Source organism: Chiloscyllium plagiosum, unplaced genomic scaffold, assembly GCF_037043375.1.
Source record: "Chiloscyllium plagiosum isolate Xiang-an unplaced genomic scaffold, Cpla_swu_hap1 HiC_scaffold_15, whole genome shotgun sequence".
NCBI lineage: Eukaryota > Metazoa > Chordata > Chondrichthyes > Orectolobiformes > Hemiscylliidae > Chiloscyllium > Chiloscyllium plagiosum.
This window is the reverse complement of record NW_028270153.1, coordinates 44,897,007-45,467,073: the sequence shown is the minus strand read 5'-3', so window position 1 is coordinate 45,467,073 and position 570,067 is coordinate 44,897,007. Positions and strand designations below refer to the sequence as shown.

At 40.8% G+C, this 570,067-nt stretch overlaps 4 protein-coding genes, 2 long non-coding RNA genes and 1 pseudogene across 14 annotated transcripts in view; 3 read left to right on the top strand and 4 right to left on the bottom strand.

Moving 5' to 3' along the window:
* Positions 1 to 15,051, bottom strand: part of LOC122560064 (tyrosine-protein phosphatase non-receptor type 1-like) — a 93,658-nt gene extending 78,607 nt beyond the window's left edge. Inside the window, exon 1 of the mRNA XM_043710268.2 lies at positions 14,875 to 15,051. Within this exon, the coding sequence (XP_043566203.2) occupies positions 14,875 to 14,931 (57 nt within the window). The 5' untranslated portion in view covers positions 14,932 to 15,051. The remainder of the gene's footprint in view (positions 1 to 14,874) is intronic.
* A 6,342-nt stretch (positions 15,052 to 21,393) lies between these two features.
* On the bottom strand, positions 21,394 to 57,972 carry LOC122559905 (uncharacterized). 3 transcript variants are annotated; one of them, XR_006314591.2, is made up of 5 exons: positions 57,485 to 57,972; positions 51,006 to 51,057; positions 34,285 to 34,381; positions 30,736 to 31,118; positions 21,394 to 21,770 (listed from the first exon to the last, which is right to left on the bottom strand). It is a non-coding gene; the product is annotated as an uncharacterized LOC122559905 (long non-coding RNA). The 3 variants fall into 3 exon arrangements; XR_015759595.1 differs by lacking the exon at positions 21,394 to 21,770 and adding an exon at positions 24,906 to 26,821; XR_006314592.2 differs by lacking the exons at positions 51,006 to 51,057; positions 57,485 to 57,972 and adding an exon at positions 48,620 to 48,748.
* A 27,331-nt stretch (positions 57,973 to 85,303) lies between these two features.
* Positions 85,304 to 291,785, top strand: LOC148147650 (uncharacterized). Its single transcript, XR_015759596.1, has 3 exons — positions 85,304 to 85,446; positions 288,891 to 288,977; positions 291,483 to 291,785. It is a non-coding gene; the product is annotated as an uncharacterized LOC148147650 (long non-coding RNA).
* Positions 170,721 to 170,841, top strand: LOC122560359 (U6atac minor spliceosomal RNA; annotated as a pseudogene).
* On the bottom strand, positions 270,778 to 412,587 carry LOC148147649 (uncharacterized). Of its 7 annotated transcripts, XR_015759590.1 has the most exons (6): positions 412,514 to 412,587; positions 361,326 to 361,562; positions 333,343 to 333,471; positions 291,000 to 291,191; positions 273,078 to 273,275; positions 270,780 to 271,427 (listed from the first exon to the last, which is right to left on the bottom strand). XR_015759590.1 is itself a non-coding variant. In XM_087994932.1 (4 exons), exons 1-4 carry the CDS (start codon positions 294,117 to 294,119, stop codon positions 271,384 to 271,386), a joined length of 525 nt encoding a protein of 174 aa, XP_087851058.1. In that variant the 5' UTR covers positions 294,120 to 294,803; the 3' UTR covers positions 270,787 to 271,383. The 7 variants fall into 7 exon arrangements, 1 of the variants encoding a protein (XP_087851058.1); XR_015759592.1 differs by lacking the exon at positions 333,343 to 333,471 and having other exon boundaries at positions 270,783 to 271,427; XR_015759591.1 differs by lacking the exon at positions 361,326 to 361,562 and having other exon boundaries at positions 270,786 to 271,427; positions 412,514 to 412,583.
* A 69,911-nt stretch (positions 412,588 to 482,498) lies between these two features.
* Positions 482,499 to 485,192, bottom strand: cebpb (CCAAT enhancer binding protein beta). The gene has a single exon (XM_043710270.2). The coding sequence runs from the start codon at positions 484,716 to 484,718 to the stop codon at positions 483,747 to 483,749; it is 972 nt and encodes a 323-aa protein (XP_043566205.2). The 5' UTR covers positions 484,719 to 485,192; the 3' UTR covers positions 482,499 to 483,746.
* Positions 485,193 to 546,265: 61,073 nt separating this feature from the next.
* Positions 546,266 to 567,495, top strand: LOC122560066 (plasmanylethanolamine desaturase 1-like). Its single transcript, XM_043710271.2, has 6 exons — positions 546,266 to 546,476; positions 553,340 to 553,459; positions 555,323 to 555,414; positions 557,345 to 557,489; positions 565,487 to 565,699; positions 566,383 to 567,495. The coding sequence occupies exons 1-6, from the start codon at positions 546,293 to 546,295 to the stop codon at positions 566,502 to 566,504; spliced, it is 876 nt and encodes a 291-aa protein (XP_043566206.2). The 5' UTR covers positions 546,266 to 546,292; the 3' UTR covers positions 566,505 to 567,495.
* Positions 567,496 to 570,067: the final 2,572 nt, after the last annotated feature.

Genomic DNA, 570,067 nt, shown 5'->3' with positions numbered 1-570,067 from the left:
TGACAATTACATCTGGATTTCCAATTGTTTTTAATGAACATTTCAGGTGAAAACGCTATTAAAACTGAAACTTATGATAATTCTGGGTAAACTCTTGGTTAAGAAACAAAGTTAAATTCAAGAAATGAGTACTCATTATATATTAACATTGCTTCTCCAATGCAAAGTATTGAATGGGGTACTATTGGGCCTGGCACCGGGAGTATATTATTAGTTTAAAATAAAATCAAAATCTAACAGAACTACTAAATTACAAGCAATATCAAATTAGATGGGACAGAGCACAGAATGATTACTTAAATTTTGAATTTGCAGCTTCCAAACTTTCAACAAAAAGTCTAAAAAAATATAATTGTGATGTTTTTAACTTTGTGGATGAAAGATCAATCATTATACTGCTCTTCCAATTTCAAACCATTATACAATGTTACAGCACAGTACAGGTCCCTCAGCCCTCGATGTTGCGCCAACCTGAGATTAATCTGATTCCCATCTAACCTACACTGTTCCATTATTATACATATGTATGTCCAATGTCCTTAACATTTGCAAATCTACTACTGTTGCAGTCAGGCATTCCACACCCCTACTGAGTAAAGAAACTACCTTATTAATTTTAACAAAAAAATCTTCCAATAAAGCTTTTGAGGTGGTACAGCTACATCGTGGTACTACTTTACATTTTAGGTTTGATTTTACAGTTACAGTCAATGATTTCTAATATGGTTGAGAAAATAAATTCCAAACGGTGCTGCTGAAAGACTTTTTTCAACCGTGAATAGCTATAAAAATACCTTAATTTTCTCCATCTTATGCTGACTTTTTTTGGGAGAAGCTGACAACTAAAGATCATAGGAGAAAGTGAGGACTGCAATGCTGGAGATCAGAGTGGAGTGTATGTTGCTGGGAAAGCACAGCAGGTTCGGCAGCAACTGAGGAGCAGGAGAATTGACATTTCAGGCATAAGCCCTTCATCACGAAGGGGGCTTGTGGGCCAGGGGCTGAAAGATAAATTGAGGGAGGGGGGGAAAAAAAGAGAGAGGGGTGTTGGGGGAGAAGTTAGCTGAGAAAGCGATAGGTGGATGAAGGTGATGGATCAAAAGGTGGGGGGGGGGAAAAAGAGAGGAAGTGGACAGATCAGGAGGGCAGTGCAGAGTTGGAGGCTTAGGACTGGGATAATGTGGGTGGAGGGGAAATGAGGAAGCTGTTGAAATACACATTTATCGCATGTGGTTATAGGGTCCTAAGGTGGAATATGAGGCGTTCTTCCTCTAGGTGTCAGGTGGTAATGGTTTGGAGGTGGAAGCAGCCCAGGAACTGTATGCCTTTGATAGAGTGGGAGGTGGAGTTGGAGTTGAAGTATTCAGTCACGGGGTGGTGGGATTGGTGCATGCGGTATCCCAGAGATGTTCTCTGAAACGATCCGTAAGAATCCCAGAATATTAGATTATAGTTAAACTGTCTAAATAATGGTAATTCAAGTTACGACTCTAAGACACAGGAGCAGAAGTGGGCCATTAGCCCATCTAGTCATCTCCACAAGGCTAAAAGACCAAGACAGGATCTGGGAATTCTCCACATTCCTGCTTTTGCTCCTTAATTTCTTTACCAATTGAAAATGTGTCTATCTCAGCCTTGAATAGACAATGATGCAGTCTCCATAGCACCCAGAGTTTTGCAAAACTTGATTCACTACCCTCAGAAGAAATTCTTCCTCAGCTCTGTCCTATTTTCAATCTGCTATTATTATAGGGGTGGGGGGAAGGGGGTTGGGGGGGGGAAAGCAGGTTTAGAAAACCAGAGCAGGACAGAAAACAAAAAGTGGAAAAGAAAAACACCAGCCCTATTCAGTGGGTTGTGACATCAGTCCATAGTTGCTCTCACTGCAGGTATGTCTCTCTTACCTACACCCTTTATCCGCTCCTACTCACCTCTCATTTCAAAGAATTTCACTTCCTGTAGTATGTCTCCTTTTGCATCTAATTTCCAATAGTGCGTACACACAGCCTTCCTCACACTCTAAAGCTTCCTGCATACTGATCATGCTCCTTACTTTATGTCTTTTAGTTTTTGTTGTTAATTATTTAAGTTGAAGCATTTTGTTTATTTTAAACGCACGTTATGTATTCTAAAAGGGACACTTGCAAATTTGCCAAGTATTCAGCTCTTAAGTGCCTAATTTTTCATCTTGGAGCTCCCAATAGATTTATCTTACAAATCTATTTTTATAAAAGATTGTTCAGATGAATGATACTGATCTCTCTGCTGGAGGAGTTAGAGGTAGCAGTTCAGAAACTGAAGGAGTGGACAGAAGAATGGCAGATGAAATTTGATGGAATACGGTTGTTTATTGATAAGAGAAAAACATTAATCACACAGCTTACGACCTTTGTGTCATACTTGTTCTCGGGACACATTCTTGACTTGGTTTGCTTCTATGACACAGCCCACCTCCAATTATCTCACCCTATCTCCATTTGCTGCTGAAAACTATATGCAGTATTCTCCTTCAAAGATAATAGAATATTCCAACACTCTCTTCCCATCTTGTGCTCTCAGAAACCTGAATTTACTTAAAAATTGTTACTGCATAACTCCATGCTATCTCAAATTAGAAATGCTTAAAACACAATTTGCATCTTTAAGTTCAAATCCCTCCATAATCTATCCCTTTCCAATTGTGCCCAAGTTTACAGCTTTCAGAAAATGGTTTCTTTAAATTCTACCATTCTCAGTTTCTATGCTAGAAGTAACATTAACAAAATGCTTAAAAAGGCTAGTTGAACATGATTGGGGAACAGGAAATTGGCAGTAGGTAAGAGTTTTGGTGCAGACACAACAGGCTGAACTAAATTCAATTACAATAGGCTCCTCTTCACAATAAGTTGTGGTTTCTTTTCATAAATCCATGATGATCATATTATCATTTCTGTTTTATAAAGTGAATATCACATCCTTTACAATGGATTCTATGGTCTTCCCTCCTACTAAAACTATGTGATTTGTCATTTTCTCTCTCCCTCCTTTGTCAAATATACGGGATACATTTTTTTTCCCCTTTCCAGTCTACAGGAATTGCTCCACAGAGTACAGAGTTTTGAAAAATAACCACCAATCCATCACCTATTTCTACAGACATGTTTAACACCCTGGGATGTAGCTCAAATGGTCCAGGGATTTTACCAACCTTCAAGCCAGATAATTTTTAGTAATACTAATTTCATCTAGTTCCTGATTTTTTACAAGTGCCTTGGCTTCCTAGCACTCCATGAAGACAAAATAATTATTTAATTTCATTATTCGCCATTATAAAGGTTCAGTGTCTCTGCCTGTGTGCATCCAAGTTACCTTGCTAACCTTTTCACAAGCCAAAAGATGCCTTTACAGTAGCTCTTCTGGCTAGATTGCATTCATATTTTATTTTAGTTTTAATCAGTTTTTTGGTTTTCATCTGAATTCTAAAATGCTCCCAACCATTTTTTAAAATATTTTCAGACAAACACAAGCCACTTCCGTTGACCTAATGCAATCTAACTTCCCTACAGCTAGTATGATGGCAATTGTTAATGTTCTTTAAGCAATTTGGTGTAACTGACATAGGAATGAATAGACACTATTATTGCCAAGTCTCTTCTCACTGTGAATGGAATGAAACTTGACTTAGTCATTGATTTATTGATTAATTTGTCACGTGCATCTTGTTACAAAACACAGTGATAAGTATTGTATGATATTGCAACTCTCCGGCACCATCTTAAAACAAAGATAAACCAAAGCGTAAAATATAAAGGCAGAAAAATGAATGAAAAAAAAAAAGAGAACCTTACAGTCCTTTTTGATAAGTCCTCCATCGTGGAGCATGGGCCTGGTGGCCAGGCACAAGACCCCCATGCCATATTACCACAACAAAGGTTACCACTCTTTGGCACCATCTACTCTCCAATGCCCTCACCACTGTCAGTCCCCACCAATGCAGATGCCACTAACACCCCACCGGCCCAAATTCAACACCGCTGCCACGAGTCCACTTCGGGCCCACCTCAATGCAGCCACTGCTGATACTCCAGGGTCTTGTACTGGGCTCAAACTTGCCTCCACATCTGCTTCCTCCTGCAATGGACACAATGCCGCCAGGAACCCAACTTGTCTCTGCAGCGCAGCCATGTGTTGGCACAAGGATCATCTCGATGATGAAGTAGTCGCCAGGAACCCAAACCCACCTCTGGCACCAGCGCAAGTCTGCACTGCTGGGCCAACTCGCCGTGCAATGTTGTCATTGTGAACAAACTCTTCATCAAGAGGAAAGCAAAATGAAGTGAAAAAGAAAGAGAATAAAGAGAAAAAAATGAAAAAGGAAAGTAGACAGAGCAGAAGAACACCGGTCTCAGAAACTCAACTTCATTGCTACTCAATGCAGTTCCAGACAAGCTCACTTCCTAAATTCTATTCAGACAAGTATTTCTAGTGAGCAGGCAGGCCAAAACATTTTCGTTTGCCAGATTAGTTTTATTGGTGACTAACCACAGGCCTGGTGTAAGAGTACAAACTTCATTAAGTAGCAATGGAGATATTAAGGCACATTTCCCGGTCACTTGGAGGAAATGCATTTTCCAAATGATACACAGCCATAAGCACCGTGAAAGCTCATTCTTTAACATATCAGATACTTCATAGGGCTCTACAGATTGTCAATTGTTTTTGTGGGAGCTTGCAAATTGACTGCCATATTTCCCATATAGGGGACAAATGCTACTCCAAACGCCACCACTAGATGGTTCAAAGAGGAGGCAAAGGAAGGCAGACATTTTGAAAGTTAGTATCAGTCACTTTGTGGTGTTTCTCAGGTTGATCTGTTACATTTCTGATCAGATTTATGATTTACCAGAGTGAGACAGCAGGTGAGAGCAGCAAAGGAACACCAACCAAGACAACCTTATCCACAGGCACCGTCTAGTAACAGAAGCTCTGTTTCATCAGCCCCAGCCAGCATCACTGTCCCCCTCACCCCAGCTGGTGATGCCAGTGGTCTACGCGCACACAATGCTTCTTGTGGCCTGGCACAGTCAGCTGACATTACAGTGTCTGGATTAGTGGTGCTGGAAGAGCACGCACTTGTGACCATCAATTTTTGGCATTATGTTTAATCAGTATTTCATGTAATGCTGTAGATCTTTAGTCTTTCAGAAAGAAATTATAGAATTTATATGGATGCAGTAGAATAAAAAAATCTGTGCTTTAACTTTTTTCTTCTGATTAAAAGTCAAATTTTGACTTAAAAATCACTGTCTGCTCTCCTTCACAGTACTGAGATTGAAGATGACTTCCACGCTGGTTTAATGAGGTGGTTGATAAGTTCAATGCACAAACTGCAGAATCTGCAAGACATGTGGTGATTGATGGATTGTTTTGGAGGAATGCACGATCACTCCAAAATATCAACTTCACGCCTGCACATACCCAATGAAGTTGCTGGAAGATTTTGGTGCCTTCCTGGATGAGCCTTCCCCTTTAGGTCAGTAACAAGTCAGAGAATTCTCAAGAGTTGGCAGAAGGTTCGTCCTCTTCAAGGATGACTCAAGGACATCGCTAAAATGTTTCTGCTGTTCTCCTGGAGTCTCCTGCCACAACACAGTTCCAAACAAAGCGACTGCTTCGATCTGTTTGTGTTCCAAGTTTCACATTTCCATTATCCCAAGTAACCTTTGATCCTTGCCTACGAGTCTATTTACCTCAGCCTTAAAAACAAGTATTCAATGGCCCCAGCTCCATCAACTGAGGTAGAGAATTCCAAAATTGTACAAAATTCAGAGAAAAATTATCCCATCTGTAAAAGAGTGACCCCTCATTTTAAAATAGTCTCCTCTGGTTAGGGACTCAAACGCAAGTGAAAAAGATCCTTTCTGCTTCATTCATGATCTTATAAAATTCAAGTATTCACATATTGCAGTTTTGAACAGCAGTGGGGAAAAAAAATGTCCAGTCTATACCATCATTCTCCAGAAGACAACATGTTCTTCCCAGGTATCAGTATAGTTTACTTCCTCTGAACCACATCTAAATCATACAAACAACATGACCTGTCCAACAGAGCTGAGTTTGAGTATCTAGTGCATTGATGTTGAACAACATGGCTTCAGAGAGGACCACTACTATTGGACTGCAGTTCTTGTCACCAAAATGTGCATTTGCAGGATCCTGCATCGCTGGTGACAATGCTTTGAGGCACCTGCCATATGTTAGAGTCAGAGTCGTACAGCAGGAAGCAGTCCAACTGATTTGCACCAGACATACCAATGCACCTGCCAGCATTTGGCCCATATCCCTCTAAACCCTCCCCATTCATATATCCATCCAGATGTCTTCTGAATGCAATTGTACCTACCTTCTTCACTTTCTCTGGCAGCTCATTCCATACACTCACCACCTTCTGCATGAGAGAATTACCCCTCAGATCATTTATATTTTTCCCCTCACATTAAACCTATGCCCTCCAGTTTTGGACTCCATCAACCTAGGAAAGATATCTTGGATGTTACCCCTATCCATGCTCATTACTTTATAAACCTCTATAAATTGCCCAAGTTTCTAAAGTATGGCATCACTGTTCCCCAGTAAACTGTGACCTAGTCTCCTGCAGTGAGGCTCGAGCATCTTCAGCTACATCAAAGATCTTCCCTCCACCATAGGCCAGTAGTAGGGATGTTCGCTGATGATTGCACAATGTTCACGACTACTTACAACTCCTCAGATACTGAAGCAGTCAGAGTCCTTATTAGCAACAGGTTTGAATTGCCACATACATGGAAAATAAGATTCACGTAATACGAGTGGAAAGAATTGGTAAGACCTAGTGTTTTAGATACTATAGAGAGTTCGAGGCAGGTGCCACCCATTTAAGGAGGATGCATTACATGTTTGCAAGACTAATACCTTTACAGGAGATTTCAGCACTGGCAGGAAACATTTAAACTCACTTATCACAGGAATGAGAACCTTAAAGGGAATTCAAAATGAAAATGGGAAATAGAAAAGCTGCAAGTGAATGTGGAAAGTAGTAGAAACCAATTGTGGAATTGACAGTAATTTGACATTAGTTTGGCGTTACGACAACTTAATTAAAAGCACTACTGGAATGCATGCAACATTCACAAGCAGATAGGTAAATTGTTGGTGCTGGGAGTAAAAGGGGATGATCAAATTGCAATTATAAAGACATGTCTTCGGGTGATCAAGGCTGAAAACTGAATAATAAAGGATATTTGACATCTGGACACAGGGGGGTGAAATCAGGGAAAGGAGGTAGGATAGTGCTAATAAAAAAAGGGGCATCTTCAATTAGAAGAACAGAATGTAGAATCTGGATGGATGGAGCTAAGAAACACTAAGACACAGCAAATATTAGTAGTTTAGAGGTCACCAAACAGTAATGGTAATGGCAATTTGGGCTTCGTATAAATTAGGAAATCATCGGCGTTTTTAACAAGGGAATGCAGTGATCGTTGGTGACTTCAATCAACATATAAACTGAGAAATTCTGATGAACACCAATGCTGTGGAAGAATAAATTCTTGAACTGTATTTGAGCTAGTTTATAGAGCAATATGTTGAGGTAACAACTAAGACACAGGCTATATTAGATCTTATTGTAAAATGACCTTTAGGGAATAGTGACCATAGCATGATAGAGTTTTGCATGAAGTTTTTTAAAAAAGTGCAGTTCAACCTCAAACAAGAGAGTCTCTTAAAATGTCTAGGGTGTTTGGTATGGTGGATTGGAAATCTTATCAAAAGCTGAGACAGTAAATAGACAATGGTGAGTATTCAAAGAATTAATGCTTGACTTACAAGATATACAATCCTTTAAGGCAAAAATACCCAACAAGAAAAGCAAAACAACCATGGCTAACAAGGGAAGTTAACTACAGTATTCATAGTGGAATAAGGTTCATAAGGTTTGCAAAAAAAAAACCTGTAAACTTGAAGACTGGGAGAACTTGAGAATTCAGCAAAGGAAGACCACAAAATTGAGAGAGATATGAATGCGAAATAACAAAAAAAAATGGATTGTAAAAGCTTCTGTTGGCACAGAAAGAGAAAATATTAGCCAAGACAAAAGTGAGTCTACTACAGGCAAACAAGAGAATATACAATAGGAAAGAGACATGACAGAGAAGCTAAATAGCGTGTCTGTCTTCACAAAGACACCAGAGGTCTCCAAGAAATAATTTGGATCAGAGGGTCTCGCGAGAGTGTGGGGAACAGAAAGAAATCAGTATTAGCAAAAAAGTAGTATTGTAGAAATTAATCAAATTGAAAGTTGACAGATCACCAGGACCAAATAATCTTCACTCTAGAGTATTAAAGAGGTGGCTAAAACATTGGTGCATATATGAGGGAATCATCTTTCAAAATTCTATTTATTCTGCAAAGGTGCCTGCAGATTAGAAAGGTGCAAACTTAACCCTACCTGTTAAGAAAGGGGTGACAGGGAAAACCGGGAACTGCAAGCATATGCCTTTTTCAGTAGCAAGCCAGCGATAAGGACAGGAGCACAGATCTTGCTTCAATAGTATGAAACACTGATGAGACCGCACCTAAAGTGTGTGTAATTCTAGTTCCCTTGTCTGATGAAGAAAAAATTGCCATGAGGGCTCACAGCAGACAATGACCGAATTGATTCTTGGGACAGCAAGACCGTTCTTTGCAGAGAGATTGATCAGACTGGGCCTGAATTCTCTGGAGTTTAAAAGAATGAGGGGCAAACTCAGAAATACACAATTCTTAAAGGGAATGTCACAACTTAAATGAGAAAAATGCGCCAATAATCATGGCTCACTGTTTCCACAAACCATTACAAAATGTATAAAATCCTAAAAATAAAAATCAAGGTGACTAATTTAACTGACTAATTTCAGAACCAAAGCAACTGAAAGGTTCCATTATCAGAAAATAAGTATTGAATACACTTTAACAAATGGCAAAGAAATGAAAGAAATTCTAAGCTATTACAATGCAACCATAATTACAGAATCCCTACAGTGTGGAAGCAGGCCATTCAGTCCAAGCCCACACCAACTCTACAAAGAGCAGCCTGCCTCCCATCCCCTCCCTGTAACCCTGCATTTTCCATGAATAACCCACCTAGCCTGCAAATCCCTGGACACTATGGTCAATTTAGCAACTACACCACTTCAAAACCTCAAAATACCCACACACTCATCTACGATCAAGATAGGCGTTTTGACACATTCAGCAGGTGGAAAAAAAAGAGATGGATAAAATACAATTCTAAAATAATTCCAAAGAATGGGACAGCATGGTGGCTCAGTAGTTAGCACTGCTGCCTCACAATGCCAGGGACCCAGGTTCAATTCCAGTCTAGTCGACTGTCTGTGTGGAATTCTGCATATTCTCCCAGTGTCTGCGTGGATTTCCTCCAGGTGCTCCGGTTTCCTCCCACTGTCCAAAGATGTGCAGGTCAGGTGAATTGGCCATGCTATATTGCCCATAGTGTTAGGTGCATAAGTCAGAGGGAAATGGATCTGGGTAGGTTACTCTTCAGAGTCGGTGTGGACTATTTGGCCAAAGGGCCTGTTTCCTCTCTGTAGGGGAATCTAATCCATCAAAAGTCCAGGCTGAGAAGTGGCAGATGGAGTTTAATCCAGATAAATGCGAGGTGCTGCATTTTGGGAAAGCAAATCTTAGCAGGACTTATACACTTAATGGTAAGGTCCTACGGAGTGTTGCTGAACTAAGTGACCTTGGAATGCAGGTTTATAGCTCCTTGAAAGTGGAGTCGCAGGTAGATAGGATAGCGAAGGCAGCGTTCGGTATGCTTCCCTTTATTGGTCAGAGTATTGAGTACAGGAGTTGGGAGGTCATGTTGCGGCTGTACAGGACATTGGTTAGGCCACTGTTGGAATATTGCATGCAGTTCTGGTCTCCTTCCTATCGGAAGGATGTTGTGAAACTTGAAAGGGTTCAGAAAAGATGTACAAGGATGTTGCCAGGGTTGGAGGATTTGGGTTATAGGGAGAGGCTGAACTGGTTGGGGCTGTTTTCCCTAGAGCGGAGGCTAAGGGTTGACCTTATAGAGGTTTACAAAATTGAGGGGTATGGATAGTGTAAATAGATGAAATCTTTTCCCTGGGGCCGGGGAGTCCAGAACTAGAGGGCATTGGTTTAGGGTGAGAGGGGAAAGATGTAAAAGAGACCTAAGGGGCAACTGTTTCACGCAGAGGGTGGTACGTATATGGAATGAGCTGCCAGAGGATGTGGAGGAGGCTGGTACAATTGCAATATTTAAGAGGCATTTGGATGGGTATATGAATAGGAAGGGATTGGAGGGATATGGGCCGGGCGCTGGCAAGTGGGACTAGATTGAGTTGGGATATCTGGTCGGCGTGGACAGGTTGGACCGAAGGGTCTGTTTCCATGCTGTACATCTCTATGACTCTATTTCAAGTGCAGCTTAATTTGTCTGTTGCAGCGTTCCTCTTAAATTTTAGCACTGATGACAATTTAGAATTTTACTCATTGGAGTTTAAGAATGATGGGTGATCTCCTTGAAACATAGGAGTCTTAGAAGAGCTTGACAAGGTAAATACTGCGAGTATATTTCCCCTCATGGGACAGTATAGGACTAAAGGCCTTAGTCTCAGAGTAAAGGGGTGCAATTTAACACAGACAAGGAGAAATTTCTTCTGTCGAGAGGAATGAGTGGGATGGGGGGTTCAGGGTACACTCCCCTGTAGAACTCCAAGGAAGTGTGGAGAGAAAGAGGGCAGGAGGTCAGTCATTTGGAAACGGTGCCTATTTAATCATTGTAAACAAAAGATGCGATCACTGTTGGAAACACGTCTTTGATGTAATGTTTCTATCGGGACCTAGATAATCCAATTTTCAGGTAATTGGTATTCGGATAATCAAGGTTCCTCTGTAATTGCTTTTAAGAACAGGATCAACTACATGGTCAGTTGGAAAATATTATGAAAAATACAAATATGTCAAGTATTTTGCACAATATGAAGTAGGATTGTCATTTGAAGCTTATTCTGATGAGATTGTCACCTACTGTAAAGCTATTAAATGTGAATCATTGTCAACAAAAAAAAAGACAATTACTTACCAGAAACCAAAACTGTTAAGGTAAATTTAAAGGAGGTTTTTTTGTTGTAATACAGGAATGGAGATTCACCTATAGTCCCCAACATCCTGCAGTGGATTGACCCATTCAAATTGTTTACTGTGGTAAAAGCTTCAAGGCACCACGATACTGCATTCTGAAAATTAGGAAGTTGGAATAAAAATTGAAGTGCTGCACATCCTTTGTATGACAAAGGAAAAAAATGGTACGTACAACTAGGCCACATTTCCTGGAATGCAAGCCTCACATTGCAATAGACAGAATAAGTGGTCCGAGGCTCAAATAGATCTAATCTGGGTGAGGGGAGGAAATTGTATGTTGGAAGGTGGGAACGTTACATCTTACAAATTCAATGTTCTGATATGCTGACAAAAATTGTTTTATTCACATTTTACTCATTCATATTTTACCTATAACACTCAACTATGACTTTAACATCTCCAGACTAATTTTCCTCAGTGGTCAACCTCTCAAGCTCAATTTCATACGAACTCCAATTTGTTCAGCAATTCAGTGCCCTCATTCAATGCAGTTATTCATTTTTACTTATCTAGATTTGTCATTACCAATCTTCACTACATTCCATTTCACTTTGTCGTGATTTCAAGAACTTCCAAAGGTCCTTTGATTATTTTCCCACATCATGTTACCTCAATATTTGACTGATCAGTTTGTTTCATATACCACTATGCAAAGCAGTCTGGAAATTTCCCACTGTATTATAAACACGAAAATGAAAGTTGTTGTAAATGGCTCAAGGTTACCGCACATTTTCCCTACAATTAATCTATAAATTTCCAAATTCAGGAATGACTGCTAAACACATCAATAATTATCCCTCGAATACTTTAGAAGACCCATCTCTGTCTCCGTTGCCATAAATATGCATTCCATAACTTCCTTACTAGAAAAAAAGAAAGATGAAGCTTCAGCACAAAATACTTATAACATCAGATGATCTATTGAAGCTCTAAACATTGCTCTGAACATTTGCAACCTTTTCCATGGCCTACACTATACACAAATATGCAGCCGATCCCAAAATCCGTAACTGTACTTAAAATCCACAAACAGGACTGTTCAGGCAGACTCCGTTTCTGCCTGCAACTGCCTGACAGAACTCATTTTTTCCTACCTTAAATTTTTCTCCCCTTGTCCAGTCCCTGCCCACTTAAATCCACGATCCCTCTGATGTTTTACATCAGTTTCTGCATTTCCGGACTCCTTTTCACCATGGATGTGCAATCCTTTACATGCCCACCCAACATCAGGATGGTCTCAGGGCTCTCTGTTACTTCCTGAACTAGCCACCTCTGCATGTCTGAGCTTGGCCTCACCTTGAACAACTTCTCTCACTTTCCTCAGGTCAAAAGTATGGCCATGGGTACCCTCATGAGCCCCCATTATGCGCTGTTCCAGTCTTATTGTAGCACCCTCCCACAATTCTTTCTCCAGTAGATTGATCATCATTGTTGCCGCTTCCCTCTTTCACTCAGTTGTAAGAGTTTATTAATTTCACTTCCAATTTCCAACCCACTCATCTTCACCTGGCCCATCTCTGACTGCTTCCATTTCTGAGGATAAGCTAGCCACCAATATCAAAACGTCAAACCAACTGCCTCCCACAGTTACCTTGACTACACACCATGCTTCCTGCAAAGAGTATCCTAACCTCCTAGTTCCTTTGTGGCATCTGTTCTGATTATGCCAACTCAACTACAGGGCCTCTGAAACGTCAATGTTTTTTCTCAACCGGGGATTCCCCAACACGGTAGCTGACAGGGCCCTCAGCCAGGACTGACCTATTTCCCAAACATCAGCCCACACCTCTTTTCCCCATCCACCATTCCACCAGCACCCAGTCCAGAGGATCATTAGCCACCATTTCCACCACTTCCAGTGGGATGCCAATCCCAGACATTTTCCACTGCCCTGTATGATCTGCCTTCCACAAAGAACATGCCCTCTGGGACACCCTAGTCCACTCCCCCTTCCCTCCCACAGCCCTATGGCACCTTCCTCTGTAACCGCAGAAGGTGTAACGCCTGCCTATGTCCTCCCTTCTCATTATCCAAGATCCCAAACATACCTTCCAGATGAAGCAGTGCTTTACCTGCACTTCACAACCTGGTCTACTGCATTTGCTACTTACAATATGGTCTTCTCTATGCTAGGGAAACAAAGGGTAAACCAGGTGACTGCTTCACAGAACATCTACATCCTGTTTACAAACAAGACCCTGAGCTTCTAGTTGCCTGCCACTTCAACACACCACCTTGTTCCCTGGCCAACATCATCATCGCTCAAACAATGCTTAGTGTAAACCGGAAGAACATTACCTCATTCTCCACTGAGCCTTTTCATTCAGCCTTCTTGACTCAATTTCAAGTTTAACAATTTTAGGGGATGAGGCATCTTCCCCCATGCCCTTAACCCAACTCCCACACACCAGGCCTTGTTATCACATGGTCTACTATTACACACAACCCATTGTTACTGAGAATCCCCATTAATAGTTATTCATTTTCCTAACCTAATTGTAATCCACTCCTTTAATCTGAACAGCTGTTCTCTCTCCTTGGACTCTATCTCCACCTATCGTTTACTCCCTAGCCCCTCCCACACCCTATCTTCTGCATGAAAACCAACTTTTTCCTAGCTACCATCAGTTCTGAGGAAAGGTCACTAGATCCGAAATGTTAGCTCTCATTTCTCTGCACAGATGTTACTGGACTTGCTGAGCTTTTCCAGCAATTTGTTTTGTTTCTGATACCCAGCATCCGCAATTCTCAGTTTTTATTTCATAATTTTATATTTTTTTCAGGTCTGCTTAGTACAAAACAATGCATATAAGAGTGATCTTGAGGCCTTGCATATTTCACTAGGACCAAATATTTTAAGCTACTTATCCACCCAAACTTAGGAAAGTGAAAAACCTATCGTGTCATTTATATTCAAAGTTCATTTTTACACCCCTATAGAAAAAGTGTTAGAATTTGCAGAACATCGTTTCGTATTTGCAACAGTATTTCTTCGAATTAACAGACATCCTCATGGTCAGGGGGGGAAAAAGTAGCCTTTAGAAAGCATGCGGGAGATGTGGGGTACGATCATTAGTAGGCTTCACCAAAATTAATGCAAAAATTAATCTTCGCCTAACCACCAATTACCGCTAATTATTCGCTGTTTAAGAATGAAACCAGGATATGATTTAATAACTGAAGTTGGCAAACGAAATCAGGGAACAATGTATTTCGTGATGTATATTACCGGATGCTTTAAAAAAGCAAATTCAGCCGAGAGAGAGAGAGAGAAAAATCACCCCAGGTAATTACAAAGACCATTTGCCTATGTCGTTTTAAAAGTCGGTGTGGGTCCCGACGTTACCAAGGCAGTAGAGTGACAGTTGCTGGTTATAATGTTTGTACAGTAATTTGCCGGAGTGGCTGCTGACAGCACTAATTAATTGGACAACCCCTCCACAGTCCACAAGCGGCTCCCACACCGATGGGACCTGGTACAACACTCAAGAATCAAGGCAGCCACATGAGTTGCCGGTGCACAGAGCCAGGTGTTCCAGCCGCGGGTCTGCACTTCCCTCCATGCAGCCTGTAACTCGGCCCCCCAGGCTGATTGGGACAGGGCTTAGGGAGGAGAAGTTGGGGGTTGGTGGGGAAGGACTCCCGAACCACGCTCTTTCGCTCGCCCTCCCGACCCCGGACACTCACCTGGTAAAGCATCACCCAGTTGCCCTGTTTGTCGATCTCCGCGAACTCCTGCTCCATGACTCCAAGTGCGCTGTGCCTTTCTCCCCTCCACTCTACTCTGGGCCTCACACTTAACGCCGTAAATTCCCCTTCGCGCTCCGCTCCTACCACTTCATCTCAACTCCCTCGCATCAGGAGGGCTTCGACCACACACCGGAAACACGCTCCCTTCCAGCCCATGACTGGCATCCGCCTCCACCAATCAGGACGCAGGGGGTGGGTGGGCTGCGTATACTGCCTGATGGGAATCGTAGTGCACCGTGCAGGAAATTACGTTGCTCGAGGGTCCCAGGGGACAGTGCGATCCACGGGCCCGAAATACATGCCTCAATCCGAAAAATTAGATATTGCTTCATAAAAGCGGGGAATTGTTTACACTAGGCGTAGCCCCATACTTTCGGGGCGCTTTGCTCCTCTATGTTTATACCGCAGCTGGGGAGTTTCGCGATGCCTGCCGGGAGATGTAGTTCCCGTTTCCGATCGTATCCCAGCGGCCTTGGCGGCGGGCCAGGCTGAAGATTCTGGAAAAAACGTACTTCTGATAATAATTAGGGCTTTGTTGGAACATAACTGTCTAAATCTAAAACTGAACCAAAGCTCAGGGTAAAGTAAAGTCTGTACGCCGGTATGTGGATCTAAGAGAATTGCCTGAGTTTAGAAACAGCAAACACTACAGCCGCGAAGCGATGTCCTTGTATCATGGAATATTGCTAGTGATATATTAAAGCTTTTTTACTTTATCCATGGGTTAAGTGCCCCCCAGGCTGACAGGAAGGATTTGAAACTCTTTAAGAGTTTTTAAAAAAGTTTAGTTTTAAAATAATCATGAAACAATTTGCCAGGTAGCAGACAGCTAGAAAAATGTTGTTGGAGACATGGCTTTTGACTTTGATCCCCAAATCTATTGTGTAGATCTTTCAGACTGAAACCCAAGATCTCTTCCCTGTTGCACTATTTCAGTCAGAGGCCACATTACTTATTTCTTAAGTTTGAGAAATAATATTTCATCTCTTGATTTAACACATCTTTTGTACTCCACATGAAGTTCAACAATTTCAGACCATGAACTCTGTATCCTCATTTTGTTTCTTTTTTTGTTTCATATTTTTCTCATTGTTGATGAAAGGTGATCATAAATGTTATGTTTGAAACATTAACAATTTTTCTCTCTACCATTGCTACTTATTTCAATTTTAGTTCCTGATTTTTTAAGTAGCTTTGATCTCTGGGGAGGTACAAGTTGAGAGAAAAGACCACAGAGTTCAAAGAATCCATTGCATCCAAGTAGTGGTCCTTCTTAGGAAACTAGACAAATTATGAAAGCTTGTATTCTTCAAAAGATTCTTACCAAGGATTGTATGAAATTCAGAAACTTTTTTTTAGAAAACTTACAACTGAAAGGTGAAACCCTAAACATTTTTAAGTATATCTTACTATGTTATTCTAATTGACAGATTATTTTAGTATACTTCTCTACTTACAATTCAAGATTTCATCCAACCCCTTTCTGTGACAGAGGGACAAATTGCATATCAAATGAAACTGAAACTGCAACATAATGTGGTTTGTGAGGGGGATACTATTCTAAATGAACAACAAATTATCTCAACCACATTGCATCAGAGGTCACAGAGAAGACCACCATGTTTTCTTGCTGACAAAGACTGGAAGTATTGTATTAACAAATTATTATATTCAAGTTAAACAATACATATATATTAAAATAAAAATGCAGTGAATTACCGATGGTGCAGCTATTTAGCACATAATCTGAACTTTGCAACTTATAGACTGCAAGACTGATGAATTAAAGTTCAATCAAAGTAATGCCATACGTGATTTGTTAATTGACCATCTTAATTTTACAAGTGAACTCAATGACATTTTCATAGCTAATGTGGGCCAAAATAAGTTGTTTGTAAAACAGCTGTTAAAGTTGAGATATTAATATTCTTTCCAGCTAAGAGTTCCATCTAGATCTCTGGGTAGATTCCAATTTGTCCATTTCTCCAGCTGTGCAGATTTATGTACAACAGCATTTTAAATTAAACTGTCCTGCCATTAAGGAAACTTTGATCCAAATATTTTCTGAGTAGAGATCATGACAAAAACGCAGATGGCTCGTGAAGTCGCTTTGATCTGGTCAATTTTAGTTGCTGACCGTTCCAGAAACAAAGGCAACTGACCTCTGAAATTCTAAGGATTTTTTTAATGGTAAGAAATTTGTATTAATGTGTTTGATCTGTAGGTTTTTAGTCTGTTCGAATCCAATTCTGAGTGTAACTTTTTTTTTATCTTTCAGACCCACAACAAACACTAAGGATATAGCAGAAATTGAAGCAAAATAAGTTCATTCTTAATCTGAAATATGCAACTTAAGATATCCAACATTTGGCCATAAGGGCACTGCCTGCTCTTGAGTATCATCAGTGTGTATGAAATAGTTTTAAAATAACTGAACTGTTTCACCTTCCTTTACTTTCTGCTAGAGACATTCAAAATATTGAGGAATCTCATACCCTTCTGCTCAATGCCTGGTCTCATTGCAACTAGACAAAGTCTCCACCGAATACTCTAAAATCATAAATCCCAGTTTTCCACCTAACTACATGTCTAAGCTCTTAACTTTTCTAGTTAATATCTTGCATACCACAACATGAAGGCTCATGTTTTCCCCATTCTCTTCCTTTTTTTTCATTTGTTCCAGTACAGTTTCTTCTCATATTTCTTAACTCAAGTGTATGCTGTGTAGGATGATGTATAATGAATGGATCAAAATGTCTATCTAAGGATAAATAGTGTAATGTAATTCCCTGTAGTTCCTATAAACTGTGGCTTGAGTGCTCTACTAACACTTTCTTGTGCTTAAATAAAAGCCATGACTTAGAAATCTGGCGTCAGGCTTAAACTATCGAACAGACAGTTTGATAGAATTTTAAATGTATTACATGGCTCTGAACCATGGTCTTCAAAGATTAATAAATGTGTACATCAAAAAGCAGGAACAAAATAGCAGGATGTTGAATACGCAGTGAGACTACTAGAAAGAATTATAGGAGAAAGTGAGGTCTGCAGATGCTGGAGATCAGAGCTGGAAATGTGTTGCTGGAAAAGCGCAGCAGGTCAGGCAGCATCCAGGGAACAGGAGAATCGACGTTTCGGGCATAAGCCAAGAAGGGCTTATGCCCGAAACGTCGATTCTCCTGTTCCCTGGATGCTGCCTGACCTGCTGCGCTTTTCCAGCAACACATTTCCAGAAAGAATTATAGTATAGCAAAGTAACAAAATCCAAGCAAATGGTTGCAGGAAAATACATTTGTGCATCAGTATGTGAAACTAGAGTGACTTATTAGCTCTGTGATACCTCAACTTTACGTGGGATTGGATCCACGGATATAACAGATTTTTATAATCCAAAGGACTTGCATTAGCACAGCACCTTTCATTAAAGGACATCTAAAAGTATTGCTTGATTATTTATGAAATACAAGCATTCTTGTTATCACTGTGATGGGATGAATACACTGATTATCAAGCAAACCAGATCACCTGTAATATAAATTTGCTAATTCAATCACAAAAATGTGTTTTTACTGTTGTCCAGAATAGAAGAACATAAGAACCAGGAACAGGAGTAGGCAATTCAGCCCATTGAGCTTGCTCTGCCATTTGATATGATCATGGCTGATCTCATCTCGGCCTCAAGTCCACTTTCCTACCCACTCTCCATAACGCTTCAACCCACTCCTAATTAAAAATGTCTATCTCCTTCAATGTACTGAATGTCCCACCACCCACTGCTGTCTGGGGTAGTGAATTCCACAGATTCACAATCCTTTAAGAGAATTAATTTCTCATCTCTGTTTTAAATCTGCTCTCCTTTACACTAAAACTATGACCTCTCATTCCAGATTGCCTACGTGAGGAAACATCCTTTCTACATCTACTTTGTTAATCTCTTTAGCATCTGCCTCAATTAGATCTCTTCATAGTCTTCTAAACTACTCAATCTCTCTTCATAAGACAAACACTTTATCTCTGAAATCAATCTAGTGAACCTCCTCTGAACTGCCTCCAATACAACTGCATTCCTTCCTTGACTAAAGGGGACCAGAATTGTATGCAAAACTTCAGGTGCAGTCTCACTAATACCTTGTACATTTGCAGCAACATTTCCCTACCTTTGTACTCTTTTCCTTTATCAATAAATGCTGAAACTTAATTTGCCTTACTTATTACCTGTGATACCTACATACAGGTTTTCAGCAATTCATGCACAAGGACACCCAGATCCCTCTGCACTGAAGCACTTTGAAGTTTCTTTCCATTGAGATAAATTGCCTTTCTATTCCTCCAATTAAAATAGATAACCTCTCATTTATTCACATTAAACTTTACCTGCCACATTTTGGCCCAATCCTATCCATTCGTAAATTTCTTAATTCCTCATTGCAACTTACTCTCCCACCTGTTTTAGTGTGATCTGCACATTTGGCTATAGTACTTTCTATACCTACATCCAAGGTATTAATATAGACTGTAAGTAGTTGGGGCCCAAAACACTGAATCCTATGGCACCCTGTTAGTTACGTCTTGCCAACCAGGTAAAGATACTTTAATGAAGCCACTAGATAATGGCCTAGTGTCATTATCGCTAGACTATTAATCCAGAAACTCAGCGAATGTTCTGGAGACCCGGGTTAGAATCCTGCCATAGCAAGTGGTGATGATTCAATAAAATCTGGAATTAAGAATCTTCTGATGACCAAGAAGCCATTGTTCATTGTTGGAAACATTGATCTGACTCACTAATGTCTAATGCCCATCAAGGAAGGAAATTTGCCATCCTCACCTGGTGTGGCCTACATGTGACTCTAGAGCCAAAGCAATGTGGTTGACCCTCTGAAATATTCAGTTGAATCAGTCACTACTAAGCCTTAGGAAATAAATGAAATGGAAAGGACCACCTGGCATCAAGCTAGGCACCGGAAAAGACAACTCTGCAAAGTCCTTCTTAGTAACTAGTAGTGCCAGAATTGGGAAAGCTGTCTCAAGCACTAATCAAATAATAGCCTGACATACTCATGGAATCATACTTTACAGACAATGTCACAGACACCACTGTCACCATCCCTTAATCTCTCCTGTCCCACTGGTAAGACAGACCCAGTAGAGCTGGTGGAACAGTGGTTTGAAGTGGGGAGGAAGTCCTCCATCAGCTGATGAGTAAGTATTTCACATTGAGCAACGTTTGGAGAAAGCACTGACTGTGACAATGGAACAAAGGACATAGCTACCAGCTGGGCCTTTGGCAGGTGGTGAGAAAAAAAACAAGAGGCAAAAACATACTTGACTTCATACTTTCCAATGTGCCGACTTCAAACACATCTGTCCATTACAGCATTGGTAAATGTGACCACACACAGTCCTTGTGGAGATGACGTCTGCCTTCGCATTAAGAATACGTCCATCCTGTTGTGTGACACTATCACTGTGCTAAATGGGACAGACTTCGAACAGATCCAGCAATTCAAGGCTGGGCATCTATGTGGTGCTGTTGGCCATTGACATCAGCAAATTTGTACTTCAGCACAATAATGTACGTCATGGCCTGGCATATCCCTCACTCCCATTACCATCAAGACAAAAGATCAACCTTGGTTGAATAGAGGGTACAGGAGGGTATGCCAGGAGCAGCACCAGACATACATTAAAACAAGGTGTCAACCTGGTGAAGCTACCAAACACAACTAGTTTCATAACAAACAGTATGAGCATCAAGTGATAGAGCTAAGCAAATCCACAACCAACAAATCAGATTTAAGCTGTGCAGACCTGCCATATCCAATCACAATGGTGATGGACAAATAATCAACTCACAAAAATTGGGAGGTATAATGGACAGCAAAGAGGTTACCTCAGATTACAACGGGATCTTGATCAGATGGGCCAATGGGTTGAGGAGTGACAGATGGAGTTTAATTTAGATATATGTGAGGGACTGGTTTTTGGGAAAGCAAATCTTAGCAGGACTTATACACTTAATGGTAAGGTCCTAGGGAGTGTTGCTGAACAAAGACACCTTGGAGTGCAGCTTCATAGCTCATTGAAAGTAGAGTCGCAGGTAGACAGGATAATGAAGAAGGCGTTTGGTATGCTTTTCTTTATTGGTCAGAGTATTTACCACCACCTACTCAAAAGCAAGTAGGGCAAGCCAACAATTCTCATTTCCCTTGAATGAATGAAAAGAAAACAAACCCAAATAATCCATTTGTTATAAAATATAAATTATTCTCCCAATTATTACCAGTTAACATCTAAACTGTAATCCAGAATTTGAACTATGTCCCCTTAATCTCAAATATGGACATGCACAACACAAAAGACATCAGTCCAGAAAAGGTATGTTTAATTTTTATTCATTTGTAGGACATTGCAGACTGACCAGCATTTATTGCCCATGCCAAGTTGTCAATAAGAGCTGCCTTCTTGAAGTACTGAAGCCCATGTGTTGTAGGTAGACCCACAATATGGTCAGAAAGGGAATTAAAAAGACAAAAGGAAAAAAGGTCAGGTAAGAGTTTGAAAAAAATGGATAGAATCTATTTACTTTTCACAGTCTACTATTTTCTGTCCATGACATCAAACCACTGACAATAGTAGACTGATGGAGGATCTTCAGCTGAAATCATGTTGGAACCAAGTCTTTGGAAAGTGGCCACAGTTCAGTTTTTCAAGTTTTCTTAGGTTGTCAGAAATATTGAAATTTAGAAATGCTTTCAGGTTATGAAAACCTTCAACTGAGAGGGGAAGAGACTTGCAGCTCTTGAGATTTTCTCCTGACTGATTTCTTATGTCTGTGAATAGACAAAAAAGATTGCTAGGTGAGCATTAACATGAAAGGGCCCGCAGTTTTTTCAAAGTCATATTTTCCACTAATTAAGGTCAAAAATCAGATCTCTTATTGAAAGCTTTGTTTGCCTATTCTTCAAAGTCACTTGACTTTCTGCAAAGAGCAAGTAAACCATGGCACACTTTAAACTCTTGATTTTCTTTTCATGAAACCACAACCTTTTCAATCCAAATGTCTAAACTGTTATATATTAGATTAAATTAGATTACTTACAGTGTGGAAACAGGCCCTTCGGCCGAACAAGTCCACACCGACCCGCCGAAGCGTAACCCACCCATACCCCTACATTTACCCCCTACCTAACACTATGGGCAATTTAGCATGGCCAATTCACCTGAGCTGCACATCTTTGGACTGTGGGAGGAAACCGGAGCACCCGGAGGAAACCCACGCAGACACGGGGAGAACGTGCAAACTCCACACAGTCAGTCGCCTGAGGCGGGAATTGAACCCGGGTCTCTGGCGCTGTGAGGCAGCAGTGCTAACCACCATGCCGCCCACCTATCTTCCAGTTTTTCACATAATTCTTAAATAATATACTCCCACCATGTCACTATTCTTGGGAAATGAAATACCACTTACAATAATATAAAAATTATGATGAGGTAAAAATTATTTATTTATTAGTCTTCATTCACTTAATATATGAAAACCAAGCAGTTTCTTGTCACCTACATAATCTCTAAATTATTTCAACATCATTACCTTATTGATAATAAATTAGCAATTATGTTATCTTTTCCAGAAATGTGAAAACTTTCATCATAACTCTGCACATTCTATTGAAAAAGTCAAGTATTTTGATTTATGTTCACTGTATATTAGCATTTATTTGTTATTACAGATGTAAATTTCAAAACATTTAAAACCCAATCACAATCTCAGAGTTTCCCTTTTTATTGTAGAATATTTCTTTTGATGCTGATTCATTACCTTGGAAGAGTGTCTTACTAGTTTTTCCATGATTGATTCATCCTCTTGCCCAAGTTACTAGCATTGATTGCCATTTTAAAGCTTAAATGAAGTCAAGTGTGGGTAATACATAATCTTTGTTAGGATTGTCTTTAGCTTCTCAAAAACTGTTTACCACTGACTATTTTGACAAAAAGTCTGGACCATTTTACATGCTTTTGCAATAAGTCTGTTGGGAGGAAGCTATTGTGCTAACGTTTGGCACAGAAGCCACTCCGTCGCAAAAATCTCATGATTCCCCTTTTAGTTTTAGGAATTGAGAGGTCTATCAAGAAATTTACTTTTGCTACTTTTGGCAACACTTCCTTTTCCCTATCTCATGTCCTGGGTAAGTTACCAGTTTCCATGATGACCTCAGCCAGTACAGGAATTGAACCCATGTCACTCTGCATCACAAATCAATTGTCCAGCTATTCGAACCTCTGCAGGGATATTCATGACAATATTCTTTGATCATTATCTTAAGAGTCTGATAGATTTTCTCTGAAGCACCATGTGAATGTCAACTGTTTTACATCCAAGTTAGCTATTAGGTCTTGAAAATATTTTAGATATAATAAACTGGAACCTTAGTCTGTATCTCATGTTAGAGGAGAAAGTGAGGTCTGCAGATGCTGGAGATCAGAGCTGGAGATGTGTTGCTGGAAAAGCGCAGCAGGTCAGGCAGCATCCAGGGAACAGGAGAATCGACGTTTCGGGCATAAGCCTGAAGAAGGGCTTATGCCCGAAACGTCGATTCTCCTGTTCCCTGGATGCTGCCTGACCTGCTGCGCTTTTCCAGCAACACATCTCCAGCTCTGTATCTCATGTTAGTCCATAATGAGTTGTTTAAAAAAATTATCACCATGGTATGATTGTCATCAAAGACCTCTGGGAATCATTTGGGAATTCTGAGTCCACAATTGAGGACTGTGTATTGGTATTTTGTAGATTATTTTTAAAAACTGGACTAAAATGAGAAAGACGTGTTTTAAAACCAGTATTTGAAAGTGTGACTGTGGTTTTTAAAGATAACCTAGCACCTGTTACAAGCACTATAAATGACTGAACAAACAGTAATTGAAGTTTTAGTTGCACGTAATTTGGAGCCATGGGAATATAGAGATGTAGCTTTTACTGGCAACAAGAAGTTAATTGTACTTTGGAAAATGGGCTAGTCATCCATGACAGAGACTTTCTTGCCTGCTGACAATTGTGTGATTGGTTTTCAGATAACTGGATAACTTGGAGCTGGAGCAAGTTAGAAACCGAGCAATGTTCAGCTCTTGCCCAGCTTAGAAGCATTTCCCTGTTCTTTGCAGTTAAAACTCACCGTAAACCTGAAGAAAATCAATTTATCTTGACTGCATCAGTTATCATAAGCTGAAATTTTAACTGATGAGTCAGAGACTCATCAGTAAACTAGCCACCTTGTATCTCTTACCAGCCAGTGGAAGCATTCAGTAACAAATGACTAAAGCAACATGCTGGCCAACAGGACACTCATACATTGCAACAAGAAAACCTGAAAACAGAGACTACTGAATGTCTTTTGACTTTTCACCCAGTGCCCATAACCTATTTTACTCTGTCTATGCCTGAGGGGGAGTTTATAAGGGGTTTAAAATTTTATTTAGTAATGTTATATGATAGTTTATAACTCTTTACCTGTAGCTAGAATCTAATTAATTATAGCAAATAGTGATTTTTGTTTGTACAAAAATGGATTGACCCTTGCCTGAGGATTGGTCATAATAGTATTCAAAACAGTAGTTAGAAGTGCTGACAACTGGGAACTCTGTCAGATTCCCAATAATGTTTCCTGAGGGAGAACGACTTGCAGCTCCTTGGGCTTCTTCCGTAATGACTGCTTTGTTCTGTAAAATGGAAACTATGTCCAGAAAGGATTGCTAGGCAACAGTTAGCATTGAGGCCCCATTATTCATTTCAACCCTATGTTTTGCAGCATTTAAGAGCCATAAACCCTATCTCTTATCTCCTTGTAAGTGTTATTTACCTTTTGCACCAAAGCCATTGGACATTCTGTAAACAACATGTAAACCACAGAACGCATTAAACGCTTTATTTCCTTGACACTACAATGTGATTCCCCCTTCAATTCCAGTTTTTCACATATTATTTAAATATAAACATATATGCCTAATACTGCCTCTGAACAAGACAACTAATTTACACACAGCAATGTTCCACATAACAGAACAGATGAAAAGCACTTCATTAGTTATTTAAGGAAAGTTTTTTTAAAGAAATAATTGCAATCTAATTGTTAATGTTTTTTGTTTTTGATTCATTATTGAATGTAAGTTTTTAACTAAAATATTTTAATTGTCCACGGATGGCCCAATAACCTACTGACATTGAGACTAAGCTATTAGTGGAGAATGGGCACAGAATGCTCACAGAATATCAGCTCCATCTTTTGGAAAGGGCATGTTGAATGGAAATCTTTGGCTGGGGCAAGAAAAGCTTACAGTTCTTGGTCTTTGAGAAAAATTAATAAGCAGTGAATAAGTCTGCAATGTGTATTGCAAAGTATTCTTCTGTCACTGGCAGTGACATTTGAGATGCTTCTGTAAGCAATCTTAAATGATTTCATAAATATTTAACAAATTTTCTGTTTTACTAAATTACTTGATAGTCAGCACCTAAAGTGCATCCTGATTGGCTTTAAGTACAAATTATTTGTTTTTTTCCCACCATTTTCTAGAGTAAGCGTCAACGGTGACAGTCAAATGTATTCTTTCAAAATTGCATGCTTACAAATTAGAGGTTATGCTGCTGAATTTCAGATATAATGTAAAAGTATTTTTCCCCATAGATCCTTTTCAAACTTGACAGCACTTGAATCAAAAGTCTGAAATATCGTGTTGTGCAAGAAAGCTTCCTCAGCAAACAGCTGTTTCAGCAGCATGACATTTAAGTTATGTAAATTTCCTATAAAAGTAGATGTCATTAAAAGATTTTTCACTTAAATCTTCTGCTCAAGTTTTAGCTGGCAAGTTTCTGCATAAACCTGCCTATAGGTTTTGCCTCTGACAACATTTTTACAATAGTGTAATGAGAAACTAATTTTGGTCCTTGGTGTACAGTGACCAATTAAGCCATCCTCCTTTCCAAAAAAAAAGATTATGTGGTTTTCTGAACTCTATACTGATTGTGAGCTCACATACTGTATTCTTGTCTATTTTACTAGAATTTATGCAAACCAGTGGAACTGACCATTGTTTATGTTATTTGTGAGTTATCAAGTAGATCTTTGAAATATAGTGTGCCTTATTGTTGTCTTATGTAATTTCCTTTTTGAAAGAGCAAGGAACAAGTTACATATTTTTGAATAACCTAATGGGTATTGGAAGTTCAGATTCTACTTCATAGCATAATTAGGTTTGCTTATTATTATTGATTCATACAGATGATTTCATAACCCATTTTGGCAAAGCTGGTAATACTAACAGTGTATTTTCACTGAAGACAAATCTCAGTTATTTATTAAATTACTTTGCAACTGTTTTATGAACAAGAAACTCATTTCCTATGGCCACTTGATTTATTTAGCAGTGATTTATGTCAGACAATGCAATTCAATCAACTGAGCTCTTCATCTGACTAGAAACTTCCATGTGGTGTATTTTGGCTGGAACCCATTTGGCTGAGTTTTCTTCCATACCTGTGTTTTCTGTCATTTTAGTCAGCCTATTACAAGGGAAGAGATTTTTAAAAATATTTCCAATTTGTTCCCTTTATTTCCTATAGTTGTTTAAGCTTTGCAGAGATCATGCCTTGGTAGTTCACTATTCCTCATATTTGTTAAATGTTGATATGATTCTTTACTACGGAGTATTGTTAGTTGTTTCACCAGGTCTGCACAGGCAATTCTTCTAGCAGGAATCACTGCGCAGCAATCAAAAGTAGCAACACTTTTTTGTTTTCTCTTTCCAAAAAACTGCATGGCCAACTGTCGTGCTCTTGCATTCCAACTGAAGCGGCTGTACTCTGTTGTGCCACCAGCTTCTGATATGAGTCCTGCACAAGACAAAATACACTGACAGATTCACTTAAACTATTAAAGTGGAATCATCTTGGCCATATTAAATGTATTAAATTTTATTTTGCTACTGTCATTGACTTCATGAGATTTGTGTATATGGCATATCAACATTAGGTGTAGCACAGTGCATACAGAAAATCAAACCCGGGCTCTTCTGATATTCATGCCTTAGTTTCACGTTAAGCAACAATCTTACCAAATAAATGTTGAAACATGTTGTTTGGTTGTTGTATAGTGGAAATTACAATGGGAAGCGCAATCTTGTTGCAAAAAATGTAAGGCCCACATACAGCAGAGACCTCAAATCCCTGGAGAGTTATCACAAGTACTGCCTTCACAAAATCCTGTTAATCCACTGGCAGGATAGGTGCAACAATATGAGCCTCACCTTTTCCAGGCCAATATCTCCAGTATTGTGGCACTGGTCACGTCTGACTAGATGCAGTAGGTTGGCCACATTATCTGCTTGCCTGACACAAGATTCCCTAAACATGTGCTCTACTCTGACCACTGCAATGGTAAGCTATCACAAAGATGGCAGAGGAAATACTACACTCTGAAAGCTTCCCTAAACAAGTGCAAGATCTCCATTGACATGTGGAAATCACTTGCCTTAGAACACACAAATTGAGGAAGAAGAATCTGTGAAGACACCAACCACTTTGAGCATCACCAAGTGGATCATAAGGAGGCCAAGCACAAGCATTGGCAAGAGTGTGCAGAATCCAAAGATTCCCACCCACCCATCTCATCAAACACCACTTCACCTGCTTGTGGCAAAATCTGCAGCTCCAGGACTGGACCAATCAGCCATTGCAGAACCCCCACCCCCACCCCCAAAGTGGAAACAAGTCATCCTTGACTCTAAGGGACTGTGAAAAAAAAGAAATTAACAGTCTTGAGCCTTAACGAGGATTTGACCTAAGGAGGATTAGTTGTATTGTGAAGTGCATAACATATGTGTTATTGATATGACATAGAAATTTAGTTCATTTCATTCCGTGATGTAGAGTCATAAAGTCATAGAGATGTTCAGAAGGGAAACAGACCCTTAGGCCAACTTGTCCATGCCGACCGGATATCCCAACCTAATCTAGTCTCACTTGACAGCACTCAGTTCATATTCTTCCAAACCCTTCCTATTCATATACCCATCTAGATGCCTTTTAAATGTTGCAATTGTACTAGCCTCCATCACTTCCTCTGACAGCTCATTCCATTTACGTACCACCTTAAATGTTGCCCTTTAGGTCTCTTTTATTTCCTTTCCCGTCTCACCCTAAACCTATGCCCTCTAGTTCTGAACACCCCACCCCAGGGAAAAGACTTTGTCTATTTATCCTATCCATGACCCTCATGATTTTATAAACCTTTATAAGGTCACCCCTCAGCCTTCGACACTTCAAGGAAAACACCCCGAGTCTATTCAACCTCTCCCTATAGCTCAAATCCTCCAACTCTGGCAACATTCTTGTAAATCGTTTCTGAACCCTTTCAAGTTTCTCAACATCCTTCCGTTAGCAAGGAGACCAGAATTTCACGCGATATTCCAAAAGTGGCCTAACCAATGTCAGAACAATGAAATTTCCTTTGGGCATATACTGACATCTAGTGGTAGTTATTAAAATTCTTGCAGAATATTGTAGCTAATTTGTAATATTCCTTTAAAGCTGTGCTCCCATGGATATAGTATCCATGTGGACTAGTACTGTACAGATCATATTTACTGTTTCTAGGATGATTACTTAGCGGTTCTAATTGGATATTTAGGGGACAAAAGGAAATTTGGAGTAACATCAATAGAAGCATTGAGGTCTCTAAGGAAGACAATTGTCATAATCTAAGATCATGAAAGCACTTTATAAAATTTTTTTTAAAAGTTATAAAAGATCCTAGATTTTGCAATAGTTGTTGTTTTTCTCCTCGGATACAGCAGCTTCTGGTGCCTTGTTCTTTCTCGTGACCACTCATAAAATCATTATTTCACAAAAAAGCAGAGGGTTGTTAACATGTTGTTGTAGGATAACCCAGAAAACAGTGTCAGTTTTTTTTGAATGGGGTGGCATTTATAAGTTATATAATCCCAGAACTGATACCTATTGCAAGTCTTTAAAATCATAAGAATGAAAGGGGATGTAATGGAAGTTTTGAAGAACAATATTAGCAAATAATGCATTCTCTTGTTCTTTAGTATGTTGTCAGGTTTATCTGATGCTTATGTGATGCCTCTTGGGATGTGATCTTATATTAAGGATCTTGTTAATACTATGAAATTGGAGTTAACTGAATAAATTTCTAATTGTCAAAAATTTTGAAATTTTGTTAAGATGTTAATAGGAAATTTGTATATTAATTATACAGTTTGGGAGAGATGTGTAAAAGCAATGAGGGAATACCTGAATTTACTTTATGGTATTTTTCTTTATCACTGTTCTGCCAATACTAATCAATTATCCATCTCTCCTTCCAAGTGAAAAGGCAGGCGGTATATAGTTTCTATCATCCCGCCAATATTTTAAAGAATTCCATCTTAACTTTACATCTATGATCCATTTACATTTTTTGCATAGTTTTTTGCATACTTTTTTATGTCTGATGTTCCTTTTCTCATTTTAATGCTTATAGTGGTGTGATAGTACAGAACTTGAATATTGCTAAAAAAAAATACATTTTGGTTGAGAAGCTTCTCATCTTGAACTTACCAGGACATTTTGCAAGAAATACTAAAGCAAGGGAAAGGCAATATTTATACTGTATGAGCAGAGACTGCCGATTAATTGGAAAATGGACTCTGACTGGTAGAGGCATTATTTTCACTTTATTGTCTTATTTCTTGCAAATTGACATGGTGAGTGCAAGACAAGAACTTCGACAAAGTCAGACTAAATTAGGTACGTAAAACCTTGAGAAACTCCTTAGTAACTATTAAGCTGGGCTATCTTTACCTCATACATCCTCAAGTACACCTCAACTGACCACTAACACAGTCATAACCAGCCCTGACCCAAAACCTCCTTGGACGCGAACTTCCTTCCCTCTTGCCAGATATGACCCTTTCTCTTGGAGGCTGTGTTGGCCTAGTTTGAGCTCAAATGCACTCCACCCCAACTAATCCTCAGGGTGATGGCTGCTCTCCTCTCCTCTCTAACCCCACTTCTTCTTGTGTCTCTGATCACTCCTCCCCACTTCTCTTTTTGTCTACCGCCAACTGTTTCCCTCCGCTTCTTGTCTCTACCACCAGCTCTCTTCCTCTTTCTTACCCCACTCATGGTCTCCTGCACTTTCCCTCAACCCTGACCGCATCTGCCTGCACCTCACCTTCTGGGCCGTTGATGTCTATCGAACTCAAAAAGTCCTCTAGGTTTACCCTGAGGCAGCAACTGGAAAGATAAGGTCCTGGTCTACAGCCTGCAGCCAGTAGAAAAGTGCAGGAGAACCTTCAAGCTTTATCTGCATCAGAGCAGCCAGCACCCCTGTATCTCAGAGAGAAGTAGGGGAGGAGACACTGGTTAGTTCAGCTTTTATCAGAGTTTGATCAGCTTCACGATACTTCTCTAGTAATGTTTGAGCAGTGAGCCTCTTACAGATCCCTAACCAGGAAGTACACCCTACTGTCAGGCCAAAGTGAATCATTTCAATAAGATACTGTGGCACCCAATTCTTTTACCCTTGCTGAAGTATATCAGGATCCTTCTGATGCTCTTCCAGATCGGAATTGTTAACAAAGAAGTGTAATGTGAGTCTATTGATGGAGTTTCGCATACTTTCAGCTCTACAAGGTGATCATAATGATCTTTCATTTGGCAGCCTAGGTAGGAAAATTCTTTACTAAATCTGAAGCATAATAATGATGTTCTACTTTTGAATGATAGCATAGAAAGTACTTCACCTTTGCCTAGTGTCCAAAGATACCATTGGATGTGCCGGTAATCAGTGCTGAAGATCCACCCATTTTGTATTTTTGTCCAAGGTATTTTGCAGTAACTTCACTTGAAGCTTCAGCATTCCTGACTGCAAATCTTCCAGTGCAAACAGCAATCTCAGAAGAGATTTTTGTTCATTCTTGTCAGATATTGCATGGGTCTTTTTGAAGAAGTGGATCAATACTTTGCAGTAATCATGATGATATATTCCTCTTTTTTCTACTTATTTCCAAACTTTAAGAACTTGAGGGTGTTTTTGCACTGCTATTGCAGTTGGGTGTTGAAACCCTTCAGCTCTTCTTTGATTGTGCAGTTTTGTAATCAGCAGTCTTTCATGCACAGATCTTCTCTGCAAGTGAAGGTACCATGAAAATGTTAAAATGAATTGATGATCAGCCAAGCAAAATTAGCATCCTCTCAACGACCACCCAACTGTCTTCTAAAAACAAAACAGTCTGGATGCTACAGAGTTAATGTTACAAATCCAGTATGACAGGTAGCATTGAGGGGGTGGGGAGGTTTCAGAAGGATTTGGACAGGTTAGGAGAGTGGGCAAAGAAGTGGCAGATGGAGTACAATGTAGGAAAGTGTAAGGTCATGTACTTTGGTAGGAAGAATAGAGGCATGGACTATTTTCCAAATGGGGAGAAAATTCAGATGTCTGAAGTGCAAAGAGACTTGGGAGTTCTAGTGCAGATTTCTCTCAAGGTAAACTTGCAAGTTGAGTCTGTATTTACGAAGGCAAATCCAATAATGGCATTTATATTGAGATTACTTGGATATAAAATCAAGGATGTACTTCTGAGGCTCTGGTCAGGCCACATTTGAAGTATTGTGCATAGTTTTGGGCATCATATCTCAGGAAGAATGTACTAGTCTTGGAGCGTGTTCAGAGGAGGTTCAGGAGAATGGTCCCAGAAATGAAAAGCTTAACGTATGGGAAACATTTGAGAACTCTGGGTCCATACTGGATGGAGTTTAGAAGGATTAGGGGGCATCTAATTGGAACATGAATACTGAATGCCCTGAACAGAGTAGATGTGGGGAAGATGGTAGGGGAGACTAGGACCTGAGGGCATAGCCTTAGAGTAAAGGGAAGACCTTTTAGAATGCAGATAAGGAAAAACTTCTTCAGCCAGAGAGTGGCGAATCTATGGAATTCATTGCCACAGAAGGCTGTGGAGGCCAGGTCATTGATTATATTTAAGACTGAGCTGGATAGGTTCTTGATTGTCAAGAGGATCAGGAGTTATGGGGAGAAAGTGGGAGAATGGAGTTGAGAAATTTATCAGCCATGATTGAATGGTGGAGCAGACTCAATGGGCTGAAATAGCCTAATTTCTGCTTCTATGTCTTATAGTCTTATGGACTCCTGTCCAGAATAGTTAACTTAATTTTGTGTCTCCTTCCACAGTCACTGCCAGGCCTACTGAGTTTCTCCAACTCTCTTTTTGTTTCAGCTGCTTAAAGTAAAGTTCCAGGTCAGTTTTCAGTCCGTTGCCCTCCTACACCTTTTTATAACCAGATCAGGGAGAATCGCAAACACTTGAATCTGAGACTTTGTGAGGGAGATGACGGAAATACATTCGCTCATATAGGGAAAGCTTTCAGTTAAATGTTTAAGGTACTAATGTTAAGAAAATGCTTTTAGTTAATTACAGTAGAAAACGAGGATGTACTTGGGGGAGATGTGGAGATAGGGTTTAACAAATATGCAGATGAGCCTCTGATGTAGGAGCAACATAGCTATGACCTCAGCAGTCACAAGTAGTAGAGTTGAACCTGTATAGGATAGAGCATGATGTCTTGTAGCTTTACCATCATGTCTTGTCTATCATTGTTTAGCAGTAGCTGAGATGTCTGGCCTGAAATTATATGAAGGCCCAAATAAGCCAGATGTTACAAAATCCATTGTCCAGGAGACAATCACATCCTTTAGGCTAGGTACTTCAGATTTGCCCGTCAGAAACCTGGAATGGGAATTTGGAGTTGGCAATTGAGGAGTGTAAGACTTTGCAAGTATCGAGCAGGTTTGATGTTCTTGCAACTTGTGTGGAGAAGAGTAAAGATTGAAGATAGGGTGAACAACTAACCATATGCCATGATGCAGGAGGCTGTTTGACTGGAGATGATTGGTGGGGTATGTAGCTGTGGGACAGTATATTTAAAGGGGGAATAAACACATTTGTCAACAGCCAAGAGCATGAGGCCCAAACATTTTATAACTTATGTGATGTCAGGAGTGACAACAGTTGTTCAGAGGTGAAGAGAAACTTTGAACTGAGGGGAAGAATTCAGTCTCTATGGTCCATGTGGGCTAACATGTGTAGGAATAAGGAGGAACTTCTGCAGAGGAAGCATGAGCATTTAGGGATTACATTTAAAAGTAGAATCACTAAAATAATAATCGTTGGATTACTTCTTGAGCAAGGCTAAATTATAGGATAAATAAGATGAGAAAGGTGAATGTATGACTCAAATATTGATGTGGGAGAAATGGAATTTGATTCAAGAGCCGCTGTGCTTGTAGTGGGGGAAGTGAACTGTATCATTAGTATGAACATCATTTGAACCATTGTGGGTCCACTATTGGTGAATTGTATAACTAATCTGTTTGGAGGTATTTTACACTAAATTATACAGTCGGGATGGGAAAGTTGAAAAGTGCAGGATGGTGATGTTATGTAATGATAAAAGAGCATGACAGGAAGTTGTAGAATGTACAAACATGAAGTGAATTAGCAAACAAGGTCACAATGTTGAGGCTTTTGTGGCATAGTAGTAGTGACCCTACTTCTGAGCCAGGAGGCACCGGTTCAAGTCTGATCTGCTCTGGATGTATGTCATAACATGTCTGAGGGGTTGATGAAAAATATCAATAAAGTCAGGGCAGGGAAAATAATAAACAAAGAGAATTAAAGGTACCTTTACAAAATTAAGTAGCTTTCACAAATGTTGATTCATTGTGTAATGAATTGCTAGCACAAATATAAATAAATGAGCATAATGTGAGCATGGCTAAAACCTGAATATTCATCGATATTTTAAATTTTAGAAGGACATAAAAACAAAAAAAAAGGTGACATTGTTCTATTAATAAAGGCTAGAATCAAAAGTGTGAAGCAATCTTGGTTTGGGGATAAAAGTGTAAAATCACTGGTAAGAGTGGTTTATCGACATCTGGCAATGGCTAAACTTGGATAGATGATAAACCAGAAAATAAAATGGGGCTTGCAAGAAAGAAAGGATCTACAAGGAGCCGTTACAGGCCTCCGCTAGAGATTGCGACAACTTCATCCTTCCCCTGCTGGTGGACATGCAGTCATTCTATATCCTTTATCGCTTCGATAGCCTGAACGCAGAGCAATAAGTTCAGGGAATGTGTCTGGATGGGTTACTCTTTGGAGGGTCAGTGTGGACCGGTTGGGCCAAAGGGCCTGTTTCCACACTGTAGGGATTTGAATAAAAAAAGAAGCTACAATAATTGTGAGAGATTTCAAAGTGGAACATATTACCTGGTGTGGATGTGTTAACAGACTGTATTTAGGATAGTTTCATAGAAGAATACATCCTGGAGCTGACCAGAGTATAGGATATTTTAGATTGGCAAACCTGTAATGAAACATGATTTCAGAGTAAAAGATCCACTAAGTAAGAGTGATCATAGCACAATAGAATTTCACATTCAGAAATGAGTTCCATCAACTGAAGAAAAATAGTCATAGGGTATGAAAACAACATTGGGTAAAGTGGAATGTCAAAAACTGTAGAAACTGTCATTGTTTTTAAGTATGCTTGAAAAGGGCTTCTAAATGTTTGCATCAATATTAAAAAATCAGCTGCCGTTTTCTTGGATAATAAGAAATATGGGACAATAAGTGGTTAAAGCATATGAACAGGAATACAGTAGCAAAAATGAACATTAATCTTGTAGAAAGTGAGACTGTATTGTTAAGAGTCAGAAACAAGAAAATTACAGGTAAAATTAAAGATTATCTCTGCACAGTAGATGACAAAAAAATCACCTCTAAAATAGTAAGGGCAGGGCACAAAGGGGAGGGAAAAATGTAAAAACACAGTAGTTACTGGAGGAAAGATTTTTGGAAAATTAATAGGACTAAAGGCTGATAAGTCCCTGGACTGACTGTCTGCATCCTGGGGGCTAAAAGGAAGTAGCTTCAGAAGAAGTAGATGTATTGTTTATAATCTTTTCAAATTTCTGTAACATTTGAAGTGATTCCAGTGGTTGAAAATCTGCTGGTGTAACACCAGTCTTCAATAAACGAGGGAGTCAGAAAGAAGAAATGTATAAGCCAAGTGGTTTAACACATCACTGGGAAAGTGCTGGAATCTGTGACCCTCCAGCCCACCCCACTCACTTATACCTAGGGATCAGCATGACCTTCTTGGTATACCCTGCAGCATTACTGGTAGCAGCCAATGTTTCAATAGTGTTGCCAGCAGTGTAAAACTACCAGTTTCTGATTGACTGCCAACTGTTAGAGAAGGAACTTCCATAGTCCATGGATCTGATGCTGGTCAGTTAAGTGCCAAAGTTCACTTCAATTGCATTGGGCCTCCTTCACAAAAGTAACATCATGTTCCTGTCAGTTCTTTAACTAGTAAGGGTCCTGCGTCACAGGGATGGAATCTGAGCCAATATTTTTGCCCAGATTGCTGTTATTTTCATCTCAAGGCAGACATTGTACTCTGGGAAAGTATAGGATTCACAATTCCTTAGAATGTAACTGTAGGAGTTAAACAAGCCAAATGATAGACCACATGTTTACTGTGTATTAATAGTGTGTTTGTTGGCACATGTTCAAGGGATAGAGAAAGGGGAAGCATTACAGATTATACTGATTACATCCTTTAGCTTTATAAGTTTTCATAATTCTGTTAATATTGGATAATGTAAGAAGACAGAAGATTGTTTATTGCAAAATGAGAGAAATTGCATTGACATGATTCATGTTTAGAAAATTTAATCATTACAAGAAAACCTCAGTGCATTACTGAGGCAATGCCTGCTAAATCTCCTACATTACAACTATGACGACACTTCAATATACACAGTCAACTGTGAAGTGCTTTGAGGCTGACAGTGGTCGCAAGAGGGTCAAGTTTAGAGTGGTGCTGGAAAAGCACAGCAGGTCAGGCAGCATCCGAGGAGCAGGAAAATCAGGCAAAAGCCCTTCATCAGGAATGGAGAGATAATTGGGAGCAGGGTGGGGCTGGGAGGAAGGCAGCTGAGACTCCAATAGGTGGATGGAAGTGGCGGTAAAGGTCGGAGAGGAGGGTGGAGCGCATAGATGGGAAGGAAGATTGACAGATGGGACAGGTCATGAGGAGGGTGCTGAGCTGCAAGGTTGGAACTAGGGTAAGGTGGGGGGAGGGGAAATGAGGAAACTGGTGAAGTCCACCGCGCCGTGGCCGAACACTTCAACTACCCCTCCCATTCTGCCGAGGACATGCAGGTCCTGGGCCTCCTCTATTGCCACTCCCTTACCACCTGACACCTGAAGGATGAACGCCTCATCTTCCGCCTCAGAACCGTTCAACCCTATAGCATCAATGTGGACTTCACCAGTTTCCTCATTTCCCCTCCCCCCACCTTACCCCAGTTCCAACCTTGCAGCTCAGCACCATCCTCATGACCTGTCCCATCTGTCAATCTTCCTTTCCACCTATGTGCTCCACTCTCCTCTCTGACCTTTCACCTTTACCCCCACCTCCATCCACTTATTGCACTCTCAGCTATCTCCCCCCCAGCCCCAGCCCCCTGCCACTTATCTCTCCATCCCCGAGGCTCCCAGCCTCATTCCTGATGAAAGGCTTTTGCCCAAAACATCAATTTTCCTGCTCCTCAGATGCTGCCTGAACTGCTGTGCTTTTCCAGCACTACTCTAATCTTGACTCTAATCTCCAGCAGCTGCAGTACTCATTTTCGCCTAGTGGTCTCAAAGAGCTCTACTTTAAAATCTCACTCTACATTATAATAGATGCAAAATACATCTTGAAACCACTTGCAATTATCAATGGCCGGTCTTTGATACACGAACGTCATTTAAACTGAAAGAAATTGGATATTCAATAAGAAGTCAGACGGCAATGGGTAGTAATAAAATTAACATTTCTGGAAAAGGGATCTCTTTCCTCAGCTTCCTTAGCAACAGGGAAGCTTCCATTGCTGGATTGAATGCTGGAGTTATAAAGGGTTTCTCAGCTCCTATGGAGGCTAGGTGGAAACTAGTCATTGAACAAAAGTCATAACTATCTGAAATTACTACTATTCTTGCAAAACAGGGCGCGGGTCTTCAGGACAGTGGCTCAAGATTATGTACATGGTGATTATCATGTTAAATTTTAATTGCGCTGTGCCAGCACCTTTCGCAGTAACATAAATTGAGCAGTTTCTTCCATGTTGCTGATGTATATTTCAAAGTGGAATAGAGCCAACACAAGAGTCAATGTTTGATTGAATGTTTTCTCAATGCTTGATTTGTTTTTGGCATATAATCAGTTTCTTTGAAAAATAACTGACAGGTCATTTGATCTCCAACTCATTATCTTGATGTAGAACAGCCCGCATGCCAATGATGCTAGCATCAACAACTAGTTTGAATGGCTTTGATACGTCCAATCTTATTACAATGGAAGCATGTTAATTTCTTTCTGCCACTTTTTGATTCTAATCTTTCCCCTTTATTGCTGTGATATCTGTCTGTTCTCAAAAACTGCTATGTCTTATGGAAATCTTTGCTCTAAGCTGTTTCATGGCCAACTCATGTTCTTTCTAGCACATGCTAGAAGCCAGAGTCAATAGATGTAAAGTACAGCAAGTCAGACAGCATTCAAGGAGTAGGAAAGTCAACGATTTGTCCAAAATGCCTTGTTGGGCCTGGGGAAGGGGAGGGAGCCCAGAAGTAAATAAAGGGAGGGTTGTGGGCTGGGGGAAGGGTAGGTGGGATGGTGATGGGTGGATGCAGGTAGGGGGTTATTGTGATTGGTCAGTGGGAAGGGCAGAGTGGATAGGTGAGTAGGAAGATGCTCAGGTTAGGTCAGGTTAGGGGGGTGAAAGGGAGGAGGGCTGGACATGGAATAAGGGAGGGGGTAGAGGGATTTTGAAGCTGGTGAATTCAATATTGAGGCCATTAGGCTTGAAGCTCCCGAGGTGAAATAGCAGGTGTTGTTCCTCCAGTTTACGATTAGCCTCACTCTGATACTGGAGGAGACCAAGGATGGACATGTTGTTGGGGGAATGGCAGGGGGATTTAAAATGGATGGCAACCAGAAGGTTGGGTTGGTTGATGCGTGCAGAGCACAGATGTTGCAGTATCACCCCTGTCTTTTAAACTCTAATTAATAAATGCTTAATCTACTTAGCTGTTCTTGATGATTCAATCCTGCATCTCAGCAAACAGTGAAGAGAACCTCTTAAACTGCCTTCAATATCCTTTCTTAAGTATAGAGACCAAAATTGTATCAATATCTTGCACAATTGCAACAAGACTTCACTATTTTTAAACTCTAACTCCCGAGAAATGAAGGCGAAATATTTAATTATTTATTGCACATGCATGCTAATGTTTTGTGTTTAATGCACAAGAACATCTAAGTCCCTCTATACTGCAGTTTTTTTGGAGTCTCTCTCTCTCCACTTAAATAATAGTGTGCTTTTTGATTCTTCCTAACAAAATGCATGACCTCACACTTACCTACATTAAACTGCATATGGCATGTTTTCGCCCACACCCTCAACCTATCTATATCTGCTTGCAGATTCCTTGTATCCTTATCACAGATGCCCTCCTACTTACTTTTGTATCAAAAGCAAATTTGGATGCACTAAAATCTGCTCCCACCTCGAGTACAAAATCAATAATAAATAATTAGGGCCCTATAATTGATCCTTGTGCCTTCTATAAAGCTTAAAAAGAGCTGTTAATTCTGACTTACTGTCTTTTCTGTGTTAATCAAACCTCAAACAACGCTCATATATTACCCACACCCACGATAATGAACTCCTGTTTTTGCAAACCCTTTCATGTAGTATCTTATTTAATGCCTTCTGGAAATTCAAATACAGCAACCTTTTGTCAACTCTGCTTGTTATATCATCAAAGAATGCTAGAAAATTTGTCAAAGATAATTTCCCTTTCACAAACTATGTTGACTTGATTGCATTGAGCTTTTCTAAATGTTTCTGTTATTTCTTCTTTATTAATAGAGTCTAGAAGATTTTTAAAATAAATTTAATTGGGCTTGGCTGGCTGGACTAGCAATTAATCCCCATCACAAGTTGACCTTGAGAATGAGATGACAAGTTGCCTTCTTGTTGGAGTCCATTGGTGTAGGCATACCCATAATGCTGTTAGAGAAGGAGTTCAAGGATTATGTAATACTGAAGAAACAGCAATAAATTTCCAATTCCGGATGGCACATGGCCTGGAAAAGCACTTGCAGGTGGTTTCTTCCCATTTATCTGCTGCCCTTGAACTTCTACATGGTCATATGTTTGTAAGGTTCTGTCTAAGGAGCCTCAGTGAATTTCTACAGTGCATCTTGCAAATGGTGCATGTTGCTGCTACTGAGTATCAGTAGTGGAAAGAGTGAATATGGTGCCAATCAAGCAGGCTACTTTGTCATGGTTGGTGTCAGCTTCTTGAGTGTTGTTGAAACTGCACTCATCCAGGCAAATAACTCTTAACTGCAAGTGGGCGATGTTCAATCACATTCTTGACTTGTGCTTTGTAATTAGAGATGGGCTTTGGAGGATCAGGTGGTAAATTACTTGGTAACTTAGCTTCTGACTTGTTCTGGTAGCCATGATATTTGTATGGCCAGTTCACATCAGCTTCTAATCAATGCCAACCCCAAAGATGTTGATAGTGTGGGAATTCAGCCATGGTAATGCCATGAATATCAAAGGGCAGTTGTTAAGATTCTTACTTACTGGAAATGGTCAATGCTTGGAAACTATGTGGTGTAAATATTACTTGCCACTTGTCAACCCAAACTCGGATATCATGGAAGCCTTGCTTGCATTTGGACACAATTGCCTTGGAATCTGAGGAGTCACAAATGGTGCTGATCATTATGCTGAACATTATCATCAGTGAATATCACCATTTCTGACCCTATGACAGAGAGAAGGTATTTAATAAAGCAGCAAAAGATGATTGGATCTATTGCTCTGCCATAAGGAACTCCTATAGAGATATCCTTGGGCTAAGATGACTGATCTCCAACAACCACACCAACATCCTATGTGCCAGGTATGACTCCAAATGACATAGAGTTTAATTCTCATTGACTTGTGTTTTGTTAGGATTTCAAGACTGTGGTTAAATTCCAACCTAGTCAACAGCAGTCACTGTCACTTCACCTCTGGAATTCTGCTCATTTGTCCATGTTTAAACCAAGGCTGTAATGAAGTCAAGAGTTAAATGGCCCTAGTGGAATCCAACCTGAGCATCAATGAGCAGGTTATTGCTGAGCAAGTTTTGCTTGACAGTACTGTTGATGGACTGATGGGACAGTATTTGGCTGGTTTAGATTTGGCCGACATTTTGTGTATAGGACATACCTGTGTAATTTCCGAGGACAGGCAAAATCGACGTTTCGGGCAAAAGCCCTTCATCAGGAATAAAGGCAGAGAGCCTGAAGCGTGGATCTCTGCCTTTATTCCTGATGAAGGGCTTTTGCCCGAAACGTCGATTTTGCCTGTCCTCGGATGCTGCCTGAATTGCTGTGCTCTTCCAGCACCACTGATCCAGAATCTGGTTTCCAGCATCTGCAGTCATTGTTTTTACCTCATTGATTTTAACCCTACTGCGAATCCTCTTGCAAGAATGCCTGCCTTGAAGAAGTTTTCCTCCTCTCTCTACAAGAATCTCAGGGAGTCTCTCTCCCACTGCAATTCCCAGGTCATTTCCTCTGCCCTGAAGCTCTTCAACCATGTCCTGAAACAAACCCGCTACTACAGCCACATTTGCTTCCTCAGTGCCTGTACTCTATGCTACTCTATCCCCACCCCCACCCTCCTCTAGCTTATCTCTCCACGCTTCAGGCTCTCTGCCTTTATTCCTGATGAAGGGCTTTTGCCCGAAACGTCGATTTTGCCTGTCCTCGGATGCTGCCTGAATTGCTGTGCTCTTCCAGCACCACTGATCCAGAATCTGTGTAATTTCCTGTCTTGTCAAGTAGATGGCAGTATTGTTGTATTGAAACAGCTTGGACAGGGGAATGATAAACTCCGAAGTACGTCTTCAGTGCTATTGTGGGGAATCTTTTCAGGGCCAGTGTTCCCTCTTGGCTGCATGGTTGTGCATGTGCACAGCTGTCCTGATGTTACATGAACAGTGATCATGTTTGCATTCCGACTGCGGCATTGAGTTCCAGTTCCAAAGTCATTGCCATCTGTGGGTCTTGGAGACCCATGCAGCTGATTAGAAAATTAGAAGAACATTGGTCAATAAAAGGTGCTTCTACCATTTCTTGATATCATGTATCATGAACTGAAATGGCTGAAGACTGAAATCTGTAAATTGGGGCCCTTTGCAGAAGACTAAGGTAGATGATCCAGACAGCACTTCTGGCTGAAGATTGCTGCGACAGTTTCTGCTTTATCTTTTGCACTGATATGCTGAGCTCATCCATTATTGAGGATAGGGACATTTGTGGAGCTTCCTCCTCCAGTGAATTGTTTAATTGTACAACTGGATGTGGCAGGACTGCAGAGCCTCAATCTGATCTATTGGCTTTGGAGTTGCTTAGCCTTGATTATTGCTTGTTTTTTGATTAGATTACATGTGAAAAATTCTGGCCTGCAGCTTCACCAGATTGATATCTTATTTTTAGATATAGCTGGTGTTGCTCCTAATATGCCCTCCTCCAATTTTCATTGAACTACTATTAATCTCCTGATTTGATGGTAAGGGGTAAAGTGGGGGATATGACAGGCTTTAAGGTGGCAGGCTGCATCTGTATACAATTCTGCTACTGCTGATGGTCCACAATGCTTGATGGGTGCCCTTTCTTGTTTTGCTGGATCTGGTTGATGTCTGTCCCATTTAGCACGGTGATCATGTCACACAACACAATGCAAACTATTCTAAATTTGAAGGCAGGAATTGACTTCCACAGAGCTGTGTGATGGTTACTCTTACCAATAGTGTCATGAACAGATTCCTCTGCAGCAAGCAGATTAGTAAGGATGAGGTCAAGTATGATTTTGCTGTTGTTGGGTCCCTCATCATCTGCTACAAACCCAGCGTAGCAGTTATTTTCTTTAGAACTTGACAACCTGTTTGGTGTTATTGCTGCTGAACCAGTCTTGCTGATGGACATTGAAATCATTTAGCCAGATTACATTCTGGGCTCTTATCACCCTTAGTGTTTCCACTAAATAGTGGTCAGTGTGGAGGATTCAGGGGTGATGTATTGGTGGAGGAGGTTGAATTCTGTGGTTATCAGCAAGAGGCTTCATTGTCCTGGTTTCCTGCAGGAGACAAAACCCAAATTGGGTGACTGCTTTACAGAGCACCTACATTCTGTCCACAAAACTGATCTTGACCTTGCTGTTGCCTGCCACTTCAACACACTATTGTGTTCCCTGTCCAATCATCTCTGTCTTGGGCTTGCTGCAGTGCTCCAGTGAAGCTCTGCACAAGTCAGAATAACAGCATCTCATTTTCAACATGGAAACACTACAGTCTTCAGGACTCAATATTGAATTCAATAATCTGAGGGCCTGAGCACCTTCTCCCATATCCTTACCACATTGTCAACACATGGGCTGCTACCACAACTGCTACCACATTGCTGACTGATAATACTTCTAGTTAGCAGCTTTTGATTCCTCCAGGCTGATGTTTACTGATTCCTTTGTTCATCTTACTGCTTTTTTTTCACTCTGGGTTTCACCTCCACCTATTGTTTACTCTTCCCCAGCCCCCCACCCCCCCCCACTCCATCTTTACTGTAAAAAGCAACAATTTCCTATCTTAAATCAGTTCAGAAGAAGGATCATTGGACGCTAGACATTCATTCTGCTTTCTCTTCACAGATGCTGCCAGACCTGAATTTAGGCCCGCAATTTCTGTTTTCTTTTCTGATTTCCAGCATCCACAGTTTTATATTTTCTTTTCTTATCCATGTTTAACCTGATGCCATGAGACTTGATGGGGTCCAGAGTCAATGTTGATAACTCTATTCCATCTGGATAGCACTATCTCATCACTTTTGCTGAATCTGTCCAGCCAATGGGACAGCTCCTACATTGAGATGGTGATAATGATGTCTGGGATGTTGTGTGGAAAGGAAGGTTCCATGAGTATGACGATGTCAGGCTGTTGCTTGAATAGTCTGTGAGACAGTTCTCCCATTTTTGACACTAGTCCCCAAATGTTAGTCAGGACCAGCTGGCAGAGCTGTTGTCTTTCTAGTGTGTTGTTTGATGCCAGATGGTCCACCCAGTTTCATTCCTTTTTTGAGATATTTTAGTGGTTCATAGTTCATTTCAGAGGGCATTTAAGGTCAACCATATTGCTGAGTCTACAGTCACAAGTAGGCCAGGCCAGGTAAGAATGACAAGTTTCCTTCCCTAAAATCCAAATGGGTTTTATGACAATCCACACTGGTTTTATGATCATAGTTAGACTTTTAATTCCACAAAAGCTTATTGACTTCTGTCATGGTAGGACTTGAACCTGGGACTGCAGAACATTATCTGTGTGTCTGGCTTACTAATCCAGTGACAATACCACTACATTATTGCCTGTCCTTAAAAAGAGGGATAGGGCAAAGCAAGAGAGCAAAAAGCAATAAGGCAATTAGAGTTGGGGAGAGAGGGACAGTGGGTACAAACATAGGAATGCGCTAGTAGATATGACTATTTGTAATATAGGCACACTATCTTAAAGTCCACAGCATTCTTAGCAAGGTAGATGAATTGATGGTACAAATTGAAGTAAATACTCATAGCCTAATTGTGATTACACAGATGTGGCTGCAGTCTGAATTATCAAGGGTATTCAACATTTAGAAAGTGTGTACTAAAAAGAAACAGGTATATAGCACTGTTAGTAAAGGTCAAGACATTAATGAGAGAGGATCTTAGATCCTGAGAACAAAACAGTTAGTGGAATTCATAAAAAAAGAGGCAGCATTTTGGTTGGAGTTTATAGCTCACCAATCAGAAAAGTAGAGATGCATGTAGCAAAGGAAATACAGTAATTATGGGGAACTGCAATTTACATATAGTTTAGGTAAACCATATTCATGCTAATGCTGTGGAGACCAAATTTCTGAAAGCATAACAAGAATGTTTTCTAGAATACTATGTTGAGGAAACACTGGTAGTGTCCAATATTGTGCAGTGAGAAAGGGTTAATTGATCATAATATTGTGGAATTCTACATTAAGATTGTAAGTGATGCACTGTAATCTGAAACTAGGATCTTAAATCTAAACAAAATAAAAGGGAAAAATTAACTGTAGTAGATTGGGAAGCTACTTGAAAGGTATGATGTGAGACAGGCAATGGCTAGCATTTAAAGAATTATTACATGGTTTAATATGAGCTTGATTGAGATTTTGAAGAAGTAATGAAGAGGATTGATGAAGGCAAAGCTGCGGACGTAATCTATCTGGACTTCAGTAAGGTGTTTGACAAGTTTACTCATGGTAGACTGGTTGGCAAAGTCAGATCACATGGAATACAGGGAGAATTAACCATTTGGATACAGATCTGACTCGAAGGTAGAAGACAGAGGGTGTGGTGGAGGGCTGTCTTTCAGACTGGAAGCCTGTGAGCAGTAGTGTGCCACAAGGATCCGTGCTAGATCCACACTTTTTGTCATTTGTAAAAACGATTTGGATGTGAACACAGGAGGTAGAGTTAGTAAGTTTGCAGATGGCACCAAAATTGGAGGTGTGGTGGACAACGAAGAAGGTTACCTCAGAGTGCAATGGGATCTTGATCAGATGGGCCAATGGGCCAAGGAGTGGCAGATGGAGTTTAATTTAGGTAAATGTGAGGTGCTGCATTTTGGAAAGGTAAATCAGGGCAAGACTTATACACTTAATGGTGAGGTTCTGGGGTGTGTTGCTGAACAAAGAAACCTTGGAGTGCAGGTTCATAGCTCCTTAAAAGTGGAGTCACAGATAGATAGGTTAATGAATAAAGTTTTTGGTATGTTTTCCTTTATTGGTCAGAGCATTGAGTATAGGAGTTGGGAGGTCATGTTGCGAATGTACAGGATATTAGTTAGTCCACAATTGGAATACTGTATGCAATTTTGGTCTTCCTGCTGTAGGAAGGATGTTGTGAAACGTGAAAGGGTTCAGAAAAGATTTATAAGTATGTTTCCAGGATTGGAGTGTTTGAGCTACAGAGAGAGGCTGAAAAGACTGGGGCTATTTTCCTTGAAATGTCAGAGGCTGAGGTGTGACCATATAGAGTTTTATAAAATCATGAGGGGCGTGGTTAGGATAAATAGACAATGTCTTTTCATTGGGATGGGGGAATCCAGAACTAGAGGGCATAGGCTTAAGGTGAGAGGGTGGTGCACATATGGAATGAGCTGCCAGAGGAGGTGTTGGAGCCTGGTACAATGACAACATTTAAAAGGCAGCTGGGTGGGTATATGAATAAGAAGGGTTTAGAGGGATATGGGCCAAATTCTGACAAATGGGACTAAATTAATTTAGGATATCTGGTCAGCATGGATGAGTTCGACCAAAGGGTCTGGTTCCATGCTGTACATCTCTGTGACTCTCTATGACTGTAATTGGACACAACACTTCGGTGTTCAGAACTTTGTATAGTTTAATCAAGATGTTCTCTAATCAATACTCTGTCATTCTGAAAACTTTAAGTGAAAAATATATTGAATTGAACAAAAAGAAAATAGTCGTGGATATTTTTCCTGGTATAAGTTAAATTGTTTGCCTCTGTTCAGATCTGTTCCACATTCTCGTTGCCAGTCCTTAGCACTTGCTGCAGCTGATATGCCAAAGGCTAGAATTGCACTAGACAATGTTGATGAAATTCCTGATTGTAATAAAAACTGAATTCCAGCCACTGGTCAATATGTATTACATTGCAATTAAAACTGCAAATTCTGGAGAAACTCAGCAGGTCTGGCAGCATCAATGGAGAAAGAAAGAGAGCTAATATTTTGAGTCCAATATGACTTTTCTTCAAAACTTTACATTCTGAAAAGCCATTATATTGGACTTGATGTGTTAGTTTTATTTTTCTCTCATAGATGCTGCCAGACTCACTGAGTTTCCCACAACTTTCTGTTTTTATTCCAGTATCCCCAGGCCATTGCTTTTATTTGAACATTATGTTGGAGCTGAAATCTGTGTTGAAGTCTAAAGCATAGAACCGAGATGAGCAGTAAAGATACCGGCATAAACTAAGGGGTGGGGAGAAAAAATATAAAGGAGATGGTGATGAATATGATGCGAAGAAGAGAGTAAGGCATGAAAAGGCATGAAAAGACCAATACTGATCAAAACCAGAGACCCAGACAGACATCTGGCAACTATGGCATGGACTGATGACATCACAGGTTCTAAAAAGAGACAGTGCAAGATAGCAGACTATGACACATTCCTCCCAGATCGTCTCAACGCCTTCTATGCTTGCTTTGAGCAGAATTTCGGCAGTGAGGTAACACCTATTCAGACAAGTCCTGATAAACCTATCCCAACAGTCTCTGCATCAAAGGTCAGATCAGCTTTCCTTCGTGTGAATCCAAGAAAAACTTTGGGACCAGACGGAGTACCAGGCCGTGCACTCAGAGCATGCGCAAATCAACTGGCAGAGGTTTCTTGGACATCTTCAACCTTTCCCTGCAGCAGGCCCCACTGTCCCTGCCTGTTTCAAGAGGGCCAACATCATCCCTGTACCTAAGAAGGCTCATGCAGCATATCTCAATGACTACCGCCCAGTGGCCCTAACTTCAGTGGTCATGAAGTGCTTTGAAAGGCTGGTCATGGCATTAATCAACTCCAGCCTCCCTACTACTGTTGACCTACTCCAATTTGCCTATCAGACCAACAGATCCACGTTAGATGCCATATCACTTGCACTTCACTCCTCCCTAGAACACCTTGACACCAAGAACAGCTACGTAAGAATCCTACTCATTGACTACAGTTCAGCCTTCAACACTATTATCCCTGTGAGATTGATTACTAAACTTAGTGATCTCGGACTAAGCCCCACCCTCTGCAACTGGATCCTCATTTTCCGCAGGCCATAATCAGTGATGATTGGGAACATTATTTCATCCTCACTAACACTCAACATTGGAGCCCCCCAGGGGTACGTTCTTAGGCCCCTACTGTACCCACTGTATACCCATAACTGTGTCACCAAATACCAGACTAATGCCAATTACAAGTTTGCTGACAACACCACCATATTCGATCGAACCTCAGATGGCGATGAAACAGACTACTGATGGGAGGGAGAAGACCTGGAAAAATGGTGCACTGAGAAGAACCTAGCTCTCAATGCTGGCAAAACCAAGGAACTCATTATTGACTTTCGGCAGGATAGTACTCATGCCCCCCTACATATTAACAGCACAGAGGTGGAACAAGTGGAGAGTGTCAAACTCCTGGGAGTGGTCATCCACAACAAGCTTTCTTGGACTGTTCATGTGGACGCACTGGTTACAAAGGCACAACAACATCTCTTCTTCCTCAGGCAGCCGAGAAAGTTTGGAATGATGGCAAATATCCTTGCCAACTTTTATAGGTGCGCCATCGAGAGCATTCTGTCTGGATGTATCGCTACCTGGTATGGTAACTGTATTAGAGCTGAAAATGTGTTGCTGGAAAAGCGCAGCAGGTCAGGCAGCATCCAAGGAGCAGGAGAATCAACGTTTCGGGCATGAGCCCTTCTTCAGGAATCCTGAAGAAGGGCTCATGCCCGAAACGTCGATTCTCCTGCTCCTTGGATGCTGCCTGACCTGCTGCGCTTTTCCAGCAACACATTTTCAGCTCTGATCTCCAGCATCTGCAGTCCTCACTTTCTCCTGGTAACTGTACTATTCAAGATTGGAGACAGTTACAGAGAGTGGTGAACTCAGCCAGGACTGTTACAAAGGCCAACCTCCCATCTTTAGAATCCATCTACCAGGCCCGTTGTCAAGGAAAGGCCGTCAGAATTCTCAAAGATCCACCCCACCCTGGCAATGTTTTTCTACAACTTCTCCCAATGGGGAGAAGGTACAGAAGCCTGAACACACGCACCAATTGGTTTCAAAAGAGTTTCTACTCTATTGTTGTTAGAATACTGAATGAACTCACAAACTCTTAACATTTGCCTGTACCTGTGTTTTTGTTTTTGCCGCTATTTACCTATTATTTACTTATCTATGCTACTTAACTATTGCACATATTGCTTGCAAGGCAAAGCTTTTCACTGTGCCTCGGTACATGTGACAATAAATTCAATTCAATTCAAATGTGATTATCAGCATTCTTTGATGGTAGGGGAGAGTGTAAGCTAAGACTATTCCTAGCATGAAACTTAAGGTGAAGCATGAATGCATGTCAATATGTGTTCAACGAGGGAGATGATGCAAAATCAAATTGGAAAAGTGTGTATATGAGAATCGACAAGAGCAGGTGTATATGAGAAATGTCTGTATAAAGTGAAAGAAGGAGTGAAGGATCCTTTTGTGCTCTGAAGTCGAAGAAATGAGTGCCTCCAAATTGTTGTGACAATAAAGTTTGTCCAATTGGACAGAAAACTAGCCACCAGGATACATGAACATCAACTAGCCACAAAATGATATTACCCACTCTCACTGGTATCCTTACATGTAGATGAGGAAGGACATCACTTTGACTGGGAAAATACATCCATCCTAGGACAAGCCAAACAGAGACACGCACAAGAATTCCTTGGAGCATGGCATTCCATCTGGAGCTCTATGAACAAACACATTGACTTGGATCCCATTTACTATCCCTGAGAAAAAGAACAGGAAATGACATCACCACAGGCAATTTCATCACCAACCCAAGGAAACCTAAACACATAAATAGAAAGCAGGCCATGCCAACAGTGCATCATTCAGAGGCTCACTGATGATGTTACCTAGTATGGTGACAAAATGTCTGAAAAGAAACCTTCCAGCTCAGTGAGCAAACCTACATCCATAACTTTGAGTATATTTTCAGCTCACCTTTTGAAAACCCAAACTGCATGCTTTTTTAATTTTTTAGTTTTGTTAAATCATATTTGGATAGCTTTTATGAGTTTTCAAAGTTACCATGTAAGTGCCTAATATCTGGGATGATTAACTTTCTTTCCATACATGGCTGCTTGTGTAGGTGATTTTTATCAATCTTGATTAATATCAAGTGTTTCATCAAATATTTTGCTCAGTGGAATTAAATGCAGGATTTCCTTTGAAATACACATACATGTAGCAGTTGCAACAAATTGTCTCCTATTCTGCAGTTGTCATATTATTTTGTGTTGGTTGGCACACGTTGGAAAGCTCTGTCCCTTTTCTTCCTTTAAAATGTTTCCTAATACAATATGTTCCTATAGGTATTGACAACCTTATTGCACTTTGTCTTCTCTATCTGTGTTTCTTTGAGAAGTTGCTGGACCCTGCTGCAGACTGGTGTCAGGTAAGGTGCAACTGAGCATTAGTAGTAGGGGACTTGTTAGTCAGCGGTACTGAAAGGCATATCTGTGGCCGTGATCAAGACTCCAGGATGATGTGTTGCCTTTCCTGGTGCCAGGGTCGAGGATGTCTCTGAAATTCTTAAATGGGAAGGTGAGCAGCCAAAGGTTGTTGTACACATTGGTACTACCAACAACATAGGTAAGAAAAGGGATGAGGTCCTGAAGAGTGATCCGAGGGAATTAGGCAGAAGGTTAAAATGCAGGACCTCAAAGGTAGTAATTTCTGGACTACAACTGGTGCCTTGTGTTAGCGAGAGTAGGAGTAAGCAGATCTGGCAGAAGAATATGTGAATTGAAGCTGAAGCAGGGGGCAGGGATTCAGATTCTTGGATCATTGGGATCTCTTCTGGGTAAAGATGGCTTGTACAAAAAGGACGGGTTGCCCCTGAACTGGAAGGAGTCCAATATCCTGGCGGGAAGATTTGCTCGAGCCACTCTGGAGAGTTTAAACTAGTCTGGCAGGGGATGTGATCCAAAACAGTAGGGAGATGAAAGAGAAGGTTGAGGACAGTACAGAAGTTAATGAAAACAAGTTGAATAGTTAAGGCAGTGTGGTAATCCTAGTACTAGACAGAGCAGGCATGAACATGGCAAGAAGCAAGGGAATTTCTGGGTGAAACTACATTTATTTCAATACAAGAGGCCTGACAGGTCAGGCAAATGAATTCAGAGCATCGATGGGTACGTGGGACTGGGATGTTATTGCTATTACAGAAACTGAGGAAGAGACAGGATTGGCAGCTCAATATTCTGTGGTACAGATGCTATGGGAAGGATAGATGGGGAGGCAAGAGAGAAGGGGGAATTACAATTTTCATCAGGGAGAACATCATAGAACATAGAACAATACAGCACAGAACAGGCCCTTCGGCCCTCGATGTTGCGCCGACCTGTGAACTATTCTCAGCTCGTCCCCCTACACTATCCCAAAATCATCCATGTGTTTATCTAAGGATTGTTTAAATCTCCCTAATGTGGCTGAGTTGACTACCTTAGCAGGTAGAGCATTCCACGCCCTTACAACTTTCTGCCTCTGACTTCTGTCTTAAATCTATCACCCCTCAATTTGTAGTTGTGCCCTCTTGTACAAGCTTCCCTGTAACTCCTATCTGTCACAGCCTCTGCCTCCTGAATGATTTGAGGCACTCCAGTTCCCTAACACAGTCTTGGAGGAGCGAGAGTTGGGTGCACTTCCTGCAGATGTACTTGGATGGGACACTATTGGCGTCTCTGACCTCAAACATCATGCAGGAGGAACATTGCTCTCCCTGCACTGCCATCCCTGCTAGTCCCCTAGTCACAAAGTAAAAAAGAGATGCTTACCTGATATGTCCCCGGTCTTTGAGGTTAGAGGAGGTGGTTGGGTGGGAGGCCCTACAAAGGTAAGGTCTTGGGTTGAGAATACACTGACTTATATAGCAGTACGGAAATAAAAATAAGAAGTCCCTCTTTTCCCAGAAACCTCTGCTCTGACTTCAAATTTAAAAGCACAAATCAGTGACTCACCGCTCCCGGCAGGCCCCTGGTGCAAGCTCCCGCCTTCAAATTGCTGCTGCCGCTGAAAAACAGAAAACATGGTAATACTGAGAGAGGACATACTTGGACATTCGACCACTGTGTCTAAGTGGATGGAACTGAGAAATAAAAAGGGGGAGATCACTTTGATAGCATTACACTATAGGCCTCCCAATAGTCAGCAGGAGGAGCAAATGTGGAAAGATATCACAGATAGCTGCAAGAATAATAGGTTTGTAGTAGAGTCATAGAGATGTACAGTATGGAAACAGACCCTTCGGTCCAACCCGTCCATGCTGACCAGATATCCCAACCCAATCTAGTCCCACCTGCCAGCACCCGGCCCATATCCCTCCAAACCCTTCCTATTCATATACCCATCCAAATGCCTCTTAAATGTTGCAATTGTACCAGCCTCCACCACTTCCTCTGGCAGCTCATTCCATACACGTACCACCCTCTGTGTGAAAAGGTTGCCCCGTAGGTCTTTTTTATATCTTTACCCTCTCACCCTAAACCTATGCCCTCTAGTTCTGGACTCCCCGACCCCAGGCAAAAGACTTTGCCTATTTACCCTGTCCATGCCCCTCATAATTTTGTAAACCTCTATAAGGTCACCCCTCAGCCTCCGACGCTCCAGGGGTAACAGCCTCAGCATGTTCAGCCTCTCCCTACAGCTCAAATCCTCCAACCCTGGCAACATCCTTGTAAATCTTTTCTGAACCCTTTCAAGTTTCACGACATCTTTCCAATAGGAAGGAGACCAGAATTGCATGCAATATTCTAACAGTGGCCTAACCAATGTCCTGTACAGACTCAACATGACCTCCCAACTCCTGTACTCAATACTCTGACCAATAAAGGAAAGCATACCAAACGCCTTCTTCACTAGCCTATCTACCTGTGACTCTACTTTCAAGGAGCTATGAACCTGCACTCCAAGGTCTCTTTGTTCAGCAAAACTCCTTAGGACCTTACCAGTAAGTGTATAAGTGCTGCTAAGATTTGCTTTCCCAAAATGCATCACCTTGTATTTATCTGAATTAAACTCCATCTGCCACTTCTCAGCCCATTGGCCCATCTGGTCCACATCCTGTTATAATCTGAGGTAACCCTCTTCGCTGTCCACTACACCTCCAATTTTGGTGTCATCTGCAAACTTACTAACTGTACCTCTTATGCTTGCATCCAACTCATTTATGTAAATGACAAAAAGTAGAGGACGCATCAGTTGGAATTTTAACTTTAAAACATTAACTGGGACTGTCGTAATGTTAAGGGTTTGGATGGAGACAAATTTGTTAAGTGTGTTCAAGAAGAATTTCTCATGCAATATGTAGATGTCCCTACTAGAGAAGGGCAAACTTGACCTACTCTTAGGAAATAAGATTTGGCAAGTGACGGAAGTGTTAGTGGGGAACCAACCATTTTGAGACCAAAGATCATTATTCCATTAGTTTTAAAATAACTGTGGAAAAGAATAAGTCTGCCCACAAGTTAAAGTTCTAAATTGGGGCAAGGCAATTTTGATGGTCTTAGACAGGAACTTTGAAAAGTTGATTTGGGAAGGCTGTTTATAGTCAAAGTGACGTCTGGTATGTGGGAGGCTTTCAAAAATGAGTTAGTGAGGTTTCAGTGCCAGCATGTTCCTTTTAGAGTGATGGTTAAGGCTGGTAAGCATAGGGAACCTGGATGATTAGAGTTATTGAGGCCCTGGTCAAGAAAAGAAGAAGGTATATGACATGTATGGGCAGCTGGGATCAAATACATTCCTTGAGGATTATAAAGGACAACAGAGTACACTTAAGAGAGAAATCAGGAGGGCTACAGGGAAAATGAGTTTGCTTTGGCAGATAAAAGGAGAATCTAAAGAGATTCTACAAGTATCTGAAGGGCAAAAGAGTAACTAGGGAGAGAATACAGCCTCTGAAAGATCAACAAGGTCGTCTATACGTGAAGCCAGAAGAGATGGGTAGATCCTAAATAAATATATCCCGTCAGTATTTACCATCAAGAAAAGTGTGGATGCTAAGGAACTTGGGGAAATCAATATTAATGTCTTAAAGAGAGTAGATGTTACATAAAATGGATTGCTGCAAGTCCTAAAACACATTAAGGTAGATAAAAGGACCTGGTGGTGTATCCCAGGATTGTGTGGGAGGCTAGGAAGAAATTGCAAAGCCCCTAGCAGAGATATTTGTATTATTGACAGCCACAGGTAAAGTGTCTGAAGATTGGAAGGTGGCTAATGTTGTGCCATTATTTAAGAAAGGCTGCCTGGAAACTACAGACTGGTGAGCCTAACATCTGTGGTGGATAAATTGTTAGAGGAAATTTTGGGCGACTGGATCTACAGGCATTTGGAGAGCCAAGCACTCATTTAGGATAGTTTTTGAAGGAATGACCAAAAAAGTAGATTAGGGTAGAATGGTAGACATTGTCTACATGGGCTTTAGCAAGACCTTTTAGGAGAAAGTGAGGACTGCAGATGCTGGAGACCAGAGTTGAAAAATGTGGTGCTGGAAAAATACAGCAGGCCAGGCAGCATCCGAGGAGCAGAACAATCGACATTTTAGGCATAAGCCCTTCTTCAGGAATCCTGAAGAAGGGCTTATGCCTGAAACGTCGATTCTCCTGTTCTTCGGATGCTGCCTGGCCTGTTGTGTTTTTCCAGCACCACATTTTTCAACTTTAGCAAGACCTTTGACAAGATACTGCACGGTGGGTTGCTGAATAAAGCTAAATTTCATGGGACCTAGGGAGAGCTAGCCAACTGGATACGAAATTAGCTGAAAGATAGAAAACAGAGGGTGGTGGTAGACAGTTGTTTTTCAAACTGGAGGCCTGTGACCAGCAGTGTGCCATGGGGATTGGTACTGGGTCTACTGTTACTCGTCATTTATATAAATGATTTGGATGAGAATTTAGGAGGTATGGCTAGTTAGTTTGCAGATGACACAAAGATTAGTGATATTGTGTACAGTGAAGAAGGTTATCCGGGAGAAGAGTGAGATCTTGATCAACTAGCCCAGTGGGCTGAGGAGTGGCAGATGAAGTTTAATTTAGATAAATGTGAAGTGTTGCATTTTAGTAGGTCAAACCAGATGACTCATACAGTCAATGGTAGGCCCCTGGAGAGTGATTTGGAACAAAGAAATCTAGGGGTATAGGTTCATAATTCCTTGCAAGTGGAGTCACAGGTAGATAAGTTCATGAAGGCGGCTTTTGGAATGCTTGCTTTCATCAATCAGAGTATTGAGTACAGGAGAAAGTGAGTCTGCAGATGCTGGAGATCAAAGTTGAAACTTTATTGCTGGAACAGTACAGCAGGTCAGGCAGCATCCAGGGAACAGGAGATTCGACGTTTCGGGCACAGGCCCTTCTTCGAGAGTATTGAGTACAGGAATTGGAACGTCTTATTGCAGCAAGACATTGGTAATGCCACATTTGGAATACTATATGCAGTTCTGGGCACCCTACTACAGAAAGGATATTATTAAAATAGAAAAATTTACTAGGATACTAGCTGGACTGGAAGGCTTGAGTTATAAGGAGAGGCTGGATAGGCTGGGACTTTTTTCCCTGGAGTGTCGGAGACTGAGGGGTGACAATCTAGAGGCCTATAAAATCATGAGATGCATAGATAAGGTAGCTAGCCAACAGCTTTTTCCCATGGTAAGGGAGTCTAAAACTAGAAGGTATAGGTTTAAGGTGAGAGGGGAGAGATACAAAGGTCCAGAGGGACAATTTGTTTCACATGGAGGATGGTGAGGGTCAAGAATGGGCTGCCAGTGGTAGTGGGAGATGTGGGTATAATTCTGTCATTTAAGAAACATTTGAATGGGTATGGGATGGGATAGGAATTGATGGATAAGGAGCAAATGCAGGCAAATAAGACGAGATTAAATGTGAAAACTGGACAAGTTGGGCCAAAAGGTCTGTTTCCATGCTGTAAACTTCTATGACTCTAAGTTGTGGTCAGGAAGAGATTAATCTGCGGACGACATCACGAATGAACTGGACTGAATTTTTACTTGAGGAGAAGGTGAGGTCTGCAGATGCTGGAGATCAAAGTTGAAACTTTATTGCTGGAACAGCACAGCAGGTCAGGCAGCATCCAGGGAACAGGAGATTCGACGTTTCGGGCACAGGCCCTTCTTCAGGAATGAGCAGAGAGTGTTCAGCAGGAGAAGATAAAAGGTAGGGAGGAGGGACTTGGAGGAGGGGCGTTGGAAATGTGATAGGTGGAAAGAGGTCAAGGTGAGGGTGATAGGTCGGAGTAGGATGGAGGCGGAGAGGTCAAGAAGACGACTGCAGGTCAGGAAGGCGGTGCCGGGCTGGAGGGATTCGGCTGAGACAAGGTGGGGGGAGGGGGGATGAAGAAACTGGTGAAGTCCAAGTTCATCCCCTGTAGTTGGAGGGTTCCCAGTCGGAAGATAAGACGCTCCTCCTCCGACCGTCGCGTTGTTGTGGTTTGGCGGTGGATGAGTCCAATGACCTGCATATCCTCGGTGGAGTGGGAGGGGGAGTTGAAATGCTGTGCTACAGGGTGGTTGGGTTGGTTCTTCCGGGTGGCCCAGAGGTGCTCTCTGAATCGCTCCGCAAGTAGGCGGCCTGTCTCCCCAATATAGAGGAGGCCACACCGGCTGCAGCGGATGCAGTAGATGATGTGGGTGGAGGTGCAGGTGAATCTGTGGCGGATATGGAAGTTTCCTTTGGGGCCTTGGAGAGAAGTGAGGGGGGAGGTGTGGGCGCAAGTGTTGCACCTCCTGCGGTTGCAAGGGAAGGTGCCGGGAGTGGAGGTTGGGTCGGTGGGGGGTGTGGATCTGACAAGGGAGTCGCGGAGGGAGTGGTCTCTACGGAAAGCTGATAGGGGAGGGGAGGGAAATATATCCTTGGTGCTGGGGTCTGTTTGGAGGTGGCGGAAGTGACGGCGGATGATGCGCTGTACATGGAGATTGGTGGGGTGGTAGGTGAGGACCAGTGGGGTTCTGTCCTGGTGGCGGTTGGAGGGGCGGGGCTCAAGGGCGGAGGAGCGGGAAGTGGAGGAGATGCTGTGGAGGGCACCGTTGACCACGTCGGGGGGGAAATTGCGGTCCTTGAAGAAGGAGGCCATCTGTGTTGTACGTATTTTGAACTGGTCCTCCTGGGAGCAGATGCGGCGGAGACGAAGGAATTGGGAGAATGGGATGGCGTTTTTACAGGGGGCAGGATGGGAGGAGGTGTAGTCCAGGTAGCTGTGGGAGTCGGTTGGTTTGTAGTAGATGTCCGTGTTGATTCGGTCGCCTGAGATAGAAACAGAAAGGTCTAGGAAGGGGAGGGAGGAGTCCGAGACTGTCCAGGTGAATTTGAGGTCGGGGTGGAAGGTGTTAGTGTAGTGGATGAACTGTTCAACCTCCTCGTGGGAGCACGAGGTAGCGCCGATACAGTCATCAATGTAGCGAAGGAAAAGATGGGTACTTGACCTCCATCATCTATACATTTTACAGGATGAATTGTTCTGCAAGGATTGTGAGTGGGATACCTGGTGAGTTTTCTTATTTCTACTCCACTGTTATGTACAATTGTAGCTCAGTTCCTAATATCCTTGCATACTTTTCAAAGAAACTTTCCAAGTAAATTTATTTTAATTATCAGCCTAAATCCTCTAGATGGCATTGTGGGCCAGAAGATACGAGATGGGAGTCATATTTGTCTGGTTTGCTGCTACTTATCTTGATGTTGATACTTTATTTGGTATTGTACATAACAATCATACACTTTAAAATGCAACATTGCAAAATGTGAAGCAAGTGTTTTCTTTTCACATAACTAATTAAGTATCTTTTTCACAAGAATGCACAGTAAGATCTTACAAATCCCCAATATAACATTTATTACCAAATAAAAACGCAGTAAGTTAATTCAACTACATACGAGGCACCCCGTGTTTAAAGAGTTGCTCCTCAAATCTCTTTTAAACGTTTTCCTCTCACCTTAAAAATATGACCCCCTAATTTTGAACTCCCCTCCCCCAGGGAAAAGACCTTTGCTATTCATCTTATCTATTGCCCCTCATTTTATAAACCTCTCTAAGGTCACTTCTCAACCTCCTACATTCCACTAAAAAAGTCGTGGCCTATCCAGCCTATTCTTATAACTCAAACCCTCCAGTAAGCACTGGGCAAGAAGATCCATTGAGGATTTTCTCGACGTGTCAACAACTAAGTGCCTTAAGTGATCAATTAATAATCACTTAAATGACTCAACCCACTACCTCCCAGATAATCTGCCTTCCTGGAGGGTGAGAAAAGTGTCTAGTTTCCTGATTAGAGAGCAAATTGACAAGCCTGTTAGGTTTTGGGAAGGGTTTGTACGGAAGAGGAATCAGAGACACGACTGCGGAAAAGGGGTAACCTCTGGAAGCCACTTCTCTGAATCTTCTCACCCAACAATCTCTACTCTGCTACAAGAAGATAAAGGACACTTACATTCTTGCTGTTGGTACTTCTGAGGAGTAAACTTCGACTGGTGGTCTTTAAGGCTCAGAAGCTTCCAGTCTTTGATCAGCTGACCCTCGATTGCAATGTCAATGTCTTTGATCTGCCAAGAAACTTACATGAACTCTACCTGTTAATCAGCTGATTTGCGCAGGATAGGTCAAGTTGTCTTATTGGTAGTGATGACGTGTTAATTGCCACCTAACATGTCTGCCCCTATACTTTAGGAATGACTTTCCCATTTTTAATCAGTGTGTTAAGTTAGGGTTAATGTAATGATTTTAGTTTGCCACATTTTCGGTGAAAGATTCACAATGTTAATGACTTTATCATTCCTCTAAATATATTTGTCCAAATTCCTTGACGTCATTCACATTTGATTTTGTGATGAATAAGTAAAACTCTTTGCAGCTTAGTTAAATTAGCCATGCTAAATTGCCCTGTAGATTAGCCATGGTAAATGGGGAGTTATGGGGATAGGATGGGATGTTCTTTGGAGAGTCAGTGCAGACTCAATAGGCCAAACTGCCTCTTTCTGGACTGTAGGGAGTCTGTGATTCTTTGCTGTCCTGATGCTTCTTAATTTCGGCATGAAACTATGAAACATTTTGACATGTTTTGCTATTAGCGAATTTTGAGAAGATTTATAGTTCAGGTTGAGGTTCTGGATGTAGGTGTGCTCGCTGAGCTGAAAGGTTCATTTCCAGACGTTTCGGCACCCTACTAGGTAACATCTTCAGCTCGCCCGGAGGCCCAGCAAGCAAACCTACATCCAGAATGTTTTGTTATGTTAAATGCAATTTAAATGTAAATTGTTATGAGTTTGAAGTGTATGTCAAATAGCTTCCAATGTAGGGGAGTAGTAAATATTGGTCATTGCATTGGTCTTAAATCAACATTGCACTATCAATGAAAAAAACCCTTAAAAACTTTTATTATTACGAAGATTATGACAGTTTTATGGTGACAACCCTCGTTTTCAATGCTAATTAATTTCCTCTTGGAAATGGATCAGCTATATATAAATGTCTCGGAATATTTGCAGAGGCTTTCTTCTAACAAGATTATTTATTGAAATGTTAACTTACAGTGTCAAAGGTCTTGAGTTTAATATCAAACTTCAAAACAATCATTATCCCCTACTTTCTAACTGCAGATGTAAGTAATGAAAGGAAAGCTTCACAGATTGTAAATTTGCCTCACTTACTGATTCAGCTTTGTCCTTGTCATTTTTCTAGTTTAACTGTCTTTAAGTAGGTGATCATATAATGGCACTAAATTCATCTGCTCTAGGTTCCCATAAAACAATTGCTTAACACTGTGTAATTATTACACTTGGCAGTCAGAGGCAGTCCAAGGAGGAAGAGGATAGCATGATGAAAGTCAGGTGAAATGATTTATGACTATTTAGCTTGCCCTGCCACTGAGTATAATTTCTCTGGGCATGCTGTTGCTTGTTCTTTACCAGAGTGAATTTTTGTTTCTCTGCCAGCACATTGTGTTCTTAGTGTGCAGTGTGACGTCAGCTGTAAGCTGGCTCCAGGCCTAAAAATAGTTCTCAGTATGAATGAATGGATTTCAGTATAAATACTGCTGCTTACTCGTGATGCAGAAGGGAAATAAACATAGTATTTGGAAGTATACTACTTCTGTGCCTGAGGATCATGCTCTGATTTACAACGCTATACTACTATGTTGCTCACCAAATTCCATTACATATGGAACAAAACAAATTGTAGTTGACAACTAAAATACCAATTCATATTTTAGATGCCTTGAATTTATTTTTACTGTTGAAAATGGCTAAACTATGACCTAAACTATAGTGAAACTTTATTGCCAACCTATCCTAACAAATGTGTTCCCTGATCCCAGTACAAAGTACAGTTCAATGATAAACTGAAGCTAAGCCATGACCAAAAAAGAAATTTGCAACTGTCCATGGGTTTGTAACAATAAAGAGCATCCATTTTATCAATTTAATAAAGTTAGCTTTTAAAGTTATAAAATATATAAAGATTTTAGTTTTGAGTTAGGAGGAAAAAATCTGCATCGTATGCAAATAGTTCTCGGACAGTACGGCTGTTAGGAGGAAAAGAATGGCAACTGAAAGAAGTCTCAACTTTTAATTTTGAATGTCTTGAATTACTTCTACATATACCAATTGTGCTTATACTTGAATTTAGTCACATGATTAAAGTGAGACACAATGAATCTTTGCATACAGTATGATTTTTGGAATTGCTAATTTTGTGTATATGTATATTCCTAAGCATCTGTAATAAGGAGGAAATCTTCAACAAGTAGATTAGATTATTTACAGATTAGATTAGATTACTTACAGTGTGGAAACGGGCCCTTCGGCCCAACAAGTCCACACCGACCTGACGAAGCGCAACCCACCCATACCCCTACATTTACCCCTTTAACCTAACACTACGGGCAATTTAGAATGGCCAATTCACCTGACCTGCACATCTTTGGACTATGGGAGGAAACCGGAACACCCAGAGGAAACCCACGCAGACACGGGGAGAATGTGCAAACTCCATACAGTCACCTGAGTCGGGAATTGAACCCGGGTCTCTGGCGCTGTGAGGCAGCAGTGCTAACCACTGTGCCACCGTGCCACCCGGTAATGTAAGCCATTGTGAAATAACTGAAACTACAACTCAGTATGTAGATATTCCCAACAGTGATTAAAACAAAGAGGTTGGGTGGTTTCTTTAGGAATGTGTTATATGTGTCCTTTTATCTGTGTGTCTCTTAGGTCCATTTTTCTCATATATGTAACCTGGTTTTACCAAGGTAATATACCATTTTGCTTCAGTTTATTGGCTCATGTGTTCTATTCATGTGGCTCGAATCTACTTCAGTACTCCAGATATGTGGTCCGATTGAATACTGTTGTAGTCCAGCATTACTGACTATTGTTCATATTTAACAACGGAAGGTGCTGGCAATTCTCAGAAATTCAGATAACATTTATAATTAGAGAGATGAACAATTATAATTTCAGGTTAATAATTTTTCATTAGCAAATTCTGATTGGTTCAGGATAACGTCTGCTCGCTCCACATTCTTTCCTATGTCTTCCAATATACATGCAACAATTCCGAATATATATATTTAAACAGCGTATAAAATGTCAGGAAGATTTCATTCAAGTTTCAAGATCATTCAGCTTCACATGTTCAGAAAGGAGAGATCACATCCAGATTGAGACACATTTTGGGTGGATACATATTTCTGAGATCTTGAAATCTTTGGAAATTCTGTGCAAGGGGCTGATGTACTTTCTGCTTTTTTGGCTCATAGTTTGTAAAGTCTTTTTAACAGTAGAAATTGAAACCCAGGAGCAGGGGCCCAGCACAAAACAGTAAGTGACATCACATGAAAACTATAGGTTCATTGGTTGCCAAAAGCTGCTAATTTGACTATCTATTATGCAAGGTTTGTGAAGGTTTGTAGCTCAGATTGAGGTTTAGGGTGTAGGTTTGCTCGCTGAGCTGTAGGTTTGATATCCAGACGTTTCATTACCCGGCTAGGTAACATCAGTGGTGACCTCCAAGTGGAGCGAAGCTGTTGTCTCCTGCTTTCTATTTATATCTTTCTCCTGGATGGGGTTCCTGGGGTTTGTGGTGATGTCATTTCCTGTTGGTTTTCTGAGGGGTTGATAGATGGCATCCAGATCTATGTGTTTGTTTATGGCATTGTGGTTGGAGTGCCAGGCCTCTAGGGATTCTCTGGCATGTCTTTGCTTAGCCTGTCCCGGGATAGAAGTGTTGTCCCAGTCGAAATGGTGGGGGGTTTTTTCATCCGTGTGTAGGGTTACGAGGGAGAGAGGGTCGTGTCTTTTTGTGGCTAGCTGGTGTTCGTGTATCCTGGTGGCTAATTTTCTTCCTCTTTGTCCTACGTAGTGTTTGTGGCAGTCCTCTCATGGAATTTTGTAGATGACGTTGGTTTTGTCCATGGGTTATACTGGTTTTTTAAGTTTGTTAGTTTTTGTTTGAGAGTGTTGGTGGGTTTGTGTGCTACTAGGATTCTGAGGGGTCTTAGTAGTCTGGCTGTCATTTCTGAAACTTCTTTGATGTATGGAAAGGCGGTTCGGGTTTCTGGCTGTGTTTGGTCTGCTTGTCGTGGTTTGTTCTTGAGGAATCTGCGCACTGTATTTTTGTTTTGAGTATCCGTTCTTCTTGAATACGTTGTATAGGTGGTTCTCCGCTGTTTTCCGAAGTTCGCCTGTGCTGCAGTGTATGGTGGCTCATTGGAATAGTGTTCTGATACAGCTTCGTTTGTGTGTGTTGGGATGGTTGCTGGTGTAGTTAATTATTTGGTCAGTGTTTGTCGGTTTTCGAACCACCATTTCAACTGGGACAACACATCTATCCTGGGACAGGCTAAGCAAAGACGTGCCAGAGAATTCCTAGAGGCCTGGCACTCCAACCACAACGCCATAAACAAACACATAGATCTAGATGCCATCTATCAACCCCTCAGAAAACCAACAGGAAATGACATCACCACAAACCCCAGGAACCCCATCCAGGAGAAAGATATAAATAGAAAGCAGGAGACAACAGCTTCGCTTCACTTGGAGGTCACCACTGATGATGTTACCTAGCCAGGTAATGAAACATCTGGATATCAAACCTACAGCTCAGCGAGCAAACCTACACCCTAAATTATCTATTATAAATTGCTTTCAGAATAAGAGTAAATAGAAGAAATATTTTACAGATTAAAGACTAAATGACCAATAGGATATTTTTTAAAAAGACTAATTAAATAAAATAGAGGTGCAAGGTCAAGCGATGTGTTGTATCTGGATGATCCAGGAGCTGGTAGACCCCATTGTGGTTCATAGTGACTACATGTGTAGCAAGTGTTCATTGTTTGAGGAATGCTGACTCAGATTAGATGAGTTTGAGTCCAAACTTCAAGCATTGCAACACATCAGGGAGTGATAGATTTACCTGGACAGTGTATTTGAGGAAGCAGTCACACCTGCCAGAGTAATTAGGGGCGGCACAGTGGTTCAGTGGTTAGCACTGCTACCCCACAGCATAAGGGTCCCAGGTTCGATTCCAGCCTCGGGCGACTGTCTGAGTGGAGTTTTCACATTCTCCCCGTGTCTGCGTGGGTTTCCTCCAAAGTCCAAAGATGTGCAGGTCAGTTGAATTGGCTCTGCTAAATTGCCCATAGTGTTAGGTGCATTAGTCAGAGGGAAATGGGTTGGGGTGGGTTACTCTTCAGAGGGCCAGTGTGGGCTGGTTGGGCTGAAGGGCCTGTTTCCACATTGTAGGGAATCTAAAAAAAAATACTCGGGAAGGAGGGAGCTGTTCTGATGGGATGGACTCTATCAGAATCATGTGGGGCCAGAGTCCTGGCAATTTACATAACTAGGACTGTAGATAGAGCTTTAAACTTGAATAGTGGGGTGGGAGGGGGCTGTTTAGTTACATGAAACATTAGAAAATCTAAGGTAAAGGAAAAGGTAGAATTGTAGGTTAGTGATGGGCCGACTGTTACCAGAAAATAAAAAGAAGGGACAGAATGTGCAAGTATTATATTGCACCAATGAACCATAAACATGTGGGAAAACTTGAGTGATCCTAACATGATGAACTGAATATTAAATTCTAAGAGTGAAAAACTTGGGTCAGAAACGACTGTGTTTAACTTAAATAAAGGAAATAACAATGAAATGAGGATAGGGTTTGATAAAGAGAAGTGGACAAACAGATTAACAGGAATGACAGTAAGTAAGCAAAGACAGACATGAAAGGAGGTAATTTATGACTCTCAGCAAAATTACATCCCATAAGGAGGCAATGGCCTCGTGGTATTATCACTGAACTGTTAATGCAGAGACATTAACAGTGGGGCTGGGACCCAAGTTTGAATCCCACCATGGTAGATGGTGGAATTTAAATTCAATAACTATCTGGAATTAAGAGTCTAATGATGACTATTGTGGGTTGCCGGAAAAACTCATCTGGTTCACTCATGTCCTTTAGGGAAAGAAACTGCCATCCTTAACTGGTGTGGCCTACACCATGTTACTCTAGATCTATAGCAAAGTAGTTGACTCTTAACTGTTCTCTGGGCAATTAGCAATGGGCAATAAATGTTGGTCTAGACAGCAATGCCCTCATCCCATGAAAAAAAAATTCTAAGAGAGAGGTAAACCAACCATGGCTAACCAAGGAAATTAAGGAGAGCTTTAAGTTGAAAGAAAAAGCTCAAAAGGGGGCAAAAATGATAGCTCCAAAACCAGAAAATATTCAAAATCCAATAAAGGAGGACTAAAAAAAAGACATAGCAAATAAACTACAAGGACAAACTAGTGAGGATATAAAATCAAAGAGCTTATTTAAATAAATAAAAAAAAAGAAAGAGGTCAAAGTGAACAGAGGCCCCATATAAAATGAATCTGGGGATATGATTATGGTGAACAGGACAATGGCAGAGGAGTTAGACAGATATTTTGCATCAGTCTTTATGTGGAAGATACTTTGAACATCCCATTAATACCATAGAATATGGCAGAGGAATTAAGTACCATTGCCACCAAAAGCAAAGTAGTACTGGACAAACTAATGGGGCTAAAGACAGATTGGTCCCTTGGTTCTGATAGCTTCCATTCTAGGATCCTAAAACAGGCAACGACAGAGATAGTGGATGGAGTGCTTCTAATTTTCCATAAACCCTTGGATTCTGGAGAAGTACCAGAGAATTGGAAAACTGCAAATACAACACCCCTATTCAAAAAGGGAGAAAGGCAGAAAGCAGCTAACTATATGCTCTGGGGCCTAACAGTTATTGTTAGAAAATGTTGGAATCAATTATTAAGGAAATAATAGCAGCACATTTGGAAAATCAAAATCTAATCAAATACAGTCAGCATGGCTTTATGAAAAGAAAATTATGTATGACTAACTTATTGGAGTTTTTCAGGAAAGTGTCAACCAGAGTGGATAGAGGGGAGCCATGTGTTGTACGTAGACTTCCAGAACATTTTCAACAAAGCAGCTTCCAAAAGGTTAAATCATATGATAAGAGTCCACTATGTTGGAGTTAGTAAATTGGCATGGATAGAGAATTGCCTTATGGGCAGGAAGCAGTGAGTGGGGATATGGAGTTCTTTCTTCATCAGAGGACTGCAGATGCTGGAGATCAGAGTCAAAACATGTAGCACTGGCAAAGCACAGCAGATCAGGCAGCATTCGAGGAGCAGGAAAATTGACGTTTTGGACATATGCCCTTCATCAGGTATGTGGGCTGGGGGAGCAGGGGGCTGGGAGATAAATAGGAGGGTGGAGGTGGGGCTGGGGGAATGTAATTGGGAAGGTGATAGGTAGATGATGGTGGGGGATGATGGTGATAGGTTGGAGGGAAGGGTGGAGCAGATAGGTGGGAAGAAACATGGACAGGTGGGACAGTTCAAGAAGATGATGCTGAGTTGAAGGGTTGGATCCGGGATGAGGTGGGGGGGAGGGGAGATGAGGAAACTGGTGGAATCATTGTTGATGCCGTATGGTTGGAGGGCCCCAAGGCAAAAGATGTGGCATTTTTCCTCCAGGCATCAGATGGGTTGGATTTAATGGTTGAAGAGGCCTAGGACCTATATGCCCTTGGCAGAGTGGGAGGGGAAGTTGAAGTGTTTGGCCACAGGGTGGTGGGGTTGTTTGGTGCACGTGGCCCAGAGATATTCTCTGAAACATTCCACGAGTTGACGTCCTGTCTCCCCAATGTAGATGAGACCACATCGAGAGTAGCACACACAGTGGATGAGGTTTTTGGATGTGCAGGAATATCTCTGCAGGATGTGGAAGGATCCTTTGGGGCCTTGGACAGAGGTGAGGGGGGAGGTGTGGGCACAGGTTTCTTTCCAGGTTGGTGATCTGTGGCCAGTGGAGTTCCACAAGGATCATTGCTGGGATTGCAACAGTTTCCAATATATATTGGAGGAAGGACATGAATGTACACTAGTCAAATTTGTAGATGACACAAAACTAAGTCAAAAAGCAGATTGTGAGAGAGATATGAACAGTTTACAGAAATGCTGATAGGTTAAGCAAGTGGTCAAATGGAGTATAATGTGGGAAGATGTGAAATTGTTCAATTTTGGAAGGGAGAACAAAAGAACAGAATATTACTGAAATGAAGAAAATCTTCAGAAAACTGCAACACAAAGGGTCTTGGATGTACTTGCACATGAAACATAAAAAGCTAGCATACAGAGGCAGTAGGCAATCAGGAAGGCAAATGGAAGGCTGGTCCTTATTTCAAAGGAGTTTGAGTACAAGATTAGAGAAGTCTTACTGCAACTGTACAAGATGCTGGTGAGATCACAGCTGGAGTAATGTGAACAGTTTATCCCCCTTATTTAAGGAAATATGTCATTTCATTGGAGGTGGTTCGGAGAAGTTTCCCTAGGATTATCCTGATATGGAGAGATTTATGAGCAAAGGATAAACAGATTGGGATGTACTCATGGAGCTTAGAAGAATGAGAGGCAATCTCATTGAAACACACAGGATTTATTAAGGGGCTTGATAGAGTAATTGCTGAGAAGATGCTTCCCCTCATGGGAGACTCTAGGACCAGAGGGCAAAACCTCAGAATAAAGAGGCACCAATTTGAAACTAAGATTAGGAGGAATTTCTTCTCTCAGGGGGTTGTGAGTCTTTCGAACTCCTAAGCACAGACTGCAGAATCCCAAAGCGTGATGGTAGTGTCCTTGTGCATATTTAAGGCTGAGATAGATAGATTTTCGAACAGTCGGGGAATCCGAGGTTATGGGGAAAGGGTAGGAAAGTGGAGGTGAGAAATATCAGATCAGCCATGATTGTATTGAATGACAGAACAGGCACAAGAGATGGAACAGCCTGGTCCTGTTCCTATTTCTTATGAATAAAGTTTCTACCAAAACAAAAATATAACTGGATTTGGCCAAATTTAGAAGTTTTTGATGTAAATCTGAGTTCACGATATTATTTACAACATTTTTCCAGTGGATGGTTCGTAAGCATTTCAAGAATATTGGTCTTTATTTCAAAGGGAGAGGGATATAAATTGAGGGAGGTCTTCCTAAAACTGTACAAAGCACTAGCCAGACCATATGTGGAATACCATGAGCAGTTCTGAGCTCCTTTCTAAGGAAAGATATATTGGAATTTGATGCAGTCCAGATACCTAGTGTGGAGGAATTGCCTAAAGAGTAGAGAGTCATAGAGTCCTACAGCATGGAGACAGGCCCAAATTGGTCCATACCAACTAAAATATCCATCCACACTAACACCATTTCCCTGCACTTGGCCCATATCCTTCGAATCCTTTCCTATCCACGTATTTGTCCAAATGCCTTTTAAATATTGTTAACTTACCTACCTCAACCACTTCTGCTGTCGACAGGCAGGAGGCTGGAAGAGCACAGCAAGCCAGGCAGCATCAGGAGGTGCAGAAGTCGATGTTTCGGGTGTCACCCTTCTTGGATTCCAGCTTCTGCAGTTATTTTGTCTCAACCACTTCTGCTGGCACCTCATTCCAAATACATACCACCATCTGTGTAAAATAGTTCCCTCTCAGGTTCCTTTTTATACTTTGCCTCTAACCTTAAACTGACGCTCTCTAGTCCTCGATTCCATAACCCTGGGAAAAAGACTCTATCCATGCCTCTCATGATCTTATACAATTCTATAAGATCGCCCTTCAATGTCCTCCAAAGAAAATAGTCCTAGCTTGTCCAACTCTCCATATAAGTCAGACCATTAAGTTCAGGCAACATCCTTGTAAATTTCTTCTGGACTGGTTCCAGTTTAATAGTATCCTTCTTATAGCAAGAATGACCAAAACTGAACACATTATTCCAAGTGCGGCCTCACCAACATCCTGTATAACCACAATATAACTTCCCAACTTCTCTACTCAATGCCCTGACTGATGAAGGCCAGTGTGCCAAAAGCCTTCTTCACTGCCCTGTCTACATGTGATTCCACTTTCAGAGAACTGTGATCCTGAATGCCAAGATCCCTCTGTTCCACTACACTCCTCGTGTAGTTGATTGGACCTGTGCTCATTGGAGTTTAGAAGAATGAGATGTGGCCTTATTGAAACATACAAGACTCATAGGGGACCTGACAGGGAATGGGAAGAAGTTGTTTCCTCATGTGGGAGAGTTTTGGACCAGAGGGCATAATCTCAGAGTATAGGGTCACATATTTAAGACAGAGGTCAAAAGAAATTTCTTCTTTCAGAGGCTGGGCAAATTGTGGAATTCTTTACTGTTAGTGGGTTGTTGAGGCAAGATTGTTTGATGTATTCAAAGCTCAGATAGACAAATGTTTAGGTTCATGGTTCATGGAGGAAAGGCAGGAAAGTGGATTTGAGGATTATCAAATCAGTCATAATCTCATTGAATCGTGGATCAGACTCAATGGGCTATTTCTCCTCTTATATCATATGGGCATATTTTATGTTTAAACATTCTGTTCTTTCATCGACCTCTTATAATTGTATTCATTCCACAAATTACAGGGCTATGTTTTCTAAGCTTAGCTATTGTATTACCATGCTGGAGTATAAATAAATTGAATACTTCACATCATTTGTCGCTGAACAGTTTTATATAATTGGCAGATGCTGCCCTGGAATTTACAATATATTTTCCTAAGTAACTGTAGAGAAGGATTGAAAAGAGGGAGTGAAGTTGATTTTCCAGTTGAAACAAATTTGTTATCTTATTTGATCTAAAGTTTGAAATATCAGATCTGAAATGAGTTAATTGGATGAGATTGTCACTGACTCCAGGCACAGTTGATGCTCAACTTCCTTTGGCAAGATCAATTAAATCAAAAAGGTAGGCTTTTAGCCAGGATGGAATTGTGTGCACAAAACCCATAGGAAAACATAATGGGCTGGGTCTCCAATTTTAAAGTTTATCACCTAATTCAATATTTCATTCCAAGCTTTCTGAGCTACTCATAAGACCTGATGCCAACCTACAATAAATTACTAATTGAATATTTAAAGACCAAATGAAAAAGTATATTTGGAGGAACTGGAAAGTTTTGAAATAAGGTTGTGATAGTTGATAAATACATATTCAAGGTAAACAAAGCCAACACCTAGATTTAATGGTCCTCCCTTGATTTTCTGCTGGCTGCAGTTCGGAAAAATAAGCTGTTAATTTCCACATCAGTGGGAGGAAGAAATCTTTCACTGTCACCAAGAATGTATGGCTGGAGCTGGTGAACAATAGTTGAATTTTTGTCCCAGCCATGTAGTCCAGGAAATGGACCAGAAAAGGTGGCTACAATAGTTGGTTCAACAATATCCCATGATGTACAAATATCTCTCCATCATTCTGTTTTGTCAAGTATATATCACCACTTCACTCTTTGCATTCATTTAAATTTCAACAACCTTCACTTTCTACGCAATAAACTCAGAAGACAGAGTAAGTATCTTTACTTTGCCCCAACTAATTCATATTCATTGCTCTTCCAGGGCTTGGACATATCAGAGTAACAGTCTCTGGGTATCATTTATAATAATGATTCCTAAACACACATCCATTCTGAGTGTGCACCAGAATGTACAACTGTACATCAGTACCAATATTTGCATTTTGGTTTGATGATTATTTTTACATTGTGAGTCACAATTCATAAGTAACCACAAGCAGATACTGATCATTTTTGAGAAGGAGAATGAAAGAGATAAAACAGCAATATTACAAGATTCTGGCTGAAATGTCACACAGTATCCACTATAATAGAGAGAATTGAGGAGTCCAGCTTTAATAATAATGGTTTACATTGGTGGCAATTGGTGCGGTGGCCATCTTGGCAGAATTTCATGCACAGCTTTGAAAAGAGTATGCAGGCCAAGACTACAGGATTGCAAGAGGTTTCAGCTGTCTTAGATAACATGATAGGTTTCTTATCCGTTGTCTTACATGTCATAGATTTAAATCAAGCTCATCTTCAACAAAATGGTAGGTGTGATGTGTTGATAAAGGGACAGTGATGAAAAATAAGTAGAAATGTAAAGTGCTTGCACTTTCCACACTTTGCAAACCTCATCCAATACTTGAAATGCTGCCTCATCTCCCTAATGTGTGAGATCCTTTGCAGAGGTACAGGTAGAGCAGTGTCTAATGGGTCCTCAGGGGCTCCAAAATTCAGATGACACAGACCAAAAGCATTTTAGTAGTGTGTTCAGAGATCTGAGCAGCTTGTCTGTACCTTTGCTGAAACTTCAAATGATGCATGAGGTTGGAGATAGTAGAAAATGTGAAAGAAAGCTATTGCAATTTACCAAGAATGTTATGTTGTAAAAGCTCTCTTTTTTTTAATGACACTTACATTTTTTGCTTCACCTCTGTCTTGCTAATTAATGTCACTTATTCTACTCTTAATGCCAATTTGTCTTTTTGGTTGCTTCATTATCAATGTCTATACAGGACAGAATCAATTCGCACTCACTGCTTTGTTAATTGAAGGACTATTTTATGTAAAAGGTGGAGGATTTACTGGTGGAAGTAGTGGGTTCAGGCTGGATCGTTTTATTTACTACTTCCTGCATGAGTCACTAGCTGAAGTTTCAGCATCTCAGGCAGCAATTAGTGTTGCTGGTCTGGAGATGAGAATCTCACCTTTATATCAATTATCATCCTCATTCTTCTTTTCTTAATCAGTCTCATCAACAAGGAATTTCGAATAAGGCCTTCGTCAGCTTGTGTCTCTAATCCTCTCTACAGCACTTTGTGGGGACTCAACATGCCATTATTATTCTGATCAAGCAGTTGCTAGCAAGTACTGAAGATGCCTCCAAATCCATGAAGTTCAAATCCATTTCTCCAGGTCAAACATTGCAAAATAAATCTCTTACTGATTACCACCTACCACCCACCCTCAACTGATGATGTACTTTGAAGAAGTAATAAAAGTATAAAGGTTGCTTTAGACTCTGGAAGGGAGAATCCACCCAAAGTAGTGGCTGCAACACACTATCATCTACTCCTCACCAAGCTCAGTGACTGAGCTGTACATTTATTTTTATCGCTTTTTTTGGACTCACTTCCAACCGCTAATTTGTCTGCTTGGTATTCCATTATTATTTCTTTTCACATTTAGTCAATGGTAAATTCATTGTTTTGCAAACTCAAAAAGCCTAATTAAATTGGTTCCTTTTAAAACATCAACTAATTTGAGTCTGAGTTAAAGGCCTACCCAGAGGAAGGGATCCTTTGTAAATTAACACTGTTGTGTCCAGCTGAGGAGACTGGTCAATAAGGAAAGGGAGCTAGTTCATGCCCCTTTACTTGTGAGCTTTACAAATTAAGATATCTGGTCTGGGATTGTAATAACTTGTGGAACCTTGCCCAAACATTGGTCATAACACTTGCATAAACCAATCTTGTGATAGTAAACCGACAGTACATTGATTGAACGATAAAAATAACTCTTGATTATTCTCAGATCACTATGTATATGCAATCAATGGTACCATGTGTCTGTTGTAATCTAACTGACTCTTCCTTCAAAAAAATTACCATTTGTTCATGCTGAGATAATTGCAAAGAGGCCGGTATCCTGTCACCAAGTAAACCTTAATTTACATGTGTATGTGTGCCAGGCAGTTCAGAGTCAATCTCTGAAGTCAGAAGTCTCTCTGAATCCCATGTTTATATCTGGGAGCCAACGCTCCTGATTATAGTCCAGGTTAACAATCCCAGTCAAGGATCTCATTGTCAATGAGATCCATCTGGTTCTAATCACTATATCCCTTCCCCCCACCTAGGTTCATGGATGTAGGCCTGATCTTTCTCTTGTAGGACTTGGACAAGGGTGACGTGTACTGGACTGGAGCCCATCTCTTCAGTCTGGAGGTCTCGGGACAGTTTCTTCTTCTTCTTTCGGCAGTAACAGTATCAAGGTTTCATCCATTTCTGATTCTGAGGTGTCCTTGACACTAGACAGAGGGGGAGAACCCATGGTTTCTGACAATATTTCTGCCTGTTCTGAGGGGGCAGGTTTGTTTTTCTCTTGCCCCATTTGCAATGTAGCAGCTTTCAGGTGATCCATGTGTTTTGTTGTGACTTGGGGTAAACTATCCTGCTTAATTTAAAACCAGCAACACAGAAAAGATTTATCCTGTGCAGTAATCTGTAAAAGCACGAGTGGCCAAGAACTATTTAAAGTAAAAATTAGCAAATTTATTTCTTAAAATATAACAGAGAATAATTAACTAAAACCTACGTACAAGTCTTTACTCTAACCTATCTTTTACCTTCCCTTCTATAATACTAGTCTGATAAAACTCCCAATTAAGATTTACAGAACAACACTTCTTAGCGCAAAACCAGGCAGCTTTCAGTTTTTCTATTTGGATCTTCCTGTGTCTTCTTCTTCTTATGAATTCTGCTTCACAGATTACTGATCGAAAAAGGTACTTCTAAGACAGCTATTTTTCAGGCAGTCTTTTACCCGCTGGGGCTTGGCAATTCTCCTCCCAACTGTTCATTTTTTCTCCGGTCTTATACCCTAGAGTATCGGATTGTGTCATTGGCTTTTAAGATTGTCAATACACTCAATTCAAACTTGATTGGAAATTTGTATTTTTTCGGGGAATAATTTAAACTGATTGGCCTAATTTGATTCTGTTTTTTGTCATTTCCAGGCAACCAGCTACTCCAGTAGCTGGAGCACCTGTTACATTGTGTCTTATTGAGAACACATGGTGCTGTCACTGCTAGCTTTTAACTCTCTTAAAAGATATAGTTCACCCACATCTTCATAACAGTTTGTTTAGCCTTTGTTTGTTGAGCATTGATCCCAAGAAAGGACCAGCATAGTCAATATGTAACTGAGTCAAGGGTTTACCTGGCCATTCCCACGAATGTGTGGGTGGTGGCAATGTTTGCCCTTGTTGCAACCAATACAGCTATGTTGGCATCCAATCCTGGCCACTGAAAAGCTTTTTGCCAACGTCTTCATTTTGGAAACCCTTGAATGACCCTAGTGGAGTTCAGCTCGTATCTGACGGCGACCATTACTCAGGACAATCATTCTTGCTCCCCACAGTAAGATGCTGTCCTCTGCAGTGATCTGGTCTCACCAGGTCCAGAAAAGTTTCAATCTGAAGGTTGCGATGACCCTACCGTTTCCCCTATTACTACCAGCTGTTTTAGTTTGCCAGGGCTCCCTGATTGGCCCATGTTAACAATCCCAGTCAAGGTTCTCATAGTCAATAAGATCCATCTGGTTCCAATCACTACAATATCATTACAATATCACGGAAAGGCAGCAAAGCATTGGCTGTTATTCATATTGGGCAATCTACACTTTAACGTCCCATGAAATGTGACTCCATCTTGCTGGAATTTCAATCATGAAGGAGCCAGAAGCATAAATAAATTGAGGGCATGGTAACTTTGAGAGTGATGGGCAAAGCGTCATTACCAGATTCAATAGGGAGTGACTCTTCTTGAAGGATGAAGTTGACATTTGTAGGCACTTGTACTGACATCTGAGCATGCCAAGTGTGCTATTCAAATTGGTCAAGGAATCTAAGGCTCTTTTTAAATCCTCCAAGATGAATAGTGCCATCTGCAACCTTAGCGACTCTATCCCTTCTACTGCTCTCCTCCAGATCTTTATAATGTCCTTTCCTGTTGTCCATTTCTCTCTTGTATTCTTGTAGATCCTATCACAACATTATCTTGTTGACATGGGTATAATTGTCTTTGTGGTTCAATGTCCAATTGCAAACATGTATGGCGCCCCTATCCTGATGTCCATTGAAAAGCATTCACATTTCTGAACCATGCCTAATATCTAATAGAATGCTCCTTAAAGAGTGAGACAAAGCACTCAAAAGAACTTATAGTGGATTGTGAGTATAATTTTCTATAAATCTTTTTGATTGAATAATAGAGTTGCACTATGAAAGCGTTTAGAGCGCTACCATCATGATATCCACTTAAAAAACGCCAAACATCTGAAATGTGTCTAGTATCACAAGAATCTCCTGCCACATCTTTGCCAAAGGGAACGGAAAAGCAGCAAAGCATTGGCTGTTATTCATATTGGGCAATCTACACTTTAACGTCCCATGAAATGTGACTCCATCTTGCTGGAATTTCAATCATGAAACTAGTGCTGGAAGCATAAAATTCAAGATTCCATTGAAATCTCTTCTACTGCACCTCAATGTTAAACCTGCCTTTGACAACCAGACACCTTGCATGAGCCAAACATTGAACAATCTTTTCCTTCTACCTATTCAAAACTAACCCATGCATCTGGTTAAAATTCCCTCCATTGTTCCTTCAGAGATTTATAAAGATTCATTAATAATTGTCGTTCAGTTCTCAATATGATTTTAAAACCCAATCGTGTAACATTTGCTTCTGACATTCCTAGTAATGCTAGAGACAGATGCCAGAATAGACTCAGCTAAACACGTTCTCTGAGTAAATTTGTTTTGGGCAAGGAGCAGAGGTATGTTTATTTTGGTTAACATATTAGATATTCATACACAATGTACAGCTAAGATAGGGTACTAGGGGACAAGGGACATTGTAGGCCTGCCCCTAGCACATGAACTGCAGCAGTTAAAGAAGACAGCTCACAACATCTGTCTCAAGCATAACTAAAGAAGGGTAATAAATGCTGGCCCAGTCAGTGACATTCACATCACTTGAGTGGATAAAACAAAAGTATTTTGGGCAAAAGTCTGAATCTCGATTTGATCTATCAGAGAGATGTGCTGTCCCTTTATCAACATCTTCTGAAACTAAGTGGAGGGTATCAACCTAAGTGTGAGCCTTTCAGATGAAGATCTTCCTGTTCATTTGTGTAATAGAGGCATCATTATCTTCTTCATATGTAAAGTAGCTATGCACATTGATGAAAAGGAAATATGGTTCACAGAAAATGTTTTAAAACCTGCTATCCTAAATATATGTAAAGACATGCAGTAATGAGGTCACATCCTATGTCACACCCTGATGTTAACTACAGCATCAGATAATCAACCACACAATATATAAAGTACCAATAAATTCAAGGCTCAAATCAAGGAGAAATGTTTAAAGTTGAGCGAATTCTATCTAGATTTGATTAACTAGTATATATATTGCCATGCAAGCCAGTTTCCTGAAAAACAGATATATATTGTATAGAGAGATGCAGTCTGTGGAATGAGCTGAAGGAGTCTTCCAGTTTTGTTGAAACTTAAACAAATGGAAAACACACTAAGTAGCATTGGAAATGCCGGGATAAATGTACTCATAAGTACAATATTGAGTTTTTATAAACTTAGAATATAATATAGAGTTTCAACATCATAATTTCTCCATAATACCTAATGTGTTAAAAATGTTGTATTTTTCAACAGGATATGAACTAAGCCCACATTTATGGCCCATTTCAAACTACCATTGAGAAGATGGTGGTGAGCTGCCTTCTTGAACATTCAGTATTGTTTCAAAGTAGTTCCAGGATTCAGACCCAGCCACAGAGAAGGAACAGCTATACACTTCCATGTCAGGATGTTGTGTGGCTTAGTGTTGCAGGTGTTGGTGCTCCTATTTGTCTGCTGCCCTTGCCCTTCTAGTTGGTAGAGGCCACAGGTTTGAAAAATGTTGTTGAAGGAACTTGTTGATTTGTTACAGTGTATCTTGAAGACAAAATATGCGACAGCCACTTTGCATCAGTGGTGCATGGATAGAATGTTGATTGCTTTGTATTTATTAGTATCATGTTTCTTGAGTGTTGTTGAAACTGCACTCATCCTGCTAAGTAAAGCATATTTTACCACACTTCTCACTTATGCTTCTCAATGGTGGGCTGGCTTTGGGGAGATAGGAGTTAAGCTATGTGCCACCACAGAGTTTCTGGCCTCTGACCTGCTGTTGTATTGAGAGGGGTTGGCCAGATAGGTTTCTGATCAATGGTAATCCCCAGAAAATTGTTATTGGAGGATTCCGTGATTGTAATATCATGGGAAGGTAGTTGAATTCATTCTTGTTAGACATGGCCATGATGTGGTACATGTGGCATGAAGAAAATAACCAATTTAATGTACAAATTAAGTTGTTAATTAAGTTAATAGGAATTACTTTACCTAAAAACATTATATTCAACATTGAGTAAGTGCCAAGAGCCAAAAAAAGGACTGCTAGGGATTTTGGAGTGTACACACCTGTGACAGACCTAAGGGCAAGGGGGGCTGTTGTTTGAACCATCATAAAATAAAAGTGCATGTAAATTGTAAATTTACAATGAACAAAGATGGCCTGATTCTTTCAGCCATGAAGAAAAATTATAAAGTGACGTGCCCATATTAAAACACACAAATAGAGCAACAGCCATCTTAGACACCAAGAAGAATTGAGCTCTAAGAGAATACCCCATTAAGGTAAAGAAAATTGTGAGCATAGTTTTGTTTAAATTTTATTGATTGAATATCAATATTTTAAAAGTGTAGTTAAATATTGTCTATGCATTTTAAATCGAACATTCATATTATTACTATTATTGATATTCTATGATAGAGTATTCATTTCCATAATGTAATTTAGAATGGGTTCTTACAATAAATGTTCAGAAGTAATTATAACAACATTGTAATCTCATGCTTAAATCTTCATATGCCACCACTTGGTTAATAATTCCTAGAATTCTTTATCTAGGAAAACTTAAAAAAGTATTTCTACTATAAGATACCAGCACATAGAATCTATTCTGAGATAGTTTTGCTGGTTTGCAAACTCCTGCGGGAAAGGGCATTTCATTACAGGATTTGGTCTTTAGCTGGTAAGTTGATCTGGTCTGAAAAATCATTATTTTGTTAAGGTTTTAATCAGATAATAAGTTTTACCTCACCTGGGGGTAAAGTTAGTTTAGATTAGATTAGATTACATTACAGCGTGGAAACAGGCCCTTCGGCCCAACAAATCCACACCAACCCGTCGAAGTGCAACCCACCCATACCCCTACATTTACTCCTTACCTAACACTACGGACAATTTTGCATGGCCAATTCACCTGACCTGCACATCTTTGGACTGTGGGAGGAAACCGGAGCAACCGGAGGAAACCCACGCAGACACGGGGAGAATGTGCAAACTCCACACAGTCAGTCGCCTGAGGTGGGAATTGAACCCGGGTCTCAGGTGCTGTGAGGCAGCAGTGCTAACCATTGTGCCACCGTGCCACCCATAGTAGATCCATTAAATAAAAATGCTCATGATATCCTTTTAGTTTGCTATTAAAATCTTACAATGGCTAATGGAAAATATGTAGATATGTATCCCTGTTGTCACCCTGTAGTTATTCAAGAGGGTCTTAGTGAAGTGCACAACACAAATTGGAGAGAGCTGTATCTTCATGGTGATCTGTAGGCAAGCCTAACGCGCAGAAAGAGTAAATAAAACTCAATGCTCTGAAATTTCCTTGCCAAAATTTGTACAAAATTATTTACCAGAGTGGGCTGAAGAGGAAGTTTAGGTCAGAGTTTATCATTTCCATGCCCTCCTTGTACCCCTCAACTCCTTTTCTCAATCCATCAGATTTTCTATGGATACTGGGCAGGGTGCAAATAAATAAGAAGATATCACATATTATACGATTAAAAGAAGTATTCCACAAAAGGTTTTTCCTGGTATTGTGGCCTGGATAAAAGGGATGCCTGTATGTTCTTGACTTATGACATTGCTAAGGGTCACTGGGAATGTAAAACGTAGAAGGGTAGTTTTATTTTGTTGCATTGCTATAACCAAAAACATGCAATTAGAATTTTACAAATCTTTTAGTAATTTATTGAATACACAAATCTTGTTGTCAGATTCAGTTTCCTAACTCTAACCCTAACCCTCTCCTGAGGCTGGTGTTCAAACTGTCCTGCAAATGATAGAGATATAATAACTTAAAATTATGAGTTGAATTGATAGGAAAGACATGGAAAAGATTAGATTACTTACAGTGTGGAAACAGGCCCTTTGGCCCAACAAGTCCACACCGACCTGCCGAAGCACAACCCACCCATACCCCTAACCTAACACTACAGGCAATTTAGTATGGCCAATTCACCTAACCTGCACATCTTTGGATTGTAGGAGGAAACCGGAGCACCCGGAGGAAGCCTGCGCAGACATGGGGAGAATGTGCAAACTCCACACAGACAGTCGCCTGAGGTGGGAATTGAACCCAGGTCTCTGGCGATGTGAGGCAGCAGTGCTAACCACTGTGCCACCCACAAAGATAGTTTAACCTCTGCCATGGTGGGTAGGAGAGGGTTGAGGGCAATAAATAATATGTATTTGAAACCTAAGCCAACTCCATTGTGAATTTATGCACTTCTGTTTTAACGGCTGATGATTTCAGGTATATAAGTTACTACCTTCAGAAAGTATTCAGGATCAATCACTTCTTTTTCTGAAAGGTTTAAATCTGTTACATTAAAAAAGAGTAGACTTTTATCCTTTATCAATAACCGCAGGGTTTACTGTATCAAACACAATCCAAATTATCAGAAAACAACTTTAAGAAATTTTATTTGTTTGTGTAATGTGGGGATCGCTGGCTTAGCCAGTATATACTGCCCATCCCTCATTGCTTCTTGATCTGAGTGGCTTGCTTAGTTATTTCACAGGGCAGTTAAGAGTCAATCACAGGAAAGTTAAGAGTCAATCACATTGCTGTGGATCTGGAGTCACATGTTGGCCAGATCAAATAAAGATGGTAGATTTCTTTCCTTAAAGGGCATTGGTTAACCAGATGGAATCTTTCAACAATCGAAAAGGTTATATGATTAACATTAGGCTGAGTTTTCATTCCAGATTTTTAGTGAGTGCAAGATTCACTATCTTCCATGGTGAGATTTAAACTAATATCCCCAGGGGATTACTGGATTACTAGACGCCTGACATTACCATAGTACCATTGCTTCCCCACATCCAAATTCCTTTAGATAAAAATAGATGTGCTGATTTTTGATACTGGCCTGGAGGGAGATAGACACAGAATGTCTTAAACATTGTCTAGTTGAATGGCAACGCTGTCAGAATCTCCAGGATCAAGAAAATCATGATTATTGTCATAAGCCCGAATAATAAATAATATATCCAAAGAGGCCTGTTGTTTGTGACAATCAAAAATCTTATAGTGCTGCAGAGTATAAACTGTCTGCAGAAATGCCTTAAGTAAAGATCATAAGGTGCATGATACAGGGAAACGGCAGCCAAATAGCACACATCAAGACTTCACAATTGTAACGAGGTAAGTAATCACTTGTGCTATTTTCAGAATGTTGTCTGTGTGATAATTGCTGGCTAGGTCATCCAAAGTATTGCACTGTGCCAGCTTACATTATGTAAAATTTGAACCTATAGTTTTCTAATTCAGAGATGAGAGTATTACTAGTGAACTAATTGTTGTTATGCTGCTCCTGTATTTTACACTGTACTATTGTACATTTTATATACAAAAATGTACTATATACAGATAATAATTTACTGGAAATATTTGTATAGATGTATCCTTGACAAATACTGAAAAAAAATCAGATCTTCAATATATTTTGTGAATAATGAACCAGTTAAAAGTTGTTGTTTAAAAATTGCAGGGGACTATATCAGGATTCTTAAAAAAAACAGTGAAACAGGAAAAAATAGCACTTCTCTAGGATAGAAAGCAGAGTGAAATTTGGTTATTAGAAGTAAGCCACAAACAGCATATCCAAATGAGCCACCTTGCTGTGATGCTAGTTGTGCATCTATCAAATGTACTTCCTGTCTCACCATTAATGGCCTTTTTGGACACAAATCTTTTGAAGGTGTTTAGATCTACTGAAGATGTTGTTCTGATGACGTCAACTAGAGATCAACGCGTCACATAACTCACTGCAGCTTAAAGCTTGAGAGATGTATTTGGTACAGGGGAAGGAAGTACTTATTTCCTCTGTACATGAAATGCGTTGAGAAAGACTGATGTGGTTTCACGTGAACGTATAACCTTCTTACGTTTTTATGAGCAAAAATGATTAAAAACACTGTTAGTGTTTTCTGTCTGAAGAACATAACATGATGGACCATTTCATTACGTGCAAAACTTTGGAACTGATTTTATTTACTAATGGTTTTTCCTATTTTATGTATGTCTTACTTGCAAAACAGCAGAAAGGTTCAGGCTGTAAATACTTATTGTGCACTAATTTTTTTTAATGGCTTATTGTGCATCAGCATTTTCCTGCACAGTCTCATGTTACTGTTATTTAGAATATACTGCATACACAATAGGGAATTACACTTCAGGAAAGTATAAATCTTCCAGTGACAGTGGAACAAAAAAACTCATATGACAACTTGAATATTTTATAGATTTACTCATTAAGAAACAAAATTCCTGTGAGTCGATAACACAAGCTAACCCTAACCAAGCAGGGCAGCATGGTGGCTCAGTGGTTAGCACTGCTGCCTCACAGCACCTGAGACCCGGGTTCAATTCCCACCTCGGGCAACTGTCTGTGTGGAGCTTGCACATTCTCCCGTGTCTGTGTGGGTTTCCTCCGGGTGCTCCAGTTTCGTCCCACAGTCCAATGATGTGCAGGTTAGGTGAATTGGCCATGCTAAATTGTCCATAGTGTTAGGTGCATTAGTCAGGGGGAATGGGTCAGTGTGGACTGGTTGGGTCAAAGGGCCTCTTTTAACACTGTAGTGAATCTAATCTAATCAAATGATTTGGGTTAAGTGAAGTTTCTTTTGATTTTGATGGTGTTGGTTTGGCCTAGAATAGGTCATTTGGATTGCTGTGACTTTGGGTCTGCTGAACAGGATGATGAGAATTAGACTTAGTTTATGTCCAAATACAGAATAGACAAGTTATTGTGAATCTGAAACTAATTCAAGACTTCGAAATGGATTTTGATTTTAATGTGACTAATTATTGATACTGTGTATTCATAGTGGGGAGTTATTTTAGGTCACTTTCCCTGTTGACTGAGTGCCAATGGTATATGTAAGGTGTGTCTGAATCTTGAAAATGTGAGAACACACTAATGGTTGAAAACTACCTGAAGGTCAAAGCAAGATAAAAGATTACCATTAATTCTTTAAATTGCTCACTGATCTATGGGGTGTCTTTCCTAAAGTTCCCTAAAATCAAACATCATGAGGCGTGTGTAAATCTGAAAATTTGCTGAGCTAGTTTACTCCATGATTTTTTTTCTCTTTCTTCATTTCTCCTTTGTTTTCAATCTATTTGTCGCTCTTTCTAAGAAGCACATGAGTTATACTGTGAATTCTGGCTGATAATATGCCTGAGACTGGATACTCCCTTATTAGAATCAAAATAGAAAATAAACATTTTAAAATATAATTTCTGCATGAAATAAAAACAGTATTATTATCGGAAGAGCATTTCCCCATTGATTACATAATTCAGTACACAGCTATTTTCTCCTTTTTGCAAGTTTTGTAGGTGGACCCAGATTTTGCAGTCAGTGTGACTGAATGGAGTAGTTGTCCTTCATGCTTGCATTCGCGCACATAGGCTTTTGCACTGACATTTTTATGTTTAGGAAATTGTATTTTTGTCATATCAAACACTTCAGTGAATTTGCACCTCAGATGACAGATAATTGATCTTAAAGTCATGTAGGGACAGTTTTACTGGACATTCTGGGTGGGTTATGAGTGGTAGGATAATGAGAACTGCAGAAATTAAATCTTTACTTGCACAGGAATGGACTGGCTTTTTACAATTAATTTAGTGGACATCTATCATATATGTACAAGAACTTCATGATTTGCTATGCGCTTCAATGTTGAATTTCTTATTGAGATATTATTACTGAAAATTTTGGAGGATCAGGGAATTGTGAGCAAATACTTTCTGATTTTTAGATTTAAAAGGACATATATGGATGCTGGGAGTTCATGTCTGATTAACACTTCCATCACAAAGTTAATAAGGCTCTAATGTAGCCATCAGAGTGTTTTCACAGACAGGCTATCTAACTATGGGTTTCATTACACTGCTATGAAAACAGATAATTAATTATTGAATAGAACTCTGATGTTTGCAAATTATGCCAAAACTTTGCCTTGTGTTATGGGAAGTGTTTGCTGCTAATTAAATGTCATTACTTCAAGAGCTATACCAAAAGTATAAATATTTTCTTTAATCACAAAAATGGTCAATTTATTTCCCTTTATCAGTATAATCTAGAACAAAATAAGTTTCCACCAGGTTTCTTCAATAAATTCATAAGCTCAAAAATAACTTATTGACCCTCTTGTAGTTTAGTGGTAGTATTCCTATACCTTGACTGGACAGGCCTGGGTTCAGGTGTGTAGTAATATCTCTGAGCAGGTTGTTTAGAAAGATTAGTTAAATAAAAACATAACTTATTTGCTAAGAATACTTGTTATTTAAACAAGTAGCAAAATGGGAAATTAATTAAACTATTATGTAGACTATATCCCCTTAATCCCAATTTCACATTTATACATAGGCAAGCTGACACAACTCAGCAGAGATATTATAGGCTTGAAAATATAGACAAAAAATCCCTCAAGGCAAATCCAAAAGATAAAATGGATTGTTTCTCATAGTTCCTTTGATATCTTGTTGATAGGGTCTGATTGTTGACAGTCACAGATTTATGGAAGATCAGATCTTTTTTTCAGAGGTGAAATGGTTAGGAATCCTGATAGATGAAACCTTCTCAGGTTTTTCAAATTATGACACAAAGAGGAGCTTTTTAGCTAGTATTGCTTTCAGGATGATTCTCTTAGCAATGGAGAATGAGAGAGAGTGATAGTACTGCTTTTCCTTGCAAGCTTCTCCTTAATAGTCACACCCAGGTGTGTAGTGAGAAAGTAACTTTAGTTCAGAGACTGTTGTGAGACAGCCTTCCATTTTGATCCAAGAGTTTTCCTAAGTCTGTTCATCCAATAATTAAATATTGAAATGTATCTCTCATTTCTTCTTAAAATCCTTTGGGACGTTCTTTCTAAAAAGTCAATTTGCTTTTATAACTAGTGGATACGGCCCTAACAAAAACATATTTCAGTTTCTCATGGTCCATAAATAAATAAGCAACATTACACATAGCCATGTTGATCATATTGAACAATACAATGCTCAGTTTGTATTGGTTATTAAAATAGATTTCTATCAATCAAATGCCAAACTTTGTGATATGTTTCTCCTCCCAAAATAGATGTTGTGCCTTCATGTATAGAGTGAGAAAAGTATTTACATTTAAAAAGAAACTACAATAGGAAATGTACACCAATGTTAAATGACAAATTAAAATAGTAAGAGTTAAAGAGACTTAATGGCACAGGAAACTGAAGATGGATATAGGAAAGTGTTCAAATGTTCTGTTACTAATTAAAATTTTACGTGTTCATTTTAGCCCTCAGCATTTCATATTTCTGTGTTGCTATAGACTACTAACTTTACAGAATTGTGGCAGTGACTCAATGGCTGAAGAAATGACTGTTCTCTGTTGAGAACAGTATACCCACCTCTGCTATTCAGTCATTGGTTCACCTGGCGTTTCTCAACCAGCCAGCCTCCACTGCTACTTCAAATGCTGTGGTGCTGCAGTCTGCAGTTAGCCCGTTAATCCTTAAAACTGCTTGACAACATCCTGCAAGGTCATCTTCAGTTGCTCCCAGTGAAAGTCAGTAGCCTTGAACTAGTTGTGATGCAGCATTGCTTAGGAGGAATAACCCAGAGACAGTCACTCACATGATAGACAAAATGGACTGGATCTTGATTTCTTTGGCTAAGCCTCAGTTGTGTTGACCTTTTTAAAGGATTTCTGCTGTGAGGCCTAGCAAGCATTCTTGCCATATCTGTCCAAACTTGCCTCATTAACCACTTACTCCACGCTCTTTAGCATTCATCACATTCAATTCTGGCCCCATCTTGCCATGTGTCATTCCTGGAATGATTCATACCCAACATGAAGATCAGCCTTGCCAGACAAATCTCACCAAATCCTACATCACTCTGAACCCTATAATCTTCCATGGACAAGAGTGAATAGTTCAGTTTTATATGTATTAATGGAACTATGGTTGGATAAATTTGTTATGAATTTTTTTATGTGGTGTCCTTTGTTTCAGGATTTTGACCAAAGGGAAAGGGTAATGATCTGAAGCAGAGAGTGAAAAGTGACAAATTGGGGAGCAATAGTGAAAATGTGATTGCCTTGAAGTGAATTGCAATCTGATTGACTGTTCTCTGAAGAGCCATCTACATCTGTGGATGCTTCCTCCCTTCCTGCTCTTTCCTTCCAGTTCCTTTTCTGATGAAATGCTCACCAAAGGTCTGATGGCAAGGGCTGTGCTGTCATAAGACCTAGAGAGTGGAGAATATAACATTTACGTTTTGGAGAAATGAGTATTGGCAGTAAGTGAAACATTTTAGAAAGCCAATAGTTTACCCCGTGACCCCTGTCACAGCTCATTGCATTAGCACAATTTATCTGTGTTTCGTTTGTGGAGGAGAGTCATTAGTCTCTAGGCGTTTTTTATTGTGTGGAGCAAATATGACAGGAACAGCAGATTGGAGCAGAATGAAAGCATTGTGGGTGCTGACAGGATGTGGGTGTTCAGAGCACTCTGTGCATGGTTTGACATCAACAGACATTAAAAATGTAGAACGCTTGGCCATTTAATACATCATTGCATTGAGGTTTGCTGCTGCTGAGCCATGTATTTGCCGTGTTGTTACTCTGCTATTAGGTATGTCACTATTCTGCCAAAGCCACACACTCGGTCCACTTTTACCAATTTAAGGTCCTGTGGTGCCAACAACAATGGCCTGGTTTTGCAACCAGACTTCTCATACTAACATCAAAAATGATCAGATCCCTAGCACATGTCTGATGAAAATGTATTCAAAACAAAGTTAAATATCATACAAATCCTTTAGAGGATTACAGGATTACCAGAAAGGAGCTCAGAAATGGACTGAGGAGAGCCAGGAGGGTGCATGAAAAACAGAGTGCATATGTGGGTGTGAGTGTGGGTGTGTATGTGTGACTATATGAGAGAGAGCTTGTGTATGAGAGATGGTCTACATGAGTGTATGGGTCTACAGAGGTGTGTGTATGTGAGAGAGAGAGAGAGTGAGTGTAGTGCTTTGGGGTCACCTATAGTCTGATATGAACCCAAGGTCCCAGTTGAGGTCATCCCCATGGGTACCAAACTTGGCTATCAGCTTCTGCTTGGCCACTTTATGTTGTTGCCTGTCTTGAAGTCTGCCTTGGAGGATGGTCACCCAATCTAAACGTTTTCAAAACAGTTAAGCTTGGATTCCTCTTCCATTGACAAGTTAGCAAGATCAGTGTGAATTCATTGATATTTTCTCACATAGACCTTAGTTCCTGTAAAGAGTTGTAGAGTAACACCATCCTTAATGGCCTTACCTGAGTTTGGAGTGGAGAAAATAATGTCTAACTACTCCCTTTAAAATGTTTTAAAATTAGACGGTACCTTTTCTTTTCCACAGGTATAGCTGCCACAACATCAGCCATAGGCTGCCAGCAACTACTGTTTCCGAGATTAATCCCTGATGTTGTTGTGTCATAATTTATGTCCAAAAGAACAAGATGTTTTGGAAATTGATTTGGGAAATCTAATTAGCAAGCCTGTAAGGAGGACAGTGGCTGAGGCAGTCAGTCCTACTTGTGTTGTCCGGAGAACTGCACATAGAGCCATTAGTGTTTCAGTGGCTTCAGACAAATCCTTAACATTGTCTTTTCTCTCTCCGAAAGAAGCATTGACCTACAAATAATACAAAATATATATAACTGGAGGAGGAACAGGATTGCTAAAACACCAAGTGTCCATGAAGAGGAAGTACGTGGTGAACAGGCCAACGGAAGAACCTATGGAAGAGGACATGTGAGGGGAGGTTGGTAAATGCCAGAAATGCCACAACACAGGCATATTTTCAAGCATACTTTGTCAGATTAGATGCTGTTAATACTCTATAAGTAGCTAGTCTGGGTGCAAATCAATTAGAGTCAGCTGTATATCATCCAAAAACACAGTGAGCTTTGGAGAGGTGCCATCTAAGTCTCAAAACCATGATTAAAGCATACTGTAGCGAATACCCATAGGATTGGCCCATAGGATTAGTTTCTTACTATTTGCTCGAGAGGGACGTTGTTTATAAGGGGGTTAAAATTTTAACGAGTAGTTATACATCAATGGTTCAAACTTACTTATCTGTAGTTACAATCTATTTGTTTGTAATAAATAGTTTCCTTGTTAAGTACAGAAAATTGATCTAAGCTGCCTATCATCCTGGATCTAAAAGACAGATTAATTGAGGAATCTTGCATACTGTACAAAATCTTTAATTTTGTGATGAATACAGAAACAGCAGAGTTTGATTTCCTCCTGCACTACCTCAGTGAGGAAGAACAGCTGTTAAAATAATTTGCCAGTTTGTGCTGATGTACTTAAATTGTGACATTTGTTTTAGGTTCCATGCTTCCAAAATGTACAAAATTCTAAAATTACCTATTCTAAAATTCATGCTGTGAATTCCAATGCATTATAGACATTCAAACATTCCACCAGTTGATCGCCAATTATCGAGATATTTACAGCCCATTTTCAAATATGAAATTTGTCATGAAATTCTACAAAACATTTAGGCCTTGTTTATTTACGTTTAGCTATATTTTCAATAGTGCTTAACAGGATGACTACAAAAAAGAAGAAAGCCAGTGACCAAATTAAGTATTTTTCTAGTAAATTCCTCTTTTAAGTATGTTTTGCTCACAAAAAATTGTATCTTACTATATTTTGATACAACTGATTCAGTTTTTGTACCAAATTTAACAAAGTTATTTGCTATTATTTTGATCTTGTCATTTACAGGTAAGTATTTCTAGCTGGCTCAGACTTAAGAATTTGTGTAAAACCTTGAGAAAATGGTAGTCAGGTCACATGTTTTCTATGGATGGTTTAATAGAAAGAACTAAAATGTACCATAATTCAACACGTTATTGAGCTGAGTTTTCTATTTATGTTGAGTAGTAAAAGTTTAACAATTCTTGTAAAATTTAACATTTTGTGATTGTTGGAGTTCACTTATTCAGTTAAATTTGTGGGTTAAACCCCAAGTCACAAAGCAGTGTAATATTATGATAGTGCTATCTGAAGTCAAGGAAGACCTTTATTGACAGTGGCAATACAAGATTAACAACATAAAATTGAGATGATTTCCTGTTAGTTTCCTGTTGATTGGGACTAAATTTACAGAAGAATCAGAGCAGACCCAACGAGCTAAATATGGCTGCACTATTCTATGACTAGGATTGTGTGGTAATGTAACATTTTAATGGAACACAGGAACAGGAGAAGCCTGTTCCGCTCCTCATGCCTGTTCCACCAATGGCTCAATATTCTGCTGTGAAATGATGATAATAGTAGATTCACATGGTTCCTGCATGTGTAGCAATTTCCTTGTTGTTTTCATGTTACCTAAGAAAGTACAAGTCAAACACTTCCCTACAGTGACAGGAAGAAAATGCCAAATCATCTCTTTACGCAACTCCTACACCTGGCAATCATTATGTTGGTAGAGGCTTAGGAGCAGATTGTATTCATTTTAACAGAGAATGTGTTTATGTTGAGGGAATACTTAAGTTAAAATGGGGAACGACTGGAAAACAATAACTGGCAAAACAATAACTTGCATAGATCTGGCAAATGTGTTAATTACTTTACATTGCTATTTGTGATTGTGGCATGCTGGGGTAATGATTGGTCACAGGTAATTCTAAAATCCCTTTGCTCCGATTCAGCATTTGCTGGGGAACTTTCTGTATTTTTCACTCACTGTAAGAAGATAGATCAAAGGTATGGTGTTTTTAAGTTTGCCTGAAATAAAGTAATGAAATAGCCAAAGCTGGCTACAATAAGTTCTTCATCATTACTGCTCCAAATTTGCAGATAATTTTTCTTTGCAGTTAATCACTGAAAATTCTTGACAAACAACATTCTGCTTTGAGATCAATCCAAATCAGTTATACAGTGAGTTCATTGTTCTATGATGGTTGTTTGTGGTTGGCCAAAAACTGTAAGCAAGTTAACCTTTCAGAAGCTGTTAAATGCCTCTAAGTTCAACAAAGCAGAAACTAACATGATTACATGTGAATATTTGGCAATCAGAACAACTAAAAATAAATGTCCTGAAGTTTAACATAACCAAAAAGCCATTGTTCTTTCTAGAAATGCATGACAGCTTAGAGATAAGGGCCAGTTTTATATATTTTTCTCCTTTTCTCGATTGAGCAATTACATTTTAATGGTTCCTTAGCTTTGCTCCACTCCTTCACTCAGTTATTTTATCCAAATTTCTTGATGTGTTGTGAGTACAATCCATTCACAAGATTCACTATGTGGAATTCTGATGTGCACTTGCAGCAGGAACACAGTTTTCTGTAGGATCAGCTGATTTATCCATTTCGGAGAATTGTGTAGCCTACTAATTTTCTTTGATGCTGTTTAATCTCAGCAAGTCTATTGGAAATTGGACATTTATGTAATATAGTTGCATTACTGGATTTTTTTGTGAGCATTGAATAAATAAATCCAGTGTAGGCACATAGGACGATTGTACTCCTTTTGCACTGTAACACTTCTGTGATTCTGTGAAATCAACACTATTTTACAGCAAATAGCATTTGTGCTATTGGATGAATAGAGGGAAATATTTTGCTCACCACATTGCAGAAATAGAAAATAAAACTTACAATCAATTTTAGGTCCTGAGGAAAATTTAGTTTATCACATTATTATCCCCAAGCTTTTTCAATACTTCTGCGGTGTCCAGATTACTTGATTATACAAATTTAACTGTAAATTGATCCACTCCCTCCCTCTTTATAGCACTGAATGTGGTAGACTGAAGGAATTAATTATAACAGCCTGATATTTCCTGGGCTTCAAAAATATCAACCAGATTGTTAAATATTTTCCTGTTCTTTCCTAACTAGAAAGCTTTTATCATATTTAGCCATTGACTGTATTATTTTAACATTGTAAAAAACTTCATGTTTTCTTACTTATCGAGGAAATTAAATGTCAATGTGACAAAGCATGTTGAAACCTGTTATATTTCTACTACATGCTTGTTGTGCCAGCTTGTAGCTATGTATTAGCAACAAAGAGACTCAATTCACTTAGTTGGGCAATTTGACACATTTTGTTTTAAGAAAATAGGTTATTTATTGTTATAACCCACTGGGATGGCACACTCAAAATTGAACCTGCTGTTCTTGGAGTTGTACCAAATGTCTGAATGTAACTCTTGTGATTTCAAGTCTAAGTGTTCTTTTAAAGTTGACCATAGGTAACTCTATCCCACTGGTCCAGAAAATGGACATGGAGTCTCATTCCTGCAGGTTTTGTGTTTTGTTGTTGTTTTAAAAATTTATACTTTTAAATTTAGATTTTTTTAAACATCCCTCTCTGATTTTTTTTTCTTCCCTTCTTAAACAAATCTTTCTTTCCTGTTCTGTATTTCTCTATTTCTCTTCACCGGATTTGAACTTATCCATCTGACATACAATTCCTACTGAACCTTTGTGCTGTTGAATTCACAATCCTTCAAACTAACAGGCAGAGTTGCTTTCCCTGTTCACTCAGATCTGTTGTCTATCACTTCATACTGTCAGCAAATTGGCAGAGATAAATTTGAAAAACCAGAAGGACAAGTCTAAGAAATATTGCATGTTTCATGTCAGTGACCTTTCACGACTGGGAAAAGATAGAAATATCATGGGTTCTCAGCAAAACGTGTTAATAAATTAAGTAGTTAAGCAGGTAACGCTGAATAATTCATTAATTAATCAAGTGGCTTGATATAGAGGACAACAGGTGGCAGTAGTGGGTGTAAGACTGAATAATTATTAAACTCTATCCACAAAGAAAGGAGTCTTGGTTCTTGCTTTACTGACTAGCATGGGTCTGGATTGGTACCCTTTGGCAGTAGCTCACCCAGTATCAGCAATGGGCATGCCTTGGGACTCATGCTGGGCTGAAATAAAATAAAGTTCTAACTCTCTTTTAAAAGTCGCCATAGTTCTACTGGCCCTTGGGCTTTACTCTCATGAGAGAGAGAGAGAGAGAGAGAACTGCTGGTGGTTTAACCTGAGGGTCACGATGCCTCAGGTGACTCTAATGTAGGTTTGCCCAGACTGTTTCCTTAAAATCTGAAAACTCTGCTTCAGGCACTAACTCATATGCAGCCAATTTTTTTCAAACAGCATCATAATCCCAGGAAACCTCCCCTGATAATGAAGTGTAAATTTTCTGTGTTTTACCTGTCTACCTACTCTGCATGGGCAATGTCTAGATTTCCTTTGGCCAATTCAATAGTCTTGCTATTTTCTGAAAACACTGAAACAATACCTCCATATTCCTTTCCCTAAATTTTGATACAAACTTCAAAAAATTCTTGTTGTGGCTAGATTATTTCTTGGATTCCATTTGTTAGAGCATTAGCCTCTGATGTCTCCTGTTTTAACTGCAGTGTTTTTTAGTTTAAAATCTATACATTTCTCTGCCTTTTCCCTCTGCAATTCTAATTCCAGTTTTTTCATTCCCATTTCCTGTCCTTGTCATTACATTTCCTTGACTTTTTCTTCCCTGTGAAATTTTATCCCCAGTTTTTTAAAAGATTTCAAATTGCTTCAATTTGCTCATGTGTAAGTTACATCAACCATAACAGAATATCACCTGATTCTGATTTTTTAATATTTGGAGTACCTGGTCACACTTGTATTTCTGCTAAATCCAAGTGATGTGCCAGTGCTTCAATTATATTTGCTATTTTAGCGTTAGTAAGTCAAGCCACCCAACCTACATGCCAAATCAAGTATCCTGCTTTTTAGGAGTTCACTTAAAACTGCCAAGGACAATTTCATCACTTGGTGGATATCTTTTGTAATTTACAGTTTCTTATTTTCAGAAATGAACTGTTTTCTCTATCATTATCACCTATTAATACAATTCCCAAATCCTCACTCTGCTTCAAAATAATCCCAGGTGAGCCCCCAATCTCTTTTACAATCCATTTGGGAAAGTGCATTGATTTTCAAGACCTACTACTCCCAGGTCACAACAGTGGTTAATGATTTAATCCAAACGTGCAAAGTCCTTGATTTACTTGTCTGGTGGAACAAAGATAACCAAAAGCACTGACTAGGTTTAAACACATAAGTAAATTCTAATCCAAAGTAAACAAATATGAATGATCAACATATTGCTCTACTAGTTAAAATTCTAATCCCCTTTTAAAACGCCTATACACGTGCAGACCACCAAAATTACCCAATATAGACAACTCTTCTCATACATTAGCTGTTCTCATTAGTCTCCACATACACATTGCATACTTAATCCTTAAATCACAGTAGTTTTTAAAGTTCATTGTCATTGGCTGTACACCTAGTTGATGCTTATTCACCAGGGAGTGTTATTCCCATGTCACCTGTTGCCATGCTACTTGTTGTTGTTCCATTTCTGTTGTTAGGCTTTCTCTGGATCTCTGAATCTAGGTGGATCTGTGGACTGTGCCGATGATGAGTTAGAATCCTCCCGCCTACATTTGAGGAACAACTTTTCCATCAGCAAAAACTATAGATTCTAGGTTCAATATGCACTTTATGGTAACTGGTGGCTGCAGAGATGCTACCAATGGCTTCAATTTCCTAAGGTTGGAAGGAAAAAAATCAATATAATTTGTTGGTAGCTAACCATATTCTAGAACCTTAGGTAGAAATGTGAATACTTGGGTGAAGATGGTAATGAGTATTATACCTCTCAAAATTACCTGTTCAGGGTGGCATGGCGGCTCAGTGGTTAACACTGCTGCCTCACAGTGCCAGGGACCTGGCTTCAATTCCACCCTCGGGTGACTGCCTGTGTGGAGTCTGCATATTCTTTCCACATCTGTGTGGGTTTCCTCCAGGTGCTCCAGTTTGCTCCCACAGTCCAAACATATGGAGGTTAGGTGAATTGGCTGTGCTAGATTGCTCTGTAGTGTCCAGGGATGTGCAGGCTAGGCGGATTAACTATGGGAAATTCAGGGATTACAGGGATGGAGTGGGTTTGGGTGGGATGCTCTTCAGACAGTCAGTGTGGACTCAATGGGGTGAATTACCTGCTTCTACACTGTAGGGATTCTGTGATTTTTATGAAAGTACAAAAACCAAAAGAAAGCACCACTGGGAACACGGGAGTTGAACATTTATTTGGGGACATAACATAGGAACGAAAGGTTGGCCATTCATCCCCTCAATCAATGAAATTATGGTTAATCTACATTTTAACTCTACTACTTTTTGTCATAAGAGGTACAGTTAGTAAGTTTGCAGATGACACCAAAATTGGAAGTGTGGTGGGCAGTGAAGAGGGTTACCTCAGATTACAATGAGAACTTGACCAGATGGGCCAATGGGCTGAGAAGTGGCAGATTGAGTTTAATTTAGACAAATGCGAGGTTCTGCATTTTGAGAAAGCAAATCTTAGCAAAACTTATACCCTTAATGGTAATATCCTAGGGAATGTTGCTGAACAAAGAGACCTTGGAGTGTAGGTTCATAGCTCCTGGAAAGTGGAGTCACAGGTAGATAGGATAGTCAAGAAGGCGTTTTGTATGCTTTTCTTTATTGGTCAGAGTTTTGAGTACAGGAGTTGGGAGGTCATGTTGGGGCTGTACAAGACATTGGTTAGGCCACTTTTGGAATATTGCGTGCAAATTTGGTCTCCTTCCTATCAGAAGGATGTTGTGCAATTTGAAAGGGTTTGGAAAGATTTACGAGGATGTTGCCAGAGTTAGAGGATTTGAGCTATAGGGAGAGGTTGAATAGGTTGGTCTGTTTTCCCTGGAGTGATGGAGGCTAAGGGGTGACCTTATAGAGGTTTATAAAACCATGAGGTACATGGATAGGGTAAATAGACAAAGTCTTTTCCCTGGTATGGGGGAGTCCAGAACTGGTGGGCATAGGTTTAGGGTGAGAGGGGAAAGATATAAAAGAGACCTAAGGGGCAATCTTTTCACACAGAGGGTGTATGTATATGGAATGAGCTGCCAGAGGAAGTGGTGGAGGCTGGTACGATTGCAACATTTAAAAGACATCTGGATGGGTATATGAATAAGAAGGGTTTGGAGGGATATGGGCTGGGTGCTGGCTGGTGGGACTAGATTGGTTTGGGATATCTGATCGGCATGGACGGGTTGGACTGAAGGGTCTGCTTTCATACTGTACATCTCTATGACTCCACGACTATGACATCAGCCTTGGTTGCTTGTCCTTTTATCCAGCAAAAATCTGTCAACATTAGATTTGAAAGTAGTAATTAAACTAGATTCCACTGCTTATTGTGAGAAAGAGTTCCATACTTCCAATTAGATTTAAATTAGATTAGATTCCCTCCAATACGGAAACAGGTCCTTTGGCCCAACAAGTCCACACCGACCTTCTGAAGAGTAACCTACCCAGACACATTCCGCACATTTACCCCTAACTAATGCATCTAACACTATGGGCAATTCACATAATGTGCACATCTTTGGATTGTGGGAAGAAACCGGAGCACCCGAAGGAAACCCACGCAGACACAGAAAGAATGTGCAAACTCCACACAGACAGTCACCCGAGGTTGGAATCAAACCTGGGTCCCTGGCGCTGTGAGGCAGCAGTACTGAGCCACGTGCCACCCATTGGTATGTACATTGGCATGAACTTTAGTCCAGGCTTCAGGATTGTGATATTGGGATAAGCAATGGGTTGTGAGCCGGCTCTTGCTGGACCTAGCCTGCCTGTTTCATCCCAGGTGGTTTTGGAATTAGCTGTTTCTGACTGACCATCCAATGAAGGATGGCATGCAGGTTCCTAATACTGCCAGCCCAGTGAGAGGGCTGCCTAGGCATGTAGAAGACGCTGGGTGATTGGACAGATAAGTTTAGAAACATGTATTTAGTGGCCAGGGGAAGTTTGTAGACAAACCACCTCCATGGAGACTTCATTTTGAAATGTCTCTCAAATAATCCAAATGAAGGGATACCCTTAAATCGGTGTTAAGTATGCAAATTAGTTGCTCATTGGAGAAGTCAGTTTCTCTGCATTTGCTTCTGCTAATAGAAAATGCCCTGACAACAACAACACTGCGTTATGGACCTAACAGCTCCCAACCTCTATCACCTCAGTAATATTACAATTCTGTCCATAAATACTTGCTTCAATACCCTGCCTCTCCTTTGGAAATGCCTATTTGAACTAGACTCACCTAACAGGGATGGGAAACATAAAGAATTTTGAGTCACAATACATTGCAATGTTTATGAATGAATGAATAAATGTCCTGTGGAAAAACAACTTATTCTTAACATTATGCTTACATACAGAGAAAGGCATTTTTCAAATGTCAAGCTTTCTGTGCCAAAATATTGTAAAGTTTTTGAACTTGATCATTTCCTCCTCTCAATTTCCCCATCTGCCTTTGTGCCAGGCTCATACATATGCTGAAAAAGAGATTTCCTTCTTTGTGGTGATTTTTTTAAAAATGTTGTCCTGTGTAGAACGTCATTTGTGGCTTTCACTGACCCTTTGAATAAATAGGCCATTACAGAGCTATTTATCTGCTTTTGATAAACATTATTACTTGGCTTGATGCTGACCGTTTTTGGGTTGCAGCTAGCATTTCCTGTCAAACCACAGTTCACTGTTGACATCATTCAGCTGCTTGTTTGTGTTTATTTTTGACTGAAACAACAAAATACAACGTAATGGGAAGTCTACGCAGAATTTTTTAATTCTGTGGGATATTATTGTTTTGTATGTTAGCACAGGTAGCTTTATTAGGTTTTTTTTCTTAGGTTTCTGGAGTGTTACTCCAACAAAACGCCTCAGTGCCAACACTAAAAATATTTCTGCTGAAATCGATGACCAAAATGCAAACCACATTGGTGACTGAAGTATTTAATCCAAGCACACAGAGCTCAGTTAATGACACTCCCATGTCTAAATCATATGCTTTATTCTACAATTTGAGCATAAAATGGTTAACAGTGCAGTACTGAGGGAATACTGCACTGTCACAGCTGCTGGCTTTGGGTCAAGGTCACATCTGCTTGGTTGGATGGATAAGCAGATTTCATTATACTATTTTGAAGAAGAGCTGAGGAACTCTCTTTGGTGTTCTGGCCAATATTTATCCTTCAATCCACGTCACAAGAAACAAATGATCTGGTTTTTATCACAATGCTGTTTATGGAGGTATACTGTTTGCAAAATGACTGCCTTCTTTTGTACATTACAATGGTAAGTGCAATCCAAGCAACACTTCATTGGCTGTACTGCACTTTGTGACATCTGGTGATTATGATAAATGCTACTGTTATGTCTCACCGAGGTAACACACTGGAAGATAGCTCCACTATTCCGGGAGTTGTCATAAAAGTTAAAGATTTTTCTTTAAATCACAGAATTTCTCAGGTTTACCCGATTTTCAGATACAGGTTGATAGGAAGCAGATTTATGTACTTAACAAGAATTACTATTTATTACAATAGATTATGAACTGACAGCTTAGAACTCTACCAATTCAAAAGCTAACCTCTTTAATTTCCCTCACACATGCTCACAAAGTGACACAGACAGGAGGTAAAATACTTAGGTGTAATAGATAGAGGGCTTTTTCATCTTCCTTCTCTGGATGCTTTCATTGGTTTGCAGGAGACACAGGGTGACTTGTTAATAATTTTAAATTGTCTTTACTTTATTAAGAAAAAGTCACAGCTCACAGCAACTGCTGAAGGAAGAATAAATTGGTTTTCTTCAGGTTTAATGTGGGTTTTACCCCAGAGAACAGGAAGAACTCCTGAGTTGGTGGAGATCTAATGGCCTCTTACTGTCATATTGATCACACCAAGCTGTTCAGTTATCTGACAGGTCAGTTATCTAGCTGTTGGAGGCAGAAAGTCTTTGTCATAGATAACTAATCACTAGCCCAATGACCAATCAGGTGCTTATTGCTGGCTAAATCTCCATTTGTTCACAGATCTTTGTTCTAGCTCATCTGTAAACCCCATCTACTACTGTTTGAACCAGAAACATTGTAAATAGTACTTCCCAGCTATGTTCAGTTACTTGTTTTCAAAACATATAGTAATCCTTCAGCTATCCTTGGTTTTTAAAATATTTATTTTCCCATTCCAGTTCAAAATTGAAAATGCAGAAACGTAAAAAGCCATAGTTTTAACAATGTACAAAAGCAAGTTTCTTTTTTGTTTTATTTCTTTCATTACTTATCTACCACTGTCAATTTGCCTGTATTGTTTACTTACTTGTAGATGTGGGCACTGCTGGCTGAGTCATCATTTATTGTCCATGCCTAGTTGTCCTTGAGAAGATGGTAGTGAGCTGCCTTCTTGTACTGTTGCTATAGGTAGGCCCATTAGAGTGGGTATTCCATGATTTTGACTCATTAGCACTGAAGGAGCAGCAATATATTTCTGTAGTGATTGGAACCAGGTTGTTGTCATTGACTACAAGGTACTTGATTGGGGATATTATCCCGGGTCAGTTAGGAAAGCCTTGGCTGATCAATATAACCAGGAGATTAGAACCTCCTTGGTTGAGGACTGACTCTGAGCTGGATGACCACAGCCAGTGTGTACTGTTATATTTCAGTTCTCATTTAGGACCTTTTTTGTATTTCATTGACTGGTTGCAGCCTGTGTGTTACTTTTTTTTGTTTTTTTGAGGAAGGACTATGATGGTTGTGTGGCAGGGCTTGGCCTTTGCACTATGGTTCTTAAAATTTGCACTTTCTTTTTGCACTCACCTTTTTGTGTTTGGAGTGAGCCCCTGTAAGTCAACTGCACCCTTCCAAATAAAAAGAAAGAAAGTAAAAGAAAAATATATAACCAGAAGATTAGAATCTTCTCAGATGAGGACTGACTATGGGTTAGGTGGCTACAGTCAGTGTGCTTTGCACGAGTAAATAAAGGGTTGGTAACAGTTGGTAACAGAACCCGCTCTCTGAATTTTCAGTGGCAATGGGAGAGAACAAGATGTGTCTGAAGAACATTTGCTTGTAACTGTAATCTTGGAGTTAGGGTAAGCATTTCTGGCATTATGCCTCTATTTGGGAAGTTTGACTCATTTGACCCTGCTGTTGAAGACTGGGCCCAGTATGTGGAAATAATGCAATATTTTTACTGGGCAAATGACATTGGGGCAGATGAAAAGCAATGAGAACACTTACTGACTGCGTGTGAACCTGCAGCATTTTCAGTTATAAGGGGCTCAGCTTTCCCAGAGGCACCAGAATTAAAACCTTCCAAGAGTTGACAGAATTTGTTAAGGAATATTATGACCCCAAACCTCCTCTAATCCTGAGATGCTATTGGTTTTAATTGGCTGTTAGAAAACGGGGAAATCTGCATCGGGATTTTTGACAAGATTACAAGAACTGGCGAGGCATGTGATTTTGGGTTAACCCTGAATGAGATGTTGAGTGTGGCTTTAATGATGTAACCACACAGAAGCGCCCAGTAGCTGAAGCCCATCTGGACTTCAAACAGACACTACAACAACTGGCTTTGTCATTATAAAATACAGCAATCGTAGCATGGGAACTACAGGGCATTCCAGTGGAAGTGAACACCCTCACCTTTGACTGAGCCTGGAGAACACCACTTTGGTGTAGGCAATCACAGAGCCTCATGCAGGGCATATCCTGAGCAGAGGGACCCTGGGCCAACCCACAGCAGAACCCAGCAACAAAGCCAAGCCTCGGCCAAGTGGCTAAACAGTCCTTCAGGACCTGGGCTGGCAAGCCATTGTTATTGCTGCCATTATGTGAACTCAAGACAGCAAAGGAGTCCTACAAGGCCTGACTGGAGTAGGAAAACTCATAGGCTGGTACCCAGGAGAGCGCACACCTTACAAAGTCCCCCGACATGTGGATTGGAACAATTATATTGCTTAGTGGCACGCAAATCAGAGTCTATTAATATTAAAGTTTGTTTAAATGATTACTAGTTCCCATGGTGGTCGATTCCGGAGCAGCTGTATCTGGGTTGCAGAATCTGTCTTTAACAAGGTTTGCTCAGGACTCCAACCTTTAAGCTTGTGTAAGATCCAGACTGAGAACATACACAGGGTAACCATTGCAGATTAAGCGTATGACGTCAGTTCCAGTCTCCTACGGAGAAGCAGTTGTGCAGTTACCTAATGCGATTGCCTAGTAGTAAAAGGCTCAAGCATAAATCTATTGGCGTGGAATTGGTTGAGAAAGAATCACCTGGATTGGCTCAACATTATTCAAATGGAAGTGAAGTCCAAGTGCAATACCGAGGAGTTTTTGCAGAAGAGCTTGGGACTATCAAATGGGTCAAAGTCAATTTACATGTTGACCAGAAAAGAATTCTGAGATTTTGCAAGGCCAGCCAGGTGCCATTTGCCTTATGGGAAAAAGTAGAGGTGGGAATCAGGAGACTGGAGAGCAAAGGAATTATCAAACTAGTGCAGTTTCTTGAATGGGCAGCCTGATGGCTCAGTTCCCCTTTGTGTCTATTTAAAGCAAACGGTAAACAGCTTCTTGCAGTTGGATAAATACTGTTGTTTCTCACAGAGGACTTGTACGCAAAGTTGACAGGGGACTGGCCTTTTTGAAGCTGGACATCAGCCATGCCTACTTGCAATTGTAACTAAATGAGGAGTCCCAGAATTAAGCCAAGGTTAACACCCATAAGGTTGAAACTTTATTGCTGGAACAGCACAGCAGGTCAGGCAGCATCCAGGGAACAGGAGATTCAACGTTTCGGGCACAGGCCCTTCTTCAGGAATGAGCAGAGAGTGTTCAGCAGGAGAAGATAAAAGGTAGGGAGGAGGGACTTGGAGGAGGGGCGTTGGAAATGTGATAGGTGGAAAGAGGTCAAGGTGAGGGTGATAGGTCGGAGTAGGATGGAGGCGGAGAGGTCAAGAAGAAGACTGCAGGTCAGGAAGGCGGTGCCGGGCTGGAGGGATCTGGCTGAGACAAGGTGGGGGGAGGGGGGATGAAGAAACTGGTGAAGTCCAAGTTCATCCCCTGCGGTTGGAGGGTTCCCAGTCGGAAGATAAGACGCTCCTCCTCCGACCGTCGGGTTGTTGTGGTTTGGCGGTGGATGAGTCCAATGACCTGCATATCCTCGGTGGAGTGGGAGGGGGAGTTGAAATGCTGTGCTACAGGTTGGTTGGGTTGGTTCGTCCGGGTGGCCCAGAGGTGCTCTCTGAATCGCTCCGCAAGTAGGCGGCCTGTCTCCCCAATATAGAGGAGGCCACACCGGCTGCAGCGGATGCAGTAGATGATGTGGGTGGAGGTGCAGGTGAATCTGTGGCGGATATGGAAGTTTCCTTTGGGGCCTTGGAGAGAAGTGAGGGGGGAGGTGTGGGCGCAAGTGTTGCACCTCCTGCGGTTGCAAGGGAAGGTGCCAGGAGTGGAGGTTGGGTCGGTGGGGGGTGTGGATCTGACAAGGGAGTCGCGGAGGGAGTGGTCTCTACGGAAAGCTGATAGGGGAGGGGAGGGAAATATATCCTTGGTGCTGGGGTCTGTTTGGAGGTGGCGGAAGTGACGGCGGATGATGCGCTGTACATGGAGATTGGTGGGGTGGTAGGTGAGGACCAGTGGGGTTCTGTCCTGGTGGCGGTTGGAGGGGTGGGGCTCAAGGGCGGAGGAGCGCGAAGTGGAGGAGATGCGGTGGAGGGCACCGTCGACCACGTCGGGGGGGAAATTGCGGTCCTTGAAGAAGGAGGCCATCTGTGTTGTACGTATTTTGAACTGGTCCTCCTGGGAGCAGATGCGGCGGAGACGAAGGAATTGGGAGAATGGGATGGCGTTTTTACAGGGGGCAGGATGGGAGGAGGTGTAGTCCAGGTAGCTGTGGGAGTCGGTTGGTTTGTAGTAGATGTCCGTGTTGATTCGGTCGCCTGAGATAGAAACAGAAAGGTCTAGGAAGGGGAGGGAGGAGTCCGAGACTGTCCAGGTGAATTTGAGGTTGGGGTGGAAGGTGTTAGTGTAGTGGATGAACTGTTCAACCTCCTCGTGGGAGCACGAGGTAGCGCCGATACAGTCATCAATGTAACACCCATAAGGGTTTATCCCAATATGTAAGACAGCCATTTGGGGTATTATCAGCAGAGCATGGAGATCACCTTACAAGGGCTACCCCAGGCTGGCATTATCTGGATGATGTGCTAATAACTGGAAAGACCAGTAAAGAGCACCAATAAAAACGGAGTTACATTTGTTGGAAGAGGAAGTGAGGGTGATCAAGGGAGCCCTGATTCCCTTGTCCGTACCTGAGATTAAGTTGTTCCTTGGGTTAGTGAATCATTCCGGGAAATTCAGATGTAACCTGGCCTCCATCTTGGCACCCTTACACCTGCTATTGAAAAAGGGCCAGCCTTGGAAATGGTTGTGAATCAAGAAGCAGCCTTTAGGGAAGTGAAAAGACAGCTAATGTCATCTAAAGTGTTAGCCCACTACAATCTGAAGCAAGAAATAATGCTGACATGTGATACCTTCCTGTACAGTATCGGGGTAGTGTTGGCTCACTGATGGTCCAATGGAGAGGAATGCCTGATAGTGTATGCTCCCTGGACAGAGAAGGATGGTTTAGCAGTCGTCTTTGATGTGAGGAAGTTCCCCCAGTATCTTTGAGAATTTGTCATAGTGACAGATTACAAACCCTTGCTAGTGCTAACTGAAAGAAGACACGTTGGTACTGCTCATAGCTACTGGTAGAATTTAGTATTGGCCCCTTATTCCCAGCATGTACAAGTTAGAACACCATCCAGGAAGCCAAATGGCTAATGCAGATGTCTTAAGCTGCCTATCATTGGCAGATACTCCACTGGTTGTTGCCTCCCCGGGAAGAGTCCATTTTGGTTTTACCCTTCCAGTCACTGCGGACAACATCCAACTGTGGATGCAAAAATACGCCATTTTGTCCCAGCTGGTTTTCTTGAATTGTTTGAGTGTTGTTGGAGCTGAACTCTTCCAGGCAAGTGGGGAGTCTTCCATCACATTCTTGACTTGTGCCTTGTAGAGGCAGACAAGTTTTGGGGGGTCAGAAGATACGTTACTTGCTGCAGTATTCATAGGGGTGGTGATAGATGAATGCAGATGAGGGGATTTTGTGATTGGTTACTGGGAAGGGTGGAGCAGATACGTGAGTAGGAATATGGACAGGTTAGGTCAGGTCTGGGAGGCGAGGGCTTGTGTGGGGTAGGGTGCTGGGCATGGGATAAGGTGGGAGGGATTTTGAAGTTGGTGAAGTCAATATTGAAGCCATTGGGCCATAAGCTCCCCAGGTGGAATATCAGATGGTGTCCCTCCAGTTTACATTTGACGTCACTCTGACAGTGGAGGAGGCCAAGGATGGACATGTTACCAGGGGAGTGACAGTGGGAATTAAAATGGATGGCAACCAGAAGGTCAGGTTGGTTGATGTGTACAGAATGCAGATCCTCTGTGAACCGATCCCCAAGTTTGCGTTTGGTCTCCTCGATTTAGAAGAGACCACATTGAATAATGGATACAATAGACCAGGTTGGATGAGGTACAGGTGAATCTCTGTCAGATCTGGAAGGATTGTTTAGGGCCTTGGAAGGAGGTGAGGGGGAGGTGTGGGGGCAGGTGTTGCACCTCTTGTGGTTGCAGGGAAAGGTACTGGGTGTGGTGGAGAAGTTGGTGGGGAGTGTGGAGTTGATGAGGGAGTCACGGAGTGAATGGTCCTTGCAGAAAGCGGATAGGGGTGGGGAAGGAAATATCCTTTTGGTGGTGGAATCTGATTGTAAGTGGTGGAAATATCAAAGGATGATGCATTGGATTCAGAGGTTGGTGGGGTAATATGTGAGGACTAATGGGACTCTATCCTTATTGTTGTTGTGGGGAGGGGTGTTTGAGGGTAGAAGTATGGGAAGTAGAGGAGATGTGGTTGAGGGCATCCTTAATTGCTGAGGAGGGGAAACTACGGTCCTTAAAGTAAGAGGATATTTGGGATGTCCTGGAATAGAACACTTTAACCTGGGAGCAGATGCAGTGGAGGTGGAGGAATTGAGTGTATGGCAGAGCATTTTTGCAGGAGAGTGGGTGAGGGGGGTGTAGTCATGATAGTAGAGGGACCCAGTGGATTTGAAATGGATGTCAGTGGTGAGATAGAGACAAAGAGATCCAGGAAAGGGAGAGAAGTGTCAGAAATGGTCCAGGTGAATTTGAGGACGGGGTGGAAGGTGTGGGTGAAGTTGATGAACTGCTTGAACTCCTCATAGGAACACAAGGCAGCATCGCTGCAGTCATCAGTATAGGGGAGGAAGAGGTGAGGGATGATGCCGGTACAGTTGTGGAAGAGGGACTGTTCCACGAATCCTACAAAGAGGCCGGCATAGCTCAGGCCCATGCGGGTGTCCGTAGGAAGTGGGAGGAATCAAAGGAATAATTGTTGAGGGAGAGGACCAGTTCTACCAAGTGAATGAGAGTATCAGCGGAGGGGAACTGGTTGGGCCAACGGGAGAGGAAGAAGCAGAAGAAACATTTAGGCCTTCCTTATGGGAATATGTAAAGGGCCAGTATGTCCGTGGTGAAACTGAATTGGTTGGGTTCGGGCAATTCAAAGTTTTGGAAGAGTTGGAAAGCATGGGTTGTGTCATGAATGCAGGTGGGGTGTTTCTGGACAAAAGAGGAAAGAACAAAGTTGAGGCAGGAGGAGATGAGCTCAATGGGGCAGAAGCAGGCAGAGGCAATGGGTTGACTGGGGCAGTAGGGTTTATGGATTTTGGGTAGGTGATAGAATTTGGTGGTGCAGGGTTGGGGAAGTACCAGGTTGGAGGCTGTGGACGTGAGATCTCCTAAAGTGATGAGGTTGTCAATGGTCTGGGAGTTAATGGCTTGGTGATCAGAGGTAGGATCATTATTGAGGGGACGATAGGAGGGGGTCTCAGAGGTGGCACCAGGCCTCTACGATGTAGAGGTCAGTCTGCCATACAACCACTGCCCCCATTCCCCCGCCCCCCTTCTCTTATCAGTGGGTTGGAGTGAAGAGAGCAGAGGGCTGCGCTTTTTGATGGGAAGAAGTTGGAGTAAATGAGAGAAGTGGAGAGATCCAAGCAATTGATGTTGTGGTGGCAGCTTGAGATGAAGCAGTCTTTTTCTGCTGCCTCTGCCTCCAGGCCTATTTCTTTGAACAGGAATCCAACCCACACTCTAACAACCCCTTCTCCCGCCTCCACAAACCTTATCCTCCTGGACACTCCTCCTAGACTCCTACCTTCCCTCGAATCCTTCATCTCAAGCGGCCAGCCCAATATTAATCGCTTGGGTCTCTCTACCTGTTGAAAGAGGATGCCTACGATCCTTTGGGTGATGCTCTGGCAATAGCTTCATCTGCGGCTTCCATCAGCACAGACTTTTATGTTAGTGGTTTCTCTAATCCAGGCAGACAACCCACTAACATAAAAGTTTGTGCTGATGGAAACTTTCGAGATGGAGGTGGAGCTGAGGGCCTCAGGCTATGGCCTCTTCCTTCCAGATATTCCCTGGGTAGCATAAGAGAAGAAAGGGATTTAGCTGGAAAAGATGGATCAAAGTTTGTCAGAAGAAGAGAGAGTACTACAGTCCTTCACTGTCAGTGTTTCAGAATTCTGGAATTGCCTCTCCAACAGCATTATAGGTCTATGTGCAGGTGGTGATGCCCGAATAAGCTCATCCACTCTGTCTGCTTTCCTTTTTACTTGTTCTTTTTCTTCTTCTTTTCTCATTTTTCTTTTCTTTCAATTTTTCAGTTTGTTTTCTTGTCTAGAGAGACCTCCGTCGTGGAGGCAGTGGCGACTTTGTTGGGTTGAGAGCGTGGCAGGAGCTGGGGGGTCAGATTGGGACTTCGACAGTCTGAGGTCGAACCCTGTACGGGAAGAGCGAGCCCAAGGCAGCAGTGAGGGAGGGCCCTCCACATCTGCAGCGGCAGCGAAAGCTGGCAGCCCGAGGTCTCCCAGTGAGCTGGCCAAAGTGGAGGAGCACCAGCCCTTGTGTGGAGTGTGAGGCCAGCCTTGCCAAGCACTTGAGAAAGACTCGAAAAGTGTGGCACTGGAAAAGCATAGAGGTCAGGCAGCATCTGAGGAACCAATGTCACATGGCCCAGCAGGTCAGGGGAGGGTCACTGGTGGAATTGCATCAGGTCTCCATTATGTCATCACAAGCAAAGCTGCATGATCCAGATTATCACCCTAAATCTTAACATTGCAGTATTTTATAAATCCTATCCTAATTACCTGGGACTTACTTTATATCCACTTGGAAGCAAATGGGACAATAATCCCATCTCCTTCAACAAGCCTGAAAATTGGCGAAGCTTGTTCATGATATTATGGCCACAAACATCATTTTGGGCAGGAATGCTTCCCGAAGAAAACAAAGCCTAGTGGGAAGCACTGTATTAATTCCTGTATTAATTATAGTGAAGACTATATTTTTAAGTGCCAGTCTCGGTCCAATGAATCTTACTTCTTGAGATAGTGACTCAAATTGCTACTTTAAAAACTGACTAAGAAGCAAGCATAAACATGTATTTGGTAAATTTTAGTTGTTTCAGAGTTGTTGAAAAGTCTTTTCTCTGCTGGATTATTCTCAATGTCTTCTCATATCCAGCACTGACCAACTATTAAACATGAAAGACATTATTTAGTTGACAAACTGCCTCTTATTCTTCATTCATGCAAAGTAGTATTCCCTTCAAGCAGAAAATCTTGACATGTAAGACTGTTAGAACCACCTTAAGAAGGAAGTTGCCAGTTCAGGCTTCATCATGCACATCTAGTGCTGCAGAGTGCACTATTATAAACATAACACACCTATGGACTGACAATAACTCAAGCTGAATAAAACCAAGGGAGAGGCTGCATAGGCTGAGGCTTTTCTTCCCTGCAACATCAGAGGCTGAGCAGTGACCTTATAGCTGTTTATAAAATCATGGGAGGCATGGATAGGGTGAATAGATAAAGTCTTTTCCCCAGAGAGGAGGAGTCCAAAATTAGAGGGCATAGATTTAAGGTGAGAGGGGAAAGATTTAAAAGGGACCTTAAGGGCCATTTTTTCACGTAGAGGGTGGTGCGTATGTGGAATGAACTGCCGGAGGAAGTGATGGAGGCTGATACAATTGCAACATTTAACAGGCATCTGGATAGGTATATGAAAAGGAAGGGTTTAGAGGGATATGGGCCAAATGCTGACAAATGGGACTAGATTAGTTTAGAATAACTGGTCGGCACGGATGAGTTGGACTGAAGGCTCTGTTTCCGTGCTGTACAATTCTATAACTCTATGTTCTGATTATTTCACTGACCAGTCTAAAGTACATTCACATATTTCTTTTAAGGCCATTGTACATTTAAGTACCTATGTATGCATGTTTTAAGGATTTTTTGTCTATTTAAGTATCCAATTTTGTTTTCTATTGTGGATGAGTTACATGAAGAAGCCTCAGTACTGGAGCTTGAGAAGGCCTTGCTTAAGACTAGCCTAAGACTGCTTAGCAAACAGAAAGACACCTAGCAGGATGGAATCCCAGTCAAAATGCTTAGCATAATAATATTATCTATTACTACACCTTTACAAACTTCTCCTCTATTGCCAAAGAGTAAAACCCATTCCTCAAGTTATGCATGATGCAAAAAAAATCACACTTTACAAAATCATCTCTTCAACAGCAGTGGGGCATTATATGCCTTAGTATCATGTGAAAGGCCATTGCTCAGTCCATACTTAATGAACTCCATCTACATGTAGATTGAATCCATCTGGAAACTCTGTGGTTTCTGTGCTGGCAGGTCTACTATGACTATGGTTAGAGTGTAGATCTACACTGTTACTGGACCAGTAATCCAGAGACCTAGAATAGAGATCCAGAATTATGAGGCCAAATCTCACCACAGCAGCTGGGATTTTAATTTATTAATTTGAGAGTAGGGTCTGTGGTTCACTGCCGGAGAAAGTGTAGAGATAATTCAATCAAGACACTCATGAGAGAATTGGACTATTTTCTAAAAAAAAAGTAGACTATTCATGACAACAGGGAGAAGACAAATGAGTGGTGGTAGGTAAATTGTTTCTTTAGAGAGCCAGCGCAGACATGGATTGTGTGGAACTATTTTCTTTCTCTGTTCACCAGCTGCAGGTGAAGTATAGGGGATACCTTTTTAACTCCCTTTCATAGATCTTACAGAGGCATTCAACACTGTCACCAAAGCAGAACTATACCAGATTTTGGGAAAACTGATTGTCTATCAAAACTCCTCTGTCTACTTAATCTACCCCTTCCATGACAATATGCACTGCAGTGTTTGTTTGATGGCTTTACACCTGACAGTTTTAGAGTGAAGAGTAGTGATAAACAGGGCTGTATCCTGGTCTGCATTCTGGTTGACACTTTCTTCTCCATGCTCCTAACTTTTGCTGTAGCTGATAAAGATACATAAACTGCCATATTCTTCTAACTTGTTCTCCCTGGCAAAGAGCATTAAGAAAACAGTGGTCATGAGTGCCTCTGATCTCACTAAATACAAGTCACTGGAGGATGGTTAGTAAACTCTAATACTTCCAGTACAACATGGCAGACAATCTATGCCTTGATGCACAACTAGATACACACAGAGTCGGCAGCTACCATTTTTGGCTCAGTCACAAAACACACATGAAATAATATTAAGCTGATATATTGACCAAGCTCTCAGTTTATAAGGTTCATGTTCTCAGCAATCTGTTGATGGCCATGAAGCATGAATAACATCTGGCTATGAAGCAAAGAAACTCATTAATTTCCATTTTCATTCCTGAAGAGCATTATGGGTATATCCTGGCAGCAAGAAATTATAAATGTGGCTAACTTGTGAAAAACAGTTCCCATGTTTGTTAGCATTCATCAAACAGAGTTGGTCTCATTGGCATGAGCACACCAGCAGTATGGCAAGTTGTCACAAAGCCAAGGAATTTCTATGTGGTGTGGTGTGCTGGCTCAGCCAGATGACCACTGGAGCCCCTAAATCTTTCTTTAAGAATGCATGGAAATGTGACATAATCCTAGACAATGGCTGTTAAATTCAGTAGCTTATGATTGAGGAAATTGGCAGCATCTCCTAAGGGCTGATGTGTACCACCTCTATGTTCAGTGGTTAAAGCAGCTTCATTATTGACACACAACACCACTTGGTAGCATCATGTGTTGCGTTTGTGGCAGATCATGCCTCTCAAGGATTGGCCCCTTTGGCCAACAGGAAAAGATCACCATATGAAAGCATTCCATTTGAAATGGATTTATTTTTTACTGGAGTCCGTCATTTTTCATAATTGGAAGGTTTCTGGAACATTGCAGTTTATTTACAAGTGTATGTAATTAAACCATTCTACATTCTGATTCTACAGTCCTTGTTGGAAGTGTACTGGGAATGCCATGTTGGCTCCCCAACCTCTGCACAGGTGGGATTGGAAGGTTGACTTCTTTACTGAACCACGTGACTGCCATAGTGGCCATCAGCCAGCTCTGGTGCCACCATGCTGGCTGGTACCAGTAGTGTTGGAGGGCATAGGGTTGCTATATTCTGAGCATAGAGTTCCCTTGGGGTTTTTGCAAGCAGTTTTTGTGGTCTCAATGGGTCGCAGGGCTCTTACAGTCGATGTGGAACATGAGAAAGCCAGTTCTGAACCCAATGGTTTTGGATTAGAACTTTGAGCTTTTAACTGTTTTATGTTATCTAATTGGGATAGTTTGTTTCCTATTCCATGAAAAAAAAATTTGTAATTCATCTGATCAGATTTTTTTATGACACACTTCCAAATCAGATGGCACTTGAACCTGCATTCCTAGTTCAGAGATAGGACATTATCACATTGTCACAAGACTTAGAGGGATATGGGCCAAGTGCTGGCAAATGGGACTAAATACGGTTGGGATATGTGGTCTCCACGGATGAGTTGGACCGAAGAGTCTGTTTCCATGCTGTATGCCTCTATGACTATGACTATAACCCCTTTTCCTTACTTAAAATTGTTTGTGCCAGAAGAATAAAGAGACATTTGAACTAGAATCTTAACATATTCAATGTGATCTTGTCCTGCCATTTTAGAAGAAGTTTTTTCAATATACTGCATACCAACATTGGGAGAAGTTTGAGTCACATTCTAAGGAACATTTTTGGTCTTGATTTGGTCTTAATTCTGTCATATTTATCAAAGCAAAAGGCTTGGCAGAAGACAACATAAACCTTCAGGGTATCCTCATGTTCATTACTTCTAAAATCTATTATTTACACTGAGTATAATTTTATCATTGAAGGATTGAGCAAAAATCCCCATCATCTAAAACACTGCACAAAACCCTGAGCTCAGACTGCAACAAATACACACACAGCCAGAACGATTTCAGTCTGGGACTATTGTTGAGCCTGGAATTCCACTTTACACCTCCACTCTGAGAGAACAGTCAACCAAACCTAACACTCTCGACTGAAATCTTTACACCTCCATCTACCCAGCAGCAGAAAGTATGGGGCCTTCATAGAGATACTGGATTTCAACTTCAATCAAAATACATTCACCTATACTCTTAGCTATTGGGGAAGCCAACTGACTTCAGGAGGAAGCACACTGGACAACACAGATTTGAGGGGAGAAAATGAGACACTCATTCAGCCTAACTGCCAGCCCTGATCTGTCCTGAGGAGAGAGTTTTTTCAACAACAAGCTTCTACAGAAACAGTTTCTCCACAGGCCCCACAAGAACCACATAGGTCAAACAGAGAAACTGAATTGAGAAACTAAACCAAGGGAATCATTGCAACAAAGGACATCCAAGAGGAAGGAAGCTAACCAAGCACTATCCAGCAAGAGCATTCAGATACAGACCTGTTCCAAACCAAGAGAACTGACAGCAAGAACCTCAACAGCCAATTGACCTTCAAAATTGCGTTTTTCCCAGTGGTGAGCTTAAATTCCTGAGACCTCAAAGTTTCTGACCTACCTAGTGGATAGGGAAAGGCGGGTTGTTACAGTGCTTGGGACCCCAAGGGTAAGAAGCCAGATTAAAGTTTCTGTGATTAAAACGCTTGTGTTATCATCTAAAAGTGATTAGTCTAGTGAATAGTGTCTTTACTGTATTGTGTTAATTGCACTGTTTATTGCATTCACCTTTATTTCTTGTATTTGACTTACCTTTTGCATTTAAATAAACATGGAGATTCTTTTGCCCTGAAGCACCTGTCTACTGCCTTCTTGCTTTAACATTCCCTAAATAAATCTAGTGTCAGAACCAGGGATCTGGGGTGATTCGAACAACCTAAAAATCAGCAAATTACTGATTGCAAAGCAGAGCCCTTCGCCCATTGACTTCATAAAACTTGGTTAACACCATATGAAGAAACACTAGCTTATTATTTTGGCCATAGTAATGGCCCCATACATTGGTCAGACAGCCAGTGGAAACTCCGCCGTGACCATATCTGGAGGCTCTGATGGGATTAAATCTTAACTGTCTGCTTTTAGTGTATCTGGAGTGTTCAGAATGTGAATCTTGCTACCAGGAGCTGCAAGGATCTACCTACAAGTGTGGATGTTTTCACCAAATGAACCTTTAGTGGTACACAGGCTGGCCCATCACCCACAGCACCATCTCTGATTGAATACTAGCCACAAGTACATGATATTAAGTTGCCTTTAATTGGCCACAAGGGCCTTCCTTGTCTGAGGGATGGGAAGGTCAAGCTAAATATACTCCTCTCTGATTTAATATTAAGTGTGATGTGGAGAAGCCAGTGTTAGACTGGAGTGGACAAAGTTAGAAGTCACACAACACCAGGTTATAGTCCAACAGGTTTATTTGTAAGCACTAACTTTCAAAGCACAACCACCTGATGAAGGAGCAGCACTCTGAAAGCTAGTGCTTCCAAATAAACCTTTTGGACTGTAACCTGGTGCTGTGTGATTTCTAAATTAGTATTAATTGAAGGAGGAATCAGTGAAGGTGACAGCCTGTCCATCCTTTGCTTTTCTCCTAGATTAATTGACTCCTCCCCACCCCACTATCTATACCTGCATCTGGGATGTGATCCGTTAAATTATATCCATCATCTGATGTCCAAGGTCATATCCATACATTTCTCTTGGAAATAGATTATGAATTCAGAAGGTTAGGAAGTTAGATAAAAGGTGGGTGGATATGGCATTGGTTCAACAGTTTTGGTGACCTTTGTACAGGAAATCAGCATGTAGAATTCATTAGGGTAATGATAAGTAATATTGGGTGAAATAAGTTACAATGGAGGGTTGAATATTGTTCCACTTAACAGTAATCAAAATTTATTATGAAATATACAAAAATAAATATTGGTTGCTGATGATAAAGAAATGGTGATAATCATGAGTGATTTTAATCTTCATATAAACTGAAGAAGAAAAAAAAGTAGTTTGACAATGGTAGCCTGAATGAGTAGTTTCTTGAATGCTTTCAAGATACTTTCCTGGTGTAACACATTTTGGAACCATGCAGAGAACATGTTATACTGCACTTGGTATTGTGTAAAATCATAGGATTAGTTAATGACCAAAGGCACCTTAGGTAGCAGCAACCACAATATGTTTGAAGTTTATATCCACATTCATAGGAAGAAAGTGCAACTAAGGCTATACTTAAAAAAGGACAACTATGTTGGGATGAAAGTTAAGCTAGCTGAAGTGAACTGGGATACTGGGCAAAGGGACAGTTTAATAGACATGCAGTGACGAACATTTCAGAAGATCTTTAGAATATTGAGAATAAGTATATTCCTACCACAAGAAGAAACATTTCTGAAGGGAGGATCTACCATTCATGGCTGACTAAAAAAAAAATTAGGGAAAGCATCAAACTTAACGAAAAAGCATATAATTGCACAAAGGTGAATGACAGATGAGACATTTGGACAGAATGTAAAGAATGACAGAGAATGACTATGAGATTAATCAGGAGCAAGAAAATAAAGCATGATTAGGAATGTAAAAATCAATAGTAATGGCTCTGCAGGTGTTTAAAAAGGAAAAGAGTAAGTAAAATATTTGTCCTCAAGAGAACGAGAATGGGGACTTAAAAGCAAGAAATTAAGGAAATGGTGGATGAGATTTTATTTCTGTTTTTGCAAGAGGATACAACAACATGCCAATAATATCCATAAATCAGGAAATGGAAGAGAGAGAGGAATCTGCTGAAATTACAATCACAAGGGAATGGCTACTTTGCAACTTGATGGAGCTGTGGGCCAACAAGTTCTGTGTCCTAATAGATTTCATCCATGGACCTTAAAAGAGGTGGCTATCGAGGAGTGGATGTATTGATGTTAATTTTCCAAAATGCACTAGGTTCTGAAAGGTTCCATCAGACTGGAAATTAACAAAGATAACTCCTCTATACAAGAAGGAAGGGAGGTGTAAAAACTGGAAACTATAAGCCTGTTAGCTTGATGTCTGTTAAGAATAACATATTAGAATTGACCACTGAGGAGGTTATAATTTGGCACTTTGTAAAATTCAAGCTAATTAGGAAGAGTCAACACGGTTTTGTGACAGGGAAATCATATTCAACCAAATTATTGGAGTTTATTTAAAGAATGCCATCCACTGTGGATGCAGGGAGCCTGTTGATGTACTGCACCTGAATTTCCAGCAGGCATTTGACAAGGTGCTACATAAAAGATGATGCAAAGTCAGAGCTAATGGTGTGGGTAATGTACAATAACATATCAAAATGGCTAGAAGACTGGTTAGCTGGAAAAGTGGAGAATATGCATAAATGAGTCTTTATCTGATTTGCAGGACATTAAAAGTGGAGCCCCAAAGAGGTCTGTACTGGGGCCTCACCTTTTAACAATTTATATCAATGACTTAGGTGAAGGGAGCAAAGGCATAATAGTTAAGTTTGCAGATGATCCAAAGATAGGTAGGAAAGTATGTTATGAAGAAGACATAGGGAATTTGCAGTTAGATAAAGGTAGGTTGAATGTGTGAGCAAATTTCTGGCAGTTGGAGTTTTATGTAGGAAAATGTGAAGTTGTTCACTTTGGCAGAAAGAATAAAAGAAAGATCTATTAAATGAATAATCAGTGCAGAAATCTGAGATGCAGAGGGAACTAGATGTACTAGTGCATAAGTCATAAAAAATTAGTGTACACATGCAGTATATTAAGAAAGCTGATGGGAAGTTATCCTCTTCATGAGATGAATTGTCCATAGAGTAAAGATTTTATGCTTTCATTTTACAGGGCATTTGTAAGACCACAAGTTGAACATATCTGTAATTTTGGTCTCCTAATTTAAGGAAGAGTATAAATATAGGGGCAGTATGGGGGCCTCACAGCGCCAGGGACCCAGGTTCAATTTCAGCCTTGGGCAACTATCTTTGTGGAGTTTGCACATTCTCCTCGTGTCTGCATGGGTTTCCTCCAGGTGCTGCAGTTTCCTCCCACTGTCCAAAGATGTGCAGGTTAGGTGAACTGGCTATGCTAAATTGCCCATAGTGTTAGGTGCACTAATCAGAGGGAAATGGGTCTGGGTGGGTTACTCTTCAGAGGGTCAGTGTGGACTTGTTGGGCCGAAGGACCTGTTCTCTCACTATAGGGAATCTAAGCTAATATATTAGAGGGATGCCTACGAAGTTGACACAAGAATTGACAGATTGCGTTAGGAGGATAGATTGGGCAGGTTAGGATTGTTTTCCCTGGAGTTTATAACAGTGAGGAGTGACTTGATTAAAGATCCTGAATGGTGTTGACAAGGTGGATATGGAAAGAATTGTTCCTCTCACCGGTGAGTCCAGAAATTAGATGCATTGTCTAAATATCAGGGGTCAACCTTTCCAGGTAGAGATGGGGAGAACTTTTTTTTTCTTTTGGATGGTTATGCAAATTTAAACTTCCAGCCTCAGAAGGTGGTGGAGGTGAGATCATTGAATATTTTTAGGTCGGACATAGACAGATTCTTGTTAGGTAATGGGATCAAAGGTAACAGAGGTGGGTGTGGTTGCAGATAGAAATATAGAAAGTAAAATACCAACAAATCAGTCATAGCTTACTGAATGATGAAATAGGCACAAGGGTCCAAATGGTCCACTTCTGCTTTGTATTAGCTGAAGCAAAATGGGTACAAGATATTCAACATTTTTGCAATCTTGGTTACATTCCTGGTTCTGATGGCACAGATGGTAACATTCCCTGAAGCCTCAAGAAATAATTGTTCATTGGATTAATCTGTTTCAGTTAAATAACTTATCCTCAAATGAATGGTATCAGTAAGAAGAGTTAAAAAGCCACAACCATTAACTTCAGACCAGCATTGCTCTTGCTAGCCCTAATGCAATTCATCTGAACAAGTTTCTGAGATGACTTAATGAAAGAGTCTCTTCCAGCATATTTAAACTGTGTGATTGGATGATTAAAGTGGACCATGGTGAAAGGTTGTTTGTTTCATTGAAGCACTTTGGATTAATGTGGGATAATTTAGACTAAATTAGCCAAATGGGCAGATGAATGTTATGCAGTCTTCAACATTGAAATCAGGTCATAACTATTACAAAAGAGAGGTCATGCCACTCTAGGGGACAGTTTGTCCCTTTCTATGCTCTCAGCAGTCATTTGGATCAAACTCATGGAGAACATCTTCAGAAGAACTGACTGAATTCTACTGTGAACAGGGGTAGTACAAGGCTGAAATCAGTTTTCAGCAATCATGATTTAAAAAAAAAATGGCAGGCAGTTTTATACATTGCACTATTTTCTTTTCCATTCAGATCAACTTTAATCCACTGAGTGGGAATAGTGAATGGGAGAGGTTAAAATTTGGTAATTGTTACTCCTTTTTTTTTCTTGTGTCATTTGTACTTTGATGACTTTCAGGTTGGCCTCAGCTTCTGCTACAAAGCTACCACAACCTAATTGAAATGTAAACATCATGGCCTAATAATGTTGTCAGTGCAATAATGCAACCATATCTGGAACTTCACAGGGAAAGTATACGAAACTTTAAACATACCAGGGAGACCTAAGAGAAGGCAGTAGTGACCAGATGTAGACAATCTATATTTTTTCTTTTCAGGAGGATTCCTAAAGGGCTGAAAGTAATTCAATTGGTCTGAAGATCAATCCTTCAGCTGGCCTCACCCTTGTCTTCCCTCTCCAATCCTCACATTGCCACATATAGACCATGAACCAATGCTTTGCATTGATAGTAGCTCTGACAAATTCTTGCTTCAGCCCCACCTGGCTTGATTCATTTTTGTCAATGGGTGAGCTATTAAAATGTTATACACTCCCAAGTTTTGATTTCATTCCAGCCTCCTGGTGCATCACCCAATCACACCAATCCACAATTCTGAAGAACAGTCATTAGACTCAAAATGTTAGCTCTGTTTCTCTCTCCACGGATTCTGCCAGACCAGTTGCTTTTCTCCAGCACTTTCTATTTTTATTTCACACCAATCTGCCACTTGTTAAAATTATCCCTTCTAACTTCAATGGAATCGAAACTTTAGCCAGTTGTAAGTTGTTGATTGTTGGTGTGCTCTCATCTGTTCTCGTCAGTAAAAAACAATTACATAGCTGTATGTTCAATAAAAGCTCATTCAGACCTCATTGGACATCTTGCTAAAAAAATTATTTGGCAATTCTGTTTGCTATTTTTGCCCCCTGCAGACTCTCCTTGTTATTAGTCCCCCAGTTATTTTCCAGAGATCTATTTTCCCCCTTGTGTATCTATTAGATTGGAACAAGTGTGCTGAGGCTTATGTTGTGCCTATTTCACTTCTTATCTACCTGTTGAAATTGCTCATTGATGCCTTTTGAGTTTTGTTAGGAGCAATATTACAAGCAGTTTTTTTAAGGACAATTCATAAAATAATTGCAAGCAATTTCATCATTTTGGATTCATTCAAAGTTACATGACATTCTCAATTTAAATTAATATTTCACGCTTACAGAATAATCTTTTGTCTTGTAATTTAAAAAGAAGTCCAGTATTATTTGATGTTCCAAAGATACAAGCATGCTATACTTTGCTTAATTGTACCAATGAGATTGTAATCTGTCATAAATGAACAAAAGGCAGTGTTACATCACAGTCTCTTGGTATAAACTCAAAAACTTATTTAGATTTTTCAAACTAATTTTTCAGGGGTAAAAGTTAGCACAAATAATTATTCTCAGGTCTCTCCGAGAGGGCTGCATTCATTGTCCATTGCTCGTTCCTCTGAGAAGCTGATGGTAGGCTTTCTCCTCAAATCACTGAAATCCTTGTGCTATACAGTGTTAGGTAGAAAATCTAGGCTTTTAATTCCTTAAACGAATGGTAATGAATGCCCAGTTTGTTGTGTAATTTGGAAAGGAAATTGTAGGTGATGATCTAGCTGTGAATGTACTTTTAAATTATTCCACCATTAATAATGAAAGAGAAAATGAACTGTACCACAAGTTGTAGACAATGTGAATGCTAATGTTATTACATATGAGCAATTTATGCATACAGCCATATCATTCTGTAGTGTATGTTTAAATGGTGAAAAATAAAAAAAAAACTGTTTGTCAGTTTAAAATTAATTGATTTGTGCAGATATGCATTGTGCAAGAGACAGTAAAGTACTAATAGGATCCCCCGGAAATAGAAATCTGATAGTCATTTCATGAATGTATATATTTTTTAGAAAGTGTGTATTTTCTTGTTTGAAACACATTCACTGTATATAATATTGAATATGCTTCCTGAAGGAATGTATTTTGATTGCATTATTTTAAGGTGCAAGTTCCAGACCATTCCCATCAAGCACTTTAATTCACTGCCAAAACATCTGTTTTTTTTTCCATAGATACTCCTTGGGAAAACATGCAATGGCGTCATTAGCAGTTGCCTGCCTATGAGTGCTTGTTAAATATTATTGCTTGTGGTTTTGATGAGTAATGTGTTACAGTAACTATTGTTTGAACTCTTTCTGTATTTACTGGTATTCATTCATAGTTGATATCACAAGTACAGACTTTACATCCGAGAATTCCTGATACTTAATCTCAAGTGGGCAGATGAAAATCATCAACCAATTATTTCACCAGCAGAGTCTTATTTTGCTAACTTGTGAGCCAACTGGAACTGGCCCTTCATCAAGAAAGAAAGTATGATATAAATAATCAGTTCACTTGTTTTAAGCATTGGTTAAAGGGTAAATGTAGGCCAAAACACTGGGATAACTTAACTGTTCATTGCAGATCTTTTTACATTTATGTGAGAGGTCATATTTAGTGCTTTTTCCAAAAGATAATACCTCTAACAGTGTAGTCCTCGTTACCAGCATATTTATTTGTTCAAGTTCTCATCAACCACCAAAAATCTTTCATTCCCCAGCCTAACAAGAAGTTATCCACCTTTGCCCTAAAATATTAAAAATATCCAATGACTGCTTTTACCAGCTCTGAGGCAGAGAGTTCCAAAGTTGCACAATTCTCTGTGAAAAAGAAAAATTCACCTCATCCTTGTCCCAAAAAGGCAATCCTAATTTTAAAATAATGCCCCCTAATTCTGGATTCAAGAGGTAACATTGTTTCCATGTTCATCTTATCAAGACTGCTCAGGATCTTATTTGCTTCAATCAAGTCACACCTTGCTCTACTAAACTCCAGTGGAAACAAGTCCAGCTTGTTCAATCTTGCTACATAAGCCAACCTACAAATTCCAAGTATTTGCCTTGTGAATCTTCTCTGGATGGCTTCCAACACATTTTATCCATCCTCAAATAAGAATAAAACAGCACACAGTATTCAAGATGGTCACAATACCCTGTATAATCATAATATCTTTACTTTTACTTGCAAATCCTCTCAAAATAAAGAATGATATTTTATTAACCTCTTGTGTCTACGCACTACCATTTCCTGACTCATGCACTGCAACACCCAGATCCCTCTGTACCCCAGAGATCTGTATTAGTTCTCCATTTAAACAACACTTTTTTTTTTCATTCTTCCTGTCACAGTGAATAACTTCCCACTCCAAAGTTCTGTACACTCATTAAACCTATCTATGTAGAATCATAGAATCATACAGGACAAAAAAAGCCCTTTGGCCCATTAAATCTGTACTCCATAAATATACTACTACTAACACTAGTTATACACTCCTGCAATAGTCCCATAGCCTTGAATATTGTGATACTTAAGTTCTCATCCAAGTACTTTTTAAAGGTTGTGAGTTTTCCCTCCCAGACAGTGCATTCCAGACCCACCATGCACTGGTTGAAAAGATGTTTCCTCAAATTCCCTCTAAACCTCTTACTTTCACTTCAAAATTATGCTTTTTTCATTGATTCTTCAACCAAGGGGAACAGCTGCTTCTGTTCATGCCCCTCATAATCTTGTACATCTCCCCTTAACTCCTCTGCTCCGTAGAAAACAAACTATGCTAATTCAGCCTTTCATCAGAGCTGAAATGCTCCATCCCAGGCAACATCCTGGTGAATCTCTTCTGCACCCCCTCCAGTGCAATCATGTCCTTCCTATAGTGTGGTGACAGTAGTCCAGTTGTGGCATAATCAAAGTTCTGTACAGCTCCAACATGATCTTCCTGTTCTTATAATCAATGCAATATATTTCTATATATCCATCTATAAACTCCTTATGTCTTCTTCACAACATACTTTTCTACCTATCTTGGTGTTATCTCCAAGTTTAGTCACCATACTTACTCTCACCACATCTAAGTCATTGCTATTAATTGTAAAAAAAATCTGAAGCACTGGCACAGAACCCAGCAGGACTCCAGTCATCATGGCCCGTTAATCAGACAGAGCCTTATTTGTGGACTCTCTATTTTCTGCCAATCTGCTATCTGTGCTGAAATGTTATTCCTGAGACACAAACTTTGATAATTGGTCACTTAAGAACCTCAATTGGTCCATAAGAAGCTGGACCTCATTCTGTGGGATGTGACGGTAGGAAGCTGGCATTGTCAAATGTGTCAATGTGGAGACATCCAGTTTGATGGAATTCCTATTGTCAATCAGACCCCATCTATCTATTTCTTTTTGTGTAAAGCTTTGAAATATTATCATTATTTATCCAAAGGCACACTTGGCACTACGTAAGTGATGTCCTCCAAAGTTCTGATGTTAACATTTCTCTCTTGTCTATTGTTCAGCATGTCCTGAACTTGTGCTTTCCTTTCTTCTTCTCTCTGGTGTTCTTGCAAATAGTTATCCCTAACCAACATGACTAAAACCTGATTATTTAGTTACTATCACAAAAATTATTTCTTGAGACCTTGCTTTGCCCAAGATCACTGCTGCCTTATGTACATTGCAGTAGTGGCTGCTTCAAGACACTCTATACACAACCCTTTGATTTAATTTTTTTTTTGGATTGAGTGCCTCAAGACTTTACATGAGGCAGCCAGCCACTTAGAAAATACTTCATGCTTCTGAGTGTTTAGCAGGCCCTGATGTTAGACACAGTTGTGCCAGATTGTTTGCATGCCAACATCTCAAAAGAGTTTATGTAGATTCTGACGATAAATTTCCAAAGTCAGAATGAACAGTGAGCTATCTTGCACCCTGCTGGCATGCAGTAAGACGTTAATGTATTATTGGGATACAATTTTTCAGCCAGAACAGGAAACAAAAGTTTTGTACCTGATTCAAATCTTTAAAATTCTGAGGTGATGTGTGATTAAAGGTAAACTAATTTGATGGGTTGGAGTAGTAAATTGTATGGTTGGGGTATTGGTAAAAATCTGAAATTTCTACACTATGATATTATCACTTCGGAGTTTAGTTATCAATACTTCAGAATAATTTATTTCAAAGGGAGAGGTATTTACTTATTTTTCTGAACAAGGAAGTAAACCAATAAAGATCATGAGAAACACTGGAGCAAATCAGTCACTGATGCTGGCTTGTGGTACATTTTGTCCTCCAAGGGATTAACAAATGAAAAAGTATTAATTGGAGTTATACAGGGATGTTACAGACAATTTGGACAATGGCAACAAAAAGAGAAATCACCAGAGAAATTCAGCAGGTCTGGCAGCATCTGTGGAGAGAAAGCAGAGTTAATATTTTGAGTTCAGTGACCTTTCTTCAGAACTGATAGCAGTTGGGAAAAGGTGGTATTTATGCTGATAACAAGGAAAGGTGGAAGATGGAATAGGAGTGAATGGATAGTTGGAGATGGAGCTGAGAGAGAAAGAAAGTGAAGCAGGCAAAGTGATGGTTGACCATAAACCAGGGAAGAAGAAAAGCTGATAATGAAGACATTTGAGGATTAAAATGGGTTGGCTGTACTGAAAGCAGTCCATGTCAGGACAGGGCCTAGAATGTGGGATGAAAGTATGGGAGAAGGTGCTAAAATTATTGAACTTGCTATTGAGTCCTGCAGGTTGCAGTGTTCAGAAGCAGAAAATGAGATGCTGTTCTTCTAGCTTGTGCTGAATTTTGCTGGAGTAGAAATATTGTCCAGGGAAAATGGTGGTGTATTGAAGTGGTAGCCACTGGAAATTCAGGATCATTTTTGCAGACAGAATGTAGGTGCTCTGCAAAATGGTCACCTATTCTACATTTAACTTCACCGATGTAGAAGAGACCACATTATGAGCAGGGAATACAGTAGACTAAGTTGAGTGAAGTGCAGGTAAATTGCTGTTTCACCTGGAAGGTGTTTCTGGAGCCTTGGATAGTGAGGAGGGGAAGAGTTAAATGGGCAAATTTTACACTTTCTGCATTTGCACAGGAAGGTGCTGTGGGGCTAGAGATCATAGAATCCCAACAGTGTGGGAACAGGCTCTGCAACCCACCAAGTCCACACTGACCCTCTAAACAGTAATCCACCCAGACCCATTCCCCTACATTTAACCCCTGACTAAAGCACCCACCTTCACATCCCTGTGGACAATTTAACATGGCTAGTTCACCTAACCCACCCATTTTTGGATTGTGGGAGGTAACCCCACACAGACACGGTGAGAATGTGCAAATTCCACACAGACAGTAGTCTGAGGTTGGAATTGAACCTGGATCCCTGGTGCTGTGAGGCAGCAGTGCTAACCACTGAGCCACCTTGCTGTCAGCTGTGGGGAGGTGTTGGGAGTGGAGGAGTTGGGAATGGAGGAGAAATGGACTATCATGTCCCAGAGAGATTGATCCCTGTGGAATGCTGACAAGGGAGGGGAGGGGAGTATGTGTCTGGAGGTTGTGGTAATGGCCCCTTCCCTTCTATGGATACATTTCAGGCGGGGTGGTAAGTGAGCACCAGAGAGACCTTATTGTTGTTGAGGGTGGGAGGAGAGGGGCTAGTGGAGTGAAGTAGTGAGGGTAGATGTGCAGGAAATGGGTTGGATATGGCTAGGGCCCTGTCAATCACAGAGGCAAGGAACCCTTAGTGAAGGAAAAAAATGGACCATCCTGCGGCAGGTGACATCAACAGAATAGATGTGACCGAGACAGAGAAGCTGGAAAATGGAATGGAATCTTTACAGGAAGTAGGATGTGAGAATGTATAGTCTAGGTAACTGTGAGAGTATGTGGGTTCGTAGTGGACATTGGTGGCCAGCCTATCACCAGAAATGAGAACAGAGATGTCGAAAAAGGAGTGGCCAGGAAGGTAGGGTTTTGGTATAAATACTTACCTTCAAAGCCCGTGGATGTTTTCCTGTCCAGGAGCAGCGGGAGACAGAGCAGAGGTGATGTTTGGGTGCAGGAGGTTGCTGAGAAGGTAAGGACTTAGTATATATTTGGGCAGCACTAAACCCGGGATACTACTCATGCAATATCTCCCTCCCACTTCCCCTCCCGCCACCTCCTCTAACCAGAAGAAAAGGACTCTATAAGGTAAGGTTTTCTTTTCTTTTAAATGTTTATGTGCACTGTTTGGTATTAGTTGAGTTAAAGCTAAAGCTAAGGCTTACAATGGCAGGGGACCTCAGACTGGTGGCATGTGATTCTTACTTGAAGAGGGAGCTCAGGGTGTGGCTGACGTCCCTGTCTTTTACACTTGCAAGAAGTGTATCCAGCTGCAGCCTTTATTTGACAGTGAGTCCTTCTGGGTGTGCAGAAGGACTCACTGAGGAGCATCCACGATGCTGAGGAGGTCGTGGATAGCACGTTTAGTGACTTGGTCACACCGCAGGTTAGAATTGCTGAGGGAGATTGAATGAGTAACCAAAAGGCAGAGAAAGAGTAGGAAGGCAGTGCAGATGTCCCCTGCAGTCATCTTCCTCCAACACAGATGTACCATTTTGGAAACTGTTAGGGGAGATGGCTCACCGGGGAGGGCAGCAGTTGCCAGGATCATGGCACCGTGGTGGGCTCTGCTGTTCAGAAAGACTGAAAAAAGACTCATAGGGCCATTGCCATAGGGGATTCTATTGTAAGGGGAGTAGATAGACAGTTCTGTGGCTGAAAACAAGGCTCCCGGTGGTATGTTGCCTCCCAGGTCTCAAGTCAGGGATTTCACCGATCGGCTGCAGAGCATTCTGAAAGGGGAGGGTGAACAGCCAGTTGTCTTGGTGCATATAGGCACCAATGATATAAGTAAAAAATGAGATGAGGTCCTGAAAGCAGAATTCAGGGAGCTAAGAGAGAAGTTATAGAGGAGAACCTCAATGGTAGTGATCTCGGGATTGCTACCAGTACCACGTGCTAGCCAGGGTAAAAATGAAAGAATAGGCAGGATGAACATGTGGCTTGAGGGATGGTGTAGGACAGAGGGGTTCAAAATTGTGGGACATTGGGACCGGTTCTGGGGAAGGTGGGGCTATTACAAATTGGATGATTTATATCTGAACCAGACTGGAACTAATGTCCTTGGGGGAGTTTTGCTACTGCTGTTGGGGAGGGTTTAAATTAATGTGGCAGGGGGCTGGGTACCAGAAGAGAATACTAGTAGACAGAGAGGTGGAAACTAGAGACTGTAAGGAAACAGGATCATGAAGTTAGCATTACCAAGGCAGAGAACAGATGAACGCAAAGGAACTGGTGGTCTGAAGTACATATGCTTTAGTTCCTGATGAAGGGCTTATGCCCGAAACGTCGATTCTCCTGTTCCTTGGATGCTGCCTGGCCTGCTGTGCTTTACCAGCAACACATTTTCAGCTTTAAAGCATTGTGTTTAGTGGGTAAGGCAGATGAACTTAGGGCTTGGATTGGTGCCTGGGGGTATGACGTCATTGCTTTCACAGAGACTTGGTCGAAGGAAGGGCATGATTGGCAACTAAATGTTCCAGGATATGGATGCTTCAGACAGGATAGGGAGGGAAGTAAAAGTGGGGGGAGGAGTTGCATTTCTGGTCCAGGATGATATCATGGCTGTGCTAAAGGAGGACACTATGGAGGGCTCAAGCAGTGAGGCATTATGGGTGGAGCTGAGAAATAAGAACGGTGCAGTTACATTGTTGGGGCTGTACTACAGGCCTTCCAACAGTGAGGTAGAAGAACAATTAGGTAAACAGATTATGGAAAGATGTAAAGGCATCTTTCCATAGTGGTGGTGATGGGAGATTTTAATTTTCCCAACATTGACTGGGATACACAGTATCAAAGGTCTGGATGGGACAGAATTTGTAAGGTGCATCCAGGAAAGATGTCTAGAGTAGTATGTCAATAGTCCAACAAGAGAAGGGACCATATTGGACCTGGTCTTGGGGAATGAGCTAGACCAGGTGGTAGAGGTTGTAGTGGAGGATTTCTTTGGGAATAGTGACCACAATTCTATAAGTTTTAGAATACTAGTAGATAAAGATGAGAGTGGTCCTAAGGGAAGAGTACTAAACTGGGCCAAGGCCAATTATATCAAAATTTGGCAGGAGTTTGGAAATGTGGATTGGGGGCAGCTATTTGAATGGAAGTCGACATTTGAAATGTGGGAGTTTTCAAAGATAGGTTGAAGATAGTGCAGGATAGGCATGTACCTTTGAAAACAAAGGATAGGAAAGGCAAAATTCGTGTACCGTGGATGACAGGAGAAATTATGCGACTAGCCAAGAGGAAAAGAGAAGCGTACTTAAGGTCCAGGCAGCCAAAAACTGAACAGACTTTGGAGGAATATCGGGAGAGTAGGTCCAATCTTAAGCGAGAAATCAAGCGGGCTAAAAGGGGTCATGAAATAGCTTTAGCAAGCAGAATTAAGGAGAATCCCAAGAGCTTTTATTCATATATAAGAAGGTGGCTGCACAGGTAACTAGAGAAAAGGTTGATCCACTAAAGGATAAAGAAGGAAGGCTATGTGTCGAATCTGAGAAAATGGGTGAGATTCTCAATGATTACTTTACATCAGTGTTCACTGAGAAGAGGGACATGATGAATGTTGACATTAGAGATAGAAGTTTGTTTACTCTGGATCACTTTGACATAAGGAGCGAGGATGTGTTTGGAAGGCTAAAGGATATTAAGTTGGATAAATCCCCAGGACCGGATGGGATCTATCCCAGGTTGCTGGGGGAGGCGGGAGAGGAAATAGCTGGGGCCTTGACAGATAACTTTGTAGCATTCTTAAACGCAGGTGAAGTGCCGGAGGACTGGAGGGTTGCTAATGTTGTCCCCTGTTCAAGAAGGGTAGTATGGATATTGCAGGTAACTACAGACCTGTGAGCCTGACATCAGTAGTGGGAAAGTTGCTGGAGAAGGTACTGAGAGATAGGATCTATTTATTAGAAGAAAGTGAGGACTGCAAATGCTGGAGAACCAGAGTTGAAAAATGTGGTGCTGGAAAAACACAGCAGGCCAGGCAGCATCTGAGGAGCAGAGAATCGACATTTCAGACATAAGCCCTTCTTCAGGAAAGGGCTCCTGAAGAAGGGCTTATGCCCAAAACATCTATTCTCCTGCTCCTCAGATGCTGCCTGGCCTGCTGTGTTTTTCCAGCACCACATTTTTCAACTATAGGATCTATTTATGTTTGGAAGAGAATGGGCTTATCAGTGAAAGGCCACATGGTTTTGTGTGGGGGTATTTGTGCCTTACCATCTTAATAGAGTTCTTTCAGGAAGTGACCAAGTTGATAGATGAAGGAAGGGCTGTTGATGTCATATACATGGACTTTAGTAAGGCGTTTGATAAGGTTCCCCATGGTAAACAAATGGGGAGAAAGTGAAGTCACATGGTGTGCAGGGTGTTCTCGCTAGGTGGATAAAGAACTGGTTGAGCAATAGAAGACAGAGTGTAGTAGTTGAAGGTAGTTTCTCGAAGTGGAGAAAAGTGACTAGTAGTGTTCCACTGGGTCAGTGCTGGGGCCACTGTTGTTTGTGATATACATAAATGATCTGGAAGAGGACACTGTTGGTCTGATCAGTGAGTTTGAGATAACATGACGATTGGTGGAATAGCAGAAAGCATAGGGGACTGTCAAAGAATACAGAAGAATATAGTAGAGCGGAGAAGTAACAGATGTAGTTCAATCCGGGCAAATGTGAGGTGATGCATTTTGGAAGGTATAATTCTAGAGTGAATTATACTGTAAACAGAAGAGGCTTGGGAAAAGTTGATGAGCAGAGAGATCTGGGAGTTCAGATCCATTGTACCTTGAAGGTGGCTGCACAGGTGGATGGAATGGTCAAGAAGGCATATGGTATGCTTGCCTTCATTGGACGGGGTATTGAGTATAAGAGCTGGCAGGTCATGTTAAAAATTATACAAGATTTTGGTTCGGCCGCATTTAGAATACATCTACAGCTCTGGTAGCCATATTACCAAAAGGATGTGGACGCTTTGGAGAGGGTGCAGAGAAGGTTTACGAGGATGTTGCCTGGTATGGAAGGTGCTAGCTATGAAGAGAGGTTGAATAGGTTAGGATTGTTTTCATTAGAAAAAAAGACATGGGGGACCTGTTTGAGGTCTACAAAATCATGAAGGCTATAGACAGGGTAGATATAGATAAGCTTTCTCCCAGGGTGAGGGATTCAATAACGAGAGGTCATGCGTTCAAGGTGAGAGGAGAAAAGTTTCAGGGGGATATACGCGGCATGTACTTTACACAAAGGATGGTAGGTGCCTGAAACGTGTTGCCAGCAGGGGTAGTAGAGGCAGGCACGGTAGATTCATTTAAGGTGTGTCTGGACAGATGAGTAGGTGCGGAGCAGAGGAGTACAGATCCTTAGGAATTGGGTGATAGGTTTAGACAATTGATCGGCACAGGCTTGGATGGCTGAAGGGCCTGTTACTGGGCTGTAAAAAAAAAGAAAGGGAGGAGTTGGAAACGAACCAGGCGATAGTCAGAACAGGGTGGAAATTGGAAGCAAAGTAAATAAACTTTTCCAATTCTGGATGAGAATGGGGAAGCAGCATTCATGTCATTGATAAACCAGAGAAAGAGTTGTGTTTGGCAGCTGGAGTAGATCTGGAACAAGGAATGTTCCACAAATTGACAGAGATAATTCTGGCTTATGAGGGTACCCATGGGCACACTTTTGAACTGAAAAAAGTGGGAGCAGTTAAAGGAGAAGCTGTTCAGAGTGAGGACGAGCTCAGCCAGGCAGACAAGGGTGGTGTTGGATGGGGACGGTTCAGGCCCCCTTTCCAGGAAGCAGCAGAGAGCTCTGAGACCATCCTGGAAGTGAGGGTGGGGTCATGATAGGCCACCATCACCTGGTTTCCATGGGGATATTGTGCATAACTGCATTTGTCAAAATACAGCTGTATGCCTGAGATTCAGGTGGTAAAGTGTGGACAGGATCAGTTAAGTCAATGCATTCATAGAATCCCTACAGTTTGGAAACAGACCATTTGGCCAACAGGTCCACATCAACCCTATGAAGAATGTCCCATCCAGACCCATTCCCCTACTGTCCTATATTTACCCCATGACTAATGCACCCATCCCTGAACACTATGGGCAATTTAGCATGGCCAATTCACCTGACCTGCGCATTGTTGGATTTTGAGAGGAAACTGAAGCCCACACAGACACAGGGAGAAGGTGCAAATTCCACACAGGCATCCGTCTGAGGCTGGAATCGAACCCAGATTTCTAGCGCTGTGTGGTAGCAATGCAAACCACTGAGGCATGCATCATGCCACAACCACTGTGCTGTCCCATTTTGGGTGGGAATGTGGGGAAGATCAAACCCAATGGCATTGACAGGGAGCTAAGGCAAAAAGAAACATTAAGGTTTGAGGATTCATTTAGAATGAGATGAGGATGTTTGTTTCAGGGGATGTTATCTTGAGAGGAAAGACTGTACAGATACCATTTGTGCCTGTAAGAGACAAGAGAGGGACATATTTGAGAAACTGAGGTGGAGCTTTGGACATCTTAACCATTCATCAAAAGTGGTGATAATAGAGGAGCAGCCCAGCGGTTTACAGTGAATGGTTGCTGGGATATGGAGGTCTCAGCATACTCACATGGACAGTTTTGATCTTCTCCCAATAATCCTAGCCTGAGGTGAGGAGATGAAATGCCAGGCATCCCATAACCCTCCTTCACCCTTTCTGTTTGTAGGCTGTTTATTCTGGAACAAGACAGGAGGAGGGATTGAGTGCAATGAAAGTGCCTGGTACAGCTATTAGTGCTGGTGCAGGTGGGAGAAAGGCAGTGAGATGTCCTTAATGAGTGAGCACGAAACCTGAATTTCAGGAAGGGTTAGTAAGTTTGGGGGAGTGGTGTAGATGGGAACCAATGGGGAAAGATACAGCATGCAATAGTGAAATTGACCATTTGACTTGGTGGGAGGTGCATACAGTTGGCGAGTTGGAGGGAGTTTGAGGTCGCAAAGAGAAATGCTGGTATTTACCCTTGAAAGCACATCAGGTCATTCATCTTCTTTCTGTACTGCTGGGTGTTCTTCTGGAAAATGGACACTATACAGACCAAGGTGGCTGGTTCGGTCTGATGGTCAACATTCCTTCCATGCTGTGCAGCCACTGGGAAGGTTCGTGTGCATTAATTGACATGTGAAGAGATGTGAAATGCATGGACGTCAGAGATCCATGCTAAGCAATAATAAATTACAAAGAATGTTGCTGTTGGTATGGCCTCCTTTGCCAGTCCAGAGGAAAGTGGAAGGCCCTTGTTTCCATTTTCACATCTGCCAGGACCTTGAGGTTCCTGTTAGCAAATGGAAGTACCAACTTACTGCTGTCAGCCATCTCCAGAGTGATTTGTCCTTTACTACAACTGTGAAGGGCCATTCGTGGGCTGTCAGTGTTTTAACTGGTGCACAGTTGGACTTATCTATGGCAGTGGTGGCTCAAATTCTAGAAGGTCCTTGTACCCACCTGTATTTCCATCACTGATGAACACAGGGCCACAAAACTGTAGTGCATACATAATAATGGGAGCAGTAGCGATTGTGTGAGAAAAATCACTTAGCGCTCACAGAAAGAAAACCTCCATGAAGCTCACTGTGACAGAATTTTCAATCATCCTTGTTAACAAGTACTTGCTGCCAGCACCAAGAACACTTAACTGCTTTTTGGTAAAACTCAACTAAAAGAATAGAAATGGAAAGTTTGTAATTGGAGCAATGCAACAAGTCCCTGAAGAAGGAGATTTTTAATATTGGATTATGAGCTGGTTGGTTCTAAAATATTGGCCCATTGATGATGATGGACTAACCAGTAGAAGTAAAAGGAGCAGAAATGCTCTAGGAGGAATATCCTCGATTGCTTCCTTCCTGTAGTATGACGAGATTGCAGGTTCACAGGGTTAGACAGAAAGAAGGATAGTCAATGAAAAATCAAGGTGACATGGTTTACTCAAGTTTACTGAAGTTTTGATCAGAAGTAATACTTGAGTGCTTCTATTTAAAGTACAGGAAATGGAGATGACCTTAAATACCAGCTGATGATAAATGGGCAGTTAGCCAATCTGAGAATTTACCAGTATTTTACAATTTGCTCAGTACATTCCAATGGCAGGTCACCTCAGTATAAAGAAACCACAAGATAAATACTGAAATATTATATTGGTCAGGAGTACATAAAGATATATGGAATTTTGCCAGACATACTGGTAGTGTGGAAGACTACATCAAAGCTACATAAAAGCAAGTATCAATTAAACCTGCACCTTTAATTGCAACATCAGCTTTTGAAGAATTATTTAGCATGCCCTTAACAGATTGTGTAGGATCCCTACAATGGGAATGAGTATCCTTTAGTATTTATGGGTGTGGTCCTGAGGAAGTATCTTGGAGAATAGATATAGTAAATAGGTAGTGGAAGCGTTAGTCAATTTTTAAAAAAATGTTGGATTATCCGTTAAAGTATAATCTGTTCAAAGTTCAATTTTTATTTCGCCAATATTAAAAAAACACTAAAAGCTTTTCACTAAATCCATTGAGTATACATGCCAATAAAGGCTAATTCAATTCAGAAATAATGAATAAATTGGGAATAAAGCAATTTATGGCTTTAGCTTTTCATCCATAATCTCACAGAGCATTGGAAAGATAACATCCAACTTTAAAGACCATGATCAAAGCTTTTGGTTCGAATGCCCTAGTCATTGGGATGATGATAGGGATTCCTTTGTTACTGTTTGCCATGAGGATGTTGGTAACAGGTCAACAGGATTCAGTTTGTTTGAACTGATCTATGGACATGAAATGAGAGGGCCCCTTAAACTGATTAAAGTAGTAGCTCCCAACCAAAACTTAGCGATTGCATCTCTGACATGTATGTTATAATTTAGATGAAAAATAACCAAAGTCTGTGAGATGATGAAAAATTATCTCGATTTTTGATAATTTGATGGATTGTGGAAATTTTCCATCTGATTGAAAAGTAGCAAATAGAACCCTTCTATTTAAGAAGTGAGGGAAGCAGAAAACAGGAAACTGTAGGTGATTTAGGTCAAAGTCTCTTATGGGGAAGGTGTTAGAATTGATCATTAAAGAAGGGTGGCATCGTGGCTCAGTGGTTAGCACTGCTGCCTCACAGCACCAAGGACCCAGCTCAATTCTAGCCTCAGACCACTGTCTCAAACCAGGAGTCACAGTCTACAGATATAAGGGTGGCACAGTGGCTCAGTAGTTAGTACTGCTGCCTCACAGCACCAGGGACCAAGGTTTGATTCCAGTTTCGAGTGACTGGCTGTGTGGAGTTTGCACAGTCTCCCTATGTCTTTGTGGGTTTCCTCCAGATGCTCCAGTCCGAAGGTATGCACATTAGGTGGATTGGCCATGCTAAATTGCCCATAGTATCCAGGGATGTGTAGGCTAAGTCCATGAGCCATGGAAAATGCATGGTTATGGGATGCTCTTTGGAAGGTCAGAATAGACTGGTTGGGCCAAATGGTCTGTTTCCACATTGTCATAGCTAGGTACTTAGGAAATCAGGAAGACCCAATATGGTTCTGTGAAACAGAAATCATGTTTTACCAATTTATTGGAGTTCTTTGAAGGACAGAAAGATAAGACACTGTGGATAAAGGGGACTCCATTATTGTACTCTACTTGGATTTCCAGAAGGCAGTTGACATTTTGCCACATAAAAGATACACAAAGTAAAAGCACATGGCATAATGGGTAACATATTAGCATAGATAGAAGACAGGCCTGTTGCCAAAATTCAGAACCAATGCATAGATTGTGGGCGGCATGGTGGCACAGTGGTTAGCACTGCTGCTTTACAGCGCCAGAGACCCGGGTTCAATTCCCGCCTCAGGCGATTGTGTGGAGTTTGCACGTTCTCCCCATGTCTGCGTGGGTTTCCTCCGGGTGCTCCGGTTTTCTCCCACAGTCCAAAGATGTGCAGGTTAAGTGAATTGGCCATGTTAAATTGCCCGTAGTGTTAGGTAAGGGGTAAATGTAGGGGTATGGGTGGGTTGCGCTTCGGCGGGTCGGTGTGGACTTGTTGGGCCAAAGGGTCTGTTTTCACACTGTAATGTAATGTAATCTAATAGATTAGTATTTTTCTAATTGGCAGGGGTCCTGCAAAGTTTCTGTCTGGGGCCTCAACATTTTATAAATTATGTTTTTGACTTAGTTGAGGGGATTGAAGGCATGGTAGCTAACTGCACAGACAGTAACAAAATTGATAGGAAAATATGTTGCAAAGAAGACATCAGGAGGTTGCAAACCAGTGTCGAAGGTGGGTAGAAATCTGGCAGATAGACTATAATGAGAAATTGTTCACTTTGGCAGGAAGAATAAAAGAGTACTAACTAAATTTAGAATGACAGTAGAATTCTGAGGAGCAGAACAATCATGGTGCATGAACCACAAGATATTAGTGAACAGGCCTAATAGTAATTAATATGGCTCATGGAATGTTATCCATTATTAGGAGAGGAATTGAACATTAAGATAAGGATGTTATAATCCACTTTTACAAGATATTTGTGAGGTTACATCTCAAATATATTGTGTGGTTTTGATCTTATTTAAGGGTGGATGTAAATACATTCGAGGAAGTTGAAAGATGTTAGGCTAGCTTTTTATTTGGAATGAGCGAGTTGTCTTATCTCTTAAATATATGATATTGAATTTAGGATAAAAGCTATCTGTTCCACATCAATGTGGCAATGTTTTCCACGTTTTACCAATTTCTACATATTTGCTCTCTTAGATTTACTATTTGGTCATGACTAATCACCATAATGCCAACTATCTGTTTTACTTGGTAATCTTTTATGCCGTTGACTACCAAAATCTGTCAATCATACACCATCAGACAGACCACTATTGCTGTTTATCAATAATCACCCCACATAAGTTTATATAATTCTCCACCTAGCATTCTCTTTCCAGACAAAAGAGCACTCATATTGCTCAGTTGTTCATGATAGTTGCTTTGTCTCAATGATAATGGCCTTGTAAATATTTTCAATGCAATCATCAGTGTTTCAATGTACATTTTCTGATGTATGAAGGCCTAAACATATAAACACTTCCCAAATGTGGTTTAACAAAGGTTCTATACAAGCAAATGCTTTTTGTTCTGTTCCTCAAGAATTGAACTCCAGTCCTCTCTCCGTGCCTGTGCCAATTGGTGTTGCTGACTTTAAATTCATTTTAGCATTTCAGCTTTTTTTGGGACTGAGATTACCAAAACCACCAGCTTCAACCATCTTGCTGCTAATATGTGCACATGACCACTGGAAGAGTTCTAGCAATTCTTGATTGAACTTTCTAAGCCCTCTGCTCCAAGACTGTGTGTTGACTTTTACGACAGGCTTTGGGACCCTGATATCAGAGTGAAAAGTAGTTTCTGAGTCCCCACTTATAGGCATGCAAACCCACTGAATTGGTCCTTTTTACTGCAGATGGCCTTGTGAATAGCTGCCTGTAGACCCACCATCCAATTACGGATGCGGGTGCTTCATTCCTAAAGCTACCAAACCAAAGCTGTCAGCTCTGAAGCCTCAGTAATATCATCAGGAGAAGAAGGCTTTGCTGAGACTGCCGGAAAGTGTATAAAAAATCATTAAGTCAAATGATCAAACGGGAAACTTTGCTGGGAGATTGTTGGGTCATGAGAGTTGTCTTTCTCTGCTCTCGGGGGCCACAACGAAGCCAACTCTATGAAGCTGGCAGCTGCCTTGCGTAGCAGAGAGCTAATGTTGGCAAAATGTCAGCAGCTTTGCTAATGGTCCCTATTAGGAATCTTGATGCACATAATGAAAGGCCAGCCAATCCACATCTCTGCCAGCTTTTTGTCTGTTGCTGGAAAATTTCCCAAATGGCCACTGTGCCAGACAGCCATCTCTAGGGTGATTAAAATCTGCCCATGAGTGAATGCTTCTTACCTATCGGAGCATTTATTGTAGCATTACAAGTCAGTGTTGGAATACATCTACAAGCAGGGTACAGTGGAGGCTTAAAAGATAACCCTCAAAAGACAATTATACTCTAGATATCTCTATCATACATGTTGGACAAAGGATTCACCTTCTTTCTGTCTGGAAATTCCCATTCTTCACCCAATAATGATAAATTAAAAATAACACTTTCTGCAGATATTTGGTCAATTATAAATCAGAGAAACAAACACTTCTCTGAGATACTTGGCAAAACATTATGTTCACTCTATAGGTCCCTGTGTGAGGACAAATTCATACACCATTTGTTTCAACAATTGGAAAATGTCACATTGACATTTTTACTGGAAACATTTTTTTCAGTCATTGTTGAGGTCAAAGGAGTAATCCATTATATGATGCACACCCAGTGTCTATATAGAATATAGTAATTGAATTGTTTGACTTAATGTTTGTAATTTCTTACTTTTATGATCCAACCTTTGAATTTCAAATGAAGGGTGGAAATGTAAACAGGACACAACAGGTGAGAGTCTATTTATTCTATAAGAAAGGTTCGTGCATGCAAAGCTATTTCCTTGGTTCTTTCTATCATCTCGTTTCTACCAAGGCCAGAAAGGAGGGGTATGTAATTAATCCTGAGCTTTTTCTGATTTGCTAAATCTTTCTGCAATATATTTTCAGATTGTATTGTAATTAACTTTCTGGACAGTTACAAAGCACTGAGGTCAGTCCAGTTTTGAAGTGCTGCTGCTGTTACATATTTCAGAATGGTGAATGGTTGCTGGAATGGAAAATGTTTGTTTTTCGATTTGCCTTGTTGCAGAAATTTTAATTTATTGATTTTTTTTTCTTTTTGTTTGCAAGTGTAGATTGTGACTGCAGGAAGATTTTTCAGTAATCCACTTGCTGGGTGCTTCTCCCATCTGTTGCCTGATAGGACTGTGAGGAGGCTTAATTCACGTTGAAGGCCATGTCTTAATGGCTTAAATTGGGAAGTTTCAGACAGGTAAATGAGCAGGTCATAGCAAGCTAGCTGTGTGGATGACTGCAACATTGGACAGACCTGGTCTAAATTAACGTGAACTTGGTAGGCGTAAAGAGAGTCCATTCATTGGGTTGTTCTGGAGCAATACTTGCAGCAGAGGTCAGGACTTTGTGGAATCTGGGCAACATTTGATCTATGTCCCCTCCCAAGAGTTATTAGCACTTACCCTCTTCATCTAGACCGTCAACTGACAATGTGTGGTACTAGTATTACCCTCAAACAGCAATTAGGGGCATGTCATGTCATAACCCTGATTTACATATAGCTATACAATAAGCTCCTATGCTAAGTCAAGGATTCTGGCCACAGGCATTAAGCCCTTGGGAAGATGGTGGTGCCAGAAGCAACTATATTCTCAGATAAGGATTTTTGCCATTTTCAAGTTTCTACTGCTGAGTATATGCTGCAAGGTTTAAACATTGCCTCTACTGTTTCATAATAATGAAGGTATACTAATAAAGGGCATTCCTAAAGTTTGTGGGAGAAAGTTGGAAAATACTGTGAACATGAACAAAAAAAACCTGATTCTTGAAGATGAGAAAATATTTCCCAATTTTCCTCTTAAGTTTTTAGATTTAGATTACTTACAGTGTGGAAACAGGCCCTTCGGCCCAACAAGTCCACACCGACCCACCGAAGCGCAACCCACCCAGATCCACTCTTACATGATAACTTCAGAATCTCACTTTACTGTTCAGTTAATGGCTGCCAACCTCTGTGACATGTGTTGCTTTTTTAGTGCAAAGGGAGATGAAGGCAGTGTGTGATGGTGGGGAGCACTGAAACCTCAATCTACTAGGTAGATATGAGGCTGACATGTTGCTGTACAACACTGTGCAACGTAAGCTTCATACTTGCACAATGTACCATCAGTGTACCCACCAAACACACTGCATGTGCTTCAAACCAATGACCTTGTGTGAAAATCAAAGGAGAGCAGTCCTTAGTGGGCTAAAGACGTTGTCCAGTCCATTAGTGAATACTGCAATAATCAGCTTGTCCTATTCCAATGCAGGGGGCTGGCCAGGGCGAGTGTGGCACTTGGTCCTACCCAATTGTATTGCATTCGAGAGAATAGGGCACGTTACATCCTGCAGATCGAGTGTAAGTAATTACAGGTAGATTAGTTCAGATGGCAGGGTCTACATTAGAGTGGTGCTGGATAAGCTCAGCAGGTCAGGCTGCATCTGAGGAGCAGGAAAATCGACGTTTTGGGCAAAAGCCCTTCATCAGGAATAGAGGGTAAGCACTGAGCATCAATCCAGGAGTTGACCATTTTACTTTTGAAACAATGGGAGGAACCGAGTATGACGGAAGTGGATAAAAGAGTAGTTATAGCGATGCAACAGCACACGAGGTTGCCTCAAGTAAATGAGTGGGAAGCACAGAGGGAAGGAAGGTTTGTAGTATGGGAGGATGAGATGGTGAGAGCCTTTCAGTGAACATGATGCACGCAACTGAGAATTATAGACCATGAGATTTGATGAGCTGCAAGTACAGTGGCACTGATAAAGTGAGTAATTGCCCTGTGAGTGTGAAGCAGCATGGAGAAGATAATGGCAATTAGCCTTGCACAATAAGTGACCTTCTTTCTTCTCTGCTGGGACTTCTTTTTCACCTGGAGCACAGCACTTAAGTCTATGCTGGTGGTGGCCGCCTGTGGCAGTCAGTAGGAAAGGGGGCCCTCTTCCTATCCCACCCACCAACATGTCCAGGTTCCTATCTGCAAAGTGACAAATAACCTTTCCTTTCCTCTTGACTCTATGTTTGGGAATAACAGTCAAGAAACACAGCAGGAGGGCTAGTTCTTGGGTAACAGGGTCTGAATTGTTGTGCAGCTGGGCCTTAAATATGGTGCCTCATCCTTCCACAGAGACAGACCGCTGCCAGAAGGCACCTAAGGAGCCTCACACAGACCCCTTAGCTGTGTCCACTGATGCACCTCTGCCCTGCCTATACCCTCTGACCCTGGGAAGTTCAGGCCAAGAAAGATCAACTTCCCTTGGCATATCTAGGCCGTCACCTGATCAAAGCTCTGGGGCCAACAGGCTCAACTGCAGAGCAAGTTACCTCCACCTCACTGGGGGAACAGGCAAGCCTGTTGCAGTACAGAGGGAGAGAGAGGAAAAAAAGATATACTAAGTGTACATGGGGGTTATGGCTAACCATATAGCGTAAATATTTTGATTAGATTAGATTCCCTGCAGTGTGAGAACAGGCCCTGCGGCCTATCAAGTCCACACTGACCCTCTGAAGAGCAACCCACCCATTTCCTTCTGGCTAATGCAGCTAACACTACAGGCAATTTAGCATGGCCAATTCATCTGACCTGCACGTCTTTGGACTGTGGGAGGAAACTGGAGCACCCGGAGGAAACCCATGCAGATACGGGGAGAATGTGTAAACTCCACACAGACAGTCGCCCAAAGCTGGAATTGAACCTGGGACGCTGGTGCTATGAGACAGCAGTGCTAACTACTGTGCCGCCCTGTGCCGTTCATTAACTCTTCAGTTTGTAGGGCAATGTTGAGCCCTGCAGCATTGAGCACTAATGAGGTGCAATTGTTGGTGATCTGCATTTAGTGTCAAGTACATCACGAGGAAGTAGGGTTAACAGTGTGCTTTGGGTCACTGACACACCCCAAATTACCTGCTCTGAGTGCCATGTTACCAGCTCCTGAGTTCCCAGGAGTAATGGTGTCAGGGAGGTGCAGACAGGATCAAAACTGCAGCATAGCCAGGAGTCAGGCATCCTGCATGCTTGTATCACCAACATATCATGTGTTCACAGCCTATGTCATTCCCCTGTGAATGCTCAGTGACTGGTTGCAGATGAAGCCTCCACCCTGACACATTGGCTCACTGACCCAGCCCATTGCAAGTGGGCTTCCAGCTGCTTCCCTGAACATTGCACATTTTTCATGATGGAAACGACAGCAGGTGGTTTTCTGCTACTGGCTTTCAGCCTCAAAATAATGTGCTGCTGAGACATCTTGACATCACCCTCTCCTTCCTAGGTGCCCATTCTGTGAACCCTACAGCATTCATATTTCCACAAGTCATCACTCAAGCCATTTATATGCCTACACCTACCTATTTGTCCACCATAAGTCTCCATTCCCCCCACCCCTAATTTCAATGAACTGAGGCAACTGGAAGACTGTGCCTCCTTGAATGACCTCACCAGCCAGCAGCAGCCCAGCTCTACCCAGACTCCCAACTGGAGACAAAGGACTGATTGTGACCAGCCTCCTGGAGCACAGAGGCATGGACACAGCCAGGCAGCTGACTGTGGCCGAAGCCTGGGGTTGGTGTGGGAGGCTGCACATGCCTCATCATGCTGGACCCTCTTGACTGACAGGTGCCCCTTGGGCTTCACTATATACCAAGTGAATGTGCACTGAGAGAGCAAGGGAATGGACCTGTTAGGCAGCATGATCCCCATCTGTCCCTGTGCAGCAACAGTCTCTGATACAGCCAGAAACTGCTTGTTATCAGTGGGCAAATCTGGACTAGCAGGGCACATTGCATAGATGCCAGAATGGTGGCCATGGTTCCCTGAAAGTTGTGTGCCAAAAAGGTGAAAGTAGGGTGTGTGTTATTGGTACTTGTGAATCATGGCCTCCTCTGCAGCTTAGCTACGGGCAGATGGAGGTTGCTTGTAGGAAGCAGTCAGCTGTACCTGCCAAGCACTTGTTCTGCTTTTCATGTTGGGTTTTTCCAATGGCTAGTTTGTTGGGTGGGTTTAGTAGGATCATCAAGATATTAATCGCTAACACTTGAAGTCAGATCCAGCAGCTGCGATGGCTTTTGTATTTGGATATTTAGTGCTTTCTTGTACAGGTAAGTTCCTCAGAACAGTGGATTTCGAGAGAGAAAAAAAATTCCTGGATTTTGGATTTGTGGGAACGTCATGTTTGATAGCCTAGTCACTTACAGCGGTCAATGAGCTACTTTAAGATGGCTATCCCTTTCTCACTCCCTCTCTGCTTGGGAGGTGCTTTATTCTGGAATTTGTAAAAATATAATTTGTTGTTATGTCATCAGCTAACCTTTCTAAATATTTTTTAGCTGACAAACTAAAATGGCTATTGTTACTAGGTCATGTATGCATAATAGCTAAACTTTTCAAGATACAACATTGGCATTTTGGAGGAAACTCATCTCCTACCTGTGGTTCATAGTTCTTATTCTGGTCAGTGCCCAATATGGTTTCTCCAAATGAGTCATCAAAGAACTTCAGTGATTCCTGGACATGTGCATTTATTCATATGACTGAGTTTGTCTGCAAGGTAAAAACAAGGACTGCAGATGCTGGAAACCAGAGTCTAGATTAGAGTGATGCTGGAAAAGCACAGCAGGTCAGGTTGTATCCAAGGAGCAGGAAAATCGACGTTTCGGGCAAAAGCCCTTCATCTGCAATAGAGGCAGGGCGCCTGCAGAGTGGAGAGATAAATGAAAGGGGGCTGGGATGGGGAGAAAGTAGCATAGAGTACAATAGGTGAATGGGGGGTGGGGTTGGAGGTGATAGGTCAGAGAGGAGGGTGAAGTGGATAGATGGAAAGGAAGATAGGCAGGTAGGACAGGTCATGAGGGCAATGCTGAACTGGAAGATTGGAGCTGGGGTGAGGTGGGGGAAGGGGAAATGAGGAAACTGTTGAAGTCCACATTGATGCAATGGGGTTGAAGTGCTGGGTTTGTCTGCAATCCAAGTAGAACTGACAGTGGCTGGTAGCAGCTGTAGCTTTTAGCTTCGCACTTAGATTAGTCATATTAATCTTTATTTTTCACAAGTTATTTCTTAAAAATTAATGGATTATAATTACACAAATGTGAAAGAATAGATATTAGATAAAGATTGACAGGCTAGGCCACCTCCTTTATAAACGAAGGTTGGAAGATTTAGAAGAGGTCTTTAACATAATGAACCATTTTAATAGAAGGGAGGTGGAGAGAATGTTTCTTCTGTGGGAAAGAGCATGACTAGAGGATATCATTATAAGATAATTACCAAGTAGTCTAATAGCATATTTAGAAGGAACCTCTTTGTCTCCACAATCCCTTACGGAGTGCTTTCCAGATCATAACCAAGCTGCATAAAAAGATTTTTTCCTCAGATTACTTCTTCTGGACTGAGGCTGGGAGCATCAGGGGTGGAGAGTTAATTGAGGGGGGGAGTTGGGGAGAAGGTGATAAGTTGGTGAGGAGGGTGGAGCGGATGGGTGGGAAGGAAGATTGACAGGTGGGACAGGTCAGAAGGACTGTGCTGAGCTGGAAGTTTGGAACTGAGGTAAGGTGGGGAAGGGGAAATGAGGAAACTGGTAAAGTCCACATTGATGCCAAGAGGTTAAAGGGTCCCGAGGCAGAAGATGAGGCATTCTTCCTCCAGGAGTCAGGTGGAGAGGGAGTGGCGGTAGAGGAGGAGGCCCAGGACCTTCATGTCCTCGGCAGAGTGGGAGGGGGAGTTGAAATGTTTGGCCACTGGACAGTAGGGTTGTTTGGTGCAGGTGTCCCGGAGATGTTCTCTGAAGCGCTCTGCAAGAAAGCATCTGGTCTCCCCAGTGTAGATGAGACTGCATTGGGAGCAACAGATATAGTAAATGACATGTGGAAACGCAAGTGAAACCTTGGTGCCACCTCGTGCTCCCACGAGGAGGTCGAACAGTTCATCAACTTCGCCAATACGTTCCACCTTGATCTTAAATTCACCTGGACCATCTCTGACACCTCCCTCCCCTTCCTGGACCTCTCCATCTCCATCAATGATGACCGCCTCAACACTGACATTTTTTTACACCGACTCCCACAGCTACCTGGATTACACCTCCTCCCACCCTACCTCCTGCAAAAAATGCTATCCTGTATTCCCAATTCCTCCATCTCCCCCATACGTGCTCCCTGGAGGACCAGTTCCACCACAGAACACACCATGTAGTTGAAGATGCCCTCCAACGCATGTCATCCACGTCCGCCCTCAAACCTCACCCCTCCAACCACAGCAAGGATAGTATCCCCCGGTCCTCACCTTCCACCCCACCAACCTCCGCATAAATTGCATCATCCGCTGACATTTCCGCCACCTCCAAACGGACCCCACCACTAGGGATATATTTCCCTCCCCACCCCTATCCACTTTCCGCAAAGACTGTTCCCTCCGCGACTACGTGGTAAAGTCCATGCTCCCCCATCAACCCACCTTCCCCTCCTGGCACCTTCCCCTGCCACCACAGAAATTGCAAAACCTGCACTCACACCTCCCCCTCGCCTCCATCCAAGGCCCCAAAGGAGCCTTCCACATCCATCAAAGTTTCACCTGTACTTCCACATATGCCATTTATTGTATCCGTTGCTCCCGATGCAGTCTCCTCTACATTGGGATGCCTTCTCGCAGAGCGCTTCAAAGAACATCTCCGGGATGCCCACACCAATCAAGCCCACCGCCCCGTGGCCAAACATTTCAACTCCCCCTCCCACTCTGCTGAGAATATGCAGGTCCTGGGCCTCCTCCCATCACCACTCGGTCACGACCCGACATCTGGAGGAAGAACCCCTAATCTTCCACCTCTGAACACTTCAACCCCTTGGCATCAGTATGGACTTCACCAGTTTCCTCATTTCCCCTCCCCCACCTTACCCCAGTTCCAACCTTCCAATCAGCACCATCCTCATGACCTGTCCCACCTGTCAATCTTCTTTCCCACCTATCCGCTCCACCCTCCTCTCCGACCTATCACCTTCACCCCCATCTCCATTCACTTGTTGCACTCTCAGCGACCTTCTCTCCAGCCCTACCTCCCTCCCATTTATCTCTCCACCCCCGAGGCTCCCAGCCTCATTCCTGATGAAGGGCTTTTGCCCAAAGTCTTGATTTTTCCTGCTCCTCAGATGTTGGCTGACCTGCCTGACCCTTTTCCAGCACCACTCTAATCTTGACTCTAATCTCCAGCATCTGCAGTACCCACTTCTGCCGAGGTTTTTTTGGAAGCACTAGCTTTTGAGGTGCTGACTCTTCATCGGTGGTTGTGGAACCAGACCATAAGACACAGAATTTATAGCAGGTTTATAGCAAAAACCTTTTTTCTATAAATTCTGTTTCTTATGGTCTGGTTCCACAACCACCTGATGAAAGAGCAGCGAATCAAAAGCCAGTGCTTCCCAATAAACCTGTTGGATTGTAACCTGATGGTGTGTGATTTTCTAACTTTGTTCATCCCAGTCCAACATCAGCACCTCCAAATCATTCTCCAGCTCCACAACATCCTTTCCAATCTTCTTTGAATTCTCCTTTGTACTGACTCAGTTTCCATATATGCTCTTCACTACTTGCTTACAGGTGGTCACTAACCTTCAGCAAATGAGACATCACACCTTATAAACTGCTGTCTCTCCTCCTCCCCTTTTTCCTTTTATTACCCTCCTTAATAGCTATCTGTTTACCAAGCTTTTATGCAGTCCTAATATTCTCTGTCATTAAGGTCAGGCACAGAAATGAGAGGCACCAGTACGAGCCCCTGACCTGAACACATTGGGCTTCAGCCTGGACCCCAGCACTGCAAACACTTGGATCCTGACCCGATCACAGTGAGCCTGACCTGAGCATATATGCTCCTGAGAGCCTCAGATACTGTTGTAACATCCCCACCCTGTCCTAAGTCTTGCCTGGCATCCATTAAAGTTGTTTTGTATGTTATTTTTTTGTACAGATGCAAGGTGATTGCTATTCTTTAAGTGCTGGTATTGTTAGTAGACTTATTACAGTAAAATTGGGAACATGGAAATTTTTTTCTTGCTGGTGTAATAAGTCCTTTGCTTTATTTGCAGAATAACTAAAGTTGAAACTTTAAATAACCAATGTCCATCTCCCCTTGTGTTGCCCTTGGCATATCTGGCACTGCCAATATGGTCACATATGTGAAATAACACATTACGATGACAGCATACTTCAGTTTATTAATAACTCAGACACGATCATACCCTCATGGATCTTTTAGAATGTTTGTCTACAATATCCAACAGTAAAACATGCTAGGGTAAACATATTGCTGTGGCGACTGCAGCATGAATAAAACCTTTTTCTTTTACTCATTCATGAGATAGATGTGGGTGGGTAAGGCCCATTCTATATCATTCATCCAAAATGCAAAACTCTCCTGCCTCTTGCTTAAATTATTCTTCGATTTCACCATTTACAATGAAGTTCATTCCATGTTTTATCCACTTTTCTCTGAAAATATATTTGTCTTTTTAAAAAGTATTTTACTGCTCTTGCCCCCCTCCTACCACATACACACACACACACATACTTCATCTGCCAGTGAATTAATTTGAATTGGACATAAATTCAGACTAAATCAATGAGGGTTTCTTTGAACAGTTGGCAATAAAGATATTGAACACAAAATTGGTTGACAAATACAAAGCTGAAAATGTGTTGCTGGAAAAGCGCAGCAGGTCAGGCAGCATCCAGGGAACAGGAGAATCGACGTTTCGGGCATAAGCCCTTCTTCAGGAATTATGCCCGAAACGTCGATTCTCCTGTTCCCTGGACGCTGCCTGACCTGCTGCACTTTTCCAGCAACACATTTTCAGCTCTGATCTCCAGCATCTGCAGACCTCACTTTCTCCTGACAAATACAAAGCCCTACTATTTGATATATTGACAGTTGCTGGCATGGGAAAGAATCTATTGCTTTACCTACAACTCTTTTTGCAACATTTCATTAGCTTTCTACATACTTAACTATTGCATCAAAGCTGCATAAACGTTTTATTTAAAATCCAGGAAGGAACTGTATTTTAACAGTAAAATACAAGCATGGAAGATCAGATCTAGAGACCCGAACTGTTAATGGTCTCTCTATGGCAGAGTAACATGTCCATGGGGACAGGACTGCCCAGTGTTAAAGGTCAATGGATGTGTTTGGAGGTCACTATTGAACAGAAATACTGACTTAATTCTGCTGGATTGATGAAATCACTCTTGGAATGCTGTCTGCAGTTCCAGAAACTGCAGTAACTAAATTTTATAATATTGAAAGGAAGTGGACGAAGGAGAGTTAGGATTAGGAGAAATGATTGTATAAAGGGATCATTTTATTCTGGAAAAGAAAACATTGAAAGATGATATGATTATCTACGATGTCTAGACCTTCAACAACATCAAGACTATTTCATCTTAACCAGGACAGCAGAACCAGAACCAGTTTGTGCTTGAACAGATTTACCTTTGAAACAATGAGCCAAGAGACAGGAAACAATTATGAAACAGGAGTGACAGTTGTGGTGAATTGTTATTTGTAGGTATACAGTGGAGCACTCCTTTGGGTTGCTGGTAGCACTGCTGCTTTTCTCAATGTAGATTGGTGACCTAGACCAGAGTTTTTCCTTCCCTGTGTTGAAAGTAGCAAAAGAGGTGGGAAAACATCTGATTACCGACACTGAGAACATTTTCTTGATTTTCCTTTACGACTTGAGTGGTGACTTCAGAATCTTGTCATTGAACTGCAACTCTTACTTCCATGCAATTGTCTTATTTATACACCACTTATAATTCTCCTTTTCTTTATGAGCAATTTCCTGGTACTTGGCAGCTGTAGCTCTCTGAATGTTTGTGCCGGTATTCATCTATTGTCACCACCCTCTTCAATCCTTCATCCATGCCAGTCAGCATGAGCAAACCACCAGTCTCAGCCTCAATCTCCGTATCAGTCTCATACCTGCTCTTGGATATACTCCCACACTTCCTCAGACCTTGAATCTATTATTTTGGAGTTCAGGGACACCTACAATTTGCATTTTTTCTGTCAGATTGCTTTTCTTGCAGGGACTCACATGCACCTGCTCAAGACACATTTTTTGGCTCTTAGCTTGCTTTCTTACTGCTCACTACATTGTGCTTCCTTTTAGCCTGTCGGTCTTTGTGTGGCTCACAATAGTGAGTCTTAGTGCTGAACAGCTAAGGAGTGGACATGTTGCTGTGCGGGACCATGCCATTGTTAAAGTCAGATCTGTAGCATGTGCCAACAGTTTATATGACAAATGTACTACATGTGCTTCAAGCAAATGGCCATCCGTGAAAGTCAAAGGGGGGCAGAACTTAGTAGGGTGAGGGGGGACTATGGTCATGCAGGGATTAGTGGCACAGTTAGTTGAGGGGTTTGCATGATTTTAGTCTAGAGGGTTGATCTGAGTTGGTGAAAGTATGTGGAGTCTCCCGGGTCCAGGGTTCCATATCCTTGCAGTCCAAGACTGGCCCATAAATCATCTCTGCTGGTCAAATGCAACCTATGCGGGTAGATCTGTTGGGATGCTGAGGAAATCTCAGTTCAGAGCGAGGCTCTAGGTATTTGGGGCTGGTCATTTCTGGGGATTTGGTCAATAATGGTCAGGGGTTTTACCAGGGTGCTGTTTAGTGGAAGGGGGAAGCTCATGTCTGGAAATGAGCTTCATTGTACTGGGAGATCCGTGCATCCTCTCCATTCTACTTGGAGAGGATGCACGGCCAGCAGGGACATGGAAATTCACAGAGACATGGAGGTAAAGTGAGAAGTAATTGTAATATGAATGGATTCAGTGGAAAAGGTTGGGAAGCTGAAAGGTCAAATAGATCACAAGGACAGCAGCACAAAAGAGAATATAAAGTATGGTAAGAAATTCATAGCATCACAGGTGAAATCTGTAAGTCAAACACGTTGAAACAAAAGTGAAACCCTGCTGCGTCAGATCACAAGTCAATTCTATAATGGTTGACACCCAAGCAAACTGGGAGGAGTAAGCTATTGTCATTTTCTTTTGGGGGGTGGGGGGGGGGTTGCTGCGTGGGAGTGGTGGCAGGAAGCACAGTAAAATTCTGAGAATCAGAGTTTTTCCTAGAGGTGGTTGCATTAATCATACCTCAACTGATTCAACAATGCTGCCAATTTACTCTTCATTGGCAGATTATCCACCGTCCAAGAATGCACATTAAAAAAATGGCCTCAAGTAATTATGACCATCACATTGTGTGTAATAATTACCTCCTTGTCATATCAGTTAAGTAACTGTGAAGAGAACAAGGCACTGGAACCTGAAGATCCTATTTCACAAATATATTATACCGTGAGTAGGGGAAAACAATGCTTTGCAACTAGAGTTTTACAGTGAAATCTTAGTACTGAAGGACATGTGACCTGTGAGGATATGTAAGGATGCACAGATATGGGCGTTTTGGGGTTGGTTGTTTCTATCATAAGACTATAAGAATTAGAATTGAGTTGAAACTTTATTGCTGGAACAGCACAGCAGGTCAGGCAGCATCCAGGGAACAGGAGATTCGACGTTTCGGGCACAGGCCCTTCTTCAGGAATCTTCGGCCTGTGCCCGAAACGTCGAATCTCCTGTTCCCTGGATGCTGCCTGACCTGCTGTGCTGTTCCAGCAATAAAGTTTCAACTTTGATCTCCAGCATCTGCAGACCTCACTTTCTCCTATAAGAATTAGAAACAGAAGTAGGCTGTTTGGCCCATTGAATCTGTTCCCCATTCAATAAGATCATTACTGATTTAATAATTTTAACTCCAATTTGCTGCCATATCCCCATAACTTTTGTTTGCCTTACTGATTAAAAATCTGTCTATCTCAGCACTGAATATTCCTTCCAGCCCTCTGTGCTTCCTGTGGGCTGAAGGGCCCCTTCTGTGCCAGGACCATTGTAATGCTTCTGTGATTCTATGCATTGTGAACTGAACCTTTCTGCAATTTGCCTGGTTCAATGAAGCAAGATCACAGTGAGGAATCATTATTAAGCAAAACAACTGTTAGGCAGAAGAGTGAAATTGCAAAATCTGTGGCCAACCTCAGTGAATATGTTGGCTTACAGAACTAGTTTTGGAAGCCTGAATTCAGTACTTTGGAAATTTTTCAACTTTGGGAAGCACTTTTAACATCCCTGGAGAAGCTGGTCTGGCCATGGTACCTTCAGTTCTCAGGTGGCTTTCTCAAGGCCACTTCACTTATCCTGTGCACTTCAGGCCATTTGACAGTGCCATCAAAAACGCTGCGGTCCCACCATGCTAGAAATCATTTCCCTCAGATAAGATGATGATTCCAAATATTTGGGCTAATGGTCGGATACTTGGTAGTGTGGATGAGCAGAGGGATCTTGGTGTCCATGTACACAGATCTCTGAAAGTTGCCACCCAGGTAAATAGTGCGGTGAAGAAGGCATATGGCGTACTGGCTTTTATTGGTAGAGGAATTGAGTTCCGGAGCCCTGAGGTCATGTTGCAGTTGTATAAGACTTTGGTGCGGCCGCATCTGGAGTATTGTGTGCAGTTTTGGTCGCCATACTATAGGAAGGATGTGGAGGCACTGGAACGGGTGCAGAGGAGGTTTACCAGGATGTTGCCTGGTATGGTAGGAAGATCGTGTGAGGAAAGGCTGAGGCATTTGGGATGTTTTCATTAGAGAAAAGAAGGTTTAGGGGTGACTTGATAGAGGTGTACAAGATGATTAGGGGTTTAGATAGGGTTGACCATGAGAACCTTTTTCCACGTATGGAGTTAACTATTACGAGGGGGCATAGCTTTAAATTAAGGGGTGGTAGGTATAGGACAGATGTTAGGGGTAGATTCTTTACTCAGCGAGTCGTGAGTTCATGGAATGCCCTGTCAGTAGCAGTGGTAGACTCTCCCTCTTTATGGGCATTTAAACGGGCATTAGATAGGCATATGGAGGATAGTGGGCTAGTGTAGGTTAGGTGGGCTTGGATCGGCGCAACATCGAGGGCCAAAGGGCCTGTACTGCGCTGTATTTTTCTATGTTCTATGTTCTATGTTCTATTTAAAGGCCAATACTCAAGATCAATAAAGAATGCAACAATATACGAACAGGAGAATGGACAGCTCAAATGATGTGTTTCATTTATTGAAATAAACAATAATGCCAGTCAGATTATTACACACAGCTAAGTGAATTATCTTGTGTAATTGTTTTTTCATCTGTTTCCTTTTAATCCTACATGGTGCAACTCTTGTGGTTTCAGATGTGCTGATGGAAGTTGCTCACTTTCTTGCTCTGTCAGATGAAATGCTTATCAAAGGTCTCCTCTAGGTTTTGAAGCTTGTGAGAACTCCATCATAGACTGACCAACCTGTGTAGTGGCACCCATAGTTGAGGGGGACATGAGGCAGCAAATCAAGCTCTATTCGGTACGTGGTGGGGAATGTTACAGGGCATGGCCAAGGATGCAAAAATGGGAACACTTTGAGGAAAGTTCTTACTATTCAAATGAACAGAGTTCAAAGTGTCCTGTATCCTTCTACAGGGACTCTCCACTGATGTCAATGTCTCCAGATCCTACCTGCATGTGTTGGTGCCTCATGATCTAACAACCTGTTAGATATTTATTCCAATATCCATCAAGGTGTATTGATGGAGTGTGTGAATGATTCATATAATCCCTCAGAGTTCTTGTCCTCTTCGGAGACTCTTCAAATTCCTCCTTCCTAACATCCTTAGCACCCATTAAGGATCTGTAGGAGATGAAGAAAGACTTTGGTGTTGACATTCGGAAAAAGGCAGTAGAGTGCAACAATGACATTTCTGTTGCTGTTGACATCAAATCAATTATCAAATCACAAAGCACAATCTAATGCTGATAATTTGGAGACATCGATGTTGGGCTGGGGTGTACAAAGTTAAAAATCACACAGCACTGGGTTATAGTCCAACAGGTTTGTTTGGAAGCACTAGCTTTCACAGCGATGCTCCTTTATCAGGTGATTGTCAGTCACCTGATGAAGGAGCAGCTCTCCGAAAGCTAGTGCTTCCAAATAAACTTGTTGGACTATAACCGGTGCTGCGTGATCTTCAATCTAATACTGTCATCCTGTCCCTAGACCAGCTGCATCTTTCCAGTATCAACACTTAATGTCATGATTTGGAGATGCCGGTGTTGGACTGGGGTGTACAAAGTTAAAAATCACACAACACCAGGTTATAGTCCAACAGGTTTAATTGGAAGCACACTAGTTTTCGGAGCGACGCTCAATCACCTTATGAAGGAGCGTCGCTCCGAAAGCTAGTGTGCTTCCAATTAAACCTGTTGGACTATAACCTGGTGTTCTGTGATTTTTAACTTTGAACACTTAATGTGTACACCATCCTGCTGATCTCAAGGTTTCCATCCTCCAAAGCAGTTAGGATGGCTACAACTGCTAAAACCTATCCCCATTCTCTGCTCCCTTCAGAGAGTTGTGTATCTTTTTATGCTGCAATGAAACAAAAAGGAATTATAACTGTGAGAGGTAAAATGGGTGCTGAGGATGGAGATAAAACATGTGGCGGGTAACTCTAAGGGGTGGTACAAGATAACAATTGGATGGGGGTGAGTCTGAATGTTTGGCATTCAAGTGGAGATCTGGCTATAGGTGATCGGAGGAAAAGGATTGTCTGGAATTTCAAGGTGTGTCAACCAGATTGCTGTGCAGGGGAATGCGAAGAAGGTCAGTGACAGATGCGATTAGAATGCAGAATGCCACTTTCTGGAACTCATGAGGCTATTAAACATTATGCAATATTGAGTTTAAGTCTTTGGCCTCACAACCTGCACTACTTCCAGACATTTCTGCTTTGTTTGTGTGGCTGATTTGTTTCTCCAATGCAGGATAAAAGACTGACATTCTGGGCCTTACTGTCTCCAGCAACATGTCCAGGAATTGTCAGTTTGCTTCTGAAGCAAGCTTTCTTGTAGCCATTCTGAACCCTGAATGGGTGCTTTCAAATAGAGAGCATTCACTGACAGGACAAGTGCAGCATGTTTTCTGTGATTGGTCCAGAAATGGGATGCTAATCTCTTGGCTGTGTTCAAGGCCCTTGGCAAATCTTGTTTCGGATCCTCTACAGGCCTAGGTAATAACGAGGACTTCAGATGCTGGAAACCCAAGTCTGGATTAGAGCGGTGCTGGAAAAGCACAGCACGTCAGGCAGCATCCAAGGAGCAGGAAAATCGACATTTCAGGCAAAAGCCCTCCATCAGGAATAGAGGCAGGGAGCCTGCAGGGTGGAGAGATAAATGAGAGGGAGGTGAGGGTGGGGATGGGGAGAAAATAGCATAGAGTACAATAGGTGAATGGGGGTGGGGATGGAGGTGATAGGTCAGAGAGGAGGGTGGAGTGGATAGGTGGAAAGGAAGATAGGCAGGTAGGACAAGTCATGGGGACGGTGCTGAGCTGGAAGGTTGGAACTGGGGTAAGGTGGGAGAAGGGGAAATGAGGAAACTGGTGAAGTCCACATTGATGCTCTGGAGTTGAAGTGTTCCAAGGTGGAAGATGAAGCATGTTTCCTCCGGGCGTCGGGTGGTGAGGGAGTGGCAGTGGAGGAGGCCTGGGACCTGCAAGTCCTCGGCAGAGTGGGGGAGGGGGGGGGAGTTCAAATGTTGGGCCACAGGGCGGTGGGGTTGATTGGTGCGGGTGTCCCAGAGATGTTCCCTAAAGCACTCTACGAGGAGGCTTCCAGTTTTCCCAATGTAGAGGAGACCGCATCGGGAGCAATGGATACAATAAATGACATTGGCGGATGTGCCCCTACAGGCCTCCCCATTGCAAGTAGGTCTGTTCACCTGAGAATGCAACATATCAGTGAGTGAGAATCCAATCTTGGAAAAAGCTTCTTAGGGAGATCATGGAATAAGCACTTGTTGACTGTTATGCTTAGCTGTCAACTCCATTACAATTGGTGAAAGGTGAATGAGACAGACTACCAGTAGAAAGTGAGGACTGCAAATGCTGGAGATCTGAGGCAAGAGTGTGGTGCTGGAAAAGCACAGCAGGTCAGGTGGCATCCGAGGAGCAGGAGAATCAACGTTTCAGGCATAAGCCCTTCATCAGGAAGGGGTTATACCTGATACATCAATTCTCTTGCTTCTCAGATGCTGCCCAACCTGTTGTGCTTTTCAAGCACCATATTCTTCAGATAGATTGCCAGATGTTTACTATCAATTCCTATGTTCTGTTTCTCAATGTCACCTGTCACAGCCTCTCCCCTCTATGCACTTAATTTAGCTCAAAACATTCTCTCCAATATTCTTCAATTACTTTTATCTGTTGAAGGCAGATAATTTTAGCAACAAAACAGAAATTACTGGAGAAGCTCAACAGGTCTGGCACCATCTGTGGAGAGAAAGCAGAGTTAATGATTCAAATCCATTGACCCTTTTTCAGCCAAGTTGCTATTAAAAAGGAAGAGGTGTTGTGTATCTTAAGAAGTACTAAGATAGATAAGTCCTTGGGCCTTGATGCGATCTATTCCAGAATATTGAAGGAGGCAAGAGAACAAATTGCTGGAGCAGTGAAAGGCATCTTTTTATCCTCCTTGGCCATAGGTGAGGTCCTTTAGGATTGGAGAATAGCTAATATTGTCCTATTGTTTAAAAAAAAAGGTAACAAGCATAATCCAGAAAATTACAAGCCTGTGAATCTCATGACAGGGGTAGGGAAATCATTGCAAAAGATTCTCAGGGACAAGATCTATACACATCTAAAAGCAATTGAACTGATTAGTGATAAGCAACATGGTTTTGCGCAGAGGAGGTCATGCCTCATTACCTTGATCGGGTTTTTTGAGAAGGTGATGAAGATGATTGATGAAGGAAAAGCAGTTCATGATGTCTATATGGACTTCAGTAAAGCCTTTGACAAAGTCCCTCAAGGCAGACTGGTACAAAAAGTGAAGTCACATGGTATCAGGGGTGAGCTGGCAAGATGGATACAGAACTGGCTTAGTCATAGGAAACCGAGGGTAGCAGTGAAAGGATGCTTTTCGGATTGCAGGCCTTTGACTAGTGGTGTTCTACGGGGATCAGTGTTGGGACCTCTGCTGTGCATGATCTACACAAATTATTTGAAGAAAATGTAGCTGGTCTAATTAGTAAGTTTGTGGACTATACAAAGATTGGTGAAGTTGCAGCCAGTAAGGAGTATCGTCAGAGAATACAGTAGGATATAGATCAGTTGGAGGTATGGGCAGAAAAATGGCAGATAGAGTTTAATTAGGACAAATGTGAGGTGATATATTTTGGAAGGTCAAGCACAGGGGGAAATTATACAATGAATGGCAGAACCTTTAGGAGTATTGATATGCAGAGGGATTTGGGTGTGCAGGTCCACAGATCACTGAAGATGGCAGCAAATGTAGATAAGGTAGGAAAAAAGGCCCATCATTGACATTGAGCACAAGCTTAGGCAAGTTATGTTGCAGCTTTATAGAACTTTAGTTAGGCCACACTTGAAGTATTCTGTTCTGGTCACCCCACTGCAGAAGGATGCGGATGCTTTGGAGAGGGTACAGTAAAGGTTTATTAGGATATTGCCTGGTATGGGGGATTTTTGCTATGAAGAAAGTTTGGATAGACTGAATTTGTTTTCACTTGAATGCAGGAAGTTGAGGGGCGACCTGACAGAAGTTTATAAGATTGTGAATGTCATGGATAGAGTGGGAAGTATGAGGCTTTTTTCCAGGGCAGAGGGGTCAATTACTAGGGGACACAAGTTCAAGGTGCGAGGTGGCGGGGGGAAGTTTAAAAGAGATGTGTGAGGCAAGTTTTTCACACAGAGGGTGGTGAGTGCCTGGAATGCATTGCCAGAGGAGGTGGTGGATGCAGACACAGTAGCTATTTCAAGAAGCTCCTGGACAAATACATGAAAAGGAAGGGACTAGAGGTATACGGATCTTGTAAATGAAGATAGTTTTAATATGGAAGGGCAAAATGTGTTGGTATCAGCTTGGAGGGCTGAAAGACCTGTTCTTGTACTGTATTGTTCTTTGTCCAGAACTGACAGTAGCTGGAAAAAGGTAGTATTTATGCTAATGACAGGGGATGGTGGGGCTGGGGTATAAATGAGTGAGCAGAAAGCTGAAGATGGAGCCCACAGATAAAGGGTTAAGCAGAAAAGGGATGGTTCACAGCAAGCCAGAGCAAAAGAAGTGCTCATAATGAGGACAATGAGGAGGTAAAGATGGTTTGGCTGTGCCGAAAGCAGCCCATGTTATGACAGGGCCTGGAATGTCAGGGTGAGTAAAGGACAAGGAAGGAGGTGTACATGCTCTGAAATTATTGAATTTCATACTGAATCCTGAAGGCTGCAGTCCTCAAATAATGTTTCAGATTTCCAGCACCCACAGATCTTTGCTTTATTTAATTTTAGCAAGTCATTTCATAAGCAACTGCGATCTTCAAGTCTCTTAACAAAGTGAATTGAACAAGAGATAGTAGGGTTGACAGGCTATATAAGCAAGGACCACAACCAAGTTTACTTTTGTCATTATTCGGTTCTGCACAGGTACAGTTCAAGTTCCAATGGCTCCTCCTCCTATTCCCCTTCCTGGATTGGATGATAATGAAGAACAGAGCTTCTGACTATTGCGTGTGATTAGGATTTAGGATATTCACTTGCCCAGTCAAATGAGATGTTTCTTTTTGAGTAAATGATGCAAAGTTTATTGTATCGCTGTAACTATTCACAATTTAAATGCATATGACCTACTTTACTACAGACTGACAGGAGCACTGTATCCTCAAGCCTATCACCTCCAACCTCCTCCTTTACATTGACTAATGCACCCAATGGCCTCATCACAATGGATTGTACTTTACAGCATTTAATCCAGTGTTCAGACCCACATAACATGTCAACCACCTCCCCCAATTTTATCTTCCTTATCATTATTATATAAACATGTGTTTATAGTTATTTTTTAAAAACCTATTCAGATATGTTATATCAAACCTCCTTGACTTGAAGTTGTGACTTGAACCTGGGCCTCCTGGCCCAGTGGTAGGGATACTAGACACTACACTACTGCTCAATATTTGTTTATATACTTCCATTTACCACATAGGTTGTTGGGTAGAAGGTCACTGATTTGGGCTGTCATTCTGACAATCTGAGGTCTATGGTTCTTTCTTCAATTGGAGGTTGTTTAAATTCTTGTATTTTTTTGGGTGAGATTTCAGCAACGTGCATCTATTCTTTATTGCTGATCAAGTGCTCCCAGTTATAGCAAGCAATTTCTTTCTTTGCAATATCTTGAATCTTTGCACATTGGTCGTCAATTTTTGGTGATATCTTCCATGGAGCTGTATGCATCACGTCTTCCATTTGAGACAGGGAAATATTTTCTCATTCCCTACGTCACTTTGTTTTGAAGGAGGCAAAACTATTACTTCAACTTCTTGAATATTTTGGGCTTTCTCCTTTCTTCTCAGAATTACCAGCTTGTCCATGAGAAAAGAATCCTGCCTGTGAAGTATTTAAAGGTTTTCTTGTAGTTGGTGTCCCCTATGTTGAAGAATTGCTTGTAACATATATTTAACATTAAAGCACAATATCCCCTGACCAATGTAACTGAAATTTTGTCACCTGTAAATACTGTATTGTCAGTCAAGGCTCTTTATTTGAGTATATTGTGACACTTGGTTTCATATCTAACTTGAAATGCATGACATGCCCATTGACATAAATGTCTGCATATCAAATATTTGTTCTGAGTCATGGATTTCTTCGAGGAAATTACTCAATTTTTTTCTACTAGAAACTATTCCAACTCAGTTATCTCTTTCTCTTGGTAGCTCTTTGATCTTTTGCTTTGCTGTGGCTATGCCATGCTTCAGCACATTTTCTGAACGTAATCTACTTTACAACAAAAAAATTCAGTTTTAATGTTGTTTGTGCCTTTGTGGTTTGTTTGCTCCATAGCACTGGTTAAGAACTTTCAGTATTTGGCACCTGTCCCCACTTACTGCAGTTACTTATCTAGATGTGTTTAGTGGTTTCGTAGCTGCCAGATCTGCTGACATTCTCCAGCATTTTCTGTACTTGTTTCTGAGAGTGGCCGTCTATCCTCTGGAGTCTTTGGCAAGGCCATGTTGTATTCTTGGAACTCTTCAATCTGTTTCTGCTGCTCCTTTCATATCTCTTACTGCAGAGAGTAAGGACATGGCTATTATTAATTACGCAATATTTCTTCACATGCTCTCTGAATGGTTGTAATGACAAAAATTGCCAAAAAGATATAGTTTCCACCATTAAACCTACCTATTATCTGCTCCTATAACATTCAAGACAGTTGTCAGTGATTACTTCTTTGTTAGGAAGTGTTCTTTAAATACTACCAGAAGTGTTATTACTGACCCATACAATTTATTGATGTTGGATGGTTCCAAAACTTGAAAGTTCATAATACTAACGTGGAAAGGGCATTTAGGTCCCATTAACTCAATATTGCTCCAATATTCACTCTTTAAAGATGCTCCTGCTGATTCAAGGCAGCTGCTTTGTCTTTCTATGTCCAGATTATAATTAAAATGGCGAGAGGTGGATTGTTAGCATAAACATGGCAGTTAATCTTTTTATTATAATATTTATGGTGCTACTTCCTCATTCTCCCTCAAATGAGAATGAAAGTTAGCCCCCACAGGTGGAACTTTGGACTGAAATAATGACAGCAGAAAATAATCCCACTCACTACCTCCCTGTGATTTTGTCAGGATTCCTATCTTCCAGTCTGTTCCCAAAGGGCTGGCAAAATTCTGCCCAGTTTAACTGATTATGATCTCTGTTATATTAGGGGATTTGGAAGTGATTCCAGGGAATCTGTGAGTTTGCTTGTTAACTGAGTAGGGCAAGAAGTTTGATGAAAACCAAGAATTGCAGATGATGAAGCATCACTGGACCGGAAATGTTGTTTCTGCTTTCTCTCCACAGATGCTGTTAGATCTGCTGAGTTTCTCCAGCAATTTCTATTGTAGTTTGATGACTACATTTTTTGTCATCTTATGAATCATGGGAACTGTCACACAGTGGGAATGTCAAGTGGTTTCCATCTGGTGAATCTGTGCATATTATTGAAAAATATTTATTGCTTTTAAATGTGACAGCAAATCACGAATCCAGTAACCATTAGTCTTTAAATTATCGAGTGCATGTTCATTGGACTAATTGTTGCCATAAATTATAATACTACTGAAAGTTCCCCATGTCAGTTGATGCAAAAAAAGATGTCATGATTTGTATAATTAGCACAAATAATAGAAAAGAAGAACCACATTGGACTCCAAACAATAACTCTGCTTCTCCCTCCACAGATGCTGCCAGGCCTGCTGAGCTTCTCCAGCACTTTTTATATTTATATTCTATATAGAAAAGGAGTTGTCATACTAAATAGAACATAATTTAACTCTTACAGGTGGTGCAAAAGAGGTTTCAAACTCTTGGACTATCATGTAAATCCTATTCAACGGAGCAGACATGAGTTACACAGCATCTGAGGTGTGACTATCCAGAGGAGTTATGCAAATAACACAAAAGAAGGACTCTATTCAAATAGACATTCAGATGTTGCAGCAAATTCTGTATTTAAATAACACTTCATTCAGGGATGTCATAAAAACCCCAAACCTAATGCACAATATATCAAAAGATTAAAGAAAAGTAGACAAATTGCTGCGGCTAAATATTTTCAACTATATTGGGGATATCACTAATGCAAATCATTAACTATGCACTACTACTGACAAGGTTGTGTAAATAATGCCATTGGAATTAGTATGGTATTGGTCACCCTTGCTAACTTGCAGATAGTGAAGTTTCATATAACACTTCTGCAGATATGTGGGACTGGCTGCAAACTTTGAAGTTGCTATTATCCAAAATATAATTCATGTATGAACTGCAATGTGATTGGTTATTATAGAATAGAATCACATGATAGGATTTGAAGGAACAGCAGAGTTACCATTTCAGGTCCAGTGAGACTTCGAGTCACTACAGGACTTGAAACTCGATTTTCTCTTCACAGATGATACCAGACCTGCTGAGTTTTTCCAGCTATTTCTGCTTTTGTTTCTGATTTACAGCATCCACAGTACTTTGCAGTTTTTTCCAGTAACTTACATTAACAATGTTTGTTTTAAAACTGATTACGTTTTCTCAATGCAATTAAATATTCTTTGAAAACATGCTACAACCAGACCTCTAAGAAGTAAGAAGAGAACAAAGAGAACAAAGAAAATTTATAGCCCAGGAACAGGCCCTTTTGCCCTCCAAGCCTGAGCCGATCCAAATCCATAATTTAAACCTATTGCCCAATTCCTAAGCATCTGTATCCCTCTGCTCCCCACCTACTCATGAATCTACCGTGCCTGCCTCTACTACCTCTGCTGGCAAGGCATTCCAGGCACCTACCACCCTCTGTGTAAAGTACTTGCTACATATATCCCTCTTAAACTTTTCTCCTCTCACCTCGAACGCGTGACCTCTCGTTATTGAATCCCTCACCCTGGGAAAAAACTTATCTCTATCTACCCTGTCTATACTCTTCATGATTTTGTATACCTCAATCAGGTCCCCCCTCAATCTCCTTTTTTCTAATGAAATCAATCCTAACCTACTCAACTTGTGGGCGGCATGGTGGCACAGTGGTTAGCACTGCTGCCTCACAGTGCCAGAGACCCTGGTTCAATTCCCGCCTCAGGTGACTGACTGTGTGGAGTTTGCATGTTCTTCCCGTGTCTGCGTGGGTTTCCTCCGGGTGCTCCGGTTTTCTCCCACAGTCCAAAGATGTGCAGGTCAGGTGAATTGGCCATGCTAAATTGCCCGTAGTGTTAGGTAAGGGGTAAATGTAGGGGTATGGGTGGGTTGCGCTTCGGCGGGGCGGTATGGACTTGTTGGGCCGAAGGGCCTGTTTCCACACTGTAAGTAATCTAATCTAATCTAATCAACCTCTCTTCATAGCTAACACCTTCCATACCATGCAAAATCCTTGTAAACCTTCTCCGTACCCTCTCCAAAGCGTCCACATCCTTTTGGTAATGTGGTGATCAGAACTGTACACAGTCTTCTAAATGCAGCTGAACCAAAACCTTGTACAATTTTAACACATCCTGCCAGGTCTTATACTCAATACCCTGTCCAACGAAGGCAAGCATACCATATGCCTTCTTGATCACTCTATCCACTTGAGCAGCCACCTTCAAGGTACAATGAACTTGGACTCCCAGATCTCTCTGCCATCAACTTTTCCCAAGGCCCTTCCGATTACAGTATAGTTCGCTCTAGAATTAGACTTGCCAAAATGCATCACCTCGCATTTGCTTGGATTGAACACCATCTGCCACTTCTCTACCCAACTCTCCAGTCTATCTATATACTCCTGTATTCTTTGACATTCCACTACACTTTCTGCTACTCCACCAATCTTCATGTTGTCTGCAAACTTACTGATCAGACCAACAATGTCCTCTTCCAGATCATTTATGTATATCACAAACAATAGTGGTCCCAACACTGATCCCTGTGGTACACCACTGGTCACCTATCACCTTTTCGACAAACTCTCTTCAACTACTACTCTCTGTTTCCTGTTGCTCACCCAGTTGTTTATTCACCTAGCTGGAACCTGCACACCATATGACTTCACTTTCTCCATTAGTTTACCATGGGGAACCTTATCAAACGCCATACTAAAGTCCATGTATATGACATCTATAACCGTTCCTTCCTCAATGAACTTGGTCATTTCCTCATAGAACTCTATTAAGTTGGTAAGGCACGATCTCCCCCACACAAAACCATGCTGCCTATCACTGATAAGCCCATTCTTTTCCAAATATAAATAGATTTTATCCCTCAGTACCTTCTCCAGCAACTTTCCCACCACTGACCTCAGACTCATTGATCTGTAGTTACCTGGAATATCCCTACTACCCTTTTTGTACAGGGAGACAACATGAGCAACCCTCCAGTCCTCCGGCACCTAATCTGTGTTTAAGGACGCAGCAAAGATATCTGTCAGGGCTCAAGCTGTTTCCTCTCTCGCCTCCCTCAGCAACCTGGGATAGATCCCATCCAGCCCTGGGGATTTGTCCACCTTAATTCCTTTAGCCTTCCCAACACATCTTCCCTCCTTATGTCAACACGATCTAGAGTAAACAAACTTGTATCTCTAAACTCAGTATTCATCACCTCCCGTTCCTCAGTGAACACTGATGCAAAGTAATCATTGAGAATTTCACACATTTTCTCAGGTTTAACACACAACCTTCTTTCCTTATCCTTTAGTGGATCAACTCTTTCTCTAGTTACCCTCTTTCTTCTTATATAAAAATAAAAGGCCTTGGGATTCTTCTTAATCCTTAAAAATACTTCATGACCCCTTTTAGCCCACTTGATTCCTCGTTTAAGATTGGTCCCACTCTCCCAATATTCCTTCAAGGCCTGTCTGTTCTTAGCTGCCTGTACGCTTCCCTTTTCCTCTTGGCTAGTCGCACAATTTCTCCTGTCATCCACAGTTCACAAATCTTGCCTTTTCTATCCCTTGTTTTCAAAGGGACATGCCTATCCTGCACTATCTGAACTATGAATGCCTCATCTCCCACCTTGGAACATTTCAACCCCAGGGCATCAATGTAGACTTCACCAGTTTCCTCATTTCCCCTTCCCCCACCTCACCCCAGTTCCTAATTTCCAGATCAGCACCGTCCCCATGACTTGTCCTACCTGCCAATCTCCCTTCCCGCCTACCCACTCCACCCTCCCCTCTGACCTATCACCTTCATCCCCATCTCTATCCACCCATTGTACTCTTTGCTACCTTCTCCCCAGCCCCCCCCCCCAGCGCCCCCCCACCCCATTTATCTTTCCACCCTGGAAGCTCCCTGCCTCCATTCCTGATGAAGGACTTTTGCCCGAAACATCGATTTTCTTGCTCCTCGGATACTGCCTGACCTGCTGTGCTTTTCCAGCACCACTCTAACCTAGACTCTGGTTTCCAGCATCTGCAGTCCTCACTTTTGCCCTGCACTATCTTCAACCTATCTTTGAAAGCCTCCCACATATCAAATGTGACATGCCAATTAATACAAATTAGGGAAGAGTAACAGGATGATCAAAATGATATCTGATTATCTCTTCAAAAATGTAACGCACCAGGAGCATAGAGGTGCTATATCATCAAAACTGATGATCTCATTCAGGCATTAGATAATTTTTGTTAAAACGTCCATACTCTCAAATTAGGGATACAATAAATGATTTCATTTAGATATGAGAAGAAATCAATATATTGTAGATGCTTCAAATCTGATTAAATAAAAGATAATGATGAAAATACCTAGCAGGTGACAGAGGTTCATGGAGAGAAAACACAGAGATAATATTTTAGATATCACAGACCTGAATTATTAACTTAAATTTGAAACACCTTCCTTATGTTTAGGAAAAGCTGACCATTCTACTGTAGTTTCAGTATTTATAGGATGCAATGTTAAACTGACATTTCCCTGGCATTCAGCTATTGCTGCCAGTGGTGGTGCTCTAACATAAGGGACTGAATGTGAAGAATTCTCTCATTTCTATGTTTAATTCATTTTGATGTGATAGAAACATTACTGAAAACAAATTCACCTGAAATTGCAACTATTACCACAAGACTGAATTTGAATAATGAAATTCACTTAAATTCTGTTTGGTCAGTACATCATCTTGTCAGACTGAAATCTGAAACAAGTCAAAGATCCTGAATTCTATACATTAAAAGTCACATTATAGTTAGACAATTGCAGAACTACCTGAAGGATGTTGATAGATCTAGCTTCTGCTGGTTCTATCTCCTTCCGAGTAGGATAAAGCAGGAAAACTGGGGGTGAATGAGATATTGACTTGTTTTATTTACTTTAACATGGAGGTTCATTTCTACCAGTTCAGTCTTTACTGATTTCCTTCTAAGTTACTTGATGGTAATCACTGTTCTCGACTTTCTCCATGGCTTTCTGTATCCTTTTTCAAACTCTAATTTCTTCATTAGCCACCTGGCATTCCACATTCAAATATTCTATAATGTTATCATTGTATCATATTACATCATAATCATTTGTTAATTATTGTTAGAATAAAAGTTAAAGAGTGTATATTATAATAAAACTCAGTCTGCATTAATACACATGAATTCAATGTACTTTGGACTCTACTTTCACTCCTCAGAAGTGTCAGCTCTTGAAAACTTTATCAGCTAGTGTGCACCAATTCTATTGGCAATGGTATCATTGGACTAGTAATCCAGAAACTCAGGCTAATGCTGTACAGTCACAGGTTCAAAGTTCACCAAGGCAGCTGGTCTAATTTATATGGAGTTAATATGTTTGAAATATAAAGCTAGTTTCAATCTAGTATCCAAGGCAACTATCATCAATTGTAAAAACCCATTTGGTTCACTAATGTTCTTTAGGATGGCCTTTCAAGCCAATTAGGGATGGGCAACCTAGGTTGGCCCTGCTGACAATGCTAACAACGCTTGAAAAAAATAAAGAATGTTCGTCATCATTTGTTGAACCTGTGATGCTCCTCATTCATTAAAGTATGGGAAAACTTAAATTAATTGTTTCATACTCTTCTATCAATTTTCCAATGATTTCAATGCTCCTGACAAATGGATGTGTTTATTGTATGTTTTGTTTCTTATTTTTTGGTAAATTCTGTTATTCTTTCTTCTTATTCATTCATGAGTTGTGGATATCGTGACTTGGCTAGCAGTTATTGTCTATCCCAAATTGCCCTTGAGAAGGTGATGGTGAGCTGTGTTCTTGAACTATTGTAGTCCATTTGGTGTAAGTCCACAATGCCATTAGGGAGAGTTACAGGATTTCTACCCAGCAGCAATGAAGGAATGGCAATATATTTCCAAGTCAAGACAGTAAGTGGCTTGAAGGACAATTTGCAGGAGGTGGCCTTCCCATGTATCTGATGTCCTTGTCCTTCTAGATGGAAATGGTCACAGGTTTAAAAGATACTGCCTAAGCAGCCTTGGTGAATTTTGGCAGTACATCTTGTGGTACACACTGCTACAGAGTGAATGTTTGCAGATTTGTTGCCAACCAGGTAGGCTGCTTTACTCTAAATAGTGTCAAGCTTCTTATCTGTTGTTGATGTTGCATTCTTCCAGGTGGGTGAGGACTGTTCCACCACATTTCTGACTTATGCCTTGTAAATGCTGGACAAGCTTTGGGGAGTCAGGAGGTGAGTTATTTGCTGCAGAATTTCTAACTGCAGTATTTATATGGATAATCTAGCTCACTTTCTGGTCAATGCTAAACTCCATAATGGTCATAATGGGGATTCAATTATGGTAACACCATTGAATGTCAACGGGTAATGAGCAGATTCTCCTTTGTCCCCTTGATAGTCATTGTCTGGCATTTGTGTGGCACAAATGTTAGTTGCCACTTGTCAGCCCAAGTTTGGGTTTTGTCCAAGTCTTATTGAATTTGTTCATGGAATACTTCAGTATCTGAGTAGTTAGCCAAGGTGTTGAACATTGTGTCATGATTAGCGAACATCCCCATTTCTGACCTTCTGTTGGACGGAAGGTCACTGATGAAGCAACTGAAGAAGTTGGGTTTAGGACACTACCCTGAGGAACTCTTGTAGAGATGTTTTGAAGCTGAGATATGATTGATATCCAAAGATTATAACCACAAATGCCTTTGAGCAAAGTATGATCCAAGCTAGCTCTATCACTTGCTGCTTATTCTGTTTGGGATGCAAGTAATCCTGTGTTGTCGCTTCACCAGGTTGAAACCTCATCTTTTGGTTTGCCTTGTACTGCCTTGTAAGACAATATCTTACTTTTTGAATCATTTATCTCCTCTATTTTTGCAAGCCAGTTTCACTCATAATGTGTGTCTGTGTTTTGATCCAATGATGGCTACCATAGTGAGAACTTTTAATGGAGAAAAGGGAATCAAATGGAAGAATTGTTCTGATTGAATGCAGGAAACTGATTGCAGTACCTTCCAATAATCATAAAAATGAACCGTGAGACAATCATGTATGAATCCTTAATACATTTATAGTTCCATTCTATTGTATGAGGAGAGTCTTAATGCATTCTAAAATTTTAGGTGAACATATTCGGTATAACCTGTTTCTGCATTCTTTCTATTATTCCCAGTATGGGGAGTTGTAACATGGCCCAATATGGGAAGTTGTTAGATGGGGGTGTGAGCTGAAAATAGCATCCTAAAAATTTAAGGTCATTCTGTGAACCAGATTTAATGAGGATTCCTGGTAGGAGCTGAGCCTTACAAATGACACTTTAGTATATTAAAATTAATGAGGCGGTTGTAGGTACCTTAAGTCTATTAAGTCAATGGCTGTTGCCTTTAGTTCTAATAAGTTGTGTGTTGCTCATTTCAGCATATAACCTATTTGTGTAGTCTGAAGCTTTAATACTTGCATAAGGCAGCAAGACCAAAGAGATACAAAGTCATCTTCAATCTCTAAAATGTCAACTTGGCTGCAATGAAATGTCGCTGAAGAAATTGGGAAACTGTTCATGTGTTAGGCAAAAAAGATTTTTAAAAAATCTCTTGCAATTGAAAATTGACCACATTCTATTCAATGCATGTGCAATCAAATGTGTTTCAAACATGATGTTTTATTTTTCACATTAAAACTGAAACAATGATGAGTTCGCTATTAAGAATAAAAGCAAAAATAGGAAGTTGCATCCTGAAAATTACAGTATAATTATAGACAACTGCCAGTAACAAGATGAAAAAGTGCTAGTTTTGCTTTGTGTACAGATGCTTTCCAGTATATTATGGTTAGTTCATCTTCCTCATTTCAGAATTTCTCAAAGTAATGCCAACAAAAACTCCAGTAATTTATTTCCTATTCCATTGTTAAAATAGGCATAAAGCAATACTTACAATTTGATATGAAGCTAATCTTACCAAGGAAAGACCAAAGTGCTTTTGTGGTACAGCAGTAGTGTCCCTGCCTCTGAACTTGAAAGTCTGGCTCCAAGTCCCACCTGTGCTAGACCTGTGTCATAACATATCCAAACAAGTGATGAAAATAACTATGAGGAAAGACTTTTGCTACTTTGTACCTCCAAGCATTTTAGTCCATTTTTATTCACTAATTCATATTTCCTGACTATATTTTCAATGCATTAATCTGTACTTAGAAAATGTGCTAGGCAAAAGAAACCTTTCAGTTTCTTATCTCATAAATCATTTCAATCTGTGTATAATGTGTAAAAAGGTATTTTAATGGCTTTGGTATAATATGAATTGCTCTTCTCTACTCCTAACACCCACTCACATCACTCCTCACCACCTCCATTTTGCGGTGCATCTTAAATTAGGTTCAGTCTGCAGATTACACACTGTGAAACCATTGTGACTCTCTCCAACACCTATGCCATGGCATCTATTTTGATGCCAAATAGAAACCAAAAGAACTGCGTATGCTGTAGATCAGAAACAAAAATAGAAGCTGCTGTAAAAACTCAGCAGGTCTGGCAGCATCTGTAAAGAGAAATTAGATTTAACATTTAACATTTAACATTTAACCTTTCCTCTATTTTAATCCTGGCTGGTTTTGCATAGGTTAGGGTTAGGGGGACAGAGGTCCATGTGAAAAGTGTGTGGTGGCCTAAGTTTTATATCTGAACTAGTTGAATTCCTGGCCACATTTAAATATTGCTGGTCTGCTGACTTAAAGAAAAATGCTGCAAATATTTCAAAAAGATTTCATGGGAAGAACTGGGGAGATGTCCTGGGAAGCAGAGGCTGCTGCTTTTTAAATAGCATTTAGAGGAGTACACTAATGCTCGTGAGTTTACAAAGGAAAATTTCACACTTCTCTGATTCAACCTATTCTGGCTTCTGACCTGTTACACATACACTTCAGCCCAATAATGAAAAGGAAGACTAAATTAAGCATAGAACTACCATAATGGGATCTTGATTAGTTTAATCCTTCAGGCCTCTCCTCTTGTTGGCTGTCTTATGATCCATTTTCTGCTCCATGCAGTTTAAAATCAGAAATGACAGTAAAGGGTTGAGTTCCTAGTGGACCTCTTCATGACTTTCATCAGTCTGATGAGAAAACCAGAGAATTCCCTGCTCCATCCTCAATTAAAATACAGTTGAATAAAAATTGAAAGAACTGCAAATGTTGGAAATTGCTGGAAAGGCTCTGCAGGTCTGACAGCACCTGTGGAGAGAAATCAGTGTTAATTTTTCAGGTTTCGTGACCCATCTTCAAAAGCAGTTTGAAACCAAAATGTTAGCTCTGATTTCTCTCCACAGATGCTGCCAGACTTGCATAGCTTTTCCAGCAATTTCTGTTCCTGTTTGTAAAACACAACTGCGGTCTTTTAATGATGTAGACTGTACATTAGCATTTTCACTGAAGCTACTGACAGAACAGAAGGAGGCCACTTGACATATTGAGACCATGCAAATTTTCAGTGGAGAAATTCTGTCAGTCCATCCCCTTGTCCGAACTTCATAGTGTCTAAGGTTTGTGTTTCTCAAGTGCCTATCCAATTTCCTTCTGAAATCTAGTGTCACACCCCTGCCCCACTGACTGTAAATACAGGGCATTTTTATTTCCAGCAGTAAAGGATCCCCCTCATATCTGTCCACATTTCTTGCACAATGTCTGAAATCTATGTCTTTTCGTCCTTGTGCCATCAGCTAATGATTGTCTTTGGCTATCTTATCAAAACCTGTCATAGTCATGTTTAACCCTGTCAAATGTTCTTTCAGTCTCCTATAGTCCAAGGGGAACAACCCCAACTTCTCCAAACAAACTTTGTCGCTAAAACCCTCATTCTTATAACTATTCTGATAAATCTCCCCTGCATCCTCTCAGAGACTAATACATCATAATTAGAAATCACACACATGGTTTAATCAGAGCTCTTTAAATGATACGCATACCTTCCCTGCTTTTATACCCGTATTTACAAAGCTCAAGATAACATATACTTGCTAACTATTCTCTCATTATGCCCTTCTGTCTTCAAAGATGCAAGCACATGATCAGCCAGATCCCTCTGTTCTTGTACATTGTTTAGAATTGTGCCTCTTAGTATATTTTGCCATGCTCTATCCTGTCTAACAAATTGAATTACTTCAGAAAAGGGGCAGGTGATGCAATCTGTTAGTTTTTCTATAAGCAAGGAAAACACAAGAGACTGGTCTTTTCCATTGTCAAGTAAAGAGACACCAACCAGATGTATAATGGTGCTGATATAGATGATGTCATGGTAATGTCAGTGTCATGTGATGATGCAGAGTGAACTTGAGACCCGAAGCTCCAGCAGGGTTTTGGGAGAATATGTGTGTGTATCCTAACCTGTAGTGAGATCTTGTGCCCATTCCTCTGGGCCAGAGTTCTGAGTTTAAGTCCCATTCCAGGACAACAATAAAAATGGAGGAGTCCCACAACATATCCAAATAAACTAATTTAAAAGAATACTAAGCTATAAATAAAAAAATCTCACAGGAAGTTCCCTGTATTCAAAGGGAAATCAAATAGTGCTAGATCCCAAACACGTGACAAAACATTGAGCAAAATCTTGTGGGGAGGAGGGGGAAGTCAGGCTCAACAGCCACAACAGGTGGATGAAGAAGTCGTCAAGGGAGTCCAGAATCAATACAGAAGGTTTCAGATTGAAATGTATACTTGGGTGGAGGTTGTGGGGGTGTATTTGAGGGTGGGTGGATGCAATGTGTTTGGGGCGAGTGGGCATCTATTTAGGGGTGGTAGTCCAAGGAATGTTCATTGCCATCTAATTGAAGACTGCTTTGGAGAAATGTACTCACCATTGGACTTCAGAGCACTGGTTGCCATCTTCTCTCAGTCAACAGGTTCACCATCTTCACCCAATCCTTTCAAATCATTTATATGAAGATCACAATTCTACTAATACCCAACAAACATAATTACTCCATATCTACAACAAAAATAAATAATTAACACACTAGACACAGTGTTTGCTATTCCACATTTCATTATTGTCAACAATGCCTTGTCATAGAAGCAGTTGTGCTTCTCCCTTGAGCAGGTCTTTTTGCCTGTTGTGTACTATCTGGTCTTGCGAAGGTGTCACGTTTGTGGGGTATTGGGATGGGACTTTGAAGGTTGTGTTGGGTGCAGTGTTCGGAGTGTGCCGTGAACAAGCAACTAACCACCTCCTAAACCCCTCTGTTTCAGGTAAAGAAGTATTTTTACTTCAAGTACTGCAAACCATTTAAAAAGAGAATCAAGATTTCCCTCAGCCGACAAAACTCATATTCTCATATTCTCTATTCCATTGCCAATCTCAGCTCTGTTGATATACTCCAGTGCAGTTGCCATTTAACCATCCACTCTACGCAAATAGTTCAAGGACTGAGCCACGTCATTTTTTAAACTTTTATATTTTTGCACTCACCTCTTATTTCTAATCTGCATATACACCTCATAGAGTCATAGAGTCATACCTGTTGCATAATTAAGTCTTCTGACACTTAGTAAGTAAAAAACTGATTTTTGTTAGTTTGAGAGAGCCTGGTGTGCTTTTCTCCTTTAAAAAAAAATTCATTTGTGTCTGGGAAAAACGTGTCCTCAGGGAAGGGATCTTTTCAAATTAAACTTGTTGTAGTCAAATGAGGGGACAGGTGAATGTAGGGAGGGGACAGGTGAATATAGGGAGGAGCCAACACATCTTCCTCATCTGAGGAATTTAACAGTTGTGATAGCACATCTGGAACCATAACAAATTGGAAAATCACAATCTTAATAACCAAAATACTGACCATGAGACCTTACATAACATTAGGGAGAGCTTATTTACATTCTTTTCCTTAAATAATTAAATCTTCAAAATTAAATTAAGCCATTCAAGAATGAAGTCAGAGAGTGTAGGGCAGATAAAATCTAGAACGCATTCCAACTTAAAGAATCTGGATGCTATTTAATAGTTTTAAGTTGTGTCACCCAGTAGAAAAGTGCAACAAACTACTTAAGTGGTTTACGTGTGATAACTATCACATGAGGAAGTATTATGTTGTATTGAAAAGCTTCCAGACTTGATTCAGTGTTGAGTCAGCTGATCTCTCATAGCAAGAACCATAGGGCTAATTAATGCATGTGATTTATTTAGAGAAACATCAGCTTAAATTCAGTTCTTATCACAATTCAGTGAACTCTGCGAGAACATGTGAATAGATCACATGAAAGGAGGTTCAAGGGCTTCTCATGAAAGTACACAAATCTAAAATGTCTGGAAGCCTATGTACACTACATTAACATTACATTTCCTTTATTAACCCTCTTTGTTAGCTCCTCAAAGACTCCAGCAAGTTAGGTAAGCATGATTTTCCCTTAACAAATCCATGCTGACTCTTCAAAATCAATCTACATTTTTCCAGGTACACTGTAATCATAATTCTACCCTAAATAATTGTTTTGAGAAGCTGCCTCACCACTGAAATTAAACTGTGGTCTGTTATTGCTGAGCCAGTCTTTACATTATTTTTTAAACAACACCACCCCCCAACCTCCTCCAAATCCAGGAAAAACTGAAAGATTATTGCTTCTGAAATTTACTCTCTCACTTTCTTCAATATCTTTGGATGCATCTTATCCAGTTCCTTTAGATTAGATTCCCTATAGTGTGGAAACAGGCCCTTCACCCAACAAGTCTACACTGACCCTCCAAAGAGTAACCCACCCAGTCCTGTTTGCCTCTGACTAATGCACCTAATACTACAGGCAATTTAGCCAATCCACCTGACCTGCACATCTTTGGACTGTGGGAGGAAATCAGAGCACCCGGAGGAAACCCACGCAGACACGAGGAGAATGTGCAAACTCCACACAGACGGTCACCCAAGGCTGGAATTGCACCTGGGACCCTGGTACTGTGAGGTAGCAATGATAACCACTGAGCCACAGTGCCAGCCTCTTATCAACTTTAAGTATAAACAACATATCTAGTACCTCCTCCTTATCAATTTTAAACCCTTATATTGACAGAGTTTCTTCCTTTGCTATAACAGCCTACATAAAGACAAATGAAAAAATATTCACCCCATGCCTCAACTATGCATCTTGCCTCTAAGTATGAATTTTTTTGATCCCTAATTGGCCCTACTGTCCCTTTTTGCCACCCTTTCCCTAATAATATGCTTGCAGAAGACTTTGTGATTTCCTTTTACAGGTGATAATTCGATGGTTAGTATGGTTCGAAACTGCACTTAGTGTTACAGCCAACTCATGCTTTAAAAGTTTGTGCTTTAGAAACAGTGCCCCAATTTGTCAATCATGTTACAGTGAATTTGCATTAATTAAACATGTTTTAACAGAACGACCCTGTATGTTAATTGCCAGTCTTTTTTCCTAATCCCTGTTTGTTTCTTTATTTGCTTTCTCATCTCCCTTTTGAACCTTCTACATTCAGCTTGGTTCATAACTGTATTTACTAGCTAATACCTGATATAAGCATAATCTTTCTCCTTAGTTTTTATCTCCTGAGTTGTCCAGAGAGATCTGGATTTCTTTGTCCTACTTTTATTTTTTGACAGACAGAACCTTGACAATGACCAAACCATCTTCTTTTTAAAAATCAAAAGAACTCCAGATGTTAAAAATCAGAATCAAAAACAGAAGTTGCTGGAAAAACTTAGCAGGTCTGGCAGCATCTATGAAGGCAAATTAGAATTAACGTTTCAGGTCCGGTTCTGAGGAAGGGTCACTGGACTGGAAACATTAACTCTGATTTCTCTTCACAGATATTGCCAAACCTGTTGAGCTTTTCCATCTCTTTTTTAACATTGATCAGATATTGTTTCTCCTATCAACCATGTCCCTCTATATTTGATCTAACTCTGTTCTTGCCCCATGGAAGTCCACAGTCCACAAATTGATTGACCACTGTCATTTTCTATCATCATCCTCAACATTCTGTTACAATGATGATTGTCCTTTAAATATCACCCCACAGTTACTTGATGTACTTAGCCCACTTCATTCAAAAAAACTCAGTCTAAAAAGTGTGTTGTTTCCTGTTGGACTGGTCACATACTACTGTAGGAAATTCTGATGAACCCAACCTAGGATTGCTTGTCCCTCACTGACCCTCATATTATCACTATGCCAGTTGATATATAGGTAATTAAAGTCCTCTATTTTAATTACTCTGGTGTGTAGACCTCTTTGTAATTTCTTTGCTCCCTTAAATCTGCTCCATTATATTCTTCCCACTAACTGGCATTTTAAATATTACACTGAGCAATGTAATTGCTCCCAGTTTATTCATTCGTACTAGTTAAATCAATTTTGCCTTTAAACCCTCTGAAACATCCTTTTTCCTCAGTCTTGCAAAGCTTGGCTTAACCAAAAATGCCTCCTCCCCTTCTTTCTCCTTATGTATATTTTCTGAAAACCTTGTAACAAGGAATGGTTAACACCCAGAACTGCCCTTTCTTTAGTCGTTCTCTGTCATCACAGCAATGTAATCCCACATGGCAATCTGTTCCTGTAACTCCCTAATTTCTTTATCGATACTCTCTGCATTTGCATTCATGCAGTGTAATTCTAGTTGATCACTTTCATCCTTACTCTGACCCTGCCAACTAACTTAGTCTTCACTCTTTCAGTGCCACCTACTCTCCTAGTATTCCATACATCCCGGTATTATTTTCTAAGATTCTCCCCTGATTTCCCCTCCCGCTCAGTTAGTTTAAAGCTTCCCAAATGGCTGTAGTCAAACATTTCACAAGGAACTCAGCCCTGGTTCTGTTGCAACTTGTTTAGCTTGAACAAATGCCATCTCCCCCAGGGCCAGCATCTGTATCCCAGGAATCTAAAACACTCTCTCCTGCCACATCTGTCCAGCATATATCTGTTTATATATCTGTGTATATCTGTCTTATCCCCTTGGGTCTGCACTCACTTGCACGTGACAGTAGGAGCAATCTAGAGATTATTAATTTAGATATCCTTCTTGTTCTTTTGTTTACCTAGCTTCCTCAATTCTGATTGCCGAACTGCATTTCTCTTCTTATCTATGTTGTTAGTATCAATGTGGACTTGAACCTCTGGTTGTTTGCTCTTCCCAGAAGAATGTCCTGCAGCCATTCTGTGACATCCCTGTCTGTCGCACTGGAAAAGCAACAAACCATCCTGAAGTCATGTTGATGGCCACAAATCACCTATTTGGTCACCTAACTAAATAATCCCTATTAGCACTGCCCTTCTATTCCTTGTCCTCTCCTCTAGTATGGATGGGCCCCCATTGGGTTGAGTCTAGCTGCACTCTTTCATGGAACTATCATTCCCAGATATCCAGAATAGAAAATGGGCTTGTGACCAGGATCTCTGGGATCCCCTGAACTATCTGTTTGTTTCTCTTTGACTTTCTGGTGGTCACCCATTCATTATCTGCCACTTGTGCGGCCACTTGGACCTCCAGGATCCATGCAGAAAAAATAATTAGGGGGACCTTGCGGGGTGACTTGAATATAGTTCTCTGCCTCATTGTTGCACCACAGCCACTGTCCAAGCTTTGAAAGCTTGTGATGCTGATGACACTTCCTATATACAGGTTTGTCTACATCATGAGAAGTGACCATGACTTTGAATTTGCTGCAGGATAGGCACTATGCTTGGCCAAGATGCCTACCATAGATTAACTTATGCTTTAAAGTTACTTTACCTACTGTAACTTTCTCCTACTTTAATTCTCTTCTTTTATTAGATTAGATTATTTAAGGTGTGGAAACAGACCCTTCGGCCCAACAAGTCCACACCGACCTGCCGAAGCGCAACCCACCAGACCCATTCCCCTACATTTACCCCATTCACCTAACACTACAGGCAATTTAGCATGGCCAATTCGCCTAACCTGCACATTTTTGGACAGTGGGAGGAAACTGGAGCACCCGGAGGAAACCCACGCAGACACAGTCAGTTGCCTGAGGCGGGAATTGAACCCGGGTCTCTGGCGTTGTAAGGCAGCAGTGCTAACCACTGTGCCACCATGCCGTGATTTTTGTTTTATTCTTGTTTTATTAACTAAAAACTGGAGATTAATAGACAGCAGAAATTTTTTACCTTTACTCACAAATCAGCTCTTTATCTATTGCCTGTAAATTCCTCCTTTCCTGCGCTAGGAAATTTGAAATTTCTCTCCCGATCATTTAGGTGCTGATGACAGTCTGAGAGTCCACCTCTCTCTTGGTCATCTGGCTGCAGGTAATTATCTATGGGTTCTCCTCTCTCCTGGTTCTCATTTTCAGGCTGCTCCAAGATGCCCTTCCCATTTAGGTAATCTACTTGCATTTATGCAAAGAGAACAAACACATGCCAAATTATTGGAGTTACGTCAACTCCTAAAAAGTATCAATCATCAAAAGAGAAAAATGAAACAAAAATATATTAAAGCTATTTTTAAAAAATCAGCATCATTGAAGCAATGTGATATAAATCTCACCACTGAAGGGAACATGCACTTCTACCTTTCAAGATGTGTTTGGCAAGGTGTTTTTGCTGCACTGATACCCTAATTTTATAAATTATTTTCATGAATGGAATAACCTAAGGTTATAATGTATCTATTTGCATGCTTTGCACTTTGAGTTCAGAATGGACTTCACTCTATTCGTTGGGCAGCACGTGAAATGTGAGGCAACACTAAGGTTACTGTGAGTAGGGGTATTATAGAATCCAAATGGTATAGAAGCAGGTCATTTGGCCCATTGAATCTACACCAATCCTCCGAAGAGCATCCCACCCAGACCCACCCCATCCCTGTAACCCTGCATTTCCCATGACTAATCCACCTAGCCTGCACATCTCTGGATACTGTGGGCAATTTAGCCTGGCCAATTCACCTAACCTGCATATCTTTGGACTGTGGGAGGAAACTGGAACAACTGGAGGAAACCCACACAGGCACGGGGAGAATGTGCAAACTCCACACAGACAGTCGCCCAAGACTGGAATTGAACCCTGGTCTCCGGAGCTGTGAGGCAGCACAGATAAAACCCCACACTCTTGGTATCTGTCAGATTCCTTTAACATTCAGCTCTAGTGAGTATTCTGATACTGTGTCCTGACTATATTGGTCACATGGTCTGATTGCAAGGTGTTATATATTTGTTATTGAAGGATATCTTGACCTTACAAAAAATGTATTTTTAGTGGAGAAATCCCTTTACTGTGTTCAGAGTTTATAAGTTATCTATAAAGCAATATTTACTGGTTCATTTTCTTGCTCTCTTTCCCTGTTAGTTATTTCCCATACATGCCTAGCGAACATTTCCTATTGTTAAAACTGTCCTGTCGCTGAGCTTATTGTATTTCTTTAAGTTGCCATTCAATTCCTAAAATAAATTCCTAATCACATTTATACAAAGGCAGTAATAGTTATGTGCCTTTTAATTAGTCAAAATGACACATTCACTCAATTGATGATAAAATGGTAACATGATTATTTTGATGCTTTTTGTTTGTTCCACTGTGTATTGTGTAAAACAAGAGAAGGTAAGCATTCTCTTTGATTATGATAGAAAGGAAATTAATGGACTTACATCACACACAGATGGTTGTTGGCACAAGCTTTATTGCACATTAATAATTTGTACATTAGCCCTGAACATTCTTCTACTTCATCTGGTACAAATGCATGGGCTGGAGGCCATTTGTGGTTTTGGCACCTAAGGTCAGAAGTTAATGATAGTGGGTTTGGAGGCAGGGGCTATTTAATCATGCAGGATAATCTGGGGCTAGGATCTACTTCCCACCTTTGCCTGGTTAAGTCTACGGAGGGAAGACTGGCACATGGATTTCCTGGATGACAGTGAGTACTGCCGATGCTGGAGATTAGAGCCAAGAGTGTGGTGCTGGAAAAGCAATGTTTCAGGCAAAAGCCCTTCATCAGGAAGGGCTAGCATCTTCCTGATGAAGGGCTTTTGCCTGAAAAGTCGATTTTCCTGCTCCTCGGATGCTGCCTGACATGGATTTCCTGTCCTGAAATCATTCAATAAGCTATTAAACCCTACTAAAGGATCATATTCACTGTCACTGGTAATGGTAGGGAGTACCACACAGGATGTTGACAAAACAGTGTTGATTTGTTTGGGGGTTCCTCGGGTGGATGTGGGAATTCCCTGATGAGGTATCACTCAGTGCCTGATTGAAGGACCTGGCATTGGGAAGAGGGTTCTGTCCTTTCGACCATCAGATGGTTAGTATTTAAAAGCACCTGCTAATAAAAATTACTATTTTCACATGTCCCATTCTCATGGGATTATGGTTTCAATTAATGCAACATTACGGTTTCACTTATGGTAAAGATACTTCCACTTTGTGTTTACCCTCACAAAGCAAAGTGTTTTACTGCTTTGATTCCAAGGTGGTTGGCATCGATGCATGTTTCAAACTTTTCTTTCCAGTAACCAATTTGAGCCAAGCAAAATATTTGCAAGAAGGAAATGAGACATTACGTCTAAGTGTAAAAGTACAGCAACAATTACAAGTTGAGCTTGATTGCGTGGTATATGATGAAAGGGTCAGAGGAAGTCATTGGTCCAACATTACATTCATTTTCATAGGCTTTTCTGCACTACGATCTACTTATGAAAGTTTAGTTCACATTTTAAAACACTCATTTGGCGAACAGACATGGAATAAAACTGCAGAAAAATTACTCAGGTGGTCTGACTGCATCTTTAGACATGCAACAAAAGTTCATCTTATGAACATATGAATTAGGAGCAGGAATTGTTCTCTAATGCCCTTGCATTATGATGATGGCTGATCTGATTAGCCAGAATAGTAATACTAATTAGAATACTGCTCAACAGAGACAAAATAATCAGTTCCTGTGAGAATGATGCAGTCTTCTCCTAGATTTATCCATGATCAGTCTGGGATATCTTGCATCATCAGAGATTTTCTAGCTTGTTTAGCTTTGTACTTATTGCAAGCACTGCACTGACTGATGTGGTCCTTGATTTCATTGTTCATGTCTGGCCAGTACAGCATACCTCTTGCTTTTGTTAGACTTAAATCAATTAACTAATAAAGGCTTAGTCAACCCAACCTCTCCTCATATTACAAACCTGCCTTTCCAGGAATCAGTATGGTAAGCATTTGTTGAACTCTCTCTATGGCAAATATGTCTTTTCTTAGATAAGTACATCAAAACTGAATGCACACAATGCTCCAAATGTTGTCTTATTCAGGCCATGAACAGCTGTAATAAGACACCCTTGTTCCTATATTTAAATCCCCTTGTAATGAAAGACACCATACTGTTTGCCTACCTTACTGCTTGCTGCACCTGCATGCATGTTCTCAGTGAATGGTGTGCAAAGCCACCGAGACCTCTTTATACCTTAACACTTCTCGATCTATACTGTTTAAATAAAGTTCTGCTATCCTATTTTTTTCTACCAAAATTGATAACTTCACACTTGTCCACATTGTGGTGCATCTGTCGTGTATTTGCCCATTCACCCACCTTATCCAAATTACCTTGAACCCTCTACATTTGGTCAACAAATTTGTCATCAGCAGATTTGGAAATATTGCCTATAATCCCCTCATCTAAATCATTGGCAAATACTCTGAATAGTTAGGATTCAAGCACTGATCACTGTGGTATCCCACTAGTCACGGCCTTTCACTCAACTATTCCTACAATCTGTTTCCTGTTAGCTAAGCGATTCTCAACGCATGCCAGTATACTACTTCCAATCACAAATGTTTTAATCTTGCACACTAACCTCTTATGTGGGACTTTATCAAAAGTATTTTGAAAATCCAAGTGCACTACCTTCATTCTTATCTCTCTTATTAATTTTATGAGTTATAGCCTCAAATAGCTCCAATAGGTATATCAACATGATTTTATTTCATAAATCTATATTGGCCTTGTCTGATCCTGTCCATATGTTCAAAGTAACCTATTATCTTATACTGAATAATAGACTTCAGTTTTTACCTCCTACTGATGTTAGGCCAACCAGTTCCCTGTTTTCTCCCTCCCTCCCTCCTTTCTTAAATAGTGAGATTACATTCATCACCCTAAAATCTGCTGAGAATGTTCCAGAATTTTGGAAGATGACAACCAACTCATTAACCAGCTCCATGGCCACCTCTTTTGTTATCCTGGGGCATAGATTATCAGGTCCTGGGAATATATTAGCTTTCAGTCCCATTACTTTTTGCAGCACTTTGTTTGAACTCATGCTAATTTTCTTCAAATCCTCATTCTCTATAAACCCTTGCACATCTGGCATTTTTGGAAAGTTATGTGTGTCTTCCTCTGTGAAGACAGAACTAAAGTAAATGTTTATTGGTCTGTGATTTCTTTGTTTTGTATTTCAATTCAGACACTATGGGGCCTACATCTGTCTTCACTATGTTTTTACTTACTTACAGAAGATCTTAGTCCACTCTTATATTCCTTGTAAGTTTATTCTTATAGTCTATTTTTCCCTGATAATGAATCTCCCATCCCCTTTGTTGAATTATAAACTGTTGTCAATCTTCAGGCTTGCTACTTTTTTCACAAATGACTCTTCTTTAACTCTAACCTTATCCTTAATTTATTTTATTAGCCATGGTTGAACCATTTTTTCCATTGTACCTTTGCACCAGAATGGAATACATAATTGTTGCAATGCATTCATTTGTTCCTCAAATACTCAAATACTTCATGCCTTTTAATGAAAATACGCTTTCTATTGTAGCTAATCTAAACTTCATATTGAATACCTTTGGGTATTCAATTTGGACACTTGGTCATCCTGAACCTTACGTCCATAATTTGATTTCACACTTATTGACAATGCTTTTTACAATCAATTCACCCATCTTATTGTCAATGCTCCACACACTTTGATACAGTACAGTACAGGGTGACCTGGACAGGTTAGGTGAGTGGTCAGATGCAGTTTAATGTGGATAGATGTATGGTTATCCACTTTAGTGGCAAGAACAGGAAGGCAGATTACTATTTAAATTGAATCAATTTAGGTAAAGGGGCAGTACAAAGAGATCTGGTGTTCTTGTACACCAGTCAATGAAGGTAAGCATGCAGGTACAGCAGGTAGTGAAGAAGGCTAATAGTATGCTGGCCTTCATAACTAGAGGGATTGAGTATAGAAGCAAAGAGGTTCTTCTGCAGCTGTACAGGGCCCTGGTGAGACAACACCTGGAGTATTGTGTGCAGTTCTGGTCTCCAAATTTGAGGAAAGACTTTCTGGCTATTGAGGGAGTGCAGCGTAGATTCACGAGGTCAATTCCTGGAATGGTGGGACTACCTTATGCTGAAAGACTGGAGCGACTGGGCTTGTATACCCTTGAGTTTAGAAGACTGAGAGGGGATCTGATTGAGACATATAAGATTATTAAAGGATTGGACACTCTGGAAGCAGGAAACATGTTTCCGCTGATGGGTGAGTGCCAAGCCAGAGGCCACAGCTTAAAAATACAGGGTAGACCATTTAGGACAGAGTTTTGAGGAGAAACTTCTTCACCCAGAGAGTGGTGGCTGTGTGGAATGCTCTGCCCCAGAGGGCAATGGAGGCCCAGTCTCTGGATTCATTTAAGAAAGAGTTGGATAGAGCTCTCAAGGATAGTGGAATCAAGGGTCATGGAGATAAGGCAGGAACAGGGTACTGATTAAGGATGATCAGCCATGATCATATTGAATGGTGGTGCAGACTCGAAGGGCAGAATGGCCTACTCCTGCACCTATTGTCTATTGTCTATTGCCTATAGTTACCTTTAGATTTGACCATTTTAAAAACATTTTCACCCACTTTTGGCCCTATTTTCCATGAGTTCTTGTTTCCTCTACCTTTGAATTTTGCCTTCCTCTTTTCTATCTTTAATTTTAAAGTTTGTTTCCCTTTCTTTCTCACTGTCACCCTAGTTTAAACCCACTGTTCTAGAAAATGCCCCTGTGAGGATATTGGTCTTGGTCTCCTTGGGGTGCAACCCATTGGGCTTGTACATGTCCTATCTTTCCTAAAATTAATTCCAGTATCAAAGAAATCTTAATCACAATGCCAAAGGACTCTTAATCACTCCTGTTTACATGACCTCTCAAGCCAGAGCATCCCTTCCAGTGGCAAAAAGAGAATAACCTACCCTTTGGTTGTCAGGGCCTGGGGAGAGAGCTGGGAACAAAGGCATTCAATGACAGTTCAAGGTTAGGAAGGTCCTCATAAGAGAATCAGATAGACGTACCTGGACCGCAGACAAGATATAAGGATGCAATGCTGCCTCCCTGGTGCCAGGGACAAGGATGTGTCTGAGGGGAGGACCATAGAGGGGGGGTGGGGTGCAGGTGGTGAACCCCCAGAGAGCACAGTCTATGTTGGAACCAATTCCATCACTAAAAAGAAGGATGAAGTTCTGCAAGCAGAACATAGAGAGCTACAAAATACATTTCAGCAGTGGTTTTCAGCAGCCACCTCCCTGTCCTCAACCTGACATTGAATGCCCTTTACCCCCAGTTCTGTCACCTATCCTGACAGCCATCAAGCAGCTCAAATTTTTTTTGCCACTGGAAGGGATGCTTGTCAGCAGGTTTGTTTGCAGTTGGGTTATGCCCAGCAGTGGTGAGCTGAGGTCTTTAAGCGATCCTTATTTGCCCTCTGCCTCAACTAGTGTAATAGAGATGTACAGCATGGAAACAGACTCTTTAGTCCAAATCATCCATGCCAACCAAATATCCTAACCTAATCTAATCCCATTTGCCAGCACTTGGCCCGTATCCCTCTAAACCCTTCCTACACATATACACATCCAGATGCCTTTTAAATGCTGTAATCGTACCAGACTCCAGCACTTCCTCTGACAGCTCATTCCATAGACTCACCACCCTCTGTATGAAACAATTGCCTCTTCGGTCCCTTTTATATCTTTCCCCTCTCACCATAAACCTGTGCCCTCGAGTTCTAGACTCCCCCATCACAGGGAAAAGACCTTGTCTATTTATCCTAACCATGCCCCTCATGATTTTATAAACTGTGATAAGGTCATCCCTCAGCCTCTGACACTCCAGGGAAAACAGCCGCAACCTATTCAGCCTCTCCCTATAGCTCAAATCCTCCAACCCTGGCAACAACGTGTAAGTCTTTTCTGAACCCTTTCATGTTTCAAAACATCTTTCTGAAAGGTGGGAGACCAGAATTGCACGCAGTATTCCAAAAGTGGCCTAACCAATGTCCTCTACAGCGTAATATGACCTCCCAACTCCTGTACTCAATGCTCTGACCAATAAAGGAGAGCATACCTAACACTTTGCTCACTATCCTACCTGCCTGCGACTCTACTTTCAAGGAACTATGAACCTGCACTCCAAGGTTTCTTTGTTCAGCAACACACCCCATTACCATTAAGTGTAGAAGTCTTGCCCTGATTTGTCTTTCCAAAATGCAGCACTTCACATTTACCTAAATTAAACTCCATCTGCCACTCCTTGGCCCATTGGTTCATCTGATCAAGATTCCACTGCACTCTGAGATAACCTTCTTCACTTCAATTTTGGTGTCATCTGCAAACTTACTAAGTATACCTCCTATATTCACATCCAAATCATTAATATAAATGACAAAAAGTAGTGAACCCAGCACAAAACTTTGTGGCACACCACTGGTTACAGGATCCAGTCAGAAAAGCAACCCTCAACCAGCACCCTCTGTCTTCTACCTTTGAGCCAGTTCTGTATCCAAATGGCTAGTTCTCCCTGTATTCCATGAGATCTAACCTTGCTAACCAGTCTCCCATGAGGATCCTTGTCGAACGCTTACTGAAGTCCATATAGATCACATCTACCGCTCTGTCCTCATCAATCCTCATTGTTACTTCTTCAAAAAATTCAATCAAATTCGTGAGATATGATTTCCCACACGCAAAGCCATGCTGACTATCCCTAATCAGTCCTTGCCTTTCCAAAAATATGTAAATCCTGTCCCTCAGGATTCCCTCCAACAATTTGCCCACCACCAACATCAGGTTCACCGGTTTATAGTTCCCTGGCTTTTCCTTACCACTTTCTTAAATAATGGCACTATGGTAGGCAACCTCCAGTCTTCCGGCACCTCACCTGTCACTATCAATGATACAAATATCTCAGCAAGGGACCCAAATGAGAAGGTTGGCAATGTACCTTCCTGTCCAAAACTTAATTCAGGTGATGATGGAGAGGTGACAGGGGTCAGCAACACCATCAGCTTACCCCATTAAATGCCCTTCATGCCACCTATCTCACCTTGTCCAGAATTGCATAATACCATCCAATATTTACTTCTCCTCCGTCAATGTCAGAATGTAACTTTTAGCTCTAAATGTGGTATTAACAATAAGAAAAAATGTGGTAAAAATGGATGTAATTTCATTCCAATTCACTATAATTCACAAGCTGTCCAATCCAATACGGAACCAAGAAACCTAATGGTACTTAAAACAAGCTAGTGAGTACCATTGAGGTAACTTATAACAATTGTCAGTAAGTTATTTCTTAATTCATCACAGGGATCTTATTTTATTGTAATAACTCAGAAAGCCTGACTGGAAAGGAACATCATTTATTTGTGGAACATCAATACAGAGCCACTGCTCGTGACGTATATAAGCTACTCCCAACTTGAGACAGACAGTTTTTCAGATGCATCCATGGGTCTGTTTTATGGATATTTTCTAATTAACCTGTTCAAAGATGTTATTACACACCTTTGGAGCAGATGGGACTAGAATCCAGGCCTCCTGGCTCAGAGGTAGGAATACTACCATTTTGCAACAAGATCCCTTCCTTAGGTCAACATCTTTATTTTTGTTTCTTTGCTTTGTACCCAGAAGTCTTATCACATATAACTGATGACCTTCCCACCCCCAAACTCACTGTGACATTTTTTAAACAACTAGCCGCAAGTAGCCACCATCATCAATTAAAAATTTACAAACAAAGCTCATTATGGGCAATGTGAACTCTAAAAGTGAGAAATTGGGTCTACCTTGTATTTTTTAAATTTTTCAATCAGTTTCTTCAGAGATGCTATCACACACTTCTGTTGCAGGTGGGACTTAGGAATGCTTTCTTTTTATTTTTTTCTAACATTCTTTTCTGTTTTTCCACGCAACTGAATGACTTCCCACCATCAATACACAGGAATTTTTTTTTCTTTTTTTTTAGAAACTGATGGATATGTTTATTTAGTTATGTCATTTTTTAACAGTCTTTTGTTGATTTTGTTTCAAAGGTATGGAGGACAATCTGAAGAACTCAGTTTTGTCAAATTGTGTACTGGCCTGGCTTGTCATACTCATATGACATTTACTTCTGTGGTAACAGTGTACTCTGTGGCAGCTGTGGAACATCACTTGAATCATGATGTCAGGAATGGTGCAGTTGATATTGAGTGAATTCTCAGAGCTGTGAGAGAGTCAGCTACTGAAAGAAGCAGCACAGAAGTCAAACCAAAAGCAGTGTCCACTTTTGAAGCAAATATTTTTCACTTCTATCCTGCTGTTGAAATGAAATGAAGTATAACACAGAATAATAACATGGAATTGTAACTTTTCCACAAAACTAAAGAATAGATCCAGAATTAATTTAAAAACCCAACAGTTCAAGAGGTACAACTCTCATATCCATGCTGGAGAAAGAGTCTTGTGTTACAGCCTAGATCTCAACTGTGGGGAAGAAAAGCCAAACAGGAGAGATTTCACAACCAGTAATTTAAAAAAAAAATTAACCTATTTTTCTAATCACTTGTTCACAGATGTTATTACACACCTCTAAAGGGCTCAGATGATGAGTTCCAGCTGGGCAAGTCCATTGCCTGTTACCAAGGGCACTCATACTCAATGAGTTCCATGAGGAGATTAAATACGTGATTCCCCATGGTTCTTGTAAGGGTTATCACAGACAATTGACTATTTTGGAAAAATGATGGTACTTGACTATTTTCTAGGACATACAAAATTATTAAATAAACATGGAAAAGATCCTTACTTTCTCTCAGTAGATGAAAACGATCATGGTAAGGAAATTCCACTCAGTTGCATGAACTATTCCAGTGAAATTAATCAGAATAGCTTTAAATATTGAGGATCTTACACAGTTCAGCAAATAGAAATTATGCTTTGAGACTTTGTGATAATTTAAAAAATATTGTATTAGATATGCTCACAAAATTGGCCACAGCCGATGAATTTACACTAATTATGCTGGTTTGTGGATCTTCAAAGCAGGTGTTTAAAAAAGCAATTTCTTAGGTAAAATGTCACCAATCAGCTTTGATTTTCTATTTACTAAGAAACTGACCACTACACAGATGAAACCAATGAATAGCTGCTATGTTTGGTTACTCATATAGTGATGAACTGCATGCTCTACATGCAGTCTCCAGGTTATAAACGGTTTCTGATCACAAGTCAGTTTGTACGCAAGTTGAAACACAATATAGGACAATATAAAACAGCAGCTCATCAGTACAAGGATATGTTCACATGTTAGATCTTTAAAATTAATATTAATACACCCCTGCATGGGTTTATGTTTATAAGTATGTTCATAAGTTGGACATTCATAACTCAGGGACTGCCTGTAACTGAAATATTTGTAGTAAACTTAAATTTACCTGTTTTAATCAAATGCCACCAGGTTAGTACTCTTAAATATACCCAGGAATATTTTTAATACTGCCCAATTGTAAATGTTTAATGTAGATTTTATACAGCATTACATAAATAAGTTTAAATGGACACTTGAATTAGGAAACACGTTCAAAATCTTGCAAAATGTGCACCCAGCTTATCTTGTTTCATATAATGTGGCATAGTTTGTTTGATTATAGCACTTTCAACAAATTTCTGCCAGGTTTGTTGCCAGATTATGACATGCTACTTTACAGAAAACAAATCAATAACTAGATTTCATGGTGAACGGTGGATATGTCCCTTTAGTTACGTCATTTTTTATAGGCTTTTGTTGATATGGAGGACAATCTGAAGAACTCAGTTTTGTCAAATTGTCTACTGGCCTGGCTTGCCATACTCATGTAACCTTTACTTTTGCAGTTACAGTGTACTCTGTGGCAGCCGTGGAACATCACTTGAATCATGATGTCAGGAATAATGCAGCTGATATTGAGTGAATTCTCAGAGCTGTGAGAGAGTCAGCTACTGAAAGAAACAAAGATAAAAATCACACAGTATCATGTTATAGTCCAACAGGTTTATTTGGAAGCATTAGCTTTCAGAGCACTGAAGGAGCAGCGCTTGGAAAGTTAGTGCTTCCAAATAAACCTGTTGGACTATAACTTGGTGTTGTGTGGTTTTTAATTTTAAACACCCCAGTCCAACACAGCATCTCCAAATCAACACAGCAGTCAAACCAAAAGCAGTGTCCAACTTTGAATCAAAATTTTCCACTTCCATGCTGCTGAGGAAATGAAATGAAATATGATACAGAATTAGAACTCTTCCACAAAACTAAAGAATAGATCCAGAATTAATTTAAAAACCAGCGAGTTCAAGAGTTACAAATCTCCTATCTATGCCAGGGAAAGAATCAACTGTGGGGAAGAAAAGCCAGAAAGAGATTTTGAAAGCTTCAGAAACACACTTGAACTCCATAATAATATTATTTTTGAATGGCATGTGTTTATCATCAGAGCTTGAGGGCGAGGGAGACTATTGATGACTGCATCTAGCTTAAGTTTCATTTTTTTTTTAGTAATATATTTTTATTAAGAAAAAATAGATTTTTAAATATTACAACAAATACAAAACACTGCAATTCAAAACAGTACAAATATAGTACAAAACTAAACTAAAACCAAATAATAAAAAAAATTCCCCAACCCACCCTCCTATATGAATGTATAAACATATATAGAGAAGTATAAAATTAAAAACAACCTAAACTAGCTATTTGACTAACTAAATAAATACCTAACAACAAACAAGTAAATAGTAATAACTCAGCCCAGCCAAACAAAACACTCATACACTCACAGTTCCTCCTCCCTCGATGTTGGACTCATGAAACACAATTGTTACAGCTATATAAAAGCCCTTGTTAGTGTGGCAGATAAATCTGTGTCCAGGTATTTCAAAAAGGGTTGCCATGCCTTGGAAGAATTCTCAGTTTTGTGGTGTACCATATTTGTGAGAAAATCCAGGGGAATATGCTCCATAACAATCTTCCGCCAACCCGACAGGCCCCGGGGGGAGGGTTTCTGATATCCAACCTAGCAAGATATTCTTCCTTGCACAGAAGAATATTGAAAAGTTTTGCCTTATGCGAGTCTGCAGGAAATACAATGGGTAGGCCCAAAAGGAGCGAAATAGGGTCCTTCTCTACCCCTACACCTAAAATCCTTTCCATTGCACCCACCACAGCGCTCCAATATGTTTGAAGCCTGTCACAAGAGCAAAGACAATGGGTAAGAGTGCCCGTGCAGACCTTGCACTTGGGGCATGCTGAAGATACCCCTGGTTTAAATTTTGACAAACGGTCTGGGGCTAAATGGACCCTGAGGAGAATCTTCAACTGTAAAGCATGGGTCCTATTGCAAATTGATATCTTCCTTGCATTCTCCCAAATATCTTCCCATGCCTCTGAAGAAACTTCAACACCCAGTTCTCTTTCTCACATCTTGCAGAGTCAATCAGACTCATCTGAGGTGGCACCCCCCAATTGGTGATATAGAGTACTGACAGAGAGTGTACTCTTAGCCCTTAGTACCCCTCTTTCTATGTCAGATATGTAGGGATCAGTCAAAAGTGTGGTCTTTTTTTGAATAAAATCCCTAACTTGAAAAAAACGAAAGAGGTCTCTATTAGGTAACTCGTACTTCCGTACTAACTGATCGAAGGACATCATTACATCTCCCTCAAATAAATCACCCATGCAAGATATACCCCTAGCTGCCCAACGTTTAAGTCCTGAATCTATCATACCTGGTTGAAAACTCGGCATACCCACTAAAGGTGTTAACAAAGATGTTTTGCCAATATTACCTTCCCTCTGCCGAATTGCCCTCCATGCTTTAACAGTATTGATGACCATTGGGTTATGGCAATACTCCCTAACTGTCCTCACCTTGTCCAAAAACAGCAAACTGGTAAGGGGGCACCTTGCCTGGGAGACTTCGATATCTAGCCATATTGAAAGACGGTCCCCACAAACCCAACCACTTACGTAGGTCAAGAGCTAGCTTAATTGGGAATTTTTAATGTCCGGAAGGTCTACTCTCCCCATCTGTGAGGCAAATGCAGTTTGGCTAATTTAATGAAGGGCCGTTTACGGTGCCAGATAAAGGAGCTGAACCAACTGTTCAGTCTCCTGAGTGTTTGTTTGTTGAAAATCAGGGGGAGCATCCGTATAGGGTATAGCAAACGAGGGAGAATACTCGTCTTAATAAGCGCTATCCAACCCAACTATGAGACTGGAAGTGCCTCCCATCTTTGGAGATCTTGTTTAATTTTTTCAAATAATTGAGTAAAATTGGCTTTGAACAGCCAATCCAGAACTGGAGTAATGAATATGCCCAAATACACAAAACCCCCTGTGACCACCTAAATGGGAATCTATAGTCACTCTCAAGAGCCAACTCTTTTGTAAGACCACCCATAGGCATAGGCTCTGATTTAGCAAAATTAATCTTATACCCTGAAAAAGTGCCAAACGCGTGAATGCATTGTATCAGGCAAGGCACTGAGACTGCTGGATTTGTCAAGAAAATTAGAACATCATCTGCATACAGTGAGATCTTATGTAATTTTGACCCCACTTCTGGAGCTGATATATTGAGATCCCCACGAATGGCCTCTGTCAACGGTTCAATCACCAACGCAGAAAGTAATGGTGAAAGGGGACAGCCCTGCCGGCTGCCCCTAGAAATATTAAAATTGCTTGATCATACCCCGTTGGCAATGACCACCGCGAGAGTACACTGTAGAGAACCTTTACCCATCTTACGAAAACTTCGCCCAGACCAAATCAGTCTAGAGTATAGAAAAGGTACGGCCACTCAACTCGGTCAAATGCCTTCTCTGCATTTAAAGAAATCACCAATCCCTGTATAGACTGCTGTTGGCATGCTTGAATTACATTAAGCAGCCTCCTAACGTTATTGGAGGATCTGCGACCCTTTATGAAGCCCGTCTGATCCTCTTTAATAATAGAGGGTAACACAGTCTCCAGCCTTAATGCAAGAGCCTTATAGAGGATCTTAAAGTCCACATTTAAGAGTGAGATGGGCCTGTATGAAGCGCAGTCTTCCGGATCCTTCCTTTTTAAGGATAAGTGAAATATTGGCCTCTCTCAGAGATGGTGGGAGACAATCATGACTGTATGAATCATTAAACATATTCAGCATCGGGCCTGACAGTATACTTATAAATTCCTTATAGAATTCACTGGGAAGTCCATCAGGACCGGGCGCCTTTCCACTCTGAAGCTGCCTCACAGCTTCCTGCACTTCTTGCTCTGATAATGGGGCATTGAGAAAGGATTGTTGTTTGGGAGTCACACCCGGGAGCTTCAGATCTCTAAAAAAGGATTCCTTTTGGCCTGCCCCTCCTCACAATTCTCAGACTGATATAACTTAGAGTAGAATCTCTGGAACACCACATTAATCTTTTTAGAATCACATGTTAGGTTCCCAGACCCTTCCCTAACCGCTGTAATGGTTTGTGGGGCACTTCTCTTTCTGGCAAGGTATGCTAAGTATTTGCCTGGCTTGTCACCATGCTCGTATAACCTTTGCTTTGCAAAAGGCGGCTCCTTCTTTGCCGTCTGCATGAGCACGGAATTTAGTGTAGACCGCAGTGCTGTAATCCTCTGTAGTTTGACCAACGAGGGTCTGTCAAAATAGGCCTTCTCGGTTGCCTTCAACCGTGCTTCAAGGAGACATTGCTGCTCACCCTTCTGCCGCTTCCTACTTGCCATTAATATTTTAATCTTGAGTGTTTGGAATAAACAAAGATGATAGTACTAGGAGCAGTAAGAAAGGGTTGTTACATTTTCCTTAACTGGACACTTAGGGGCCTTAATTGGCTTATGGATAGTTGGGTGATCTGTCATCTTCCCTACTGCTGGTAAAATGCAAGGTCCGTGATGGTTCCAACTTATATTATATTTTTCCTGATTTAGTGACCACAAAATCAGAACAAAACCTTCTTCTTCAGTGTTGGAGATATATCCCTTATTCTGAATTATTCCAGCCGAGGGATTTGTGTGTGTATGTGTGTGTGTGTGTATGTATGTGTGTGTGTGTATGTATGTGTGTCTGTGTGTGTGTGTGTGTGTGTCAACGCAATTGTTGAAATTTGAATGGTGATGAAATCCTGGAGTTTGCCCTTGTTGATCTAGACTAGATGGCTGGAGCTGATAAGGGTCACTGTCCTTGACAACGCACCGTTATCAACAAGGACATAGTAATTAGGATCAACAATTGTCCTCTTTGAAGCAAAGACTGCAAAAGTTTTATTCTGTTTGAGTCTTGAAAAACTTTCTCTCAGGTTGATCGACAAAACAAATCAGGATAACTAATTCTTATTAAAATGAAATGTTAGGCCTAGAGCCTTGTTCATAATCTTTTATGATTAAAAAACCCATACAGAGAATATTTATTCATCAATGAGTAATGTCTAACTATCCCATTACAAGATGTAACGAATTGAATATTACATTGATAATGTATACAGAATGGTGGATTTACCACCATGAATGTAGCAATCCCATTTCCCTATCATAGCTTAATTATCTATGACCTATATTTTACCAGCATACTTTTTACCCAAATAGTATAACAGCAGGTCTGTAATTTGGAATTCTGTGATGTTTCTTTTGTGTCTACAAAAAAGTTTATGGTGTTACTCAAATAGATTGCTTTAGCATGGATGGTGTCAAACTTGCTGAATGTTGTTAGAGCCCCCATTTATCCAGGCAAATGAAGAGATTCTATCTCACACCTGACTTGTGCCTTGTAGATGGCAGACAGGTTTTGGGGAGTGAGGGGGTGAGTTATTTGCGTCAACTCCAGTATTTATATAAACATAGAAAATAGGAGCAGGAGTCAGCCATTAAACCCTTTGTGCCTGTTCCACCATTCAAAATGATAATGGTTGATCATCTAACTCAGTACCCTGTTCCTACTTTCTTCATGTATTCTTTGATCCCTTTAGCCCTAAGAACTATATCTAATTCCATCTTGAATACATTCTCCCACTTTTTGTGGCCACAATTCCCTAAGCTCAGTGTTCTTTAAATGAGGAAAGTTTCACCTCATCACAGTTCTAAATGGGTTAATCCATATCATAGATATCCTGCAATGTGGAAACAGGCCTTTTGGCACAACAAGTCCACACCAACCCTCCAAAGGATAACCCACACAGACACATTCCCCTACCCTATTCCACTACATTTTCCCTAACTTATGCACTGAGCATAACCATCCCTGAACACTATGGGCAATTTAGCATAGCCAATCCACTTAATCTGCACATCTTTGGACTGTGGGAGGAATCTGGAGCACCCAGAGGAAACCTACACAGCCAGTCGCCCAAGGCAGGAATCAAACCTCGGTCCCTGGTGCTGTGAAGCAGCAGTGCTAACCACTGAGCCATCGTGCCACCCTTATATCATTAGACTGTGACTCCTTGTTCTAGACTCCCAAGGCATCAGGAATATATATCTTGCATTTACCCTTTCTGGTCCCGTTAGATGTCATGGCTAAGTCAGTTTCTGATCCATGGTAGGTCCCAGGATGCTGATTAATGTGGAAGTCAGTAATGGTAATGCCATTGAATGTCAATGGGTAATAGTTAGATTCTCTTTTGTTGCAGACAGTCATTGCCTGCACTTGTGTGATGCACATGTTATATGCACTAATGTTTACTTCCTCCACCATTGAAAGGATAGCAGTGTGTACTATGTTCAAGATACAATGCAGTGACTCACTGTTGCTTCGTCAACATCATCTTCCAAACCCCTGACTTCTACTACCAAGACATACAAGGGCGGCTGATGCAATGGAACACATCCACCTGCAAACTCCTCTTCAATGCACTCTCATTTTAACATTCCCTCACTGTCACCATCAAAATGGTATTGTTGTTTTACCTACAGAATATAGACTGAAACAGTTAAAGAAAACATCTTCTTAATGTCAACCACGGATAAGTAATAAACCCTGGCCCAGCAAGCAACACCCAATGCCCATGAGTGAATTTTTAAAAATGAATCAAAATCCTGGAACTCTCTTCCTAATATCACTGTGGGTGTGCCCACACTATATGGACAGTAGTGGTTCAAGAAGAGGCTCACCACCACCACCTCAACAGTAATTATGGATGGGCCAAAAATGTTGGTCTTGCCAATCAGGCCCACATTCCATGTAAGAAAACGAATAACAAAAATAAAATTGATAGTATTGTATTTGAAGCACTTTGAATCTTTTCCAAGAGACATGAGATGATTTTTTTTTGTGAAATACACAGTCATCTGTCTTTAATTATATCATTGGACTCAGTTGTTAGCTGTTGGCTGTATTCTGTGAATGAAGTCCTTGCTGCATCTATGGGATATTTCCTAGAAACCCAACATTTGTTGGATGACATATAGCCTTAAATTTCTGAAAACCTATGTCATTGTATTGGCACACCAACACCTTCACCATTACTTTGGCTGCATAATGAGAAAGTTACTGGATTATTAATCCACAACCTTAGACTAATGCTGTTTTGACATGAGTTAAAATCCTGCCATGGAAGTTGGAGAAAATTAAATAATGAATGAATCTATTATATAATGTTGATCTTAGTAGTGGTCACCATGAAACTATCAGATTGTCATAAAAACACATTTGGTTCAATAATGTCCTTCAGGGCAGAAACTTTGCTGTCCACATCGGTCTGTGTATGTATCAGCGCCTTTAACTTTGTTGATGCATCCTTTATATTGCACATTATTACCCTCAGACGTGGAGGTCTGGCTTTTTGCTGACTGCATTCAGTGTGTCCTCTGATTGCAAGGGCATATAGTGGAGAGCACAAAATACCAACTTGTGGTATGCACAAACCTGTTTACCAGTGTTGCATCATGCATGTCTCTTTATGTCTTGTGGTCATCAGGTTAGCGACATCCTCACCTTGCTGTCTTAGTATTCTAGTCTCACTGTCTGCAGCTCAATGTTTGCCCTGCTGCCTGGCCTGATTGACTAACTCCTTTTCTGCTGGGTACAATACAGTGATGCCAGGGATACCATCATTAGTTGTCAAGTGCCCGGTGATGTTATGGGGTTATAGAGTAGAGAACTATACGGCACAGAAAAAGACCCTTTGGTCCAACTCATCCATGTTGACCAGACATCCAGTCCAGCATTTGGCCTATATCCCTCCCTTCCTGTTGTATAGATGGGCACAACCTACTTCCCTGCAATTTCCATGGAGTCAAAACTGGTATTTAAAAGTTTGTGGTTCAAACATTTTATGTCTCCCGTTGCAACCAGGATGTGGCCATTTCATGACAATGCACAAAAAACACACACTGCAGAAGCACACTCCTACAGTTGTCATTGGATGTGATGATAAAACGTTTTCCATTGATAACTTTTCAGTAATGTGGGACCATCCAATAGTTCAAAATATCTAAAATAAATTGGTCTTACATCTTGTCACCTGAATTTAGCTATTTAAAACTTTTACTGTTGAAAATTCTCAGGAACTACATGTTTTCCTTTCGGGATGATAAACTAGAATGGAAGATGGGCACTGCAATATAGTAGCTATAATGCCCGGAGGATTTCGTAACTTGAAAATATCAAGTGGGATGGTGGTGTACATTTTTAGCTGGACCAGACTACATTGCTTTTGGAACAGTGAGGTTATCACAGTGTTAAGACACAGTGGCTGCAGGAGTCTTTCAGATAAGGGGAAATTGCCTGATGACAGCCCTCAGATTGGTCCAGCCGTTGTTTGGTTCAGTCCTATGAGTGTAGTGCAACCAGAAACATCCAGGGCCAACAAACAGAAAACAAGTTTTCCATCCCTTCTGAAAAAGCAAAAACAAATCAGCAGTTCAGAAGGAAGAATTCTAATACAAGAAAAAATCAAGGTTCAGCTGGTTAGTTGCTGAATCAAATCGGGACAATCGTGATTGCTAAAATGAAAAAATCTGTGAGAAATAACTTTGTTGTGGTCTGGAGTTTTAGATTAGATTATTTACAGTGTGGAAACAGGCCCTTTGGCCCAACAAGTCCACATCGACCCTCCAAAGAGCAACCCACCCAGACCCATTCCCCTACACCTAACACTACGGGCAATTTAGCATGGCCAATTCACCTAACCTGCACATCTTTGGACTGTGGGAGGAAACCAGAGCAGCCAGAGGGAACCATATGCAGACACAGGGAGAATGTACAAACCCCATACAGACAGTTGCCCAAGGCGAGAATTGAACCCAGGTCTCTGGTGCTGTGAGGCAGCAGTGCTAGCCACTGTGCCACCGTGCCGTTGATAAACATAAATTGTTGTCCCTATCTATATTTTCCTATCTATAATATGTGTCAAACTGTTTGCCTTTCTTTCTGTCTCATTCATTAATGAGTTGTGTGTGTGTTTGGGGTTTTAAAGGGGTAGAGTTTAAAGTAACAGATTAGTGATCTTTTTTTCTTTGAAATTTGTTAAAGAATAAGTTAGTTTACAATAAGTACAGTTACTTTCCAGTTAATGATGACACCTGGCATAGCAAAGATAAGTGGAAAAACGGAGGACTGGGAAGGTTTTAAAGAACAACAGAGGATTACTAAGAAGGAAAAGACGCAGAGAAGAAATGAGGTACGAAGGTAAACTGGCCAAAAATATAAAGGAGGATAGTAAAAGCTTTTTTAGGTATGTGAAAGGCAAAAAAATGGTTAGGACTAAAATTAGGCCCTTGAAGACAGAAACAGGGGAATATATTACGGGGAACAAAGAAATGGCAGAAGAATTGAATTGGTACTTCAGATCTGTGTTCACTGGGGAAGATACAAGCAATCTCCCTGAGGTAACAGTGGCTGAAGGACCTGAACTTAAGGGAATTTATATTTGCCAGGAATTGGTGTTGGAGAGACTGTTAGGTCTGAAGGTTGATAAGTCCCCGGGGCCTGATGGTCTACATCCCAGGGTACTGAAGGAGGTGGCTCGAGAAATCGTGGATGCGTTGGTGATTATTTTCCAGAGTTCGATGGATTCGGGATCAGTTCCTGCGGATTGGAGGGTGGCTAATGTTGTACCACTTTTTAAGAAAGGTGGGAGAGAGAAAGCCGGAAATTATAGACCAGTTAGTCTGACCTCAGTGGTGGGGGAAAGATGCTGGAGTCTATTATAAAGGATGAAATTACGACACATTTGGATAGTAGTAACAGGATAGGTCAGAGTCAGCATGGATTTATGAAGGGGAAATCATGCTTGACTAATCTTCTGGAATTTTTTGAGGATGTAACTCTGAAGATGAGCAAGGGAGATCCAGTAGATGTAGTGTACCTGGACTTTCAGAAAGTTTTGATAAAGTCCCACATAGGAGGTTAGTGAGCAAAATTAGGGTGCATGGTATTGGGGGCAAAGTACTAACTTGGATTGAAAGTTGGTTGGCTGACAGGAAACAAAGAGTAGTGATAAACGGCTCCATTTTGGAATGGCAGGCAGTGACCATTGGGGTACCGCAGGGATCAGTGCTGGGACCGCAGCTCTTTACAATATATACTAATGATATAGAAAATGGTATTAGTAATAACATTAGCAAATTTGCTGATGATACTAAGCTGGATGACAGGGTGAAATGTGAGGAGGATTTTAGGAGATTACAGGGTGACCTGGACAGGTTAGGTGAGTGGTCAGATGCATGGCAGATGCAGTTTAATGTGGATAAATGTATGGCTATCCACTTTGGTGGCAAGAACAGAAAGGCAGATTACTACCTAAATGGAATCAATTTAGGTAAAGGGGCAGTACAAAGAGTTCTTGTACATCAGTCAATGAAGGTAAGCATGCAGGTACAACAGGTAGTGAAGAAGGCTAACAGTATGCTGGCCTTCATAACTAGAGGGATTGAGTAAAGAAGCAAAGAGGTTCTTCTGCAGCTGTACAGGGCCCTGGTGAGACAACATCTGGAGTATTGTGTGCAGTTCTGGTCTCCAAATTTGAGGAAAGACATTCTGGCTATTGAGGGAGTGCAGCGTAGGTTCACGAGGTCAATTCCTGGAATGGCGGGACTACCTTATGCTGAAAGACTGGAACGACTGGGCTTGTATACCCTTGAGTTTAGAAGACTGAGAGGGGATCTGATTGAGACATATAAGATTATTAAAGGATTGGACACTCTGGAAGCAGGAAACATGTTTCCGCTGATGGGTGAGTGCCGAACCAGAGGACACAGCTTAAAAATACGGGATAGACCATTTAGGACAGAGATGAGGAGAAACTTCTTCACCCAGAGAGTGGTGGCTGTGTGGAATGCTCTGCCCCAGAGGGCAGTGGAGGCCCAGTCTCTGGATTCATTTAAGAAAGAGTTGGATAGAGCTCTCAAGGATAGTGGAATCAAGGATTATGGAGATAAGGCAGGAACAGGATACTGATTAAGGATGATCAGCCATGATCATATTGAATGGTAGTGCAGGCTCGAAGGGCAGAATGGCCTACTCCTGCACCTATTGTCTATTGTCTTTTGTCTGGCAAGAATTGCTTTAGCCCTGAATAGCAGTCAGGCAGTCAAATTGATCATTGTAATTTTAATTGGATATTTATACATTTATGACAATTTGTGGAATATCATAGCATAATAATTGATGCATTCTTCCCAAATGAATTATATTGAAATGGAGACTTCAGTTATTTCATCCTTGAGCACATCTTCCTACAATCTCTTTTTTGACTGTGGGGGAAATGTGAGGCTAGATGTAATGAGCTGTGTACTCATCATTTCTAATTTGCAGCTTTAAATAAGACACTGTACAATGTTTATGCAAGTAGCATGACTGGCATTATAATTGAAATAGCCGTAAGCAAAACTGTAGCCAGGAGGATTAGGGTGTAAACATATTGCTAAGTATAGTACTCCAAATTTAAAACTGCTCGAGCTCCTTTCTCGTCCAACTGATCAAGTTAAAATCATTTGTGATGTTTTCCTTTGCTAAACTATTTAAATGCTGAAATGGGGCACATTCGCTCATTCAGATAAGGAATGTTTATTTGGGAGCCATGAGAGTCCTGTGCTATAAGCAAAATTTTCAGTATATTGATCTGCATTATGGTCAGACTTCCACTGTATGTGCAAATAACATCCTTTTTTACTGCAGGGAATGAAAACGTCAATTATCTTCAAATTTTCAATAACTTTCAAGGCACTAGAAAGCACTTGCCTTTCTCCAGAACAAACATTGTGAAATTGATGCAAATCAGACAGTCGACGCTGCCAATTAAGCTGGGATGTTGCTGTTTCAACATTCTAATGGTTGTCAGGCAATTGGGTTTTCTATTACCATTGTTGTGAAACAAGACCCACCATTCCCAGACAGATTGAAAGAGAAAGTGCAGGAAGCTGTCACTGAACAGTCAAGCCACATTTTCCCTGCACTAAGACATAACTCAAAGACAGCAGCAGTAGGAGCTTTCTGGGGGGGGGGGGGGGGGGGTGGTGTTGGTGGTCACACTAGTATTTGGTTGTAGCTCTAGCTTTACTTCAAAACCTTGTTTCACACAGCTACATTGATGCAACTAGATAACAGGGAGCGTGTGCCATTTAAATATGGTGCCTGGAACATTGACCTCATTGAAGTCATTGATCTACTGACTGCACAGCACAATTGTTTAGGCTCTTGATTTTGACTAACCAGTGAGCTGTATGCCATGCGCTTAGCCATGCTGAATTGTTCTGCCTCTGAGTGGAGATTCTGCAGACCTCCTGTTGTACCTCTGGGATACTTGAGGCACCTCCAAGATCCTGTCCTGCATAGGTAGTATACATGCTAAAGGCAGGGTTGGGGGCACAGTGAGTAGGTAAAGGAATGAGTTGGTGGGTAGGGATGAAGTCCAGAGAGAGAGAGAAAGACAGAAAACAACAGTTGGCAGAGGAAAAGATGCATAATGGTAAGCTGAGGAGAAAGGCTAATAATGGGATTATGAGTAAGTGAGAAAGAGTTGGTTGTGCTGAAAGCAGTCCATGCCTTGACATGGCCTGGGGTGTGGGAGTGGTTTAATTGAGTCTAATGGAAGTGGGTGGAAGAGCAGTTAGAGGCCATGCATGAGCAAGTGAGGTGCTGAAGTCTCCCTAGTGAATGAGCAGGAAGCTCAGAGGGCAGGAAGGGTCAGCCGCTTGGGACGATGGGGTAGGTGAGAGCCATGGAGTAGGCATGGATGCATCTAATACAGAGGGTTGTAATTCATCAGGCTTGGTGAGATGGATGTGCAATGGCAGAGTTAGAGTGGTTGCTGACACTGTAAGTGTGAAATAGCAGACTCTTGCAGAATAGAGAAGGTCTTTGATCTTTTTCCTGCCCTGTTAAATTTTTGTCTCACTTGGGAGTACAGCATTGACCCATGATGCAACTGCTGTCCAGACTGGCTGGATCTGCTGGCGTTGACATGATTGATGGTCAGCAGCCTTCGTCTCTGCCACTTCAACCCTCAGGATCTCCACGTTCCTAACTTGGAAGCAAGGAAACACTTTGCCTTTCTTCTGCAACATTTTCAGTGTCTTGTTCTGCAGTGTGATGGGTAAGTCCTAGCTTGCAGCATCAAAGGTGATATGCAGCTAAGCTTTAAAAATAGCACCAGAGGTGTATAAACCATAAAGGTCAGGCAGTAGGGAACAATTCCACCTTGCTGACCTTGTGTTTCCATGAGAAGTACTTCTAACCTCTCGGTTTCATTGGAAAAATTAAAGACGATATTTGCACTGGGCTACTGTGGACCAAGTGCCATGATCTACAAGAGGTTATGACTTGGATGAAATAATTTAATTTCCAAACTATTCTCTTTATCAGCAGCAATGTGAACTTCTACTTTGCTCTTACTATCACATTTGGCTTAATTTTCATTATACAATCTTAGTTTTGTGATATTTGCAACAATAGAAATCATGTTGTCAGATCTATCAATAGCTGAGGGATATTAGGAACAAAGGGTCTGTAATGCACATTTGGTATCGGTTATGTAACTGCTCACCAGATACCTGGCACCTTACATGTGCGATGCTGGCATGTACAATTCAGAAATACACATGGAATAAAAGGTCAACTATGTCTTAATTCTAAAGTTAGCTACTAAGATGTGTGTAAAAAACAATGTCATCATAAAGCCAGATCTTAGAGAATTCAAACCCAAATCTGTAAGTTATCAGGGATGTCCTCTCTTGCCATTCCTTGCATTTTGTTATATTCATTAAAACTTCACTTCAATACTCATCCACTGATTGTCTGAAACAACTGCTTAGAAGGCTCCAAAAGCTATTTAATCGAATCATGCTATTCTGTCACGTATGCTGATTGCAACCATTTCTGCCTTCTCTTCAGAAGCAAGACAATTTTAGGGTAATCAAAAGAACTTTGAACATTTAGTTTCAGATAATCTGCCCCCTTACTCTCAAGACAAATGTATGTTGCAATTATATATTTAACACCGACGTTTTATGACTGAGATTAACTCTGTGCTACACATGCTTACGTTAGTACTAAGATTACATTGTCTGCTTTGATTTTGTGATTAGCAAGAATGGCACAGATTGCAAAGCCATTTGAAAATGTGGAAACACATAGTTTTTCATAATTACATACAAGAAAATAGGTTATAGTTTTACGGCAAAATTGATGATCATCATTAATTCAAGTACTTTGAGCTAATCTGAAGTTACAAATGGAACCCAACTAACGCTCTTAAAACTGAAATAATTGCTGAAATGTTTAAGAACAGTTTCCTTGCTCTAAAATAACCAGATCAGGTGTGATCTTGCTTCTCTGTTTTTAATTCTATTACTACCTGGATTGCAGTGTTCACTTTTCTCTTTGTATGCATTCCTGTTTGATGGGACCTTTTTGTAATTTTATTGGTTAAATGTTCTTACTAATAAAAGGGAAACTTGGTTTTCTCATCTAATTCCTGAGTCTAAGGAAGCAGAGATATAAGTTTTCTTTATCTCTTTCAAGTAGGTTGCACAGCAGTTAAAGTGGTCCTTTTTCCTGTGGAGTAAGCTTTCAAGCATATAAGATTGCCTGAGAAAAATGCCACTGATTATGTGGCAGTGTAGCTGGATGAAAACAGCAGCTTTCTAAGTATATTTGGAATGCTATTCAGGAGATACAGATGGTTGGATTTGATGTTTGTAATTTCTACAGCTCCAGAAGATTATGAGTTCACTGAACCTGAGATCATTAGTGATCATCACAGTGTGGAATTAAAGTGGATGAACTGCTATCTTACAGATACAGAGAGAAAATGAAATAAGCTATTATTGACCACAAATAATGATCTAGTGTAACTACTAGACTGAGCTTGACTTGTGAGCCTGAAACTGAACAAGAAAAATTGCAACTAATGATGTTCAAAGTCAAGTCCACAGGTCATTTATTGAGTCAGAAAGTTCTTTGGACAAATCCTGTAAAGGTGAGTGTTGTAGCAGCGATGCAGTGACCAACAGATGTAAAAGTAGTATAATGAATTTTTGAATATGTTAACTATTTGACAAAATTATTGCCCAGTTCATCAGCGTCTGAACCATTATGCCGTTTTGCTGAGGATATCCAGTGGTATTTAGGCATTGAACGAGAACCGAGCAAGGACATTGAATTAAACAGGCAAATACACTGCAGAAATCAAGTGAACTACCCAATAAGATGTAACTGTCTAAGTGTTCTTATGGTAACAAAATGAAGACCCATAAAAATCAAGGACACAATTGTTGCTTAAGCAACATGTTGCGCATGCAGAGAATTCACAGCCCAAGATGGTATATTGTACCAAGGAAATTGAGTCAATATCCCTAAAGAGTTGAGAGGAGAGAGGCTAAGGTGCATTCACTGCAAGCCACTGAGGAACTCAATCAAACCTGAGGAAAGGAAGAGATTTGCTACATTGCACAAAAAGAGCAACAAAACCAAGGAGCACATCAGTCAGTGCAGCTCTTGCAATGAGTACAAAACTAATCAAGACAGCTCCTGATGCTGACACATAAAAGATGATGAATGAAGGTGGGAATATACTTTTTTTTCTCACACAAGACCTAATTATCTTTTCACTGTAATTTTGATAACTGGGAGGTGGACCTTGGAAATTTAATACCATACAACATCTCCACACTTTCCCCAGTCAAATGGAAAGATTGAGGTGACAGTGAAAATCACTAAAAGAATCATCAAGAATTTGAGAAAATCCCACTCAGATATATGCAAGGCAATCCTTGAGTGGAGAAACATATCTGCTGGAGGCATGGAAAGGAGCCCAGTGCAAAGATTAATGTCACACCACACCAACTGTACTCTTTCAATAGCAATAACGCGAGTGAACCCAGAAGTTGTAATGGGTATGGGTGACTAAATCAAAGTCAAATGGCAGAATATAAAATTTTATTTTGACAAGGCTAGTTGCCAGAATTGAGCACTGGACAGCCAGCCTTTCAATGCTCTCAACAAGAGTTAGCTCAAGTAACAGTGGGGGGGGACCTACAAGCAGGTACAAATGTATCTCCAGTTCTGCCATAGTCGTATGACCTCTACCATGAAGCATTGACTTGGGGCTGCCATCTTGTAGCTAGTTTTGTTAAGTCACAGTATAGACCAGTCTGGTTTCTTGAGAGCACTCTTGCCTACAAGATGGAAGTGAACTATCAGATATAACATCTCAACTGAAAACAAGTACTCACAACTAGAAAAGCTGTTATGCGTCTCCACATGGCTGTTCAGGAAGATGTAACGTCACCACCTGCACAGTCTATGGATCAACAACTGCAATGGAACAACAACAGCTACTGTGGCAGCAACAAATAACATGGGAATGACATGACCTGGGATGGAACATCACCCAAGTAAACAGCCAGCGACAATGTGTGTGTATGCCATTAATAGACCAGCAAGATTTAGTGGCAATGTGTGCAATGTATATTCAGAATTGGATGAGAGTAATGAAGTGCTCATGCATGGGAAGTGTTATTTGTATATTTGGTAACTTGGTCAAAATGTATATGAAGATGCATGCAACATTTTGCATGAAAATTGTGGTGTTTTGGGCTAGAAATACAGGTACAAATGCATCTGCAGCCTTGCTGTAGTCACATGACCTCTACCATGAAGCATTGCATGGGGGCTGCCATCTTGTAGCCAGTTTCATTAAGTCACAGTATAGGCCAGTCTGATATCTTGAGAGCTCATAGCATATTTTAACAGTACAACTCATTGGAAAAATTGCTTTGCACTGTATTGATTTTGGAATTGAGGTGATTGAAAGTGCAGTTAAATTATTATAATTTATTATAGGTGTTACATCATAAATGGTGCATGACCCGACATATTGGTCACCTACAATGACATGTATTAATGCACAATTTTAATTAATTTTTTAAGCTTAGTGATGCAACATGGAAATATGAACAGTGAAACAAGTCCAGTTTTGTATCAGGCTAAATCAAAAAAGACTTTCATTGTACAACACCACCTCTTCTCAAAGCAAAGCTCATCATCTTGCTCAAATTAGTGTACACTTCAGAATAGTGTTCAAGCAGCTTGCAGTTGAAAGTTACAGTAAATGTGATTGCTAGGAATGTGGGAAGAGAACAATGTGGCAATTGTTCTATCAATTATAACCAATGATTCTTAATACAATTTGCTGACACCATTTCCATATTTGCAAAAGAAAGGTTGGGTTTCCCATCAATGCTCAGCGGATCAGCTGACTTCTCAGCAGTATGTCCAGTAAAATGTTCCTTGGTCTTGAATTTACATATTAGATTAGCCAAGGTCATAGGGTCACTTTCTTTCCCATCCCCCCCCCACCCCGCCCAAGGTTTGAGGGAGGAAAAAAATATATCAGGCTATAAAATCTGGGCGGAAATGATTGGCATTTTCTTTGTTCCTTTTATTTAAGCAACGGTTTGTACTCAGTTAAGCAAGATTAACAGTAAGTCCACCTCAAAGTGAAGAGGAAAAGCAATTTAACTGAGTCTGCCAATTCAACGTCGACATTTGGAGCCATACTTCCCCATTTCATATTTAGATGTTTTAAAATGATGTTAACAAAGGACTGAACTAACATGACATTAAAATGGTTTAAAACCTGATTAGACTTAGCCCTCTGATGTCTGATATCCATTCAACTCTGTCATTTTCGACTTTGGAACTTTGGTGTGTGCTATCTCAGCTAAGGCAGCCGAGGGACTGTAAAATTTATTTCAATGCCACAGAGTAGGGGAAAGGGAAACTGGACTGAATCATGAAGAAAGAGCAGAGGAGGGGAACTGATTGGATAATTTTTTTTAAAGGCTAAAAACATTCTGTGCCTTATGATGCTATGGCTTGTACACTTAATTGCTGTCCAGCAACTTCCACTGAAAAAATGTGAGGTTGTGGACATCTCATATTAAGTCTTAGTAATAAAGTAAAACTGAAAACTCTTTGATATCTCTGAAAGCATTAGGTCATGTGATTTAGTGACTGCAACAGGGAAGGAAATAAACTTGAAGAAATAAATATTGGACCATGCATTTTGTTCGATCTAATAGTTAGACACCAGCAGCATAGAACTTTTAGCCATATTTGGAATATTGTGTACAGGTCTGGTCATCCACACTACCAGAGGATGTGGAGAACTTGGAAGATGTACAGAAAATGTTCATCAGGATGTTGCCTGGTTTGGCGGGTAGGAGCTATGAGGAGAGATTTGACAAACCTGGCTTGTTTTCACTTGATCATTGAAGGATGAGGGGCGTGACCTGATAGAAGAGGCATGAATAGAATGAGTAGTTGGAGTTATTTTCCCAGGTAAAAATGTCAGTTACTAGGGGATGTAGGTTTAATGTAAAAGGGGGTAAGTTTAAAGATTATGTGAGAGGCACTTTTTTTTTTACACAGAGGATGGTAAGTGTGCTGCATAGAAGAGGCAATGGTGGTCGATATAATAGCAAATTTTAAAAAGTGTCTTGACAGAAACATGAATAGGCAGGGAATAGAAGGATAGCGACTACAAAAAGGTTTTCCGTTTAGAAAGGCATCAAATGTTGGCACAGTCTTGGTGGGCTGAAGGGCCTGTTTTTGTGCTGTATTATTCAATGTTCTTTGAAGAGTACATTGTGTGTCCTCGACACCCTCAGTACTTCTTCCAAGTGATGTTCTATTGAATTCAATGATCCAGTTTTAATATTGAGAACTCCCAGGCCAACTCCTTTTGAACTGTACACCAAGGTGCTCCCACCCTCAGTGGTTTGACCTGGTGGATAGTGGTATCTGTAAAGTGTGATTCTGAGAATTTATTGTGTCAAACTGTCGAGACAGCACTCCTAATTTTGACACAAGTCTTCAGAAGTTGCTAAGGAGGTCCTGCAGCATTGATAACAATGTGTTTTGAATTATTATTTCCTTTGTCCACAGTGATGTTGTTGGTCCATCTGGTTAGATTCCTTTGTTTAGACAGACTTTGTAGTGGTATAGTACAATAAAGTGGCTTGTTTGGCCATTTCAAAAGGTAGTTAAGGATAAACCATATTGCTGGAAGTCTGGAGTCTCATGTAGGTTAAACCTGCTAAGGATGGTTGATTTCCTTTCCTAAAAGACATTAGTGAATCAGATGGACTTTTTAAAAAAATGACAATTAATAATTATTACATAGTCACTGTTAGACTAGCTCTTAATTCCAGATATTAGATTCAAATTTCACCATCTGCCAGGATAGGATTGAACCCCTATGTCCAAAGCATTAGCATGGTGTTCTTGGTTACAAACAGAAACACATTACCGCTACAGCATGGCCTCCACTTCGTTTAGAGCTCATTCATAATTCGGTCTGGACATGGACCTTGACGCTGTTTGGGAGTCTGGAGACCAATTGCTTACAAAAAGATATAATAATAGAGTGGGATTTAAATGGGCAGCACATTTACAAAAGATGTTAAGTCATTGGAGATAATAAAAAGCAAAACACATATAACTATAAAGAAGCAAACCAATGAAACCTCTTGAGTTAACATTTAAAGAATTTGTGTTATTTTTGAAACTTGGTCAGTGTGTAACATTATTAAAAGGTGAAATCTATTGTTTCCTGTGACACATACAGGCACATACACTGGCATGCAAGCAAGCAAAACAGATTACAAAGGAGGCAGAAGTGAATTTAGAAGTTAAAGTCTATAAGAGAAAAATGAATGTAAGTTCCAATGTTGGCCTTAAAGTTTAGGTGAGGTATGCCCAAGTTCCAAAGTACTTCTGGACATATTCTCTGACATGCTGCAAACAGTCATTTTTCAGAGTGGGAGCATTTCAAGTTCCTTCTATTTTTAAATTCTTTGTCTTTGTGGTGTTTGCCAATTTATAATTGAGACAGTGTCCAAAGTTCGGACAAAATTTGGGACAAAGAATTGCTGTCTATTCCATCATACAGGCCTTCCTGATTTTATTCCCTTTCAGTATCTAACAGACAAGCTTTTAGTTATTGTTTTTCACAATGAGGAGCTTTGGTTATGTGATAGTTGGCTATTGGCTCACGATGGAAGCAATCTATATCAGTGAAAAAACTTCAAGCTCCCACACGCAAGGCTATCAAAGTACCACTGAAAGAGATAAGGAGTCTTCAGCACCCATTTTGTATTGTCTTACAAAGATTCTACAGATGAAGTGATTGTAACTTATTATCCTTAGGCTTTTTTCAGACTGTGCAAACAATGAAAACTTTAATTTTTACAGGGGCCTACCCAGACGTACCTACATGTCAGAGCATTTTAAAAACTCTCAGTCAAGCAGTCATACAGCATTGAAACAGAGCCTTCAGTTCAACCAGTCCATGCTGAGCATAATCCCAAACTAAACCAGTCCCACCTGCCTGCTCCTGGCCCATATCCCTTAAACCTTTGCTATTCATGTACTTATTCAAATGTCTTTTAAACATTTAATTGTACCCACAACCACCATTTTCTGAGGGAGTTCATTCCACATGTAAACCATCCTCTCTGTAAAAGAAATTGCCCCTCGTGGTGATGTCTATTGCCATTTTAAAAGAGCATAGTTTCTTGGCTTGTTTAAAGTTGAGAGAAATGTCAGAGTGATTATATATAGCTGTGGTTTCCTTATCAAATGCAGGATATACTTGTCTTATCAGAGTTTCAGAAGGTTTGTGAAATTAATTCCTGGGATGAGAGGATTGTCCTACTAGGAGATATTGAGCAGAATGCATTTACAAATTCTGGTGTTTAAAAGAATCAAACACAATCTAATTGAAACTAAAGGCTTTTGAGGAAGTTTGTCAGGGTAGATACTGAGAGGCCACTTCCTGAGTGCGGATAATCTTGAAACAGGGCTCAGAACCTAAAAAAAAGGAGTTTGCCATTTCAGTGATGAGGACAAATATCTTCAATTATAGTGTTGTGAATGTTTGAAATTCTCAAGCCTCAAAAACTGAGGGTGCTCTGTAATTTAATATGTTAAAAGATTGAAATATAGCTTTTCAAAAAAAAATGTCAATGAGATGAAGGTATCATTGTCCAGGTCAACAATTATTATTCATCCCTAATCATCCACAGGGAACTTCTGAGTTAACCATATTGACGTAGGTCTGGAGTCACCAAAGGTAGACCAGGTAAGGATGGCAAAGTTCCTTCCCTGAAGGACATTAGTGAACCAGATTTTGTTTTTACAATAATTGACAATGATTTCAATGTTATCATTAGATTAGTATTTTTATTCTAAATTCTTATTAAATTCAAACTTCGCCATTTGTCCTAGGCTTACTAGCTAGATACCACTAGGCCCCTGGACTATCCCTCCACCACTGGAGGACAAAGGTTTATGCAATTCAAAAAAGATGTAATGATGATGCAGTCTTGAGGATCTGTGTCCTTTTGTTGCTTCCTATTTCTTCAGTTCTTATATTCCAAGACAATAATGGTCAGTTTTTAGTGGACTTGGCTGGAATCTCCAGTTTGGACATGAGTTATAAATTGATTACTTGTTGTACATCCTGCTAACTTTCCTTTCAACTGCAGTCTATCAAAAGGAAAATAAAGAGATTAAAAATGTGTTGCTGGAAAAGCGCAGCAGGTGAGGCAGCACCAAAGGAGCAGGAGAATCGACATTTCGGGCATAAGCCCTTCTTCAGGCCTATCACCCTCACCTTAACCTCCTTCCACCTATCGTATTCCCAACGTCCCTCCCCCAAGTCCCTCCTCCCTACCTTTTATCTTAGCCTGCTTGGCACACCCTCCTCATTCCTGAAGAATGACAACATTGCTGTCATTCTGACAAAGCAATTGAGTACCAAAGGACTTTTCCAGTACAATTCAGATAGCAGACCTATTCCACATCACCCATTAGTCTGATTGGTGACAATCTATGTGACATTACGGAACTTGATGCATGCACCCTGCCCATGTCTCATGATCGTTGACCACAAATCTTGAAATGTAAATTAATTGCATCTTCTACATCAACAATTGACCTTTCTTACCAAACCAAATGTAGGATCTGCGTGAGCTAGCTCCCACCAAAACCAACATTTTCTATTAATATCCAATTTGTGCATTCCCTGCTCAAAAATCATCTCCCAGTCCTGCTCCAAATTTCTCCAAATATTAAAAAACACACTTCCAAAGCAATGTATGTCAGACCTTAGGGTGCTTTTTCAACCCAGCACAATTTTCATTGTTTCTAAGCACTGAGACAATCTTTTCTCAGTAATCCTAACAATTATTTCAGATGCTTTTTCAGTGTTCCCAGAATCTTCATGCCAGACTACCCAGAACTCTGATACTGGGCCTCCTTCAAGCTTTTTTTTTATAAAACCCTATAATTGTGCTAAAAGGCAGTGATTTGCCTTAAATGACTCTAGATCATTGCATCCACCTCGTTGCTGATCGTCCACTCTTCTATGTGGTATAACATTATATTCTACAATTTAGAATGTCCAGCCCTATATAAAATTAACTTGAATTAACAGTGTCCAATGCCTCTTCCAACATGACTTTATTACATGTAAGTAAAATGGATCTGAATATGAAACCTGTACTCTGACTTCAAATAGAATGATTCAAATTTATATTAATTAGACTAAGAAACAAATGGACATGATTATGCTGAACACTATTTAGGCAATGGAGATGGAAAGGTTGGAAAATTAGTCAGGTAGTTTAATATTTTGAAACTGAGTGTTACAAATAGGCAAAGAAAATTATCAATTACTGCAGGATTTAATTTGTTATATTTTTAGCCAAATGTTGCACTCTGGATTAAACTTAAGAATGCGTTCAGGAAGGGAAGCAAACAACTTCCATGGTATGCATGACAATTCTGAAGTGACTAACTAAGTACGTCTGTAGGAGCCAGACTTTTGTAATTTGGGAAGTAAGACAAAAAATATGGTGAGTAAATGAATGCTGACATAAAGAATTCTTTATTTAGAATGAATGTACCAAAGTTTGCATGACCAGAGTGATGCTACAGCAGACTTACATTTGACCTATGAAAGTCTAGAAAAATGTTAAGACCATATTGCAATGAATACTGGAAATCTTGTCCCTGCAGCATCTTATAGTGTGATTTTAGGATATAGTACTCAGCATGCATAATTTTTACCATTTTTAATTTAGGTATTTGAACAAGTTGAATGATTTCTGGAAGCATTTTTTCCCCCTATATCCACTAGTTCCTGACTAGACATTTTAATTAACAACCTGCTCCCAGCTCTCTATTTGCTTCAGTTCTCCAGGAAGCATACAGCAACAATAGCATTTGACTTCCTCTTTACTTGGTCCAAAATTTCTGCACGACATCATGACAGGAAGACATGAGAGAAAAGATCATCTGTGCAACTATCTTCAAAAATTCACAGTGCTTGCAAACTGCTTTCAGCCACTAACACATTTCAATTCTTATTTCATTCTGAAACACAAAGGACACATCACTTGGCTCAATGACACCTCTATTTTCAGCATAACAGCTGCTGACATGCATCCCAAATGCCATCTGACATGGTACGCATTGAGTGGCATTTTGGTAGCAATGGCACTGGGAGAGTGTCCTGGAAACATCGACCATAGTTAGAATATGGCGTTAGTTACTGAAACATTTCTAATGGCAGTTTCTCAGTTAACAGTAGTGTTTGGAGGTCTGTACTATCAGGTAAAGTTGCTGCAGTCTACATCAAGGGTTCTGCCAGAGTTAATTGCTCCCCAAAATGGGTACTATTGTTCTCATCTTCACTGGCCTGTAGCATGACATGAATGAACAGAAGGAAACAGAAAGGATGACAAATATGGATAGCAGAGAATGTACCTCAAAGGGGTGCGTACTCAGCCCCCTACTGTACTCACTGTACACCCATGACTGCGTAGCCAAACACCAGACTAATGCTATTTACAAGTTTGCTGATGACACCACCGTAGTCGGTGGGATCTCAGATGGCGATGAAATAGACTACAGACGGGAAGTGGAAGATCTGGAAAAATGGTGTACAGAGAAAACCTAGCTCATAATGCCAGCAAAACCAAGGAACTCGTTATTGACTTTTGGTGGAAGGTTACTCATGCTCATTAACAACACAGAGGTGGAATGAATGGAGAGTGTCAAGCTCCGAGGAGTGGTCATCCACAACTAGCCTTCTTGGACTCTTCATGTGAACACACTGGTTACAAAGGCCCAACAACATCTCTTCTTCTTCAGGCAGCTAAGGAAATTTGGCACGACAGCTAATACCCTTTTATATGTGCACCATTGAGAGCATTCTGTCTGGATGTATCACTACCTGGTATGACAACTGTACCATTCAAGATCGGAGATGGTTACAGAGAGTGGTGAACTCAGCCCGGACAATCACAAAGGCCAACCTCCCATCTATAGAATGCAACTAACAGGCTCGCTGTCAAGGAAAGGCCACCAGCATTCTCAAAGATCCACCTCTATCATTGGGGAGAAGACACAGAAATGTGAACACACCAGCAAGTTTCAAAACAGTTTCTACCCTACTGTTGTTAGAGTACTGAATGGACTTACAAACTCTTATCATTCGCCTGCATCTGTGTTTTTGTTTTCGTTGCTGTTTACCTATTATTTAATTATCTATGCTACTTAACTCTGTGATTTGCCTGTATTGCTCGCAAGACAAAGCTTTTCACTGTGCCTTGGTACATGTGTCAATAAATTCAATTCAGTTCAATTCAATTCAATGTCCAGCTGGTATGAAAGGCCTCTGATGCAGGTCAATGCCTTTTGTCCTGTTCTAGCAGTTAGGATGACTTTATTCTGCACCAGTTTGCTTTACAAGCAGCATTTCAGCCACAATAAAAAAACAGACCAGAGGTTCACAGGATAGCAATGTAACATATGCTGTATCTTTATTGAGCTGCTTGTAAGATGGCTGCCTAGCTTGCAATGAATGCCTTGATCATGGCAGAAATCACTTCACAAAGGCAAGCAAGGATGCAAGCCAGTATAATTTACATGCAAGCAAACAAAGCTGATTACTGGGCTACAAGAGTTATTGAGCTGGAGAAATCTACATTCAATGTAGATTTCTCCAGCTTCCTCATTTCCCCTCCCCCCACCTTTTCTCAGTCCCAATCCTCGGATTCAGCACCACCCTCTTGACCTGCAATCTTCTTCCCAACCTCTCCGTCCCCACCCCCTCTCCGTCCCCACCCCCTCTCCGGCCTATCACCCTCACCCTCACCTCCTTCCACCTATCGTATTCCCAGCGCCCCTCCCCCAAATCCCCTACCCCCTACCTTTTATCTCAGCCTGCCTGGCACACCAGCCTCATTCCTGAAGAAGGGCTTAAACCCAAAACGTCAATTCTCCTGCTCCTCGGATGCTGCCTGGCCTGCTGTGTTTTTCCAGCATTACACTTTTCAACTCTGGTCTCCAGCATCTGCAGTCCTCACTTTCTCCTACAAGAGTTATTCACTGACCACATGAGACATGGGCAGGGTGCATGCATCAAACTCCATACTGCCGCATAAAAAAATCACAGACAAGACTAATGGGGTGCTAAGTAATTGTTCTGCTTCCAGGATTGTTCTGGAGAAGTTTTGTGGTACTCAATTCCTCTGTCAGAGTGACAGCAATGTTGTCACCCTGAGAGGATAGTACAATCATGTGTGAGTGTTAGAAATACAATCAGTAGTCAACCAGAAGATGTTGTCTAATCAAACTGTTCAGAGATGTTATTACATACCCCTGGAGCAGGTGAGGTTTGAACCTGGGGCTCTGGTCCAGGGATAAAAACACTAACACTGCACCACAAGAGTGAACCAGAACTACTCCAGAGCTGGTTGTGAGCAATTGATGCTCATTGAGCTCCAAAGCGGAGTAAAAGGCCCTTTGGCCCCTTGAGTCTGTGCAGGTCAAAACACAACTAGTTAACAAATTCTATTCATTTCCCAGCACTTGGCCCGTAGCTTGTATGTCTTGGCGTTGCAAGTGCACATCTAAATACTTAACTTTAAAGAAGGTTTCTGCCCCGAACACTCTTACAGGCAATGAGTTCCAGATTCCTACCACCATCAGGGGAGAAAAAATGTTTCCTCACATCTCCTCCAAATCTCTTGCCCTTACCTTAAATCTATCCTTCGAGGCGATGTTTCTTCCTGTTAATCTTGTGTATGCCCTCAAAGTTTTATACATCTCAATCAAGTCTCCCTTGAATCTCCTCTGCTCCAAGGAAAACAACCTCAGTCTACCCAATCACTCCTCATAACTAAAAACAACTTTCCAACCCAGGCAACATCCTGATTAATCTTCTCTGCACCCTTTGCGGTCATACCTGTCCTATAATACAGATTTCAGAACTGCAAACAATACCCTGGCTGTGGCCCAACCATATTTTATAAATTCCAGCATCACCTCCCTGCTTTTAATCTCTCTGCCTTAGCTAATAAAGGCAAGTATCCTATATGGTTTCTTAACTATTTTATCTACTTGTGCCATACCTTACGAAAATAGTGAACATGTACACCAAGGTCCCTCTGACTATTAGTGCTTCCCAGGGCCTATTGGATCATCATGTTCATTGGAGCTTTTATTTAAGAGCTGGGTTCTTTGACCTTAAGGGCTTTGCTTTCATTTTATACCTGGATGTGGTCTCGCACATAACTGAATGGCTTTCCCATCACCAAATCACTGTGACTTTCTTGTTTTTGTTTATTATTTAGCCTACCTTTTACTAATGAACGAGTTCAGAGATGTTGTTACACACCTCTGGAATAAGTGGGACTTGAACCCAGGCATCCTTATCCAGGGAGTGGAACACTACCTCTGTGCCACAAAAACGTGTCTTAATCGGCTTTACATATGCCCATGTTTCAATTGGAAAAAGGTGATTTAATGGTGATGGTTAACAGGTGAATGGTACCAAAAGGAGAATCAAACTAATAATCCAGGGTAATGTTCTGGTGGCAAGTGTTCAAATCTTACCAAGGCATGTGGTGAAGTTTGAGTTTGGTTAAAAAAAACTCTGAAAAGTACCAAAAGAAGTGCTAGGTTCTGGAAAAGAGCTTTTGAGGAATAGTGGCAGTGCCCTTATCTCTGAACTAGGAGAGCCGGATTCAAGTCCTACCTACTCCAGAGGTGTGTAATAATTAGAAGGATTTAATCCAGAAGTAGTCTGGAAAAGTCGGAGAGATAAAGGTAGCCTACATGAAAAGTTCTTTAAATGATTTTGGGATTAATTCTTAGAAGGGTATGTTCTGGAGCTGACCAGAGACCAGGGTATGCTAGACCTGTTTTTTGCAATGAGATAGGATTAATTATTGATCTCATAGTGAAGGCTCCCCCATGTAGCAATGAACACAATATGATTGAATTTTGCATTTAGTTTGAGAGATGCAGAAGTGAGTCCTAGGCTACCTGGTTTCACTGCTTTCATAAAGATTGTCTGGAATGCCTCTGGGTCCACCCAGTGCTGCGTCAGAGCTCTTTTAATCAAACCTCCTCCAGAAGAATCATATAAAGGGCATTCTGGTTTAACACAATGGTTATGTTCTATAACCTCGCGCTATAGAAGATCGCGCTATGAGAAACTGCTATAGAAAATTGTTGTACCTGTTTAGTAGAAAGTTTGCATTATCTAAACAGAGTCCACAATTTGCCAATTGTGTTACAGCCAATTTGTGTTGATAAAATGCACATTATACCAGAACAACCTGTACAATTTTCCCATAGATCATATATTCTTCATCTACGGCAGTGGGAATGCACCTCCCCATTGAAGTTTGGTTTTAGGTCATAAAGAGTAATTTTAGCAACGCTAGCCTGGCAAAAACCTGGGCCCCTTACAGGGGAAATCAGCCGATCATCAGTGTGCTTACTACTGGGTTGTACTCCACTATCAGTTAAATTATTAGGCAGCAGCACATCAGAATGCCAACTGCATCAGAAGAAATGGGTGTGGGATCCTCTTATAATGCCCTTGCCTTATCTGCTTGGAGGGATCACTAAACATTATCAGCATGATTCAGTGAAAGAAAGAAATTATTTTAGTGCTGTAATTACTGTATTCAAGCAGTTTCTACAACTGATGTAAAAATGAAACTGGGGAGTTTACTGAAAGTAGTTCTAACTGACAATATTCTTGGAATATCTTGTAAAAAGCACATTATCACTTCCGACCTAAGCATGATAGTTCTTTTAAACTATTGTGGTCAATTTTTGTTTCATGTTCTTATAGGTTAGCACTGCTGCCTCACAGCACCAGAGACCCGGGTTCAATTCCTGCCTCAGGCGACTCTCTGTGTGGAGTTTGCACATTCTCCCTGTGTCTGCGTGGGTTTCCTACGGGTGCTCCAGTTTCCTCCCACAATCCAAAAATGTGCAGGTCAGGTGAATCGGCCATGCTAAATTGCCCGTAGTGTTAGGTGAAGGGGTAAATATAGGGGAATGAGTCTGGGTGGTTGTGCTTCGGCGGGTCGGTGTGGACTTGTTGGGCCGAAGGGCCTATTTCCACACTGTAAGTAATCCGAGAAAGCAAATCTTTAAACAAAACATATGTAAACTATGTACAAAACTGAGAGCTTGCTGTCATATAAACACTATTCAGTAACTTATCAGTGACCTTGCTTTTCAGCTGGGTGCGTCTTATGATATAAACACACATTTTCAAGCAAGCAACCAGAAGAATTAATGCTTTTGCACTAAAATATTCCCTGTGCAAAATGTTAGCCATAAATGCCCACTTACCATACCTCATGGTTAGCAAACTTATGTTCTCTTTATAGATCTTTTTAAATGTAAATAATTGAAATCCTCTCATTAAGTTTGATCTGGAAAAGAAAAGCGGCTGCTAAAACATCAACTGAGCTGCATAACGTAAATGTGGAAAAGACATTCTAATTGTGTAAACCAGTGTTTATAATGGATTAATTGCAGTTATCTCATGTTGAATTTGGAGACCCTGCTGATGATATTAAGGTGGGTAGGCACCAAAAATAGCACCATTAGCTATCACATCAGTTTGTTTATTCCAGCCTAAACTTGGCCTATTTTCCTGAGGGGAGAGATGGTGGGCCTCAACAGCAGGGCCTATTCACAAGACATAGGTAGCTAAATGACCTTGTTAATGACTACTTAAAACCAATTCTTACAGGCTGATGGTGATTTTCCTGTTGGCCTCCAGATCCCACCAGCTCGTTGGTTAAAGGGCAATTGCCTGGAGGTAAGCTCCTCGCAGCTAACCTGAGGGTGGGGGTTTAGCATGCCAGTCAGCTTTAGGCCCTGCCTGCCTGTGTTCAGCTCCACAGGCAGGCTACCAGCAAGGAGAATTTTGCCATCTTCATGTCTGGAGGGGATGAAGGCAGGTTTAGAAGCAGAGGACTAGATAGCATGGCAGCTGATAATAATATAGTGAAGGTTGATATATTCTGTATTGTGTCCATTGCAACCACTTGAGGTGCCTTGGGTAGATGTACTAACACCAAACCTTCCAATTCACACTCATCTCAGCTACCAATACCAAGTGGGGAAGGATGCCTACAAGAAGTCTTCGACAGAAGAGAGATTTTGCCTTTTTGAACAGAATACATTTATTTTATTATGCTCCAGAGAGGAAGTTGTTGTAAAAGATACCTGCAACAGACATCTGGTTGTGCAAGAATCTTCTTTGGGAGATTTGGTGTAATAGTGATCCAAAAAGCTTGTTATTACTAGGTAGTGAAAGATTAACTGCTGACACGAAATGTCTATTTTGATAAAGACTTAAGTAACTAGAAGTAATCTATTACATACTACTAAGATAAAAGGTCACATTAGTTTAAGATTGGTTATTTAGATTAACAATTGGCAACAGCCAATATCATCTTCTAAGAGATAGCAACTAGGATTATGTTCTATGACTGTACGTTATTAAACTGACTAGCCTAGAAGTGACCAGCTTCTCCCAGAGGCAGACATTTCCAAATGAGTGGTTGGAGCTGTTCCAAAACTTTGAGTTAACTCTTTAACACCAACTGCATTACAAAACTGAAGTTCTGAAAAAAACATCGTAGTTAACAGGCATGTGAGCGGCATAAATTAACAACCCTGGTACAATTATTCATTCAAAGTAGAATAAATCTACTCAGTACTTTTCCAGAAAAATCTGATTTTTACAGAGGTAATCAGCTGGAATATTAGTTGCTCATGGTTTTTGGGATAAGTATTGTCCCTGGGTTAAGTGCAATATAAATATAGCTAGCGGAGCTGTCTAGTTATATAATATTATAAAAAACAAACAGAAAGTGAACAACACCATAGGTGTTGTAAATTATCCATCTGGATTCTGAAATAAACAAAAATACTTTGAAGCGATTTTATTTTTGGTTGAAAAGTTTTAAATTGTCTTGCAGCCATACTTGAAAAGTAAGGTCCAGTTTATTGTTCAAAGAAAGAATAAAGCTATGCTGTGACATTGTACAGAGAAAAGGAATTACATTTGTTTGTAAACACATTTTGGAGAATTCTCATTAAAAATAGAGGTGTTTTAATCTCTCAATTTCTGTAATGCACAGCTGGCTTTCTGAAATAAATAATAGTTTTGATGTGAAACAGATCCGAGGAAGAGCTTTCAAAATCAATTAGCTTTACAAGTGGCGTAGAAAGATCGGACATGAAAGTTAATTGTAAGTAAACTTTGCAATGAGTGTAGTTGTTTTAATGCAAGAGGCATGACAAAAAAAAACAGATGGACTTACAGCCTAGATTAGCACATGTAACTATGATACTGGAGCTATTACAGAGACCTGACCGAGAGAGGGACAATACTGGCAGCTTAATGTCCGAGATTTGGATCTTTCCAATGAGATAGAAAGGAATATAAAAGAGACGGGGAAATTGCTTTACTAATAAGGAAGATTATCTTGGATGGCTCATCCAGCAAGACGATACAGAACTCAGGAATAGGAAGAGCACAATCACTTTGTATTACAAGCCTCTCAATAGTTAATGGGCAATAGAGGAACAGATATGTGGATAGATTATGGAAACATGTAAAAACAACATGACTGTTGTTGTGGATGAGTTTAACTTGTCCTATATTGACTGGATTCATTTAGTGTGAGGGGCTTAGATGGGGCGGGTGGAATTTTTTAGTTTCCCCAGGAAGGTTTCTTGAAACAATATGTAAATAGTCCAACTGGAAAGGGCTATACTGGACCTGATATTGGGGAGTTCACCCAGCCGGGTAATCGACATTTTGGTGGGGGAAGCATTTCTGGAACAGTGTCCATAAGAGTGGCTCAGTGTTAGCACTGCTGCCTCACAGCACCAGGGACCCAGGTTCGATTCCAGCCTAGGCCAACTATTTGTGTGGAGTTTGCACGTTCTCCCCATGTCTGCGTGGGTTTCCTCTGGGTGCTTTTGTTTGCTCTCACAATCCAAAGGTGTGCAGGTCAGGTGAATTGGCCATGCTAAATTGCCCATGATGTTCAGGGATGTGTAGGTTAGGTGCATTAATTAGGGATAAATGTAGAAAAATAGAGTAGGGGAATGAATCTGTGTGGGTTACTCTTTGGAGGGCCAAATGGCCTGTTTCCACACTGTAGGGATTCTATGATAATTCTGTAAGTTCTGAGTTACATATGGATGCTTGGGTGAAAGTACCAAACTGCATGAAGGCTAACGAAGACAATGTTAAGCAGGAACTGGGGGACGTAGATTGGAGGCAGCTGTTTGAGGGTAAATCCACATTGCTCATTTGAGAATCTTTTAAAAGCCATTTGATTATAGCTCTGGACCAGCAGATTCTGGAAACTTGAATGACAAGAGAAATTGTGACCTTAATCAGAAATAAAATATAGGTATATGTAAGATTTAAGAAATTGAAGATGGACAAAGCCATTGAAGACTATAAAGAAAGCAGTAAAGAACTTTGTGGGCGGCATGGTGGCACAGTGGTTAGCACTGCTGCCTCGCAGCGCCAGAGACCCGGGTTCAATTCCCGACTCAGGCGACTGACTGTGTGGAGTTTGCACGTTCTCCCCGTGTCTGCGTGGGTTTCCTCCGGGTGCTCCGGTTTCCTCCCACAGTCCAAAGATGTGCAGGTCAGGTGAATTGGCCATGCTAAATTGCCCCTAGTGTTAGGTGTAGGGGTATGGGTGGGTTGCGCTTCGGCGGGTCGGTGTGGACTTGTTGGGCCGAAGGGCCTGTTTCTATACTGTAATGTAATCTAATCTAAAACTTAAGCAAGTAGTTAAGAAGGTTCAAGGGGGTCATGAAATGAAAAGCAGGATTAAGGAAAATCCCAAGGTGTTTTATACATATAGATGGAGCAAGAAAGTATCTAGGGAAGGAGTGTTTCTGCGCTGTACTATTCCTTGTTCTAGATTAGAAATCAGTCATTTGCTATGAGGCAAAAATCTTTGATAACTGTATTTTCATAAATACTTTTAGCAATTTGTTGAGATCTATTCTGCTTAATAGATAGAAATTGGTTGTGCCTGATTTATTGATTAATGTTGATTTCATACCTTTGGAATGAATTGAGTTCAGGTTTATTGCTGAAACAATGTGAAATCCAATTAAGAAAGTGGGATGCAACAAATATTAACTGTGAATGTAGACTGAGGAGAAACAGTTTCATTTTGAATGTAAAGGTCATAAACTTTATTTTCATTGGCTAAAAGGCAATCCTTTAAAAGATAGATAGATAATTTATTTAGTAACTAACTGTTTATTTTGACTAACCAGAGACTATTTTGCTAATATAAAACCAAAATCCCACAGATGTTAGCAATTTCAAATAAAAGCCAAAAAATAAGCCATGGAAAAGCTTAGCAGGACAGACCGTACCTGTGGAGAGAGAAACAGACTTAACATTTCAGGTTGTTAGCTGCTTGACAGGTCTTGCTAACAAATGTCATGCTGTTAATGAGGATCTGGATTCTCTGTCCTAAATTGCAACATTCTTGCAAGTCACAGTGAAAGTTGCTGCAGGAATTAATATTTATGGAACAAGTTACAAGCTACTTGAAGGCGTTGCCAAAATCTTGCACAATCTGCAGCATCACAAATGTTACAACTCTCTCAAGACACAGGCTGTCAACGCAGACAACTTTTATTATGCGATTACTTGCTTTCATTAGATTCCTCAAATGTTGGATTGCTTTCACAGAATGTTGTCTGCTGCAAAGGTGTCCCCCTTTTTATAATCTGATGTGGAGCTATTATTTATTAGTGACAGCTATCACTATTTTCATTAGTTTGGTGCTTGATTGTCTGAAAGACATGAAGCAGCACTGGTGGAGGCACTTCATGCTGTGTCTTGATGTTTTTGCCTACACAATAAAAGCTTGGACATAAACACCTCTGTATTTCCACATTAACAAGTGCTGCTGTATGGCTCATTAACTAGTTAAGGACTCTTATTTTGGCAGAGTGATCTGTTGAAGCAATATGCATAATTGGCATTTGATTCTTTTCAACACTGACATAACTTCTTGTTGTCTTTTGTCCATTTCCAATTGATCCATTGATCTTAGTGTGGTCTTATTAAGATTAAACACAAAGGGTGACATCTTTTAAGGCCCTAAACAACATCAACTAGAGCAAGAAATTTGTTAAAATTGAATGAGAAGTCCACTGAGGCTTTACTCGATGTCTGGAGCAACAAGTTGGATTTTCCAGCAGCATTCTGAATATCAAAAACAAAACAGGAAGGATGGCTGGCTTACAAAATAAATTAGGGATAGTATTAGACCAGAAAAGATTCAGAAAATGCCAGGAAAAGCAACAAACCTGAGGATTGGGAGTATTTTAGAATTCAGCCAAAAAGGATAAAACATTTTGGTCAAGAGAGGAAAAACAGAGTATAAGAGGAAAACTACAGGAAATGTAAAAATTGGCCATAAATGCTTCTATAAATATGTAAAGAGAAAATGATTAGGAAAGAAAATCTAAGTTTTGTAGTCGATACTGGGAAAATTATAATGGGTACAAGGAAATTGCAGGAAAATTGAATACACAGACACACATGGACACACACACACATGTTCTATCTTCACAAAAGATAGCACAAATACCTTTCAGAAATGTTACAGAGCCAAAGATCTAATCTGACGCAGAATTGAAGGAAGTCAATATTAGCGAGCAAATAGCACCAGGGAATTTAATGTAGTTAAAGGCTGTCAAGTCAACTGTGCCTGATCACCTATATCCCTGGTTATAAAAAGAAGTATGAAATTTATTAGTAATCATCTTTCAAAATATCTAATGTTATTGTGAAGAGCCCTCAATTTGCCACTTAATTAGTTCAATTGGGCTCTGGGTAGGGTTTTCTGCCAGTTTCTTCATCCCTGGCAAAATTACACAATTGCTGAAAGATGCCCAAAGCTGTTCTAAAATTCAGCCCTGTATCTTTCAGAACAGGTTACTTGTTTTGACTGAGCTCCTGGTGACAACACGTGAAACTGTTCATGTGTGATAGATGAGGAATTGTGCTATAATCATTGCTTTTATCCAGAAATATATAGATATTATCTGGGAAGTAATATAGCTAGTGCACACTAACATATTTCATTCAAAGTTGGATTTGATATTCAGTTTTTCTTTGCACTTTTTCTGAGAAAAAAGTTCCTATTCTTGCATTCAATGTGTGTGCACGTGGACTGATAGATTGTTGTACAGATATCATATCACAATGATTGATCACACTATCTTAGATGAACTCAGGTTGGTAGTTTCGACAAACTACGTAAAAGTCCATGGGAAACATGTTGGATCAAGCACTGCGGATTTCCTTTCGTGTGAACACCTTTCCAATTTCCCCCAATCATGGTGAGTCATTTTCTTTGCAGCTATAGTGCTGTACTGTAATCTACTGTATTGGAGCTACAAGGTACACATGTCATATTAACCTGCAGGCGTTTGTCAGTTTTGTTCATTTCAATGGAAGACATTAATTGCACCAAACAGACTGAAAAATGGTTTGAAGATAAGCTGCCGACCAAAAAACTGAAACTGATCAACTTAATCTAATGATAATGAGTAAGAGATAGTCTTAATGTTAGTTATAGGGAGGAAATCTCAGTAAAACATAAACTACTTATGAGTTTCCCAAACGTATTTTCTGTGAGGTAGATACAGTGATTTTTTTTTCTTATTGCCCTGCACTACACCACCACCCGTCCTCACCCCTTTGCCTGGGGCCAGTAAGTTGAAGATGACTGAGTTGAACCTACATGCATTTCTTGTTCATAGTACTACCATGGGTTGAAGATACACCCAGCTTAATTGACCTGGGAGACAAAAGAAGCTGTTTAGCTTTTCCGCCTCTGACTTCTATTTAGAAATTGTTGCTCATAAATCCATAAGTGGACATTTATTAAGGATATAATGGGACTTGATTGCCTTGTCCTCTCTTTTTGAATAGTTTATCAATTACTGAAGTGTGGCTTTGTACCCACTCATTAAAGCATACTCAAATATCAATCATCACTTCCTGCAGTTCAAGAAAGTAGTTCATTTCTACCTTTGCAAGGACATTTAGACATAGACATTAAGCATTAACTTTGTCAGTGGTGCCCAAATTCCATGATTTTTCTTTTGAAAAACATGGAAGTGCTGAGCTGAATAGAAACAGGACATTTTATGTTGAAAATCTTCTAAATGGCAATCACAATTTTTGTGATCTACAAAATAATCATCAGAGAAAATGTTTGACCAACCAAAGTGGCCACAAAGGATTGTTTTTTTTTATCATGATGATTGAAAATTGTTTTCATATTCAGTGCCAAATATTCAAAAACATTCCTAAAATATTTTGCTTCCTTTCCATAATTCTGTGAAACCCATTATGAACATTTGATTGTGATTGTTCATAGATTAGCTGAGAAAATGCTTTAAGAAGAAAGCTTCACTTTTAGTGCAGTATAAAATTGAGGATTACTAGAATAATGGATTATAGAATAATCATTAAATTATTTTGAATAGCACAAAAATTTTACTGTTGGAATTAGTTGGCAGAAACCTCCTTTCTGACCTTTTGCTAAGCAAATACATGACAGATTGATTAGATTACTTACAGTGTGGAAACAGGCCCTTCGGCCCAACAAATCCACACCGACCCTCCTAAAAGCAACCCACCCAGACCCATTACCCTACATTTACCCCTTCACCTAACACTACGGGCAATTTAGCATGGCCAATTCATCTAACCTGCACATTTTTGGACTTTGGGAGGAAACCGGAGCACCCGGAGGAAACCCACACAGACACGGGGAGAATGTGCAAACTTCACACAGCCAGTTGCCTGAGGCGGGAATCGAACCTAGGTCTCTGGCGCTGTGAGGTAGCAGTGCTAACCACTGAGCCACCGTGCCGCCCATTTTAAAGTCCACACTAACCCTCTGAAGTGTAACTCACCCAGACGCATTTCCCTCTGACTGATGCACGGCCAATTCACCTGACCTGCACATCTTTGGACTGTGGAAGGAAACCAGAGCACCCGGAGAAAACCCAGGGAGAATGTGCAAACTCCACACAGGCAGTCACCCAAGGCTGGAATTGAACCTGGGACCATGGTGCAGTGAGGCAGCAGTGCTAACCACTGAGCTACCATGCCAGATGTTTGATTTATCAGAGCAATGTTGAATGTTGGTACTTGCAATGTTGCAAGAGTCAAAATGATCATTTAAGAAATGAACGGAATTATGATCAAACACAGCCTGTTCATGGACCATGTGAGGCAATATAACTTTTAATGTTTTAGATACGCTTATTATATCTGAATATCAATATCAAAGCAAGACTTGGGGAAAGTTGATACAGAAGGGTTTCTAATGTGAGAAAACTGAGAAAGTCATGGTTAGCACTGATTAAGGAAAGATGGGGATAAATTAGTCTCATCTGTACATTACTTCTTTTACAAGAATGCAACAGCTAAGGATGAGGTGACTGTCATGTCCCTGATAAAAACCTAATAGTAAATAGAATAGAGGTTGGATCAAGACATGTACTTCTTCATTAAAAGCTAACATTAAATTAAATTGAAAGGCATTTATCGGTATATAAAGTGGAAAACTTGATTCACTACTTGAACCAATCATGTTATGTGCTGAGTTTACATTTAAAAAGGCAGCCAATTTTATCAACAAATCAAAAGTCTAAAGTGTTTTGTTTAAAAACATAATCAATGGCAATTGCTTCCATTGATGTTCCTCATTCTCAAAGCAAATCTGAAATCATTCTCAAGTCCATGATTTCGTTTAGGAATGCCCGCATTCAAAAAAGGGGCTGGATTTTCCCAGCAGAAAGGCTGAACCTGACCTGTATGTGTGGGTGGCAGGTGGGACCCTGGGTGGCATTTTACAGGTAATGCTCAACTAAGAGTGAATTAAGGACTACCAGCCCAACCAGATGTCCCAATCAGAGGCCAGCTGCACTGCAGTCTCAGCAGCGCCACCAGTAGGTGTGGTCATTGCTGAGACTACACAAGAAAGGAGAGGATGGATACAGGCTAAAATATCATTGAGTGCTAGCAGGGTAGGGTAGATTTATCAGCCCATGCTTAGGTAGGTAGTCTCTGAAGTCTGATGTGGGCATCTGCCTTACAGCACTGTGCAGTGCTGTAACCAGGGCGACCGTTGCTATCCTGGGGCTCGTCCATGGACTACAGAGAGGTTTTAAAGGAATGATCTCTCCCAAGGAGCCTGTTGAAAAGCCATTGAAAAGATTTTATTTGGTGATCTCAATAACAGTGTGTCTTCACATAGTATGCTGAAAAAATCCAGTCCAATATCTTAATTTAACTGGGACATATTAAGGATTGATAAATTGTCTTAATCTCCCTTGTGATGCAGACACCATTGGTAAAGCCAGTATTTGTTAACCAGCCCTCATGGCACTTGAGATGGTGCTGATGATTGTGATGAGACATCTTCATGAACCTACATTTAATGGTTTAAAACAACTTAGCAATTTGCTGGCAAATTCCAAACGGCAGTTAACAGGCTTGAAGTCATATGTAGGCCAAGCGAGGTAAGGACAGCAGATTTCCCTCCTCCAAGCAGTTTAATGTACCTGATGGGTTTATGCACCAATCAATAATTATTTCATGACCACTATTACTAAAATTCACTGAATTCCAGGTTTTATAAAAAGATTTTATAAATTACACCAACTGATATGGCAGAATTTGAAACTGCATCCCCAGCATATTAGTCTGATTGATTTAGTATTGATCTCTTGATTTATTATTCAACAACATCACTACCATGCTAGCATCTCCCCCTTATACATATGTGAATACTTAGAGTTATTGAGAGTCATCTTGTACACAATGTCGAGACACTAACAATATTACTAGCAATCAAACTATTTAACAGAAACGCTCCTTTTGCCTTAAAGGTATAGGTGGATCTGCAGCAGATGACTAAACATTCAGATTATAAACTGTGGCAAACCTCAAACAGGAAGTGGAGAGGGATAGAAATGGTATCCTTTCATCTTGTAGTATTGGAGTTTGACATGATGTTACTGCAGTCAGACTGGCACCTTCAGCATTTTGCTATCAATCTCAATGACTGTATAATTGTCAAATCACTCTTTGCTTTGTGATTGACTCATTAGTAATTGATCATATCGCTGCACTAAAAAAACAAGAAGCGTTGGTTGCATGGCATGTGTAACAGAACTGTGAAGCCAACAGTAACAAAGGAAAGGACAAAAGCAGGAACAAATGTGTGTATTTGACCAGCAAGTTATACAATAGCTGTGAATAGGCAGGGAGTGGTGTTATGATGCCAGCTGATGTTATTACTGGGTAAGTCAGATCCCAGATTGAAATCTGGCCTGAAAAATCATATTTTGTCTTTTTTGTTTTAACAAAGTGCTTTTGGCTCAAACACAAGCATGCAATGCTACAGATTTGTCTTTTTTAAGTAAAATAGAAATTTCTTACACAAAAAAATTAAGATATGATAGAATAAACCAAACAATTTACATATAATACAAGTTTAAAGATTTTTCAAAATACACTGTAAAATACAATCCTATTAATCCCAAAAGCACTGATTCACAGTACTCCTACCAGAGAGCATTCTCTTCTCTTTCACATCTATCAGATTTATTTTAACTGTTGCTTCAACTCCTCCTTTTGAGAATCTGACAGTGTCTTTCTAGAGCCTTCATACAACTGAGTTCAGACTTTCTCAGCTTCAAATTATTTCATCAGGATTGTAACCATAAACTCTGATCTGAAACTTGCAAGCTAACTTGCTTACATTGAGGCAATCTGAGGTAACCTTTTATCCAAAGCAACTATTTGATGCATTCAGCTTCAACTTTTTATTTTGTTTGCTGGTTAAAAACTCTCCCAACACACAAAAAAGATTCCCATTAGCCTTCAAGAGTTGTCTCTCTGAAACTGTTTTGTTTTTAGTAAGAACACCATAGCTACAGAAATATTGAAAAGGTAATCATTAAACACCTTCAGACAAAGAGACCAAAATCCACATGCCATTAACTCAACTCCAAACACTAAAATAAATGAAATTAAACTCTTGATAAATGACATGCATCTTATACACAATGACAAAGTTAAAAGTCGAGCATCACCTTCATTTTGGAGTGATATTCAATTGCAATATCAAAAACCAGGCAAATGATTTCAGACTACAACCACAATAATAATATGAAAATCCAAACATGGAATAAATGTCACAGGAGCAAAATCAAAGAAAGACTGCTGTCAAGTCCGAGAGAAAGTAGAATAAGTTTTAAAGACAATTTTAAGGAAGACAAGAATGCAGAGAAGTTAAGAGAAGGAATTCCAGAATTTGGGCTGAAGATGCAGCCAACAGCAATGAGACAAAGGAAATGAGCAACACATAAAAACATGTATGCACAAATTTGGAATAGGAATAGACCATTAAGCCCCTTGATCTTCTCCACTATTTGATAAGAGCATAGCTTTCCAAGTGTAGCCTCAATTTTATTTTTCTTTCTAGCCTGAATCATTTTGACTTCTTGTCAATTAAAAATCTTCACTACCTTACTTTTAAAAGAATTCAATTACCCTGTCTCCGCTGTTCTGTGGCAAAAAGAATATAACAGACTAATAACCATCTGGAAGAAAACACTTCCCCTGACCCCCATCTTAAATGGAAGTCCCCTTATTGTTTAACATGTCCCCTTTGAGCTTCTCCCATGAGAAGAAACAAATAGCTGAGTTTTCACAGGGTTAAAAATGATTACAAAGATGGGTGTGGGGGGAATGAGGGATAGGGAGACACTGTCTGGAGGGATGTGAACATGGTGATTGATGATTTTTAAGTGTCTGTGCTGGTGAACATGGAGTTAATATAGATCTTCTAGCATTGAATTGCTGGGAGTATGAGAGACCTGGAGTGACTTTGAGCATGGGTAACAAGTTGTAGATGAACAAATGTTTATAAAGGAAGGAAGTTAGAAGATCTGGTAATAATGATATCTACAGAATAAAGGGATTCCCCATTATGCTGATACTATAATGCATAGAGTAGGAAACTGTTCAGCTAGAAGAACTGTATTCTGCACAAAATTACCACATTTTGCAATCTATTGCAGACATAAAGAGAACATAAAGTATTAAAGTGTTCTATCATTGGGAGGAAAGAAAAGTTGACATTGGGAACCTTTAATGAGTCAGAAGGAACTGGAAAATGTGGCTCATAGGGTGAGGCAGAGGTCCGATACTTGCAGCTTCTGCAATTTTAGCGAAAATATCTTAAATAAAGAAGTGGTCTTCACACTTAAGACTGTGCGATTAGCCTCAATCCAGACTTCTTTAGCAATAATATCAAAGAGAATTCTTGAGGATTATATCATTTGAGGTTATTTAACTTACCATATACATTTTGTTATTCATGCATACATTTTTGTTGTCAGTGAAGACATGGGTGTTTATTTTGATTTCTTGGTGAGGCATGGAACATTGACATAGTGATGGTGCTCCCAAGATGATGTTAGTTAGGCAATTGCAGAATTTTATTACAGGAAAAAGGACATTTTAGAAAAATATGTTTTGACAGGGTAATAGTTTTTGGAGCAAATTAATTGCTCTTATTCTTCTTGGTGACACTATATTTAAAACAATGTAACTTTAGTGGATTAATATAATTTAAGCATTAGCCTGTCAACTCACTACTTGATATATAACCCTGTGACTGTCATGCTGCAAAAGCTAACTTCGATCTGAATCTAATTGAAAAAGCCAATTACCCCAAGAAGTCAACAGCTCCCAACTCTGTTTCACTGTCAGGTTACTGACACTTGGAAAATCTGTGAAGTATTTCCAATTGAGCTCCTAATTTTACCACAAGAATTTTAAATACGTAATGAAGGGAGGACAGACAGTTGGCATGAGGTCTGCCATCATAGCAAAGGTAATAGGCATGGGTTTTGAGTCAGTTTCTGAAAATTTCAATTTTTAAACATGCAGCTTGTACCTGAGATGGTGCCATGATGGAAAATTTGGGAGAGTGAGGTATTACTATTGAGGAACTAGTAGCTAGCGACCTGAGCCAAATAACCTTGGAAAGGAAAGAGTTACTTCATGTTTTAGTTAATGATAAAGAATGTGATTGAGTTATAAAATGAATATGTTTGAGCATTCGTTAAACCTCTCACATTACATTCCATTCATTCAACGATATTAGATAGTGCCACTATAAATATATTAATTAGCAATTATATATTTAAACCTACCATTCTTTTTTTAAATTATACTTTACTGTACCCAGTTAAAACTCACAAATTACTATCACATTATTTACTAACTAAAAGCCTGAATGTGCTGTGACTTGTTTGGTTTTGGTCGATGCATAGAACAACAATTACAGACTCACACTTGTCCCAAAAGGGTGAGGTCTAAGAGACTGAGAGTCTTCTACCCAACAGGAAATCTGGTTGATTAGTCTCTTACAATCAATGATTCACTCCTTATATATCAAGACTCATTGCAAAGTACACTAATTAAAAAGGCAAAAATGATGCACATAGATGACTGGCATTGACCTTTGAGTTAAATTCATGCTTTACTCTTTACTCTTGCATATCATAACACTTACATCATGCCAATAATCTTTTGTACTGCATGCTAGCATTATAACACACTAGTACTGAAAAGATTTTTTTTGAATAAAATTGACTTTCTATATCTTCAATCTTCAGGTGAAGTGAGTTTAAAAGAATTGGAATGATTTGATCAGCACAGACTTAATTCATATTCAATTTAAAAGTAATTCACTCTCTTTAAGTATTATTTATTTGACGGCAATTTGGAATCAGGATTTGTTGGAGTATAAGGGCTTCTAGTCAGGTTGGGGATCTGGAAAAGGCCAAACTAAGGAATGATAGCGTTACCATTAGCAGACACATATAATTATATTCTGACAAGTTTATACCAACAGTTTCCATGATATCTGTGAAATTCATCCTGAAAATAAGAAGAGGTGAAATATGTTTGAAATATTTACTCATTCTGCTCCTCTGTTAATAGGTATAACTCTTCTCTCTCTCTGAGGGAATGATTTTCTTAAATGCTTTCAGAGATCTAGTGAACTTATTGATTTGAACAAATTTTGTCTCCAATTTTAATTTTCTGATCCTATCAGTTGAGTCATCTTTATGAATGTTTTCTGCAAATAATTTATAGGCAGTTGCGTAGAATAACAATTACAGACTCGCACATGTTCCAAAAGGGTGAGGTCTAAAAAGACTGAGAGTCTTCTACCCAACAGTCCCAAAATGCATTTAATATTTCCTTTTTGCATATAATTGTCATGAAAAAGACCTTTCCTTCTCTGAGGTGGATGGTTTCTTCATCCCATTGTCAGAACTAATTTTCCAAGTATTTCTCAATTCAACTTATTAGTGCCCAGCATTCAGAACTTCCGAGTTTCCTTGGATGATGTTTATAAAGAGGTACAAGATGAAATAAATGCTGTATTATCGGCTTGGCTTCATAATGCCAATGACTTAAGTCATCTGAAACTTATTTATCATCTCAGTAGTTAGAAACAAACCATATCCTATTTCTGCTCAAGTGGGCTACAAGCAGGTCATACTTCCAATAAATTATGTTGAACATTTTAGCCATAAATTTTTTTTAAAATCTTTTATTTGTGAGCATGCTAAACCAACTACTGAGGACGGTTGTGAAGTTGGAGGCTTTTAAAAATGAGAGAACAAGAGTCCAGAGACAGTATGTTCCTGTTAGTGTGAAGGGCAAGGCTGGTAGGTGTACAGAATACGGGATGACCAAAAACAGTTGAGGCTCTCGCCAAGAAAAGAAGGAGGCCTATATCAGCTTCAGAGAGCTGGGATCGAGCGAATCCCTAGAAGAATACAGGGGCAGTCGGAGCATCCTTAGAGGCAAATCAGGAAGGCAAAAAGGGGGCAAAAAGAGTTAAGGAGAATCCAAAGAGATTCTACAAATACCTGCAGGCCAAAAGAGTAACTCAGAAGTGAATAGGACTGCTTAAAGATCAATGTGGCCATTTATGTGTGGAACCACAGAAAATGGGTGAGATACTAAAGAACATTTTGCGTCATTATTTACTGAGGAGAAGGAATTAAAAGCCAGGGAATTTGGGAAAATAAATATTGATGTGTTAAAATTTGACCAAAAAGGAGGTGCTGGAAGTCTGAAAATGTAAAAATGTAGATAAATCCCCAGGACCTGATGAGGTGTTTCCCAGAATCTTTTAGGAATAAATTGGTGGGACCCTTGTTGTGATATTTGGATCATCGGTAGCCATGGGTGAAGTGCCAGAAGACTGGAGGTTGGCTAAAGTAGTGCCATTATTTAAGAAAGGCTGTTAGATAAAGCGAAGGAACTATAGCCTGGTGAGCCTTAAGTCAGTGGTTGGTAAGTTGTTGGAGGGATTCTGGGGGACAGGATTTACTGCATTTGGAAAGGCAAGGAGTGATTGAGGATAGTCAGCGTGGCTTTGTGCATAGGAAATTATGTCTCACTTACTTGACTGAGATTTTTGAAGAAGTGACAAAGGAGATTGATGAAGACCAGAGCGGTGGACGTTCTCTATATGGACTTCAGCAAAGCATTTGACAAGGTTGCTCATGTTAGACTGAATAGAACAATAGAATATCCTTTATTGTCAGGTATATGCCAGTACAGAAGTACAGGTGTACAGTGAAAAGCTTTTACAATGGTTGTCTTTAATAGTGCCATCTTAGGTACTTGGGTTTCCCCCTCACCCCACTCCAGTAACCACGTATCCCTCCTTGTCCAACTCCGGTACCTGGGTTTCCTCTCATCCCGCTCCTGTACTTGGGTTCCACTCTCACCCTGCTCCGGTACCCGGGTTTCCCTCTCACCCTGCTCCGGTACACGGGTTTCCCTGTCACCCCACTCCGGTACCCGGGTTTCCCTCTCACCCCACTCCGGTACCCAGGTTTCCCTGTCACCCCACTCTGGTACCCGGGTTTCCCTCTCACCCCAGTCCGGTACACGGGTTTCACTGTCACCCAACTCCGGTACCCGGGTTTCCCTCTCACCCCACTCCGGTACCCGGGTTTCCCTCTCACCCCACTCTGGTACCCGGGTTTCCCTCTCATCCTGCTCCAGTACTTGGATTTCCCTCTCATCCGGCTCCGGTACCCGGGTTTCCCTCTCACTCCACTCTGGTACCCGGGTTTCCCTCTCACCCCACTCTGGTACCCGGGTTTCCCTCTCACCCCGCTCCGGTACTTGGGTTTCCCTCTCACCCTGCTCCGGTACACGGGTTTCCCTCTCACCCCACTCCGGTACCTGGGTTTCTCTCTCACCCCGCTCTGGTACACGGGTTTCCCTCTCACCCCGCTCTGGTACACGGGTTTCCCTCTCACCCCGCTCCGGTACCCGGGTTTCCCTCTCACCCCGCTCCGGTACCCGGGTTTCCCTCTCACCCCACTCAAGTACCCAGGTCTCCCCCTCAGCTACTCCAGTACTCAGGTTTCTGCACACATTGCTGCCGGCCTGCTGAAAGAGAGAGAAAGTATAAAAGGAACAAAAAAAAAGGCAGAGCAGAAGATATCCGATTGGAGTGAGCTACTCGACTGCCATCTTGATGACAAACCAGACCTCCGGGTGAGTAAGGTTAGATACATGGCATTTGGGGGGCGCTAGCCAATTGGATACAAAATTAGTTTGGATGTAAGAGACAGAGGGTAGTGGTGGAGGGTTATGTTTTGGACTGAAGGCTGTGATAAGTGGTGTGGAAGGTAACAGAAAGGTAACAGAAACAAGCTTTCCATCATTTATGTAAATGATTTGGTTGTGAATATAGGAGGTGTGGGTCGTAAGTTTGATAAGATGACACCAAAGTAGGTAGTATAGTGCACAATTAAGAAGATTATCACAGAGTATAATGGCGCCTTGATCAGATGGGCCAATGCCTCGAGGAGTAGCAGGTAGAGTTTAATTTAAATATAAATTTTGGTAAAGCAAACCAGAGCTAGACTTATATAGTTAATGGTTAGGTATTGGGGAGTGTTACTGAACAGAGACCTAGGCATGCAGGTTCATAATTCCTTTAAAGTGAAGTTGTAGGTGGACGGTGTAATGAAGGCTTTTGACATGTTTTCCTTCGTTGGTCAGTTCATTAACTACAGGAGTTGGGACGTCATGTTGTGGCTGTACAGAACATTAGTGAGGCCACTTTTGGAATACTGCGTCTAATTCTTGTTGCCCTTCTATAGGAAAAATGCTAATAAACTTGAGAGAGTGCATAAAAGATTTACAAGGATGTTGCTGGGACTGGATACTTTTAGCTATAGGGAGTGGTTGAATAGGCTGCAGCTTTTTTACCTGGATCATTGGAGCCTGAGGAGTGACCTTATAGGGGTTATTAAAATCATGAGGGACATGGATATGGTGAATAGCCAAGATCTTTTTCCTAGGGCAGGGGAGTCCAGAACTAGAGGGCATTAGTTTAAGGTGAGAAGGGTAAGATTTAAAAAGGATGTGAGGGGTAACTTTTTCATGCAGAGGGTAGTGCATGCATGGAATTGGGCTGCCAGAGAAACTGGTGGAGGTTGGTACAAATACAACAATTAAAAGGCAATTTGATGGGTGCATGAGGAGGAAGAGCTTAGAGGGAAATGACCCAAATACTTGAAAATAGGACTAGATCAGATTAGGCTATCTGGTCAGCACAGATGAGTTGGACTAAAGGGTCTGTTTCTGGGCGAATTGATTCTATGACTCTATAACTACTTTGGGATAAAGCATATGTAAAACATTTTAATGATTTTAAAAGGTAGTTCAACTTAAAAGCAGATTGAAGTAAAAGTGATATATGATGCACAATGTGGAAAATAAACTGCCAAATATGCAATTATGGCTCATTAAATGTGTTTAAATAAGCAAAATACTTTAATCTGTGATCTGTTACTTATCAAGGAAAGTGCACTTGGTGGTTTTCTTATGCATCTGTTACCTTTCTCTTCTCAACAGTGGAGAGCATGTGTTTAGAAGGTGTGTTGAAGAGAGTTGCTGTAGTTCATCTTGTAGATGGTACTTGTTGCTGTTACTGTCCACCAGTGGTAAAGGGACTGCAATTTTAACGTGGTGGATGGGACATCAGTCATGTGGGCTGCTTTGTCCTGCATGATGTTCAGGTTCTTTGGTTTCATTCGAGCTGCCCTATCCAGCCAAAAGGAGGTATGTATCACATTGCTGATTTGTGACTTTTGCAGCTGATGGGTAGACTTTGAACATAAGGTGATGTTCTTGGCCCAGAATCCCCAGTTTCTGACCTGCTCCTACAGTCACAGTGTTTGCATGACTGGTGTAGTTCAGTTTATGATCAATGGTAACCCATATTGTGTTGATATTAGAGGGATTCCAATATGTTGTATGTTAAAGGGAGGAGATTAGATTATCTGTCATTGGTGATGATCATTACCTGGTAATTGTGAATGTTATTTGACATTTTTCCATTAAATCTGAATATTATCCAGCTGTTAATGCTAATGGATGGAGACTTCAATACATGATAAGTTACAAACGATACAATTTTTTGCATGAAATCATCAATGAAATCTTCATTTCTGACTTTTTAAAAATTAATTTGTGGGACTTGGGTGTCACTGGCTGGCCAGCATCAATAGCCCATCCCTATTTTCCTTGAGAACAAAAAACAAGAACAAAGAACAGGAAGAGGCCCTTCAGCCCCCACCCCAGCCTACGCCAATCCATTACCTCTATCTAAATCTGCTACCTATTTTCTAAGGATCTGTATCCCTTTGCTCCCTGCCCATTCATGTATCTGTCTAGATGCATCTTAAATGCTGCTATCCTTCCCATTTCTACCACCTCAGCTGGCAGTGCATTCCAGGCACCCACCACCCTCTGCGTGAAGATATCTGCCCTAAATGTTTCCCCTCTCACTTTGAACTCGTGACCCCTAGTAATTGAGTCCTTCACTCTGGAAAAAAGTTTCTTGCTATCCACCCTATTTACACCTCTCATGATTTTGTAGGCCTCAATCAGGTCCCCCCTTCTTTCTAATGAAAATAATCCTAATCTACTCAACCTCGCCTCATAGCTAGCACCTTTCATACCAGGCAACATCCTGGTGAACCTTCTTTGTACCCTCTCCAAAGCTTTTTGGTAATGTGGCAACCAGAACTTTATGCAGTATTCTAAATGTGGCCGAACCAAAGTCTTATACAACTGTAACATGACCTGCCAACTCTTGTACTCAATACCCTGTCTTAGAAGGTGGTGGTGAGCTGCCTTCTTGAATCACTGCAGTCCACTTGCTGTGGGTTGACCCAGAATGCTGGTAGAGAGCGAATTCCAGGACTTTGACCCAACAACTGTAAAGGAACAGCAGTATATTTCCAAGTCAGGGTGGTGAGTGGCTTGAGGGGAACTTGCAGTTGGTGGTGTTCCCAAGTACCCGCTGCCCTTGACCATCTAAATAGAAATGGTCGTAGGTTTGTGAGGTGCTGTCTAAGGATCTTTGGTGAATTTCTGCAGTGCATCTTGTAGATAGTACACACTGCTGCTACTGAGTGCCGGTGATGGAGGGATTGAATGTTTGTAGAGGTGGTGCTAATCAAGCGAGTTGCTTTGTCCTGGATGGTTTCGAGCTTCTTGAGTGTTGTTGGAGCTGCACCCAGCCAGGCAAGTGGGGAGTATTCTATCACACTCCTGACTTGTACCTTGTAGATGGTGGATAGATTTTGGGGTGTCAGGAGGTGAGTTACTCACTGCAGTATCCCTAGTCGCTGACCTGCATTTGTAGCCACTGTGTTTATGTGGTGAGTCCAGTTGAGTTTCTGGTCAATGATAATCCCAAGGATGTTGACAGTGGAAGATTCAGTGATGGTAGTACCATTGAATGCCAGGGGACGGTGGTTAGATGTCTCTTATCGGTGATGGTCATTGTCTGGCATTTGTGTGGCGTGAATGTTACTTGCCAGTTGTCAGCCCAAGCCGGGATATTGTCCAGATCTTATTGCATTTGAGCACGGACTGCTTCAGTATCTGAGGAGTTGCGAATGGTGCTGCAGACTGTGCAATTATCGGCGAACACCCCCACTTCTGACCTTATGACAGAGGGAAGTTTATTGATGAAACAGCTGAAGGTTGTTGAGCCTAGGACACTACCCTCTTGCAGAGATGTCCTGGAGCTGAGATGACTGACTGTCTACAACCACAACCATCTTCCTTTGTGCCATACTCGGCCTTGATATCAGGTGCTGTCACTCTCACCTCACCTCTGGAATTCAGCTCTTTTGTCCATGAGCAAGGGAAGGTAATTAATGCACATCTGAAGATGGTTGGGCCTATGCCACCATGCTGAAGAACGAAAGATTCCTGTGGTGCAGTAGTAATATCCCTACCTCTGATCCAGGAGACCTAGGTTCAAGACCCACCTGTTCCAGGGGCGTACAATAACATTATGAGCAAGTTGGTTAGAAAATAGTACCTAAAGAACTCCTGTACTAATGTCTTCTTACAGAGACAATCTGTCTCAAACAACTGCTACCATCTTTCCTTGTGCCAACCAGGTTGTTCAAACAGTGCAGCTTTCTTTGATCACTGTTTAAGATCACAGAAATAGGAAGAGGCTATTCCACCCATTGACCTTGCTCAGCCATTCAATAGGATCTTGGTTGATCCAATATTCCTCATGTCCATTTCTCCCCATGATCTTTGATTCCTCCACTAATCAAAAATCTATCTATATTGTTACGACATGGGATAAATCTCCCCCGCTAACTTAAACCAGCGATACAGAAATGACTGAAACAGTGCTGTAATCTGTTAAAACTCGAGAGGCCAAGAATTGTCCCAAAGGTAACTACTTAAAGTCAAAATTAACAACTTTACTTTTTGTTTAAAGTCTAACAGAGAATAATTAACTAACAACTATGTACAACTCCTTACTCTAACCTATCTTTTACTTTTCCTTCTATAATACTGGTCCGCTAAAAGCCCCAATTAAGATTTACCAAAAAATTCAAATGTTAATACCAGTCAGCTGTTGAATCTTCTCTTTATATCTTCCTCTGTCTTCTTTTCTTCTTAGGGCTTCTGTTTCACAGGTCATTGATAGATAAAGGCACCTTTTAAGAGAGCTATTCTGTGGGCAGTTTGCATATGTTGGTGGCTTGACAGTTCTCCTCCAACGATTCAATTTTTTTTCTCAGTTTTAAACCTCCAAAACATTGGATCATTTCATTGGTTTTAATATTGTCAAAATACCAAATTCAAACGTGATTGGAGTTTAGTATCTTGGGGCATAATTTAAACAGATTGGCTGAATTTGAATTTGTTTTTGTCTCATAGCAACCCAGGTACTGCTAGCTGCTAAATGTTACATTGTAAATTCTCCAGCACTCTGTGTGCTTGCTAAGTCCTTCAATTCTCTTAAAGCTATTTTACCTCTACACCTTCATAACAATATCATCCTTAAATATACACAAGGCCTCTGCCCCCACTGATCCCAATGGCACAGAGTTCCAAAGTCTCAAAGCCCTCTGAACGAAAACATTGCTCCTCATCTCAGTCTTAAATTGGTGCTCCTTTATTCTGAGATTAGAACTTCTAGTTCCTAGAATCTCGCATGAGAAGAAACGTCTCTCAGCTTTTACCCCGGAAGCCCCTTAAGAAGGGGCTGCAGATGCCAGAGATCAGAGTCGAGAGTGTGGTGCTGGAAAAGCACAGCAGGTCAGGCAGCATCATGAGGAGCAGGAGAGTTGATGTTTTGGACATAAGCCCTTAATCCTATATGTTTCAATTAGATAACCTTTCATTCTTGAACTTTAGTTTACTTGGGTTCCTTGATGGTATACCTAGTCAACTGCTGCCTTGACGTCAAGGACAGTCTCTCTCACATCACCTCTGGAATTTAGCTCATTTGTCCATTTTTGAACGAAGGATATAATAAGGTCAGACACTGAGTCACCCTGAGAGGATTACAAACTCAGCATCAGTGAATGGATGATGGCTGTGGAAGTGTTGCTTGATAAGATGTACAGTGACACCTTCCATCAACTTGCTGATGATTGAGATTCGACTGGGGTTGTAATTGGATCGGTAACATTTGTCCAGATTTATGCACAATTCTTTACCTCAGGTAGTTGTCAGTTTGCAGCTACGCTGTAAAAGCTTACTTAGATGTACAACTGGCTTTGAAGTTCCAGTCTTCTGTATCACTAGCAGGACGTTGTCAGAGTCTACTTTATTTGCAGTTCACAGAATTTTCAGTAATTTCAGTCGTTGCATGTGAAATGAATCAAACTTGCCAAAGACTGGCCTCTCTGATGCTGGTGTCCTCGGGAGAAGGATACGATGGATTATCCTCTCAATATTGAAGATGGTTCAAGTGCTTCAGCTTTGGGCAGAATCAGAATAATGTGGGCAATGGGAAGATTTGTCGCAGAATCGGATGAGAAGTCCCATGAGCCCTATCACGATGATGAGAGCATCTCACGCTTTTGACAAACTGAGGACCAGGTTTTTCACTCACTGTGATAGCACTCACTCGGAACCTACCTGGGTGCTCACAGCATTCCAGCCTTACATCACCTCACCTTGTGTGCTTTGCCTCAGCCAGAGATACCAAATATATTACTTCTGTCTTGTCTTGCTGTTTAGTGCAGAAAACAAAACGAAGAACCTCTTCATGATTGTCAGTCAAAACAAGGGTGGTAGCCTTTGCTCAGGGTCCCAGCACAGAAAGTCAAGGGCAGCCTCTGATATGAGGCCAATAGCATGGACAGTCAGTCAGCCATTCAGGGTGGTCAGGGTCAGGATGCTCCCTGCATAAAGGGTGAGGAGCCTAATGTGAGACAACTGGCTGCCTTTTCTGTCCTATCCCTTCCTCCTGGAATAAGAGAGAGTCAGGTTTTGTTGCAGGTGGGGAGGTGTCCCAAGCAACTGAGTAAGCAGATTAGAGAACATGCATGGTTCATGGTATCAGGTGTTGGAGTGGTAAGAGTAATTGAGAGAAGATATTTCAGGCAATACTGAGGGGTAGAACATGAGCATTGGTGACAAGTAGACAAAGTGGCAGAGATAATGTGAGTGTGAAGTTTTGGAGAGAAGTTGGTGGCACTTATACTGGCAGAGTGGAAATGGATGTTGACCGTACTACATTGCCATGCATTCCTCCAGACAGCTGAGACTGCATGAACCTGGGTGGCAAACCTGGAACAGGCTGGTATGGTCGGTGCCCTTTTCAGCTCGTTGTGGGTATAGTGAATATCCCACATTTGCACCAGCCCATCCAGCAGGATTTCCAAAACCTTACCTGCAAAGTGGAGAAATAAAGCTCCCTTTGTCCACCATGTCTGGGGCAAATGTCAGGAACTGTCCGGGACAGATGTGAACTGGTATTTTTATTTCCAGGTCACAATTGGCTGGTCAAGCTGGTGAGATCTTTCAGGGGATATTTGGTGAGTGATCAGCTGTTATAGGAATGACTTGTTCTAAGATAGGACTAGAATTGGATGTGAAGGACATCATGGGTGGGGGGATGTAGGTATTTAATGAGGTGTATTTGGTAAGATATGGCAAGAAATCTTGTTGGGCCTCATGGTGAAAATCCAACCAAAAATCTTGATGCAACTCATACTTAGCCAAAAAAAGGTAAGAACTTAGACACTAATGGTAACAACCTGAAGAGTGTGCTGAACAAAGAGACCTTGGATTGCAGGATCATAGTTCCTTGAAAGTGGAGTCGCAGGTAGATAGGATAGTGAAGAAGGGTTTGGTATGCTTTTCTCTATTGGTCAGTGCATTGAGTGTAGCAGTTGGGAGGTCATGTACAGGACATTGGTTAGGCCACTTTTGGAATACTGTGTGCAATTCTGGTCTCCCCTTCCTATAGGAAGGATGTTGTGAAACTTGAAAGTGTTCAGAAAAATTTACAAGGTTGTTGCCAGGGAGAGACTGAATAGGCTGGGGCTGTTTTCCCTGAAACATCGGAGGCTAAGGGGTGACCTTATAGAGGTTTACAAAATCATGGGGGGGGCGGGGGGGGGGGGGGGGGCGTGAGGGGCGTGGATAGGGTAAATAGACAAGGTCTTTTCCCTGGGGTTGTGAAGTCCAGCTCTAGAGGGGATTGGTTTAGGGTGGGAGGGGAAAGATTTGAAAGGGACCTAAGTGGCAACTTTTTCACAGAGAGTGGTGTGTGTATGGAATGAGGTGCCAGAGGAAGTGGTGGAGGCTGGTACAATTACAACATTTAAATGAATAGGAAGGGTTTAGGGGGGTATGGCGGCAGCGGTACTGCAGATACTGGAGATTAGAGTTAAGATTAGAGTGGTGCTGGAAAAGCACAGCAGGTCAGGCAGCATCCGAGGAGCAGGAAAATCGAAGTTTCGGGCAAAAGCCCAAAACGTCAATTTTCCTGCTCCTCGGATGCTGCCTGACCTGCTGTGCTTTACCAGCACCACGCTAACCTTAGAGAGATGTGGGCCAAGTGCTGGCAGATGGAACTAGGTTAATTTAGGATCTCTGGTCAGCATGGAAGTTTTGGACTTGCTCTACACCTCTATGACTCTATGACTTTAGTTAAAAATCGCACAACACCAGGTTCTAGTCCAACAGGTTTATTTGAAAGCACTAGCTTTTGGAGCGCTGATCCTTCATCAGATGGTTGTGGTGAATAAGATTGTAAGACACAGAATTTATAGCAAACGTTTACAGTGTAATGTGACTGAAATTATATATTGAAAAAGACCTGGATTGTTTGTTAAGTCTCTCATTTTTTAGCAAGACCATGTGGGTTTCAGTTCTTTCATATGTAAATCGCAAAACTTTTTTAAAAAGTTACATTCTCAAGTGAACTTTAACAGCTAGTGTCATGTTGGCCTAGATAATATATTGAATGTGTTAGCTCACTATGTGAGGCTGTCTGTGCCACAATAGTCAGACTGATTCTAATCTAAAAAACAGATTTACAGAATCTTATATGGATTCATGTAGGTTTTGAACAAAGTAAAATGTAATTCTGCAAGTGCAAATTCACCCCACAAACTTATATGTGTATGTGTGCATGTGGGTGTGTATGTTTGTGGAGGTGGGAGGAGGGGAGTGTTATAAGTGTCTGTGAGAGGGTGTGTGTATGTCTGTGAGTGTGAGTGTAAAGGGTCGAGATTAGAGTGGAACTGGAAAAGCACAGTCAGGCAGCATCCGAGGAGCAGGAAAATCAACGTTTCGGGCAAATCTGTGAGAGGGTGTGTGTGACTCTATTTAGTGATTTCAGTTTATCAATAAACCCTTGGTATGTAAGTTGTCCTCCTGAACACCAACCATTTCTAAAATGTTTGTAGAATTCAAAGGAATCCTTTCATGTTCAGAAACATATTGTTTGTTATGTGATGTTACAATAACATTGTTGCCAAACAATTTATAAGTGATTCAGTAAGTCATAATTTTTGGTGGTAATTGTAGTCCAGTATCCCTGAATATAGTAGTTTCACAATAAGACAAGAGTAATAAAGCTTTATTTGCAAGGATAATAACTGCACAAAACCAGGAAAAAAACACATTTTCAATTGATTGAAGGGATCAAAGTCTATTTCACTACCATACTCGATGTTATTCTTCCATCTAATGATTATAATGATGCAGGTGTTGTTCAATTAAATTAAGTTGGCAATTAACAATGGTCCTTATTGTTATGAACTGTTTAGTATTATTTTGGTATATTTTATCAATTTATCCCCAAGAATTTATCTTTAGCAAACAAAACTGTTTGTGCTTCAGAGGGAATATTGTCATTGCTGAATGTGGAAGCATCAGATTTTACGAAGCCTTCAAGCAATGGTTTATGTTAACTTTTATTAAACAAAAGGAAAAATGTTGGAAGAACAAACAAAATATGCATTTGCTTTTGAGATGAACAGAGGCTGCTTGAGTTTTAACAATGACAAATTTATAGTCAATCAATGACTATTGATTCACCCACCTGATCTATTGTACTGGGTCAATTAATTCCTGCCTGCTTGTTGTACACAATACTACGTTGCTATATCATGCTGAGGGTGATGTTCCTCCTACTCAATATCTTCATTTTCCTTTTTGGAAAACTGCGGTGACTCTCTCAGCTCTTCAGCATTGATCACACCCTCTTGTTACCTGCTCCAGTTGTGCAGGGCACTACGTGATAGGATTACAAGGCACACTCTATCTGGACTGTACTGCAAAGTTCACCCACTGCCCCCCATGCTTATCATCTGCTCCATGATGGCTCTGGTGGAAGAAAGGGCTGCATTGTGCCTAGGCTCAGTCTCAGGCCATTGTATAAGGTTGTGTTCAGCCATGACTGGACATGGAGATCTGTAAATCGTTGCCCTCTAGAATCTCCTGCACTGATCTGTAGGGACAGTCTACTGAGTTTCTTCTATGTGGAGGCTGTTTAACAGCGACTGGATGATGCTTCTGGTCCTAGTGCTTGCTGGTGCCTATGTTCCTTCTCAATTTCATGGCCGTTATTAAACTGTGGCTACAGTGACAATAACATCTGGATCTGATGGGTTCATTTCCAATGAATGTAGGGAATATCTCAAACAAAATAGCTGCTTTGTAAGCAGTCATCAGTTCCAGCACATAAATGAGAGTTCAGTATAGTCCTTTATATAACAGGACATGGAGGGCTATGGCATGCCCCGACATGGATCTCTGACATATGAGACCTAATTCAGATGTACGCAACACAAGCTATGTAATGTATGCACAGTGGGAATTTATAAGTATGGTAAAATTACCGAACACTTGTCCACACTGTTCTGCCTACCCCAGCCACATCAATGAAGAAAGGTAACATTGTAGATACGAGCATGTTCTGACATACAGCCCATTGTGAGAGGAATGTAGCTTCATACCCTTGTGCAGACTATGAGAACTTGGAATCCCTTTGAGACCAATAATTGCAGGTGATCCTTTAAAGATCACCTGCAATCATTTCTGCTTTATAGAGATCATTAGCATTAGTTTGTAATGATAAATGACATGGTCAGGATTGCTTATGGCTAAAATTTGTAATCTACATAATTGATTTACGCATGAAGTACTCATGAACAATTTTGTGATGACAAATATCCTTAATCTCAAATTTGTGAATACCTGTTTAATGCAATTGTCTCTGCAAGGTCCTCACGCTGGCCCCAAATGATCGCACTCCTGCAGAAAACAAACCAAACCTATTCCATTTGCTCTGTGTATTATGTCATGAACATGGATCTTAACCTCACATCAATATTTAATTACATGTCTTTTTTTAAGAAAATGCAAAAATCCAAACGTTGACAGCCGTTGTAGTTTCACTGATTGCCTGGAGAGATGGATGGTGCAATGTCACATCTGATGAGGTATCAAAGAAGTTTCACAGGGAGAAATGCATTACAAATTGAATTGTAATCTCTGGGGAGTATCTTAGATTGTGAACATGAAGTTGGAAAGAAATAGACAGTCTAAACAAGTGGAATTGTTGCAGTTTTCCCCTTTCAAGAAAGCATAGGGAGAAGGATTTAAAGCCAGCTTCAGCTTAGGAATGTGTGTTCATAACCAAAAGTGCTAGTATGTGGACTAATCTACTATAAAGGTCATAGCTCTGAGAATAGCCATTTAAACATGGCAACACTATAGCTAAAGAAAATCATACAGGCTCTCACCCTTGAGTATTGCCAATCAGCCGTACTTCTCAAAATAATTGTCAATGCTATTGGTAACATCCATTCGAACATTCAACTATCAGTCCTTCATGAGCAATTCAGTGACTAAACTGTATACTGTATCTATTTTTAGAAGTTTTACCTTTCTGGATAATTTTTCATCAGTTTGTGTGTTGTGCTATCAAGTCTTCTTGCATTTAACGATTAACAAACTCACTTTTCTGCTAATTCAAGGAAATCTGATTAAAATGGTTCCTTTCAAAACAGAAGTTTACTTGGACCTGGTAGAAACATATTCACAAGGGAAGGAGCCCTTTAAAACAAACCTTCTTACAATCGACTGAAGGGGTGGGTAAATAACCAATCAGAGTGAGTTAACGTGTCCTCATTCAGGAACTTTAAGGTATCCCATCTGGAATTGTAACAAGTCGGAGAAATGCATCTGGTCATAAGAACTGCCAATCCTTTATCATATTTATTGTATTATTGAGAATCATATGAAGATGGAAGACTTTTCAGAATGTGGTTGAGAGTTAAATACATGCAAAAATTCTTAGTCTATGTTTTCATTTCTCTGGATGACTTTCTGTCACATTCTAATTTTTTTTCTTTTATTGTTGCTATGTTTTATATTCCATTCAATCTTCTGACCCAGAAATTATCATACAGAATGATATTACCTTTCAATTTGATATTGCCTTAGTTTACTTAATTCACAATTCTTCAGCCCTGATCGATTAAGAGAAGAATCCACTGCTTGTTCCACTCATTTGGGTCGAATCCTATATATTTTTGACGGTGTCAGTTTTGTTGAGTTTCTTGGAGGGTTTCTCATTGCTAGACCTAGCAGGGTCTTTCATTCTATCCTACCAACGTTGCCTTGTTAATTGCCTACTCTGTCTGTAGATGCCCCCTCACCTAATTCAAGCCCCATCTTACCCTTGTGCTGTTCCCAGAATAACCCATCACTTAGCAGACATTCGTCAATAGACTGGCATCCCTTATGCCTGTGTATTTTAAAAGGCCATTGTGCACACTAACAAGAGTTGGCAATCCAATGCTGCTCCTGGATGCCATGTAATGGCACAGCAGTAACAATACCACACTGCTACTCATGGCATGTAGCTGGCTGCCATTGCTCTCACTCCTTCATATTTCCAATCCCATTATCTCACCTTAGTCACTGTTTATCGATCAGGCCACGCAATATACTTGCCTTTAACTATAACACATCTCAACACCCTCTCTAAGTACATTCAGACAAGTCATCAGACAAAAACAAAAAAATTAACTTTTTATTTATAACCAGCAGACAATTAGAGGCTGCAGTTGACTCCACAATGAAATGAAATACTGTCATAATGACCAATGACTATTTTATAGTGCACAAGCTCTCTTCTACTGGAACTAGGTATCGCTAAGTCTGCTCTGGCTTATACTGCTCATTGCAGTTAAGCTCTGTTATGGCCATAGACAGGTTGCTCCTCTCCAATGTCTTTGTCTTCCTCCTCAGGAAGTTGTTCCTGTTCAACCTTTTCTTCAGCTTCTATCACATCACCTAATTGTCTGCTCCAATTGTACAGAGTATAGTGCCTTGAAGTGAAGCAGCACACTCTGTTTGCATAATACTGATGCCACTCACCACAACTGCCCCCAGAGCAGGCTAAGCAGTGGAAGCACATCTTCAGCAGTCCAACCATTTATTCCACGATGACCCGAGTTGAAGCAGAATCAGTAGTTACCTCCGCAGCAGACATAGATTATGCAATGATGTCATAATCCACGATCACAGTGGCTAACTCTTATCCCCCAGTAACCAGCCTTTTAAGGCACCTGACCCTCAAATGCACCAGATACATGAGGGTGCTCCAGGAAGTATGGGTCATGACATCTTCCAGGGTTGTGGGCAAACACTTCCAGGGAGTGAGGATGGTGATGGTGATCATAGATCACGTGGACATTAGTTCCCACCCTTGCGCACTCCTAAACAATCAATGTATGGAACCCCAGGGCAGTATTCTCCCTAAACCTCTGACCAGCTTTGACAAACAACCCCTAGACATGACTGACCAATGTCTTTACAGCTCCCAGGTGGATGGTACATGATCCCACTGAGTGCTTCTGATGACCCAACTGACCATTGATCACTCACTGGACTTTAGTTGGGCATATTCCCCCAGTCACAACTCAAACACACATCTGACCATGACTGTGCCCATCACAGACAGTACCCCCTGATTGACAGGTACCCTCTGCCTTGACTGGATTGAAGACTAGCCCCCATCTACTTTCCAACATAACCATCAGGTTGTATAAGCATATAGTGTGTTTGCCACACAGACAGCTGACACATTAAGTTGGTGAAGACCTCATTGTAGTGTTCAGCAATATGTTTCCCCAGCCTTAACAGATCCCTGCTGACAAGCAGAAGAAGCAGCCTATGTGTGTTTATGCAAAATAGCTCCCAATATAGCAGCACTGGTAGCATTCAGGCTGTGGCTGAAACACTAATTGGCAATAACATGGCATAGCAAGGCGTGAATGCTGATTGCTTGTAGTTACACACAAAGTGAGTAAGGGTAAGAGAGCGAGCGAGCAGTGCTGAGATGTATTCTCATCCAAACAATAAGTTGGATGCTTGTTCTTGCACACTGTGTGTCCTTACAGTGGCTATCCATTGGCAGTTGCCCGTATGTAATATCTCCGAAGAGTTTGATTAGAAAATGTCTACCTGCAATGCAGACCTATTTTCATAAGTGGATCAGGAGGTTCTGTGAGGATCCTGAGAGGCTGTCAAATATCAGATGCCAATGTTAGTGGGTGATGGGTGCATATGGCTGATGTGCATGGATCATATCCTGAGATGGTGTTATGTGATGAGCAGTGTGGAGGCTCTGCACAGCCAGCAAAAAGCTGAAGTTGCAAAGTACCCTCTTTAACATCCCCATCGAGAATTCTTGGCATCTAGTTTGCTTGTAGCAGGTGGTCAGAGGGGAACTGCATTTTAATGAGGTGAGATGTGCAGTTAATGAGGTCATTTAACAAGCAATAATACTCCTTAGTAACCAGCACAACACTCCCTAGCAAGAATCTTGCCTACTGCTTGGAACCAAGGTAAAAGTTATATCAAATTGCTTCTGGTGTCAAGATAGGCCTCTGGAATTTTCACATAATTCTATTACAAATCCCACCTGAGACCATGTTGTTTAGGCCCCTATAAGATTACAACACATGATGTCTGTTTCTCTCACAGTGACATTATCAGCTCACATTTTTAGCAACATGAAATGCAAAATATTTTCAAACCTGAGCATGCAAGAACAAGTCTAACTAACAGCAGATGTACGACTATAGCAAATTATGGCCAACTATGCTTGAATAAAGGAATCTTCCTTTCAGAAAAGAGATTACATGTATTTATATTTCTCTTCTTAAAACAACATAAACATCAGACCCCTGGCTCTCCAGGCAATGGAAGGACAAAAGGTACCAGGATTCTCTCTCTTGGTTGCCATCCAATAACAACAGCGAGTAAAAATGTATGTACAGGATCCCCAACTTACAAACATCCGACGTATAAATGCTCATACTTACAAACACGATCCCATACAGGGGTGTTTTTTTTAAAGATCCGACATCGAAACATTTCCTGTACTTACGAATGGCTACTTTATATTGTCCTGCCTTGTGTTCACGACCTGGTGACTACCTCTATTGATATTTTTTGAGGATAAGATCTAATAAAGCTCTGCAGTGTCCCACAATCACTAGCCTGTTAATGCTTAATATCTAGGTGCACACATAAAAGTGACTAAATGGTTTAAAGAGTAGATGGTAACTGTCAGTCATGGAACTGTATACCCTAATGAATTAATATCTTCCAGGAAATGAATTATAGAGTTGTTTTATTCCCTGAACCATGTAAAACCTCCCTGTTCTTAACATTCTTGATAAGGAATATATTAAAAAGTTGGAACAGTTAGTGGAAATGAGCTAAATCACAGTGGCATTGGGGAACAGTATCCAGCATTAAAGGTAGATAATTAATGAAGATAACTTCTTGTATTCCCTGGATTAGAGAAGGGAAATGTTGATTAGCATTGTTGACCATGATCATTGCTGTAAGAGGGTTCGAATGGTGACTTGAAAGAAGTCAGATGAAGGCATTTCTGTGTGGTCCTGAGCAGTTAATAGTTTGTTTATACTCATTGTCTGAGTTCATTGATAAATAATTGCTGTTCAGTTGAAGATTTGAGGGTATCCCCGCCAGATTAGCCCCTCACAGAGTGGCAAAGTGCTTTTAGGAGTGTAAGGAGTGCAGTACATTAGAGGGTCCAAAAGCTAGTTTTTTTTAAACATAAATGGTCTAAGGGTTTTCTTTCAAAGTTTTTGACGTCACATCTCTGGTCATCTGTCAATCTTATGGTTCAGACATTTTGGCCACAGTGGGGTTGCAATGGAAGAGGGTGTTCACAAACTTTCACGACTCTAGCCTGTATACCAATTCCCTGGATCCATCCAGCATGGGGGCAACATTCCCAAAGGTGGGACAGGACTCCCAACAGCAGCAGGTAACCTAAAGAATCTATTGAGAGAAGCTGACTGGAATTTCCATTTGGCCTGTGTGTAATCATTGGTAGAGGGAGACAATTTAGTTGCTTGGAGATGGCCTCTTGGCAAGAGGCTAGTGGGGCCTGTTCTACATGCATTTGAGGTATTCCCTGTCTGCCTTACTCTACCAGCTGTACAAGGACTTGCTGCCTTCCACAAAGATATGGCCTGGCTGCAATGGTCTTTTTCTAGTTTAAATTGATATGATTAAAGAAGAAATGGAATGCCAAAGTGTCTGAAGATTGCTTTTGATTGAGCGCCTCTGACTGACAACTTTCTTTTTTTTTTATTGACCCCCACACTACCACCTAAGTGCGGTAGTGCTTATTTTATCCCCAGAACCCATGGTGTGTGTGTGCAGGTGTGAGACACAGTGAAAGACAAAGTGCACGAATCTTTATTCAATTTTCACCACCAGGAAGATAGGAAAACACCCGGGTGGCTAGTGACAAGCACTGCCCTTCACATCAAGGGACAGTGCTGTGTGATCAAAAACAGTGAGGGGGAGGGTAGGGACTAAATCAAAATAGAATTGGAGGGAGAAATGATGCACTCCACTCCCTGCGGCGCCCACCTCTCCCTGAACAACTCCAGGGTACTGACAACTTTCTTTTAGAGTCTATCCTTATTTGCATGATAAGCCCACTCTCTGGTCATTAATTGACCAATTTGGGAAAGTCACACATGTGGCTGTTTTCCACAGAGTGCAGGTTGCTGAACCCCATTTCAACCTCACCATAAGGCTGAGAAGCCCACAGGAAAATCTTGCCCAATATAATGAAATTAAATCGTGATTTCCACTCACATATTGAAAGATTTGTACTTAATCAAAGTTGTTCCCTCTCTCTCCACCCCTGTACTTTGATTTGTACAAAAAAAGATTGTCTAGTATTTTGTTAGTAAGATGTATATGAGATAAAACTTAATTATATAACCATTATATAGCTTGCATTAATTTATGGTATTTTTATTTGATTTTTATACAGCAGTATCAATTGAAGCAGCATCAGGGAATGAAAGCCCTTCAGATTAAGTGTGATCAGGGGAAAAACATTCTCAGGCAGATGTGTTGACCAGTATTGGTTTATGTTAGCATTGACTACTTACTTTCATAGCTAAAATGAGTAGTCACTGATAACCAGCTATTAAAATACTCAATGAGGTATACTCATTTCCTTCTGGGGAATTTGCTGAGGACAAGTAAACAGAATGGTATGTGGCATGTGGAAAATTAAAGGAAAGCAGTGAGGAATGATAATTCCCTAAAGTTAACTTGCCCTATAGTTACTACTACTTATATATAATGAACTTCCCACTGTAGTCACTTTACAATTTGAAATTAATTTACTCAAAGTTGTTTCCATGTTTCTTTTGTGTGTATGCCAATTTTTTAAAAATGCAAATCAAAAACACAATGTTTTAATTTTAAAATGAAAACAAATCAATATTTTGTATATTATGCTTTAGGAAGTTACTTTAATTCCTGTTCCCCAGTTGTCCTGGAGGTTTCATGGTTAAATGTTGATTGAAATAGGAATGTGTGATGTGAATAACATTACCTCACGCCATTGAATAGAACATTTCATTTGAGTGGACAGGTACTAGAATTGCTTTTAACATTTTGGCCTAGAGGAAACAAGGTCGCTTGGTTGTTAAAATTGACTGTTACCTATTTGTTCTGGAGTCACCAGTGTTGCCAGCTGATGGACAAATCAGATCCTAAAAGGAACTCTAACCTCAAAGATTGTTTATTAATTTTAGTTAACATGGTGGTCATTCACTGAAATTTAGTCACATGAAGCTGCAGAGTTTCTTTAACAATAGAACAGAAGTTTACTACACAAAAGCCGAAAACAAAAAACAAGCTGTCCAGTTATAGGATGCATTTAGAAAACTCTTAAAACATCCAGCAAAACAAAGTTTCAACCTCTTCTCCAACTCTATCACTTTACAGCGATTTAAATCAACTGAAATTTTAAAAACATAAGGCTATTCTTTAGGGCAAGTGTAGATAGATTTTTGATCAATGAGCGAGTCAAAGTGTATTGAAAGTAGACAGGAAATTAAAGTTGAGACCACACTGAGATCATCCACAAACTTAGCAAATAGTGGAACAACCTTGACAGGTCAACTGGCCTCCATCTGCTCCTAATTTGTATATTCGGATGTAAAATATATATTTGGTGGTTAAGGCTATCGCATGGAGGAAGTGCAGTTGAATGGAGTTGAGGTAAAGACAGCCATGATGTACTTAATGGTGTAACAAACTTGATGGGTAAATAGCCATTCCTGTTCCTATGTATCTGTTCCTATTAATAATCCGCTGTGTGAGGAGACAAATAACAGGTTGTTGAAAGGTAAACCAGTGGGAAGGATGGCTAATGAATGTAACAGAGTTATAATGAGACTTAAAGCAATCTAGTATAACTTCAGACAGTGCCCAAGTAGGAGTTAAAGTTAGTGGGAAGGATGCAGAGATTATAGCAAAGACATTGGTCATCTTAGTACTTAGTTGGATGAAGTGTACACTCATCCAGTACTGGATAATAGACAAATTAGCTGAGAATATACAGAAGGGTGGAGAGTTTGATTAGAGTGGTGGAGGGAAGCAGCTGGGTGACATTGTCCTACTTGTGAATGCCGACGTCATGTACGAGGATGATGTCGCTATTGGAACAATATGCAGATGATCCCAGGCCACAATTACATTGTTGGATTCCTGAGGGGGTGCCGAAAGACATGATAATCAGAAGTGCTGTGGACGATGCTCTGATGGATGGGCAAAGTGTTGAACCAAACAAAGGCAGTCTCATGAACCCAGGCAAAGGAGGAGTGGCAAAATGAGTTATGATGTAAAGTAGGACAGAATATCTTGAAATACATGATTAGTTATCACTGGTTACATTGACAGTTCATGTTAGTGGAAGCCAGTAGGACAATGATTCTTAATTAAAACAAAGAAAATTTAGTTTCTAATTATTTATTCACTTTAAATACCTAAATTATTTTATTTTGGTAACCTATAGGAGTTCTATATCTGGGATGGATGTATTCTAGATAATGGCTTCCTTTATTGGCAAATTGGTAAAATTGAAACAAAACAAAGTTCTTATACTAAAATATTGCAGATGCAGGAAATCTAAAACAAACATTGGAAATGCTTGAGAAACTTGGCAGGTTTGGCAACATTTATGGTGAGAGAAACAGTTAATATTTCAAATCCAGTATGACTCATTTTCAGACCTTTTTTATTAGTTGTGTCAATCTTTGGATTAAACTGAAAATAAAACAAAAAACTATGGATGCCAGAGGTCTGTGACCAGTGGAGTGCCAGAAAGATCGGTGCTGGGTCCACTACTTTTCATCATTTAGATAAATGATTTGGATGTGAGCATTAGAGGTATAGTTAGTATGTTTGCAGATGACACCAAAATTGGAGGTGTAGCGGACAGCGAAGAAGATTACCTCGGATTACCACGGAACCTTGATCAGATGGGCTAATGGGCTAAGGAATGGCAGATGGAGTTTAAAAATTTAGATAAATGTGATGTGCTGCATTTTGGGAAAGTAAATCTTAGCAGGACTTATACACTTAATAGTAAGGTCTGGGGAGTGTTACTGAACAAACAGACCTTGGAGTGCAGGCTCATGGCTCTTTGAAAGTGCAGTCGCAGGTCGATCGATCGGATAGTGAAGAAGGCGTTTGGTATGCTTTCCTTTATTGGTCAGAGTATTGAGTACAGGAGTTGGGAGGTCATGTTGCGGCTGTACAGGACATTGGTTAGGCCACTGATGGAATATTGCGTGCAACTCTGGTCTCCTTCAAATCAGAAAGATGTTGTAAAACTTGAAATGTTTCAGAAAAGATTTACAAGGATGTTGCCAGGGTCGGAGGATTTGAGCTATAGGAAGAGCTTGAATAGGCTGGGTCTGTTTTCCCTGGAATGTCAGAAGCTGAGGGTGACATTTTAGAGGTTTACAAAATCTTGAGGAGCATGGATAGGATAAATAGACAAAATCTTTTCCCTGGGGTGGGGGAGTCCAGAACTAGAGGGCATAGGTTTAGGATGAGAGGGGAAAGATATAAAAGAGACCTAAGGGGCAACATTTCATGCAGAGGGTGGTACGTATATAGAATGAGCTACCAGAGGAAGTGGTGGAGGCTGGTGCAATTGCAACATTTAAAAAGCATTTGGATGGGTAGATGAATAGGAAGGGTTTTGGAGGGATATGGGCCAGGTGCTGGCAGGTGGGATTAGTTTGGGTTGGGATATCTGGTCGGCATGGACGGGTTGGACTGAAGGGTCTGTTTCCGTGCTGTACATCTCTATGACTCTATGGAGATCTGAAACAAATAAAATTTTGGAGAAAGTTAGCAGGTCTGGCAGTGCAGGGAGAAACAGTTACTGTTTTGAGTCCAGTAACCTTTCTGAAGAAAAGCTGTTGGCCTTGAAATGTTAATTCTGTCAGTGAATAAAGTGCAACTATTGACAGTGTGAAACAGGAATATTCAGAGTTGTTAAAGCTGCTATAAGAAACTGAAATAAATTAAAGTGCAACAAAGAAACAGGGCACAAGTGAAGCTAAGAGAAAATAGCCTCTGATTGAAAGGTAACATGAAGCTCAACTGACAGTTATTTCCTAGGTAGTGGTGCAATTACGGAATAGCAACAGATTTGTTTAATAAGTCAGATAAGTTACATATTGTTGTTATGTGTCACTAATGGAAAAAGACTGTTTTAAAATGTATTTCATCCTGCTTCTCCCTGAAGAACAGAAAAATTCAGACTGAAGAAATTTTGAAAGTCTTAGAGATTCACATTGAACCCCAAATAAATATAACTTAGGATGGTACGTGTTTAACATCAGGGCTCAAGGTAAGATAGTATTCACTCATCAATTTGTGAACTCATTCACTCAGCTGACAAAATCCTGAGATTTTGTGTAAATAAAAGATGATCTTATCAAAGACAGGATTGTAGTGGCATAAGCAATCCTGTATTGAGAGCGCATCTACTAAGAGAACAGCATGCAAAGGACAAGTGGGCATGTCGAGCATGGGGACTGCAGAGTTAGCGTGTTTTGAGAAGGTTTGTAGTTCAGGTTGAGGATCTGGATGTAGGTTTGCTTGCTGAGCTGTGACGTTTCATCACCCTGCTAGGTAACACCTTCACTGGGCCTCAGGCGAAGCAGTGTATATGATTTCTGCTTTCTATTTCTATGTTTGGGTTTCTTTGGATTGGTATATTTATTTTGTGCGGTGATGTCATTTCCTGTTCTTTTTCTCATGGGGTGGCAGATGGGGTCTAACTCAATGTGTTTGTTGATAGATTTCCAGTTGGAATGCCATGCTTCTAGGAATTCCCATGCATGTCTCTGTTTGGCTTGTCCTAAGATGGATGTGTTGTCCCAGTCGAAGTGGTGTCCTTCCCTATTTGTATGTAAGGATACTACTGGGGTCGTGTCGTTTTGTGGCTAGTTGGTGTTCATGTATCCTGGGGGCTGTTTTCTGCCTGTTTGTCCAATGTAGTGTTTGTTACAGTTCTTAAACCTTATTTTGTAAATGATATTAGTTTTGCTTGTTGTCTGTATAGGGTCTTTCAAGTTCATTATCTGCTGTTGTAGTGTGTTGGTGTGTTTGTGGGCTACCATGATGCCAAAGGGTCTGAGTAGTCTGACAATCATTTCTGAGATGTCTTTGATGTAGGGGAGAGTGGCTAGGGTTTCTGGACATGTTTTGTCTGCTTGTTTGGGTTTGTTGCTGAGAAATCGGCGGACTGTGTTCATTGGGTACCCATTCTTTTTGAATGCACGGTATAGGTGATTTTCCTCTGCTCTGCATAGTTCCTTTGTGCTGCAGTGTGTGTTAGCTCATTGAACTATTGTTCTGATGCAGCTTTGTTTATGGATGTTGGGATGATTGCTTCTGTAGTTCAATATTTGGTCCGTATGTGTTGTTTTCCTATAGACGCTGGTTTGAAGTTGCCCATTGACTGTTCGCTCTACTGTGGAGTGAACTCCCACCTCCTGTGATCAATACTATGGCCAATAAACGAAAGAATACCAAATGCCTTCTTCACTATCCTATCTATCTGCGACTCCACTTTCAAGGAGCTATGAACCTGCACTCCAAGGTCTCTTTGTTCAGCAACACTCCCTAGGACCTTACCATTAAGTGTAGAAGTCCTGCTAAGATTTGCTTTCCCAAAATGCAGCACCTCGCATTTATCTGAATTAAACTCCATCTGCCACTTCTCTGCCCATTGGCCCATCTGATTAAGATCCTGTTGTATTCTGAGGTAACCCTCCTCGTTGTCCATTACACCTCAAATTTTGGTATCATCTGCAAACTTACTAACTGTACCTCTTATACTCGCATCCAAATCATTTATGTAAATGACTCAGCATTGATCCTTGTGGCACTCCACTGGTCACAGGGCTCCAGTCTGAAAAACAACCCTCCACCACCACCCTCTGTCTTTTACCTTTCAGCCAGTTCTGTATCTAAATGACTAGTTCTCCCTGTATTCCATGAGATCTAACCTTGCTAATCAATCTCTCATGGGGAACCTTGTCGAATGCCTTACTGAAGTCCATATAGATCACATCTACCGCTCTGCCCTCATCAATCCTCTTTGTTACTTCCTCAAAAAACTCAATCAAGTTTGTAAGACATGATTTCCCATGCACAAAGCCATGTTGACTATCCCTAATCAGTCCTTGCTTTTCCAAATACATGTACATCCTGTCCCTCAGGATTCCCTCCAACAACTTGCCCACGATCGATGTCAGGCTCACTGGTCTATAGTTCACTGGCTTGTCCATTCACCCTTCTTAAACAGTGGCACCACGTTAGCCAACTTCCAGTCTTCCAGCACCTACCTGTGACTATTGATGATACAAACATCTCAGCAAGAGGCCCAGCAATCACTTCCCAGATTCCCACAGAGTTCTAGGGTACACCTGATCAGGTCCTGGGGATTTATGCATCATTATGCATTTCAAGACATTCAGCACTTCCACCTCTGTAATTTGGACATTTTTCAAGGTGTCACCATCTATTTCCCTACAGTCTATATCTTGCATATCCTTTTCTACAGTAAATATTGATGCAAAATACTGGTTTAGTATCTCCCCCATTTTCTGTGGCTTCACACAAAGATCACCTTGCTGATCTTTGAGGGGCCCTATTTTCTTCCTAGTTACTTTTTTGTCCTTAACGTATTTGAAACAACCCTTTGGATTCTCCTCAATCCTATTTGCCAAAGCTATCTCATGTCCCCTTTTTGCCCTCCTAATTTCCCTCTTTAATTTACTCCTACTTCCTTTATACTCTTCTAAGGATTCACTTGATCTATCCTGTCTATACCTTACATATGCTTCCTTCTTTTTCTTAACCAAACCCTCAATTTCTTTAGTCATCCATCGTTCAGACTGCGATATCATAGCAATTACAGAAATGTGGCTCAGGGATGGACAGGACTGACAACTTCATATTCCAGGATACAAATTCTATAGGAAGGATAGAAAGGGGGGCAAAAGAGGAGGGGGGTGGTGTTTTTGATACGGGATAGCACTATGGCTGTACTTAGGGAGGATATTCCTGGAAATACGTACAGGGAAGTTATTTAGGTGGAACTGAGAAATGAGAAAGGGATGTTCATCTTATTGGGATTGTATTATAGACTCCTCAATAATCAGTGAGAAATTGAGAAACAAAGTTGTAAGGAGATCTATTATCTGTAAGAATAACAGGATGGTTTTGGTACGGGATTTTAACTTTCTAAACATAGACTGCCATAGTTTAGATGGAGTGGAATTTGTTAAGTGTGTACAAGAAAATTTTCTGATTCAGTATGTGGATGTATCTACTAGAGAAGGTGCAAAACTTGACCTACTCTTGGGAAATAAGGCAGGGCAGGTGACCGAGGTGTCAGTGGGGGAGCACTTTGGGGCCAGCAACCATAATTCCATTAGTTTTAAAGTAGTGATGGAAAAGGATAGACCAGACTTAGAAGTTCTAAATTGGAGGAAAGCCAATTTTGATAGTATTAGGCAAGAACTTTCAAAAGTTGATTGGGGGGCAGATGTTTGTAGGTAAAGGGATGGCTGGAAAATGGGAAGCCTTCAGAAATGAGATAACGACAGTCCAGAGACAGTATATTCCTGTGAAAGGCAAGACTGCTAGATGCAGGGAATGGTGGATAACTGGAGAAATTGAGATTTTGATTAAGAAAAAGAAAGAAGCATAGGAGTATACTTAAGAGGGAAATCAAGAAGGCAAAAAGGAGACATGAGATAGCTTTGGCAAATAGAGTTAAGGAGAATCCTAAGATATTCTATAAATACATTCAGGTCAAAAGAGTAGCTAGGCAGAGAATAGGGTCCTTCAAAGATCAGCAAGGCCACCTATATGTGGAACTGCAGGAGATGGGGGGAGATGCTAAATGAGTATTCTGCATCAGTGTTTACTGTGGAGAAGCACATGGAAGGTATAGAATGTGAGGAAATAGTAGTGACATCTTGAGATACGTCAAAATTACAAAGAAGAGGGTGCTGGATGTCTTAAAATGCATAAAAGTGGATAAATGTGAGGTGTTGCATTTTGGGAAAGCAAATCTTATCAGGACTTATTCACTTAATGGTAAGGTCCTAGGGAATGTTGCTGAACAAAGAGACCTTGGACTGCAAGTTCATAGCTCCTTGAAAGTGGAGTTGCAAGTAGATAGAATACTGAAGAAGGCATTTGGTATGCTTTCCTTTATTGGTCAGAGTATTGAGTACAGGAGATGGGAGGTCATGTTGTGGCTGTACAGGACATTGGTTTGGCCACTTTTGGAACATTGCATGCAGTTCTGGTCCCCTTCTTATCAGAAGGATGTTGTGAAACTTGAAAGGATTCAGAAAAGATTTACAAGGATGTTGCCAGGGTTGGAGGATTGAGCTATAGGAAGAGGTTGAATAGGCTGGGATTGTTTTCCCTGGAGTGTTGGAGGCTGAGGGATGATCTTATAGAGGTTTAACAAAATCATGAAGGGCATGGAAAGGATGGGGTGGGGGAGTCCTGAACTAGAGGGCACAGGTTTAGGGTGAGAGGGGAAAGATATAAAAGAGACCGATGAGGCAACTTTTTCATGCAGAGGGTGGTACGTGTATGGATTGAGCTGCCAGAGGAAGTGGTGGAGGCTAGTACAATTACAACATTTAAAAGGCATCTGGATGGGTATATGAATAGGAAGGGATATGAGCCAAGTGCTGGAAAATGGGGCTAGATTAGGTTAGGATATCTGGTCGACATGGACTGGTTGGACTGAAGGTTCTGTTAAAAATTTTATATATTTCAGTGAGGTTACATGTCATCCTTCAAAACTCTTGGCAATACAGTCTCACCTCCCACAACAATTAAGGACCAGGCTAGTGATCCTCCATTGCACTGCCTCCACAGCAAACCTACCCTTCCCTTGTTAAGGAGACCAAAACTGTACAGATTACTCCAGATGTGGTATCACTAAGATTCTATAAAATTGCAGCAAGATCTTTTAACTCTGGCATTCAAACTGTCTTGCAATAAAAACCTTCTTTCAAATTGTCTTCGTGATTGCTTGCTGCACCTGCTGAATGATTTGATCTTGATACGGTTTCAACAGTGTATAAAATAATAATTGTTATAATGATATGTTGAACCATTCTTACTTTGCCAGTACAATTCATCTCTTTAACTTCTTCAGGGCCTTTATACATATAGCAATATTTGTAGGATATAGAAAATGGTAATTTTTCAGAGGAGTTGATTCCTGCTGAGAATGTCCGGCCCAAGACCCAAACATGCCAGTTCACATACGCAGTTTGATGGGATAGCAAACTACTTAAAAATGTTCGGAATTCGGAAGCTGTGGTACATTTTACAAAATATTTGTAAAGTATTTTTAAGAGGTTCGTCATGGAATCATTGAATATTACAGCATGGAAATAGACCCCTCAGCCCAATATTTCCATGCTAGTCATCAAGTACCGACCTACCCTAGTCACACATTGTATGCTGTGGTGTTTCAAGGATCATCTCGATATTTCTTAAATGTTATGATGATTCCTGCCTTTACCATTCATTCAGGCCATGAGTAACAGATTGCCCCCACCCTCTGGCTAAAAATGTTTTCCTTAAATCTCCTCTAAACCTTGTGTCCTTTACCTTAAATCTATGTCTCTTTGTTATTGCTCCCTCCACTATAGGGAAAAGTTCCCTTCTATATCCCTCATAATAAGTTAGAAAATCAATAGTAATTTTAATTTGATTTTTTAATTCATTAATATTAATTTTTGTTTTAATTTGTAGTACAGATCCATGTGTGGTGGCAACGCTTGACCTGAATAGCTTGGTCAACTGGAAGGGACGTTAATGTTTGTAGGCTGCATGGTTCTCTCTTTCTCACACACACGTTCTCTCTCTCTCTCTCTCTCTCTCTCTCTGTGTCACACATACACATGCACACCCTGAAAAACTGAAGTGGAGGACTTGATCCCTGAATACTCAGAATGCTCAACGGACAGCCTCACAACCTTCAGTTCAGAGAGATTGCCTGCCCAGATTCAACCACAACTGGGTGGAGGTAAAAGTGGATCTGGTCGATCTTAACTGGTCAGAGCAAAGTTCTGGAAAGGATTGCACCATTTAAGGAAGATTAGATTAGATTACTTACAGTGTGGAAACAGGCCCTTGGGCCCAACAAGTCCATACCGACCCTCCGAAGAGCAACCCGCCCAGACCCATTCCCCTACACCTAACACTATGGGCAACTTAGCATGGTCAATTCACCTAACCTGCACATTTTTGGACCGTGGGATGAAACCAGAGTACCTGGAGGAAACCCACACAGACACTGGGAGAACGTGCAAACTCCATACAGACAGTTGCCTGAGGTGGGAATTGAACTCGGGTCTCTGGTGCTGTGAGGCAGCAGTGCTAACCACTGTGCCACCGTGCCACCCGTGAAGTGGCAGAAACCCTGTGTATGTGCAGAGAATCAGCCAAGTACTTGAAGGAAAGAGATTAAGACGCTGCTTGGAAAATTGTGCAGCTCAAATTGTTACAATACAAGCGGAGTGGACTCCTTCCATGAAATAATCTTTGTTCTATCTGCTAATCCATGTTTAATTTATAGCTGTTACCATCTCAGAATGCCAAATTTATTGTTAAGCTGGCTACAAACCAGGAATTAAAATGTGGAATTCAGAGAAGCTACTAAGAGAATAAATCACAAAATTCCATAATTTTGAACAAATCACAATAAATTTTACTGTACAATGTTAGAACAGTGAGCAGGATCTTAAAAGAGTCTGAGTGATGTACGCTATAATTCAATTTGTAGCAGATTGAGACGAGAAGTCCAGCAAGACCTAACTCAACAAGTTGTGAGGCAGGTTTCTCACTAGGTAGTGACATATTGCCAATCAAGGACAATTACTGGTTGTTAAATGCCTTTTTGATGGCCCAATTTGCTTCATTAATACTCAGGCTCCAGTCTTACCAAACTCACCAAACAAGCTAGACATTGAGAAAAGTTGACATGGAAACCAATGGGAACCTGGCAAATTCATCTCATCATTTGCTCCACACAACCTCCATGTTGGATACGAGACTCCAACCTCTCTGTCACAGTCCATGAGCACCAACTCCACGCTCTCTGTGTCCACGGACATTGGTGTCTGACATGTGCCAGCCTTTCAGGACACTCATGTCATATCTCCGATCCACCAACCGGATGCTTCTACATTTCAATGCTGCTCCTTGGGCTGCGCGGGCAGCTATCATTTTAATGCTGTTGCAAGGACACTTCCCGCTAAGGGACATGCTCATAGCTCTTGGGCTGAACTGGCCTGCACCTCCAGGTTCTTCCACCAAGTAATTCACGCTTCTTAAGGGACTCAGGGCAGATGATAGTCTCAGGGAGAGCTATGGGATATCTGCATTAGAGGGCACAGCCCTCTCTAATCTCTAGTAAGATGGACAAAAGTGAAACAGATGGTCATTGAACAGAGATACAGAACACATAATCTTATGACCAGCTTCACAGATACATTGGCTGGAATTGCAGAGAAAATGGGAGGATTTTACCTCAGACATGAATGAGTCAATGTGGCAGGACAGCATGATGATGTCTTCCTACATGGATAGAGTGACAAGGCTGTAGCAATCACTGAAGAGTGACTAGGCTGTACTGTCTTTTTGCTCCTTGAACAAGTTTATCGAGACATGAGATGCCAATGTATATGCCTCCTTAAATGGGATGACTGATACATTAACTGTGCTGTTGTAGTTCAATCCTGATAAGTAACAAAGTGCTGTCCAGCAGCATCGCCAGAGTGAAGTGCAACCCAATAATCAGAGAGATGGAAGTCAAAGATAACATGGTAATAGGTATCCATTCAAAGATCTTCTATTGCAGTCTTTATTCCAAATTTGTAATTTTAGTGTGCCAACTCAACAGATCAAGAATTATTTTTGGCAAGACTCTCAGACTCCAAAGCCCAGAGAATATCAGCCAACAACACCTCAGTGATCAGAGCAGGAAGCAGCCTGCTTCTGTCATTGATAGGTGTGCCATGCAGGAGCAGTATGAAAAAGCGTAGTGATGCATAATTGCATAGAGTAATCTGTGTGGGTGTTTGAAAAATGATGGCCTGATAAATTTGAAATAGTCAATTAGAAATGTTGAGTAATGAAGATTATTGCTTTCCCTCTTTTGTATATGATGTGCATTGTAGTGTAGAGTATAGAGATGCATTTACTGGAGTATTTTAACCAGTTTGATATGTCTTTACATTTTTTAAATCAGTTATGACCAGTTACACAGACAGATGATAAGTTGCATTGCCAGTGAGATTATTGCACATCAGTTTGCAAAGATCTGTTGAGTTGACACACCAAAATTACGAATTTGAAATCCACTATTCAGAACCTTTAAACATGTAAACAGAATCATTAAATAATACTTATCGTGATGAGTTTTTGCAGCGTACATGGAAGTGTTCAGTTATTGCAAGATTTATAATTGAAATCCAACACAGGCTATTTAAGTGGATCAGTTCAGTAAGATCTGCGCAGTAAGACATATCTGACATTAAAAAGGGCCGATACATTGATCTGAACTTTAAGCATTTAATTGTTTGTTAGGAGTTAACAAAGGTACATTGTGCTTGCTTAATAAGGAATGTACTTTTACAGAATCACAATTATTCTGGCACAGAAGGAGGTCCTTCAGCCCATTGTGTCTACACCAGTTCTCCAAATGAGCATTGTACTTTGTCCCTGTCACTTGCCTTCTCCCCAAACTTGCATATTGCTCCTTTAAGTGGCAGTCTACTTTTTAAAGTGCTTTTAATGGGTTGATTATTGCCAACTCATGTTTCCACTGTGATCACTTACGTCCTAAGTCATTACATATTACCCATGTAAAATTTTACTTGCACAGAAATAGGACTCATATCACTGAAAGGGTTAACACATAAATATCTATATAATTAGGTATGCCTCATGTACCAAAGGATGCATCTCACATCCAATTATATTGCATATACCAGCTCATTCATTTCAAGGTTTGAGATTTGGTCCATGTTTAAACACAGAGTGTATACAATGTTTCTTATTCTGTTTCATTGGCACAGATATGTTATTCAACATCTGGAATTAATCAGTAGTACTGAAAAATATGACATTTTCTTTGGACTTGTGGTAGTGAAATAAAAATACAATAATTAACATGTTGAAATTGTACGACAACTGTTATACTCGTATTTTGCTTTGTGGGTAGTTTTTTGGGGTATGATACTGAGAATTTTATCTGTATGAGCCTTTGTGAAGTTCCTTGGGAAACATTTACTTGTTAAATGTGTCACTTAAAGGCAAATTGAATTTAGTAGTAGAAAGCCTGGTATAATTATAAGGTTGATCACAATTTACATGAAGTGATTCATGTAATTCACAGCCAATGGTAAACCCATTTGGAATGTCCACCAGTTACGTGCGTGTGCATACTGCTGAAAAGTTGCATTAACAACAGGCATAATGATATCATTATGTTCTGGTACTCTGTACGAAGTCTGAGCAGTCAGGATGTGGTTAAAGTCCAATGAAGATTGCTGCATTACGCTAAAATGGGACGTAAAGTCTTCTGCAGTCATAAATTGTAATCATCCAGATCAACAGAGACTGAGTGAAGCAAAAAAAATGTTTATTGAAATCTTGCAATATAGCATATGCTTCCTTCAAAAGTCTTTAGAAAATCTTGTGGTAACATCAACATAATTGACTTCTAATTTTATTATTGCAAATATATAATTCTATTTTTGCAAATAGAAGCAAGAATAGGGTACAAATTGATTAGAGAGGCTCTGAAAGTCTCTAGTTATTGCATTATTTTAATTGTGAATAGTGTTTGCCATTCAGATTTCATTTCTACTTTGGAGTGTTACCATTATTTTTGGGGAGTGAGAAATCAACAATACTTCAGTTCTTATGTGTGATGACGAAAATAATGCTTTGATTGTGACATTGTTGCTAAAGCTATCCACCAGTAACTGCATTACAATTTACAAACACAGATAGAAAACATTGCTAATACATTTTATTTTGTAATAGATTTTTAAGTACTTGACCCTTTTGTTGACAGTGTATCAAATAACGAGGATGGTGAATATATATTGCATTATGTTAAGGGTTCTCATCCAACACATTTAAGAGGACATTTTTTTTAATCAGGCACAAGCGAGAAAGAGAGGATGTCAAAGTAAATGTGAGAATTCTCTGTTTTTTGTTAGTCTCCAGTTATCACTTTAATGACTAGTGATTAACACACAGAAAAACAGCTTTAATTATGCCTGATGTGTGTTCTGCCTAATTTCTGCAAATTTGGTGCTCCAGCTTAAAACAATAGGCAGATTTTCTAACTGAAAGATCCTAATGCATTTTTCTGGAATTCATCCTTACCGTTCATAAGTTCTGTGGTATCCAGTACAGAAAATAGCATGCAGATTTTGGTCTTACTATATAAATTTTGTACCCAAAAAACCCAGATGCAATGTGAACTCATTTGCCCTTAGTGAAGTGCCAATCTCATCTGTACTACCACTTTCACCTTGAAGTAAAAATACTTGTGGGTTCATGCTCCAATACACGATTTCAAACATATAATGTCTGAAGTATTACGAAATATTTACAGCACAGAAACAGGTCACTCAGCTCAGCAGCTCGATGCTGGTGTTTATGTTCCATGTGAATTTCTTCCACTTCACTTCATCTAATTCCATCAACAGCTCGCGCTTCAGCACATCACAGAAGGTGCTCTCTTTCAGTGAACTATTAGATCAAAGCTTCTCAAAGATGAACAAAAACTATCCCATGCTACCATTTATGAAAGCATTAAGGAGTATTCTTGTTTAGGCAAGCATTTATTGCTCAACTAGTGCCATTAGTTCATCTTATTTAGTTACATAAGTGTATGTAGCATCTTGAAAATTGACTGCTGTGGTTCCCTGCATCAAAACAGTTGGCACTCTTGGAAAAAATGTGTGTTGGGATGTTGGAGAATAACATTAATTCAAGGCCTTGGGTGAAGTTCTCCAATTTATTTAAGATTCCAGACAGGGTACCCCAAACTGTTAAGGTCTTGGATGAGGGAGGATGAGCAGTCTCCTCTTCTTTATTCACCGCCTCCTCAGTTGATGACAATAAGATTAATTTTAAAATAGATCCCTCTCTTCCCTTGTTGATAGTTTAACTCCAGACCCAAATGAACTTGTATTTTGAAAGGATTTAATTTAAGCAGGTTTTCTTGAACTAATGATGAATTTATAAGTTACTAAATATAAGTAAATTTAATAAGAAACATATATGCCCGTAAATTAGAAGAGGTGAGCCTAAACAAAGATGAAATAAAAGATAGATGAATCAGTCTTGAATTGCTTGCTAGGAGCAATTGAATGTTGCGACCATTGCAGTGGAGGTTACTGGTAACACTGACATTTGTAGTTGAACTGTCAATTTCAAGTTTCTATGTTTTAAAGGTTGGTTGAGATTCTATAGTTCTGATTCCTTTCAACTATAATTAGATTCCCTACAGGCCCAACAAGTCACACTAACCCTCCGAAGAGCAACCCACACAGTCCCAGTCCCCTATATTTATCCCTGACTAATCCACAGTACGGGCAATTTAGAATGGCCAATTCACCTAACCTGCAAATCTTTGGACTGTGGGAGGAAAATGGAGCACCTAGAGGAAACTCACGCAGACACAGGGAGAATGTGCAAACTCCATACGGACAGTTGCCCGAGGCGGGAAATGAACTCAGTTCCCTCGCGCTGTGAGCCAGCAATGCTAACCACTGAGCCACCGTGCATAATTGAATTCCATTATTTAAATACCTCAAAAATACCCAAAAAAATAAGCAGCTCTTACAGTCACAGTTGTTTTCCCATCCTCCATTTTGGATAAAGTTGCAAGTAGATAAGATAGTGAAGAAGGCATTTGGAATAATTTCCTTTATCGGTCAGAGCATTGAGTATAGGAGCTGGGGGTTCTGTTGTGACTGTACAGGATATTGGTTAGGCCACTTTTGGAATATGGCATGCAATTCTGGTTTCGTTCCTATCGAAAGGATGTTGTGAAACTTGAAAGGGTGCAGAAAAGATTTACATAGATGCTGCCAGGGAGAGGCTGAGTAGGCTGGGGCTGTTTTCCCTGGCACATCGGAGGCTGAGGGATGACCTTATAGAAGTTAATAAAATCATGAAGGGCATGGGTATGGTAAATAGAGAACATCTTTTCCATGGAGTGAGGCAATCCAGAACTAGTGGACATAGGTTTAGGGTGAGAGGAGAAAGATATAAAAGAGTTCTAAGGGACAACATTTTCACACAGAGGGCGTTGCATGTATGGAATGTGCTGCCAGAGGAAGTGGTGGAAGCTGGTACAATTACAGCATTTAAAAGGCATCTGGATGAGCATATAAACAGGAAGCATTAATAGGGATATGGGTCAAGTGCTGCCAAAGGGACTAGATTAGGATATCTAGTAGGTTAGGATATCCATTCAGCATGGACAAGTTAGACGGGAGGGTCTGTTTCCGTGCTGTACATTTCTATGACTCCATTTAGGATGAGAGGGTCATTCAGGGTTCAATTGTTGTCCTGTTTCCTTTTGTCTGGCTTTTGTCAGTCCCACTAATACCCTGCTGTAGGGTTGAAACTAGGTTTGTAACCCTGTCCTTATGTATTTTTCAAAGGGAAACCTCAAAATGTGTCTACAGTTTGGGATATAATCACAACGAGTGGCGTCCTGTTGAGCACAGGTTGGGGGTATCAGCCTCTCATTGTCTTTCTAGTCACAAGACATCAGAGGCCAGTCTGATGTGAGTTACCTTTTCTACCCTTTGAAAGGCTGTTATTGAAAGATCCCCTGCATCTTTAAGTGGGTCTCTCTCTCTAGCCATTGTTGGCTATATCAACCTCCTTTTAAAAACACATTTTGGAATTACAAGTTAAATGTGTCCACAGTACTTTGGGGTTCTCAGTTGTTTTCAAGATAATACTTGAAGTTCTATAAAAATGAAAGTTATTTCTTTCCTTCTCTGATGTTTCTTAAAAGTTATGTCAAGCATTCAATGTCTTTAAATGTACAGTACAGAAATGATTGAAAAAGCTCAGTCAAGAAGCATATGTGAAACGAGAGAATGTGAAATTTGAAGATAGTGTGGGAAGTATGTTACTTAGGCCACATACCTCTTACCAAGTAAATGACACAGACAAATATGTCCCGTTAGAAAGTTGCGGTTTGGACATCTACTTCCTGCCTAGATGAGTTAGAAAACTTACTTGATCATTTGTGATCAAAGGGCACTGCCCTGCTAAGGAGGACTTGATTGCTGCTTTAGGCCCCAAAAAAGTAATTTGAATATTCGTGGTAGGGTTTTGAATGTCAATTTTCTTTTAAAAGAAAACGTGTATATTTTGAATCATGAGAGCTTGAAATGTGTCAACCTAGAATTTATATAATTTCATTATTAAATTATAGACTGCCAAATCTGGAGCTATGCAATCTTGCTCATTTTATTTTCCAGCAAAAATATGTAATTTTCTTAGTTAAAAATTTAATAATGCTGGCTGTGAAAATATGCCTCCCTTTTGTTCACTCAAGTTCACTGAACTTGAGCAGCTGCAAACTACCTTGGACTGAAAAATGTCACTTGAAGGAAACTGTTACTAAACATTTTTTAAGTGCCCCGTTATCCTTAGTGAAGTGCTTTTGAGATCCTTACATTTTGAGAGGGAATGCAGGACGCCCAGCACCATTCAGACAAATTAATGTTGTATGGCAACACCAGCAGTATGGAAATGGTAACAGCACTGTAGATGTTCCTACACCAAAAGGACTGCAGTAAGTCAAGAAGACAGTTCACTACCACTTTCTCCAGGACAATTAAGGATCAGCAATAAATGTTGACCTTGCCAGTGACACCCACATTCCATGAATAGGTATGAAAAAAAGCACCCCCCCATTCTGCTGATACTACATGTTTTCCAGGGTAAACGCTGGAGGTTCAGCATCATTGTTAACTTTCAAGGCCAGCATTTCAAATTTAAACTCTACATTTGTTCTGTGCACCAAGCTGCCTGCAAAGACTGTCAAGGAATTTTTTTTTTTAACAAATATTCAGTCCACGTTGAACTCACCAACAAATGGAGGAGTGCTTTTGGAGAGTTCCAGGATTTTTACTCAGTAAAGGTGAAAGAACAGCATGTAGTTTCAAGTTGGGATGTTGTGACTTGGAGGGAGCTTGCAGGTACTGATGTTCCCATACATCTGCTGCCTTTTGTCTGGTAGGAGACATGGCTTTAAAAGTTGCAACTTGAGGTGCCCTGATGAGTTATTTGCATCTTGTTGATGATACACACTGCTGCAATTGTGCATCAGTAGAAAAGGGAGTGAATGTCAGAGGGAGTATATGTAATGCAAATCAAGTAGGATGCTTTGTGTCAAGCTTCTTGAGTGATGTTGGAATTGCAAGTGGAGTGCATTTCACCACACTCCTGCCCTGTAAGCTTTGGAGAGACAGAATGTTGAGTTGTTGTTTGCAGGATTCCTTGCCTCTGACCTGCTCTTGTAGCCACAGTATTTAAATGGCTGATTCAGTCCAAGTTCCAACTGATAATGGAAGGTTCAACGATGGCAATGCCATTGAACGTTAAGGAGTCTGATCAGATTCTTTCTTGTTAGAGACGTCATTTCCTGGCACTGTGTGGTGCAAATGTTACTTGCTAATTATCAGTCCAAGCCTGGATATTGTCCAGGTCTTCCTGTATATGGGCATGAATTGCTTCAGTATCTGAGGAGTCATGAATGGTAATGAGCATTGTGTAATCGTCAGAGAAAATTCCAACTTCTGACCTTGTATGGAAGAGATTGATGAAGCAGGTGAAGATGGTGAGACCTGGACCATGACCTTGACAAACTCCTGAATTCAATATGTGGATGTACCTTACCAGAGAAGGAGCAAAACTTGGCTATCTTTTAGGAAATAAGGCAAGTGACTGAGGTGTCAGTGGGGGAGCAGGTGATCAAAATTCTATTAGTTTTACAATAGTTATAGAAAAATAAAAAAATAAAATTTCTAAATTGCAGTAAGGCCAATTTGGCAGTATTAGTCAGGAACTTTCAAAAGTTGATTGGGAGAGGCAGTTCACAGGTAAAGGGAAGATTGGAAATTTGTTGGCCTCCAAAATGAGACAAGGGCCTAGAGACATTATGTTCCTGTTGGTGTGAAGGGCAATGTTGGTAGGTGTAGGAAATGCTGGATGACTAGAAAAATTGAGGCTGTGGTTAAGAAAAGGGAATCATATTTCAGGTATGGGAAAGCTGGGATCGAGTGAATCCATAGAGGAGTATAAGGACAGTAGGAGCATACTTAAGAGGGAAATCAGGAGGTCAAAAAGGTGACATGAGATAGCTTTGGCAATAAAAATTAATGAGAATCCAAAGGGATTCTACAAATACATTAAGGGTAAATGACTAACTAGGAAGAAAATAGAGCCCCTTTAAAGATCAACAAAGCTGTCTATGTATTGACTCCAACAGAGCATGTACCCTTTGATCCTCATTAATTACCAGTTTTATCGGTTCCCTTGATGCCATTCTCAGTCAAACACTACCTTTTTTGTCAAGGGCAGTCAGCCTCACTTCACATCTGTGTTCAGTTCTTTCATCCGTGTTTGGACCATAGCTGCATTGTGTAAAGAACCAAGTGGCCCTGGCAAGACCTAAATCTAGATGGATGTGGAAGGCTCCTTTAGGGCCTTGGATGGAGGTGAGGGAGGAGGTGAGGGAGCAAGTTTTGCAATTGCTGCAGTGGCAGGGGAAGGTGCCAGGACGGGAGGGTGAGTTGTTGGGGGGCGTGGACCTGACCAGGTAGTCACGGAGGGAATGGTCTTTGCGGAAGACAGAAAGGGGTGGGGAGGGAAATATATCCCTGGTGGTGGGGTCCGTTTGGAGGTGGCCGAAATGTCGGGGGATGTTTGGTTTATGTGAAGGTTGGTAGGGTGGAAGGTGAGCACCAGGGGCATTCTGTCCTTGTTACCATTGGAGGGGTGGGGTCTGAGGGCGGAGGTGCGGGATGTAGACGAGATGCGTTGGAGGGCATCTTTAACCACGTGGGAAGGGAAATTGCGTTCTCTAAAGAAGGAGGCCATCTGGTGTGTTCTGTGGTAGAACTGGTCCTCCTGGGAGCAGATACGGCAGAGGCGGAGGAATTGGGAATATGGGGTGGCATTTTTGCAGGAGGTAGGGTGGGAAGAAGTGTAATCCAGGTAGCTGTGAGAGTCGGTAGGTTTGTAAAAAATGTGGTGTCAAGTCAGTCGTCATTAATGGAGATGGAGGAAGGGGAGGGAGATGTCAGAGATGGTCCAGGTAAATTTAAGGTCAGGGTGGAATGTGTTGGTGAAGTTGATGAATTGCTCAACCTCCTTGCGGGAACACGAGGTGGCGCCAATGCAGTCATCAATGTAGCTGAAGAAGAGGTGGGGAGTGGTGTCGGTGTAATTATGGCTGCCTGTATTCCTGATGAAGAGCTTTTGCCCGAAACATCGATTTTACTGCTCCTCGGATGCTGCCTGAACTGCTGTGCTTTTCTGGCTTCTAGCATCTGCAGTCATTGTTTTTACCTAGGACCTAAACCTAGTGAGCAGTGATTAGGTTATTCTTTGCAAATGCCATTTGATGACATTGCTGACCCCTTCCATCACTTTCCTTATTATCAAGAGTGGACCAAGAGGAGCTGAGTGGCTGGATTGGATTTGTCCTGTTTTTCATGCACAGGACATAGCTTGGTAATTGTTTACATTGTCAGATAGTTGCCAGAGATGAGGCAGTCCAGCAGAAGCTACATTCTCCGTGAACTGCAACTGAAAAATGTCTGGGCCAACATCCAGGTTGGCTAGAATCAGCATCAGTGTGATGGATAAGTTGTCTGATGGACTTCACTTCTGCTGGATCAGTGGTTTTGCTGGAAGAGCACAGCAATTCAGGCAGCATCCGATGAGCAGCAAAATCGACGTTTCGGGCAAAAGCCCTTCATCAGGAATAAAGGCAGAGAGCCTGAAGCATGGAGAGATAAGCTAGAGGAGGGTGGGGGTGGGGAGAAAGTAGCGTAGAGTACAATAGGTGAGTGGGGGAGGGGATGAAGGTGATAGGTCACTTCTGCTGGACAACAAGACGCTGAAAGGGCAAAAACATCAATCATGCACTTGCACAGTGCAGCTGTTACCTCCTTCACAATCATGTCAACATTCATGGGAAATGCATGAAGTACAAAAATGTTCGGGGTTCAATGAGTAATGCCCACCATGTTATTGGTATTTGCAAATTGCACATAGAGGTGAGGCACATTTCATCACCACTGACTTTAAAACAGGCACATAATGGCCACAACCAACATAGTGCTTGCTAGACCTCCAGGGGTGGTGTAATGAGCCAATCCCCTCTACACTGTGAGCATACTAATCAGACATTACTGCATGCAGTGATAACTTCCATGGTTGATAAAGCTAAAAATCACACAACACCAGGTTATAGTCGAGCAGGTTTATTTGGAAGCACTAGCTTTCAAAGCACTGCTCCTTCTTCAGGTGGTTGTGAAGCAGGTCCACAAGACAGAGAATTTATAACAAAAGATTATAATCATCATATAACAATAATCTAGGTTTGTTAAATATATAATTTTGCTTGCATGAAACTGTAATCTTTTGTTATAAATTCTGTGTGTTATGGACCTGCTTCACAACCACCTGAAGAAGGAGCAGTGCTCCAAAAGCTAGTGCTTCCAAATATTGGACTATTACCTGATGTTCTGTGATTTTTAACTTTGTCTATCCCAGTGCAACAACAGCTCTTCCATTCCATTGTTGATGTGGGGCTGGGATGGAAGGGTACAGATTACCTGGAACAATCCCAATCTACTATTCTGTGTTGATCACTCACTGCAGCACCTCTACAAAATAGCAGCTATCTCAAAGACCCATAAGAACTCTACATGTGACCCTGTCGTTTGGCTGCTGATTGTCTCATTCTAGGGAGGGGTCTGTGGAGCTGTCATCTGCAGGGTATGCCAGCACTGACTTTCTCCAAACCAATAACCTGTGTCTGTTTGTTAAAGATAGGTCCCTGCCAGTAGGAGTCTTGGGTGCAGCCAGAGGTGGGATGTTGGTTGCAGTGGCTGCCTTACTGAGAAAGTGAAGGTAAATACATGAGGAGCAGGTTTGACAGCATGTCTAGGAGTAGCTGCAAGCTGCCAGACAGGCTAAGGAGTACCCACTTCAGACAGGTCCCAACTGTGAGTGCCTTCAATGTGCATCAGGCTTGGAGGAGGGCCAGAAAGTTTCACCCTTGATTCAATTTCTTGGAGATGAGCCAAGCACAGTATTGATACAAATTCTATGTACTGGGGCACAGTGATTGAATTACATGAGCTGCTGCATTGGATTCTGAAACCTGCAATAGTGGAGGTCCGTCCTCTCCCAGTGGCTGCAACAGCTGATTTTGGAGCCGGGGTTACAGAATAGGGGTTACAGTCGAAGGAAATATTATAGGCCACTTAGGACTGAGATGAGGAGAAACTTCTTCACCCAGAGAGTGGTGAGCCTGTGGAATGCTTTGCCACAGAAAGCAGTTGAGACCAAGACATTGAATGTTCTAAACAATGAGATAGATTTGGTTCTCAGGGCTAAAAGAATCAAAGAGTTTGGGTGAAAGCGGGAACAGGGTACTGAGTTATGATCATATAGAATGACAGTGTAGGTTTGAAATGTAGAATAGCCTACTCTTGTTATTGTTTCCTATGTTTTTATATTTATGTGAACCTTTGTGCAACTGGCTCCTCCAGGGACCAATGGCTACCTGTATGTAAGATCTCAGACATCCACCCACCAATGCATCAGGACAATAACCAATACCATCTGTGCAAGGTCACATTGGTTCATTTCAATTCCCCAAGACAAGGTCAGTGTTGCAGCCTGGGTGGACAGATTCAGGAACAAAGGGCTGAATCTTGTGCTTTCTTTGGATAAGTGAAATTTGTGTTGAATTATTTGGAGGAATTTTCACCTTGAGGCCGACCAAGATTTCTCACTCTGTCTTACTAAATACACTTCATTATTGCTCTATCCCACCACGGCATCCCTTGCATTCGATTCTGAACCTATCCAACCATGCATTGTGTCCAGACCAACTCATCACTTAACAGATATCCACCAAGAGACTGACACTCCTGCCATGTTGAAAAGGCCACTGTGCACCCAGACAATACCTGGCATTCTGAAGCTGCGGCAGTACACCCCTGTCTTCCCTTATCTCTCTTTCATCTTAGTTACCGTGGAAGCACTGCCCGTAGCCCACCCTCTTGATCTAACTGGACAGTTTCAGCCAAGAAGTGCTCAGACCCCCTGACTGATGCCGGAACATCTTCCCAATTGCGCTAGTCCTAGCCCCCTGACTGGCCACAATGGAGTCTCAGGGCTGACTATGTCCCTCAGTTGCAGAGGCTTGGACTCCCTGATGAGATTACAATGATTGAATGTCTGATTGTGGCCAATTGGAGGCTGCCTTTGATTTACTGTGGTGGAATCCTCTAATTGACAGGTGCCTCTTTATGTTTCCAAATCTCCTCACCCCCCCACCTCATCCCAGATCCAACTCTCCAACTCAGCACTGCCCTCTTGACCTGACCTACCTGTCGATCTTCCTTCCCACCTAGCCACTCCACCCTCCTCACTGACCTATCACAATCACTCCTCATCTGCATCCACCTATCTACCCCAGCCCCACCATCACCCCCAACCCCTATTTATCTCTCAGTCCCCTTGCCTCTCACAATCTTGATGAAGGACCTATACCCAAAACGTTGACTCTCCTGCTCTTTGGATGCTGACCTGCTGTGCTTTTTCCAATGCTACACGTATCGACTCTGACTCTCCAGCATCTGCAGGCCTCACTTTCTTCTCCTTATCTCCTAAGTGGTAAGGACTATTCTCCTATGACCTTGAGACATAGATTCTTGCTTTACTAATGTAGTGTGTTTTAGCTGCATAAACTACTGGCACATGAAGCAGTTGCGAGATTGACGTCACACATGGCTGTACCGTAAGATGTCCACCTCCTTGACTGACGGCAAGGTGCCTGATTGTGTGACTGCACTAACAGGCATGGCATGGCCTGGCCAGATGGGCATAGATGCTGCAAATAAGCACATAGGTACTAAATGAGCAAGCACTGCCAGAGCAAGTGAGCAGCCCTGAGATGCTGCCTGATCCGATCCTTGATCTGGCTGATTGTGCAGGTGCACAAACTGCCCCTTCAGCAGTCTCTTTTCAATGTGTGTTGCATCATCCTAACATTGCTAGGCTCTGAACAATGGGAGCAGGCAATAGGATAATATGCTAGATCCTGAGGAAATAGGGGAACAGGAGCAGTCTTCTGAGAAGTGGATGAGGATATTGGGAGGAGGAAGCTGTACTTGTGCATGATGGAGCTTAGTTGCATGGACCTAATGAACAGCCTGTTCTAGTAGATGAGAGCTGGGTACAACAAACAATCATGGACTATAAAATTGGTCATCACGTATTTGATTTACATTTTGTTTATGTTCACCCCAATGACAAAAAAAAAGTTAATTTAGAATTTCTGAATGATTGCCTGTCTTTGATTAATCCAATCCCACTGAACAAAGATAAGACGCTGGTCTACAATTGTGTGTCACTTGGAGTGACTTAGAGAGAGAGTGATTGGCTGACATGCAGCTAAGGATAGGTAACCTGGGTACCTGATGGTAGGACAATGAGTAGAGTTGCATGTGCCAGAAAGTATCCGCCATACCAGCTATGTGCCACAAGCAGTGTGAGTTTGACGCTGCTGTGGTATTACATTGTCAGTGAAGGGCAACTCTGGAATGATGGTACTTGACCAGACTTTAAGGGTTTGAAATTGGCACTGGTGTCATGAATGCCAATCTGTTGCATAGTATCTGGAACTATGTGGTGATTTCTTTCGATTATGGCAATTGTAGGTCGGGCTAACATCGGACGAGGGGGGACTATAGGGGCATGGTAAGTAGTTAATGAGGCAAGTTTGGATCATTTTGCTAAATAATCTCACTGAGCCTCTCAGAAAAAGCTTTCTGTGAAACTCAACAAACTTGGCACTTACCCAAAATATCGTAAGATTCAGTCCTGTATAACTTGTGTAATATCCTTTATTGCATACTATAGTGTACAAATGTAGTTCCTGTACAATGCATTTATGATATTTTTGTAACCACAGCCAGTTTTAGTACATACTTTACAGTATCTTGGCTGCAAAGTGTAACTTAAAGATAGAAATAAGTCCTGGTGACATACTGTCTTCCCCTTCTAAACTGCTTCTGTTTATGTCTTTTCTCTCATAATGCTGGAAGTTTGCTTCACAAGTAGTGCCAACCTTCCCACATATTGTTCAAGTGCCCATCCATTCATCTCACATAGAGTCATAGAGTCATAGAGATGTACAGCACAGAAACAGACCCTGTCCAACCTGTCCATGCTGACCAGATATTCCAACTCAATCTAGTCCCACCTGCCAGCGCCCGGCCCATATCCCTCCAAACCCTTCCTATTCATATATCCATCGTTTTAAATGTTGCAATTGTACCAGCCTCCTCCACATCCTCTGGCAGCTCTTTCCATACACGTACCATCCTCTGCATGAAAAAGTTGCCCCTTAGGGCAACTTTTATTTCTTTCCCTTCTCACCCCTAAATCTTTGCCCTCTAGTTCTGGACTCCCCCACCCCAGGGAAAAGACTTTGTCTATTTATCTTATCCATGCCCCTCATAATTTTGTAAACCTCTATAAGGTCACACCTCAGCCTCCGACGCTCCAGGGAGAACAGCCCCAGCTTGTTCAGCCTCTCCCTATAGCTCAAATCCTCCAACCCTGGGAACATCCTTGTAAATCCTTTCTGAACCCTTTCAAGTTTCACAACATCTTTCCGATAGGAAGGAGACTAGAATTGCACACAATATTTCAACAGTGGCCTAACCGATGTCCTGTACAGCTACAAATTGACCTCCCAACTCCTGTACTCAATACTCTGACCGATAAAGGAAAGCATACTAAACGCCTTCTTCACTATCCCATCTACCTGCGAATCCACTTTCAAGGAGCTATGTATCTGCACTTCAAGGTCTCTTTGTTCAGCTATGTACACAGTTAGCTGGTCCTGGCCAGATTTTTAATTCTGAGTGGAGGAAGATCACAACTGGGGGAACCCAATTCTATCGACATGCATCAAGAAACAGTGGGTACTAACCAGAAGTAAGAACACTGACTAATTTTCCTCAGCCTCAGTGCAGTCCTGATATTGATTAAAATCAGTTCACCTAAAATCAATTTGGGCTCGTGTTTTCTCAATTTTGTGTGACTCAGTAATCTACACTGAACCATATCTTTAACCCTATTGTGAAGGAGGGTCACTGGACCCAAACGGTTAACTTTGCATTGTCTTAACAGATGTTATACTCCAATGGGTTTATTTGAAATCACAAGCTTTTGGAACTCTGCTTCTTTGTAAGGTGAATTCTTTTCAACTGATGAAGGAGTAGCGCTCTGAAAGCTTGTGATTTCAGGTAAACCTGTTGGACTATAACCTGGTGTCATGTGACTTCTGACTTTGTCTGCCAGACCAGCTGAGTTTTTTGGCAATTTCTGTTTTTGTTTCTGATTTCCAGTTCTTTATTTCCAACTTTGATGTTCAATCCCTTTAAAAAAACTCAATGTTCCCACTCACTATGGCCACTCTGTGGTCGGACCCACCTCTCTGCTCTATAGAACATCAATCTGAAAGGGTTTGGTGAACAACTAGTTTAACCATGCACTATCAGAGCTGACTAGCTCAATTAAGTTAAAAATCTCACAACACCAGGTTATAGTCCAACTAGTTTATTTGGGAGCACCTCCACAACCACCTGATGAAGAAGTGGAGCTCTGAAAGCTAGTGCTTCCAAGTAAACCTGTTGGATTATAACCTGGTGTTGTGTGATTTTTAGCTTTGTCCACCCCAGTCCAACACTGGCACCTCCAAGTCATAACTCAATTAAGACGTTACTGGGTCCTGCTGTCATCTGAAAAATCTGCTCACTGTGCCAGGATCATCCTTGAATTAAAACACCTCCACAGGCTGCCTTTCTCCACTGCAAGCCATCTTAATAAGCCCCTCTGCCCTTTTCCCTCCAACCTCACCTCTCACAATTAAAGGGTCAGATACTTGGTGAGTGTGAGTCTCATGTTAACCTTATATTATAAACAGTTGCCTCTCTTGAGGTCTTGACCCTCTTGTCTTTAAATCTGTTATTATCATTTTGCTCCTTTCAAACAACCTTTGACCCCACTGTCCTTTCAAACTACCATCTCATCTCCAAACATTGGCAAAACTAAAGAACTGATCATTGATCTCAGAAAGATAGGAGTAGAACATGCTCCAATCTACATCAACAGAACAGAGGGTGAGAGGTTTGGAGAGCAGCAAGTTCCTCAGAGTGACAATAACCGACAATCTCTCCTGGACTTCGCGTGTAAATGTGATGGTCAAGAAGGCACAATAATGCCTCTTCTTTCTCAAGCATCTCAGCAAATCGGCATGTCCAAAAGGACCCTCATCGACTTCTACAGATCACCACTGAAAACATACTGTCCGGGTGCATAATAGCCTGGTATGGCAACTGCTCTGCCCAGGACCCTAAGAAACTGCAGAAGGTGGTGTGCACAGCTCAGGCCTCACAGAAGCCAACCTTCCATCCATGGACTCCATTTACATGGCCCGCTGCTGCAGAAAGGCTGTCAGCGTCATTACATTGCACCCTGGTAATAATCTGCTACAACCTCTTCATCAGGCAGAATGTACAGAAATCTGAACACATGCACCAGCAGGTTCAGGTACAGCTTTTTCCCAGCCATTATTAGACTGATGATTGGGCTCTCTAGCCTCAAATAAGGCTGACCTTGTTAACATTGCTCTTGCCTTTTGCACACCCAGTGCAAGGTAACCTGTATGCCTCTGTCTAAGCCTTTCTGATCTGTACATCCTTGCTTACTATGATCTGCCTGTACTGTTCGTAAGTAAAGCTTTTCACTATACTTTGATACATCTGACAATAACTGAATCAAATCAAATCAAATCAAACTCCCTCTGATCTCCAAAATCCGTGAACATGTTGTCACGTCCCATATCTGATCCTGTCTTTCCCAAAACTTCTGGGTTGAATCACTCCAATCTGATGCAGCACCAAAACAATTCTTACCAAAAGTAAGAAATTATGTCCTTTGTGACCGTGACAAAAATAAAGTTCCCCTCCTCAACATTTTATTCACTGTCTGCAACTTTTAACAAGGCCAGCTGTGTGGGACTGCTTTTACCTAATTCCATTAACTCTGTAACCACAGTCAGAGAATCACTTGCAATGGCTTCTTTTCCTGATCCAACACTGTTAACTCAGGTGTCCCAAACGATTCTATCCTTGGCCCCTCCTATTCCTCACTTACACTTTAGGCTGTGCAAAGGCAGTACTTGAATAAGGGACCATTTGACAAAAAAGAATGATTCCCCGGCAAAATAATATGAAGACGCAACATTAGTTTTCACATGCACACTGTAACCTATCATCACTTTCCACAACCGTTACGTATTTGTTACATTATCAGACTGATTATCTGATATCCAGTACTGGATGAGCAGAAATACAATATCAGAAACATTTTTGCCATTGTTCTTGGTCCTCATTCCAAAGTCCATCCCACGCCCTGGCAACAATCGGACATTGTCAGACTGCTCATAATCTGATCCTGAGATAAGCTTCTGACATCACATTCAGGACATGACTAAGACTAACTATTTTCACCTTCATACAATTACTTGACTTCTCCCATCTCAGATCAACCATTGCAATCCTTCATGCCTTTGTTACCCCTATAGCTGTCTATTCCTATGAACCTCTCCAAATTCTACCTTTGGTAAATTTGAACTCACCCAAAACTCCACTGCTTATGCTTTAACTTTTTCTCATCTATTTTCAGATCCCATTCTGACCTACATTAGCTCCCTTTCAAGCAATATCTCATTTTTAAAACATTTGTAGTTTTCAAATCCCTTCATAACATTGCCCCTTCTATCACTGTAATCTTCTGGACATCCACAGCCCTTCAAGGTTTCTGTACTCCTGTAATATAAGCTTTTTGTGCACCTCCAGCTTTAACTGCTCCATCACTGGTGCCTTATCTTCAATTGCCTAGGTACCACTCTCAGACAGGTAAAAACAAGGACTGCAGATGCTGGCAACCAGAGTCCAGATTGGACTGGTGCTGGAAAAGCACAGCAGGTCAGACAGCATCCGAGGAGCAGGAAAATCGATGTTTCGGGCAAAAGCCCTTCATCAGCAATAAGGCTTTTGGCCGAAACATCGATTTTCCTGCTCCTGGAAGCTGCCTGACCTGCTGTGCTTTTCCAGCACCACTCTAATCACCACTCTCAGACATACCATCTCTATACCTACCTCACTTTCCCCTTTTACGACATATTTTAAAGCCTGTCACTTTGGCCAAGCATTTGATCGCTGACCTAATATCTCTTTATGTTGCTCAGTGTTGTAAATGCTCCTGTGAAACCTTGAGATATTATGCTATGTGAAGACTGTTATTTAAATATAAGGTCTGGTATAATACTGCATAATGTCATGTGAGGTCATTTTTATCCACTCGGTTATTTTAAAGAACGTGTGATTTTTAATAAACTATACAATGCACTTACAGTGTAAACAACTAATCCAGCACATTTTGGGGTCACACAGTCCATTTTTATATAAAAGTATTGATGATTTATTTTTATTTAGTGGAGAAATTTTCAAAACGATAAAACTCATGACACTTTTTTTAAAAGTCGTTCCAATCAGCTGAGGGCCAGTTTTGCTTCTGCTTTTTGCAAAATCTTGCACTCAGTTGTTAACTTCCTGTTCTTCCACATTGGGACAGTTGCTCCATCATTTCGAGCTCGCTTGCTGTTGGCCTAAAGGGAGGTTGCCACAGGGAGTGCTGTATCATGCTACACTGTGTACAATTCGGGTCGAATTACTGGAACTTCTGGGAAGCGGCACTTATTCCAGGAAAGGTCATCAAAGTTCAGTAAACAGTAAACCCGTTGCAGTACAGCACCTTAGTATTCACTGCAAACAAAAAGAGAATCATTAACAGCATTGCTGTGCAAGCAAGTTACATTTCATTTAAAGCGGAGAATGAGAAAACGTAGTTTTCAAATCAAAGAAGAATACTAAACGAAGGTTTTCACTATTTATGAAAAAATGGCGATTCCAACATCCGAATGTTTATTTTGTGCACCGTCCACCCTTTTTCGTGTGAGGGGCCACGTTTCAACAATTTTCTCACTCCATGGGACTGAGGAGCGTTTAAAAGTACATACGGCAGAGTTGATTAAAGTTTTTCTCTCTTTTTACGGCGGCGAAGGCCCCGATCCTGACTACAACCAAAGGGGGTGGGTCAGAGCCAAGCTCAGGACATGGGAGTGTACACTCTGAGTGAAATTCATATGAGGACGAGTTGTTTCTCAACCTGGTGCTTCCTTCTCTACTGCCCCCGTGTATGGGCAGGTTTTGAGGAGAGGAGGAGGAGAAGAAAGGGTGTGTCTGTGCGTCTGACTTCCAGTCTCAGAACTCAAGCTGTAGTCTAACCCCCATTCTGATCCACACACAGGCTAACACACCCATTAACCCTTTCACCCACACACATTCTCATACAAAACATGCTTACATGACCTAAAAACGGACTAACATACACAAACTGCCATGACTCTCACACAGACTAATACAGTCTGTTCTGATATAATGCCATGTTATAAGAAAATCGCAGAATAGCAGCACCATTTAAATCAGAATCACTTTATAGCCAATACAGGTAAGGAAAATTGGTGTTCTACAAATACTGGTCTAAATTCTTCAAACAAGTTATAACCAATTTATTTTGAGGAAACGTGCATTATAGCAGAACCAACTGTACAGGCACATTCCTGCTCATACAGGCGGGTGAAATTGCTGATTCTGTAAAACCATCCATGAAAAATGTCTGTGCGCACCTCCTATTTTTATTCCAGGGATGAGGCAGGCTGGATGGCTCCAGAAGAGCTGAGGAGGCTGCCAATCGCCAGGCAGAAAGTTTGCGTCAGTACTCCAGCACTATGTTAAAAACAATCCTCCACGTCACACCCTGCACACTTTAAGTGCTTCATTCATGCCAAACCATGAGTCCTAATGCTCTCTATCTATTACCATGGCATGCGTACTGCCTGTACCCATCTTCATATCCTAATGACCCAAACCACTGTACCCACTTCTTCTGATCTGCGTGGCATTGAATCCCCTGTACCATCCTATGCACCTTTATCCATCCCTCAAGGCCCCTCATTCCCTCATGCCAACTTAGAGCCAGCTAATGTCAACCAGTGGTTCCACATTTTCCCTCTTCACTTACCATGCCAATTCTAGTATTCACTACTATACAGGAGAAATAAATAAAATTCTATGACTTAAAAAAATCTTTATTGCAGACGACACTCCAAACAACTTTTGTTCATTAAAAAAACTTTGATAGCTGTAAAAGGTATGCCACTTCTTGATAATTATTAATGAGTTTGATACTTCATGACAGAAGTTCTTGACAATGAATGTAAGCTTGTTGGCTGAGCTGGAAGGTTCGTTTTCAGACGTTTTGTCACCATACTAGGTAACATCATCAGTGAGCCTCCGGTGAAGCCCGCTTTTTATTTGTGTGTTTAGGTTTCCTGGGGTTGGTGATGTCATTACCTGTGGTGATGTCATTTCCTGTGGTTATGTCATTTCCTGTTCTTTTTCTCAGGGGGTGGTAAATGGAATCCAGGTCAAGCTGTTTGCTAATAGTGTTCCAGTTGGAGTGCCACACTTTTAGGAATTCCGACATGTGTCTCTGTTTGACCTGTCCAAGGATGGATGTGTTGTCCCAGTCAAAGTGGTGTCCTTCCTCATCTGTATGTAAAGACACTAGTGAGAGTGGGTCATGTCTTTTTGTGGCTAGTTGATGTTCATGTATCCTGGTGGCTAGTTTTCTGCCTGTTTGTCTAATGTAGTGTTTATTACAGTTCTTGGCAAGGTATTTTGTAAATGATATTAGTTTTGCTTGTTGTCTGCATAGAAAAAAAACCTTCCAGCTCAGCAAGCAAACTCACATCCAGAACCTCAACCCGAGCTATAAATCTTCTCAAAACTTGCTAAAACCTATGGGCACAATACGCTAAAGTTGGCCCGAAAATGGGAAACCAATGCTATCCGACAGAGCACCACCCGTGAACAGCTGTACTTCCTGCATGAATGCCTAAGGAAACAGGTACTGTCTGAATATCTTAAATACAAACCTTCCCTTTATGCCCACTAGCCAAAGGAACAGCAGAACAAAACAGCCACAGAATGCTTAGAGAAATAATTAATGATGCCCACAACAGACTCCGTAAATACAACCGGGAAATTTTGCGCCAAATAACTTTACTCACTAATGCAACAGACCATGAATGGACAGACACAGTACAACAAGCCATAGACATTAGACAGCGACAAACACAGAAAATGAAAAAACTAGACCTGCAGAAAAAATTAGACAAATGTACACACAATAACAACACAGACAACACAGAAGTATGGATGAAAAACTTATCTGACTGACCCTTTACAGACACTGCAAAAGCCGTCTTAGTAAGCCGTCTTTAATTACAACTTCCAGGAAGTGGACAAGAAAGATTTCTTAGCAGCATTAGAAACAACACTTAAAGACGATGAACTCACAGAAGAAACCCAGCAAACCATCAGGCATACAGCCGCACCAACATTAAGCAGGAAAAAGGAAGGAAACACAATACGCAAGAAAGGAAAGCACTAGAAGGACTAGAAAAAGATAAAAATATTATTATCCAACCTAAAGACAAAGAACACTTGACAGTCATTTTAAATCAAAGAGACTACACTCAGAAAACGAACGCACTGCTTGCAGATACCAATACTTACCAACAAGTGGCGATATTCCCGAACCCGCAACTAGAGAACTGAAACACATCCCTACTCAAAAAACTTCAGAAATCTGGAGAAATAAATAAGATTGACTTCCAAATAATGAAACCAGACGGATCTGACACACCACGCTTCTACGGATTACCCAGTATTCACAAACCAGGAGCCTCCCTCAGACCCATAGTCTTGCTACCTGGAACATCAACTTACAGACGGGCCAAGGAGCTACACCAAAGACTAAAACACTTAGTAGAAGACTCACGCTACTCCATCCACTCCACCCAAGAATTCCTGAAGATCACCAAAGACACCAAGATAGAAGAGGATGAAATAATGGTCTCCTATGATACAACAGCCCTGTTCACAGCCATCAACATCAATCTGGCCAAGGAAACACTGACTACATTATTAGAGGAACCAAAGACACATACACCAAACACCACCGTCTTCATCAGCAAGGACAATATCATCAATCTAGTGGACGTATGCCTTAACCACCCACTTCACCTTCAACAACAAAACCTACAGACAAACCAACGGAACACCCATGGGATCTCTGATATCAGGATTCTTAGGAGAGGCAGTAATTCAGAGACTCAAACAAACAGCTCTGCCAACCATCCAACCCAAACTTTGGGTCTGCTACGTGGATGACACCTTTGTCATCGCTAAACAAAAAAAATTAGAGGAAATCTTTAAAACCATCAATAATACCCTTACTGGCGTAAAATTTACTAAAGAGGAGGAAAACAACAACAAACTACCATTCCTGGATGTTGCAGTAGAGCAAACAGCCAATGGGGAGCTTCAAATCAGCGTCTACAGGAAAACAACACATATGGACCAAATACTGAACTACAGAAGCAATCATCCCAACATCCACAAACGGAGCTGCATTAGTACATTATTTCAATGACCCCACACACTGCAGCACAGAGGAACTACGAAGAGCAGAGGAAAATTACCTATACCGTGTATTCAAAAAGAACGGGTACCCAATGAAAACAGTCCACCGATTTTTCAGCAACAAACCCAAACAAGCAGACAAAATGCGTCCAGAAATCTTAGCCTCTCCCCTACATCAAAGACATCTCTGAAATAACTGCCAGACTACTCAAACTTCTTGCCATCATGGTAGTCCACAAACTCACCAACACACTAAAACAGCAGCTAATGAACTTGAAAGACCCCGTACAGACAAGCAAAACTAATGTAATTTACAAAATAAATTGCAAGGACTGTAACAAACACTACATTGGACAAACAGGCAGAAAACTAGCCACCACGATACATGAACATCAACTAGCTGCAAAAAGACGTGATCCACTCTCACTAGTTAAAAATCACACAACACCAGGTTTAATTGGAAGCACACTAGCTTTTGGAGCGTCGCTCCTTCATCAGGTGGTAGTGGAGGGCTCAATCCTAACACACAGAATTTATAGCAAAAATTTACAGTGTGATGTAACTGAAATTATACATTGAAAAATTGATTGTCTGTTAAGCCTTTCATCTGTTAGAATACCGTGATAGTTTCACTTCTTTCATGTGTAAATCACAAAAGCTGTTTTTAAAAAGTTGCATTCTCGGGTTAGCTGTTAACAATGGTGATAGCTAGACAATATGTTGAAGGTGTTAGCCCCCTGTGTTCTCCGTCTATGCCATGATGTTTAGATTGTTTCTAATCTAAAAAGTGAGATAACGGAGTTTTACATGAATTCATGCAGTTTTTGAGCAAAGTACAATGTAACCCTGCAAGTACAAATTCACCCCACAAAATATATGTGTGCATGTGGGTCTTTGTCTGTCTGTGTGTGTGTGTGTCTGTCTGGTTTGGGGTTGTGAGTGTGAGAAAGTGTATGTGTGTGTGTAGTGAGTGCAGAGTGTCTTACGTCTGTGAGGGGGTGCATGTGTGAATGTGGGAGGGTGTGTGTGGGTGTCTGTGTGCGTGTCTGTGTATATGTGTGTATGTGTGTATAGGAGTGCTTGTGTGTGTGTTAGAGTGTGTAGGAGTATCTGTGTGTGTGTGTGTGTGTGTGTGTGTGTAGTGCAATGATGGTCATCTGTAATGTGACATGAACCCAAGGTCCCAGTTGAGGCCCTCCCTATGGGTGCCAAACTTAGCTCTGCTCGGCCACATTTCGCTGCTGCCTGTCCCAAAGTCCGCCTTGGAGGATGGTCACCCAAAGATCTGAGGTCGAATGTCCTGGACCTCTGAAGTGTTCCCCAACTGGGAGGGAACACTCCTGTCTTTTGATTGTTGTGCGGTGCCCATTCATCCGTTGTCGTAGCCTTTGCTCGGTTTCCCCAATGTACCATGCCTCCGGGCATCCTTGCCTGCAATGTATAAGATAGACAACGTTGGCTGAGTCACATGAGTACAAGGTGGGAGGTTTCCCCACGCGTAATGGTGGTATCTATGTCCACAGTCTGACACATCTTGCAGCGCCTACCGTGACAGGTTTGTATGGAGTTGTCCTGAGAAGTGAAACTATCATAGTATTCCAACAGATGAAAGGCTTAACAGACAATCAATTTTTCAATGTATAATTTCAGTTACATCATACTGTAAATTTTTGCTATAAGTTCTGTGTGTTAGGATTGAGTCCTCCACTACCATCTGATGAAGGAGCGACGCTCCAAAAGCTAGTGTGCTTCCAATTAAACCTGTTGGACTATAACCTGATGTTGTGTGATTTTTAACTTTGTACACCCCAGTCCAACACCGGCATCTCCAAATCACTCTCACTAGTATCTTTACATTCAGATGAAGAAGGATATCACTTTGGGACAATACATCCATCCTCAGACAAGCCAAACAGAGACACGCGTGATAATTCCTAGAAGCATGGCACTCCAACTGGAACTCTATCAACAAACACATTGACTTGGATCCCCATTGACTTGGATCCCATTTACCACCCCTTGAGAAAAAGAACAGGAAGTGACATCACCAACCCATGGAAACCTAGACACATAAATAAAAGTGGGCCATACCACCAGTGCTTCACCGGAAGGTCACTGATCATGTTAGGCGAAAGTGAGTACTGCAGATGCTGGAGATTAGAGTCAAGAGTGTGGTGCTAGAAAAGCTCAGCAGGTGAGGCAGAATCCAAGGAGAAGGAAAATCGATGTTTCAGGCAAAAGCCCTACATCAGGAATGAGGATCACTCCTGACGAAGGGCTTTTGCCTGAAACGTCGATTTTCCTGCTCCTCGGATACTGTCTAACCTGCTGTGCTTTTCCAGAAAAAGATGATTCCCAATTAAAGAGAGTTCTAGCCCATGGCTGCTATGTTGGACAATGCAGTTCTAAATTCACAGTCTCACATCTGCTACCATTTTACATGTTTTTACTTTCACTTTTTGTAATTAATGAAAACCTTTGGGAGACCTGGGAAATAGATATTTACCTTTCAACAACAGACCGGTCAATGAACTTTCGTTATTTTAAGTCAGTGGTCTTGTTAACATCAGACCAATGAGCTCTTCAATCCCAAATGGAACCATCGATGCAGTCCATCAAATTCAGAACTCTCAAACATTAGGCCAAACCAGTTACTTGCAATGTGAATGCAGGATGGGATTAAATTTACATCATGGGTTTGGAAACTGATTATTATTGATCATCAAAAAAAAAATTCTATACTTTCCATGGACGTTCTGCAATGCTTCATCATCTGTGACCCTCATACTCTTTAGTTCTCTAAATTAGAAATGGTCCAATCATAAGTACATGCTTTGGACAAAAGTGTTGCTATTGTTTTCACCAGTGATGAGTGAACTGCAATATTATTAATCCCTCTTTTGAGACCTAATATTTCACAAATCCATGTGATAATGAAGATGTAATCATGCGATATTATGTATGATATTTAACTTTTCTCTGATACTTAAATTTGTGCTGTCATTAGCATCGGATTATTAATTTCCTGGTTTGTCATCGTCCAAAAGGATTTCAAATACATGGAATGCCTATGAGAAATTCTGAGACTGGTGTACTGGATTTTTTAATTGTTTGAAGTCTGGGAATTTGTGCTGCTTTTTATTTTCAAATCTCTGTTCTGCTGGCTATGTCTACTCAACAAGAAAACTTGATTGAAGCACAAATCTAACCCAAAGTTTAAATCTGGCTAAAATGTACTGATTCACTTGTGTCACGATTCCAACTGTAACCAGTACAAATCACTTTAATTATTTGAATGTCAGGTGTCATTGTGAAGATATTAAAACTAAACTTAGAAGTGAACACTCAGTTTGTGAGGCTTAACTTTAGGTTTAGAGTCTCGTGATTTGGGGTATTTACAAAGCTGTAGTTCATGAGTAAGGATGTCATCCCTTGTAGAATATCAGAAATCAGACACATACGAATACTAGATATCACTGATTATTTGCACATAGTCAATGATCTGATGAGCAATTCAAAATAGTTTCAAAACTAGCCCCTGATAGTCCTGTGGGTGTTATTGTGCTAGTGGATATGTGTTAGTGAATCATAAAGACCAGGAAAATCCTATTTACAGTTCCTGCTGTGTGTTGAGAACTGCTTTTTAACTGAGCTGGCTATGTCCACAACGAGCCTCAGAATTTCTGGAATAGGGAGGAGGAAAAAATCATGAGCTGGAGTTAGTAACTCGAGTCATCAATTGCTTTTTAACTGTCAGTGGGTTTCTGTTAGTAAACTGTTCTTTTTGTTCCCAGTTGAAACTTTATTGCTGGAACAGCACAGCAGGTCAGGCAGCATCCAGGGAACAGGAGATTCGACGTTTCGGGCACAGGCCCTTCTTCAGGAATGAGCAGAGAGTGTTCAGCAGGAGAAGATAAAAGGTAGGGAGGAGGGACTTGGAGAAGGGGCGTTGGAAATGTGATAGGTGGAAAGAGGTCAAGGTGAGGGTGATAGGTCGGAGTAGGATGGAGGCGGAGAGGTCAAGAAGAAGACTGCAGGTCAGGAAGGCGGTGCCGGGCTGGAGGGATCCGGCTGAGACAAGGTGGGGGGAGGGGGGATGAAGAAACTGGTGAAGTCCAAGTTCATCCCCTGCGGTTGGAGGGTTCCCAGTCGGAAGATAAGACGCTCCTCCTCCGACCGTCGGGTTGTTGTGGTTTGGCGGTGGATGAGTCCAATGACCTGCATATCCTCGGTGGAGTGGGAGGGGGAGTTGAAATGCTGTGCTACAGGTTGGTTGGGTTGGTTCGTCCGGGTGGCCCAGAGGTGCTCTCTGAATCGCTCCGCAAGTAGGCGGCCTGTTTCCCCAATATAGAGGAGGCCACACCGGCTGCAGCGGATGCAGTAGATGATGTGGGTGGAGGTGCAGGTGAATCTGTGGCGGATATGGAAGTTTCCTTTGGGGCCTTGGAGAGAAGTGAGGGGGGAGGTGTGGGCGCAAGTGTTGCACCTCCTGCGGTTGCAAGGGAAGGTGCCGGGAGTGGAGGTTGGGTCGGTGGGGGGTGTGGATCTGACAAGGGAGTCGCGGAGGGAGTGGTCTCTACGGAAAGCTGATAGGGGAGGGGAGGGAAATATATCCTTGGTGCTGGGGTCTGTTTGGAGGTGGCGGAAGTGACGGCGGATGATGCGCTGTACATGGAGATTGGTGGGGTGATAGGTGAGGACCAGTGGGGTTCTGTCCTGGTGGCGGTTGGAGGGGCGGGGCTCAAGGGCGGAGGAGCGGGAAGTGGAGGAGATGCGGTGGAGGGCACCGTCGACCACGTCGGGGGGGAAATTGCGGTCCTTGAAGAAGGAGGCCATCTGTGTTGTACGTATTTTGAACTGGTCCTCCTGGGAGCAGATGCGGCGGAGACGAAGGAATTGGGAGAATGGGATGGCGTTTTTACAGGGGGCAGGATGGGAGGAGGTGTAGTCCAGGTAGCTGTGGGAGTCGGTTGGTTTGTAGTAGATGTCCGTGTTGATTCGGTCGCCTGAGATAGAAACAGAAACGTCTAGGAAGGGGAGGGAGGAGTCCGAGACTGTCCAGGTGAATTTGAGGTCGGGGTGGAAGGTGTTAGTGTAGTGGATGAACTGTTCAACCTCCTCGTGGGAGCACGAGGTAGCGCCGATACAGTCATCAATGTAGCGAAGGAAAAGATGGGGGGTGGGGCCAGTGTAGTTGCGGAAGATGGATTGTTCCACATACCCTACGAAGAGGCAGGCATAGCTGGGGCCCATGCGGGTGCCCATGGCTACTCCTTTTGTTTGGAGAAAGTGGGAGGATTGGCTCCCAATCCTCCCACTTTCTCCAAACAAAAGGAGTAGCCATGGGCACCCGCATGGGCCCCAGCTATGCCTGCCTCTTCGTAGGGTATGTGGAACAATCCATCTTCCGCAACTACACTGGCCCCACCCCCCATCTTTTCCTTCGCTACATTGATGACTGTATCGGCGCTACCTCGTGCTCCCACGAGGAGGTTGAACAGTTCATCCACTACACTAACACCTTCCACCCCGACCTCAAATTCACCTGGACAGTCTCGGACTCCTCCCTCCCCTTCCTAGACCTTTCTGTTTCTATCTCAGGCGACCGAATCAACACGGACATCTACTACAAACCAACCGACTCCCACAGCTACCTGGACTACACCTCCTCCCATCCTGCCCCCTGTAAAAACGCCATCCCATTCTCCCAATTCCTTCGTCTCCGCCGCATCTGCTCCCAGGAGGACCAGTTCAAAATACGTACAACACAGATGGCCTCCTTCTTCAAGGACCGCAATTTCCCCCCCGACGTGGTCGACGGTGCCCTCCACCGCATCTCCTCCACTTCCCGCTCCTCCGCCCTTGAGCCCCGCCCCTCCAACCGCCACCAGGACAGAACCCCACTGGTCCTCACCTACCACCCCACCAATCTCCATGTACAGCGCATCATCCGCCGTCACTTCCGCCACCTCCAAACAGACCCCAGCACCAAGGATATATTTCCCTCCCCTCCCCTATCAGCTTTCCGTAGAGACCACTCCCTCCGCGACTCCCTTGTCAGATCCACACCCCCCACCGACCCAACCTCCACTCCCGGCACCTTCCCTTGCAACCGCAGGAGGTGCAACACTTGCGCCCACACCTCCCCCCTCACTTCTCTCCAAGGCCCCAAAGGAAACTTCCATATCCGCCACAGATTCACCTGCACCTCCACCCACATCATCTACTGCATCCGCTGCAGCCGGTGTGGCCTCCTCTATATTGGGGAAACAGGCCGCCTACTTGCGGAGCGATTCAGAGAGCACCTCTGGGCCACCCGGACGAACCAACCCAACCAACCTGTAGCACAGCATTTCAACTCCCCCTCCCACTCCACCGAGGATATGCAGGTCATTGGACTCATCCACCGCCAAACCACAACAACCCGACGGTCGGAGGAGGAGCGTCTTATCTTCCGACTGGGAACCCTCCAACCGCAGGGGATGAACTTGGACTTCACCAGTTTCTTCATCCCCCCTCCCCCCACCTTGTCTCAGCCGGATCCCTCCAGCCCGGCACCGCCTTCCTGACCTGCAGTCTTCTTCTTGACCTCTCCGCCTCCATCCTACTCCGACCTATCACCCTCACCTTGACCTCTTTCCACCTATCACATTTCCAACGCCCCTTCTCCAAGTCCCTCCTCCCTACCTTTTATCTTCTCCTGCTGAACACTCTCTGCTCATTCCTGAAGAAGGGCCTGTGCCCGAAACGTCGAATCTCCTGTTCCCTGGATGCTGCCTGACCTGCTGTGCTGTTCCAGCAATAAAGTTTCAACTTTGATCTGCAGACCTCACTTTCTCCTCTTTTTGTTCCCATCCTCAGTAGGATGAAGCCAAAGTAGTTTTAACTGTCAGCTTCATTTATGGAGTCATAGAGATGTACAACACAGAAACAGATTCTTTGGTCTAATTCATCCATGCCGACCATATCCTAAGTAAATCAGGTCCCATCTTTCAGCATTTGGCATATATTCCTCTAAACCCTACCTATTCATATACCCATCCACATGCCTTTTAAATGTACCTGTTTCCAACACTTCCTCTGGCAGCTTATTCCATACACACACCATCCTTTGTGTAAAAACATTGCCCCTAAGGTCCTCTTAAATCTTTCCCGTCTCACCATAAATCTATGCTATCTAATTTTGGACTTGCCCAACCCAGGTGAAAGACCTTGTCTATTCAGCCTATCCTTCCCCTCCTGATTTTATAAACCTCTATAAAGTCACTCCTTAGTTTCTGACACTGCAGGGAAAATAGCACCAGCCTATTGAGCCTCTCCCTATAACTCAAACCCTTCAACCCTGGCAACATCCTTCTAAATCTTTTCTGAACTCTTTCAAGTTTCACAACATGCCATTGATCCGTTTTCTATTCATTCTGTATAAGACATGTGCAGGAACTGGTTGCTGGCTTCAGAAAAGCAAATATGGAGTCCACAGATGTTGCTGTAGAAAAGTGGGAGTGGGAGTAGACTAGAGTAGAGGAACCTTAATCTTTCATTGTGCATCCAAGAGGAGCAGTGACCTGAAGTACTTCAGCTTTCTGGTAACATTTTCTATTCAAGTTAAAGACTGCAATTTGTATTTGCAGCGGAATTTGTGGAACAATATAATTAAAGCATATGACAAAGGGAACAAAAGAGTTAAAACATGTTTTATGCAGCTCATGTTTATGGTAAAACTGAACAGGAAGTATATGTTTTCTATCCTGACATGTGACAGTGAATATGAGTTGTTCAGATCACTGCTATTTGGCTGACAAGTCATGAGGGCGATGCACAATTTTAAAACTCTTCATTTGTCCTTATTAAGATTCGAGTTTTAAAAAACATGCTGCCAGGGTCGTTTCATTTTTGGTGGAAATTTAGATAATTTTTCATTTCAAGCTTTTAATTTTATCTTACTATATACTTCCTGAAACAGACAACATCTCTCAACACAAATAGAGATCTTTTAAAAAGAATTGAGCAGAAAATACATGTTTCTGACCTAATTTAAAAGTACACCATTGTATGATTACTCCTCAAAATTCAATTACCTGCAGACCTGACGGTCTAAAAAGGGTTACTCTGGTTGGAAACGTTTTTTCTCTTTTCTGATTTACTAAAAACCCAAACGTAATGATATAATTTACACTGAACAGGTGTCAGAAAATATCTATCACTATGATATATCAAAGTGTGTTACCTAGCTTGGTCAGTTTTTCAAGCTGAAATAATTCCCCCTACTTCAAATCTAACTAATTAACATTGTGCACTTTGTCTTTCATATAAATCTTTGAGTGACTTTTTGGCATCCCTAAAATTAAACATTTCTCAATCCAAGAAGGCTGCAGATTTACTGTTTTAGCCGGGAATATGGAATTTCATCATCTTAGACCTCTGTGTTAAACAAGCAGGAGCATTTTTTTATTCTCATTTCTGACCGTTGTGTCTGATATTGTACAGCTAAGGAAGTCATGAGAGTGCTTGTTGTTCCTGGACACTTGACCATCTGACCAACAGGACTAACATTACAGTTATGTCATAGGTACATTTATGTACTTGATTTAATGTTGAATGATAATGTTACTTCAGTCAAAGGTTACAGGTATTTGCATTGTTGACTATCTGGTTTTATGGGCTGCACACCAGAAAATATTAGCAGTAACTGGCAGAATCTAGCAATGTGTGAATTCACATACTGAACTCAAAAGTAAAACAAGAGATTATAACTGGACATAGAGGCACTGTACATATACAAATATGTTAACACAGAAGTGTGTATCTTTTGGATATATTTTCACTGACCTGCGGATAAAAGTCTCTCTGTTTTTTTCCCTTGAAGATTTTAAAGAGAGCTGGCGCCCATGGGGGGATGGAGTGTATTAACTCCCCTTCTGACATTATTTTGATTGAATACTCTCCCCTGTTTCCCCACTTTTCAGTTTTCTTTTTGTTATTGCAACACTTCCCCTGGTGGCCAATGTATATTAATAGTTATTTGTTTAACTAGTTAATTGAGTGATTTGGTGGAGGGTTTTTCAAAATAAAAACAAAAGGCTAGATTCTTGCGTCTGGTGGGAAGTGAATGTTATTTGTCTAATTACTTAATTGGGTCATTTGATTGTGGGCTTTTCAAAATCAAAAAAATAGAAAATCTGTGTTCTTAAGTGAATTTCTAAAACAAGACATCTGGGTTCTTGAGGTATACACTGGTTAACTCAAAATATTTAGAAATAGGTGGGTACCACAGGAGCTAAGGCACATTATTTCCCCCAATAAAACCTCCTTTGTTTTGCAGCATCGAAAGGGCTGATGAAGGGCTTATGCCTGAAACGTCAATTCTCCTGCTCCTCGGATGCTGCCTGACCTGCTGTGCTTTCCCAGCAACATGCTCTTGACTCTGATCTCCAGTATCTGCAATCCTTACTTTCTCCCTCCCTTGTTTTGCCCTTCTGTTTTGTTTTCAGAATACTGCCTCTAGTGGTTAGAGGTAGATGGCACCACAGGAGCTGGGATTCATTTTCTCCCCCAATAACACAATTTTGATTTAGTACCCCTCCATTGTTTTATAGTTTTTAGTTATCCTCACACTGCAATTTGTTAATTGGGCCACTTGTTAATTTGATGGGAGTTTATTTCTATTCGAAAAAGAGCTGGGTTCTTGTAGATCTCTTCTTGAGTGTCCTTGGAAAGAGAGCACAGGGTGCCCATGGTAACGTTGAAGTTTTTCAGGATAGGTGGGCACAGGGGAGGGTTGTGTTCTCTCCTAACTATCACTATTTTGATTTAGTAGCTCCTTGTTTTTTTTCTTTACTTTTTGAGTTTCATCACACAATCCCTGGTGGACAGTGTGCATTAAATTGTCAGGTTAATTTGGTGAGTAGATTTTAAAAAAAGAACTAGGTTCGGTCTGTGGTGCTGTGGATTCTGTGGACCATATATACAGAGGTTGTAGGAGGTTGCAATCTTTTGCTTCCTTAAAAAAACTTTGTGTGCTTTTGGTCACATTTCAGCCACACACTCTTTGGGCATTTGGTGCAGAGAGGATGCAGTAGATCAGAAGACCTTGTTGTGGACCTAGCTAAAGCTGCAATCAACAGATCCAGACAGCATGCTGTGAAAGGGGTTACAATCCCCAACTGCCTGCTACATTTTCAAGGTTACGTCTGCGCTAGGTGTCCTCGGAGAGGAAGCACACATGTTAGTTGGTATTCTTGAAGTCTTTTGGTTAGGTGGGCACCCTGAGGACTGGAATATGTTATTTCCCCTACCCATGATATTTTGATTTAGTTTCTTCTTGTTTCTCCCTTGAGTTGGTGGGGTTTTGGTTATCTTTATGTTGTCTCCTTGCATTTTGGTTCTCCAAGTTTCTTTTAAATACAGAAGACTTTGACCTCCAAGTTCCCCTCCAAGCTACACCCCACCCTGACTTGAAGCCATTGTCACTGGGTCAAAATCCTGGATTTCCCTTCCTAACAGCACGATAGATGGATCTACTTCCCAAAGCCTTCAGAGGTTCAAGAAGGAACCTTATCACCTACTCGAGGGAAATTAGAAATGCTTACTGAGCCAGCAACAACTAAATTCTGTGAAATAATATTTTAAAATTAGTTTATGTCAGATTTATGTCAGATTTTCAAATGAAGCGATAAAGATCATCAGTTTCTGCAAAACCTCTGTGCTACCTGTCTTGCCACTTTAAATGATTGATGTGTACATACACCAGGTCCTCTGCTCCTCAACCCCTTTCAAATTGTATCCTATACATTGTTTTTCAAAGCACACACATTTCTTTGCATTGAAACTCATCAACCATCTATCTGCCCACTCCACCAACTTACCTGTGTCCTTCTGGAGTTTTAAAATGTCCTCTCCGATTGCAATTTTTCCAAGTTTTGTACCATCTGCAAACTTTGAAATTGACCCAGACACCAAGATCTAGATATTTATATGAACATATTGAACTTTTAAGTACACCATGTGCTCTTTTTTAAGAAAGGGACAGACAAGTGAAAAGATGGCTGAGGATGTAAGTTCAGGGGCTGTCTAAGGTTCATGTGTTCTGGTGTGTTAAGTGTATTAATTTATGGTTCAAACTCCACTGTGCTAAAGTATGCTAAGAACAGGCACCAGTGAGAACTTCACCTAGAAACCCTGCAAGTAAAAATAAATAAAATCTCTCTCTGCTTAAGACAAGCCATCAACAAAGTCACTTTTGAAGGTAAAAATGGGCAGACCCCTTTCAGCTAACCACAGAGCCAAGAATATCTGAAGAACCAATCAACTGCCAAAATCAGTATTTTTGAAATTACCCACCTTAGCAATTACAATGTTTCACTAGATATTCTGCACGGATTTGCCAAAGACTGATTTGTATGTTCTTTTCTCACTCTTACCTTTTAGACACACGTCTCATTTCTAATCTGTGTCTATGTGTGTCATGTTTCATTATCTTTACTCCCATTTTAGGAGCTAATAAACTCATTCTTTCTTTAACTCAAGAAAGCCTTGTTAAATTGGCTCCTGCTAAAACATAAATATATTTGGGCTGGGAAAGGTTATTACCAAAGGAAGTGATCCTTTTAAAATTAATCTTATTGTGAGCAAACAAGGGGGAGATTGAGTTAAGAACAGTAGTTAGTTCGTATCTCCTAATCTGGGAACAGAACCATTGGAGGTGTTCCATTCAGAACCATAAGAAATTGAGGACCCTCACCCATTAATGGGTCATAACATGTTTTATGCTGCAGGTGATATAGGCATGGTGATGAAGTAACAATGGAGAAAGTGAGGACTGCAGACGCTGGAGATCAGAGCTGAAAATGTGTTGCTGGAAAAGCGCAGCAGGTCAGGCAGCATCTAAGGAGCAGGAGAATTGACGTTTTGGGCATGAACCCTTCCTGAAGAAGGGCTCATGCCCGAAACGTCGATTCTCCTGCTCCTTGGATGCTGCCTGACCTGCTGCGCTTTTCCAGCAACACATTTTCAGCGATGAAGTAACAATGGCCAGGCGAGATGAGATTCTGCATGTTTATGGTCTCAATCTTATACAATTCGAATCTCCTCGAGTAACTCCAAGCTTTTGAGTGCTAAATATATTATCTCTGTGTGGTTTCAGCATAGACTGGACCTCCATCTCAGAGAACCATTATGATATTGTAATTATAATTTATATATTTTGTAAAGAAAGCTACTACTGTCTGTAAAAATGGACACGAAATGCTGCAAAGTAGTTCTTGGAAATCACATAACTGTCTGGTTGATTTACTATATTGTTAAAAGGCAGAGAGATTGATGTGTATTCTCTGCACCAGCCAAAAGGGGAGATTTTTAAAATTCAGTGAACCCCAGGACAAAACAAAGGGTCCATTTAAAGGAATGAGAACTCACAGCCTCTTAAAACAAACTGAAGATTGAAAGGATACGACAGGTATCCTAGCTTAACTGACTTTGTTGTATGGAATAATGATGTGTCAATGTTAACACAGCAGTTAACCTACATTTCTGACCCGTATAAGACAGGTTGCGAGACATCATTTAAAAAGAACTCTACAAAAAACTCTGAGAAACATCAGCAAAGAGAGAAAGATTCTCTACAGCAGCATGGAGATTGGATACCCATTAAATGACTGCTGCACTAAACCAGGCTACCATGGACTACAACCTGCACTGTCATAACCAAACTAAATGAGCCTTTACTCTCTCCCAGAAACTGATTTGCTCAGTCCACCTGTGGGAGAACCCTCCAGCTGTTCAATCATATTTACAGCGGCTGCTGAATTCTGACTTAGGTTTTTTAATCTTTTCAACTTGGAAGTCAATTCTTCAAGGAAGTCACAGTCCTGCAGTACGAACTGATCTTACTTTCATCTTTATAAGTAACTTTTATTCATACCTACTTTGCTTTTTTATTTCACTAATTAAAATATATTTACTTACAAACTTGCAGTGGCAGCTGTGTAATAATTCAATCCTTGACCTTATTAAGACCAAAGTTTTGTCAGTTGCTTATTTCTTAATTGAAATACTAAAGAAGAGCTTAAAATGAACCCTATGAATTCAGTTACAAATCACCAGGTTATAGTCCAACAGGTTTCTTTGGAAGTAAAAGCTAGCTACTTGATGAAGAAGCAGCGTTCTGAAAGCTTGTACTTTCAAATAAACTTGTTGGACTATAACCTGGGGTTGTGTGATTTTTAACTTTGTCCACCCTAATCCAACACTGGCTCCTCCATGATATGAATTCAATTCATGCACCACTTTGTGGACAACTGTATCAAAACCACAGCAGGTATGTGTGGTGAAATAGGGTAGAAGTAGAAAAATATTTAAATTTGAAATATTATTTATCTCTTACACACAAACATAAAGCAGGAGCAAAAGCAGACCATTCAGCCCTCAAGCCTGCTCTATGATTCAATAAAATTCATGGCTGATCTGTTTGTGTTTTGTTTTAATTTAAATCAAAGCAGAAATGTGGATTAAACATATTTATTCAAAGAATATTAATAATTAAAACAAAATGAATCTGAGCAAATCAATAATTAGTCAAATAATTGCTACAGTTATGTTTGTATTGACACATCAAAACTGGTTTATTTGTGTTTCTTTCCTAAAGAGCCCTGCACATTGAAATTTTTTTTCCTCTTTCAGACATCTTCTAAAACCTAGGCAAAAGTGAGGACTGCAGATGCTGGAGATCAGAGTCAAGATTAGAGCGGTGCTGGAAAAGCACAGCAGGTCAGGCAGCATCCGAGGAGCAGGAAAATCAACATTTCGGGCAGGAGCCCTTCATCAGGAATCCTCTAAAACCTACCAATTAGGCCAGACTTTTGGCTATGCGTTCAAACACAACTGTAATTTAAATCTATATAGCACCACTAAACATCAAAAGTGCTTTGTAGACGTATTTTTAAAATATTAAATACCATGACAAGTCATCTAGGAGATATTTGGTCAGCCGACATAAACCTTGAAGAAAGGTTTTAAGCAGTGTCTTAGATAAAGAGAATGAAGGTTAGAGGTAGAGACTTGAAAATAGGTATTTCCAGATCTTGGGTGTAGGCAACTGAAGACATGGCCATCAGTGGTGGAACAATTATAGTTGGAAATGCAAGAAATGGAAGACAGAATTAGAGAGGAAGATTCTGGGCAAGAGGAGATTATACAGAGATAGGGAGGGACAAGGCCATGGGATTGGAATATGAGGACAAGAATTTTAAAATCATAATCAAAATCAAACCTATGTAGGATAGCAAGCACAGGGTTGATAGGGAACAGAGCCAGCCGAAAGCTAAGGTGTAGGCAGCAGAGGTTCCGAAAAATGTGGAACACCAGCCATGAGTGTGAATTAGTCAAGTGTAGAGGCAACAAAGGCATGGATAAGTTTGCAGCAACAGAGAAGATAGATTGAAATCGAGTAATATTATGGATGTGGAAAGAGACTGTCTAAGTACAACTGTAAGGTCAGAAACTCATCTCAAGTTTAAATGTAATACCAAGGTTATGAGCAGACTGGCTTAATGTCAGACTATTTCCAAGGAGATGCTTGGGTTTATAAGCTAGAGAATGGAATCTGAAGCACAGCTGAAAACAATGGCTTTAGTCCTGTCAATATTTATTACTTCCTTCTGATCAAATTTTATTTGATAACACCCATGTGAAACCTGACACATTTTATTTTGTGAAAAGCTATACAATTGCGGTTCTATCAACAATGTCAGTACATGATGAAGCATCATATATTATTGCTGTGGTATATTGCTAAATTTTGTATGAACTCATGACACATCAGCCTCTGAAAGTTTCAGGGAGCACAATTAAGCCTGATTCTAGTATAATCTGTAAAATAAGTAGTTGTAACTGAAAATAGGTTTCACTTCAACTTTATACATTTTTGGTAAATACAGGGTGCGGTGAATCTATGTTCTCCTAAGGTCTTGTGGTTACTGATTTAGACATCCATCAATTTTTTGAAAATTCTCAAACTCACAAATGAAGATTCCTGCCTTAAACTCTTGATAATTTTCATTAATCTATTCTTTATTGTCCTTCAATAACTGGGCAGAAAGTCAATTTACAGAATGAGAATATTCAGAAATATATCGATGGAACAATTAAACCCACAAACTGCCACCATCCTAGTGGAGGGCACTGAAAATGTATGTAACTCAGAATTCAGTCTGCAGTATAGCAATGCGACATTTCCAACCATGTTCCTTTTGGCACCTTCCTAGTGCCACAGCATCAATTAATCTATTCAAAATAGCTGAAAGCTCATTTGTTAGCGAAATGGTTTGGCTTTAATGTTCACTACTCTGTGCATGGCAAGTGTTTTGATACATACCATTACAAGCTTTGACTTAATGAGATGCTCAGACACAGTTAGGCTCTGATGTCAATTATGTAAATAAAGGTTCATGCACCACATGAAACAGCAAATCCACATTTGTGCAAGCCAATTTGATTTCAAGCCCAAAAGAACACAATTTAATTTGCATCATGAACTCTAATACCATGCAATACAGAAAGACAGAATTTACCATTAACTATTTGAACATGATCGATGAATAAATTTCCTGCAGATTCCAGAATTCGCTGCTAGATAGTAAAGAACCCAGGTGGGTGTAATGCAATATACCTATCAGTTTCTTGTCTCAAGTTAAATTAAAGTGACCTGGCATTGCATTTCACACCTGGCATGTTGTGACAAATAACCAGAATTTCACAAATTATAGGAAAAAAAAGACATTCATTACAAACCAATTTGAACTGGGGCAAAGACTTTGAGCTTTCTCTTGTTTGTGCTGGTGTTCGTCTGTCGTTTGTCTTCCTTGTTGTTAACATGTAATTTTCCATTATGAGTCACCCATTTATCCTTCTTTTCTTTTGTGGTTAAATGACGCTGGGCAGCCAAAATGATCTGACTGCTCAGTTCCACTGAACTGGTATCATCTGGAAAACAATGGGTTGATGTTTTAAAATTGATCAGTCATCAACATTACACCCTGCAATTAGTTTGAGTGAGACTCAAAGTGCTTCCTTGTTGCCTTCAGCTCTTTTGTCATGAGACTGTTCCCAAAGGTACCAAACTTTGACTTTCAAACTGCATTTACCTCTATCAAAGAAGAAGCATTTTGATGCTACAGGACAATTGACAGATGATTCAAAAATAATGTAATGCTGTATTCATGTTGACAAATATCACCTCATAAAGCAATGAGTTACTCTGCTTTTCTATTACAGATCATTCTGTGTATTCAGTACTGAAGCCATAACTCCCAAATTCAGACCATGCTTGAGCAGTTGCATTACAGGAAATTTTTAAAAAATCAGTTAAAATATAACCTACAACCACTTGATGAAGGAACAGTGCTCAGAAAGCTAGTACTTCCAAATAAACCTGTTGGACTATAACTTGGTGTTATGTGATTTTTAACTATGTATTAATGAGATTGTTTTATGTACATGTTTCTGAGATTTTGATATTATACTCTTGAAAGAAAAATTGCAACTAGTATGAGTTTATTGAAGTCCTGCTAAAAAAAGGCGGCAGAGGTTGCTAGGGTTGTAGTTAGTGATTGACAGACATGTCAACATTGGGAATTTCTTACTCTGAGTGTATGCATGTAGTGCTCCACTCAGCAGTACCATTGGCCACAAATACAACCAACATTTGTTTCCATAATCACAAAAGTAAGATCTTCATGCAATCAGGCAATATAATACAAGTAAATGTTTCTGTTTTTTTTTGGTTCTAAAATATTCCTTAACCTATTTAAGGGTAGTAACCTGATGCAGTTTTATTAATACAAAGACTGCTTTATCCCTAAAAATAAACACTTCTGCCAAGAATGTCCAATCCACCTGTGAGTAACTTGATTTGAAATAACATAAAAATAACCAGAAAAATATTTATAACTGATCCCATTGGTGTACAGCACTGCAGCCAATTTCTTAAAATAAAATAGTTTTGGTATCAAAAATTATGTCTAGTAGTGCACGTATGTCAAGAAGCTAGGCTCAATTTTAGAAGCTTTCCCTCACCAATGCAATAAGTGGCATCTTACAGTTTTGACCTTGATTGTACTGCAAATTTTAGGGGTGGTGCCTGACTGAGATAAATTGAATCTTAAACCCATTCATAGAAATTCACAGTGACCCCAAATAATAGTATTTCATGGAATAGTTCACTGTGATCAGAGTTCTGTAATCTTTTGCAACAGTTGTGCCCTGATGATACTGACCAAAGATCCTAATAGATAGGAGCAGGGGAAAACCATTTGATCTTTCAGCCTGCCTCAATAAAATGGTGGCTGATCTACTTTCCTTCTTGCACTCCCATAACCTGTGACTTCAATGTAGGTCAAAAATCTGCCTAACTCAACCACTGCAATTGCTTACCAAAGCAGATATTTGTGGAGAATGCAATATTGTTTTCTAGCTTTATATGGAGCTTTGATCAGTTTGTTAATCCTATTTGTAAAGCATGTTACATATCTCTGTCTCATATTCTTTTATTCAGTCAAGCTCAAGCCCTTAGAAACAGATTAGTTTGAACATTGGAGTTTTATCTTTGTAAGCAGCTGCCTGATAGATCGAGCAATGAAAACTGGTCAGCTGTACCAGGTGCTATTTGGCTGTATCATAGAAATTTGCAGCTACTCTTCCAGTGCACATCAGTTACACTTACACTTAGCTAATTACAGGGTCAGGGTAGAGTACATAAAAGATAAACTGCAGCTGCATTGGAGCAGATCTTACAATTGAAACCAATATGATGGTAAACTGAGTGTATGAATCTTATACCAATTTTTGGAAGTAGTTCTTCAACCATTGTCAGCTTATTTATTTACTCTTGAACTCTATGTGTATGTACTACTGGGTGAAGTATATATGTCTGGTATACACTGTACATGCAACCAAATTTTAACAAATGAAAATCATTAAGCATTTCTTTCACATTTTATCATTGAGGATTGTTTGAATTTGAATTTTTTCCTCCTACTCCTTTCCTACTCCTAACTATATCAAAGTGTTTATTAAACTCCCACTTCATCCCTCGTCATCATGACTTTTCTGAATTGGTCAGCAATTGAGACAAATTGAAGTGGAGTGATAAGGTTTTGACACATATGCAGCTTCTACTAGTTTTTTTTAAGATTTGTGCGTAATTCTTTTAAATGCCAAATCACAAGTTATAATCAAATGATGAATTACACAAACTTTGACTGCTGAAAGCAAACAGGAGGGAACATTTCTAATTTCCCCATCCACACCTACGGCCAACACACAGCGTAAATGTAAGCATTCCAACAACTTAAACCAGTGCACAAAAACAATCCTGAATTTCCAACCAAGGTCACAAAGTTCAAACATTGTCCTTTCAAACTTGGGTCAAGTAAATAACCTACGTACAATTAATATTTCAGTTGTTGAATAAGAATAATTACAAAGCTTTTCCAATAAAGTCAGAAGAGGCATTTGCTTTTGTCTTTACTTGCCCTTTGGAATAACCAAGAAAATGTAATGGAATTTTTCCAGCTCCTACGCATTGTTGCAATCATAATCTAGTTGGGAAAGAATGGCAAGAATAGAAAAATTAGATTCTCAATGCTTAGTCTGATTCTCCAAGGTTTGAATGACTAAATGAAAATGGTGATAAGGTGTCTATCTGCATGTATAAATCTTGTTATTACCTAATCACACCTCATTTATATGCAAGTTGTTATTTTCCCAGCTAGCAGAGACCAGAATGCAACAATTGCCAACATGATAGTCTATGTGGGTACCTGGTGGTTCCAGCTTGTCAGGGTTTTCTCCATGTTGGCCAATATTCCTCAGCACCTCAAGACATGTTCTTCTATCCTTGGAAGTTGGCATTGGAAATGCACCAGTCTCACCATATCATCATGGCACATCTCCAATTCACTTATCATACAGGTCAGCATCCAATGGAACTCACTGACACTTTACATTGCAATAGTACTGTCAGGCTGTTCAGTCCTCAGGGACAGGTATCCATCAGACTCTTCAGAACAAGGAGCAAATCTGGGCTCTTAGGTTGTTCTCTTAGTGATCACTCACTTTGCGCCTACTAGAAAGCATACCACAGCTCTGCCTTAACTTATTGTGCATTGCCACTTCTTTCCGAACTTAATGCCTAACAGTTCTTAAGCCTTGCCTTGCCCTTCAGTATAGACACAAAGTCAGGCAAACTGACATGTCTTCCAGCAATGAATCAGCAATTTGTTCAACAATATAGTTGGAATAATGTTGCTATTTGCTATTTTACCTTTTTTATAAGAAACCTAGATGGGACAAACCCATAATTGAAAAACCAATGAATATAGAAGTGAGGCAGCAATGAAGAATGAGGAAAGAGAGGAAGGAATAAGCAATCTGCTCAGAATGCTGTAATATCCAAACAGAATTAAGCCATGGTTATGAAGGTAGACATGTAATATGACTGTGTCAGTTGAAGAGATCTAATGTTTGCTGTCACAGTCTGTTCATTGGCACATTTTAGCTGAAAAATGTTTAGACTTTGAGTTTCAGAGTAACTAAGACTGTTATGGTCAAATGTAGGTTTACACAAGTTTCAAGAGCTTAAAACTTCCAACTTTGACAATGGTATTGTCAGAGCTGGTATGTTTTTACTCCAAGTCAATATGCTTGCATAAAGTTCCTGTTTCTGTTGAACCACAAGATTGCGCATGTATTTTCACTTTGCCACAAAGTGCAAATTAGTCCATTCTATCTTGACTCTGAGAATCATAGAGTCATAGGGCTGAACCTTAGCCAAAAATACACAAATATGAGTTACCTTGGGTTTTTTGGAGTGTTTATTGCCATGAGGTCTTGCAAGTTTTCTCAATCATCTTACCAAACGCAAATCATTAAGTACAAAGAACAAAGAACAAAGAAAATTTACAGCCCAGGAACAGGCCCTTCGGCCATCCAAGCCTGAGCCAATCCAAATGTACTATCTAAACCTGTCGCCCAATTCCTAAGCATTTGTATCCCTCTGCTCCCCACCTACTCATGCATCTGTCCAGATGCATCTTACATGAATCTACTATGCCTGCCTCTACCACCTCTGCTGGCAACGCATTCCAGATGCCCACCACCCTCTGTGGAAAGTACTTGCCATGTGTAACCCCTTAAACTTTCCACCTCTCACCTTGAAAGCATGACCTCTCATTATGAAATCTATCACCCTGGGAAAAAGCTTGTCTCTATACACCCTGTCTATACCCTTCATGATTTTGTAAACCTCAAACAGGTCCCCCCTCAATCTCCTTTATTCTAATGAAAATAAACCTAACCTAGTCAACCTCTCTTCATAGCTACCACCTTCCATACCAGGCAACATCCTTGTAAACCTTCTCTGCACCCTCTCCAAAGCGTCCACATCCTTTTGGTAATGTGGCGACCAGAACTGTACACAATATTCTAAGTGCGGCCGAACCAATATCTTGTACAATGTTAACATGACTTGCCAGCTCTTATACTCAATACCCCGTCCAATGAAGGCAAGCATACTATATGCCTTCTTGACCACCCTATCCACCTGTGCAGCAACCTTCAGGGTTTAATTGGACCTGCACTCCCAGATTTTTCTGCCCATCAACTTTTCCCAAGGCTCTTCCGTTCATTATATAATTCACTCTAGAATTAGTCTTGCCTAAATGCATCACCTCACATTTGTCTGGATTGAAATCCAACTGCTACTTTTCGGCCCAACTCTCCAGTCTATCTATATCCTCCTGTATTCTTTGACAGTCCCTTATGCTTTCTGCTACTCCACCAATCTTCATGTCATCTGCAAACTTGCTGATCATACCAACAGTGCCCTCTTCCAGATCATTTATGTATATTGCAAACAACAGTGGCCCCAATACTGACCCCTGTGGAATACCACTGGTCACCTTTCTCCATTTTGAGAAACTCAATTACTACTCTCTGTCTCCTGTCACTCAACCAGTTCTTTATCCACCTAGCTAGATCATCTTGTACACCATGTGACTTCACTTTCTCCATTAGTCTACCATGCAGAACCTTATCAAACACCTTACTAAGGTCCACGTATATGACATCTACAGCCCTTCCTTCATCTATCAACTTGGTCACTTCCTTGAAGAACTCTATTAAGTTGGTAAGGCACAATCTCCCCTGCACAAAACCATGTTGCCTATCATTGATAAGCCCACTCTTTTCTAAATATAAATATATCCTATCTCTCTCCAGCAACTTTCCCATCACCGACATCAGGCTCACTGGCCTCTAGTTACCCGGAATATCCCTATTACCCTTCTTGTACAGGGGGACAACATGAGCAACCTTCCAGTCCTCCGGCACCTCATCTGTATTTAAGGATGCTACAAAGATATCTGTCAGGGCCCCAGCTATTTCCTCTCTCATCTCCCTCAGCAGCCTGGGATAGATCCCATCCGGTCCTGGGGATTTGTCCACCTTAATAACATCTAGCCTACCCAACACATCTTCCCTACTTGTGTCAACGTGATCCAGACTAATCAAACTGCTATCTCGAATCACAAGATTCATCATGTTCCTCTCCTCAGTGAACACTGATGCAAAGTAATCAATTAGAATTTCACCCATTTTCTCAGGTTCGACACACAGCCTTCCTTCATTATCCTTTAGTGGACCAATCCTTTCTCTAGTTACCAGCTTGCTTCTTATATAAGAATAAAATGCTTTGGGATTTTCCTTAATTCTGCTTGCTAAAGCTATTTCATGAACCCTTTAAGGCTGCTTGATTCCACATTTAAAGCTTGTCCAACTCTTCCGATATTCCTCCAGGGCCTATTCTGTTCTTAGCTGCCTAGTCCTTATGTACACTTCCCTTTCCCTCTTGGCTAGTCGTACAATTTCTCCTGTCATCCACGGTTCACGAATCTTGCCCTTCCTATCCTTTGCCTTCAACGGGACATGCCTATCCTGCACTATCTTTAACCTATCTTTGAAAGCCTCCCACATATCAAATGTCAACTTCCCTTCAAATAGCTGTGTCCAATCCACATTTCTGAGCTCCTGCCTAATTTTGATATAATTGGCCCTGCCTGGCCCAGTTTAGTACTTTTCCCTTAGGACCACTTTCATCTTTATCTACGAGTATTCTAAAACTTACAGAATTGTGGTCACGGTTCCAAAGAAACCCCCACCACAACTTCTACCACATGTCCTAGCTCGTTCCCCAGTACCAGGTCCAATATGGCCCCTTCCCTTGTTGGACTATTGACATACTGCTCTAGAAAACTCTCCTGGATGCTTTTTATAAATTCTACCCTATCCAGACTTCTGACGCTAAGTGTATCCCAGTCAATGTTGGGAAAATTAAAATCTCCCATCACCACTAACCTTTTGCCTCTACATCTTTCTTACCTCACCCCTGTGTGATCCCTCAGGTCCAATCTCTGCTCGATGATACTGTGCCATTCCCAAACAATTCACCACTCACCAGATATCCACAGAAACACTGGCACCTCTTGTGTCCGTGCCATCTTTGAAAGATCATTGTGCGCCCAGACACGTACTGTCATTCTGAAGCTGCTATGCTCACGTAAGGACAGAATCAGACAGAGTCTAAATACATTGGACATGATGAATCTCTGACAGGGATCTGGAAGTTTGGTTGATGTGATGGTCCAGGAGGTTGGGGGGAGACCTCGAAGAGGCTTGGTCACCAGATTCTGCCAGCCTGGTCTGCAGTTGCTACCTCAGTCAATGCAGTATCCAGGATATGGAGGCACAGCCAGCAGTGCAGAAAGAACATTAATGAGCTTCTCCTCTCTGCCAGGGCAAATGCCACACACTTTCTCAGCTACCTCATATTTACTCTATTTCTGCTACTGCACCCATCTCCCATCAAGGATTCTGTCTGCCACTATCACTATTGCTTGCAATGCCTCTTACTTGCAGTCCATCCTCACCTCCCCTCCAACCTTTGGAGATTGAAATTGAGAAGATTTGACTTGTCTCTGACAAGAAGGCCCTCACCATGTCTGATTGGTCTGCGGTCAAGCATGCCCCCAGGTCACCACACCAATCTCCAGGGCCAAGGAGCTGAACAACCGAGCAGGCCTCCTCCACCACAGCTGCAGAACTGGGATGGGGTACACAAAGATGGAGTGGGAAAGGTGAGGAAGAGAGAAAAAAAAATGAGGTCACTCTGATGGCCTGGGTGAAAATGGCTTGTACGTCACTTTTGGTTTATGCATAAATGCTCCTGATGTTAATTGCTATTTGGTGTTGAGTCTGGTCACAGTCGAGGTTCCGTGGATGGAAGTCAGTGCTGAGAATCTACTTCACCATCTGAAAGCAGGGGAACGATGCAATACATGACATTGGGTCATACTGAGACCTTTGCCCCTCCTCATTCAGTTTTCCTAATGTTTGGCTCCCTTTGCGTGCAAAGGTGTAGCTGTCAATGAGTTGTCCACCCATGGTTGCACCCGACAGGTGCAGAGAGGGTAAACGGGTAAATGTTGTTGGATGGCCAGGGAGTAAACAGCCTGTGTGCTATACAGTACATGGGCTGTGACCTATGCTCTTGCCCTTTAAAACCCTCTAATCAGTGTTTGCTGCAACCTCACAGACCAGTCACTAACCCTGTCCACTCTGAGTGAAGCTTCCAGCCTCACCCTGAATATACCAATGAGGCTCCAAACATCCACATCTCCTTCTAAGTAGCCTATCCCGTAAACCCCACAGGCTTCATACTTCTTCAAGTCCTCACACAACCAGTCTACATTTGCCTGCACCTGCTTACCATTCCCCCCATAGCTGCTGGTATCTGAGGGGACGATGCCTGCTGTGTTCATTCAGTGTACACCCTTAAAGCCAGGGTGTTCCTGATCATGGAGGGTCTCACATTATACTCCTCCCAGCTATGTTTTATTGTATTCCCCATGTCTTGCAAACCTACTGCCTTCCTTTGCAATTATACTGTGCCCCTGCCCAGATTCTGCACTACTGGAATCTGCTGGGAGTTCTGCCATCAGCACCATATTTAAAACCAAGCTGTGCCCTCGGTCAATCGCTGCCAGCCAAGAATAGTGCCACTGGTGGGAGGGAAACAAAACAGAAAAGCTTCAATTGGCATGGGTAACACTTCATTGCAAATAAAAGCTCACATTCATAAATGTGCTTCCATTTCTGTCTGACTGAGTCACTAACATTGTAAGTGCAGCTCCACACTTAGCGCCATAACATGTTTCAACCCTGTCTAAGGGAGCACTACTCTTTCCCTAATGCCCAATGTAGCAAACATCTCATAGTTATTCGGGCCTACACCCTCACTAACTTGGAAGGACCGCCTGACTGATCAGTGACCAGACTCCTGACTGATTTGTGTGGCTCCTGATTGATTTACCATTAATCTCCTGGTTAGTTGGAGTGAACCTGCAGGAGTAACTTGCTGACCACTCCATGGACTGTAATGATGCAAATTACCTAACCCTGACTGCCCCTAGTGCCCAACTGACTGTGTTCAAGTCCTTGGATTGATTTTGGGTGATGCAATGGACTTACTCTGACTGACAACACCCCTTCTTAATTTTACTGAGGACAACCACCCCCCCTTCCCCCCCCCCCCCCCCCCCCCACCTTAGACTTTCAGAAGTGGCCATTTGGTTCAATCTTTTACTACTAGCAATACTGGGGGTGTGACATTACATAGAACAGTGCCATATGGGCAACAAACCCTGTCTGCTTGACTGATCACTGCTGGATAACTTGACGAACTGCCTCGGATTTCTGTCTGCATGTAGAGGCAAGGCTAGAAAGAAGTACTGTGCAGCTGTAAGTTCTGAATGATGTTGCAATGTGCAAAAAGATGCTATGAGCAGGTAGTAGCAAAGGTCGTGAGTGCTAATGTAGCAATCTAAGAGCCCTGAGGTGCACCTTATTCCAGTTCATGAGGTGTGCCTATCTCTGCAGGCAAAGCAGCCTGGCAGCAGCAGTGCAATGAAAGATGTTGGTGAGTTCCAAAGTGCAGCATTGAAATGCAATTCCAAGTTATTCTGAAATGTGGTGTGATGAATTGGTGAGGCTGGAATGTATCCACTGCCAGCCTCAAGCCAGGACGTTGTCTGCTCATAATACCCCTGAGGCCCTGTGGCAAAATGAGATGTCAGATCCTGTCAAATGGTTCATAGGATATCTACAACTGCACAAAATGTCTGAATATGACAGTTCCCAGTGAAACCAAGTTCACATAGCCACTCAGATCAGGAAACAGGTGGGAAAAAAAAACCATAAATATGAAGCTGATATCAGAGCATGACTGAAGATACTATGAAAGGAGGGCCTGATGCGATATAAGAAGTGCCAGGCACTCTCTGATACTTTTGTCCATACAGAGATGAACCAGCTCTCTCAACAGGCATAATTTTTACAGATAAACAACTGTTTGTACGTGAAGCCTTCACCAGGATGTATTGTCACAGGGACATCAGGAATATATGTGCAGGGAGCAAGCAAATCGCCTGGCAAAGGTTACTGAGTACTGGCTAAAGACCAACAATGACATTGAGAAGACAGTGAGGATTTGCCTGTCAGAGTCATCAACCACATATCTGTAATAGTACAGTACACCTGAGAGCAATGTCTCTAGATCTAGGCTGGTTGTCAACAGCAGAGATCATATTTGGAAGGCAAGTTAGAAAAACACTACCAAGCCATTATCTGTACCCATTTTCCAAAATACAGAACAAGGGGTAATGAAGATGATACATGACAACCACACCGGGGTGGACCTGCCTAAAGTGCATGTTGGACAGAAGGTCAGAGTCTTTTGTCTTCTACAAGAAAGCTAAGGTATCCCACAGAACATATTGGAAATGTGCAGTGGGCCTAAACCCTATGAACAGTAAAATCGACGTTTCGGGCAAAAGCCCTTCATCAATTCCTGATGAAGGGCTTTTGACCGAAACGTCGATTTTACTGCTCCTCCGATGCTGCCTGAACTGTTGTGTTCTTCCAGCACCACTAATCCAGAACCTGGTTTCCAGCATCTGCAGTCATTGTTTTTACCTAGACCCTATGAAGTCATGATGCTGAATGGAGCAACTTTGAGGAGAAACTGAAGCCATCTCAGGGAACTGTGCAGCATTCAAAATGTGCACAGGTTACACGTAAAAATACATTACAGTAATAGAAGTGTGGAAGGCAATCATAACAGTAATTGTCGAACAACACTCAAGAGAACAGCACACATCGAAATCAGGAATGACCAAGTGTGATGGCTAGATCTAGAATATTATACCATGAAGAGATTAAGAAGGATCATTAAAACCACTTTGAGTCATAGAGTCACAGAACATGGAAGCAGAGTCTTTGGTCCAACTAGTTCATACTGACCATGTTCCCAAACTAAATCAGACCCATATGCCTGCATTTGGCCCATATCCATCCAAACCTTTCCTATTCATGTACTTAACCAAATGTCTTTAAAATGTTGCAACCGTAAATGCATCCATAACATCCTCTGGCAGTTCACACCACATACTCTCTGTGTAAAAATGTTGCCCCTCATGTCATAGAGTCACAGAGTTATAAAGCCATGGAGATATACAGGATGGAAACAGACTCTTCGGTCCAACTCCTCCATGCTGACCAGATATCCAAACCTAATCTAGTCCCACTTGCCAACACTTGGTCCAAATCCCTCTAAAACCTTCTCATTCATATACCCATCCAGATGCCTTTTTAATATTGTAATTGTACTAGGCTCCACCACTTCCCCAACAGCCCATTCCATACACGCACCCACCCTTTGTGTGAAAACATTGCCCCTTAGGTCCCTTTTAAATTTTCCCCCTCTCACTTAAATCTATGCCCTCTAGTTCTGAACTCCCCCATACCAGTGAAAACTCCTTTCTATTTATCCTAACCATGCACCTCATGATTTTATAAACCTCTATAAAGTCACCCCTCAGCCTCCAATGCTCCAGGGAAAACAGCCCCAGCCTATTCAGCCTCTCCCTATAGCTCAAAGCCTTCAACCCTGGCAACTTGCTTGTAAATCTTTTCTGAACCCTTTCAAGTTTCACAATATCCTTCCAATAGGAGGAAGACCAGAATTACACACAATATTCAAAAAGTGGCCTGACCAAAAATGTCCTGTACAGCCACAACTTGACCTCCCAACTCCTCTACTTGATGCACTGACCAATAAAGGAAAGCATATCAAAAGCCTTCTCACTACCCTACCTACCTGCAATCCCATTTTCAAGGAGCTATGAACCTGTACTCCGAGGTCTCTTTCTTCAACAACACTCCCCAGGACCTTACCATTAAGTGTAAAAGTCCTGCTCTGATTTGCTTTCCCAAAATGCAGAACCTTGCATTTATCTAAATTAAACTCCATCTGCCACTCCTCAGCCCATTGGCCCATCTGATCAAGATCCTATTGTACTCTAAGGTAACCTTCTTCACTGTCCACTACACTCCAACTTTGGTGTCATCTGCAAACTTACTAAGTATACCTCTTATGTTCACATCCAAATCATTTATATAAATGATGAAAAGTAGTGGATCCAGCACTGATGTTTGTGGCACTCCACTGGGCACAGGCCTCCAGTCTGAAAAATGTCCCTCCACCACCAACCTCTGTGTTCTCGCTTCGAGCCAGTTCTGTATCCAAATGGCTAGTTCTCCCTGTATTCCATGTGATCTAACTTTACCAGCCAGTTGATTATGAGGAACGTGTCAAATGCCTTACTGAAGTCCATATAGATCATGTCCACTGCTCTGCCCTTTTCAATCCTCTTTGTTATCTCTTCAAAAAACTCAATCAAGTTAGTGAGACATAATTTCCTTAACACAAGATCGTTTTGACTTTCCATAATCAGTCCTTACTTTTCCAAATACATATAAATCCTGTCCCTCAGAATTCCCTCCAACATCTTGCCCACCACCGATGTCAGACTTCCTGGCTTATAGTTCCTCACTTATCCTTGCAACCTCTCTTAAATAGTGGAATCATGTTAGCCAACCTCCAGTCTTTCGGCACCTTACCTGTGTCTATCGATGATACAAATATCTCAGCAAAGGGCCCAACAGTCACTTCCCTAATTTCCCACAGAGTTCTAGTGTGCATCTGATGAGGTCCTGAGGATTTACCCACCTTTATGCGTTTTAAGACATACAGCACCTCCTCCTCTGTAATATGGACATTTTCAAGATGTCAGCATCGATATTCCCACATTCTATACCTTCCATGTCCTTCTCCACAATAAACACTGATGCAAAGTACTCGTTCAGTATCTCCCCCATGTCCTGTGGTTCCACACATAGGCTGCTTTGTTGATCTTTGAGGGGCCCTATTCTCTCCCTAGTTACCCTTTTGTCTTTAATGTATTTATAGAGTCCCTTTGGATTCTCTTTAACCCTATTTGCCAAAACTAACTCATGTCCCTTTTTTGCTCTCCTGATTTCCCTCTTAATTGTACTCCTACTGCCTTTATACTCTTCAAAGGATTCACTCAATCTCTGAACTGAATTGAATTTATTGTCACGTGTACCGAGGTCACAAAGTTAAGTAGCAGAGATAGTAAATAATAGATAAACAGTGGGAGAAACAAAAACACAGGTACAGATGGATGTTAAGAGTTTGTGAATCCCTTCAGTTTTCTGACAACAATAGGGTCAAAACTGTTGCAAAACCAGCTGGTGCATGTGCTTCTGTACCTTCCCCTCGATGGGAGAGGTTGTAGAGACACATTGCCAGGGTGGGACGGATCTTTGAGAATGCTGGCGTTCTCTCTTTGACAGCGGGCATGATAGGTGGATTCTATAGATGGGAGGTTGGCCTTTGTGAATGTCCAGGCTGAGTTCACCACTCTCTGTAACCGTCTCCGATCTTGAATGGAACAGTTGCCATACCAGGTAATGATACATCCAGACAGAATGCTCTCGATGGCGCACCTATGAAAGTTGGCAAGGGTTTTCACCATTATGCCAAATTTCGTCAGCTGCCTGAAGAAGAAGAGACATTGTTGGGCCTTTGCAACCAGTGTGTCCACATGAAGAGTCCAAGAATCTCTGCTGTCTATATCTGACATATGATTCTTTTTTCTTAACCAAAACCTCAATTTCTCTAATCTTCCAACATTCCCTACATCTGCCAGCCTTACCTTTCAGCCTAACAGGAATATACTATCTCTGTACTCTGGTTATCTCGTATTTGAAGGCTTCCCATTTTCCAGCCGTCCCTTTACTTGGGAACATCCGTACCCAATCAATTTTACTTAATACCGTCAAAGTTGGCTTCTTCCAACTTAGAACTTCAACTTTTAGGTCTAGTCTATCTTTTTCCATCACTATTTTAAAACTGATAGAATTATGATCGCTGGCCCCAAGTGCACCCCCCACCCCCGACACCTCAGCCACTTGTCCTGCCTTATTTCCCAAGAGGAGATTAAGTTTTGTACCTTCTCTAGTAGGTAGATCTCCTTGTTAAAACTTTCTCCTCTCACCTTAAAAACATGCCCCCTAGTTTTGAACTCTACCACTCTACGAAAAAGACCTTATATATGACCCTCATGACTTTATCAAGCTCTATAAGATCACCCCTCAATCTCCTATGCTCTAGTGAAAAAAGCCACAAACTCTGCTTATAACTCAAGTTCTCCAGTCTCAGCAATATCTCAGTAAATCTTTTCTGAACCTTCTCCAACTTAATAATACCCTCCTAAGATAGGGTGACCAGAACTGCACACAGAACTCCATAACAGGCCTCATCAATATCGTGTATAACCTCAACATGACATATACTCAAATGTCTGAACAATGAAGCTAAGTGTACTAAACTTCTTCTTAGCCACACTGTCTACCCATGATGCAAATTCCAAAGAATTATGTGCCTGAACCCCTGGATCTATCTGTTGTACAACACTACCCAGTGTCCTACTTTTAATTGTATAAGTATTGCTCTTTGTTTTACCAAAATGCAATACCTCACATTTATCCAAATTAAACTTCATCTGCCACCCTTCGGCCCATTGACCCAATTGATTAAGATCTCTTTGTAATCTTAGATAATCTTTTCACTATCCACTCTACTACTAATTTTGGTTTGTCATATACAAACTTACTAAACATGCCTCCTATATTCTCAGCCAATTGGTTTATATAAATAACAAACAAAAGTGAATCCAGCACTGATCCCTGTGGATTGCTGCTGGTCACAGACCTCCGATCAAAAAAAACAACCCTCCACCACCACCACCCTCTACCCCCTACCTTAAAGCTAATTTTGTATCTAAATGACAAGCTCACCTTGAATCCATGTGATCTAACTTTACTAATTAGTCTATCATGCTTGTCAAAGGCTTTACTATAGTCCAAGTAAACAATGTCTACTGCGCTGCCATCATCAATCTTTTGGGTTATATCCCCAAAAAACTCAATCAAGTTTGTGAGACATAACTTCCCTTGCAAAAAAGCATGCTTACTATCCCTAATCAGTCATTGCCTCTCCAAATGCACGTAAATCCTATCTTTCAGAATAATCTCCAACAATGTACCCATTACCAATATTAGGCTCACAAGCTTATAGTTCCCAGACTTCTCCTTCCAGCCTTTCTTAAATAAAGGCACAATATTAGCCACCGCCAGTCCTCCGGCACCTCTCCTGTAGTTACAGATGATACAAATATTTCTGCTATATATATCTGATACAGACACTATGGATTGAATCATACATTTTACTGGTAGTTTTTTTAAGTTTTACAGACAGTTTCTCTTCATGAAACATAACGTGATCTCACACTGTACCTCACCAAACTTGCCCCACTAACTTTCAACTACACCAATAACTCCCTTCTGGCCTAATTCTAGCCCCATTCTACCACATTCTGTTCCTGGGACAATGCATGACTGCTGAGTTATTCTGGAATGTATTGGCATCCCTGGCACCATCTTTAAAAGGTTGTTAACCACTTAGACAAGCACTATTGGACCAAAGCTCCTCTGTACAGTTACTGGCATCTATCACCATGGTGGACAAGGGATATTGGGGGCTGCACTTTATGGGCAATAAACTGGGAATCTGCAGAATGGATGCTGCAGAGAGAATATGTCCTATTTCCTGATGACCAGCAGAAAAGGCGATGACACCAAACCATGTCAGCCTGGTCTGAAGTTTTTACCTAGATCTGTGCATTCTCAGATACAGTGTCTGGAGGAATGCCAAGGTCAAAGAAGGTCAATGACCATCTCCACTCCATCAATGACAGTGCCACCATCCTCTCTTTGCTACTGCACCAACCTCACACAAAGGCCTATGCTCTCACTATTGCCTGCAACATCTTCCCTCAGTGGCTGTTACCTATTCAACCTGCAGCACCATTAACCCTATATGCTCTCTGTGCTGCCTACTGATCCACTTGGGACATTTCTGCACCTGCATCTGAATTAACAACTGAGTTACCCATATTCATCTCTCTTAATTTGTGTATCTTACTCATTCCAGGAGGAAAAAAGCAACAATGAGGCAGAAGCAGTCAAGAACGTAAGTGAGCTGTCTGACATTTGGCTTCTTATTCCTTATGAGAAGATGATCCTGATTCTGACAGCCCCATGGCTGACCAGTCTCAGAGCCACTTATGACTTTCTGTGCTAGAAATCTCTGACTACAGGTGATTTCACTGAGGCCTGCTGACAACCATGAAATGCCTCTGACTATCTGTCAGTGCTGAACTATAATGCAATCCAGCAGTCTGGTTGAATGCTTTGAATCTGCTTTTTCTGGCTGAGGGGCAAAAGTAAAAGAAATTCAAAGCAGAGATGCTGTGAGTTTCCACATGGGCTCAAAATGAGACAACACTAGGACAGCAAGGGAACAGCCCTGTGATGCAGATCAGTCCAGTATAATGGCTGGTTGCGTGTCTCTGAACATTGTGTTCTTGCTGCAGCATTACAATGATAGCTTCTGGTGTAGCTCCAGCTTCAGCATCAAAGTCCAGTAACAGTCTGTAAATGGATCAGAGATATGCTACGAGGGTTTTTAAATGCTGACACATGCCAAATACTAACACCCATGGATGTGGTGTGTATTAGTTAATGCTCGGGAGTTAGGGTGCCTGCTGTCTAACGCAGAGTTCTTTGGAGAAAACGGCAAGCTAAAGTTGTCTGGTGCCCACTTTGCCTTGCATGAAGAATGCTTGGCATCTAGTTTGCTTGCAATGGGTGGTGAGATAGATAGCTACATATCAATGAGGGGAAATGTTCAGTTAATAAGATAATTTACAAGCAATAATCCACAGCAATAGGCAACTTACTACTGAGTATCTCATGCAGCTGTAGTGACTTACTCCTGACTTTACTGAATGTCTTACATGATTTAACCTTCATTCAGGGCACAGCCCACATTGTTCAGGCCCCATTAAGATTCCACCACTAGAATCGTAAAATCAAAAGTGTTACTATTTTTCATTCTGTTTAAAAAAAAGTTTGTAACTACCTATGTACATATTTTTGCTGGTATTTTGTAATTTTGCCTTGGAAAACAAGGGGCTGATGTTTTACTGAATATGTTGATGAGTGAAGAACCAGTACAACACAACATGATCACCAACTGTGAGGCAGCAGCAGGATAAGCGTATACGTACGTTGCCCTGTAACTGTAAGTTATCAAATTATGCATTAAGTAAATTTGTTTTGGCACTTCAAGTAAACCTATGCTACTTAGGTGGGGATGTGGATTTGAAGTTACAATTGGATCAGTCATGATCTTATTGAATGGCAGAGCAGGCTGGAGGGGCTGAATGGCCTACTCATGCTCCTGATTCATTGGTCCATATTCACAAGCTGCACAGATCAGGCAGGACCCAGGTTCAACTCACAGATGGGAACTTTCCCATCTTACTGTGGAATGGACATGGAGGTAGGACAACAAAAAAAGGTAGCTGATTGGTTCAGATGCAAACCATGCCACTGTTTCCACTCTCTACCATTTGCCTGTGGGTGGGAAGGAAGCTGGTCCTATATTATTAATCCTGTTAACATGGACATTTAGATTGTTATACAATTAGTAAGAGCCTGCCATAGTACGTCTTCCAATTTGAGCATGGCAACTGGATTTCGACAATTGGCTGGAGTTGGACCAGCTCAGTGGAAACAGAGGCAGGGTTGGCTGGCTGTCTATGTTCAAAGTGGCAGTGAAGATGCTGCACATAGTAGAGCATTCCTAATCCTTTATATAAATATAAACTATTTTTAAAAATATTTCAGCACCTACCCTGTCCAGGGCTTCAGACTTTCTGCTGCCCTCTGAACTATGGGAAATTTTCTCCTAAAACATTATTTCTCAAATGCTGGCAGAGTAATGGCTGCAAATTTGGATCAGACTATGGCCTGTTTTCCTGATGTCCCACCTTCTTTTCTAATCTCCTCCCCAACAAATTAAAAAAGCAGCAAGCTTATCTCTGGGGTCCTAAAGGCATCAACACCTGGAAAATCATGACAGTCTGGCAACAGACAGGACATTGTGACCTGGTATAGAACCCAACCCAATATTCTTATCTTGAGGGTCAGAATCTTCTTCCAGTATCTTTGGAACAAACAAAAGCTACCTTTTTTTGTTGTCCTACCTCCATGTCCATTCCACAGTAAGATGGGAAAGTTCCCATCTGTGAGTTGAACCTGGGTCCTGCCTGATTTGTGCAGCTCAGTGCATATGGACCAATGAATCAGGAGCATGAGTAGGCCATTCAGCCCCTCCAGCCTGCTCTGCCATTCTTAATTGCTGGATGCTATCATACCTTCAAGTATTCAGGGAGGGAAGCGGGAGGGACATTATCTGGGAGGTTTCTACACGGTGATCTCAGTTAGAGATTGCATGTGTTTTGCATGGAGTTCAGACAAGGACAAGATTGACCTTGGTTGAGCTCCATTCAATAATTAAGTGGTCTACACAATAGTCATCGACTGAGTTTATGTATCAAAAATGTCCACTTAGGCAAGATACCAGAGAATGATTAATCTAGGTTTTCCTTATCCACTTATATTTAGTAGATGTAAAGTCTGACCCTATATGCCAGCAAGGAGTTGATACTTTAGGAGAGAAATAGAGAAAATAAGTGCAAAAAGCATAAGCAAAATGTTTTTAAAGTTTATGGCTAGATCTATTGTATGAGAATAATCCCAAGTGCATAGATTTATAGATTTTGAGACTGAAAAGACACTTGGGAGGTATGGGGTGTGTTCATTTGCTTCTGAGACTGCAACTCAATTTCACTTCATTGGTGATCTAAGTCCCTGTTTGGGTGGAAATGACACAGAATGATCAGCTGAGAATCATGTTATTCATCAGTTCCTTTACTATGTTATTTTTAAATTAATGTTTGTGCAGTTGTGCTTTGATAATTCAAGGCAATGGGGAGGCAGAAAATGAAACACAAGCATAATGGTAATATTAGCCTGTCCTTTTTTTGCTAATAAATTATAGAAACTAATTGGCAGACCTTTTGTATAAATCTTCTCAGAGATACTGCTGAGCAATTTCAGCTTCTGCAATATTATATCTTTCGCAGAAATCATGTTGTGTTTCCTTTTTCATGGTGGTGGACTGCTTAATGTAATTAAACAAATCTCATTTGTTGTGCTACTCTAATATAACCATTTGTCTGTTTCTTTTAAATGTGTTAAAATTGTTAACACAGCACACAAAGATCTTTTATTTGTGTTTGTTCGGCAGTGCACAACCAGGGGATTTGAAAATCCAGTGAAATTACTTGCAACATTTTCAACAAATTACAGCAGTGGAACCACAGCAGCTTTGAGGAAAATTCCTGACTGCAGGTTCTGGAACAGTGTAACCAGTGTTAGAAATTATCTTTGACAGAGCCTTCTGTGTTGGTTAACTCTGTACAATACACTACTCTTGACAGCTCACTAACAAATTATTTGACTCTTGGGAGAGAATGATGCAATTGAGCACTTACTGACAACATTGACAGTAAATGTATTTAAGACTCAGGGTCATGCTCCAATCTTATACGAACATGAACAGACAGCCTCAGCTGAGGGGAAATCCCCTGAAAAGTCCAAATTGACATTTTTCACACAACAGACAGGGTTGGGTTTTAGATTTTAATACTTCCTTCCTGACAGTTCATCAACCAGAATCACACAGAAAAAGTTAACTTTGTGCTGAATTTCTGTTTATCTTTCATTTCTATTTCTACACAAATACTGCAGTGGCCTGAGCTCATTCTCTTTCACAAGTTCATCACCATTGTCAAAGGGAGGGCTTTTACTGCAATGCCTATCTTTTATTGGTCATGTTTTTCTGATGTTTCTTTTCAAAAGAAAACTCTTAAAGACCATTTCGCCTTGTGAAGTCCAAAATCAGAATTTTGAAAGTTTTGTTCGTAAAATGTTTAGTCAGTACATAATTTGGAGCAGTAAATACAAAACGTATGAAGGACAGAGAGTAAGTTTTGCTTTGAAGAAACTTAGTTATAATGGGTCTTGATATTCTGATGGGAGTATTTTGGGGTTTGGAACTGAGAATGGCTTGGAACCTCCACCCTTAGAATGGGCGTGAGTTGGCCCTTTCCAGTACTCTGAATGGGCAATTTTGAACACTGCTGAAGGGCATTTATGTGACACCAATCAAGCATCTACATGAGCTGAGAAGACTTGACTGGCCACTGGGGCATTTTGCTGCAGCGTGCCCAGACCCTGTGAGCAGAAGGATCTGAAATCAAGTATTTGTAAATGCTACAACATTTAGTCCAGGACATCCAGTCCTGAAGAAGGGTTAATACCTGAAGCATTGACTTCTTCAACTCCTGATACTGCCTGGCTTGTTGTATTCTTTCAGCCTCTTATTTGTCTACTTTATATTCCAGCATCTGCAGTTTTTTTGTTTGTCTCTATATGTAGATGCTGCTGTTTTTAGTGCAAGACAACTTAAAGGATTTCTTTTCATTTAAAGGATGTGGGTGAAACCGACTCGACAACCATTTATTGTCCATTCCTAATTACACAAACTACATTACTGTGCGTCTGGAGTCATATGTAGATCAGACCAGGTAAGGATGGCAGATTTCCTTTCCAAAAAAACATTAGAGAACCAAAAGGTTTTCTGAAAAATTGACAGTGGTTATATGGTTGTTGTTGGGCTTTTTATTTCCAGACTTTTTTAAAATTCGAATTTCAATATCTGCCATGATGGAATTTGAACATATGCCCCAAAACATTACATTTAGGTTCTGAATTACTGGAGCAGTGACATTATCATCATGCCAACACTTCAGAATTACACATGATCAATTGCTTTAAATTTTAAATAATTCCCTCACTGATGTTGTATAATGGCGATGGATTGATCACAGTACAATTTCAGAAGGATGTGATTAGCAAGGAGTATATATTGTAGGATATATAAGAAGGATATATTGTACTGATTTGTATGGTGTCATCAAAACATAGAAGCTAAAATATGAGCAGAAGTAGGCCATTCAGCCCTTCGAGCCAAACCATTAAATCATCATTGATCACCCAACTCAATACTCCATTTCCACTTTCTGCCATTATCTTTGATCCTCTAGCCTTTGGAATTAGATCAAATTCCTTCTTGAAAACATTCAATGTTTTGGCCTCAACTGCTTTCTGCAGTGACTGGAATGAGGTCTGCCAGGTGGACCTCAGAGTCCAATCAGGGAGCCCTGGCTGACGTTGGTTAGGCCATCCATAAGCAGGAGTGTCAGGGTTTCTGCTCACTCTAGGAGTTGCTCTGAGCTAGCTGGGTCAGTGTCAAGTACTATGCCTGTTAATAAAGGGTGACTTGGTAATGCAGTATTGGCTTTCATGGAGTTATTTTACTTTGGATGGCAGAGAATTCCACCGGCTTGCCACTTTCTGGATGAAGAAATCTCTCCTCCTAGAGTCATAGAGATGTACAGCACGGAAACAGACCCTTCGGCTCAACCCGTCCATGCCAACAAGATATCCCAACCCAATCTAGTCCCACCTGCCAGCACCTGGCCCTTATCCCTCCAAACCCTTCCTATTCATATACCCATCCAAATGCCTTTTATATGTTGCAATTGTACCAGCTTCCACCACTTCCTCTAGCAGCTCATTCCATACACGTACCACCCTCTGTGTGAAAAAGTTGCCCCTTAGGTCTCTTTTATATCTTTCCCCTCTCACTCTAAATCTATGCCCTCTAGTTCTGGACTCCCCGACCCCAGGGAAAAGACTTTGTCTATTTATCCTAAACATGCCCCTCATGATTTTGTAAACCTCTATAAGGTCACCACTCAACCTCCGACGCTCCAGGGGAAACAGTCCCAGCCTGTTCTATCTCTCCCGACAGCTCAGATCCTCCAACCCTGGCAACATCTTTGTAAATCTTTTCTGAACCCTTTCAAGTTTCACAACATCTTTCTGATAGGAAGGAGACCAGAATTGCATGCAATATTCCAACAGTGGTCTAACCAATGTCCTGTACAGCTGCAACATGATGTCCCAAATCCTGTACTCAATATTCTGACCAATAAAAGAAAGCATACCAAACGCTTTCTTCACTATCTTATCTACCTGTGACTCCACTTTCAAGGAGCTATGAACCTGCAATCCAAGGTCTCTTTGTTCAGCAATACTCCCTAGGACCTTACCATTAAGTGTGTAAGTCCTGCTAAGATTTACTTTCTCAAAATGCAGCACCTCGCATTTATTTGAATTAAACTCCATCTGTCACTTCTCAGCCCATTGGCCCATCTGGTCAAGATCCTGTTGTAACCTGAGGTAACCTTCTTTGCTGTCCACCACACCTCCAATTTTGGTGTCATCTGCAAACTTACTAACTGTACCTCTTATGCTCACATCCAAATCATTTATGTAAATGACAAAAAGTAGTGGACCTAGTACCGATCCTTGTGGCACTCTACTGGTCACAGGCCTCCAGTTTGAAAAACAACCCTCCACCACCACCCTCTGTCTTCTACTTTTGAGCCAGTTCTGTATCCAAATGGCTAGTTCTCCCTGTATTCCATGAGATCTAACCTTACTAATCAGTCTCCCATGGGGAACCTTGTTGAATAACTTACTGAAGTCCATATAGATCACATCTACTCCTCTGCCCTTATCAATCCTCTTTGTTACTTCCTCAAAAAACTCAATCAAGTTTGTGAGACATGATTTCCCACGCACAAAGCCATGTTGACTGTCCCGAATACATGTCCATCCTGTCCCTCAGGATTCCCTCCAACAACTTGCCCACCACTGAGGTCAGGCCCACTGGTCTATAGTTCCCTGGCTTGTCTTTACCGCCTTTCTTAAACAGTGGCACCACGTTTGCCAACCTCCAGTCTTCAGGCACCTCACCTGTGATTATCGATGATACAAATATCTCAGCAAGAGGCCCAGCAATCACTTCTTTAGCTTCCTACAGAGTTCTCAGGTACACCTGATCAGGTCCTGGGGATTTATCCACGTTTCACCATTTGAAGACATCCAGCACTTCCTTCTCTGTAATCTGGACATTTTGCAAGACGTCACCATCTATTTCCCTACATTCTTTACCTTCCATATCCTTTTCCACAGTAAATACTGATGCAAAATATTCATTTAGTATCTCCCCCATTTTCTGTGGCTCCACACAAAGGCTATCTTGCTGATCTTTGACGGTCCCTATTCTCTCCCTAGTTACCCTTTTGTCCTTATTTGTAAAAACCCTTTGGATTCTCCTTAATTCTATTTGCCAAAGCTATCTCACATCCCCGTTTTGCCCTCCTGATTTCCCTCTTAAGTACACTCCTACTTGCTTTATACTCTTCTAAGAATTCACTCAATCTATCCTGTCTATCCTGACATAGGCTTCCTTCTTTTTCTTAACCAAACACTCAATTTCTTTAGTCATCCAGCATTCCCTAGACCTACCAGCCTTCCCTTTCACCCGAACATGAATATACTTTTTCTGGATTCTTGTTATCTCATTTCTGAAGGCTTCCCATTTTCCAGCCATCCCTTTACCTGCGAACATCTTCCTCCAATCAGCTTTCGAATGTTCTTGCCTAATACCGTCAAAATTGGCCTTTCTCCAATTTAGAACTTCAACTTTTAGATCTGGTCTATCCTTTTCCATCACCGACACCTGTGCTAAATGGCACACCATGTATCCTTAGACTGCGACCCCCAGTTCTGAACTCTCTGGTCGTCAGAAACTTCCTTTCTGTGTTTACCTTATCTCATCCTGTTCGAATTTTATAGCTTTTGATAAGATCCCTACCACCCCCCAACCCTCACCTGCACCATTCTTCTAAGCTCCAGTGAATATACTTATAATTTATCCAATCTCTCTCCATACATCAATCCTGCGATATCAGGAATTGGTCTGGTAAACCTACACTGCATTCCCTCCATGGCCAGAACATCCTTCCTCATGTAACGAGACCAAAACCACACACAGTGATCCAGGAGCGGTCTCACCAAGGCCCTGTACAATTGCAACAAGACATCTCCTGCTCCTATACTCAAATCTTGTTGGTACCAAGACCAATATACCATTTGCTGCCTTCACCACCTGCTGCACCTGCGTGCTTGCTTTTAGCATCATGTTGTGTCATATTAAGCCCACCTATTTACCTAGTATGCCACCATTTCCACTACTATCAGAATGTGAGACAAGGGGACATTAGGCTGGACAATCAGCATAACCAGATACCACCTACATTATATTTCTGCTCATTCTACCTAGTTACCTTATCAGCTCCAGGCTTGTGGGATTTAGGGCAATAATCTTGAAAAGGCATTCCTCCAGACTGTCTCAATTAATGTTGATTGATGGGCAAGTACATAAGCCATTATGTAAACAGCATGGAATGATTGATGAATTTTTGGTGGTGCTGCAAGAGAGAGTTCCATCAACCATACCCTCTTGGATCAATCTGTCTTTATGCTGCCTTGCATTGGTTATACTATCTTCATTATAAATTATATTGGTTATGTTATAGTATTAGATCTAATTCAACCTCACAGAAACATGCCATTTAGCACAATAGTTCTTTGCTGATGTTTATTCTTTAATGAGTGTTCTCCCAGCTTATATCATCTCATACTAGCAACATATCCTTCTATTATCTCCAACTTGTACTTATACAGTTTCCCTTAAATGCATTTATGCTGTTTGGCTAGTTCTATGTTTTGGTGAATTCCAGACTCTCACCAACATATATGCAATTTATAACACAATTTCTATTGATTTGATGTCAATGACATAATTGTTTAAAATAAGAAAGCATGATTTTAAATGATCTTTGAAAGCTGTGCTGAATTTACTTACATCAGTTCGGGTTACAACTGTTGGAATCTAGGATTAGCATCTCTGATAGATCCAGAGTATCTCTTCAATCAGAATTGTCCCTCTTAACTGTTTGTTAGTGACTCATTGACTGATATCACGATTAATTTAGAGAGTCTGATTTTTTTTCAAAAGTTGTGAAAGACAGGTCAGCTGGCATCTTCTGCCATTTACCATAGAGAAAATAGGTGAAAAGTAAAGAGAGAGGTTGGGAAATCTACAGTGGAATCACAAAATTGGGTCCTTGCCCTGCCCGGACATTTTGTATTTTGATAGAGTCAATGTTTTAATTCATGAAGTGGGAGTTGCGTTGCTCTCTTTGGCAAATAGGAGAAAGTGAGGACTGCAGATGCTGGGGAATCTGAGTCAAAAAGTGTGCTGCTAGAAAAGCACAGTAGGTCAGGCGACATCTGAGAAGCAGGAGAGTCGACATTTCAGGCATAAGCCCTTCATCAGGAATGTTGATGAAGGGCTTATGCCTGAAATGCCGACACTCCTGCTCCTCGGATGCTGCCTGACCTGCTATTTTTGGCAGTCTAGGGCACCCTCTGTTAGGATGGCAGTATGGCATGCTGTGCAGAAGAACTTCTATCTCTTACTGGTACTACAACCACTTGCATGTATATATATAGAAACTTAAATGCAAAAAGGCATTTTAAAATACTTCACAGGAGTTTTATTATGCAAAATTAGACACTGAGCCACAAGGCAACACAAGGACGTATTGGTCCAAGAGGTAGGTTTTATGGAGCATCTTAAATTAATGTAGAAAGATAAATAGAGAAGAAAAGAGGGAAATCCAGAGTTTAGCATGGTGGCAGCTGAAAGCTAAAAATGTTGGAACAGAGTCAAGAGGCCGTTGCTAAACAAGTGCAGATAATTCAGAGAATTGTAGGTTGGGGGAGATTGCAGAGAGAAGAGTCACAAGGCTATGGACAGGTTTGAAAATAAATATAAGTATTTTAAGATAATTGATTGATCTCAAGATGACACCACATTTGATCAGCACAGCTGGATATCTGAAAGGACTGACAATAGTGCTGGTTAGTGTGTGGAACTGTAGCCATGAAAACATGCCAATAATACTGAAGAGGGAATTTGATGATACAGCAGAAAGAGGTTTAAAGCCATATCTACGTAGGTCCACAGCTTGGCACCAAATTTATTCCTCCCACCGACACATTTGAGCAAAAATAGATTAACCTTGAGATGACAAACAATTTATGCTGCTATTAAGGGGAAGCCCAAGTGTGGCAAACCTTCATGCCATATTTACTATCCTTTTCAGAAATATGAAACTCAACTTGATTTCTGGAGAATTTCTCTGAGTGAATCTTACTTGATTTTTGAAACAAGAGGAACTGGATCTTTTATGTTTTACACATGAACCTGGGTTTTAACCTCATAAGTACTCTGACAGAAAGAAAGACCAAGGCTAGGCAAAGAAAGATGTCTTCTGCTTCATAGGTGCTCCCAAGTGTGAAAGCATTAACTCACATGATAAGTTTCTTTTTAAGATACTGACTCCAACTAGATATTAATAGAATGGGTTCCCTTTTGGCCTGTATCAATCATGGGCCGACATGATGTACCATTTAGAGTTCTCTGCACTATTGTGAATTTTGCTGCTTAAAACGAGTTCTGCGAACAGATGTTTCCATTTCAGGAGGGAAATCATTAACTTCTTGCAAACTGTGTTTCTGTCACTGATTGATGCATCAACGTACAGAAGATTATTTGACTTACAGGTTGCTAGTGGTAGCCTCAAAAGATTCAGTGCCACAGAAATTGAAAGAGACAAAAAAACTGCAAATGCTGGAATCCAAAGTAGACAGGCAGGAGGCTGGAAGAACACAGCAAGCCAGGCAGCATCAAGAGTTGGAGAAGTCAACGTTTTGGGGTGTACCCTTCTTCAGGACTGGGGCTGGGTGTAGGGGGAGCTGCAGATAAAGGAGGTGGTGAGGGCAAGATGATGAAGTGGGGATAGGTGAAGACAGGCAGAGGGTATGACCTGGTTGGTCAAAGGGAGGAATGAATCTGGTTGGTGACAGGGAAGAGTGGAAGGGAGGAAGAAGGTCTGGGAAGGGAATCAGGGTTGGGAAGAGAGGTTATTTGAAATTGAAGAACTCAATGTTGAATCCTCCAGACTGTAGGCTGCCCAGGCAGAAGATGAGGTATCGTTCCTCTAATTTGCCGTTTGGTTTGTTGTGGCAATGGAGGAGGCCAAGCATAGTCATTTCGGAAAGGGAGTGGGAAGAGGAATTAAAATGGGCGGTGACTGGGAGGTTCGGTTGGCCCCTACAGGCCCGGCTGAGATGCTGAGAACCCATTCCCTAAGTTTATATTTGGACCTGGACTACAACGCTACCACCCAGTTTCCTGCAAGAACTCCATCCCATTCTCCCAATTCCTCCGCCTCCATCGCGTCTGCTTGGATGAGGAGATATTCCACTCCCAAGCATTCCAGATGTCCACCTATTTAAAACAACGTGCTTTTCTTCCCTCTGTCATCCAGACAGCCCTCCACTGCATTCTCTGTTTCACTGCTCTAAATGCCCCCTTCCAAATGCAATAAAGACAGAGTCCCCTTGTCCTCCCTTACCACCTCACCAGTCTCCGCATCCAACACATCATCCTTAAACATGTCCGCCAACTCCAAATAGATCTCACCATCAAGAACATCTTCCCCTCCACACCCCTCTCTGTCTTCTGCAAGGACAGTTCCCCTCAACAGTTCTTGATTAGTGCCACTCTCCCCACAAACGCCTAGGCACCTTCTTCTGCAACTGGAAAATATGTAAAACTGAGGTACACTAACCCCCTTGCCTCCATCTGGGGCCCCAAACAGACCTTCCAGGTAAGACAGAGGTTCACCTGCTTCTCTTCTAGCCTAGTTTACTGCATCAGGTGCTCCCGATGTGGTCTTCTGTATATCAGGGAACCAAACGTAAATTTAGGGAACAGTTTGCCGCGCATCTCAGCCGGGTCCACAGGGGCCGAGTAATCCTCCCAGTCACCGCCTATTTTAATTCCCCTTCCCGCCCCCTTTCCGACATGACCATCCTTGGCCTCCTCCATTGCCATAATGAATCAAACTGCAAATTGGAGAAACAACACCTCAACATTGAGTTCTCCAATTTCAAATAGCCTCCCTTCCCAACCCCCAACTCCCTTCCTAGACCCTCTCCCTCCTTTCCACCTCTCCCAGCCACCTACCAATTCATTCCTCCCACTGACCAACCAGGTCGTACCCACTATCATTCTTCACCTATCCCTACTTCACCACCCTGCCCTGCCACTGTCTTTATCTACAGCTCCGCCTACATCCACCCCTAGACGCGATAGAAATTGAAAAGGTAAATCATCAGTACTAGATGAGCTGAAACCTGCAGTTAAGATTCTTTTGATGTTATGCTTGAAGAGAGATACAATTCAGTGACTATTATCTTTGTAAAACATTGCAAATGGAGGCAGATCAGCTCAGACCTGGCCAGTTATTAGGCTTTCTGAAAAAAAACAGAAATTGCTAGTGAAATTCAGCAGATCTAGCAGCATCTGTGGGAAGAAATGGTTTAGTCTGGTGACTCATCATGAGAACTGACGACAGCTAAGAAAAGCCAGTATTTGTGCAGAAGGTCAGGGAGGGGTTGGGGGGAAGGGAGATGTAAGCGGACACCTGGTGCGCAGGAATAGATATGAAAGAAGTAGGTACAACCAGGAGAATGTGGATGGCTGGCCAGGACAGGACAGAAGAGAAGCTGAATGCATGACAATAAGAGCGGAATGGACAACCTGTGCTTAAAGCAAACCATGTAATGCGATAATAAGCCTGAGCGTGGGTAAACATGGGTTAGCTGAGCTAAAATCAACACATGCTAAAACAAGTGTCGCTGGGGGTAAAAAAGTTTGGAAGGCAGGAATCATGCTCTAAAGTTATTGAACTCAATGTTGAGTCCCAAGAGACTGCAGGACCCCAAGCAGAAAATGAAGTACTGTTCATTGAGTTTGTTCTGAGGGTCTCTGGAACACTGCAGCAGGCCTGTGACAGAAATGTTGGCCAGGGAACATGATGGTATGTCGAAGTGGCAGGAGACAGAGAGCTCTGAGTCATTTTCTCAGAAAGAAAGTAGGTATCCTGCAGAGTAGTCACTCAATCTGTGTTTTATCTCCCCAGTGTAGAGGAGACCACATGGTAAGCAGGAAATACAGTAGACTGTTTTCTGTGATGGGTTCTGAGATGAGAGTAAATGAATGTCAAACGCTATTGGGAAAATGGAGAGAGCACTAAATTGGTAGTTTGGCCTCCATATGTAAAAAAAAACTAAGTGTCAATAGAGCTGGTAATCAGCTACCCATGCCATAATTCAACTGGTGCAGGCAAACTGGCTGGAGTGGGAAGCCCTTTACTCAAGGTTTTTGAAGGGTGGCAAGGAAAAGGGAGTACTATTTATGGGGGCGATGTTTGTGTGTCTGGGCTACCCACCCACTGAATAGTAACCCTCCCACCCACCAACTGTCTGCTTCCCAAAACCCATACCCTCGTGTTCCACGCTGCAGGCTAATGTTTATTGGGAAGGCTGGTTCTACTCACATTACCCACCTTAAAAGTTGGTTGGAAACCAATGGATGAGAAGGAAGTCCACCCTGGAGCAATAACACACCGCAGGCAGCATTAACAATGGATAGAATGGAAGTTACATCAATGGGGAGGAAGTCTGACACTACCATCTTGCACATCCCCTCTATCCACCCCACAACCCAGACCCTCATGATTTTCAGATTTGAAAAGTGTGGTGCTGGAGAAGTACAGCAGGTTAGCAGCATCCGAGGAGCAGGATAATTGATGTTTCGGTCATAAACTCTTCATCATTATGCCTGAAATGTTAATTCTCCTGCTCCACAAATGCTGCCTGACCTGCTGTGCTTTTCCAGTGCCACATATTTTGAATCTGATCTCCAGCATCTGCAGTCCTCACTTTGCCCTCATAATTTTCAACCACAAGCACTAAAAATCTCTTCTAATTTCCAAAGGGACAGTCTTTCAATGTTCAGGCCATATTATATTATTACAATCTACCCATATTATCCACACTTATACACTATCACCCATAAGATGATAAGAAATAGGAACACAAGTAGCTGTTCAACCCCGCAAGCCTGTTCTACCATTCAATAGGATCGTGGTTGATCCAACACTCCTCATGTTCAATTTCCTGCATTTTGCCTTTAACCTGATTCCCGTACTGATCAAAAATCTATCAATCTTACCCTAATACTCTTTGGATGACATTCCAATTATTTTTGAGGTACTGCCATTTTAATCAACAGGAAAACCATTAATTTCTCAGAAAAATGAAACATTATGATAAACCATTGTTTTTAAAGACTACTGTGCATCCAGCAACAATTTTACATTTTCAACTTGCAAGTTTATTGCAATAAATTTATTCCTGTGTTCAGCTTGATTCTATTTCCCTTTTCTGTGGTCCAGATGGTACAATGCCTTGCTTTAGAACATGAGTAAACTGTGGAAGGAATCAAAAGTGCTGTGTAATCATTAGTGCACTTTAGTTGAGTTCACTTGTTAATCTGTGAGGGAGAAATGATGAATAGCTGGAATTTTCCATGTGAAATTGAATGCATTGGCACAGAAAACTGGCAACAAATTTGCCTATTAATCTTTATTTACCTTGCCGTGTTTTTGGGCCGAATCAATTCTGAATTCCCCTCAGCTGTCTCTCAGCTTCATGTAGCTATGAATTCAGAAACATAGAATCATATTCACAAGGAATATATATAAGAAAATAAAATACTAGTCATACTCCAGTAATGTTTCACCATAGGAAATGAAAACCTGTGCTCTAGTTGCATTAGTTGACAATTCGGGGCCATAAGATTAGGTTCCCTACATTGTGGAAACAGGCCATTTGGCCCAATAGGTCCACACCGACTGTCCAAAGAGTAACCCCTCCAGACCCATTGCCCTACATTTACCTCTGACTAATGCACCTAGCACTTTGGGCAATTTACCTGAGCTGCACATCTTTGGATTGTGGGATGAAACCGGAGCACCCAGAGGAACCCCCATGCAGACTTGGGGAGAATGTGCAAACTCCACACAGACAGTCTCCCGAGGCTAGAATTGAACTCAGGTCCCTGGTGCTATAAGGTAGCCATGCTAACCACTGACCCATCATGCCTTCCTCACAGGTCAGGTCAATGATCTTCTCTGCTCTGTAAAAGTACGTGTCACCATCTGTTCACTGCTACCTCACAGTCATTCTATCTCTGTTACTGCACCTGTCTCCTTCCAAGGCTCATTGTCTTCAACTTTCACTGTTGCATCCAGCATTTTCCCTCACTCAGTCTCACTCACACAATTTCCCTACTGAGCTTGCATGGCATCTGTGCTGCCTGGTCATTCGTTCTGGACACCTTATCAGCTTTCCCCCATGAGCATAGTTCTAACAGCTCTGCTAGCTACTTTCATCTTACTCAGTCCCTCCCTTTGTCTCATTCCAGGAGGACACAGCCCATAATAGGATGGAGAGAGCCAAGATGGCAGTGAGGTATACTCAACACTTGGATCCTCACTCCCTACTAAGACGTGATACTTTCCCTGGTCAGTGAGACCACACCACTCATTTGGTGAATCCAAAATGTCTACGTCTTGGCAACCAAGTAAGATGGATTGTCTATTTCTTTGCTACATCTGTGAGTGTGTTCCTAACATGCCTGAAAAAACACTCTTTGTTTACAATGCTTGTTCTCCTCTGTCTCCTACAGCCAAGAGGACAAATCTGTAAGATAGCTGCTTCTCCACCTCTGAGGAAGAAGCCAGAGATCCCTCAAAGGATGCTTTGACAGGCTGCCTCCTGTACCCTCCAACTCAAATGCTGACACGTCGGTGGGTCTTTTAGACAGATTAGAGTGAGAGGTGAGCACACCACTGCCACATTTCTACAACTGGTCAAGGATGAAGTGACCCATGTGGCTGGCATGTGAGTGTCTCCCAGAGAATAGGCTCCTGCTCAACCCCAGGCAAGAGAGGACCTCATAGTATCGCCAATTCAAATACACAAGCGGGCATAGGAGCAGACAGGGAGAAAGTGAGGACTGCAGATGCTGGAGATCAGAGTCAAAAAGTGTAATGCTGGAAAAGCACAGCAAGTTAAGCAGTATCCGAGGAGCAGGGGAATAGACGTTTCAGACATAAGGCCTTCATCAGGAATGTTGGGGGGGGTGGTGGTAGCTGGGAAGGCGATAGGACAATGCCGGTGGCAGGTGATAGTGATTGGTTGGAGGGGAGGGTAGAGCAAATGGATGGGAAGAAAGATGGAGAGGTAGGACAGTTTAAGAGGGCAGTGCTGAATTGGAGGGTTGGATTTGTGATGAGGTGGGGATTGGGGAGATTTGAAAACTGGTGAAGTCAATGTTGATGCCATATGGTTGAAGGGTCCCAAGGAGGAGGGTGAGGCTTTCTTCCTTTAAGTGTCACATGGCTTGGATTTGGCAGAGGAGGAGGCCCAGGACTTGCATGTCCTTGATGGAGTTGGGGGAGTGGTGTTGAAGTGGTTGGCCAGAGTAGGGTGGACTGTTTGGTGTGTGTATCCCAGAGATGTTCCCTGAAACATTCCACGAGTTGGTGTCCTGTCTCCCTGATGCAGAGGAGACCACATTGAGAGCGATGGACACAGTGGATGAGGCCCCAAATGATCTTTTCACATCCAGCAGAGATATTCCTGCACATCAAACACCTCATCTACTGTGTCCATTGCTCTTGATGTGGTCTCCTCTACACTGGGAAGACAGGACACCAATTACTGGGACATTCCAGGGAACATCTCTTGAACACTCACGTCAAATCCAAGCCACTCCACAACTGGAGGAAGAATGCTTCATCTTCTGCCTTGGGACCCTCCAACCACACACCATCAACATCGACTTCACCAGTTTCCTCATCTCCCCTCCCCCCACCTCATCCCAGATCCAACTCTCCAACTCGACATCAGCCTTTTGAACTGATTTACCTGTCCATCTTTCTTCTTACCTATCGTTCCATGTCCCCCAACCTATCACTATTCCCCCCACTATTTGCATCCATCTATTGCCTTTCCAGCTACCTTTCTCCCACCTCCACCGTCCTATTTATCTCTCAGCCCTCTTCCCCCACCCACATTCCTGGAGAAGGACTAATGCCCAAAATGTTAATTCTCCTGCTCCTCGGATGCTGCCTGACCTGCTGTGCTTTTCCAGCATCACACTCTTTGACAGGAGCAGACAGGTTTATTAGAAGCACTGGGGAAACTGACATGAAAGTTGCAGGACTCCACCAGCACTGTTTTCATCATGATGTCTCTGGTATGTGAGCATCTGGCTGTCTCCATGGACTGGTATTTGGATAGTCTCAGACAAACCTGAACTCATTCTTCCCAGCCATTGATCCTCGGTACTAACGGCCTAGTGACAGTTGAGCAAGTAACCCTGACCTCAGTCCCGGTGCCCCTTCCTCACAAACATACAGGATGGTGCCAGTAGGCCCCCAGTTGGAGGAGGAACGTTATACAAGTCCACAAAAACCTTCTGTCAGGAACCTGTAGCGATTGCTGGGCAAAGCCAACCAGTCTTCCACCTGCATCCCTGTGGAATCAGTTTGAGGGGGATGAATATAGCTCTGGTCAGGTGCCACTCAAAATACCTGGGCTCTCTAGACCAAATGCCCTGGAGTCACCTCACCAAAACTTCAAGGCTACCAAGCTCAACTATAGGGAAGTTTAGCTCCAATCTTGTTGTGGAGCCCAGGACTGTGCTAAGATGTAGAAAGCGGGAAAGGAAGAAGGGGAAGCTGAACTTGTTCTGAATAGAGAAAAGAAAATTCAGGGGAGATTTGATGGAGATATTCAAAGTCATGGGAGGTTCTAGCCAGAGTAGATGTAAACTGTTCCCATTTATATAGGTGTTGAGAACCAGAGGACGTAGATTAGAAACAGGCCCTTCAGCCCAACAAGTCCACATCAACCCTCCGTAGAGCAACCCACCCAGACCCATTCCCCTACATTTATCCCTTCACCTAACACTATGGGCAATTTAGCATGGCCAATTCACCTAACCCGCACACTTTTGGATTGTGGGAGGAAACCAGAGCACATGGAGGAAATCCACGCAGACACGGGGAGAATGTGCAAACTCCACACAGACAGTTGCCTGAGGCGGGAATTGAATGCGGGTCTCTGGCATTGTGAGGCAGCAGTGCTAACCACTGTGCCATCGTGCCGCCCACAATTCGAGGCGATTGGCAAAAACACTAATGGCAATATGAGGAACTTGTTTCTCATGCAGTGAGTATATGTGACTTTTAAAAGAGAATTGGATTAGCCCCTGAAGATAAAAGGCTTGCTGGGCTTTTGAGGTGAAGTTAGAGAGTGGGATTACCTGCAATGTTCTAGCAGAGACAGCATGGACTCAAAGGATTTCTGCGCTGTAACTATTCCATAAGACCACAGGTGGAGTTTAATGTGGACTATTGAAGTCTCAGCCACTGACTGGGGAAATGGGAGCCCCATGCCACCTCCATTGGTAAGGCACATCAGAATGAAATCCCACTATAGTGACCAGCAGCAGGCCTTCCATGGAGTTTAAGAGCTTGAGGTAGACATCCTCCGATCCCCCACCCCCAACCCCTCCAAGTTATTCTTCTATAGGGGAATCTTAATCCTGTCAGTGGAAACCCATCGGGCTCCAATAACATTTAGCCACAACTGATCTCTTAAACCATTCCTGAAGAAGGGTTTCCTGAAGAAGGGCTTATGCCCGAAACATCGATTCTCCTGTTCCCTGGATGCTGCCTGACCTGCTGCGCTTTTCCAGCAACACATTTTCAGCTCTGATCTCCAGCATCTGCAGACCTCACTTTCTCCTCTTAAACCATTACCTGAGTCGGGAAAGAATTGCACTTTTCCTATCAGGTCAAGCGAGTTGGAAGAAGTATCGAGGTCAGTAAAGAAACAAAGCAGTAAAATTTTAAAGTACCCTTTATTTACTTTACCTCCTTCACTCTTCCTTCACAATAGTGAGGCCCTTCCAAATCAGCTTCCATGAAATTTGTCTTGGTGTCACCATCCACCCCTTTTCCCTCAACCTCCACCCTGAAGGACAAATGCTTTAATGAATGTACTAGTCATTTTGCGGTATACGAGAGGAATCAGACCAATAGGTCTCACTCAGAAGCAGAGCCTTCCTGATAACTATTGCTGTACTTTTATCTCCTGGCCGCTGCAGCTGACCATTGTGTCCAGCTGAGAAACGGACTGAGGTCATGCAGTTGATATCAGAGAGATAAACTTCACCAGGCCTCACATTGCTAAGGTCAGGGCAGTGTGCAAACTGACTTCAGTTCCTGTTAAATTCAGGGTTTACGAACATGCTAATCAAAACAGCAGGGCAAAGAAAATCACCAGCCAATATTAAATTAAATTTGACAACAAGAAGCAGAGTTAAATGTTAAATTTCTTAACAAGAAGTGTGATTGGCAACTCTCTGTGAAAGTGCAAACCATGGCTGGGAGTTCAGATAAACTTTGGTTTACAGTAGAATCACAGTTTGACAAACTGCTGAGCAAGTAGTTACTTGGTCTTCACCAGAGAATTGTGCTGTCTCTCCCATCCCCACCCCCGCACCCCCCAACCATAAAGAACAATTAAAGAAACATTGCATGATCATGTTTTGAAAATAAAGTGCAAAAGGAGTGTGGTATGGAGTGAAAATACAATGTACTTTAAAGGTGCTCCAAAAGCAATTGCAGAATCCATCCATGTTGGAAAAGCTTGGGGTAGAAAAAAATGTGTTCTTTTCTAACATCAGAATTTTGACCCAGGCCTTGAGATAAGAGTTCATTGCTTACCCACACATAGATTATAGTCAGCCTGAAGGACATTCCATTCCTTTTAACAGGGAATGGGAATGAAACACTCCAACTGAAAGTCAATGAGAATTTTTTAGAAATTTAACAATACAAGTAAAAGTGAACCAAATAAACTGATGTATAAAAGTAGTCAAACAGCCTCAGTGATTTATTCATTTTGTAAATATTTGTTGCACATAGAAAATTGAGAAAACTAACAAAACCTAGCCAAGAATTTCAAGGCAGCTGCCCAAACACCCACTCTGGAAAAGAAGTTTGTTTTTGAAAAGTGGATTTGAATGCAACTCGATTTGATATGGAAGAAAGTAAATCTTTTTATTTATTCATTCATGGACTGAAGGGTCTGTTTCCATGCTGTACATCTCTATGACTCTATGAGATATGGATGCCATTGCCTAGGCAACAGTTTTTTCCTATTGTTGATTGCCCTGGAGAAGGTGGTCGTGAGTTGCCTTGGGTAAAGAGGCATCCACACTGCTCTAAAGTATGGGAATTCCAGAACTTTAACACAGCAATAGTGAGGGATTGTGAAATACTTCCAAGTCAGGATGGTGTGTGACTTGGAGAAGAACTTGTAGGTGGTAATGTTTCTATTTATCTCCAGAACCTGATCTTCTAGGTGATAGAATTTGTGTGTTTAGAAAGTGCCATTGGAGGAGCCTTTATGAACTATTGCAGTGCATCTTAAAGGAGATACTCACTGTTGCTAATGTGTATTGGTAGTAAAGAAAATAAATGTTGTAAGTGCTGGTACAATCAAACAGAATGATCAAACTTTGTCATGAATGATGTTAAGCTTTATGAGTGTCAGGGGAGCTACACACATCCATGCAAACAGGGAGTATTCCATTACACTCCTAACTTGTCCTTTGTGGTTACTGTTAGTCATGTCCCAGAAGTAGGAATATTCCACTGTGTTACTAGAGCCTTTGACCTGTACTTTGTAAATGGCAGAGAGACAGAAGATGAGTTACTTGCTGTAAGATTCTCAGCATTTGATGTGCAACCATGCATTTATATGGCTGGTTCATTTCAGTTTCTGATCAATGATAACCCCAGGATGTTCATAATGGAAGATTCAGAAGTCATAATGACTCTGAACATCAAGGAGTGATGGCTAAATACTTTATTGTTGGAGATGGGCATTGCCTGGTCCCTGTGTGTCATGACTGTCACTTGCCAATTATCAGCCAAAGCTTAGAGATTATCCAGACATTGGTGCATATAGACATTGAATGCTTCAATATCTGAGGACTCATGAATGGTTCTGAGCAATATACAATCACTAGCAGAACATCCCCACTTCTGGCCTTATGATGGAGGGAAGGTTATTGATGAAACATTTGGTTGGGCGTAGGATGCCACTTTGAAGAACTCCTGCAAAGATGTCTTAGTCTGAGATAATTAACCTCCAACAACCACAATCACCTGCTTTTCTGCTAGATATGACTGCAACCAGTGGATTCTTTGACTCTAGTTTTGCTAGACCTCATTGACACCACATTTCGTCAAATTCGACCTTGATGTTAAGGGCAGTCACTTTCACCTCATCTCTTGAGTAAAGCTTTCCATGTTCAGGCCAAGCTGTAATGAATTCAAGAGCCAAGTGGCCTTGCCAGCACCCATACTGGGCATCATTAGACATGTCATTCCATTCTTGAAAGTGCTGCTGTCAATGACCCTTTCTCTCACTTTGATGAAATTCAAATGTATGTTAATCAGGTGATAATTGGCCAGGTTAGATTTGTTATGCTATTTGAGCACTATATAACTCTATGATTTCCACATGGTTGAGTAGATGCCAGTGCTGTAGCAATACTGGAATAACTTTTGCTGGTCTGGTCTGGTGCACAAGTCTTCAGTACTATTGTCAGAACGTTGTCAGGGCCCAAAATCAATGAGAGTGTCATGGAAAGTTGAATTCCTAATTGAACCTATACAATTGCTTTACTCAGACTGGAGGAACAAATAAAAAATTGATGTAAATCTCTTCAGGTAGGATACAAATAATGTCAGTGCAATTTTATTTTCTAAAGGAGATGTTGACAAATCTTGCCCTTCAGATTTTTTGATGCTTCTATTTGTATATTTTTCACAATTCATGTTAAATATGTAAAAAATATCATTGCAATTCTTTTCATTTTCAGTAAATGAATAATTACTCAATCATTTTTGAAAACTAGCCTGTTTGTCACTAATAAAAAAAATAATTTTGAAACTTCATCAAATCATACATTGATGGTGTAGAAAAGAATGAATATAAACTTATTTTAAAAATACCAAATAGCAAGTCTGAAAGTTAAATTCTGGCTAATATTGATCTCTCAGTCAACATCATTGTAAAAGATGGGAAGAACTTTTAGAATGGAGATAAGGAGAAACCTCTTCAGCCAGAGTGGTAAATCTATGGAATTCATTGCCACAGAAGGCTATGAAGGCCAGGTCATTGAGTATATTTAAGACTGGATAGGATAGGTTCTTGAGTATCAAGATGATCAAGGGTTATGGGGAGAAAGATGGAGAACGAGGTTGAGAAACTTATCAGCCGTGATTGAATGGCCGAGCAGACTCAACGGGCTGAATGGCCTAATTTCTGCTCCTATGTCTTATGGTCTTATGGCTAGTTTTCTCATTTTGCTGTTTCTGAGAGTTTCTTGGATACAAAATTAACTGCAGCATTTATTACTTTATAACAGTGACTCTAAAGGTACTGGCTTGGGTTAAAGATATTTATGACTTTCAGAGGTCATGAAAGATGCTGTAGAAATGAAGGGCAGAATTTATTGGTCCACCACTAATGTTTTGCAGGCCATTAAGATTCTGAAGTCTCTTTCATTCCACCCAACTTCTTACCCCTGACCTCACAGTGATTTTATATAGTGACAGGTCAGGTGTCAAGAGACTAGGCCACTCTTGCTCCATTGGAGGCCCTGAAGTGGCCAATTAATGTTCACTTAAGGATGCCTTTCCTACCAGGGACTATTTTATGCCACCAAAAAGAGGTCAGAGACAATAGGGGAGGCCCAAAATAGGGTGTCTCCCTTACATGTGCCCTTTCCCAAGCACATCTGCCACTCCTAGGAATCCTCTTATTTGGTCTTTGCAATCTGACCACCAACTCCATTCACAAACATCCCCAGAACCATCTTTCCTGCCAAAAGGCTCCTCGAATTCCCTCTATCCTCTGGCACTTTGTTTTTGTAGAAGCCTGTGCCATCTCCACATTGGCCATTGGTCCCAATGATATTTCTCTAGCTCGAACATGACTTGCTGGCCGCTCGCTGAGGCAGGATCTCATCCCGAGGTGAAGCTATTTCAGATGCCTGGGAAGCTGGGTTGCATTCCCACTAACTTTCTCAGTGAATGAACTGGGAACACAGCCATTTGAAAAATTCTACCTTGAAGTCTTTGTTCCATTTTTTCATACCAAATTCCATTTAGCCTAAGATAATTGACAATAAATTTAGAATTATGGATGGTGTTAGCTCATGTTGACATTCTTTTTAACTGTAATAGATGATTATGTCACGTTACAAAATCTATGCAGCATAGACACAGATCATTCAGTCTATGCTGACATCCAAGTCCTATGCTAGCCTCTTCTTCTCCCCTATTTAACTCTATCAGGATAACCCTCTGTTCCTCAATGCACGTCCAACTTCCCCTTATAGGCTCTATGTATTTACTTCAACGACACCCTGCGAAAGTAAGCCTCATGTTCTCGCTGCTCTCTGTCACAAAGTTTCTTCCAAATTGTTTGATGATTTATTGGTGGCTAGCTCAGGTTGATGGCCTCTCACTTTGTTCTTCCCACAAGTGAAAACATTTACACTATCAATTATTTTCTTAAATTGAACAATGTCTAAAATGTCACTCCTTGTTCTTCTCAGAAGAAATTCAATGTGTTTGTCCTTCCATGATAACTTTATTCTGTTGCTTTCAACATAAATCTTGTTTGTATCCTGTTCTCTACCTACTCTCTTTTCAACAACCTGGCAACTGCAACTGTGCAGAATACTCCAAGCATGTGCTAACCATTATCTGTTACAAGGTTAGTAAAATTTTCCCTTTCAATTCTATCCCTCTAAAATTAAAACTTGTGCTTCATTTTCATTTTGTTGTGACCTTTCTAATCAAGTTCACAAATTTCTGTGTTTGTCTTTATGTAAACCAAATCTTTTGCTGTCATTTTGGATGTTTATTTCCCAAGAAATAGCTGTGAATTTCATATTTTTCTGACCAAAATATAACATTAAAACTTACTTTTTAATTTTATATGTATTCTGCAAGTGTAGTAATGCCTTCTAATTCATTGAGTGTCTCCTCAGTATGTCAGATTAAAAAATATGATTTTACCTACCTGTTTGGACATGTTATGATGCACCTGCAGGGCAGGTGGGGTATGAATCCAGACTTGCTATTTGGTGTTTTTAAAGTAAAATTATATTAATTCTTTTCAACACCATCAATGTATAATTTGTTGAAATTTCAATTTTTTTTTCATTAATGACAAACAGAGGTTAGTTTTCAAAAATGATTGAGTAATTATTCGTTTACTGAAAACGAAAAGAATTGCAATGATAATGTTTATATATTTAACATGAATCATGAAAAATACACAAAATAGAAGCATCAAAAAATCTGAAGGACAAGATTTGTCAACATCTCCTCCAGAAAATAAATATTACACTAACATTATTTGTAACCTACTTCAAGTATTTACGTCAATTTTTCATTTTTTACCTCCCATCTGAGTGAAGCAATTGTATTGGTTCAATTAGGAATTCAAATTCCCATGTCACTCTCATTGATTTTGGGCCCTGACAACATTCTGACAATAGTACTGAAGACTTGTGCTCCAGACCAGCAAACATTATTCTAGTATTGCTACAGCACTGGCATCTACTCAACCATGTGGAAGAATTGGGGAGACATTACAAGCTAAATAATCAAATCTAAAACAGAGTGTAAGAAATTGTGGATGTTTATGTACTAATCTCTGAAAGTACCAGAACATGCTAGCAGATTGTAAAGTGTATGAGATTCTTGGCTTCATAAAGATAGGTATAGAATATAAAAGCTCTGGAATTTGGACTCGGCATTTGTATAAAGTAAAATCACCCCATCCATAGTATTGTTTATGTATAGGCATGCAGATACCCGGCTGAAACTGGGGTTGTTATGTTCAGAGCTGAGAAAGCTATGAGGAGATATCATGCAGGGTTCAAATAGAGCAAATAGGAGGAAGCTGAATCAGTAAATCTAAGGTTTTTGATGAAAGAACAAGGGATGACATGAGGGATATCATTTCTATGTAATGTGCCATGACAATAGATCATAACCCCAAAATAACTTGCGGAAATGTTTGATTGTTAAAAACATTTTTTTTTAAATAAGAGGGGCATATCGATGGCAAAGATTGTATGTTCAATAACTGTCTGGGAAAACCTGTGTGGATTTCAGTATGTATGGGGGCAGTGGGGAATGTGGAATGTTGCACTCAAGGAATGTCAAGGGAACATCAGACACACATCAAGGGGAAAGGTGCCGTTCAAAACAAAATGAACTGTACTCTCTATAGGTTGTGTCCTAGGTTGCAGAAATGATAAGTTGACAGAAAGGCATTTCTGTGCAAAAGACATTTTTGTGCTTTACCCTTGCAGAAATACAAGTTAAAAACAAACTGCAACCCCAGTTCTATGTGTACTAGAATGCTAGAAAGCTTGTAGGCTAGGGTAGTAGATTGTAGTTTGAGGTCCACTGTGCTATAATGTACTGTAAATGGACACAGCTGAGAACATCCACTGGACACTGCATTTGTGAGTAAATTGGAATAAAATCTCTCTCTCTGACAAAAACAAATTGTGAAAGCCTGTGTTAAAAGGCACTGGACAAACTTCTTTTAGATAACTGCAGAACTAAGAATCTCTAACTAACTACTCAACTGACAAAGTCAGAGCTACTAGAATCATCACCTTATCAGGTCCAATGTTTCATTGACCAGCTAAAAACGGATTCATTTTTTCTTACCATTACTTTGTGGGCTCACCGTTGTGTGTGTGTGTGTGATGGTTTAACACCTTTCTTTGCATGTTGGTAGCCAATAAATTCATTATTTCTTTATCTTAAGAAAGTCTGGTTAAAAGACTCCTTCTAAAAGGTGTCCATGAGGGAAGGGATCCTTTTCAAACTACATCTTGTTGCAACCAACTCAGAGAAGAATTGAGTAAAGAAAGAGAGACAGTTCATCCCTCCTCACCAGGGAGCATATCCATATAGGGGGACTTCCAGTATGGAATCATAATGAATTGGAGACCCTTGCCCATGAACCAGTTCTAAGGAATGATTGATTTGAATTTGGAAGCCATCATCTCAGAAAATGATGAATACAGATTCAATAGAAATTAGATAAATACATGAAGGAGAAAAATTGCATTTTAATGGGGAAAGAGTAAATACTGTACTAACTACATTGCTCAATGAAAGAACTATCACAGACTCAATGAGCTGAATGTTCTCCTTTTGTGCTTTGACCTTTCGATGAATGTAGAGCTGATTATTCTCCAGGTGAACTCACCAGACAGGCTCAATTCATTGCAGGTACATTACAGTACATCACAGTAGTGGAGAGCACATGCATGTAATCTTAGGATCAGTTAGCATCTAGCTTCCTCCCCTAGCTGGGTTTTGAATTATACCATAAAGTAAGAAACAAAGCAACATCTGCAACAACTCTACAATGCTGTCAACATAGAGGTCTCATGCCTGTTGCTGGACAGGAAAGATTGAAGGCCTTGAAATTCATAGATGGCACTGAAGATTCTTTGGATTTGGAAACTTGCCTCATAAATGTTTGCTCTGCTCCCAAGATGATCGCCGATAGTTCCATTCCATTTTGGAAACTGATGGGAGTGCTGGTACCTTGGAGGAATTCAGTCAGGGTCAAGCTTCTTACATCACAAATGGCTTCACTGTACAGGGGGAAGAGGTAGAAAAGAATTGCAATAGTGATAGGGGATTCTTTAGTCAGGAGAACAGACAAGCATTTCTGTGGCCGAAGGCATGAGTCTAGGATGGTGTGTTGCCTCCCTGGTGCCAGGGTCAGGGATATCATTAAATGACTGCAGGGCATTCTGAAAGGGGAGGGTGATGAGTTGGAGGTCATGGCGCATGTTGGTATCAACAATATGGACAAAATGAAGAATAAAAGTCTTTGATCAAGAATTCTCGTAGCTAGGCAGCAGATTAAAAAGCAGGACCTAAATGGTTCTATTCTCTGGATTACTCTTAGTGCAATGTGCAAGAAAGTTTAAAAATAGGAAAATAGGATAGATGAATGCAGCACAGTGGTCCAGCAGTTAACACTGCTGCCCACAACACCAGGAACCTGTTTCGATTTAAGCCTTGGGTGATTGTCCATGTGGAGTTTGCATATTCTTCCTGAGTCTGTGGGTTTCCTTCGGGTGCTCCAGTTTCCTCACGCTGTCCAAAGATGTGCAAGTTAGATGGATTGGTCATGGCAAGTTGCCTATTGTGTCCAAGCATGTGCAGGTTAGGTGGGTTAACCATGGGAAATGTAGGGTTACAGGGATAGGGTAGGAGGTTGGAACTGGGTGGGATACTCTTTGGAGGGATGGTGTGGACTTGATGGGCTGAGTGGCCTGTTTCCACACTGTAGGGATTTTATGATTCTATGAATACTTGCCTAAAGAGCTAGTGCAAGAGGGAGGGTTTTAAATTTCTGGATCACTGGGACTGTTTTTGAGGAACATGGAACATGTACAAGCGGGACAGTCTGCATCTATACCACATTGGAGCCAATATCCTTGCAGGTAGGTTTGCTGGTGCTGTTGGGAGGAGTTGAAGCTCGTCTGGCAGGGGAGGGGACACAGAATATTGATAAAACAGAGACACGTCATGCCCCAACAAGGAAAGCAAGTCATAATGAGTTCAGCAATGTTGAGCTTCAAGAGAGTAAGGAAAGTTGGATTGTCTTTAATGCTAGGAGTACAATAGGTAATACTGATGAGTTAATGGCTTAGATTAACACATAAAAGTATGATATTGTTGACATCACAAAAACATTGTTGAGGGAAGGGCTAGACTGGCAACTCAATATTTCAGAGTATAGGAGGTAAGACAGAGGAGAGTATAAAAAGAGTAATGGTATAGCACTATTCATTAAGGAGTTGCATATCTTGGAAGGGTCCTCAAACAAGGTTTTGTGGGTAGAATTTAAGAATGTCAAGGGGGCAACTACTTTACTGGGACTGTATTATAGCCCCCAATAAAATCAGCAGGAAATAGAAAAGCAAATATGTACTGTAGACAGTTCACAGGCGTGTGTAGAAGTAATAATCAGGTAATCATACTTGATGATTTCAAGTTTCCTAACATAAACTGGCATAGTCATCATAGTCATCATGTTAAGTGTTTAGAGGGGGCGGATTTCTTGAAGCATATCCAGGGGAGTTTTTTGTATCAATACGTAGAAAGTCCAACAAGTGATGGTGTAGTGCTGGATCTTGTTCTTTGATGTGGTAAAAACAATGACTGCAGATGCTGGAAACCAGATCTGGATTAGTGATGCTGGAAGATCTCAGCAGTTCAGGCAACATCCGAGGAGCAGTAGAATCGATGTTTCGGGCAAAAGCCCTTCATCAGGAATAAAGGCAGAGAGCCAGAAGTGTGGAGAGATAAGCTAGAGGAGGGTGGGGGTTGGGAGAAAGTAGCATAGTGTACAATAGGTGAGTGGGGGAGGGGATGAGGGTGATAGGTTGGGGAGGAGGGTGGAGTGGATAGGTGGAAAAGAAGATAGGCAGATAGGACAGGTCATGAGGACAGTGCTGAGCTGGAAGTTTGGAACTAGGGTGAGGTGGGGGAAGGGGAAATGAGGAAACCGTTGAAGTCCACATTGATGCCCTGGGGTTCCAAGGCGGAAGATGAGGCATTCTTCCTCCAGGCGTCTGGTGGTGAGGGAGCGGCGGTGAATGAGGCCCAGGACCTCCATGTCCTCAGCAGAGTGGGAGGTGGAGTTGGAATGTTGGGCCACAGGGTGGTGTGGTTGATTGGTGCGGGTGTCCCGGAGATGTTCCCTAAAGCACTCTGCTAGGAGGCGTCCAGTCTCCCCAGTGTAGAGGAGACTGCATCGGGAGCAACGGGGATACAATAAATGATATTAGTGGATGTGCAGGTAAAACTTTGATGGATGTGGAAGGCTCCTTTAGGGCCGTGGATGGAGGTGAGGGGGGAGGTGTGGGTACAGGTTTTGCAGTTCCTGCGGTGGCAGAGGAAGGTGCCAGGAAGGGAGGGTGAGTTGTAGGGGGGCGTAGACCTGACCAGGTAGTCACGGAGGGAACGGTCTTTGCAGAAGGCGGAGAGGGGTGGGGAGGGAAATATATCCCTGGTGGTGGGGTCTTTTTGGAGGTGGCGGAAATGTCGGCGGATGATTTGGTTAATGCGAAGAACATCTAGGTGATAGCAACATCATCATGAATCAAATTTGTTTTGGACAAGGAAAATGATGGCCTGAAAAAGACAGCTTTGGATTAGGAGAAGTTAGGTTTTATTAAAATAAAGCATGATCTGGCCACAGTAGAATTGGGATCAGCTCCTTGTGAGTAAGTCCACAGCAAAGCAATGGGGGCATTCAAAAAGGAGCTGGGGAGAGTGCAGATCCTTTGAGAGGGAAATGTAGGAGCAATCAGTTCAGAGATTTCTCAATGTCTAGGACATTTCAGGACTGCATAAAGAAGAGGAGGAGGCCTTCAAACAATATCTAAAAGGAACAATTCAATTGCAGCCCTAGAGGAATAAAGGAACTGCAGGAGGGAACTGAAGAAAGCAATTAGAAGAACAAAAAGGAAACATGAGAAATGACTTGTGAATAGGAGTAGGGAGAATCTTAAGATATTTCATAAATACATTAAAGGGAAAAGGTTAACCAGGGAAAGAGTATGGCCCAGGAGGAAGCCTGTATGTGAAGCCACAGGACATTGGAAGGATGTTGAATGAATAATTCTCTTTGGTCTTTAGAGCAGAGAAGACTGAATGGAGGGGGGGGGAGCATGATTGAAGTCTATAAGATTATGAGAGGTATGGACAGGGTGAATAGAGACCAGCTATTCCCTTTGGTTGAGGGGTCAATCATGAGAGAGCATAGTTTTAGGGCAAGAGGCAGGCGATTCAGAGGGGATTGGGAAACAATCTTCTTCACGCAACAGGACTCTGGAATTCACGGCCTAGGAAGGAAGTGGAGGCTGCAAACTTTACAACTTTAAAAAATATTTGGATGAGCAATCAAAATCATAACATTGAAGGATATGGGACAAATACAGGAAATTGGGATTTGTGCATTTTTAGTGGTAGTTATGTCAGTGCAGACTTGATGGACTGAAGGGCCTTTTTGCAGTTTGAATCTGTGAAGCTTGTTGTACCAGTAAATCTGTGCAGCAAATCCAGTGCCATATATATCTGGGTGGGGCTCCATTGTCATGGCCTAACAGTCACAAATACTGAGATGCAGGGCTGGGGTGAGGGGCAGAAATGATGATTGTGGAACTCAGTTCAACTTGTTATCATGCAAGCACACGCAGCTGACTCATTTTGTGTGGTTTTTTTGTCTTTTGCCACACCCTAAATCTGTTTACGGCTATTTCCTCCAGTGAGTTCTTGCAAGGAGATTGCTGTCCAAGCTATCAGTATTAGCAGCACTACGAGGTGCTTTCATGCTCCAGGTGATCTTTTATAAGGACATACGAGCAGCAAGTTGTACAGGGGTGGGTGTAGTGGATGGGACGGAAAACATTCAGCCATTAGGCTTGTGTAAGTGATATTGGAAATAGATGGCCTGAAAAAGTGAATATTTTTGGTTACCATCTCACTCTTCAGCAGTTATTCTATTTTCTTCAGACTTTTTTTTCAGTGAATTGACTTGTTTTTCAGGCTGTACAACAATATAGCAAACTCCTACGCACAGATCAACTGCTAGACCACATAAGGAAAGTGGGTAGGGTTTGGTAATGTGCCTAATAGCTTTGTGTGCTTGTGTGCTTTAGTTTTAATCTGAGGCATTAAATTATAAAATGTCAATCTCAAAACTGAAATTATTAAATTTTACAGTGACATGCTGCAGCCTCGCATTTATAATGCACATGTGTGCCAATGCACTTTTCACCTTGTACAATTTAAACTTTTATTAGGCTCTCTGTGTACTAACCGGAGGGTCCAAAGTACAAGTTAACTAATGGACAAACAAAACATGTAAAGACAGCAGACATATAAAATCTATAAGTGTGGAGGGTAGGGTCCAATAAATATCTCTACAAGGGAGTGTCACCGTAAAGGAGAGTCTCATTCCATCCTCTGCATGAACAAATTCATTTAAATCTGGAATGTAACATTCAGACAATTGAGAACTAAAATGTTCAGTATTGATTTCCTTTTCCACAGCTGTAGAGGGCTGACATGTGTCACTCATTGTATCTTTGCTATGTCAGTTTTAAATTGCTCTTGAGCTGTGTGCCTCTATTTAGAAAGTCATGGATCCTCATTATACGTTTTCTCAATTTGTCTCGTCACTTTCAAAGATCTGTGTACATACATCTCTAGGACTTGTAGTTTTTGCACACCCTCACCTAAAGTTGTGGCATTCATATGTGATCAATTTCTCAAACCTTTTCTCAAATTTATGAATATTCTACTGGCCTTGACCTCATGTTCTTTTCCATTTCATGTACATAAAAATGTAAGAGCAGAAGCACACTATTCAGCCTACCCAATGAGATCATAGCTGATCAGATACTCCTCAGGTCTATTTTCCTGCCTTTTCCTCTCAATTCCCTTATTATTAAAAAATCTGTCTGTTTCAGCTTGAATGTTTGTGGTAAAGAACTCTACAGATCCACTATCCTCCGAAGAAATTCTTCCTCATCTCTGTCTTAAATGTGTGACCCCTTCCTCTGAAATCACCCCCTCTGTCCTGGATTCTCTTTACATAGCTACCCTGTCAAGTCCCTGAAGAATCTCATATGTTTTAATAAGGTTTTAATTCTCCTAAGTTCCGATGAGTACAGGCCCAACATACCCAGGTTTTCCTCATTAGATTATCCCTCTATACCTGGCATCAGTGTCGAAAAATATGGCACTGAGAAAGCACAGCCAGTCAGGCAGCATACGAGGAGCAGGAGAGTCGACATTTCAGGCATAAGCCCTTCATCAGGAATGAAACCTCAACTCTCCTGCTCCTCAGATGCTGCCTGACCTGCTGTACTTTTCCAGTGCCACTCTTTTCAAATCTGACTCTCCAGCAGCTGCAGTCTGCACTTTCTCCTATACCTGGCATCAGTTGAGTGAACCTTTTCTGGATTGTCTGCAGTGTTGTTTATATATTTATCCTTTGATAAGAAGCCCAAAACTGATCACAGTATTCCAGCTGTGGTCTGACTAGTGCCTTCTATAGTTTTAGCAACACCTCTTTCCTTTTATACTGGATTCTCTTTGAAATAAAGGACAACATTTCATTTGCCTTCCCTGTTACCCACTGAATTTGAATGAAAGCTTTTTGTGATTCATGAACAAGGACTCTCAAATCCTGCCCTTGTGTCATATGGACATCAGAATCGAAGGCCTGAATTTAATATAGGCTGACATGCTGGAAACCAAGGCAGCTAAGCCCACAATCTCAGGAGAGGCCCTGCATCAGTCCCTCAATGACCAATTACTACTGACCTAACTCAACCTGAGCGCACTGAGTGATTTAACAGGAGCCATCTGGCTTTCCTGCATCTTTGGAAGTTTATCACTTTTCCAGTGGCCTCCTGGAGTGGAAGGGCTCTCTCATTATCAGGTGAAGTGCCTGATTCGGGGACGTGGTATCAGGATGGTGATGGCAGGTGGTGGCATTGTCTTGGTCTCTGACCCCCTAGCCCCCTTCCCCCTTGAAAGCCACCCGACAAACCCCATCCTGGCATTGTTCATCTCAGACTGGGGTCTGTGCACAATCCTGTGCCGTTCGTTGATACACTGGCTCTGACAGCAGCAAGAATCCTTTAATAGCCACCTGCTCCCAGCAGGCAGGGGCTTCCACCAAGTACCTCAAACCCAGGGGTTGCCTGATGGAGGCCCCTGAAATGCCAGAGGCTGGGCATTGGAATAAATTGGGTCTTCCTGTGGGATTAACTGGGGTTCCTTGCCAGATCTCTTCTGATGAATAAGACCACCTTCAGCCCCACAAACTCCAGCTCAAAGTATCGTGGGTGTGATTCAAAGTCACTTCACTCACATTATCACCAGGTTCACAATCACAAATCTCCCTACCCTTTCACTTCAAAGTATCAGATTTAATCTGATAATTCCTATGATCCCTTTTAATATTGTGAATTTTGGAAAAAATAATTAAAAGAATTTCAAAATGGAATGTTCCAAGTGTAGCAGCCAAATTGTTCAATTTGCACATAAATTAAAACTGTCAAATCACATTCAAAAATTCGACATAGGTTTGTATTTTCACAACAGCAAACCCCTCTCCAACATGGCACCAAATTACATGCCTCACTCTGGAACATGGTAGGGCCAGTTTGTATCTTGCTTGTGTGTGGTTCACCAGGGCAGCTGGCTATCTAAATAATGATTGCTTTGATTCCACTTTGGATTTTCGTAGTCCTGGAATGTGACACTTCATGTGTGAATCACAGAGGGTTGGTCTGCAGGTACAAGTAATTAGGAAGGCAAATGGAATTTTGTCCTTCGTTACTGAAGGGATTGAGTTTAAAAGCAGGGAGGTGATGTTGCAGCTGTATAAGGTGCTGGTGAGGTCACAACCGGAGTACTGTGTGCAGTTTTGCTCTCTTTACTTGAGAAAGGATGTACTGGCGCTGGAGGGAGTGCAGAGGAGGTTCACTAGGTTGATTCTGGAGTTGAGGGTGTTGGTTTATGAGGAGAGGCTGAGTAGACTGGGATTATACTCATTGGAATTTAGAAGAATGAGGGGGGATCTTATAGAAACATCTAAAATTATGAAGGAAATAGATAAGATAGAAGTAGAGATGATGTTTCCACTGCAGGTGAAACTAAGACAAGAGGGCAAAGCCTCAAAATTAGGGGGAGCAGATTTAGCACTGAATTGAGAAGCAACCTCTTCACCCAGAGGGTTGTAAATCTATGGAATTTCTTGCTCAGTGAAGTAGTTGATGTTAATTCAGTAAACGTTTTTAAAGCTAAGATAGATCTTTTTGAACAATAAAGGAACTAAGGGATACCGTGAGTGGGTAGGTAATTAGAGCTGAGTCCATGAAAAGATCAGCCATGATCTTATTGAATAGTGGAGCAAGCTCAAAGGGCCAGATGGCCTACTCCTGCTCCCAGCTCTTATGTTCTGAAAGCATGCAGTGTGCAGGACTAATAAGAGCAGATCTGATTTTTGTTCATTACTTAGCTTTTGAAGAGGAAATGTATCCCTTTGGATATGGTCTTAGCACAGCACAGTGAAAGGTAAACTCTCCACTAGTACAGGTCAGGTGTCTTCTGGGGTAGGCAATGTGCCTTTGTTATTGTTATAAGTGGGCACAAATGAGTACTAAAAGCTCAGACTCAACAGCGATCAAGCTCATTGAAACTGTCAACAGCCCTGTCAAAATCAACTGTTAAAAGTGACTGTCAAGAGGACTTGACAAATGAATGGAGATGACCTTTCAAAATGTCAAATGGAAACAATGAAAGCAACTTTAATTTAAAAGTCCTGCCCTCTAAATCTTCAGAAAAAAAAACATATGGACATAAAAAACGTCATCAATAGACACTCGGAACTGTATTCTATCTCATCACTGTCTTGAGGTCTACCTTTGTACGAACAAAAGCTGGTGGATAGGAGGCCTGAGGTGGCTTTAATTGGCACTGAATTACAATTGGGACTATAAAGGACCATGGATGGTGAATACAGGGGCATAGGTTTGTAAGTAAAGTATGATGGCATATGGGGCTTGGCACAGGGGTATACATTGGTGTGGAAGGCATGGCATGTTATGTGAAGTGAATAAATGGCATGGGGTGGCATGGGTTAATATGGATAAGTATTGGGAGTATGTGAGGGTGAGGGTGTGTAAATGCTGGGGGCTGGCAGGATTCTTTATGTTTTACTCATTAAAAAAAAAGAGATAAAGTACTCAAGCCCTGAGGCAAACTTTCTGCCCAGACCAGTTCCACACTTGGCATCGTGCTCATGAATTCATGGGTCATCTGCCTAATGTAGGCCATCCCTCAAACCAAAAATCCAACATCTCTTCAGCCACTTTTAGATGACAGGTTCAGAGAGTCAACAATTCTCCCAACTCTGTGTACCACACTTAGTGATGAAACTCTAAAACATAGACTAAACTGTTTTAGCACAACTGACTGGAAGAACCAGTTCCAGGGGCATGTTTGGACAAGTTGTCCGAGCCACGGTGAAGCCATACAAGAGACCATCACGTAACCTAACACTTATAGTGCATGCTCTTATGGAAAATGTACACATTTGTTGCTTTTCTGCTTCTAAATAGAAGTACATTACTTTTGTTATTAAATTTATTAGTTCATACCAGAAACAAAAGTAAACATCTTCATATTGTACAGATTAATCATACAAGAGAATGCTTTTAATTGAAAAATGCAAACCTATGTTATAGAATCGCTGCAATAATATTCTCCTGTGAAATTAATAGTATCTTACATCCAAGTTAGTCAAATGAAATCAACAGCAACATAATCTTGCCTATAAACCTGCACTACTGTTCTTTACATTGACGACGCATGCCAGACATGCAGGAGCTGGTCTGTTTGTATGACGTCAGGCAAGTGGCAAGAATGAGGGTGAGGCGTGTTCTCTCAATGCCTTGTCTGTTGAATTAGTTGTGAGCAATTTGCATTTTGGACAAGTCCATTGACCATCTGGAGGATTCCACTGACCCCAGCTCCATGGTAGACTATCAGTGGTCAGTGTTGTATTTGTTAGTAATAGGATGCTGCTACCATTCCTCTTTCCTTGACTGGGTTTAAGGTTCTATTTAATTGACAGCAGTGGATAAACAGTATAACTTAACATTCTTGTTAAGACTCTTGTCTCGATAAGATATAGTTTATTGTATAATGGCAATCGGTACAAGTTACGGTAATAAGATGACCATTATTGCTAGGGCAATGATACCTGTGGATGTATATCTACACTCTACCAGGTCCTAAGGTGTTCTGCCTTACCCCTAATGTCTGCTTGGTGGTGCTTAATGCAGGGTTCAGTATTAGCCCTTTCAGAAGCATTGTCTTGTACATCTTCTTAATAATTAATGTTTATATATTCACTGCCTGTCTTCCTTGAAGTCTGACTTCCCTTTAGTTGGATGCTTTACATTCATTCCAAAACATATTTTCTTCAGACTTGAAAAAGGGTAGGTCATTGATCTGAGAATTGTTGATCTTGGTTTTGTTCTTGACTCTCAGTGTCTGCAAAATCTCTCTCCACTGAAGGACCTTGTATCTCTTGAATATCCTTTGCTGAAGCCATAGTTCCTACTAAATCAGATATTCAGTCTATTACCTTCTTAAAAGCACTCTTAATTTCTAGATGTATTTTGCACATGAAATCTTCTCTACTGAATTGGATAATTATTCCATAAAAAGATCTGTGGGATCTTTAATCTCATAATTTCCATCATGGAAAAAGACTGTTGGATGAAAAGAAGTTCTTTCGGGATTTCTGGACAAGATGATTTCTTATTTTTAATGGTGTCCTAAAATTATAAGCATTATTCTGGCTGCCCTGGAGCTCATTTTTATTCTTCATCTGTTGATAGATCTGTATTGCAGTACATTAAATCTTTATCTCAACTGGTTGATGAGGTACATCTTCATTCAGCCTCTGTGGCTGTTGTCACACTGGTGCATCAGTCATTGTACTGGAGGATCATTGCTTCCTTTGCCTTCTCTCTGCCCTAGTGCTAATGATTCCAGTTTGGAAGTCAAAGAATTCAAATGTTCCTCTTGAATTTGTGTCAAATCCATAATAACAGTGTGTTCTGCCTAGCTTTGATGTCCATATGACATCAGTTACTGATTCGACAATGAGCTCCACTGGGATGTACTATGCTGTCAGTATTTACTTCTGTTTGCAAACCCCTTTGTTTCTGGCATTTAAAAGTTGTTCAGTGATGTTAGGATTGGAAAACATTTCCACAACTCCAGATTTCCTTCTCGTTGACAGTATGTAACAGTTCTCTTATGCTAACATAGGTATACTGTTGATAGAGTTGTTCTTCTTTTGCATTCTGCCATAAGTCTAGGAAGCCCAATGAAATCTTCTACCAGTTGTACCTTCACAGTTGGGTGACAATGGTTTGTTCCTGGACCAATTGCTCTCTGCCTGCCTTCTCTTGGAATAGACTTGGCTTATCTTGGTTTCTGGTCACCTGTTCACTATTTCTTCAAAACAGTGGAACATCTTCTGCCATCTCAATGATGGTGAAGCCAAAACATGAATGAAGGCTCAAAAATGTGAAGTGGTGATTGTAAATTATGAGCACATCGTCTACTCACTTTCACTTTTTGTATTGCTGCGTTGCTTGGAGCAAACCTTCAATCGTGAGAGTATGCCTCCCAGACAATGCAGTTTCATCTCTGCAGGCTATAACTTCTTTAATGGGTATTAAATGTAATAATATCTGCCTTAAAATTAACAAGATTCCATTGAGATAAACAGGTTCTGTCAAATTTAAGTCATTTGGATCAACAATTGCCTGTACAAATGCAATTGGATATATTTTCTAAAGCTGGTGGTTGTATTGCTGTCTTATGTTTGTATGAGTAGTTTCACAATCAGACCCTGGGAGAAGGTCCTTATGGATATAATTCTGGATGTGAGAAACCACACCATCCACTCCCAAATGGTTATGCCTCCAGGCAAAAAGAGATGACCATTCTTGGTCACGGCAATGTTAATTTGTAAAAAAAATTCCCTTCCATCATAGACACCTTTTCCCAGTCCAAATATGTTTATATTTTAAAATGAGCCAATTTAACAAAGCATTCTTAAGTTAAAGATGATTGAGTTTATTAGCTGCTAAAATGTGAAAAACAATAATAAATTGTGACACGTATATAGAAATCAGAGGTTTGTCCCAAAGTAAAAGTAGCTAAGTACTGTCTTTGGCTTGTTCATGATGAATAGATTGTGAAACTTTGCAGCTGTTAATTTGGCTGAATCCGAGAGAGCCGATTTTGGCAGTTCAAGTAGTTGGTTGAAGGTTCTTGGTTCTGCAGTTCACTGAGAGAATTTTGTCCAGTTTCCTTCAAAGGTGGCTTTGCTGATGATTTGTCTTTAACAATCAAAGAAAAATGTTTTATTTATTTCTAGCTGCGCAGACAAGGGTATCTCGTAGGAGTTCTCAGCCATGCCTCTTCATAGCTCACTTAAGGACAATTCAACTTGACCACAAGATAGCAGATTAGCACATTAGCATAAAGAGACCATAAGTTGCAGTTAATGTCCTACACTCTTTCTTGTGTATTCAGGTAAGGGTAAATCACAAACATGTCCTTCACCCAGAAAAGCTCATCAAGTCCACGATCTGGGATATAATCCAAATGAGATCACAGTTCAGTTTTCTGGATTGGTATCTCTCCCTTTGATATGTTGCTGTTTGAGATGTCCTTGAATTTGGATGCATCACCCCATGAGACTTCACTGTAATCCACATAAGGATTTTCCCAGGCAGCCACAGAACTTACATTCTTAACCATCTGTTGACTTGTACATCCAACATATTGTACTTAGAAGTTAATTTTCTTCATTCTTTCATGGGATGTCAGTACCTGTATCACTGTTGAGGCTAGCATTTGATGCCCATACCTAATAACACTTCAATTGAGTGGCCCGATCAGCCATTTCATTTAGCAAGAAAGAGTCAACCACATTGCTTGGGTCTGGAGCCATACAAATACCAGACTGGATATACGTGCAGAAGTAGGATTCCGTTTCAAAACAGCAAATGATCTGTTGTAACAACAGATCATTAAACAAAAGTACCTGACATTTGTATTTCTTTCCCTAAAGGACAGAATTGAACCACATGTGTTTTGACAACAATTGATTATCATGGTCATTGCTACTAAGACGAGCTATTTTTAAATGTTACATTTAAAATATCTGTGAGTACTTTGGTTTAATGATCTGTTGTCATGACAGATCATTTGCTGTTTTGAAACTGAATCCTACTTCTGCACATTTTAAGACCAAAAGACCACAAGATGTAGGAGTGGAAGTAGGTCATTTAGCCTTCTGAGTCAACATTGCCATCAATGTGATAGGGGCTGATCTGATGATTCTTAACTTCACTTTCCAGACTTCTCCCTATAACCCTTGATTCCTTTGCAGATTAAAAATGAGTTCATCTGATACAGGTAGTCCCACAATGCCAAAAGCTTACAGCTTTTAAACTGTGCAGTGTAGCAATGTAATATATATCCTTCTTTTGAAAGATTCAATTCTGTTAGAACATAGAACATTATAGTGCAGTACAGGCCCTTCAGCCCTTGATGTTGCGCCGACCTGTGAAACCAATCTGAAGCCCATCTGACCTACACTATTCCATTATCATTCATATGTTTATCCAATGATCATTTAAATTCGCTTAATGTTGGCTAGTCTACTACTGTTGTAGATAGGGCATTCCATGCCCTTACTATTCTCTGAGTAAAGAACTAACCTCTGAAATCTGTCCTGTATCTATCACCCGTCAATTTAAAGCTATGTTTCCTCATGCTAGCCGTCACCATCTGAGGAAAAAGGCTCTAATTGTCCACCCTTTCTAATCTTCTGTTCTTCTTGTATGTCTCTATTAAGTCACCTTTCAACCTTTGTCTAACGAAAACAGCCTCAAGTCCCTTAGCCTTTCCTCATAAGACCATCCCTCCAGACCAGGCAACATCTTGATAAATCTCCTCTGCACCCTTTCCAATGCTCCCGCATCCTTCCTATAATATGGTGACCAGACCTGTACGCAACACTTTGTCCTGATTAAACTCTACCTGCCATTTTTCTGCCTATGCCTCCAAGTGATCCATATCCTGTTGTATGCTCTGGCAATCCTCCTGACTATCCACATCTCCACCAATCTTTGTATTGTCCGTAAACTTAATAAGTAGACCAGATATGTTTTCCTTCAAATCATTTGTGTAGATGATGAATAGCAGAGGCCCCAGCTCTCATCCTTGTGGAACACCTCTAATCACAACCCTCTGTTCCAAAAAACATCTTTCCACCACTACCCTCTGTATCCTATGACTAAGCCAGTTCTGTATCCATCTTACTAGCACACTCTTGATACCACATGACTCCATCTTTTGTACCAGTCAATTTATGAGAGATGTTGTCTTTACTGAAGTGCACATGGACAACATCAACCACTTTTCCCTCAATCATCTTGGTCATCGCCTCAAAAAACTCAATCACGTTAGTGAGGCACAACCTCCCCTGCACAAAACCATGCTGTCTATTGCTAATCAGTCCATTTGTTTGTAAATGCATGTACAGGCTATTATGCTTTAATGCAACAGTTGCATCCCTCAGCAACCTTGTGCAATAGAAAATCACACTATGGAAAACCGCAACAGAAAATCACACTGTACAAGGTTGCTATAGAAAATCACTATTCCCGTTCAGTAGAAAGTTTGCATTATCCAAACAGCGTCCATAACTCGTCAATCGCATTATAGCCAATTCATGTTAATAAAATGCGTGTTATACAGACCTGCCTGTAGATCTTGTCCCCAAGAATCTTTTCCAATAATTGCCGTACCACAGACATAAGGCTCACGGCCTGTAATTTCCTGGATTATCCCTGTTACCCTTCTTAAACAATGGAAGAACATCAGCTATTCTCCAGTCTTCTGGGACCTCACCTGTGGCCAAAGAGGTCTGTCAATGTTCCAGCAATTTGTTCTTTTGTCTCCTTCAATATTCTGGGATAGATCCCAACAGGACCCAGGGATTTACCTACTTTAATACTTTTTAGAATGCACAACATCTCTTCCTGTTTAATAGCAATGTGGCTTAGAAATCCAATGCTACCTTCACTGAAATCATCCTCCGCAATTCATTTAAGACCACACAGACCTCTTCTGGCTCCACACATACATTCCCTGTTCTGGTGGGCTAACCCTTTTCCTGGCTACTCTCTTGCTTTTTATATATGTATAAAAAGCCTTGGGATTCTCATTAATCCTGTTTGCTAAAGACTTTTCATGATCCCTTTTATCCCTTCCAATTCCTTGCTAAAGTTCTTTCTTACTTTCCTTATAAACTTCAAGGGCTTAGTCAGTTCCCATCCTCCTATACCTTAGGTATACTTCTTTTTTCTTTGTGACCAAGCTCATAATACCCCTGGTAATGCAAGGTTCACATAAATTGCCATGCCTATCCTTCATTCTCGCAGGAACTTGCTGTTCCTGAACTCGTATCCACTGCCGTTTGAAATACTCCCACATGTCCAATGTGGATTTACCCTGAAACAGTCACCTCCAACCAACATTCTTCAGTTCCTGCCTAATATTGTAGTTCGCCTTCCCCAATTTAACACCTTCACCCGAGGACTGTTGTTATCCCTATCCATGTGTGCTGTAAAACTCACGGTGTTATGATCACAACTCCTAAAATGCTCCAACACTGCAGCTTCACTCATCTGGCTGGGCTTAATTCCCAGAACTAGATCCGCTATAACCCCTTCCCTGGTTGGACTGATTACATACTGCGTCAAGACATGCACCTGAATGGTCTTTCCAAATTCTGCTCCATCAAAGCCTCGAGCACAAAGTAAGTCCCAGTCAATACAGGGCAAGTTAAAATCATCACCACAACAACCCTGCTGTTTTTATACCTTTCCTAAGTCATCTACATATTCCCTCCTCTGTTTCCCACTGGCTGTTGACAGGCAAGTTATATACCACCAATATTGTCATTTCATCTTTCCTATCCCTGAGTTCTACCCATACTGCCTCACTGCCTGAGTCCTCTGATGTGTCCTCCCTCAGATACTCCTTTACCAATAATGCAACCCACCCACTCCTTTTACATCCCTTTCTATCACACCTGAAACAACTAAATCCTGGGACATTCAGCTGTCAATCCTGTTCCTCTTTCAGCCAAGTCTCAGCAATCAAAATAGTGTGACAGTGCCAAGTACTAACCAACGCTCTGAGTTTATCTACCTTGCCAATTATACTTCTTGTATTAAAACACATACATTTCAGACCACCGCCTCAGCTCTTTTCAACAGCATTTCACTGCCTGTTATTTGTCATATTTGCTACTTCTGATGTCCATTTATTCCTCAATTCCTGCATCAACTGGTCTACTCCAATGGTTCCCAACTCCTTGTCACACTAATTTAAACCTTGCCCAGCCACTCTACCAACTAACCCCCCCATTATCCCATCCCACCCAACACCTTCCCACCTTACAAGACATAAGTCCCAGTCCTGCTCAGGCATAACCTGGCTAGTTTGTATAGAACCCATTTCTCCGAGAACTGGTCCCAATGCCGCACCAAACTGAAACCATTCCCCTCACACCATCTTTTCAGCCACATGTTCATCCTATTGAAATTCTATTTCTTGGACAGTAAAATAATATGTTCTTCCAGAATATGCAAGCGCACCAGTTATTTGGTGTATGTGTCAGAATTAATATGTTTTGCCAGACATCAACATCATCATTCAGCATTATTGTTCAACTAGAAGCTTGCTTCTCAAGAGGAGCATAGAATATTCCTGCCAGCCTGGCCAGAATTATCAATGATCTGCTTTGGCTTATTTTTGCCTGGACTTACGAGGTTTTATCCAAAACTAGATTTTTTTTAAAAAGTTGCAGTTATATCCATTCCTAGTGCATGAATTCTTAACTGTGCTGTGGAGCTGACAGTCTTCATTCTTTCTTTAAAAAAATAAGAATATACATTGGAATGATCAAGCTTCTTATCGGTACTTTTTCCAGAATATATTAAATCAAAGAAGTAGCTTCGCTTGTGTTAATTTGTTTTAATTAATGTAATTCAGCAAAGTATCGGAGGATTGGTACCAAATGATTCCACCTAACTGGCAATTCTGCTTTTTTTTTAGCAATAGTATTAATATTCAAAGTCTTTTTGGGACTAATTGAAGTCAGAGATGTCTTATGTGGTTGGGACTTGAGCAGAAATAATAGGTTGTTTCTTGAAATCACAAATATAACAAATGTAACATTATCCTTAGTTCATCACTATTTTAAAAAGAATTACTGCAGCTTTCCATAAAAGACTGGAGTTAACATTTGAAAGATTTGTTTGCCTCTTCTGTTTATAAATGTGAACTAACATGTTGCATATTATTGATATTTTCTGTTGTTTCTGATTTAAATGTTCCTTGTATTTAACATAAAGCTGCACATTATTGCTTTTACAGATAGTTTTCTTTATTTAAGATCAATTAATAAATTATGCAATGCAAGGCCACACGTTGTTCTATCCCATACTGAGTCAGCATGATGAGGCATGGTGGTGAACACAATTACAGAAATAACTCATTAAGTTAATCATTACGTATATTGGAGTCAGAAAATTCCAGAATTGGTACATATTATGAAAAATTTTGGAACTCTTTCTTTAGAAATCCAATAAGAGATTTGTACAGGGTCATAGGATGACCAATAACAGCACCTTGCAGTTATACAGTCAAACCTCCCAAGGCACTGTGTTATCACACAGAGTTTGACGTGCATTACATTAAAAAAAATGTTAGGGTAGGTGACCACCAGACAGATGAAAGAGGTTGATTTTAAGGAGTAACTTAATGTAGGAGAGAAATGTGAAGAGTGTGGGCAGAAAATCTCAGGATTTAGGGTCTTGGCTTCTAAATAAACGTCAACAATGTTGAGTTGAAGAAAATCTGAAAGCTCAGACATCTCAGGCTCTCCTGGGGCTGGAGATGGTTACAGAGATCAGGACAGTTGCGGCAATGGAAGGATTTGAAAATAAGGATGAGAATTTTGAAACTGAGACATTTGTCAATGGAAGCCAATGTAGGTTAGCAAATCTGCAGGTGAGATGTTAACATTACCTGGTGCAAGTTAAAGACATGGATTCAGCAGGGTTTTGAATGTACTCACATGAAAAATATAATATTTGTAAGAAGGGATTGTTTCAAACTTTCTTGTGGTTGTTGTCAAATTGTTATTATACAGCTCACAGAGGGAGGATTAGAAGTGAGACAGCAAAAGAATATATCAACTTTCACACTATGCAATAGAAGAATATCTCTCATAACACTGGCCATCTACACCACAATGAAAAGTGTAAATTAATTGTACCTCAATCATTTCCTCAAGTCATTTTGTCAATGTGTGTTCCTCCAAACAAAAAGTGTTGAATTCAAGTCTACGTGTAAACAAATTAAAAGTTTTTTTTTAAATTGGCAATAAGCCTCTGCTTTTGTTCAGTGTGATATTGGTGTGTATTTCTTCATAAATGTACAATGATAGAAAGGTTTTTCTTAATGTTTGGCTTTTGATATTGGGGATAAATGTTACCACACACGATTATTATGATGCTGCCATCATAAAAAATACTTATACAGTGAGTGGATGAATCTAACAAAGTATACACTAAACCATTGAAAGTTCTGGTATTTGTCAGGACTTACACATTATAAAAGGTGTTTCCCCTCATCATATTCAGTATTGGATTTAGAATTTAGTATTTGTTTAACTCTGAAATTGTCACCAGAAGACTTTGTTAATTTTAATGGCTGGACATCATTAACATCCTGCTTATCAACTAACTCAATCAAGAAATTGATGATCACGTTGTTAAAATTGGGAGGCCTGAGACTGGGGTTGAAGTTCTCTGGCTCAGGATAAATGCTCAAGTAAGGAAATTGATGTCAGACAATGGGAGAAGTCAAAGATAGCCTGTTGAAACTTGAAGTACTTTCTTCTAGAACTGGTTGTTTGAGGTGGATATTCTTGTTGCCTGCAATTTTGTAATGCATTTGGGCATTAATGTTGTGTACTAGTTAGCAACATTTTGTTTTATAGCAACTAAATGAAAATGTTGCCAAACTTTGAAAGTGTATGATCACTATGTTTCTATCTGTGAGTGAAGCTGACTGAATATTTGCTAAGTAAGAAAGCTTGGACAGAATCTTATAGAAGTCTGAGCAATATGGGATATGATGCGATGTGCCAGATTTGGATGGTAAGTGTAACATGGTCCATTTCTATTTTGAGGACATCTCACACCATCTGTAATGCTTTTCACAAGTGGCATGGTGAGGTTCCCTTTCGGCAGCAGAAAGATGACAATAAATGGGGATTAACACTTATGAATTCTGTGTTAATGCAAAAACACAACACATTAATGTTCAGACCTCCATCTTAACAAAGCAAGGTGGGCATCAGGAAAACTCAACAAGGAAACGAGAATGTCTACCTGGACGATTCAGCTCACTGTTTGCTCTGACCGAACTCCATGCTGGACATTGAGCAATAACATCTTATAGTACAATCCTTGGGCATCAGTCACACATACCCTTCATCCATGGTTATTGGCATCCATCATCTATCAATCCATCACCACCATCCTGGCATTTCCACTATTCACTGACATTTTGTTCTCGAAACACAGGCTTGAAGACTTGCACCAGCAACTAGCATTGAAAGGCTGCAGCAGGGAATGTGGACATGGGATAGCCCCATTTGCAGATTGGAACAGGCTGCATCTCAGAACTGTACGTTTGCCCTCTTAGCAGTCACTCACCTAGTGCCTACCTGCATGCTCATGGCATGCCTATCTCGCTTTGCCATTTAGTAAAATAATATAATCAAGCAATTTGTCTTGCTGGTCAGTAGTCCTCAATCAAGAAATTAAAAATCACACAACATCAGATTATAGTTCAAAAGATTTATTTAAAAGTACAAGCTTTTGGTGTGCTGCTGTTGGGTCACAGTCAGGTATCTGGATGGGGTAGTAAAATTCAGGGAATCTGAACGTTTGGTCTCCAGGGAGAGGGTCATGAATAGTCCATTGATTCCATAGCAGCCAGCATGGGCTTAGGCCTAATGTGGTTGGGGAAATGGATATGCACCCGTCAGAGGCTGGGGCATGTCTTCCCCAAGGCTGTTCAGTCATGCTGGTCAAGGCTGTGGTTGGTCTGTCTTATCTGTCCACAGAAATTAAATGCAGTAAAATTGGGTTGAAAATGGATCTGAATGACATGATAGCATGGGGTAGGTAATTAATGCAGAGAGTTTGCTAACATAGGATGACTAGACCTTACAGCAAGAAACCCCTACAGAAGCCTCAACATAAATCAGAATTACAACATAAGACAATATAAGGTTCAATCCTGTCAATAAATTATAATACAGCCCTCTTCAAAAAGTAACAAATATTTTGTCATTACAAAGAACATTCGTCTTTATTATCCAATATACTAAGCAGTATCATGAGAGGAATCAGAGTTCAGTTGCGTTTCACTTTTCCCTTTCTCCCTTTAGAGGAGAAGTTGTGCCAGTAACTGACTTCTCTCTGCCAAAGGTTCACTGTAACTCAACACTTACACAGTCAAAGTCCTGCACTCATTTACTGTTCAATGGAGTTTTCTCAATCTTGATAATATATTGGGGAAGATATTTATTATTCTTATAGTACAATCTGTGTGCCTTCAAACATCAAAAGACCTTCAATCCTCATTTGGGATAAGATTTAATTCTGCTTCACCTAAAAGGACAGGGAATATTAGTGATGGCTCATCTTGTAGCATGTTTGTTTGTCTGATACGGAGTAAAGATTTTGAAATATTTTCAGATTGAAGCAAATGAACTAGTTGATAATTTGTAAAAGGAAATTCTCTTCAATGCTGTTAAAGAGACCTATTGTTTACTTGTGCAGATACATGTCTAACAGTTATCAGAAGTTTCTGATTTAAAGTACAGAGGTCAGTGAAACCCTAGATATCAGTCTAAACGGAGGATTGTTATCATTGTTCAGTAATATTCCAGAGACCTTTCTCTTGGTTTCTGTCATATTTCAGTACCACATCTACAGAAATGCAAGACTGAATAAATATCTTACTAAACATTTGCTGAAAAACACATTTTTAATTCACAAATTACAGTCAACTTGCTTTACTTTTATAAAGTAATTCCAGGAAAATATTAATTTCACTTTTCAGAGCAAATTGCTTAACTAAGTGCATTCCACTGAACTCAGTCTTGGGGGCCATATTTATGTCAAAGTTAGCCCATGTGAATTCCTGCTCCATGGCTTGTTTTGTGTTTTCTCCAGGCTATATTTTGTTTATATTGGCAGTGATATTACAAATGCAATTTAATCTGAAAAGCTAAGCTTTAGTCTGAAATTAGCAAAGCTAATTTATCATATTTACTTAGTTCATTTAGTTCCACTCTTACTTCCATGTCAACATCCACATATGACTCCTGAGGACACAGATCCGAAGTTTGTGATGGTAACGATGGTGAAACTGAGACATTCTGCACTAATACTGCACTGAAACTGACAGTATTGCATGGAGGCTGCTTGAGTGAAAATCCAGAAGTTCCAAAACCCATGAGTTGACAAGATCTTCCATTTATATGCTTCTACAGTCATTGTAATATCCCTTGAAAATGTTATGTCTTATTGAATGAGGTGTAACTTGGTTTTTAACAGTATGCTAATTTCATAATTACTCATGAATGTCGTTATAGGCCCTAGAAAACTGATATTATGTTTATGGAATATCAAATTTTTTCCATTACAATTATTTTTTAAAAAAATAGTATGTTCTTAAACTTTGATAGTTATGATATATTACTTACTGCAATAATACTCAGTCTCTTTCATGGCTTAAGTTTTTAAGTTAAAACTGCAGCATATCACTAAAGTATAGAAATGAAAGATTGATTTTCAAATTCCAACATCTGATTTTAATCCTGGAATTTTCATGGACTAAAAGAATTTTTAAAAAGACAAATGTGACTTAAATGGCTACAGCAATTATCTGACCACACAGCTTGGCCAAGCTTTGTGAAACTAGTGTGGAATAAACCAAGTCATTTGAACTAAAATTAACATGTCTACCAAGCGACACTGAAACTAGTTAGGCCTGAAGAAATTTTCATCCCCTATTCAATTTACACCTGAATGATATATTTTACATATTGTAGATGAAAGTTATTGCCTACAATTGTCAAATTTGGAAAGAAGAATCTTAGACATTGAAAATCAGCTGTATTTCAGGGCACAACTTTTGGAAAAGCTCAGAGGAGGTGGTGGATGTATGACTCAAGGGATCTAGAGGAAGCTTTTATTCTCAGCCTCTCAAAAGGAAAAGTATTAGTTACAACACAAACTGAAAATTAACACCAGGACTCAAAGAACTCAAAGAACAACTGAAATGTTCACCCTTGCTGAGGGTTCAAGTTATCAATTAAAAAAACCATGGTCTCAGTTTAAAATCCCAGTGACATCCTGACAACTTTAAACTGTATTTTTTAATCTTCATTTTGAAATGGATGTTATTCCTTTTCAACTTTGTACATGTATATGTTTGATCCGTGCCTTTATTACTTTTCTCAGGGGTAGCAGAGAGAAAAATATTTTTCTTTCATAGAAAATAAAATTTGTAATTAGCTACTTACATTTTTTTGGTATACCTAGTAACTATATTTTACTTGGCGAGGTATATAATCACAAGCTGAAAATAATACAAATCTTTGTTGCAACCAAATGATGGATTGAAAAATGGCTGATTTCCTCTCCTCACCTGGTCCTTTTTAGTTTTGAAAGATGTCATATGATGGCGCAGGCTTGGTGAGCCGAACAGCCAGTTCACATAATGTGCTGTGCTGTTCTTTGTTCTAGGTTAGTGTACACACATGCATGTTTCTGTGTTTGTATCTCGACTGCTACATGCCAAGAGATAAATTTAGCTAGCATTAGAAAAAGGGCAAAACACACCACAGTGATCATTAAACCTGAGGTCAATGATGAGTGCTGTTGCTTCACTGCTGATAGCAAACCTCAGCTCTCTCTATCTGAGATAGTGACTTATGCAGGACTTGCGAATATACTGAACTGTTAGAGGTAGCCTCCTTTAACCAGGAGCTTAACCAATCTATTTCGGTAGATATAAACCATTTCAAAGGTACAATGTAAAGAATAAAATCACTGCCACAACCAAAAACAGATCACCTAGTTATTTACTTCATTTGCTGAAACTGGAATTTTAAATTTGTGAATTGACAGTTTTTGTTAAGATAGCAAAGGGGGGCAATGGCATAGTGGCAATCCCACTAGACAAGTAATCCAGAACGGGGAGAAAGTGAGGACTGCAGATGCTGGAGACCAGAGTTGAAAAATGTGATGTTGGAAAAACACAGCAGGAGGAAGGGCTTATGCCCGAAATGTCGATTCTCCTGCTCCTCAGATGCTGCCTGGCCTGCTGTGTTTTTCCAGCATCACATTTTTGAACCAAAAGTAATCCAGAACCCCAGGCTAATGTTCTGGGTAAAAGGCAAAAGTGAGGACTGCAGATGCTGGAGATCAGAGTCAAGATTAGAGTGGTGCTGAAAAAGCACAGCAGGTCAAGCCGCATCCGAGGAAGACTAAAATTGACATTTCGGGCAAAATCCCTTCATTAGGAATGTGGAATGTTCTGGGTACATGGTTTCAAATCCCACCATGTATTTTGAATTTAAAAACAAATCTGGGATTTAAAAAAAAGTAACCACCCATTACTGATGTTGATTAGTGGTTCACTAATGTCCTTTAGGGAAGGAAGTCTGTCATCCTCACCTGATCTGGCCGTCAGTGCTCCAAATGCACAGCAATATGGTTGAATCGTAATTACATGCTGGGCAATTAGCAATAGGCAACAAATGTTTGCCTTGTCAGCAATGCCCACAGGGAAATGACTCTTGTTCAGAACTGAAGGAGACTGGAAAACAATGTTTCATATGCTGTTGACAGACAGACAGACAGCAGGAATAAGTGGGAAAGGTGGAGAGGGTGCCCACAGCAAATGATAAAGGATGTGTTAAGTGGTAAAGGAAAGGTAGAGATATAAAATAGGTGTCAAAGATGGTATAAATCATGGTATGAAAAGGAGAAAATGCATCTCCTTTGCTGAGAGTAAGGCCAACAAGATATAAACAAGACACAGTCAAGTTTGGGTACACGGGGATGGAGTTAGAGGTGTAGGGAGGTGGAGGGGTGAAATGAGGACAAAGGTCAGGCTCTAAAGCTGTTAAAGTGAATGGAAATTGTAAAGTGCTTAAATAGAAATTAAATTGTTGTTCCTCCAGCTAGCATTGATCTTTGTTGAAACACTGTCGTGAGTACCGGGCAGAAATTTTAACATGACAGCAAGTGGTTTATTGAGATCACAGGGACCTTTCCCTCCGTGACTACCTGGTCCACTCCTCCATTGCTCCTCATACTTGCTCAGGCCCACTACCCTCCTCCACATTCAGAGCACCTTCACATGCAATCACAGGAGGTGTAGCACCTGTCTTTTCATCTCTTCCCTCCCTACTATCCCAAAAAAAGCCTTAAACACAACTTCCGGGTAAAGTTACATTATACTTGTACTTCTGTCAATCTAATCTACCATATTTGTGACTCACAATATCATCTCCTTGACAGCACTAAATGCAGACTGGGTGACTGCATTTTGGAATACCTCCACTCAGTCCATTAAAATAACCTCGAAATTCCAGTTGCCTACCATTTCACTTCTCCCAAGATGCACCCTGACTAAAAGAAGCTATATATAATGATTTTTAGTAGCCCCAAATAGGGCTTTTCTTTTGAGATAGTGAAATCATCAATAGATTCCTAAAAGCTTTCTTATCTCAGCATGGTTTATGCAGTGATTCTTCTGATTTTCTTTCTTCTGTGTGGACTGATTCTACCTTATTGTGCTAAAATAAAACAAAGAACTGTGTTCTGATGAAGAGTCTCTTGACTCAAAACATTAACTACTTTTTTCTCACAGGTGCCGCCAGACCTGCTGAGTTACGCCAGTAATTTCTGTTTTGTTTTCTAAGTTATTATGTGCTGTTTCCAAAGCAATTCGCCATTCACTGGCTATCCCAGAATTGATTGCCATACCTTCCCCCGGGGTTAACTTTAAAAGCCAGGACCAATACTGTAGGATGAGACATATGCCCCAGCTACAGCAAAAATGGAGAAATTGAAGGTCCTTTTTACAGGCAGGGTCAGGGAGGTGCTGCTGGATGGGGTAATGCACAGGTGGGACTTCCTCTTCTACAGGGTCAGTACGCGAGGACATGCCACGAGATCATGACAGTTTGCACTGTGGTTGCCACCCAGGTTGGAACAGTTTTGGCCATCTGGAGGAATGCCCAGCACTTTAGGAAGAAGGTCAATGACATTCACCACTCCACCATGGTAAGTGCCACCATCTTTTCTATCTCTCTATCTCAGCTGCATGTCAAGCCACAAGCTCCACCATTCTCACAGGTACTGCAGATTTGTCTCCCATTCACTGTTATCCACTCCAATTCTGATGCCATAAACTCTGCATACCCTCTGCCCTGCCTACTCATTGTTTGGGCACACCACCCACCTGCACAAAAAATAACAGCTCTGCCAACCACTTTTATCTCCCGTAATACCTGCCTCACTCTCATTCCAGGAGAAAATCGGATGCTGCAAGACAGAAAGAGTCTAAGCAGAGGTGGGCCCAGTCTATTTAACTTCTCCCCATAACTCAAACCCTCCAGTCGCGGCATTACCCTTATAAATCTATTCTGCACCCTCTCAAGTTTAACAACATTCCTCCTATAGAAGGGTGACCAGAACAGTATGCAGTATTTTCTAAGCAACCTCACCATGTCCTGCACAACTGCAACATGACGTTCCAACTCTTTGAGCAGGTGCAAACTGAAGTCACCAAGTATCTTTTCCAACTTCCATGGTGAGTATTCTCAGTGCCTATATTGCTTCATATGTTTGCTAAGATAGAAAACTGAATATTAATGAGGTGAGCAGTGCCGATAATAAGATGTTTACCAAGCTGAAATCCTTTTCATTGGTAACCCCATCTTTGCCTGGTGAGAAACTTGCCTCACAGCTCAGAAAATGCGTGAAAGCAACAGTGAGATGCTCCTGACATTGAGATGGAGTTTTCCAACCTTCTCAATACATTGCTGTCACAAATCTCACTGTAGCCCATTTCTCTCAGGTCCCTATAAGGTTTCACTCTATGGTCTTTCACGTGTCTTTCTCCTCCTTGAACTCTCAATACTTTTGCCATAGTTAACATCTCCTTTGTCTCCGATGCAACTTCTAGAGAAGTGGCTTTCTGAATCTTCTTTCCTGAACTATCAAAGGAATCATTGTGGTGCCTTTGACTTGCACCAATTGTGACATCCAGGTGTGTACCATTCAACAAGATGTGTAATTTCATTAGCATCTAGAACAAAGCCTCAATATCTTCAATATATCCATTTAAAACAGCCCAATTCAAGCCTCAAAAGCAATTATGATCCAGTCTTCTATTTAAAGTTTGATGGTGAAAGACCACTTCCATTTTAACTCAATTCATTTCAAAACTGCACAGCATTATTCATTTGATGACTTGAGCATACAATTTGGAATGCTGATGAGTGAGATTTGCAGCCAGTGACACAGGCAACTATATGTCAAATATTTAAAAATTTTTGAATTTTTCAAAACTCCGTTATGTGAAATACACAGAGGAAACTGACTTTCAGACATTTTCTGGAACAAACTTAATCCAGATTTATCAGCTGTAATATGAACAAAGATATTTCTGCAATTTCTGTGAATTAATTCAAACATGTGCGTGGGTATAAAAATGAATCTTAAAAAAAACAGATAAACTGGTTTACTATTGCCAAAGGACCTGTTGAATTTCAGAAACTGTTGGAGACAATAGGAGACAGCCAAAAAGGATACATTAATTCCTTGTAAACTGAGTCTTATTCTATTGTTTATCAATGTCGTAATATTTTTTCACTTCTGTATATCATTTAGCTTGAATGAAAATATTTGAGCCGGGATTTTCTCGTCTGACAGCATTGTTTGATTTTCCTTTTTAAAGTGACAGGAGAATGTGATGGGCATCTTTGATACATTTCTAGGAACTGTAATTTTTTAATATGGTAGAAATGATAAACTTAGCCACTCTATCCTACATATGGTGGTAAATAGTGGCACCAGTTCACTTTATGAGTGACTTGGTCTCTTTCTGGAAGCTGCCACTGAGTCGTTAACATGACAACAAGCAAATTCAAAATGTAACACGCAGATAGAAAGCAAATCCACTGCACCAGCTGTGCACTCTCAAAGACATGCTTGCTATATGTATGGAGAGAGTCAGGGCTAGATCTATTTTTCCTCAACTCTTCACCCTCCAACCAACCAGTGAGCTACTGTTCTCAGACTGATGACTTCCTGAACTAGTCCTCTGTTGAAATTTCTAAAGCAGCTTTCCTATAGTTGTGGAATGTAATTTATTTTCACCAAAAAAAACCTGACTGTTAAGAGCTTGTAAAATGTTAATTAAGCAGATTTTTTTTTTTACACAAGTCCTGTTTATAGCTTTTTTTGTGAAAACAGGCATTGAAGTTGGATTTTTATTGGATGCTGGTTAGTAAGAACTAAAGCATTTGGATTTAGATAGCATTTTAAAGAGCACAGAATGTCCTAAATTGTTTCACAGCCTGTAAAATATTTTTGAACTATAATAATTTCTTCTGATGTATTCTGCAACTCAACACAATTTTGGTTTCCCTTTCCACCGTGGGCTTACAGACCACCTAAACTTGTTTGCCTCACCAGAAAGCCTGTGAACCCGATGCTCCTTCCCCAACCAATTAGTCTCCACATGTCACCACTATCCTCTATCTGTCTGCGTTTGTTTTTGCTTTACATAACCTTTATTTTATTTCCATTCACCACCTCCAGATAAAAAAATGTTGTTATATCCAACCCGCATGAATCCTAAGTATTTTGTTAAATATTTTGAGTACTCCTTTTTGTTCCAGTCTTACACAGAAGCCCTCCTTAATTACTGTGACTATGACATCAATGACATCAAAGATGGTGTGGGATACAAAAGTTTCAATGGCATCATTACTGTGGAGAAAAGGAAACATTTTGTTGGGGAGACTCCATTTAAACTGGACTGGGACCATGGTGTGTATGAATCAAATAGTTAGGTTTTAGGTAGGGCTTTAAACTTAAAAAAAGTGGTGAAAAATTCAGGTGACAGGTAAATTCTAATTCTGAAAAGAAAAGTTGAGATCATAGAGCAGTGTAATGACTTGAGTAAAGATTAACAGAGTGTGACAGAAAGGAACAGGAGTTTAGTGATAATCATCGGTGGTCCCTCGCAGATGATGATGACTCTCTTCCACTCTCAGGATGAGTCCAAAGATGGCTGTACAGACCGATAAGGCTATCACAGGTTCTCTTACACATGGGGCAGAAGGTGGTCATGGGAAGGCGTGGATGGGGCATTGGTGTGGTAGTGCACTCCTTTTGCTGTTTTCACCTAACTTTAACATTTTCCTGGCGGCAGGTCTTGAGGTTCTCAATGCCTTCCCGATTCTCCTTCTCCACTTTGGGCCAGTAATTGCCAGGTGTTGGGCCAGTAATTGCCGGGTGTTTGTGGGAATGTCGCATTTCACCAGTGAGGCCTTGAGGATATCTCTGAAAGTTTCCTCTGCCCACCTGGGGATAACCTGCTGGTTTGGAACTAGGAGTAAAGCACCTACTTGGGAAGTCTCGTGCCAATCATGCAGATGATGTGCCCAAACCATCGCAGCCGATCGAGGGTGGTCAGTGCCTTGATACTGGGGATGTTGGCCTGGTTGAGGATGTTGGTGTGTCTTTCTTCCCAGCGGATTTGCGAGATCTTGTGCAGGCAGTGTTGGTGGTACTGTTCCAATACTTTGACATTTCTACGGTAGACAGTCCATGTCTTAGAGCCATATAGGGGGGACAGGAGCCATCTGTAAACCATGAAAGCGCAGTAACAGATAAGGTAATAGAAGGAAAAAATGGTAAGACGTTCAAATTATAGGTATGTTATCGGAATGCAAAAAAACATTGGGAACAATGTAGATGAGTTCATAGCACAAATAGAGATCCATTTGTAGAATGGATCTAATAGCCACTGTAGAGATATGGGTCTGGATTTTCACTCTTAAGGCTAGTGACATGATTCAGGAAAATTTGTGAATTCACAGTCGGCCTTAGGAGAAAGTTTCTGTGCAGGGGTGTGGGAAGTTAATTATGTGATCTGAAGGCTGAGATTTTAGACATCTGTTGAAACAGCTGAGTCCTAAGGAAAATATTGTTTGTTTAGAAGTTCTGGCTCCATGATCTATTCTGTCAAATGCATAATGTATATTTATATGATATAAGAAGTTCAGGTTCTTAACATTAATGCTATTGATGGTTTGAAGGGACTGAAAGATTCACATGTCAGTTCCCTGAAGTAAAAGGACGTTTGTTTTAAGCAAAGTATAAAATCATCAGTTAATGAGTTTCAAGCTTTTTTTCCCCATGTACAATCATCTTTATAGAGTTCATTAATTCTATAGGGTCTATGATGGACAAATAGGCATGAGGAAATGAGGGGACATGGCATGGTGCAGGTGGCATATAATTTGGCATGGGGGCATGAGTGCACATGGAAGTCAGGTGTGAACTAGGATAGGGTTTGAGGGAACATGAGGAAGGTAGGAGTGGGGGAAATTGCTAAGCATGCGGAGCATGAGGAGGACCTCGTTAACTTATCTTTCAAAGCTTCCATCATGCAGACTATGGTTCATGGTGGGAAAGCAGTGGTGTTGTGGGAATATCACTGGACTAGTAATCCAGAAACCTGGGTTGATGTTGTGGCAACATGAGTTCAAATCCCAACATTGCAGGTGCTAATATTTGAATTGAATACAAATTGAAAACTCTTAAATAAATACGCTAGCCTAATGGCAGTCATGTAACCACTGTTGATTGTCAAAAAAAAGCCCATCTAGTTCACTAATGTCCTTTAGGGAAGGAAATCAGCTGTCCTTACCAGGTGACTCTTAACCCACAACAATGTGATTGCTGGCCGAGCCAATGATGGCCACATACTGTGAATAAATGTTTTTTTTTTAAATGAAAACGTCTGAGCTGTCATGAAATATAACTTTTTGTAAGAGCAGTCTGACTGAGAGATTGACTCCCATTTGAAAACTCTTCAGCCGACTAGATATGCTCACTCAGATGGGTCTATATTCTTTAGAGATGTGTAGATTCAGGGGAGGTTTGTTTGTTGTTTATGAACTATTCTGAAAGGAATGCTTTATGTCTTGGTAAAATATAAAGATAGCGCATGTTCTGTGCATGAAGGGGCTTTATTTTGTGTGTTTCTTAATTGTCTGCAGCAGCCACAAACCTGAAATTTTGTGAAAACTGAGAGTCCCTCCAACATTGTGAAGATGATTCTGGTGGCTTGAATCTGGAACATACCTATAATTTGAACGTCTTACCATTTTTTCCTTCTATTACCTTACACGTCACTGCGCTTTCATGGTTTACAGATGGCTCCTGCCCCCCCTATATGGCTCTAAGACATGGACTGTCTACCGCAGAAATGTCAAAGTATTGATTCTGGAAGCCTTGCTTCCAAACACAGATGCATATATTAAAAGGGCACCACTTGGAGGCTGATCTGACTTTCATTGATGGAATATCCAGCACATGATCTCGGCACTTCAGACCAAGTACGAGGAGGTCTAAAGTTACCAGATTCCCATGGAAAGGTATGGCAACCTTTTGGATATAGTGCTCAGTCACCTTTGGGGGAAGGTAAGTGACCTCTGAGAGAGGTAAGCTACTCTTTAGAAGAAGTAAGGTATCATTTAAGAATTTTCAATGTGCATTAGCAGTGCATAAACTCATTGGAATAGTCAAACTCATTGGAACAGTCAACTGTTAAAAGGAGTGGTCAGCAGGTATGTCAAAAGAACCTTTCAACAGACCTGATGTGCTGACAAGCAAATTAAACTCATGTCCTTTAAATATTGGAATTTTACAAAAATCTATACTACTAAAAAAATTAATGCTTGTTATTTCATTCTATCTGTTGACATATGTCTGAGTTATGTTATCATTACAGAATTAGTGCTGTATGACCAATTATGCAATTATTACAGATCCAGTCATTTCACATTTGGATTGTAAGCAGAAGTTCCTGATAAACTCTTTGAGTTATATGGAATGAAAGCAAATTAAATGTAGTCAATAGACTTTAATTAGCGAGAGCATTTTTCTTAACACTGACACCTACAAGACAGAAGACGTTTATTTTATTTCATCTTTGAGTGGGATCTGATGTTTGCCCATAGCGCCTTAAGACATTCTTAGCACTAAATTGGACCAGTTAAGTTTTGTGGATATGTTGGAAGGAATAGATTAGCATGAAAGGTATGAGGGCCAATGGGCATGGATGGATGGCAAAGATGATATGGGGGTATTATATCATAGAATAAGGTGGCATGGGCTGGCATGAATGTGGCATAATAGGTAAGTGGGGATGACAAGGGTGAGGACAAGGATGTTGTTTTTGTTTCATTTTTGTACAAAAACATTTTTGACAAAACAGCTGGTACATTAAAGCAGCTCTCTAAGCCAAGCCTATTCAACACCTTGCAGCATCTGCATTCTTTCCAAATTGGCAGTAAAATCTAGCCACCAGAACAAAACTCACAAACATAAGCAGCACTTCTCCTACATTGGGTTTGCAAAACCAGAATTCACTTACAATCTGGGAGCAAATATCAGGCATTACTGTTTGCTTTCAGTTTCCTTTTCGCAGAATCAAACGCACACACACACATACACAACACTGCCCCCAACAACAAACAACTAGGCATTTGAATGCTACACTAATGTGGACTAATTATTACTATAGAAAACCTTAGGGAGGACCAAACAATAATAATGAGGAAGTTTTTTGAATTTAAGACTTTTCTTTCCCCTGTAGAATAGTGGTGTTTTAGAACAGGATTACACTTTCTATGCTGAGTACAGATTTGGTGAGACCTGGACCTGTTTCTTTTTCTTAATTCACTCATGGGCCGTGAACATCACTATCTGGCCAGCATTTACTGCCCGTCCCTAGTTACCAATGAGGAGTTGGTGGTGAGTTGCCTATTTGAATTGCAGCTGTCCACATGCTATAAACTGACCCACAATGTCCTTAGGGTGGGAATTCTTGGATTTTGACCTAGCAGCAATGAAGGAAAGGTGATGGATTTCCAAGTCAGAATTGTGAATAGCTTGGATGGGAACTTGCAGGCGATGGTGTTCCCATATATCTGCTGCCCTTGTCCTTCTAGATGGAAGTAGTTGTGGCTTTGGAAGGTGCTGCCTAAGGATCATCGCATTAGAATTTGAAATTTCTGCAATGTATCTTGTAGATGTTATAAACTGCTGCTACTGAGCATCGGTGGTGGTGAGAGTGGATGCTTGTGGATGCAGTGCAATCAAGTGGGCTGTTTTGTCCTGGGATGGTGTCAAGCTTCTTGAGTGTTGTTGGAGTTGCACCCCTCCAGGCAAGTGAGGAGTATTCCACCACACTCCTGACTTGTGCCTTGTAGCCATTGTATTTATGGGGTGAGTCCAGTTGAGTTTCTGATCAATGGTAACCCCTGATGTTGATAGTGGGGGTGTGATTAGATTGTCTCTTATTGGAGATTGTCATTGTCTGGCATTTGTGTGACATGAATTTTACTTGCCACTTGTCAGCCCAACACTGGATATTGTCCAAATCTTGTTGTATTTGAACATGGATGGGTTCAGTATCTAAGGAGTCACAAATGGTGCTGAACATTGGGCAATCATTGGTGAACATCCCCACTTTTGACATTATGATGTAGGGAGGCCAGCTGAAGATGGTTGGGCTGAGAACACTACCCTGAGGAACTCCTACAGTGATGTCCTGGACCTGAGATGACTGGCCTCCAACAACCATGACAATTTTTTTTTTAGATTAGATTAGATTACTTACAGTGTGGAAACAGGCCCTTCGGCCCAACAAGTCCACACCGACCCGCCGAAGCGTAACCCACCCATACCCCTACATTTACCCCTTTACCTAACACTACGGGCAATTTAGCATGGCCAATTCACCTGACTTGCACATCTTTGGATGTGTGGGAGGAAACCGGAGCACCCGGAGGAAACCCACGCAGACACGGGGAGAACGTGCAAACTCCACACAGTCAGTCGCCTGAGGCGGGATATGAACCCGGGTCTCTGGCGCTGCGAGGCAGCAGTGCTAACCACTGTGCCACCGTGCCGCCCACTAATGTGCCAGGTATGACTGCAACCAGCAGAGAATTTGCCCGCAATACACATTGATTCCAGTTTTGCTAGGGCTGTTTGACAAGTGACTTTGATATTGATCATTTTCCTCATTGAGCTCTTTGATGTCACACTCTTAAAGAGCTAGAGATTATCTTGTACTAAAGTCAATATAAATATGAATATAAATCAGGATCAATATGACCTACAGAACTTCTATTGTCTGTCTAAATGGGCTCAATGTTGTATTTAATGCTTTTTTATGTTTTGAAATAGGCACAGATGACACCAGTTTCGATGTCTGAACGAGAATTTTATTCACAATGTTTTTAGAAAATGTCTGTTTTCATGTTTACAACTTCTTGCTTACAGTTTAGTTTCCATTTCTCTCTGTAACCACATCCAAACTTAACTAACGGCATTTTTTACGGAATAGCTTGAACACACATACAATACTGAACATTTATACAATTAAATACATCTTTTCCTCCTTGTAAACTTAGCAAACATATTTTAAATTAAAGCATTCTAAGTATCAAATTTATGTACATCAAGTCAACGCTTAGACTTCAGCTTATTCATTTTGACTACGAACAGAAATCATCTTTAAAATATGAACACTGTTGATGATAATACTGAGACTTACAAACTTGAGATTGTGGTTCTGTGTGATCAGCTCAATGAGAAGGATGATCAACATCAAAGTCACTCATCAGAAAAAGAATTATATTCCCATAGTCACTGTCCTCCTGGTTTGATCATCATCAATCATTTCATTTTGAGTTTTCATCCAATAGATCACCCTGCTATAGGAAGGATGTTACTAAACTGGAGAGCATCCAGAAAAGATTTACCAGGATGTTGCTGGGACTGAAGGGTTTGTGTTAGAAGGAGAGGTTGAATAAGTTGCGACTTTTTTTTCACTTGAGTGTAAAATGTTGACGGTTAATTTTATAGAGGCTTATAAGGGTTATAGATAAGGTAAGGAAGGTGTCTTTTCTCTAGGATGGGGGATTTCAACACAAGAGGTATATTTTTAAGGTGGGAGGAGAAGGATTTTAAACAGACATGAGGGGCAAAATCTTTACACAGAGAGTGGTTCATGTGTGGAATTATCTTCCAGAAAAGGTGATGGATGAGGATATATTTACAATGTTTAAAAGACATTTGGATAAGTAGATGAAAAAGAAATGTTTAGAGGACTATGGGCCAAGCACAGGCAGGTGGGACCAGTTTATTTTGGGATGATGGTTGGCATGGACTGGTTAGACTGAAGGGTCCGTTTTTGTATTGTATAACTCTATGATTCTATGAGATAGAAGCTGGTACTGAACAACAAATTTGCTTCCAACTTGATAGAGATGATTTGAGCTTGTGGTCACGATTTGTCTGTTTGATATGAACCACAGTGGAATATTCCTAGTCCCCGAACATGTGGGCAATGGCGTGTCAGTCAGGATCAGGTTTTGAATGGTGAAACAATAATCTTACTATAATGAGCAGCAAGAGGCTTATTTGCATCCATTTGCATGTATCTGTACAACATTAATTCCTAATTTCACCTCATTGATATGCAGCTTCCAATTCTCCTCTGAACCAGAGAGAAACTAAAGGTGACAAGTTCTGATATGTAAGTCAGACAGGACCTTTCAACTCCAGCTCACTGTTTCATTACCTGAGCTTCCATCTTGCACAGCAGTCCTCAACATTCAGGTTGGACTTTGGGGGCAGCAACGTTCTGAACCCCGTGTTTTAGTGCTGCTGAGGCCAATATCCCCCGTGTAATCCCGACTGCCACAAGTACTACCTAATATTTTGATATTTCTTGGCTGCTTAATAAAAGTTAAGATTACAAATGGATAGATGCTCCCTCATTGAATCATGATGAAGGTTTGTGCTGGTTTTGGTGCTGTAAAAAGGATAGCGATTGTTCAGACAGGGTGAGAACATCATGCCATGCTAAGAATGTTTAGCCTCTCTCCCTTCATTCTGCAGCTAAGGTGACAGTTACTCACACATTGTCAACATTCAAAGTGAAAATATATTTACAAGTGTGATAATGTATCGACAATGAAGTCTTGTCCTTATGCCTATATGCCCTCAGAAGGTTCTGTTCTTTTTTTTCCCACTACATCTAAGTGAGGTCCTGGTGGCTGAGTGGTTGGAGCCTATTCTATAGTGGAGCCTGTTGGCTTTGGGTTTTTGGATTCTCAGCCCTGGGTACACTTGTGGCTAGAGAGCCCAGAGATGCTGAGTGTGTCCTGGCTAAATGCAGACTCACCTTCCTCAACTTTAACACCCAGATGTTGGAGTTGGAAGGCCCAGTCACTGCTGGAGTGTCCTAACAGGTGACTTCTGAGAGTGCTCTACATGGTTCCTTCTCCAATGGGTACCTATGGCTTTGTCCTTCTCCTTGTGAAGAAGGGGCACCTGGAGTGAGAGCAAGGTTCCTCGTCCCCTGTCGCCTTGCCATTTGCTGAGCACCAGTGGCTAATGCAATGGAGTACAGGTCTCTGTGCATACCCAGCAGACACTGAGAGTGTTGAACCTGGCTTTCTATTGCAGCCATCACACTCACATGCCAGAAGCAGTATTGGTGGACTTCTCCAACCTTTGAATAAGTTTGTCCAGTGCATTTAACAAACTTGCTTCCTGTTCCTGCATCTGCCTTTACATTTGGGTGAAATTATGAATGGCTGACAGCATTCCTCTCCTGCCTGGGGTTGAATAAGTACCTGGTCTCTGGCAGTCCTACAAGTACCAGCGAGCTGAGTGGGTGTTTCTTCTTTGACCAGTGGCAGAGATATGACAATGATGAGCTCACCAGAATTTGCTCTTCACTGTACTCTAGTGAATGTATTGGCCAAGTGTGAGTATCTCAGCAGGTGGACAGTGCAGAAGGTATCTTGCCAGTGGTTCCTCTGAGGGATCTATATCCTCACCATCAGAAGTAGAGGAAGAAAATATACCTTAATTGGTCACTCTCTACAGGGCATAGAAGGGCAGGTGCCAGGGGCTGGTGCATACATAATGAGATGAACTTCAGAGATTGTGTGTTAAAATTCCCCAGAGCTCATGGAGAAAAATCCTCCATGAAGGCATCCTACCAGCCGAAAATTGATACTGAGCTGATTCTTAGAAAACATTCAACCCCCAATTTCCAATTTCAATTCATGGATTCACTTGGCACAGTAAATTTTTACATTACCATAGAACTTTACAACTTCTTCTGCTTTTGCTCTGACATTCTCATTGGATAACAGTGATCATTTATGAATAGTCAGCAGCATGTGAAACCTAAAAGCAGTTATATGTTTAGCTAGTGGGCTGTGGTTTTTAGCTAATACTTTTTTTGCACAAAGTGAAACGACAGTAATCAGGTAAATATTCAGAGGGAATATTTGTTATGTGACATTATCTATTAGAATCACAAATGTACAAGCCTTTCTACTTGCACAGAATACTACCAGTATTAAGCAGATCAAGTTGTGGTCCAGTGAGTATCCTTATTTGTATGGTCCCTGACCTCAGAACACATGGTCGAGAGTTGTTCCTAGATTCTCACTGTGATCTCAGAGTTCCCAATTCAGGATGGTCCGTCTTATGTGTGTTATGCCGAAATTCTCACTATCATTATGCTCATTGCTTCACTTTTATACCATTAGACTCTTTTTTTCAAATCCCTGGACAAATCCCTGCTCATGTGATTTTAACTATCTAACTAACTCTGTGGATAACTTGGTCAAGCTATTTCTTGATCTAATCACCTGTCTGTCTGGAGTATTGTGTTTCATTATCTTATCTTGTGTGGTTGTAGCTGAGACCTTGTTTTCTGGTTTCTATCTGCATGGCAGTTCCTCATGCTGGTCTGGACAATTCTAAGCTATTATCTTTAAACTATTGCTACCCTTAATGCATGCTGGGTTAATTTGGTCAAGCTAGTACTATATTTTCAATTTGGTCCCCTACATTGTGTCTTTCCAGTCACGAAATATGGAGTCGATTGTTATATGTGAGTAGGATATGAAAATAAATTGTTCAAATGTTTTCCACTCCAAGGTTTGTGAAGATTTGTAGCTCAGGTTGAGGTTTAGGGTGTAGGTTTGCTCACTGAGCTGTAGGTTTGATATCTAGACGTTTCATTACCTGGCTAGGTAACATCATCAATGGCGACCTCCAAGTGAAGCGAAGCTGTTATCTCCTGCTTTCTATTTATATGTTTGTCCTGGATGGGGTTCCTGGGGTTTGTGGTGATGTCATTTCCTGTTCATTTTCTGAGGGGTTGATAGATGGTATCTAGATCTATGTGTTTGTTTATGGCATTGTGGTTGGCGTGCCAGGCCTCTAGGAATTCTCTGGCATGTCTTTGCTTAGCCTGTCCCACGACAGATGTGTTGTCCCAGTCGAATTGGTGTTTTTTTTCATCCGTGTGTAAGGCTATGAGGGAGAGAGGGTCATGTCTTTTTGTGGCTAGCTGGTGCTCGTGTATCCTGGTGGCTAACTTTCTTCCTGTTTGTCCTACGTAGTGTTTGTGGCAGTCCTTGCATGGAATTTTGTAGATGAGGTTGGTTTTGTCCATGGGTTGTACTAGGTCTTTTAAGTTTATTAGTTTTTATTTGAGGGTGTTGGTGGGTTTGTGTTTTACTAGGATTCCGAGGGGTCTTAGTAGTCTGGCTGTCATTTCTGAAACTTCTTTGATGTATGGTGAGGTGGTTAGGGTTTCTGGCTGTATTTGGACAAAACATGACCCTCTCTCCCTTGTAGCCCTACACACGGATGAAAAAAACCACCAATTCGACTGGGACAACACATCTATCCTGGGACAGGCTAAGCAAAGACATGCCAGAGAATTCCTAGAGGCCTGGCACTCCAACCACAATGCCATAAACAAACACATAGATCTAGATACCATCTATCAACCCCTCAGAAAACGAACAGGAAATGACATCACCACAAACCCCAGGAACCTCATCCAGGACAAACATATAAATAGAAAGCAGAAGACAACAGCTTCACTTCACTTGGCGGTCACCACTGATGATGTTACCTAGCCAGGTAATGAAACATCTGGATATCAAACTTACAGCTCAGCGAGCAAACCTACACCCAATAAGTTTTCCACTCCAATATATTAGCTCTCCAACAGTCCTTTATTACCCTCATGAATTGTTCGATGCTGCAATTCAATTGTGGGCTGTATTGCAATGTCAGATTAGATTCCCTACAGTATGGAAACAGGCCTTTTGGCCCAACAAGTCTACACTGACCCTCCAAAAAGTAACCCACCCAGATCCATTCCTCTACATTTACCCTTGGCTAATACACCTAACACTGTGGGCAATTTAGCATGGCCAATTCACCTGACCTGCACATCTTTGGATTGTGGGAGGAAACCAGAGCACCCAGAGGAAACCCACGCAGACACAGGGAGAATGTGCAAACTCCACACAGACAAGGCAGGAATCGACCCTTGATCCCTGGTGCTGTGAGGCAGCAGTGCTAACCATTGAGCCACCGTGCCAAAGATGGTGGCGAATTCCATAGCTTCATGGGAACTCTGTGATCTGACTGAAAAATAAAATGCACTTCACTGTCTGTGCAAAACCTTCAGCAAACCCCATTGTGTTAACAACTTGTCTAGAATATCAATGAGTAAAATGGTGGTTATGGAAATTGTTCTAGCGATTTCCAGCCATCTTCTACATAGATTATGAATGAGCCAAATCATTGATTACTAGGAACTACTTGCAATTCTCAAACAATATTTACTTGGAGTTTTTGTCATGATTTAGTTGTCTATGCAGTTAGTTGTAGGTGTTTGGGACATGTTTTAACAGATTGCTAATGAATTCTTCTATGGGGTGATGCTTTGATGACCACCAAACTGCTTCAAAGGAACATCATTTCATTATAATGACATCTGGATGGTGTTCATGGGAAAGATGCTATACACATTGCTGTGGGGTTTTTAGGATAACTACTTGAGTTCTGTGTATGATACAGTTGTCATTGAACAATGCAAATTGATTGTATACTATGTAGTATGGGACCAGATTGCCTCTATGTTATGAGACCACTCAGTTCTTAGATATTGGCTTCCTTTCTGCCCTCAGCCCCTTTCCTGTACAAGATTCACAGTTGCTTGAGAAATTACTATGATCGCATAGTCTTGGGTGACACAAGTCACTTCACTATTGCATGTCTAAACACATCAGCTGCACAATTACATGAAATGGCAAGAAAATCACTCGAAGTTATATTGATGAAGATGATTTGACCATCTTAAGATGTTTATAGGTCATGGTCAGACATTGATGATACACTGTATATTAATGATTTGGATGAGTAAAGTGAATGTACTGTCACTAAGTTTGTGAATGAAACGTAAATAAAGGAAAGTGTTGAGATTTATTGACAGTGTAAGTGAATGGGGAAAAAAAGCTTGGCTGATGAAATATACTGTGAGAAAATGTGAACTTATGCATTTTTGCCAGAAGAATAAAGGAGTAAAAATATGATTTAAATGGATAAATATGACAGAAACCTACAGCTCAGAAAGATTTTGGGGACCTTATGTATCAATCACAAAAAGCTAGAATTCAATTTCAGCATGTAATAAGGAAGGAAGATGAAATATTTAAAAAGTAATGAAGTATAAAAATAAGGATATCTTTCTAAATCTATACAAGCACTAGTCAGACCACTGCTGGAGTGAACAGATTGTTCCCCTTCTTTGAGGAAAGATATATTGATATTGGAGGTATTTCAGAGAGGTTTTACTAAGTTCATCCTGGGTATGGAGGGATTTTCTAAAGGCGAGAGGTGGAGTAGATTGGACCTGTACTCATTGGAGTTTAGAGGAATGCCAGTTGACGTTATGGAAACATGTAAGAATCTTCAGGGATGTGACAGAATAGATGTTGAGAGCTTCTTTCCCGTTGAGAGACTCTAGGGCCATAGGGCAAAATCTCAGTGTAAAGAGTCAGCCATTTTAGACAGAGCTGAGGAGAAATCTCTTCTCTCAGAAGTTAGTGATCTGTGGAATTCTTTAGCACAGAGCTGTTGAAGCTGTATCTTTAATATAGTCAAAGCTGAGACAGACAGATTTTTATTTTAAGCGAATCAAGTTATGGAGAAAAGACAGATAAATGGAGTTGAAAATTATCAGATCAGCCATAATCTTATTGAATAGAGGAAAATGCTCAGTAGGTTGAATGGCCTACTTCTGCTCCTGTGTCTAATGACATAAACAACAATGTTGTATCTAGTTGGCAGTTGGTGCGGAGAGTGGACTTTATCCCATAGACATGCATGGGGCAAAGTTCATATGTGTAGATGAGACTAATGTTTCTTGCTGTCCAGTTGAGTATTTACCATTCAGTTTCTGATAAGAGGTGGTGACATAGAGGTGATTGGTTATTTGTTTCTTTCAATGTGCTGTGAGAGTACAGCTCCAGTTGCACTTCTTAATGCATCTGTTATGACATAACTTCCAGAATGTGTATTCACATATGCAAGAACTAGACAAAATGCCATCTTCACCTTTAATGTGTCAATGCAGTTTGCTGCGCAATTGAACATTCTCATTGTGCGGCTTTGTGCAGCTCCTTTCAAAGAGGCTTCATGATCTGAGTATTTCAGAACAAAATTTGACTCTTTCATTTCACATTTTTCATGATGCTTAATTCCCTGACAAACTGTCCTGAGAAAATTTAAACTAAGACTAGAATTATTATAGTATATGGTAATAGAGCAGGTAGGAAGGGGTGAAAAAGCAGGAACACGCTTTGAGATTGAAATTTTCCGACTGTAATTATGTCATTATGCTTTTGTCTAATCATCCCCCTCATAATGACTTGTGAGTTCCTGTTTTCTTAATGATGAAATTATTGATGGCATAACAGATTAATAATATTAATTTACCAGACATGCCTTGAAGAAAGATCTCACTTCATACTGCTTGGCTATTGAAGATATTTAAGCATACATCTGAATTAAAGTGAAGTTGTGTGAAAGCCACAACTGAGCCTTCACTGCCTTAGTTTACTTGTGCATCCTTAATCAGTTCTCATTTTCAAAAAGGTGGGTTTGAGGGGCAGTAGTCTGACTGATAGATCATTATTTGATTTAATGTTTCATTTTAAAACTTGTAAAATAATTTACATTCCCTAACTTGAAGATGGAGGTGACATATACTAGAAACAACAATCTCATTCTAATATGAAATGAGCTTTGAGTGTTGGTTTTTATAATTTTATAAGTGTAGGAGACTTTTTCTGATGACTCGGGACAGTGACTCACTTATATAAATAAAATTGTTAGGTGACATATTGATGAATTGAGACACTGTGTCGCCAAATGATAGAATAGAAGCTAACGCCTACTATTTTCCACAGAGCGAACCCCAAATCTCAATTTAGTCATCAGGGTGGAGCTGAAATGAGGTAAGGCACTTTGCCACAGGCTCAGAGAGATATTTTCAAGGTAAGTTAATCCATGTCTTATTTCAATAATCCTAAAAGAGGATCATTAGTAGAACAGGAAGAAAATTACTTCTCTTTTCATTTCAATTACAAAATAAAGGATAGGGCACATGCATTTTGCATTGTATAGAATTTTCCACAAGGAAACAGGGCATTAGGCAAATATTCACACCTATTCCTACTTCATTGATCATCACCTTTTTGAAGCAAAAGAGATGGAAGAGAGATTCAATAGAAACATAAAAGATTGTGACAGTATCTTCATAAGGTAGATAAGGAGAAATTGTACGCATTGGCTGGTAGTGTAAGGTCTACATAAGCAATCTTAATTGAAGGCAAAAATTACAGAGGGAATGTGAGGAAGAGCTTTCTAGATAGTGAATGATAAAGAACTGGAACTTGCTGCCCATGAGGGTGCTGAAAATAAAAACAATCAATGATTTCAGAAAAAAATTTGATGTACAACTCAAGGAAGTACATTTGCAGTACTGAAGGTATCAAACAAGGAACTAGAACTGACTGGATTGTTCAGGATGTATTTGCATGATGTTGAAGGGCCAAAATTGTATTAAACTCAAATTAGATTAAATTCTCTTCCAAATTGATTGTAATATCACTACCTTACATGCCAGCTCCAGTTGCACTGGATGCTATTTGGCCTAACTAACAATTTACAAAGGGATCACTTGCTCTCATTCACGCATCTTGGATGATAGAGGCCTAAAAGATACTTGAGCAAAACCAATCCAAGTATCCAGATAGGTGGTAAATTGATCACCTCTTGGCACTCCAACCTTATTGCCAATATGTTAAAAATTAATTTTGCAACTTATTCTGGTTGTAATTTTATGTGAAAATGGGATAAATTCAATGAAACAACTGAAGTCCCTAAAACCCTGAATAAATTATGAGAAAATCAATGAAGAACAAATTTTTATCTGAACCTTATTAAAATGAAAGAAAATGTTCTGGAAACTTTAAAGATATAAGTAAAATATACCTCAACACTGGATTGTTACCACAGACAGTTTTTTTTTTGTGGAACTTGACATCAGAACATCACTTAACCCCTAGATTAATTTTACTTTCAGTGCTGTACTGAAGGGATATTGCTTGAATCTCTTTTGGATGAGGAACTACACCAAGGTGCTATCTGCCCTGAACAGATTAATGCAAAAGGTCCCATGACAATTAAAGAAATACTCAGCTCCAAAGTGGAGAACTTCTGCCAACTGGCAAGTCACTTCTATTAGTGGACAGCACAATCGCAGGTAGGGTGAGATCAAGCTGGTAATGGTGTGCTGGAGAGTTTTGGGGACCACAGCAGCTGCAACTCATGGTGCCTTTAAAAACTGCTTGCTAGGCTATACAGCATCCAGTGCAACTAGAGATTGAAATATATGGCACAACAGTCTAATAATGCAGTCGGTTTAGAAGCAGAATTTAGCACATCCTTCTGTGCATGCAGATGTCTGATCACTGATGTCCCTTCACTTTCCTTAATCTATTCAGTCCAGGGCTAATTTCACATTAGTAGTAGGAAGTGATAGTCACAGGGAATCTAAGTTTGGAATGCATAAGCATCCCCCTCCAATATTCTTTTTATAAATTTATATTTAAATATGTTGGAAATCAAGTTTTACAATCCCTCAATTTCCCATCCAGAACTAAATGCACTGATCCTCACTAGGAGCTTTCAATCATGGAATAGTCTCACATTTCATGATGTGAAATCTTAGTCAATCAAATTGTTTGATGCCTAAGCAAACTAATTTTTACATATTTGGAAAAAGCAGAACTCCAGGAACATGGAACTCCAGAATATTGTTGAAAACTTGACAAAATGAAAACATTACACACAAAGGAGGAATTTGTTTAAATTGAGGTTATTGGCAGCACTTTTTCATTTCAATTACAGTATGTCAAATATTCTCTGATCTAAGTAATATGGGAAGGCTAATTGACTTTTTGAGATGTGGTTTAGACACACTCTACACACACACACACACAAAGTGTGAAGCCATGAGAGTTTTGACTCAGGCTTGGAGTGCCGAAGGGCCTGTTCCTGAGCTGTAAACTTTCTTTGTTCTTTGTTCAAATGCAAACAAATGCACTATGAGAGTGTGAAGAACTGGCTTAATGCAGATATTGTAATCTCCATTTCAGGAGATTCATTGAAACAAACACATATATGTTTCAGTGCCTCACGGGAAGAAGGGATTGACTTTTTGAATAAATAAAATGTGCTTCATTATAAGTCTTTTCTTTAAAAAAGTACCTTCCACTAATTTTTACACATAAATCTTGTATACTTTACAATTTAATGTCAGTGGTAAAGAAAAATACTTTATTTTGGATGTTGAAATAAAGAAGTATCTGGTGTATATTGTGCAAAGATTTGGAACACTCCAAATGTGAAAGTCAGTTTAGACAAGTTTACAGGTAGTTTCCCATCTCCCTATGAAAGCCTAGAATACACTTTGGACAACTCAATCTTCTGCTTGTTGTTTTCCCACCAGTGTCCAAGCCACAGACCAAGCTCACACTAATTTATGTGTAGAATCACATAAATCAATCCTTTTGGCATTGTAGTTCATCTCAGGTACTCCAGGCACATTGCAGCTGTTGGACACACTTAGCAAAGGTCTATTCTTATTTATTTGAATTTGTCATAGAACAATATGATAGCTTACTGTGTAAATAGCACATGACCTACGATGGAGTTTGAACATGTCCCTTTAGTTAAGATAGACCATCATATACCTCCATGGAACATGATCAAAAGAGAATAAAAAGATAAATCTGCGTTCATATTTTGCTGAATATCTTTTGGAAGTACTCCAAAGCAATTGATTGGGAATTAATTATATAGCAGCGAAGGCACTTATTAAGCTATACCCTTTCATTTACAAAGATAATAATGGCATTTTAATGTAGTCAATAATTTAATCAAATCTTATTTTGCAAAGTCTTGATGCTTGGAGCACCACATCGGATGATGGTACAATGCATTGTACAGACATGTTCTGTTGTTGTGATGTGTTCTCTATTGTTTGTAGCCTAAGTGCTCAGGCCAATTCCTACTTCCAGCATTCATGTACCCTGGGGCAAGTGCAATAAGTATTTAAAATTTGAATATTAAAGCAATGCAGCTGGTTGGTCCTTACTTCATCTCTACCTTTACTGTGAAAGCTTCACTGTGAAAATGGTTTGGTCTCCAATGTGGCTTTTGTCTGTTCTAAGTGTTTTGGATTTCTTCCCCTTAATTTTTATTGATTCTGTTTTATGGCTAGTTATTTAATCAAACATTTTTGTTACATCTGATACCATTAGTGTCACGATTGGTCCATCTGCCACATGGATAAGGAGATGCTTCATTTTCCAAATTTTGTTGTTTCTGGAACCAAGAGAATGGAGCACAATGACCACTAAATTAATATTTCATGAATATATCTCCTTCATTGCTCAAATAATAAGCTTAGCAAATTGAAATTGAAATGTTGCAGTAAGATGAGTACATTAAACTCGGGCAATAGTAGAAAAAGTTCCTTGCCTTCAGGTTTCATTTACAAAGAAGAGGAAGAAATTAAATATTCGATCATGTTGTCCTAATTAGCATAATAAAAAGTGTTAGTGTCTATGGAAGCAAAAAATATTTCATTATCAATGGATTGACTGACTGAATAACTTAATCACCAGAGCACTATTAACAACAATAAAATAAATAAGCTGCAGCTATAGAGTTGCAAACACCTTCTCTGAAGCAAATGTTGAACAACAACTAAATAATTCCAGTGTAATGAAATTCAGACTATGGGGCAGAGAAAATGATCTTCAGCAAAAAAAAAGAGAAAATAAACAGAGAACAATAAGGAAGATTCCAAACAGATAAAGTCATAATTCCAGCGAAATGGAGTTTATTCTTAACGAGATGTTCCTGAGACTGCAAATGTTTATTCAGATCAAAAGATCAGATGGTGAACAAGACTAGTAGAAGATTTGTTTTCTCAATACTGTGCATGTGAGTTAAGAATTAAAAGGCTCTCCCAAAATGTGGAAAATTCATAGAAAGAGTGGGAAGAAAGGAGTCAGTCACTAACACTTTTTATTATGCTAATTAGGACAACATGATCGAATATTCTTCCTCTTCTTTGCAAAGGAAACCTGAAGGCAAGGAGCTTTTTCTACTATTACCCGAGTTTAATGTACTCATCTTACTGCAACATTTCAATTTCAATTTGCTCAGCTTATTATTTGAGTAATGAAGGAGATATATTCATACTTCCAAAAAAAAGATATATCTGACCCAGTTCCTTAAGAGCCAAGTAATTATGACTGACCAAATGTAGTTGTACATGTTCCTGTTATGCAATAAATCTCGTGGCACCTGAGAATAGTAATTTTTCTCTTTTCAATGATATCACATAGTTCTTAGAGTTAAAGGGATCAAAGGTTATGGGGAGAAAGTGGGAACAGGGTACTGAGTTGGATGATCAGCCCTGATCTTATTGGATAGTGGACCAACTCAAAGGGCTGAATGATCTTTTCTTGCTCCAATGTTCTATGTTTCTATGTGACGTATTTTCTATCACCAATCACTGGTTAGGCCCAAGACAAAGTAAATGTAAAGGAGCATGGGTGGCAGCGGACTACCTAAAACAACCCTTGCCCAGGACCACACACAGGTAGATGTGGCAAATAACACAAAGTACCAGGAGTGGTTATCTAGGAAAATACCATAATGGTACCATAAGGAGCACACAACAGTGATGCATTGGATGTTATCTACATGGATTTTATTAAAGCATTTGACAAGGTCGCATGTGACAAACTGGACAGAAAAGTAAAAGGCATGTAGCAAGCACCAATGCCTCACAGCACCAGTGACCCAAGTTCAATTCTACCCTCGGGTGACTGTCTGCTTGGAGTTTACACATTCTCCCCATGTCTATGTGGGTTTCCTCCTGGTGCTCTTGTTTCCTCCCACAGTCCAAAGATGTGCAGATTAGGTGGATTGGCCATGCTAAATTGCCTATAGTTTCCAGGAATGTACAGGCTAGGTGGATTAGCCATGGGAAATGCAGGGTTCAGGGAAAAATAAGGGGTGTGGGTCTGGGTGGGATGCTCTACCTAGGATCAATGTGGACTCAATGAGCTGAACGGTCTGCTTCCAAACTGTAAGGATTATATGATTCTAACAGAAAACAAAGACTAAAGGTCAGTGGATACATTTTCAAATGGCAATTGGTTTCCGGTGGTATTAATCCACAAGGTTTGGTATTGGGTCCCTCACTGTTTGTTCTATACATTGATGATTTATGGAATACACAATAAACAGAAGAATATTGATTTGAAGGTGCCAATATTTGACTGGGGTCTACAAAGTTAAAAATCACACAACACCAGGTTATAGTCCAACAGGTTTATTTAGAAGCATTAGCTTTCAGAGCGCTGCTCCTTCATCATTAATTCAAGAGAATATTGAGAGGGTTAGAGTACATCTTGGAGTATATGTTCTCAGGTACTTGAAGTTGGAAGGACAGATGAATAAGATGGTAAAGAAGGCATATGAAATGCTCTCCTTTGTTAGACAGTGTATAGAATACAAAAGCAGGATGTAATATTGGAATTGTATAAAACCCTGGTTAGATGACAGCTGGAATTTAATGTACACTTCTAGTTATCAATTAAAAGAGGGAATAGAGGAAATTTAAAAGAAAGCTGCCACAGATTGAAAATTGCAATCAAGAGCAATGAATGGATGGACTAGGACTGTTTTACGTATAACAGAGGTGACTGAGGGGTAAATTAATTGAGGTGTACAAAACAATGAGGAACTGGATAATTATAGAATGAAAATTTCTAATTTTTCTAACATAGAGTACACTTACCAAAAGGTATAGATCTAAAATGATTGGTAAAATGATTAAAGGGGACAGAAAGAAAAGCATTTCACCAGAGGGTGCTCAATGTCTGGAATTTGCTGCCTGGTTTGGTGTTCGGGCAGAAACCCTCAACCCGTTCAAAAGGTATCTGGGTCTGTACCTGAGATTCTGTGGCATGTAAAGCTATAGACCTGGTGCAGTAAAGTGGGATTAGAAAGGGTGACTAGTTTTATTTTCTCAGCTCACATGGACTCATGAGCTGAAAGGTCTCTTTATGTGCCACAACTTCTCTATGTTTCTGTGGTTCCCACACCCGTTCCACCTGGGTCCTCAAAAATTGAGAAGCCCATGCCCTTTCAGTTCCATTTTAATCTGGCTGCAAGCTAATTCTAGGCAAAATCTGCACTGTACATGAGGCACCAACTTCAATTACAACATGGTATCATTAATCTCAGTGGACCCAGATTGAAGTAGCTAGCTGAAACATCTACTCTCTTTGGGCAGCCTCCTATTCTGAAAGCTCCGGCAAATTGGGGCCAATCACAGCAATGACTAAAATGCACTGATAAGCTCTTCCAGAACCAGTTGTGTAACCCTCATGCTCCATTTCCAAAGGACCAGAATGAGAATTCAACGATAGTATATTTGTATCATCGATAGTCACAAGTGAGGTGCTGGAAGACTGGAGGTTGGCTAACGTTGTGCCACTGTTTAAGAAGGGCGGTAAAGACAAGCCAGGGAACTATAGACCAGTGAGCCTGACCTCGGTGGTGGGCAAATTGTTGGAGGGAATCCTGAGGGACAGGATGTACATGTATTTGGAAAAGAAAGGACTGATTAGGGATAGTCAACATGGCTTTGTGCATGGGAAATCATGTCTCACAAACTTCATTGAGTTTTTTGAAGAAGTAACAAAGAAGATTGATGAGGGCAGAGCAGTAGATGTGATCTATATGGACTTCAATAAGGCGTTCGACAAGGTTCCCCATGTGAGACTGATTAGCAAGGTTAGATCTCATGGAATACAGGGAGAACTAGCCATTTGGATACAGAACTGGCTCAAAATTAGAAGACAGAGGGTTGTTTTTCAGACTGGAGGCCTGTGACTAGTGGAGTGCCACAAGGATCGGTGCTGGGCCCTCTACTTTTTGTCATTTACATAAATGATTTGAATGCGAGCATAAGGGGTACAGTTAGTAAGTTTGCAGATGACACCAACATTGCGAGGTGTAGTGGACAGCAAAGAGGGTTACCTCAGATTACAACAGGATCTTGACCAGATGGGCCATGGGCTGAGAAGTGGCAGATGGAGTTTAATTCAGATAAATGTGACGTGCTGCATTTTGGGAAAGCAAATCTTAGCAGGACTTATACACTTAATGGTAAGGTCCTAGGGAGTGTTGCTGAACAAAGAGACCTTGGAGTGCAGTTCATAGCTCTTTGAAAGTAGAGTCGCAGGTAGATGGGATAGTGAAGAAGGTGTTTTGTATGCTTTCCTTTATTGGTCAGAGTATTGAGTACAGGAGTTGGGAGGGCATGTTTCGGCTGTACAGGACATTGGTTAGGCCACTGTTGGAATATTGCGTGCAATTCTGGTCTCCTTCTTATCGGAAAGATGTTGTGAAACTTGTAAGGGTTCAGAAAAGATTTATAAGGATGTTGCCAGGGTTGGAGGATTTGAGCTACAGGGAGAGGCTGAACAGGCTGGGGCTGTTTTCCCTGGAGCGTCGGAGGCTGAGGGGTGACCTTATAGAGGTTTACAAAATTATGAGGGGCATGGATAGGATAAATAGACAAAGTCTTTTCCTTGGGATCGGGGAGTCCAGAACTAGAGGGCATAGGTTTAGGGTGAGAGGGGAAAGATATAAAAGAGACCTAAGGGACAACTTTTTCACGCAGAGGGTGGTACGTGTATGGAATGAGCTGCCAGAGGATGTGGTGGAGGCTGCTACAATTGCAACATTTAAAAGGCATTTGGATGGGTATAAGAATAGGAAGGGTTTGGAGGGATATGGGCCGGGTGCTGGCAGGTGAGACTAGATTGGGTTGGGATAACTGGTCAGCATGGACGGGTTGGACCGAAGGGTCAGTTTCCATGCTGTACATCTCTATGACTCTATGACTCATTGGTCTCCACTTCAGTGTTACGTTCAACGCACCACCTGCATTAGTTATACCATAAAACAATCAATATATTTCCAAACAGAGACAATCTGCAATTGACCTGCTGTTTTTCCATCTTCGGTGCTTCCTTCAAATTCAAGTGAACTTTATTATAGATATTGGTTCTTTCCCACTGTTATTGTAAACTTTGCTGAAATGAAAACACGAACAAAACAGTACAGTATTGTAAGCCATTGTAAATAGCTATCAGTCTGAGAATAGGTGCAGCTTCACAAATTGTACCAAATGTAAAACTACAGGTCTGTACAAACACCCTATTAGTGTGCCTAGCCCTAGCCTGATAATAGATCTCTTACTGATAATTATTTCCAACCCTGCATCTGCTTTGTGCTTCATTGACAGAAGTCAATACTTCCTTCAATATACATTTGCTTGTTTACATTTTACTTCAAGCAGTGTATAAGAATAGTGTCCTCTATCATTTCTTGTTCACACCCTTTACATTGTGAGCCATTTTAGTGTAATAAATCCTCTCAAAGATGTTTGTACTGTTTTGATGCCACAATATTTTTTAAAACACTGGAGTACACAGTGTACATTCCTCTTGCATCTGGTTTGAACAGGAAATGATTTTTTTTACTCAATGAAATTAGTATGGAGAGGTTGTTATCTCTTTTTAACTTTTGTTTATTCAGTTCCTTGTGCTGGTTTTGCCTTCCCTTTTACTTTTTTTATTTTTTCTGAATATTTTTTAAAAAGAACATGTAATTATATTTGCACTTGTTATTTCTTTCACATTAGAACATGTAAGAAACGTTTGTGTTGAGGTACGACATTCGCTATATTATCTACAAAACCAGCAGAAGCCTATTGCAGACTCATCAAACCCACAAATAAACACCTCACTCATCAGTATTTCGAGTTACAGGGGAGGATCAAAGATATCCAACATGCCTTAACTAAAAGCAAGAAAAACAGAAAACAAAATTCCCATTTTATTCATGCAAGTATAAACAATGCGTGATTTTTTTTTTGAAGGAATGCAATAAAATTTCCAAAGAGACCTTGAAAAATTCAGGTTTTGGAGTAAGTGTACAACATGGTTTGAAAGTTGTCAAAGTAACAGGAAGTAGGAGTGTGGAGTTAAATGGTAATTACATGTATTGAAGAACTTTGGCAATGATGTGCCCACGATGCTCAGTTTTGAATCCATTTTCATTTGTGTTAGATATACATGATCGGTTTTGAAATCAGGGACATGTTTTTTTAACAGTTTGCTGCTACCTCATAAGTAAGGAGTCTAGGAAATATTGATATAAGCCATGAAAATTTTAAGTAAGGCGTGACCAGGATATCAGAATAGCCAGTTGCGAAGTAGATTCAGTTTGATATAGAGACATTTTTGGGGGCATGGGCTTTGCTAGCTAGCATTTATTGCCCATCTCTAGTTGTCGTTGAGAAGGTGGTGATGATCTCCCCTCCTAAACTGTTGTAGGCTACATGTTGTAGGTTGATGCACAATGCCCTGACAGAGATAATTCCAGGACTTTGACCTAGCAATAGTGAAAGAACAATGCTATATTTCCAAGTCAGAATGGCAGGTGGCTTAGAGAGAAGAGTTTACAGATGACGGTATTCCCACGTGCTTGCTGTCCTTGTCCTCCCAGATGAAAGTGGTTATGGCTTTGGAATGTGCTATCTGAAGATTTTTGATGAATTTCTGTGATGCATCTTACAGATAGTACACACTGCTGCTATTGAGTATCATTGGTGGAGGGAGTGGATGTAGTGCCAATCAAGCCAGCTGCTTTGTCCTGGACAGTGTCAAGCTTAGAGTCATAGAGTCATAGAGTCATAGAGATGTACAGCATGGAAACAGACCCTTCGGTCCAACCCTTCAATGCTGACCAGATATCCCAACCGAAAGTAGTCCCACCTGCCAGCACCCAGCCCATATCCCTCCAAACCCTTCCTATCCATATACCCATCCAAATGCCTCTTAAATGTTGCAATTGTACCAGCCTCCACTACTTCCTCTGGCAACTCATTCCATACATGTACCACCCTCTGTGTGAAAAGTTTCCCCGTAGGTCTCTTTTATATCTTTCCCCTCTCACCCTAAACCTACACCCTCTAGTACTGGACTCCCCCACTCCAGGGAAAAGACTTTGTCTATTTACCCTATCCACGCCCCTCATACTTTTGTAAACCTCTATAAGGTCACCCCTCAGCCTCTGATGCTCCAGGGAAAACAGCCCCAGCCTGTTCAGCCTCTCCCTATAGATCAAATCCTCCAACTCTGGAAACACCCTTGTAAATCTTTTCTGAACCCTTTCAAATTTCACAACATCTTTCCGATAGGAAGGAGTGTTGTTGGAGCTGCACCATCCAGGTAACTGGGGAATATTCCATCACACTCCTGACTTGTAACTTGTAGATAGTCATTGCCAGGTAATCTGTCGGGTTTCATTTATTTGTTGAGACTTCATAGCAATTGGTACAACTGAGTGGCTTGCTAGACCATTTCAGAGGGCAGTTGAGAGTCAACCACATTGCTGTGGGTCTGGAGTCATATGTAGTTCAAACCAGGTAAGGATGGCAGATTTCCTTTCTCTCATTTTTTTCTAACAATCAACAACAACTTCATGGTCATCTGTAGATCTTTAATTCCAGATATTTTTAATTGAATTCAAATTCCACCATCTGCCATAGTGGGATTCAAACCCAGATCACTAGAACATTAGTTGAGTTTTAAGATTAATACTCTAGCAATAATACAACTGGGCTATCACCTCCTCCAAAGTGAGATGCAATACATTTCAGGAGACAAGGCAATGAATGGGAATATCCTTAAAATGTAACTGAACAGACAAGTCTAAGGAGAAAAAATATATAACTCTTCACTTAAGAAGATCTAGTGGCATTTTAATTTTTATAAATAGCAGCTTAGAGTTCAACAGTAAAGAGGTAATAAAAAGCTTGTGCAAGGCTTTTTATAAATAATAATTGTTTGCAGCAATGGGCATTAAAGTATTCACATGACAAGAGGAATCACCTGCTGATGGGCCTACATCCACCCAGGGTCTTTGATGCTAGAGAAGACCTGCTGCTGCCTATTTGAATGCCAAGAAATTCAGCAGCATTCCCACAAAGAGGTAACTTTGGCCTCTCATTGGCAGTCCAGCTAGCAGACAAGACTCCTGTTGTCACTATTAAATACCACCAACTAGGAATAATCCCAATGGGGAAGAGGAGGTTCGGAAGAAATTTAATGCAGGTTTTTAAAACTTTGAAGAGTTTAGAGAGAATAAATAAAGAAAGATTATTTCTTCTAGTTTAGCAGTCAAAGACAAATAGTCATCAGTTTAATTTTGTCTCTAAGGGAGTGAGGAGGGGGTTAAGATGAATTATTTCAAGCAAAGTTTTGTTAGGACATGGAATACTTTGCTACAATTAACAGTTAAAGAAGAGATTATAGCATATCTAAAGGAAAGATTGAATAAAAATATGAAGCACCGAAGAGCATAGGGCTGTGGAGAGGCAACATGCCAACACGAATTATTGCAGTAAAGAGCTGGCCCAGACATGATAATCTAATTATCTCTATTGATGATAGAATTTAAAATGATTCTATAAATTAATTTATCTTTGAGAGACCTTTAGGAGTTGCTGGCATTCATTATTCATTACCCCTCACAGCCCAACCTGTTTTGTAAGTCCTGCCCAGGGAGTAAAGCCAGGGTGGGAACAAGCCTTGTAAATCTAGCCCTTCCCATTATGTGCTAGTGGAAAGCTTGCCTTTCTTGAGTCTTACTGTTTTAATATTGAAACAAGAAAACACTCTCCGGTACAATAAGGAGACATATTCTCCACAAAGTGCTTTCACTTTTAAAATTAGAAGAAGTAGTTTAGTGAATTGTCCATTCATCAAGTTGTGTTTTGAACGGATCGAGTCATAAGGCTGAATCTCACATTTCTTTGGCTGAATCTGAGTTGTGTTGAGTTTATTGGCGGGTTTGATACATGAGTCCTAGTAAGGTCTCTCACCATTGTGGGTGGCACGGTGGCACGGTGGTTAGCACTGCTGCCTCACAGCGCCGGAGACCCAGGTTCAATTCCCGCCTCAGGCGACTGACTGTGTGGAGTTTGCACGTTCTCCCCGTGTCTGCGTGGGTTTCCTCCCACAGTCCAAAGATGTGCAGGTCAGATGAATTGGCCATGCTAAATTGCCTGTAGTGTTAGGTAAGGGGTAAATGTAGGGGTATGGGTGGGTTGCGCTTCGGCGGGTTGGTGTGGACTTGTTGGGCCGAAGGGCCTGTTTCCACACTGTAATGTAATCTAATCTAAGTCATATCTATCCAAACCTTCCTCACGAATCACTTACTCCACTTCTATGGCATCTCTCACATCAGATTTCCACCCATCTTCCCACGTACTCTTCCCCACATAACTCACCACTCAGAAGATTATCTGGTAAAACACTAACATTCTTTGCACCATGCCAAATTAAAATGTTGAATTGCAACTAAATAAATGTCGGCATTTTGAAGCTGCCCTGCTTGTTAGAGGATCGACATTCTGAACACTCCATTGGCATTAAAGACTGATGATATGATGTGAGGGGATGGGGAACCTTCACCTCAATCAGTGCCCCACCCCCAATCCCCCTCACAAGGAGACTGTACAGTACTAGGAGACACTCAGCAGGTGAAGGAAGCAAACACCTCTGCAGTGTCCTGAATGGAGACGGATAAGGGTCTTCTGTCTGCTTCCTGGGGACTGGGGATGGGGTACTGACTAAGATGAAGGCTCCCCAATCTCCTCTCATTAGAACGAGTTCTCTCCAGTCCAGCTGCAGAACTGGGATGTAGTGGGAGGGAGAGAGAAAAGACTTACTGAGGGCACAATGGTGGCATGAGTAAAGAAGATTATCTTGTCTATTGGATTTTGGATATGAATATTGCTGACTTAACTTTCATACATCTGCTTTTGAGATTCCCTATCTAGGCGCACAACACTTTTCCACACAATCGGCAACGGTTCACGGTCATATAAGAGGCTTTATGCATTGAGGCTTACGCTGACAGCCTATTACATTAGCTACAAGTAAGGGAGATAATGTGTAAACATTGCATGGTTTCTGCTGATCCCTTTGGCCCTCCATGACCAAGGCCTATCTCCTGTATCAACACAGCTAAACAGCTTGCACAAGACATACTCAGGCACCTGAATGGTGATTATAATCTCCCAAATGCACCCGAACATGCAACTATGGAACCAACGCACTGACTGTTGCCTACTCCCTGGATTACAGCCTCATGGACACCTTGACCAAGAACAGTCCCACTGGACACTTGCCTGTGGCCGTTCTCTGGACTGTTATAGATGGCTGCCCTTAACTTTCTGAGCTGGGTCCCCCAGATTGATTCCTCCATGGACTTCATTGAGGATTACTCCCTTTAAAGCTCCAGACATGGCTGACCTCTTGCTGTACATGCAGTATACTTCCCATATAATCTGCTGACATATAATACAGGAATGACACTGACATAGCTCACTGCTGTACAATGAGATGTATGCCCCCTAGACTGATGACTGTTTGGCAGCAATGCAAGTTGTCTAGTTGTGTGGCTGCAGTAATTGGTATAGTATGGAAAGGCAAGACAAGCCGTTAATTAATTAAACAAAGGCTAAGAGAGCAAGCAAACAGCCCGGAGACACAACCTAGACCAGTCTGCTACAGAGTGTATGTCCGTGTGGGCAAAGTATGACAACTGCAGCCTTTAACTGCACGTTTGCAGTGCACCTTGTAATGCAAGTCTGTGTTTGCAGAGCAAACTGCCAGGCGAACAGCAGATGTTCCGGGAAAGCTTGTACTTCCAAATAGAACTGTTGGACAGTAACCTGGTGTTGTATTTGATGAGGGTAGTGTAATTGATGTCAAGAGTGTAGTGCTGGAAAAGCACAGCAGGTCAGGCGCATCCGAGGAGTAGGAGAATTGACATTTTGGGCAAGAGCCCTTTATCAGGAATGATTCTTGATGAAGGGTTCTTGCCCGAAACATCGAATCTCCTGCTCCTCAGATGCTGCCTGATCCAGTGTGCTTTTCCAGCACTACACTCTTTACTCTGATCTTCAGCATCTGCAGTTCTCACTTTCTCCTAGTGCAGTTGATGTAGTTTACATGGACTTCAATAAAGCTTTTGACAAGCTCCCACAGTGAAGGCTGATTCAAAAGGCAAGAGCCCATTGGATCCAAGGCAAGTTGGCACACTGAATCCAAAATTGGCTTACAAACAGGAGGCAAGGGGTGATGATGGAGGGTACGTTTTGTGAGTGGAAGCGGTGTACTACAGCTTGCTATTTGTTATGTATATTGACAATTTGCATGTGAATGTAAAAGGTATAACTAGTAAGTTTTCAGATGACAGGAAAATTGGTGTTGTTGTTGATAGGGAGGAGGATAGTCTCAGGCTACAGTTTGATATTGATCAGCTGGCAAATTGGGTAGAGCAACGGCAGATCGAATTTAATCCAAATAAGTGTGAGGTGATGGGTTTTGGAAGGTCTGATAAGGGAAGTAAATGCACAATGAATGATAGGTCCCTAGGGATTACTGAGGAACAAAGAGACCTTGGTGTACAAGTCCATAGATCCCTGAAGATGTCAGCACGGGTTGTCGGGCTGTGACGAAGGGATATGAGATCCTTTCCTTCATTAGCCAGGACATGGAATATAGGAGCAAGGAAGACATTATATAACTTTATAAGAGATTGATTAGGCCGCAGATGGGATACTACGTGCAGTTCTGATTACCACACGATTAGAAGGATATGATTGCACTGAAGAGAGTGCAGAAGGTATTCACCAGCATGTTACCTGGGATGAAATTCTCAGTTATGAGGTGAGACTGGATAGGCCTGGTTTGTTTTCCCTGGAGCAGTGGAGGCTGAGGGAGGATCTGATTGAGGTCCTCAAAGCGATGAGAGGCATAGACAGGGTGGACCATGAGAATCTCTTCTCTATGGCAGACATGTCTAAGATCAGAGGGCATAAGTTTAAGGTGAGAAGTAAATAGATTAGATTCCCTACAGGCTGCTTGGCCCAACAAGTCCATCAGACAAATGTACCTAAAACTATGGGCACTTTTGCATGGCCAATTCACCTGACCTGCACATCTTTGGACTGTGGGAGGAAACCAGAGCACACAGACAAGGGGGAAATGTGCAAACTCCACACAGACAGTCACCCAAGGCTGGAATTGGGTCCCTGGTGCTGTGTAGCAGCAGTGCTAGCCACTGTGACACCCATTTAGAGAGGATCTGAGGAAATATTTTCTCAGATCCTCTTTAAGGAGGGTGGTAGAATTATTGACTGAGTGGTAAGTCCTCATGCAACATGTAAGAAGCATCTGGATAACCACTTAAAATACCAGGGCATCGTAGGCTGTGGACCTAGTGGATGTAAATGGGATTACTAAAGTCTGGTGTTTGTTGGTTGGCATAGATGTGGTGGGCTGAAGAGCCTGTTTCTATTCTGTTTGACTTAATGACTCCATGATTATATGACTGAGAATAACTTTCTATCAGTGGAAAGTTACACAGTAAGGTAGCCATGTTGTTGGTAAACACAAGGACACTGCAACACATTTTATTCAGCTTTCCATACTTTGCTGAGTAGGAACTCTATGCCATCAAAGCACTAATGAAGAACAATTGTTGCTGGTAGCAATACAGAAGTAATAACCTTCAAGCATTATTTGCAATTAATTGTGGAATTTCCACCATCACAAACATAGTAAGGAAAACTCTTTTCTTTCAACTGAACAAATAAAGAACAAAGAAATAAAAGCGAATAATTCTAGCTGAGGCACAGATGGGGAAAACAAGGGTAAATGTGAAGCGGAAATTGGTCTTTCCTGAAGAAAGCAGCATGACAATTCTAAAACCAGATTGTATGTTGTGGTTAGATTAAGTAAGCGGATGATTGTGATAGTCACTGCTTGTGATATGATCTAAATAAAACAAACAGATATAAGCACACATCTCCATTGGAAATGTTAGGGGCAGCAAGAGATTTACAAGTTCAGGAAGGTGAAGTAGAAGATTTAAAGGCTTTTGTACTAACTCAAATGAATACAAATCTTTACAAATTAAAGAAGAATAAAGAATTGATGCTACTATTGCCCAGTTGTTAAATTCAGGAAATGTTTCAGGGTCAACTTTGCAAAAATCATCAGAATACATAGAAACTTTCAGCACTATTTTCCTTTGCACAGTATAACTAGTGACTGCTGTGAACGAGCATCTGTGAGGAGAACAGCACACACTGGGTCTTCCCTTCCCATTGCTGGATGCCTTGAGTCAACAGTATCCTCACATCACACAGTTGAATAGGCTAATGTGACACCAAAATCCCTCATTTGGGCAACGTTAGACCTGGCAATGAATTTGTGGATCACTCTATAAAGCATTCTGCAGCAAGCTGGGCCCTGCAGTAACATCACTTAAAGGGTCAGGTGCCCACATTGTAGGTAAGGTGATTTTGCTTGTGTGGCCCCCTATCAATGTCCTCATCTGAGTCTTCTGTGATGTGAAAGTGCCTGTGTTGGACAAAGTTAAAAATCACACAACACCAGGCTATAGTCCAACAGGTTGATTTAGAAGTACACACTTTCGGAGCACTCCAAAACCTTGTACTTTCAAATATACCTGTTGGACTATAACCTGGCATTGTGTGATTTTGAACTGAGTTTTCTGTAGCTGACTTTGCCCTCCAGTGAGCTAGCAAACGAGGCATTCTGTGCCACTTCACTGCCTACTTCCAAACATGCTCTGATAATCCTCTTTGCGCTGTTCCCAATTCCAAATGAGCATCCATGATATGTGCAGTAGCATTACCTGAACTGATGATTGAAGTGTCAGATCAAGAAATTTACCTGACCTTACTAAAATTCACAATACTTCCAGAGGCACGGATGCCACAGTTAACTCCATAATGTAGAAAAGCACCTCTTCCTCTGCTCACCTCTACCAATAATCTCTCCAGTCTCTCAATAATCACACAACATGGGTTTTCTTAAACTCACCAAATCTGTGCCTCATTGCGCTGAAAGAGAGAGGGCTAAATAGATTAGTTTACTTACAGTGTGGAAACAGGCCCTTCGGCCCAACAAGTTCACACCGACCCTCTGAAGAGCAACCCACCCAGACCTCTACACTTAACACTACGGGCAATTTAGTATCGCCAACTCAGCTAACCTGCATGTTTTTGGACTGTTGGACGAAACCGGAGCACCCAGAGGAAACCCACACAGACACGGGGAGAATGTGCAAACTCCACACAGACAGTTGCCTGAGGTGGGAATTGAACCCAGGTCTCTGGTGCTGTGAGGCAGCTGTGCTAACCACTGTACTACCGTGCCGCCCAATGTCATTGATTATAATAAAAGCAAAATGCTGTGAATGTTGCAAAATTGAAACAACAGCAGAGAATGCTGGAGAAACTCAGCAGGTCTGGCAATATCTATGGTAAGAGAAACAAAGTTGACATTTTAAGCCAGTATGACTCTTCTTCAGATGAGTGTTATATGAAGCTGTAGCCACTGACTTTAAGAAGATAGTTGGGATTTTATCTGACACTGCTGCCAGGTCCTCAGGTCCACACTACTGGAGTTGATCATCTGGACCTCCTGCTCCACTTCATTTTGAGGATGATACTGGAGGACCTCACTGTCCGTCATGGAATTTTGCCATATTTGTCTCTGCTCACCTCTACCAATAATCTCCCCAGTCTCTCAATAATCACCATATAACCCTGTTGTGCCATGTTGCTTGTTTTACTATTATTTAAGTAGTGGCACACTGGCTCAGTGGTTAGCATTGCTACATCACAATATTAGTAAGACAGGTTCAATTCCAGTCTTGTGTGACAGTGTTGTGGGTTTCCACCAGGTGCCCCAGTTTCCTCGCCCATTATAATAATGTGCAAGTTAAGTGGATTGGCTATGCTAAATTGTCCCATATTGTCCAGGAATGTGTAGGCTTGGTGGGCGATCTCTGATAAATATTGTGTTTGGGTCTGGATGAGATGCCCTTTAAAGGGTTGGTGCAGACTTGATTGGCCAAATGGCCTCTTTCCACACTGTAGGGATTCTATATTGCAGAACTATCGTTTGGCACCATTTCTGTTGAAAAGGAACAGTCTACCTTTAAGAAGAGTGCAACACATGGTTTTAAATGATGTTACTGGATTCTCTCGCTGAAAACAGAACCAATTAACAGCATTAAGAAGTATGGAACATGCTGAGACAGATACTACTGCCATCCAGATGAGGCGGATACACCAGATTTGCATGCTATCCACCTCGCTCTGAAAAGGCACAGACACATTTTAAATCATGGTCTCTGTGACTAAATATCAACGTAACCAATTTCTAATCAAGTTCTATAGTGGACTTGGTATAAATATTTCAACAGTGCTTTAAGGGTTAAAAATATTTCTTTATTTGTTGGACAATTAGTAGATTTTTGTGAGACTACTTAGAATGGGGGAATGGTTACTTTCTAAATGAAGGTGAGGAAATAAAAATAGAACAAAGTCCTCATTAAGTGTGGGAAATGAACACAACAGTGAATGTTCAAGATACATTCTTGCCTATGTAGGTGAAAGGCAAGTGTTTAACAGGTGTGGTTCAAGCCCATCCACCAAGTGTACGTGCTTGTCAAAGCATATCTGAGTAATGTTTGTTCCTTTGTGCATTCCCAAGAACAGGTACATTGCTGATGTCAAAAGCTCCATGGCAACACATTATCAATTTGGCAGTGAGACAAGGATGGGTTCATGTTACAGTGTAGATCAACAATGAGTCACTTCAACAAAAAAATTATGCACCCTTCAGGTTAAGGTGTGGGCACATAATTAGTAGCATGTCTTTGAGATGATTTGTAAAATGTTCAGAATTACTAAATTGTAGAGCATATCTGTTGAATGACAGTTATTAATTATAAATGATGTCTCTAAAAGGTACTACAACATTACACTTTTCACATTAACTGACTGAAAAGGCCTGAGAAAATAATACAAAGTATAATAAAAGCCTATGACATGCAAATGCTTCAATGTACCAGACAAAATAATCTTGTACACCTTTTAGTTTGCATATAAACAGAAGATGCATTGTGATACAGTTTAACTTTATAAACTGGAGACATAAATCAAAGTACAGAGTTTATTTTTCTCAAGACTTGTTTCTGTTACTTGCAACCATTCAATAATCCAGAACTTTTCTCAGTTAAAATAGCATCTTCATGAAATGAACATGGGTGAAGCATGAAATATGCAGGCTGGCCTGGTCAATTTCTGGATGCTGTGCTGGCAATATTAAAGATTATGGTCCAGGTTTTGTGGTCAGTGGCAAAACAACATGCTCGCCACTAAAAGTTGACCATAACATTGTCATGAACTCTGTGGCATGGGTTTCCCCTTTCTGAACTGTCGTTTAAATCTGGCACACTGCTTTGGTGTGCAGAAACAATAATGTCAATATGCTGGCAAATAGCCAATCGTATTGAAGTATTTCCACATAAGTCAGAAAATTTAGAAAGCGCTTAACACCTTTCAATTTAAATTTCAGATAGTGAAAGAAATTATTATGATTAAATTAATGTAAAGAGGAAAATAATGAAGAACAAAAGTTAAATACATATAAAGATATGTGCAATATTTTCATTAAGGATGAACTTAATTTTTTAGTGTCGCTGCAATGTACCCTATTGGTTTAGGGCTGACTTTGTGAACCTTTAACGATGGCAGTAAATGGGATTGATTCAAAGCTTCTCAGCACTATTCCTGACACCTTCAATTTTCATTAAGATAGGATAACATTCAAACATATGAACAAGAAACACGAATAGGCCATTCAGTCCTTTGAACCTGCTCCGCCATTGAATCAGATCATGGCTGATCTGACTTTAATGTCAACTCTATATTCCTATATTCCTGCATATTCCTGATAATCTTTCATCAACTTGATAATCAAGAATCGATCTACCTCCGACATAAAATTATTTAAACATTCTGCATCCTCTGCCTTTTGAGAAAAGGAATTTCAAAGACTCGCCAATCTCCAAGAGGACAAAAATGTCTAATTCCTAAGGATAAGGACACTGATCGCAACCCACATTCCACATTTCCAAAATGATTCCCTTTGAAGGGACAGAGGCTTAGCCCACCAAAGATTTATTGAGTAGAGCCAGATTTTCAAGAAGTTTGATTCATGATTGCACACAGGCCTGTGTGAGCCGAATTCTTGATGAAGGAAAGGTAGGATCAAAAGGTCTTACCCATGCCAATCTAGGTACTTCTACCATTCCTTCATGGACCCTCATCCTATGCATGCCAAGCAATATGCCCCTACCATGGCCCTTCAAAGCTTCCATGCCAATCCACTGCTCTTCTATGACCATTCACCTAATATTTGCTCTGTACAGAATCAATTAACCCAATAGTTACAATAGGATATCTAAAAAAACTTTGTAAAACTGTAATTATTCACACCATTCTTTAAAATAAAATTACACTTCCGACAGCTCTAATGAAGTGTCAATCGACCACAACATTTAATTATAAATAGCAGAAAATGCAAGCAATTAACACATATTTATTTTGTGCAAATATACATGGAGTAATTAAGAAATAGATCTACAAAAAAAAGCTATCAGTCAACTAGCAGGAAAAATGGACTGGGCCAAAACCCAGTAAGACTTCTCCCCCATAGTGCGCTACAATATTATCCAAAATGTAAAATTTAGTGTAAAATTTAAAACATGTTTTTAATTTAATGATCATGGGTGTTGACCCTTTTAGGAATGACAGATGGCTTTTTTTTTGCCTTACCTTTCAAAGACATTGGATTCTTCCTTCTGCATACAGATAAAATCACTCATATTTGTCTGCCATATTGGTTTGTGAGAGAAACTGATAACTGTTCTGAAAAGGTCACATTGGTTATAAAATATAAACTGTTTCTCTCTCTCCACAAATGTTGCCAGACCGGCTGAGCTTCTCCGGCATTTTCTGTTTTCATAGTTATTAGTACACTATAATTTAATGGGGTTGGTTAGCTTAATTGGCTGAACAGCTGGTTTGTAATATACAGAGATGCCATCAACATTGATTCAATTCCCTTCACTGTCTGAGGTTACCATGAAGGATTCTTTTTCTTAACTTCATCCCCTTTCCTGAGGTGTGGTAACTCTCAGGTTAAGGCGTCATTAATCACCTCTGTCCAACGAGAGAGCAGACCTATGGTCTGGTAAGATTATGGCGACTTAACCTTTTTTTTTAACTCCATTATTGACTAGGGGATTTATTCCCTGCAGGGATTTGTGATCTTTGTTATTTTATCTCCACCTGTATTGATTCTATCTTCATCTCTCATGCTTCGTCTGCAAAAGCCATTGAATTAATTCGAGACTGACTCATTTGCAGATGCAAACCTTCTGCTTTCTCTTGAAATAGAACAATGAAAATTTCCTGATTGATGAGTCATAAGCCATTTTGAGCATTGAGGGAGACAGATGGATACAGTAACTTGCAACGAACATTTGCTAATAATTCAGTGGCCTCATATTTTCATAGATTTTTATAAGAATTGTGACCTTTGAAATAGACTTAGAAATATTAGGAAAGAATTTCAACATTATTGTACCCATTATGAACGAAGGTGTTGAATGATTTCAAGTCATGATCTCTTGTACCTGATCTCCTTACAGAAATGTGGCAGCTGCAGAACCAAAACTGTAGGCATTCACTATGGAAGCTTTACCAAATCATTTAGAAAAGAGAGACAAGATAGAAAGGAAATGGGGAGCGATGCTTGACAATATTTGGACATTGTTAAGGTTTCCCTTCATTGTCTTCCACTGGGGAATTTTATTAAGAGGTACACAGTTGATGATTGCATTCATTTAAAAAAATGTTCAAGAGATTTTCCTTAAATGAGTCCTTGGAGACCATGGCTGTTAACACTTTTAATGTTTGGTTCAGTCCTTAATTGTTAATAATGGATGAAATAATGATGAAAGTGAGAGCTGTAAATAGAATCGATACAGGTGGAGATAAAATAGCAAGGATTAAAAAAATCCTACAGGGAATAAGTCTCCCACTAATCCCTATGCTATTGGAAAGAGTATAGAAGAGGAGGAAGTTGGAACAATCATTGTGGGGTTTTTAATTTTGGTATATGGTGCACAAACCAACTCGATCAAAATAGTCTGAAACAACTTCATACAATATAATCATTGTAGTTCCCCAGAAAAATATGCGCAGGAAACATCCCGGCAAGATGTTACTTTAAATGTTTTTAGTGAGATAGTATTAATTCACAATCCTACAGTAAGGGATCCTTTGGGAAAGAGTGATCACAACATTGATAATTTGGCAAAAAATGGAATTTAATCAGCTTTCTGGAGATAAACTGGGAGAGAGGAGACCTTATGAGATGACAGGCTGAGAAGAGTGCCTGAAAGTTTGCAGCTCTCAAAATATGTTCTCAACAGAAGGAAAGAGAACAATCCAGTCAGCCAATTTAACCAATTAATTAACCAATTACCTGTAAACTATAACAAAGGAACCCCCCTTCCCCTGCCACCAGGGGTCACCCCTAGCGTTCTGGCATCAGTGTTGTAGGGTCTACCCCTCTGATCATCAGAGTCCATCTGCTTGGCCTCATCACTGTGAAAATAATTATCTGGCCTTTGAGGGCACCGTAAAATGGAAAACCCCCTCCTTCTCCTTGTAGCCTGGGCAATGGGCACCTCTGTTCGTCCACTCTGCCTGAATAAACTGTCTTCTACCAGCAAGATACACCTTGTTTCCAAGTTCCTTAAATGTTCAAAAGTCCTGTCTGTTCACATAGAGAACTACCTCTCACCAGCATTCTGCTTAATTGCTAACATACTTTGTCACTCTTCCTAGTAACTGTTGTGTCTTTCTCTTTTAGTGTCCCTGTACCCAAAAAGCAGCTGATCCTTTTCTCTATCAACAAATGAAAACTACCTTTTGGTTTTTAATGGTTTGAATTTATTTTCCATTATAACAATATCACACTGGCTTGTCTCCAGGCAGTGGCTTGATATGGCCATCATTCATCCTTTCCAGAACATTCTGTTTACCCTTAAGTTAATAGAGACATTTTAAAACATAAACATCTTGTAAAGTCCCACATTTGTAAGATAAAGAACTGCCAGCAGGATTTTCAGAAAATTGTAACATACATGCTTTATGAAAGGGAAATTTTACTAGAGCTTTTGAGTGCAAAACAAATAAGTTTGATCAAAAGAAATCCATAGATAGAGTATATTTGGGATTTTCAAATGGGATTTGATAAGCAACCACAAGAAGGGCTGTTGCACGACGTAAAGGCTTGTGGAGTTAGGACCAATATCCTAGCATTTATAAAAGGTTGACTAAAGATCAGAAAACAGAGTAGGAATAAATGGGTCATTTTCAGGTTAGCAGCCCGTTCCCCATGGAATTCCTGCATGGATCAGTTTGAGCCTCAGCTAGTTACATTCTATATTAATGTCTTAAAATGAAGCTAGCTAGTATAATATACCCTAGTTTGCTGATTGTACTACCCTGGTTGAGAATGTAAGCTGTCAATGGGATGCAAGAAACCTGTGAAGTGATTTAGAAGGTTTAAGTGAAGGACGAAAAAGTTGGCAGATTGATGATACTATGAAGAAAAACTAAAAAAAACTGAATAGATAGGAAGAATAGATAGATAGGAAGAATTTAAAAATCTGAATACTTTTAATGATGATAGTTCATTAAATGTTCATATTTGGAAGGATTTGGATGTTCTCATGCAAAACAAACAGCGTAAGTTTAGCCAACTGGAACAGAATGCAGATAAGGGGGCAAAGAGTGTGTTGGCCATTACTGAAAGGGCGTTGGAGGTCAAAAGTAAGGAAGTCTTGCTGTAATTGTAAAGGACTTTAGTGAGACCACACCTGGAGTACTGTGCATATTTTTGGTCCCCATAGCTAAGGAAGGATATACTTGCGTTAGAGTGGTTGGAATTAATGTTTACTAAATTGATTTATGACATGAAAAGACTGGCCTATGAGGAGTTATTGAGTAGAAAGGGAGCTTAAAATGAGAAATGATTTCATTGAGATGTAAGATTCCGGAAGAGCTTTACAATATAAATGACGAAAGGCTGTTTCCCCTCGATGAATTGACTATTACGAGGAGGGCTAGGATAAGGAATCAACTGTTTGCGACTGAGAATGAAAATGTCTTCACTCACAGCTTTGGAATTCTGTACACCACAGGACCCTTGATGTATAATTAATATTCAAGGTTGAGTGATAAGATAAATTTAGAAATTAGGTAGGAAAGTTGAGTTGAGTTGAGGATCAGCATGATCTGACTGAATAGTAGAGCCAGTTCCTAACTCTTACATTCTTTATGTTCTGAAGTTTGAACTTTCTAGCCAATGATTATTAAAGGACATGCTGGAAATCAGTCGAAAAGGAAAGAAAATGAATTCATAGAATAAATTCTGTGGAACTAAAAAGACTAGGTTTGCTCTTCCTGGTACCATTAAAAATAAAACATTGGGATGCTATTATCCCAGGTTCAGCTCATCTGCTTTTCTTCTGCTCCCAGGACTTAGCCAGAAGAGATTATCCTTCACCAGTGAGTTTCATAGGGTCATTGATGGCAATCTGTATTTAACCCATTTATTGCAAGTGAAGCCCAATGCCTAACTTTTAGACATATTCCTGAGATTTGTAGTATCTCTACTTAAGGTTATAATTGTTCAAACTCCAGATTGTTACTTTCCTATTTCTCCCAACATATCCAGGATTTCATGTAAGCAACGTGGAACATGTTTGTTCAGGAAATCCAAATGGTATACAAATTATATCTGTAAATAGATCAGATATAACATCAAAACCACATTGCAAGAGACCCCAGATTCTTCTAAAATTATTACTTTCCCCAGTAAAGATCAGAAATGCAGTATAAAAGGGCATAATGGAAATGTCATTCTACTGCCTGTGTTTAAAAGGCACACATATTCAGTAACAGAGATTTGGAGAGAAAGATTAGTTTCTATTATCCTGACTGATGATACTTTGTACTTCTTCTCAATATCAGTAACCAGTACAGCAAAGTCAATTCAACCAGCAGAGTCACCCATTGAAAGGAATTCTGAAGTTTTACATCAAAAGATTGAGATGGCTTGACTGTATATTCTGGCTTCAGTATTGACAGGAGAAGTAATGTATCCTGCAGGATCTTGCTTTACGATGAGGAGGAGGGAGCCACCAAACATTCCAGACTTATCAGGTACAAACAGCATGCCAAGGACAAGACATTGCCAGCTGCAAGCAAACATCATGCATAAATGATTAAGGAGATCGTCTTTTTAACATCTGTCCATTCCAAGTACAATGCTATCAATTTCTTCCCTTTTCGATTAGCAATAGTTCATCACCTGCAAACTTTTCTGTATACAACTGATTTAAGCAGCTGCTCATCCTGCTAGTTTATCCTAATAATTCCTAAGGTTAAAGCTGTATATTCAAACAGGCAATATTTCTCTTCTTCCTGAGTATTCTAGGTAATACTTGTTCTGTCATATAGCCACTGTGTGATACCTAGGCCTCACAAGTGTCCTAGAAGCAAGAGAATCAACGTTTCAGGCATAAGATTTTCATTACTCCTGATGAAGGGCTTATGCCCGAAACATCAATTCTCCTGTTCTTTGGATGCTTCCTGACCGGCTGTGCTTTTCCAGCTGGTCAGAAGACATCCAGCACCACACTCTTCGACTCTAATCTCCAGCATCTGTAGTCCTCACTTTCCCTCAGAGGTGTTCTCACATACAATAAAACCCCCATGTGTAGATTAGATTAGATTTCCTACAGTATGGAAACAGGTCCTTCGGCCCAACAAGTCCATACCGACCCTCTGAAGAGTAGCTCACCCAGACTCATTCCCCTATCCTACATTTATCCCTGACTAATGCACCTCGCACTATGAGCAATTTAGCACAACCAATTCACCTCACCTGCACTTCTTTGGATTATGGGAGGAAAACCATGCAGACAATGTGCAAACTCCACACAGACAGTCGCTTGAGGTGGGAATTGAACCAAAGTCCCTGGCGCTGTGAGGCAGCAGTGCTAACCACTGAGCCACCATGCCGCCCCATTGTGTACAAGCACAGTATAAAAAAAGGGTGGTACTGGAAACAACTAGGAGACTTTCAAAGGTAAAAATAAATGAAAGGCTGTCAGCAAAGAACATTAGGAGGGGCAGCCAGTAGTTTCACGCTGCTTATGGATGCTGAGACACCCTACTTGTCATTACATGAAGTCTTTGAATACACTAACAGGATATTGGGTTGAATTTTATCATTTTCATTGATTTTAATGGACCATTTCTTAACACAATGCCTCACAGGTTTCCTTCCATGGACATCCCAAACATGCCACATTAACCGAGTACCACATTCCTATAGTGCCCCTCTTGTCCGATGCTGGATTCTCCCATTTGCCTCAGGCAGAAGTATTCCCCAGTGCTGGAATATTCTGGGATCCATGGCAACTGTGCCATATTTTAAAGGTCATCATACAGCCAGTCAAGTGCTTGCAGTCGCAGCTACCTTGGACATTTATCCTGGACATGGCAGACAAAGGGAAATTGGCACCTCACTTTGTGGACAGGGACCTAGAGGTGCTGGTGTAGAGGGTGGTGTGGAAGATGGATGTCGTCATTCTCAGAAGAGGCCACAACACAAGACCCTGCCCATCTGATCCGAGGTTGCCACCTCTCCATATCACTGCCCAGCAATGTTGAAAGAAGGTCAATAACCTTCTCCAGTTTGCCAGGGTAGTGCACCTTCTTCTTTTTACTACAACACAATTACTCTATCTCTACTACAAAACTCACCTCCCACCAAGGCCCATGTTCTAACACTTTCAGTATTGCATGCAAAATCTTCTCTCTCTTGCAGTCCATGCCTCCCATCTTACTAACCCTGCCTGCCCTCTCCGCTGCCCACTTACTCCCTCGGGACACTTCACCAGCACTAACAGTCGTGCCACTGATTTCCACCTTACTCAATTCCTCCCTTTGTCTCATTTCAGGAGAAAATGGAGCATAGTAGGGACAAAAGCGGCAGGGCAAGTTATGTTGTGCCTGACATTCAGCTCCTCACCCCACTATGTGGAGAGGTTCTGGGCCCTCATAGATGAGGACCACAACTGGAGAGATGCTGAAATTTCTATCTCCTATCTACCAGGTAAGAAGTATTTTTATTGTTTATGAGACTCCCATTACCCACATTATTTATCACAACTGTAACCCTGTGGTTGCAACATATCCTCTAATTTGTCTCCTGCAGATATCAGTGGGCGGTCAATGATCACTGTGGTCAAGGGGAGGCGACGGCCTAGTGGTTTTATCGCTAGACCATTAATCCAAAAATCCAGGTAATGTTCTGGGGTCATGAATTCAAATCCCACCATTGCAGATGATAGAACTTGATTTCAGTAAAGAATCTGGAATTGAGGGTCTAAAGATGACCATGAAACCATTGTCAATTATCAAAAAAAGCCCACTACTGTCCTTCAGAGAAGGAAATCTGCCCTCTTCACCTGGTCTGGTCCCGTAAGGGAATACAAAAAAGAGGATTGCCCTAAAACATCCATCCTCCAGCTTTGAAGCACACTCCATAAGCACCTCAGAGGAAGCACTGGCAATATTGCCAGCTGCACTCCTCACCAGATCTGATTCTGGCACTTTGGTAGGTACTTTAGCTGGATTAGAGTCAGAAGCACCTGCTAGTGAATGCGCTATTGCCATATCTTCAGATGTGGCCAAGAAAGAATTGCCCCAGATTCCTCACACTCAGATGACACCCAAGCACCAGGCAGGAGAAGAGTTGACAGCACCAGCAATTCAGAACTTCATTAAAATACACAAGTAGATTGAGGAGATGCAGGCAAGTTTGTTGAGGGCACTGGGCAATCTGACACAAAGAATGCAGGACTGTACCTGTGCAGTTGGCACCATGTTGCCTCAGGCATACAAGCATGTGACTATCTCTGTGGATAAGTTGCTGGCTGCCATGGACAGCAGAGTCCAGCAGTGTCGGAGAGACATTGGTGCTCAGCACATTGACAAGACAGCATGGGTTTAAGGAAACATGAGCTCTCCCAGGTGCCTCTTCCTTACAAGCGAACAGGTCAGTGCTAGGAGGCATTCTGCCAGTGGTGGAACCACAGACTGACCCTCGCCCACCCAAACCCCCACCTGCAGAAATCTCCTGTCAGACACTCCATGTGTAGTCATACCTTACACTTTCATCCTGCCTACCACCCTCGGCCCTGTGGAAGTTCAAGCCAAGGATTGTATACCTGCCTCTAGACAGGGCACAATGCAGAACATGTTCTTTCCACCTGTCCTGTGCAATCCAGGCCTGCAATGGGACATAATGGGAGGGAAAGAAAAGATGACATTTTGGGCTACAGAAGTGGCACAAAAGTTATCACTTATGTTTACTGTTCTTCACCAGCTGTGTGTGAATGTCTGTTTTGCTGCAATGACAACATGGAAGGGACAGAGCAGGCTCATTCTTACCACTTCACAATGTTCAATAATGCAAGGTGTGAAGTGAATAACTCCTGCACTACATGCAGCTATGAGTAAATTGCAGGTGATTGTTTCTTTGGCAACTAGAGTTAATGCATAAGGTTCATGCAGCATGTAATGTTTACAGATGTGGTTAAACTTCAGTGTACGGGTGTCACTGTAAAACTGTTCCCCTTTGAAGGACCACTCATTGCTCATAATTGAAGCCCCTCCCTCACAGAGGGAAACACTTACACCACCAACTTTGGGTGTGGTTGTAGCCATGTTCATTTCCATTGCACATTTGATTTGTACAGCATATTGGAGGACACCAGCAGTTATTCCTCCAGCAGTGAGTCTTAGGTTCAACTTCTTCATATTAATGAACCCTCAAATGTAATTCTTTCCTTCTTGATAGCCTATTCTGTTATCTTATAGGCTTTGCACATCAACAAATCCTAAAAGTAATCCATCTATTTAAAGCTGCATCTGCCCACTTTACCTGGCCCCCACCAGTCTCAGGCATATCAAGTAAAGAGACCAGATCTAATACTTCAACATCAACCCACTGAAGCCAGGGTGTTGCTGACTGTCGATAACCACCCTCCTATATTACCCTTTTCCCTCCCATCATCTCCATCAATTAAATATTGAGTTTTCCACTTCACCACTGTAATCCTCTCTGCACCCCAGCATGCTGCCTTCAATTTCACAATTAAGTTCCCCAGCTTCCCTCCATCTGCAGTGGAACCTGATAACATCCTCTGACTTTTCGTGGACAGACCTCCAGGACAGACCATACATCTCCCCGCCAATCAAAAGAGCCAGACAGCTCCAACCAATGAGTGACCAGAATCCTAATAGATGTCTAGACAGGGTGCCTGACTGTTTCCATGACTCCCTGTACTCTTTGTGCTGGGCATACAGGATTGACAAAGCCTCATTCCTGTACTGTGGAGATACAGACCCTAAATCCTGACCCAACTGGCCAACTGACTGTTTCCAAGACCCTGGACTGATATTGAAGCCTGCCAGGAACCCTGCCTGAAGTGTGCCCCCAGAATTTGAAAACTACTACCCTTAGAATTTGAGACATAACCATTTGACCAAAGGATATGCAGTGTCTTTGGTGTGTACATGGCTGCCACATAGTGGAGGTGTAACGCTGATGTAATATGGTGCCATGCAGCAACATGTGCACTCATTGAGTGATGACCACGAGTGAGCAAGATGAGCTGACAAAATTTGTGTTTGCGCTAGAAGGTAAGTGACAACAGATGTCCTGAGAGCCTTCAAGTTTTGACCAAGGGACCAAAGTGTTAAAAGGAAGACAAGGCAAAGCTAGGATACACATCTGGGTAGAAGTGATGCTAAGTAAACAAGCTTTCATCCCTGAGAAATAGCCTGGTCAAATCCAGGGAGACAGGGAGAGCCTTTTCCCAAGTATAGTGACGGCAAGCATGAGGGGGCATAGCTTTAAATTGAGGGGTGATAGATATAGAACAGATGTAAGAGGTAATTTCTTTACTCAGAGAGTAGTAAGGGTATGGAATGCTTTGCCTGCAACAGTCGTAGATTCACCAACTCAAGTACGTTTAAGTCGTCATTGGACCAGCATATGGACGTACATGGAATAGTGTAGGTTAGATGGGCTTCAGATTGGTATGACAGGTCGGTGCAACATCGAGGGCCGAAGGGCCTGTACTGCACTGTAATGTTCTATATTCTATTATGTGGCTGCCTATCTAAGCAGTCTAAGTGTCCTATAGCAGCATTCCAATGAAAAGTGGCAATCCAGAGCAGACAGCACATGGATTGGAAATATACCATGACGATGCAGAGAGCTGCTACATGTCAGATATCAATATACATGGATGTGGATGCATAAGATCACTGTCCTTGTGGTGTGCCCTGTTTGGAAAATGAGATTGTTCCGTCTCAATGTTGAGAAGAACCTCACTGCACATCCCACCCAGTTTTCCAAATGTTCTTGTCATCGGCCAGTCATTCAGGGAAAGGAAAATTCTTGCCATAGCATGAAATACATGTATGGCAGTGCAGTGCATTCTTGAATGCTGCAGGTGACCCTTTCTGCATTGTTTACTTTTGTCAAATTCATCAAATTTCGCTGTCAATGAGCAACAATTCAAGAGATCATGAAGTGGCACTTGCAATCTATGCTGTCTTACTTCTTTGTGCTTGAAAAATGCCTTTCTCCATGTCTTAAACAGGATGCCCCTCCTGTCTCTCACTTTGTGTAATGGGATCTAAAAATAAGGAAAATCAGATTTTTGCTACTTTCAAGGTGGTTTTTCACAAGTTCTGGGTTCTGATTGTGATCTTGGGATCAAGTATATCTTCAAACAATGTTTTGTCCAACATGCTACACTTTCATTGGCATTGCAAATAGAAAATAACTTGTCTTCCAACCCAATAATCACTCTCCTTTTTAATAGATCTCAATATTACTTGTTACCATATTACTCAATCCCTTATCTCTACTGATTACATCTATAATTACTTTGAATCATTCTTTAGCAATTCATTCCACAATTACATTATTCCTCTGTGCAATAAAATTCTTCCTGACTTCCTCTCTAAGTCTATGCTGTTTAATCTTTAATCTATTTATCAGAACACTGAAACTTGAGCTAGTATAGTTGATCCATCTGACTGAGAAGTCTTACCTTTTCCAAATAAGTTCTATTTTCTTAATCTTTCCTTATAAGTTAAGTTTGCAGAATTATCAGCATCATCATCACCATTAGCTGACGCAGTAAAGGGAATAAATTGATAGAAATTAAATTGTTCCATTTATCTGCTTATTTTTGTTGACAGGAACTGAAAAACATTTTTATATTGGGGATCTGTTTCTGAACATTACTTTGAAGAAATATTCTTATTAACCACTTTGCCATTCTCTCTTCTCTGTTACATTCATTAGATAACAACTCTCTATTTTCATAAATGATTATGTTTGTTAGTGTTATAAAAACATCTTAATATAACTAATCTAAGTTTAGATTACTTTTAAAAACAATGGTGTCTGGCTAGTCATTATCATAGAATCCCTACAGTATGGAAACAGGCCATTTGGCCCAACAAATCCACACCGACCCTCCGAAGAGTAACCCACCCTGCCCTATTATACATTTATCACTGACCAATGCACCTAACCTACACATCCCTGAAAACTATGGGCGATTTAGAATGGCCACCTAGTAATTTATCTCCAGATAATTGTATCTAATATAAAAACCCACTAAAAATGAAGTTTTTAAAGAAAATAATACATTTTGAAAACAGTAAAAGTATTCACACTCAATTAAAATAAATGACAGGGAGACCGCTTTTCATCTTCAGGTCATCATTCGTACAAATGAGTTGGATGTGAACGTAGGAGGTATAGATGGTAAGTTTTCAGATGACACCAAAACTGGAGGTGTCCTGAGGTTACCTGAGAGCACAACAGGATCTTGATCAGATGGGCCAATGGGCCAAGGAGTGGCGGACGGAGTTTAATTTAGCTAAATGTGAGGTGTTGCATTTCAGAAAGGCAAATCAGGGCAGGACTTATATGCTTAATGGTAGGATTCTGGGGAGCCTTGCTGAACAAAGAGACCTTGGAGCACAGGTTCAAAGTTCCTGAAAAGTGGAGTCACACATAGACAGGGTAGTGAAGAATGTGGTATGCTTGCCTTTATTGTTCAGTGCATTAAGTGTAAGAGTTGGGAGGCCATTGTACAGGACATTGGTTAGGCCACAATTGGTACACTGTGTGCAATACTGGTCTACCTGCTGCAGGAGGATGTTGTGGAACTTGAAAGGGTTCAGAAAAGATTTACGAGGATTTTGCCAGGGTTGGAGGTTTTGAGCTATAGAGAGAAGCTGAATAGACTATTTTCCCTGGAGCATCAGAGGCTGAGGAGTGACCTTTTTTTTAGATTAGATTCCCTACAGTGTGGAAACAGGCCCTTTGACCCAACCAGTCCACACTGACCCTCCAAAGAGTAACCCACCCAAACCCATTTCTCTCTGACTAATGCACCTAACACTATGGGGCAATCTACCATGGCCAATTCACCTGACCTGCATATCTTTGGACTGTGGGAGGAAACCGGAGCAGCCGAAGGAAACCCATCAGACTCGGGGAGAATGTGCAAACCACACAGACAGTCACTCAAGGCTGGAATTGAACCTGGGACCTGGTGCTGTGAGGTAGCAGTGCTAGCCACTGAGCCACCGTGCACCCCATTACAGGGGCTTATAAAATAAGGGGGACATGGATATGGTAAATAGTCAAGTTTTTTTCCCTGGGGTGGGGGAGTCCAAAACTAGAGGGCATAGGTTTAGGGTGAGAGGGGAACAATGTAGAAGGGACCGAAGGGGCAATATTTTCACACAGAGGTTGGTGCGTGTATGGAATGAGCTGCCAGGGGAAGTGTTGGATACTGTACAATTACAACATTTAAATGGAAGGGTTTAGAGGGATATGGACCAAATGCTGGCAAATGGAACTAGATTAGTTTAGGATATCTGATCGGGATGGATGAGTTTGACTGAAGGTTTAGTTTCCGTGCTGTTATACCTTTCTGACTCTGTGACTCGCTTGGCAGATTTCTGGATTATGTACTGCCTGATTACCAGCAAGTACTATAAAGTTGAAATCAGATAACACATATTCTGAAATATGTCAATACATAATTATATGAGAAAGATAATTGGATATTGAAAATTCAGGTTCCATTAGTTGACTACACCAAATTTTCCTTACTTGATTTACAGGTGAGACTCAAAATGTAAAGGCTAGTTCTCTTACCCAGGACAGATATTCCACCTGGCCCCAGAAAGGTGTTCAGATATTTGCTCAGTGCTGCCCAATACCTCCCATGTAACCCCAGAATTATCTCCACTGACTGTTCAAATCCCAAATTCCAACTTGTGTCCATAAACGGACTGTAACATTTTATGTTCCCTCTCTGTCCTGTGTGTGTGACCTGAGAATCGGCAATCAATTGAAATACTTCAAGAAAGTCCAAGCATCAGAATGGTTGGGCAATTAAGCAGGGGCCATAATCACTCCAACTTTAATCAGCCCCATTTGAAGGTTCATCCCATTGTATCAATTATTACTTGGTATTTCATTGTTTTATCTAAATTCCTACTTTTTAATTAAAGTATTTTGTGACCATCAATCCACCAAAGGAACAATCTTTGTCTTTACTGCATGAAAAGTTTTTGTATTTACACTATTTTTATCTATATTTTCCACAACTACTGCTTTAATATTGTTGGTGGCAAAAAATAAATAGGAATCATTGCCTGATTGAGTGTGGCTCACTTAACACACCTTACCTAAGGCCAAACTCCATTGAAGAAATGTTTGGCTCAAACTGATTAACATTTCATTAAATTATTAGCTTTTTAGGATGCAGTAGATGGCAGGCATATCCTGAAAATAATGATGCACGTTTTCACATGCAGATCTAAATAACATTAGATTGATAGTTCATATCACCGATTCTAATGATTGATAGAATCACATAAAGATTTTAGTTATGGGGTACAAGAAGTAAATCAACAGCCTGTCTCACGAGTCTTTGAAATCACAATATACTTTGGATGTCAATAAGCTGTTCATGAAAATATCATTAAATATTTGATTCGGGCTGTTAACCAGGTCTAACCAGGGAGGAGAAAGTGAGGGCTGCAGATGCTGGAGATCAGAGCTGAAAATGTGTTGCTGGAAAAGCGCAGCAGGTCAGGCAGCATCCAAGGAACAGGAGAATCGACGTTTCAGGCATAAGCCCTTCTTCAGGAATGAGGAAAGTGTGTCCAGCAGGCTAAGATAAAAGGTAGGGAGGAGGGACTTGGGGTAAGGGCTTTGGAAATGCGATAGGTGGAGGGAGGTCAAGGTGAGAGTGATAGGCCGGAGTGAGGTGGGGGCGGAGAGGTCAGGAAGAAGATTGCAGGTTAGGAAGGCGGTGCTGAGTTCGAGGGATTTGATTGAGACAAGGTGGGGGAGGGGAAATGAGGAAACTGGAGAAATCTGAGTTCATCCCTTGTGGTTGGAGGGTTCCCAGGCAGAAGATGAGGCGCTCTTCCTCCAACCGTCGTGTTGCCATGGTCTGGCGATGGAGGAGTCAAAGGACCTGCATGTCCTTGGTGGAGTGGGAGGGGGAGTTAAAGTGTTGGGCTACGGGGTGGTTGGGTTGGTTGGTCCGGGTGTCCCAGAGGTGTTCTCTGAAACGTTCCGCAAGTAGGCGGAAGTAATCAGGGAGCCCTGGCTGACAAATATAAACAGGAATGCCAGAGGTCCTGTTCAGCCTGAGAACTGACTCTGAGGGAGCTGGATCAGTGTCAAGGACTTCCCACATGTAAATAAAGGGTGAATTGGTGATGGGATACCTGCCCCATGGAGTTATTTCAGTGGCATTGAGGAAAAAAAAATCACACTCCTGAAGAAATTCAGTTGCAACAGGCATCTTTGAGTTGGGGTAGCTATTTCTGGCATCATGGTGTTATTTGGAAGCTGCGCTCAATCAGACTCAACAATGGATAATATATTTCAGATGCAACAGCATCAGTCATCTTCTGTAGGTTGTTGCTCCATCATGATTCTTGTTTGGATCCTCTGCAGTGGATTTGGTGGTGTTACCCTCTGGCAAGCTGGAACTTGTGCCATACTCATCACCTGCCCTGCTATAGGCCACCATGTGCAGATCCAATTCTTCCCAATGTTTTCCCACCGTGACTCCATTCATGACCTGAAAATTGCCACAATTACTTGAGAGACTGGGGGAGGGGGGAGCTGTTTGGGGGTGGAGGGAGACTGTTGGGAGTGGGAGCATTGTTGTCATACATCAGTCATTGTCCCACAGCAGCCACTTCTTCTTCAGCCTCATGATGCCAAAATTTCAGGTTGTGATCACACTTGGGTCCTGACTGCCACTGTGGGGAAACCCTGTTCTAGACTTCCTCTAAAGTGTGTTTAAGATGTCCACAGCTGAGCTGGTGGCCGTCAGTGTGGGAGTGAGTGTCAGTATTTCTACTTATTACTGCCTTCCTGCTCTTCCCATTCTTCCCTTCCACTATGACCTCACCAAGTGGCAGTTCTTCAGTATCCTAAAGGTAAAAGGCTTAGGGTAGGGTTACGGAGGAGGAAGGAGAAAGGGTGATATGTACATATTTACATCATCTGCAGCTGTAAGAAAAGATTGTGGGCTGAGGGGAATATGATACATGCAGAGGAGGATTACATCCAACCATGCCTCCATTGTTAATGGTTGCAGCATCACAACTGGTCCTGAATTCAGTCAAGGTCTTTCAGATGGTCACGAGCACAATGTTTTCCTAGGGAGGTAGGACATGCAGCTGTGCCTGTATCAAATAAGGTTAGGTACCTCTAGTTACATACCTGTTTTGCAAGTGAGGGAAAGGTGTCGGTGGGCATGGTGGAATGTTTTAGCAATGATGTGGTAATAATGGTTAAATAGATAGCAGTGTATGCAAGCTTTGGATGTTATGTATTGGTCATGTGTGATAAAGATTCTTATCAAGAGAGTGATAAGGTGAATTAAACAGCTTCCGAGGTTGGTGGTCCAATGAGCAGACTGAGGCTTTTGAAAGTATATTCAGTGGATGCAATTTCTCCTCTCTGGCATTGATGAGGAAGATGATGACAGAGGAAATGAATTGGGTGAGTTGGTCCTGAAGAGATATTCATCAATCTCTCACCACCTCAGCAATGAAGTGCTTAAGGTCTTCCAGTGGTCAATTAATAGCAACTAAAGAGCCTCAACTCACCACCAGCCAGATTATCTGCCTTCCCAGCAAGCAAGCAAAGTAGTTCTTGCCCCAACTGGGAAACCAAGGCAATCCCCCTTCGGAGTTTATGGAGCTTTCATTTCTCCCAACTTGATGATAATTGGAGGCAAGGATTGGGGCCAAAGAGGTGACCACCAAAAGCCACATCCATGCTCTTAGCTCTGATTCCCCAAACACTCTATGATCTGACCCAATGGGACCTGAAAGAAAATTACCTACTTTCCCCGGCATTGGATCCTCTAAAGATTAGGAATCCAGCACCAAATCTCGACTTGGACCACTTTGACTTTTTGCATGGTGGAATGTTTTACCAATGATGTGGTAATAATGGTTAAATAGATAGCAGTGTATGGAAGCTTTGGATGTTATGTATTAGTCATGTGTGATAAAGATTCTTGTCAAGAGAGTGATAAGGTGAATTAAACAGCTTCCGAGGTTGGTGGTCCAATGAGCAGACTGAGGCTTTTGAAAGTATATTCAGTGGATGCAATTTCTCCTCACAATGACTTCAATAATTATCTTATGCAATGATTTTATATTGCTATTCAAGTGAGCAGTAACAGAAATTTAGACAGATTCATAATATGAGAAAAACAGAATATACTGGAAATAGCTGTTGAAGAGAGTTTAACGTTCAGGAAGTGGAATATAATGGCACCACAGTGGGGAAACTGTGCTCCTAGATTCACAGAAGACAATTTGGAGGTCTTATGGTACAGTGGCTCAGTGGCCAGCACTGCTGCCTCGCAGCACCAGGGTCCCGGGTTCAATTCCCACATCGGGCAACTGTCTGGAGTTTGCACATTCTCCCCGTGTCTGTGTGGGTTTCCTCTGGATGCTCCAGTTTCCTCCCACAGTCCAAAAATGTGCAGGTTGGGTGAATTGGCCATGCTAAATTGCCCGTAATGTTCGGTGCAATGGTCAGGGGTAAATGTCAGGGAATGGGTCTGGGTGGGTTGCTCTTCAGAGGGTCAGTGTGGACTTGTTGGGTGGAAGGGGATGTTTCCACACTGTAGGGAATATAAGCTACATGAGGTGAGATGCCAAGCCAGGGAACAGACAGCCAGTAAACATTTTGTAAATTGAATGGAACAAGATAATCATTGTAGTCAATGTGAGGATCTGGCTGCAAAAAGTCAAAGTGGTCCTAGTCAGTGGCCGAGATTTGGTGCTCAAAGTACTGATTGCGGAGAGGTGACTGACTGTCTGTCCGCAGCAATGATGATGGTTGCTAGATTAAGCTTCTGTCAAGTAATTAAGATTTGATTGAAGAACCACTCAGCGAATCAGATGCCTTAATATTGAGGTCCCAGCTTGTCAGAAACTACCGACTAATCCGAGGTCAGCAATTTCTGGATCCTAGAAATCTTCTGAGGTATACAGTCACTTAATTATCAGGGAGCAGGTAGTTTGCCAACTACCTACATCACTAAAAGTAGGTGTTGGGTAAAGCATATTACTGTTCTCTCACCCTATTTACAGAGATTATCTAAATTTGTTCATTACATCTTTCTAGCAGAATGAAATTGCAGAGGTAAAATCATGCAAAATTGTATCAGAAACATTAGTCAGTTGTAAATCCTCACAATACTTAAATTGAAGGAATCAAAGGATCTGGTTAATTGTTCTTACCCGTGTCCTGGTACAGGCTACATGGATATTATCCATTGTTCGAATCTTTAATGCACTGCGTTAGTGGACATATGTAATACAAGTATCAAAGTCTCAGTGTCCTTGGCTTTTATTGCTTTGTAAATTTGAAGGAAAATGAAAATCAATATGACACTTCCAAACAAGCCAAAGCAAACAACATCATGTGATTAGCTGAAGAGAATTTCATTCTAGTCATGCTCACAGGCACAGTCCTGAACTCCATTCTAGATATTTTTAATCAACCTGTCCAGTTCTGTTATGGTACACCTTTGGAACAGGTAGAATTGAACCCAGACCTTCTGACCTAGAAGTAGAAACATTACCATGACACCACAAGAGACCCCTGAGATCCCTTACATGCTGTACAATATTCTAAGAGACTGAATGATACTCCATAGCTTCACATCACTGACATTCACAATAACTTCCCATCACATTACAAACTCCATGATACTGGTCAATTAAACTATTGAAATAAATGATTATTTATTTGAAATTATAACCAATTATTTGATACTTATTATGTCAGATCTTAAGGAAGACAATATAGCCTGGACTTGCTGCTGATTTTGTGTTGCTACTCAAGTGAGCAGTAACAGAAATTTAGACAGATACATAATATGAGAAAAACAGAATACTCTGGGGGTTGGAAGTCTGAAATAAAAATGAATAATCTGTGGAGAGGGAAATAACATTCAATTTGATGGCTTTTCATCAGAATTGAGAAAAGTTAGTAATGTAATGGAATTTGTGCAAAGCGTGGATGGAAACAAAAGAAAGGTCTGTTTTAGGGTGGGAAAACAGGAATATTAAATGGCAACAGAATTTGTTTATATATATTAGGACAAGGTTCTGGGATCCTTGGATAGACAAGGACTGGACACCTTACTAATGCAAACTGATGAACAGTTATGAACAATCTATACTATGTATAGCACTCTGAGGAAAGGCCAAGCTGATAGTCATTCCTGTTTTGATGAATGAAGCTCAATCAGTCCCCAGGAAGAACGACACAATGGAATATTTATCACAATAACAAATGATGAATTAAAATATGGCTCATCCACAAATTAATTGCATGAATGAAGCAAAGAACAAAAACATCCTGACAAAGAAGTAAAGGAGTTTCTCTTTATGCAGATAATTCCATGGTCTCTACAGCTTAAAGCTGTTGCTGTATAGATAATAATTAAAATTTGAATGGGTTCTAAAGATGCTAATGAGTGGTTTCTCCCTCTCTGCCAGACCTGCTAAATATTTCTCACATTTTCTATCTGTATAGAACTGCTGTATATCTTGGATGAGATCCAAGTCAAAGATATTTCTAACACCTTTAGCTCAGTCCAGTTATTTAGAGTAAGCTGCTCTGAGAAGCTGACGCTGGTTGAATTTGAATGACCAGGAATTATGTTTGGTCTTGCTTCCTCTTGGAACTTTGCCCAGAGTATATTCTTGATTTTCAACTCCATGTTTGAGCCTTAATCAAAAGACAGTGTCAAGAACTGAAACCAACCCAAAGTATCATGTGTCCGAGCAAAGTTGAGTCATTTGATTAGAATATTATTTATGGAGCCTACATAAATGATCAAAATCATGTTTGACAGATGTTGTGGCCTCCTAGTTAATTTCAGGTATACATTGCCCAAGTCCTGGATAATGTTGGTGTGAACTCAGTGTCAGAAGATCAGATCTATACTCACTTAAGTAAATACTAACCAGTTTTATTCTATACGTGTTACACTAGAAAAGATGGAAAAGAGCACATCTTAAACCATACACATACAGTTCTGGTTCCATCTTGTCCTGACAGTTCATTATGCACGACTCAGCAGCTATTATTATAATAAACATAGAGTTAACCTTTTACTCCAGATCTCCCCATTCCCATTTTTTCACTGTGTCTCTTTTAACCATTAACATTTAACAAATTACTACCACTTCCTTCCCTCAAAATCTCCTCCAGCCAGGGCATCAATATCTAACTATATTTTTGGCCCATCTAAACGCCAGGTGGGTTGGATAAACTCTATGTGGTTTTCCTTGGGAGGGAAAAGCTTTGGATAACTGATGTTCTAGCTACTGAGACTAATCTGAAGTAAAGGCAGGGGTATTACTTGTACACTTTGCATGTGAAGCTGGTCTGTAGTGGATGATAATATCTCTGGATCCATGATCGGAATTATTTGTTCCTTAGATATTTGGAGGACTACCACACATGTCTCAACTGGAAGCTACACCTTTAACTAAATCAAGGCTTCCAGTAATGCCAAAAAAATGCAAACATAAAATAAACACAACACCAGGTTATAGTCCAACAGGTTTATTTGGAAGTACTAGCTTTCAGAGCGCTGCTCGTTCATCAGGTGCTTGTGGACTATAAGATCGTAATCAAAGTTTGTGTGAAGATTTGTAGCTCGGGTGCTCGTTGTTGTGGTTCTGTTCGCCGAGCTGGAAGTTTTTGTTGCAAACGTTTCGTCCCCTGGCTAGGCGACATCATCAGTGCTTGGGAGCCTCCTGCGAAGTGCTTCTTTGATGTTTCCTCCGGTGTTTATAGTGGTCTGTCCCTGCCGCTTCCGGTTGTCAGTTTCAGCTGTCCGCTGTAGTGGTTGGTATATTGGGTCCAGGTCGATGTGTTTGTTGATGGAGTTTGTGGATGAATGCCATGCCTCCAGGAATTCCCTGGCTGTTCTCTGTCTGGCTTGCCCTATGATAGTAGTGTTGTCCCAGTCGAATTCATGTTGCTTGTTGTCTGCGTGTGTGGCTACTAAGGATAGCTGGTCGTGTCGTTTCGTGGCTAGTTGATGTTCATGTATGCGGATTGTTAGCTGTCTTCCTGTTTGTCCTATATAGTGTTTAGTGCAGTCCTTGCATGGCATTTTGTACACTACATTCGTCTTGCTCATGTTGGGTATCGGGTCCTTCGTTCTGGTGAGTTGTTGTCTGAGCGTGGCTGTTGGTTTGTGTGCCGTAATGAGTCCTAGGGGTCGCAGTAGTCTGGCTGTCAGTTCCGAGATGCTCCTGATGTATGGTAGTGTGGTTAGTCCTTTTGGTTGTGGTATGTCCTCGTTCCGTGGTCTTTCTCTTAGGCATCTGTCGATGAAGTTGCGTGGGTATCCGTTTTTGGCGAATACCTTGTATAGGTGTTCCTCTTCTACTTTTTGCAGTTCTGGTGTACTGCAGTGTGTTGTGGCCCTTTTGAATAGTGTCCTGATGCAGCTTCGTTTGTGTGTGTTGGGGTGGTTACTTTCATAGTTTAGGATTGTAAGGCACAGAATTTATAGCAAAAGCTTACAGTGTGATGTAACTGAAATTATATATTGAAAAACACCTGGATTGTTTGTGAAGTCTCTCATTTTTTAGAATGACCATGTTGGTTTCAGTTCTTTCATATGTAAATCGCAAAACTTTTTTAAAAGTTACATTCGCAAGTGAACTTCAAAGGATTCTGGGTAATCCAAGATGGAGGGCTGGAAAAAATTCTGGTTGTAACAGCTGCTCCTTTTTTTGAGATATTTTAGGTGCTGGAGGTGATTTCATCGAATTGCAGGAGCAGCAATTACTATTTTATATGCTGTTGCATTGTTTTGGAACTTTGGAAAAAAAAGTCAAAACAACAGCAGTTTTAAAAGGGAGAAGAACAGACAAAGGAAGCACATGGTAGGGACAGTGCAGGAGAGAGAGAGAGAGAAAGAGAGAGAGAGAACGAGAGAACGAGAGAACGAGAACCTGCAAGTTACTGCCTTTGATGTTTGAATTCGTGTATTGCTGGACATCGGAGTGCATCGGGAAAATTATCAAACAGTGAAATTCACAACTGATCTTAGAGGAACTGTTGGGCGAAGTTCACAGCACAGAATCAAATAAGTTAATCGTTGTTTTAGGTGTGGCCTACAGAGAATCTGCAGTAGGGAGTACAGTAGGTTCTTTCTTGATTATATGTTTTTGGAGATATGTCTCTTGATTAAACTTAAAATATAAGCCATAGCTATTAATTTAACCTGGGGCAGTGCTTGTGGAGGAATAAGACGGTGTTATTTTCTTGGTCAGTAGATTGTGAAGGAACAAAAATGGCCTTTAATAGAGTGATATGTACTTCTTGTCAGATGGAGTTTAAAGAGAGTTTAAGGGTTACTGCAGATTATATCTGCAATAAATGCTGCTGGCTGCGAATCTTATCAGATTGAATGGATTGGTTGGTGAGACAGTTAGAAGCAATGAGGAATTTGCAACAGCAACAGTATGTGATGGATGGCAGTTATAGGAAGGGGGGAAAGTCTCAGATACAGTCACATAGATGGGTTAGCTCCAGGAAGGGTAAGAGAGGTAGGCAGATAGGGCAGTAGTCTTTTGTGGATATATCCATTTCAAACGGCTATGCTGTTTTGGAAAATATAGGGGATGATGGATTCTCAGGGGAACGTAGCATGAACAGCCAAGTTTCTGGTATTGAGACTGGCTCTAATGCAATGAGAGGTATGTCGGCTTCCAAGAGATCAATTGTGTTAGGAGATTCTGTAGTCCGAGGTACAGACAGATGTTTCTGTGGCCAGCAGCGAAAAAGCAGAATGATGTGTTGTTTCCCTGGTGCCAGGATCAAGGATGTCTCAGAGAGGGTGCAGAATGTTCTCGTAGGGGAGAGGGGCCAGCAAGAGGTCATTGTCCACATTGGAACCAACGACATCAGAAGAGAAAAGGTTGAGATTCTGAAGGGAGATTACAGAGAGTTAGGCAGAAATTTAAAAAGGAGGTCCTCGCGAGTAGTGATATCTGGATTACTCCCAGTGCTACAAGCTAGTGAGGGCAGGAACAGGAGGATAGAGCAGATGAATGCATGGCTGAGGAGCTGGTGTATGGGAGAAGGATTCACATATTTGGATCATCGGAATCTCTTTTGGGGTAGAAGTGACCTGTACAAGAAGGATGGATTGCACCTAAATTGGAAGGGGGCTAACATACTGGCAGGGAAATTTGCTAGAGCTGCTCGGGAGGATTTAAACTAGTAAGGGGGGGAGTCCCAGGGAGATAGTGAGGAAAGAGCTCAATCTGAGACTGGTACAGTTGAGAACAGAAGCGAGTCAAACAGTCAGGGCAGGCAGGGACAAGGTAGGACTAATAAATTAAACTGCATTTATTACAATGCAAGGAGCCTAACAGGGAAGGCAGACTAATTCAGGGCATTGTTAGGAACATAGGACTGGGATATCATAGCAATTACAGAAACATGGCTCAGGGATGGGCAGGACTGGCAGCTTCATGTTCCAGGATACAAATGTATAGAAAGATAGAAAGGGAGGCAAGAGAGGAGGGGATGTGACATTTTTAATAAGGGATAGCATTACAGCTGTACTGAGGGAGGATATTCCTGGAAACACACCCAGGGAAGTTATTTGGGTGGAACTGAGAAATAAGAAAGGGATGATCACCTTATTGGAATTGTATTATAGACCCCCTAATAGTCAGAGGGAAATTGAGAAACAAATGTGTAAGGAGATCTCAGCTATCTGTAAGAATAATAGGGTAGTTATGGTAGGGGATTTTTAACTTTCCAAACATAGACTGGGACTGCCATATTGTGAAGCATTTAGATGGAGAGGAATTTGTTAAGTGTGTACAAGAAAATTTTCTGATTCAGTATGTAGATGTACCTACTAGAGAAGGTGCAAAACTTGACTTACTATTGGGAAATAAGGCAGGGCAGGTGACTGAGGTGTCAGTGGGGGAGCGCTTTGGGGCGAGCGACCATAATTCTATGAGATTTAAAATAGTGATGGAAAAGAATAGACCAGATCTAAAAGTTGAAGTTCTAAATTGGAGAAAGGCTAATTTTAACGGTATTAGGCAAGAATTTTCGAAAGTTGATAGGATGCAGATGTTCGCAGGTGAAAGGACGGCAGGAAACTGGGAAGCCTTCAGAAATGAGATTACGAGAATCCTGAGAAAGTATATCCCTGTTAGGGTGGAAGGAAAGGCTGGTAGGTATAAGGAAAGCTGGATGACTAAATAAATTGAGGGTTTGGTTAAGAATAAGAAGGAAGCATATGTCAGGTATAGACAGGATAGATCGAGTGAATCCTGAGAAGAGTATAAAGGCAGTAGGAGTATATTTAAGAGGGAAATCAGGAGGGCAAAAAGGGGACATGAGATAGCTTTGGCAAATAGAATTAAGGATAAAAGGGTAACTAGGGAGAGAATAGGGCCCTTCAAAGATCAGCAAGGCGGCCATTGTGGGGAGCCGCAGAAAATGGGGGGAGATACTAAATTAATATTTTGCATCAGTATTTACTGTGGAAAAGGATATGGAAGATATAGACAGTAGGGACATAGATGGTGACATCTTGCAAAATGTCCAGATTACAGAGGAGGAAGTGCTTGATGTCTTGATATGCATAACAGTGGATAAATCCCCAGGACTGATCAGGTGTACCCAAGAACTCTGTGGGAAACTAGAGAAGTGATTGCTGAGCCTCTTGCTGAGATATTTGTACCATCGATAGTCACAGGTGAGGTGCCGGAAGACTGGAGGTTGGCTAACATGGTGCCACTGTTTAAGAAGGATGGTAAGGTCAAGCCAGGGAACTGTAGACCAGTGAGCCTGACGTCAGTGATGGGCAAGTTGTTGGAGGGAATCCTGAGGGACAGGATGTACATGTATTTGGAAAGGAAAGGACTGATTAGGGATAGTCAACATGGCTTTATGTGTGGAAAATCATGTCTCACAAACTTGATTGAGTTTTTTGAGAAAGTAACAAAGAGGATTGATGAGAGTAGAGCGGTAGATGTGATCTATATGGACAAGGTTCCCCATGGGAGACTGATTAGCAAGGTTAGATCTCATGGAATACAGGGAGAACTAGCCACTTGGATACAGAACTGGCTCAAAGGTAGAAGACAGAGGGTGGTGGTGGAGGGTTGTTTTTCAGACTGGAGGCCTGTGATCAGTGGAGTGCCACAAGGATCGGCACGAGGTCCTCTACTTTTTGTCATTTACATAAATGATTTGGATGTGAGCATAAGAGGTACAGTTAGTAAGTTTGCAGATGACACCAAAATTGGAGGTGTAGTAGACAGCGAAGAGGGTTACCTCAGATTACAAAAGGATCTGGACCAGATGAGCCAATTGGCTGAGAAGTGGCAAATGGAGTTTAATTCAGATAAATGCGAGGTGCTGCATTTTGGGAAAGCAAATCTTAGCAGGACTTATACACTTAATGGTAAGGTCCTAGGGAGTGTCGCTGAACAAAGAGACCTTGGGGTGCATGTCCATAGCTTCTTGAAAGTGGAGTTGCAGGTAGATAGGATAGTGAAGGCGGCGTTTGGTATGCTTTCCTTTATTGGTCAGAGTATCGAGTACAGGAGTTGGGAGGTCATGTTGCTCAAACCAGCAGGAAATATATAAATGCCAGGTTCATGAGCCGCACCCACAAGGTAGAGGAGAACATCACCCAATCACAACTCAGCTCCATCCATGGTCTCAAAACCAATCACAACATTGTCATCAGGCCAGCAGATAAAGGAGGAGCCATCGTCATTCAGAATAGAACAGATTGCTGCAAGGAACTGCACCAACATCCGAACAACCAGGAACACTACAGGCAATTACCGGCTGATCCGACCAAAGAAACACACCCGTGAACTAAACACATTGATCAGGACTTTGGATCCAATCCTTCAGAGTTCCCTACGCACCCTCATCCCACGTACTTCTCGTGCAGGTGACTTCTACTGCCTTCCGAAGGTACACAAAGCCAACACACCAGGACATCCCATCGTATCAGGCAATGGGACCCTGTGTAAGAACCTCTCTGGCTGTGTCGAAGGCATCTTCAAATCCATTGTACATCCATCCTAGCTTCTGTTGCAACACTACAGATTGCTTACAGAAACACAGCACCCACAGACAATCAAACCAGGAACATTCCTCATCACAACGGATGTTTCAGCACTCTACACCAACATCCCCCACAATCTTGGCATCGCAGCAACAGCCTCAGTACTCAACACCAACAACTGCCAATCTCCAAGCACTGTCCTACAACTCATCCACTTTATCCTCAACAACAACATTTTCACCTTTGACAACCAGTTCTTCATCCAGACACATGGAACAGCCATGGGGACCAAATCTGTACCCCAATATGCCAACATTTTCATGCACAGGTTCGAATAAGACTTCTTCTCTATGCAGCTCCTCTAACCAACACAATACACCAGGTACATTGATGAAATTTTCTTCCTCTAAACCCATGGTGAGGAGTCACTGAAACAACTACACAGTGTTATCAATGAGTTTTGTCCCACCATCAAACTCACCATGGACTACTTTCTAATAACTGTTGCATTCTTGGACACATGCATCTCCATCAAAGATGGGCACTTCAACACCTCACTCTACTGCAAACCCATGGATAACCTCACGATGCTACAGTTCTTCAGCTTCGACCCGGAGCATATTAAAACAACTATCCCCTGTGGATGAGCCAAACACATACACAGGATCTGTTCAGACGAGGAGGAACGTGATCAAGTACTTCATTCTTGAAGTACTCAAGAATGCGCTCATAACAACAGAGTACGATGCTCAACTCATCGACCGCCAGTTCTGACGTGCAGCAGTGAGAAACCGTAATGGCCTCCTCAGGAGACAGACACAGGCTGCAACCGACGGGGTACCCTTTGTTGTCCAGTACTTCCCAGGAGCCGAAAAACTATGACGTGTTCTTCTCAGCCTGCAACACGTTATCAATGAGGATGAGCACCTCGCCAAGACCTTCCCCACTCCTCCACTTCTCACCTTTAAATAACCACCAAACCTCAAACAAATCATTGTTCATAGCAGACAGCCCGGCTTTCAAGACAACACCATACAATCTTGTAACGGTAGATGTTGCAAGACATTTCAGAATGTCGACACAGATACCACCATTACACATGGGGACACCTCCCACCATGTACGTGGTAGGTGCTCATGTGACTCAGCCAACGTTGTCTATCTCATATGCTCCAGGCAAGGACACCCTGAGGCATGGTAAATTGGCAAGACCAAGCAGAGGCTATGGCAATGGATGAATGGACACTGCACAACAATCACCAGGCAGGAGTGTTCCCTCCCAATCGGAGAACACTTCAGCGGTGCGGGACATTCGACCTTGGACCTTTGGGTGACCATCCTCCAAGGCAGACATCAGGACAAGCAACAACGAAAAGTGGCCCAGCAGAGGCTGATAGCCAAGTTCAGTGCCCATGAGGATGGCCTCAGCTGGGACATTGGGTTCATGTCACACTGCAGGTGATCCCATTGCACAATATACATACACACACGGACAGACACACACACGCACACACACACAGACGCACAAACACACAGACACACAAACACACAGACGCACAAACACACACACACTCACACATACAGCTACTGAGACTAATCTGAAGTAAAGGCAGGGGTATTACTTGTACACACCGCATGTGAAGCTGGCCTGTAGTGGATGATAATATCTCCGGATCCATGATCGGAATTATTTGTTCCTTAGATATTTGGAGGACTACCACACATGAACATTCTAACTTATACACCTTTACACTCTCACTCACACACATACACACACTCTCTCACAGACACTCATAACTCCTGCTACCCCACTACCCCCATACCCCCATACAGATACACATCCCCACATGCTCACATACACATATATAAGTTTGTGGAGTGAATTTGTACTTGCAGAATTACATTTTACTTCGCTCAAAAACTGCATGAACCCATGTAAGATTCTGTAAATCCGTTTTTTAGATGAGAATCAGTCTGACCATTGTGGCACAGACAGTCTCACACAGGGCAGCTCACACCTTCAATGCAGTATCTGGGCTGACATGACACTATTTGCTAAAGTTCACTTGAGAATGTAACTTTTAAAAAGGTTTTGAAATTTACATATGAAAGAACTGAAACCAACATGGTCATTCTAAAAGATGAGAGACTTAACAAACAATCTAGGTCTTTTCCAATTTATCATTTCAGTTACATCACATTGTAAACTTTTGCTATAAAGTTCTGTGTCTTATGATCTTATACACCACAACCACCTGATAAAGGAGCAGTGCTCCGAAAGCTAGTGCTTCCAAATAAAGCTGTTGGACTATAACCTGGTGTTGTGTGATTTTTAACCTTGGACATCCCAGTTCAACACTGGCATCTCCAATTCAGAAAAAATGCACAATTTCATTGTCATGCACAATAGGAAAATTTAAAAGTATACCTTCTAGGACTCGATTATTGGGAATGGTATCCCTCTGCTGCACATAGGAGGGACAACTAAACCTGACCAGGTGAGGGTAGCAGATTTCCTCCCCTGAAGGACATTGGTGAAGCAGATGAGTTTTTACAACAATTGACAATGGTTACATGTTTGTAATTAGACTAGCTTTTAGTTCCAGATCTTAGTGAATACAATTTTCACTATCTGTATTTAAACAGGTGCCCTCAGAACATTACTCTAGGGGTCTGGATTATTATTCCAGTGACAGGCTACCCTCTCTCCCTTGCTATCAGCAAACAAATATTTTTTATTTGTTCTTAGGATCATGGGATTGTTGGGTAGGTCAGCACATACCACTTATGGAGAAGATGGTGGTGAGATGCCTTTTTGAATTGCTCCAGTCCTAATGGCATAAGGAGAACCACACAATGTTGTTTGGAAGGCAGTTCTGAATCTCGCCAGAGCAAAGATTTCATGTTATAAAACAATTTTGGTAATATATAATACTGCAGGATAGTGTTATGAGGTTGAAGGTATGTACTATACCTTTAAGCAGAGTGAAGGCCATTTTGGCAGTGAGAGTTTGCAGACAAATGTCATGTGACTCACAGTCTCATAGTCTGCTGGAAAATTGAAAATATGTAATATTTGGCTGTAAACTAGATACCCCAGTTGTTTTGACCGCCATTTGAATTTAACCAATTAGTTCACATTTTGCCCCAAGATGCTAAAGCCTAATTGAATTTGAATTTTACTGTTTTGACAACATCGAACCAATGAAATGATCTGATGTTTGGGGTATAAAAAAAGCAGGCATTTTGGACAGTTGGTCAGAAAGAGCACCAACTGCCACTGAAAGGTTGCTATTCTTTGGTACCTTTTTCATATGAAACATCTTTGCAGCAGAAGACCGAAGATGACCCAGGGAGATCTACAAGCAGAGGAATATCGACACCAGAGATGACAACTACTGTCTGGTTTTGAAAATTGATTGGCTGTAAATTTAATAGGGGCTTTATTGGATTAGTACATTGTTATAGAGTGGGAGGTAAATAACAAACCTTTAAGAGAAAGGAGGCTTACAGTTGTAAATAGTTGTTGTTTAAATTCACTTTTAGAGTTAAAGAATAAAATTGTGATTTTTCTTTAAATAGTGGAATTTGGGTAGTTCTCTCTAACTGATACTTTAACAGATTATGAGGTGAGGTGAGCTTTTCTGTGTGTTTGGTTTAATTAGCAGAAGGGTTTACCACCATGTTGTAACAATAGGATTCAGTAACAAATTAGGCAAAAGTGAGGACTGCAGATGCTGGAAACCAGCGTCTAGATGAAAGTGGTGCTAGAAAAGCACAGCAGGTCAGGCAGCATCCGAAGAGCAGGAAAATCAACGTTTCAGGCAAAAGCCCTTCATCAGGAACTCATTACCCTAGAACTTTATTTGACATAGCATTGCTGATATCTATTAAAAGATTTTGGGGGTGAATTTCCTCATAGTGCTTCCAGTGCCTGTTATGCCAGAGAAACTTTTGCACCATGTTTATGGTAATATTTACACAAGAGTTTCCTTGGTAAGCTCATTTAGAAATCCACTGGAATTTTGAAAGAGGTAAATCTTATGTAAAATGGGTGCATTCAGTGGGAGTCCTTGGAAATTGTAGTGCAGTTTTTTTAAAAAGTGCACTTCATTAGTATTTTAGCAGCCTACTGGGCTCAACCAGGTAAGGATAAGCAATGTCTGGCTCATTAAGTTGACTCTCAAAAAACCTCATTGCATGTCTCATTAAGTTTTATTCATAGTTTTGAAAAGCATCTATAGCAGGAACCAATGGAACAAATACTAACTCTGATGCTGTGTTTGATATATGGGATTCAATGGAGAACAAATACTTAGTATAAAAGGCTAAGTCATTCAACACCAGATTGGAGGAAGAAAAGGCCAATGTGAGGTTTTCCCTTTCCACACAAACCCTCAGCTCCTTCTACATTCACCATGATTGTACCACGACAGAGAAGGAGTAGTCAGTAACAGAAGATAGTCAGAAGACGGTCAGGTGAAAGATATAAATTGGCTTAGAGGTATCAGTAAGCCTCATCATGTCAACTTTCTTTCTATCTGCACCATTATCCTGCCTGGGTCATTGTGGAGCATCTGCCCCCTTATATTCTGTGAGAATCTAATATCTTTTCCAGTAACCTCCGTCTGCAATTGATTGTGGATTAAACTGCCTGTAAGCATTGAAAATCAAATAACCAAATATTACAATCCAAAAATCCTTTGCCTTGAAGAAACAAGTTGCTCAATTCCAGTATGAACCCAGCTAGAAACCTCAGTAACCACAGTCCCTAAACAGATCCATCTGTACCACCAATTGTGAAGAACACATTTTCATTTCTATTATTGTAATTAATTTGTAGTCTATCTTAAAAGGCTTTTTTTATTGGGAAATGGTGCAATGTTAATAGAATTTATAATGAAAAAATGGTCACAATAGATCATAAATGAGTTATTTCAATGACTCTTATAACTGACCGTATTAATTCCTTTATTATGCATAATATACCACTCCCTGTTGTGTAGTCTCTGTACCTTTGTATATTTATTAACTGTCAGCTATGGAAACATTGGCAGGAAGGAGGATACATAAACTTCAACAATGAGACCAATAGTTTATATCATTATAGTGACTTCCGTAGGCAGTCACTGTTGCCTGTTTTGTTCATTGGCTGCATGCAACAGTAGAAACATAATAGTGTAACTTTCGAGCACTGCTTAGACATTGCTACCACTCCTTAAAATTAGTTGGCACTTCTTAAATCAAAGGTGCATTGTGGCTACTCAAGGTGCTGAGCTCTTTGGGAATTGTGTGACAATCAACAAGGGTTGATTATGGGAGAAAGATTGTACACCAATGTTATATTAACAGATGTGAAAGTAGGACAGAGTCGTAAAACAGAAGGACCTAGGAATGCAGTTACATAATTCTTTAAGTCATGATTTGGAGATGCCAGTGTTGAACTGGGGCGTACAAAGTTAAAAATCACACAACACCAGGTCGTAGTCCAACACGTTTATTTGGAAGCACACTGGCTTTCGGAGCATGGCTCCTTCATCAGGTGGTTGTCACAACTACCTGATGAAGGAGCAGTGCTCCGAAAGTCAGTGCTCCCAAACAAACTTGTTGGACTATGACCTGGTGTTGTGTGATTTTCAATGTAATTCTTTAAGGTTTGCATGACATATAGACAAGATGGTTAAAAAGGCATTTGGCATGCTTGCTTTCATTGCTCAGTCCTTTGAGTATAAGAGTTGGGGTGTTTTGTTGATGTTGTAAAGTTTTTTTCTGGACATTGAGGAGGTCTCTTCTGGAGTACTGTGTCCGGTTCTGGATGCCCATTTATAGGAAGGATATTGTCAAACTGGAGAGGTTTCAGAAGAGGTTTACCTGGATATTGTTGGGTATGGAAGGTTTGCGTTAAAAGAAAGATTGGATAGGCTGGGACTTTTTTCATCAGAGCATAGGAGGTTGAAAGGTGACCTGATAGAAGTTTATAAAATAATGAGGTAGAGATAGAATTGATTGTAGTTGTTTTTTCCCTAAGTGGAGAATTTCAAGGCTAGAGTGCACATTTTAAGGTGAAAAAAGAAAGATTTAAAAAAGACATGAGGCATTTTTTGTTTACACACAGAGGGCAGTTTACACGTGGAATGAACTTATGAGGAAGTGATGAATGCTGGTACACTTACAATGCTTAAAAGACATTTGGATGGATACATGAATAGGAAAGGTTTGGGGAGATATGGGCCAGGAGCAGGCAAATGGGACTCATTTAATTTGGAATAATGTTCAGTATGGATTGATTGGAATGAAGGGTTTTTTTTTCCATGCTGTATGACTCTCTGCCTCTAAGTCTTGCTTGAGAAGGAATAATGCAGAATATCCTGTATACCTCGTGGGGACATAAAGACTTCCATACACATGAGCAGGCAGTGGAAGAGGATGACCATAGACATTAATGCCAGGAGCGAAGCAGGAATTGTGCTACACAGAGGAAGTGGGTGAGATCCTTAATCAGTACATTGCATCAGTATTCACTAAGGAGAAGGACATGGATGATAGTATGATTAGGGAGAGGTACGTAGATATCCTGAATAACATTAAGGTAGATAAGTCCCCAGGGCCTAATGGGATCTATCCAGGATACATAAGGAAGCAAGGAAGGAGACAGAAATCATTGTATCCTCTTTAACCACAGATGAGGTCCTAAGAAACTAGAGAATACCCAATGTTTTTCCTTTCTGTAAGAAGGACAACAGTGATAATCCAGGAAATTATAAAGCTTTTCACTGTGCCTCAGTACACATGACAATAAATTCAATTCAATTCAATTATAGGCGAGTGGTCGGGAAATTATTGGAGCAGTTTCTTAGGGACAGGATTTAGTTGCATTTGGAAAAGAATGGAGCTATTAGGGATATCAGGATGATTCTACATGGATGAGGTCTTATCTCACAAACCTGATTGAATTTTTTGAGGAAGTGACAAAGACAGTAGATATTGTCTCCATGGACTTTACTAAAGCACTTTAGATCCTTCATGGAAGGCTGTCCAGAAGATTAAGTTGCAGGGATCCATAATAAATTGGCAAATACAAAATTGGCTTGGTCATAGGAGACAGAGTGTAATTGTAGAGGATTAGGGTTCTGGTTTTCTGAATGGAAGTCTGTGACCAGTGGTGTTTAACAAGAGTCAGTGCTGGGCCCTCTGTTTGCAAAACATATAAATGACTTATATGAAAATGTAAGTGGTGTGATTAGTAAGTTTGCAGATAACACAAGAATTGGTGGAGTTGTGGAAATTAAGGAAGGTTGTCAAAGGAAACAGTGGGATATAGTTCTGTTGGAAGATGGCAACACAAGTGAATAAGGTAATAAAGAAGGTGTACAGCATGCTTACCTTCCTCAGTCAGGGCAATGGGTATAAAAATTGGCAGGAAATGTTGCAGCAGTATAAAACTTTAATTATGCCACATTTGGAGTATTGTGTGCAGTTCTTGTCCCTACATTATAGGAAGATGTAAAGGCTTTGCAGAGGGTGAAAAAGAGTCTATCCAGAATGTTGCCTGGATTGGAGTATACTGGAGTATAAGGAGAGGTTGGACAAGTTTGGATTATTTTAGCTAGAGCTTCAGAGGGTGAGAGGCAACCTCATAAAAGTATATAAAATTATGAAAGGCCTGGATAGGGTGAATAGTCAGAGTCTTTTTCCAAGGTGGAAATGTCAAATACTGGGGACCATAAGTTTAAGGTGAGAGGGAAAAGTTTGAAGGAGATGTGCAACGAAAGTTTTTTTTTACACAGAGGGTGGTAACTTAGGAAAAGAAGTAAGCTATTCAGCCCCTCAGGCCTGCTCCACAATTCAATAAGATCATGGCTGATCTATGACCTAACTCCTTATGCCGGCCTTGGATCAATATCAATTGACACTTGCTTAATAAAAAAATTGTCTATCTTAAACTTAAATTGAACAATAGAATTAGTATCAACCATCATTTGGGGGAAGAAAGTTCCAAACCTCCACTGCTCTTTGTGTGTAGAAGCACTTTCTAACAGCTCTCCCGAATGGTCTTGCTCTAATTCTTAGATGATGCTCCCGGTTGGAGAAACTTCAACCTTGTGGAAATAGCTTATCTACAGTGTCTTTTCCTATTCATATCATGAAAATCTTGATCATATCACCTCTCAATCTTTTGAATTCCAGAGATTAAAGGCCGAATTTGCCTAATCTCTCTTCATAACATAATCCCTGAAGTCCAGGTATCATCCTGCATTGAACTGCTTCCAGGACCAAAACATCTTTCCTAAGGTATGGTGCCTAGATCTGCTCACAGTACTCTAAATGGAATCTAACTAAGGTTTTGTATAACTGCAGCATCCTTGTACTCCATCACTTTAGATATGAAGGTCAACATTCCATCAGCCTTCTTAACCATTTTCTGTACCTGTTCATGGCATTTTAAAGAGCTGGGCACCTGAACCCCCAAACCCTATTGAACATTCACCATATTAAACTTTGAGCCTTCTACAATATACCTGGATCTATCCTATTTTGGTCCATAATGGATAACCTCACACATGCTTACATTAAAATCTGTCTGCAACAGCTTTGCCTGTTCACCTAATCTAGCAATATCCTGCTATGACTTTATGCTTTCAACACTGTTTACAATGTTGCCCAATTTTATGTTGTCAGCAAATTTGGATATTTAACATTTTATCCAACTCATAATGAATATGGTGAATAATTGAGGCCCCAACACAAATTCCTGTGACGTCCTACCAATTTGTAAATTTACCCATTATTTCAACACTCCATTTCTTGCCACTCAACCAATTTCCCGTCAATGTCTGTAATTTGCCCTCAGTTCTGTGGGCTGCCACCTTAGCTGACAAAATCTACACAAGAGACTATCAAAGGCCTTCTGAGAGTTCATATAAACAACATCCATCAACTTACCTTATTCCAACACCTTTGTCACCTCTTCAAAAAATTCTATAAGGTTTGTCAGGCATGACCTAACCTTCATGAATCTATGCAGACTCGCCCTGATTGACTGAAAATTTTCAAAGTGACCAGTTATCATGTTCTTGATTATAGGTGCCAACAATTTCTCTACCACAGATGTTGGACTAACTGCTCTGCAATTCACTGGTTTCTCTCTGTCTCCCACCTTAAAGATCAGAATGGCATGAGAAATTTCCAATCCAGAGGTACAACTCCTGAATCTGGGAACTCTGAAAGATTATGATCAGAGCATCGACAATATGCTATCCTACCTCCTTTAATATCCACAGATGGAAACCATCAGATCATGGGGATTTGTCACCCTTCAATGCCATTAATTTCTCAATTATTGATGATTTACCTGAGCTAATTTTATTTAGACAGTGTTCTTGATTCTCTTAACTTCTTTGAGACTTCCAGCAAGCTATCCTCCTTTTCTGTTGCAAATATTGAAGCAAAATATTTGTTCAGCATGTCTGCCGTTTTCCTGTGTTCATTGACAATATCCCCATTTTCAGTCTTTAGTGGCTCAACAGTACACTTAACCAGCTGCTTTCCCTTTATGCTACAATAAAATCTCTTCTTATTGTCTTTTCTGTCCCTTGCAAGTTTCCCATCATAATCCTTTTTAGCTGTTCTTATAAGCCACTTTGTGGCCCTTGGTCCCATTCTGTGGGATTTGTACTGTTCTTTACATTTTAGAAGCCCTTTAATTTTATGCTATCCTTTACCTCCTTAGATGTCCTTGGCTGTTTCTTTTTTGGTAGTTGCCTGGAAGATACTGTCAGGAGAGCTGGTAGAAGCAAATATATAGCAATGATTAAGAGGCATTTAGACAGACACATGAACAGACAGGGAATAGAAGGATATAGACCATGTGTGGGCAGACAGGATTTAGTTTAGAATGGCATTGTGATCAGGACAGACGTGGTGGGCTGAAGGGCTTGTTCCTGTGCTGCACTGTCCTATGTTCTATCTCATTTGAGTGGTCAAGGTCAGTGAATGCATCACTGGATGTTGCTTCCTACCAACTGAAAGACTTGCTTCAGATACTGCATAATGTACCACACTCACTCAGTCACCTGCCATCTACTTCTCTCAGTCAAGACTCACATTTTATCAGCAATGTTCTTCACTTCATCCACATACATTTAATTCTGATGTAAGCTTCGCACCACATTCTGTACTTTGCACACATTACCAGCAATTCAACCAGACAGCATAGTAGTTAGCACTGCTGCCTCACAGCACCAGCGACCTGGGTTTGAATCCAACCTCAAGTGACCTTCTGTGTGCAGTTTGCATGTTGTCCCCGTGTGTCTGCGTGGGTTTCCTTTGGGTGCTCCGGTTTCCTCCCACAGTTCAAAGATGTGCAAGTTAGGTGCATTGGCCATGCTAAATTGCCCAGAGTAGTCAGGGATGTATAGGTTAGGTGTATTAGCCAAGGGAAATGCAGGGTTATAGCATAGGGAATTGTGTCTGGTTGGGATGCTCTTCCGAAGGTTGATGTAGGCTTGTTGGGCCAAATGGCCTGTTTCCACACTGTAGGGATTTAATAACAGCCACACCAATCAAACATATTGCATGACACTGACTAACACACTTCCTCTCACTTGCAGAAGAAAGATATGCACAAGTTTTTATTGTTCATGAGATGTCATCATAAATTGAAAGACTGTTTTTTATTGCCCACGCCTATATCTTGGTAGTAACCTGAACTGCTGCAAACTTTATGACATAAATACATCCAACAGTGTGATTAGTGTGGGTGTTCTAGAAAGTTGTCTCAGTGACAGTGAAGGAACAGCAATACATTTATATTCTAGATTACCTCTTCCACTTTTCCTTAGTTAATCAAAACCTTATGATTTTATAATTATTGTTCCTAAGATTCTCCTCCATTGTGACAGTTCCCACATATCTTACTCCCTGGTTGGGCAGATGTTCTCCTGAACAGACAAGAAATTCCTTTCCTGCCCTGAACTTAACACAATCACTGTCCCAGTCAATGGTAAAGCAATTCAAGTCTCCCATTATTACTATTTGATAGTTCACATCTATCTCAGTAATTTTCCTGCAAACCCCCTACTCCACTATCTTCTACCATTATTCAGTGGTCTATAAATGACTCCAAGTAAATAAACTGTCTATTATTTTTCAACTTCTTGCAAGTAATTTTTTTGCCTCCTCAAGATAATTTTCTCCAGCATTAAATACTGTTACTCCTTTCTTCCCCCTTTCTTATTTTTCCTGAATACATTGTACATGGGAATATTAAGAATCTATCCCCCTTTCTTTGAACAAAGTCTCTGTTATCACCATGACATCATTGTCTCTTGTGGCTTTTTGCATCTACAGCTCATCAGGCCTACCAGCACATTTAAACACTTGTGCCCTAAACTTAATATACACCCACCGTTATTTCTTATGATCCCCAATATTGCTGTCTTAAGGACAGGAGAACTAAGCACTAACATTTTCAATCTAACGTCAACAGTCCACACCCTGTCTTGATCTGTCTTTCTAAGACAAAACAGTTTATTGCCACCAAAGGCCCATCTGAGGTTCAAAAGTGGCAAATAATTTCTACAAGTCTTCACCACCCCACAATGGAACAACAATGCTGCTCTTCTGGGATCAATTACCTCAGTCTAGTGAAATTCTGCATCTGCAGAAGACCTCAAAGGGATTCCTCTGAAGGTCTCTAAGGACCTGAGTTCTGTTCAAGCCTAGCTTGCAATGGAAGATGTTCAGTGTAAAAGGGAAATCCCTCCCCACACAGGAAGGGAAAACTCATACTTCTAACCACCATACTTCCACTTTCCATCAACCAAGGAATCATGGGGGCCACAATATTCAGCATGTTATCCATTGAAATGCATGCTATTCAAACATTCTAAAATTGTGATTATAATTTCCAGTTAAATCCTGTTTGTAATGTCAATAACAACATTTTAATGTTTCTGACCATTTGCTTGTAAAAACAAAGTTCTATTTCTTCCTTTGTGACTATTGTAAATTATATAAACTTTAAAATGTTCCTTGTGAATCATAGAATGTATGATGGCAGGAGACTTTAACTGGAGATCCATTTGTGCCTCCCCAAATAGAAAGAGAACTGCGGGTTCAGAAATGGGCATTTGTAATGTGAACATCTGTAAACAAGGTCTAAGAACGTCCAGTTATGAACGGTAGTGGACAAGTAGAGATGTAAGCTCCAAAAGTATCCCCTTCCTCAATCATAGGCGGACCCAACACATCAGTGCAAAACATCAGACTGAAGCAGTTCTGTCCATCTTGAATCAAAAGTGCTAAGTGGATGATCCATCTTGCTTATGAGGTTCCCAGCATCAACCATTTTAATTCAGTCCATTTGATGTTAAGAAATGGCTGAAAGCTCTGGATACTGCAAGTTTAAAGGCCCTGGCAACAGTCTGGCAACACTGCAGAATTAAGTTGATTGAGTTCAGCTACAAGTCGAGAATCTACCCTATCTGTGTGGCAAATTGCCCAGGTATATCCTCTGCACAAAAAGAAAGCAAAATTCAACCCAGCCAATTCCCACTGTACCAGCCTGCTCTCGATCATAAACAAAGTGGTGGAAGGGGTCTTGGACAAAGCGATCAAGTAGCACTTGCAAAGGAATAACCTGCTCACTGACTCTCAGTTTGAATTCTGCCAGGCCCACTCAGCTTCTGACTTCACTACAATCTTGGCCCAAACATGAGGGAAAGAGCTGAATCCCAGAGATGTGGAGAGAGCAACTTCCCTTGACACATTGGCGGAAATCGACCCAGTGAAACTGGCATCACTTCCCCAATGTTTGGAGCCATACTAGCATAAAGATTGTAGCTGTTGAAGCTAAATCATTTCAGCCCCAAGACAACACTGCAGAACGTCCTTATGGTAGTGGCCTAGGCCACACCATCTTCAGGTGCTTCATCAAACATGTAGAGTTAGACCCCATATATCAACCACTAAGAAACAAAACTGGAAATGATGTCACTCACCTCAACAAACCAGGACAGAACACCAAAGCTTTACTGGAGGCGCACTGACGTTATCTAGTATGGTGACCTAGTATGGTTACCTAGTATCTGCAAACAAACTTATCAGCTTAGTGAGCAAGACAACAACCTCATCCACAACCTGAGCTACAAATCCTCTCAAGAACTTCAAATGACATCCCATCCACAATGCAGTCAGAATGAAAAATTTTGCATGGTAATTCCATAATTTTCAGCACTATTCATGACTCCTTTGACACTGAAACAGTCCATGTTCAAATGCAACAAAACCTAGACAACAGACAGGTTTGAACTCATAAGCAGCTGTAATATTCACATCACTTGTGCCAAGCAATCATCATCTCCAACAACAGAAATTTAAACATCATTCATTGATGTTCAATATATTACCATCACTGAATTCCCCACTACCAACATCTTGGTGTTATCATTGACCAGAAAAAGAATTGGGACTTGCTAGATAGCTACTACGGTTTACCAAGAGTACAAGAGTAGATCAAAGATTAGAAACTCCACAGCAAATAAATGATCTGCTATTTCTGCAATGCCTAACCATCATCTCCAAGGGACAAGTCAGGAATATAATGGTGTACTCTCCAATTATCTGGTTGGGTCCAGCTCCAATCACACTCAAAAAGTCTGACATAGTTGAAAACAGATCTGCCTATTTGATTGACACCACAACCACCACCTTCAATATTCACTCCTTTCACAACAGATGCATAGTGGTAGCAGCACATAATATCTGCAAGATGCACTACCATAACTCACCAAGGTTTTTATGATGGCACCTTCAAACTCACAAACACAACCACATAGAAGGATAAATGCAGCTGATGCATGGGAACACTATCGTCTGCAAGTTCCTCTTCAGATAATGTGAAACTCTATTACCAGTTCCCTAATTATGGCCAGGTCAAAATCCTGTAACTCCCTTCCTAACCACACTTTGGACATCCCTATACTCCAGAGTAGTGGTTCAAGAAGACAGCTCACCGCCAGCTTCTCCAGACCAATTAGGGATGGTTGATAAATGCTGGGCTAGCCAACAATGCCCAAATCCCCTAAATGAATAAAAGCAAAATTATGTTACATTACCTTTTGAAGTTAATTCAATAATGGCAGCCTGTGGTTGAACATGTGCTACTTTTACTCAGTATAATGCACAACAAATGGATCCAATGAGGATGCCAATGGGATGGAATTGTTTTTACATTTAATTTGAGAAATAAAATACTGAAGAACATGGCAACACATGTTTGGCACTCTGAAATTTGATTCTGTGGGGATTTTGGGTGATTTGAAAGATTTCCTCATTGTGCACATTTTATGCAGGCATATGTGGAATCAGGACAGTATTGTTTAAAATGTATAAACAACATTGGTGAAAATAGATGGGAATTCAACCTTGAAAAAAGGACTAGAGTGATTACAAACAAAATTTACATCTTTTACTGGAAGGGAATAAGATTAGAGACAAGGATTAGTTAGATGTTTTCCTCAATACTGGGGCCAGATGCTTCTGAGAAAGTGTCTAACCAGTATCGTATTGCCTGCCTATCCCTGGTATTATGGAGTATTCTGAAATTGATGAGATTCTGGATTCAGAATATGGCACATCTAAGAATGAAATTGCACTGAGAATTTAATTCAGGCAAAGGAATCTGTTGACAAGGGACATTGTTGCAAACTACATTCTCAAATTAAAGGATCTCTCACCACATTACGTAGAGATTGTACTAAATGAAATCAACCTTAGAGGTCTAAAGGAAACTAGAATCCAGAGCAAAGGCAATTTACTGACAGGGAAGAAGCTCTGTGATGAGGCCATGGCTATGGTAATGTTAGAATGAGAAAGTTACAAATTGCAAGAAAGTTATTTTTCTGAGCCCACAGTGGAGAACCACCAAATTTCAGTGAGATCCCACTCACAACAGCAAATTTCTTATCCTCAGATTTTGAAATCTAGACACTGTCATTGCTATGGATGTCACAAACTGTCTAAATACCATCAATTCCAATTAAAGTGTTATGTCCCGGAATTGGTCATATCCAACAGCATGTAGAAATCGTGGAAATAATAATTGTGGTAAAGTTTCAGGTCACAGCTATGGGATAGGTCACACCATTGTGATATATAAGCCAATTAAGGAGTTTGGAAATTCTCAAATGGACATTTGATATGAAAAGAAGTAGATTTATTGAATAAGAATTGCATTTAGTCAGAGAGCATGATTATGAAATGGCACAAAGTCAGAAATTGCTGGAAAAGCTCAGCAGTTCTAGCAACATCTGTCCAATTTCTGCTCTGTGGAAGAGTCACCAGATTCAAAATGTTAACTCTAATTCCTCTCCACAGATGCTGCTGGACCTGCTGATCTTTTCCACCAACTTCTCTTTTTGTTTCTGATTTATAGCATCCACTGTTCTTTCAGTTTTTATGAAAGGGCACAATTGATTTGTAAGCAGTTCAGAGAAGATTCACACAACTCATTTTTGGCATGAAGTGGTTATCTTAGGAAGAATGTTAGATTGGGCCTATACACATTGACACTCTGAAGAATGAGAGGTAATCTTATCAAAACCTATAAGATCTTGAGGGGTCTTGACAAGAGGGGATTGCAAGGGGAACAATTTCTTGCAGGGGAAATCTGGGACTAGGGGACACAGTTTAAAAACTAGGAGTCTCATAGTTCAAACTGAGATCAGAAAATATATTTCTGTTAGAGTATCTTCTGTGAAATTCTATCTCCAGAGAGCAGTGAAGGCTTGTCATTAAACATATTCAAGACTATGAATAGATCTTTGACTGAGAAGGATTATGGAAGACAGACAGGAAAATGGAGTTGAGGACAGAATGAGATCTTCCATGATCTATTGAACGGTGGAGCAGGCTTAAGGTGCCAAATGGTTTGCTCCCACTCCTAATTCTTGTTTTCTTGAAATTAAACTAACATATGGAAGATAAGAACAATACTTGTAAAGGTAAAGCTCCAGTACTCACAGTAGAAATGAAAATCAAAGATTCACAACTTAGTTTGATCATTGGTACCATTATGTCTCAGAAGGGGAGCACACAAAATCCTTAATCACATTTGTTTATAGAAAACTGATATTAAACGGACTAATTATTCCAATAATAATATTCCAGTGTTAGGCCAAGTTAGCATTAATGTAAAATATGATGATACATCTTAATACATATCACTGGGAGTGGTGAGAGGGAACAAATTATCCCCCATGGAAGGGAATGGCCTACACAGAAGTGGTTCAAATAGGCTGAGTTATTTGTAATAGGACTCAGCAAGAATGCATCTGTCATTGAAAAAGTGCTCAGAGCACAAAGTGCTCCTTTGAGCAAGGAGATCCAAATGTTAAAAACAGCCATCAGTATAACATTTATTATTGTATGTAAGCAGATCATGAAAATATGGATTATCTTTTGAGCTATTGCACGAAATCCATGTCAATCTTAGCCATTGAGTTACTGGTGAATAAGTTTACACAAAGACATGCCAGTGTCTGCCAGACAAATTGATGAGGAAACTTGCAAGGAAGTGGCGCCCAATAAACTTCTCAATTAGGTCATGAGTAGCAACTCAAAGACTGTGATGACTAGTAATTCCAGGATTCGGAGATTCCAGGGGTATTTCACACATAGAAATGTGCCAAAAATAAATTAAACCTGAATAAACTGACAAAAAAACTACTTCTGTTATCTAAACCTAGACAGAAATACTGAAGTGTTGTGAACTGTTGTGAATTGTCTCTCAGAATAAAAAATAATCCACCCAAGGTTCTTTTCATTCCATTGTCAAACTCAGGAAGATCTTGGGATTGAGTTTGTGTTGATTTCTTTGATGTGAAAGGTTTGAGTTACCTTGTTTTGGTTAGTAACTATAGCATTTGGAAAAATGAATCCATTCACAATACCATAAGATTCAAAACATTTGAGGGTTTTAGAAGTTGGGTTGCAATTTATGGGTTGGCAGTGGTTTGGTGCCAGTTAATGACCATCAGTTTATGTCAGAGTTTGAAAAGTTTGAGAATGCAAGGACTAAAATGTGTTATGGATCAGACCAGACCCCCTAAAAATATTTCAAGAAAATAGCCCAGACCCTATCTTTTTTGGTTATTTTAAGCAGGTGTAACGTGAATATTCCAGGAGTGATGCAGCTAGTCACACCACTTAGTTTAAAACAAAACAGAATTTATTTGCAAGATTACAGAATGAAACACAAACAAAAGAGAACAGAAGAACAGAATATAAAATAACTTACCTATTTAAAAACCCAATTGAATCTGTCGCATCTTACTGAGGCTGTTCCAATTACTTGCAACATCCGCATAAACACCCCCCTTGGCAAAAAGGTAAAAGCAAATACGGGTCCTTACAGGAGAGATGTCAGATAGAGAGAGGATTAGCATGGAACTTTTTCTTGGACCAGCAGCCTCAAAAAACTGACTGCTTGCTAAAACCATACTAAACCAAACCAAAACCAGAGAAAAGCTGAGCTGTGGGAACAGGCCACTCCCCTATCATTGTACAAGTGTTTGTTTAAAAACTTAAAAGCTTCTTCAAATAGATAAACACAGACATTTTGGAATCTGTGTCTTTACGACCCTCCTGAAAAAAAAACAAAGACAACTTAACCTTGTTAAAGGAGCTGCATCATCACAAATGCAACCTGAGTACCATCATATTCCTCTGCATCAAATGGTGCTGCACAAGGAAGTTTAGATATTATGAGGAATTCTTTGCAGAAGTATTTACTTAGTGACTAGCTAGGCAGTAATATCCATGTCCCTTCAACAGGTTAAACATTCTTGCTTCTTTTACAGATTAAACTCACAGTTTACAACAGATGGAACACCATAGTAGTTAGTGTTTAATTATGCTCTTAGGGCAAAGTAACAGAAAAGTAAGACAATATAAAGATAAGTCATGATACATGAAGCATGAAACTTAAAAAGACTCAGTGTATTGTCATGGCTAGTGAAAGTTGATGACTGAGATTGGTGATTCAGATCTGACATTAATTTTTGTAATGATGGAGAAAGTCTCCATCTTAGTCAATATGTCACCAGAGCTCCAATTCTGGAAGTCCTAACTGCAAAAAAAAGCCTTCAACTTTTGGCCACCACAAACTCTCCATTATTGGAGAGATGCTGGAATCTATTATTAAGAAAATCAGTACATGCACTTATCGTAGCATATATGATTAGACTAAGTCAACAGGGTTTTTCTAAAGGAAAACCCTGCTTGAGAAAACTATTGAACATTTCTGAGAACATAACCAGTACGGTAGTGAAAGGACAACAAGTAGATGTATTATATCTGAATTTCCATAAGGTACTACACAAATCTTTAGTTGGCAAGATAAGACCTCATGGAGTTCTGGATAATATATTAGCAGGAATAGAGGATTAGTTTACAGACAGGAACCAAAAAGCAGGCATAAATGGGGCATTTACAAGTTACAGGTGAAAAAATAGTGGAGTGCGACCAGGATCACTTATGCCCTCAACTATTTATAATTTACTTTAATGAACTAAATAAAGACACAGAGAGTAATGTATCTACGTTTACTTATAATTAAAAGCCAAGTAGAAAGTAAAGCTGTGAGAAGGACACAGTCCGTAAAAGAGACAGATGGGTTAAGTGAGTGTGCAACAAGGTAGCAGATGGATTATAATGTAGGAAAGTATAAAGTTGATATACTTTCATAGAGACCGGTATCCCATCACCAAGTCAACCTTTATTTACATGTGCATAGTACTTGACACTGATTCAGTTTTTTTAGAGCCAGCTTTCAGAGTGAACAGAACCTCTGACATTCCTGTTTATATCTGTCAGTCAGGTTAGCAGATTAGCAGCCTCAATCAGGAAACTCATATTCGATGAGGTCCACCTGGCTGTCCTCATTACAATCATTACAGAGGTGACCAGTCTGGACAACATCGAGCACAGTAGAACTCTGACACTGCCAGGAATGTTGGTGACTAATCAGAATTAACTTAGTTCAACTACAACTCATATCACTGCACAGCGGGCTAGATCTGCATCTGTTGGCTTGCCATTGACTTTTCTTCTGGAAGGCCGAGCTGTCTCCAAACACCCACTACCACCTCCACCGGAAATTTCTGTCCCTTTGTTACAATTACACAGAACTTTGGTGAGGCCCATATCAGGAGTTGGGGGTATATTCTCAAAGTAAAGATTAATCCATTTAAGACAGAGATGAGGGGGCATTTCTCCTCTCACATGACAGTCTATGGAAATCTTTAGTGCAGAGGCTGTGAAGCTGCATCAATAAATATATTCAAGGTTGAGATAGACAGATTTCTAATCAGTAAACTGATCAAGGTTAATGTTGAAAAGGTAAAAAAGTGGAGTTGAGGATTATCAGATCAGCCATGAGCTCATTGAAGGATGGAGAAGGCTTGATGGGCTAAATGGTTCACTTCTGCTCCTCAGTTTTCGGGAATATTGGGACTTTTCAGTTGGACTGATTGGACACTCAGGTCAGATCAATGATACTTTTGATGAGTTGAGGTTAAGTGAAAATTAACAAAAATGAAACACTCTAAATAGTCATTTGGTTGTGCAGAAGTAGAGTGTTGTGAAAAAAGACATATTGTCAAAACTTAATTTTGCAGTTATGAGAACAATTCCTAAGAAATACCAATATAAAGAATAGACAGTGTTTATATTGAAAGAGAAGATAGTGCTCATTGGTTGGCAAGTAGACTCTATATTTAAAATGTAGCTTCTAGTGCATATAGTGTGGCATATTAGTGTGTAACTGGAAGCTACATATCTTAATATTTGGACCTTATCATTTGCAGACGGATAAAAGAGGTGTAATGTGTACATGTTCTAACTCAACCAAATAGTTGACATTCTGTTATACATTGCTCAGGCAATGCTTCGACTAATCAAGATCAAGGATAAATAAGACGCTAATCAAAAATATATCTGTACTTCAGTTCCCATCCTTAGGTGACCCAAAGAATATGAAGCTAGCCATTTTTAATGATAATTCTCATGCTATAGGAAACAGGCAAGTAAAGTAAGTCACTGTAGCCCTACTGGACTACAGGGCTGGTCTCTTACTGAAGAGAGATAACTGGTGCTGGTTTAACCTGACATCACCACACAGGTGAGGGGAGAGGTTGAGAAGCAGAGTCCTTCACAGTAACTTCACAGTGCAGGAACTGAATCCGTGCTGTCAGCATTGCTCTGTATCACAAACGAGCCATGCAGCCAACTGAGCGAAAGTGAGGACTACAGATGCTGGAGACTAGAGTCAAGAGTGTGGTGCTGGAAAAGCACAGCAAGTCAGGCAGCATCCGAGGAGCAGGAAAATCGATGCTTCGGGCAAAAGCCCTTTATTAATGGCCTACTCCTGCACCTATTGTCTATTGTCTATCAGCCAACTGAGCTAACTAACCCCAGTTGAAGTTTAAGGTCAGCCATAATTGAATTGAGTGGTGATGCAGACTTGGCTGCTGTCTGATTTTCTGCTATCTCTTGTGTTCTAATCTTAATGGCTGTTCTAGTGCAGCTGCTTTCATAATACTTCTGAGGAAAAGACTGAATGCAGCATTCCCTCAGTATTGAACTAGACTGGCAGACTTGATTTTTGTTCTCAAGCTCTGTGGTGAGACATTTTTATGGCATAATTAAATTTGAGAGGCTCCCCGACTCCCATATTGCTTCAGGGCCCAGAATTTCAAGAGTTGCTCCTCATGAGCAGACAAGAGCGATATATTTGGTAAGCATTTGTGGTCTGCTTGTGCGAACCCTCTCCTACAAACAGATACAGAAAGGATAAATGTTGTAATGAATAAAAAAGAGAACATGTCTGTCATCCTAAGTGTCCAGGTCTTACGTCTATGAGCAGGAAGCATCTTGAGCCTGTTGCTTTTTGTTTGCCACATTTGTTAAGCCACAGAGGAAATGAATTCTCATGTTGGCAATGGCGCTGTTGTGAAACTATTTACAATTGCAAGCATACCTTTGCAATGGCTTCATGCGAACCATTGATGTGAGTGTGTATATTCTATTCTTGTGATTCTACATCAAAATTCCTTTGAGATATTCTCAAGAAAACTGGTAAACATTGTAAAAGCAAAGTAATATGCACTTTGGTAACTGTTTTAAGACCATAGGTATTTTGTTTTTTGCTTGCAGACTGATTGCAAAGATGAAAAGGTATCCACTTCAGCATTCCCTGTTTAGGCTCTGGACTTTAGTGAAGGGAGCCTTCACTTGAAAACAAATTCCAATAGGACCTCCAAAGCTTTTTCTTTAAATGGAAGTGCTCTACAGTCATTCTCCAGCAGGACAGCTTGAAAGAGAAGGCAGGCATCGGATAGTTTGCTTTTCTTTATTGTCTTTAGGGTAATTAAGTATCTGAAGTTTATGGTTTTCGATTTGGAGTCACATGCAGACCAGACCAAGACCCTAAAGGACGTTCACAAATCAGATGGTTTTTTAATGACAATCAGTGGTTATGTGGTGACCATTCAAAGTCGCCCAGGGACTGCTTTTTAGCAAGAGAGAGATGACTGGTGGAGAGTTTAACCTGAGGCCCACCATGCCTCATCATTAATCTTATTTCAGATTTTTATTGAATTCAAATTTCACAATCTATTAAGGTAGGATTCAAACTGATGTTCCCAGAACATGAACCTAAACTTACACCACAGCTTCTGCCTTCCCCTCCTGGTTTGTACGTGCTATTGTGATAGTACAAAGTCAGCTCACTATGCAGTGTGTGACAAACAAGAGTTCTGATGTCTCTGCTCCTCCTGACTCCACATTCAGGTAAATATTTGTGTCAAAAGTTTCTTTCTTGGTGCCAGCCATTTTCATACTAGACAGGTTTCCAGTTATGTTTTGACTGCAGATATTAGCCCGTTCATACCTGCTCTGAGTAACTATAGCTGTTTTAGATGACCTTCAGTGCTTGAAACAATACCATCAAATATTTTTCCAATGCTGTTTGAACGTGGGAGATTGATCCCCTAATGCTGACCTCCTCCATTTCCTTCCTGGAACATGGGGCAGTAAACCACATTTCACTCCCACTCCTTTAACACATCATGAAGGGCTCAATAAAATGAATATAGAAATAAAGTATTCAATGTTTGGTGCATGAGAAGTTAGAAAACTTAAATTTAGTGCTCATTCAGAGAATTGGTACAGATATGATGAACCAAAAGGTTATCTTCTGTACCGTAATAATTCTACGATATTGTGCTTTAACACATTGCCCTGCCCTACAGCACAACAATGGGCTGTTAAAATCAGTGTAAATATTTGTGGTTATCAGTGTATTTATCATAGGCCACGTCCTTCAACATGTCATACATATTTGCACCAGAAAGGATGGGGAATGTGGTTTATATGGGCCTTAATGATTAGGTTGACTGCATACCTATGAAGTCACTGAATGCAATTGGAGGTTGATGAGTTCATGCAATGAATAATGTTAATGCAATAAAGTGATGTTCATTATAATCCCAGACTGTCAAAGTATATGTGTAGGTGTTTGCACAGCTCATACTAAGCTATTAAGTGCATGCTAAGATGCAATTTGAGATTCATGTTTTGGAAACATGATTTGATTACAATAATCCTTATTTAAAGGAATTGTCACCTTTATTAAAAAAGGATAATGACTTACTGCAATTTCTTAAATGATCTTTGTCTAAACAATAATAATATCATTCAGTAACAATATGGATACATAAAGCAGTTTGTACATAGAAGTAATTAGATCAAAGATTAATAAAGCAGTGGTGGAGGCTGAGAAAATTACAACATTTAAAAGGCATCTGGATGGGTATATGAATAGGAAGGGTTGAGAGGGATATGGGCCAAGTGCTGGTAAATGGGACTAGATTAATTTAGGATATCTGATCAGCATGGACGAGTTGGACCGAAGGGTCTGTTGTCATGCTGTACATCTCCATGACTCTATAAAAAGAGAACTTTTAGCCCATCATGTTTATGTTAGTTCTCAGTGAAGTGAACCATTCAGTTCCATTTTCCAACCTTGTCCAATGATTGTAAATTCCTTTATCAAATATTTTTACCTTCCCTTTTCAAGCTGTTTATGATTTAAGTTTTCCCACTGTTTTTGTTTTTAAAAAAAATCTAATGATTCTTCAAACTTCTGATTCAAAGAGACTCTCTAAATTATTACTTTATTCTTTTAATGATGGCCTTTAATTTCACACAATATCATAGAATTATAAAGTTGCAGAAGGAGATCTTTTGGTGCATCATATCTGTACCAACTCTCTGAATGAGCACTAAATTTAAGTTTTCTAATTACTTATGCACTAAACAATGAATACTTTACTTCCATATTCACTTTCTTGAGCCCTTCATGATTATGAAAGTATTTGCTAGCTCTTAAGAAAAGAGCTCCAGTTTTCCCAGTTTGTGATCATCATGAGAAAAAGGTTAAGCATTTATCTGGTGGCCTTTCATGGCCTCAGGGCATCTCAAAATGCTTCATAGCCAATGAAATACTTCTGAAGTGTCATCTATTGTAGAATCGGAAATTGTGACACAACAAGATTTCCCGAACAATAATGCGATAAATGAATAGTTAATATATTTTAGTGACATTGCCTGATGGATAGCCGTTAACCTTTTCCATTTACCAGACACGCAGACGGAGTCTTATTTTAAGGTTTCTTTGAAGGACAGTTGTATGTCGGAACTGATGTAAAGTGACATGTTAAATTATATTGTAATCAAGGGAAAGGAAATTGTTTGGTTCATATCACAGATAAATTAATTCACTGATCCAGATTTACACCAGTGCTGAAGTTGAATTTTATCCCATGCACTCCTTCCTAAGGGGTACAAATGCTTCCAACTGAGCCAAGGCTGACACCGACAATATTATTTTAATAAACCCTTTGTGAACATCTTCCCTTATGTTCTTAAAGAATTGACCTAGATCAGCAAGGCAGCCTTTGTGTGGAGCCACGGGAGATGGGAGAGATACTAAATGAGTATTTTGCATCCGTGTTTACTGTGGAGAAGGACGTGGAAGACATAGAATGTGGGGAAATAGATGGTGACGTCTCAAAAAATGTCCACATTACAGAGGAGGAAGTGCTAGATATCTTGAAACACATAAAGGTGGATAAATCCCCAGGACCTGATCAAGTGTACCCTGAAACTCTGTGGGAAGTGATTGCAGGGCCCCTTGCTGAGATTTTGTTATCATCGATAGTCACAGGTGAATTGTCAGAAGAATGGAGGTTGGCTAACGAGGTACAATTATTTAAGAAAGGTGGTAAGGACAAGCCAGGGAGCTGTAGACCGGTGAGCCTAATGTCAGTGGTGGGCAAGTTGTTGGAAGGAATCCTGAAGGACAGGATTTTTATATATTTGGACTGATGTATAGGACTGATTAGGGATAGTCAACATGGCTTTGTGCGTGGGAAATCATGAACTTGATTGAGTTTTTTGAAAAAGTAACAAAGAGGATTGATGAGGACAGAGCGGTTGATATGATCTATATGGACTTCAGTAAGGTGTTCGACAAGATTAGGCATAGGTTGACAACCATGGGAGAGTGGTTAGCAAGGATAGATCTCATGGAATACAGGGAGAACCAGCTATTTTGGATACAGAATTGGCTCAAAGTTAGAAGGCAGAGGGTGGTGAAGGAGGGTTGTTTTTCAGACTGAAGGTCTGTGACCAGTGGAGTGCCACAGGGATTGGTGCTGGGTCCTCTACTTTTTGTCATTTACATAAATGATTTGTATGTGAGCATAAGAGGTACAGTCAGTAAGTTTGCAGATGACACCAAAATTGGAGGTGTCATGGACAGCAAAGAAGGTTACCTCAGATTACAATGGAAACTCGATCAGATGGGGAGTGTCAGGTGAAGTTTAATTTAGATAAATGCGAGGTACTGCATTTTGGGAAAGCAAATCTTAGCAGGATTTAAAAACTTAATGGTAAGGCCCAAGGGAGTGTTGCTGAACAAAGAGAGCTTGGAGTGTAGGTTCACAGTTCCTTGAAAGTGGAGTCGCAGGTAGATAGGTTAGTGAAGAAGGCGTTTGGTATGCTTTTCTTTATTGGTCAGACTATTGAGTACAGGTGTTGGGAGGTCACGTTGGTTAGGCCACTTTTGGAATATTGCATGCAATCTGGTCTCCTTCCTGCTGGAAGGATGTTGTGAAACTTGAAAGGGTTCAGAAAAGATTTACAAGGATGTTGCCAGGGTTGGAGGATTTGAGCGATAGGGAGAGGCTGAATAGGCTGGGGCTGTTTTCCCTGGAGCATTAAAGGCTGAGGGATGACCTCCTAGAGGTTTATAAAATCATGAAGTGTATGGATAGGGTAAATAGACACTCTGGGGTGGGAGAGTCCAGTCCAGACTTGTTCAAGAAGGGGAGTAGGGATAACCCTAGTAACTATAGGCCGGTGAGTCTCACTTCTGTTGTGGGCAAAGTCTTAGAGAGAATTGTAAGGGATAGGACTTATGAACATCTGGATAGGAATAATATGATCAAGGATAGTCAGCATGGTTTTGTGAAGGGCAGGTCGTGCCTCACAAACCTTATTGAATTCTTTGAGAAGGTGACTAAGGAGGTAGATGAGGGTAAAGCGGTAGATGTGGTGTATATGGATTTTAGTAAGGCGTTTGATAAGGTTCCCCATGGTAGGCTACTGCAAAAAATATGGCATTGAGGGTGAGTTGGAGGTTTGGATTAGGAATTGGCTGGCTGGAAGAAGACAGAGGGTAGTAGTTGATGGTAAAGGTTCATCTTGGAGTGCAGTTACTAGCGGTGTTCCGCAAGGATCTGTTTTGGGACCATTGCTGTTTGTCATTTTTATAAATGACCTGGAGGAGGGGCTAGAAGGTTGGGTGAGCAAGTTTGCGGATGATACGACAGTCGGTGGAGTTGTTGACAGTGAGGAAGGATGTGTCAGGTTACAGCGGGATATAGATACGTTGCAGAGCTGGGCAGAAAGGTGGCAAATGGAGTTCAATGTAGGTAAGTGTGAGATGATTCACTTTGGTAAGAGTAACAAAAAGACGGGGTACTGGGCTAATGGTCGGATACTTGGTATTGTGGATGAACAGAGGGATCTTGGTGTCCATGTACACAGATCTCTGAAAGTTACCACCCAGGTAAATAGTGCGGTGAAGAAGGCATACGGTGTACTGGCTTTTATTGGTAGAGGAATTGAGTTCCGGAGCCCTGAGGTCATGTTGCAGTTGTATAAGACTCTGGTGCGGCCGCATCTGGAGTATTGTGTGCAGTTTTGATCGCCATACTATAGGAAGGATGTGGAGGCACTGGAACGGGTGCAGAGGAGGTTTACCAAGATGTTGCCTGGTATGGTAGGAAGATCGTATGAGGAAAGGCTGAGGCACTTGGGGCTGTTTTCATTGGAGAAAAGAAGGTTTAGAGTTGACTTGATAGAGGTGTACAAGATGATTAGAGGTTTAGATAGGGTTGACCATGAGAACCTTTTTCCACGTATGGAGTCAGCTATTGCGAGGGGGCATAGCTTTAAATTAAGGGGTGGTAGGTATAGGACAGATGTTAGGGGTAGATTCTTTACTCAGCGAGTCGTGAGTTCATGGAATGCCCTTCCAGTAGCAGTGGAGGACTCTCCCTCTTTATGGGCATTTAAACGGGCATTGGATAGGCATATGGAGGATAGTGGGCTAGTGTAGGTTAGGTGGGCTTGGATCGGCGCAACATCAAGGGCCAAAGGGCCTGTACTGCGCTGTATTTTTTCTATGTTCTATGTTCTATGTTCTATGTTCTAGAGAGCATAGGTTTAGGGTGAGAGGGGAAAGATATAAAAGGGACCTAAAGGACAACTTTTTCACACATAGGGTGGTGCGTGTATGGAATGAGTTTCCAGAGGGAGTGGTGGAGGCTTACAATTGCAACATTTAACAGGCATCTGGATGGGTATATGAATAGGAAGGGTTTGGAGAGATATGGGCCAAATGCTGGCAAATGGGACTAGATTATGTTGGGATATCTGGTCGGCATGGACGAGTTGGCCTGAAGGGTCTGTTTCCACGCTGCACATCTCTGTGACTCTAACTGAATGTAATTATTTAGAGTCTAACCAACCTTTTGTATGTTTCAGATTACCTCTTTAACTTTGTAGTCTGTATCCCTATTTATAAAACCAGGGATTTTTTTTATATCTTTGACAAGCTATTCTCCATTGTTACATTTCTTACACCCTTAACTGACTCTGAAACACTCTACCCATCCACTTCCCAAAACTAAAATACTCTACCAGTTTGCTGTTTCTAAATTGAAATTAATACTATAATTGGGGTTAAAAACATGATTAGAATAATTGAAGCAGCAAAGTGTTCAAATAAATTGTATTTCAATGCAAATGCAACCTCCCTTGAAATTGATGTAAATCGGCAAATGTTTCACAATGGCCCAAGAAAAGGGGCAACAGTTTGTTCTGTTGAGCCTATTATTTATTAACTGTTTTGTGATATTTTTCTTTTAAAAAAACACTTTTTGCTGATTTAAGTAACCCTTGCATACAGAAGAGACCTAATGAGCAACTTTTTCATGCAGAGGCGGGTGTGTGAATGGAATGAGCTGCCAGAGGAAGTGATGGAGGCTGGGGTACAATTGCATTATTTAAAAGGCACCTGGATGGATATATGAATAAGAAGAGTTTGGAAGGATATGGGCCGGGTGCTGGGAGGTGGGACTGGATTGGGTTGGGATACGGACAAGTTGGACCAAAGGGTCTGTTTCTGTGCTGTACATCTCTATGATTCTAAGTAACTCTTTCATACATAAGTTCATTGTGAGACAGTTTGTCTGCACGACCATCTGTATCAAAATGTTTTCTAACCCTCAACATACTGTTTTATAGATCTATAGTAAAGAGGCATACTGTCAATTAACAACACTTGTGTCACTGAGTCAAAAAAGTCATGCTTTCTGTTACGATCCAGGTGCATAATATGAATGCTGCTACTGCATAGTTCATAGTGCCAACCTTCAGGTTAGACATTAAAACTTGTTCCCTTCAACCTGTTCATCTGGATCACTGGACTTTAATGATTCTGTGTGACAATTCAAAGGTTGAGGGGATCTGCTGGGCTTCTGGGCAATATTCTTCCTTCCACATTAACTGTCCAAATGGTGGCATCTTGCTGTGTGCAAATTGGCTGCTGTATTTGCGTGCATTAACAACAGTGCTTCACTGCAATTTCATTCCATGTGACAGACTTTGGAAACTGCAGGAAGTGAGTCAAGCTCTTAATGAAGACTGTAAAGCATCATTGTATGTGTCTTGTATTTTCCCCTTTATTTAAATCGTACATAATTAAAAAATAAAATTGCCAGACCGACTGACAGAAGAATAGAAATATTGCTATCTATAAATGCATTGGCTTTCCACATATTTGTAGAGGGAACAAAGGAATTGTGCCTTTGATATATTCCTAACAGCCACAAACTATACATTTTTGTGGCAAATAATATAGCTATGACAGCTTTAGTTAGTCATAATTTTTCAAATGTTTCTTTACCACACACTTATTGAAAGGATCAGTAATATCACTCCCAGATTTATGAAAATTCTCTGGGCTTCTATATTGTGAAAGATGGCCTAGTCCCCAATTGTGTAGATTTTCTTCCTGCTGCATTGGAAGATATTGGATTTTCCAAGCTCTGTAATTCCAAGAAAGTTCAGTGTTGAGGATCATAAGCTCATTGTTGAAGGCTATCGTATTGAAATGAATGGACAGAAAATGTAGGCCAGTTCTGTTTTTGCTGTGCACTTCTTTTACTTGATTTTCATATTTTCACCACGTCTAATTCATGCAACAGCTCTTGTAACAAATTCAGAAATACTAAATTTGTAAAATCGCATTCATCTCACTGGTTATATTAACTTATATCAATTATGGAATTATACTCATGTTATAAGAAAGAATTGAAGAACTAAGAACAGACTAGAGCAAGCACCCACAATATTAAAGTTATAATCATTGATGAAATATTAAAAAGTAATTTATCTTGTAAGATCATTGAAAAGGTGTCAGCGATAGACCTCTCTAATGGTTTGACTATCATCTAGTAGAATTACACATCGTAGTTCAAATTTATACCAGTAAGATAAAGTGCTTTCTATAGAATTGAGTTCCAACAGCAAAAGGCATTGTGTGAAATCAATTGAACATTAAATTTCTTTTTATTCAGTCATGGGATATGGGTGTCGCTGGCTGGCCAGCATCTATTGCCCATCATTAGTTGCCTTTGAGAAGGTGGTGGTGAGCTGCCTTCTTGAACTGCTGCAGTCCACATGCTGTAGTTGATCCTTTGGAGATGAACTTCTAGGATTTTGACCCAATGACAGGGAAGAAATGGTAATATATTTCCAAGTCAGGGTGGTGAGTGGTTTGGAGAGTTACTTGCAGATGGTGGTATTCCCATGTATCTGTTGTCCTTGTCCTTCTAAATGGAAGTGGCCATGCATTTGCAAGGGTTTGTCATTATGGAGTCAATCTCTACAACACCAACTGGGATCCATACATGCACTGACAGTGAAAACCGCCCCAGGCTTACCCAGATGGAGTGAGTGATGGCAGCTGCCTGTGACAGGACTCAGCAAGAACCTGAGCATGTGCCAATGATGTCACTATACCAGGATGCATTTGCACATGCACTACTGACTTCACTGGGTACCCTGACATCAGCAGCGGCGCATGCAAAGATGCTACTTCATGCACTGCTGACTTCACTACAAGGGAGACACAGAGGCAGGAGGGGAGGTGGAGATGGAGTAGATGTCTTCTGCTATGCCTCACTGTCTAGGAAGAGGTCCTTCAGGGAGTCAAAAGGCCATGTCTTTGAACAGAAACTACTGCTGCATGTTTGGAATCTGGACAAGGAAGTGACGAGGGAGATCTGTAGGAGGGAGAAAAAGGTCCAGCAGCTGCCCTGTCCCCTGCCATGGCAGCAAGACAAGCCAAAGTAGGTGAAGAGGCAAGCAGATAATGCCAGGATACAGAAGCTCTGCAGTGTCAGCCCAGCCTCCACCTCCACAGCTGATAACTGCAATGAGCTCCTTTCAGTTCACCTAGATTATCACAATCGGTGTCAACATGTTTCATTTTAAGTATTAAAATCTAGTCACTGTTTATTAGCAGGAGAGGAGTGTTTCGCATTGGAATATACTTCCTGACAATTGTGCAAATGAACAGAACTTGCAAAAATAACCATCCATCCTAAAATTGCAGTATTACAGATTCAATCTAAGGAGTGAAACAAAAGAGATTTTAATTGCTGATGTAAAGCAGCAAGTACAGTATAATGATTATCTTGGGCCCAGTCCTGGATATAGCTGAAACTATTCCCTCAGAACTTCTGGTAATGCCATCTTTGAGACTTGACTACTCAAGAATAACTTTGTGTTACATTTAGAATGTGCGCACTATTTTTGCCACTTAGTGGTGGCGTTCCCAGCTCCGCACTTTTGTTTTTAACAGTTTGTAATTTTATTCTACCTTCATAGCAAAATGTACTTTTATTCTTGTCAGCTAGTGTCCTAATGGCACCCAATACCTCTTGCATCCAAGCAGTGCCTTATACAAGTTGTTTGATTTCAAATTACCATTGCTCAGTTTTTTTAACATAACATGTCCTCATGCTGTGAGTTAAAATGTTCAATTTCAGTCCGGTGTCTGGAAAGAGACCATGACATAGATGTTAAAAATTACTGTGACCTTTGCTGAAATCGGCAATACAAACTAAAGTGTTGACTGAGATTTTAAATCGCTATCCAATTCCTCAAAGTTCTTACATGTGGAATTATGTAATTTTTGACATTTAATACATCTGTTTTAATACACCTGGTTCGCAACACATCAACGTCTGTGTATCAGTTCATCATCTTTACACTGTACTGACAGAACTGTATATTTGTGTCATGAACAGCAACATCGATTGTGAGAATGTCTTCAATATCCTCATGCAATGCTTTTAGTATGAGTGACCACACTAATTTTAGTAATTGTAACTATGTTTTGTAACTACTGTTTAAGAATGGGTCAATGCAAATATTACTGCTGTTTCTGGTAAACAAATTATTGAAATGTTTTATTCAGACTCAACATTAAAGATCAAGCTGTTGGATTCAAGTCGGGAGACTGTCTGTGTGGAGTTTGCACATTCTCCCCTTGTCTGTGTGGATTTCCTCCGGATGCTCCGGTTTCCTCCCTCAATCCAAAGATGTGCAGGTTAGGTGAATTGGCCATACTAAATTGCACATAGTGTGCAGGGATGTGTAGGTTAGGTGCATTAGTTGGGGTAAATATGGGATAATAGGGTAGGGGAATGAGTCTGGGTGGGTGACTCTTCGGAGGGTCGGTGTGGACTTGTTGGGCCGAAGGGCCTGTTTCCACACTGTAGGGGTTTTATGATTCTGTGAACTATTTGAATGAGTTTGATTCAAAGAACAGTTTTAAAATGATTGATATTTTAGCTCAGATTAACTTCTGTCAAAGTTTATGCTGAAATTTTCCATTGAAAATTGTCATTGAGAATTATAATCACACCTTTTCCTCTGTTTTACCTTTTAATTGTGAGCTTAAGTAGCTCTTTAATTACATTTATATTAAGCAATTCTAATTATTAGTAGGGTCAAAAGTCTAAACAGTAAAATATGTGCTACTTCAACAAGTATTGAAAGGGATATTGTCAGCAATGCTCTATCCAATAATGAATGTTAGGTCCTCATGAATAGGATACTTTTCATTTTACGATGGATGGAATCTTATAGAGACCTGTATAAAATAGGCTATATCAAGAAATGGCAGGTGGAGTTTAATTTAGATAAATGTGTGGTGCTGCACTTTGGAAAGGCAAATCAATGCAGGGCTTATACACTTAATGGTAAAGACCTGCTGACCAAAGATACCTTAGCGTGCATGTTCGTAGTTCTTTGAAAGTGGAGCCGCAGATTAGATTAGATTACTTACAGTGTGGAAACAGGCCCTTCAGCCCAACAAGTCCACACCGACCTACCGAAGCACAATCCACCCAGACCGATTCCCTTACATTTACCCCTTCACCTAACACTACGGGCAATTTAGCATGGCCAATTCACCTAACCTGCACATTTTTGGATTGTGGGAGGAAACCGGAGCAAACCCACGCAGAAAATGTGCAAACTCCACACAGAGGGTCACCTGAGGCGGGATTTGAACCCAGGTCTCTGGCGCTGTGAGGCAGCAGTGCTAACCACTGTGCCACCGTGCCATCTAGGTGGGATAGTGAAGAAGGTGTTTGGTATGCTTGCCTTTATTGGTCAGTGCATTGAGTATAGGAATTTAGAGGTCATGTTGTGGTTGTACAGGACATTGGTTTGGCCACTTTTAGAGTATTGCATGCAGTTCTGCTCTCCCTTTTATAGAAAGGATGTTGTGAAACTTGAAAGGATTCAGAAAAGATTTACAAGGATGTTGCCAGGTTTGGAGGGTTTCAGCTATAGGGAGAGGCTGAATAGGCTGGGGTTATTTTCCCTAGAGCATTGGAGGCTGAGGGGTGAACTTATAAAGGTTTGTAAAATCATGAGGGACATGATCTTTTCCCCTGGGTAATGGTGTCCAAAATTAGAGGGTATAGGCTTAAGTTGAGAAGGGAAAGATATAAAAGGGACCTGAGAGGCAACCTTTTCACAACAAAGATGGTGCATGTATGGAAGGAGCTGCCAAAGTGGTGGAGACTGGTACAATTACAGCATTTAAAAGGCATCTGGATAGGTATATGAATAGGAAGGGTTTAGTGGGAGATGGGCCAAATGCAGTGAAGTGGGATCAGATTTCTAGAGGATATCTGGTCAGCATGGACGAGTTGGAGAGAAGGGTCCATTTCCATGCTGTATATTTCTATGACTCTATGACTTTGTTTTTCCTCAGCACCCATGTTTGTATGCATGCAGGTGCAAGAAACAGAGAAAAACGCTAAGTGAAAATAACTTAATTAGCATTCCACCACCAGGAAAGACACGTGCAGCCAATGAACCAGTGAAAAGCAAAGCCCAGAGTGAGCAATACTCACTCAAAGATGAAGGGTGGGGTGGGGGATGTGTAGGGACTACATCAACATAGAACTGGGGGGGGAATAAAGCACTCTATTTTCCATAGTGCCCACCTCTCCCTAATTCTATGATTCTATTATTGTTTGTAAACAGCCTCAGTAACTGTCTCGTTATAATGCAGCCTCCTGTTCTTCCAATTGCCATGAGGAAACTAGATGTCGACAATTCCCAGTATAAAAGTCAGAGCGGGGACTTGGTGATTCCAGCTCAACATTTGCTCCTCATGCTCCGTTCTGGGCACCAAAAAACAAGGTCACAGAGCACCTGCTGCACTCATCTTCAGACATCAGATGCTGCCATCTGACAACTGCCAGCCTCTCACAACTTATATAGCACCTTGCCCATCCACTTACAGGATGCTTTTGCATATTGAAGCTGCATTTTGGGGCACACCAACAACTAACGGTGGCATAGTCTACTTGGACTTCGGCAAGGCTTTTGATAAAGTCCCACATGGGAGACTGATAGCGAAGGTAAGAACCCATGCGATCCAAGGAAAATTGGCAAATTGAATCTAGGATTGGTCGACTGGCAAAAAGTAGAGGATAATGGTCGAGGGTGTTTTTATGACTGGGAGCCTGTGTCCAGCAGGGTCTTATGGTACCTGTGTTGGAGCCCTTATTGTTTGTGGTTTATATAAATGATTTAGACTTCAACATAGGAAGATTGATCAGTAAGTTTGCAGATGTTATGAAAAGTGGAGGGGTGTACACTCTAAGGAGGATAGTTTTAGGTTACATGAGGATATAGATGTGCTGATCACTGACAAATGGAATTCAATCAAGAGAAAAGTGAGGTGGTGCACTTGGATAGATAAACAAGGCAAGGAAATACATGATGAATATAGAATCCTGGGAGCACTGAGGGTCAGAGGAATCTTGGTGTGCACATTCATCAGCCCCTTAAGGTAGTAAGACAGGTAGATAAAGTAATTAAGAAGACATATGGGATACTTGGCACAAATTTAAAAGCAGAGAGGTGATGCTGGAACTGTATAAAATGTCAGTAAAGCCACAGCGATGGTATTGTATGCTGATCTGGAATCCACATTATAGGAAGGATATGATTGCACTGGAGAGGGTATGTAAGAGATTTACCAGGATGTTGCCTGGGTTGAAGAGTTTAGTTATGAAGAGAGATTGGATAGGCTAGGGGTGTTTTCTTTGGAGCAAGGAGACTGAGAGTGACATGATTGAGATGTATAAAATTATCAGGGACATAGATAGGATGGACAGGAATCTTTCCCCTTGATGGAGAGACCAATGACCAGGGGACATAGATTTACGATATTAAGGTAAGTCCATGTGCTATATCATCAATTATGGGATGTAGGTTGAAAGCTGGAATTGCCCATCCAGAAAGGCCAATGATACCAGTAGATTGATGTTGCACTTAAAGTTGCACATTCCCAAGCATCTTCCTGCAAATTCACTCCTGTGTCTTGGGCAGCCTTTAAGAAGGTTAAGAGTTTAAAAAGGAAAGAAAATGAACATAGTCTGAAGGATACTTTTTGAACAGCAAGTTGTGAAACTTCTTAAATAAAAAGGTTGCATGGAAACTTCATACATTGCCAATCCTCAGAAAATCTGGCCCAATCTCACCACAAATTTCCATTCAGCCTTGCCTTTTTTGAAGAATGGAACTCTGCATTTTTGAGAGGAGATTTTGCTCTGGGCTGCAAAAGAAATGTAAAACCATACTTTCATTCCAACAGTTCTTTCATAGCATACAACTATCAAAGGAAGGTAAACCATGTCAGCTTTTCATAGAAGTCAACGACTGCATCCTGAAATTTAAAGAATCCTGACAACCACATTGACAGCTGCTGTCAAACAGTAAATGTGTAGGGTAAGTGTGATGTTAGGATGCTGGAAGGGTGGGGATGCCAGATCAGTAAGAGGTTAAGTTGCCAAGTAAGTACGGTGCTAGCTGGGAAAGGTGCCAGGTGTGGAAGTGGCAGTGTACAAGAGGTAGGATGGCAGGTGGGTAGAGGATAGGCTGACAGCTGGTTATGTGCCAGTGTACCAAGTAAGTCTGATGCCTGCTGGGCAGTGTAGGGCCAGGTGACAAGGCTGTTGGAATACCAGAGGTAGAATACCAGATAAGTAAGGTGATAAGTAAGTAGGTTCCAGCTGACCAGTGGGTGGGGTGGGGCTGGGTCTGATGGATCAGGAAGCCTGTACCATATTGTCAAGGCCAGCTGTTCATGGTGGGGAGTGGGGGTTAGACAGGAGAGGGGAGAGTCAGGTTATGTCTGATATTAAAGAGTGAGAGGGGTGCATTTGGGTGAGGTCTGGCAGGCAGATGGTATTGGGTTAGGTCGAGCAGCAGGGGCTCAGGTCCCCAGGGATGCTGGTGGGGTGAGGGGCCCAGCTCAGAGCCTTGGGATAGAAGAGTCTGGGGGAGGTGGTAAGCTAAGTTTGGGGTCTGTTTAACAGTTACTCAAGAGTTAGACTATGTATTTAATAGTCAAACTTTTCCTGAGTAACTACTTTACCTAATTCCAATGCTACCTTCCAAATTTTCTGACTTAAATGGAGACTTCTGGAGGATTCCAGGGATAAAGTAATGACCCAGGAGAAAATCAGTTTCCCAGGCAATTCCTTCGATGTGTGTTGTGATGGGATTTCCACAAGATCCCCATCTGCAACTGCCATCTACACTGACATAATAACCGTCCAGCCATCGGAAAAATCTGGGCATTTCGTGCATTATGGGGCATTAGAGGCTGAGTCTCCCACCACAATGATCATCTGATTTCAGTCCAGGGAGATATATCTTGGAGATGAAGCCTTCTACTTAAAGCAGAGAAGGAAAATAAAAAATACAGAATCAAAAACCAAGTTCTCCTGACCTCCCACCATCAATTTACAGCAATGCTGCTAAAGGCTACCATAGAGCTTGTCTTTCATCCTATTATGATGCTTAATATGGAGGGACTAAGGAGACCAAAGATCTTTGCAATAAATTAGTAAATGTGTAAAGTTTATGCTGATCATAAAAATATTCTTTATCACAATCTTTCAGCTGCTGCCAATTATCCTGCAATGGTTTAAGAGTGGGTCAAATTGCTGTTAAACCACTTCCTTTTAAGAAGAGAATCCTGTAAGATACTGTCTTTCTAAACAGAAATGAACCTGGTTAGAGAATGAACAGACATTTTTTTGGACAAGCCCTGAACTTGATAACAATCTTGATGAGAAGCATTCAGGCCCACTTGTTTCTGATGCAATCATTAGTTTGGAATGTTCTCTCATCATTTATCGCACAGAAAACTTACATTGTCTCAATAAAACTGCCAGTTTTAACTTGGGTTTTATGGTACAAGAATCAAAAGTTGCAAAAATATTTAATTGATGTCCTGGCTTTTACCTGAAATAATGTGAAAAATGTCTGTGTTTGTTTCTGCTTAATAAATTCAAACAATTATTTCACATTCTTGTTAAAGTATATATATATATATATATATATATATATCTGTTTTGTAGCTCTTCTATCCTAAGTTTCTCTGCTTTTATTTTGCACATTCATTTGCTTAAGTCATGAACTAAGGAAATTCATAAGACAAATCCATTTGTTTGAAGATAACTTACTATTTCTAATTTTGGTATAGTAGTATATTTGTTAGAGACTAGAAAATTCAGAGCACTGGACAAACAGTCCAAGGAAAAGTCCAAATCTCACTATTATAGTTTGAGTCATTGTCTTATTGTCATAGAGTTTCTACAGCCTGGAAAGAGGCCTTTCAGCCCATTCTGTCTATGTTAATCATCAAACGTCTGTCTATTCTAATCCCATTTTCCAACACTTGGCCTGTAGCCTTTACTGCTATGACATTTCAAGTGCTCATCTAAATAGTTCATAAATAGTTCTTGAGGGTTACTGCCTTGACCGCCTATTTAGTCAATGTGTTCCAGATACCCCCAACCTTCCACGTGAAAAATCTCATCCTCAGGTCCCCTCTAAACCTCCTGCTCCTTACCTTAAAACTGTGCTTCCTTGGTTATTGACCTCTCTATTAAGGGGAAAAGATTCATCCCTCCCTGCACTGGATATGCTCTTCAGAATGTGTACATGTCAGTCAGATCCACACTCAGTCTTCTCTGTGCTAAGGAAAATACTCCAACCTATTTAGTCTCTCTTCTTTGCTGAATCACTCCAACCTGGTCAACATGTTGATGAATCTCCTCTCGATGGTCTCTAGTGTAATCCCATCCTTCCTATAGTGTGGTGATCATAACAGTACACACTATTCTAACTGTGACCTAACTAACTTATTATATAGTTTCACATTGCTCTTGTATTCAATGCCTTTACTAATAAAGACAATTATACCACATGCCTTCTTACCACCCTATCGACCTACCCTGCTGCCTTCACACGTGCGCTTGTTAAAGTATATTTCTGTTTTGTAACTCTTCTATCCAAACTTTCTCTGCTTTTATTTTCCAAATTCAGTTGCTTACATCATGAATTAAGGAAATTCATGAGACTAATCCCGTTTGCTTGAAGATTACTTGGTGTGGACATGTACACCAAGTTCCCTCTGATCCTGCCTCTGATGGTATCTAAGCTGGAAATGTGTTGCTGGAAAAGCGCAGCAGGTCAGGCAGCATCCAGGGAACAGGAGAATCGACGTTTCGGGCATAAGCCCTTCTTCAGGAATTACGCCCGAAACGTCGATTCTCCTGTTCCCTGGATGCTGCCTGACCTGCTGCGCTTTTCCAACAACACATTCCCAGCTCTGATCTCCAGCATCTGCAGACCTCACTTTCTCCTCTGATGGTATCTACCACACCATCAATTTTAATGACATCTGCCAACTTCCCAGCCTGCCATGCAAGACCTTGACAAAAGATAAACTTCTATAAATGAAAGGTATCGTCCTGCCACAGGGTATTTTTTAAATTAAACTAGAGAGGGTTCAGAAGAGATTAACAAGATGTTGCTGGGTATGGAAGGTTTGAGTTATAAGGAAAGGCTGGGACATTTTTTCACTGGAGCATAACTGGTCGAGAGGTGACCTTATACAGGTTTATAAAATCATGAGGGGTATAGATAAGGTTAACGGCAGGTGCTTTTTCCCTTGAATGAGGGATTCCAAGATGGGGGAAGAGATATTTTTAAGGTGAGATGAGAGATATTTAAATGACATGGGGGTAATTTTTTTTACACAAAGTGGTTCACCTGTAAAATGAATTTCCTGAGGAAGCAGTGGATGTGGGCATAGTTACAATGTTTAAATAACACTTAGGTTAGTACATGAATAGGAAAGGCAGGTGGGATTAGTTTAGTTTGGGATTATGTCCACATGGACTGGTTGGACAGAATTGTCAGTTTCTGTACTATATGGTTCTCCTAAGGAATATGGGCCAAAGATAGGTACATGGAGTTAGGCCACAAATCATCTATAATCTCATTGAATAATGGAACAGGCTCAATGGGACTGAGTGGCTTTGACCTGAGCCTTACTGAAGTCCACACACTACATTAGCTGCACCACCATTATATATACACCTATTTACCTCTTCAAATAAAAATCAAATTTGTTAGATATGATCTCCCCCTCACACAAGCCTTTCACAATTTATTTATCTACTTAATATTGAAGACATTATGAACCTACTGAAAACCTCATGACTGAAGCAAAACTTTTTATCATTTACTTCACTGAGTAAATTGGGTTGCAGATATTGGGAGCTCTGCTTTTACCCATGATGAATGTTTCAAAACATATTGTTTAACATTGATACTTGCCAAGATTATTTTAGTCTTGTATTTCAGCATGTCGCCATATTACTAAATTAAATACCTGACAGGTGGAATAATGGTATTGAGTCATTACATGGTATATTTCCTGTGCTATCATGACAATGGCATTCTTGCATGATCAGGACAAATAGCCACTATTCTGAAATAATGCAGAAGTTCCCAAACATCCACATTTCTCTTTGATCAATATCAAAAATGAAGAAGACACTGAGGGAGGAGTGTGGGATTTAACAGAGATGTTGATTTAAATGCACTCAGGAAATTACATCTTTCAAAAGTGGTATTGGGTCAAGATCCACTTCCAGGTTCCATCCTTGCAGATTTTCCAGGTGAGCAAAGTACTCCCTTGAGGTTGCTGATAACTTTTTACAATCTTCAAACAGATCATTAACTGGTGTTAAACCAACCATCCTAACTTTACCACCCAGCAGACCTGTTTCTCAGCTTTCAGTAACTCACAAAGGCCATGTCTCCAAGTGAAATGAAGCGGATAAACTGTGAAGCCTATGTTTAGTGAAACTGCAGAGGTTCAGCTAAAATCAGGTGACAGCCTGCTGTTCACAGCTCTTCACAGAATGTGCTTTCATTATTTGGCAGGTGATTGGTAACTTTCTAATAGTCAGTTCACTTGTTTTACACTCTTCAGGTTATCCTGCTGTTCTGACAAGGAAGGAAAGGTGCAGCAACACCAAAATCAGTAGCGGGAGCATCCACCATCAACAACATTACCATTTCCATGAGTAGATCTGGCTGTTTATGAATTGAAAGCCTTGTGTTTCATCCCTGCTGGGTTTGGCTTAGTGCTGCCCAGGCCCAACGAGCAAATCCAAACATAGTTTACATTTTTAAAATAGTGTGATTTTTCAATTCACTGTGGACCTAACCTTGTGTACAGCTCTCCGAAGAAATACACCAGCCATTTATTTTGTATTAACAAATGAAAGAACTAAGATTAATTGTAAACTCATTCAACTAAAGTATAAAAATATCTAAGAAGGTAAAGAGCTTGCACTACATAGTCACATACAGCAGCATGCAAAACAGAACAAGTTATAGGTGGAAAAGGAGGATTTAGAAAATAAATTATGTTCATAAGGAAAAACATTGTGTTGCAAGATTTCTTTGGTGAACTTGAAGGTCCAGTGGAGTTGCAGTTCATGTAAACTTATTGCTTTCTGGAGCCAATCTCTATAAATCGTAATCCATCCCTTTCCAGAGTGGATACATTGGCATTTGAACTTTTTTTCAGTTTTAAAGCTGTATCTTTGTGATGTTTTCAAACTTGTAACTTACACAGGGTCTGAGCTTAATCAAGATATTGAGAAGGAGTTGTTGTACTATTCCATCTTACAACCTTCTTGATGTTACTTCCCACTGTAACAGATAATTTTATAATTGTACGCTTTGCACAAAGTGTAGTTCCAGTCATGTGATATCTGGCTTTTGACACATAATGACGACAATGTTAACAAAAGCGTTTTAGACATTCATTTGAAAAAATGACCCCATCAAGATGCAATTGAAGCAGATGGAGAGCCTTTAGCAGGGTTTTACATAATAGATTTTGATTTCCTTCATCTCTAGCAGTTTCTGCAGATGAGGTAGCTGTTGCTTATTATCCTGAGGTTATTTTTCATTCAGTCCAAACAAAGACAAGTGTGAAATTCTATATGTCTGCATGTTTATAGGTTCTTTTCTGGAAATTTGGCTCTCTTGAAGGTCAAGTGACCTATGCAGCCATTTTTAAGTGCACTGTCTTGGCTCATGTAAAGATGCTTTCTTTCAATAAAAGTCCCAGATATTAAATCCCATGCACTAAGTCTCAGGTATTAAACCAGTCAATGGAATTAGTAGTGCATATATTCCAACTTTGTGACAGTACACATTTTAATTTCATCAGAAAACTGCAGCTAGTTCTGTAAAAATTAACTGTAGCCACCTAGGTGTGAATCCACAGACATTAAAAAGTTCTAATGTATTTGCAAGCTAATAGTTATCTTGGAAACGCAAGAAAGTACTGATCGTGGAATTTATAACATCGTAAGGTATTTAGTACTGTGTCAGAGATATCTATCTAAATCCAGTTTCTACAATTCATATTTAAGCCATACAAACCTTGAGAGTGAAATTTATTTCAATTAAAAATTGCCCTCTTAGTTGAGAAGTGCAATGAGAAGAGATTTGATCTCAGTACTTCCCTTCGCCATGAGGTGAAAGAGGAAAAGAAGCTTAATGAAAATCAGTTGACATAATTACAGCTCCTCTTCATGCTCAAGATGGATGTGAAAGCAGGTTAATGTATTCAAGAAGCTCTGGACACAGTTACAATTTTAGTTCCAATGGCATGGGAACCATGTCTCCAACATGACAGTGAAACCTACCAGAGACAGAAGGAAATTAAACAGGCCCTGTATTGTGAAGAAAAGTGAATCAGGCTTTTTATACATGACCAGGAGTGATTATGCATTTATTTATTTTGTTCTGAGTTTTCTTTGTAGGCATTAGAGCATTTGCCACATTCTTCCTACAACACCAACTGTGGTGTCGAAAATATAAAGGCAGAATCCATAAGGAGGCATGAACACAAATTGCTGGTGAGTCTCAGTAGGTGTGGCAGCATCTGAGGAGCGAAAGCAGAGTTAATGTTTTGGATCTGAAATTCAGAAGAACAGTCACTGGACCAGAAATGATATCTCTGTTTTCTCTCTACAAATGCTGCCAGACCTGCCGAGTTTCTCTAGCAATTTCAGACTTCCAGCATCTGCAGTTCTTTTTTTATCCATAAGACAACAATGGGCCACTTCAATCCTCAGCTCTTTCCCTCTACAATGAGCTGCTCCCTCCTGAACCCACTGCTTGCCAACATCTAAGCCAATGTTGTGCTTGCTTAGAGCTGGAAATCAACAAAAAGATGCTCTTTCAAGGAATGAGCCTTCCACTTGCATAGTAATGAGCCATGCCACTCCAAATGGGATAGTCTTCTGGGATGAATGTATAGGCATTCTGTCTGTTCCCCACGTCTCCAAGGTCCAAATTTAAAATCAAAAGTTGCAATGATATATCATTTTTCATAGGTCATTGGCCATAGTTCAAGGTGGTGGGTGGGGATATATGAAGGATCTGTAGAGATGGGCGGACTAGAAAGCATCACGTAAAAAAGGACATGGAGGCCTAGAATTAGTGGTGTGGCCGGAGGTGTAGGGGGTTGGGGGGGAGCCCAATAACCAGGCTGAGTCTGGAGTTGACCACAAACTGCATTGTTTTCTGTGGTCTGTCAAAAGCTGAATATGACCTACAAATGGAAAATGACTGCAACTACACCCAAGTGGATGGAGTCAGTATCTGTTTAGTGACCAACAATGTAGTTTCAATATCTGAGCAATGGGACGTTCTTCAAGGAGCAGTTGCATCAATCATGCACTTGCAGAGGACAAGTAGATGTCATTTATAGTTATAGTATTATGTATGTGAAATGCATGCAGCATACAAGTATGTGGGTTGTCAGTGCAACGTTGATCATGTCATTGGTCCTTGGTAAGTTGTTGATAGACATCTCTGTGACTCAGAAGTAATCACAGGCCACAATGCACATAGTTAATGCATGATCTCCTGAACAATGCAGGGGACTATTACTGATTCCCTCTCAATCTGAACTGCTAGTATAATGTAAGAATCTCTTATACATTTTGATGCATTACGTAAGTGATAGGGGTGCGAGGAGAAGCGTTCAATACTAATGCAGCACTTACACTCTCTTTGTCACATGACTGATGATTATTGTCAAAATAAGGTGCAATGCCAGGCTGTACCATTTTATGGTTCTCCTTTTCTGAATGCTCCATGTCCCATTGCAAGGCAGAGTATCTGAAGCCATCATTTATACACCATATAAATGTTGACTGATCGCAATGCTAAGGATCTGTTTGTTTCTTTCACTCCCCACATAGAAACATTGCAAGCTAAGATGACAGCTGTATTAAGCATTTGTGCAATTGGTTTCTTCCAAGGAGCCACTGAGGACCTGTGGGAGATTTATTAATCATTTACCCACAAATGCTTCAAGACCATGATTGGTGCAATTTGTGCCAAACCATACCACTTTATCTCATTTACCATGATGATACCAGTGCTGCAGCCCAGACAGTAAGATTCAGCAAGTGTCTGAATCCCCCCAGGTGCAGCCTGATATAGCCACATCATAACACAGCACAGCTCATCAGTAGAAGACAATTCCTTTCCATTAACGTACAGGTCATCTGTGATCCTCAGTATCACTTCCCAGAAATTTGCATTGAGCACCCTGGGAACTGCCACAGTATAAATGTCTTTGAGGACTCTCATGTTCCTACTGTTCTTAAGTCCAGACACCTTACAAAGTTAGTTACTGGGTGATAAGAGCTATCTTGTGAGCTCATAAACACAACCTCCCAGCTGAGGTGGAGAAAAGAAACAATGTAGCCCATTCTTCAACAAGGTGGAGCAGTCAATCTGATTGATGAAGATGTGGTTCCGTGGGTTGGACCAGTCAAGAGAGGTATTACAGTGTACTCCAGACGTTGTGCCAAATAATGCTAAAATGCTGTATCCTGCACAACTCGAGCAAGCAATAGGAGATGTGATGGGTGTTGATGAAGTGGGAGAGCAGGAAACATCTTCAGAGGATGAGGAAGAGGATGAGGACATTGAACAGGAGGCACAGCACCTTCTGCATGATAAATTGCAGATGCATCAGGCACTACAGGCCAGGCAGGATTTCATTGACACTTGGTACTAGTACATGAGAGCTGGGTGTAAAGTTCACTCATTGGCTATAAAATTGTTAATGCCCTACATGTGAACAATTCATTTTTATTCCAAGAGACAGTTACAGCTTCTGTTAACAGATTCCTATTTGATTTTGGTGCTTGTAAATAAAAATGAATTTCAGGGGTAACTGAAGGCATCCATATGATGGTACTACACTGAACAATGGTCAGATGCATGGGCTAAGATAGGCATTCAGGAAAGAGCAGAATTGACTTGGTGAGTGGGCTGTAAGATAACTAAGGACAGGTAGGTTGTGTGGCCTAATGGTTATACAACGATAGGTGCAGCAGTATGCAGTTGGATATGCAAGAAAGTATATGCCGCTGCTGTGCCCTACACTAATAGTGAAGGTCAATTCCAGACTACCAATGTTTGGCTGGATTCATGGCAAGGGTTCCAAGATGGTGTTGGCACCAGGGATGCCAATATATCCTAGGATATCCCAGCATTGCTGAGTAGTTCTGACTATGGTGAGTGGGAGAATAGGGTTAGCATCAGACAAGAGGAGCACCATTAATTGTGGTAGGTAGTTAATGAGGTGAGTTTGAGATGATAGCACAAGAAAACTCTCTAGGTCTCTTAGAGAGAAAATCTTCATGAAACTTGATGAAATTGACATTTTGTCAAAATATAGTATGATTCAATCCACCGTTATTTTGCATTATTGCCATCTTGGGTATTTCCTGTTAATACTTCTCTGAGTCAACAATAAATATCTTTGTGTTAAAGATAATTAAATTCAAGACTTCCTTGAACCGTGTAATAATTTCCTTATTAGCTTACTTGGGACAATTACAGTCTTCATTGAGTGTCTCCAGTGATTATTGTAATAGAAGCTTTCTGAGTAACGACTAGAATATAAAAGTATTACTCATCACAAGTCTGGTAGCCACAATTATCAGATTACTGAACCTAAATAATTCATGGGTGTCATAAAATCTCCCTCTACCTATTGCATGTCCTAGATTAGAGCGACAAGGAAGTAACTCTCACAGCTTTCTTCAAACCATTCTGTAACTAGCTTCTGCATAAACACATGTCCATTCTCTGTGGGGAGCCTTCTTGTCTTTACCTCTCATCCACTCCTGTGCAAAACTGGAATATATCTTTTGGAAACTTCCTGCCGATTGATAGACTAAACTCCTGGCATGAAGAAAATGAAATGGGCCTAATTTAATCTAATCCAAACAATGGGAGCATTTAAATTTGCAGATAGTTTTACAATATGCTTAATTGCATCATCCATTGTTTGAAATGAAGTGCAAAATCTGACAAGATGGAATACGCAAGTCCCACCTGAACCTTTCCCCATGACATGTTAGGTTCAAATTAGCTCTGTGGTTTTTTTCATTGAGTGTTAATTTTGGGATAACATAAGTGATCCAAGTGGATCTAGTAGCATGTATAATTGTACATTTTTGTTCTAGGTGTTATAGTTAACTCACTACTCCCATGTTTTTTGAGTCCATTAACTTCAATGTCTTTGTAGGTGAAATTAAGCTTTTTTAAAATTACATTGCAGCCTATGTAGTGTAGAAAGCACCTGCTGACATTAGAACAGCTACAGAAAGTGCATTTTCAGGGTTGGTATTATTCAGTCACGTAGAAGGAAAGTTTGATTCTCTACTCAAACATGTGGATGTGAGTTTTGAAAGGACCTCTGTTCAGGACAAGGGGGATCAATACTACAAAGGTCAGTTATCTGTGTGCCTGACATGAAATTGAAAACAAGGTTAAACCTGTGTCCACAAACCCTCCAGCTTTAAAGTGAGTTCAAGAAGTTTAACGACTTGTACAAAAGTACAAAGGTAAGCTGACAGGCATACACAAAAACGCTAAAACAACAGAAATGGACTATAAGGTCAGGCATAGCGTTTCTGTGCCATATGAAGTCTGTTGCCCTGTCATGATACAAGAAATCAATAAAGATGATACTGAGATAGATTCAATCCACAAAGAACAATTCAAATTACATGTTGTTGTATATGTACTTTTGAGAGCGTAATGCAGCCACCTCTTCTGCTGCCATCATTGTTGTGAGGTGTAAATGAAGCTAGATCAATAATGGCTGGCTATGATGTTTTACCTCAGACTGCATCATCTCAGCACAGGCTTGAAATATCTGGGCTGCCTGTTTCAGAAGCAACTGCAAGTGTAAAAGTCGGTCATCTGGACAGAGGCCAATAGATTTCTGCTGATTGATTCCTCCACTCTGGAGGACAATTCTAAAGCACTTAAGTCACAGCATAAGCCCCTTTGAACTGAGGAACCCACAGCCGCTATGGTGACTGTCCAAGCTTCTACCGCACATGATCATTCCATACAACCTGGAGTGGAAGCTGGAATATCCTAAATCAAAAACTGAAAAATCTAAAGCTCTGCTTTAGACTATGAGCCAATCTTGATTTGGACACTCCATTCGGCAGGCTATATCCCGTAAGATTTAAAGGTAGTTGCTATTGCACCAAGTATTTGGTTTGTAGTCCTTCTTCTGTAGCTTGTCCTGAAATCCTGATCAGTCTCTATCAGAGAGATACCTCTCGACCAGGTGTCACCTGTAATGTCCTTTTCAGCCAATCCACTGCTGCTCACCGGTGTTTCACTATGAGCTATCTATTCTCCCCTAATCTCAAGTTACATGTTGTAACCAGTCTCCAACTCTGTTTTTGATTGGCCCGTGGAAGGAAGTATTCTTTCTGTCAAGCTGCTTCATGATTATTTTAGATTACATTACATTACAGTGTGGAAACAGGCCCTTCGGCCCAACAAGTCCACACCGACCCGCCAAAGCGCAACCCACCCATACCCCTACATTTACCCCTTACCTAACATTACGGGCAATTTAGCATGGCCAATTCACCTGACCTGCACATCTTTGGACTGTGGGAGGAAACCGGAGCAGACACGGGGAGAACGTGCAAACTCCACACAGTCAGTCGCCTGAGTCGGGAATTGAACCCGGGTCTCTGGCACTGTGAGGCAGCAGTGCTAACCACTGTGCCACCGTGCCGCCCATTTCAGAATCTACTTTTCAATAAAATCATCTTTCAGTCTTCTAAACTCCAATAAGTGTAGGCCCAACCTACTCAATTCTAACTATGGCAACCCTTTCATGCCAGAAAGTAGCCTAGTGAACCATTCCTGAATTGCTTCTAATGCAAATTTATCACCCTTTACATAACAAGTTTAAAACACTACACAATACTATTGACCTATCAAATATAGTGAGACTCTTTACTTTTATGCTCCATCCCCCATGTAATAAACACTCCAGCCTTTTGATTACTTGCTGTACCTGCATAGTAACATTTTGTGATTTATGTACAAGCTGGCACATAACAGGCAGCAGTGGGGTTTCCTCCATCAGGACTTCCAATCCCTCATCTGAAAACTTATGCATTCTTTCCCTTGGTCACTGAGTCATCCTGAAATTTTGTACAATGTGTCAGTGAACATACTCTTCACCTTTGTAGGAAGTTGATTTCTGGAAATTACTTATACTTAAGTGCTAAACCTACAAGTGCATTTAAGTCACGGTCATTAGCCCAAAAATCAGACTTTCATATTGACAATTCTTATTAGCACAGATCCCACTTAGCATCTGCTTTCATCCTTTCACCAAAATAGCATTCACTTGTCACTTGGTGATTGCCATTCCATGAATATTAACAGCCCTTTGAAACTTAGCTAACTTCTAAAGTATGTGCCAGCCAGCTATCCAATCAACATGCTATCAGGCACTGCCACAGTGTTCAGGTTCCCATGAAACCTCTCTCCTCCCACCAAACTCAATGTGTCAACCATATTCCCATCATTTCCAAGCTGCTGTTAACTATAACATGGCATCCCCCTTCTTACTGACAGTATTTAAGTGAGGCCAGAGGCCAAATTTGTTTTGGGCCTCAAGCTGTCTTTGACCAGTTGCTTTACTAACTTTAAACCTGTTTCAGCACTAGATTATTTTTCCAGTTCTGAGCCAATTTCAGTGAAAAGAACTACACAGATCAGTTTCTAATTAAAGTAGCATATATGCTTGCTCAGTCCACTAGTCATAAAGAATTTCAAGATGCTCTGTTGGCAGATGGACATCTGAGCTGTGTTTAGAAAGATGTCTGGTTATGCATAGTTATTGAGATGAATGGGTTGACAGCTTAACCAACCTACTGGAAAACTATCACACAGGTATTACATAATTTGATCTTATGGGTGTTACATCAATGTGCAGCTGGTGAAGAAAAAGTAATTCAAGCATATCTCCAACGTTTTAAGGAGTGGCTAAAGAAAAGATTGAATAGATGAACAGAAACTATAAGTTGAAATTAATCTTTCATTTTCACTTTCCTTACAGGTATGCTGCTTAAAACTAAAATCAGTAGCATTGCAATATAAATTCCAGGGTCAATTTCATCATATAATGTATTTTAGGACAACAGTAATTTATTCATTGTTTAATAGAATTATAATGTATTCTCTAATCTACATTGAAAATGAAAAGAAATTTGACTTACTGATAATATCAGAGAAGATAAGGAAAAGAAAGAAAATGCAGCTAGGGGCTTATGAAAGGGATTTGATAAAATCTGAGGATAAACACTACATTCATGTTCAGAGTGCTTGACTTTCGAAGCAAAAATAAATTTTATGTATGTACTATGAAGGGTATAGAATCTACTTCAGATGAAGTTAAAACAAATCTGGGTATGGTAGCAGATTTGGCATTTAGTTCTAGAGAAAAACAATTTCCATTTGCCTCAAAAACAGAAACAGTTGGAGAAACTCAACAGGTATAATAAATTCTGTGAGAAGAAAGCAGAGTTAATATTTTGAGGCCAGTGAATTTGCATCAGAACATCAGCCACCGGGCTCAAAATGTTAACCCTGCTTTCTTCCCACATATGCTGCCAGACCTGCGGAGTTTCTCCAGCAATTTCTGTTTTTGTTTCAGATCTCCAGCCTCTGCAGCTTTTTTTTGTTGTATTTTCTAATTATTTTGGGTATTAATATCAGCTTAAAAATCTCTAAATTTTGGTTCATGATTAATTGTGACAAAACTTTGTTTGGATTGTTTTGATCTCTATATTTAATTAGGGTATCTTTTAGCCATTACCAGTCGATGGGGCAGCAATAGGGCCACATAAATATATTAAAACTGGAGTCCAGTTCCTGATTAAGGATCCCTTTTTCATGACTGAATAGCTGGAAGTGTGTACAGGCTGTGAAACGTATGAGACTTGCAGCAGGGTTAAATATATGAGGGGAGGGTAAGGCAAGGGTATGAATAATAAGTGCACTTGTGCTTGATAGAGACTGTTGGTTCCTGAGTGCAACAGGTAATGAATGGAGCAGTACATGAGGATAGTTGTTCATTTATAAGGATATGATTGCATGAGAGATCCTGGAGCATGTTCTTTGGCTTGTTATGCCATGTTCACTCCTCTTTCTGCTCATAAACCTTTCCAGTACCTGCTCCAGTCAATCTACACCTCACATTTAGGTTAACTAGATTTAAGTGGTGAGAGCATGATGCTGGAAATGCACAGCAGGTCAGACAGTATCCAAGGAGCAGGAGAATCCAAAAGCCCTTCATCAGGAATGAGGTGTCAATCTTAAACAATCTTCAAGCTGCTATTGAAGCATAAGCCAGCCACTTAGCAGCATACTAAGTGCTGGGCCACATGCTACTACCTTTTAAATTAACAGGCAGCTCAAAGTCTTTCAATTAATCATGCTTACAATATTATCGGTGTTACCCAATTATTGGGCTCACTAGAGGAGTCCCTTTCTAATTTCTAATTTCCTGTGATTCATTTTGCCTTATACATGCTTGTTGGAGAGGGTAGATGGTGCAGTGTCATTGAACTAGTGTTTGTAATTAAGATGTTCAAGATTAGGAGGGGGCTTGACAAGTAAAAACTGCTGGCTAGGGAATCTAAAACATGAGGGCACAGTCTCAGGATAAGGGATGAAGAGAGATTGTTCATTCAAAATGTAAATGTTTGAAATTTTCTACAATGGTGCACTTTTGGATGCTCCATTAATAAGGCAAGGACTGACAATTTTGGATCTCTCAGGGGTTAAGCAATAGAGAAAGTGGCTCAGTGGTTAGCAATGCTGTGTCATAGTGCTAGAGACCTGAGTTCAATTCTAGCCTCAGGCAACTGTCTGTGTGGAGCTTGCATATTCTCCCTGTAACTGTGTGGGTTTCCTCCCACAGTCCAAAGATGTGCAGGTTAGGTGAATTGGCCATGCTAAATTGCCCAAAGTGTGCAGGTTAAGTGCATTAGTTATGGAAAAATGTATGAGAATTGGTCTAGGTGGGATGCTTTTTGGAGGTCAGAGTGGACTTGTTGGATCGAATGGCCAGTTTCCATACTGTGAGGATTCTATGAAAGCTCAGAATGATCATGCTGAATGGCCAAGCAAGCTCACTAGGGCCAGATTATCTACTTCTCTACTGTGTCCTGTGATGCAACAGCACACTACATTGACCTTTTAGTAAATGATTGCTAAACTGTGTTTAAAGATCTAAAATAACAATGCTGACTATTTATTGTGCAATGTTTCAGTGGATGCCTTCATCGTTTGATGGAGAAGGAGAAGATGTTGGCTAAAAATGCAACACAAAAAGTTTAAGAACAATAACTGCCTTTTCAATGTAACCTTGTAAGTTACCACCTCACATTCCTGGAATAATTCTGGTAAACCTCCGCTGCATCTTTTCACTTTATATTTTTCCAAATGTGTGGTGACCAGACCTAGATGGAGCATAATCAGAGCTTTATAAAGTTTGATAAGTTCTCTCCTTATGCATCCAATGTCTCTATTTATAAAGCCCAAAGTTCCATATGTTTTGCTAATCATTCTCTGAATGCAACCTTCAATGATCAATGTGAAGTAACCCCATGACTCCCTGTTTTTGCATACTCTTTAGAATTGTATCATTGGGTCTATATTGGGCTCTCCCTTTTCCTTCTCCTGAATGTATCAACACACACACTTCTCAGTATTAAATTCCTTCTGCCACTTGTCTATCCATTCTGCTAGCCTATCTTTGATCTGTGGTATGTAATTTCTGTTGAACTTATTCTTTGACATTTCTACAAGTTTGGTATCATTAGCAAATCTTGAAATTGTCATTCCAATTCAGTTATAATCATAACTGATTCATTTATATAGAGCAAAAAAAAGCATTGATTCTTGGGGAACACTTCTATCCACCATCCTCCAGTTTGAAAAACAACCAGTTCTCACAACTTATTGTCTTCTAAGTCCACTGCCTCCAGCCACCCCACCCCACTTCCTCATGCAACATGGAATGTAAGCCATCCAGACTAATCTACCCTAAGCAGAGCTAACCCCTGTGGTATATCGTCCCTTAATATTTTCACAGTATCTGTTGTCTCCACTATATCCACTCTCATTAATATTTTGTCAGATTTCTCTTCCTTAAATACCAATACACAAAACTCATGAAGTATTCTAATCATCTTCTGAATCTTAAAAATAAAATCAATCAGCCTTTTTGTCTATAATAGGTCTCCTGGGCAAGACAGAAAAAAAAACAGGTCATAGAGTCATAGAGATGTACAACATGGAAACAAACCCTTCAGTCCAACCTATCCATGCCGACCAGATATCCCAACCCAATCTAGTCCCACCTGCCAGCACCCGGCCCCATATCCCTCCAAACTCTTCCTATTCATATACCCATCCAAATGTCTTTTAAATGTTGTAATTGTACCAGCTTCCACCACTTCCTCTGGCAGCTCATTCCATACACGTACCACCCTCAGTATGAAAATGTTGCCCCTTAGATCTCTTTTATATCTTTCCCCTCTCACCCTAAACCTATGCCCTCTAGTTATGGACTCCCCCACCCCAGGGAAAAGACTTTGTCTATTTATCCTATCCATGCCCCTCATAGTTTTGTAAACCTTTGTAAGGTCACCCCTCAGCCTCCGACACTCCAGGGAAAAAAGCCCCAGCCTCTCCCTATAGCTCAAATGCTCCAACCCTGGCAACATCCTTGTAAACCTTTTCTGAACCGTTTCAAGTTTCACAACATCTTTCCGATATGAAGGAGACTAGAATTGCACCCATCTGGTCAAGATCCTGTTGTAATCTGAGGTAACCCTCTTCGCTGACCACTACACCTCCAATTCTGGTGTCATCTGCAAACTTACAAACTTGTGCCTCTTATGCTCACATCCAAATCATTTATGTAAATGACAAAAAGTAGAGGACCCAGCACCGATCCTTGTGGCACTCCACTGGTCACAGGCCTCCAGTCTGAAAAACAACCCTCCTCCACCACCTTCTGCCTTCTAACTTTGAGCCAATTCTTTATCCAAATGGCTAGTTCACCCCTTATACCGTGAGATCTAACCTTGCTAACCAATCTCCCAGGGGGAACCTTGTTGAACGCCTTACTGAAGTCCATATAGATCACATCTACCGCTCTGCCCTCATCAATCCTCTTTGTTACTTATAGAGTCATAGAGTCATAGAGATGATCAGCATGGAAACAGACCCTTCGGTCCAACCCGTCCATTAATCAAGTTTGTGAGACATGATTTCCCACGCACAAAGCCATGTTGACTATCCCTAATCAGTCCTTACCTTTCCAGATACATGTACATCCTGTCCCTCAGGATTCCCTCCAACAACTTGCCCACCACCAACGTCCGGTGCACTGGTCTATAGTTCCCTGGCTTGTCTTTACCGCCCTTCTTAAACAGTGGCACCACGTTTGCCAACCTCCAGTCTTCCGGCACCTCACCTGTGACTATTGATAATACAAATATCTCAGCAAGAGGCCCAGCAATCACTTCTCTAGCTGCCCACAGAGTTCTAGGGTACACCTGATCAGGTCCTGAGGATTTATGCATTTCAAGACAACCAGCACTTTGTCCTCTTAATCTGGACATTTTTGCAAGGTGTCACTATCTATTTCCCTACAATCTATATCTTCCATATCCCTTTCCACATTAAATAGTAATGTAAAATACTCGTTTAGTATCTCCCCCATTTTCTGCAGCTCCACGCAAAGGCCACCTTGCTGATCTTTGAGGGGCCCTATTCTCTCCCTAGTTACCCTTTTGTCCTTAATATATTTGTGAAAACCCTTTGGATTCTCCTTAATTCTATTTGCCAAAGCTATCTCATGTCCCCATTTTTGTCCTCCTGATTTCCCTCTTAAGTATACTCCTACTGCCTTTATACTCTTCTAAGGATTCACTCGATCTATCCTGTCTATACCTTACATATACTTCCTTCTTTTTCTTAACCAAACTCTCAATTTCTTTAGTCATCCAGCATTCTCTATACCTACCAGCCTTTCCTTTTACCCTAACAGGAATATACTTTCTCTGGATTCTCGTTATCACATTTCTGAAGGCTTCCCATTTTCCAGCCGTCCCTTTACCTGCAAACATTTGCCCACAATCAGCTTTTGAAAGTTCTTGCCTAATGCCGTCAAAATTTGCCTTTCTCCAAGTTAGAACTTCAACTTTTAGATCTGGTCTATCCTTTTCCATCACTATTTCAAATCTAATAGAATTATAGTCGCTGGCCCCAAAGTGCTCCCCCACTGACACCTCAGTCACCTGCGCTGCCTTATTTCCCAAGAGTAGGTCAAGTTTTGCTCCTTCTCTAGTTGGTACATCCACATACTGAATCAGAAAATGTTTTTGTACACACTTAACAAATTCCTCTCCATCAAAAGGCACGGTGGCACGGTGGCACAGTGGTTAGCACTGTTGCCTCACAGCGCCAGAACCGGGTTCAATTCCCACCTCAGGCGACTCTCTGTGTGGAGTTTGCACATTCTCCCCGTGTCTGCTTGAGTTTCCTCCAGGTGCTCCGGTTTCCTCCCACAATCCAAAAATGTGCAGGTTAGGTGAATTGGCCAAGCTAAATCGTCCATAGTGTTAGGTGAAGGGGTAAATGTAGGGAAATGGATCTGGGTGGGTTGTGCTTCGGCAGGTCGGTGAGGACTTGTTGGGCCGAAGGGCCTGTTTCCACCCTGTAAGTAATCTAAAAAAAAAATCTAAACCCTTAACACTATGGCAGTCCCAGTCTATGTTTGGAAGGTTAAAATCCCTTACCATAACCACCCTATTATTCTTACAGATAGCTGAGAACTCCTTACAAGTTTGTTTCTCAATTTCCCTCTGACTATTAGGGGGCCTATAATACAATCCTAATAAGGTGATCATCCCTTTCTTATTTCTCAGTTCCACCTAAATAACTTCCCTGGATGTATTTCTGGGAATATCCTCCCTAAGTACAGCTGTAATGCTATTCCTTATCAAAAATGCCACTCCTCCTCCTCTCTTGCCTCCCTTTCTACCCTTCCTGTAGCATTTGTATTCTGGAACATTAAGCTGCCAGTCCCACCCATCCCTAAGCCATATTTCTGTAATTGCTATGATATCCCAGTCCTGAGTTCATCTGCCTTCCCTGTTAGGACCCTTGCATTGAAATAAATGCAGTTTAATTTATTAATCCTACATTGTCCCTGCATGCCCTGACTGTTTGACTCGCTCCTGTTCTCAACTGTATTAGTCTCAGAATGATCTCTTTCCTCACTATCTCCCTGAGTCCCACCCCCCCCCCACCCTATTAGTTTAAATCCTCTCGAGCAGCTCTAGCAAATCTCCCTGCCTGTATATTAGTCCCCTTCCAATTTAGGTGCAATCCGTCCTTCTTGTACAGGTCACTTCTACCCCAAAAGAGATTCCAATGATCCAAAAATGTGAATCCTTCTCCCATTCCCCAGCTCCTCAGCCATGCATTCATCTGCCCTATTCGCCTGTCCCTGCCCTCACTCGCTCGGGAAAAGTCCTTTGGCTAGATAAGGTATAAAATTCCTTTCTAGATGCTGAATTAGATCAAAATATTTTGCAGGTGTTCATAGTGACCTTGTGCTGCATTCCCAATATCCCATCTACCTTTGTATGATTAGTCACCATAAGAAAGTCTGTGCAGTTCCCTGTTGAAATGATGTAGCATATCTATCCTTGAAACAAGAGCTGATAACTTGCCCCAAGAATGACTACCCCTCTGCATAAAGGAAGATCTTGTGACATTTAACATAGTTTTATGCTAGCATAGCTTTAACAAATGAAGTTCTTATTTTCTCAGATCTAATTAACTTCAGTCTTGTCTGTTATTCAAACTTCTCCATTTCCTTGCCACTTACATGTTTTTATAACTGAAGCTTTTCCATTAACTAATTTAAAATCTCTTGTTTATGTTGTCTGCCAAGGTACACTGTTTAACCCTACAGTAGCCTGTTGAAGTATGAGTTCTGGCCTTCTCCAAGTTTCCTCACACAACTTCTGAAGAGGTGATTGAAAATGTATTTGCATAACATATTTTATCTCTCCAGTGTCCCAGGGAAATTAGAATGTTTAATTTTCTTTCTACTCTATATGGGCTCCTTGTTTGTTCAACTAAATTTGCAAGCCCAGGTGCCCAGGTGCACCATGTGTTTTGAAGTAGCACATCATCATGTTCCCTGGCCAACATTTCTGTTTTGGGTCTGCTATAGTCAGCTAAATTCAGTAAATGCTGAAAGAATAGCTTCTCATTTTCCACTTGGGGACGCTTCAGGACTCAATATTGGGTACAATTATTTTACAACCTGAATACTTCTGTCACGTCCTTTACCCATCTCCACATCCCAGACCCTGTCATCACATTGGCTGCTTTCAGCACAGCTGACCAATTTTCACCTACAATGGTTCTCATAACCAGCTCTTCTTTATCCTGGACATACTACTATCCATCCCTTTGACTCCCTAACTGTTGTCCTCTTTCTGTGGGCTCCAGCTCTGTTTATCTGCTCATCCCCCAAGTCCCCTCCACCCCCCAACCTCTGTCTTCAGTATAAATACCAGCTTTTATCAGCTTTTATCAGTTCTAAGGAAAGGTCGCTGAAATGTATATATTTTTGAAATGTGAATTCTGCTTTGTCTCCACTGAAGCAGGACTTATGCTTGAAATGTCACAGTGTCTCAGTGGCTAGCACTGCTGCCCCACAGCGCCAGGAAACAGGGTTTGATTCCAGTCTCGGGCGACTGTCTGTGTGGAGTTTGCACATTCTCCTCATGTCTGTGTATGTTTTCTCTGAGTGCTCCAGTTTCCTCCCAGAATCCAAAGATGTGCAGTTTAGGTGAATTGGCCATTCTAAATTGCCCATAGTCTTCAGGGATGTGTAGGTTAGGTGCATTAGTCAGGCGTAAATGTAGAGTAATAGGGTAAGGGAATGGGTCTGGGTGGATTACTCTTTGAAAGATCGGTGTGGACTTGTTAGTCTGTTTCCACACTGTAGGGATTCCATGATGATGACAGTGATTCTCTTGTTCCTCAGATGTTGCTCAACCTGCTGTGCTTTTCCAGCACCACCCTTTTTGACTCTGATTCTCCAGCATCTGCAGTGCTCACTTTTCCTTCTCCACAGGTGCTACCAGACCTGCTGAGTTTCTCCAGTAATTTCTGTTTTTGTTACATTTGATCATTTTCAGGAGCTCCAGGAGTCAAGTAGTATCTTTTGTCTTGGTCAGGTGCCAGACGATCTCCCTCACAGACCTTATGTCACATTGTACCTCTTTAGCAAATCTCCAATCATGTTTATATATTTAAAATTGCCCTACAAACAGTAGGCTACATTTAAGTGTCTAAGCTTCCCCTGAGTTTCAATTAACTTTGATATTTTAAAAGTTCTAAGTTTATATATTTTTGTCATCTTCTTAATATGTTGAACTCTTATATATACTAATGACAGCTGACTTCCTTCTCATTTTGCAAACAGTATTCTAAAGCAAATTTCCATTTCAGCCCCCACCTGAAAAAAGCATAAAAAGAAAACCTGCGTTAATAATTTTTAATAAAACAAAGCAGAAAAAAAACAGTTTAAAAATACCATCTGCACTTCTAAAAGATCCTTTATAAAGTTGGTTTGTTTCTTGCCTGATTCAGATGAGCCTACAAGGCATGAACCTTTCCTAACTGAGTAGGAAACTGTACTGGTCCAACAATTTGTCATGTACAGTACTTTCTTTCATAGTTGTTAACAATTTGTTCAGAAAGATCATCTGGACGGCATTCTGAGAGCAAATAACCTTAGTAATGTAGAAGCAGGAATAGGAAAGAGAAAATTGTAACTAGGCTCCATCTTTGTTTGTTTTATCAAAAATTGATGAGTTTTAGTATAGTGTGCTAAATATAGCCATGGAGAGAACTTCTTTTCTTTTAAGCATATTGTTATAGCTCTCTTATCTATGATATCCTTGTCCCTTAAGTGATATATTTATCTGCATATAGATGGGATTACCTCACTTTGATCATGTGAGACCAATTCCTGACCTGTCACTTGATTTTTTTTACAGTGCAAGTTGAAATTTTGGACACCAGCAGCTGTTTGCCATTGAAAAAGTGCTCGCAGGGAAAGCTTGGTGATGTGAGTATGGATAAAAGAATGAAGGGACAACAGGAATACTATCCAAAGAATAACATTGATTATTTAACAGAGCTTCCTCTTTAAACATTCCAATAACTGCATCAAAAATGTTCATGGAAATGTCATAAATGTTTATCATCAGGTTTAGTGATTCACATGTAAAGAGTAAGGAGTGTAAAAATAGTGAGAAATGAAAACAACCTAAATTTGTGCAGTACCTTTTATGATTTCAGGGCATCTCAAAGTGCTTTACAGTCAATGAAGTATTTTTGAAGCCTGGTCATTTTTAATAATGTAGCAAATTACTAATTTACACACAGCAAACACTTGCAACAGCAATATGATAATAACCTGGTAATAATTTTTTTATTATGTCAGTTGAGAGATAGGTATTGGTCAGGATGCCAGGAATAACCCTCCTGTTCTTCTTCAAAGTAGTTTTATAGAGGTCATGCAGTCATACAACACAGAAACAGGCCCTTTGGCCCAACTTATCCATGCCAACCCAGTTCCCTAAATTGAACTAATCCCATTTGCCTGCATTTGGCATATCCCTGTGCCTGTCCAAATGTCTTTTAAATATTAAAATTGTACCCGCCTCTCATACTTCTGCTGCCAGCTCGTTCCATGTACATACTTTTCTGCTTGGAGAAGTTACCCCTTAGGTCCCTTTTAAATCTTTCCCTTCACACCTCTGGTTTTGGAATCCCTTATCCTTGGCTGTTCACCTTATCTATTACCCTCAGGATCTTATAAACCTCTATAAGTTATAAAATCTTTTTAATCCATGTGTGAGACAGGATTCCATTTCGTACCAAATGTGGAAGATAGTATCTCCAGTACAGCAACGTCTCTTGATACCGAACTGAGGTGTCAGTTTTTAAATAAAAAACATGCAAATATTAAGAAAAATAAAGTCCACATTGACGGGTTGAGTTATGCACATCACCACAGGATACAGAAAAGGTGTATCAACACCATGTCCTGAGTCAAATGTGACAGACAAGTGTCACACTGAAAATACTTTTAATCAATTAAAGAGATGGGCATTGGTGAAAGGAATAAAATTAAATGTTACAAATGTGAGATAAAAGATAGAAATGCTGGAAACACAAAACAAAAAAACTAGATTAGATTAGATTACTTACAGTGTGGAAACAGGCCCTTCGGCCCAACAAGTCCACACCACCCCACCGAAGTGCAACCCACCCATACCCCCTACATTTACCCTTCACCTAACGCTACGGGCAATTTAGCATGGCCAATTCACCTGACCTGCACATCTTTGGACTGTGGGAGGAAACCCACGCAGACACGGGGAGAACGTGCAAACTCCACACAGTCAGTCGCCTGAGGCGGGAATTAAACCCAGGTCTCTGGAGCTGTGAGGTAGCAGTGCTAACCACTGTGCCACCGTGCCACCCAGTAAACTAGCATCTGGGAAATGATGGGTTAATATTTTAGAATTCATTCTAAGCTAACCTGCTAGGGGAAACAATAATGGAATTGGATTAAACATTTGATTTACTCTCTACCTGATTTTATTTTCCACTGAGTTCAATTGAGCATAAACATAGCACTCAATCTGATTCCACAAGCTTGCTGTTCAATGGATTAAAGGTTTCCCTTCCAAGTCTAGAACTTACATTAGCTTTTTTTGAGAAAAGCCCTATATATTTAAAATGCTAACCTTTGTGCATTCACGGCATTGTCTGTTTTTATAAATGGATTATCCTGTTTGATTAATACATAATTATCCTGTTTCTATAAGTACACAATTTTTCAACCTTACATTTTTCTTGTTCATTGACATCCATTCAATATCTGTCTTGTTCACTGCTCAATTCAATTTTGGTACCAAGTTCTTTGGTATTATCTGAGCAAAGCCCTGGTACTCTCTCAGTAAGCTTTCATGTAAAACTTGTTGCTTTTCCTTTTTGATGCTAATTGGTGTTAAGAATATAAAAATAGATGTGAAAATTCACACTTCTTCTGAAAAATGTATTTTAATACTAGAGTTTCCATTTTGAAATATAAATGCTAAATGTTCCAAATGATATTTATGTAAAGATTTGTGCTCACTGTATTTGAGTTAGTTTGTGTTCACAGATGAGAAACTATCTTCTGTTTTCTATTGAAGTATTAGAATGCTCATGATATAAGAGGGGAACATTTTGTGCCTGAAAGTATTTTTATTTGTAGCTTGTAGATTTTGTGGAGGTCTTGTGATGCAGTAGTAGCATTCCTATCTCTGGGCCAGGCACATTGGGATCAGCTCCATCTTCAGGACTTGGCCATGGAAGGTACATTCGCAGCATGGCCAAACAGGTTGATTATCAGTCCATAAGTTCTTCAGGTGCACCTACGGCAAATGGCAGTAGCAGGAGAGTCTCCTGGTCAGTTATGCTTATTGTGGAGAGAGGTCCCTCAAATAGCCTTTGGTGTTTTATTCCAGGAAAAAAATAATAATGGAACCAGACACAAGTACATGCTTTGATGGCCTCATAAGCCACCAAGCATAAGGGAAAATTACAAATTTTGCAAGCTCATTTTAAAATGAGCATTTTAACAGATGCCTTGTTTATTGAAAATTAAGCCTCCCTGATATATTAATTGCTATCCTCTACTTTATTTAATGCAATCAATTGTATGAGATGTGTTTATAATCTTTAACTCATATTAAACAGCTGGCATCCTGGGGTTTAAAACAATTTGGACATCCAATTACAATTACACCAACTGTGAAACCAATTGAGCAAAATTGGCCAAAGTACAAAATTTCAGTGAAAGGAAACCTATTTAAAATATTGTGGCATCTGTGAGATCTCAAAAAAGGAAGAACAGCAAATGTCATGATAAAGATCAAAATCTTCTTCTGCTTTCTCTACTTTCACAGTCATTTCTCTGTCAGAAGACATGATGTTTTGTTACCACACATTGTACCTCCCTAACCTAGCAGCCTGGGGCCCAGGCTTGTGCCACACTACAGTCACACATTAGGGCCAGCATGACAGTTTTTAAATCCTTATTTCTCGACTCCTACCTCTCTTCTACTATCCTCAAGGCACTGAGTGTTACAAAAGTGTTCGCCTTGTGTGAAATTCCGATGTTGACTCTTGATGGACTATACAACCATCACATCTGGTTATCACATCTGGACAGGGGTTCGGAAGGAAAACCTGAACAACTGATGGTGCTGGACCATAAGAATTAACAGGGCAGAGAGTTTCAGATTAGCAAATACAACCTGTCATTTCTTACTTGTATTAGCAGTAGGAGGTTGGAGGTTGTGTGAATTATTGCAGAGTCTGGATCTTCATTTTATAATCAGCCTTGTGACTTAAAGATTTTCAAGTTAGGTGTCTAATACACAAACTGTAAAGGTATATGGTAAGCTGTATTGGAATACTTGCATTTGTATGTTGCTTTTCACAATCTCAGAACATCCCAATGTGCTTTAAACCCACGGAAGTACAAGAAAATGGACACCAAATTGATGTTTGCCACCATATTGTAATGTGAGAGGTCATAGATTGGTTAACATGCACAAATTACCTTGAAGCACATGCACGACCGTTCCAAGACATGGCTTTGTTTTGCTAATTCCATGTTGTAATGCGGAAAATTGGACATTTATACTTAAATGCTGCATTGCAAAGTGTGAGAACCTAAGTTCACAATTGACAGACTTGGGTTAACATGATGAGACATTGTATTAAGAATAGGATATGATTAGATTAGATTAGATTCCCTACAGTGTGGAAACAGGCCCTTCAGCCTAACAAGTCCACACTGACCCTCCAAAGAGTAACCTACCCAGAGCCATTCCCCTACCCTGTATTTACCCCTGACTAATGCAATGGACAATTTGTTTAGCATGACCAGTTCACCTAACCTGCATATCTTTGGACTGTGGGAGGAAACCAGAGCACCCGGAGGAAACCCACGCAGACACGGGGAGAATGTGCAAACTCCACACAGACAGTCACTCGAGGCTGGAATCGAACCTGGGTCCCTGGTGCTTTGAAGCAGCAATGCTAAGCACTGAGACACCATGCTGCCCATAAATATTTTTTAGATTAGATTCCCTACAGCGTGGAAACAGGCCCTTCGGCCCAACAAGTCCACACCAACCCTCCGAAGAGTAACCCACCCAGACCCATTTCCCTCTGACTAATGCACCTAACACTATGGGCAATTTAACATAGCCAATTCCCCTTACCTGCACATCTTTGGACTATGGGAGGAAGCCCACGCAGACACGGGGAGAACATGCAAATTCCACAGTCACCCGAGGCTGGAATCGAACCTGGGACTCTGATGCTGTGAGGCAGCAATGCTAACCACTGAGCCATCATAACATACTATGATGTTAATATGTTAACCCCGACACTACAGAGTTGAAGGTCAATGGAGTAGTTTATTTATAGTGCTACAGAATGGCATACTCAATACTTTGCTACATTAAACAGGGCATGCTGATCAGCACTGGTGCACCAACATTGCCCAACAGAACAAGTGACTGTTTTAGTACATCAGTAATATTGTGCTCGAGGGAAGAATGACATGAGCCAAGGCACCTACAGACTGAGCTATAAAACTAGAACAATGTGAAAATACTGCAGAATGTTATCCTGAAGTGTAACTGCACTGGCACAGTATGCTGCAAAATGCTGGGATAATGTGACGGATCCACTGAAGATTGTGGCAGAAGTGCTAATTGCATGAGCATACTGTGCTGCACAATTGGGGATTTAGGCTGTGATCTCCCAACAGAGGTGCCAAGTGCAGGAAACTAATTGTTCCAAGGACAAGTGGCTACCCACAAGAGGCTACCCAGGGCTGGCCTCATAGAAAATTGAGATGGGTCATTTTAAACTCAAAAAAGGCATGTATCAATAAAAGCAGCGAGGCAAGTATTTGCGTTTTACTAAAACTGATTTTAATTCAATTTTAAAAGTGGAAAATAAATACAATATTGCTCATTTGATAAAAATAATTTCTATTCCTTTGACCCATAATCAAAGTTGATGTAAAATTGTAGCATCCCTTTACCTGGTAATCTTAGAAAGAAAACTTTAAAAAGGATAGGCGGTCCCTCAAATGAATAGTCGCTTAATAACTTACGTAACAATGTCGAACCACAATAACCGGCACATTTCATGCACAGTCTCTTTTACGATCCACATGAGGTGACCTACTTTAACCGGTTTAGAGGTGACTTGTTTAGAAAAGGGATACTACAACTCTTAGTCAACAATCATCACGTATTCCTAAAATGCAAATAACAGTACCACTTTTCACCCAACATTGTACCCAATTTAAGTGTTGCATGGAACAGAATAATATGTTCTTCAATACACTTCCATGCTGAGTCACTGCTGGAGTGACGCAATTCAAAATGAAAACATTTCAGCAAACTGCTGAAAACATCGCCTTTCCGCCACGAAACCACCAAAATATATAATTCATTTTCACAAACAAAACGTAAAGGGGGGTAGGAGACTGTATGAAATACGGAAGAGATAACGTCTCGTTCAGAGCAACAGCCTTGACTAAATTACAAAACGGCAGTTATTCTTGCTGTCAAAAAAACACTTCTTAAAAAAATCAGAGATCTACATTAATATTGTAACGCGTGTGAATAGGAGCAGAAACGCCCCCTCCCCCAACAAAGAAAAGTAAAGAAATAGAATATTTTTGGAGGGGAGGGGATTGGGAGAAAAGCCCCGAAATATTTGTAATAAGAAACTGCTGTCATCTGACAATTACGAATGAATCTCACACTTGGCAAGTTACACGCTGTTGCGTCATGTGTTTCGACTGAGCAAAGTCACAGTTAAAGCACAGCATCATTTTGTATACATTTCTATATAAAACCCCGCAGTGCTGGTTTCAAGAAACATCATTCACCCCTCTCCCTGCCGTTTTTTTTTAAAAAAAGGACGGGTTACGGTCATCTAAACGATATACAACCTCGCTTACTGCAATGTGTTGTAAACACAGAGAATCCTCTATATACAAAGAGTCCTTTGATCAACTCCTTTTTTGCAAAAGTCACAGTATCCGTTGTGTGTGTGTATATATATATATATATATAAAAGGAGATAGAGAAAGAAAAATAATAAGAATCTATAAATATTGGGGAGCTGAGCAGTCAGTCAATGTCAGCAGTTGCTGGACGCACTGAGCAGGGTGTGCTCTGGGAGCTGTTTGAACAAGTTTCTCAGAGTTGCCAGCTCCCGGCTGAGCTGCTCCACTCGCTTCTGGAGCCGCTCGTTCTCGGCGGTCAGTTCCAGCACTTTGTGTTGAGTCTCTACATTCCTGAGCTTGGCCTTGTCCCTGCTCTTGCGCACCGCGATGTTGTTCCTCTCCCTCCTCAGGCGGTACTCGTCGCTGTGCTTGTCCACCAGCTTCTTGCTCTTGTTGCTCCTGGAGGCGGTGGCCCGCGCGGAGTCGCCGGCCGAGTTGGGGGTGGCCGGCGGGGTGGCGGACGAGGACAGGGACGAGGTGGACAGGTTGCTGTTGCTGCCGCTGGCCACGCACTGGTACTGCAGCAGCGGCCTCACGTAGGAGGAGGGAGAGGAGGCGGCGGCGGCTGCGGCTGCGACTGCTGCCTGCACTGACATCCCGCCTCCGCCAGCAGCAGCAGCCGCCTCTTCCTCCCGGCTCTCCTGCTTCACCCCTTTCCCGTCCGGGCTCTGCTCGAACACCGGCTCCAGCCGAGTCTCCAGGAACTGCGGGGTGCAGCTCAGGATGTTGCCCTGGTGCCTGGCGCCGGCCGAGGAGCTGCGCATCATCGACAAGTAGGCGTTGTAGTCGGGCAGCGACTTCTTCTTGTACTCGTCCGAGAGCATAATATCCGTCAGCAGGTCCCCCCCGCCGCCGCCGCCGCCGCCGCCGAGCTCAAAGTTGCCCCCTGCTGCCGAGGCGCTCGCCGGGTCGATGTACGCGCTGAAGTCGATGGCACTCTCGTTGTCACCGATGCCCAGGTCTGTCATTGAACGGTCGCGGTGCAACTTGTTCAGGGAACAGTCCGGCTCGTAGAAGTTGGCCACTTCCATCAAATTAATGTAGGTCGGAGCCGTCTGGAAACATGGCGAGTCGCAACGCGAGTCCCAGCTGGTCAGACTTTGCATGAAAGCCGTGGTTGCAACAAGTTGGAAGGAAGGGGTTGCCGACCCTTCGCGAAATTAAAACCGGGGAGTCTTGCAGCAGCAGGAGGAGGAGGAGGGGGGGGTGGGGGCACGGTGTGAGGGCTCTCAGCTCAGGTCCTGTCGATCAGGCCACCTAACTCTCTCGTCTCAGAGGCACTGTCCTGAAAAGCGTTTTGCAATCTCTTATGTGCTTTTAGCTGAGCTCAGACTCTGTTGTCTTGTCTGTGGCTGAAGTTTAAAGCTGCTGGAAGCTCTCGCCAGTTCTTATATTTATAACCACATCGCGGCTGCCATTGACGTCAGCTGGCAGCCTGCCATCACCTCCAACCTTTTTTCTCTCTCTCTCTCTCTCACTCCTCTCTGCCCTGAGCGGGGAGATGTGGCGCCGTCCTTTAAAACATGTCATTATTATTCCTGATATCTGCCCAGAAAAAGTTTTCGCCTTGGCGAATCAGTCCCACTGAGACAGGCCAACCCTGTCAGTCAGCCTGATCGAGACAGCTTTTTTTTATTCAGTGCAGTTTGGAACAGAAGTTGAATAGGGTTTCAAGGCACGGGTTAGCTTCATTTTAAATCGATGTCTTTTGCACTTTTGAGAGGAAAGCTGTCACTTCAACGTCACGTGAGCGTTTTTTTAGAAACGAAACATCAGCCTCCGCTTTTAAAAATCGCTTCTATTCTGTCCAAATTCATCCCAGCCCTGGTCCTCCCAAGTGAAGAGAGGTTTAAGGAAGGAATTTCAGAGCACAGGGTCAATGACTGAAGTTAAAGCCGGCAGTGGAGGGATAAGGAAAGTGGGAAAATCCACAGGATTCACACAGGCAAGGCTGTTAGATGGTGGGATGGGATGGAGAGGGATTATCGGAGAAGGGGCCGTTCCAAAATAGCAATAAGGACTATTGTGTTGGGATTTGAACATGATGAGAAATTTAAAATGGGCTCTTCTAGGTTCTGCGAGCAGAGGAGTGATGGATGAATAGGAGTTAATACAGGTTATAGATAGCAAAGCTAGGTTTACAGAAGGTGGAAGATGAGAGCAGAGTCATGGTCATCCAGTCTGGAGGAATGATGAGGGTTCTGCAGCAGATGGAAATATTCTGATCTGGATGTGGACCTAAGTGATGCTTGGGTAACAATGTGTACAGACAGTTGTTTAAGCATTGCCAATAATTTGGTTGGCTTGAACAAATGGATAGTGATGGTGACAGAGTTGGTGGCTAGTGAATGGAACTTGTTGAAGACAAAGGTTTCATTCTTCCTGATGTTCCTCGGAAACCTCAGTTCATCTATTGCTGGTTCTGGGACAAGCAACAAAAGGCACTGGAGAAGCTGAGTGAAGTGGTTTTGAGAAAGAACTGAATGTTGAGAGACAATAGTGAAAGGTGGATTGTGTTTTCTGATGAGGGTTGGCAAGTAGAAGAGGGTCAAGTGGTTACAGTGTGAAAGCAGGGAGAAGCCACTTTTGGAAGTTCTCTGGTAATAATGGTAAGAACAAGGGGAGGACAATCCCATTTGGCTGAACAACAGAGAAGTGAGGTTGATAGGACAGTGTGGTCAATGATGGCAATAATTAGAAACAGATTGAGAATAGTGCAAACAGTCATGATCATATAGAATCTTTTTTGTGACTTTGTTTAGGATACTTCATCGATATGGCCAGGTGAACAACTTGGTACAGGTTTGGGAAGTGACAAGACAAATGACTTTAGAGAGGAAAAGTAGGCTGATACATAGGTAGGCTGATACACGGCTAGTTTGCAAGGATGGTGGATTGAAGGATGGGTTTTCTGAGGAGGAGGGGTTTGATGTTTGATTTGATATGGAGGAACAATAGCTGAGGAAAGGGAAGCACTTACAGCGTCAACAGGACGGAGTTTGGCAGAACAGCACTTTAATGAAAATTCAACCACATTGTGAGACCAAAAGGTGGGTCTCACAAACAGAATATGTTCAGAGATGGATAAGGGAGAGAAAGTAGAGCATGATGCAAGCTCTGAACCAGGCCGGGGAAAAAGTTGGGATCTTTTCAGTTGGCGGATATGAGTGAGGAAGGAAGGCATGATCTCAAACTTACTGCTAAAGAAACCAGTGAAGTCCTCCTCCTTGTGGCCCTTTACATGTTGTTAACACCAAACTGCATCGTATTACCTTCTAAAGAGAGCTGTGTGTTTCATGTGGTCACTTGCTGGTTATATATTGCCCTACTCTTTCTTTACTAGAAAGTATTTTAAAACTTATCCATGGAACTGCCTCCAAAAGCATCAGATATTTTTGCGATTACTTTCTACTAATACTCACACTTGCTAAAAACACATCTCACAAGGATATTTTTTAAATGAAGAAATATTTTCCTTTATTCCATTATGGAAGTAATGAATTTACTTTTCACTCAATGAAGGGACATCCTCTCAGAGACTTACAGCACTAAGAATAAATTCTAGTTTATTTTTAGAATTAATATTGTTGCTATTATGGTAATGCAAGATTAAAATTAAATATAATGTTACCATTTTGTTAACATTTAACTACGCTATTCGGTTTCAGTAGTTCAGTCATGGTGGTTGCATTTGATAAATATTCAGGTTTTACCAGTATAACAAGAAAATATTGACAACAAGTTGTAACTGGAAAACTCAGTTACATTTGAAAAACAATGTTTTAGTTTTTTTTCTTGGTGATAGTTATTATTTTACAGCCAACTGTGAATATATAAAACATAGCATTTGGTATTTAATGTCCTCTGAACTTTCTGCAGATACAATATACTTCTAAAAATGCAAATTTAACTTTTAATTAATAAACAATTTTATTAACATGATTTTCACTATATGCAGTGGTAGATATGATGTGATACATGTAGTGGTTATAGTAAGTATACTACATTTAAACGTAAAACTGAAGATGACTAAACATCTCGTGTGATTTTTATAATTGGCATATATTCACCCAGGCACGTGTTCTTTGATGTATGCCATTGTAAAATGACATATAAATTGTAAATGAGCACAATTTCCAGATCTTGGTGTGAGAAACACAAAGCACATTATTTAATTATTTCTTAGTGTTTGTGTCAAATTTATCACATGTTCTGCCCTAATTGGAAGTAATTCATTCGGATTCCTTGGAATTTTGCAAACTGTAGAATAATTTCTTTCAGTAAATCACTGCTTGAACATTTTTTACCTTGGTATTTCACCAAGATTCCGTGAAGCAAAAGGCTTGCGAGCACACACGGCTATACTGACACCTGGTGGTGATCTGTTGACACCGTATATAAAAAACAGAAAGAAGAAAGGAAATGCAGCATTTACAGGACCCCACAGAACCTCGCATTAGAAGGAATTTGAAATCCAGCAACTGTTTTATAGGCCAACAGTTTGCAAGTTTAAAAAAAAATCAGTGGAGAAACGACCAATTCAGTTGTTTTTAGTAATGTTGTTCCAGAGAGAAATGCTGACCACTATCCAGGAGAATGCCTTTTCCTCTTTGAACATGACAGTCGGAATGTTCCACATCCCACTACTAACGGTTCGAGCCGTTAAAATGTACGGCTGGAAAAATTACAGGCTAGAGAATGCAGAAGCGTGAATATTAGCTTGGGGTCTTTGAATCAAATGTGTCATTCAAACCAGCACTCCATCCGTCGTTGCAACGTAAGTACTAGCATGGGACACGAGTCAACATTTAAGGAAAATTTAGGTTTTAAAATAAGTGCATCTTCCTCCTCGGAAGTCTTCAACCCCATGGCATCAATGTGGACTTCACCAGTTTCCTAATTTCCCCTTCCCCACCTTACCCCAATTCCAACCTTGCAGCTCAGCACCATCCTTATGACCTGTCCCACCTGTCCATATTACTTCTCACCTATCCGCTCCACCCTCCTCACCGACCTATCACCTCCACCTACTGCTCTCTCAGGGACCTTCCCCCAGCCCCACCCCCTTCCCGTTTATCTCTCCACTCGGGAGGCTCCCAGCCTCATTCCCTATGAGGGGCTTTTGGCCAAAACGTCGATTTTCCTGCTTCGCAGTTGCTGCCTGACCTGCTGTGCTTTTCCTGCACCACTCTAATCTTGACTTAAAAATAAGTGCGCTATTTGCAAAAATGGCTACAATTTGAAACTTCCGTACTTTTGTCAAAAATATATTTCAACTAGTGCAAGCTACATTATAAATGTATTCCTTTAGAATCTAAATTTGATTGTCATATTGTTCATTGGTATTAAGCCTAATAATACAAAGGAACCACAAGAAAGGGATCGTATGTATCAGCGCTGATTCAACTTTTGTTATTTTTCAGGCTCCTGGGCGTCCAGAATTTTTTTTTAAAATCGAGATTTCAGACGTATTCCATTTGAAGGAAATACGTTCTTTGGAGTAGCTGAAAGTTTGCATAAACCATCATAATATAAAAATCTAATTCCAAAACCAAATATATATAGAGTTATAATTTAGCTTGATTATTCACTAAAACTAGTCTGGAGTTAGTTCTGAAAGTGTTTATGGAGACTGACTTGTTGGACGCTGTACATCTTCCAAAGGTGGGTTTGACAGAATGGTATATTTACTCTAAATTGCTGTATAGTTGAATGGTTATGTATGTCCAGCATGTATAAAGGATCATATGGAATAAAATTAAGATTTTAAAAAAATTTTGGTTGACTTGCCTGGATTTTTTATGATAAAGCATCATGCTGTCATTATTAAGATTGGCCAGGTCAAAAAGGATCTGTTTTAGTTTGGACATTTACTGTTATGGGAGCACTAGGTTATTTCAGTGCCTATTTATTGATACTTATTTAAATAAAGATACCTTAAATATTGACAAAGTGTACACCTAGATTAGCTAAGCTCTATTAGCTGACTTAATGTGATATTGGGCCTATGATGCCTTGTCATTGCATAAAATGGTAGGGGTGAGCACAATTACAACGTCCAAAGGATATTGGACAGGTACATAGATACAAAATGTTAAGAGGGATATGGGTCAAATGCAGGCAAATAGCGCTAGTTGAATTTAGGAAACCAGGTTGGCATGGACAGGTTGGGCCAAAAGGTCTGTTTTTGTGCTGTATCACACTGACTCTAAAATATTGTCAGAAGTCACTACATCTGGATTGACCATAAAAGTCATATTTGTCACTCACGTTTTAAATGTTAAACATAATGGAATATCAAGGATATTATGCTGCTTGAAGTTAACTGGGAAAAATACATTGTAAATGATTTTAACAACTTATTGATGGCAGAATTCACATATTACTAAAATCATGGGTATGGTAAAATAAATAATGCAGCAATTGGATAGGAAGTTAGGCGATGAAGGAGCATAGAGTTTGGGCAAATGGGTGATGCTTAAGCTGCAAAAATACTTGAAATGTTAGGTAATCTCAAAATCTGCTGATGCAGAAGTAGTTTTGACAAATACTGAGGTGAGTAAAAGACTTCACAAAGCTATAGTTAGCAGAACAGGGAGCCAAATGGCTGATGCAACATAATATGGATAAATCTAAGATAATTCAGTTTGAGAACAAATAAAGATTAGGAGATTACAGTCAATGAGAAAATATTGAACAGTGTGCATGAACCAAAAAACCTTGGGTACAAATATATAATTGTTTGCAAATGTGAGCACCGATAGATAAACCCATTGAAAAGACCAATAGGCGTGTGAGTTCTGTAAATAGTAAAGTAATAGTAATTGCCTTGGCAGCAGAGAAGATTTGAGAGTCATCATAAAATACAATTGAATTCACACTGATGGTGCCAGGAATAGAAAATTGTAATTATGAAGAATGATTTGTTAATCTGAGATTATTTCCATTCAAGCAGAAAAGGCTAGTATGAAAATTAAGATTTATTTTTCAAATAATGAATACCAGTTTTGATAGAGTGAATAGAGGGGAAAAAAAACATTTCCTTAGGCTTTGGGAGTCCATGGCATATAGTGTGCAATTTGAAGATTATTTTTAATAGTGTAGTGATCGAGGCTAGAGAAATTTCAATACGTGGGATAGTTGCTGTAGAAATCGCTTTGCTATAGGCAATAGTTGAGGCTGAGTACACTCCATGTTTGATAAGAAAATTGGATAAATATTAGAACCAAAGGAAGAATAAGAATTTTAGGAAAGAACTAGGCATTGGGATTAGTTGTGCATTGATTTTGCAATGAGACAACATGGGTATAGTCTATAAACCACTGCAATTGTTTTCATCTTATTCTTTTCCATTTATATAATTAAACAATTGGCAAAAGGAAAATTGGGTGGAATAATCATACACATTTAAAGCGAAAGGAAAATGAATTGGAGTTTGTTACAGACATACAACCTTCTGCATGCAGGTTTCTGCTCCACATTGTGTCCAATTGATACTTTATATCCAAATAATAGAGACAAAATTCCAATCCATAATCATCAACCAGGAGAGACAATAAAATAGCAACAATTTTTATGATTTCTATCCACAGTGACACTATTATGAACACGTTCTGTCGAATACTTCTAGCCCACAACAACCAGAGGAATTTTTATACCAATTTCTGAACCAATTAAATACTGCACCTCCAAGCCTTACCTGATCATAAATTAATCTTCAACTATAGGTTAGATTTAGAAATCTTCCAAAGAGACGGATATATAAATAGAAAGCTGTCTCATATGTATCCAGGGGATTAAAAAAGGATGGCTGCATTTCAATTACCAAATATTGTTGATCATGAGAGAGCAATCAGAATGGGTGTAGCAACCCTGCCAGAATAACAGCTAGATTAACTCCAGCCGTTGAATCCCCACTTGAAGCAAATCCAAAGCCCTGATATTCTTGGTAATGAAACTGCATGATATGCACAGAGGGTATTATAAAATCTGCACAAGGGACCAAACATGATGAGCTGATAAATATTTTACACAGATTTATCTTAACCACATGTAAGGTGCCCCAATAAAGTGTACATGTTCCCTGTCTAGAGGTGCCCCTCCAAACTGCCCACCCTACCCAGTCTTCCTTCTTAATCATGTGCAAGAAGGTGACCTGATGTCTGCGAGGATTTAACAGCTGTAAGGCATTGGTTTTCAGTTCTTGGGACTGAGAGCCTAGGCCATTTGGGAAGATCACATTGTGATTGATTTTACCTTGTTCCATTGAATCTTCTTGAGCTCAAGAAATCACAAGTTGGCAATCAATGTGCACAATATAATCTTAGTGATTACTGAATGAGTGCAGCTCAGAAATAGTGTGATCCTATGAAAACCCCCACATAATATCTGACTCATTCTCCTGACTGAGTGCAGTCCATCCTCCAGACTGTCTTGAAATTACAGCCCCAACTGAAACAGCCCATATTCCAGACTGATTTTGCAAATAAGACTGAAAGTGACTGATCAGCAAGGCCCAGACTACTTTTGCTTGACTGTCAGGACCGACCATTGTCCAATCCTAGAGTATTTGGCAGCATAGCCCTGACTGAATGTGGCCTATTCTTGGACTGAATCTGCAAGAGTGTCTGATCTGCAAGGCCTGGACTGTTTTCACTTAACTGTCCTATCCCTCGACTGCAGCAATACAGTTCTGAACTTGTGTTGGACCAACCACCTGACTGACTATGGCCAAACCTCTGGACAATAGGCTCTGGACTGATTGTAACAGTGTCCCCTGAATGATTGGAGTCTACCCTTACCCCACTAAACACTCCTCCCTTTTGATTTGACATATTGCCCTTCCCTTAAAGCACATACTGTACCTCTGACCTTAATGCAGCATCGTACCAGGCAATGACAAGTTTCTCTCCATCTTGACCTACCCTACTCCCCACGATTGTTCTGTGTCGTCTTCCTGTTTCCCACTGCTGCGAGCTGGCTGCATCTCACTGTGTGCTGAAGTTCTCCATTGAAGACGACTCTGGTTGTCCTTGCCCACAAATTTTCCACTTCAGGGCCAGAGATTGCTGCTTGAGCCTGATGTAGAAGTTACCTGTGGGGAGGACAAGAGCTGCCTAAGCTGCTTGATAACAATCTCGATGATGTGCAGAGGCCACTGTGCAGTTGTGCGGGTGGTGGATCCAGGGAATCACTGTGCCATTTATCAGCAAGCCACCTCTGCACATGTAATAGTTCCATCTAATGTAAAGAATGGGAGGTAAGCAGGCACAGCCGTGCTCTCAGAGATTCGAGGCAGAAGATCCTACTCAACAGGGTACCTGCTTGGTTTGTATCATCTAATTTTTAAAGCTTCGGGTTTCTTAATCAGGCAGAAGTTAATCAGGAATTTAATAAGGTGAGTTGAGTGACTAATCAGATGCAAAAACAGTGCAAACAGATGGCGAGAATTTGATGTCACCATCTGCTGTTTAACTTGAAGGTGAGAATCTGATAAAAATCGAAGTAACTGCAGATGCTGGAAATCTGAAACAAAATCAGAAATTGTTGGCAAAGCTCATCAGGTCTGACAGCATCTGTGGAGAGAAATCAGAGTTAATGTTTCATGTCTAGTTCTGAGGAAGGGTCACCGGACCTGAAACGTTAACTCTGATTTCTCTCCCAACAGCAGGTTAGTCCAACAAGTTTATGTGGAAGCAACAGCTTTTGGAGCGCTGCTCCTTTATCATGTAGATATTGAGCAGGACCATTAGACACAGAATTTATAGCAAAAGATTACATTGTCATGCAGCTGAAATGATATATTGAACAAATCTAGATTGTTTTTAAGTCTTTCATCTTTTAGAATGGGATGCAGGTTTCGGTTCATTAATATGTAAATCTCAGAACTACTTTTATGTCACATTCTCGAGATAACAAGGTTTTATATAAAAAAAGGTGACATCTCAGCTCAGACAATGCATTAAAGATGTGAGGTTAGAGCAAACCCACAGATAACCTCATAATGCTACATGTCTCCAGCTTCCACCCTAAACATATTAAAAACAACCATTCCCTATGGACATTCCCTACAGATACACAGGATCTGTTCAGATGAGGGGGAATGTGATGGACACCTGAAGGTGCTGAAGGATACTGTCAGAAGAACAGGGTATGATGCTCAACTCTTCGATCGCCAATTCCAGCATGCCACAGTGAGAAACCATAATGACCTCCTCAGGAGACAGACACAGGCTGCAACAGATAGGAGTCAAACGACAACACCATGTTCTTCTCAGCCTGTAACACATTATCAATGAGCATGAGCATCTTGCCATGACATTCCTTACGCCTGCACATCTCGCTTTTAACAACCACCAAACCTGAAACAGAGCATTGTTTGCAGCAAACTGCCCAGCCTTCAGGACAACATTGTATAACCCTGTCATGGCAACCACTGCAAGATGTGTCAGAGTGTCGACACGGATACCAGCATTACACATAGGGACACCACTTGTGCATGCAGCAGGTACTCATGTGACTCACCCAATGTTGTCTATCTCATACATTGCAGGCAAGGATGCCCCGAGGCATGGTACATTGGTAAGACCAAGCAGACACTACGACATTGGATGAATGGAACCGTGTACCAATCACCAGACTGGGATGTTCCCTCCTGGTCGGTGAACACTTCAGCAGCCAGGGACATTGAGCGTTGGATCTTCGGGTGACCATCCTCCAAGGTGGACTTCGAGACAAGCAACAACACAAAGTAGCCGAGCAGAGGCTGATAGCCAAGTTCGATACCCATGAGGATGGCCTCAACCAAGACCTTTGGTTTGTGTCAAAGTACAGGCGACCCCACTGCACTATACACTCTCTCTCTCTCTCACACACACACACTTACACAACTCACACCCATACACACACTCTCTCACAGGCTTATGCACTGTTACACTCACACACACACTTTACCAAGCTCGCACACACACAAACACACACTCTCTCACGTGCACTCACAATCAGACGCACACACTTACTCTCTCACTCTCTGTCTTTCCCTCTCTCTCATGCACACACACCCACACATACATAAGTCCATGGGGTGAATTTGTATTTGCAAATACATTCTATTTTGATCAAAAAATGCACAATCTGCAGGCAGTCAGTCCATGTAATATTTTGTAAATTCCACTTTGGAAATAGAACCAGTCTGACTCAAGATTGGGGATACAGACAGACTCTAATGTCACACCTTTAATGAATTGTCTGCGCTAAGATGTCAACTTATTTTAAAAAACCTTAAGTTATCTTGAGAATGTGACTTAAAAGAATTTCTGGACTTATATATTAATGAACTGAAACCTGCAACCCATTCTAAAAGACGAAAGACTTAACAACAATCTAGTTTTGTTCAATATATCATTTTAGCTATATGACACTGTAATCTTTTGCTATAAATTCTGTGTCTAATGGTCCTGCTCCACAACTGCCTGATGATGGAGCAGTCTCCGAAAGTTGCTGCTTCCAACTAAACCTGTTGGACTATAACCTGGTGTTGTGTGATTTTTAACTTTGTCCACCCCAGTTCAACACCCACTCCTCCACATCCTGATTCCACTCCACAGATGCTGCCAGACTGCTGAGATTTTTCACAATTTTCTTCCTTTTGTGTGTGTGTGAATCTCACTGTTGGTCTCTGTCCTGACTAATTAAGCACGTTAGGCAGAGAAAATTGCACCTCATTAAACTATAAAATGGCATGTAATGTTGATTCTACATTGTTTGATTGTATAGCTCCCAAATTGTCTGTTGATTCTGTTAAGTTCACGAATGGTAACATACACGATGAATTCTGATAAGGTGTCATGTGGACTGTAAGGTCATCCAGTACTTTAGTGAAGATTTAAAGAAAGATAAAGACAAGACAGAAACAGGAACTTGTGTGGCAGGGTGAGTAATTCTGGATAGTGTCCAGTGTAATGTACTGTGAGATTATTGTGACTGTCCTGTCATCTGAGATTCAGTCATTCACTGTAGCATACTTTGAGGAATGACTCACTGACATATAGGGTACATTGCGAAACAGCCTAGACAAGCCCAAACCAGAGTCAAATCTTTTCCAATCCCATCCTTTAAATTTCTCTGTTAATGAATGAATCAAACTTATTTAGCAGCCTGACAATGGGTGAATATTTACCTAGCAGCAATCATAATATAGTTCAATGTTCTGTGTGAAAGGAACAAAACTGAAACCACTTGTAAGGTTCTTTATTTATGTAACAAATACTTCAATAGGATGAGACAGAGATTATGCACAGTCAGCTGGGGAAATCTATTAATGTGCAGTTTGATGGAAGATCAGTGGAAGATGTTCAGGAATAGCATTTGAATCGTATAATCCCTACAGTGTGGAAACAGGCCATTTCGCCGAACAAGTCCACACTGCCCTCCGAAGAGTAACATACCCAGGTCCATTTCCCTACTATTCTACATTTCCTCTGACTAATGCACCCAGCCTATACAACCCTGAATACTATGGGCAATGTAACATGGCCAATTCACCTAACCTGTGCATCTTTGGACTGTGGGAGGAAACCATTTAATGTGATACAGACCAGTAATACAGGAGGCAATAACTATAATTATCAGAAAGTCATCCATACAAGGGGTAAGCAACTTTATAAAAAGCTGAAAGTAAAACATACAGGTGTAAATCATGCAGCTATTGGCAAATAGAAAAGATGTAATGAAGAAACATGGCAAAACATGATACAAGCTATGTACAGCAAGGGAGCGCAAAAAAAGGTATCAAAATCAACACAAAATATTTTTACTATGAGGAAAAAGAAGCTGGTCAGGAGCAAAGTGCTCTCTTTGTAAGTGGTAAGGAAAATAAGGTGCATGCTGAATAGTTCGTTTCTGGCAGTATTCACAGAAAACATCCTTTAGGCCAAAATGCTAGTCGTCCCAAGAAAATTACAATTAACCAACAGCAGGAACTCAACACAAAATTAAATTAAGCACACAAAAATAATGAAGGAAGTTGTAATATTCTAAATAGCAACAATTTTTCACTAACCTTTAACCAAGAACATTGTTTAAAAGTGAGTTTGATTTCCTGATGCACCCAGTTCAGATCCATCCAATGGTCGGGTCTTGCACTGGGAATAAACAACTGGGGGATTTTGACATGCTTACAATTTAGGTGAAAGGTGGTAGATGGAATTCAATGCAGCAAAGTGCAAAGTTTAGAAGCAAAAGGACAAGACAAGACATAAGTATATAGCAAATAATATGCATTGAAAATGAAAGAAAAATCTGATGTTAAGTTGTATTCAAATCAATATTGAACCACGACAGAGGTAACACTTGTTGGTGACACTACGCTTAAAAATGTTATGTACAGTAAAGGATATTCTAATTATTCAAATGATTCAGAAAATGGCTCAGGAATAATTAAAGAGATGAACAGGTTTAATTATGATGAGGTATTCTGTAACTTCAGCAAACTTTCATGGAAAAGGTTTTGAAGAGTTGGTATGATTGCTGTTTTAGGATTGTGGAGGGACCAGATATTGTAAATCATGGCAAGTCGTTTCTCCACATTCAGAACAGCAGGATTAGAGAATCCAATTTGTACTTGAAGAATACTAAGTTCAAAACTAATCAATGTTATGTTACTGAAGGTCTGGCAGGTTAATCTGCAATACACTTTCCCTAGAGTTATGTTATATGAGTAATTTGAGACAGAATATCTGGCAAGTGGAGCAGGTGCTTTGGATCCCTGAAACCTAAATGTTTTCCACCAATACATAGTCTAACGTTTCATGTATCAATCTTTGTCAAATAATTGATAGAGATTGATTTTAAAAATTTTGCAAATATGTCAATATCAGGAGGCAACTTAGATGTTTCTTCTAGCAATTCCTATGTTCATGTACAAAGTTGGGAACTTATTTGAATAAATGGTACATGTGTCTGCATCTTGGAAGATTCTGAATCCTTATTAACAGATCCATTTTGGTTAATTTTAAGTATTTATCCATTAGGTAATAGATTAGATTAGATTAGATTAAATTACTTACAGTGTGGAAACAGGCCCTTCGGCCCAACAAGTCCACACCGCCCCGCCGAAGCGCAACCCACCCATACCCCTGCATTTACCCCTTACCTAACTGTACGGTCAATTTAGCATGGCCAATTTACCTGACCTGCACATCTTTGGACTAGTCCTATCTCCTTTACAAACTGAAAACCGAAGTGACTTTTGGATTTTTTATTGAAATTGTTTGTTCAGAAAGTTACTTCAAAAAGCAAAATTTCCAGAATCAGCCTAATTATTATTTTGGTGGAAAGCTGAGGGAGCCACGAGTTGGGATGCCCACTTGTAGCAGTGGTGAGGAATACAAAGTGCTGTAAGGGTGAGGCCTTGAGCACATGCAGGCTGCTGCCTCAGACATTGAAGTTCCTCAGAATGACTGTGTTCCTTTTAAATATTGTCAATTATTAAGTCCTCTTCTTTGTGCTATAGTGGCATTAGACAAAAAGAACATGTTCTGGAGATGATACCATCATAATTATTGCTAGGTTAGTAATCTGGAGTCCCTAGTAAAGTTTAGGAGATCTTAGTTCGATTCCTGCCATGGCAAATGATGAAATTTAAATTCAATCAAGAGTCTAATGATGACCATGAAATCATTGTTAGATTTACATCTGGTTTACTAATGCCCTTTAGAAAACGAAAAGGCACAGTGGTTCAGTGGTTAGCACTGCTGCATCACAGCGCCAGGGACCCAGCTTCGCTTCCACCCTCAGATGACCCTTTGGGTGGAGTTTGCACATTTTCCCAGTGTCCATGGGGGTTTCCTGCACGTGCTCTGGTTTCCTCCCAAAGTCCAAAGATGTGCAGATTTGTTGGATTGGCGAAATGCAAGGTTAGAGGGATAGGATAGGGAGGTGGGTCTGGGTGGGATGCTCTTTGGAGGGGCAGTGTTGATTTAACGGGCTGAATGACCTGCTTCCACACCAGAGGGATTTTATGAAACTGCTTTCCTTATTTGTCTGGTCTACATGTGAGTCCAGACCCACAGCACTTAGCTGCCCAAGGTTTGCGTAAAGATTTGTACCTTGGGTGCCAGGTGCCGTTCTTGTGGATATGTTCACCGAGCTGGGAAGTTGGCTTGCAGATGTTTCATCCCCTGTCTAGGTGACATCTTCAGTGCTTTGGAGCCTCCTGTGAAGCCCTGCTGTACTGTCTCTTTTAGAATTTATTTGGTTCTGTTCCTGCTGCTTCCGGTTGCTGGTTCCAGTTGTTTGCTGTAGTGTCTGGTATATTGGGTCTAGGTCTCTGGGCTATTGAGATGGATAACAAATGTTGGCTTGTCCAGTGACGCCCACATCCCAAGAGTGATTTTTTTCTAAAATGTTGCTGTCCTGGTATTCAGCTTTCATGTAGAAGTGATGAGGAACATGCAATATTGGGCATCATACTGCTACTTCATCTTAAGGATTATTAGCTGCCATTTCTACCACCTCCAGCAGATGCCACCACTTGGCACATATTCCCCTCCCCTCCCTTGTCAGCATTCAGCAGGGATTGTCCCTCTGGGACACTCTGGTCCACTTCACCTCCCCTCCCAACACCTCGCCACAGCCCCACTGTAACTTCCTATGCAGTCGTAGAGCGTGTAACACCTGCCTGTTTAGCTCCTCCCACCTCACTACCCAAGGCCCCAGACACACGTTCCAGGTGAAACAGCCATTTACCTGCACTTCACTCAATTTAGTCTACTGTATTCACTGCTCATGGTGTGGTCTCCTCTACACTGGGGAGATGAAACACACAGTGGGTGACCACTTTGCAGAGTATTGACATTCTGCCCGCAAAAATAACCTTGACCAGAACTATACACAGTACTCCAAGTGCGACCACACCAGAGTTTTGCACAGCTGCAGCATAACCTCTTAGCTCCGAAACTCAATCCCTCTACCGATTAAAGCTAATACAACGTATGCCTTCTTAACAACCTTATCAACCTGGGCGGCAACTTTCAGGGATCTATGTACATGGACACAGAGATCTCTCTGCACATCTACACTACCAAGAATCTTACCATTAGCCCAGTACTCTTTATTCCTTTTGCTCCTTCCAAAGTCAATCACCTCATACTTTTCTGCATTTGCCACCGTTCAACCCATCTCTGCAGCTTATCTATGTCCCTCTGTAACCTGCAACATCCTTCTGCCCTATCCACAACAATGTTGCCTGGCACTTCAACACAATACTGTGTTACCTGGTCAATCTGTCTCAGGCTTGCTGCATTGCTGTAGCGAAGCTCAACACAAGCTCAAAGAACCATGTTTCAATTTCCACTGAAAACTCTGCAGCCTTCAGGACTCAATGTCGAGCTCAATAACTTTGGGGCCTGAACATGTTCTTCCACATCCTTTATCCATCCCCATACCCCAAGCCTCATCGTCACATGGCTGCTTTTAGCATTGCCAACCTATTTTCACTTATGGTCCCATTTGCAGCTCTTCATTCTCTTTGGTTTACTATAATCCATCCTTTTGTCTGCCTGTCTTTCTATTCCTCTGGACTCCATTTGTATCTTTTCAATTACTCCTTTACTGCACTCAGTTCTGAAAAAGGGTCACTGGACTTAAAATGTTAACTACTTTCTCACCATAAATGCTGCCAGACCTGCTGAGTTTACTCAGTAATATCTATTTCATGTTTCAGATTCCCAACATTTGAAATTCTTTGTTTTATTTTGTTAAACCGTTATGAGCTCTAGTTTTAAGTATTATTGCAAATAACAAGTTTACAATCTTGTTATATTTTGGGATTCTCTGTTTGATTTAAGGTGACATGGACAAGTGAAAGAGACTATGTGACCTACTCATAATTCTGCTTGATAACAAACCTGGTGGTTTGGTTATTATGAGGACAACAAGACACAGATTGATTACTGCAAAGAAATGGTGCAAGATGTTCATTTCTGTAGACAATGACAACAGCATCTGTAGTGATTGAGTAAACATTTTCTGCAAGTCACACAAAGGTGTGTTAGGAATGTTAGGTTCGATAAATAGTTATACTTTCATGTGTCTATTTAAGTTCAACATGGTATGCAGTTAAGGGTTTAAAGGAGACTTAATTAGAATTTCTATATACTGGGATTGTGCAATTTCTTCTGCCATGGATGTCGGCTTTGAGGAGGGAAATGACCATTACAAGTCATTGTCATATTAGTTTATAGGGTTTTTCCGAAGATGTCTGTGATTTTGAAAGAGTGAAAGCAGCCAGATTCTATTGTTTATCAAATTGCGTACATTAAGAGCTTGTACTTGGATCAAAGAGATCAAGTTTTTGAGGACTTAAACAAAGCAGAAAAATGTTCCTGGATTTGGCTAGAGTGATGAATCACCAAGACAACCCTTGTCATTAAAGTCAGTTCAGATTAGAAGTTAGCCAGCTAAAAAATGTAAAAAGGAAGCAACATCAGGAGCTGAACAGGTAGTTCTCCTATAACACAATGGTTGCATTCTTGTACAACCCTGCATTATAGAAAAAGTGCACTTTAGAAACAGCACTTAAGGTATTGGTGATGTAATCGCTTTACAGCCAACACGCATTTTAAAAGTTCATGATTTAGAAATAATGTCCCCAATTCATCAATCACATTCTAGCACATTTGCATTAATGAAACACACTTTATAGCAGAATGATCTGTAGCTTTGAATTGGTTCCTAAGAATGACCACTTAAGGGAGACAGTAAAGTATTAATATGGATGGGGATTTTCACACAGTTAAAAAGCTAAATAGAAGAAAGATTAATTGAGTGTGTAAGATGTCAACAGAAGAGATATGAAAATGAGTCACATTTAAAATGTTAACTCTGTTTCTGTCTCCACAGGAGTTGCCAGACCTGCCGAATTTCTCCAGTACTCCCTGTTTTCTTTCAGATCTCCAGCATCTGCAATATTTTGCTTTTGTTTGAGTGTTCAAACAACGTTATTCTTAGTTTGTTTATTTCAAGAAAAATCTTAAAACATGAAATCTGGTTGTGTTCCTTCCAGTCAGATGGTAGAAGATTGGTTTTAAAAAGAGAATTGATCTGTACAGAGTTCATAATAACATGCTCACCCATATTTGCTCTTGCATATCGTCATAATTTCCAGTGCAAAATCCCAGAGGTGATGACCTTTGGCCAGATGCCAAGTGAAAAGTTACTATCTTCATTGCCTGCCACATCTACCTCACTTGAAATAAGGTAGAACAGGCACAGAAAACATTGCCTTTTTTATGACTGAAGCCTTTGTAGCTCAATTTAGCAAAGAATAATTTAAATTTATTGCAATGAAATAGTATTAGACATCAGACCCAGATGGAAGTAATCAATAATTAATTATTCTAATGTAGAAGAGAACAGAGTTAATTATAGGGATTTTGTTTTGCTTTCTTTCATACTTTACCGGTGATCATTCTACCTTAAGACACACAACATATTCATGACAAAAATGTTAACTTGTCTGAACATGTGGATCAAAAATCCTTCTCTGTGGTAAATGGTGCCATCTATTGGCCAAGTTTAAAATTGTGAACACAAAGTTTTGTTTTTGGAAGGGATCAGTTGTTTGGAGGATATTTGAAGCAAATCAAAGAAAAATATAGTTAACACTAAATAGTCAAAAATCATTCAAAGCAAATGTACTTAACACCAAATAATCAAAAATCATTCATATTTTCTCAATCATTTTTATTTTACTGCCCTGTGACATGTTTTTGCCAATATATTTCACAAAGCAGAAAGTATATGAGATATAAATAGCAAGTAACTAAAATATAATTTAAGTATGATGCAGGGATGACAGAAGCCTATTCACCATGGCTGCAATTCGTAAACAGCTTTATGCCAAAAGTAGTGACTGTGAATATTTACCACCAATCCTATGATGTTCCATTGAGGCATGGAAAAAAGCAAATGCTGAGCCAAAGATGGAGAGATTCTGGAGAAGAGCCCAGGTGCAAAGATAAAGACACAAGTTATCAGAACCACATTGAGTAATATGAATGAGGAATGTAATTGAAATGCCACCTTACTTTCCATGAACAGGACATAGTGTCATAGAATCATAGAGATGTACAGCATGGAAACAGGTCCTTCGGTCCAACCCGTCCATGCCAACCAGATATCCCAACCCAATCTAGTCCCACCTGCCAGCACCCAGCCCATATCCCTCCAAATCCTTTCTGTTCATATACCCATCCAAATGCCTCTTAAATGTTGCAATTGTACCAGCCTCCACCACTTCCTCTGGCAGCTCATTCCATACACGTACCACCCTCTGTGACACGGTTCCTAATTACCAATGTTCCTGCACATATAATACCTTGCGTAGTGGTATGATCATGCATAGGTAATATTGCCTATGATAGGTTATTTGGCTGGAAGAGAAGAATAGGATAACCTCCTGGATGAGATTCAGGTTTGTCCTGATACTTTGAAGTTTGTGATAGATTAACCTAATGCAGGGTTTCCCAAAGTATGTAGGGGGGAACGGGTGCAGTGGGGGCATTGCAGGTTCGAAGGCAGCAATGGCAGTAAGGCCCTCCATCTAAACCCACTCTCTCAAGTCTTGCTGCAGGATGGCAACAATTTTCAAACCTTCAAGTGGGGTCACGGTGGGAGAATGTTTGCGACCACTGGCCTAATGTGTTGGAAACCATGGGTTAGATACTGGTTTGCAATAAACTCAGTTTTTGGAAGTATATGGTTACACCCAGTTTATCCTGGATTTGGTCCAATTAGTCAATTTGTAGGGCACTTTTTGTTTTAGCAACAGGAGTAAACCAATCAGCTTATTGTCAAGCATATGACTTTGCAAGCACACCAGTTCTCTTTTTATGCATGTTTTCAAACCCTCACTATTCATCTAACAGTCTCAGTCGTCCTGATCTTTGACATCTCTTTCTGATAGCCACCTTCAGCTCAGATATTTGAACTTTGGTAGGTTTGGTCTGATCATTGTGATTTGACATGAGAACTTACATCATATGTGAGCAAGAACAGATAGTGGTGGCAGGGGGGCACTGTGGAGTGTCTGTCTGAGTGCACAGACTTTTCCAAACACTGCTCCGCTGGGAGCGTTTGCTATGGTTTGGGGGACCGGGGTAGGGTCAATTGACAGGAAGGGTCATTTAAACTATACAATGTTAATACTCCACACTAGTTTCCTGTGTAACCTCTTTGTGTTGTAAGGGTTTGGCATACCAAAGCCTAGATCTCAAAATCATTGCCTCTCATAAAAATTGCTCCAATTGGCCTTTAAGTATTATGCTGCCCAGTCATTTAACCCAGTTTATATTCTCTGCTATTTCATCTTAGGTTCATCTCTCCTTCTGACCCACCATCAATATTAAAATCTGCAACAACCTTGTCACTTGAATCTAAACTCCCTGCCTTGCTACATCTGTCACTACAATCACACTTACCCGAAAAGCTAATCCTTTGATTTAGGAAGTTTAATAACTGCCATATTTTGGAGACGCCGGTGTTGGACTGGGGTGGACCAAGTTAAAAATCACACCATACCAAGTTACAGTCCAACAGGTTTATTTGGAAGCACCAGCTTCCATCAGGAGGTTAAGATCATGCTCAATCATGCTTACAGAACTTATAGCCAAAGGAGTCCAGTGTCATGGAGATGTGATACAGTAAACAATCTTAGATTAAAACTTTCATCTTTTATAATGTGATATGCTGGTTTCTGTTCTTTGATATGTACATCCCAGAACTTCTTTTGAATTAAATTCTCAAGATAGCTCAGGTTTTCAAACAATAGGTGTGATGTCTGTCTGTGTCTCAATGCTATTTCAGACTGACAAACCCTCAGTATAGTTTTACAGAGTTTTACATGGATTTATGCAGTTATTGAGCAAAACAAAATGTAATTCTGCAAAACTAAATTCGCCTCATAAACTTATTCGCCTCAGAGTGACAGATCGAGCATGCTTGTGAGTGTCTGCGTGTGTGTGTGAGTGCACCTGATAGAGTGTGTGTGGTGAGTGTGGTGGGGAATGTGTGAGAGAGTGCGTATATGTGTGTGCATTTGAGAGAAACCTTTGTATGAGGGAGTGTGTCTGTGTGAGATTACCATGCATTAGGGTCACCTTTATGTGACATGAACCCACGGTCCCAGCTGAGGCCATCCCCATGTGTACCCAACTTTGCTATCAGCTTCTGCTCAGCCATTCTGCGTTGTTACTTGTCCCGAAGTCTGTCTTGGAGGATGGTCATCCGAACGTCTGAGGCTGAATGTCCTGGACTGCTGAAGTGTTCCCCGACTGGGAGGGAACACTCCTGTCTGGTGATTGTTGAGCGGTGCCCATTCATCCGTTGTCGAAGTGTCTGCTTGGTCTCGTCAATATACCATGCTTCAGGGCATCCTTGCCTGCAGCGTATGAGATAGACAACATTGGCTAAGTCACATGAGTAATTGGCGCATACATGGTGAGAGGTGTCCCCATGTGTAATAACATCTCTGGCTATGTCGAAAGCATCTTGAAACCCATTGCACAGGGGACCCCCAACTTCTGTCGCGACACTATAGATTTTTTATGGAAACTCAAACCCATGGACCAGTCGAACTGGGAACATTCCTTGTCACAATGGACATGTCAGAACTGTACACCAGCATCCCCCATGATGCAACAGCCACAGTATTCAACACCACAACTGCCAATCTCTGAGCACTGTCCTACAACTCATCCACTTCATCCTCGACCACAGCGTTTTCAACTTTGACAACCAGTTCTTCATCCAGACACACGGAACAGCCATGGGGACCAAATTTGCACCCCAATATGCCAATATCTTCATGCACAAGCTTGAACAAGACTTATTTTCTGCACAGGACCTCCAACCAACATTATACACCAGATAAATTGACAACATTTTCTTCTTCTGGACCCATGGTGAGGTGTCACTGAAACAACTACACAGTGATATCAACAAGTTTCATCCTACCATCAGACTTACCTTGGACTACTCTTTAATATTGGTCACAGTCTTGGACATATGCATCTCCATCAAGGATGGGCACGTCAGCACCTCACTGTATCGCAAACCCACAGATAACCTCACGATGCTACATTTCTATAGCTTCCACCCGAAACATATTAAAACAGACATCCCTGATGGACAAGCCTTCCGCATACACAGGATCTGTTCGGGTGAGGAGGAACTTGACGGACACTTGAAAGTGCTCAAGGATGCCCTCATAAGAACAAGGTCTGATGCTCAGCTCATCAACCACCAGTTCAGACATGCCACAGTGAGAAATCATAATGATGTCCTCAAGAGACAGACACAGGCTGCAACAGACAGTGTACCCTTCGCTGTCCAGTACTTCCCAGGAGCCGAGTGACTATGCCATGTTCTTCTCAGCCTGTAACACATTATCAATGAGGATGCACACCTCACCAAGACCTTCCCCACGCCTCCACTTCTCACCTTTAAACAACCACCAAACCTTAAACAGATTATGATTCATGACAAACTGCCCAGCCTTCAGGACAACACCACCATACAATCCTGCCACAGCAGCCGCTGCAAGACATTTCAGAGTATTTACATAGGTAATACCATTACACATGGGGACACCTCCTACCATGTATGTGGCACGTACTCATGTGACTTGGCCAATGTTGTCTATCTCATACGCTGCAGGCAAGGATGCCCTTAGGCCTGGTATATTGGCGAGACCAAGCAGACGCTATGACAACAGATGAATGGACACCACGCAATAATCATCAGGCAGGAGTCTTCCCTCCCCGGGACATTCAACCTAGGACCTTCGCGTGACCATCCTCCAAAGTGGACTTCGGGACAAGCAACAACGCAGAGCGGCTGAGTAGAAGCTGATAGCAACGTTCAATAACCATGGGAATGGCCTCAACCGGGACCTTGGGTTCATGTCACACTACAGGTGACCCCACTGCATGATACACACTCACTCTCTCTCTCTCTCTCTCTCTCTCACACACACACACACATATATTCCTACATACTCACACCCACACAGATCCTTCCTCATACACAAGTTCTTTCTCATATGCACACACGTATATGCATCCTCTCACACATAACCCTTCACACTCACACACACTTAACCAAGCTCACACCCACATGCTCACACTCAATCTGTCATTCTGACATGCGCACATGTATAAGCTTATGAGGTGACTTTGTTTTTGCAGAATTACATTTATTGTGCTCAAAAACTGCATGACTCCATGTAAAATTCTGTAAAACTACACAGAGGGTTTGTCAGTCTGAAATAGCATTGGGACACAGAGAGACTTCACACCTATTGTTTAAAAAGCTGAGCTATCTTGAGAATATAATTCAAAAGAAGTTCTGGTGTTTACATATCAAAGAACAGAAATCAGCATATCCAATACTGTATAAAAGATGAAAGTGTTAGTCTAAATTTGGAGATGCCGGTGTTGGACTAGGGTATACAAAGTTAAAAATCACACAACACCAGCTTATAGTCCAACAGGTTTAATTGAAAGCACTAGCTTTCGGAGCGCCACTCCTTCATCAGGTGGTTGTGGTGCAACCACCTGTTGAAGGAGCAGCGCTCCGAAAGCTAGTTCTTCCAATTAAACCTGTTGGACTATAACCTGGTGTTGTGTGATTTTTAACATTTTAATCTAAGATTGTTTACTTTATCACATCTCCATGATACTGGACTCCTTTGGCTGTAAATTCTGTGAGCATGATCTTAACCTCCACAACCACTTGATGAAGGAGCAACACTCTGAAAGCTAGTGCTTCCAAATACAGTGTAAACCTGTTGGACTATAACCTGGCGTTGCGTGTTATTTAACTTTAACCTTCCATGCTGTTTGAGTGATGATTGACTACCTGATTTCCTTGTGTGAAAAGTTATTTATCTATGCTAAAAGGTTGCTGTGGCATTAGTTCTTGCTGTGACTTTTCAGATTACTTTCTGAAATTTTCAAATGGAGAAAATAGGAACTATCTGAAAAAAATCAGATTCACAGATAAATAGCTGCCTGAGGGAAGTGGTGAAGATAAACCTGAAAGTAACCTAGCTGCTTAGTTACAATTTACAAAATCAAGTGAAATGTAACTATTGGGCTAGAAATTATATTGTATTTCATTTGTAATCCCTTGGTTAATGCAATTCAATAAAAGTTTGTCTTGTATTGCTTTAATGAAGTTCCTAATGTAAATGCATTGAATGATTTAAGGACTATAATCAAAATAATGTACATAGGAATTTTAAATAATAGTGAACCTAAATGATAATAGTCACTGAGGTTTGTAAATAAATTATTATATGAAGACATAGAGTCATAAAGTCATAGAGATGTACAGCATGGAAACAGACCCCTCGGTTCAACTCGTCCACACCAACCAGATATCCTAACCTAATCTAGTCCCACCTGCCAGCACCCGGCCCATATCCCTCCAAACCCTTCCTATTCATATACCCATCCAGATGCCTTTTAAATGTTGCAATTGTACCAGCCTCCACCACTCCCTCTGGCAGCTTATTCCATACACATACTATCCTCTGCATGAAAAGGTTGCCCCTTAGGTCTCTTTTTTATCTTTCCCCTCTCACCCTAAACCTATGCACTCTAGTTCTGTACTCCCCCACCCCAGGGAAGAGGCTTTGTCTATTTATCCTATCCATCTCCTCATGATTTTCTAAATCTCTTCAGCCTCCGATGCTCAGGGAAAACAGCCCCAGCCTATTCAGCCTTTCCTCCAACCCTGGCAATATCCTTGTAAATCTTTTCTGAACCCTTTCAAGTTTCACAACATCCTTCCAATAGGAAGGAGACCAGAATTGCAAGCAATATTCCAACAGTGACCTAACCAATGTCCTATACAGCCGCAACATGACCTCCCAACTCCCGTACTCAATACTCTGACCAATAAAGGAAAGCACACCAAACGCCTTCTCCACTATCCTGTCTATTTGCAACTCTACTTTGTGCTGTAGAGTATTTTGAAATGGTAAAATATGTTTAATGTAAGTTGAATTCTTAATGTAAAAAAAATGCAACATTCTCTGGAGTAGGTAAGCAAATCAGCTTGGCCCATTCAGTAGCATTGCTAATCTCTTGGGTAGAAGGTTGAGAGTTTATGCCCTACATCAGGACACAAGCAAATAATCTATTGTCACATTCCTAAACAGCACAGTGGGATGGCTGCATCTTTGGCAGTCCTGCCTTTTGGTTGATCCATTGAAACAGGGTCCTGTTTATCCAGTGCTCAACATTGCATACCACTAAACAAATGTCAGGATACTCTCCTCAAGCAATACTATCTCTGAAATCAACTGGCCTCTCATCTCATCTTTTTATGGTAGGTCAGTGACTGCAAACTACCTACCATGCAGGTCTATATTAAACCATTCCAAAATGAATTAATTGTATACAGTAATTTAATTTGAGGCTTCATATAAATGTTGGTAGGCTAATTATGCTTCAGTTCTTATCCAAGGTCCCTCATGAAATAGAGCCTGAGCATACTGAAGCATTCCTGAAACCCTTGTCCCAGAATTGCATCTCAGTTCATTCTGAGGTGGTTGGTATGAATGATAAAATTGGTTGCAGAGAGAATAGACACCAAAAAAGAGATGGAAGGACAGATAGTTACTTATTTCCAGAGCACATCTATCAAGTGCCCTGCATCATAAGGTCAGAAGTTGGGATGTTCATTAATGACTGCATAATATTCTACCATGGAGAAAATATCTTGCCTATAAATAAGGTGTATAGCTAAAGTCTTTTCCCCAGGATAGGGGAGTCCAAGGTATAAGTTTAAGGTGAGAGGAGAAAGATTTAAAAGGCACCTGAGGAGCAACTTTGTCCCACAGAGGGTGACGCGTGCACAGAACGAGCTGCTAGAGGAAGTGGTAGAGGTGGTTCAATTACAACATTTGAAAGACATTTGGATAGGTACATGTTTTGGAAAGATTGAGAGGGATATGGACCAACACAGGCAAATGGGACTAGATCAGTTTAGGAAACCTGGTCAGCATGGACACATTGGGCTGAAGGGTCTGTTTCCATGCTATATACCTCTATGACTATGATTCTGCTGATTATGTTGGTTTTCTTTCCAGTACACTATCTCATGAACTCCAGTAGTAATCACCTACCTTCCCATGATAGCTATCCTTTCTATGTGCATCTTGCAGTAGATTGTTCCCTTGTACTAAAGCAGCATCATCGTCGCCCAGCTGAGTCCATGGGCAGTTAGCAGTTGTTACTAAATAGCAATCAGCAGTAAGAAATCTGGTTGATTGTTCTTCTCCAAAGTACTTGACACACTTCAGTCCATTATACTATCACAAGGGAGAACAAAACTGAGTAAGCCTCAAACTTGGGAGCTGTTCTGTAATCATACTTTAGGGCTACATCAAATGATACACTTACTGATTCAGCATTCAAGGACTTATAGTTGTTTAAATCAATAGTTGTGGTACCACTTGTTAAAATAAAGTATTTGCAGTATTTTAGCATAGTCATGATCTCAGAATATCTCAGTGCAGCCAGTGGTACTTTTTAAAGTGTAATCATCATTCTCTGTAGAGAAATAGATTTATTTATATTGTCAATTGTACCTAGGAACAGTGAAAAGTAAATAATGTAACCATGTTCCAGCACCATCTTGGATTATTGAACAAATCATATAAATGGTAAAATATTGATCAAATTCATATTAAATTGATATTACTTCAAATGTTCACCTTTACCTTTCTGTAGCCTTCATCCTCTCTGCTCCTCCACTCACTGCCATCCAACATTGTCCCTGGGGTCCTGGCAATGTGCTCATTTTCTACTGCCACTGGCACCATTGCTTCTGTGTCTGTTGGCTCCCAGCTGGAGATGGTCATGGATCCCATACCTCTTCTGAAACTGGACATCAACTGATGGGGTCCTGGCTCCGAATCGACTGTTAGGTTCCTGGTATGTCTTCCACCGTCTAAGATGGAGTGGGGATGGAGATGTATGGGGCCTGGCCTCCCGCAGGAGGACATCAGGAGGAGGCACCTGGGCAACCAAAATAAAAATGTTACCAAGTTGGAAAGGCAACGATGAAGCCGTATGGATGCAGCTGAACCCGCTATGTGAACCATCAACGGCCAAGCCCCACGCTCAGGAGCCAAAGGCTGGCCATCCTGCCACCGCCATCTTGGAAATCATGAGTATAACAGTCATGTAAATGTATTATTAGCAGTTCATGAATATGCAAAATACCCCACAGTTCCACAACAGGAACTCAACATATGCTATGGATTATTGCTTTGGGGATTCATATTGGACATTGTACCTCAGATTTAGTGTCATTAACCATTTACAAAAATGGATGCTGCATCCCTTCAGCTGTTCCTTTAGCTGTCCAGCCATTGAGCAAAGAAATCTTGCCACTATATGCCAGCAATGTGAAACTATCCTTACCTTCAGATGAATACACAATGTATTAGGCCAAAATCCAGACTACCAATCATCATTTTTAACATAGAACAGATAAATAGACAGCATTCAGAAAAATCAATTTTCCATAACTAGAGATTTCTTATTCTCCTTGAGCATGTAGGAATGAAAAAAAACTTTTCCCAATAGCTGCCTCTGTATACTTACATACAGGGGAAATTCAACACTTGTTTAAAATAGGTGGCATGTCAGCAAAGTTATTGTTCCCTGTGACAGCCTGTGCAAGCCTGACTGTTGAACTAAACTGAGCATTGGGTCTGACATGAACTAAAGCAGGGAAGGCTATGATTTTCCATTAGGGCCCAGAGGAACACGCTTGCTGCTCTTGGATGCACAAGAGAAACCATTACACTTGTCAGAAGAGACTCTCTCTTTACAGACTATAGCTGCAGACCTACCTCTGTCTTGTGGAAAAGTTCATGCCTTTGTGGTTCATGAGGATTTCAGTTACTACAGTCCTGTGAACCAGATCTATTGGATAATTTGCACAGCTTAAGCCTGTTAAACTGCACATCAGTAGCAGAGATGATTGGAATCCAAGCAAGTGAGTAATCTCTTAATTTTATGGATGTAAGTTTGCTCGCTGAGTTGGAAGGTTCATTTTCAGATGTTTCGTCACCATACTAAGTAACATCATCAGTGAGCCTCTGGTAAAGCGCTAGTGTAATGTCCCACTTGCTGTTTATGTGTTTAGGTTTCCTTGATTTGGTGATGTCATTTCCTATGTCGATGATGTCCTTTCCTGTGTTATTTTCTCAGAGGGTGGTAGATGAGGTCCAAATTGATGTGTTTGTTGATAGAGTTCTGGTTGGATAAGAGCTCCAACTGGTACTCTTCACCAGAGGCTCACTGATAATGTTACCTAGAATGGTGACAAAATGTCTGAAAACGAAACTTCCAGCTCAGTGAGTAAACTTACATCCAGAACCTCAACCTGATCCACAAATCTTCTCAAAACTCTTAATTTTATATTATCAAATCACCAGACAATTAGGTTTACAATCAATCCCTTAGGTACTGACACTCCATTAACTTCAAACTATCTGACGTTGGGGTTTATTTGATGCCAAAGTAACATTTCACATCTTGTGACGGCGATTTCTTTTTAAAAAGTAAAGTGAATTTCCCTAACTACATTAAATGGTCAGCCCTTTTAGTCAATAGCATGGAATATTTGGAATTAAAATCACAACTTGACTCATCTGATATGAGCCAAACATTTTGAGAATCTGTGATAACTGACAATTAACATTTGTCCAGCCACTTACTAAAGGTTCAGCTCAGTATCATATTACAGTCAAGAAAAAGGTCACTTAGCTTATCAAACCTAAACAAATTGTACCTATACACTTCATCCCATTCCCCTGCTTTTATCACAAATCCTTCTAAAATTTTATTTTAAATAATATCATCCACTGTCCTTTAAGATATTATGCATCTGGTTTCACTAATGATTCATGCCAACAACTGTCTGTGTAGAAACAAATTCTAACCAGGCCTTTTGTTCTTTGGTGACTATCTTACGTTCATCTCTTCGAGTTACCAATAAGTTGTTTTCAGATTTATTTTACCAAATTCTTTGGCAACTTTCAGTACTTGAATAAGAGTCAATAAAATAAAAACCATGTTTATTTATTCAAAAGTGGCATCTTAAAATCTAACGTATGTAAAATTACACAAAGTTTACAATGTGGAAGCAAACAGCTCAGCCAGACAATCTATGTCAGTAGTTATCCTCTATATAGACAACAGTTTTAAGCAAATATTATGTTAACACATTAGTCATTTTCTTCTTGACAGAAACCAGATCTCTGATGCAATGTAACTGACGTCAATTGCAGCCTTGTGATTTGTACTTCTGTGCCTTGAAGAAACAGCTAACCAAGAGCAAGATTAACCCCTCATTTACTGTAGCCAACAACAATGAAACCAATCAATCCTGATAGACCTACTGAATTTATACTATGGTCTGGCTAATGTCCAGTAATCAATAGCCTAAGTAGTATTATTAACAGACTATTGATCCAGAGATTTTAAATTAGAGTGGTGCTGGAAAATTGATCCAGAGATCCAGGTAACCACTGAGGACTAGGGTTGGAATTCCACCATGGTAGAATTTGATTTCAATTTTTAAAAAGTTCTGGAATTATGAGTTTAATGATGACCATGAAACTGTCCATTGTCAGGAAACACCCATCTAATATCCTTTTAGAAAGGAAGCTGCTGTCCTTACCTGGACTGGCCTGCATGTGATTCCAGACCGACAGCAAGGTGGCTCACTCGGAACTGCCTTTGAGGCAATTAGGTACAGACAATCACTACTGGCCGAGCCATGGTGATCATTTCCTGTGAATGACTGAATTAAAAAGATGAAATTGAGCTTCCAACGATTCCAAGGCAACAAAGTGACAAGATTTCATAGCTTGGAATAAACTAAGTTTGTTAGTTTTGAACAAGCAAATATAAACTTTAGCATACAAAGTTATTTAAAAAACACAAGGAAAATGTTTGACTCCTTTGTAAAGGATTTCCATTCATCACGTTTGAAGATCAAACCTTGAAACCTGTTCAGTCTGCATGATTGCTTATGTCCTGGTAAGCTAGCCTTTTCCCCTGAGACTATATTCCACTGGATTCCTGAGACTGCACTCCAACACCTACTCAGTGATACAATTCCAAATCACTAAGCTGACACTGTTCCTGACGATTCTGAGCTTCGATATTTCTCAGATGCACCAAGCAAAATATACTGCACTTGTTCACTTCCTTCACACCCATTCTCTGCTGGATTGAACTACCAATGGATCACTGAACTTCTTCCAAGCCCCCACAACCCCATGCTTCTCTCCTGATCCCTAACCCCAACTTTTAGCTGCACCATCTGGCTCCAAGGATTTCTGTGAACCTCAATTGCCCAGGCTTCATCTACCGCCAACCATGTGACCATACAGACTGTTAGCTGCCCTTTCATACCCTCCCTCAGTCCTGTGCTTTCTTTTCTCAAATAAGTCTCCAAAATGAAAGCAAATGAATATTTCATGGTTGGGTCCTTAAGCTGTTTGCAAATAAAAACTTGAACATCACATGCACAGCCTGTGATGCTGCTATAATCCATGGTCGACCAGAATATTCAAGTCCATCAGGAAATAGAGTCCTTGCAGGAGCCTGAAACAAGATAAGTTTTCATTTTGTATCAAAGCTCTACACAGACAAAGCAATGCTTGTGAGTGTTGACAACTCACAGGCATGCACCTCTTTCTGAAAGTTTTCAGACTCTCCTTCCCTTTTTTTGTTCATTTTACATCAAGGTGACAGTCAGCATTAACATGCTGATTCCTGAAAAAAGTGTGCTCTTTTCTGGATAAAATACATTCAGCCATGACATCGGAAATGAACCTAGAGCACAGCTTGAGTAATTATAGCAGAAAAAAATAATAATTTTAAGATCTTAATTTGCACTAGTGTTATGAAACACTGACTTCCTAGTCTCTTGGGAGGATGTGGAAAGCTGATTTCCTTGTAGAGGCCAAGAAACCCAATTCCTAGCATTCCCTGGGACACCCAATGCATGTGCAAAGGAGGGCAGGGCATGCAGGCTAAGCATAGCATCTCTGTTAAGCATTTAACATGTCCAGATTATTGGGAGTGTGCCTAAAGGGTTGTGCAGTATGTGAAGGGAGACTGTTGTAAAAGATAGATTACAGAACAGCTGTAAAAGGTACATGACACAGCAGGGTGAGAGAGTCTGATTCTAAGCAGGTAGGGCTCAGAGGGGACTTGGGAGTCAATCAGCACAGTTAAGTTAGTTTTAGGAAAAGCTTTGGGAGCTGTCCACAGCAATGAGGCATTAATAGTTTAGAACAGCTGATAGTTGTAGTGGGGTGGGGATGGGGGAGAGGTGGGGGCTCCAAGCAAAAGAGCCCACTAGCAGTATTTGCTTGGTGCAGTTCAGAAATATTGGATATTGGAGAAACTCAGGGACAGTAACAGCTTAGAGAAGCAACTCTGTGTGTAATACTTGGAATCACTCCTGTATGTAGGTACTGCAGTGCAGTCTCAAGACTCCAGAGGAATGTAGTGCCAAGAAAGAGTGTGAACTGCCAAGATGTAAGCACTCATTGAGTCAGTCCATGACAAAGGAGACTTTCAGACAGTTCTAAAGCAAAGGCTTTAAAAGTAATACATTGGAATTACTTGCTGAGGAGACAAGAGTTTTGGTGATCCACTGACCGTTACATCTAAGGAGTTGCTGAGAAATCCATGGCATTTGACTTGACTGCATTTATTATTTGACGTGCTCTGCAGCCAGGTGCTGAACCATAATTTCAGCTACTCAAATTTGCTTCATGCTAATTCTGCACATTAGAGTATAGGTTATTCTTTATATTAAGTTATTAATATATATGGTACATTATCTTGCTCTTTCAAAATTGTGTAGTAAAATTTATTTTGTTTGTTTGAAACCATGTACAGTAATCGTATGGTTTCTCTCTCTTACTCAATACCTTGGTTCTCCAACATTGTGTACTTTAAACAAAAATTATTATTGGCACCTAGCCAGGTGCAGCATAAATTTGATGATCTCATCAAAAATCATAACAACTACCAATAGTCATTATAATTTAACCATCGACCCTATTCTTCTCTATTCCTCTTCAGGTGTTTAGTGTCTTTTATTCCTCTTTTGTCCAAATGCAAGTGCTCTAGTTTCCAAGCTACTTGCAAATATACTTTTTTCATAAAAATATCTATGCTAGATCATGATGCAGAGCTGTAAATGGGTCTAAATCTCCCAATTCTCTCTAAAACCGCAGCCCCCCACTCTGCATCAACCTTTACATGCACCTTTATATGCAATGCAGAAAAGTAAATTATTATCAGTAATACATGATTTTGCTAACTCACAATAATGAGAAGAAACTCCTGCTAACAGAAAAAGTAATTAGAAACAATTTAAAAGGCATCTGGATGGATACATGAAAAGGAAGGGTTGAGAGAGATATGGACCAAGTATTAGCAAATGGGACTACATTAATTTAGGATGTCTAGTCAGCACGAAAAGTTGGACTGAAGGTCTGTTTCCTTCTGTATATCTCTATAGTTCTAAATGTGATTGAAAAGTAGATAACTTCCTTTAACTCAGAGCATAAGGGCTTAGTAGTGGAAATATGAAGAATGAGGAAAATAAAACAACGAGAGCTTATTTTATTTTCCAAATATATTTTAAATTCAATATTAATGCTGTTCCTATTTAGACTTTCCACATTGAAAAGTAACTTTATGTGTTGTTTTATAAAAGATCAATTTGCATTTATGTGGCACCTTTTGAAGCATGCCTCAAACTCCTTTACAACTAATTAAGTACTCTGAAATGTTGTCTGATATGTCCATTGACTCATTGTCAGCTGACGCTTCATCTGAGCAGTTTTTTTGGCAGTTTTGACAGTCATGGTTTTCCATTGCCTTCCAGTCTCAGGGACAGGGAAAGGAGGAAGATCTAAAGTCTACCTAAGGTGGAACATGAAATGAACCTGTGCTGTTTGCATTATTCTGATGCGTACATGTATTAACCAGCCTGCATGCCACTGTCGTAAGGTTTAGAAAATTTAATAATAATAATTCTTCTTTCAACAGCCCTGGAACCATCTGGCAGGTGCTGCATGTATAATACCTTTGGGATATTTCTTGTTATCCCCAATAAGGTGTAACCTGACTTCATTGTCATTTGTATTTAGAGCCATTGCTTCAATAACCTTTGGAGAGTGTTTCGTAAGTGTATGTTTGTTAAGTCAATTAGGCCCAAAGGGACAGTTGTAGCTGTCAGAAAATCACAGATACAGTTTTCCAGTGCTACTTGTGAGCACACAAAATAATGACTTAATTTACAGTCAGAAACATTATAATAATTTCAGACATAAGTCATGTAATAATATTATGTGCAGCTCTTTCAGTGATGAGTGGTTTCTTTGCAAGAAGGATTAGTTAAGGTTGTTCTGTATTGAAAGAGTTTCTGGCGTTTGCGGTTCTTTTATGAAGAATGCTTTAAATTAGCATTTCTTTGTTATGGATAAAGAATTAAAGGAGACAGAATACTGAGGGTGGTACTGTTAGTGTGAAGTATTCCTCTCAATGAAAAATAACCCCTTGCACCTATTACTTAACTAAAGGACCCATGGCATTTTATGCATAATCTCCAAGATCAATAGAGTAACAAGAGTCTTAGTCACAAACACAGAGAGTTTGCATAATCATTCATTCATAATGGGAAACAAACAATAAAAGGTTGATCAGACATATCAAAATCAGAGAATAAAATCTGCTACCATAGAGACTCAGAAACACACCAGCATTGTGTGTGTGCACAATGAACAATTCTGTACAAATTGTCAGATAGAACATGAATAGCGCTGGTTTAGTAAAGCAAAAAAGGGAATAAGTTATTGGAAAAGTGTGAAAATCCTGACTTCTTAAAATAATTCCAAATTGTCCTGATTCAGATTTATCAGAGGCAGGATTTTGCTGTGGACATCTGGACCCTGTTAGGGGCCCACAATGTGTGAGAAACAAGCCCTGGCCTTAATATTCCCCAATCAGCCAATCGATGAGAAGTAGTCAGGCATCCAATTCAGCGTGTTGGTGTCACGCTTACAACTGAGGATCAGTCAGAAGCCACCCAGTCTGAAAGCAACAGCAGGATACTGTATGAAATGAAAAGGAGACAGCTCGAAATGAAGGCATCTTTTCTCCAAATGATCAGTTAAAGTCAAACATAGATTCAACATCTTGGCCTACAATTAGAATGCGAACCCTTTCTCAGGTTAATGTGTGGCTGCTGTTGAATTCAAGCAAAGAGAGGGGGCTACTAACACACCCCACCCCTTCCCCACTCCCAGTCTGTCACCATCTTCTGCTACCTGTGGCAAATGGAAAATCCTAAATCAGCCTCTGGTAATTGACCATAAGTGGCCATTAATTAGCTGAATTGAATACCTGCTGTCTGAATGCGTAGCTCTGCCAACATCAGATTTAATAGCCCAGGAGACAGACAGCCTGTATGCCAGCCAGTAGTACTCACTTCAGTACTTGTTCTTGGACACAGGAGGATCTTAAAATCTTCCCCTTGGATTCTGAATAAGTCCTTATTCACGATGGCAAAGTCACTTTCTGGAGAGTAAATACCGGAAGAAAAATTTAAAAGGAGAAAAGATGTGCAAATGGGATGCAATAAGTTGTCAGTTGGTGAAAGAAAACAGAATCAACCTAGATATATCACTTCCTATTGTACAAATATATCATCCTTGTTGATAATGTTGACCATTGACAATTCAGATTTAAGCCTTTGAATAGACTGCAACACAACCACTATAGTCATGTGGCTGTTCTTGGAAACAATTTTAAATATATAAAGCAGCAGTTTGTGAGTAAGTGTTCACATCTTGAGGACACCTGTTTATGATAGGTAAAGCATAGGTCAGAAAGGATTTATGTAATACTGTACAGTTCCAATGAAAGCCATCACAAAATGTTTTAACAAACAATTTGACCTTTTAAAAAGTTAGAAAATAAACAAGAATAGAGTAGGTTGAGGAATGGAAACACAGAAGTAAAAAAAAGGAAAGGTAGAAGAAAGAAAAGCCAGCTATTAGAAAGGCTGAAAGATATAAATATGTTAAAGAAGGAGCTGAACTTGTAAACTGCAGATTAGTTTATTCAAATAAGAGAGGCCGAAATCTCAGTATTAACTGGGTTGGTTATATGTATATGAGCCCTGCAATAGGAAGTTCAGCAGTCTTAATGTCTTAGCTTCAATCCTATTACATTCATTGAACTCATGTCCAAACCCAGTCAGAGATACTACCTAAAGAAAGGAAGACTAACAGGGAGACACAGTTCACAAATTACACCATTCCATTACTGATGACTTTGAGGAGGTTTGTTTAAGGAAAGCAACTCCATGCAGCTCAGTATGGAGGTATACAAAGAGCTCTGTCTCCCATTTTAAACCAATCTCCATATTTACTCTCAACCAAAGTCGATATTCCTGGGAGCACTTGATTTCATATTACAATGGTTTTACTGTGCTCAGAAAGATTTATAGAAAATGCTCCTTTTCACCATCATCCTTATCACTGTGGTTTTATTAAACTTAATATGATGATGCCAAGATGCCATCTGACAACAAGAGGTACCATTTGCATTTGGCTACACCATAGTGTCATAAACTTCTGGGATTGAGGTGGTCTTTTCTCAGGAATTGGAGTCTAAGGAGGAATCCAATGGACTGTATCCCTACTGCAGATGATTAGATAATATGATTCTGTTTCATGACAACAATATAAATGAGCATCCTGCTGGGATCTGCAAATCAGGGTGAAACAGGACCATACTAAATTACATCCTCATTTCCTTCATATTGCCGAAGAAAAACACCTTTGACCACAAGTCCATCAGAAGTGATCAGCACGTAGTGTCCTTGAGACCCTTTGGGAAAAGGAGAGAGTGGATCCTGTTGAGAGGTTCCCTGAGCAGACTGTCAAAGTCATTTGGCAAAATGCCTCATTGCCAGAACTTTCCAATAAGCACTAAGACATGGCTTGGCTGGTGGTGAGAAGGGCTCTGCCTGTGAGATCCTTTATGTAGGCCCGGATCCTCTGCCGCACCGCACTCGAAGCAGCTGCGGGGGGGACGAGACTGTCACACACCTCCTTCTGGAATGTGCCTATGCAAAGGAAGTCTGGAGAGGAATGCAGTGATGTTTGTCGAGGTTGGTCCCGAGCAGCTCCATGACGCGGGACTCCGTGCTCTACGGTCTGTTCCCCGGGACACACGCCGGTACAAACACCAACTGGTCTGGAGGATCATCGACGCGGTGAAAGACGCTCTTTGGTCTGTCCGAAACCTGTTGATCTTCCAGCTGAAGGAGCTGACCCCGACTGAGTGTTGCAGACTGGCAAATTCCAATGTCTAGGACTACGTGTTGAGGGACGCGCTGAAGCTTGGGGCAGCTGCCACCAAGGCGCGGTGGGGAAAGACCACCGTGTAACGTCTACCTGCCAAAAAACAGGGGCCCACTCAGTAATTGGGCTCCGCTGACGCCTCAGCTAAATATATGCATAGTAAACATACAGACCTGTATACACAAATATGTATATATGATAAATTCTGATCTCTGTATGCAAAGAAATGAAATGTTTACGTATGTATGGCATTCCTGAAAAAGGGTTTATGCCCGAAACGTCGATTCTCCTGCTCCTCAGATGCTGCTTGACTTGCTGTGTTTTTCCAGCACCACATTTTTCAACTCTGGTACTCCAGCATCTGCAGTCCTCACTTTCTCCTGTATGTATGGCATGACCAATTGTACAGATCATCAAAATATTTTATGAATAAAGTATATTTTTGAAATTAAAAAATTGTCCTGTCTTCTTCCATCACAGTTACTTGCATCTTTATCTGTGAAAAGTAACCCCCTGCACCCTCTCAAATACTCTCTAAATCACAATTACTCTTTCTTTGGTTTATTACCCATCACAGCATCACTGTTGTGGCCTTTTCAAATAAATGTTACCTACCATCTTAATATTCTAATACTAAGCAGGACCCTTGCAATTCCCACACCCACCATTCCCCTGATAACCTCCCATCTCTTTGGCTTCAAGTCAATTAGACCAGAGAGGTGCCCACATCTGCTGCATATTTGACCTTGTTGTCTACTCCAGATCTATTGAATGAACATATATTTCAACTGAGCCTCTCTGACACAGGAGGAACCACACAGTCCAGAATATATTTCTGTGCTACTGTGAAAATATTGCCATTTAGGATGCAGCCTGGAACAGATCCACAAAAGAATGATGCACCTCCAACAGAAATTTCACAATTTCTCCCTTTAGGATCCTTAATTCCTTCAAACCTGTCTTTCTCCTCCTTCATTTAAAAAAAGGACTCGCACACCTGATACCATGTGTCAATATTTACATTATGTTCAAAATGATAAAACGCTGCACATTTACAGGTGAGGTAAATCCCAGTGACCCACTCAGTTATCTGCCAAGTGGCAGCTTGCCTAATTGGTCATTTCTATATGGTGCGCTCATTGTGAAGTAGAGATTGCCAGCTCACTTGTCTTTCTTTGCATTTGAGATGCATGCGTCCTTGTCCTCATGGACCTGCCTTTATGTAGCAGCTTCAGAGTTTGGTTCAATGCAGGGGTAATCTATAATCACATGGTTCTACTGCAAAGATACTCCTTCAGGCAGAAATATATCTATCTGAAGTGGACCAAGATGGTGATGATTGTGCCCTGTATGGAATGACACACTCGTCAATTTTAGTAATTGCCTCAGCTATAAGCCAGTGTTGTGAGTGGCTGGAGAGGGGAATGGATTTAAAAAATAAAACAAAAGAGAAAGAGAGAGAAAACTGGGAACTGCAACCTGTTCACCTTTATGTAGCTTTCAGTACAAAAATAGCAAACTTTTGCTTCAATTGTATAACACCATGGTTAGACTACATGTAGCACACAAAATCATATAGAAGTCATCCTTTAGTCCATCGGGTCTGTACCAATAAACAAGTACTCTATACCAAAACTAGTCCCACATTCCAGCACTTGCCCGTAGCCTTGAATATTATGACTTTGCTCATTCAAAGTTTGAAAGGTTTCCTGCTTCAACTAACCTTCCAAGCAATGCATTCCACAATGTATGTTGTCAACGGTCTGCAACTGTGGCAGGTTTGGTTCCTGCACATTAGGAAGGAAATTATTGCCAGGGACGGAGTGCAACAAAAATTCATCAGACTTATTTTGGGATAGCAGGATTGTACTCTGAAGAGGGATTGGAAAAACAGGGTCTATATTCTCCAGAATCTTGAAGAATCAGAAATGATTTAATTGAAACCTACAAAATGCTTACAAGGGATAGACAGGTAGATTTGGTGCACTGTTACTCTAGTTGAGCAAATCAGGAGACAAATTTCAAAATAAAGGGGAAACCATTCAGAGCTGAGACTAAGGGGTTTTTATTTACTTGGAAGGTGAGGGATCTTTGGAATTCTCTACCTTGAAGAACTGCAGAAGCTCACTGAGTGTGTTTAAAATAGAAATTGACAAATTTCTAATTACCAATGATGTAAGGCAATATGGGATAATGTGAGAAAAAGGCATTGAATTGAATAATCAGCCATCATCATATTGAATTGCAGAGCAGGCTCAATGGGCTGAATGGCCTACTCCAGCTCCTATGTTTCTATTGTGAAAAGAACCAGCGAGGGTACAACTGACATCTCTGCAACACTACATTAAGACCACAGGGCAAGGAGGCATTTTTGATTGTCAATGAGTTGTTCCTGCTTTTCCTCAGAGTGTTGTCATAAATGATTTTCAATAGGACTGGCTAGTCTCTGAATGGAGGTGCCTTGCATTCAAAACTGCAGCTTCCATTCCTAGTTCATGAAGCCATACTGCCACAGGGAGTTCCGACAGATGACAGCATATCAGTTGCTGCTGAATCAAGTAAGGCCTCCTTTCTCCTCATTCTCAAGGCTCTGTAACTGTGGTCAGCTGAGAAGAGATGGAGCTATCCTCTATCCTCCAAGGGAGTTTCTCACAGCTAGTATTATCACCTCCTCTTACTCATAAGCCCCACGTTCATTAACTGCTGCTGCCTTGTCTAATCATTATGAGAGGTTCCATGGTTGTATCTGAGCTGTTTAAGAATATGATTGTAAAATGTGATGTGCTTTCCCTACTAGCGTGAAATTGTCCCATCCCTTCATATCAGACACTATGAGAGACAAAAGAGTCATATAAAACAATCATGGGGAGCAGAGGCTTCTGCATTGTTGAGGCTTCCCAATGCAGCTGAATCTTTGCATGCTGTTGAATGGGGTGGAATGTACTCCATGTCTTTACGTTTACAAATTACAATTTATATTTACCCTCACCAATGAGACCATCCAATTTGCCTTCTACTACTTGCTTTAGGGACCACAAGTTCTGGCTCCCTCCTCCAAGGTGGTTTCACTGTGTAATTGTGGCACTTCCCCATTCAGCACCTTTGCTCAGCCACTATAACCTTTTCATCTTGAGGTCAAAACATTGAGAAAGAGAAGGTCACAATGGCCAAGGTCATTGGCTCATTTCATTGGAAGCTACATGTATCAGTTCAAACAAGACCACAACTGCACTATGGCTCTGAGCTTTGATGAGGGGACAGCAGTACCCTGGGCACACACACCTTCACATTCATGATCAGAATATACCCTTCAGCTCCTCATTTGGAGTATCTGCTGATGTTTGAATACAAAAACCTGACTTGTGTGGCTGAGATTGCATTCACCTTGCCACAGTGAATTTCCAGCATTGGACCCAATTCCTCATGACCAGATTTTATCTTCTAACATTCTCAGCAGTCCTCAATGCATCCTACTTGTTCTGGGATGATAGCCTGTTCAAACACCCTCTGGAAAGAGGACACAACTTCCTCTGGGAGGACCTTTGGATTAATGCTGGTGAAGCAACAGATAGCCATCCCACAGGTGTCATCCTTTTTCTTTCCAAACCCATTACTACTGTTTCAGTAAGAATCACAGCCTCAATAATGGCTGATATGGTGTGTTTAATTCAGGCCTACATTCACTTCCTCTTCTCCTGCCCTCACGGTGGCTAATTGGCAGTCTGACTCATTCATTGGCCAATTAATAATACTTCTTTTTTTTTCCAAATCTTTATTCAATTTCCACCACCAGGAAGAAAGGAAAACACCAGGGTGGCCAGTGACAAGCAATGCCCTTCTCAAAGGGCAATGCTGCGTGATCAAAATGTAAATGCCATACCTACATCATGTACCAGGATCTTATATGACAAAGAGAATACATGTGCTAAATTAAAATGACCACATCTGATTTTTTTTTAAGGAGAGTAGTCCTCAGTCTAGTCAAGTGAGATTGTGGTCTGTCAGAGGATCCTACCATAAGTTTGCCCAAAACATCGATTTTCCTGCTGCTTGGATGCTGCCTGACCTGCTGTGCTTTTCCAGCACCACTGTAATCTAAACTCTCCCTCCTACCACAGTCAGTCAAGGGCAAAGTTGGGTATCAATCCAGGGGCTTAGACACAGTCAGTCAGCCACTTGGGGTGATGAGGGATTGGGGATCCATCTCATTACATTTGAGGAGTGGACTACAGTCAGTCCCATAGATCAAGTTCAACCAGTCTTGGGATTAATGGTAGGTCAGTAAAGGAGGTGCACAGAAATCAGTCAGGGATCTGGTCTGTCTTTAACTGGAACTGTTTTTCCATGTCAGTCAGGGGGTGGGCTATAGTCAGTCCTGGTGGTCTATGCACTAAAAGTCTAGGGGGTTTATCAGAATCTGCTGCTGAGGTGGGACAGTTGAGGAAATAGTGTGGGGATGTGAGCAGCATGCTGGAATGTAGAAAGCACAATAAATGTAAGGAGGGCAACTCAATATATAAGGGATAAAATATGGGAGGGCTTAATATACTGCGGGAAGTGGGGGGGAGGGGGGGTGGTCACCTATGGTCATGCCCACACTGGCTTTGATGCAGGGCCATTGTCTAACAATGCTTGGCATAACAAAGAGTTAAGAGTTAATCTACGCATCTCATTGGAATAAGACACTTGTCCTAAAGCACCAGGAAATTCTTGGGTAGTGTACAAGGGTCCTATGCCTGGAGAATAATTCCCCAAGTGAAGGACAGAGGAAAGTTTCTCCTCACATCCTTGTTTCTCTGGGAAGCACTCTAACACATTTATTCATCACCTTGTTGAGCCTGTGACACACCACACCACTGAGGGATCACAAGCCCCAAGTCTGAAAGGCAACCCTCCACCACAAACCTATGTCTTCTCCCTTCCAGCCAGTTTTATATCCAAATGGCTAGTTCTCCCTGTAGTCAGAGGTAATCTTCTTCACTGTCCACCACACCTCCAATTTTGGTGTCATCTGCAAACTTACTAACTATATCTCCTAGGCTTACATCCAAATCAGTTACATAAATGACAAAAAGCAGTGGACCCAGCACCGATTCTTGTGACACACCACTGGTCACAGGCCTCCAGTCTGAAAGGCAACCCTCCACCACAACCTTCTGTCTTCTACTTTTGAGCCAGTTCTGTATCCAAATGGTTAGTTCTCCCTGTATTCTATGAGGCCTAAACTTGCTAACCTGTCTACGATGAGCAATCTTGTCAAATGCCTTACTGAAGTCCATTCAGGTCACGTCCACTGCTCTGCCCTCATCAATCCTCTTCATTACTTATAGAGTCATAGAGTCATAGAGATGTACAGCATGGAAACAGACCCTTCGGTCCAATTGTACCAGCCTCCACCACATCCTCTGGCAGCTCATTCCATACATGTACCACCCTCTGCGTGAAAAAGTTGCCCCTTAGGTCTCTTTTATATCTTTCCCCTCTTACCCTAAACCTATGCCCTCTAGTTCTGGACTCCCGATCCCAGGGAAAAGACTTTGTCTATTTATCCTATCCATGTCCCTCATAATTTTGTAAACTTCTAAAAGGTCACCCCTCAGCCTCCGACTTCTTCAAAAAACTCAATCAAGTTAGTGAGACATGATTTCCCACATGCATAGCCATGTCGACTATCCCTAATCAGCCCTTGTCTTTCCAAATACATGTAAATCCTGTCCCTCCAACAATTTGCCCACCACCGATGTCAGGCTCACCAGTCTATAGTTCCCTGGCATTTTCTTACCACTTTTCTTAAATAATGGCACCACGTTAGTTAACCTCCAGTCTTCTGGCATCTCATCTGTGACTAAGACATCCAAGATCTGTAAAATATCTTTTTATTCTTCTGAGATCATAGAGTCATTGAGATGTACGGCATGGCAACAGACTCTTCAGTCCAACTCGTCCATGCCGACCAGATATCTCAACCTAATCTAGTCCCATTTGCCGTCATTTCCCTCTAAACCCTTCCTATTCATATACCCACATCCACATGCCTTTTAAATGTTGTAATTATACCAGCATCCATCACTTCCTCTGACAGCTCATTCCATACACGGACCACCCTCTGTGTGAAAAAGTTGCGCTTTAGGTCCCTTTTATATCTTTCCCCTCTCACCCTAAACCTATACTGTCTAGTTCTGGACTCCCCCACCCCAGGGAAAAGAATTTGTCTATTTATCCTATCCATGCCCCTCATGATTTTATAAACCTCTATAAGGTCACCCCTCAGCCTCCAACACTCCAGGGAAAACAGCCCCAGCCTGTTCAGCCTCTCCCTATAGCTCAAACCCTCCAATCCTTTTAAATCTTGTATGAACGCTTTCAAGTTTCACAACATCCTTCCAATAGCAGGGAGACTAGAACTAAACACAATGTCCCAAAAGTGGCCTCACCAATATCCTGTAGAGCCACAGCATGACCCCCCAACTCTTATACAGTGAAAACTCGATTATCCAAATGTGATGGGCGGGAACTATTTCATTCGGATAATCGATTATTCGGAAAATCGATTAAATGCCTTTCCTCTGGGGCTCGGAGGTTTAAAGTCTGTTCTCTATTCAGGAGTGCACAGTGCGTGAGATTCCGCCCCCAACCCGGTCCAACCCCACCCCCCCCCCCCCCCCCCCCACCCAGCACAAAGCGCACAAGGCCCCCGCCCCCTATCCGGACTGCCACCAATGATAAGATTGCTGCTGCTGCTGTCATTGTGGGGTAAATCTTCAAATAGCACATATACACACGCAGCCACAGCCACACATATAACTTTTTACTGCAAATTTTTGACAGGTTCCATGTTTGCCCTGCATAGGACAATGTTGGAGAGATTATTCCTGGGAGGCGGGGTTAGGGTACACCCCTCTGTACAACTCCAGGGAAAGTGTGGGGGGAGAGGGAGAGAGAGAGTGGAAGGTCAGTCATTTGGAGACAGTGCCTGTTTAATCACTGTAAACAAAAGACGCGATCACTGCTGGAAGATCTCCTTCGGATAATCTGATTTTTGGATAATTGGTATACAGATACTTGAGTTTCCTCTGTACTCAATGCACTGACCAATAAAAGACAAGTATACCAAAGGCCTTCTTTACTATCCTGTCGAACTGGGACTCCACTTTCATGGAGATAGAGACCTTGGAGTGCAGGTTTATTTGTTCAGAGATGTTATTGCACACCTTTGAAACAGGTGGGTCTTGAACCCAGGTCTTCCAGCGGCAGAGGGGGTTACCATAGTATACAACAGGACCCCTCCCTTTGTACAGCTTCAGCATTATATCCCTGCTTTTGTATTCGGTACCTTGTCCAAAAAAAGGAAGCTATTCTCTATGCTTGTAGACCATCGACTGCGTCATTTTCAAGGAGTTGTAGATGTACACTCTGAAGTGTCTCTTCTGTCCACCTTCTCAATATCCTTCCATTTACTGTGCATTCCCTTCCTTGCTTACTCTCCCACAGCTCTCAATTCTCTGAATTGAATTCTATTCGGCACTTCTTGCCCAGTCAATATAGTGCCATTCAAATGACACTATCTTCTTCACAAATCAAATATACAGCCATTCCCCATGTCATCTGCAGGTTCCCCAATCACATCTCCCACACTAAGTCTAAATCATTAGCCCCAGTGAACAGCAAAGGTAACTAACACCGACCCCTAATGCATCCCTGGAAACCACCTTCTGTTCACAGGAACATCAACCATTCCTGCCATTAAGTCAACCTAGTGCCATATTCCACTGTATCCTACTGTTACTCTCCTGACTACTGTGCCACCTTGTTAAATGTCTCACTAAAATCCACGTGGATGACATCCACAGCACTACCACAAACAATCCTCACTACCTTCCCGTAATAAAATCCAAATCAAATTAACAAGACCTTCCCCTAACAAGACCACATGGACGCTCTCTAATCCAGGCCTTTCTATCAACCTGTCTCTCAGAATAAATTCTAATTACTTGTTCTTCCCCAGAGGCTGACTTTCCTTTTCTTGTTTGGTCTTGTTCACACCCTTTTTAGACAATAGCACACAACATTGCCTGGTGTCCAATCCTCTGTTACCTCACCTGTATTTGGAGAGAACTGGAAATTGCTCCTTCAAACATCGGTATTTGCTCCCTCGTTCCCAAGGATGCAATCCCTTTTGGCTCGATGATTAATCCACCCTGGTGAATGCCCATCCCTCGAGTACAACCTCTCACACTACTCCAATTGTTAGTAATAGTTCACATTCTTTCTGTGATGAGAATGCTAAACAGCCCTCTCTTTTGTGACGAGAGACAAAATACTCATCAAGAACTCACTCCACAACTTCCACATCCCATGCACAACTTATCTTATGGCCCAACCTCCTCATACTATCCTCTCGTTCATGGACTGAGATTTTACTGGCCAATCTTTGCTCTCAATATCAAACTTTCCTTGAGTTCTCTAGCTTCTGTGCTCCTTGACATTATTTGGATCTTGCAACTGCCTTCAGCTTTCTTTTCCAGCTTCATCGCATGCTGTGTACTTGGAGATAACCAGGTGACTCCACATGTGGCAGTACCACACATCATCTTGAAGGGAAAGGCCTGCACTATGCCCGCAAAATCTCATCCAAAGTCCAGGAAAGTGACCACTCAGCAATCCATCGTGACACTCCGTGGTAGCTGGACCTCAGTTCAGTAGTCAATGGCTTATGGGATTGCAAGATGCTGTTATCTCTTCTGGCACATTAAGGGTTACTAGTCCAAGTTTTAGACTAAATTTTATGATGTTTTGACGGCAAAGGAAGAAGCACTTTGCCTCATTTTGTCTGTGCCAGTCATCAAGCATCTATTTACTCCAGTCTTGTTATCCAGCACTTGGCCTCTAGTCTGTATGGTATGATGCTTCGTGACCATTTAAATACTTATCATAAAGTCATAGAGATGTACAGCACGGAAACAGACCTTTCGGTCCAATTCGTCCATGTCAACCAGATATCCCAACCCAATCTAGTCCTACCTGCCAGCACCTGGCCCATATCCCTCCAAACCCTTCCTATTCATATACCCATCCAAATGCCTTTTAAATGTTGAAATTGTACCAGCCTCCACCACTTCCTCTGGCAGCTCATTCCATACACGTACCACCCTCTGCGTGAAAAAGTTGTCCCTTAGGTGCCTAAATATTCTGATTGTTCCTACCTCTACCATCATTTCAGGCAGTGAATTCCAGGTACCCTTCATCCTTTGTGTGAAAATAAATTCTTCTTTAAATTCCTTCTAAATCTCCTGCTCTTTTATTCTATGGCCCCTGGTATTGACTCCTCTACTAAGCTTATTTCTCTCTCCCCCTTCTGTGTCCCTCATAATTTTGTACATCTCAAATCAGTCCCCATTCTGCCTTCTCTGCTATAAAAAGAACCCCAGCCTATCTAATCTCTCTTCATAGCTGAAATGCTCCAGTCCACTATATTACAGTCACAAAGTTTTGGCAGAACTGCTGTGGTCACATCTACAACCAATACCCACAGCATATACAGCACTGAATGGCAGTGAATGTGGCCACAGACAACATTTTAATGCTCTAGAATTATTTCTGAGATCTATTGAAAATGTTTGCTAGATAAACTATTTGCGGTGCATTCCTCTATCACTAATAGTTTAGATTACTTACAGTGTGGAAACAGGCCCTTCAGCCCAACAAGTCCACACCGACGCGCTACCCACCCATACCCTTACACCTAACACTATGGGTAATTTAGCATGGCCAACTCACCTGACCTGCACATCTTTGGACAGTGGGAGGAAACCAGAGCACCTGGAGGAAATCCACGCAGACACAGGGAGAATGTGCAAACTCCACACAGTCAGTCGCCCGAGTAAGGAATTGAACCCAGGTCTCTGGCACTGTGAGGCAGCAGTGCTAACCACTGTGACACCGTGACACCCACTTGACATAGTATCCTAATTCAGAGGTCATTTTTCAGAACTTTAAAATGATTGATCTTCCCTTATCCAAAAATACTTCATGGAGTACTGAGTTTAATGCATGTAATTTTGACAACTTCTAAACTCTTCTCCCATCCAAACTGCACTTGGTGCATGATGCTCTCAAAAGTTGAAGAAAAGTGATATTAAAAGCATGGCTAGTGGTGTTATAACTGGTATATCCTGGGACACAGGTTTGAATCCTGCCATGGCTGGTGGTGGAATTTGAAATCAATAAAAAGAATCTGGAATTAAGAGTGATGACCACGAATCATTGCTGAAAGCCAAGAAAACCCCATTTCGTTCACTCATGGTCTTTAGCGAAGGAAACTGGCATCCTTATCTGGTCTGGCCTCCATGTGACTTCAATGTGGTTGACATGCAGCTACTCTCTGAGCATTTAGGGTTGATTAATAAATGTTGGCCTGCCCAATGATGCCCTCATCCTGTGAATGAATTAAAAAAGAAGTTAACCTGTTTGCCTCACTGAGGCACTATCCTCATAGGATAGCACCACATAACTTCTGGTAATGCACAAACATTGAGAACAGTGATCTTACCAGCCAGTACTGTTCCTGTAGTGTAGCTTGGCTATGTGCTCTTTGCAGCAGATGGCACAGATCTGTAATTGGCTCCATGCTGACCAGATCCTATGGAGTTAATTCCTCTTTGTTACTGTTTTGCAAGTAGATCTAAGTGTTGTGTTGATTGCATATTGGTGAGTGCAGGCACTTTGACTCTGGTGCCTGCTGATCCCTCTTTTATCCTGTACCAGTTCAATCACGAAATACTTGTCACTTCAAAACTCAATTTTGCCATTTATCTTTTATTTCTTATTGCTCTATTGCTCCAGCTGACAATTTGTACGGCATCTGTTTGTTTTTATGGGCTTTTTCATGCATCATACTCTTTCATCTCTTTATGTTCTGTTGAAGCCTTGTGAATATTTCAAACAATGATAAATTAGCAGGTATTTGGGCTGATGTCCAAAATCGACATCCTGAGCAGTGGGTGACTCTCGCAGGTACTGCTGATCTTGTTAGAAATTGTCAGCATCACAAGCAGCAGGTTTGAAGCTGCCTGCATCAAGGACAGCAGGGCTAAATCTTGCTCTGGACTGTTTTAGACAATTTTGTGGCTTTAACTTGTGCTTGTCTTTATTTTTATCCTTTCATACTGGGGTCTGGTTGGCAGTGCAGTTTGTGAACTGTGCTGGAGTGTGCGGGGAGCAGAGTGCAGAAGTGAAAAGTCGGAAGGCCTGGCTCAGTTCCCTGATAGAATAACCGAGCTCACAAAATGTTTAAAGGTCTCCTAAACCTCACATCACACCTCTCTCAACACAAACCCTTACTACCCCCAACCTGGCCCTTGCTCCTCAGATCACCCTTGTCACCCCATGTAATCTTTTTACTCCCCATGTATTTTCCATGCTCCTCAAATTATCCTTTTCATCCCACACTGACCCTATAGTCCCCTCCCATATTATCTCCATGGACATTAACCCTGTATGTACAATGTACAATCCTCAGATTCCATGCAATGCAATGGAAAATATTTCACATTTCTCGGGACTAAAACAACCTCTCACCATAACATTAACCTGAACTGGAGGGAAAGCAATGCCACACCAACCAATGCTCAACAAGGCTGACCACAGCAATAATATGCTGCAGGGACATGAAATGGATAAGGATCAGACTTCTGCCATTCGGTATTTTGCATTAGGTATTCTCAATCCAGTAAAACATTAGAGGAAAATGCCACTGGGTCAGAAAAGTTGCAGGAAATTGAATATTCTCCAAAAAGGTGTGGCTATTCATGCACTCAAACTTGCCTCCATGCCCAGATGAAAATTCAATTCTATTTAGATTTACATAGTTCCAATGAGCCAATGGTGAGTGATCAGCATTGAAGTAGAAGCATGATTCGTCCTGCCTCTCTTCCGCGGTTACGTTAGAGCCCGGGTGTCCTTGGAGAAGGAGCACGCGGTGTCGACCAACACCCTGGAGTTGTTCAGGGAGACGTGGGCGCCGCAGGGAGTGGAGTACATCATTTCTCCCTCCAACTCTATTTTGATTTAGTCCCTACCCTCCCCTTCATTGTTTTTGATCACACAGCACTGCCCTTTGATGTGAAGGGCAGTGTTTGTCACTGGCCACCCGGGTGTTTTCCTATCTTCCTGGTGGTGGAATTTGAATAAAGATTCGTGCACTTTGTGTCTTTCACTGTGTCTCACACCTGCACACACACACACATCATGGGTGCTGGGGAAAAAAATAAGCACTACCGCACTTAGGTGGTAGTGTGGGGGTTAAAGGAAAAAAAAATAACTTGGAGATTGTCTCCCTCCAACTCTATTTTGATTTAGTCCCTACCCTCCCCCTCACTCTTTTGATCACACAGCACTGCCCTTTGATGTGAAGGGCAGTGTTTGTCACTGGCCACCCGGGTGTTTTCCTATCTTCCTGGTGGTGGAATTGAATAAAGATTTAAAAAAAAGAAGCATGATTCGGAGATGCCGGTGTTGGACTGGGGTGTACAAAGTTAAAAATCACACAACACCAGGTTATAGTCCAACAGGTTTAATTGGAAGCACACTAGCTCAATCACCTGATGAAGGAGCGTCGTTCCGAAAGCTAGTGTGCTTCCAATTAAACCTGTTGGACTATAACCTGGTGTTGTGTGATTTTTAACGAAGTAGAAGCAAGTAGTTAGCATTATGGAAATGAGGTAGACTGAAGTAATCAGCTAACTGCATTGTAGAAAGCAGTCAACAGTTTCAGGAGGGCAGGAAAAGAATGATAACAGTATCCATGTTTTATGACTGGGGTGAGGGGTGGGTAACACTAAAAACATAATTCTTCTCATGTCGTGAATTAGCAGAGGGGAAGGTTTTCCACTTGCATGTATGATTCAACTGCTCATGTTCCCTGAAATGGGCCTCATGTTTTATGGAGGAGACAGGACAGCAGCAGGAACACCACCAGTGCTGATATATCACCATTGACAAGGAGAAACATTGTGTTAATTCTGCAGCAGCATTTAAAACAGGTATAAAAGGAGTACAAGGAGAATGATTCTGAGGATCAAAGTCCCTCACCCAAAAGGCACAAAAAATGGTTCCAATCCAATATTTTTCTGGCAGCTATCTAACACAGGGATTGGGACCACTACAAACAGATACGAGGAGCTAGTGTCTGTTGTGTGTTGGCATTTTAGAGTCATAGAGTTATGCAGCATGGAAACATACACTTCAGTCCAACTTGTCCATGCCGATCAGATATCCTAAATTAATTTTGCTCCATTTGGCTCATAGCCCTCTAAACCCCTCCTATTTATGTACCTATCAAGGTGCCTTCTAAATGTAATTGTACCAGCTTCCAACACTTCCTCTGGTAGCTCATTCCATACATGCACCATCCTCTGCATGAAAATGTTGTCCCTTAGATCCCTTTTATATCTTTCCCCATTCAACTTAAACCTATGCTCTCTAGTTTTGGACTCTCAAACCCTGGAAATAAGACCTTGTCTATTCAGCCCATCCATGACCTTCGTAATTTTATAAAACTCGATTAGGTCACTCCTCAGCCTCTGAAGCTCCCAGGAAAATAGCCCCAGCTTATTCAGCCTCTCCCTGCAGTTCAAACCCTCCAACCCCAGTAACATCCTTGTGAATCTTTTCTGCAACCTTTTGAGTTTAACAACATCCAAATGAAGCATTGTCCATGCCTACTCTGCTCCAAATTCTTCGGTGATCATTGCAATCTAAACAGAGGTCACCAAAAAGACTTAATGTTATTTTAAAATATTATTGTGGAGACAGATGGAGCAAAAATGCTGCCCATCAATTCCACAGTATACCAATCCATAATCTTGGCACTTATCTTCAGCACATGGCTAACAAAAATCTAATTCATATTAATGAGGCCTAGTTTCAGGCCAGCCTCAGATCTATCACCCATTTAAGTCTGAAAGTTTGCCCAAAGGTGTTTTAACTATGACTCTAGACACAACTGAACATCCTGTAGGAATGATTATAATATGACTTAGGTTCTCACCTTGTTTGGGCCTCTCAGTTTCATCATCTAGGTGAAATGAATATTAATATCTTCCCAAAGAACCTCCAGAAATAATAATACATCAGGTTAATAGTAGATTACAAAGAAAAGGCATATTATTTGGAATATAAGGTTTTGAATAAGAGATTTTTATAAATAATCTACAATAGTATATGTGAAAAGGTGTGAGTGGCCTTTGCGAGTTACATAAGACTTTAATTCAGAGCTCTAGCAATGGAAAATAAATAGCATATACAACAAATAGCTAAGAACTGCCATTGATGGAGGAATAGACAATAGAAAAAAGCTGTAGCAGATAATGAAATAGGAAGTAAGGTGCCAAAATCAAAGCAGTAAAAGAGACCACAGAGTGTTATCTGAATTGTCACAAAATGTTGCGGTGATCATATATTGAACTGCTTTTACTTCAAGGTGTGTTGTAAGTTATTACACAGCTAACTAACCTGAGCATTTTTAAAATTATTAGGGGGAAGACACCAACTCTTTCAATGAATAATCTGGCTCATTGATCAACTGTTTTGGGCCATTGCCATCAACTCAGTCATGAAATTCTATTTGTTGGAGCATCAGTCACCTAAGCAGAATTAGGAGGTATGAAGGGTTTTCGTTGGGTAAAGAAATGGACACTGGTGAACATAAGGCCCTAGAAATAGAAGATGAGGAGTGTGTTATTATTTCATGAAGGGTGTAGAATTGGTTGCACTACAGGGAAGCTCCAATAAATCGCAATTTAAGAGGTCAAAGCTGGTTTTCATTTCTGTTGTAATAAAATGGGAAGAGTCCACAATAGAGCATTGACGCCATGTCTGTCGCAAGAAGATGCAAGTAGAGGAATTAAAAGCATGCGTGGATTCCTGAGTAGTGGTAACTATTATTCAGCAGATATTTGAAATTTGATATTTTGAGAGGTTTTTCAGAGCCTCTGAAAAGTTGATTGGAGCTATCTGATCTTTTACAACCCTGATGCAGAGTATCTCCAACCCATACGCTGTGCTAAGGAGTTAAGAAAGGTGATACAAATTTTAGTAGCTCTCGTGATAATTACAGTTTTTAAAGGGCCCTCCAAACACATCAAAGTAGCGGAGAAGGAAAAATGAGAAAGGAGTGTATTTGGAATAAAGGGTAACACATGGTAGGAAATAGTTACAGTTAGAACGTATAAAATTATTGTTTTTGGAAAATGTGAAATTTTAGCAGGATATTTTCCAGTAAGTAAATAAATGATCACATGGACTTCACCATGGAAATGCGTCTGGCACTTGGTCATATCAGCTTTTTAGAAACCTCCAGCCTTGTAAGAAGACAAATTTCTATCCATCTAATAAATAGCAAATGACAAATTATAAATGGAACAGAACCAGCGAGATCCCACTCTTTTCTAGTGAAGAAATTTAGGTGTTGCAATGGCAGCCACAGACTCAGTCAGGTGAAGTATGTGGGCTTCTACAAGTATGAACCTTTGGTGGAGGGCCATCAATACAGAGAAAGACATTCTTTGGTCTGTCTAATCTTCCTGGTCTTAGAATTTAAGAAACTGCCCAAGACTGAGTGTTGCAGATTTGCCAAGATTAATCATTTTGGAAAAGGCCAAAAGGTAATAGTGTTCGACCATAATGCATCCATGATCTGGAACCAGAGGATATTTGACAGTAAATATAAATGTATATTGTAAATATGATGTTTTCCAAATCTTAATGAGGCTCTCAGAGTGCCATACATAGTACAAAAGAGCAACGAGCACCCGAGCTACAAATCTTCTCACAAACTTTGAATAGTACAAAAGAAATTGATCTTTATTGTGCTTTAAGTGTGACGCAATGCATCTGACTAATGTTATGAATAATGTAGATTTTGTTGAGGAATAATAAATCTCTTCATTAAAAACAAAATTCTGGATAACTTACTTACTTAAGAATCAATGTTTGTGCTGAAGTTGAGGAGCCTAGAAAATTGGACCCTCAAAAATTCCTAGGTCACACCACAGGTTAGTAAGTATCTGGTTGTTGGGAACAGGCGACTGTGTCCTAAGTTACACTTTGGTCTCTAAAATTTCACAACATGCTTGACACATGTGTTGACTTAGCTAAAGGTGATATTGAAATAGATTTGAGAGTAAGATTAGATTTAATATCGAGCACATTAGTAATTGTGGATGAGAAATTAATAAAATTACCAAAATGCTGAACTATACAGTTAACTCAGCAAATAACTGACCATATTTTGAGGATTAAATATGATTCATTTGGTCCCTGATCCAAGTGATAGACCCTAGTCACAATGCACAAAAAAGCCCCCGATTCCCACTGTCAGAACACTGCATATTGAGGGTAAATGAGAAAAATGTAATGTCTTTGAATTAAAAGATGAGAGGTGATATATAGCTTATTCTTTTTTAAAACAGCCGAAAGTAGAAACATTGCCCTAGAGTAAGATTAACAACTTTCTATCTTAGAAGGTAAGACTGTCACCTTCCTGAGATTTTGTCTTCTGTCTTAGATTCACCTTTAAGCACCTTACGATCATGCTGCACTCTCTTGCAATTGAAATGTAACTTAAAATAGATTTCCAGATTTGCCTTCTGCTAATCATCTTATGTATCTCAAATGGCACTTCCCGCGATACATCCACATACAATAAATGCCTTACTCCCTTCAAAGATCTTCTATATTGCCCTTTCCTCCCCTCTTTAGTCTTCTCACAATCTGTTATTCAGGTCTAGAATGTTATGTCAAAGACAAAATATATGTGTTCTCTTTTACTACGGATGACCACATTTATATACAGGAGATGTGCATTTTCTATTCCTCAGAGTGAGTGTCCCAACCTTTTATTGAGCAGTAAAATTGAGGTTACATGTTATTGCATATTTACTCCTGACCTTTAGCAAGCAACTTCTCACTCGCTCAGCTTTCACACATGCAAAGATTAGATACAGGTGAAAATATAAACCATTAAATTTGATTTGATTTATTGTTGTTAAAGTACCTAAGTACAGTGAAAAGTTTTGTTTTGCATGCAGTACAAGCAGATTGTAACTTACAAGGACATATGGGTCATAGGGTCTTTAGACAGAATGAGGCATACAAGGTGATTGCTGTGCAGGAGGTGCACAACAGCAAGATCAACATTAGACTTGAAATTAAAAAGTTCCATTCAGCAGTCCAATAACAATAGGGAAGAAGCTTGTCTTGTGTTTAAGCTTTTATATTTTTTGCCTGATGGAAAAGATTGGAAAGGAGTATTACTAGGGTGGGTGGGATCTTTGATGATGCTGGCTACCTTTCCATGCTAATGAGAAATGTAGATAGAGTCCATGGATGGGAAGTTGGCTTGAGTGATGGTCTGGGCTGTGTTCACAACTTGTTATAGTTTCTTACTGTCCTGGGCACTGCAGTTGCCGTACCAAGCCATGATGCACCCAGATAGAATGCTTTCTATGGTGCATCTGTAAAAGTCGGTCAGGTCCTTATGGATATGCTCTTAAAGCTCTAAGTTAAGTCAGTCTTCTTCTGATGCAAAAACAGAAATTGTTGGAAAAACTCAGTAGGTCTGGCAGCATCTATGGAAAGAAAGCAAGGTCAATGCTTCAGGTCCAGTGACCCTTATTCAGAACTTGTAGTGGAGTAGTACTGTCACTACCTCTATGCCAGGAGGCCCAGCTTCAAGTCCCATCTGTTCCAGGTGTATAATAACATCCCTGAACAGGTTCATTAGAAAACAACTTTATTTCACCACTCTCTTGTGGTGCAGTAGTAGTGCTTTTACCTCTAGACAAGAAGAACTGATTTCAAGTCCCACCTGCTCTAAGATCTGAAATAATATGTCTGAATAGGTTGATTTTTTTAAAAAATGCAGTGTCTTTCATGGCAGGCCTGAAGTTTCATAGATGATGAGAATCTTTTAAAATAAAACATTCTTAGAAGGCTGTGAGGTTTCTTGTAGTCAAAGTTCTAAGAAGTTACTTCTTGGTTGAACTTAAATTTGAAACAAATAAGAAAAGTCCACCTCTGTTAGGATTTCTGATTTTCAGGCATTGCTATTTGTTACCTTCACTGCTTATCATTTATTTAATGGCTTTTGGTGGAACTTTCTGTCTGCAAGCACCTTCTAGTTGATATAAAGCAAATAACAAAATGGTTTCCTCATCATGTGATTTCCAGAGTTGAAAGTCCTTTTTTCCAAACAAACGGGGATGTGTATGTTGAGTCTAATTATTGTATCCTGTTTTGTTGTCTGACATTTGGAGATTCATCCAGTCTAGCATAAATGAGGGAAGCCATCACAATACAATGAAAAGTCAAAAGCATCCATTCACATCCATCACTTTGAGTTTTGATGGGTTTTTTTCTGCCTATAGTGAAACGGAGAGAAAGGCCAGCTGAAATATAGTTATTTTATTTTGACCTGTCTGTAAATAAAAGGGTCCGTGAATTCCACAGATGTCTGCAAATGTCCATTTTTGAGGTTTCAGACTGTCTAAAGCACAAGATGCCAAACATCACTTGCAGCCATTTTAATATTATGTTTACTCGGTTTTTAAAAACATTGATTGAAAAGTCATACTTTACAGTGGTCATGATAGTCATCTATTACATCATAAAGTATTTTGCAAGTCCTTGTACCTGACAGGGTGCTATAAAAGCACCCTGCTTCAGTAATTTTCAAGTTGGTTAGCTGATAGCTGATAAGCTTCTACAATTATATTTACAGTCTCAGATAGTATACAGCCTTTGTCATTGGATATGAGTCAATTCATATGGAAGGTAATGGAATTTGAACCGTAAAAATGATGCATACATACACAAAACAGCAAATAAATTTCCTTTTGCTTCATCAGTAGGTATGAGTCATGTGGCATTCCACGTAGACATGACAAAATAGTGCGATGTAAACCTGATACTTTATTTTGCTGGCACTAATGGACAGACTTTAATTATAAAATATACATTACTTTCAATAATTAACTAATGGTGTTTCACTATATCAGTTTATGTGGAATCATTTGACACAAATTCAGTATGAGTTACTTCCTTGAATTATATAGTACTTTCAAGTGCTCTAAACGAAAATTTAAAATAGTTTTGACCATTGCATCCACACAGGGCACTAAACATAAACTACTGTTATAATTAGCAGATGTGTACATAAATAATTCATGGTGGCTTTTTTTCTCTCTGCCATTTTACTGAAAACATTCTCCTACAATATTATAGAAGTTTACACCATGGAAGGAGGCCAGTCAGCCCATTATGCTGTGCTGTCACATTCCTAGAAAAGTCCCAAACTAATCCAACACGTGTCCTTGCCCCATAACACTGTATCTTCTGGCTACATATTTATCCACTTTTCCATTCAAACATATAATGCTCTCTGCTCAATTTCTTTCTGTGGCAAACCTTCTACAACTTGACATGGAAAGATTTGTTCCCTAAACCGCTCCTTATACTCTGAGTCATTTCGATGAAGCTTTCGTGAAGCTTTCGAGTCTCCAAATAGCGTGTGCACACCACACACACACGCACACAGACACACACACATATAGCTACACACACAACTTTTTACTGTAGTTTTTTGACAGGTTCCACGTTTGCCCTGTACAGGACAATGTTGGAGAGATTATCTGGGGGTGTTCAGGGTACACCGCTCTGTAGAACTCCAGGAAAAGTGTGGGGAGAGAGAGAGGGCGGGAGGTCAGTCATTTGGAGACGGTGCCTATTTAATCACTGTAAACAAAAGACATGATCACTGTTGGAAATATGTCTTTGATGTAAATTTTCTATTGGGACCTCGAGATCTCCTTCGGATAATCCGATTTTTGGATAATTGGTATTCAGATAATCGAGGTTCCTCTGTAGTCATTCATCATTTGTTCTGTTTTGTATCTAATTAACAATGCAGCACATTATTGCGTCTGAAGGGCCATATGGAATATAAATTTATGCACAGGAATATCAGGCACATGTGAACTTGGATTTCTGGGTGCAATTTAGGAGAAAATTGCTTTTAGGAAAGAATACTGTCATATGCTTTATATAGCTACTCTTCATGTGATATACATAAAGAGATAAGATGTTTTTGTCAAGGCAAGTCTTTGAGGCTGTTTTTCATATTTGCTGTACAACAGGTGTGAGAGCAAACTGCACAGCCATTACCTCACATGAAGCCAAATCAATACATGTGGCTGCATATCAGTTAAATAGAAGAGGCTTTCTGCCAGGTATGATTGCACTGGTTAACACTCATCATTAGGGAAGGTAGAAAGCTTCATATATGATTTAAAGTCAGTGCAGCTTTTCCATTAAGAGTGAAACAAATATGCACAGCCCATTTCGATTCCCTCCTTGATTCCACAATCAGGACTCTGATCAAAAGCCTATCATTTCATCTTAAGCCTGCACCATGGAATATACTTCCTCTTAGGGTAGTGATTGCCCTCCTTCCATAATAGAATTTCTGACAGTATCCACCTCTGTAGCTAAAAGCAGTGTCTTGACCTTAACTATCTCCTCTTCGGTCTCTCTACATTGTTTGGATGGCTTTCTGGGCCTTCTCATTCTTGAGCAGAGTCCTAAACCGCCAGTCAGACTGCCAACTGACTGAATTTAATCCATTCTTAAACAACTTTTCATTTAAAGCACTTCACCTTCCTAATGAAAAATGTTGATATGGAAACAGCCTGGATTCTAGCTATGACTTTTTTTTGTAGGATATGTTGCACATTCTTTGTTTCAATCTTACCGTCAAACTGCTTCCTGCTCTATCTCTGGGTGAGACAATGCCACCAATTTTTCTTTTTAACCATTATCCTCCTTTACCATTACAAGGCCCATCCTTGAATTTCATATTGCTCTTTGACCTCCCTATTTCTATTTCTAATAGTAGAATATTCACTGATAGTTACAATGATGCCACAGACTTCCACAATAACCTTGTTTATATTTCCTCTTTCTCTGTTTCCTGTAGGAACATCATTCCTTCTCCAGATTTGTTTTCTTTCTCTGTCGAATCTACCTTGACCATGCCATGCATATCCTATCAGAGTGTAACCAACACTTTAGAATTGTCATGGAGACTGCAGGAATTAAAGACTGTGGACAGAATTATGAACTTCAGAACCCTGACATTCAGATCAAACAGAAATCCCAAGCCTACACTTGACAGCAGTGGGAATAGCTTAACAGCGCTATTGAAGGCAGCCTTTGAATTGGCTATCTCCAGACTCCATGTTGAATTAAAGATAGTGATCTGGGTGTAGATAGAGCCAACAGTCTGTAACCTCAGCAGTTCCATTGAGAGGGGGAGATGGTGCCCTCAACATGGATGCATCCTCTGAGAGATAAATTGAAAAAAAATTAATCCAAAATGTCCCTGTGTGGCTCCTCCCTCCTCCATTCCCATCTGTTCCCCACTACAAGCTCTTAGCCTACTCCCACATGCTTAGGCCCCCTGTCACCTCCTCTATTCTCCCCTATTCTTCCACCATTTTCTATACCCACCAGCCTCATCGTTCTAGTACATGTCAAATCTACACCTAGCCTCCCTCACTCCTCCTATTTCAGCCCTAACTTCCTTCCATGCTTAGTTCAATTTGGCATTAAATTAAACATTTGTCACGGAAATAAATCATTTGTCACAACCAGTACAAGTCAAACACTTATTGTAACTTCTCTATTCCTTTCTCCCTCAGATGCTTGTTTAGATTACCCTTTTTTAACATGCATTTAAACTATTTCCTTCAACTACTCCTTCTGGTTATGAGCTCACATTCTCACCAATCTTTGGGAAAATAAGTTACTTCTGAATTCAGGCTTCTCCATAAGAAGAAAATTCTCCCTGTATTCACTCTATCAAAATCTTTCATAATTTCAAATATCTCTTTTGTCACTATACAGTCTTCAACTTTCAACAGTTTTGTAAATGTTCTTTGTCAGCCTTTTCAGTTCCTACATATTTTTTATAACCTGGGAACCACAAATGCATATGGCACTCTAAGTGTGGTCTAACCAATTTAAATGCAGATTTACTATCTTCCATACCTTCTAGTTCTTTACCTCTTAATGTAAAACTTAGTTTTGGTTTGCTTTTCTTACAGCCTTACTAATCATGGCAAAAATTTTAGTCATTGATGTGCTTGCAATCTGGTATCATTATGTTCATCTTATCTTGTACCTCCTCAGTACAGTGACATCATGATGAGTCAACTTTGGATGGCAGAAGCGAGAGTGGTACCAGAGTTGTCAACCATTCCTGAATAGCAAGTCCAATAGAATGATGCCCATAATAGACTGAAATTCTGAAATGGGAATTCTGCATTGGCCAACCTTGTGTACGATTGTCATGTGACTATACCATTCAATCACGGCAGAGTTAGGCATCACAAGAGTACAATATCAAAGAGCATTGAAGAAGCCAATGTTTTGATATTGAGATTTCACTGTGAAAGTACCTGCAGTGTGGCTACGCCTGTGAAAAAAATATGTTGTGAGTTGGACAGAAGGTGAAGTTGATAGAGCAAATGGAAAACCATAGCTTGAAGTGATAAGTGGACAGGTGAAGGAGTGGAAAGCTCTACCATCAAGTTTGTCAACAATTCTGAAACACAAGATGAACATCGTGAACAGTTCAACAAGCAGACAGTCTCCCTTTCAAGGAAGAGAATAAGAACTGCTGCACATCCTGATGTCTCTAAGTGTGGTCTAACCAATTGAGTCAACTTTGGATGGCAGAAGCTGGAGTGGTACCAGACTTGTCAGCCATTCCTGCTGTTGAATAGAAAGTCCAATAGAATGATGCCCATGATAGACTGAAATTCTGAAATGGTAATTCTGCATTGGCCAATCTTGTGTACGACATAGCATGTATTTATGCAAATCACCTCCTTGGCTATCTTGAGTTCCACTTAACACAACTTTGTGGATAGTTCTCAGGGATCCGACTCACCAGATTTTATTGTAATAGATGATGTCCCCAATCATCCAACCAAATGTATTATTTCACATTTATCAATATTGAAATGTAATTGTAAATTATTTGGCCATTCTGCAAATTTAATTATGTTCTCCTATAATTTTGTTGTAGTCCTGCTAAGTATTGACTAACATCCCCATTTTTGTATAGAACATAGAACATAGAACAATACAACGCAGAACAATACAACGCCCTAGATGTTGTGTTGACCTGTGAACTATTCCCTACACTATCCTATACTATCACCCATAAATTTAGAAATTGTCTTTCTTCATTCCAAAGCCTCCTCAATCCTTATGTTTTATTTAAAAAATGGCTATCCACTGTTTGCTTTGAAACTTCTTGATAGATCTTGAAATTACTTGACAACATTGACACTTTATTGACAAAAGTTTTTGGCAACTCATGACAGGCTTTACAGATCCTTTTTAGACCTTTTAACAGTTCAAATTATTTATGTACCTTTCACATATAACCTTTACTACAATTAGTAATACCAAAAGGTATCTGAAAACCTCCCAATGCGTAACTGAATCCTCCTTCTAAAAGGGTATATGACTCCACCTAAAAGGTGTCTTGCAACCATATCCACAGAGATATTTCAGCTCGCTAAAGGATCACCCTGGCTATCCAAAAAAAATGGACTGGGAACAGATGTGATCTGTTCTGTGTATTCTGGATTCCATGTAGCATGGTTCCAAAATGGGGTTTAAATGAACACAGCTGACAAACATAGAGGATTGATGGGGGCAGAGCGGTAAGGACTTCAGTAAGGCTTTTGACAAGGTTCCTCATGGGAGACTGATTAGCAAGGTTAGATCTCACAGAATTCAGGGAGAGCTAACCATTTGGATACAGAACTGGCTCAAAGGTGGTGGTGGAGGGTTGCCTTTCAGACTCGAGGCCTGTGACCATGGTGTGCCACAAAGATCAGTGCTGGGTCCACTACTTTTTGTCATTTCTGTAAATGATTTAGATGTGAACATATGAGGTATAGTTAGTAAGTTTGCAGATGACACCAAAATTGGAGGTGAAGTGGACAGCGAAGGAGGTTACCTCAGAGTGCAACTGGGCTAATAAGTGGCAGATGGAGTTTAATTTAAATAATTTGCAAATCAGGACAGGACTTATATATTTAATGGTAAGGTCCTGGGGAGTGTTGCTGAACAAAGAGACATCGGAGTGCAGGTTCATAGTTCCTTGAAAATAGAGTTGCAGGTAGTTAGGATAGGGAAGAAGGCATTTGGTATGCGTTCCTTTATTGATCAGGGCATTGAGTATAGGAGTTGGGGGGTCATAGTGTGACTGTACAGGACATTGGCTAGGCCACTTTTGGAATATTGTGTGCAATTCTGGTCTCCTTCCTATCGGAAGGATGTTGTGAAACTTGAAAGGGTTCAGAAAAGATTTACAAGGATGTTGCCAGGCCTGGAGGACTTGAGCTATAGGGAAAGGCTGAATTGGCTGGGGCTGTTTTCCCCTGGAATGTTGGAGCCTGAGGGGTGACTTTATAGAGGGACATGGATATGATAAATGGACAAGGTCTTTTCCCTGGGTTGGGGGGAATCCAGAACTAATGGGCATTGATTTAGTTTGAGAGCAGAATGATATACAAGGATCCTAAGGGGCAACCTTTTCACACAGAGGGTGGTACATGTATGGAATTAGCTGCCAGAGGAAGTGGTGGAGGCTGGTACAGTTACAATATTTGAAAGGCGTCTGGGTGGGTATATGAATAGGAAGGGTTTGGAGGGATATGGGCCAAGTGCTGGAAAATAGGACCAGATTTAATTAGGATCTCTGGTTTGCATGGATGACTTGGACCATCTATTACTCTAGATGTCTCTGGGAAAGGCATAGTGTGATGCCTGAGCTGATTCCTGCTCCTGCATAAATAGTAAGTGCTGTGTTCAGGGGTGATAACTGCAATTTCAGACCACTTCCAAGACCTTCACCAGGTTGGAGAGGTTTTCTGATCACTGCAGTTCATAATTTCCATTGGGGTCTGGGTCCCAATGGAAATTATGAACTGCAGTGATCCCATGTCTGATCTTTATGGAACACCACTTTCTACATTCTGCCACCTATGTAATCACCCTTCACTCTCATTGTCTGATTTCTGGAAGCCAGCTAGTTTTCCATGCTGCCACTTATCCATTGTTTCCACTTTCTCTGATCTTAACCATTAAGCTATAATGAGGCACATTATCAAAGGTACCCAAACATCTCAAAGTACCTTCGAGCCCATTAAGTGCGACTATATGGGGAGATGGTGACGTGGTGGTAATGTCACTGGATTAGTAATCCAAGTTAATGTTCTGGCAACATGGCTGTGATGATGAAATCTGAATTTAATAAAAAGTGAAGTAATGCATTTGGGAGGACTAATGAGGCAAGAGACTACACATTGTAGGGTAGGACTGTATTAAGTACAGAAGTTTTGATTTTTTTATTTCAAAATATACTTTATTCATAGAAATAAATCTTTGGTACTTGTACAATTTGTCATGTCGTTCATAGATATATACATTGCCCGTCTTAACATTACAAAGAACAGATTGAATTACTCGAATTTACAGTTATTCTATTTACAGTTCCATTTATTAACCATCCAGTCTCTTATTATTTAGCTGTGGCTTCAACAGAACCCACCTACTGAGTGGGTGCCCTGTTATACGATAGCAAATGAACCTTTTTTAATCCCAGTTAATGCGGTTACCGTACGGAGCAGGAAATTTTAGAGGGAATTGGAGGAAATGTTTTTGTTCATCCAGAAGATATTGTGTACCTAGAAATCTCTGTTTAAAAGGGCAATGTTCATAGCAACTCGCAATAAATATTTAGATGAGCACTTGAAATACCACGGCAGCAGACAAGGTTACAGACCAAACACTGCACAGACACAATGAGTCACAGTCCACCTTCCCACCTTGTTAAAGCTCTGACTTTGGGTTGATGCTGTCCTCAGCTGACCCACGCGTCATGGATTATGCCAGTCCTGATTGGCCAGCGACCAGCAGCAGACGACATTCTGATTGGTTGAATCGGGGAGATGGTGCGTTCGGATTGGTGGTATTGGTGGGCTTTGTGACGTCCCAGGGCGGATGTCTGCCTATGATTGGCTGAGTCATAGGAGAGTGCTGGGCTACAGGAAGATGGCGAGTGTGTCGTCCTGGAGTGAGCCTGAACCTGAGTCTGGGTCCAGCACCGGGCCAGGGGCCGCGGCTGCCGATAACAGCCCGAGTCAGGCTACTTGGCAGGAGGGCGGCGATCCGGCCACACCCCGATGGGGCCCTCAACATCCCGGCGCCAAGGAGCTGGCGCAGCTGTACTCTCCCGGTAAGAGAGCAATGGGAGGCGGAATGAGAGATTCCCTCCCAGCCGCCTCATACACCGTCTCCTCGGCCAGCACTTCCACCAGGGTCTCACCGATACTCTTTTGGGTGGCAGTGATTATCGTCATGTCCAGGAAACGGTGTGTCAATGGGACTGCAGGAGAGAGTGGGAGCTGATGGTTCGGCGAATGAGCTGACTTCCTGAAGCTCCTGCAACTGGGGCGATCCACTGGTGCAACGATCCCTCTGGTAATAGGGAACCCACAGTGGGTGGGTGGGGGAGCACTCTCACATTTAAAGCCGCAATGAGATTTCCACCTAAAGCTGAGGGAAGACTGTGACTTTCTATAAGACCATGATATAGGAGCAGAATTAGGCCATTCGGTCCATCAAGTTTGCACCGATCATGGCTTGTATAAGACATAGGAGCGGAAGTATGGCCATTTGGCCCATCGAGTCCACTCCGCCATTCAATCATGGCTGATGGGCATTTCAACTCCACTTACCCGCATTCTCCCCGTATAAAGGGATGGGAAAAGCCGGGGTGACCAGATCTTCCCTCTTGTGGATGAGATAAACTGTTCCAAGATGAGAATACCGTAAATGTTGAGGGTGGAATAATAAGGTTGAGATTCCAGTATTCATTTAACTGTCTTATGATTGCAACACTGTATGTTTGTTTGTTTGTTTGTTTAAGATCTGGATCAGGCTTCCCATTGCACAGCAAACACTCTTGAGACTGCTCTGTCCAAAAGTGTGGTCTCGATTTAATCTACAGGCTGTGTTGAATTAGGTGATTACAACCTGGGTGGTGACCTGTGTTGTGCTGAGCTCATACTTTAGAGTTGAAAAGGCAAGGAAGATTTTATTTCCCTGAGAAAGATGAAACAGTGACCTAAAATTTTGGGTTTGGGAAAATCTGGCTTCAAGTGGATGAGAGAGAAATCATCCACAAGTAAGCTAGTCAAGCCTGTTGATGGGTGAAGTAACTATACCACATTTTGTTTTAAAATATCAGAAACTCCTAGCGCCAAGCAATTTCCATTCCTGTCTTTTAAAATGAATATTTGCAAACCCAAATTGATTTGACTTGTTTCTAGGTTGTGACATTCACAATTCTTCAATCATTTTAAGAAAGGGGAAATAGGTCTATTAGTCTAACAGGTTTCATAGAATACCTACAGTGTGGAAACAGGCCATTTGGCTCCACTGACCCTCAAAAGGGTAACCCACGCAGACCCATCCCCTATTACTCTATATTTACCCCTGACTAATGCACCTAACCTACACATCCCTGAATACTATGGGCAACTTAGTGTAGCCAATTCACCTAGATTGTGGGAGGAAACCAGAGGAATGTGCAAATTCCACGCTGACAGTCACCTGAGACTGGAATCAAACCCAGGTCCCTGGTGCTGTGAGGCAGCAGTGCTAACCACTAAGCCACTGTGCAAAGTTAGTATTCCAATTTTTTTTAAAGAGTTGCCACTAAATGACAGCAAAATAAATTCAAGTGAACTAGGTTATTAGCCACAAATTTCTATATAGAAAGGTGACTAGTTTACTGTGCAAGAGATTGCAACCTTTTTTGAGTGATTACAGTGATATGATTCCTGACCTCCTCTTCTTTAATACTGAACACAAACCTTCATTTTATATGGCTTTTTGCATGACCTCCAGATAGGGCAAAACCATGTACAACCAGTAAACAAAACTTGTTTGAAGTGTAATCACTGTTTTAAGAAGCACAATTGGGTCCTGCATGTGGCACTGAGAAAATGACCAGATGATCTGTTTTAGTGATGTTGGCTGAGAGAGAAATGTCTGACAGGACACTTGGGGAGATCACCATACACTTTTTTTAGTGCTGTGGATATTTTTATGGCCACATTGGGAGATGATGCTACAGTGATAATGTCACTGGGCTAGTAATCCAGCAACACATTTCCATCTAGTAATCCAAAGGCCAGTCTAATGCTCTGAGGACATGGATTCACATTTGTGAACCTCATAGGTTCAAAAGTAATCTCTTTAGGAAATGAATTCTGCCAACCTTGCCACATCTACCCTGAATGCCACTCCAGATCTGCTGGAATTACCCAATAATTTAAGAATAAATATATATTAGCACAAATATTTGGAGCTCAAGGATAATGCCAAACTTGCCTCTATTTTCAAACTTTAGAATTATAAATATTCATTCAACTCTTATTCACAATTAAGGAGGCTTTCAGTTTATATTGTACCTTTCTGTATGCTGAAAACCAGAGCTGTGGACTAGCCAAGACTTTATGTAAGTTTAACATGTCTGCTTTGAATCTCATTCCTTTGATCAGTTCCAGCTCCTTATTTGCATTGTTTTATGGTTTTGAGTTATGTTACAGTTTTAAATAACTTATGAATCTGTACCCCACTTTCAAACTGTTCTCAAGGGTCATCTTATTTCTCACACAAAGATGCAACATCTTGCAATTTCCCATTTATACATCCATTCTGAATTTTGCTAACAATGTCTTGTATTCTGTCACAATCTTCCTTGAGATTAGCTAAATTTTGTATTGTCTATAGATTTGGTTTTTCAATATTTTGATCCCTTAACTTTAAAATATTTAGATATATTCACAATTTATGACTTGTCGAATGAGATGTTGGCTAACTAATAGGTATTGTCATCACCTGATATTCATATTCACTTGATTTGACAATTGTTCATCTGATGGCCATCTGCAGTAAAAACTGACAGTAAGTGTCATATAAATTATTGAGAGCTTTAGCATAAGGAACATTGGATAAAGGAATGTGTCAGTGTCCACTGTGTGAACACTAATGGTGTTAGTGGATTATGCTGGATTGCACTGTGTGTTCTTGAATTTCTTCTCAGCCTTCCTGGAATTCACTGGAGCTTAGTCACATGTAACATTGGAGTCTGAATATCAAAACACAAACTGGTATGTACTAGCCACATTTTAAACAGAAAATCCTTTCCAAAGTTTCATAGCATATCCCAAAAATAATACTTTAATTAGTGCTACTAGTTTAATTCTGCATTGGTGCCTCAATGTTGAGAACTAGTATTTTCCTTAATATTCCGTTTCCAGAGCTTGCCGAAAGAATTGAGGATTCACAAGCACACTACTCACTTATCTGAAAGATTGTTATGCCAAAATACTCTATAGATAAAATACTTAATTTCATACTGTACTTCAGAATATTCTTCTCAGATATCCTTTGAAGTTGATTGCTTTTTGCCGCTCTGGTGTGGATTTTGAGGTGATGAAATGGTCCACTGCTGGATCTGAGGTTGGGGGATAAATAGTGTTCATTCAAGCCGGGTAGGTAGGATGCTGTTGTTTTCATGTGCCCCTTCCATTGTTTGCACTTGTTCTCCATCTGCTGGAAATACTTGCAACACTCTCCATAAACACCCCTTGGCACAAAAGGTAAAATCAGATGCAGGGTCTTGAGAGAAAAGAGGGACTCAGCGTGGAAACCTTCTTCCATGTAGCTGTTTCTTGGACTAGCAGCCTCAAACTGACTGCCTGCTTTCTGTGAACAGCTAGACTGCTAAATCCAAACCAGAGTAAAGCTGAGCTGGGAGAACTGGCTATTCCTCTTTCATTGTGTAAGTGTTTCCTTTAAAAACTTGAAAGCTGTTTTCCTGAGGCAGTATCTGTTACCTACAGTCAAACTGGCCCTAAAACCCACCCAAGCCAGACTTCTTGGAATCATTGCTTTTACAACCTTTCTGGGAGAGAAAAAAAAGGACAATTTAACCTTGTTAAAATAGCAACATCATCACAAGTCTTCTCCGGCATACAGATGATATGGTCTACCCAATGCAACAAATTGATCCTAGTCAGTGTCTTATTGCTGGGGATGTTGGCCTGAAAGGAAACACTGATATTGGAGCACCTATTCTGTCAGGAAATTTGTAGGATTTTGTGTAGCCATCAAAGGCATTGTCTCAAGATATTGAGATGTACATTGTCCATGACTCTGCATATGGCTTATAACACTACTACCCTTTAAACCATGATCTTGGTGCTGGGTGTGAAATATTTTAATCAAAGAGTTGGTTCCTCAGAGGGCCGAATGCTTCACTTAGCACACTGATTTAGTTTTTAAAAAATTCACTTGTGGGATGTGGGCATTGCTGGCTGGCCAGCATCTATTGCCCAAACCTAGTTGCCCTTGAGAAGGTGGTGGTGAGCTGCCTTCTTGAGCTGCTGCAGTCCACCTGCTGTGGGTTGGCCCACAATGCTGTTAGGCAGGGAATTCCAGGATTTTGACTCAGTGACAGTGAAAGAATGGCAATATATTTCCAAGCCAGCATGGTGAGTGGCTTGGAGGGGAATTTGAAGGTGGTGGTGTTCCCATATATCTGCTGCCCTCGACCTACTGAATGGAAGTGATTATGAATATGGAAGGTGCTGTCTGAGGATCTCTGAATTTCTGCAGTGCACCTTGTAGGTAGTACACACTGCTGCTCCTGAATGTCAATAGTGGAGGGAGTGGATACTTGTGGATATTGTGTCAATGAAGTGGACTGATTTTGTCCTGGTTGGTGTCCAGCTTCTTGTGGTGTTGAATTGCTTTCTGCCCTCACTGAGAGAAGGCTAATCAAGTATGGAAAGTGTTCCATATTGACCAGTGACATTCAGTGTGGCAGGAACAACTGGTAGACGGCCTTCTGTTTTCTTCTGGATGTTTAACCCAGGGCCCATTTCTCTTGTGAATACAGTGATGATAGTTTGGAGCCTGGTCGCTATGAACATAAGTCTATGTAAAGGAGCTCAGTGTAGGTTGTGGTGGTGTTAATTGTAGAGTGGAGGTGGTGCAGATTGAATAGATTCCCACATCCTGTAGATTAGGCCCATAATAGCAGGAAGATTCATGGATATAGGATGCATGTTATGGCAAAGAAGATGGATAAGAATATTTAATGATGACAAAGTATTATTTTACGCCTGTTTGTGCACATTTTGTACCGATAGTGGATCTGTTAGTGAAGATCACTAATTGCGTGCAATCATGCAGCAGATGACTTATTTTTGCAGGCAACCAAATTTGAGCAGAATGCATAGTCCCTCCCAGTTGAGAGTTGAAGGCCTTTGGGGATTAAAACATGCCATATCTAGCAATTACTACTGCTTTCTGTACTTGAATTTGTTTTGTGAACATCCTGACAAATGCTCCTTGATGAACAAAATTCTCAATTCAACTCTGGTGGGAGCTGTTCAGCTAATGGAGGGGGTGATTGAGAAGCATTTTGACAGTGACCTTCCTGAGGCAAACAGTAGGGGGAATTCCCCTGTAGTTCCTACAATTGAATCTTGCTTCCTTTCTGAAAAAATTGTCACAAATTGTTATCTCTTGGCAGGAATTTTATCTGTGCAAGTGGCCTTGTTGGTTCCCAGTTATCGTGTGACCTTTTCAACCTGTAGTATGGAGATGATGATGAGTAGCATGCTGTTGGCAAGACCATAACTTGCTCCTTCCAATAAGTGCTCACTCTTTCTGAACTTCATGCATGTTGCTCCATTGTTAGTTGGGTATGTCCTTGGTTGCTTGCCCATAGATGGGCTGTGACTGGGCTGAAGGATCCATGCATGTCAAGGCTATCAGTGAGCTGTGTGTTTTTTGCCCTTTCTCTATCACCACCTGTTCTTGGATCACGCTTGTTTTTGTTGGACCTCAGCCGTCATTTGTCTTTAGATTGCTTTCTTTCCCTTCAGCATTTGTCAAATTTCAGGTTCAGGAAAACCTTGCACTTGCAATTTTACTAGCTCCTGATTGTTTTTATCAAACAAGTCTTGGTGCTTCCTTGTAGAGAATCTCTTTGCAGGTACTACATAGGGATTTAACACGGACTGTTTCTGTTCATTGAGCATTGCCACGTTAGCCATGAGGCACTGAACCAACTAGGTTTACTTTGAGTCTGTTGCCATTGAATTACCTGTTGGCGCAACAATTTCAAGGTTGGCAGGGTGATGGAGATAGTAGACTACAGTAGCTGGTGACTAGTGTAGCATTTGTCAGTTCCTGTCATAGCACAGATGATGTGGACAAGTGAGGATTCAGCAGTTCAAGAAGGCAACTCACTACCACTACCCCTCAGAGCAACTAGGAATGTGCCATGAATGCAGGCCCAGTCAGCAATGGCCCTATTCTGAGAGTGAATTTAAAGACATTGGAGTCCCATGCTCAGATGATGATGTGGCCAAGCAGGTGCCTCTGTCTGGAGCGAGGGTGTTCTAACATCGCAGAATGATGACTCTTGCAGTTTGCTTTCCCTACATTGTGTCCAAGTTGCTTTTCTAGGCCAATTCTGGCCTTGAAATCACCAAGGACTTGTTTCCCTTGGGTTACAGGACAATGATTTATTAAGGATGGTGTTGAATTTCTCTATGGCATCATCCAATTTCCGTGATTGGGATTTATGCACTGATCGATTTGGGTAAGCAGAAAGTGGTAGTGAGACATTTTCTTTATTGCTGAATGGGACTTAATGTGATGGTCAACAATTTTTTAGTTTTTATGATTAAGCCATCCATATGGAGTCAGTTCTTTCACCTTTTTTCTGATAAGTGAGCCAGAAGGTGCCTGTGCGCGAATGCTTTTTTTCCAAATGTGATGTAGTTGTTGCATACTATACAGAACAAGGTTTTTGTTTCATGTCTAGGATAGCTAACAGGATCAGAATCCAGGTTCTGATGTACAGACTGGGACAATTTTCAGATTTTAGAATAAATGGCAAGCTAGGTTTGTGCTGAGAAGGTAGACTTAAAACCACTGATAAAGATTTTGAATAAGTTTTGCATTCTTTGCTCAGTTAAACTTAAATAATTCTCTTTTCTTCTCCCACAGTTAAACGATTTCAAGAATGGGTATGTGTTATTCTAAACGTTGCTCTCATGAACTGCAATTTCTATCATCTGGTGATGAATTTCAGCTGGGACCACATCCATTTGATCCTTATTGGAATTAGTAAGTAGACGCTTAGCAAGTAAATGTTTAATGTGCTCTGCAATAGAATTATAGCCCAAAGTTCCATCCTATTTGATCCCAAATCGAGCTTTACATGTCATAAGTGATCGCATCCTCCTGTCTCCATAACGTTACCCACCTCTACCCCTCTAAGGTCACAAGAAACAGGAGCAGAAGTAGGCCTTTTGGCCCATTGAGTTTGCTCCACCATTCAATAAGATTATGGCTGATCTGATAGTCCTCAAACCCTTCCTCCCTTCTCCCTTAATTCCTTACTGATTAAAGAACTATCTCAGTCTTAAGTATACTTAATGTCCCAGTTTCTTCAATGTTCTGCAGTAAAGGCACAGCCTTTCCCTAGAGCTCAAATTCTCCAACTCTAGCAACATCCTTGTAAATCTTTTCTGGACCCTTTCAAGTTTCACAATATCTTTCTGATAGGAAGGAGACCAGAATTGCACACAATATTCCAACAGTGGCCTGACCAATGTCCTGTACAGCCACATGACCTCCCAACCCCTATACTCAATGCTCTGACCAATAAAGGAAAGCATACCAAATGCAGCCTTCACTATCCTATCTACCTGCGACTCCATTTTCAAGGAACTATAAACGTGCACGCAATGTCTCTTTGTTCAGCAACACTCTCGAGGACCTTACCATGAAGTGTATAAGTCCTGCCCTAATTTGCCTTTCCAAAATGCAGCATCTCTCACTTATCTAAATTAAACTCCATCTGCCACTCCTTGCCCATCTGATCAAGATCCCGTACTCTGAAGTGACCTTCTTTGTCCACTACAGCTCCAATTATGGTGCCATTTGCAAACTTATTAACGATACCTCTTATGCTCACATCCAAATCCTTATGTAAATGATGAAAAGCAGTGGATCAGCTCTGATCCTTGTGGTACACCATTGGTCACAGGCCTTCAGTTTGAAAGGCAACCCTCCACCACCACCACCACCCTCTATCTTCTACCTTAGAGCTAGTGGTTAGCACTGCTGCCTCGCAGTGCCAGAGATCCGGATTCAAATCCCGCCTCAGGCAACTGTCTGTGTGGAGTTTGCGCATTCTCCCCGTGTCTGCGTGGGTTTCCTCCAGGTGCTGCGGCTTGTTCCCACATCCAAAGATATGCAGGTTAGGTGAATTAGCCATGCTAAATTGCCCGTAGTGTTCAGGATGTGTAAGTTAGGTTATGCCAGCTGAGGCCAAATGAGCATTTCACACAAGTTTAATATAATCTCCTTTTTCTATCCCTCTATCCTAAAGCTTAAAATACTCAAATGAACAAATTTCAGCCTGTCCTGCCTTTAATCACTTAACTACCTCATTCCTCCACATAGTCCTCTGCTATTTCTCTAAAATTGTTTCTTCTATTTTTATAGTTAAATTATTTCATGGCATTGCCATCTGCAGGTCTGCCACATTGCTGACAACTTGTAATTTTTCCAACTTACACTGACATGCACGTTGCTGACTTCCTTCACTCTATCATTGACAAACATGTCATCAGTTGTTTGAGTCCTAAGCTCTGGAGTGCTCTCCCTAAATCTCTGAGGAGAGGATGGGTGAAGAAATACACACCTGACTTTTAACAGTCTTTTTAATCATGCTTTTCTCATGAATAACCTTTGTTTTGTATCCTTTTTGATCAGTACTTCGCAATATTTTTCTACATTTTAAGTGTTATGTAAATACAAGTTGTTAAACAGGAGTTCATCACGAAATTATTAATTATAAAATACACAGCTTTTGGATAGATTTTTATTTGAACAATTTGTTAATAATCCTTAACACTTAAGGTGTATACATCTTGTAAGTTTTTGTATAGCGGACTCATGTTTGAAATTGTTTTAATCCAGTTGCAGGGATGGTTACTGCTGATTTTGCATCAGGATTAGTCCACTGGGGAGCAGACACATGGGGTTCTGTTGACCTGCCTATACTTGGCAAGGTATATATCCAAATTTATATTTTTCTGATTTTCGTCAAACTAATGAAAAAACCAGTGTATATAATAATGTTCAATTTATTATTGTGATATGCAAGCAGTAATCTGCAATACCTTCCTTTCTTTACTGTTTATAACTTGTGAATTACATTATGCTCTTCTCCCATTATGATTTACTGGGGTGAGGAAGCGCATGAAGACTTCAAAACTGGGAAAGAGTAGTAGAGGGAATAGAACAGAGCCTCAATCTTGATGACTAAATCAGAGTTCTTCCATCAATTTCTGTGGAGTAAGCGGCCTAATTGAAATGCTGTGATGCAACCGAATTTAAACATTGGGAAAACTAATATCTTAAGTAGTTCTTTCTTTTAAAAACTCTGCCTGCGTTTTCCTGATCATCATCTTTTCCCTTCCCAGGTGCTCACTGAGGCTGACCAAGATGTGTAGTCTCATGTTCTGATTAGCAAATTGCCGTTCATATTCAGTGTCTTAGTGGCAAAACAGAATTCAACTTCAAGCTTTTCAACTTTCTGCCTTGCCCCATTGTAACTGTCCTGTCTCCTCTGTTAATTTTTCTTTTCCATGTTTTGCTTACTTCCTACACCTGACTTTAATCCTGTTTCCTAAACTGCTCCTTTTTTAAAGAATCTTATCCAAAGTTCCAACATCTTCATCTTGCACTTTTTTCACCTGATCAGTCTCATTGACACTGTCTCCTGTTTCCCTTATCTTTCCAAATTCATGTCTTTGTTCACATATCAACGCACAGCCTTGATCAACTATACCAATAACTTTCCCCAGTTTTTTATCCCAGGCTGTTTTTAACAGTTCGCAAAGTCTTAAGTTCTGTGAATGTGCTCCTTTTTGACTATCTCTTCCCAACTCTTCCAATTCTCCCAAACACCCTCCCACCTCCAATCTCCCCACTGCCGCTATGGGTATTTGTCCATAACCTGCAAACTGCCTACCTTGTTTCTGTAAAATCTCTGGCTAGTTTTATTTCTCTGTTGTGGAATGCATTCACATTTGCAATGAAACACACATTTGAGTTGTGTACCAGGAAGTGATGGGTCTGACTCCTTAACTACTTGTTCATATGGTTATTGATATGTTATATGTTTGCCATTCAAAATGTACCTCTACCTTGGTTTGATCATCAGCTGGCCACACTGCTCAGTTGCAGTGTTCTCCTCTTGATATTGCTTTAGGATGGTACTTTAGAGTCTGCATTGGGAACATCCACCAGTTATTTCTGGTAGTTGCTAGAGGTAATTTAGTGTATTTTTGTGATCCATTTTAAGAATCCTTGGCTCCTCGCTGTGGGTAAACGTGCATCAAACAAATCTTTCCCTGCTACTTCCCAGCCTTTGAAAGTTGCCTTCATAATTCACTAGAAATAATAAATCTAGGTGACAAAGCTAACTCGATATTGATTTTGGCAAAGTTAAGACTTGGCACATGAATGCTGATGCCAAGTCTTGATGTTTATTTATGGATGATGATGAAAAGCTAAATTCTGCTACCACTCAATTCTGAAACAAATTGTCAATAGTAAATAAGTACAAATATCTGGAACTTGTAATACTACAATTTTATTTGTTCCTAGAATGTGGACATTGGCTGGTACAGCCAGCTTTTGTTCTACAACCTTATCTGCCTGTAAAAAGGTATTGGTGAGCCATTGCCTTGAGCCATGGCAGGGTGTGCTCTGAAAATTCCTATCTGCTTTACTCAAGATAGCCATAAAGCCTCACCATTATTCTGATCAAACAATCCAGACTTTTATTTATGTATTGTGTATTTTATCGTACTGAGACTATGCACTGTTAAAGTGATGATATTATAATGTAGGTGTCCCTTTACAGCAAAAATGTTCACAAGTTACTATGCAAAGTTTGTGTTTCTGCAGTTATATTTCCCTCCTTTTTTTCAGGCTTTCATCAGACCATTCAGAGAACATCATATTGATCCTACTGCTATAACAAGGCATGACTTCATTGAAACAAATGGCGATAATTGCATGCTTACTGTGATCCCCCTGGCTAATATGGCATACACGTTTTTAACTGTATCTCCAGGTATGTTGATTCAGTACATGAATTTTTCAAATGCACTGTGATTGTCAAAGAACTAGTGCTTTGGGATTAATCACAATCATTTCATCCTTCTTAAAAGCTTCCCCAACTGAGTGGCTCATTTGCTCCCTAGATAAATCCAATCAAAACAAAGTCCTGGGTTTCTGTCCCAGGATCATGCTGAGTTAACCAATTTCGTTAGAGACAAAAACTGCAGATGCTGGAATCCAAGATAGACCAGCAGGAGGAACGCAACAAGTCAGGCAGCATCAGGAGGTGGAGAACTTGCGGGTGTAACCCTTTTTCAGGACTGGGATTGGCTGTAAGGGAGCTGCAGATAAGAGGTGGGGTGGAGGGGGGGTGAGTTGTGTGGACACATGATGTTTGAATTGACAAGAGTTGCCATTTGGAATTACAGCAAACGTTTTGCTAGGACCAGGAGTGTGCTGGTGGATCAAGAGGTCCACATAATTGATGTAAAAACACAAAGTAATAGAAACTAATGTGGAGGGTATTTGTGTCACTGTTAAACTTTTTATATATGCTGTGGTTCTGTTCGCCGAGCTGGAAGTTTTTGTTGCAAACGTTTTGTCCCCTGTCTAGGTGACATCCTCAGTGCTTGGGAGCCTCCTGTGAAGCGATTCTGTGGTGTTTCCTCCGGCATTTATAGTGGCCTGTCCCTGCCGCTTCCGGTTGTCAGTTTCAGCTGTCCGCTGTAGTGGCCGGTATATTGGGTCCAGGTCGATGGGTTTGTTGATGGAGTTTGTGGATGAGTGCCATGCTTCTAGGAATTCCCTGGCTGTTCTTTGTTTGGCTTGCCCTATAATGGTAGTGTTGTCCCAGTCAGTTCATGTTGCTTGTCAGCTGCGTGTGTGGCTACTAGGGATAGCTGGTCGTGTCGTTTCGTGGCTAGTTGATGTTCGTGGATGCGGATTGTTAGCTGTCTTCCTGTTTGTCCTATATAGTGTTTTGTGCAGTCCTTGCATGGGACTTTGTACACTACATTAGTTTTGCTCATGCTGGGTATCGGGTCCTTCGTTCTGGTGAGTTGTTGTCTGAGTGTGGCTGTTGGTTTGTGTGCTGTTATAAGTCCTAGTGGTCGCAGTAGTCTGGCTGTCAGTTCGGAAATGCTCTTGATGTATGGTAGTGTGGCTAGTCCTAAGACTTATCCCTGGTGCTGTGAGGCAGCAATGCTAATCACTGAGCCACCATGTCGCCTTAAATTCCATATCGCTTTCTGATATCACACAGGAGTGACCATTTCTTCACCACAGATGCTCAGTAGCAGTCATGTGCCACTCAGAAGAAGCACCACACAAATCCACCAATATTCCTTGTAGAATCACAGAATTCCAAAAGTGCAGAAAGAGGCCATTTGGTCCATCAAAACTGCACTGGCCTTTTGAACCGCATCCTACCCTCATATTTACCATAGCTAATCTATCTAGCCTGCTAATTCCTGGACACTATGGACAATTTAGCATGGCAATCCATCTAACCTGCCCATCTTTGGTCTGTAGGAGGAAACCGGTGCACCATGCAGAAACCCACATAAACACAGGCAGAATGTGCAAACTCCACACACAGTTGCCCAGGGCTGGAATTGAACTCTGGCCGCTAGTGCTGAGGCAGCAATGCTAATCACCGATCCACCCTGGCACCCAACTTTGCACCTTCCAAACCCACAACTACTACCATCGAAAAGGACCAGGATAAACAGTCATATGTGATTACCATCACTTGCAAGTTCCTATTTAAATCTCTCACGCTCACTCAGACATATATTACCATTCCTTAAGTGTCGCTGGTTTAAAATCCTGGAACTCTAACAGCCTTGGGGTGTACCTACATCAAATGGATGCAGTGCATCAAGAAGACTGCTCGCTATGACCACTTTCACAAGAACAAGTAAGAATGGGAAATAAATATTGGCCCGGCCAGGAACAGCTAGATGTCATGCAAGGTTTTTAAAAAAAAAAAAATCAGTGAAGCTAACTAAACAAAAATAACTTTTTAAAATCCTTATTTACTGTTTGATTAAAATATTGCTTGTTTAACAATGTTAATATATTGCCCTCTACATCATGTGCTCTATCATAATCCAAATACAGTCTACAGTACTCCCCTTATCTCTTTTTACTTCCTCAAAAAGTGCTAATAAATGTTTAAACTATTTTCCTTTCAGAAAAGAATGTTCACTGCCTGATCATGTTGCTCCTGCTTTAATCTGTTTTAATACTGCAATCTAGCAATTCCCTATGATGGATATTATGCTAACTGGCCTATAGTTTCCAGCTTTCTATGAAGTAATTATGCCTGTGTGCTTGGCAGTAAACAAAAATAGATTTTGAAGCAAGCTGATGACGAGGAGTAAGTTGCCTCTGCAGTTAGTTGTAAAAACAAACATATTGATAGCTTTTAAGGCTGCGGCAATACCTTTAACAATGTGTATTTAATTGTTTTAATACACAAATTATGAAAAATCTATTTCATCTTTGATTGAACGAGCCATTTTACCTGTGGTAACATTGGATCAAGCAATATAGCATTTGTGGAATTACCCCACTCATTCAGTCAATAAAATAAATTACAGTTGAGTCTTTTGAGTGTCCTTGAGGTGTAAAGAATTTAACTTGAGACCAAGGTTAGTTAATTTGTTTCTCGGATCTTCAGAACAAAATATTAGTTGTTCTGTGTCCTGATGCCTCTTTCCAATCAGTATTGCCAATGGGAGCTCTTCCAGAGAGTGAGTTTTCAGCCACACTGTTGCGTCTGGCATTTCATCTGTTTGTCAAAAACAACTCCTTGAAGTACAAGCTTGTTTGGAAATTCCATCTCAGTGCAAGTTCTGTCTTTAGGCTTGTTAATTGTAGGCTGAATCCATCTCTAATATTTGAACATTCTGAGCTATAAATCAATTTGAGATGAAGGGCATTTCACACCTACACGGGGAGGGGGGTGGGGGGGGTGGTTACTGGTTGGTTTCATTGCCTTTGGATAAAATGTTTAATTATGGTTGGCTGCCTCTTGTCTAACCCACATTGGTTTTCTGAAACTTGGCCACTTGTGTGAATCAGTTGATGTCTATGGCTACTTGAAGTCAGTGATTTTGATCTCTTTTTAAAACCACTTCAGCCCGTGAAAGTCTTTGGTATTAAGTTGGATGATGGAATCCGAAATGAATAGTCCATATTTTATAAAATTGTCAGCTTTCTATAAATGCCTTAAACATTCCATCTTTTAAAGCAAATTTTCATTTACTGCTATCACTTAATTTCTTCAAAAAGTCTCCAGGAAGTACTATGAAGTGAATAAACATCATGTTTAATTGCTAATGAAATTGATGTTTCCTTTTGCGACATCCAATTTTCTCAATGTAACATTTTTCCAGTGAATTCATAAATTCTCTTTACAAGATGAAAGGAAATGAGGATGGCCAGCTTCCCCAATCTGTCCCACTGCCCAGCTGAGAGCTGGATCTCTGTTATTGCATCAGCTAGTGAAAGGTACTATTTTTAACCTACCCCGTAGACAGAAGTGCCTAGTCATCATGTAATGTAGCTTTTGGCCTGTATGATTAATTGGGAAATGTGTAGGGATCCTGAACAAGAATCTGAATTATTCTGCACTTTCTTTGAAAACTTCTTAAAATGACTTCCTGTACTACTTTTTCAGAAGGTTATAAAGAACTATCAGATCATTAATTCATCAATAACTTATGATTGTTAGAAGTCAGAAAACAGTACCCCTTCATGCCCTAAAATTCAGATGTCAAACTCTGCCTATTTTCAATCCATAACAATTATATTTACCGTTCAACATTATTGCTCAAATACAATCAGTACTGTACCAATTGGCAGTGTGACATTGGAGTGTTTGGTACTTGATTAATGAACTTTGATATCATCCCATTTAATTCAATGTTTGTTCAATTTAATACAGTGGATGTTATTTTAAAAATTCTCTTGTGCCTTCTCATTTTACTGAGCAAAAATTACCGCAGAGCACCACCTGCAGGGTTATAGGGTGTTTCAAGGCTATGCAAACATCTGTTTACTTGTTGTATTAATGCATGAAGTTTTCTAACATGTCACTTGCGAGTTTTGATACATTTTTCAGTAATTCATCAGAAACTGCAAACTTAGCAATATTTTAAAAAGCTGTGTATGAAATGCACACAAGCTGCCTGAAGGTTTTTAGTTAATTTTAAACCAAGTTATTCACTCGTTTAAGATGGTAATCTAGGATATATGGTGCAAAGCTTTGTTCTTTAATCTTGAATGGTGACGGGATCACATTTTTACTTTCAGCATAAAGGTTCCTGCTTTATCTGAGACCCTTCAGAGTTTCTGCCCTGACTCGACTCTCTTGAAAACCCCTGGGTAATCAAGGTCTTATCATATTGATAAATTGGAATTAAGCTCAATAGGACAAAATGAATTCTTATTCCTTGATGGTTATAGAGAATCTATTGATGGCACTAAGTGAGCATCATTTGGATTCCATTTTCAGATGCAAGTTTTCTATGACCAAGAACTCTTAACTGTTTTTAAGGATGTAAAAATATACATTGAATTTATATTTGAATCTTGTTTTTGTTTGACCATTGTGGAACTGGTGTATCTACTGGGGCTTATTGATGATCTGATCAGAACAATGTTTCAAAATTCCAGAAAGCACAGGTGATTTGACTGACCATATCATCTGCTGAAATGAATGTTTCATAGAACAGGTTGTTCATGAGCATAGAGGTTGTAGAGAGGGATATAGGTGGAGAAGGACTCTGAAGGATCTGTAGATGAAGTTAATATCTTTGCATGTGTAGATAGTGAAGAGGGGAGTTGAGGAAGTATTAGAATTATCTATTCTTTAAAGAGGTGACTGAGCCAAGTAATGTTCAGTAAGTGGCAAAATAAAATAGCTTTTAATAATAAATTTCTTCTTGCACTCAAACAGAATCCCAGGCTTGGGTTCTGCCCGACTGACAGCATCCATGCAGAATGGACTTTGTGGGTTTTATTTACATTTGTGCACTGAGAAAACCAAAGCTTGTTCCAAACCATTCCAAAGACATTGCACAGAACAAGAATAGAGGATGGTGATAGATGGAATATATTTGATTTTAATGAGTGCAACATTAGAGGTGAGGAGTAAAAATGGGCATGTGACATGATGAAGGTTACTACACATTTAAGGTGTTGCGACTGCCTTCGTTCAAGGAATGAACTTAAGCAGAAGTAGTGTATAGAAAGGAGTTGTCAACCGTTTTGAATAGACGCAATGAAATAAATGTGTCGTCCCTCAAAATGCCTGTTATATGCCAAGGAACATTTTCTCCCCATTTCTACAAACTTTTGAGTTGGCCTGCTTGTTTACTGCCATAGTTTGGAGTAAAATTTACACTGGATGGATGTGCATTTGAAATCTTATCAACACGAGCTGATTTTTAAATACCTGGGCTGCTGACTTGGAACTCAACTTGTGGATTTCAAAGCATTAACATGGTTACAGCACAGCAGCAGTCTGTTGTTTCTCTGTTTGCTCCTTCAGATAGCCATCGTCCCTTTGCTGTTCTGTAACCTGTAATTTTGTTTTTCTTTTGGGATTGAACAATTCCCTTTTGGAAAAATCGATTGAACCTGCCTGTGCCACATTTTGAGTCAGTTCATTCCAGGTCTTAACTGCAGACTGGAAATTTTTTTTTCCCTCCGTTAAGTTGCTGTTGCTTCCTTTGCCAGCGACGTAAGTCTGTGCTCTCTGGTTCTCAGTCTTTTCATAAATGGAAATAGTTTATTTCTATTCACTCTTCTCAGTTGTGATTTTGAATACTTCTATCAAATCTCAACTATCTATAACTTAGAATCATAGAGATATACAGCATAGAAACAGACCCTTGCGTCGAACTCATCCATGCTGACCAGATATCCTAATCTAATTCCGTTTGCCAGCACTTGGCCCATATTCCTCCAAACTCTTCCTACTCATATACCCATCCAGGTGTCTTTTAAATGTTGTAATTGTACTAGCCTCCACCACTCCCTCCTGGCAGTTCATTCCATACATGTACCACCCTCTTCATGAAAAAGTTGCCCCTTAGGTCACTTTTATATCTCTTTTCCCCCATTGCCCTAAACCTATGCTCTCTAGTTCTGGACTTTTTTTTTTGTTCCCCCCAACTCAGGGAGAAGATCATGTCTACTTATTCTATCCATTCCTGTCATGATTTTATAAATCTCTAAGGTCACCGCTCAGCCTCTGACACTGCAGAGAAAACAGCCCTAGCCTATTCAGCCTCTCCCTATAGCTCAAACCCTCCATCCACGGCAACATTCTTGTAAATCTTTTCTGAACCATTTCCAGTTAAGTACCTTATTCTGAAATCATTCTTGAGTTTTTTTTTCTGGACCCTCTTTAATGCGTTCACATCTTTACTAAAATTTAGTGCTCAGAACTAGATGCACTTTTTCAGTGGCCAAACCAGTGTTTTAAGCAGGCTTAACATAACTTTTTTTTTGCTGTCTGACCCTTTCAATGAAGCCCTCGATACTTCAGTTTTTAATAATTGTTCTCTCAATTTGCCTTGACACAACCAATTGATTTTTGCAAGCATACACCCTCTACTTCTGCAATGTCTTTAGATCAGCTGTATGCATTCTTCCTACTAAACTAGATCACTTCACAGTTCTTTGCATTAAATTTCATCTGCCCATTCTTGCCTACTTCCTTTTGAAGTCCATTGAATTATTGTGAACCAGGAGAATGAAGTTTTGTATAATCCAAAAGTGTTGAAATAATAATGCCCTGTACACCAACATCAAGGTTATCAATACATATCCAAAAGAGCAGTAGTACTAATTCCAGCCTGTAGTGAGCTCCGCTATAAACTCTATTGCAGCCCAAAAATAACAACCATTCACCAGTACATTCTCTTCATCCTGTCAATTGAGCTAATTTTGTATTCATTTTGCTCCTTTTCCTTTTTGAGCCACAGTTTTGCTCAAGTCTGTTGTGTGCCACTTTATCAAACAACTTTTCAAAGACCATCTATAGGTATTTTCAGTCTCTTCAGATACACCTCTGGAACAGGTATCATATCAACCTTTCATGGCCCTTTGATTGCCACCTCAAAATATCAAGCACTGTCATGATTTATCCTTAAGTCCATGTAACATTCCCAAATTGATCTGCACTTGTTGAAATAACAACACGGGGCGGCACAGTGGTTAGCACTGCTGCCTCTAAGCGGCAGAGACCTGGGTTCAATTCCTGCCTCTGGCACATTCTCCCCTTGTCTGCGTGGGTTTCCTACGGGTCATGTTAGTTGAATTGGCCATGCTAAATTGCCTGTAGTGTTAGGTGAAGGGGTAAATGTAGGGGAATGGTCTGGGTGGGTTGTCTTCGGAGAGTTGGTGTGGACTTGTTGGGCCGAAGGGCCTGTTTCCACACTAAGTAATATAGTCTAATTGTTTTTGTTTAAAATGATCACTTCTCAAAATTCTCCACTAACAATGTTAAACTGACTAGCCTCTAATTGCAAGGCTTATCATTACATCTTTTTTAAACAAGGAAACAAGGTATGCAATTGTGTTGTTTTGTCTTCGTATTAACTCCATCTCATTTTATATGTTCATAGCAGGTTATGATATATCAGCTTTTTTTCTGACTAATCATCTTCTTAAGCAGGTTGAGGATGTTTTGATCAGTTTGTGTCCTTTTACCTCTAAGACATACAATTTTGAAAATTCACCTTGTACAAATACTGGCTTTTTCAGTACTTGCTCAGGACAATGGTTATAAAATTGGTTACAAATCTTAAGGGTGTGCTGATTTTGATAAGATTTACAGTCCTCTTAAAATCACCATTTACTTCTAAATGGTTTTGCAAAATGTCTTCATGTTGTGTAATGGTGTAATGTATGTGCAATTTCAAAACATTGTTCTTTGATATCCGTTATCTTTCTGTACATTCACATCTAAAGAAAATATGTTTTTGTTTGCAGAAGCCATGTATGATATATATCCTTGGGAGTGCTATGTCTTCTCTGTTGGATTATTTGTCACATTGACCAATCAGATTCACAAATGGTCTCACACGTATTTTGGACTTCCATCATGGGTCTGCTTTTTACAGGACTGGCACATTATTCTACCCCGAAAACATCATCGTATTCATCACGTGTCTCCACATGAAACCTACTTCTGCATTACCACAGGTCAGCAATTGGTATCGGTCAGCTGCATGTATATACGATATATGTAAAATTAACCTCTTTACTGCTTTCTACATTCGTAGCAATAGAATCAAAATCTGGATCACGTTTCTAACTATCTAGAAAAGATAAACGGGTTAATATTCATATTAATGTTGGAGTTCTTTCAAACCCAGAGTGGGTATTTGGAATTCACTGTCCAGATTGTTGGTTGAGGTGGAAACTCTTAACGGTTTTGAAAGGAACCAGAATCTGCAGCTAAAACACAGCTACAGACCAGCTGTTTGAATGCAGGATTAGAATGAATGACTAGTTGCTCCATTTGAATGGATTTAGGCTGAATGGGCCTCTTTCAGTACTGTAATTTTTCTGAGGATAGCTCACAAAAAGGGCCACATAGCTTGAAGCTTCAGTACAGGTTGCCTGACTGATCTTGAAGATATGATTTGTAATTTCTGAAATGTTGGGAAAATACAGATTAACCAGTAAAATACATCAGTAGCTTGATATATTTCAGTAAACCAGTATGAAATTAATACTGTCTAAACCTAAGTTTGTATGTCCACATTCCTCATTAGCTCAAGATAGCAGTAAGGGCATTTGTAATCCTTGTTCTATTTAGTGATATTCTGCCAGATTTTTTTTAAATGGAATTGAATAATGTTTATATTTTAATATTTTTTAAGGTTGGCTGAACTATCCCCTGGAGAGAATAGGATTCTGGAAAACACTAGAGGGCATTATTGAAGGATTAACCGGAAATAAACCCAGAACAGATGATTTCAAGTGGGCTCAGAAAACAAAGTAATATCTTGCCAATCTTTTGACTTTTTAAACTACTTTTTTGCCAACTAATTGCACCAGCCAAATCTATGACTGCAATTTGAAAATGATGTACCCTGGAAGCGCATTCTACTGCTTTAAAAAAAGGACTCCACTGAAGATGTTTGATGGAACTTGAAAACATTTGAATAGTAGTCCTTTGTAGCCATTCGTTTTTCAAGTTTAATATTCACATAATATACTATGAACACCATTTGTGTTGCACTTGACGTTGAGGTCAATAGAAATGTTTATGGACACAATTGTGCACATGGAAATATTGGCATCTCTTTTAGGGATGGACTTGCTGACAAAGTTGCAGTGTCCATATGGTGCTTGCTTGTTTTGTGTACTATAATAATGAAAAGGCCTTAAAATAACTTGTTTGCCAGAAATATTTAACTTTACTATTTTGAATGTATATGCATATTTAAAATGTACAACTGCACAGTAGTTGTTGTTCAATTTGAAGTCATACTTTACAAGTGCTTGAATATAGTGTCAGGCAGTTTGACCTGGATCAGTTTCTTTACCACAGCTGCTTTAAATACAGGACAACTTTCACTCTTCTTGCAGAGTGGCTCAATGCTAATATTTCTAAAGTCTCCATTCCAATGTCTAGTGTCTTACAATATAGATCTGTTGTGGAAGCTTTTAAAAAGGTTTATAACCAAAGGCATTTCCAACACCAGATTCTAAGGCATTTTAAGACCTAGGAATATAAGCTCCTTTGCACTTAATGAGCAATTTAACTTTTTATTGATTTTTCAGTACCTGTTGTTCAGTTTTGTGTAGTTTTCTGGCTTCAATTATAATTGCCAAATAACAAATTGAGCCATTCCAAGTATTTGTAAATGTATCAATTAAGGTTATGTAACTAAGGAATATTTGCATTGTACTGGACAATTGCCTGTATAGTTTAATATCACTCAAATAGTGTAACTACTGTAAATAAAGCCAAGGCCTTCTATAATGACCACTTGGAGTCTGCCTCATTAAAGGTGTTATCATGATATCACTAACAGGATGAGCAAATGTGCATAAATTCTAGACACAAACCACAGTAAGGGAATTCTCATTTTTCGAACGTTAAGTTCTTGGCTCTTTACTGCAGATTGTGCATTTAATATTTATTCTCTGTATGTACAAAATTTTTCAGCTCGAGCTCTGTCCTGAGTTCATTTTCTCTGTCTAAATACTATTTTATTGCCTTGTTCTCCTGTCCTCCCCTCCCCAGGCGCTCTCCCGTTTTGTTTCTATCTTTTTAGTAATTTTGCTTTCCTATTGTCTTGTCACAATTCCAGACAAACAACTTGCCTCTGTCTATTTTGGCATTTTCTGAAGGGACCACTGAGCCATCCCTCTTCATGTGCAGCAGCACAATTTCTCCTTTCTCTGGCATAGCTATCCTACTCACTATATCCAATATTACCATTTTGAACTCTTGCCAGTAGACCACAAGCTCACCTCCACGTTCTTGTCCAGACTATTCATTCACTCTCAATGGATCCCTTGATATCCATGATATTGTACACAATTGTCCTGACATCTTGGATTTTACTGAAATTTCCCTCTTGATAAAACTTCCACTATCTTCGTACTTTGCTTACCCCAACTCCTATGCCTGTGGTAGTGTCCCTTTCTCAAATCACACTTCTGTCTCCTCTATTTGTCTTGCTTCAAGCTATTTATTTTATTCTGCCTCTTTTTAAAATTACTGTTGGCTAAAGATCCTTGTTTTCTTCCCTCCGTATTCACAAAGGGACACTTCAACCTCCATGTGTGATTTTCATTTTGGCTACCTTCTGTCACCTAAAAAAACCCATGCTCCACATCTTATACAGCATGCCCCTAATTTGTTTTGCATTGCATGGCTAAGTAGTGAATTCTTTAATTTTTTTTCTGCAAGGACTGTAACTTGATTTGTTGTGTGCTCAGAAAGCATGTGAAGTGTCAGTTTTCTGTGCTGCTATGTGGAAATTGATCTAATCTCCCATCAGATTCTGCTTAATGATCGTTTCCATATTAGATTAGATTCCCTACAGTATGGGAACAGGTCATTTGGTCCAACAAGTCCACACAGACCCTCTGAAGAAGAACCCACACAGACCCATTTTCCTACCCTATATATTTACCTCTGGCTAATGCACCTAACACTGGGCAATTTTAGCATGGCCATTTCACTTGCCCTGCACATCTTTAGATTATGGGAGGAAACCAGAGCACCTGGAGGATATCCGTGCAGACACAGGGAGAATATGCAAACTCCACACAGTCACCCAAGGTGGGAATCGAACCTGGGTCCCTTGTCCTGTGAGGCAGCAGTGCTAACCACTGAGCCGCCGTGCCACCCTCAGCTATGTCCCAGACCCTTATTTAACATTCTTATTCTTTTAATCCTTTCTTGGCATTGTAACCTTTTCTAGCCCCAAAAACGTTTCTCCTGAACTCTATTCTTGACATTTGTGTTCTGCCCCTATATTTTTGCCTTAGCTATCTGGATCTCCGTTCTCTGGCATTCCCTTTTTGACATCTTCCTCAGTACCTTCTCCCCAACCTTTTGAAGCTTTCATCATATCCATCTCATTACCTTCATCAAGCATTTGGATAACATCTTCCCCAAACATGACTCGAGGGTCTTGGTCTGTTTTTCTATGTAAAAGGTACTATACATGTGTGTGATGTTGAACATGTATTTTTTATTTTGGGGGAAGAAAAGCATTAAAAATGCCAGTGTTGGCTATAACATCTATTCCTACTTCCATAAAATTGAAATGCTTTTACTTTACAAAAATATATATACAGGGCTTGTATTTAGCCTAGTAAAATTGATTTTTGTTTTACTAGTCTATCCTTCCAAAGCTTAGTACTACTTCAATAGCTAAACTTTAGTGTTGTTTATCCTATATTCTAATTCCAATCCCCACAAATTCCTGGTCAATCATGTTTTTTGTTTTTGTTTTTTTTTTCAGATTCACTTGTCAAGTGAGCATGATGGTTACCAGTAATGTATTTAAATATAACTGTTTACAGTTTGCAAGCTAACGATCATTTAATTACACAATATTAAAGGCTACCGAACAACACCCATTTGAAAATTAACTTTTACATATATTAGATTTGAGTTCTTTCACTGAACTTAATATTTGATCTGAAATCATTAGTTTTCTTTAGTCACATGTACCTAAGTACAGTCCGAGCAGTACAGGCAGATCCTTTTTTTCCAATTAACCACATGAAATATGAGCTAGTGCAATGAACATGGGAAATCAGCATGACTGTGCAGGATCTGTGGCTACTTTTGAAAGAAGCATTTCACTTATAATGCTGAATTGATGTTTTGATTTTTCACAATTAGAGCTGTAACAAAACTTAGAACCCTGCAAGCCGCATTCAGTTAAAAAGCTGATCATTGGGCTTCTTTTAAGCTTGATCACTGGAAGAATTCTGGTTTCCTAGCTCTGATTGTACTCCTTTGAACTCAGCACCAAGTTCTGAAGCTTTGTGTCCATAAACTAACCTCCAAAAACTAGCAGCTGCATTATTCGG

Bases quoted from the DNA above. Each gene is read 5' to 3' on its own strand.
- LOC148147649 (XM_087994932.1), bottom strand. From the start codon at position 294,119: ATGCCAACTTCCAAGGATAGAAGAACATGTCTTGAGGTGCTGAGGAAT. The intron at 273,276-290,999 runs GTTTGTAATGAA...CTTTACATACAG, and splicing joins CTTTGCCCCAGTTCAAATTG to ATGAGGAAGGACACCACTTT. The intron at 271,428-273,077 runs GTAATGACATCA...TTTTGTTTGCAG, and splicing joins AGGAAATGACATCACCACAG to TGAATACTAAGGTGCTGTAC.
- cebpb (XM_043710270.2), bottom strand. From the start codon at position 484,718: ATGCAAAGTCTGACCAGCTGGGACTCGCGTTGCGACTCGCCATGTTTC.
- LOC122560066 (XM_043710271.2), top strand. From the start codon at position 546,293: ATGGCGAGTGTGTCGTCCTGGAGTGAGCCTGAACCTGAGTCTGGGTCC. The intron at 553,460-555,322 runs GTAAGTAGACGC...GTTTTAATCCAG, and splicing joins TTTGATCCTTATTGGAATTA to TTGCAGGGATGGTTACTGCT. The intron at 555,415-557,344 runs GTATATATCCAA...CCTTTTTTTCAG, and splicing joins ACCTGCCTATACTTGGCAAG to GCTTTCATCAGACCATTCAG.